This window comes from Tympanuchus pallidicinctus, unplaced genomic scaffold, assembly GCF_026119805.1.
Source record: "Tympanuchus pallidicinctus isolate F22 unplaced genomic scaffold, pur_lepc_1.0 scaffold11, whole genome shotgun sequence".
NCBI classification, from domain to species: domain Eukaryota; kingdom Metazoa; phylum Chordata; class Aves; order Galliformes; family Phasianidae; genus Tympanuchus; species Tympanuchus pallidicinctus.
In genome coordinates, this window is record NW_026294627.1 from 12,482,920 (window position 1) to 13,059,635 (window position 576,716).

Genomic DNA, 576,716 nt, shown 5'->3' on the forward strand with positions numbered 1-576,716 from the left:
TTGATAATGCACCAATGTTTCAGTTGTTGCTGAGCAGTGCTGTACTGCCCTGTCAGTGAAGAGGCTGGGGCACATAACAATCTGGGAGGAGACAGCATCAGGACCTAAAACAGCCAAAAGGATATCCTGTGCTATGTGGCATCATGCAAAACTACAAAATTGAAGTTGAATGTTGAAGGCAGCTGCTGCTTGGGGTCTGGATTAGCATCAGTTAGTGGGTGGTGAACAGTTGCACTCTGCATCATTTATTTGTAAATATATTTATATAGGTTATTATCACTACTTTTCAGTCCTAGTAAACAGTTTTTATCTCAACCCACAAGTTCTACTTTCTGGTGTTTTTTTTTCATTGCTCTTTTCCATCCCACTGTGAGAGGGGAGTGGGTGAACAGCTGAGTGGTGCTGAGCTGCCTGCCAGGTTAACCCACAACACATTAAGTTTGGTGTTTTTTCAAGTACAGAAGAACAGTTTTTGATCTTCTCAGAGTATAATCAGATCAGTCTTGTATTAGTATAGCAAACGCTGAGAGGGTTCAGATGTAGTGTCTACCCCCATTGTCTCTCAAGCATCAGTTTTCTGCAGAATACCTGACACTTCCTTCATTATCTTTAGTACATAAAGTTCATACCATTATAGGCACAGATTCAGAAGGGTGAAAAAAAATTGCTTTGTAATATGCTCAGCTTTGTTTTCAAAGAAGTGGCTCACATTTCACTAACATACATACTTCACTGTTTACGTGTTTGCAAACTTTCCTAAATCAGACCAATACTTTTCAGATAAAACTGTATCTGTGACTCAGATGATGAAATCTATACACCTGCATCTGATGATACATATTTTAGAATTAACAACATCAGTGTAATGGTACCATTAGGATGTTAATCACAGTGAGGTGTTTAGCTCTTTTTTTCTTGCGTGTAATACAGCATTGACTGTAAGTGTAGTCTCTGAAAAAAAAGTACAGTGAGTATAAATACAACTGTTTGCTTTAGTACAAGAGGGATTGAAACTCAGGGGTGATTCTCCATCTCTAACTGCATTACTCACTATGACTGTTGCTGTTCAGCTATGTTTCATTCCATGTGCGAAATGCCAGAAAGATTCTGGGTTTTTATTAATTATTGCTCTCATAATTAGTAAGTGTAATGAAATTAAGTGGTTCCATCTCCTAAGCATAAAGAAGATGTAAGGACAAAACCCAACCAAGCCCATAGTCAGAGGATGTTAGTAGATTTTGGCTTGCTTTGATGGTTTGGGTTGAGTTGTTGTACTTAGACATTTGGAAGGAGTGCCTCACTGGACTTGGGGAAAGATGATATTAGCTAGTAAAAATGTTTATTATTGCAATCTCAAGAGAGTACTGTAAAGTGAAATTGTAGCATAAACTGTATGGCTGGATTATTCAGTAATGCAAACTTGACAGAAATAATAGGAATAGGTATTTAGCCTGATGAAATGTTTACAGTGTGTCTTATGAAGCTGTTTGAATCCTTCATTACTGTAAGTAACAGAGGATCTGTATTAATCTGAAAGCCAAGTACTCTGCTGTTGACAGCTGGTATTTTTGAACATTTAAGGAATGGTCGCAAAGAATATTCTCAGTATGACACTCAATGAGAACTAGACATTAATTGGCCAGGACTGTTGTTTTAATTTTTATGATAAGCAAGGACAAAATTGTTATACAGAGTTTAATTAAAGGCTTCCATGGCATCTCCTGTTATTTCATAGGAGTGGGGTGAAGGAATGTAAGAAAAATCACTAGCTGCAGATATTAACTTTGAAGATGCCAAAAGATGCTTTGAAAATCTACATAAAATTCCATTAAAATCTTTAATAGTCTTATAGGTTCTATGACAATTGTCTGCCCTCATTTTCTTTTGTTCTTCAGGTTACCTAGCTACCTACTTCTTTGTGTTTTAAAAGCACCTTTCAAACATCTGTTTCTAAAAGCCCACTGAACTTTCATGACATTGATTAATGTGGGTGAGTTCTGGTTAAAAAAGTAAGACTCTTTTTATAATGGGAATTTAACTGTCTTTCATGTTTCCTTTCTTTCTTTCTTAAGCATCAGGTATAGAAAAGTTCAATAACGTTTTTTATTCAAGAGAAATACAAGAAAGAATGAACTGCAGACATGGCTCTCACAGTAAGGGCTGGGTGGCTGAACTTAAAGCTGAAGATTATCTACATGGATAAGAACAGATACTGACATTAACTTCTGTAAAAGTAGTGAAAAATGTTTGTATTAATTTTCTATTCCATATGTATAGCCAGGGTTCCACATTTTCTCACTAGGACTAGTTGTAATGTAAAGAAAATACAGTCATTATAGGGGATTTATTTATTCATACCCTGTGAAAATAACTCATATCTCTTTCAGAAACTTGGAGGAACATTAATGGATTGTCCATACATTGAATACTTACATTTGCAATCCTGACAACTAATGAAAACAAGAGTAGCACATGTGCAAAAATGTGTGTATACGACCACAGCCATGTTCTTGTATGTTACAATGGCCTTTCATTTTCAAATAAGCTGGCAGAAATAAGCATCACATTTCTGCAACTGACTCAGAGAAAACTGATTTTATAAGACTGGATATGACTCCCTGCCTCTGCCTGAAGTAGAAGACTGGCAATTGAATGAAGAAGAGATGTAAAATATATTGTTTTCCAGGTGTTATCTTTGTATGTCTGAATATATCAGAATGAAGCCTTTTTTTTTATTTTTCCAATCAGTTACTCAGTTACTCTGAAAGATGACATACTGGAAAGTCATTCAAAGAAAACGAGGGAATGAAAAAGTAATTGCAGAGATGTCAAAAAAAGCAGTAGTTGCAAAAGTCAGTAGAGGGCACAGAAAACAAATTTCCAGTAGTATCCTATGAAAGCATAGTAGGGGAAAATGATGTTTTTTTCCCATCACCATGTGTTTGAGGAAAACAAGCAGTAATTCTCTACCTTTGCACTGCTTGTTTGCAAGCACACAGCAACAAATTTTGCAAGCATTTCTGAACATGTGATACCTTAGTCACCCAGTTCGAAACCTGCTCATTAATTTTAATGATGCTGACTTACTCTCTAAAGGATTGTGACATGTACAGTTGGAAAAAAAATAAAGCACCCTATGACAGGTATTATATTATTTGATTATATTCAGTGTCATAATTTCAGATTGTAACTCATTGCCATGAATGAAATTTTAATGACTTAAGGCTTGGTAGTTGAAGTGGAATGAATATTTTTATCCAATATTTGACAGATTCCTGTTTCAGATGTATGCTTATTTAATGATAATGAATTAGGTAAATATTTCAGAATTTTCAGAGTAATCTTAAAAAAAAATCCTAGTTAACGTTTTTATGCAGTCTGTTTGAATTTTCTGGTGTGTTTTTCAATTCACATCATTGACATAATACAGAAGTGTATGGTACTAGCTCCTGGATTCAAATCATCCATCCTTAGGGAAAGCCTTTATTTTTCACAGAAGCTATGTTTTGCAAGTTGTAAAAGCCACCTCAATATTCTTTTCTTTATAGCATACATAAAAGGGACAATGTTCCCACTGTTCTGTTGCCCTGGATCCTTGGGTCATGACATTTCTGTTTCACTGCTATCTCTGTTAAAGCCTCTTTAGCTTACCCCCTACAATGTTGCTAGCAGACCTTGATGTTAGTATAACAAATATAATCCGCTAGTCTTCTTCATGTTCCTCATTCCTCTAGGTGAACTACCTTTCTCTTCAAGTTTCAGTTGCATAAGACACTGTTTGTATATGGCACTGTCTTGTTTTCAGTCTTGAGTTTTGGTTAGGTTTTACATACGAAGGTAAAGAAGCAACTAAGGAACAAGTGCTGAAAGAATAGGAATGTCTATTCCTATTCCTATTAAGGAAGAGGCTACGTCAAAAAAACAAAAAGAATTGTTTCTAAGACAGTCTGCTCCCCTCTGATATGATCTTCTCTGAAGGAGGGTTGAAGAAACCTTGATTCATTTCTTTGGATCAACTTGGGCACCACCAGCTAAAAATCATCACAGCTCAGCCAGTTTTGCAGTCAGAAGGTGCTGAAAATGGGTGACTTGAGAGAGTTGGCAGCTTGAGTGAAATTCTTCAGAAGACATAAATCAGTCCCTTCTGCTCATGGAGAGCAGTTAAATCCATTTCACAACAGCAAGAAATATGAAGTGACTTTCTTGTGGGGAAAGAACAAATCTATTGCATATTCACATTGCCTCTTGCTCCATTTATTCAGGAATTGAATCTACTGCTCTCCAGAAAACAATTAAGCCTGCCCTTTTTTTCCAAGAGGTAGCACCACATTCACCTATGACTCCTCTAGCATCCCAACTGTCTTCAGATACTACCTGGCCCCTGGCCTAGCAGGAGGGCAGCCAGATTAAGTCTATTTGGAGCTCCCTTCCCTCACAGTCAACAGAATGAGGCTATCAACTAATCTGAGGTTGAAATCAACCCCTCTGAAAGGATAGTGCAGACACACCAGTTGGACAAGCAGAAATTTAGCCTAATACTATCAGGAAGAAAGATGTGAACAATAACGACAGGGCTTGCAAAAAGCTTCATGCTTCATAGAGTCATAGGATTACAAAATGGTTTAGGTTGAAAGGGACCTTGAAGATCATCAAGCTCCAACCCCCTTCTGTGGGCTGGTTGCCTCCCACCAGCTCAGGCTGTCCAGGGTCCCATGCAACCTGGCCTTGAGCACCTCCAGGAATGGGGCATCCACAGCCACTCTGGGCAGCCTGTTCCAATCGTTACAGTAATTCTGCTGTGCACACTTATTATAAAATTCATGTGTGTGCAAAATACAATATCTGTTTTTGTACAGTTTTATTCATCTAATTATAAAGATTTAAATCCCCAAAATATATGAGTAAACTACTAGGAAAAAAAAAAAAAAAAAAAGAAAGATTATACAAAAAATTTTCCAGAAAAATCATGTATATTCTGTGTTGGGTATGATGAGATCTCAAACTGTTGAAATGAGGCTTCAACAAAGAAAAAAGGATATTAAGCATTTTATGTTTTCTGGATGACAATACCACAGCTTTTAATTGCAATTTCCAGACAAAAAGGAGTCCTAGGAACTGCACGTGCTTGTACTTCTGTTCATACAGCAGGCAGTGACTGCTCTGCTGCTTTACAGCTTGGTGTCCAAAATGGCTGTGAGCCTAGTAAGAACTTGTAATTAAACATGATTAATCAGACACATGATTCTCTATTGTGGCCTCTGTGAAGCTGTAAACAGACTGATGTTCTTTGTTACAACAGAGTCCTCGTGCAAATGTAACTCTCAGTGCTCCTGGGCTGTTGCTGGTATGACAATCCCCACTGCCATGTAGGTGGCCATGTGACAAATGCCCATTTGTCTTCTCTCTATGCTGCCCAACTACCCAAGCACACCTAGGTAGCTCCCAAAAGCAGAAAACCCATAGATTTCATAGAACTATAGAATCCTTAAGGTTGGAAAAGACCTCTAATATCATCTAGTCCAACTGCCAGCCCATCCCTAATACGCCCAGTAATCCATATCCCTTAGTGCCTCATCTCCACATTTCTTGAACACCTCCAGGGACAATGTCTCCACCACCTCCCTGGACATCCTGTTCCAGTGCCCATTTCCAACAATTTGTACTTAAGCCACACAGATAACTTGCAGCTATACCAAATTCAAGTACAATATGCATAGCATATCCTTAACAGGCAGAATATGCTTTCGCTTAACATGCAATAGAGTAATTGAGGTGTTTAGCACTTCAAAGTAGCCTGAATAATGTTATTTATTTTGAGGTTAAACTGCTTCTAGTACTTGAACTGCTTTGCTCAGAGGTACCTTGGATCTCTATGAATATGTTATAAGCATGTTATGCAAATGCTACCTGTGCAGTGGAAGGCTCAGCTAGGACTTGAACAGCTGAAGGAGTGAACAGAGTAGCAGAATTAGAATCTACAGGGACCAGTCAAATCTCTGGGAGATTTCAGCAGAATCAAGTTGTGAATCACTGATGAGAAAAATCTTGTCACAGTGATTCCTAAAATGATTAGTGCTGCCACAGTCAAGGAAAAAGACTTCATTAGAGCTCAGCCTCACAGAAACATTCCCTGCAGCCATGTAGTATTTCTTTTACTGAAGCAAACCACTTGCTACAATACTTTTTTGTGTGAAACTGTGTTAGACTGTACTTCTTATATATATGTATATATATGGATTTAAAGAAATAAAAGAACATATTTCCTCAAGAGGACTCTTGTCTTGAAATCTATTGCCTGAAGTCATGTTTATCAGACATTCGCTTAGACTTCCCAGTGTCAACGCTTTATACAAAATCACATCTTCACAGTCATCACTGTTTAGCACCATGAATGTCATTGGTGCATTATGCTTCTGTGTAGATTGAATTAAGTATTCCAGTACTATTTTGTCCTATGTCTTCACTATTTTCAAGCTTAGTATCCCCTGCCTGTCAAGATTTGAATCTGAAAGTACTTCAGTAATTGAACAATGTACGTGTTGACAATTCTGCGCTAAAGTTAACTTGGGAAATATACTTGCACCATGATTTTACCACTGATGAAATGAGTCTTGTTGAGCCAATGGCCTCCTATTCATCTAGACCTGACATAGAAACCTAACAGGTCCTGCATAGCAGAGGGGAATAAAGGGAACAAAATGAGAGAAATGAAATCCTGAGGTGCAAGTAAAAGGGTTATGGAAGGAAATTTTACACAGCAGATATGGGTCAAATTATTAAACAGAAACCATTTCATAGAAGATTTTGTCACAATCAATTTGAATTAATTTTCTGAAAGAAACAACCTGGGAGAGGAATGGGTGGTATTTTCGCAAGAGGAGAGATGGAAAGATGCTTTTCTTTAATGAGAGAAAAAAATTCAGACATTCTCCTACATGTCTTAGACAGATATACCTGAAGGTTTAAAGGTATACTAACAAACATCCAGTGGGTTTTAGACTAGGAGAGACATTTAACTTTTTATATCTACATTTATCCATATATAGACTTTGTATAGACTTTTTAAAAAAGTTCAAATGATATACAAATATACATATATAATATAATAATATATACCTATATAACTATAAATTTTGTATTTAAAATCTCTCTATAGATCTATTTATGAATACATATATGAATGATATATAGACATATATGTAAAAATACAGCTGAACAGATAAACATTTCTCTTGGATAAGTTATTCTCATTTGTCGAGCTTCAAAGTAAAGTTAAAATTTTAGGCAGATTGCCTTTAAAAGCATAGCCACAGGGTCAATGTATAGACAAAAACAATAGTTACTTTCTGCTTGAAGCTTTCCACAACCACCTTCAGCACTAATCACAGAGGTAAACTCAAACAGAGATAAAAAGTAACTAAATGAGCCTATATTCAGGAGTCTTGCTTTCCCTCTACTCAGTGTTGGTGAGGCCACAACTGAGTCCAGTTCTGCATCCACCAGTACCAGAGAGACATAGACACACAGGAGAGACTCCAATGGAAAGCCACCAAGACGAAGGGACAGCAGTGCCACTCCTGTCAGGAAACACTGTGAGAGCTGGGACTGCTCAGTCTAAGAGAAGGTACGGGGGGATCTCATCAATGTACATAAATATCTGAAGGGATGGAGGGTGCAAAGAGTATGGAACCAGGCTCTTTTTAATGGCACCCAGTGATAGGAGAAAAGGCACAAACAGGCACATAAGCAGTTCTCCCTGAACACAAGGAGCACTGCTGTGCTGTGCAGATGACGGAGCACTGGCACAGGCTGCCTAGAAGCTGTGGGGTCTCCTCCTTGGAGATCTTCCAAAGCCACCTGAGTACCCTGCTCTGACACAAACTGGTCTTCACTGTTGCAAGCATAATTCAATTAATCACAGATTCTTCTGTGAGTGGCTTGTGCTGCTTTTAAAAAGAGGGTAAGTCTTGTTCTTTAAATAATTGCACATCTTCAGAGTAAATAAGTGGCTGGTACTTAATACAAGGCTGGAGAAATTTCAATCCATTAGTAAGAAGAACGCTAAATGATATAAATTATAAGAAAATATTTTGAAATTGCATTCTAGGTAACTAATGTCAACAGATCTCTGAGAGTGTTGATGGAGGAGATTTCTCATCTGGCAATTTAATTTTTTTTAACAGTTTTGGAAATCGTGAGACTGGATGTATGCTAGCAGTTTGTCAGAAATCAACAAGGGAAAGGAGAAGTGAGTTCAACAACAGATTCATGAAGAATAAAATCAAATGAATGCTAGACAGCACCCACTGCCAGTTTGTATGGAGGACTGGTCCTACCCTCAGAAATGTCTCCATCCTCAGAGGAGATCTGGTACACAAAGCTAATCAATTTACACCCTGTGTCACAACCACAACTACTATATACTCAGGAGGAGGTCACATAAAAAATAAAAAGAAACTGGAAAGAAGAAGAGCCGTGAGGAGGCTAAGAAAGCCCACAGTCATTTTCATTTCAACCCCTTCATGTATTCACCTGACGCACTTACAGAAGGGCCTTCGCATTGGCAATGAAACCTGTGTAAGCTTGCTCTGTGAATGTTCTGAACCTCATAAAGCACGCATTTCTTATCTTTGCTCTCATTAAAGAGCATAAATGTTATTTCCTTCATATCTAGTTGCCTCTTCTATTAAAACTTGAAGGTACTTAGGGATCTACCTTCCTTTTAATTTACTTGCAACTTGCTATGGATTCAAAAGTCATAAGGATTACCTCACTGTTATGAGACAAATTAATTGAATAAGCTTTACTTTCTTAAGAAAAAGAGGGAGAAAAGAATTCCCATCAGCCATTTTCAAAGCATCACATGATGAATGGTTAAGAGCTATCTGACAAATGTCAAAAGCAGGGGCCACTGGAACACAAGGACTGCAAGGATATCCTTTTAGTAAATTCAGCATGCCATCAGTGTAGTGGACCTAAATATAAAACAAGCGCTGTACAAATCTGTGAATGATGAAAGCACTCACAGAGACATAAACAAGGAGAGGCAATCACTGAGCACAGTCTGTATCATTTGGCTCGCTGGACACATTCCTATAAAATGTGTTTTAATACAATTGCAGCAAAGAATGTGGGCCCTAACAACCAAATGGAGGAACGTCATCTGGAAAGTAACTCAGAAAAAGGAGTTATTATGAATAGCATAATGCAGTGGTAAAATGGGTAAATGTAATTCTAGGATTTATAAACTCAAGCACATTAAAGTGGTTATAGAACGTGAGGACAAAGAAGAGAAGAAAAAAATTGCTATAAGCTGGAATAGAACTCAATAAAGTCAAAGCAGAAAATAGAGTATGTTTTTAATAGTGAAGACGATTAGCAAACAAAGTAGGTGAGTCTTATATTGGAAAAACTTCTACAGCTTCAGGGAGATTTCCAGTAGAATCACAGAATCATAGAATGGCTTGTGTTGGAAGAGATCTTAAAGACCACCCAGTTACAACCTCCTGTCATGGGCTGATTGCCACCAACCAGACCAAGTTGCTGAGGGCCCCATCCAAGCTGGCCATGAACATCTCTGGAAATGGGGTATCCACAACTTCTCAGAGCAGCCTGTGCCCAGTGCCTCATAGCCCTCTGAGCAAAGAATTTCCTCTACTCTGAATCTCCCCACTTCTAGCTTAAAATCATTCCCCTCTGCCTATCACTATCAGACTGTGTAAAAATGTGGTCTCCCTCCTGTTTTTAACTTCTCTTCATTACTGGAAAAACCTCTACTGTCCATGGAGAGACTATGCTGAAAGAAATACCCACACTGCAGCCTGTGGAGTGGGTATTTCCTGAAGCAACTATGGCATAGAGATCGAGGAAAAGCATGAAGATGAGTCAGCAGCAGAGAGGATCTGACATGGACAGACCACAACTTTCATCCCCCTGAAGTACTTGAGGTGGAGAACAGGCTAAGATAGAGTTATCTTTCTTCCTAGTCGCTGGTCTGGTATGTGTTTCAAGTTTAGGATGAGAATAATGTTGATAACACGTGGATGATGTTAGCAGTGTTGCTCAGAGTCAAAGGACATTTCAGTTTCTTGCATCGTCCTTCCAGCAACAAGCTGGGAGTACGCAAGAAGATGGAGTAGGATAGAACCAGGACAGCTGACCTAAACTGACCAAAGGAATATCCCACACCACTTAGTGCCATACTGAACAATAGCACTGGAGGAGCTGGCTGGACGGCAGTGCTGCTTGGGGACTGACAGGGCTTTGTCTGGCTGGCGGTGAGCAATTGTATTGTGCATTGCTCATTTTATATGTTCTTTCATCATTATTAATATTATCATTAATCATTACTATTTCCCCTTCCTTTTCTATTCATTAAACTGTCTCCTATCCCACTGAGGGGAGAGTGAACAAATGATTGTGGGGCTGAACTTCCTTATGGGTTAAACTACAATAATGATGAACTTAATTAATTTTTCCTAGTTTCATTCAAAAGAAAATGGTAGTAGAAAACATTTTGCATGTGTAAGGAAATTCACGGGATCTAATTGTATCTACCACTGACACCAGGGGCTGTAATAACTAATTCAACAATTCTTTTCAATCAAGCACCATTTGGCATTTGAAAGTAGGAATGTTACAGTAGTGTATTCATTTTGTCTGGGTCACAGGAGTGAAGTTGTTTTAGGTGATCTCTTTATTTTAGTGAAGATGCACTGACTAGATCTTGAGAATGTATTTGTTATGACTATCATGTATTAATTTCAATCATACAGCCTTGAAAGCAAGCTCTCTGTTTTGTTCTCTGTAACTAAGAATGATTTTCAGTTTTAGTGTCTGAAAATTCCATCTCTACAAACAAACAAACAAATCAGGCTGTCAAAAAAATCACAAGACCGGGGAGAGGTGAAGGTTTTGCAAACAGCTTAAACATGAACTGTGCATACATCGCTGCGATTTTCCAAAGGTGATAGTTTAAACAAAAGGCATCTGTGGTGTATACATCAAACTATTTCTTACACTTGTCACCATTCTCTAAAAAAGTAAATATACTGGATGCCTGGAAGACAAAAGAAAGAAAGCAAAACTAGTACTTTAGAACATTGTTATAGGTGATGTGTTAACAATGTGATTATTAATCCACTAAATTACATCTATAGTACATTCAGAAAACCAAAACCAAACAGTTCTTAAACTAAAATACTTGTGGTATATACTAAAGGTATCCTCTCCTCTTTATTTCATACAGACTACACTGATGTGTGTAGATTCACGTCTACATCTGTCATGGTTCTATGTTTCTTGTTTGTTTGTTTGTTTGTTTTTATTTTGGGTTTCAGTATTCCACATAAAAACATCATGTAGTGTACGGGGTATTAAAGTGTTAATGCCCAATTCCAAGTTCCTATCCCTGTACATTACAGAAGTCACGGGATCTGGCCCTTCCGGGTGGGGGGGGTGCTCTCTTGCTGCCTTGCAGTGGGTGCTGGAGGTGCTTTCCTAGCCGTTCCAAGCCTTTCAGGTTTGACTCGGTCCCGGGAACTCTCTCTCTCATCTTGTCTGATTTATTAATCTCAATTTCAATTAAATTGTACATATTGTGTTATCTTGTATTCCTATATTATAGTAAAATAAGTTTTCCTCCATAGATTGTTGCCGCTGCTCTTTTCCTCCCTTCCTTCCTTCCCTTTTTTGTGGGACTGGGGTGGAGGGGGGAGGGCAGGGGCCTGTCGCCCCTGTCACAGACATAGATTGATCTGGTCAACTCCGTGACAACATCTTAAAAATGTTCTTAATATTTACTTTTTTTACTTTAATATTTACTTCTTTTACATTTGTAAACTTTTTTTTTTCTGTTTTAATGGAACAATTGTTTTGTTTTTGTATTTTTTTTTCCTCTATCCTGAAAACAGTTATCCTAAGAGCATGAGTTCAAAATAATCCAGATATCTCCTTATTTTTTTCCCTGTGTTTTTTTGTTGAGATTTTTTTCTTGGTTTGTGGGCTGTGGGTTTTTTTGCCAACACTTTTTTGTTGTTGTTTGTTTATTTGTTTCTGTTTGTTCTCCTCTTCTACCCAGATTATTGCTGGACTCATTAGACCTGGGTACAGAGGTGAACCAAAACAGTCTAACAAACAATAGACACAAAAGACATCCATAGGTTCTAATTCTGTGATACATTTGTAAAAAAGTGAAGGAGGTCAGCAAATGCCTGGCATTTCAAAGTTTTAGGAGAATCTATGAGAATTTATTAAATTATTCATCCAACAATAAAAAGCATAACAGTATAAATGCAGAGCAAGGTGGGTGTTATCTTTTTTTTATTATTATTTAATTGTTAGCACTTCTACCTGATGCTAATTCACCAACATCCCCACCATAACCACCCATTAATAAGAGTTCAGAAATCTTTTGCAGAATTTACAACAGGTGAGCTAAAGAAAGAATAAATGAAATGGAAGAAATGATAATAAATAATAACATCTTGAACTTAATAAATCATACCTCAGACTGTGAAGATGCCTTGGGAAGTAAGGGAAAGGCCTGTAGTGTGTCACACCACACTATTTTATGTGGTATTTAGCTGACTCTCATAAACTTGCTTCATACTGTTGTATTGCTCATCTTTATACGACAGAGATTGCTTCCTTTTGCTGAACTTACTATCAATCTAGGATCTAGCAAATATGTAAGAAAGTGTACTTTATAAGGTAAAGAACTTTTGCATTTGCTCATGTTTTCAGAATAGAGGTAAGATTTGTAAATACTCTGTTAGATACTTTAAATGCATTGTGCTTTCAAAGTGGATCTGCTCAGTAGTTTGTGAAAATTAATATTCTTGGATGCAGTATGTTTTCAATAAATAAAAGTGAAGCACTCCACTAACTTCTCTGAACAAGAATACCCATCAGTGATATTTCAGTAACTCCTTCAGTACAAATCAACTAATTAATAAAGATGTAGATATCCCACAAATTAACAAATGCATCTGATTAAAAATTAAGATGGAAAAAAAAAGCAGTGGAAAACAACGTAGAGTATAAAAGAAAATGGAGATACCATCCATCATAGTGGATGATCTCAGAACCTCGTAACATGGGCTTGTGGTTTATGTACAAACATGATGACTATCTCTTTGCACAGCCTCAATTTCACCTTATAATCTCAGATGAATGAATGTATCAATATTTAACTTTTAAGATCTGAGAGATTCTTCTGCTTGAGTTTCTTCTTCAAAATCCAACTAATCCAAATATTTTGTTTCTCTTGGGATCTTAAAATTGGCTTTAATAGAAAATGCCACTAGCTCTACACTGTATGGGAAGAATTTAATCAGTCCAGACTCTGCATAATGTCCTCTACTAAGCTCATCTGTTTAGGCATTAAACCAGGGAAAGAGGATATTTGACTATGTCAATAGAAATGAGTTTATACTGAGCTATCTTCCTCTGCAATCCCTCGACTGTGCTTAGATGAATTGCAGTAAATGATGATAGGACAATTATACTCTGCTGTTTTACCAGATGTCTGCATTTCTCTGAAATACTATTTTGCTCAGTTTTATAACCTCTGACTCTCCAAATACCAAGTCACAGGACCAGTGTGTCTAGTTACTCTTTCTTCATTACTGCAAGAGCTATTTTGATGTCACTTTTTATATTGACTACGGTATCTCTTACAGTAAAATGTTCCTGTTATATAAAAATGATAATAATTATGTTCACATTTACAATATTACACTGTAACATTAAAAATGATATTTTGTTCTAGGGAAAGATCCAGAAGGTGCAGTAAAAATAGCCCTCATTTCCATGTTTTTGAAGGAAGATGATTTACAGTAATCACCCTACTTCTTTTCGTCCTACAAAGGGAGGCTGTATATGATGGAAGAGGACTGAGGATGTCTGGACTGAATGCAATACTATGGCTGGCACTGCATATCACCATTTTGTCTATTTCCCATAAATCCTTAAGAGATACAAACAGTGGAAACATTTCTCATTACAGAGCAGAGAATGGACCCTCTATTCATGAGTCAAAATCACTGTTACTAAATGAAATGACACCAGTGTAAAACTATCAGAGCGAAAAAACTATTTTAATATTCTTAACGTGACATATCTTGACTTTGACAAAGAAGCTTTGATATAATGAAGAAAGAAGGCAGAATAAAGGAATTAAAAAGTTCTGTGATGCTTCCTTTCCCCTAAATCAACGACTCTTTCATGTGCTGATTACAAAACACTGTATACCAAAAACATTTTTCAACGTATCATGGCATTTCAGAACACACCTTGGGATGTGCTGCAGAGCACCTTTCTTTGGATTTGGTGTCTTTGTGACCCTATATTCTCAACTTCAGGATTTTCATCTTATCCTTTTCCTCCTCCTTCTCCCTTCCGTGTCTGAAGATAGAAGCCTGAGTAGAATGCAAAATCCTTGCCCATCCGAAGAAGTCCTTCAGTAGGACTCTCCACCTTAGCTCAGTAGAACTCTTGAAAAGTTATTGCTTAAGTAGCTAGTCTCAGGAAAATTTGTTATGGCAAAACAAAGCAGCCATGGAGAGGTGGCAACTGCAGTCAAATGCTTCATAAATTACAAGTCTAAAAACATAATTTCCATGAACAGTGCGCAGCGATCCAGTTCCTCTGAGATCAGGCACCAGTTCTTTCAGAGCACTGTTAATGAAACAGTTCTGCTTTATCTTCTGTGCTTAGGAAATGAAAGTCACTTCCCTGTAGCTCTCTTCATACGTTTCTAGGCAGTGGTGTTTATTCAGAATTGTAGCAATCAACTTATGCTTTCATAAGAAATGAGCACAGCAAAATATATTTCTGCACCTACTTAAATGTAGCTGCTCATTTTGAATCCTGCTTGGAAAAAAAATCCAACACTGTCCCCAACAGTGCATGGCAACTGCTGTTGTTAATATCTCCTACTTTGGTGCAAATCATCTATAAGCTAGTTAGAAAAATGCAAGAGTCTTATTTATGTAGAAAGAATATAACTTTAATACTTTATTGTAACCTTCATATTTGTATCATTAAGTACAATATGAGTGAAGAGGAAGAGGGTGGAGAGCTCAAAACAAACAAACAAAAACAAATATATTCACAGCACTGCTTGAAGCAGCAGCATGAAGAACTTTCAAAGAATCATATAATCATTTGAACGAGAAAGGACACTTAAAAGCCACCTAGTCCAACTCTCCTGCAGTGAACATGGACACCTACAGCTCAATCAGGTTGCCCAGAGCTCCATCCAGCCTGACCCTGATTGTCTCCAGGGATGGGAATTCAACCACTTCAAGAGCAACCTTTTCCAGTGCCTCACCACTCTCACTGTAAAAGACTTTTTCTTTACATCCAATCTAAACCTCCCCCCTTTTAAATTGAAACCATTTTCCCCTTGTCCTTTCACAACAGACCCTGCTAAAAGAGTCTATCCCCTTTTTTCCTATTGCTCCCCCTTAGATACTGAAAGGCATCTCTCAGATCTCCCTGGAGCTTTCTATTCTCCAGGCTGAACAACCCCAGCCAACCTCTGTAGCCTGTTGTATGGGGCTTGCTTTGCAGGGGGTTCGAAGTCCCTTCTAGCCCCTTGAATTCTGCAATTCTGTGATTCTGTGATGTCTCTCCTGCACTGAGGACTGCACATCTGAATGTAGTACTCCAGGTGAGGACTCATCAGTGCAGAATAAAGGGGCAGGATCACTTCCCTCTTCCTGCTGGCCACACTTCTTCTGATGCATCCCAGGATACGGTTGGCTTTCTGGGCTGTGAGGACACACTGCTGACCTGTGTTCAGTTTGCCAACTACCAGTACCCCCAGGTCCTTTTAGACAGGGCTATGTCCTATCCTTACATCTCCCAGCTTGTATTGATAGTAGGGGTTGCCACCCCCAGGTGCAAGACCGTGCACTTGGATTTGTTGAACCTCATGAGTTTGCCTTGGCCCACTGCTCAAGCCTTTCTGGGTCTCTCTGAATGGCATCCCATCACTTGTGCATATCAACCACATCACTCAGGTCAGTGTTATCCACAATCTTTCTGAGGGTGAACTCAATCTCACTGTAGATGTCACTGATGAAGATATTAAAAAAGCACTAATCCCAGTTCTGACCCCTGATGGGCACTACTTGTCACCGACCTCCACACAGACATCAATCCATTGACCACCACTCTGGGTACCATATTGCAACCAGTTCCTCATCCATTGAACAGTCTACCCATCAAATTCATCTTTCCAATTTGGAGAGAAGGATGTTTTGGGGACCATATTGAAGGCTTTACTGAAGTTGAGACAGATGACATCAGTTGCTCTTTCCTTGTTTGCTGATGCAATTACAGCATCATAAAAAGCCACAAGTTTGGTCAGGCAGGCCTACCCTTGGTCCATCATAGTAACAGAATAAACAGATTTTCACTGCCTACCAAATTCAAGTGCTCAGTTTACATAACACCATGTCACTTATTTTTCCAAACAGAGATCTTGGCCAGCAGGAAAAACTGTGACTAGCTATTTTTTGGTACTATTTACTTCAGCACAAATTCCTTGATTTGCAGAAAGGAACTTATAGTATCCTTGGAGTGTGTTTTATTAAATTCTGTAGACAAAGAAATATAGTCTGAACTATAGCACTGATTGATAGGTATTTACATATACAATAGGTACCACTAAATCATGGAAGTGAGGGATGACTTATCTCAACAGCTCTAAACCTTGATATTTAGCAAGACTCAACAAAAAGTACGTGTGCCTCAGGTACACAGGATTCATTGTTTTCATCTACTTAAGTACCCATTTTGTGCGAGCTCTTATTAAAGTATTACTACAAACACATTAAGTCTCAGTCCACATTCTTGATATCTCATTTTCTAATTTGAATATTTGTTTTTGAAATGTAGTATTTGATATGTCAGATACATCCTATCTAGAATTTTTTTTCTCTAGAATTTTCAAACTGTAATCTTTCTGTTCTTTATTTAGTGAGGCACTTACTTTCTGTCTCCAGAAAGGGAATGCCACATAGAAATGTAAGCCATCATTTTTATTTCAAAAGCAAGGCTGTGTATCGATAACACATTCAAACTCACCAAAAAGACTTGTGGGGACAGCAAAACCCTGTTGATTTCTTCTGAAATACTCAATTGCAATATATTTTCCCAATAAAAAGGCTGACTACAAATGTATCATCATTTGAGAATACAAAAGCAAAATGCTGGTTGCACTGCATTATGCCAACAGTCGGTCCGTCCATCAAACAGGGCCCTCACAACCTGTTGTCTCCAGTGATTACAGAGTAAACCCACAAGGTCCTTGGCCCTGTGCAAAAGCCTTTAACTCTCCTTTTCTGATTTTCTTTTAGGAAGTAGAGAATGCCTCTGGACTTATTTTATTGAAAAAAAAAAGAAACGTTCATGACTTGGTATTAAACTTTGAAATATGCTTTTGCAAGAACACTCACTTAAATTCAAGAAGCTGTATTGTGATCATTTCTTGTATTTAAGTGACTATCTCTGTCTCGAAGTGGAAATATCACTGAGGCTTGTAATGACCAACTTTATTTGTATTGTACCCTAAAAAGACACCAAGTACTTCTTGCTGCAAAATTGGTGGGTTTTATATCTTCCATTGCAAAATAGGAAAAAGATTGATAGCAAATATGCGAATTCCATAAAGTCTGTATTTTTACATCGTCTTCTTGAGAAATAAGGATTTTCTTTTCAGCTGAAGAACATGAAGTGGAAGTCATAGAAGTACTGTCAGAAAATCCTTGACTGCGTTTGTACTGATGTCTATGTGAATGGGAAGTATAGGGTCTAGCATAGTACATCAGATTTACCATATTCAACTTCAAATATCTCTACTGTTGTCTATATCTTTCTATATCTGTCTATATCTATATCTGTTTAGTTATCCTAAACATTCCATATTACAAATAATGAGAAATGAGCACATTTTGAACTATTTAAAATATCTACAACAGACTGAGATGCATTGAGCTCTTGCTTAATATGAGATAAATATATAAAAATGCTGTAAAAGGAATGGTTACTGTCTCAGAATATGAATGATGGCATCTACATTTTTCCATAAACTAGGTAATATCCAGAAGGGCATCTGAGCTGGGATATGGTATTCCAACCAGGGATATTTTTATATTTTTGCTATTAGTTTTTTACATGGGGAAGATCCAAAAATTCAGAAGTCTATTTGCTTCTACATTATTTATTTATTTATTTTTAAAATAATATTCATCATTCTGTAGTGAGGAAAACCAAAAATTGTTTGTTTGTTTGTTTGTTTGTTTTTTTAAACCATTCTGGAAGTTATGTTTAGTAAAGTCATAATTTCCTAAGTTTCAAGACCCCACAATTAGGCAGAGAACAGATTCACTAAACCAAACATGAGATAGACACTGTAAAATATGCTCAGCTAAAACTTCCTGCCACGTTCTGCAGGATCCACACTTTTAACATTAAGAGGGAACCTGAAGCATCTTGAAAGGGAGAGATTTCCATGCAATTGTCTCCTATCAGCTGAGGTCCTTATCTTTACTTTATCCCACAACCCTTTGCTTGCCACAATATTCCACAGGTTTTGTGTGGGTCTACATCCTACCTTGTTCTGCACTAAACTGCTGAGGAAGCCTTTGCACTGTGAACACAACACGTTCTGCTCTTTTTTTGTTTCATTTTCTAGTAAGTTTAGGATTGTGTTATTAGTGCAATAAGGCATCCGAGAAAGATACACAAAGCTAAAAGTTACAGAACTTATATACTTACTTACAGATAAAACCTATTGAAAAAAGCATACATTTTATGAAATTGTTATTCTTTCTCACTTCCTGGAGCACTTTTAAATAGTGTGCACAAAGCAGAATAACTTCAATAGAAAAGAGCTTTGGCTCCTTGGTTAGGGCCAAGGAATTCATTAGGTTCAGAAATAAATTTATGTTCCCTATGTGGGGGACAATATCAAACTTTCATCTTCCAGAAGAGCACAGAGCAGGGTAGAGAAAAGGCACTTCCATTTCTGAAGGGTCAAAGGTGCATTCGCGTGGCACTTCAGGAGGACATTGCACAGCAGGGAATACCAGATGCAGGAAGGCATCTTCAAGACTATCTCAGATATGTAACCTTAAGTGCTTAGACCCAGTTTTTTTCCTTAATATTTCAGGTTTATTTTGGTATAGCAATACTGCACTGGGTTACATAAAGGTACTGTAAGAGTTCCTGAGCTCCACTCAAGGTGAGATGAAATTTTAATTGATTTTTTCCAGCTTAAGAGCATTGGCACTCACTGTTTCTGCATGGTGTAACACTCATTACTGTGTAGATGAATGTAGAGGAAAACTAAGATTGAGGGTTCTGATTTCCTATAAGCAGACAGATGCCTGCAAGGGAAGTATTGCAGTCATATGCCATTTCTAAACTGCTTTCATCTACACCTTGTCTTTTACACTTTACAAAGATCCATGTGTGGAGTTTGCAAAACAGAAATGACTGAATTTCCTAATCATAATGACTAGGTGAATCACAAACACAAGCTGAGCTGAGCAGCAAAATAAACTAAAATTAGCAACGGCATGCCCCTGGCCTAGGGCAACATCCAGCTGATGAACAGAGACAGCTGGGACTTCATCCTCATTCTCCATTCCATTACCAAAACAAATTAGTTGTGTCACTTGTATAATAGTAAGGACAACAGCCATCTTTTGGAGCACCTGCACTGCCATGTCTATGTGGTTTTGTTCCTTTGTGGTTGCAATCTGCCTGCTCAGATGTATTCATCAGATCATATAAATGTCAAGAGAAAGAGGGAAAAGGAATAGCTGTTATTCCATCTATCACTGATAATCAACCTAAAGCCTTTGCATTTGCTCTTCACAGGATCTATAAAGGCATTTCAAGGGATCTATATAGCTGTGTTTTGAGTCATCAGCTTCCCATCAATGTTTTGTGAGTTTCTTGCTTCCCACAGATTAACACTCTCCCTCTCTTGGTTGTAAATGCCGCAACGTAGGTTTTTATAAACTAATCAATATTTAATCATGGTAATACTTTGCAGGTTAAGAGAGGCTCAGACATAGAAATTATATTGCACTTTTCTGATATTGAAAAGACCTCACGCCAACTCCATGAGACTAATAAATCATATTATTCCCATTATAACAAGAATTCTGAAATATGAAAAACTACATGAATTACCCAAAGTTACAATGTGGATTGGTAGCAGAGCAACAAACCAAACTGGCAGGTAATTCTCAGTGAATATACCAGTTCTGTCACTGTTTTGTTTCAAGGGATATACTCTGATGTAAACTCCTAGTGTGGATATTCCTACACAGACCACTGAAACCATCTCTGAATTTTTCTCCATTTAACATGACCCATTTCATCGTATCAATGAAGATGAAGAACTGAAAGCACTCAGAGAAGTGTGTCAAGCTTTCTGTACATGAACTAATGGTGAGCATCTTGTCAAATGACCAGAATTTGACTAACACTAGTGTCACTGAATGTCTGATGGTGAAGGTGCAGCATGGTGTCCTTAGGAAGTACTGAATGTGTCAGTAGCAGAAAAACTCGTCAGGAAAATTTTTGTACTCCTTGAAAATTATTTATTAGAGAAGACATATACATGCCAACCTCTTGTCTTGGAATTATATTTCTAGGTTAATTCTTTCCAAATTTGTTGTACAAAAGATACTCAACTACTTCTCACATCTGTCTTCTCTTTTCCTTGAGGTTCCTGAAGGACTTTGATCACACTGGAAAAGGTGATCCTAAGTGGGTAATTACTTTTTCTTGTGGATATCAGTTTTAGCCAATCATCAGGAAAGCTGTTTTGCTGATTCCTCTACACTCCTTGAGTAGATAGCATGAATCATATGTCAGCTCAGCTTTGCAGAGCAGGAGAAGTCATTCAGCTTCTTCACCATACCAATTCTCATTACTAACCTGCAAGTTTGTATGTACAGCTAAAACACTCCTCGTATTGCAGTCCATGTTTCTCAATACATTAGACAGATTTAGCATGCATGTGATACCGTTCTTTTTGTTTGGTCTAAGACTAGTTTCATCCGGTGAGAACTTTACAAAAGACCTTTATTTCTCTAATCTTCTCATGTTATATATTTCCTTTTGAAAACTCTCCTGGCAGCAGAAGTAAATACTTACCAGATAAATGTTCATGTTTGTTCATACTTCTCCTTTTCATCTTGCCATCAGTTCATGAATATATAGAAAGAATATTTTCCAGGAAATACTTAAAAGGACTGATTATTTAAATATATATACAAGGGCTCTAGCAGAAATGGCTATGCAGCTGTGAATGTTCATTCAGGAATAAAATCCTCCTGAAAGCTTTCCTGAATGGCTACAAAAAAAATGCACTGAAAGTACATGAGCAAACAAAAAAGACAACATTAAGATGCAAATTCTTTGCAAGAATATATTTCAATAGACTTTTTCACCTCCTCCTCATAAGGAAATGTCATACTATCTGAAATGTACAGATTCCCCAAGCAACAGAATTTCAAACTGATTCTGATGGAGGATGTATTTAAGATGCTAGTTACAGCATGGGCTTCTCTGCACCAAATTGAAACCATGTATTAATGCTATCAGACAGCACAATACTTAGGGATATATTTATAGTTAAGATCTCATCATTTCCAGAAAGACAATAATTAACCAGTCGAAAAGGCAGCTTTTGTTCTCTTCTCTCTTTGTCTCATCTTCTTTTTTTATAGAGACCCTTTTCTCTCTTGGTTTTCTCTGCCAGTAGTTTACCATTGCTGCATAGCTTTTCTAACACATCCTCTGTTTTGCATTATCTCTCTAGCTCTTTAACACTATGGAATTAGCTGAAGGGAGCAAGAAACCCTATTTGTCTATTATTTAGACATTTTCATAAATGCCATTAGCACTGTCTTTGATTTTTTCTTTCTCATAGAAATGTGTTTAACAGCTCAAAGGCAGTTGGACTCTTTCACTATGTAGAATCTTCCCAGTTTGCAAAGAGCTCAGAAAGGTTACTTCATTTGCCTGATATCTGCACATTACAGTAGTCTTGCTGGATTAATCAGTTTGTTAGAATCCTCCCCAGGACGTTCCTTTCAGAATTTTGGAGCAGTTCCTCTTGTATGAAAAGACCATGGAATAATATTTAAGAGAAACGGGAAACTCAGGTGGGGTTAAGAACTTCCAACAATTAAATGAGATAGACTCTTGTCATCTGTTTTGCTCATGCCTTTGCAATAGGTTTTCATGTAACCAACAATTTTCCAGAATTATCGTATACAGGCAAAGGAAACTGTTGAATATACTGTATTTCACAATCCTAAGCCTGAGCTCAATATTCATACAAAGATGATATGGATCATTTCTTGTTGTCTCTCCAGAGCATGGACAGGAACAAATTGAAGATAATAAAAAGGAAATAAATATCTGGGTACTAAAAATATTCTGCATGATTTTTTGAGTTTTGTGGACGTCTATTTTTCCACTTCCCACTTAGCTGTCACTTTTTTTCCTTTTTTTCTTTTTTTCCAAGGAGAGATGACAATTTCCTTCTGGTAAAAATGTTTTTTTTTGTTGTTTGTTTTTGTTTGTTTGTTTGTTTGTTTTTAATTTATTAAAATTATCATTATTTAATTATTTAATTATTAAATATATTAATTTTAAATTAATTAATTAATTAATTACCAACAACATAATGGCATTGTTTCTGCAAGTCCCAACTTTTTTTAAGTTTAACGCATTGTTATTAATATTGCTGTGGACACTGTAGTCCCACTGAAGGTAAAAAGTTGTAATGAAAGCCAGTAAACAATGATGATGCCTAGATATCGGAGATGGGATTGACTGACTGACCTGTGAGATCCTATTCACTCCAATATCTGCATTTCTAGGAAAAGGTAACACAAACTGATGAATACTTAGGGCTCATTGTCTGAAATACAGAAGTGCTATTGCATATCAGTAGAGTAAGGCGGTAAACATCTTATTGAAGCTTCATGAATCGTAGTACCTACTGTGGAAATTCATGTTGTTCCTGTGAATCTAGAGCAGAAGTTGACTGAGCTGAGCTTACTGGAGAGATAAACTTTATTTTTGTGTGTCTTTCAGTGAACTGCCATCTTCCCGTTATCAGATGATTAAAAAGAGTTTACTTGGTGGTGGTATATTAAATATGATGAACAGAAGAAGGAAACTGTATTACAGAGTGATAATTTTGGGAGATCTGTTAGGATATTCAATTTTTATCATTGCAATTCACAAAATCACAGAATCACAGAATGGCCAGGATTGGAAGGGAACTCAAGGATCATGAATCTCCAACCTCCCTGCCACATGCAGGGCCACCAACCTCCACATTTAAGACTAGACCAGGCTGCCCAGGGCCCCATCCAACCTGGCCTTGAACACTTCCAGGGATGGACGGGGCATCCACAACCTCTCTGGACAGGCTGCTCCAGCACCTCACCACTCTCTCTGTATAGAACTTCCCCCTGACATCCAACCTAAATCTTCCCTCCCTCAACTTAAAACCATTTCCCCTTGTCCTGCAGTTATCAACCCTTTCAAAGAGTTGATTCTCTTCCTGTTTGTAGGCTCCCTTTAGCACTGAAAGGCTGCAATGAGGTCACCCCACAGCCTTCTCTTCTCCTGGCTGAACAAGCCCAGCTCCCTCAGCCTGTCTTCATAGGGGAGGTGCTCCAGTCCCCTGATCATCTTCGTGGCCTTCCTCTGGACCATCTCCAACAGCTCTCTGTCTTTCTTGTACTGGGGGCTCCAGACCTGGACACAGTATGCTAGATGGGGCCTCACAAGAGCGGAGTAGAAGGGGACAATCACCTCGCTGTCCAATTCCAAGTTCAACATCCTCACAGAGAAGAATGAGTGAGAAGGTAGGCAAAATAAGCTGAGAACTCATCTATGCATGGATTATGCACTCTGCTTATTCCAAAAATGTAGTCAGAAGACACAAGAAATGCTTATATGTGTGCTCCAGATGTGTCCGATCATCTTTCCAAACATCTTTCACAGAATAAGCCTTCTCTTTTGATATACAAATAACTCAAATGCAAGAGTATTCTTCTAGAATTCTAGACAATTCTACTGGTTTATTTTCTATGATCCAACAAAGGAGCATCCTGGATTCTCATCCAGGGGCTGTCTATGTATTTTGTATTAGGACGTCACTAGACAAAAACAGAAATAATCCTGAAACCAAAGCCAGAATGCAAGGAAGTTCTCGTGTCATTAGTGATAGGACCAGAGGAATGGCTTCAAGCTACGGCAGGGGAGATTCAGGCTGGACATTAGGAAGTATTACTTTTCAGAAAGGGTGGTCAGGCACTGGAATGGACTGCCCAGGGAGGTGGTGGAGTCACCGACCCTGGGGGTGTTCAAGGAAAGGCTGGATGTTGTGTTGAGGGACATGGTTTAGTGGGAGCTATTGGGAATAGGTGAACGGTTGGACTGGATGATCTTTTAGGTCTTTTCCAACCTTGGTAATTCTATGATTCTGTGATTCTATGAAGTTCTCTCCTACCTAAAGGGCTTTTAGACCTGTTCAGAGTCATCTCTCTGATTTTCTAGATCACAGCTCCAGCTACACTGTAAGGCAGCTTGAACAAGATTCTAAAGTCTTTTCCTATTGAGAACATCTTGTAATGCTAAATTGTGAGAACTATGGGTATGAGAGCATCGAAGGCAAGACAAACATCTACTTTCTGAGTGTGGTTTGGATTGGAAGGAACTTTAAAATCATACAGCTCCAACACCCTGCTATAGGCAGGGACACCTCCCACTAGATCAGGTTGCTCACAGCTCCATCCAGCCTGGCCTTGAATGCCTCCATGGTGGGGACATTCATAACCTATCTGGGCAACCAGTTCCAGGGTCTTACCATCCCCATGGTAAAGAATTTCTTCCTAACATCTAAACTAATTTCCCCTTTTTCTGTCATGCTCTAAAAAAAGTCCCTTCCCAACCCCCAGCTTTCCTGTAGGCCCCGTTCAAGTACTGCAAGGTTGCTATAAGGTCTCCTAGGAGCTTTCTGTTCTCCAGACTGAAAAGCCCCAGCTCTTTCAGCTTGTCCCCACAGGAAAGTTTTTCCAGCCATCTTCCTGGCCCTCCCCTGACGCACCTTCTCCACTCCCCATGAGGAGCTGCAGCCGCCATCAGGCCTCTCCTCAGCCTGCTCTGCTCTGGGCTGAACAAAGTACCTTCAGCCACTCACACATTTTTCGCTCTAGACACATCACCACCTCCGTAGCCTTTCATTGGGTGTTCCCAACTAGTTTTATGTCCTTCTGATACTGTGGGACTCAAAACTGCACAAAGTACTCCAAGTGCAGCTTCACTGCTGCTGAGCAGAATGAGAGATGTGAAATTCTTCAAGTCTGCACATTCTTAACCTGGGCAGTGTCATTTTTCAAAATGTTCTTGTTGCTGATGATAATGCAGAGTGCATCAGAAAAGCACACTGCCATCTATGAGTTACTTCAGTCACATTAATCTGACCTCTTTGATAAGCTGATGTCAGATGGCAAAACGTGTTATCATCTGCTGCACCTCTGGAGTGCTATAAAGTCACAGATGTGGGAATAAAATCTCAGCTGAGATGCTGTGGTCATGTAGTTTGATCAAGTTTGAGAAAGTCTCAGAGATCACTTTTTGTTCTTAGTTCAAATGAAGAACTCATACTGGAAGAAGGTTGAAATAAAGAGATGACTACCAGATCATGATAAGTCATATAGCGAGTCATAAAACCTAGGTAAATAAGACTGCAATGGCAACACTTTTTGACGTCAGACAAATCTGTAGGATGTAACTGAAAATTTGTTGAAATATTTTCAGTATTAAAAGAGAAAATATAAGAATTGATAATTCACTGGTACTTGGCTTTAAGTCTGACATACACCAGCACATTCAGCCCAGAACTCCAGTTTCGCTGTAGAACTTGCAAAGAAAGACTCAACTCCTGGTATGCCAACTCCAAGAAAATATTCCATCAGGATGTTCTGTAAATGGTGGCATCATCTATGTCTCTGTGACTATGTTTAAGAAAAAAGGAATTATCTCGCCTTTTGTACTCTTGCATATATTTTCAATCATAGAGCCATAAAATTGTATTATCATAGAATCACAGAATGATTTGGGTTGAAAAGGATCTTAAAGACCATCCAGTTGTAACTTTTTCACCATGGACAGAGACACTCTCCACCAAATCAGGCTGCTCAGTGCCCCATCAGGTCTGGCCTTAACCAGTTCCAAGGATGGGGTGCCTCCAGCTTCTCTAGCATTTTTCAGAGTCTCATCACCCCCATAACAAAGAATTTCTTCCTAATATCTAACCTAAATCTACCCTCTTTTAGATTAAAGCCGTTACTCCATGTCCTGCCATTACACTCCCTGACAAACTGTCCCTCCCCAGGCACCATTTAGGTACTGAAATGCTACAACAAAATCTCCCTGGAGCCTTCTCCTCTCCAGACTGAACAACCTCAGCTGTCTCAAACTGTCTTTGAGTGTTGAAGCAGAGGTGCTTCAACACTCTGAACATCCTTGTAGACCTCCTCTGGACCCACTCCAACAGGTCCAAGTACCTCTTGGGCTGGGGACCCCAGAATGGTATGTAGTACTCCAGATGGGTTCTCATGAGAGTAAAATATAGTAGAATGGAACAATCACCTTCCCCACCCTACTGGTCACATCTCTTTGTGCAGTCAGTGATAAAATTAGTCTTCTGGGTTGCAGGTGCCACTGCGCGCTCTTGCTGAGTTTTTCACCATATATCCCCAAGTCCTTCTTGGGGTTGCTCTCAATCCATTCTCTGCCTGTATTCATGCGTGGTATTGCTCTGACCCAGGTGCATGACCTTACATATGCCTTTGAACTTCATAAGGTTTGCAAGGGCAAATCTGTCAAGGTCTTGCATCCTCTTCCTCCATCATGTAAACTGCACCACTTAGCTAGGTGTTGTCACCATATGTGATAGTAGGAGGAAATTTTTTCATTCCACTTTTAAAAATATATTTCATGAGGAGCAGTAATTTGAGATTACTCTGAACAACAATGATTTTTTTTTTAATGAGTTTAATTTCTAGCCAATACAGTCTAAAATTATGGCAGGAGTTTTGAATTTTGTGACAATAAAATCTGAAACACCAATTAGCAAAAACCAGATTTACCAAAGCAATGCTCTCCGCAGCCTACCCTTCACTTTCTCACTGCCTTGTGTTGCCAGAACACTGACAGCATGGTAACTATAAATATTGCCTGAGCACTGTTCCAAGGAATGAAGTCTTGAATGCTCCTCTTGCATTCTATTTTCAAAGCATTTCTGAATAATACAAAGCAATGCAATGTGGAGAGGTTTCATTTGGCCAAATGTAAATACCTAGAGCATGCACATCTACATCCCATCTAAACGCTCAAGGCAGTGTATAGTGAATGGAACCATAAACTCTCAATGGAAAAAGAAACAATGTGCTTTTGGATCACAGTTCACACTGTCCCTCAGCAGACACTTAAAACAGGTCAGATGCTTAACTATGAGTATCTGCATCTCCCTTTTAAATTCTAAAGGTGACCAACTCAGACACAGATACATACATTTTAGAACTCTACAATTACATGTGATAAACCCCACTCTCAGTACCTTATTTCTAAAGGCTACACAAAAGCTCTCCATTATATGTGTTATGTTCACATTAGCTGTTGCTATGCAATTATTATGGTTACACTATTATTAAAACTTCAGCATAGAGCTGGCTTAACAAAACGCCCAGTATCAAAACAATTTCTGGTTTCCAACCTTCACATTTCAACTAAATGTGAAATCATACCCTTGATTATCTACTATTCTTTTTTTTTTTTTTTTTTTTTTTTTTTTTTTTTTTTGAGGAAGGATGTACTTAAAAATTAGTCATTTTTGCCAGGCAGCAAAACTCATAATTATTTAGGCTCTTTGAGACTTGAATTCACCCATGAATGTGAGTGTATCCTGTAAAGCAAAAAAAATTCTCTATAGGATCCATCAACTGACCTGCGTGTTTGTGTCTCCATGCATGTTGAGATAAGTTCTGGAGTTTTTTAGAAGGGACAGTGCTTCAGGTGCACTTCAGTTACTGACACTTCCAATCTGACTGTTTTCAATTACCAAACCCTTCTTATTTCTTGTACAGAGAAGGGTTTGTCCCTAAATTTACCCTGGTTTTGTTGCCTGGGCTTTTTGTTTGTTTTGATTTGCTGTGTTCATTTTACTTGAACAACTACGTTTAAACTGTAGGTGACGTGTTGCTTATCATGTTTTCTTATAAGGGCTGCTTCATAAGTAATTCTTCCTATTTTATTATGTTGACTCATGACATCAGAGGCAGATGCTGGTTGAATCTTTCCACCAGTGTTCCATTACATTTTGTTGCCATGTGACAGATGGCAGCAGAGGGGCAGTCTGACAGAATGACATATTACATGGAAGTGCACTTGAAGCAAAAGAGTGGAATTCTTCTATGTAGAAAAAATGGCACACAGTGTCATTAACTGATGTTTGCTGAATACTTATGGAGATCAAACAATGGATGTGAGCACAATGAGGCAATGGGTGGTGCATATCAGCAGATGCAATAGCGATGTGAAAGACGAGCCACATTCTGGATGACCATGCAGATTTTTACAAGCTCAATGTGCAGGTCCTTGATTATCACTGGCAAAAATGCATAGCTAATGGTGGGGAAATGAGAGAAGTACCTGAAGACTGGAAAACAGCTGATGTCACTCTAGTCTTCAAAAAGGGTAAGAAGGAAGATCTGGGAAACTACAGACCTGTCATCCTCACCTCAGTCCCTGGATAGGTGATGGAACAACTCGTACTGGATACCCTCTCCAAGCTACTAGAAGAGTAGAAGATTATCAGGGATAGTCAACATGGCTTCACCAAGGGGAAAATCATACTTCACTAACCTGTTAGCCTTCTATGATGTCATCAACTGGCTTGATAGATGTGGGGAGAGCAGTGGATGAAGGAATACGGTCCACCCTCAGCAAGTTTGCTGATGATAAAAAGCTGGAAGGAGTAGCTGACACACTGAAAGGCCATTCTATCATTCAGCAAGACCTGGACAAACTTGACAGTTGGGCAGGGAGCCTAACTAAATATCACTAAATACAATAAATATTGTCAACTGCTTGGTCCAAATTGATATCTTAGAAAACTGACTAGCAACAGAATTAAGCACTGATATGTCCTAAGACCACCTCTCAGGAATTTGCTCAGGGTGGAGTATCTAGCCAAAGGGAGAAGACTCCTGTTGTGGTGCTTGAGATCAGTGGTAAACACACTAGTTGAAATTGTATTGTTCAGAAAGGTGGTTTAACTTTGACATTACATATTGTATCATGCCCAAAACATTTCTTTTGCCATCTTTGCAGCAAAGACAATAGGCCATATCCTGTAATAGCAAGACTGTTGGTTTTTTTTTTTTTGATCTATGCAACAGCATCATTCTGTGAATAAAGGTAGTATCTAATTCACCTTGACAGTGCATTCTCAGACATGTTGAGTAATATTGCCACAATCTGTAATGACATTAGATTTGTTCCAAGACATCCATTCCCTACATATGAACTTTTATATTCGTGAGTATACATATATTGATATTATTTACTTCCTTGTTGATACAACAGAATCTCTCATATCATCACTAATAGTTGAGTTTATGTGTAATTTACTGCACTTCATGGTTTTCAGACATAACATTTTCAAGTAAGAATGACAGATCATGCATCTCTCTTTTTCTCATGCTCTCCTCTTGAAACACGTTCCTTTCTCTGCCCCTTTCAGTCCTACACATCAAGTTGCTCTACACAGCAGGAGATGGTGATGTCATTTCTTTGTTAAACACTTTGCAGGATGCTTAAGCATTAAAGGTGTTACATCATAACAAGCCTCACTTAGAACAGCGTAAAAAACATATGGGAAAAACATGTTAGCAATCTGGCTGGGATTTAAAAAGAAATCTGATTCCATTTCTTGTTTTGTAAACTTGAGATAGTGAAGACCCAAGATAAAAGATTACTACAAATGAATCAACATTAATGATAGTTAATTTGAGTTAGCTTGCTATTTGGTAAAATAAGTTAAGTTCTTTTGAATTCTGCCACAGAATCTCTCCAGAAAAATCAAAGACATTGGAGTCACCTTGCATTTGCCATGAATGCCTATCGAGAAGTGATGCGTTATAATGAAATATTTCTTCCTGAATCAGACATCACAGTGTATTGGCACTCAATTTTTTGCCAATAAAGTGGGGATAGTGACATATCATGAATCAGAAAGGCATTGCAGAGATAAAAACAGATAATGTTGAGATCCACAGTTAACAGCACAGGGAGATAGTGAGTATTTCAAGCCAAAAATGCCAGTGAAGGTACAGACATGGTAAGAAGTGTAAGAAGAGTGATGGATTTCTTCTTCTATCAGTAAATAAAGAGGTCTCCAGAGCTGACTGCTCTCTGTCTTAGTCTGTTGGAGAATAGAAGGTGGCAGTAGAGGTTGTAGAGGTTGAACTTTTCACAGACAGTTTTTCTTTCATGGGCCTTTTTTTTTTCCCCATTAACAACCAATTTACATCCTGAGTACTATGTGTAGGATATTTAAAGTATAAACTAAATTGGCAGGGTGGAGATTAGTGAGCAAAAATATTAAAAATAAAGGGAGAGCTCTCCAGACAGCGGGGACAGTTGTTTGCTGAATAGTGAGGACCCTCCTCAATGATCTTTCTGTTGAGGTTTTTGTCAACAACAGTGCTAGAGGTGACCTGGTTGTATTATGCTCTTTCAGAGTGCAGGAGGAAAGGTGGGTGACCCTTGGCAGATCCATTTCTAATAGAATTTGAGTGAGTGTATCACAATGTAATGATGAGAACTCATGGCCAGGCTGGCCAGTGTCTTACCTTAGGGCCTGTATTGGCCCTGCCTTTCTATCCGATATAAATAAGTTCTCTACTTATGAGTGTCTATCAGTGTCTAACTAGGAGTGAAATAGGGAATTAGAAAGAAATGTTTGCTTCTAGGATGTTGTCAGAGGCAAACAGGGAAATAAATTAAAGATTGATATCAAAAAGTAACATGAGCTGAAGCGTTTTATTCATTACTCATTTCTGGAGGCTATAGCTGTGTTTTTTAAACCTCCAGAAAAATATGACTCCCAACATATTCCCTCCTTGTTTTGAGTGCAACTTTGTTAACAATAATCAGAAAGTCTCCCATTTAAAATTTGTCTTCAAGACAGGTTTTGTTTTTACATATGCCTGGATAGTGCCTCAAGCTTATGCTTTACATTAACTTTAAGAGAAATCCCTAAATATTCAAAGCCCTTCTGTTGCCAGTAATGGCAGTCAGAAGATCCACAGATTAAATTTACTGGGGCTGGCAATAATTTGCCATGTACAACATGTGGAAAATGCTCATTATTAGCAATGTGATAACTAGCACAATGTAATTGGCCTCATGCAGCACGTCTGCCCAGGCTGACTCATATGGGAACTCAGTAAATCTTGCAGATCCAGATTACATGTCATATCCTTGTTTTTCCTCAGCTGGACGGGAAGACAAGTACCCTGGGCTGATGGCACCCAGTTGCCACTGTAATATAAGCTTATTTGAGGGTGGAGAGACACTGGAACAAGTTGTCCTGAGAAGGTCTGGACCCAATATTTTCAATGATTCTATGACTTGAAAACTTTACATGTATGCCTTTGCCTCTGAAGAACTAAGCAAAACCTACTTGTTCAGAGAGATGTATGGAAAACTCATTCAGTCAAATCTTTTCCTTATCCTTTCAGCCTTTGCAGTGGCATATAATTGTGTTCCTACAAAACTGAAACAAGGACAGGGTAATAAATAAATTAAAGTTCACAGATAGAGAAGGACAGGTAATCATCCACGTGCCTGAAGGGAAGTATTGGTCATAGATTTCTGTGGCCAGGAGAATCATAGGAACAGAATGACTTGGCTTGGAATATCTGATCTTGAAGATCAGCTAGTTCCACCCCCTGCCATGGGCAGGAACGCTTTCTGCTAGAGCAGGTTGCTCAAAACTTCACCCAACCTAGCCTTAAACACATCCAGTGATGTGACAACCACAGCTTCTCCGGGCAGCCTCTGCCAGTGTCACATCACCTTTATCAAAAGCAGATTCAGACTGAAAAAATGATGATGTTTATTTTTTTTTAATATCAGCTGTTCTGTAGACAATATTCAAAATCTTTTCCAAAGAAATAAATAAAGTTGAAGTGAGAAATATGCGTGTTGCATTGGAGGCACACCTTGTTTGTTTGTTTGTTTGTTTGTTTTACTTCAGCAGATGGATGCAGCCTTCAGCTGCCACAGACCAGCTATTCACAGTCTTTGATAACTTTTAATGCATTACAATCTGATCACTCATTTAGAGTTTATTAATGTATCAATTCTGTGCATATAAGCTTAATATTTGTTTGTATTTACGGTAGCCGTACTTTCACTCAGATTTTTTTTTACTTGAACAAAATTTAACTCAAAACCAAACGAAGGCAGTGAGATGATGAGATGCATCACACTGCAACTCCAGTAATGTTGAAATACAGCAGAGCTGCCATTCAAAGTAGAAATTATTGGTGCCACCTATTGGCAGGCAGTGCAAACACAACAAGATGTAATGTAGAAAAATAATGCAAAAATAAAATGCCAATTGCTTTTCAAACATGAATCTTCCTTTCCAATAATTAATTTCTGTTAATTAATTAATAATTTATCTTTTCCAGCGTTATTCTGTGCTTTCTCTGCCTCCATGCAGTTTGAATATTACTTATAGGATCAGTGATTTTTCAGTAGACAATGGAGATAGCACTGAAAAATGACTTCTTAAATTGTGGATATCTACAATCAAAGTGGGAAACATTATTCTAAAGTATCTCTCTCTATTATAAACATTTATGCTTGTTCAGTCACGAAAGGAAATGTATGATGTTCTCTATATATCTAGCCAAGCAGTATGGAATAGAAAAGTTTAAAAGCAATTTATTCATAAAATCTTCTGGAGAATGACTCAGTTGATTAAAAAAAAAAACATGCAAAGTTCATTCTGTTCAGTATCTTTTAAAAATGCACAAATTATTATAGCTTATTTAAATTTATATTATTAATATGCTAAGCAAATTTTATAAAGTTTAACAGATCTACAATTTATAATGAAAGATCTGAAAGCAATGAGAAAAGATTCCAAAAGGTACAACAAGGTATACCCAAACTGGGAGAATACATATTTGCTTGCTGAATTTTTATACAGAAGTCCTGCTTTGAATGCAAGACATTCAGGACATGCAGGACATTGATAGGGGAGTAAAGGGTTAAATGTCACAGGTCTGACCACAGGTCCTGCCATCTGCCTGTAGGTCGGGAAGCACAGTATTCATTTCCTTTCCTGGTCACAAAGAAAAACAAGAGAGACAACTCCCTGGAAACTGCTTTCAATAAGTCATTCCAATCTGACTGTTAAGTATTGATAAGTGCTTTAGCACTAAAAAGATTCTAGTCTTTTGTGCTCAATTTCTATAAACTTGTTTGGAATTGACTTCCCTAGCTTAATTATAATAAAATTATGACGCAGTGTTAAAAGCTGAGTGTGACATCTGCTGCTTATTTTCTATCTACAGTTGCTCTCACACAGAAGAAAATTAGATTATTCTGATATAATTTTGTCTTGACAAATCAATGTTGGCTGTAACTAATTTCCTTGTTTTCCTTTATATGCTTACAAATAGTTAGATTATTTGTTCCACTGATTAAGCAGGAACTGAAGTTCATTTGATTAGTCTAATTCCCTAATATTTTCACATTCCTTTCAAAGATCAGTAACACATTTGTTCCTCACCTTTTGTCCTTGACTTCAGAGTGACTTCAGTCATCTCTTATTTTCTACCAGCTAATTCATCACTGCTAAATGAAAACATGTACCTTTTTACTAATTATTTAACTTATTCCTTCCCACCTCAAGCCTTGGCCATAAGTTTTCTTTGTTATTACTTATAACTGTAGTACTGAACTGTATCTCAAGTTTTTAGAAAAAAGTGATGCAGAAAAGGTGTTTAAAAAGATGTGTCAGTAAGAGCTCTTGATTACTTTCTGTCTTTTTTTGAACAGCTATTTAGTTAGTCTTTGTATTTTTTATTTTTTTTTAAACATGATGAAAGAATGGATTTTATTATCGTCACAGGCTTTGGGATTGAAATATATTGTGCTCCTTTCTTATTTTTGATTCTGTGGCATCACATTTATGCAAAACTACCCAGTCTTAGGAAGTGTCCTTGCTTCACTTTTTCTTAGGCTGCATGGAAAGATCTTAATTTAGCACTATTTGCTCACAATTTAGAAGATCTTATACTTTCTATCTATCTTTCAAAGAGGATAATTTGCATTTATGCTCTTAAAATTGTTCTCGCAAGAAACTTCTAGATTTCTTAAACTCTAGTGAGGTACTATAAGACAATTCTAAGTTTATTGAAGTCCACTTTTGTGTAGTCTTATGCTTTATTTTGTTATATTTCTCTTTTCCACCAGAAGGCTTATTAATTCTACCATTTCATGGCTTTTACCACCCCTTACTGCCTTGCACATTAAAGTCTCAATCCAGTAGGTACAAGAAGACTCTCTAGCCACATTCTTCATCATCTGCATTCATACCTGTCACCAGTTCATTCCAAGGATTTTCTGGGAAGGTTATATATTTTCCCAACAGAAGCACACTTAGACAAAAGGCCTAACTAGCCTAAAATACTGCAATCTATATAATTTTGAACTTTGCACACAAGAAATCTCATTTCCTCAACTGTCCTTGTAGATAACTTATTGTTCATCTCTTGCTTCAAAAATGTATAGCTTTTTCTTTATTTTAATTATTTTTAGAGACATACAAATATTGCACAGACACAAAGTCCATTTGCTTATATTTATTAACAAAAATATTCCCCACTAATCATTACCAACTGCAAAACATCTAACAAAGCAAGAGACAGTGAAGATCTCTAATCTCTAATTAGGGACCAAAAGCACTTTACAAAGGACAATTCCCAACAGCTGCTTGTAGCAGCATTGTAGGAGTCTTCAGTTTGTTTTCAGTTCTACCCTCAGCAAGGTTGATGATGACACCAAACTGTGTGGTGTAGTGGATGGGCCTAAGGGACAGGATGCCCTCCAAATGGACCTGGACACGCTTGAGAGGTGGGCTGAGGAGAACCTCATGAATTTCAATAAATCCAAGTGCAAGGGCATGCATCTGGGATTTGGCAACCCCTACTTTCAGGACAAGCTGGAGGGTGTAAGGATGGAGCACAGCCCTGCTGAATAGGACCTGAGGGAACTGGAGGATGGCAAGCTGGACCTGAGCCATCAGTGTGGCCTCGCTACTCAAAAAGCCAACTGTATCCTTGGATACATCAAAAGATGCATTGACAGCAGGGGGAGGGAGGTGATCCTGCCCCTTTACTCTGCACTGGTGAGGCCTTGCCTGGAGTACTGCATTCAGATGTGGAGTTTTCAGTATGGGAGAGACATGGACCTATTGGGGCGCATCTAGACATGGTCCACAAAAGTGATTCAGGGAATGGAACACCTCTCTATGAGGACAGGCTGAGAGCGGGGCTGTTCAGCCTGGCGAAAAGAAGGCTGCGAGGTGACCTGATATCAGCCTTTCAGTATCTAAAGGGTAGCTACAGGAAAGAAGGGGACAGACACTTTATCAGCATCTGTTGTGATAAGACAAGGGGAAATGGTTTCAATCTAAAAGTGGAAAGATTTAGGTTGGATATATGGAAAAAGTATTATACAGTAAGGATGATGAGGCACCAGCACAGATTGCCCAGAGATGCATTGGATGCCCCGTGTCTGGAGACTTTTCAAGGTGAGCCTGGATCAGGCTCTGGGCAACCTAATCTAACTTTGCTGTCCCTGTTTATTGCAGTGGAGTTGAACTAGTTTACCTTTAAAGGTTCCTTCCAACTCTAAGGATTCCATGATTCTATTTGAAGCACAGTTTGATTATTTATAAGAAGATTGCCTTTGTGTTCTTAAAATTCCCTTTTCTGAAGTGTACTTCAGAAAAAAAAGAACAAAATAGAGATATTACTGGAGAATAAAAGAAGATTCTCAAAGACTATTTGGTTCTTCGTTTAATGTATATCAGTAAATACAGCCAATGAGGAAAAAATCAATAATGTCTCTTCTCCTGTTATGTTTGTGAGATAGATATAGATTTACATTTAATCAAAATCAATTCCCTACCTTTTAGCCGTTACTGCAGCTTAATAACAGTCTTGCAGAGATTTCATTTTTTGCCGTCTGAAGTCAAGGGAATTTTGCAGTCAACTTCAATGGAGAAAGATTTGACCCAAAGCAGTTCAATCTAATGATTTCTTATTAAAATAGTGGAGCCTAGTTTGAGCTTTATTATGTCAGACAATTGCATTTGTATCTCTGTATTCCAAGGATCTTCTCTTTATAAAGTTAATACCACTGAAAGATCAAAGATTATCATGGTGATAGAATCTATACTACATCAAATCCTTTTCTTTTATAGCATTTTTGAATAAGGAGTTCCATAGACTATTGGTTTTGTGACGAGGAATTTTAAACTGTACATCTTTTGCCACTGCTGGGAGATAAAATGTAGGGAACAGACGTTCAACCATCAACTAATTGATTACAGCCTCAGGCTAAGTTCTCATTGCTTGCTCCTATTTCCCTATCTGACTATCCCAATATCATTAGCTTCTTAATCCTTTCTGTTCAGTACAGATGTCTTATGTTAGAACTATCTGTACAAATATTATAAACTACCAGATGTACCTCTTTTGCTTTTTTGCTTTCTCTTTCAATATTTCAACACAGAAGGAAACATGTAGGTGTTGCTGGATAGTAGCATCATTTTGGTAAGCAGCTGCCAGCAAGCCCAGTGGGACTCTTCGAGTCATACCTATGTTGCTCCCTCAGTCACACTGGATCTCACTGGTTTCCTCACACACAGCTGATGTTACTGAATCTGACAAACAATGCCAAAACTGTTGTGGTTATGGTGACCATTGCGTTTCTTCTGAGAAATTTCACTTTTTCTTCTTGAGACAGAATAGCAGCTCTGCAGTACACCTGGATAATGCTCTCAGTCAGATAGGTAGGCAGGTAGAACTGAGGAATGGATAACAATAGTGCTCAATCAGTTTTTTTTGCAGCATAGCATCCTACCAGGGATGATAGCAACACAGTTCTCTCTGCTCAGCTAATCAGTGCAAGCTAACCAGTTTTGTCTTTTGGTATGAAGAGTGAGAATATTACATAACTCCACCTCAAAAAAGTCCACTGATGCATGTATGGTTTCACACAGGAGTCTGGATTAGATCTGACCCGGTATAGAAAATCATACATCTTTTACTTTGCTGGCAAATTATTGACCAAAATATTGCCTTTATACTGCAGTGACATGTGCTATAAGACAAACATTTCAGAGTGATTTATTTAAAAGATAAGTCCATCAGGGAAACTTTTGTGCTGAAAACCTCAAGCAATTTGCTGAAAATATTGTAAAACTCAAATAGCATTGGGATTCTCTCAGAATGCTGCAGAGAATCAAAGAATCACAGAATGACAGAATTGTCAGGGCTGGAACAGACCTCTAGAGATCATGGAGTCCAACCGCCCTGCAAACCAGGCTCCCTACAGCAGGCTGCACAGGTGGGCATTCAGACAGGTCTTGAATATCTTCAGAGAAAGAGACTCCACAATCTCCCTGCAGCCTGCTCCCGTGTTCTGTCACCCTCACTGAGAAGAAGTTCCTTCACATACTGGTGCAGAACTTCCTGTGCTCCAATTTATGGTTGTTTCTTCTTGCCATGTACCCACAGACCACTGAAAAGAGGTTGACCATCCCTCTTTGACTCCACTCTTAAGATTTTTATAAATATTAATCAGATCCCCTCTCTGTCTTTTTTTCTCAGTGTTGCAGATCTCCACGCTATTCCAGCCCAGTCCACAACACCCTTATCAGCACCCATCCGTCTGCACCACCACAGTGGTTGAACAGACCCAGCTCCCCCAGCCTTTCCACATATGGAAGATGTCCCAGGCTCTTTATCTTCTTTGTGGCCCTCCACTGGACTCTCTCCAGGAGATCCTTGTCTTTTTTGTACCAGGGAACTCAGAAGTGGATACAATACTGCAGGTGTGGCCTGACCAGGGCAGAGTACGGTGGGAGGATTGCCTCCCTTGAACTGCTGGCCATGCTCCTTTTAATGCACCTCAGGATCCCATTAGCCCTCTTGTCCACCGGGGCAACACTGCTGTCATACACTAGGACCCCCAGGTCCTTCTCTGCAGAGCTCCTCCCCAGCAGGCCATCCCTCAGTCTGTACTGATACTTGTGGTTATTCTTTCATAGGTTCAAGACTCCGCACTTGCTTTTGTTAAACCTCATCTGGTTAATTGTCGTCCAACTCTCCAGTCTAGTCTATCCAGGTCTTAATGAATGGTAGTACAGTCTTTATGTGTGTCAGCCTCTCCTCCCAGCTTTGTATTATTGGTGTACTTGTTGAGGATGGACACTGTCCCCTCACTGGGCACAGCAGCAACCCCTGGGGAACACAGCTAGTCACAGGCGTCCAACTGGACTGCACCACCAACCACAGCCCTCTGAACTCAGCCAGTCATCCAGTTCTCAACCCACCTCACCATCCACTCGTCTATCCCAGACTTTCTCAGCTTCAAGCGTCATGGACACTTTCCAGAGCTGATGCCTTAATGAATTAATCACAAAATGTGATTAAAGTAACAGCCACAACAAAACAAACACTTCCACATTTTAATTTAATATACTTTTTAAATGCTGAGGTAACTTCTGCATATATCTACAAAATAAATCTCTAAGACCTCTCAATGAAATCTTAGTCTTAATGCTTTAGATTGGCTTGACCTTTTACATTCTTTTTTAAAGAGTATATTTTACAGATGGATACAAGTAAGTATATATCTATTGCCATTACAATGCACAACAGGCTCTTGAGCATGCAAAGCCATGCATCTGTTCCTACTGCCTGAATTAGAAAAAAGTCCCACATATGTAGTTACTTGAACATAATGACAGTGACGATGAAGTACTATTTATGAGACTGAGGATTACATGACAATTTTGTTATAGTCAAATCGTGTTTGTGACATTAAACCAGAAGTTCCATTAAAGGCCACTTATGCAAAGACCTTTATTTTATCTAGCAATAATACAAAACTTTCATTTTCTGTGCTGCACGCTGGATATAAAAAAAAATTTAAGCAAATTGAAGTATTTAAGGGAAAATAAGTGTAGAGAGATATGGTGGTATGAATGCTGCCAGATAACAGCCTACAAAAGTCTCATTAAGAGTTTACTAGAATGGCTTCTTTGGAGGTTTTTCCCTATTTCACAGAAAGCATATACTGAGCCAGCTTCAGGAAGCAAGATAAGCACTAATACAATAGCTGGTTAAAAATAGATCAATCAATCTACTCCATCTGTCCCAGAAATTCTCTCAAAAATTAAGGAAGCTATATCACCTAAAGGAGAACCCTGCATTGATCCACTTCATTGTTGAGAATTGTTTGGTACAGCTCTGATATAGCATCTCTCAAAATTCTCTCTAATCAGGTTTTGCTTTGCTTTTTATTCCTTTTCTAAGGAAGAATCTGATGATGACTCCCATAAAGAAATTTCACATTTTAACCTTGGACCTCAGTAGAATTTCCTGGTGCAGACTCTTATGTAATGAAGGTCCAAGGGGAGCTTTGAGAAACCGGTGTGAAAGCAGTGGTTCACAGATGCAGCAGCTTCCAATCCACAGCGCCTGAGCTCTGCAGAGCTGTCGTAATGCTCAGGATCCCAGAAGGAACAGAGTTAAATAGCAGAGTACCTTCAACCTTACACAGCTACAAAGCACCACAGGACTAGTGCCTGAAGATAGGCTCAGCAGTTGTGAAGCTTCCCTTAGGAAGCTCCTTCCCATAGCAGACATAACATGTAGAATGATGATAAAGATGTAATATTCATGAATACCAGCATAAACACAATGTTTTTTATTTTATTTTTTGCCAATTGTCTCATGCAGGTTAGAGTTGCAAAATGCTAGTGGGAGAACTAGTCAGAAAATCAGAATTTTATTTGTGGATTCTTTTGTGAGGAAACAAAAAAATCTTTTCAGATTTCCCTGATGGATATTTCACAGCATTAAACGTACAAGTAACTCCTTCACTATCCTTTGACTGCCTTCCAGCTTAACTGCTAAAACAGTGGAGTGTTAAAATCACTCTTTGGAGATGAAGTAGCACAATCATGCATTGGAGTGTAATAAACATGAAAAAGAGAAAGTGCTGCTTACCAATGTGAAACACATTATTTTTAAAAGGTAAGACATTGCTTCCTTTTTCCTTATTTAAAGGTATTCAGTTCCCAAGGGCTGAAAAAAGTTGGAGAAATTGGATATATTTCCATTATGTCCAATTCAAAGAAGTGCAATCCCTGAAAACACATTCTAGTGAAATTTTCTTAAAAATAACTTTGAAAGAAAAATATGCTTTCAATTCCTGCATTTCAGTAGAATTATAGAATCATAGAATCACAAGGTTGGAAGTGACCTATAAGATCATCTAGTCCAACTGTCTCCTCATCACCATTGCCACCACAAGCACTAAACCACATCACACAGCACGTCATCCAGATGCCTCTTGAACACTGCCAGGGACAGTGACTCCACCACCCCTCTGGGCAGCCATTCCAGTGCCTGACCACTCTCTGAGAGAAAAAGTTCCTTATGTCCAACCTAAGCCTCCTCTGATACAACTTGCGGCCATTGCCCCGTGTCCTGCTTGTTGCCTGGGAGAAAAGGCCAGATCCCTCTTCACCACAACCTCCCTTAAGGAGGTTGTAGAGAAGGATGAGTGCTATTTGCAGTAATCAGAATTAGTATTCTTCATTAACTAGAAAGCTCCCACCAGAACAGAGACAACACAAGAGGATCAATCTTCTGAAGCTTTAGTCCAGGAGTGTATTTTACTTAAACTATAAGAGGAAAATTAGAAAGGTAATTCTCATATAGGACTATAGAGAAAATCTAGCTTTAGTCCACTATTCATACCAATCCTTTCTTCTAAAGCCTTGTCTTGATTTTTGGAGGGACCAGAGCCTACTGGCATTACTAGAGTAAGTAGTTCATTAGCCATCTTCTAGTCTTTCAAACATTAAGGAAAAATCACCACTGTGTGTAAAGTATACAGTTTCATAGTTACATCTCCGGACTCACATATCTCATCCCTGGTTTCACACAATGACAAATCACAGAATCACAGAATCACAGAATCACCTGGGTTGGAAGGGACCTCAAGGATCATGTAGTTCCAATCCCCCTGCCTAGCAGGGCCACCAAACATACACATTCAGATCTTGGTAGAAAGGCAGCGTTGCAAGTTCCTGTTTATAAAAATAAAAACATTAATTAAAAAAAAAGAAAAAGAAAAAAAAAAAAAAAGAAAAAGGAGCATTTGCCTGCTTACTAATACTGAAAGGAGACTTAAAATATGTCATTGAAATTGGCAAATTAAAAATCTGCTGAAAGTGTGACAAAATTTGAAATAAAAAAAATACGATCAACATAAATGTAGTTTTAAATGCTAATAAAGTTTGTATCTAAATCTTGATGGTTTTCCTCTTTTAAGAGTTTCTATTCTGAAGAATATTTTACTGGATTATTTTCAGACCAATACATCAAAAGTTCAGCTGAATGATAAATTTTAACTTCTATCTGATGTCTGGTATTCCAGAAGAAATAAATCTGTGCAGCCAGAATATTTCAGGCCAAAGCTTGAAGAAGCCAAGGATCAAATAAGGTGGATGGGCACATACTTGCATGTACGAAAGAGACAAAGCTGACAACAGAAGCACATTTTTAAGACACGTAGCAGAATACAGTGCTGCTGCACACACATCCTCTCTATCTCAGACACACAGATAATTTCTCAGTATGGAAACAGCTCCTTTCAGCAGCTCTGTGGTGACATGTTTAAAAATGCTGTCAGTCATACAGCCCAGCTGACCACTCAAGACAGGCACTCAACCTACTGACTTCTTTCTTCTAAGCAGGAGCATTTTATTTAGTAGATAATGACAAAGTAGCAGCCAAAGGGAGCTGAATCACAGATCTGATACAGTGCTCTGTCCCTGAGAGTGGACAGTAGTGCACAGTGGATGCTGAAGAAAAGAATATAAGAGCAAGACAACTTTATATATCAGAGCCACTGACATCATCTATCTCAACTTAAGTAAGGCCTTTGATGCGGTACCCCACAGCATCCTTCTCTCCAAATTGGAAAGATACAGATTTGATGGGTGGACTGTTTGATGGATGAGGAACTGGTTTCAGGATCGAACCTAGAGAGTAGAGGTCAATGGCTCAATGTCTGGATGGAGATCAGTGACGAGTGGGGTCCCCCAGGGGTTGTTGCTGTAGCCAATGTTTTTTAATATCTTCATCAGTGACATCGACAGTGGGGTGGAGAGCACCCTCAGCACCCCAAGCTGTGGGGTGTAGTTGACCACCAGAGGGTCAGGATGCCATTCAGAAGGACTTAGACAGGCTTGAGCAACGGGCCCAGGTGAACTTCACGAGGTTCAACAAATTCATGTGCAAGATCTTGAAGCTGGGTTGTGCAAACTCCCATTATCAATACAAACTGGGATGAAAGAGAGCAGACCTTCCAGAAAAGACCTAGGGGTACTGGTGGATGGCAAGTTGGACATATGCCAGCAACATGCCCTTGCAACTCAGAAAACCAACTGTATCCTCGAATGTTGTACCCTCGAATGCATCCAAAGATGTGTGGCGAGCAGATCGAGGGTGGTGATATTGCCCCTCTGCTCTGTGTTGGTGAGGCCTCCCTCATCTGGAGTACTGCATTCAGTTGTGGAGTCCTCAGTACAGGAGAGACATAGAACTGTTGGAGTGCATCCAGAGGTGGGCCACAAAAATGACCCAAGGGATGGAACACCTCTCCTATGAGAACAGGCTGAAAGAGCTGTAGCTGTTCAGCCTGGAGATGAGAATGTTGCAAAGTGACTTCATAGCAGCTTTTCAGAATCTAAAGGGGAGCTATAGGAAAGAAGGGGACAGACTCCTTTTTAGGGTCTGTAGTGACAGAACAAGGGGAAATGGTTTCAAGCTCAGGAAGGGTAGATTTAGATTAGATTTAAGGAATCTTTCAGTGAAAGTGGTGAGGCACTGGAACAGGTTGCCTAGAGATGTGGTTGATGCCCCATATCTGGAGACTTTCAAGGCAAGGCTGGATCGGGCTCTGGGCAACCTGATCTAGCTGTGTTGTCCCTGTGCATTGAAGATGGCCTTCAAAGGTCCCTTCCAACTCTAAGGATTGTACAATTCTAAGGTATGCTACCAGTCTGGCAATTAGTGGCTCAAGAATTTAACAGGAATAATTTAAGATATTTGTGTTTAGCAGCCTTTGGGGGATGTTCTGTAACTTCTGTAAATTTGTATCAACCTGTTTCTACCTTTGTCTTTCAGAATATCTTGTGGCAGCTATTTCTACATTTTAATTATGAACACGTTAATAATAGTACCATTTGACTGCTTCTGCTAGTTTGAAGAGCTAACGAACTATCATTATACTTGATCTATATACTATTACTATATTATAGAATTTCTAAAAAGGTCTTATTTTGTTAAATTTTCCTGGAAACCACAACTGTTCTGTACCTCTGTTGCTTCTGTTGCTCATCCTTATCATTTCTTTCTTGATTTTCTATTTCTACTACAGATTATAAACAGGGAACCAAAGTTTAAGAGTTGTACAAGGTTAGTAGAGACTAATCTCAAAAAGCACATATGAAATTATCACTTTTTTTTTTATAACAAATGCACAACCTTAATGGAGGCAGAAGTTGCATAATGGATGGTGGTCAACAGCATAAGAATGAATCTTAGTCTGATCCCAATGGGTTTTAGTATTCACAGAATGGTTGTGGTTGGAAGGGACCCCTGGGTCCATCTGATCCAAGCCAACTGCTGAGGCTTACCCAGAAACCCAGAGTAGTGTGCCAAGGACCATATCCAGGTGGCTTTGCCTAGTACAGAATATTATTAGTGTCCTTTGCAGCAAGGACGCAGTGTTGCCTCATGTTCAACCTGGCCTCCAGCACATCTACCCCAATAGCAGGTATATAGTGAAGCCAAGTTTTTGTCTTCAGGACAATGTCAGAAATACTATCCTAAAGGTAGAATACGGTGACACTGTGAACTCCTGTGTTTGAAATTTCATCTGCAGAAGTAGTTTGGCAAGTACTGTGCAATGTGTTCAAGAATGACTTGCAGACCAACAATCCTCCATTTAAAAAGCAGATAAACTAATTTCTTGGATGTTCTATATGCTAAATTCCAATTGCCATATAATTTAAGATTAGGTTGCCATCTCAATGTCCTGTGTGGTATCTGAAAATCAAATCTATTTGAGCATGGCACATATGCTGATTAATGTAGAGGGAATTTTCATGTCTTTCTCCATGTATTGCTATGCACATGAAAGCTTTGATTTTTCTCCCTGTATATATTTCTCATAACAACATAAAAGTTCATTTCATCCCAGTGCTGTAATCATAATAATTTGAGCAAATACTATCATCTCTGACTCCCATGATACTATGTGACTCCCTTGATACTGAATCTAAAGTCGTTTTGACATATGGCTTACAGCTCAGATGGCATTTGGTTTACACTTCCCTGTGGAATGTAAAGTCATAGAAGTCACACTGAACAGTTCTGAAGGAAATCATGCAGAAAACACTCGCAGTAAAAAAAATGTAGAAGCAATGTAAAAATTGGAAAATACTGGAGGAAAAAAGTATATGTAAAATAATTTGGAAAATATCAAACTAGCCACTAGCTTTTTCTATATGATAGTCAATTGCAAATTTCTTTGTTTTCTGATTTTTTAAATTTTTTTAAAGTAAATAAGTGATACAGGCTACATCCAGAATTTCTTGGGAAAAATATTAACTTTGTTTGAAACAAAGCTACAGTTCAGCCAAATATATTTGATATTAGGCAGATTTCTCTAAAGCATGGTCATTGTATTGCATGTTAGTGAAAAGAAAAAAAAAAGTATCTATTCAATACCACTGAAAGCACAACAATCCAGAAGATTTTTCTTTTCCAAGATAGTGTAAATTCACCGTATTAACACTATTGGCCAGAACTGACCATAGTGACATAGTTAAATAATGTTCTTCAGCGAGGAGCTTATATATTCTAACATATAATAGGAGTTGAATGGTATAAAATTGCATTATTATAGCTTTTTTTTTTTTTTTTTTTTTTTTTTTTTCTTACAGTATTTCTAATGGAAGGATAACACTTTGTATTGAGCAGTGACTACACTGTAAGTTATTTATCAATTTCATTTTTTTGGTATATTGGCTCATTTAGTGTTTCTGTAGCTAGATAAGGAATGCTGTCTATCTTGTAAAATACTTGAAAATTGTAATTTTAAATCACTACATTGTATTAGCCTCCTCTATAGCTTATTGGAAAAGAACAATTGAAACACTTGGTCTAAATGCTATATTCATCTTCTAAATTTCCACAATACAGGTTCTATCAGGTTCTATCAGGAACCTAATTAGGGCATCTAGGTTTACCTTTCAGCAATAGAAAGTTAAATATAGATATAGATATAGATATAGATATAGATATAGATATAGATATAGATATAGGTATAGATATTAAAAAGTAAGCTTATGTCTCCCTGTAATGAGTTTGCATGAACTTTGCTGGATCATGCCATAAAAAAGCCAATTTGGAATTAAATGCACTGAGGGATGGATGGCTCGATGGGATTAGCAAAATGACAAAGATGGTGGAAGATCAGATACTGCAAGGATGATTATAAGGTTTCTATCCACACAGCATATGTCTTTTTGGAGGGTGCTGGCAATTTCTGTTCATTACCACTTGAGTTACAGCAATTCTTCCCAAAGCCACTCTGAGATTTCATCAGTTCTGTATGGCCATGGTCTGTGAGCAGAAACTTAAATCTGACAGTCAGGAACACATGGCTGCTATAAGGATAGGACAGAGATGCATCAAGGATGGAAAAGGAGTTCTTCAGAACAATAATAGAAACATTGGGAATGTAGGGCATTTTTAGATTTTTACAGGAAGCAACTGGCAAATTATCATTAAAATATACCTGAGATAGAAATTAATTCAAAGAGACTTCATTACACAACCCCACCCCCCAAAAAGAACAACAACAACAACAAAAAAAAGCACCCTAACAAAACTAACAAAAAAAAAAGCTAAATACCTGGGAAACTATGAAATTTTGATATCTTTATACTAGAGATGTTGCTCTTTAGCTAATGTGAATCAAGACAGTCTTCAGCTGAGCTACACTGATTTACATGAGCTGCAGACATGACCCATTGTATTTAATTTAGGCATTTTATTATAAGAAAGTTATTCACATATTGGAGAAAGATCAGAAGAAAGCGGCAAAAATGATTAGGCCTCTGGAGTGATTGATGTATGAGGATTGATTGCAAGTGCTAAATATGCATAGTTTGTCTAAGATATGACTAAGAGGGGACATGGTAGCAATTTATAAATATTTGAAGAGTCTAAATGCCAAGGAGGGAAAGGCTTTTTCAGGATATGGGAAAGAAGCTGCAGGATGAAAAAGAAAGTGAATTTAAAAGTAGATCCTAAATAAAGACTTTGGAGAGTGAAAAGTTGTTACCTTTCAGAAAGAAGAAATAGATAAAAATATAGGTGGATATATTTGTAAACTCATGGCATGCATAATTGGTCTCAATGACCTTGCAAAACAAATTTTAAGGACAGTTTTATGCAAATGATCAGACTACACAAGCTGATGATCTCTTCCAATTGGTGACTATTGTAATTTGTTGCTGTCATTATTTTTGTTGTTGTTTTTAGGGTTTAAACAACTGTTATTCCACAAGAAGAACCACATAATTGGTAAAAAATAAACACAACACATTGCAATTGCAACTGATTTAAAATTAGAGCATCCTTTTTGTCCAAGAAATACCACTTTGATGAAAATAAGGAGAGACAAAATATCTGTATTTTCGCTGTTTAAATTATATTTGGAGCCAATGGTCTGATTTAGGAACAACAAAGGAAAAAGTTGCTGCTGGAGATGCCTTCTGCATTTTTATGCTTCCAGAATATTTTTGGAAAAGAGTGGTGAGTTTAGAAAACACCAATGCGTATGTAGCATAGAACTAAACAGTTGGAGGACACCATCAGTGATCATCAAGTTGAAGTGCCTGACCACTTCAGGGCTGACCAAAGTTAATGCATCTTGATGAAGACATTGTCCAAATGCTTGCTGAACTCTGTCAGGCATAGGGCATCCACCACCTCACCAAGAAGTATTTGATCATCCTCACAGTAAAGAATTCATCCTAATGCCCGGTCTGTTCTTCCCCCGGCGCAGCTCTGTGCCATTTCCAGGAGCAGAGCTCGACATTTCCCTGTGCGATTCCCCTTCTCAGGCAGCTGCAGAGAGCAGTGAGATCACGTCTTGGCCTCCTCTTCTCCAGGATGAACAACCCAGGTGTACTCAGCCTCTCTTCATACCACATGATCTCCAGTACTAGCTGTGTTAACCTCTTTTGGATGCTTTCAAGTTCCTTATGATCCCTGGGGAAACCAGTACTACCATCAGTATTCAAGGTAAGGTCACACAAACACCAAATATAGCAGGAGAATCACTTATTTTAGAATAGCAACTATTCAGTGAAGAAAGTGCATATATACATACACATTGACTTGAGATACCACAATGGCATATTAAGTATGTTGCAGAAGCTTGACATAAATTCCGTTGTTCTGGCAGGAAAAAGGAAAACTACTTACCAGCACTCATCATTGTAAATTACATGTAGGTAAACACCAACATCTGCTTCTCATGCAAACAGTCTCCCATCACAGGACCCGTTATGTTATTATAAGTAGAAGAGATGATTTAATATTCATTAAATAGATACAAGCAGTAAGATACTGCCTCATGCACATACTGATGGACAGTAAATGTATGAATTGTATTATACTAACCTCCAGTGTTAGTGCAAGTACAGTTATTAAATGTTAGCTGATATAATATGAAAAAGCATGAAAGAGAGATACAGAAGTGATACATATGCTTAGTGAATATGTGTTTTAAAAACTGTAAAAGACTAGCTGATAAGGAAAATCTAGCAACCGTGCTTTAATGTACAAGCAATACTAAGTGTACTATTTTTTTGACTTCTTTTGTAAAAATTCATGTTACATTTTTTGGAACAAAAACGTCAACGAGCTCTAAATGTTAATAAAGTGAGACGGATTAAAATAAAAAATCTTGTGCAATATCCATATGCTTTCCTTGGATTTCAGTCTTGGGATGTGGGACAGAACAGAGGCATATCTGTGTCTGCCAGCTGCACCCTTGCTTTGCATGTGTAGCACCCAGGAAGAAGCAGGAGAAATTAGCACTTCTCATCCACAATACTTCTGCCCACAGAGCTAAGACACCAAAGAAAGTAATAAACAAAGTCATAGCAATATCTTATGTAATGTGTTATGTAATATGATTCCATGGAACTTTTTGTATTAATTCATTTAGTGAGACTAGAAAACATGAATGTAAACAGCGTGATTGCAGATTAGAATTCATATTTTTGATGAGTGCTAAGTGGTTTCTGTGACTCATTAACCAATCAGATAAAAAGTAGGGTCATGAAAGAATTTTTGTTGTAGAAGACACTGGAAAGCGTAGAACCATTTACTTTAAACAGGTACTAAGTAGTTAAATGCACCATCAGCATGGCTGTTCTACACAATTCTAAGTATAACTGCTAAAGTGCAGTTACCTAATCCACAAACAGCCCAAGTGAAACCAAGATATGGAAGTTTTCCAATCCTTTGCAGCTGGCACGATTCACTGAAAGATTTGATACTATATAGGCAAATATTAGAATCTAATATTTTCATTAGACACTAATTTATCCCAGAAACTTGGAGAAAAGTTTTGCTGATGATCTCACAGATAGTCCCCACATTAGCCTGCTGCAGAAAACTTTGCAGTTTCTATGGGTTATTTTAGGCTTGTTGTGGACAAATGAAATAGCAGTTACACTGCATTGTTTCTCCTATAACACCTTCTAGTAGGAGATGCTGGCATTCACTGAATTTTGCTGCTTAGTTTTTAGATTTGGATTAAGTTCTTCATGTTTAAAGGAATCAAATTCTGAGATGAAGCCTTAACTTATGCCAATCCTGGATTTCCTATGAAAATAGATTTTGACTGTCAAGTAGTTAAATGTTAAATAGTTAACCTGTTTAAGCAACAGAGAACAGCTACAAAAATACAACAGTAGATGATTTCATTTAAATTTTGTTTTTTATATAGAAAGATCTGGGCAGCTTTCATGCAATGGATATATGACGTTAAATCTGTGCTCATTCATATTTCTAGGAGGTCTCAAGAATGTGCAAGACTAACAGTGAGGTTTGTAAAAACCATAATTGCTCCAATGGAGAAATATCTAGAAAAGAACAAACTCAGACTCCTAAAAACATGTCCCATCACAAGACACACTTAAAATTATGCCTTTTGTAATTCTTGTAATCAACAAGAATGTATGAATGGTGAAATCAGAGTTCCATCTATCCCAGGAAGCTGAGTGATATTGGCTAATAATGAAAGCCCAGAAAAAGATAAGCATGGTGAAACATGACAAATACTTCCTCAGCTAACTTCCTAATCTGTGACTGAGGAACTTCCAGGATCAGAGATTCTGTTTTTAAAAAGTCTTGATGGGATTTTCTTTTCTGAAATTCTTTTATTGCTTTTTGAACTTATCAAAGCCTCCAACATTGCTTGCATCATGTGGCAGTAATAAGTTGAACAACTTAATTATGTGTACCACATAAAATTAATTTATTTGGTTTGCTTGAATCCTGCTACTCCAAAATTTCATTTCATATATTTTAGGACTTGAGTTGTGAGAAAGAAATGAATAGTTATTTCCTATTCCCCTTTCCAGAGTCATGCATGATTTCTCTTTTTTTAGGTTTCTCAGAAGTACGAGAAAATATCTACAGGATCTGTTCTAGGACAAAGCAACTAATTCCTTTTTCTGAAATTGAAGCATATGCAAATCTTAAATAAGTTCTAATATTTTCATTGTAGCTATGACTGCAACAGAATGGATCTCAATTCCATCATCATCTCAGATCCCAGCCAGACTCACAGAACCGCTAAGGCCTAAAAGATACTGTAAAAGAGTTGTCTTGTAATCATGCAATCTTTTTGACTAAGATCTAATAAACTTAATATCTTCAGATCATTTAAATAACAGTGACTATATAAACATCTGCACTTCTGTAATATACAAACTTATTTCTTGCCTTTTCTGCTCTGAATGGCATAAAATGTATTCTCCACTTAGTGCTTAGCAACCAACCTTCAAGATACTAAAATAATATCTGCTTCTTACTCTCACACTCTCACTTGCTGCTACTCAGTATTAAAACAATCTTTATGATTCACTATCAGCATCTTCACCACTGACCAATTAAGTGGCACTTTTAGGAGTGTGGTGTCATCACACATGAAACAAAATACCTTCACCTCAGTTCTGACATTGACTATTTTAGCACCAGTCTATTCTATAAGTCTAAACATTAGCATGATGGTCTTCTTTTATATTAAGTATTTCTCATTTGTACCATGTTAGAAAACAGCCTACTGTACTTCAACTTAGAAAGAAAATATATAATGTGAGCTTCAGGATATCTGGAAACAACTTCAGCATCAATTCTTATAAAAAATGCAGCTTAAACTATTTATAGGGGTATTTCTGAGACACATGTTGTGTGTGAGCTACATCATGATGTTAACTTTGCAGGAAGGGACTGTAGCTATTTCAGGAAGCAATGAGAATATGTGGTGAACTGTAATTAGAGAAAGCATTAGAATTTATTTACCTTTTATCTTCTAATTTATTTAAAGCACTAGAAAGGTTGTTTGCAGCTCTAATCTAATTTTTCACTAAAAAAGACTCAAAGGGATCTTCTCAATGTCTACAAATACCTGAAGGTATACAGAGAAGATGGAAACAGAATTCTTTCAGTGTTGCCCACTTCCAGAATAAGAGGCAATGGGCACAAAATTTGTAACTTTGAAATCTGGTAAGAAAATCCTGGTTTTTTAGTGATTTTTTTTTTTTTTTTTTTTTTTTTTTAATGTAAAGGAGCTGCAAGATAATTACTTTTCTTTCTGACTTTTTTTTTCTGAAACTGCAACCATACAATATACAGACCATAGGAAATACTTAAAGGAGAAAAATTAATTCATATGCGACTAGTAGAAATTCTATGGATTGCAGTTTTTAAAGATTGAACAAAATGGAAGCTAGTTTTTCTATGTCAGGAAGTAATCAGCAGCACTGTCCATCTGATAAAAGATAACATTATGAGACTTTAAAAACAGGTTCCACAAAGCCCATATTTACGTGCTTTTATGAACCAATGCCTAGAGAACTGAGCCATCAATTAAAGATTTGGAGAAAATTTACTTAAAGGATGTAACCAGTATTTTAAAAACATTTTGTCATATTCTCTAAAATTGAGCACCTAACAGATAACAAATTTTAATAAAAAGCAACTCTGTTATAATTTGGTCCTAATACTTCTAACCTCATACACGCCCAACTTTCAAATTAGGAATGGAATATCTCTGTAAATATGAACAAGATTAAGTTCCTTTCTATGTCTTTCCTTTCCAAGAACTTAACTAATGTGTGTGTGTGGTATGTTGCACAAATGACTCAGAGAGCATCTGTGATAAGAAGTGAGTGGGCCAACATTTTCTAGCAAGTAATATGATACATTTTGCTCTTTTCTCTTTGCAAATTTTGTACAGATTTTATTTCTTCAGCATGTCTCTCTTTCGTTAAGTTGGAAGTTATTCTCAGAGTTTGTATCAGACTTCATCCAGCTCTATTCAGTGAAGAAGCTGTCTGCTCTTTCCAAGAAATTTGGAAGAAGACTAAGAGTAGGGGTCTTGATTAGTCTAATGCATTTGCATCAGCCCCTCCTCCAGGAAATATTGCTGACGGAATAATTTGTCAGACTGTCTTCTATGAGAAAGCTGCTTGACAATGCACAGCTAATCATAGATGAAGTCTGGATAAAGTGTTGTCATCTGCATTCCATGCACGCCCATTGAAATGATTGTAAACTTTTTGCATTCTTCAGGTCTGTCGTCTCTTCATTGCATATGTCTGAGAGTGGATACTGAAGTGTTTGAAAAAGAAACATTCTCTGAATGGAATTCCTGTAAGTTGGACTTGTTCAGCCTGGGGAAAAGAAGGCTGTGGGGTGACCTCATTGCAGCCTTTCAGTACCTAAAGGGAGCCTACAAACAGGAGAGGAAACAATTCTTTGAAAGGGTAGATAGCAGCAAGATAAGAGGAAATGGTTTTAAGTTGAGGGAGGGAAGATTTAGGTTGGATGTCAGGGGGAAATTCTTTGCAGAGAGAGTGGTGAGGTGCTGGAACAGGCTGCCAAGAGAAGTTGTGGATGCCCCGTCCATTCCTAGAGGTGTTCAAGACCAGATGGGATGGGGCCATGGGCAGCCTGGTCTAAATCTAAATGTGGAAGTTGGTGGCCCTGCATGTGGCAGGGGGGTTGGAGACTCATGATCCTTGAGGTCCTTTCCAATCCTGGCCATTCTGTGATTCTATGATTCATTGTAAGAATATGCTCAGTTTGTTTTCATAAGTGTTTGGCAATCTTGGCAAAAAATCTTAATTAAATCTTAATTAATTAAATAATTTAAATGTGTATTTACAAAAACCTAGTTCTAGTAGCAAAGAACAGGCTCTATTTTAAGTCAGTTTTTCACACAGAAGCAGTACTGCTGGTATAGCTTGTTTAACGTCATTTTTTCAGAAGGAATATGTAAAAGGGAAATAGGTGGAGGTCTATGCAAAATAAAACTATATAAACTGTTGTAAATGTTGGACACTGAACAGAAGGCATACATAAACATTCCTGAAGTTTATATTAAATTAGTCTGGATCTGGATGATTGTTGTGCCTGGTCGATATCTCCTGATTATAGTATACTTTTTGCAAGTATACTTTTTAATATGAGTATATGTCTTTATGCACGTCCATCACGTCTACTGAGGAAGAAATATTTGGAAACTACTTTAAAAATATTGTGCAAATTACAATCATAGTGCTGGTACTACTGAATGTAGGAATGAAACAGAATAAAATTACCTCACAATGTCCTTTCTTACTCATCTGTGATTGTATTGATGGCCCTGCAAAAATCACTGGAGGTATTTGTGGCAGTACATACCCCGGGGCACTGTGGATCCACTTCTGTTTTGCTGTAGTCAGCCTGCCTTTTGACCATGCCACGTCTTTGTAACTTGGTTTGGGTTACAAGAATGTTATTTCATTGTTGCCTTTCAAACTGAGAATAAATGCAATTAATTCAGTCCAGTAAATCAAAGAAAGAAGTTAAAAAAAAAAAAAATAATAAAGTGTCAGGTATAAGCACAGCAAAAGAAAACAAATTTCTAGGGGAATTGTAGAGTTCCCTGACAATTTTTCTTCACTGAAGTTGAAATGAGATAAATTAAGCTGTTACCACAACAAAACCCAGGAGGTTTGGAAAGTCTTCATGAGACAACTAGAAATGCAGAAGATTTATGAGGAAATAAGTCTTATAAATACAGGTATAACACATTGGAGGATGACTATATGGGCAAGGTTTTAATCATAAAATTCATACTTGGGTCCTTCCAGTAAGGCAGCAGCAGTATTTCCCTGTCTAATCATAACTCACATAAAAATCAATTTTGACAAATCCACTGTACTCTTCTCTTTTAAAGTTCATGAGAAATAATTTACAACATTAGCTACTAAATGGTGTTTTATAAGCACAGAAACTATGAAAGATGTTCAAATATATGTTGTTTCTCAGTTGTCAGTATTATTCTTCCTCCTTTTTGCCTTATTATTGTGTCTAAATTTACTGAAGCTGTTTACACTGATTGATTTTATAGCACTCAAATATGAATCAGTAAGTTGCTTCATATCCTTAATTTGTAAACTGGCTTTAAAAATGGCATAATACATTGTGTAAACTAGTCGACAAGTAGCTGCATGCCATTGTAAGGGACAAATTTCAGAGTAACTTAGAGCTTCTGTGATAATTCTACAGGGCTCATAAAGCACTACCATTAGCAAATCCTGGCAGTGGGATTCATACATTTTAGTTAGTAGGGCAGTGCTTTGCATGCCTGATGATCAACACTTTACTCTTGGACACTGGCACAAAATTCGGTAGAATATGAGTAGTAGTATGAAAAAATATGCAAATTTGAATTTGGCAGTCAATTTGCTGCAGTGTTAGCTCATGTGTAAAAATCGTAGAAGACATCAAGTCTGATTGTGTAGCTTTAACTTCCCACATTTTAAATATTTCCATATATTAAATCAGGAAATACAAACTGATTTCAAGACACTAATAAAAGATATAAGTCTTACGCTGTCTAGAAGATACTTGGCAGTATGAAATGATCCATATTTTCAAAGACATATTTTAAACTACTTTTTCAAAGATGGAAGCATAAATTAGTGGCAAAATGTTTTATAAACTGGATACAAGTTTTCTTACATCTCTTCTGGTTTTATATGCTTTTCAAGTATCAAATTGAAATGTTGACTTAAATCAAGTTTTCTAAAGCATAACTTTCAAGGCAATAGGAAAAATAATAGTAAACCTGGCTGACTTCCTTTTAACATGTTGATGAAAAATATAAACCATCAGAAATGTTTTTTCAATATATTTTTAGTGCAAATATAATAATATCCTTCTAAAACTATTCTTTAATAATCCAAATTCAATGCTAATGAGAAAAATGTTGTCATTCCAGTGAGTTCTGATTGTTGTTTATGAGCACCACAGGTTCTGCCTGGACATAAGTTGTTGCTAATGAAAAAATTGTCTGAAGATTTGAAATGTCCCTTTCTACTCCCATTGCTTTCACTTTCCCCCTCCCACCCCTCCCATTTTTTTACAGTTTAGTGAAGAACGTGGCAAACATGAGACAGAATTCAACTATGCTCAGGTATACAGGTATAACTAATTCATATTCTATTTCCATTTCATTTCTGGAAAATCACCCTTTTCACTTACTTTATACTTTGATGCTCAACATCACAATATTAGCGAACTGCTTCTAGTATCAGAGCAGAAATTCAGCTTGGCAGGTAGCATTCTATTAAAAGATTACAATAAAACAGCAATCACTTGACCAAAGTCAGTGTTTCAAACTGATTTATACTCTTGCCATTAGAAACTATAGTCTATCCTTGGGTTGGGTATAAATACAGAAGATGGCGATGAATATTTAAGGTTGGGTTACATTTTCTCTTCCTACAATTTAGAGATGCAAATTGTGAACATAGTTTTACATCCACAATAATTGCTTATGCAATTTATCCCATTTGGATATGTAACTGCTTGATTAAACCTAAGAGGTAATTATTATGAGGCGTCCTCAACACCGTGCTACATTGACGTAATACTAGAATAATTCACTGGTGAATCAGACTCTGTAAATCTACAGAGCAGAGTCTCCAAAATTATTTGTTCTTCTATTACTGCAGGTGTAAAACGAAAGTACAAATAAGGTCATTTGAATTATGTGTTTCTATTGTATTCAGAAATCTTTTTTACTTAGCTTTCACAAGCCTATATCTTACCATTTATAACAGTCAAATTTTAGCAAGTATTCAGAATCTCTGACCTGTATTTAAAATAAAAAGAGCAAAAAAATTTTAAAAGTTTCTAGTGTCTTGCTAATGTTAAAATGACACAGAAAACCCTTACCTGGGCTTTGTATATCAATTTGTATATCAAAAATCTGGCAAATTATTTTATCACTTAGTTCACCTAACAGTAATAGAATTAAAAAAAAAAAAAAAAAAAAAAAAAAGTTGTTTCAGTTCTTGTCCATATCTCCTTATCAGAATAATTTTCACCCGTGTCATCTTTACTTATGCATATAGATGAGGAATTGAGCCATTTCAAAGTTTAGATCACAGCAGTTGAAGATACACCCTAATTTTTATTACTGTCACTTGCAGATTTTAATGATATCCACATTGAGATATGAGAATGCTTTATCTGTAGTTTCAGTAAAAATAGCATGAAATAATCATAAACTGTGAGTATTTTTTCTTCTGCTGTCTTGGGACTGTTTCTTGTGAATGTGTGAAAAGAATCAAAGTGGAAAGCCCTGATTCTCATAGAATCATAGCATCAGAGAATGGGTTGGAAGGGACATTGATTATCATCTAGTTCCACTCCCTTGCTACAGGCAGGGACACTTCCCACAAGACCAGGTTGCTCAAAGCCCCATCACAACCAGTTTCAGTGTCTCACGACCCCCACAGTAAAGAATTTCTTCCTAACATCTAGTCTAAATCTACCTTTCTTTCTTGCTTAAACTCCTTAAACTCCTTAAACTCCTTTCCCCTTGTTCTGTCAGTACGTGCCCTAAAAAAAGTCCCTTCCCAACCCCAGCTTTCCTGTAGGCCCCCTTCAAGTACTGCAAGGTTGCTATAAGGTCTTCTAGGAGCCTTCTCTTCTCCTGAAAAGCCCCAGCTCTTTCAGCCTGTCCCCACAGGAAAGTTGTTCCAGCTCTCTGATCATCTTCATGGCCCTCCTCTGGACCTGCTCCAACAGCTCCATGTCCTTCTTGTGCTGGGGCCTCCAGAATTGGATGCAGTACTCCAGGTGGAGTCTTGTGAGAGCAGAGGGGCAGAATCACCTCCCTTGTTTTGCTGGTCACGTTTTTCTTGATGCGACCCAGGATACAGTTTGTCTTCTGGGCTGCAAGCGCAAATGGGCTGGTTCATGTTGCATCTTTCATTGATCCAAATCCTTCTCCTCAGGATTCCTCTCGAGCCATTCTCTGCCCTGACTCAGGTGCAGGACCTTGCACTTGACCTTGCTGAACATCATGATGTTGGCATGAGCCCACCTCTCAAGCCTGTTCAGGTCCTTCTGGATGGCATCCCCTCCCTCTAGGGGAAGTGATGCATGTCAACTGCACCACTCAGCTTGGTATCATCTGCAGACTTGTCAAGGGTGGACTTAATCTCCTTGCCATATCAGTCTTATTGACACTGAAAATAGTGAATACGGTTCATCAGAAAACACTGCAGTTGAACTTAAATCTCACCTGGATTTCTGCAGTTTTACACCAGAGTGAGTCATAAATTGATGTCTAGAGTTATCTAAGGCAAGAAATAGACCCGTCCCAAGGATCTCTATTTTATTTTCCACTTGAAAGTTTGTGTGACCTGAAGTTCATCAAGGCCAGGACCTCTTTTCTGAGAGTAATCAATACCAGATGCACCACTGGAAAGCATAGAAGTCCTGTGGCACAGAGGTACGTCTGAGTTGAAATTACTTTCTGTTTTCACTTTTTTTTTTTTTTTTTTTTTTTAAGAATATCCACAGGTTTGGTACCTTCCCCTCCATGCATCATTGAAGATTTCTGTCATGTGAACAAAGTTTAATTAACACTCTCCAGTATTGTCTTCTACCCTATTAAACAAGAACTACTGCAACATAAGTTTTGTCAAATTGTTCATGCATTTTCTCAGCAATGCAGTGACCCAGAAACAGCCCTGGCAATAACAGATGGACTCCAATCTGAATGTCACTACTGTTAACTTAAATCCAGGTTTCTATTTGAGTTGATACAGTCATTCACCCCTGCTCCAATAATGACAGAAGTTGAACAACCAGCTCATGTTTTCTATGACTTATATGCCTTATGCATTGCATTTATCAGATATTTTTGTTTGCAACTAAAAAAGACACTTTTCATCTAAGTTGTCCTTCCTTCAGAAAAGGATACTCTATCTATAACTACACAGTACAGCCAATGCATAACAAATGCAGAAAAGAAATAGCAGCATATACTGCAGATACGTTATTGTGATTATGATTTAATGCAAATGGAAATTAATTAGGAGACTTTATGTCTGCTTATTTATATTTATACTTCTAAAGCTTTCTGAATTTAGAATACAGTGTAGGCTAGGCTAGGCTAGGCGAGGCTAGGCTGGGCTAGGCTAGGATATTTGGGAGAACAGAATATATGGGAGGGACCTTCAAAGATCATAAAATCCAACAGCTTGACTACTTCAGGGTTAACCAAAAGATAAAGCATATTCATGAGAGCATGGTACAAACGTCTCTTGAACACCAGCCATGGGGCATCAACTGCTTCTCTAGGAGAATATGGTGCAGCTTGGTGATGCAGGCATATGTTATTGTCTTTATGGACTGATGGGTTCGCTGAAATAGGAAATGGCAATGATTTGCACAAAACTACAAAAGTAAATCAGAGAATTCTGGAGCATCTGACTAACTTTTGCACTCAGATAAACAGACTGCTTTATTTCTCTCACTGTTTTATTTTTAAAATAAAGAGTACAGAAGAATATGCTCTTGCAGTTTGGAGCAGGTAACAATGAATTATATGCGAAAAATATGATCCCGCTGCTACGTCCCTTCTCTGAATGTTGGGGCATTACTGCCTTTGTCCATCTCCTTGGCCATTATACTTTTAAGCAAGAGAAGTTCTGAAATTCTTACTAGTTTCCACAATTGCTTCAGCATATGTCTTTTATTTCAGCCTAAATGTTCCTAAATGTATATCCCATAATAAAACTGTGCTTTGTGTTCAGTTACCAGACCAATCCACTGAAAATATACATGCAAAATTTACTTGGGTTATGTGATCAGCTCCTTTTTTATCTGTATAGCTTAATGAATTCATAGCACTTATTCCCACCAATTCCTGCCCATCTTTACTTTCATTCTAGCCATTTAATTCCTAACACAGCATCACACAAAAGATGAAATTAAGCAGGACTATGAGGTATTCAAGCATCCATGCAGCTATTAAATTAAAAACCGGTGGAAGAAAACACTCATAATATTGAGACCTTCTCTCATTTTGATTACTCTAAGAAAACAGGATCAGTGAAAGAATATTAATATAAAAATTGCTAAGTGTAAAAACTAGAAGAAATCTTACTGAAGAGTTCTATTCCTACTTTCTGCAGCAAATTATCATCTTTATACTCTGTAGCAAGACATATTAAATAAATAAGACCATTTTACACAGGAACACAAAATGTACATTTTAATGAGTGATGTTATTTAAGACACTGGTAATCAGGAGGCTTAACATCAAAAGATAAGATCCTTTTTTTTTTTTTTTTAACTCCAGAAGACCTCTGCATTTACTTTCACAAATAATTATACATTCACTGAATCATATATACTCAAACTGCTCTGGCGAGTTTTATGTAGAAGTTTATTCTTTATAATGTCATAATTTTGAAACTACTGAGCAATCTTGATTCTCCCATTCTAAATTTGTGCTGTGGTTTATCCCTGGCAAGTAGCTCAGCCCCACAGAGATGATCACTCACTCTCCCCAGGTGGGATGGGGGAGAGAATCAGAAAGGTAGAAGTCAGAAAATCTGTGGCTTGAAATAAAGGTGTTTTAATAGGTTAACCAAAAGCTTCATACACAAGCACAACAAAAGAGAAATTCATTTGCTACCTCCCATCAGCAAGCAGGCAGATGTTCAGTTGCTCCCAGGAATGTCAGGCTCATCACATGGAGTGATTTATTGGGAAGACAAATGCTATCACTCCCAATATCTACCCCTTCTTCCTTTCTATCCAGCTTTTATTGCCAAACATCACATGATGCCATATTGAATTATTGAATTATCCCTCTGGTTGGTTTGTGTTAACTGTCCTGGATCTGTGCACCACCAACTTCCTGCGCTTTCGCAGTTCCTTGCTGGCAGGGCAGAGAGAGAAGTTGAAAAGTCTTTGTCTCTATGTAAGCACCACTCAGCAGGAACTACACATCCATACATTATCAACGCTGCTTTAATCATAAATCCAACTAATCACACTGCACAAGCTGCTTTGAAGAAAGCTAACTCTGTTCCAGTCAAGACTCTAATTCCTGCACTGTGAACAGTTAGAACAGTTAGGACAGTTTTATAGCTGCTCCTACACAGTGTAATGGATTTATTTAAATTGAAACTATTAATCGGACCATCTTAGTTTCAAATAATTTTTCTATGTCAAAAAATACTGATAAATACGATGTAGTATTTTTCTTACATCCCTCTTCATTATTATCAAATGATTATGTTTTCCTTATTAACTAGAAATATTCACTCATTCCATGTGATAGCTAAATCATAGCAAAAATACGTTTAAAATGTGAATGTATAAGTTAAACAATATATTTCTCAGTAATGGAGAGGCTATTAAGGAATTTCGCACACATTGCTGGAGAGAGTCATCCTGAATTCTGCAACTTATAAGAAAGGGGAACAAGAGGAACATGAAGATTTGGAATATCCAAGGGCAATGGTGGAACAGTGCAAGCTGATACATAGAAGAACATTCAGAGAGAGAACTGGGAAGGAGCAAAGAAGATAATCAACAAAAAAGTGTCAGTGAGGCTTGTCAGTGCACTTCTCTGGATGAGCCTTGCACGTGATCACCACAATCTGTACTAACTTCTTATTAAATTTTTTCTTAACTACCACTGTGTTTAAGTTCATCTCTTTCTCTTGTGTGTAAAGGCTGTAAGGACTATGTGCCAGCTACTGTCAGAATCAGTGTGAGTGAATTTGAGGTCACCAACTGGACATGGTGGTGTAGGTATCCAGTGCTGATGCTGTCAGTTATAGTAGGGACTGGGGTTTCAGTGCCATCCATCATCATGTGGGAAGCCCACAAAGGATCTCTTTGAGAAGAGACCCCAGGTGAAGCAGGAGTGTGTGACTGTGGCAGAGCAGAAGAGATGGACTGACTGCAGACCCCTTTGGCCATTCCCCTGCACTGCCTGGGAGGAGGACACTGGATATGGTAGAAAGGGTTTCAGTTTTCCTTTGTGTTCTCACTGAAGTAGTGTGTTATCAGCAAAAGGTAATATATTACATTAATCTTCCTAATTTGAATTTGTTTTTCCTGTGACAGTAATATATATCTACCCTTAAGCCCTTTTTCATCACATTTTTTCCTCTTGTTCCTTTGAGTAGGCGGATGGAGAGATCAGTGTGGTGGAGTTTAGATAGACATTAGCGTGAAACCACCAGACTGGTTATTTGGGCAGGAGATTTCATCTGAATTTAAGCTTTTCTGTGTTGCTATTGTTGTTGTTGTTGTTGTTGTTGTTGTGTCCTTAGCATAACTTATCTTTTTGAAAATAGTACTACCTGTCTAATCCAGTCACAGTCATCATTGTTTCTACATCTTTAATGTGTAATCTTCAATAAAAAAATATTTGATTACACGAATAAATAATTTTTAGGGGCAAAAAACCCCATACAGCAACATAGTTAAGCACTTACCAACTCAGTCTTATGAACTCGTAAGATGCAGATAGAATAAGACATAGATATTAAAGTTCTTTTTCTTGATCTACAGCTACTGGCGGCACACGGTTGAGATCAGAATCTTTGCTCTCATGTTCCTATCACATTTCCAGCCCTTTTGGGGTAGTGGAAAAACTTGAAAACATGAGCTGAGTACACACTGTACCTGAAGTGATCTAAAATATCCTGGAACAATGCCAGGAGATGTGAACTTTTCACTCTGAATTTTGAGACTCTTTCTAAGAATTAAGGGCAAAGTAAAATGTGTTGTTTGGGTGGTTCCAACTACGTAAGATGTTACATTTCTTGTCAGTACTATAATCTTTACAAATGTGTGTTAAAACACGTTTTGCTGCATAACAGAGTCATCAAATCATAGAATCATAAAAGTTGGAAATTCCTCTAAAATCATTTAGTTCCACTGTCCAAGCATTTCTGAACTCATGCTGAGAATGCACAAAAAAAAAAAACAACCAAAATCTTCAGGACAAAATCATGATTAGCTGTTTTGAAGGTCAATATCTACAAAGGATAAATTAAGAAAAAGTCATGATGCTTCCTAGAGAAAAAAATAATCTCAAAAATAAACACTTTATTAAACTATATTCTCAGTCACAGAACTGAACAGTTTCCCACTGCTTGAGAAACTGAGTGTAAGTTCCATACTTTCAACTGAAAAATTAATCTGACATTTGTATAAACTATTGTATTTAATAAAGGCATTACACAAATAAGCTATTTTTTTTGCCTTCTTTTTTTTTTTACTCTATTTAAAACAGTATCTCAGATAAAGTTCATTCTTGCCTCATTATCTAAGCAAAACTGTGTACCTTCCTCTGTGTGTGTAAACTAACTTCTGACAATATATTTAATAATTTCTTTAGATATTTAATTTTTCTGTCTCTCTTTCCACATTATAGAACTCTGAGAAATAGAAATTGAGTGCATACATATACTGTCTATACCCTGTTTGTCCAAAATCCACATGTACATATAGTCTGATTCTGCAATATTCTGAATGACCTCTGTTTGTTTGTTTTTTTTTTTGAAGTATTTTATAAACATAGAGCTTTCAAGAAAAGGCAAACATTTTGTAATAACAGTAAGAAGATCTGGCATATGCCCCAGAGAGTTAGTGACCTCTTTTCACAGATGTTATTAAAGGGAATCACTGTAGCAGCATATATGGAATACAGATACATAGAATTAAATGTAGGAAGTGATTGAGGACATAAGCCCATAACCCATCATTACAAAATAGAAGAGCACCAACAAACATTCTATTCCCCTGACTGTTGATGTACAAATCTGTGTATAAAGTTGTCTTTTATGGTGTGCTGTTTGACCCTAAAACCCTGCACAAGCAGGTAGTACAGCAAAATGCAAACCTCTTTAAAAGAGAAGTTTGGTGCTCTGGAGAGACAAGTTATAGCTGTTAAATAGCAAGCATGGTCAGAATTAAAGATATTCAAATGCATCCTCCTCTATAATGCCACATTTCTATCACATAAATATACTCTGCTAGCCACTGATGAATAATCACAAAATTCTACCCCTGTAAAACTTACACTTTTTGCTAGATATTGGTGGAGTTTTGCTAGTTAATATCAACTATCTGCCTCAGTCTGTCCTAAAAAGTCAAATTTTTGTTTTTCAAAAAACAGTTAGAAGTCCACAGAAACTGAAGAATCCCTCATCTCAGATGAGCTTTCAGCTTCAGTATTTTGCAGGATGATACTGCGGGAAAGTAACACATATGTTAACAGCTTGGATTGCAGTTTTCTGGCTTTTTTGGTTGGTTGGTTGGTTTTTGTTTTTTAACATGTTTTTTGAATTGAAGATATAAATTCAGGCTATTAACTCTTTCTGAATCTTTCAAATTTTCAGATTAATTGCCTTATAGAAGGAATTGAGCTCAGTGTCATATAGGGCAATGAAGCAAATTCAGCACAGCAGACTTATGCCATTTGATTTCCACCTCAGGTGTTTTAGGCTCCCCTATTTCAGTGTTCTATGATCATCCAAATAGAATTTATTTATTTTTCCCTAGAAACTTATCTAAAATAAGCATTTCAAAAGAAAATAACCATTTCATAATCTATGAGATTTTAGTTGTTAACATGTAGTAGTATATCACTGTGTGTTTAGTTGTATGCTGTGCAAAGATACAAAGAACGGAAATAGGGGCACCGTGTCATCATCTGTCAATAAATTTCTACATGATTTTTTAGTAGCAAGAATACCTCAAAATAATTAGTGTTTTCCAGCATCCAAATCATATTAACTCACTGTTACAAAACTTTTTCTGATGTAAGTAAAAAAATTTCATTCATTGTTACCACATTATACAAAAATAAGCATGAATAGCAAATTGCTTTTGATGTTGTGGGTCCTGATACTACCCTCTATTTCTTGTATGGTGACGACTTCCCTGTCACAGTCCTTCCTCTGTCACCAGCACAGGTAGGCTAACTGACTGTTGGCTTCAGTGATAAATGATAATGACAAGATGACAAGCATACATGCAAATAGAAGTTGTCATTAAAAACAATCCAATTTAATGACTGCAAAAAATCTTTATGGATTTCATCATTATCAGTATACTAGCCAATAATTATCTGTAAATTATAAGTATCAGTTACTTTGCATTGTTCATGCATTGGTACAACTGTCATCAAACTAGATGAGGGACCACTGCTCACATTACAGCTGTAGGCAGAAGTTCAAATTAGAATCAGGAGCCTCCAAAGAAAAGCAAGGGCAGTGGACAGCATCTCAAAACTAGTTTGAAAGACGGTGCTTGAGCAGATGTGGCATGCATGAGAAAGGATGATGCACAAAGAAAACCGTGTAGTCATTTATGGATCCTTCTATTATTAACATTGAAATCTTATAATTTTCACTCCTCAGGTTTACTATTATCTTTTACTATCCCTACATATTCTTAGGAAACCTTGCTTTTCTTTGATCCAGTTTCTGGCTCTCAATAAACTAGCTGCAACTACTTTGCTTAGTTAGTATGACCTTAACACAATAAAATACTGTGGCAGTTTCTGATCACAGACATGCACAAAACATGCTAAATTATTTCCCTGCAGATTTAGAGCGGGTTATTTTTTCTTTCTTTTTGAAACAGGAAGCTTATTTGTAGTGCGTGACTGCTTCTTTCCCTGAGTATTATTAGAAATTTGTCACTTGCATAACTTCACTTGCTATATTCACTCACTTCCACCAATAAAACATACTCTCAGTATTAAAGACTGACAGAAAATGTACTGGGTTACATTTTTTAAATGCTCCGTGGGCTTTGGATCAGGGCTTATCTATGAGATTAGGATGAAAATTAAACATGCATATTTGAAAGAAAAGCATCATCTCTCATTTTGAAATAGTTGGTCTGCATTCATGGAAAAGTTCTGACTTAGATAATTAAGAATATATTCTGTCTCAATTCAAGTGCTGCCAAGGGAGGCATATTTGAATATCTCATTATGTAAACGATGGCTAATTATATTTATTTTCTCTTAGTACATTCACTACAGCTGAAGAAACTATCTTAGCACTAGGCTATTTTCCTCACATCTTGACTATGAGCAGAAGAAAGGCATAAAACCTGACCAGTATGAGTTTGCTAAGTATGTAACAAGATGAGAAGGAGAAATAAATTTTGTGACATTCTTTTCAAGCACTGATATTTTCCTTATTTAGTGCCACACATGGTTGAGGTAAGAAATTGTGTGGCTCACAAGGCAGACAATGAAATTTGCTCTTAGAGCCAGTTTACCAAGCATACTCTGCTTTGCACCACCACACTTGGCTGAAATAAGGTCTGTTGACACACTGGTTTCCAGGCTCTATACCAAAGGCACTGCTGGCCTTTAAGAAGGATATTTGACTCACAAACACTGAGTAGCCTGTGCAGAAGACCTGCACATCTATTGAAGCATTTAGTTAGAACTAGGATAGTAAAATATGATAACTTTGACCAACAATAATGGAAAGCACATTAATAAGTCATACAGAACTGCAAAACTTCAGCTAAGTACCACAGAAAAACAAACACACCATGCTGGAGCTGGACTTGAAATCAAGTGACTAAGCATTGCTAATGTGATTAACAGATTTGACTTCATGGTTTTTAAAAAAGTAATTAAGTTGAGTAAAAATATGATGTTAGTGACCTTGGTACTTTATACACGGTGGGTCAGTAAATGCTGTAACTTGGGACTTGACTGCTAAAGGAAAGTTACTCCTGAAAGGGAAAGTTACGCTAAAGGGAAAGTTACTACTGTGCTAAAGGTAGTTTCTCCTGTTTGTCGCTCATGAGCACAAAGAGTGCAAAAGAGAGAGTTTTGAATTCACCTTTAAGAGAAGTCAAAGTTGAAACCTGATTCAAATCCCAAGCAGTTCAAGGTTGAGATTCTTCACATGAACTTTCCCTTTAGCACAACTTTCCGTTTCAGGAGTAACTTTCCTTTAGCACAGTCAAGTCTGACACAATGAGCCCTGCCCTACACCCGTCCTACTGCTACTCGAACACTGCCAGGTGATACTATTTCAGTATGACTAATATTTATTATGACAGATTTCTTTTATAATACTTTTTGTCCGTTAGACCAATATCTTTTCTGAAAACTTTCTGAGTGACATGAAGATGTCATACTTGGCTTTGCAAACCATGGCCTTCATGCACTTCCTTTATGTGCACTGACATTTCTGGGACAGGTCTGGCTCAACACAATCAGCGCAGAGGGAGAAGAAACAGCGACATTGATGTTATTATATTGCCAACAAGTTTAAGATTCTGTATCTCACAATATACTTAATTCTGTGTATTAATTGCATTGTATTATCTAATTAGGAGTCTTATTGATTTAAAAAACAGTAAAAAGAATCATAGGAAAACAGCAAATGGCATTTCATCACACAGGAATCAAAGGAATACGTCAGTTCTTGTAATATAGCCAGCCACAGAGAATCTGAGGCATTAAAAAAAAAAATGCTTTGGATTCTACTCCATATTTGATAAGTTATGAACATATTATTAAGATACAAGAATTGCCCAATGGAGAGCTATAAGGAACACCTGTGAGGAGCAGAGGAGGTCCCTGGGTGTGCTCAGCCCAGAGCAGAGCAGGCTGAGGGGAGGCCTGATGGCCGCAGCTCCTCACAGGGAGCGGAGGGCAGCGCTGAGCTCTGCTCTGTGTGACAGCGACAGGGAACGGCATGGAGCTGCGTCAGGGGAGGGCGGCTGGGGGTGAGGGAAAGGGGCTGCGCCAGAGGGCTGTGGGCACGGAACAGCTGCCCAGGGCTGAGGGCACGGCCCCGAGTCAGGCATAGCGTTTGGATTTTGGGAGATCCTGTGTGGAGTCAGGGGTTGGACTTAATCCTTGTGTTTCCCTTCTAACTCAGGATATTCTATGATCTATGATGATCTATGATCTATGATTCTATGAGGCAATTATAGAGATTTTCTAAGAGAAAACAGATAGAAGACTGAAATGCTTTTCTTTGGTGGCCTCAGATGAAGATTCCCAGTGACAGCACAGAACACCTCAGTATCACTCTCAATAGGAATCGCATGGGGAGGTCTGTATGGAGCCCATTCAGCACACAGTGCCCGACCACCTCCCTTGTCACACTGACATGAGGGCATGGCTGCTGGTGCACACCGTACCTGTTTCCATACTGCTCTCCGATAGACCAGCTGCTATGTTTTCAAACCCTCATATCCACATCATCTCAGAGCATCCTCTGGTTTCCTCTTTACATCATTATGTTTGCATAAGATATATTTATATAGAGGTTTCTACAAACGTGTAGAAAGGGATGTAAAATATGCATACATATATTATCTACATGTCCATATATTGATATATATAAGTGCATATCACCCACATATACATATATAAAAAGAAATTTAAATTAAATCTCATAAGTAAATAGAGATCACAAATACCAGAAGAAGCAGAAAATGGGTTAATCAATCAGAAATTTCTATTTTGAGATTTTCACACAGGAACAGGGAGGGTGGTTAGTGCAGAGTGGAGCGCCTTCAGCCTCTGCAAGGCTTCAGTGCAGTGCAGGCTGGGGCTGGGGGCTTTTCTCATCCCTAGGGCAATGTCACTCCAGAGAGCTGCAGTGACCTCGGGCAGAATGGCTGAGGAAGGACAGGAGTGTGCTGTGGTCCGGCTGTGTCCCAGCCTGGGCCTGTGGATGTAGAAGGTAGTGTAATACCAACACACACAGGGAGCAGCCATCATGGTCACCATGGGCAGCCCCTACCCTCACATGGGGCTCTCCCCACCTCAGGACTAGGCTGTCAGTCCCAGATCTTCTAGTGGCCAGGAGACATCCATCCTGGTGTGACTGTGTCACCCATCCCATGGTGACATGGACCTCTGCTGGTCCGCTGGCCTCAGTGATATAGGCACTACATCACTGGAGTTGGTGCCCAGAAATAACATTTGATTCATTAGCTTTATTTTGATGTGCTTGCAGAAAGCAGCACATCTCTCCACCTTCATGGCTAAGGGCAGGAGTGTAGAAAGGTCTGGTCATGTCTCTACCTCTACCCTGTCCAAGTCTCTACCTCCACAAGACAGACAGACAAAGAAGGAACAGCCACTAGCTGTTGCATCAAGTGGTGAGATGTGGCAACCTCAGTTTTTTGCCTGGCCCTCTCCAGCCCTGCCCACTTCCCCACTTCAGCCCTTTCTCACCCACTGCTTGCCTCTGAGCTGGCCTGTTCACCTCACCAGCACAACTCATTATGTACCTGTCCTGGACAGCCACCAACATTGTGCCCACTGTGACACAGCCACCACATCACAAGATATTCTGGTGTATCTGACCTGATCCCACAAAGCTTTTTTAGGGACATCCAAGAGCTTCAGTGTCACCTATGGCAGATCTCAATGTGGTTCCACATAAATGTTTGTACATTTCAAATGCTTTCCTACATTTTGATTTCTAAAATTGGTTGCATATAATGTGTTGCTAACAGATGTCATGAGAGACTTCATTCTGTGCTCTGATATTTGCAATTCATCTGAACTATTTAGGAGTAATGTCAAACTGAGACAAACATCTTCACAGAAATGATGGTTTTTCTTTTGTAATTTAGCACTAAAGATGACCCTTTAGTCTCTAAACAGAGCATTTTATCTCACAATTTGTATGTACGGATGTGGTATTGCAGAATTCCTATCTTTTAGTAAATCCTGAAAACACGACTGCCAAATTGTCTTGCAAGAAATAGTATCATAGAACTGTAGCAAAAAACAGCTCATTGAAGTATCTCACAGTTGTGAGCCGTCTGCCAAGCAGTCACTGACACCTGTAATCCAAGGAGTCTGTCAAGCCTTGCTTGCAGTGACACAGTGGACACGGGACACCAGCTTACAAGTCTGTCTGCACACTTACTGGTTCTTCTTGAGAATGTGTCAGTTTTTGATGCATCTCTCTATGCTGTCTCACCATTGTGAGTCATTGGGATGCACACGCTGTTTCAGATTCGGTTGTTCTGAGAAACTGCAGGCAGATATGTGGAAAGATCTTGATGATCTATCTATCTATCTATCTATCTATCTATCTATCTATCTATCTATCTATCTATCTATCTATCACCCATTGTTAGAGCCCTCCTCCTGCTGGTATTTTGCACCCAAGCATTCACATTTCCTCCCCATTTATGCCAATATATTCTCATCACAGTTTTCCACATCTGTGGAAGATCCTGGATTTATGTTTTCTAATACATTGTAGGCAATTTTCTGCCTGCTAGGAAACAATGAACAATCAATTAATCAATCAAACAAACAAACGAAAAAAAAAAGAAGGAAAAAGGACTGCTAGCTTTTTATGAACCTTAAGTGTTCTCCCAAGTCTCCCTAGCTTCTGGTGTTGCCTGTTAGTATTTCAACAATGCATTGTTATAAATGTTCAACTTCCCTGGTTCAGAATAACAAATAAGACAATTCACTTCCTTCTATGCAGTATTTTTTTGTATGAATTCTAATCTTCACATTTAGCGAAGCTTGCCACTGATAGGACAGAAAGAAGAAAATCTGCTGCATAATGGAAAAAATAAGTATTTATTTCACTTTTACATAATGTTATAAGTGTTTTTTTAGGGTTGTCATGCATCATTTATGTCTTGGAGTGGCAGTTGTTTCTCTCTTTAGATTAGCAGTGTAGTGTTAATGCTAGATAGTAAATAAGAAGTTCTCTTCCACAAATCTCCTCCATGAACAAGTCATGATGCTCAATGAGAACTAATCTGTGCAAGAATAAGACAGACACTTTTATGAAGGTGATATAAATAAGAAAAAAGAATTTGTGTGTGTATGCCAGTGGATAGCATATTTCATACAGTTTCAAACACTGAAATGCACAAAAACTGCATAAGCTTGTACCTTCAGTCTTACATTGTTACTAACAGTTTGAGGAAAAATATAATAGGTGAAAAAAAATCCTATTCAATTACTTTATTATTATTATCATACCTTAGAGACAATTTGGAAATTATTTCAGAGCCATCAGATCATAAAAATCTTGCCAGTACTTGTAAGAATGAAACCCTTTCAAGACAGATTAAATCATCAATGAGCAGCTTCTTCAGGACTTTGTACTGCCTGTGAATGTTGCCCTGCACAGCAGAGCTAACATGACATTCTGTTTCAGGTCCTGTGATTCAGACATAAGCACATTGCTGTGGCAAGATTTATCAATGATACTGAAATAACAAACTTGTTACCATAGTTTGTCACAATAATTATGCACTTTCCCTAAACTGGTATATTCAAAAGGCATGTCCCCATCCTGCTACAGCAGCATGTACATCAATGACATCTTAACTCTATCTGAAATAATGGCTTGAAAAATGTTTTAAAAGTCATCTTTCAGATCTTCAAGTTGAACAACTCGTATTGCTATATAGAACAAAACTTTTCAGCTGGCATCATCAGCACATTTAAATCTTCAGACAGAGCATTAAATTAGTCCTCAGAGACTTCCTTCTCTCACATAGTGTTTGCAAATAATCTGTCCCCCAAACTGCTGATTTTGTTCCCTTTATTTGTAAGTGCTATAATGCCGCTTTGCAGCTTCCATATCAGAGCAACTTCTATAGCAAGACCTCAGCATATTTTACAATTGTCAGGTAATTTAGCTTTGCAGTACTTCAAAGTGGACAACTGTTAATGGCTTTCATTTTTTTAAAGGTGAAAAGTGAGGTGCAAACATGTTAAGCACAGCCTTTTCATTGAAAAGCTGAGCATCCATGCCTTTGAAATCAGGAACAATCAAAGCTTAACAAATTTTAAACTCAGAGCAAGGACAGAATTCTTAAGGGTGTCATAACTCTTGCAAAGGAACTCAAAAGAGAGAAAGCCCTTCACAATAAGATTGTCATAACTATTTATCCTTTTTTGGTTTTGTTTTTTTTTTCTGCACAGAATTTGACTCCATGTTACTCTACACTACCTTTGGTTTAAATGTAATCTGTCAGTCAATATTTAATGCAGGAGGTTAAGGGTAAAATATGAAGCATCTGGCTAAAAATTTTTTCATACTATGGAGTTAGATTTTTTAAGAGGAAAAAAAATAAAGAAAATACTGCACAGATAATCATTTTTATGTTGCTATTTATATAACTAAGATGCTCATTACCAGGGTAACAACTACACGTGTATACTCTACATTATTTTTCTTTTTGAGTAAAATCAATGAAATTCTGAGAACTCTAGGTAACATCATGCTGCCCAAAGGCTGATCTGAGCATTCCATAAATGGATCACTACAGACCATTAAAAACACCATACAGTGAGTACTGAGATCAGGCAGGCTTTGATTAATTTAAGGGAAGCAATTATCCTAAATCCAACTACTCTGGGAAAGACACATCATCATTTTGAAAGAGACTCTGCTGAAATAACCTGAATTCGATATTGTGTGTAGCTCATTACAAGCTGGTGAATTCTTTGATCACTGGAGGTAGGAGAAAGGAAAAGATCTCTATCATACACTTGCAATACAGGTACAAACAATGTGGCATGGAAAGATATATCTTTTTTTTGAGGAAGTGAAACAAACACACTAAGACAACAATTAGAAGCGAGGGACAGGTTGTAACAGTTTTTCAGACTGAGAAGATAAAATATGTAGTATTCTTATAACAGAATGAAGAGTAGTTTAGATTTTTAAGGGCTGTGATTGGAAAAAAAAAAAGATAGAAAAATTAATTGCTTCCATTTGTATGACTTGCAAATCTTTACTATGTTAATAATATCGTGTTTATGTCGCCTTCTTCTAATGACGTGGGGGTGTTTGTGAAAATGGAACTACTGTAATGATTGCATCTATTATTAATTGCAAATGAAGGATGAGATTCATCTCACTTAACTTTAGCTTTCTAAGAGTTGAGCCTCAAGTCTAAGTTCATTATCTGGACTCCCTTTAGAGTCATTTGACAGCTAAATAGACAGCTAAATATTTCCCAGCTTAAAATATATAATAGCCTTTAGACTTGCCTGTCCATTACCATTGATTATAGAAAGAGCCCATAGACTTAGTTTTCCAGATACACAATTTTTGTGTAGCTGAAGTTAGATAATAGTAATACTACCTTAATACAATTTTCTCACATGAAATCTTCTTTAGGTTAAGAATTAGAAGTTAAGAACTGCTATTGCATTTAGATATCAACTTCCATATAAATATTTTGTGATATCTTGACCAGGCAATTTTCAGAAGTAAAATTTTGAGCATAAAGTCAAAATTCTTATTTCCATCAGGAACTATAATTTTTAAATAGTTCATTATTTCTTAAGTACAATTAGTAAAGCATTTAAGTGCCTAAGACAAGTGCACTCTTGCCTGGATAAGGAACTGGCGGGAGGGCCAGGCCAGAGAGTGATGGTGGAGAGTGGGGAATGGAGTTAAATCCAGCTGGCAACTGGTCACAACACTGCAGGGGTTGGTGCTGGGGCCTGTCCTCTTCACTACCTTTACTGACAACCTGGATGAGGGCATTGAGTGCACCTCAGTTAGTTTGCAGATGACAATAAGTTGGCTGGAAGTGTCAATCTGCCTGAGGGTAGCGAGGCCCTACAGAGGGATCTGGACAAGCTGGATAGCTGAGCTGAAGCCAATGGGATGAGGTTCAACAAGACCAAATGCCAGGTTCTGCACTTTGGCTACAACAACCACTAAAAAAAAAAAAAAAAAGACAAAAGACAAAATAGCTGAATATTAACTACATAGTACTGTCATAAAATACAAATTTAATCAACAGGCTTTTCTTTTCAGTGGCACAAGTAGGTCTTATCAGTACCAGTGATCCTTGAATCTAAATCAGCCACGAAAAGCAGGGCCAGATGTTTTATGATATCTGCCAAGATCTAGAAAAGGATGAGTCTATGAAAGAGATCAGAAAGCATTTGGGGAAAATATCTTACAACACTAAGGAACAAAAACCCAGTTAACTTGTAGTTAAATTGAACAATGTGATTTCTTTGTTTTGCTTGTACAGCGCTTACTAATAGATTTCTTTGTTTGGTGTGTGCCACACTGAGTTATAGAATCTTGTCTAACAAATAAGGGTTAGGATAACTTACTTGCTTAATAATTTGCTACATTCAGTTAATATAGTAATGATTCTAGTCTATCAATATTCTGCATAGTATTTTGCTGACTTTGTTAGTTTATCAATAGAAAATCAATGCAATAAATTATTAAGATAATTATGCTTTGTTTTGTTTTGTTTTTCTTTTGTTTTGTTTTGCTTGGCTTTTTACCTTAGAGAAGTATATAAAAATTAAAATTTCTGTTTAAGATCTAAGTTAATAGGATTTTATCTTTTTCGTTAATTTGTTAAATACAAAAGGAACTAACAAACAAACATATTTGATTGGGACACCAGAATACTTTTTGTATATTTGGTATGATATATAAATAGCACTGAAATGTTGTTGCCTAATTGTTGATAGGCAACAACAATTGTCTTGAATCTTTGAATACACATGAACAAAACATACAACAAACTCATCAACTACAACATGTTGACCTGAAATACTGATGTTGATTTTTATTAAAATTTTATTTTCTTAATTAAGTGAAATATGAGTGGTCATAAAGATATTACTATCAAACCATAATGCATTTTAGCTACAACATAATGTAAAAGTAAATTATTTTTACTTTTGTAATCTTTTTTATAATTATTTAGGCAAAGACTTAATCCCGGAGTGTGGATCTCGACAAATACATATTTTTCAGACTACATTAATGTTGCATTTTATTTCATTAGAGAATTTGCAATGAATATTTCTTGAGTAACCCAGTTCTGTCACTGTCTGCTTCATCTGTCTGAAAGCCAACTGGGTTTTCTGGAGTTTGCGCAGGTGAATGCAAATCTGTTCAGAGGGTAAGAAGCTACATTTTGAGATGCCTACTTATCCTTCTGTTTCTGCGTTTGATTGCAGTGTGTTACAAAAGTTTAAGGGACAGATTTGTCAGTACTTCAGACATCAACAATCCAGTTGACAACAGTTGCTTCTCAGTACCTTAAAAATCAATCCCTTTGGAACACATGTTTTGAAAATTTGGAAGCTGATAAAAATGTGGAAACCACTTTGGCTTCATGACAAGGAAATAAATAACAGGAGAAAAGAAAAATTTAGTTAAGAACTATGCCAAAAAGATGAGAGACAGGCTGAGTAGTCTTTTTCTCATCAAATTAATAGAAATCACAAAGCAAAGAGCTTTATTTCTGTTTAGATGCTGACATATTTACTTTGCTGTAATAGTGCCAATATGACATTAATGTAATTATGCAAAAGACATTTGAGATGCTATTAACTTATTTTTAGAAAATATTTTCAAATATTGCTATTAAACCAAAGTTATCATCATTTTGTAAAGCTTGAAGCTTTTGATAATTGGCCTTCAGGTTAAGGCAATACTGTCACATGCATGTAGGCCTTCTTTAAATTCCTTTTCCAGTGAAAATAATAATTTTATTTCCTGCATGGCTATAACTTTTTTTTTAATAAATAGATCTTAAAAAAATGGAAGATTGTCTTCACATTTAGAAATAATTTTTGAAAAATTAAGTGAAAATCCTTTCAGAATGAAAATAGACGCATAGAATCAGTAGGATTCACAAAGTTTTGATAAGTATTCAGTAAGTAAACCAGTACATGAGAAAAGTTGTTCAGGAAATGACAGAATTTAATATTTCCATGTTGAAGATCAAGATAAAAAATGTCAACAGCATATTTTTTGTGAATTTTTTTCAAAAAATTTAAATGCAGATACACGTTTCTGACCATAGAGATATCACATTTCTTTCTCTAAATGTTAAGAGGTGACACAGGTAATCACCTCCTTTTCAGACAGAGATGACTATTCGAGATACAGATATTAACATATGCACAGATGAATTCTGCACTAAAAACTTTAATAAATGATGTGAGGGAAAAATTAAAGCTCTTTTAATAATTTGTGCTACTACAAGGCTTGAGAAATTAAAAAGGATAGTAGATATATCAAAGTATGCCAATGTAGATTAAGACATCTCATGTAGCCTTAACAAATGTTAACAGCTGCAAAACTTTTACTCATATTTTTGAACAAATCTTTGAAGTTTACATTTTCTGCTTGGAAATATGATTGAAACTCCCCCTCATTTAATTATCATATGATCACTGATTAAGTGAATAGTGCTTTAATAACCACAGTTTTTGTATATTTATTTATGTATATTTCTGTATGCTTGAGTATCCGTATATATTTGAATGTGCATTGCTTGAATTAATAAAGACTAATTCTCCAATATTCTTCAGAGACAGTAGTTATATTCCACTAATTTCTGTGCACAATTAAGTTATCTGTATAAATTTAGCATCTCTTCTGCTACAGCAGTTGACTGCTTTTGATAGCAGACCTCTAATATTCCAAGTGCATCCTGAGGAATTACATGAAACAAATATGCAACATTTTGCTCAGCTTGGAGACTTTTAAGCTGACAGATAAAATGAGAGTGACATCTATCTTTCCTAATGTTTCAGGGAACAAATTCTCTCCAGAAATAAATCACATCTTTATATGACTATATATTCCATTTTATTTTCATTCTGACAAGATTTTATTTATAACTCTATGCTCAGATTTTTATTTTTTTTTTTTACAAAGACTCTACACTGATCACTTGAGGAAACATTATACATCTTCAAATTCACTAATAAATATGTACTTCCATGAGTATTCCTCCTAAAATTAATAAGAAAATTTCAATGCAATTAAAGCTGGTAAAAACATCAGAAATCAAATACTAAATACATTCTTAGAAATACCTATTTCTAAGTAACAGTGTTTTTGATTTGTTGTGTAATTCCCTGTCATTACAAAGCAATTAAAGATATAATTTTGTGATCCTTAAATTTCCTGTATCTTATACTTACTTATATCAATTAAGATGCTACTTGGTAACAATAAAAATGACAGAATTTAATATTTCCATGTTGAAGATCAAGATAAAAAATGTCAACAGCATATTTTTTGTAGATTCATGACATTGTTGTGCATTATCACTGTACATTCAAAGCCATTAAAATAAAGCAGAGCTTATCGATTTTCACAGATATATCTGATTTTAATTGAAAGCTCATGGCTCACTGAGGATTTGATTTTGTATGTTATCATAATCCAGTGAGTGACCTTGAAACCATAATCCAGTGAGTGACTGAAAACCTTGAACATGCTCAGTTTTTCTTGACTTTCCCAACTCCTTTCAGGATTGTGCTGGGAGTTAAAATCTCATGAAAGGCAAGTCAAGATGTGTAGGCAGTTTCCCAGATACAATCTTTAAAAATAATAATAACTGCGCATCCATAGTGTTCCAAAGCCCTTTGTACAGAATGAAAGCAAGGAATTAGATTACAAATCCAGTAACAAACCCACACATGAAAGATTCTATCCAACTAAAACCCACAGCAAGACAAGCTGCTCTTCAAAGTCATGAAATCACAGAATCACAGAAACGCCAAGATTGGAATAGACCTATAAGATCATCCAGTTCAACCATCCACTTATCACTAATAGTTCTCACTAAACCAATAGTCCTTTATTTAGCCTTCTGACAAATAAAATGTGGTAAAATGTTAATCTTCTTTAATTAAGACAATCAAAATTTGGAATTGCAAGCCATCTCATGCAGATACATGCAGTGAAATTCTGGTGACCAGTGTACAAAGCTACAATTTTGAAGACAGTGTAACTTCTTCACCAGCCAAGATAAGGGCTGGATGAGCAGACTCATTTCATCCATAATGCTAAGCGTATTATTCACTGCCTAGATTGATTTGGGGCATCACTAATGATTTGTTTATAATCATATATTAATAAATACCCTTTTTCTTAGTCAACCATATAATTAACCTACTAGACCTGTGAAATGACCAATAAGAATAAGGTATGAGAGGAAACTTGTTTGCTTCTAAAATTAATTGCTATATATTACAACATCATACTTCTAAATCCCTACAGTATTGGCAGCTAATGATTGATTCATACTTAGTGGATTTATTATACTTTCAACCTTAGTCAACAACTGCTCTCACAAACTCTGCGTTCATATACAAATACATATTTCAGTTATGATTAACACTGTTGAACATTGAGAGTACATTTCAAAAAATATGAAAGTGAGTTTCAGCTGATACAGAGATACCTGTATTCATCAAAATGTATTTTTAATAATAATGTTTTTAGAGTGAAGAAAAATTAAAATGATCTAATCAAAGAAACAATGAAGCGACATCTGGGATAACTCATTAGAGAAAGCTTTGTTTACGTGGTAGCTGGAGCACTGGCATAAGATTTTGATGAACAGAAGAAGTAAGGTTTAGAATCTACACTAATTTCCCATCTGCCTGGTAAAATTTCATCTCTCCAGTAATTTCCAAAAAGATAAGTGATATTGTACCAAAGGACACATTCATTAAATATGGAAGGAGGATACAGAAGCCCAATTCATCTGAAGTTTTTCTCCCATTACTGCGTGTGACCAACTGGCATAATGTTATAATTTTAACTAACACTTTAAAAAAAATGGTAAATCATCTTTGGTTTCTACCATCTATTAAACACAAACTGCATTCAGGACAGTTTGCATGCAAAACATCTCTTTCACTGCTAATCTGTGATTAAGAAGGTAGAAACTCTCTTAGAGTTATCAAAACAGTGAAAATTTTATTCCTATATATATTTTTTTTTCATACAGCATGTACTTTTACAGTAATGTTACTGCATCTATATGGATGGGGGAACTTTTTAGATGTAGTAGTAGACAAATCATATCACTTACCAAAATACTGCATCTTGAATGCAATTTCTTTGGAACAAGCCAAAAATAATGTTTTTTGAAGCTCCTTTATTCTGAAAAATCTGACTTGCAGTATTGAGCCCACAGTGTGAATTTCTTTCACTATGTTTGTATAAAATTTGCTGGTATTTCTTTGATACTTATGATATGTGCAGATTCAGCAGTGCTATACAATTTTGTTTTGACTCACTGATTGGATGAGAAAAATTTTCATAAGTAAAGGAAGGGGAAATCAAAGAGCTCTGAAGATAGATACATAGAATGGCATTCATGAGATCACAAATATAGGCATCAGCAATATAGATATTTTCATGTCAGCTAGTTGTCAAGACTTTTTCACAGTAAGTGGAGTAAAATTGGCACTTTCAAAGCATGAGTCATCTCATCCTAAAATAGATGATTAAAATAGGTCAGATGAATCATTGGATATTGCTGTCTATTGACCTTGAAGAGCACATTAGGTTACAAGCCAGTATGTAAACATATAAAGTGCAGACATGAAACTGAGTGGGAAGGATTCCACTACCATGTCTCTGGAAACAATATTCTCACAACCAGATCTGTAAGCACAAAAGAGACAAATAGACTAATATTTCTGAAGAAAAGAAAATTAAATCTTATTTCCATTTGAGTGGAAAATAAACTAAAGGAGAGTACATGTGATTTAAATCAGTGTTCTAATGTCTTTATGTAAAGTATTTGAATATAAAAGTATTTTCCTAGCTCCAGAAGATTCATGTGTTTGAAATAGTATCATAGTGTTTCAGTACGTCATTGCTAGCATACATCACGTCTTTATAGCTTCAAGACATAGACATTGTAAATTATTGATTCATTTGACAAAAAGAATGTCCAAGACTAAATATATTTAAATGAATCTTGGAAGATTCTGATTAGATAATAAACAACTTTGCAGCAAACTACGAATTCTTCCCCTGCATTAAAATGTAAACTCTATACAAGTGTTGAGCTTTTGACTGAGAAAGATAGTAACTGACCCTTTTGAACTTCAATGACAAAAAGCATACATTTAATGTTTTAATGTCTTTCTTCTCTAATTTCTTTCAAATTCCCTCACAGACACTTTCTTGAAATCAAAATCCAAAAATCATTTATGCTGACATATCTGCCAGGTTTCATCCCCAAACCACCAGAATATTAACAGAACGGGTACAGGCAGCATTATGTGTCTGTGCTGTGTGTTTTTTCTTCTTATATCTATATGACCTGAAAGTGAACTTGAAGTCTGGATTCAATATGGATGGAGCTTTTCGTGGCTTATTTCATCTTCCATTAGTCATGGTGATGCACTACAGAGTTAACAGCTTTTGCTGTTCTCCTTGAAATGAAGACCAAACAATCTGAAATCCAGTTGAGTATATATCTTTCCAGATCGGATTTAAATAAGACTGTACTAAACCTGGTGTTCTAAAGTAAAAACCATCTACCTGTTTTCATTAAGTTAAAACAACTTAAATCCATGTTTAAATCCATTTGAAACTTACTCCTTAGCATCCAGTGGCTTGTTACTTCCACAAATTATGTAATTATTGCAAATTCTCCATGCTTCTGAGCTTGTATATACATTCAAGGCACTAGAAGTATAACTTGGTAAATATTAAGGAAAATACAGGAAAATGCATTTCCCAAGACAAAAAAAACTTCACAAAAATTGGATAAAGCGTTTAGGAGAAAAGGAAAGTTGATAATTTTGCAATTTGTTTTCTTCTAAATAGAAATAAAAAATAAATTATCATTGGAAAAAATCTTTTAATCCTTAGATTTCAGAAAGATTCTGAAACAAGAGGAAAAAAACTTAAGATAGAAAAACCTAAAATTTCTTCCTTTGTCAAAAATGTTATTATAGTATGTGGATGATTACATTACTTCAAATTGAGTAGACTTTTCTCCTTTGTCAGCATAATCATCCCTTTTCTTCTCATAATTGGAAAGAAGAACCACAACATGCATTCCTATCAATGTAGTAGTTCTCATATAACTTCTTTTGCATTGTTTTATCACCCTTGATTTTACTGGAATTTAAACATTTAGAATGTGGTTTTCAGACAAACTGGGCATGTGCATTGGTACTTTGCTGAAGATTTACAGAATCACAGAATCACAGAATCGTAGGGGTTGGAAGGGACCTCCAGAGATCATCGAGTCCAACCCCCTGCCAAAGCAGGTTCCCTACAGCAGGTCGCACAGGTAGGCATCCAGGCAGGTCTTGAACATCTCCAGAGAAGGAGACTCCACCACCTCCCTGGGCAGCCTGTTCCAGTGCTCCGTCACCTCACTGTAAAGAAGTTCTTGTGCATGTTTGTGCGGAACTTCCTATGCTGCAGTTTCCAGCCGTTTCCCCTTGTCCTGTCTCCACTATTTAATTAAATAGCACTGTAGTATTGACATCAGTTTTGAATAATTATTAAATCCTATGATTAACTGTACATTAGTGAAAAAAGAGAAGCTGTCTGGAAGGTAAGATACTTACAAATTATAACAATAAGCTAAAACTGAAGTTTGTTATGAGAATAACAACATACTGATGTTGTAATTTTATTGAATACTCGTGGTTTGCTTTTAGCTCTCACTTCTCTAGTCTGACATCATTAGGTGATAAATTATATGAATCCCTCCTAAACTCAGTTTGTTTTGTCTGTTATGGTAATCTGTGTGTGATCTCTTTGCCTCATCTCAACCTAGAGGTCTTTTTTTCATTTTTCACCTTGTTCCTTCAAGGGCACTCAGAGATCAGTGTGGTGGAGCTTAGCCAGCCATCAGTGTGAAACCAACACTAGTTACTTAGACAAGAGATTTGGGGTAAATATTAGGGTTTTTTTAATAAAACTAATGTAGTTTTACAAAGTATTTTCTTCATGTTTAAAAGAAAGTGTAACTAGAAATACCAAATGCAATTTTTAATTTCTTTATACTTGTCTTCCTCCTTACTTTTTGTTTCTTTTATGAAGAGTAAAAACATATGGAAACCAGAAGGGCAAAAACTATTTATTGACACCTTATACTTGAAAAAGATTTCTGTATATTCCTAATAGAAAGAAATGAAAGCACAGAGAGGTGTTTATATTTTTTACTGTTTTCTCCATACTTATATGTTTTGTGTTTTGTAGTTTCTTGTCTTCTCCAGTACAAGAATTAAAGCAGATTTTTTCTTTTATTCCACTTAAATTATTAAACTTTCTTTTCATGCTCTTTCTTTAGAAACTAAAACAAGAAAGGAAAAAAAAAGCCGCTGTTGTGCAAAAGAAAGAGCTAAATATTGAAAGATAGTGTGGGTAGCCTACAGTTTTTAATTTTCTTATATGACACTTTTATCTCTTACAGGATTCATAAGATTTGGTAATTTTGATCTGGATACCAAGGAGTATTAATTATAGCTCCATTGCATCAGACAATAAATGAAAACAGTTCATTCACAAATTTTACTTCCCTTTAAAAATAAAATCCAGTAACAATTTGTCATGGTTGCAGCCTAGTTTGACCTGGTTCCATGAAAAATGGGTCAGAGGGACCCATGGACCCTCATCCAGGAGAGGGGGCAGAGGAGTAGGGAAGAAGGTGGGGAGATGAGCCTAAAAACAGCAGCAATGAGCTAGGGGGGGGAAATTAATTTACTAAGTATGAAAGCGGAATGCAAGGTAACACAATATAATACAATATAATTGGAATTGAGGCTAATAAATCAAATAAAATGAGAGAATGTCCAAAAACCAAAGGCCTGACTCTCATGTGGAAGGCGAAACAGCTAGGGAGCACACACTGCAGAGATGACAGAGAGAAGGACAGCCCTGTGACTCCCAAACGGTTTTATCTTTCATTCTGAATAGAAAACAGAAAAGGAACAGCAAAGTCTTCTGGTAGCTGGAGTTCTTCCTTCTGAGACAGGTACCAAGAAATATCGACAATGCATGGAACTGCTCTCTTTAACTACTAGCGCAGAACACGATCTTATAATGTAGAATGCCAGTAACAGAAATCCTAAAACCATGACACAATTATAACCATATAGCATGGAGCACAAGAGCATGGTGTGAAAGCACAAGAACTTCAGAGTGAAAGCTCCTTTTCCAGGCTGCCATTTGTCATGTGTATGAAGACCCGATCTTCATCTTACCTCTGCGAATAACAAGTATTTAAAAAAATAACAAAACTGTTATTCTTGAGCTACGCAACGGGTTGTCATGGCATACTATGAGCACAATTGGTATTTTACCCAGATTTGAACTTTCTGCATTACTCCTCAGCTGAACTCTGCGCTGCAGCATATGTTATATAGGTGCTTCATGTTCCCCTCACAGAAATGGAAATTGTTGTATCTTGGCATGTGAGTTCTTAAGAAAATCTTGTGTCAACTTTTACAGAAGCAATTCTGCCAATTAACTCAGGGCTTTAAAAATATCCTTTTAATAGGGAAAAATAAAGGAAAAAAAAGTACAGAATGATACGGATATGTCACAGACACCATTTCCACAAGGATTCTGCTACGAGTAGAAACTACTGTCCAGTGATTTGTTCTGTTTCTTTGCTGCTTTTATCTGTCTTTGTCCCGTTCATTACACCTTAATTCTTTTCCATAGCTATTCGTCATATTGTTTAGTATGTAGGTTAATTATCTGCCTGCCAGTTTTTTTTCAGGTAATATGCACAGTGTAAACAGAGGACAGATAGCAGCACATTGTATTACCCTGTGCAGTAGTCACTTACAAATGACAGAAACAGTAGGTGTAATACAATAGGAGTAATAAAGGGTGAACTATTGTAATGAATTTCAATCAGGACGTACACAGTGAGTAGCAAATCTGGGCTAAGGTTCTGAAGCTGTGCTAGAATGCAGATTGACCCATCTTTACAGACACTGTTATCCTTGTTTGCTGCAGAAAGTTTCTTCTTCCATTCATCCCAAATAGTTTTAGTCTAATAGATTTCAGGCATCTCACAACCCTTTACAATTTATGCATAAAATGCATTGTGCACCTTCTTTTTTGTTCAGCTGCCTAAAAGCACTTCTGTGCTTTTGCACTTTACAACTTCCTGAAGGGAGGTTGTGGTGTAAAAGGGTCTGGCCTCTTCTCCCAGGCAAACAGTAGGACCCAAGGAAATGGCCAGAAGTTGTACCAGAGGAGGTTTAGGTTGGACATTAGAAGAAGCTTTTTCTCTCAGAGGGTGGTCAGGCACTGGAATGGCTGCCCAGGGAGGTGGTGGAGTCGCCGTCCCTGGCAGTGTTCAAGAGGCATCTGGATAAGGAACTGCAAGATATGGCTTAGTGCTTGTGGTGGCAATGGTAGTAGGAGGATGGTTGGACTGGATGATCTTGCAGGTCGTTTCCAACCTTGCGATTCTGTGATTCTGTGATTCTGTGTATTGCTATATCACGTGTTCATCTCAACTATCTGGTGTTCCACAGATTCATTAGTCTGTTAACTGAAAGCCAAGCTGCATTCCAGCCTATTAGCGTTATGACTATACACCTTTATCCTATTTTCAGCTTTCAGCTTATTCTCTTGCTCTGTCCCTTATGGCTGAAAGTACAGCTGTGTAGGGGGAAAAAAAAAAAAAAAAAAAAAAAAAAAAAAAAAAAAAAAAAAAAGGACATTGTTGTGGTTAATTTTATTTTTAAAAGGAACTGGGAAAAAATTCATTTTCAATGATGTTTACATTGTAAAAATTCAAATTTTCATTGAAAAACAAGCACCAGAATTAGTCTTTTCCTTTGCAAATGAAAACTCAGAAATCTTTGATTGTAAATCCAGGTAACTGAACTTGTGCAAACAGGAAAAAAATCTTTTCAGACAAAAAAAAAAAAAAAAAAAAAACAGAAAAAAAATATTTTTGAGGGCATTTGCCCATTTTTGGATGTACTTGCTGACTAATTTAATGCCCCCTGCCCTTTCCCTAAAGACCTTTTACTGGCATTGTTCCAGTCTACATATCTGAAACTTCTCACATAGCCAGAATAATAGACAGTAGAAAACATTCAAATAAATAAACAAGTAGACTAGACCATGTGTTGATTTTAAGTACCCTACCCACTTGAATTCTTAATTTCCATTCCAGTCTGTTTTCTCTTAATTATCTGTTCAGATGATAAGTGGCATTGAGATGGCACTTTTCTCAGGTACTTATCCATGAAGTGATAAGTTCAATCATACCACAATGCCAGTCCATAATATTATTCACAGGATTAAGTAAATGAAGTGGTTTTAACACTGTATTTTCATTGAGGTGAGCTATCTGAGCCTTGGAAAACAATTTTGTTGCTCAAGAAAGCAAGCCACAGCCTGAAAATTGACTCTCTGAAGATAGTTTAATTTGTGGCATTATGCCATTTCATGATGAGTTCCATATTTCATTTGTTTTCTTAAGCTTCAGTTACTCCTGTTAAGAAACAGTATACTTCTTGTTGCTTAAAGCTGCTTCCTTTGAGTGTGTAGACTATATCACTGCACTCATTTGGAAGAATCATAGAATATTCCAGCTTGGAAGAGACTCATAAAGATCACAGAGTCCAACTCCTGGCTCCACACTGGACCACCCAAAATTCAGCCTCCGCTTCTGAGGGTGTTTTCCAAATGGTTCTTGAATTCCAGCATTGTAGGGCCGTGCCCACAGCGCTGGGCAGCTGTTCCGTGCCCACCGCCCTCTGGCGCAGCCCCTTTCCCTCACCCCCAGCCGCCCTCCCCTGACGCAGCTCCATGCCGTTCCCTGTCGCTGTCACACAGAGCAGAGCTCAGCGCTGCCCTCCGCTCCCTGTGAGGAGCTGCGGCCATCAGGCCTCCCCTCAGCCTGCTCTGCTCCGGGCTGAGCACACCCAGGGACCTCTGCTGTTCGTCATGTACCTTGCCCTCTAGACTCTTCACCACTCTCACAGCCCTCCTTTGGATGCCCTCCAATTTCATGTTCAGAGTCTATGAACTATGATGTCTCAAACAGGACAATGGAACAGTAGCAGTCAAATTTAGAAGCCACATCAAGAACCGTGGCTAAGTGTTTATGCAAGAATAACTGAATAAAAGAAAATACTGATAGTTTGATCTAGCGGTTGGCAGCCCTGTCCATGGCATGGAGGTTGGAACCAAACAACTTCTGAGGTCTCACTCATCTGAAGCCATTTGCTGATTCTGGAATTTTGTGACAATTCCTAGTGGCTTGAAAAATGCAGGTAAGAAAGTACTCAAGATTTTCTACTCAATTTAACAAGAATCTTGGCTGCTATACTCATTGTCTTCTTTAGTAATATAGATAGTACACATCAGTGTAGCTAGCAGGTTGAAGGCGCGCATTCTCCTGCTCCGCTCCAATTTCTTGAGAGCTCACTTTCAGTGCTGTGTTCAGCTCTGGTGCCCCCATCATAAGATGGTCATAAAACTGTGGGGGCAGATCCAGAGGAGGCCACAAGAGTGATCAGAGCGCAGGAGTGCCTTTGCTGTGGAGACAAGCTGAGACAGTTGGACTTGTTCAACTTGGAGAAGGTTCAAGGAGACCTTTAAGCAACCTTCCAGTCCCTAAAGGGATCCCACAGGAAAGCTGAGGAGAGTCTGTCAGAGAGTGTAGTAACAGAACAAGAGGTAACAGTTTTGAACTAAAAAGGAGTAGATTTAGGTGAGACAGTAGGAAGAAGTTCTTCATTATGAGGGCAATGAGGCACTGGAACAGATTGCCCAGGCAAGTTGTGGACATCCGTGTATGTTGTTCAGGCCAAACTGGATGGGGATTTGTGCAACCTTGTGTAGTGGAAAGTATCTCTGTCCAGATGGAACTAGATAAGGTTCTTTCTAACTCAAAGCAATCTTTGCATGATTCATTATCCTGAGTATACATATTTGTGATCTTGATTACTGTAATTTTATTATTATTCTAAATAAATTAATTTTTATGCAGACAGGTACACAACATATGTGCCATGTAACAGGAAGGGATTTAATTGAACATAGTTTTTTATACTGTTTTGGATTTTTTACTGAAGGAGAAAATCCTTAAGTGATTTGAGAAACTGGTCCTTTCTATGGGGTATTTTCTAAGTAAAGGACTGAAAACCTAAATGGGTTAGTTGCTGATAAGCATCTATTTGGATAGGACATTACTTCTTTCTCATATTCAGTGCATTAAAATATTTATCAAAAGAAATTCCTCAGGGTAAGATAATGCCAGTGTTGAAACTTTACCATATGTTCAGTGTATCATTTCTCACATACATATCTTAAGTGCAATTTAAGTAGTCTTGTAGAAAGATATAAGTTTCTAGAGTATACAGTATCAAATATTAATTCTTTTTGCGAAGCAATGATTTTTGTTGATATTCTTGTATATGTAGCTGAAAAGAACCAAAAAGATACAAAATAAGAGGGCTTTGTATTAAAAGTGAAGATTTTTTATATAAAAATATTTTGAAAATCAAACCAAAATAATGGATATTTCTAAGATCTGACCTTATTTCACCTAGAGTGACCTAAAGTCCACTGAATCCAAAGATAGTTCCACAGGCTCATTCAATTTTGCATCAAAATCTTACTGTGACTTTCTACAATATTTTGATTACAGGAGGGATCTGTGCATTCTGGAAGAAAAAAAGAAAGAAACAACAAATAATTTTCTCTCCTCTCCTCTCCTCTCCTCTCCTCTCCTCTCCTCTCCTCTCCTCTCCTCTCCTCTCCTCTCCTCTCCTCTCCTCTCCTCTCCTCTCCTCTCCTCTCCTCTCTCTCTTCTCACAGCTGAGGAGCTAGTGCTTTGAAAAAGAAGTGAAACAAATTAGAACTGACTCTAGAGGGTACAGAGAATAATGTTTAAAGAACAGCTGCAGTTTAGTACCCACCTGGACTAAGCAGCAGTCACTGTAAATTAGGTTAAATGTCAATGTAAATTACAAAGTGTTATAAACTTCATTTAGTTTCTGTGTTTAATGTTTTACAACTGTGATTCGTTTGAAGTTTAATGACTGTGTATCTATGCATATTTCATCACAGAGGGAATGCAAAACATAGCTCTTCCTAAAAGCCTTGGTTTTGACCCTGTGCTAGTTGTTGCAGTACTCAGTGGAAATGCTAGCAATGCGATATGAAAATCAAGAAAGAGGTAAGTAATGGGTCTCTACATTACTGCAGGTTATATAGTCAAAGAAATGAAAATCAACTCTTAATAGAAAAAAGTATTCCATGTGGATAACAGTGAAGTTTTCTGTTCCATTAACATAATTTGACAAATTATCTACAGATTCTGTCTCTGAAAGAAGTATCACTCATGGACCTACAGAATACTTTTATTGACTCAAAGGTAAATACTAACATTCCTGTAAAATCATCAGTAGAATAAACCAGAATAAGGTGCTTTTGTTTAGTTGTTTTATTTTTTCCACATCCTTCCACCAGAGCAAAGCAGTCTGACAACAAAGCAATCTTTTTGAAACAATTTCTGTTGAACACAGTATCAGGCAGAAATGGTACTATGGATATTTAACTGCAGGACTGTCCTTTGAGGGCGAGTAGATGTTTTTCTCTATACCTACAAATCAATTCCAGAAAAATATATTCGAGTGCTGAAAAATAAATTCTCTTTTCCTTACTCCCTGTCTCTCATTAAATCATTCAGCAGATCACCAATTCCTTCATTTCCCTCTCTTTATGCAATTGTTGATTGAAAAAAAACCCTTGAAATGTTGAACCTCAACCTTTGCCCAGCTTTCACATTCATCAGTCAGCTCAGTATATCAGTCATTCTGGTCTTAATCTTTCAGCACCACCCCATCTCAGCTCCATAACAAATGGTTATACCTCAGCTCCTCGTATTTTATCCTGCAGTCTCTTCAAAGAACATACATAAGTTTGTTTGTTTGTTTGTTTGTTTGTTTATAAAATGAATACAGAAAATAAAGAAAAAATCACAGCTTCAAATAATTCTTACTCTTTCTATCTAACTAGACAGTTCACTCCCTCGAATACTTTTGTTCTCTAATTCCAAAGTCTAACTGCCTTTGAATTCATGATGCCATTCAATGACAGCACACAGAGCTTCAGCAGTTGGAGTAAATTTTCATTTTATAGTCAGTATCCAGTGTATATTGTGGTTTTTTTCACTCTGTGGAATGCTTAAGTGTAGTTTTAAGACCTCCATAATTAGGTCTTCTAAGTTAGACAAGTCCTATTTTTTTGTCAGTCAGCTATACACTCTGGAAGGAGAGAATGAGAAAGTTATCAGTGTGCATTTTATGCTGTCTTGCTACAAACCCATATGTTTAAGCCATTTGATAACAACTATTCCTGCTTATCACTACTGTTTTAATGCATCCCAATGGAAAATATTACTAAACAAATTTCACTTTGCAGTTATTTAACACAAATTTCACTTTGCAGTTATTTAATCATCCATACCACTGCTTTTACAGAACCTTGATGTACAATTATTGAAAAATCTGATGTTATCGACTTTCCCAAAAGCAGGAAAATGCTCAGTGAGAAAGGAAGACTGAGTGGATTTCCATCACATTAATTGCCTGTCTTCTCACCCTTTGTATAGCCATGTTCATTCACAAGAATGGTAGTGATGCTCTTTTTCAAAAAGGAATTAAGCAATTTATTTTAAGTGCACTTGGTTGGAGAGTAGAAAGTGAAAGTAAGAAAGACTGTAAGCAGCTTGAAATAGAGTAAAAGATAAGGTTAAGATGATTTTAGAGGTCTCTGTGATGTTGTGGGCTGGTTATTTACAGCACTGCATGCAAGTTACTTTGTCTAACTGATGTGTGACCAGAAACTTTGTCTGACCAGACCTTTCCAAGAAAGGCCAATGCATAGAGAGTTATCAATGTGATTGTTTCTTGTAGCCTAAAATCTTTAAAATGGAGATTCCTTTCCTCTCATAACCAATGCTTTGCCACTCTAAGTCAGTTCAGATGTGAACAAAGACAGAGAGAGAGATTTGGGGAACTGCTTTCATCATGAAGCTTGAATGTTCACAGAATCAGAAAATTGTAGAGGCTGGAAGAGACCTCAAGAGATCATTGAGTCCAAGCCCCTGCAAAGCAGACCCCCTACAGCACAGATAGGTGTCCAGATGTGTCTTGAATATCTCCAAAGAAGGAGACTCCACAACATACAACTGTTGATTTAGAAACACTAAGAGGTAAATCCAGCCTCATTTTAATTGATGCGGGAACAGGGCTTGATTTTTCACATACACCCAATATCAAATGCAGTTGCTGAGCACTTAATACAAGACTTATTTTTCAGTCTGATACTGCTCAGATTGGTTTCACTCCTGTTTATAATCTGCCTCTCAGTACAGGAAAGCCATAGTGAGGTCTCCCCAGAGCCTTCTCTTCTCCAGGCTGGATAAGCCAAACTCCCTCAACTTTTCTTCATAGGAGAGGTGCTCCAGACCTCCAGTCATCTTCATGGCCCTCCTCTGGATCCATTCCAACATTTCCACACCTTTCATGCGCTGGGGATCCCAGGCATGGACATAGTACTCCAGATGGGACCTCACTGGGGCAGAGGGGGACACTCATCTCCCTTGACTTGCTAGCAGCCCCTCTTTCGATGCACCCCAGTTAGCCTCCCTGGCTGCAAGTGTACAAGTGTACAAGCTTTTCATCGCCAGAAGCCCCCAGTCTTTCTCCCCAGGGCTGCTTTCAATGAGTTCTCGCAGTCTGTGCACATCTCAGGAATTGTCTGGATGCGAGTGTAACACCTTGCACTTGGGATCGTTGAATCATGTTAGGTTTGCTAGTTTGTTAGGTTTTTGAGCTTTCCCAGATCCCTTTGGATGACATACCTTCCTTCTTTATCGCCACTCAGCTTAGTGTTATCAGCAAACTTGCTAAGGTTGTACTCAGTCCAACTATCCAAAGATGTTGAAAGTCATTGGTCTCAAGATGGACCCCTTGAGTACACCGATCAATACCAGCCTCACCTGAACGTAGAGCCATTGACCACAACCCTTCCAAACATTTTCTTATCTACCAAGTAGTCCATCCCCCCTTCAAATACATATCTTTCCAATTTAGAGGTAAGAATGAGAAATGGGACCTTTCAAAGGCCTTACACAAGTCCATGCCCATAATATCAGTTGCTCTTCCTGTGTCTGCTGAAGCTGTCATTCTATCATAGGAGGCCACTGGATTGGTCAGGTATGATCTGTCCTTGGTGAAGCCATTCTGGCTGTCTCAGATCACCTCCTCATCTTGCCTGTGCCTTAGCATAACATCTGGGAGGATCTGCTCCATGATCTTCCCAGGCGCAGAAATGGGAATCCCTGGTCTGTAGTTCCCTTTCTTAAAAACAAGGGTGATGTTTTCCTTTTTCCACTCACCACGGACTTCATCTGACAGCCATGACATTTCCAACATGATGGGGAGCATGATGATGCCATGATGATGGAGTTTGGCAATCACATCAGCTAGTTCTTTCAGGACTCTGGGAGGCATGCATAGACTTGTACAAGTTTGGTCTCAGGAGATGATCTCAAACTTGTTCTGCTCTTACAGTGGGAGGGATTTTGCTCCCACAGCTCTCATCTAGAGTTTCAGGGACATCAGAGACATAGAAAACCTGACTGCCAGTGAAGACCAAAGCATAGAACTTGTTGAGAGCCTCAGCCTTTTCTGTGTCTATTGTTGCCATTTCTCTCTTCCAATTTATCAGAGGGGATATATTATCCTTTCTCTCCTTATCAATGTACCTGTAGAATCTCTTGTTATTTTTCACATCTTATGCCATGTTCAGTTCCATCTGCACCTTGGTTTTTATGATCTCTCTGCACATCCAGAAGCAAACAATGAACTTACATAAATAATGACAAATATTAGCTTCCAAACTTACAGAGTGCAATCTCTAAATTACTTTTGCTGAAATTGCAGAAAATTGTGCCACTAGCTTCAGTTTCAAAAAAAGTCAGTTCATATAACTTCAAACGGGGAAAAAAAAAAAAAAAAAAAAAAAAAGCTGTGAAGAATAAGAGGAATGAGGAAACATAAATAATGAAAAACTTTATTAAAAAAATAATTTGGCAGAGATAAGTAGACAGAACACATTGAAAAAGGAAAAGAGAATGTATTGACAACACTAAATCAAAGCTCATTTGTTTTAGCTACTAAAATAGAAATGCTGAATTCTAAATAAAATTATAAATGTGTTTGATTCTTTGATGCCGCTTGGGCATATTCTGGTTCGTTAAGTTATTATTCAAGTTACTAAGGCTTATCCCATGTTTTTCTCTTCTGAGGAAAATTTTATATTTTATTACAATATAAGTGAAGTGCTCAAACAATTGACATATTTTAAATGTAGATCTCCAACATGATCCATCACTAACTCTGTCCTTACAAGTACTTGATTTTAGACAAATCCAGTGTCCTTTCATGATTTTTGAATGTATAAAATCATGTAATTAAAATTTTAAAAAATTATATTCTATAATCGAATATATAATATTCTCTCTATTATATATATATATTCTCTATAATATTCTATAATAGAAGAATATCTGAAAGAAGAGATTAATTTAATGTTTGTATCCAAACTGTACAGTGCTAAGTAGGATCTTATATATATTTGTAAATCAAATTTATTGCTGAAACTAAGATTTTTATCATCACTACATTTTAATTAAATGTTTCATTGAATTTTTTTAATTAATTCTAATTGATAGTCTAAGTGAAATTCAGACATTATAGCAACTCTATTATTTCCTATAGAAATTGAAAAGTTGCCTTTGAAAAATGGAGAAGTTATTAAGTCGTTAAAGTCACATTTGCAGAATTTAGTGCTGATTACTGATTTGACCACCATGAAACAGACCAAAACATATGAGCCACCTTACTAGTTCTCTGTGATTACCTTGCACTGAAGCAATCTACAATAAAAAAAAAAAAATCATAATTTTTAAAGAGATCAGAGTTGTCTCTACTATTTTTACATACCCACTGCATAGATGTCAGAGTGAGTCACTCTGATATGAAAAAAAAGAAGAAATGGAAAGGATGGAAAGAATAGGCATATTTTAAAGAAAGATTCATGTGACTTGTTTTACACATCTAAATATTTCTCCTATCAGACTGTATGTTAACACACCAGAGAGGGGCTGAGGTGTTTACCACTGCAGAGAATCAAAACTGTGCCAATGCTTCTGGAGGGTCTCTGATTGCCAAGGCCGGGCATTTTTTCAATAGTTCTATGGCTGGGTGGAGGTCGGTCACAAGAGCAGTGTGTCTCCCAGAGATCAGTCTTGGGACTGGTGCTCTTCAACATCTGTCATGGAGTTAAATAGGTCAATCTATGCCCCCCTTGGTACTCAGGGAGGGGAAAAAAACAGCGGCAACGATCTATGGAGGAAAACTTATTTTACTAACTATGATATCAGAATGCAAGATAACACAATACAATACAGTCTAATTGAAATTGAGACTAATAAATCAAAATAAAATAGGAGAGAGAGAGCTCCTGAGACCGAATAAAACCTGAAAAGCTTTGTACAGCAAGGAAAGCACCCTCCAACACCCCTTGCAAGGCAGTAAGAGACCACCCAATTCGGAAGGTCCAGATCCCATGACTTTTGTGATTTGCAGAGACAGGTACGCAGAATTGGAGCATTAACACTTTAACTTAACTCCCAGCGCACAACATAATGTTATGATGTAGAATATCAAAAATCAAAAATAAAAAAACCATGACAACATCTTTATCAGTGACTTAAACGATGGCATCGAGTGCACCCTCAGCAAGTTTGCAGACAACACAGAATTACAGGGCTGGGTTGGAAGGGACCTCAAGGATCATGAATCTCCAACCCCCCTGGCACTGGCAGGGCCAGCAACCTCTACATTTAATGTTAGACCAGGTTGCTCAGGGCCCCATCCAATCTGGCCTTGAACACCTCTAGGAATGGATGGGGCATCCACAACCTCTTTATTCCAGCACTTCAACATTCTCTCTGTAAAGAACTCCCCCTGACATCCAACCTAAATCTTCCCTCCTTCAACTTGAAACCATTTCCCCTTGTCCTACTGTTATCTACCCTTTCAAAGAGTTGATTCCCCTCTTGTTTGTAGGTTCCCTTCAGGTACTGAAATGCTGCAATGAGGTCACCCCACAGTTTCTCCAGGCTGAACAAGCCCAGCTCCCTCAGCCTGCCTTCGTAGGGGAGGTGCTCCAGTCCTCTGATCATCTTCGTGTGGACCCTCTCCAACAGCTCTCTGTCTTTCTTGTACTGGGGGCTCCAGACCTGAACACAGTACTGCAGATGGGGCCTCACAAGAGCAGAGAGCAAAAATCACCTCTCTCTGCTGGCCACCCCTCTTCTGATGGAGCCCAGGATACCATTTGCTTTCCGAGCTGCAAGAGCACACTGCTGGCTCATGTTAAGTTTTTCATCCATCTGGACCCCCAGGTCCTTCTCTGCAGGGCTGCTCTCAAGGACCGCTCCTTCCAGTCTGTATGGATGCCTGGGATTCCTCTGGCCCAAGTGCAAAACTGCATTTTGCCATGTTGAACCTCATCAGGTTCACCTGGGCCCACCTTTCAAGCCTGCTGAGGTCCCTCTGAGGTCCCTCACGGCTTCCACCGTGTCAACCGCACCACTCAGCTTGGTGTCATCACCAAACTTGCTGAGGGTGCACTCAATTCCGTTATCGATGTCACTGATAAAGATGTTAAAGTGCACTGGTTCCAAGACAGAACCCTGGGGCTTGTTACCGGCCTCCACCTGGACATAGAGCCATTGATCACCACCCTCTGTCTACGGCCTTTCAACCAGTTTCTTATCCACTGAGTGGTTCACCCATCAAATCCACATCCCTCCAGTTTGAAGATAAGGATGGTGGTGAGGGACCATGTCAAAGGCCTTGCTCAAGTCCAGTAAATGACATTCAGTCACCTTTCCCTTGTCCACCAATGCCATCACTCCATCATGGAAGGCCACCAGATTGGTCCCCTGCTGAAGCTGTGCTGGCTGTCTCTGATCACATGCTCATTCCTCATGTGATTAAGAGTTTCATCCGGGATGATCTGTTCCATGATATTCCCAGATACAGAGGTTAGACTCACCCGCCTGTAGTTCCCCGGGTTCTCCTTGCTCCCTTGCTTGTAAATGGGAGTGATGTGACCCTTCCGCCAGTCATCTGGGACCTCATCTGATAGCCACAACTTTTCAAATACGATGGACAGCGGCTGGGCAACCATCTCAGCCAGTTCCTTTAGAATCCTGGGATGCACGCCATCCAGCCCCATAGACTTGTATGCATTCAGTCTCATGAGGCAGTCTCGGACTTGCTCTGCCCTTACCGTGGATGTACTTACAGGGATTTACTGCCCTGCTCCTCACCTAGAGGTTTAGGGTTGCAGAGCTCAGGGACGTGAGAAATTCTAGAATCCTGGCCGCCAGTGAAGACCAAGGCAAAGAACTCATTCAGTACCTCAGCCTTCTCTTCATCTGTTGAAGCCATTTCTCCTTTTCAATTTACCGAAGGAGGTACACTTGCTTTGGCCTGTCTCTTCTGGCAACGTACCTGTAGAATGTCTTCCTATTGTTTTTCACATCCCTTGCCAAGCTCAGTTCTGCCTGCACCTTGGCTTTCCTGATCCCATGTCTGCAAGTCCAGATGGCATCCCTGACACCAAGCTGAGTGGTTGCAGTTGTTAAACTGGATGGAAGATAAGCTGTCCAGAGGTACCTGGACAGGCTAGAGAAGAGGGCCCATGTGAACCTAATAGGTTCAACAAGGCCATGTGCAAAGGTCTTGCACCAGGGTTGGGGTAATCCCAGGTATTTATATAGAATGGGGTGAGACCTCCTTAGAGAGAAGCTTTGTGGAGAAGGATGTTGGGGTTCTGGTAGACGAGAAGCTGGACATGAGCCAGCATTGTGCACTTGCAGCCCTGAAGGCCAACTGTGTTCTGGGCTGCATTAAAAAAGGGTGGCCAGCAGGGAGAGGAAGTTGATTGTCCCTCTCTACTTGGCTCTTATGAGACCCCATCTGGAGTTCTGCGTCCAAGCCTGGGGCCCCAGTACAGGAAGGACGTGGAGTCTTACAGCAGGTCCAGAGAAGGGCCACTAAGAGTGTCAGAAGGCTGGAGCACTTCTCCTATGGAGAAAGGCTGAGGGAACTGGGTTTGTTTAGCTTAGAGAAGAGAAGACTCTGGGGAGACCTCATTGTGGCCTTCCAATACTTAAACGGAGTATATAAATAAGAGGGGGAATGGTTGTTTACATGTGTTGACAGTGATAGGACAAGGGGGAATGGTTTTAAACTGAGACAGGAGGTTTAGGTTAGATATTAGGAGGAAGTTTTTTTTAGGAGGAAGGGTGGTGATGCAGTGGAATGGGTTGCCCAAGGAGGCTGTGGATGCCCCATCCCTGGAGGCATTCAAGGCCAGGCTGGATATGGCTCTGGGCAGCCTGGTCAGGTGGTTGGTGACTCTGCACAGAGCAGGGGGGTTGAAACTAGATGATCACTGTGATCCTTTTCTACCCAGGCTATTCTATGATTCTATGATCTCATCTTGCCCTTTTTCTTGTTTTACTTTCTAGCATCCTGAACACGAAATGTCCACAAGCACATTGGAAACAACTATTCTAAATAATCCTACTTTTCAGCTTCCTGGGGTTATTATTGGATCATCTGTACTCTGCACACAGTTATGGGCTATAAAAATGATGACAACAGAAATCTGATCTTCATTCCATAGGCAGATAGGCATTGGATACCTCCTACAGATGCAAGAGGCTGGGCAGGATTTTTCTGTGAAACCCCATCACTTGAATAAGATCTAATGTCTTCAAATGAAAGGCCAGCTGAGGCTTAAAATTTTTAAACTAAATATACCTAATATATGTGTTATAAAATCAAAGCTGTGAACTCAGCATCTTCCACATCTTCTGTACTGCTTTTTACAGGGATAGAGTTCCTTTATAGCAGATCCAGTAGTTCTTTGTTTAAAATTTGTGATAAAAAGAGTGATGATAACACAGACTTTTTTAGTTGTTGCTGAGTAGTGCTTACCTGCTATAGACTAGTTGGGGGGAACAGAACTAGGATAGCTGACTCAAACTGGCTGAAGGGATATCTCACGTCATATGGCATCATACTCAGCAATAAAAGCTGGGGTAAAGAAGGAGGAAGGGGGAAAGATATTGTATGTCTTCCCAGGAAAGCATTACAGATAAAAAGCCCTACTTTCCTGGGAGAGGCTCAGCATCTGCCCACTGAGGGGAAGTAGTGAATAAATTCCTTATTTTGCTCTGCTTGCACATGCTGATTTTACCAGTAAACTGCTTTAGCTCAACCCAGGAGTTTTTGCAGTTTTACCGTTCTGATTCTCCTGTCCCATCTGTGGAGAATGAATGAGAAGCTGTGTGGTGATATTTCCTTATAACTTTGGCCTTTGAACTTTTTGGCTGCATACATTGTAATATTCATTAGCGTGGCAGACCTTGTGATGCTAGGAGTGTATTTGCTAGTAAGTCGTGCATCCACTTTCAGGAGTAGAAGCCTTCCTTTAAGTAACTCTCACTAAAACATCAGCTATAAATATTCTGTTATTCTTCTCAATAAAGACAAACAACAACTATATGTTCAAATTTACTTGCAAAAATAAATCATCTATTCTGGGAAAAATCATCCACATAATTATGTATTTACAAACTGCCAAAATATTTTATATCGACCATGATTGTTCATTTAGCAGAATTTTCATTCTCTGAATTGCTTTCTTGGCCATCTCATAGCTCTGTAGGAGTTCTTCTGAGCTGACAGAGTTCTCAAACTGGTAAATCTCAGTAAAATTCTTCTTAGTCTTTGAGATTAGACCCAGTCATTAACTGTCACTGCCTTCGGCAAGCAGTAAACTAGTTTCATTGGGGTATTCAACATTCAGTATTTGTGTTTATTAAGCATTCCAGACCTAAAGTAGACTCACTAAATTTAAACCCTTCCTTAGTTTTTGTGACCCTCTTTCACATTCTTACAGATTCCTATGGACATGTAATATGTTCCCATATTTACTATCTCCTTAGTACAGCTGGCTGCATCACTTTCCAAGCACACAATATTTCTTATTCTTTAATATATTTATTTCAACATTCAAGTTACTTCTGTAGATTTTATCAATTATTTGGAGTACTCAGAATAATGTTTTGGTCATCTCAGTAGCCACTTTCTAAGCCCAAGATCAAAGTTTCAGTAAGGCTGAAAGTCCCTTCAGGACTCTGACTTCAAGCTCACTTACAGTGCAGTCATACTGCCTTCACACTTCTTTATTCCTTGCCAACATTCTTCCCTCAGCTCAGACTGGCTAAAGAAAGTATAAGAACATGCAGCTATTAATGTCTTCATATAATAAGCACTCTAACTCTCTGAGAGCCAGACTCATGCCAATTTGGGATCCCAAAATTTATACTGCATTTCGAAATTTTGGCCCAAGTATACCAGGCATAAGAAGCTAAAAGCAGCAGAATAAGCAATCTATACTGTGAGTATTTGCCAGAGTTGAAAATCTGCAAGAGTTATTTCTTGCTCTGCAGCATCATAATTGGATTGTGGAAACAGAAAGTCAGAGCCTTGCCCATAGATCATGCAGAGCTCTTTGCAAGGATCGTGGGAGCAAAGGTAGATTCAGGCGAAAAATTCCAAAAGTTCAGCTTTGCGTTTTCAAGGTGCAGAAGTGTGTTTTACCATGTGGTTCTTGGTTTGATGTGGGGTGCAGGTAGATAATACAGGCTGAATCAATCTAAGAAATTCCAGCAGAAAAAAGGAGGGAGGGAGGTGGAGAGAGAAGGGAGAGGGAAAGAGAGAGAATGCTGCTTGTTCCGTGAGTTGCATTTTCTCAATGAGGAAAGAGAAGAATTAGAACCCAGATACAAGGAGAGTGCATTGAAGGAGCAGGGATGAGTGAAGGGAAAAAAGAAACCTGCAGTCTTACCTGAGTGTCCTTACAAAGAGTGCTGATGCACCATGTTTGTATTTTCTCTGCTGTGAGTAAATATGAAACACCCAGGAACTAGGAATGGAATAAAATAGTGGCATAATTTAGATGATGTAATAATTATCTTAACCTCTTAAATAATCTTTTGAAAATGAGCAAATATATGACCTCAGTTTAAATAACATCATGTATAGTGCAAAAACTAAAAAATAATTTATTTCTGACAAGTTTCCCTTCAGTCTCAATGCTCTGTTTTATGTCCACGGTGAGTTTTCCTGACTTTTATACCAATGATAAAGATTTAGGAATGTCCAGAACATGGAAACATTCCACAGTAATTTCTAAGGATTTTAACACACTTTTTACCTACCTTGAGCATCACACCATGCTCCAGATAGTGACTGATGGGTACAGTTGCTCTCTAGAGTGAATACAGCCTGCTCCCAGCACTGAAGAGCCAATGTGTGGTCACCATCACAGGCCCAAGGGCACGATCTCTTTTGCGTTCAGGCTCCCTGGTGTCAAGAGACAAGTACAGTATATTAAAAACTGTGTTGACAAATCTATTCAGTGACTTCCTTATAATGCTCTGAATTCAGTCCAAGTGCTTCCTAATCCACATAACAAAAACAGAATAAAATATTCAGAGACAGAAATGTAGTATGTTCTGGTGAACTTCTGGCCAGAGATTTTGCGATCAAGAGCATCATTTCCAAAGAAAAGTAAACCAATCCAAGATAAGAAATAAAAGGAAGACATGCTGCAGTTGTAATGGTTTTATTCCCTGGTTTATTTCATGCACTTTCCACTGCTTCCAAATACTTGCTACATTTAAATCACTAGTGGTACTGAAACACTGTATCCTGTCTCTGTGGTGCACCCTGGTTTTGTGCTCTTGCTGTGGATTTAAATCATGATTGGATCTGGGGCTGAGCAATAAAGTTCCTCTGGATCACACAAAAAGGAACATGACAGGTGTAGGGCAGGTACTCTTTTCTAACTTACTTTTAGTGTGTGCCATAGCCCAGACTTGAAACTCATTTTACCTATTAAATTACTACTTACAGCCAGAATATTGGTGGCTCCCTTGAGTTTCTTTGCTTCTTCCTATTATAATTACTGATATTTCATGTGGCTTTTGATCTACTTCTTATGAGCATTAGGAAGTGTTCTCTTGCTGGTGGTGGTGAGTAGTTGGTGCTTGTGTCTGTAATTGTGCCTCCAGTGCAGGGGAATCCTTCTCCTTCACTTGCTCCACTACCTCCAGAGGTGTGCTACTGCTACCCAGAGGATATGCTGGCTGGGCATCATTTCTTGATCAGTATTCTTGATTGGCAGGAGCAGAAGCAGATACTGAGGTATCACAGTGTGCTTTGGATGCCCCAGACATTGCTAACATGTAAGTAAAACATCTGAGTATTAAATATATCCTTCTTTATGCACCTGAAGTATATTACTGATTCTTTGCAAGTAAAGATCCAGTACTTTTCTCTCCTCCATTTCTTACTATTTTTACTTTTTAAAAAAATTGTTCTAAAAAGTAATTTGAAAAGCAAATGTTTAGGCATGAGCAATTACTTAAAGAAGATGGAGTCTGCTTAGGAAGTAGTCAAATAGACATTCTGATTCATCCCAGCCAAAAGTAAACAAAATACTAGACCTCTGAATTTGGTCACATGAACTGTATCTGAAGTGCCTGTTTCTTTCCAGTACTATAAGGAAGCAAAGGTTGCCTAGTTTGGATGCAATCTGAACATCTAGTATACAGAAGTCTAAAAGTAAATCAATCCCTCCTTGGGCAGTAGGCAGTTTGATGAAAGCATCATAGTAAAAATGGACACATAGGAGTTTGTTTTTTTTCCTCTCATGGAACCAATGAAGAGGTCAGGTTTGCTGTTCAAAGAATAGTTCCCCATTACTTTGCACAAAGCAGGTTTCCTAATGAATCAGTGTCTAAAATACTCTTTCAGCAAACATTGCCTTGTAATTTGGGCAAGCTTTGTGACAAAGCCAGGAACAGGGCTTAAAGCAAATACAGCAATGGGGGCTCTGGCTCATAAACCAGCAATGGGGGCTCTGGCTCATAAACCAGAAACCTACTGAATAAGCATGATGTCTCACGGTGGGTTTTTTTGTGGGTTTTGTGTGTGTGTGTGTTGGTTGGTTTTGGTGTTTTTTTTTTTTTTGCTGCTGTACAACTTTCAGAGACATTAACAGTATATTAATTTTCCCACGTGGAATTTTTCATTCAGGTTAATTTAAAACTAATTAATTTTTGAAGGTAATGGGTCTCTAACGTATTGTACAAATGTATATTAACTACTCTTTTTAAGAATTAATTAAGAAAAGCACAGAAAATCAAGGAGACTATCTGTGGTTAAATTAGTTAAGGATGAACTTATCCAGATTCAAAATAACTGTTTTCTTTACATGGTGATGGTTAGAGCATTTCAGAGAATAAATAAAAGTCTCTGTGAAAAGATCAAAATATGTAGTCTATAAATACATTGCTTCAACATAATCTCTTGAAGTTTCATATTGTATTCATCTACTGCCATGAAAATTTCCCCTATTCTGTTCATGTTTCTGCATTTAAAACTGAAATAAGACTAAGAAAAACACTTGAACAAGAGAATACATCAACTTTCTTTGGGAAATCTGGGGAGGCAGCGAGACATGAAGACTGAGCCTTACTTCTGTGCACAATGAGTGCGACAGAGAAGAGTAGATCACATAGGCTGATTCTGTGTGTAATACAGATTATAACTTCTCCATTTAGAGAGTGAAATTAAAACCAGTGTCAGTGAACCATTACAATTTCTTTGCCAATCATGCATGAATGATCTCTTTTCTTACGAGCAGAGCAAGTAGTGGAAGACTTGCAATACACAAAATAATCCATCTTCTTTCAGTTTAAAAATCATTTGAAAAGTGGTACCTGCATCTCTGCACTTGGTCCTTACGGTATTTGGAGTAGGTCTTTATAGTAGATAAGCTTTGTAGCTCAGCAACAGTGAAGTATTTAGTCAGTTGAGTACTGAAAGAACACTGTTTAAAAATTTCTCAACTGCCATCTCATTGAATGTCACAGCTTTCCTAATCCTAGTGTAACCAATTCGCAGACTTAAACAAGAGTACCATCAATTTAGTTCAAGTTCAAGCTTTAGTTTGAAAATTATTTCCATTTTTACTCATTACTTTCCTTAAGAAGAAAGACATAGAAGATAAACAGGCAGCTTGTTAGGTAAGTCAAAAGCAAACAAGATACAGCTAAATTGAAAATGGTATTTTTCAGTTTGCAGTTCTTAAGCAAAATATGACTTGGGTGGTACTGGCAGAATTCCATTCCAGACTTTCAATAAAACCATTAAGACAAAATTAAGATGATAACATAAACCATGAGCAGACTGTCACATGGTGAAACTCCTGACTGAATGTGAACTGAAGCAGCCAGCCACTTCCCAGCAATCCTTCTCACTTACATCATTTTTTAAATCCCATAAACAGAACAGCTAAAACTAAGGCTTAATCTGGAATATAGAAAGTGTCTCTCAATTCATATCTGCGCAAGAAATATTTCAGTAAATGGTGAGTAGGCTGGAATTTCACTCAGAAAGAATAAATCGCCATTATCTGTTCTCTTTTTCACTAAGGACCGTAATTGTGGCCTTTCCAACCACTACAGATAGTAATTCTGGCAGCCAGAGAGCAATCATAAACAATGTTGAAACAAGATTCCCAGAAAAATTGCACTGTCTCAAAGAAGGTAAATCAGCTGTATTTTACAGAAACAAGGGCTTAACTATTACACTATAAATGGTAAAAGCTAATGCTATTGAAACTAATAGTGAAGTAAACTTTCTGTTACAAATGTATTGAGGGTGATGTATGATCATTTTGAAAGAACGAATTAGTGTAATGTCTCAAAGATGACAAGAGCAAAACGCTGAGGAAAATAGACAAGAACAAACAGCAGGAGACTAGAAGGTAATTCAAGAGCAGAGGAAAAAGACTGCAAACACCGATCTGAGTTTCTGCTGTCTGTGAATGGCAGCAGACAGGAAAAGCAGGTCAACTCACCAGGTAGTAGACGGCAATTGTTTGATGCTAAGTTCTGCAGACAATGCTCTATGTAACATGCGTGTTCAGAGCACAGTACAGTATGTAAGCAGCTATATTGTCACAGTAAAATTCTCTCTTAAAGGGGATGGCAAATTCAGCCAGCTTTTCTGGAACATTTTCTCAAAAATAATTGCTGTCATGTAGCGGAGCACCAAGAACTGACCCCATTCCTGGACACCTGTTCCTGTGAAGTTCTCCACTCCATTTTCACTGCAAACATGAGTTTTCCCTCAACACTTCACTCCTACTTCAGTCCTTTCCATACAGCACCAGCTTCTGATCCTCTGAAAACTCTCTGCATGTTTTCCCTCCTTGAGTTAGTTTTCTGATCTAACTGCCAAGTTCTCCCCTTTGTCATTTAAGTTCCTATATTTCATCAACTCTTTGTTTCAGTGCTGCACTGTGGTGTTTTCTTGATAGTGTTCCATACCATCACACGATTCTTTCAGCCATTTCTCCCCAGAAATGACCATCTGCTCTCCCATACTATCTAATATTTAGGCTGCATCATTTCTAGACTGGAATAATAGATTCTTTTACCATCTTCACACTCAAATCAGTAGCTCATAAAAAGTTTCTCTTATGGGGAAGAAAGAAAAAAAAACAACAACCAAAAAGCAGAAAGTCAGCGACAGTCTTTTTGTTTCCTTTCTAGAACAAAAACAAATTATGGAACTAACTTCTTTTCTCTTTTTCCTTTTTTCTTTTTTCCTTTTTTCCTTTTTTCTTTTTTTCTTTTTTCTTTTTTCTTTTTTTCCTTTTTTCTTTTTTTCTTTTTTCTTTTTTCTTTTTTCTTTTTTCCTTTTTTCTTTTTTCTTTTTTCTTTTTTCTTTTTTTGTGGTGGTGGTGTACTACATCCTTTCCATCAGTTTTTAATAATCTCTTTTTATGTGCTTTGGCTGAGCTAGGAAAATTGGTTTGAGCATGGGAACAGTGTGTGAGTAGCTCCACTTGCAACATAATGTATTTTTTCTAAAATATAACTTCATCATTTCAAGGAGGTAGGTATATTAACTCATCTGAGCCTACACTCTAGCTATTGTGTAAATGTTTGCATCTTTTGCATCTGTTTAAATAATCCCAGGTAAACTGTAGTTTTAATGAAAAAAAAATATATAAATGTATACATGCAAGCATTCACATATTCATAGAAAGTAGCAGATGAACATAGAACAGGAACAGACAGACTTCTTGTAATACTCTTACAGCAGATAACCACATCATCCAATAAACTGAAATATAAGATACTGTTATACAGTAATAGTGCATTTCCTAAAATTGTTTTTCTGAAAAACAGTATTTCACTCTCATTTCCTTTCCAGCTTAAATTTATTCCTGGACAGTTTGTTCCCACTTGTTCGCGAGCCAAAACTATTCTTAAGCTTACATAGTTCCTTCCGGTCTCTGGCTTTACCATCCTGATGTACTTAAAGACAGCAATCTTACTCTTTCTCTGCTTTTATTCTTTTAAAAGTCTAAGCTCTTTCTGTGTCTTTTCATGAAATAGACTCTTCCTTCCCCTTAGGATCATAAAAGCCTGTCTCTTATACTTTCTCAAATTCATCTCTTCTGACTACGAATGAGGAATTGAACACAATATTCCAGATGAGGTCTCATCCAAGCCTGCTACAGTGGCATTAATATTCTCCCTCACTCCACTGGAAACATCTCCCCTGACACATCCCAGTCTTTCATTAGTTTTTTTTGCTGCCACATTACAATGGTAGCACACAAATTATCCTGTGATTGATGAATGTGCTCAGACACACTTCCTTCCCATTGGCACCCCATTGATAAGCTCTAAGATTAGTACAAGGCCTTTGCTTGATTTATTAGTCCCTAATAATTAAAATCCTCTATACTTTGTAATTTTGAATGCTATTCTATTTGCATTATATAAATCTTAATGTAGAACAACTCTCTATGAATAACATCCTTTTATTAGTTTATTGACAATACCTGTAATTTCAAATAAACAACACACTTCATTAGGGCACTCTTACTTTTTGAGTGAAGTTCATTAATGAAAACATTACATCACATTAATTTTGAAAATGATTCTTTAATGCATTCACTTAAAATACTTAGCTTATACTTCTTTTTTCAGCATCATCCAGTTGGTGTCTTTCTTTTAGCTGATTTTTCAGTCACTTAAAGCTTTTTGTTCTTCTCTCAGTTTTTACTAGCAATTTCCCATGTGGAAATACTTTATTAAAAAGTAAATTTTAATGAACCAAATTTACTACGTCTTCCACAATCCCTCGTATTCTAAATCCAATTACCTTATGAAAGAAAGATGTCATTTTACTCTAGTTTAATCTGATTTTTGTAAATCTATTTATTCTATTTCACTTTTCTTTAGACCTTCCAGTTGTCCAAATCTGGCCAAGTTACCTTTTCCACAATCCTAATAAATATTCACTTACTGTCAGTGACACATTTTTCTTCTGCATTCTACATGTCTGCTGTTTCATCTACTTCCAAGACTACTTTTCTGATTTTGCTGAATTCAAGTTACAACGCTTTTAAATTCTACTATTTTACATCACTTTCCATTACCACTGCTATTAATATTAATAGTTATGATCAGCCACTGTTTTGAGACCTATTAGATTCACTGTATCCCTTCCCCGTCTTTAACACTACAGCCCTACTTTTTCTACCTTCATTCCTTTCTACTTCCTTTTTTTGTAATTCTGCAAAGCTTTATTATTAAAAAAAAAAAAAAGGGGGGGGGGGGGAGGTTGAGGGGGAAATAACTGCCACAGCACATGATGGAATAAATTTTGCCTCCTTAAGTGTGCAGCTAAATAAATTTGTCTATCTCCAAGGATTTTCCACTTCTTGCTGCTGAGTCAGAGTGCCAGGGATAAATCCAGCACTCAGAGTTTACATCAGAGGTATTGCCCATAAATTAAACTCATGGCCTCTTTGAGATGAGAAGAATGCTAGTATAGTATAACTCTGTATTAGCTGAACAATGTAACCCACACAGTATCTTCAAGGTTATTTTCACATGACTTGGTCAGATCAGGTTGTACCTCACTTACTACCTACAGTGGCACAGGGATCAACTCAGGAATGCATTCAAAAAGTCTAAATCCCTAAAGCACTAAAGTAAAAATAATAAATAAATTGCTTGTTAACTCTTATGCTGTAGTAGTATTTAGATAGTCATTTAAAATTAATTCTGTTGGCTGACTTATTGTACTTCTCAATTGTTTCTTCTTCACAGAATTTTCTGAAGGGAGGGGTAGGGATGGCGAAGGCAGTGATTAAGGGGGAATGAAGAGAAGGGCAAAAGGAGATGCCATCTTGATGCATCTTTTTCATCTCAGAGTTATCACTGTCTCCAGTCATAACCAACAGTGCAACAGATGGCTGATGCTTCTTGGTTTCTTATGGAAGGTGTGAGCAGGTACTGAACGCTCCTAAGCACAACAAATTAAGAGAAAAGATCTTGTGCTATTTAAAGGGGGGATACTGTTCAAATACTGCAGTCCCCTGAGAGAAGCTGTATTTATAGGAGAACTTTTGGTTATCTACTGAAAGTCACAGATAACAGAATCACAGAATCACAGAATGGCCAGGGTTGGAAGGGACCTCAAGAATGACGAATCTCCAACCCCCCTGCCACATGCAGGGCCACCAATCTCCCCATTTAATAGTAGACCAGGCTGCCCAGGGCCCCATCCAATCTGGCCTTGAACACCTCAGGGAAAGTGACACTAAAGGTTTATACCTTCCACCACTCACACCTCAGCAAATTCACATTTTAGAAATGAACAAAAAAAAAAAAAAAAAAGGGTTCAAGTTTTCCTACATTAGCCACAAGAGCCACTTGTATAGAGATAGCTATCATGGCTTCTATTTTTTTTTCCAGTGAGATGTTGAATTATTTGGACATCCTCTAAAGCTGTGTGATCTACTAGAAAAGCAAACCTTAAGAATTTACTATCATGCAACAATAACCTGGAGAGATAAATACTCTGCAGAGAGGGAGCCATAAGCTGCAGAAAATTAATAACAGACATTTCTCTATGAAAGAAAAGTGAACTACTCCTAGCTAACATTTCTTTCTTTCTTGTCTAACATTTCACAGACTTTTGCATTTTTCCAGGATACAATCAGGGGCCTTCAGCCCTTCAAATTTTCAGAGCCAAACAAACCAGAAAAGGTTGTTTTGGAAAAGTTGACATCCTCTTTCTTGGTCAAGAGGTAAAATTGTGCTTTTCTTTTTCAGCTGTTTCATTACTGATCTTAATGTTGATGTATATTTTGAGTCTCTCTGTAGGTAGGACAGATAGAAAAAAAAATGAGGAGGATGATTGAGGATGATCGTGTGCACACAGGACAAAATACTGCATAGATAAGGAATACAATGAGAGTAGAGGAAAAGTGGAGAATTAGAAAATACTGGTCTGTATTTGGTGCCTCTGCCATACCAACAATTGGGCTTTGATGTCACAGCAAGGGAAGGAGGGAAGGAGGGAAGGAGGGAAGGAGGGAAGGAGGGAAGGAGGGAAGGAGGGAAGGAGGGAAGGAGGGAAGGAGGGAAGGAGGGAAGGAGGGAAGGAGGGAAGGAAGGAAGGAAGGAAGGAAGGAAGGAAGGAAGGAAGGAAGGAAGGAAGGAAGGAAGGAAGGAAGGAAGGAAGGAAGGAAGGAAGGAAGGAAGGAAGGAAGGAAGGAAGGAAGGAAGGAAGGAAGGAAGGAAGGAAGGAAGGAAGGAAGGAAGGAAGGAAGGAAGGAAGGAAGGAAGGAAGGAAGGAAGGAAGGAAGGAAGGAAGGAAGGAAGGAAGGAAGGAAGGAAGGAGAATATTAGTCTTCCTTATGTTCTTTTTTTCTTCTGTTAATTTTTTTCCTTTCACTATCCCATCTTTCCATTTCTGATTTCTTACAGTACTTCTTTCATCCTGTGACGCTGAGCAAAGCTTGTGCTAATTCCATGAAAAGTTGACATTGGAGGAGACAGCATTACTAGAGGTCCATCTTTTAGGTATCCGCATTTTCCTTCTCTAAAAAAATTCAGCCTAATACAGAGTTTGAAACAAGGACACAAGCAGTACTCCCAGTCTTAGTATGCTTCCTCCCTTCCCTTTATTTGTGTCTCACTGGCTGGGGATTGCTGTCTGTGGAAACACTGGAGATTGTTTCCTGTCTATGAAAAGCACAATATGTTGAATGTAGTGTGATATGGTCACCACGCAGTAATTTAGACTTAGATATCAAAGAGATGTGATATTGCCTAAAACTGTGTTTGTTTGGTTCTTTTTAATTGAAATTTTACAGAACCCTGGTTGTAATTTTATCTTGTAAGTGTATACTAAGATATTCCCTCAGAACAACAAGCTTTAGATGTGGTCCAACTGCAGTTCCAGGAACAGCCCAGTGATTGTTGTAATAAACATGGATTACTGAAAAATGGCTTCTTGCTCTTGCTTGACTACAGTTCTTTTAATCCAATCTTGGGTAACTCACTTAGATTTTGTATTTCTAAATCCTTTTTTAGCCAAAATGAGATGAGTTCTTCAGTTTTATATTTTACCATTGGGAAACACGGAGCTCTGAGGATCTGTAGTTCTGGGGTATTATTACTATATATACATATAAATGATCTAAGGCTATGATAGCAGACAAATTGATATAGAAGTTAATGTGCAAATATTTAAAGGTTTGTGAGTTTATCCAAAGAATAGCACATAAAAAGGAGAACTGTGTTCACATTCAGAAAGAACATTACGATGCAGTGTGGATTTCTGAAAAGTGTGAGAAAATGATGTAAGTACCTGGGCATTTCATTGAAAAGATTGAAAATTTTAGAAAACTCTTTCTTGTATCTTTTAAAACACAGCTTGTATACTATGGTAAGCCTCATCTTTACAGACAATAATAAGAGTTTTATTTATGGTTGTCGTTTAAGCCAGCAGGCAACTAAACACCACGTAGCCTTTCTTTCACTCTCCCTTTCCAGTCTTCCAGAGAAGAGAATTTGGAAAAAAAGAAAAAAAGAAAAAAAAAAAGTAGAACTCATATAAAATACTTATTAAGACAAAAAAGAAAGGGAAAAATAACAGTCATTAGAATTATATGAATATATATATTTACAAAACAAGTGATGCACAGACACTATGAAGAAAAACAGCTCTGTCCTAATGAAACCAGGACAACGCCAAAAAAGCAACAGGAACAAAACCTTCTGTAGTACAATTACGATGTTAATAACTATTATTTCCATCAACACACACACACACGTGAATTATTCTGTACTTTCAAGCTCATATTGAAAGATCTCTGCATAATCAAATTGCCCGTTTCAAACATAATTAAGAAGTATGTCATCTTAAGAAACACGAAGAATGTTTTGGAAGACATGTGACAGGTCAAAGACAGCTCACGTTTCTTACTATTGGGCAAGCAAGAAAATTAAAACAGAAATCGTAATGCACAGCTGTACTTCCTTTTCAATGTTAACGTGAATCCTGAAATAATTGCACTGAATCTCACAGAGAATAGACATGTTATCATTTGGGTCAGTAGCTATATTCCTACTTTTCATTCTGAATGTCACAGTGTTTATAAACTGCTCTTCCTCACATGGAAATGTGGTGTAATACACTTATTTGGAAATCAATAAGCAGTTGTGGAGGGTTAGACTCTGAGTGTGTTAGCCATAAAATTTCTACTTTTGCGTTAGCAGGTAGAGACTTCTGACACTTAAAAGAAGAAATTACTACATCTAATATGCACAAGTATGAATTTGCTAATAAGCAGAGTTGATATCCAACCTAGATATTTTGTCAGCCATGTTGAAAGTAAGGACCCATGGGAGATCTAATTATATATATGTTCACTGAATGGTGGGTGTGTTTCCAACAAAAACATGATTACAAAGGTAACCTTTGGAAAGAAAAGTTGCTTTAGACAGATATTTCTACATAAAGCAAGCAGATTGGAGAGTGTAACTGTGAATGTATCCTCACTTTGTGATTTGGTTTTGAATTAACTCTGTTTTTCTCCTTTCATTCATCTAGTCACAGCAGGTGGACTAACTGATTTCCTTTGTTTAGTTCATAACTGAAAACCTAATTATTATTATTTTTTTCCTTCTGGGATATTTTGCTGCAGTGAAGCCTGAACTGGTTAACAATAAAACATAAAGAGGGAGGTGGAATACTACTGTTTAAATTCTATAAATACATGCTGGTTTTATATACATATACATCTAAAATGCAGGTAGAATAGGAAGCACTGTGCTACTGTTATGTCCATGGAACAAGTATTACTGAAAATTTCTTTGATGTGTCCACAGTAGGATGCCATGGCACTATTTTCCCAATGTATGAAACTGACTTTAACAGGTATTAAAATCACTTTTTACTTTTCTGAGGAAAGTCTTTAGTGCAACTGCAGTTTACAGTGACTCCTACTGAAAATTAAACAAATCTTTCTAAGGAGGACAAAGAAGTTGTTCTTGATGTAGAAGGATGTACAGAGCTCTGCTTTGAGCAACTTCATAATAACCTAATGTAGATTTAACATACTGCTGTTTCCAAAGTTCCTTGCAGTTCCTAGGTCTGTATCTCTGGTTTCTGTTCTATTATACAAGTAGTCAGTTTTCAGTAATTTGTTTTTGAAGCAGCTATCATGTTGCACAATGTGATATATATCAGATGTGAGCATTTTATCTACTTTCAGCAGGTTGATCTGGAAGTATACATCCCAACCACCAGTTATGACTTGCCTTATCTAATCATAACTGTATGAAAACATCCCTCACTGCATGAAATAATCCCAAATAATACTTCAGGCATGGTATGTACAAGTGCTTCAAGCGCATTGTAAATGAGGAATAAAATTGCAATTTGCCAAGGCAAAATGGAAATGCCAGGATCAAACCATTACAGTAATGGGTGGCAAAAGCATACAAATATAGGTTCAAAAATAGTTTACCAGAACTGTCCATTAAGTTTTGCATGTAAAGACATACAGCATAGTGTGGCTTAATTTTTATTCCAAGACAGAGAATAAGAGATACATGTAAAAATAAAGAAAATATTATCCACAAAAAATAGAATGTTAGAGAAAAAGGAGGGGTAAAAATGCTTTGTTTGTAAAGTAGCCTTTGAGCTTGCTCTTTTTTTTTTTTTTTTTTAATTGCAGGAGATATTTATATATTTTAATAAAATATAATTATTTGTGTAGATAATACTTTAACTGTACAAATTTGTCACTTCTAAATTGCAGCTATAAGAAATGTTCTAGACTTAGTGGATATTAACACTTTCTGTTAGCTTGTTTCCTACTCAATTGTACGTCTCCCTCAGAAACTTGTATTTAATGTGATGAAGAATCACATATCATGTCTGTAACTACAATAACATATGATGTTACAAGAATCTTAAATTGCACCTAATTCTGATTATTTTCAATTGAGTAAAATAATAATAACTGATATTAGAAAAAAAGCAGAATTAAGACAGTATTTTGTGGATTTTTTCAGCACCCTGGCCAACAACCCAGTCTACACTGAACTTGTTGCCTTCTGGGCTTTCAGAACAGATTAACAAGTATGCTCACCACAGGCTACAGGTTAACAAATCTACTTACTATAGGTCATCAGTTCTTTTATATATGCACACATGGATAAATATTAGAGCAGGAGGAACTTTTTAAACAGCATGTCAAGATTTAATAGAAACCAAGTGCATTTAGCGCTCTGCAAATCAGCTCTAATTTTAGGACACAGAAATCTGAAGCAAAAATAAAAATAAAAAAATCAATGGTTACTATTAGAAGTTAGGATCTTAAAAATAAAGCATGACTGCTGGCCAAAAGGACAATAAATAAATATTTTTCAAAGAACAATGCGAATTCTAAAATTCATTGCTAATCTTTCACTGTATTTTCATACTATCTTTGTTGTACCATATCACACTCTCACTGCCTCAAATTCCTAAATATTTATTATTTTTTAAAATAAATAAATAAATAATCCACAACCAACCAATCAACAACAACAACAAAGTGGAAATTCAGCAAATTTAAAACTTTAATGGAGACTTATACTCATAAAGGTCTATCGAGGTTGGTCAAAAAGTCTTCACTCTACATTGTTAGCTCAGCATAATGATATATCAAGTACAAACAAACTTTGCATGTTTTCTGACTGTGTATCAAAAGAAAGCAAAAATGTCCCTGCTTAATGTTCAGCAACAATCCAAAACCCCAAATAAGTAGAAAATTTTATGGAAACAAGAGAGGTGTCCTACAAAGTATTTTCTGGAATATTTCTGCTCTACACAAATATTTGCTATCCTGTCAAATTTATAGTATTGAAAAAAAAATATCTATGTAATTCACATTTTTATATTGTTCATATGATTTATGGTTTCTTTGATACATATTTTCTCTTGAAATTAATTCTGCTTCTCAAACCCTTGCATTCCTTTCTGTTCTATTTTGGAAATTGAATGCATGTATAAATGAAACCACGCTAATTTTAACATGAAATCACTATTTTTCATTCTCAAGAAAATGGGCAGAGCTACTCACATTTATTTGCCAAAGGAAAGTCCAGGTGTTTTGGAATAATATAGAAGGGTTGTATATTTTATTCCTCTTAATCTGTCTTTTCCACAAGCTATGGATATTTGCAATCATTTACCAATTATGACTGTATGTATTCATATACAACTTGTTTCAGGAGACAGAATGTCTGTATACATACACATTCTTAACTTTCCTAGCTCCAGTACAGGTACAAATTCCTGATCTAAATATAATTATTCAGCATATGTTTCAGCATTTTTGACATTTCAAGCGAAAATATTTTGCACCATGTATTTCAAAAGTTTTATTAGGCAAAATTATCCCTTTGTTCTTTCAGAGAAAAGGCTCATTGTTCTCTGAGTTGGATTCAGATTTCTATCTGAAGTGTTGTAATACAGAACAACTAAAATTGATTCATTTTTTACTTGTTTTATATAATAATGTCCAGTTATGAAATATTTGGTCTTCTTTTATCATAATTCATGTTTTCTTCTTCCAGAAATTTTTACATTTCAAAGCACTTTATGAATCTATTTTCTCTAAACTGCTTGGAATGCTATGAGTACAATAAATCATTTTAAAATTATTTTTAAAATTAGTATTAGATTTTAATAACTTCTCATAGGAGTGTACCCCATGAACTCACTATTATTCCACCTGAGATGTTTTGCGTCACTTCTGATTTCTCATTATTTTCTGCAGCCTGGTGACCAGAACTGTGTACATCTTTCCTCAGTTTTGGTTTTGAAATATGTTCACAAATAGCACAAGTATTCATATAAGTTCTTTACAGGATCACAAAACTAGGAATTTAGACAACACTGGAGACGAGAAAATACAAGATGTGATCAGAACATGAAATGCTAATAAGTTGAAAGACTGGTAAGAAAAAGTCTTGTTTTACCACTGTAGCTCTTTCTAACTTAATTTCCGTGTTCGCTTTCAGAGGTTATTGACATTTTGTCATGCTCTAACCCTTGGCAAATTACAGTGAAGGAGTAATTTTGCTGGATCTATCCAGTGATCTAAGATCTAAGATCTTTATTGGATCTATCCCTTTATATGAAGGATTTTGTGAATCCCTTTTGGAGTAAAGAAGAAATGGGTCATATGATTAATCCCTGTGCTCCTGGGGCATTTTCACACCCTTTCCCTCTATTCTTCCATCTTTCACTTCTGCTATTCTTTGATGTATGGCATTGATGTACATCTGGTGTCCTTTCTGAAAATCTGCGTTATTTTGGATAAACCAACCAAATTTTTCTATCTAAATCATAACAGAAAATCATAAGTGAATCACAAGCAAATGAAGGCTGCTTATGAAATACAAGACAGGAAAATCTGCCAAATAACAAAGGCCTGTGGCTAATAATTGAGTGACAGAATGCTTAAGAAAAAAAAATTTAAAGGAACAATTTACAATAAAAAAAATGCACTGTCCCTCAGAACTGTTCATTTCTCCTCCTTTTCAGACTGCATTTACTTACTGATCTAACATTGGTAGGTATGTTGAATTTTTATGAAACTTTTCAGTGTTGGCAATATATTTACTAACCTCATATACTGTTTTTTCACACAGTAGAGCATGGAAAGTCTCCATGATGTTCATGTAGGTTATATTTCCTCACTGATTCTTGTCATCTCTCATTGTCATCTACTCAAATAAGTTAATCAAGTTTCTTGAGCCAGCTCTCCTTTTTATGAATTCATCTTGTAAGTTTGCTTGGCTTCTCCCTCTTTTTATGAAAAAGACCCAGGACAAAAATATATTTAAAAAATATATTTAAAAAAAAGAGAAAACAAAATGAAATAAGTAGAAAATTACAGAAGAAATAGTAAGGCGTAGGTACATTTATTTTAACAGTTCCCATAGCCCTGTACTGAAGGGGCAGGAGCCCCTTCACTGCTAGACTGTGCTTGCAAATTCATCTTCATCTAGTTAATAGGCTAGAGGAATGTTCTTGAGCACTAACTTTTAAATTTCAGCCTGCAGCCATTCCCAGCATATCAGTAAGCAGGCATTTCTCTGTCTTACCTAATATTGTGAGAAATCTCACATGAAGTGTTTATATACAAATTATATTCAAGTTGAATTTAAATTTTTAGGTTTTTCCCACTCCAGTTTGGGACCCTTATTCTCTCTCATCCAGTTTTCATGAATAGCTGTAGTTCTGCTGTTTGATACCAGTTAAGTATGAGATTTTACAAGTAGTATCTTTAAAAAAAATTGCATGTGTATTTATATAAACATAAACACAACGGATATGTAACTATAACTGTACGTATTGCAAATATAGTATTAATTCATCTTCTACTGCATATTTTACTACAATTCAACATAACTTTCTTCACTTTATTTTCTTACATGAGTGCTGCTCTGAAGTAATGCCTCCTATGTTATTATGTTGGCCTACGACATCAGAGGCATGTGCTGGCAGTATGGTAGAAAAGATTGAGTCTTCCCAGCAAAATTCTGTTACATTTTGTTGGTGTGTGACAGATGGCAGGAGAGAGGCAGTCTGACAAAATGGTGTTTGACTTGGAAGCGCATATGAAGCAAAGGCGTGTCACTGAATTCCTCCATGTTGAAAAAATGGCACCCATTGTCACTCACTGATACTTGCTGAACACTCATGGAGACCAAACAGTGGCTGTGAGCACAGTGAAACTGTGGATGATGTGTTTCAGCAGTGGCTGCAGAGACAGGGGGTCACATCTACTATTGTAGATTTTTATGAGCACAGTATGCCGGCTCTGGTTCATAGCTGGTGAAAATTCATAGCTAATGGTGATGAGTATGTTGTAAAATAGTGTTTTGTGGTGGAGAATTTTCTCTATCAAACAGTGCTACTGTGTTCTTTGTATCTGTTGTAGTTTCCATGGAAATAAATCAGAGGCATTACTTTTGGAGCAAACTATGTAAAGTTCTTCATGAATGTGTATCTTCTCAGTAGCTGACTTGACCTTCCAATCTAATGAGCTCACATGCCTGTTTAGGCACGAATTTGTATTAAAACAATGATTTTCTTCCTGTTCATTTCAGTATGGAAGCATCTCAAATGCATTAGCACCTTTAGCTTTAGCTTCACAAGAAGACTTGTGAACTTAGACTGTAGGTTTTTATAGAAGAAAACTGTGAAAAGCCGATAGTAAAATGATTATGTTTTCATACATCTTGAGTGCTCTGCTTGTAAAAGCAGCTCCCAAGGACCTGCTTTTTCAGCTACTTGACCAATTCACTTAGTTCAATAGCAGTATGTGTGTACAGCACCCATGCAATTCAGACCAGGATGTCTCTGAACAGCTTCAAAGCGATCGCACAATGAGTAAATTTTTCCTTTCTGAACCCCATCTGCTAGTAACACAAGCCTCTAAATTCAGCTCGGCAGACTATTTCCTAGTCAGCATATACTTTCCAAGACTCAGAGCATTAGGTGCATGTTTGAAAAGGTGTCATGTCCAGAATTATAGTATTTCTCTATGTAAATTCATTTGCTGTTTTCTGGCAGCTCCAGTTCTCTGGTTTCCTTCTCGTAAATCCTGTCTTATGACACCAGGCTATTGAGCACAACAAAGTACTAATGTATTTATGAAGGCTTTAGACAAAGTTTTGAAGAGGAATGATTGTTAGTTCTGGAAATGAAGGAAGTTACAGGTAAAATTGAAACATATAATTTCAATAAATCCCAGGAGGTCTAATGCCAAATACACTTCTTAATATATATTCAGCTTGCTCTTCTTTGCTGTGATCAATACAAAATCTTAAAATATTTAAGGCATCATACATGATGAACAGTATGACCCGTACGTTCATACCCGTCAACTTGTTTAAATCTGAAACTTCCCCAGAATCCCCTGATTCTTTTCAGAAGTTTTAAATACAAAAATAAAACATTATACAGACAGGACTCAGAAGACCTCCTCCTTCCTGATTTCTTTACTCAGGTTCTTCAGACCAACAGTTATGCACATACTAAATGAGAATTTTTAGCTACACAAGATAAAATTCAGAAAATTCATATCTGAGTATTTTGACTGCTAACTTAAACTGAGAACTGGAAATCACAGCTCCACAAAGAGCAAAATTAAAACTTCCAAGTGCTCACTCATTGCTCCTTTTTAGATCTGCTCTCTTCCTTGAGTTGAACCTATTATAAAAAGCACAGAGCCTCCAGTCAATAGGATGAAAGAAGCACCTCTAAGTAGAACTTAATAAGCCCACAGGGAGTCACCTCGTTCTAGCCAATCTGTCAAATTCTGGTGTTTGCCTGAGAGTACAATATTCCCCAGGCTGTAACTGCCTAGGGAAAACCTGAAAAATGGGATCCCTATCCCCTCCTGTAATAAAACATCGTTATCAAAGAACTTGAGAGTGTTGGCATGGTTGTTTTAAAATTTGAATATATTTTAGAATATAGTCATGAATGCCATCTGAAAAAGGGTCTTTCTCTTCTGTATTTAATCCTTTATTGCTCCAGGGTTTCTCATTTCTCCTGATATCCTCATGCATACACAATTCACAGTAAAAAGAAGAAATTCTTATTAAGTAGAAACTAATGTCTCAGATGCTCTTGCAATAGTTGAGCAAACCTCTGTTCCCAACTGTCTCTGAAGAAACTTCTTAAAGTTTTTATAGACTTAAATCATTCTTTTACTTCTTTTACATTTTTTACATTCTTTTACTTCTTTTACTTTCACCAGGAATCACCATCAACTAAATATGACATAATAGGTTTCAAGTCACAGCTCCAAAAACTGGCAATTCTCAAAAATAGATGTTTTTTTAAACAAAATAAAAAAAATACTGAATTACTTTTCTACCAGTAGCTTTTATTTAAATAAACTACTTAGTGATTTTACTTGAGAACTAAACAAGATACAAATCTATATAGCCTGAAGCTTATGTGCTGGTGTAGAAAATTCCAGTCCTATGAACTATGAAAGCACAAATGACAAGAGATAACGGGAAATGTCTGGTAAACTAGCTAAATATATGTCTAAATACATAGTGTTGATGTTTCGTCATGCAATTTACTTACATTTTTCACTAAAAGAGTATATTATTTTGTTCCATTCCTTTTCAGCTGTTGCTGTATCTCAGCCCATCTACTTTTTTGTAAGCTCTTTCTTCCTTCAGTTTCTTTCTCCTATCTTTGATGATCAGATGGCAAAACCTGAGATCCTGTGTGGTGAATTACCTACTGATATTGGAGTGGTCATGAAATGAAACAAAAATGATTGATCAGTATGTTAAGAAATATTGATTCTTAATATTCTCAAAAATTGACATAATTTGCTTATAATTAGTAGTTTAAAATGTTATGCTTGATCCAAATCCTTTTGGAAATGTAATGAATTGTATATTTTATGGAGACTGATAACCTACACTTCTCTCAGTCTGAATCCCACTGAGGAAAGAAATCAGAATCTGAACCTTCCACTGACAGCTATCAGCTATCCCATCTTATGAGTACTTACAAAGTTGATTTCTTAGAATTTCTCAGTTTCTGCATATAATAATTGTTACTTTAGATTTCCATGCTTTTGACATTTCTTTATTATTTGGTGACATAAATAACAGCTAAATAGATATTCTTTCCACTCTTTTTTTTTTTTTTTTTTTTTTAAATTTCAAAAGCCAATTAACATTATATTGAAGATCAAGAGTCCCTTACATAGTTCTTGTTTGGATGAAACTTCACATATAGGTACAAGTTGTACCAAGGTCAGAATACAATATAAAAAAGACATTGAGTATTTTTTTGCAAAAAAATGCTGACAATCATTAAAGAAAAATTGGTGTGGATTTTTTCAGTCAGATAGTTTTCTGTCATGTCAGCAGCAACAAGTTCCTGTGTCAGTGTCCTGAAGAACTGAAGACAGATGTGGTTTCAAGTCTATATCTTGGGCTGAATACTTTACTATCTCTCTAGTCATTAGTTCCTATATATAGAAATACTGAAATGCAATGCAAATGCTATTGACCAGTTTTAGTCCTCTTTGCTAGTCAAATTTTCTCTTTGCAGACTGTATGAACTATATTAACACAAGGTGCTGTATTCCTTTTTGAAGCTTCAGAGTCTTGAAAGCTGTGTATTTGGATATTATGCATTCAGTTTTTTACTGGTTTTCATTTTAGCAGCATGCTCATGCTTCATAGGGCTTTTTAAAAGGTTTGTGTTTGCTACCTCCAAACATTTTGGCCAACTGCTTCTATTTATGTCCAGTTCTTATTTGGCTGCCTCAATTGAATCATATTAGATTCAGTTATTGTGCAGAAAAAAAGAGTTCTGAGATTAGCATATTTTATGTGTATCATTCACTTGACATGAAAAGTTCAATATTTCTTCTCCTCTTAGAAATATTTTCCCTGTTTTTAATATTCACAGACAAAATTCTTATTACAAAATATTACAACAGTTTGTATTGTCTGTCAGCACACATGTTGGAGGCCTTTTTGGATGCGGGTCATTTAATTGTCATAGTCCAAATCACTGCCTGATCTCATGTGCATTCAGTGTTACCAGTACAATGCAAATGACTTCAGGAATGCAGATTTTTGGTGGTCAGCTTTCAAAGTCATTTGAGGCAGCTCACATTCTGAAATTACATGCATAATATATCCTAGCATTCAGAAGCCTTAAAAACATTTAATTCAGATTCTTGAAATGGTTATGAATTTGCTATCATTACAGACTGGAGAGTTGTCATTAGAGCAATTTTTCAACACTGAAAAATGCTACCCCTATTTTCTACAAATGAACAGTTGTATACAATTGTATACAGTTGTAGAGAAATTTACAGTAGTACTAGAAATTGCAATTTTAACTCCTGTCACAGTATCTTTATGTCACTCTTCTAATAGGGCATGTAAAAACTGAGTTTGTATTTTACACCTAACTATGTACTCAACATTACACTCACACCTAGAATAAGTACAGTGCCTGAGCTCATGCAGGGCCATATGTGTTCTGGAGGTACTGCATTTGGAAGGATTTGAAATTTCCTTCACATAAGATGTGTTGATCACGTTGTTATTGTCATTTCATGCCAAATCTGACTGACCTGACAGCCAAGTCAATTCACATATTTTTCAGAGTGCAAGGAAACATTGCACTCCATCTCCCTGTATTCATAGCGTGTTGATTGACCAGAGTATTTGCAAAGATCAGAAGAGAGAAAGAATCTCACTTCAGTATTTACTGAGATTTTTGTTTGTTTTCACTTTACTCTTGAGAGGAACAAATTCCTCTCAATGAATGCTATTCCTCTCAAAGAAATGCTATGTGAAATGAAATGCAATAATACCACAATCTGTCTCCAGTGTTGACTTACTCTGACATAGGTTGTAATAGTATTATCAAGTCCAGGGGCTGCTGCACAGTAAAGTAGAACTAGGCATGGACCCAGTCAGACTCAAGTGGAATTTCCCTGAATTGAAAAGACCTGCAGAAATCTCTTTACATTACAGGAACTCAATAAAATCAGACTAGCTATGTTTCCAGATTTTCCTAATCAAATTCTGCTGTGGATATATAGCAGCCAAAGTCAAACTACTTCTGCAAATAGGAGGATGCTTTCAAACAACATGTGCCAAAAGATTTCGATTTGGTTTGTGGTTTGTAGTTTTCTTTCAGCTAAATTGTGGAATCATTTAGCTGTAAATATCTATTTTTCAAGGTTGGTCTGACATGCTCTAGAATATTATTTAATTCCAGAAATAAATTTTGAATGTGGACAGCCAAATGCATGTACTCCAAAGTAATGATTTAAGCATATTTTTGTTGAACTTGCACCTCTTTTTTCACCTATTCAATAATTAAATTGTTAATTTTTCTCCTTCCACAATTCTCTGAAAATATAAGACATTCTTTAAAGACATATGACTTTAAAGGCAACCCTATGATGGTTGAGGAAGGGCAAAAGATAAGGAGAAAATGTTATCTTCTGCCAATTTGTCTGTAGTTCATGCAATAATCTAAGCTATTTATGTAATTCTTTAGAGATTATTAACTGCTATGCATTATAAAAAAGCAAACAAAAAGGTAGTTCTCCCAAGACCACTTTAAATCTACTTTTATGATGAAAAAGTACTACATGAATAATAAATCAATCAGCAGTTTCATTCAACATAGTTACTACAGCAATCATTTATCTGTGGCCATTAAAAATATTTTTTTCAGTCTTAAGTGTTTTAACAGCATCGATAAACAGAGCCATATTTTTCACCAGGAAAGAACTTGTATAAGGAAAATTTAACAACTAATATGAGCATCACTCCGCCCAGCAGTCTCACCAGAAATAGCTTTCGTAAAAGTTGACAACTTTATATTACTTTCCCCAGAGTTCTGAATCATTGCATAAGGGTTTCATTAACAGAGGATGTCCAAAGGTACGTGCAATAATCTTCTTTGGGAAGCACTACACAGTCTGCAACTGTTGTCTGCCTTGCAATGACAAGGACTGCATTAATACCAGACATACCATTCAGTTCTGATCTTCAGTGCACCCACATCCCTTAAAATGTGGTCCTTGGTCTGCTAGGGCTGACACAGTGCTGGCCTGTAGAAATAGTGGTGAGTCAAATGTTAAATTTACTAGATTTTCCAACTTTCTCCTTTTCAAGCTAATTAAAGGTAATCTTTGTACATAACACACATTAACCTGGAAATACAGTGTAGTCCTTACAAAATTTAAATTATTCTTCTATGGCTGTTTAAGATAACATTGTATGTAGCTATATGTCTCAATCTTGCAACATCTTGAATTTAAAGACCTAAGACCACAATTTTGGAGTAAAGTATGGTAGAAGTATCTTACTGTATTAGAAAGTCTAGTTAGATTTTGACTTTCTTTCCTCTCTCTTGCTATTTTCCTCTGTATGATGTTGCAGTGTGTATAGTCTGTAACAATATGTATACACAAACATTTTTCATCTTGAATCACAAATTAAATGAAATTACATTGGGCCTAATAAATGTTGTCACCTAAATAGCAGCTTCATTATAGTTCATTATAAACATTAGTTTTATTATTTAGAATTTACTGTAATGCTGACTACTGTTTATTTAATTCCAGTAACAAATCTCCACACATTATTATGTGCAGGCTGAACCTTACAATTGCATTACATCAAGATCTGAATATGCAAAGCTAAGATTTGTAAACTATTTTGCACTTCCTAAGGGGTAGCCACAGCACAGAAGTAAAATCACCAAAATGAGCACATGCAAAATCCTTATAAGTGAAAAGGAAATGAACTGTAAATACAGTGACAAATAAGATAATCAGGATTAATAAAACATATTCCCAACATTCTCCAATAATCAGAGATGCATTTCATAAATACTACTAATAAAATTAATAAATTAATAAAAAATTAATAAACATTAGAATATGGCCTAAGTTCCAGTCCAAGACTAGTATCTGCTGAAGTGGACATAATGCAAATGGAGGTATAAGATGGGTGTTACAATCTGTCTCACCCAAGACATAACATTAAATACTACAAGTCTGTACAGCAGCTGAATGCATCAGAAAAGTATTTTCAGAGGCTTGGGAATTATTAATGCCACCTCTATAAGGTAAGCATTGGACTGATCTGGAATATCTGGAATATTCAATGAAGTTCTAGCTGTCCTCACTCAAGAAAAAGAGTTCAGATTGGAGAAGATACAGTTTCTTAGCATGAACATGAAAATGAGAAAGGTTGCCTTTATGGACTGTACTGAAAAAGCATGACTTGTTTATTTGGCCAAAATGAATGCTGGGATGCAAAGAGGAATATGATTGATTTTTTTACATAATAAAGGAATGATGTGGGAAGATGAGGTAGGATGGTGTCAGAATGGAAGAGAATCAGCGGGGAGGCAGAAGAACTACATAAACTGAAGGACATAGTGAAACAAGAAAAAAAATGGATATAAATTGGACAGAAATAAATTCAGGTTTAAAATTAGAAGGAGGACTGACAGAGTGATGGAGACAGAGGGGCTACATCTAATTTTCAGACAGCCTTATCCAGAATGGCTCCATGATAGCAGGGAGTATGAGTTAAAGCTTTCCCACAGCTGTCCCACACTTCACATTGGTTCAGAGTGTACATTGAGTTTCAGAGCAATGAGATCTGATGAAAGAGCAGATGAGACCTGGGAAAATGTCACCTTCAATCCCCAGCATTACACTATAGAACTTTCAGAAATTAACATAGTCTTGTTCGAGGCTCTGTTCAAATTCCAATGGTACTCAAAACAGTTGACATGAGAGAATGATTTCTGGCTCAGAAAGCAAGTCACTGAACCCATGTGTCAGTTTTTTTTCTGTTAACTGATCTTCATAAAATACACTGCAGTGTGGTTGCTACTAAACCCTCAAATTTGGCAGGGAATAGATTTTTTATAGAGACAATCACCATGGTATCTCAGCTCTTTCTATACTGGGAAATTTCAACACTTGGCTTGATTAGAACCAGACTTATAATGGATTTCCAGAACAGCATCTATATCTTACCATAATGATTTTTATTGTGTAAAATTGGATACACAAATGAACAGAAAGAAAAAAAAAGTCTTACAATAATACAGTTTGTAACATCACAGTGACACTTTCTCTGTTGCTGGAATTAAAAGAAATAACCCAGAAAAGACCCTCAAATGTATATTCCAGAACATTATCATAACATTAACAAACTCAGAACAAAATGTAGACAGAGATTTCCATTTGCTTTTTTTTTTTCCTTTTTTTTTCTTGTTAAGGTTGAATGAAAATAGTCTATGGCCAATGTTCCCAGTACAAAGCAAAATCCACTGAGGATAAATCTGAACTGAAGAAAATAGTCTCAACAACTACGCTAAATATGTTAGTTGTGCTCCTTAATCTTGAAGAAAAGGTCATCAGCTAAATTTTGTTCTGTTCATAGAATAGCTGCAGGATGACTCAGAATAAACTGGAAAAAGCTAAAGCAGCACGTGTAGTAGATCTGAGTACTATGTGCACAGAACTGCATATAGAGATATATTTGCACTGCGCAACACAAATGTGTATGGTGCAACCTCTTCTCCAACGCTACAGCATCAAATGGCCCTGAAGGCACAGACAAACATCAGGTAACAATGGAGCAACAGGGCTGATGTAAGAGCAGGGACCAGTACTTATCTGTGTGTGTGCTGCATTCTGTGCTGAGAAAATTGGTTGAATCTTGTGATGTGATTTATTTCCTTCCTCTGGTGGTCTCGATGATGCCAGGCTTTATAGACAGTGATATAAAAATAATTAAAAATGCATACCATAATCCCCCAAAAGCCCATATCATGTTATTCATATGTATAGACTTTCCTAATGAAACAGTATTCTTTACAAGACATAGACCAGGTGTTAATTTCTTGGAAGTTTCGTGGAGTCCCTATAAGTTTAGTTCAGGAAAAAAAGAAATCAGAATGAAATCCAGCCAATCTCTTAATTATTTTTGCACATTTCCCCAGGAAAGGGATTAATTAGCATCTTCACAGCAAATAGAGCTATTCATGCAAGTCTTTGTCTCAGAAAACATCTGGCCTAATTTGAAAAATATTTTACTGAAAGGTCAGCTACAAGAGCATTATGTAAACCTCTATTTCACACAATACGATGCTTCTACAGAAACTAGGCCATATTCTTAAACAATTTTCTTTCATCATTGTTACAGCAGAGTAGTACTTTACTGCATAAATAGCCTGTGTCTGCATGCCATTTGTGTTCTTTTTTTTTTTCTTACTTTTGTGAAGGCAAACTGTGTTTTGTCTCCAAGTCATACTTTTTCATTGAACACTGTTTTCCAGGGACTGCGGTATGGTTTGCATAGGAGTTGAGAATTCTGCTCTGCTGTGATGGTAAAAACTGGAAAAATTATCACCTGCATTGCTCATGCATTAAGTTTCCTTCTTCCACTTCCAAAGCCATTGCGAATCGTTACTACAGAAGCTAAATAAGTTTTTGATATTATATAAAGGTATAATCAAAGCATCACGAAGAAGATGACTGCTGCACTGATGGAGGACAAAAATTTATACAATTTAAAAAGAATAAAATGGTTACAAAAGGAAATACAGAAATTCAAAAAAAATAATCTGTAATTGTTATAAGAAAAGAAAAATCTGTTAAAAACTCCTGCTTTGCTGACATGTGCAATAAATGTCTTTAGATAAAAGAAAATAACACAACTGATTATTTAAAGTTAAATCAAAACTTTCAGATATGCAGTTTATGATGTAATGTTGTAATTCATCATGAAATAAATCTCAGCAGAGTGTTACAGAACATCAGTGAAAGATAAAAACAGGAGATAAGATTAAGGGCAGGGTATGAAAAGCCCTCCCACCCCAACACAACCTTGCATCTCTCTTTATCTTTTTTATAAAGCTTTTCAGTATGCAAAGATGAGTGTAGTCAGGGAAAGCAGTATGCCAGTTACAGAACTGCTACAAGCAAAATGAAGTGTGAGCACTCTCTGCAGATTTGATGGAAAGATATTCTTCACCAAGTATTCAAGAAACAAACAAAAAAAAAAAGCAGAAAGCAAAAATGCATTGAGTCAATTCTGTGGTCAACATACTAAATATACACAAAAGTGGATGAAGTATCTCTGTAACCTCATGCATAAAGCCCTGACCAAGTAAAGGGCAGGAGAACCTCTTTCCAGCTAGGAAGACCAAATATGATCAGGGATCTCTCTCATCTTGAAAGCAAAGTACTCCAAGAGATGTGAAATTAATCCTATCCTTTTCCCTTCAAAAAACAGGTAAGCTTTCTGTTCAACTATTTGTATTTTGCACTGAACAAATTCAAAAAATTGTCTTAAAAAAATGGAGGGTCACCTAAGTCATATGCTATAAATATCATTTGTTTCTGACTCACCCAGAGACAGTGAGTACTTCATGAAAAGTTCTGATTTTTTTAATTCAATAATACTTCCTTATACAACTTCCTCTTTTCTAAATTTCTTAGGAACATCTTCTTGCCAGTAAGGTATTGGGCAGAAGAGAAAATACCTTCCTTCTACCTAATGCACCTATTATTCAGAAAACATGCCTATTATATTATGAAGAATTCCATTTGATCTGTTTTTATTGTTTTGGTTTTTTAATTCCAAAAAGAAATTTAGTTTTTTTCTTGTTGGACAAGCTGAAAATGTCAATAGTTTATAACCTTTTGCTATAGACCTATTTCTTCAAACTGAAAAGCTCATTCAGTTGTACCTGATCCTGAAAGTTTAAAATGGCCAGAAAAATTAAATGGAAACAGCTTTCAGTAGAGAAGCTAATTTGATCAAGGTTAATCCTTTGTGAAAACATTTTACAGGGTTTTTGGTTGTTTGGTTCTTTTTGGAGAGGTTAGAAATAAATGGAAGAAAATCTGACAGAGGAAGAGCATGAATTAAACCTTCTCCTTTATTCCCTCCTCATTGTTTCAGTCAGTTAATCTTTCTGTACACAAGTGTACTGCTCAAATTCAAATATAAGCCCTTTTTTCCTGCTATTTAAAGCAAATAATCACACTTTGTAATTGTTCCTTTTAGCACTGAGAAGTCAGGGCCCCATAGATTTGCACAAATGAACAAGATTACATGGGATTTAAAGATCTGTGAAAACTGATGTGAAAAAGCTCATATTTTCTTCTTTCCAAGTTACTCTCTCTTTTCCAAGCCAGATTTGTAGATGTTTATGGATATTCTTGCACCGGTGTGGATTTAGCATGAAAGTGTTACAGCAAAGTAGGAATCATTTGAAAAGTTATACTATGTCAGTTATCTTTCTCCAGCTACAAGTAGTTTTTGTTGTTATCTTCTCATTGACAGAATCCGGTGATCAAGTAATAAAATGGTAGTGGAAATGCAATAGAAAAGTGAGAAGTAGTACATGGAGGAAAAAATAGAATTATTGATGAAGGCTGAAGATTCCAATTTAGCTATTATCACCATGAAAAACTCAGAGAACTGCTGGGTACAGTTCTCTCAAAATGTCAAGAATATATTCAAGCAGCTCTGCTAGTAGCTGGATTTGGGGGTCTTTCCCAAGATAACTGAGGACAATCTGCAAGAAATAACTATGTTAGCATTTAAACTCACAGTTTCCATGTTGGAATATCTCATAAGGTTTATGTCAAACTATAACACTAAAAAAAAAAAAAAAAAAAAAAAAAAAAGTGTACCAGAAGAACAATACAATACAAAAATAGTGTTTTTTATGTATGACAGAAAAATAAATCAACATCATCTGGGAAACAGAATAAGATATTTTTACAGGCAAATATGTAAAATTACTATCAACACAGCAAGGAAAGATTATTTCTAGTATTTTGTAACAGAATAATGAGGGAACACATTAGGAAATTATCAGGAAGTGTATGCACATGAAATGAAATGAAATGAAATGAAATGCAACTGTATAATTAATGACTGCAAGATGTCATGAATTTTTAATATACAGGGAAGGTTGCAGGTAAGTGAGATATATCTTTGAGATGTATTTCTGCCTCTAGGTACTACATGTGGTTGGCTATCAATGTCAGTTGGAGAACTTATGTTATGCAAACAATATTCAGTAGTTCTTCCAACTATCATGCATGTTAGCAGCATGAACCACATTGTCTTCAAATTCTAAGCTTCTATCTCAGCCCACATAACTGTGAGAGCAATTGCTACCCACCAGTAAGGCTAGCCACATATGATTGACTTGAATTTGATAGATGAAAGGACAGCTATAGATGTTGTCTACCTTGACTTCAGAAATACCTCTAAAAGTGTCTCACAGAGGCACTGACGAGCTGGATGAAGAGTGAGGTGGACTGAAAACTAGTTGGATGACTGGGCCCAACAGGTGAAGCTCAGTGGCATGAAGACCAATTGAAGCCCACTAATTAGTGATTTTCCCTGAGGTGCTGGAAAGGAATAATTCCAGGAAGCAGTACACGCTGGGAGTCATCCATCTAAAAAGCAGCTTTGTGAGGGTACTATGAATGAGGAGTTGACCTGAGCCATCCATGTGCCATTGGAGCAAAGAGGGCCAACAAAGAGGTTAATTTCAAATGTGCGTTTACACTTGTAATTCCCTGGACATGCAGGCAAAGCATTCAGATGTAGTTATGATCTTCCAGTCCAGCAGAATTACTTAGTCTTCCTGGTACTGTTCTTCAGGACATTTAGAGTCTTTTACTGCAGTGCTCTCTCTGTGCTTTTCCAAGCATATCAGAAACAAACCCGTATGATTAGCCTATAGAATATGTCATTTTTAAGTCAAAATATGTGCAAATAGGTAATTGTACATATGAACATAACTTGACACAGACAAGTCATTTTTTTGCTCTTGCTGGAAGCTATGTAACTGTGCATGAAAAAAAGACTTGTTCCAATGCATGATTATCCTCTCTTCTCTAAGGGAACACAATGGGAATGGGAAGCAGGATGGAAGTGTGGAGAACAAGAAAACAACAGTGGCTTTTTTGTTTGTTTGTTTTTTCCCCAGATAAATACTCAGTGGCATGATTCTGTCTTCCAGATGATTATTTTAATTGTCATGTAAAGAATAACTCAACAGGATCCTCATCTTTCACTTATTAAAAATAATCAATTATTCATACAAAGGAGTGCTGCCATGAGGAGACATCAATATCCAGAGCATCCTAAATTGTGAAAAACACAGAAATAAATCCCATCGGCTTGCAGAGGGGAATTCTGTTCATCTGTATGGGAAGAGGTAGAATTTTGTCATCATCACCACAGGATTTAAACATCTCCACCATTCTACTCCTTTCTGCCAAGATGTAATTATTCAGTGAGTTCACTAATGCTTCTGAAGCTTCATGTCCTCTTCTACACTCCCAAATCTCTCCCTCTGTGATTTAGCAACATGACTACTACAGATTACGAGGTATCCACTAAGCAGAGGTTGACAGCTACAAATGCCTGGCTAGCGAGACATTTTCTGTGCTATTTTAAGCAGTAGGATTTGAAAACATACAAAATTTGTGTGCTTGTGGAGAACTTCATGCAGGAAGCTCTCCGGACAGATTTTCAAAATAATGCACAGAGTGAGAACTGTCTGCTTGTCATAAGTCACACGTTACTAATGCTGATCTCAAAGGGTTCAGGCAATAGCAGTGTCTATTTAAATCTGGCATATTGGAGCTACATCTTCCCAGTCACCAGAAAGGTCGACATAAGTCTTTATATACAGAAACAGATATGCTCCAGAAGCAAAGGTTTGGTGGGACTCTGGTAACATTACACATGTGAGGAGGCCACACCTCAAGTACTGTGTCTAGTTTTGGGCCCCTCACTACAAGAAAGACATTCAGGCACTGCAATATGTCTAGAGAAGGGCAACAAAGCTGGTGAGGGGTCTGGACCTCAAGTCTTATGGTGAGAGGCCAGGGTTGTTCAGCCTGGAGAAAAGAAGGCTCAAGGGAGACCTTATCACTCTCTACGATGACTTGAATGAAGGTTGTGGTGAGGTGGACATTGGCCTCTTCTCCCAGGTAAAAACAATAGGATGATAGGTAATAGCCTTAAGTTGAGCCAGGGGAGGTTCAGGTTGAATATTAGATGCAATTTCTTCTCAGAAAGAGTGGTGAGGCAGTGGCACAGGCTGCCCAGGGAGACAGTGCAGTCACTGACCCTGGAGGTGTTCAAGACGTGTGTAGACATGGTACTAAGGGTTAAGGTATAAGGTTAGTGGGCATGGTGGGGATGGGTTGGTGGTTGGAGTAGCTAATCCTAGCGACCTTTTCCAACCTTAATGATTCTATGATTCTAGGTAGTTATAGGAGAGTGTGAAGGGAGCTTGTTGTGATGTTTGGTCACTGCTAGCACCCACAGGTGATGTCACTGACCCAGTGGCAGGCAAGCAGGACTAGGAGGTGACAAGTCATGGCCAAAGTCTATTCAGGAAAATCGTTGAATAACCAGGAGCAGGACTAAAGGCCAGTACCCCAATGCTCAGGCAGGCACCAGAAGCTTGGGACTGGGCAAATGAAGCCCTCAGTCAAAGAGTGTAGGGACATCCAAGGGCCCTGCAGGACTTTTATTGTCCTTGGGCGCCTACGCCTGTAAGCAAGGTGAACACTTATGCACCTACACAGTCATGTGCAAAATATTTGTCATTCAAATCCAATTGAGAGCCTCAGGAACTGAAAATGGAAAGTACTGGCCTGTAAAAATAATAGCATGCTGCCCTTTGCAAGCTTAACTCACTGTAACAAGCGTTGTTTTTCACATTTTCCAATGAAACTATATGACATAATCAAATTGATTTACAAAAGCTTTTAAAAGTGAGATTTGTTGGATTCAAAAAACTGTTCATTTTGTAGTACTCTCACAAAGCATAGGTTGTGTGCACCCTTATTAGGACAACAAGCAATTGATCAAAACAGTGGCATTTCTATAATGTGAACTGTTGGCAGCAGCACGCACAAAGCACTCAGCAGGTACAGGTGTCTGAGCCTTAAGAAAAATTCAACAGTAATGCTTTTGTTCTGTTTTGCATTCACAGAATATATGAAATTATCACACTAACTAGCTGCAGCGTTAGCACAGTTGAGGTAGTGATACTATCTCCAGTTTATAACTCTCGCCTACCTAGTCTAGGAACCTGTGTCAATACCCACCTCCTTTCCCATTTCTCTCACTGCTTTTCTCTCTCTTTTTTCTCTCACTGTTTCCAGTACCAGTTATTTTCTTACAGCCATGTTCAATAGTTTTCCTAAAAGGACTAAGATGTCCTGACATTTTACTGGCATCTGGAGATGCCACGACTGCGTGACATTAAATAGTGCTGTGGAGGGTGTGTTCACAACCCAGCTCTAGAAGACTGCTACTTGCCACCAAGTCCTGCCAGGGTTATTTACATCTTATTATTGTGCCTAGTGCTCATTGTTTTGCTTCTGAATCAGGACACATACAAAAACACATATGGAAAACTTTACATCCTTTTCTAATCAGTGCAAAGTATTCTCTTTCAATCTAAGTGATGAGGATAATCTTACCTAAGTCAATTTTGGTCTCTTGAAATAATAAAAACCTCTTTAAAAAACAATAAGCTTGCTTGAGATTACAGAATCAGAATCACAGAATCACAGAATCACCAAGATTGGAAAAGACCTACAAGATCATCCATTTATCTGTTTGCTAATAGAACTTTCTGATAATGACTGCCTGTTCATAGATTCTATTATTTTCTTCCCATGATGTCTAATAAAATTTACATCTGCAATATATCAGTAGGCACAAGATAAAGTTTCTTTATAAAAAGAATATGTACCAGAACAAATAATCAGTATGCTAACTTTGCAACCTAACAGCTAAGTTAGAGCAGCATTTTACTTTAATTTCATACAGTTGCTCCATTTGCACACAAACAAATAAAACTTTTCAGGCGTGAAGGCAACAGTAACAATGCAGAAAAACTTATTTAACCAAAAGATGTAGGTTTAAAAGAAAAAAATAAAATCTATTTAAGTTTAATTTATAACCAGAGTCATTCTTTATCATCTTCTTTCTACTGTTTCTTTCTAAGTTTTGTCACATATAAATAAAAAAGCAGACAACATAATTTTCAGGCCTAAGGATAGACTAACAAAGAGGAAATACTAAATTTTTAAGAACCATTCAGCAAGCAGTTTCCAGTACCACTCCAGAAACTAGATTTTTTTTCTTTGAATGTCAATTTCCATTAATTTTGCACACCTCAGTTCTTTGTTTTCCGAACAACATCCTGCGGTATTCTTCTAAGCTAACAGAAGAATATGTTTTAATGATGAAGAAGAACCCTGGCCTATAAAATTTCTGAAATTATAGCACCAGTACTAAGTATCATTGGTGCTTTCAAAACCCTGTGACTTCGAAACTATTCAAGCAAGTAGATCAGTTTGCTGTTGTACTAGAAGATCCAGTAATACAGGGGAAAAAAAAAATCACTGAAAAAGACATGCCAGATCATGTGATACTTTCATATCAGTTTGGATCCAAGTGCTAGCTGCCCTCTGCTCCAATTTTGATGCTGCCTTGTTATCAATAGTAACACTGTTTCGGAGAAACATTACCATCCACATTAAATCTACCACACACAACAAGCCTACATTTACAAATTATTGTAATCTATATACATTTTCCTGGGAATATATACATGTAGATCAGAAATTAGAATATCAAATTTTGCATATGGATCTCCTTTGGATGGCACCTCTTAGTCTATATGTCTAACAAGCTCATAGCAACTTCAGTAAGATGTTTATAAGTAAGACAGACATTTATAGCTAAAACACCTCATATTGCCTTTGAATGTTTCCCATGGCAGTACAAGAAAAAAAAAAAAAAAAAAAAAAAAAAAGAAAAAGAAAGAAAGAAAAAAAAGACATAATTTTTCCAAATATATCTGTCCATTAAAAAATTGATTTGCTTTTTGAGGATTTCCCCTACTGTTAAAGAATCTTAACACTGAAGCTTCTGAAAAACTGACAACAGTGAAACAAATGTTCAGTGAGGAATTTCTTTTCATTTTCAAACTCATTAATTTCTTCAAAACAACAGCTTTTGAGCTCCTGGTTCAAGTAAGACAGGAAACTGCTGAAGAGAGTCCAGTAGAGAGCTACAAAGATGATGAAGGGTCAGGAGCATCTCCCTTATGAGAAAGGCTGAGACACCTGGGGCTGTTCAATCTGGAAAAGAGGAGATTGAGGGGGTTGTTATCAAGGCATATAAATAACTAAAGGATGGTTTTCAAGTGGTTGGGGTCAGGCTTTTTTCAGTAGTGCCCAAAGACAGAACAAGAGGCAATGGGCACAAACTGGAACACAGGAAATTAAACATGAACATAAGAAAAAAACCTTTTTACTGTGAGGGTGACAGAGCCCTGGAACAGCTTCCCAGAGAGGTTATGGAGTGTCCTTCTCTGGAGATATTCAAAACCACCTGAATGATTTCCTGTGCAACCTACTGTAGGGAACCTGTTTAGCAGAGAGTTGGACTGAATGATCTCTTGAGTTCCTTTCCAGCCCCTATAGTTCTATGATTCTGTGATTCTGTAAGCAGGAGGCTGAAATTGCTACAAATATAAATTATGACTCCAAACAGAGAGAATAGGCCAGACCACAGGCATAGATGAAAGACATTTCTGGACTCCACGAAATGAGGCCTTTAAATAATATATAATGAATACTTTCCTGTTAAAGCCTAGTTCTACAGCTACACAAAGTATAAACTATGAACTACTTGATGAATGTATGTAAATGTTCACTGATACTTAGAGTAAAGGTCAAACTCTGTAATATCAGTCAGTCAGTCAATCAATCATCTGTTTCCATTGAGTTTCACTGATTGCTCTTTGTACACACAGATGGGGTATTCAAATTACTTACTAAGTTCTGGTTCATCATACTGGATGATCTTGTGGGTCTTTTCCAACCTTGGTGATTCTATGATTCCACAATTCTATGAAATGGTCTTTTCCCCATACTTCAAGTTTGTATTTCACATGTGATCTCAGTACCTCATTCTGGGAACTCTGGGAATCATTCTTGATTATACTGACTAGTTCCAGAGCTACTAGGACTTTTTAAAATATATCATGAATATTTTAATCGTATCAAGATATGTATTTGGGACAGGTGTTTTGTTGTCAGGTGTATTTAGGATTGTATGATATAATCTGGTCCTACATTTTAGAACATAATACACTAACAGCCAAACTTTTCAATTTACATGTTATCAGTTGTTTCTGAAAATCCTATCAACACTTATAGGTGACTTTGATGTGCTGACACTTTGAGATTCATCTTGTGTCAAGAAGGAAATCTTAAAGCAATTGCAATAAGTATTGACCATTTCAAAAACGTTCAAGCATGTCTGAATCTATCCCAGCAATCACTGTTTTCACAATTGCCTGTCACCTTTCTCAGCCAGCTCTCGCTTCTCTATTTGTCTGGGTTTTGTTTCTTATTCTAAACTTTTTCTGTGGACCATCCAAAGCAGAAAGATTTGTTTCCTTTATCTGTATTGCACCTGAAGGAATCTCAGATCTCTTTAATGTCAGTAACAAAAGCAACTTCAAATAGCTTGGAATTCAGACCATGGACTCTCCACAGAATTTCCCTCTACCTCTGCCTAAGGAAATAGGACTAAACTCTCAAGGAACTTTTTTATTTTTTGCTAAGTAGTTCAACCAACTCTGTTGCAGTTTAACAGCAAACAAACAACTGAACAGTGTTTAAGAGACAAAAACTGCCACCAGGTTTAGCAGGGGTATTGGATTGGCGTTCATCAGAGATCCATTCCAATTCCTACAGTTCTGTGTTTCTGTAATTAAACCCACAGTGGTTGAAGAGACAATATGGATGAAATAAAAGACTGGGGAAAAAAAAGGAGTCAAATACTGCATTGCTTTTTCTGCTAACACAAATTTACTCAACATACGTTATCTAGTACTGTATTCCTGTGTTAAGCTTGTGTTAAGTCATGTTTGTTCCTTTAGGTAAAGATTCCTAGCTCTGAATTCCAGTGTCAGTAATCACATCTTCATCTAGTGCCAATGGCAGGCTTTGAATCAAAGATCCCAAATACTTCAGTAAAGAAGCTAAATGCACCTACTTTTTCCCTAATATTCCATAAATTGTAAGTGCTTTTCATAGTGCTCTGTACAAAAATAATTCCATTTATGGCTGAAATATTGTTAGTATTTTTATTTTAATCAAGAAAAATAGCTAACTGTTATAAATCTTTATTTTTCATAAATTCACGATTCATCATTCATAAATGTTCTGCCTATTCCTAGCTCTGATATACTGACTATTCCCTTCACATTTTTCATTCATTTTTTTCATTCAGTGACTGCCACTGTTTCCTTAGTCAGAGTTCATCTTGAAAAATGTTACTCTTTAAATTAGCCTGGACTTGCCCTGCCCTTTAAAAACAGCCTTTCCTAGCCTCCATATGTGTTCCTGCTTAGCACAGTAAATTTCTTTTTCAATAAAAGCTTCCAGATATTTTTGTTCAAAAACGTATTAGCAAGTGTGCTCTTACTAGATACTGGCACATTTCAAGCAACTTTCTTCAATAACACACTTGCTCATGCTGATAAAAGAAGCAAAAATTGCTTATATGTCATCACTCTTTCTTAAAGATAAAGCATACTATAATTTTATTTCAGATGTTTCCTGGCTCCTTCTGAGCTTAAGAAATGTTTTTATTTATTTATTTGCTTGTTTATTTATTTATTTATTTATGAGTTTTTAATGCAAACTTTAATCAAGTTGCAGGTTTTGTATAACAGTGGAAGATTCATATTTCCATCTAGGTGGATACAAATGTATTCAAAAGAAACTGATCATTATGAAGAAAATACAGAGCAAGTACAGTTTCTAATAAAAATTTTGACACAGAAGTATGATCACATGCTGTATGCTGTTTATAAAATCAAGCACTTGCAAGTGTGAAACTCATGGAATATGAGTTACATTTACAAGTTTTAATTTGTTCCTTTTTACACGTGTATTATTTATCATAAACTGTCGTAACACTGTTACTTTGAGTATTTTCATTTCATAGTCTACAGCTCCTCACAGGGAGCGGAGGGCAGCGCCGAGCTCTGCTCTGTGTGACAGCGACAGGGAACGGCATGGAGCTGCGTCAGAGGAGGGCGGCTGGGGGTGAGGGAAAGGCGCTGCGCCAGAGGGCGGTGGGCACGGAACAGCTGCCCAGGGCTGTGGGCACGGCCCCAGTGCTGGAGCTCAGGGAGCGTTTGAGCAGCGCTCTGAGACACTGGGTTTGCATTTTGTTTGGGTGGTCCTATGTGGAGCTGGAGATTGGAGTCAATGATCCTTATGGGTTCCTTCCAACTCGGGATATTCTACAGTTCTGATTTTGACTCAGTGTGTAGTCATTACACAAGAGAGTAAATATTCAGTGGCAAATTTCAACCAGAACTTACCTACACAAGTTTTATGGAACTAGATAAATGTGATGAATACATTGCAAATATGTATTTGCTAATCACATTAAGGGCTCTTAAATATATGCAAAATTTATTCATATGACTGATAAAGAATCCTGTCCCTAAGCTTGCTGTTTCTCTGACTGTAACCATTTTATATTGTTAATTCCAAAAATGTCTGAAAATATTGAGCTTTGAAACTCACATTACTAGGTGCATTCTGTAGCCCTCAGTACTGAGATGTAATCAATGAAAATGAAGGAAGGATTTTATTTCATGCATATATGTCATGTTAAAGGTAATTAGAATTTGGCAGAAAATGAACCCCCATACATTCCATCTTGTGAAATATCTGGGGGTGGGAGTGACTGATCTTAGTTATATTCTGTGTCATGCTCACTTCAGTGTACAGATTTGGTGGTGTTCAATATGTGAACTGCCACAGTAACACATTCACAAACAGTGCACTGGCCATTTCATCTAGTGGTGATCAAATGGGCTATACTACAACTACTCTGAAGGAGTTTGGGCCATGCCCAATGAGAACTTACATGGCTAGATTAGTGAATAGTGCAGTTTATTAAAGCAACAGATTACATATCCTTTTGGATTGCCAGTAATAAATACATGGTCTGTAAATAAAGCGAGGTTAAACAAGAAAGTAAATAATATGGTCAGATAGAGTTGCTTTAAATCATCAAAAACACTATAGCGATTTCTAAATTTGCTGGGGAAGCCCTTGGTATAACCATGTGTGTGAATCCTACCCAACAGACATCCGTATGGGGAGGGAAATGAGGCTCATCCCAATAATGGTCCCAGAACCCATCTATGTCCCCTCCAGCTTGTCTGCAGTGGTACCTTCCCTGACATCCACTCACCTCTTCATCCATTTTACACTACTTCTTTATTTTTCAGGCAGTGCTTGAGTGAGTCCAGTCATGCATACCTTTGTTATGATTGGTGTAAACTTCTCTTACTTCACTTTTAAAGAGAGATACTTAAAAAATTCAGAGTGCATGCTTAGTGAGGGTTGTTCACTCCTTGGATGAGGGTTGCTTTTGGGATGGAGGTGTGTTTTCTTATTATATTGAGTAAAATTCTACTGAAGGATGGTATCGTTAAAAAATGGCAGACTGTTGGCTCAAGCTAGCAAATATGTGGCTTATTGATTCCATAATACCATCATGTTCCCATTTCAGTGGTGGTACCACAGAACCTGGCTGTGGTGTCTTCATTGCACCTTCCGTGCGTTTCTCTTAGAATCAGCACATCAAAGTTCTCTGATGCTGCCAATAACTGGGGTTGCCTACGGAACATCTGTGGAATGGATTCCTTGCATACCAGCCTCTTTCCTCTTCTGTATCCCTCCCCAGTGCATGAACAATGATGTACCTTTAATATAAGTTCAATTTCCAAGTCACCCCTAGCAATTACGCTTCAACGTGGAATAGCAGTAACCTTTCATAATAAATGCAAAGACATTTTTCTTTAGGATCAGTTTCCTCTGAAAACAATTTGTTCTGTAGAATCATAGAATTCTTAGAGTTGGAAGGAACCTTTAAATGTCATCTAGTTTAACTCTCCTGCAGTGAACAGGGACATGCACAGCCAGATCAAGTACTCACAACCTGGTCCAGTGTGGACGTGAAAGTGTCCAGGGATGGAGCACGTACTACACCTCTGGGCAACCTGTGCCAATGCCTCACCACCCTCACTGTAAAATACTAAAATATTTTTCTCCTCCCCATGCTCCATGCCCCTACAGGATTCCTTCTACTTGCACTTCAAATGGGTATTTTAAAACTAACTTGGCACCTCCAACCTACACAGAAAGAACCGCCACCAAGGCTGACTCACAGGCAATTGTATTGCATATGACATGACAGCTGCTGTTGATTCTACCTTAATATCATTAACCTATGAAAAATACATTCAACACAACCATAGCCTGCCACGCTGTTGAACTTCATAAAGTAGTTCAAATCATTGTTTGCTGCAGGTCATTAAGAAACTAGTAAACAGACTATTTAACAATGCTGCTAATGTAAATTTTCCATGACAGCAGTCACTGGTATCCTGCTGACAAATGATAATGTCATTGCAATGTGTCCTTAGAGCTCAGTAATTATTTCTATATTCATGAGTTTATATGGGTGAAAGTTTTCCTGTTCTGAATGTAAAAACTCTCAGCAAAGTTCGCACACACTTGTGCATCAGGTGCTCGTATGATGTGAAATGTTTAAAATACCTCTGAAGAAATACTCTGTTCACCTTGGGCATCACACTGTGTGCCTCCCACCACACAGGCCTCCTCTTGAAATACTGCTTCAATGAACTATTATGTTAGCTCTTTACCTTACAAGACTTCTTGTCAGCATTCAATAGGTTTGGATAATGCCCTTACTAATGACATGCTTTCATTTTTGGTTAGTCTTGCAGTGGCCAGACAGCAGGGACACGATGATCTTTGTGGGTTCCTTCCAATTGCACTGTTCCAATGGTAATTCTGAAAAAAATGTTTCAGGGAACAAAATGTGAAATACTTCCAAACAGCTGCAGTGAACTAGCTTTGAATGTGTCCTATGTGAAAGTGGATTTTGTTATTTCAAACACCACTACAAATGAGTATTTTGGATGTTGTGGGGAATGTTACTGGGAGCTAAAGCATAGTTTTATTATGGTGATTCTTTCAAGGTACTTTTAAGCCTTCTGAAGTATTAGGAAGGACAACATCTGAATTTCAGTAGTTAAGACATAGTATCTAATATTTCTAAATGAGATTTATATATGAAAATGCCCAGGACATGATTACATTTATCCTCAATTACATAAATAAATAAATAACATTACCTTAAGCATCAGTAGTTACACGTGAGGAGTCATATTAAATAGAGATGGTCTCAGAAAACAAGAACCTGGGCATCTTATAGAGAGGGATAATAGAGGATTCGAAGAAAACAGATTATTTCACCTAACTACAGGACTACAGGAAAAAAAATGAATAAACATGCAAATGGTGAACTTACTTGCAGAATAATAAAAATAGCCAAAATGTACTTTTCAAGAACAAATTATGTCAAACCATATTAATTTCCTTCTTGGACAGGATAACAAGAATACTGAATAAAGAAAAACAAAATTTACTCCGTCTTGAGTTTGAGAGTTTGAGGAGGCTTTTTATATTTTCCATATTCAATTATCAAAGGAAAATAAGGTAAATGTCGTCTGGATGAAAAAATCATAAAAGACTGTGTGGCTTGAAAAGCTCTTCTGTAAGAATAACTGTCAGTACCAAACAGGGACTTCCTTTCAAGCTGGCTCCCTATGAGATTTCATGCCCAACTGTCCTTAACATTTCATTAAGTACATGCCCTTCAAAGTTAATGTATAAAATCTGTAGGTGTGCTAGGGTTACTGAAGGGTTATAGAAGTCTGGTGAACAACTACAGAATTCAAAACTGTCTTAATAAAGACATAATCTGAAAATAAGGAAGTAAGGGAAGCAGGGAAGGAGGGAGGGAAGGAGGGAGGGAGAGAATGAGGGAGGGAGGGAGGGAAGGAGGGAGGCAGGAAGGGAGGCAGGAAGGGAGGGAAGAAGGGAGGCAGGAAGGGAGGCAGGAAGGGAGGGAGGGAGGAAGGGAGGAAGGGAGGAAGGAAGGAAGGAAGGAAGGAAGGAAGGAAGGAAGGAAGGAAGGAAGGAAGGAAGGAAGGAAGGAAGGAAGGAAGGAAGGAAGGAAGGAAGGAAGGAAGGAAGGAAGGAAGGAAGGAAGGAAGGAAGGAAGGAAGGAAGGAAGGAAGGAAGGAAGGAAGGAAGGAAGGAAGGAAGGAAGGAAGGAAGGAAGGAAATTCAGAGCACAATAACTAGTAAGGAGTAATGAAAACTCAAAATGACAAATGAGGAAGAAGAACATGCATTCTGTAACATTAGGAACGAGGAGGTGTGATCAACATGGAGTATAACTGGAAAGGAAGGACAGAAATACCTCCTGCAGTCAATAATTTTGCAGGCAAGATCTGGGTGGGGATTGCCTCTTTGCTCCCCAGGAAAGTGCAGCTGAAGCAGTCCTCAGCACCATCCTCCAAAACACCGGTAGTCACTGTGGAAAGCCCACAGCACAAACAGCAAGATGGAGAAGACGACTCAGAATGCATTATCCATGAAAGAAGACTGCAGAAATGGGGTTCCTTTAGTCTAGGCAGGTAAAGAGTTGATAAATCTTCCAGGGTACAGAAAGCTGTTAATAAGAAAGACAGTGATAGATTGGTACTCATTGTTCACCAGAAAGAATGACAAAAGGAACCCAGTGCAACTTTCAGTAAAGGCTATATAGGCCAAATACTAAGGTAAAATTGAGAGGAAAAATCTTGAACAGGACACCCTCAATGTCTTTTGGCAGAAATTCTAAAAAAATATGTTCCAGAAAAATTCTCTGTGGGAAACTCCATTGTATTTGATTCTTCCCCAGCGCCAGGGGACTGAACCATGTAACCTTTGGAAATCTATTCCATCCCTGCATTTCTAATTCAGTGGCCACATGATGTGCTTTAGCAAGGACCATTTATGGATTTTTTATGAGTGCTCTAAATGACATAAGGTTAGATAATTCCGCCCTTTCACAGAGCACATTTTCTTCCCCAAAAGGCACCCTTCTTCTATTACAGTGCTAGTTAGCACTGTTAAAGACAGAGGAAGTTGTTCTAAATTGTATTTGGGATTATTTTAAAAAATGTGACTGTAAACAAAATCTGACCTGACTCACAGAGTATGAATCACTGTTTATTAAGTAATAAATAAATCAACAGCTTCAAAATTAATTGTTTTTAAGGGATTTTGGTGCCAGATGAGATCATTCGAGCCCTGACTTGCTTCATGTAACTTCACCTTATAATGCAATGGACATACCCACTTTGAGTATGGTTAGAAGAACCCCATTATATATACATATTTAAAGAGTTAACTGGTTGAAAACAGATGTGTATTGATCATCAGTATACTCCTAAGAACACACACTTCAGAACAAATACCAGGTAGGCTTTCAGCACTTAAGGCATCAGAGTGTTCTGATTTTCTAGGAAAACAAATCCTAGTTGTACAAACAGAGAGCACGTGGCTACAGCTGAATGGCAGCAATTACTTAATCTGTAGCTTTTGCTGTGGGCTGTGGGGACAAGTGCTGGAAGAGGGCTACAGCTAAGACAGACAGACAGATTTATTTGAGATAAACCTCAACTCTACCACTGAATAAAGGAAGTAAGAATATTCAAACTACGGGCTGAAAATGCATCCCCTAATGCATCCCAATGCATACCCTATGTATGAGCTCTACTGTATGAGCTCTAATTAATACAAAAATTAAGTAAAAAGTAGAATCTGTGTATGTTAAGAAAAGCATTAAATTTCTTGACCTTTTTTGTTATTGTTGTTTGGTTTTTTTTTTCCCTCCAGAGCTGGGAAATAGCTTCATGTAAATAATTAATGCTTTAATATAAAAGTACAAATGGCATGATGGCACTGTATTTGTCTCAGATTTACTGATATGGGTCAGTTTGGAATGCAGAAAGATAAGACTAGATCACGGGGCATACTTGGGTGAAAATAATCCTTGTTATTGGCAAGAAGCCTAACAAAAACTAATTTTATTTTAATGAACAATTTAGTGTATCAAACTGCAGTTACGTTCTACAAGTATGATTCTGTAGAAATAGCATTGAGGGTTTCCTAGTTTTTGTGCTTAAATTTTTCTATCAAATTTATTTCAAAAACATGGGGCAGTGGCTTCTTCATTGCCAGCTCAACAATCTTCCCATCTCCTTTCTTCTCACCTATCTGCCATCTAGACTACATCCTCTTTGCCCATCTGCCATCAACCATACTGAGGCTTCTGCAGCTAGAGCTGATGTGGTGAGTCTGGAATATCCAGCATGAGCCACAGAGTGCCCAGCTCACCCCTTCACGTGGGTGGAAGCATTGGAGAGAACAAGAACTAAAAAATCTACCATCCTCAGACAAAGGTGAATTTTCTGTTTGTGTTTTATGGATAATGTTAATTAGGTCAATGCAGTGATGGAGCTGCTCTGGGTCGTGAGCAGAAGCCATTCTTTATACTGTTGTGACTTTTTCCTGACTCAACTGCTTACATTATGTCACAGAAGTTACAGCAAGATATTTTAACAAGAACTGGTCAGATCATTAAATGTATTTTCTATCAACTGTTGGAAAAAAAAAAAATTGGAGAAAAATCCATTTTTTTCAAGGAAATAGCATGATGTTTTGATATTGGCTTTGCTGTTCTTGTTTTCTTTACAGAATCCAATGAAATTGTCCTTTTTCATTTGAAAAATAAACATTTATGGAAAAACAATGTTATTCACAGTAATTCACATTCCAAATATCTGTAATTATCTAACTTGAGTTTCTGTCTCCTGGTGATTTTCTCCCAGATTCCTTCTATATTATTCCATGCTGAACTCAATTTTATTGGAAAGTTTTCAACTGCAGGGGTTTTTAAATGCCTCAGATTTTGTACAGTTAGGCAATATAGAATCAACCTGATGTTTCCAGTTAAAAAATACAGTATTTAAAAATTCCATGGTTCAGGAGGGCCATATGCATGCCTCTTATCTGTTGCAGAGGAGCATTTGGTGAACAGTTTTATGACCTACACCCTCCCGTTCAGGGAATGGCCACATTGACCATGCTCTGCAGTGTGGATGACAACAAATCAGATACAGCAGCAGAGCTGGAAGCACTCTCACTTTTCTATCTCAGATGAATACTCAGCAAAGACATGCATAAAACCTGAAACAAAATGGTTAGGTCACTCCGAAAGTAATGCCTCCTTATTTATTTCCATGGAAACTGCAGCAGATACAAAGACAATTTGTTGGACTGCTCCTCTGCTGCCATCTCTCTCAAAGCAACAAAATGTAACAGAATATTGGTGGGAAGATTCAACTTCTATGGCCATATCACCAGCATTCACCTCTAACATCATGAGCAAGCATAATAAAATAGGAGGCATTACTTTTGAAGCAGCCCTTGTCCATTTATTTTAAATGGTATTTCATGTAAACTTATTATAAGTATAGCCCATACAGCAACTAGAAGACTAGCAATCATTCATGCATCATTTGTGCTTGGGATCCAAGTACTATTAGAAGTGATGTGAAGAAACCAGCATTAGCAAAAACTTGATATTTTTCACTATAAAAATAGGCCAGATGAGCTCAGGTGGAATGCATTTAAGTTGGTGCAATTTCCACATACACACATCTCTAATTGATGAGGAAACGGCCCCATCCTTCAGACCTGCCTGGCATTCACTACTGCGATAAGCTGTGCTTAGGAAAGAAACATTGCTTCAAACATTCTTACTCCCTCAGGTACATCCCATGATGCAGATCAGGTTATAAATCTGACCAGAAGAAACGTATTACACCATTAAAAATGTAACAAAGATGAGATTAAATTTAAAGGGCATAGATTCCAATCTTGCTCTTCTATGAAATTTACAGGGACCTTCCCGTCTGGGAAGTATTGCAAAAGAATCTCAAAATACTAATTGACTGAAGCAATGAAGTGGCAGATGAAATTCAGTATCAAAAAAAAAATGCAAAGCAATGCACATGGGAAAAATAATTTTAAGAAAACTATATATTCTAAATTAGTTATTACCATTCAGGAAAGGGATCTTGGAGTCCTTGTTGGCAGTCTTCTACAAACACTACCTGCATGCTCAGAAGGAAATGGCATTTTAGGAACAGCTAGGCAAGTAAATGAATAAAACAGAAAACACTTTTACACCTCAAAAAAGAAGTGTCCTATTCTGGATGTCCTACTTTTTCAAAAGTTGCAAGAAGGCATAGAGAGAGCAGTGGCATGGAGCTCTAGTATATAGCACAGAATATAGAACATAGGAGGACAGAATTTTTGGAGGATGGATTCTTCATCTTGAAAGAGACATTGGTGAAGTGTAATATTATGAAGGTATACATAACTATGGGTGATATGGTATGGTAAATGGCTTTTACCTCTTTTTTCTTAGCAAAGTGCCAAGAATGGCAAATATGAAAGATGTAAAACCGACTAAATAAAAGAACTTCTTAGAATGAGTTTTAGAGCTCATTTGCATAGGATAATGTGGACACAATGTATAAAATATGCTTAAGATAAACTGGATAAATACACGGAAGTTATGACTGTAGGAAACTCTTCAACACATTGACCCCTCTGAAATCTTCAGTTTAAAAACCTGAATTCCCTGACTGTCAGAAGCTGAGAGCTCTTAGTGAGGAAGGACTTCTCTGAAGTTCCCTCAAGTTTAAATGAACCGCTGCTCAGATTCTCATATCTTTCCCCAATAACTTTGCACCAGTTAATTCTGGATATGGGATGTTCTTCTAACTGGGCGTGAGGTCTAAGTTAATTAATTCTATCAACATTTCTCTCAAACTGGAATAATCATGACTGATATTACTGTGATTTAAAGTATAATCAACCTTTTTAGCTTTCTGCAGGACAATCACAACAGTCTTTCCTTTCAAGGTCAAGATCTCTTAGCATATATATTTAATTTCTTAAACTTGGTACATTTGAAAAGAACATTTGCAGACACTGTGGCAGAAAGGAATGGGAGCAGTGGATGAATGCATTCAAAGCCAAATGTTTTTGCTACCCCTGCCTCAATATCAACATAACACTGTTAATGAAAAGCACTATTAAAAATAATTACCTGTTCTGGCTACCCAAGCATTTAGATGAATAAAAAATAAGTCAATAAGAACAAAAATGCAAGAAAGCACTAAGGCAATTTCCTGAAAATGAGTTCTGTGACTGAAAGGAACCTATCTGGCTAACTGCCTTGTTCTGGTGCACTGCTTATCTATTCATAACTGCTGGTATCGCTTCAAGAGGTGATGTGAGATGATGCCAAAGGGTGGAGTGTAAACAGTTCTAGATGAATGATTTGTATTTTATTTACTTTTTATTGCCCAGAAGTGCTAAGCACTTCACAGAAGAAATATCTTTGTCCCAGAGTTTACAGTCTAATGGATCTATCTGACAGGTATGTGTGAGCTACAACATATCATAAGGCACGAAAGGACTAAGAAAGGACAGGTTGCTGAGCGAATTGTTTTCTTTATTGCTGAAGCATTCACGCTGACCACATCATGAAAGTCATATCTGAAGCAAGACTAATCTAAATGACTGAATTTAGTTTCCAGATTGATCTCTGCCCAGATGGCTGTGCCATGGGGAGCCTTTATGGCACAGACATTTGCCTACTCAGAAGAAGTTCATTCAGCAGCACTGGCACACAGGGCAGAGGGAGGATGTTCTCTGTTTTCATGCTGTCACTGCCTCAGTGCACCTAGAATCTGCCTGGGAGGAGTGGTGATGGATTTTTGTTTCTGTATCTCTTACTCTTATCTTCCTCTTTTGTCATCTCCATACTCCTAATTCTCAACCTATCCTTGGTAATTGTATAGCTTCTTTATGCCTTTCTCAGCCAAGTCCTCCTCTCCCTCACAAAGTTACATGTCTTCAAAACCATAACAACATGCCTTCTTAACAGATTGCGTAGCTAGGATTTATATGTTGAATGCAAGAATGTATAAATATGAATCAAAGTTGCTACTTCAGCATATGGGTATTTATCAGTACATATGCATTAAAGTTCTGTCCATATGACAAAGTATCTGTATCTACTTCATATCTTGTTTTTCTCTGGGATTTCCATAAGGTGGATGCCTCTGTAGTTTTACTCCTCCTGGCTAACATACAGCCTTCATTTCTTCTATAGCAAAAATCTTCTCATATTCCTCCTCTTCCTTCCAGGTCTCTTCATAAACATATTTACTCCAAGCACACGTCTGTCTGATGAAGAAAACAGCTAAATGTTTTCAATCCTTGCCAGAGGGAAACTGCATTGTATTTATACACCTTCTGCAGCAGGATTCACTCAGGTGCTGCAGCAGATAGTCAGCATCTCAGCTGATGTTCTGAAAAAGGAGTCCTCTCCAGCAGTGGCCTCCAGGCAAGGCCAGTAAGAGCTGCTACGTGCCCTAAGGCAAAGAAAGCATTCACTGCCAATAGATCCCTTCTAGTCCATCCCATCCTTACTGCTTGAATATTCAGTAAAACACTTTTCAATCATTTCTCACCATCAGAATTCTTTTTTTAATTGTTAGTAAATTACTTTTACCCAAATCAAGTCCTCATTGCCTCTGACAGTGACTGGTTAGTGGTCTCCCTGTCCTATCTTGACCCATGAGCTCTTCCCTGTGACCTGTTGAGGATGGGCAGCAGCAGTTTAAAAACCTACCTCCCCTTCTTCACTCTTCACCTCAGTCTTGATTATATCCCTCTTGCCTTTCCTGTCCCAGCTCTTCTGAAAGGTAAACACTGTGATCAAATACTCGGTCATCTACCATGCCTTTGCCAAACTCTGCTGAACTGAACTTTTGCCCTTTGACACTGCAACCTGTCTCTTCTTCCCTTGTGTCACTTAAACAAAACAGCTATATGGTGGTATCCTCCTGTTTCTTTTTCCTCTGCTTTCCAGAACTCAGGAATGTCTACTCAGGATGTCTACTCAAGGCACTATCAAGAAGAGGATGGGATCATCTCCAGGAACAGCTCTGAGTGATACTGCTACTGGAACACTGGGTTTATCTCTAATCACAAATATTAGAAACCAAAGCTAGGGAAATGAGGGTTTTAACGAATGAGAGTAGGTAACAACTGGAACAACTTATCCAGGAAAATGATGGATTTCCTGTCTTTTGAAGTCTTTAAATCAAGATTGGTTTTTTGCTAAAATATATGGTTTTACTCCAACAAAAATTACAGATTTTATGTAGGAACTGCTGAGAGAGACTCTTGGTCACTTCAAATTAGACCATTGTATGAAATAGTCTCCTGCAGATTCTCGAATTAAATTTAAGTTAACATGTTACCATTATACTTGAAAACGATATAAAACATACTCCTTAGTTCAGCTGATAGACAGAAACACACTGTGCCAACACAACGGCTGTGAGTCTAAAATCCTTATCTTGTTTACCTGGAGTACTGCATCCAGATGTGGAGTCCTCAGTACAGGGGAGACATGGACCTGCAGGAGCACGTCCAGAAGAGGGCCACAGAAATGATCCGTGGAACGGAACACCTCTTCTACAATGGAGACTGAGAGCTGGTGCTGTTCAGCCTGGAGAAGGCTTTGGGGAGAGCTGAGAGTGGCTTTACAGTATCTAAAAGGGAGCTACAAGAAAAAAGGAGACAGACTCTTTAGCAGGGTCTGTTGTGGCAGGGCAAGGGGAAATGGTTTCAAACTAAAAGAGGGAGGATTTAGGCTGAATATGGGCAGAACATTTTTTTACGATAATGGCAGTGAGGCACTGGCATTATTGCCCAGAGAGGTGGTGGATGCTCCATCCTTGAACACACTCAGGGTTAGGCTGGATGGGGCTCTGATCAACCTGATCGAGCTGTGGATGTCCCTGTTCACCTGTTCACTGCAGGGGAATTGGACTAGGTGACTTTTAAGGTTCCCTTTCAACTCAAATGATTCTATGATATGTGCCATGAAATCCACATGTCAACTCAGTGTTTCCAGGTTTACTTGCTACTAATAGTGAATAATCATCCAGCTGCTATGGAATGGAAATTTTACTCCATCTTTATTACTATATTTTCCCTTGATTTCCAAAGTCAAAAATTTGAATGCCGAAGGATGGGGGAAGAAAGGGAGAACTGTACTTAGGGGAGAATTGAGAGAGACAAAGATTTCTTGGCAGGCAGGAAGAAGAAAAAGACAAGCAAGAGCAAAACCAGAGGTCACAAAAAGCCATTGGTAAATAACAGGCAGCACGAGTCGACAGACTCAGAGACAGATGGGAATATGTGGTGGGAAAATAAAGGAAAGTTGAAGACCTACTGAAAAATAAAGGAATGGGTATCACAATGTGCAGATGAAGTCTGTTTACCATTGACCTGTGAAGAAATCTCTCAAAGAGTAATTTATTTGCAGGAACACCACACTCTACCAAAAACACACACAGACACACAGTCACACACAGGTGCATATGCCATGCAAATAGCTTCATGCGTCTGTTTTCAGTGCTCTTTGCTCAGTCTTTGCATCATTCTTCAGAAATCACTGTCACCCTCCACAGCAATTCAAGAGGATTTCTTTCTCCCTGGTACGGTACAGAAATATGGCAAGAAAAGAAGCCTGGGTGAAATCAGACAGAGTTCTGGTCTTGGAACAAATGCGTTTGAACACAAACCAACAAAGTTCACCTTAAAAATCGATATTCTTCCATATTGCCAATTAACATTTCAATATTAATTTACTGAGGATCTGATTGTTCTGCGCAGAAATCTCTGCAAAGCCACAGGTAAAACCAGAAATTCCCATCTCTGACACACAGCTATTTTGGGATGACTTCATTACCTATCATTTATTACACGCGTCTTTTAATTATTAACTGCCATTTCCCCAGACCTCTGGCAGCCGCTTTGGCGGAACTTCCAAGGCTTCAAACACAAAGGCAAGTGTTTGGTTGCAAAAAAGCTCTGTGATTTTTTCCCACCGAAGGTTAAAATAAATGAATAAGAGGGAGGTGGAGGAGCAGGGAAGTTTTCCTTTCATTCGCTCCCTCCTTTTGGCAGCGGTTCCCGCTAGGTCTGAGCGCATCCTCAGCCCTCGCCCCCATCTCTGCCGCAAACCCCGACAGAGGGGGGTCCTGTCGGGACGCTCCCCCTCCCCCCGACCTCCGCAGCTCAGTGCAGGTGGATGCGCTCTGCCACCTTCATTAACAACAACAGCTGCTTGATGACAGCGGCCCCGGGCTGCAGCAGCCCAGCGCGATGAGGCATTCCTAGTTCTTGGCCCCTCTGCTCTGTCCCCGCGGTGCAAAGTTCCGGATATGCGGAAAAGAAAATAAAGAATGATAAAATAATTAAGAAAATAGAAAAAAAAAAATTAAACCAGAAAGGTCTCATCTGCGTTGCCGCGGCGCTGCGGGGCGCGTCTACAAAGCGCAGGGACTCCGCGAGGCGGCTCCGCGGAGGGCGCGGAAGGGCGCGGAACGTGCGCGGCCGCTGTCCGCCCGCGGCGGTGCGGGAGGCGGCGGCGGCGGCGGCGGCGGCGGCGGGGACTGGGGGGGGTGAGGGGGGAGGGGGGGCATGGGGAGCAAGGCGCATGTCCGCCCGCGCCGCGCCGCCGCCAGCCGCTCCCCCCCGCCGCCAAACTCACCACCATCTTCTGCATGTGCATCGCTCGCAGCCGGACACAAACCGCTCCCCGGCGATGGAGACTGCGGGAAAAGCCCGGCGCGGCGGGATGGCTTGCTGAAACTGCGGCGGCTGCGGGGAGAGAAGCAGAGCGGCAGAGAATAGGCAGCAAATCCTAAAGCAACGGCAAAATAAAAATTGGAAAAAAAAAAAAAAAAAAAAAAAAGAAAGAAAAGAAAAAGAAAAGAAAAAAAGAAAAAGAAAGGAGAAAACCTCTCTTTTTCTCCCCCTCTTCCCTCTTTTTTATTTTTTTATTTTTAAATTCTTGATTTTGTTTGTAGCCGCCTCGTCCTCAATGCCTCTCTGAGCAGCATCTAGCGAGCGAGCGGGAGAAGGCGAGAGAGAGGCAAAAGAGAAGATGAGGATAATTTGCAGACAGCTTGTCTTGTTGTTTTCTGGCTTTTGGGGACTAGCAATGGGAGCTTTTCCTAGCAGCGTGCAAATAGGTAAGCGCTGCGTTGGGCTGTGTGCGGGTGCTCAGGGGTTCGAGCCTTTGCGAAGTGAGTTGGGAAGGCGGCTCTGAAGGCAGCTTGCAGCTTTCTCCTCCACCACCATCCCATTTCCCTGCCTTCGTTGACAGCCCGCGTGCATTTGTGTATGTGTGCGTACGCGTGTGTGTGTGTGTATGTGTGTTTGCGTGCTGTAGGAAGGATGCTCATCTTCTTCCCAACTCATTCCAGCCCCGGGGTGCACAGAGTCGGCAGGAGGGGAGAGCGCCCGGGGAGATGCTACTGGGCTGCTTCGGCCCCCTCCGGCTTCCCATTTCCTTGCGCTGAGGTTGCGGTAGCGTAGGCATGGGGCTGTAAGGCAGCCCTGCCTTCCCTTCCCGTAGTTGGAAAGTTTGGGGTTTTGAAAGCCTCTCCGCTTAGGCTCTGTGCCCCCTCCTCATCCTTTTCCCATCGCCTCCCGCTTCCATCCGTCCGGGCGCGTTTCGGATGGGACGCAGCTATCTGAATTCCTTCCAGCTCATCTCCATCGCTGCATCATTGCCCGTGGACTTGTGGAGATGCTGCTAGCAGAGCTGAGCGGCTCCCTGCCTGCACATGGCCGTGGAAGAGCAAAGTTAATTATATTCCTGTTTAGTGCAGATTATCCGACACAGAGTGGATATTTTTTTTAATCCGGAAAGCATCGTTCCCCTTAATCAGCCCGCCACTTCATGTGAGAGGCTGCTGAGTAGCTGATTTAGCAGTGTGTTCAGTCGCAGAGAGATGGAGGCTAAACACTTCCAAAGGTCACTGTAATCATGGCAAATCGGGGTATTTACATGTGAAAGGCTGGAAACCGAGAAGTCGGAAAGAAGCATAAAGCGTCGGGGTGGTGAATATCGATTGAGAACAGTGATTTAAAGGCAGCGATTGTGATTATGAATGTGATTAGTTCCTTGCCCATTAAAGTCTTAGGACTTTCCTTACTGTGCAGCTTTGGGAGAGTCAGTTTGGTGTTACAAGACAGTAGCTTGCCAGCAATTCACCCTGCCTCCTCTGCGTCTTGCTATTTTTTTTTTTTTTCTTTTTTCTTTCTTTTTTTCTTGTAGGTGGTCTCTTCATCAGGAACACAGATCAGGAATATACTGCTTTTCGATTAGCAATTTTTCTTCATAACACCAGCCCCAATGCCTCCGAAGCACCTTTTAATTTGGTTCCTCATGTAGACAACATTGAAACAGCTAACAGCTTCGCTGTAACAAATGCCTGTAAGTAAACGTGCCATTGATCTGACCAGCTTACGGGTGAATTGCAATGAAAATAACAGGAGATCACATTGCTGTCGTGCATTGGAAATACAGCAGAAAGTCTGTTTTTGGTGTAGATACTGTAGCAGAAGAGCAGGGGGGGGCAGCAGTCCTTATTAGTCCTAACTGGAGCACAGTCCCCTCGCCTGCCTTGTGCTCACTAACCTGATGTGACATTTACTTTAGTGTTATTCCTGTAGTTTCTCGCTTTCTGGTTTCTATGGAGATGAATTTTGTTGTCGTAAAGAAAAATTATGAATGTCTCGATCCATCCATAAACCCCACTGTTGCTCTTGTTCGTGTTCGGATATGACGTGCCTTGCATGTATTTGGAAATATACAAGAATGTGTATGCTCATGAATGCTTTGTTAATGCTTGGAAAGGAGATAGGGAAGCAGTGGTGTGCAGGATTATATATCTGAGTCGGTTGACGCTGCAGTTGATCTGGTGATGTCACTTGAGGCAGCCCTGCTCTTATATTCTAGGTTGTAAATGTCTCTTATCATCTCGTAATGCATACATCCTGTGGATATGTCTCTATGCATCCATACATTGGTGCCAAGTCAAGTTAGTATCTGATCTACTTGATTTCACAGACCACCTCAACTGGAACAAATATTCTCTTCCTACTATATATTTTCTACACACACACACACACACACACAGGCTCACATACGCCATGAAAGGGAAACAGAAAATGAAATGCCCTTACCAAATAACAGTAACAGTTAATCTTTTTTATTATTGTTTTTAACAGATTATAATTAAGTGAATTTCCTACATTTAGATCACCTTAGGGTCTTTAGCTGAAACACATGCTGAATAGTGCTTGGTCTCGGAGAGCAGCAGAGCATCATTTCTATTTAACTTCATGTATGTCAGGCTGATAAGGAGGAATGTATTTTATTACATAAGACAGTGGGATACAGTATGGCAAAGCTGAGGGCTGTTAGGAACGTTACGTTCATGTTTCAGAATTAATTTTTTGGGTTTTCCTCTGTGGCCTTTAAGTTTTTGAACCCCTTCTCTTCATTCAGGAACAAATTGCCTCTGGATATAGATGCCCTGAGTGGCATTGCTTATTGAGTTTAAAATAGAAATGAGCTGGAGAAGGTCTTCCTGTCTACTGTGCCTTTAAAATATGTTCTGGGTTTCTCCCCAGCTTCTCACAGCCATCTTTTAATATGTAAACATGCCAAGCACTGTGCAGTTCTCATATATAATTTATTGAATGTGCACTAAATTTATTTATATGAGTCTTCAGTACTATAAGTTTCAGATGACCTTGCCACCTTATTTAACAGGAAAAGCTTCAGAGCTGCCAAAATGGCTCCATTCATTTCAGGCAGGAAAGACTGATGTCCCATTAAGTGTGAATTCTATATTAAGCAGTGTATTAGTTGTCTTTAGCATGAAAATCAATATCAAATTCCATGAGAAGGAAGCATTTCAGAAAGGCTTTTGAAACTGGGAGGCATCAGATGTGTGCAGGTGTAGTTCATTGAGAAAACATTACAATGCGTGTCAAGTTTTCAGGCGCCGATTTCATATTCTGTGAAGACAAATGACATGGGAGCTTTTTTTAAACTTTCGTTTTTAGTGAAGGAGGAAGGGACTAAAAATATTGAAATCAGTAGCTTTAGATAAAGTCAATTATCTCAGATTCTGCCTACCCATCTACTTCTGCCAAATAATTTCAGAGGCAATTGTTACTTTTTGGATTAAGGGTATTGTGGAGAATTTCCATTGGAGTTCTAGTGAATTAATTCTGATTTGCATACATTTAAGATTATCTAAAGTTGAACCACTTCTGTGTGTCAGACTTCAATGCCTTGGATTCAAACAAGGGTTTGTCCGAAACTTTCCCTAATTTCAATGATCCACAGCAGATTCTTCTCTTGTTCCAACCACCTCAGGTTATTTCAGCTTGAGTATCTTAACAGAGGAAAACATGTCCCCTTCTATTTGCTACAATCTATAGAAATAGTGATTCATAACCTTGTTCTTTTTTTTCATTAAAGCGAACCCATTTTTATTTCTAAAGAATTTAATAACTCAGAGATGATAAATCTGTACAGTATAGGGGGAGGCAGAGAAAGAAAGAAAATAAATGTATATGTTTATATATGTGTATACTACTATAATTCTGTAACTATATTAAATAGACATAACCCTGCAGGCCTCTTCAGCTTTGTGCTTCCCACTTAAACCAACATGTATTTTTAGTCCACCTTGGTGTTTATATTTTGCAGACTCATTCTAAAATCTGTTTCTCATTTTTCATATAATGCTGAGGAATGTATTTTAAATAACAAATGTTCTACTAATGAAACAAAGGCAAAGTGACTGACAAGTGAATAAACATATCACATGTCCTTTAAGCTAAATATGAGCAGAATCCTGCAAAAATCAATTGTCTGATAGCTGGAGGACACTGACTTCCATGTGATTGAATTTCCTGGCTTGACAGAGGCTTCTAAAGCACAGATGTGTGAGGTTTTCTAATCTAATTAAAGAACCCCCACCATCAGCTCAGAATTAAATGATTTCATGGTAATATAAAATGATAACTCTTTCCTGAACCACTATTAAACAGTGGCTTTGGACCTTGTTATTTGTATAGAAAAATTCCTCTGTGCACACGTCTCCAGATACGAAGTACAAAAGCATTAGAGCTGCTGATAACTGAATACTCATGTGAGTTCATGCATGAAGGTCTGAGACATGACCACTTACCTCTGGATCTGTTTCCACGTGCACAGAGGTTACTTGTGAAGATTCAACGCCTGGCTCGTTGGATGTGTTAGGGATGTGTTACCCTAAACAGACTATTTCAAAGGATTATGGAGGGTATGTTGGTGGGTAACCCACTGCAATGTTGGAAAACTGTGGGGTATTTTTTCTTTTCATTCAATATAAACATACAATCAAGTATGCGTTCAGAAGTGCCTTTGGAACTGGAATAATTTTGTATATTCCATTTAATATCTGTCTTCTGATGATTGTCATGCACATTTGTGTTTTCTTTAAAAAGGCCTACGCACAATTAAGTGTGAATGCACGTGAAACAGGTTGTTTAAGCACAAGGACTTTGTTGTAAGTCAGCAAAATGAATCCGATATGTATCAGTTTGGAGATAGTCTTTCCTCTCCTTTCCCCTTCCAACTTCAGTGTTTTATTTAAACCCTGTTCATTTTTGCACTGCATACATTATTCAAAGAATCTCTCTTACTGACAGAGAGAGCTGAAATTATTACAAAACATGAAAAGTACAATGTTCTTACTCATCAGAGCACAATACAGCAAAGCTGAAACATATGAAACATTGAAATACATTGGTTTGCACATTACAAGTGGGAGATTTTGCTCATGATTGGAAATCCAAATTCAGGTAGATGTCAGAGGTACAAAATTTGCATTGGTCATTGGAGAGCATTTTAGGCATTTATTATTCATCTGAATGCTGAAAAATTTTCACCATTGCATGCAGAACCCATATTGCATTAGTAATTCTCAGCAAAGCCATCAACATTATACCTGCTTGCATCATTTTGAGAGGAAGTTGTACGATTTCGTAAAGAACCGTCTACCTTCCAAGTCTTGTCTTGTAGTTGGGAATTTTTGTGTTGAAATTTCTGATGCAGGCCAGGATGGTAACTTAGGATAGTTCGACTGGAAGGGACCTTCCAAGATCATGGCGTTCAACTACTTGACTGCTTCAGGGCTAACCAGCACTGAAAGAACGTTACTGAAGGCATTACCCAAATTCTTCTGAAAGGCATGAAGCCAACTACCGCTCTAGCAAGCCTGTTTCAGTGTTTAATCCCTCTTATGATAAAGAAATTTCTCTTAATATTCAGTCTGAACCTCCTCTAGTGAAGATTTGTATCTCACATTCTTCCTGTTTTAACAAATTAGTAATCGCTGCATTTATCTCAGCATCCATCATGGTATACAGTGCATAGTTGTTGACTTTGAAGGGCCTTGAAGGAGAAAAGAAAGAAGAAATGTTTTCTCCACCCTTTGTGGGTGAGGCATTCTGGTTACCCGTAGTCTTTGCACTCCAAGTTGCAGTGCAGATTCTGAGCCAAACTTAGTTCATTTTTTTCATGAAGAGATCACACCTGTTCCACACCTGGTCACACTGTTTTTCAGAGTGATCATTTTTCTTAAGCCTTTAACTTCAAGACCTCTGATTTTTATGGCTAAGTTTCATCATTAAAAACACACTACACTGTGACACTTAGTTGTGAAATGTGTATAGCTACCTTGGTTTCAGTTCAAATCACAGTACATGAGAAGATAGCACTGGAAGCTTCATTGTAGAATGTAAAGCTTAGCAGAGCACCTTGCTGCCCAGGTTACCATATCTTCTCTTTTCTGCAAATAAGCTCTTTAAAACATAGCTGAAGTTGTTCCTCCATGCATGAGCAGAAATATGGCAGTCAAAACTATGTGCACTCTACACAGCATTATGCACTGTGATATTTGCTGCAATATTATATTCCACAGACTATGAAATCATTATTAATAAAGTCCACCAATCCATTTGGTTTGTGAAAGCATGTGCACAGAGCCATGCTCTGATTTTTTTCCTGGAGAAGTCATTCTGGAATACACATATATGTACTCAGTTGAAATATTTGTTTCAAAAATCTTTATTGATTTTTATAAATCTTTATAGATCGAAAAATCTATCATGTGTAACCAATCTTGCAGTTCTTGTACATGATTAGGCTAAATGAGAGAGAAGAGGTCTTGGTGCAAGAGTTTCATCAGTACCTCATGTTAAAACTACAGCTTTTCACTTTGAGTCAGTTTAACTTCATGTGTGTACTGAAATGAACATATTCCTAATGCATGTAACTTGGGGCAAGCTGGGGACCTGAACTGACCTGACTCTATCTCACCAGAATGCAGTTTCTGGTTGAGTTCCACCAAGTCTGTAGTCATCCCCAAAGGCAGACAGGAGCCTCTCTCCATGAGTTCATCTCTGGCCTTGTGATGTTGGTTGTGAGAGCAAAAGTGGTGCCATCTGCTGAGGCATCCAAGGAAGCTGAGGAAATAGGCTCAAATGTAGCATTGCTTTTATATCATGACTGTGTCATTTCACTTAAAGCAGTTTCAGCTTTGATTTGAGAAGATTTTCACTAAATTTGAAAATTAATTCTACTTTAATAATTCCAGTTCACTTTAGCAATAAGTGTGTACATTTAGCTTAATAATTAGTACCATTTATACTGTGATGGTCTTTATTTAGAAAGTGAGTTTTGATAGAGTTTAAGGGTATTTTTACAGAATCAGAGAATTACATGATAGCTGAGCTGGAAAGGGACCTCTGTGTCCCCCTGGCCCAAGCCCTGCTCCAGCAGGGACACCCAGAGCAGGGTGCCCAGGGCCACGTCTGGAAGCCTTTGAAACGTCCCCAAGGAGACTCCACAGCAGTGCTCCTGGTGTTGAGAGAGAACCTCCTGTGTGCTACTATGTGCCCACTGCCTCCTGTTCTGGCACTGGGCGCCACTGAGCAGAGCCTGGCTCCTTCTCCTTTGCACCCTCCCTTCTAGTATGTATGGGCATTGATGGAATCTTTGTGTGCCTGTTCTCTGGGCTGAACAGTCCCCAAACTGCTCATTTGCTGTCAAGAGTAGTACAGCATTTCCAAGGATGCAGTTCAGAGTTTTGAAAGTTGCCACAAAGGAATACTGTGCGCTCAGGTTGGAACTGCAAAATCAAACATTGTACTAGTTGCCTACAAAAACGGAACTGGATTAAATCTTATTGTTCTGAAATAGGAGTGATTACAAACAAACAGCAATAACAACAAAAAGCAACCCACAACATTTGAAGTGTTTTTCTTTAATGCATGGAGTTAGTCTCAAAGTAAACCACAGTTCTTGAAAATGATTTCTCTTCAAATTCTGTTATTTGAACTTGCTGATAGAATCAGAGAATATGTGTGTACTTGTGGGTCATTTAATGTATGAAGGATTTTGTGCACGTGTATCTGGGAGTAGATCTGCATTCAAGGAGTTTCATAGCTCTAAATGTGATTCTTGACAGTAGCTCTATGGCAGAGAGAAAACCAACCATCAATAGCTCCAATCCATCAGAGTCTGGATTTAATTTTCAAGGTCACTGTTGGGAAAAAAAATGGGCTTTTGGTGAAATATAGTCAGATTTCTTCAGTGAAAATTCAGAACATGCATTTCTCTGGCATGAAATAAGGCTTTTGTCTTAGCATTCTACTGGGCTGGCTAAAACTGTAAACTCAAAAGCTTTATTAGAGGCTACAGAACTAATTTCATCTTTCTTTCATGGTATTGATGACAAAGACTGTGCTACTTCATTCCTCCTGCAGAAGCCAGCACAGTACAATGCAGTGTTTTTTTGTCTAAGACAAAGCACCTGTACAAAAGTAAATTAAATGGATTAACTTCAGCTTTATCATTGCAATCTAAGTTTGTATGCTAGTCAAAATAGCTCATGCATTTCATTTTTAGATCTTGACTGTTTTAAGACTTGCTTGATCACAAGAGAGGAAGCTGTCTGCTTTGATTTCTTAACCACTTTACATCCTGCTATGAATTGTGCAAATTGAGGTTGTGAGCAGGTGCAGTTATTTCAATTTAAATATGTTGGGCCATATATAATCTTTTCTTATAGGTCTTACTTCTTAATACGTGACTGATTTAAAAGGGGTGACATTTGTGCCAGTGCAAACATGAAGAAATTCATAAATTGGATAAGTGTAATTAAAAGGAAAATTTGGTCTCCTGTCTGGATCTCCATTTCTCTGTACAGTTGGTTTCAGGCAATGATTTTGGACTAGCACAGAACAAAATCCTCTAGAAGGAGGAACTCCTGCAACTTTGGTGGGTGTACTAATATCTGAGTTATGTCATGGGACACAAAGCCCAAGCGGACAATGTATTCCATGGTTATAATGGGTCTTAGCTATTGTATTATTTTTTTTAAAGATCTTGCTAGGTTTTAACAATGTTAATATGAATGCTTATTAGTTCTATATATCTGAGATGTATGTTTCAGACAAGAAGTTAAAAAAGAGAAGTTTCCTCTCATTTTGGCATGCAGAGCTATTTCCCAGCAACACCTGTCTTCCTAATGGGAACTGCTTATTACTAAGCACTTAAGAAAATCTGTCCTTTTCTGCGTGATAAAGTATGGGCCAGGTGCCTTGTTTCAGTAGTGTTACCTCTTTGTGAGGATTTTGTTTCTTCCCTCTTTTCTTTCCCATGACCCTGCCTGACTTGTTTGGGTGAGCACAGCCGTTTGTTGGATCTCTGGTTCCTTACGGTCAGGTGGATCCAGAGTGTGACATACACACCATATTTATATTGGCTGTGTGATGTGAAGAGACAGCCCATTTTCTTCACAGCATTCCTCAGATTATAAATAGGCTTTCTGTGGGAGTCAAGGGGGAAGACCTGTGTTCACAAGCTGCTGTTCTGGCTGGGTTGTTGGCCAGCCGCACTGACATGAGCAAAATCCTGCTCAAATATTGGCCCTTGTCCTGCAGTTCTTTCCCAAGCAGAGCTGTTGCTGAGTTAAATAGGGGCTTTACCTGGACTGCGATTGCAGGCTAGAAGGGATAGTAGGGTCAGCTTGTTTGCAAGTTGAGCAGGTTCTCATACTTTTCTCTCATTTCTCAGTCTTTTTGAGTATTAAATTTCTTAACTCATGTTATTTTTAAAAAAATATGTATGTTTAGGAATTGGACCTCTGCTGTGCAGTTGCCTATTTAAAAAGAATGTCAATTGGGCTGTTTTCTTGTGTTCTACAGGCAATTTCAGTGTTGTACTTACATGCAGCCATTGCTCCTGAAAAAATACAGTCTTGTGCAGGACCTTTTGATATGCTAAAGTCATGGACATTGTGAGCTGTTGTCCACTGCAGTTTATTTCTGTAAATACAAGAGCACAAGGGAGGCAAAAAGCAGTTGCAGTGTTCGTTCATTACATTCTGAATAGAGAAAAGCTTTAACACATTATGAAGATTCATACAAAATTCATCATATTTTACTATTCATAAGAATCCTTCAGTTTCTCACTCACGGACCTTCTCTGAGGTAGATTCCATGCCATTTCTGCATGCACATCTTCCATTTGATTTTATGGTGTGTTTGCATAGTAGTCTCTAAAGCTCATAAAATTTGAACTTCATTTTTATGTGAATGTCACCTGTTCTTACAATTGACTTTCCCAATGAATATCCATCAAACAGGTGTTTTTGAAAAGCTCACAGGTAGTGCATGTTAACTGATGAAAATAATTGAGACCTCTACTCTATCTTGAAATCTTTTGAATTTAAATTGTGGCACTTTGCAGTAAGGCAGTGTATATGTTAATATTAACAATGCTACACAAAATAATCAGAAATTGCAATACAAAATATTCTGTTCTTGTTAATTTATTTCACAGCCTTGTGTTACACTTCATTTCCTATGGTTAAACATTTCACGTGGCCTTTTTTTCAGTGTCAGGGTCAGACCTGTTTCCTTAGTGGATAAAATGATTCATGTAATACATATTCAAGGTAGAGGCAGGGGAGAGTGAGAAAATTCTTCTAGAGCAAAGAGAGTACAAAATGCTGATTATTACCAGTCCTCAAAAGATTCCTGTTCTGCTTCAATGTTCCTGATGTAACAGTATTTCACGCTATGAGTTAATGTGAGATACAGATCTGGACAGTGTTGTGGTCAGCTCTGGAAAACTACATAGAGTGCAAGTGAAAAACTGTTTATCAAGCACAGATACATTCATGTAAAATTCAGGAGTAAAAAGCTCTAATATTAAAAATAAAAAGAGGATATCTATACATCAGTACACTTAGCACTTTTTTTTTTAAAGCCTTTTACATTGATAGGAGAAAGGAACAAAACTTTAGAGAGCCATAGTCTCAGCAGAGTTCTGTAAGGCTTTTTATTAGTGATTTCCTCCAAGTTTTCTTCTATTGGGATTGGTCCTTTCCACCCATTTAAACTGAGACGAGTGTTTAGGAAAGGACTTTTCAAAAACACTGTAGCTGGGAGGATAATTTGCTTTGGAAATCAATAGTCATGTGCTCTTGTCTGACTCAGGAGTTTTTCCCAATCTCTCCCTTCTACTCCAGGTAGGAAGCCTGGACAGGGAGGGAGCTGGCTCCTAGGGTTGTGTGAACAGCCAGGTAACACTGCTCTGCATCCTGCTGGATGCAGTGCCTCCAGCACAGAGCTCTGCAGGCTGTTTTGTTTCCAAAGCCGTTTTTGTTCTGCTCAGTATCCCTGTTCTCTGCTTCTCTTGAGTGGTAAAAGCAACAAGGTAAAACTTGTGATGTTTTATTATGTATTATTATTATTACCTTGGAGCCTGCTTTGGCAGGGGGGTTGGACTCGATGTTCTTTGGAGGTCCCTTTGAACCCCTGCAGTTCTGTGATTCTGTGGTTATGTAGATAAGAAGAATGGGAAGTAGTATGTGGAGACATAAGCAAATGTCCAAGAAAAAGAGCATAAGAGGACTTGAGTGTATTGGGAGGACACATATATGCATCTGTTGTGAGGTTACATATGCTTCATGAAAGTGGCTGGCAGATCAGAAGTGGTGCCATATGGGAAGTGATCCACATTACAAGTCCTTACAGATGATACAGAAAAGATGTGAAAGCAGTCTGGAGGATGAACTGTTGTCTTATGGCTGCGAGTATCAGAGCCTCAAAGAAGAAAAAGCAAAGGAGCTCACCAAAATAAATGGAGAGTGGGTAGCATGTAATAGCATTCAGTTTATTGTGTTTTAAGGCTAAATGGGACCATTTTGATCACCCACTCTGAGTTATGAGATATTAATCAGCCATTCTCAATTAATTTCTTTGTCAAATCCATAATTCTTTTCTGGCTAAGTACCCAATTTCTAAAAAACAAAACAAAACAAAACAAAAAAGCCACACCAAAACTCTTGTACTGAATTAAAGCCTGGATGAAGCAAAGGTAAACTGTCATGCCATCAGCACAGCATACATCACATATCACTGTCTTTATCTGTGTGTGGTGTGCAGGAATCATACAGAGTAGGCAGCCAGAAAAAAAGTTTCTCATTTGTGATTGATCTCTGATTTAGATAAGGACTGCAGTCAGTAATGCTGGAGCACAGAGGCAGTTGGCAGCAAGACCTATGGCCCTGCAAGACACTTAGGGAATTACTGGGGCCATTCTCGTGCTCCCTTGAAAATGGACACATGTCCAGTGGACACAAATGTGGGTAACAAAGAATATCTCCTAACCCCACAGCTGGACTGTGGCTTGAAGCACAAAGAATATAAAGATGATATGTAGATTCAATGATCATTAAGTATGTTTTTGCTAATGAATGCACACCAGTTCCTATGATTTGTATGCAAAGGCTTGTCTAGCAACGAATACAACTTAGAGGTCATGTGTGTTTCACATACTTCACTTTCTTCGAGCCAGAAGGTACACAAATCTATTACTGCTTTCACCTGGAGGATTCAGGCTGTTAGGTTCAGATAGCGAACATATGAATTTGGCTTTGGAAGTCCCTGGTTTCATCTCCTTTATGTGTTGGAGGAGATGGCAGCCTGAACACAAATATGATGATGAATGAGATTTAATGAAGAAGGGTATTTGCAGGAAGCCAAGCCTGAGTAAAGGAATACAAGAAGTGCTCCCATAGCTGTCTTTGATGATTCTGAGTAACAGGCACAGCTGGTGGAATGCACATGGGCAGCATGCAGGTGGTGCAGTTTGTCCAAGCAGTCCATGATAAGAAGGGATAGCTTTGCCTCTCTGCATCAGGGACCCTCATGGACCCCAGGGTGGCACATTGTCTAGGACTGGGAATCAGCCTATTTAAGGCCATGTAGCTGAAGTTTCTGTTTGTCCTCAGTTTCTGAAGTGGGAAAAGGAGTTCAAGTGGGGACCGTGAGTTTGTTCTGTGTTGGGGAATAAGGAATAAGGTGAGTGCTGAGAGCAGAGGAAGGGCTGATGTGCAGCATAGCTCGTGACTTTAAGAAATGGAGCAGGAATGTACTGGTGGTGCTTGTGAGCTAGGGATTGCAGCTGGTGCAAGCTGAAATGGCTTTGAGGAACTTGAAATTGGACGTATGTTATCCTAAGCTGAAAATGTAGTATGGGGAGAGATGTAACTATTCGCCCAGCAAGCCCAGTAGAGTACAATAGGAGTCAATAGATGTGGAAGAGCATAAGACTAAAAATACTGCTCATAGAGAGAAAACTGTGCTCCTGCATCTGCCATCCTCCCCCTGTGCAGTGCCCCAGTCCTCACGGTGCAGTGGGAGCTGCCTGCCAGGAGCAGCCCGCAGTGGCAGTGGTGGGCATGGCACTTCCAGCTGCACACAGCTGGAGGGAACCACAGGCATTCAGCATCCAGCTGCCTTGCTCTCCTTCTGCCCTGCAGCGCTGTGGCTTCGGCATGGTCTGTATTGATTGCAGATAGCTGTCAGCTTAACTGCTGCAGGGAAAGGGAGGGAAGGGACAGAGCAGAGAGCATCAGTTTCTTGGTTGAGAACAAGAAAGGAATTACATACTTAGAAAACCTCAGAAAAATTGTACCAGCTTCCATCTCTGTTTTGCTGTCCTCAGCCTGTTATAGACTCCGTCATGGCCAATGCTTTAATATTTTAAGGGAGTGAATGGAAGAAGGGAGTGGCAGAGTTGTAGCACAAAAGGCAGTTTATACAGATGAATTGGATTGCTTTCCACCATTCTTCTCTGAGTTTCTGACAGGTGTGGAAGGACTCCTGTACTTTTATTTCCTGATGAAAGCCCCAGGTAGCCCATCATTCTTTCAGTTACTGGTTATGATCAGAATCTTTTGCACTTCAGTAGAGCTGCCAGGCACCAGAGCTTCACACCTTAATCACATTTCCTTTGTCAGCTTTTCACATGCTATGTTAAATGAGAGACTGGTAGAAAATCCTTTGAGCAATTACAGTAATAGGATAATAATAACAATTGTGGATCCTTGCACTTACAGAATCTGTGAGAGGAAAATGAGATCCAGCATAATGTTGCCCCTTTGAAAAGGTGTGGCTGTTCCCTCCCAGCAGCCCTTTGAGAAACTGCTCTCCATGGCCTCAGCTCCTTGCTTCCTTGGCTGTGTTGTGGTCAGGCAGGCACTCTATCTTCCCATTCCCACCCATGAACTATTTATTGCACAAATAATTGGGGAGAATTTGAATGAGAGGACTCAGCAGCATGGGAAGGGTTTTTCCTGTATAAGGCAGGAGAACATTAAAAAGCATCTTCAGTTCAGAGGGAGCACACATGCATGAGATATAAGTGCCCATTTGATAGAACAAGGGGAGAATGACAGGACGAGGGGAAATGGTTTCAAATGAAAAGAGAGGAGGTGTATATTGGATATAAGGAATATAAGGACAGTGTAGTACGCTGTCTTCTACCTCAATTACATGAGTGACTGAATCAACTGTGTTTGTCACCTCAGTTAACTGATGAAGCTTGATGCTTGACTTCCAGAAAGTGCAGAATGGCTCAGAGTTTCTAAAATACCAAATATGTGTTATATATATGCGTAAGCTCGTGGCTCCCAGCATAGCCAGTTTCAACTGAATATAGAACCCAAGGCTCTTCAGCTCCTTTAAACTCTCCGTTTGGGCTTTATGATATTTAATTGCAAGCATTCAGGAGACACTTTGCAGGATGATGCTTAAGGAGGTCAGTGCATCTCACATCCTGGTGTGGAAGATCTGATAGCGCAGAGGAAGCATGAATGGGAACTAATTTACTTGGACAGAGTTATTGTTCACTTCTGGTTGAAACTGTTGCCCAAAAGCCTGTGTAAATGCGTGTGGCTAACAAACAGCTGCCCCTTCTGTGCATGCATTTTCATACTTCTTTCAGCTAATTCACTGATCCAAATACTAAATCTATCAGTCAGGCAATTTTTGAATTTATGGCAGTCCCTGAAGGACTTTGACTTACAGTTATCCATATAGGTAGTTTTTTAAATTTATGACCGAAATAATAACTCTGTGATGGTGTTCTTCTTTTTGCTTATTCAGAGCACCTTGTGTGGGAACAAAAAAAAGAGCAGCTGGAAATTCCTGGGGCAAAGCTCTGGCTGAGGGCTCTGCTTTCTCTCACACTGCCAAAGAAATGGCTGCCAAAGAAATTTCAGAGACTTTAGAAAATTTTCAGAATTTGCAGAGACATAAAACCAGAGTGAAATTTAGCCCAGAGCAGCTGCTATCACATGCAACTGAATTTTAGATATTCTGCTTAACTTTTTCCACTTAATTATTGTTTTCTGCACTTCAAGGATATGCAGAAGCATTTTGTGAGTTGCCTCTGCCCTGTTCTTCAGGATGAGGGGGATTTTGAGCAATCTGCTCTGTCCCCCCTGCTCTGCACCCCAGGAAGTCAGAGGAGGTCTCTTGGTTCTAAGGCAGTAATGAGGGTACAATGGAGAAAAGAGGATGGGGAGCTGGAGGTGAATGGAGCCATGTCTCAACAAACCACTGCTGTGGTGTTGCAAGGAATAATTTGCTAATGGCACTGCTCAATCATTATTGGTACCAGAGATTAATACTTTTTCTGGTCATGCCTCCCATTGGTGTTTTCCATGCTCCTATGGATACCTGGTGGAAGTGTGATGTTGTTCTAGTACCCAAGGATGGGGAGGAGGACGTGGAACAAAAGTGGGCAAGGTGATATGATATTTCCTGGGCAGGAGTTGGAAATGAAAACTGGGTTTCTTTTGTATTCCTCCATATGAAGAAAGTAGAGCCTTCCTGAGGCAATCTGCTATTGTTTCAATTCGTGACTAAGGTAAAAAGAAAGAAGGAATCCTATAATGAGTGCATGTGGACAAAACTGCCATGGGCTTGGGGTCAGGAAAAAATGATGCGTGGTGACAGTCTGTGGCTATCCTGTCTGGGAAAGAGCTGGGCAACAGGGCCTGCAGGGGCATCAGGCATTCTCAGACAGGGGTAATAGCTTGCAGACACCAGTTACCAATTTCAGGCAAGCTGCAGCGAGCACTATCATTAATAGCACAGTAGTAAACATCAAGATGATAATAAGTGACTGCAAAACTCAGGCCTTCTAACAAGTCAAATAGCTAGTGCTTGCTTGAATGCCTTAAAATTATGTGGTGGTTTTATTTCAGTCTTTGGGGTTAATATGCTACGGTCACATCTTTAGAGCATGTCTGCTTCATGTTTCTAGCAAGATTTCTTGAAATGCTGCCAGAAGACTTAGAGAGCTGCTTACCTTGCTTTTAACACGAGTGACAGCTTTGCATCACACGTTGTGAGCTGCACGGTGAAGACTGTAAATACCAGGGTGTAATTATCATCTGTATTTATAATTCACTAATAGGAGTTAGACAAGGCAGGCTAAGAAAATTGAAGTTGCTGCTTAGATAATAGATACTGGAACAGAATGTGTGGAATTTTTCTTTCCTCCATTTTGCTTTACTGCAGCTATTTGTGTGAATTCTCAAAGTTGTTCCAGGAAAAGGAGCCAGAAATAGGACAAATGTATATCCATCAGCAGTGTGATGTGAATTCTGAAAGTGAGCTTTAAATGCAGTGTGGACTGCTGAACACAAAATGAAAAGGAGCAGCCCTGCATTCTGTAGTAAATATTTCTCCAGCAATCCTCATTCAAACTTTGCATATATTGAGTAAAATATTTCTTAAGTATGTCCTTTCCACTTGCTCTTGAGTATATGTAATAAGTTTTACTGACTTCATGATAAATATTTCAGGCAGTGTTTATCAGTTTGTTTGAGATAGTTGATCTGTCATTGATTTAATGACATAAAGCCTTATTTAGATAGTGACCTTTTCAGTCAGTCTTTCCTTTATAAACGTATAATCATAATTATTTTTCAGTCTAAATTAAATGTAGCAGCTGAGAAAAGGTAATGTATATGTAACCTATCACATACTTAACTATAACTTGTCTAGGGAGCAGAATGCACTGTTGCCTAACCATCAGCCTGGCTTTAGAGGAGTAATGAGCTAAAAGAAAATTTAGCTCATTAAAAAAAAAAAAAAAAAGAAAATTTAGAAAATTTTAAGTAATTAGAAATAATTATTGCAACTGGAAATGCTTTAACCTAAAGGTGAATAAATGGCACCTGTGCACTACATATGTTCGTTCTTTGAATGATAAATTTAAGTGAAAGATGGAGTGAAAGACAGAAAATTGGAATTCTCAGTTTGTGCATAGCATCATTTTGACCTCATGCAGGTGTCTTAGGGCACTTGAGATGAAAATGCTATTTAATAGAACATGTGAGTTGTGCACAGGCCTCGTGGTGGATGCGGGTTGCAGTGCTCCTCAGTGTGGTGGTCTTGGACCATCTGGACCAGAGCTTGGCCAGGAGGCTCCCTGGTGGAGCTTACTGCTGCCAGGCAAAGTTCACCAGCGAGTGATCACTGGGAGAACTCCCCGTGTCTGCTGCCAGAGAGAGCAGTAGTGATCTAGGCTATTTTCTACCAACAAGATGTTTGGGACCTGTCTTTTGGCAATGGTGTGTTGAGGACACAGTAGCAGCAGGAAGGCTAATGGGAGCTGTGGTTGTGCACTTCTCAGAAAAGAAGGACTTAGTTTGACTCGATTCTGCCAGTGTCTGTAAAGCCTATTTATTTTGTCTGGAGAAAAAAAGCCAGAAAGGTTTCTGTGAGAGCCCATATGGAGGCTTGGCCAATTATGGAATCAATAATTTTGTGAAAGGACTTTAACCATTGACTTCTAGTTAAATTTCAATTTGTAAAATGAAAAGAATCAACTGAAGCCCCTGTCTTTTATAGCTTCTAAGACAGCTGGAAGCTTCAGAAGGATTTGCTGCCCAACTTTATGCGCTTTATGTTTAGTAGCATTTCCTAGGTGCAGAAATGGCAAAATGACAGTATTAACTCTGTTCAGTTTTCAACAGGTTATTCAAAGACAGAAATTTCCTTTTCTCTAGACATTCTCATCAGCAGTCTTGTTTTAGTAAATGTCAATGAAAAGTTAAAGCAGTGGACAGTTAAGATGTAAGTAAAAAGGGATATTGCTTTGTGATCCACCCAGTATGCATTTTACTCAGAGTGGTGAGGCTTTGGCACAGCTATCCAGAGAGCTGTGGTGCCCCATCCTTTGAGGTGCTCAAGGCCAGGTTGGATGGGGCCCTGGCCAGACTGAGCTAGTGGAGAGCAACCAGCCCATGGCAGGGGGTTGGAATCTGGTGATCTTTAAGGTCTCTTTCAACCGAAGCCATTCTGTGATTCTATGATTCATTTAGTGATTCCACTTTTAAAATAGGATATGGACAGGATTGTTTGTTTAAATGTTTTTTTTCATAAAAAGGAATTCAACTCAAAGACATTGCAATTACATGTACGTCTAAAGTTAAGTGTATTTCTAAATGGATTCAAAAAATGGATTCTAAAAGGATTCAATGCATCTCATGTTCTTCAGACTAAAGCAGAAATATTTTAGAAATGGGGACAGAAAAGTGACATCTTTTCTTGGGGCAAGGAACCAGTTGCCAGAAAGACTGGAAGGAACTAAATTCTCTGATCAGCTTCTCATCAGAGGGAGCACAACTTGAGAGCCGTTCACATACCTAGACACTGGTATAAGGAACTCACAGTGGTTACGTTTTATGGATATCTTTATTCTCTGAAAGTGCTATGTCAGAAAAATAGGAGTTTTTTTAAAGAGCCAATAAACTACTACTAGACAATCTATTACTAGTGTACAAATAAACAGAAATTTATGCATATTTTCATCTTTTTGTGTTATAGTGCTGTCATGAATAAGTTTATAGCCTTAGCAATATGTTTCATTTTCCCCAGTATCATTAAAGTTGTCATTTAGTTTTAGTCTATGGTGTACAATTGCTTGTCAGTTCATCGTCAAGTTTAAGATGATATTTCCTGCAACATGGAGTACACTTATCCCCAGCAAAAATAATTCCCCGATTGTAAAGGGTAAGAACAGATGCTGAGATATTGTTTTATCATTCTGTTTTTAATTTTAGTTTTATACATAGTGTAAACATTAATCCTTGCCTGAAAAGACTTTCTGGGAAAAAAAAAAATAAAAATTGCCTCTGTTAACCTTCTCATTCATATCCACGGGTGCTCCGCTGTGTGGTTAATTACGTCTCTGCCAATCTCTGTGTTTCTTTGCAGGGATAAATGGGATTAGATGACCTTTTAAGAAATCCTTGAAAGGTCTCTTGTGGTACTAGTTTGTATAATAATAATAAGGAAACGTGTTAAGGAAAACTTATGAACGTGTTGGATTTTTACAAACAGTGGTGTAAGTAAGTTACTAATTTTCTCTACCAGAGGGTGGGATAAACTTTCAAAATTTTGGAAATACTGGTGTAATTGTTCCAAGATTTTATTTTTTGTATATCTTTGCTATGCTATTGCTATATTCCCCAACAATGCTTGTGTGTATCAAGTTCAAAACAAACCAGCAGCTAGAATTGTACCAGATGGATGGGGGACCTATGGGACCCTTTTCGGAAGAAAAGAGTACTTGGGAAAAAGATCCATGACACCAAGCCACATCAGACTTGGAAAGTCACATGAGCTCTAAGTAGTTGTGTGCTGGGAGGGTATTCAGGAGAAATATACACTTCAGGCCACTGCTGGAGATAGGTGGGCCCCTCACCAGAGCCAATATTACAATTCTTATTTCAGAGGTACTACCAATCCACGTGCATTTACAATCTCCTTATGCAGTATTATGCAAACATAAGAATAGACTAGTCATGATGGCAAACCAATGTCTTTGGAGGCAGCTGTGTGATGGGAGGGACTTATCTCTGAGCATGGCCACCTGGGAAGACTTGGAGGATGCTGCTTATGGTGGTCAGTGTTGGCTTTATGAAGGTGTAAACGATGGCATGAGATGTGAAATGGTAGAGGCTTAAGCTCTGTAGGGTAATTATGTGCTCGGTGCACGTGCCAGCACTAATGATATACCTCACAGGTATAACCAGAGAAGAACATACCCTTTCTGCTCATAAACATCAAAGGATCTGTCGGGTAACTGATTAGGAACTGCAGCTTCTTTTACTTAAGGAAGTCATGGATAATTAATGATTTTGCGTTCTGATTAGAAAATTAACATTGCTAATGCTGCTACTAGATAACTGAATTTTGGTATTATAAAAGCCTTTTGAAATGCAATTTGACAGAGCATATATCAGATTAAATTGGATTGATTATGGGAGTTTTGAAGTTGTTGATTTCTTTGAGAGCTCTGTTAATGAAGCATTATATTTTAACAGAACCCATTATTAGCTCTGTTCTACTTAGCTAACAGCCCATTTGCCTCAATAGGTAATAAAGTACATATGCAAGCTACTATACGAAGCAGGGAGGGACACGGTGTTCTACTAGGTCTGCCACAGACCTACAAAACATTTCAGATGTAAAGGTGCTGGAGTGGTTGGTTTTCACTGTGAGCCTAGCATGGTTATTTTGCATCCCACAAACTGTTGTCAGGAAACACAACCACGGTTTTGCAATCAGCCTGCAGTATTAGCACCATTGACTGTTACAAAAATACCATGTGGCAGGATGGCATGGTGACAATATTCTATCTATTCAAGGAACTAATGAAAAAGATGGGTGCTGTGACCCTTCCCAAAATGGCAGTAAAGTAATTGTCCACAGTGAGTTTTCCTTGCTTTCTTCTGACTGAGCAGCTTTTCTCTTTAGTAGCCAAAGCAACTGCACTGTACTCTGAGGTACCATGAAAGAAATACAGATGCATGTTAAATGAAAATTAGGAAGCTAGTTTCAAAACTAGGAGTAATTAGAGGCTTTGGCTGCATACCAGAAGATCTTCTCAAATCTTTTACAAGCTTCACAGCTTTGAATCTTGACCAAGAGTGTATCATCCTACATATCAAAAACTTTGGAGAGCAAAAGCCTTGGTGTCCCATTTCTGAACGTTGTTGCAGCAGTTGTGGAGCTCTTTGCCACCCACAGGAACATAGAGTTGCTGTAAAGTTCCCACTGAAGACAATAGGCAATGCCGAGGTACGACTGAAGGATATCATCCCGTGGTGCAAAGATAATACCAAGAGTTGTTTTTCATCTTCTCAGCTTTTGATTCTAGTGATGGTAAAGGAAAAGATATTTTCTCAGCTGGCAGCTGAAAACTGCGCTTTTTAAGGTCAGGAAGATAGAAGGTCAAAAAATGATAAAACCCATGCTGCTATCTTTTCTTCCTTTTTGCAGTGAAATTGCCCCTTAATTCACATTTTTCCAGTTCTATCGTTCCCTACTGTGGTTCTCTGGAGCTCCAAAAAAACAGTAGCCTGCAAAGGAAACTACTAATAGGGGAAATACATGACACTACAGGTCTTTTGCCATCCTTGCATGCATAGTCTGCTTCATTATGTCTAACAGATAACATAAAAAAAAAATATTTTATTCTGTGAAGAGAGTTTTGGAGGCGATAGGAAGATTAGGGATGTGAAAACTAATGTGCTTTCATGAGATTTCTATTTATTTGCCCTAAAATTCTCAACTGTATAAGGCAAAATCTGGGCTCTGAAGAGGCTAATAGGTCTGAGAGCAGTAACCACCGTAAACCTAAATGCACCTGTCAAAGACTGATAAGAGCACAGGTCTGTCAGCTGCTCTTATTGAAAGAATCTGCATTTCTGTAGTTCCGGAATTGTGTCAGCCCAATTTCCTCTCTATTTTATTACTTTTCAGTAACAAAAAATCTTAGAGGAGTTCTGATGCCTTGCAACTCCAGAACATAATTCAAATTATTCATCACCGGAACTGCACTTAGAGTCTTGGCACATTAAAATTCTGCCTCATTGCAGGGGGTAGGTTCTTCAGTATTGAATATTAAGGAGGAAAAAAAAAGCCACAACAGCAAAACACAGCATCACTGGCATTTTATTTTAGACTCCTCTGTCTCAGATTAAATTAATTTCTTTTCCCAATGAAAATGGCTTTACATGGGGGTAATTATACTGAGTTCATTGGCCTTCATCTGAATGTACATTACGCTTTGTCTCTTTTCTTTTAGCAAGTGTTGGTTCTCAGTACTTTGGGTTTCATTTTGAAAAGTGTTCTACATCCAAAGTTTGTTCTTCTGGAACAGGACCTATAATCAAGTAAAAACACAGTTCCAATTAGAAAAAAATACTATCAAGACAAAAAGGTGGAAACGGGATGTTGTTTGTTTTAAAGTGAATTTCATCTGAGAAAGAACAAGTGAGACATGGAAGTACAAAATGGTTAAAAGGAAAGGGCTGACAGATGCTGAGATGTGAGAAATCTGTTGTTAATGTAGTATATTTAGTCAAGATATCAAAAGAGCAAAAAGCAGATGGATTCATTGCCACAAGTAAGCAGGGAAGTACAAAGGCAGCATACAGAGCACTGCAACGTACAAGCAGTGATGCAAGCTGGAATGAAGTCCATCTAACCTTCATCTTACCTCCATCAGTTGCTACTGGAGAATAATTAGAGAAGAAAATGGCCTGTGTGGGTGATCATTCCTGAGTGATCTGTGCAACTTCTGACAGTGTAGTGACATCTGGAGCCTACGTTTATGTCTGTGCCATGCCATCTTATTCCACAACTTTTTAATCTTTCATGTTTCTGCCTGATTCCCTTCTGAGGTCATGTATCCTGAAACTGGGACAGTGTCGCATTCATGCCCTACAGTATGCTTTCTTCTTTGATCTATCGGATAAGTGGGAAGGAGTATTGAGTTTACATGGTGAGACTTTGTTAGTAGGGATGGCAGCGGGGGTGGCTCTGTGAGCAGTGCCCCACGTCAAAGAGCAGCTGCAGCTGCTCCCACAGAGATCCACCGCTGAGCAGAGCTGAGCTGAGCGTGATGCTGGGTGCAGCTCTGGGAGAGTGGATTGGAGGGAGGGAGTCAGTTCTTTGCAACTGCAGCTAGGAGAGAGCGGTGAGAGATGGTAGACAAGTGACCCTGCAGCCTCCCAGGTCAGTGCAGGAGGAGGGCAGGAGGTGCTCCAGGCACAAAGCAGCAGTTCCCTGCAACCCAGGAGGGTCCCATGGAGGAGTAGCTTGTCCCCTGCAGCCCAAGGGCATCACATGGAGCACATTTCCACAAGCAGCCATTGAGGAGCCCACTGTGCAGCAGTCGATGAAGGCTGAAGGAGGCACAGCCCATGGATACCCCTGCAGGAGTAGCCCAGGCTGGAGCTGCAGCCCGTGGAGAGAAACCCATGGTGGGCCAGGAGGGCTGGGGGAGCTGCCACCCATGGGGCTGTGCTGGAGCAGTGCCTGAAGGGTGGGCCCTGTGGGACGGAGCTGTTTTGCAGCAGTGATGGGAAAGCTGCAGCCTGTGGGAAGCCCACGCAGGTTCAATTCAGGAAGGACTGTGTCCTGTGGGAAGAAGCCACCTGGAGCAGCGCAGAGTGACCATGAAGTAGCGACAGAGATGAAGCATTATGGAGTGACCACAAACCCCATTCCTCTGCAGTGTCCAGGGGGAGGAGGTAGGGAAGAATGGCTGAGGAGAAGGTGGTTTGAGATTGAGTTTGCTTTTATTTTAGATCTCACTGCACTTGTCTATTGGCAGTAAGCAACAAATCACATTAATCTCCCTTATGCTGAATCTATTTTCCTGTGGCAGTAATTGCTGAGTGATCACCCTGTCCTCATCTCAACCCACGAGTCTTTCTTCATCCCATTTTGTCCTCCTGTTCTATTGAGTGGTGGAGTGACAAAGTCACTCTGGTGGAGTCAAACTGTCCATCAGGGTGAACCCACCGCAAGGAGACAGGGACTTTTCCAAAATGTGTGCAGAAAGCTGCATCAGGCAAACCAGTTAAACTTGGAAAAATATTTTATTTGAAATATTGTTTAGCCAAATGTGTAGATTTGTTTATGTTTGTCATTTCATTAATCCATTTAAGTTTTACAAATGCGTTTGGCATCTTGTTCTCTTTCTGTCTTTCCCTAATTCCTCAGAACTCATTATATTCAATTTAGGCATACTTAAATACAACCTTCCAGTTTTAGTATTTGATATTTTTGTTTTAAATCTGCTTTAAATTCAGTGTCAAACATCATTTTTCCAACAATGACTCAAACAGAAAAGGAGATTTTATTTTTTACATTCAGATATATTTCTATTTCACTGTTCAAAACCAAAAAGGAGAAGATTTCATCTCCATCCATAACAGATGTTAATTTTATTTTCAGAATCACAAGAGGAATGAAAAATAAGTTATTTAGAGAGCTTTGCCCCTGCATTTTCAGAAAAGGGACATTAAAATTTTAATTCAGAAGTTTCAAATTACAGCAAAATGGAGCTGCATCAGGGGAGGAGTAGCTGGGAGTGAGGGAAGGGGTCTGCATCAGAGGGTGGTGGGCATGGAACAGCCTGCCCAGGGCTGTGGGCACGACCCCAGTGCTGGAGCTCAGGGAGTGTTTGGGCAGCGCTCTCAGGCATGGGGTTTGGATTTTAGAAGGTCCTCTGTGGAGCCAGGAGTTGCACTCCATGATCCTTGAGGGTACCTTCCAATTTGGGATATTCTGTGATTCTGTACAACTTTTATATCATAGTACCCATTGGTATACTCCTTGAAGTAATTTCAAAATACATTGCAAGGCAGCACAATGAACGGGTGGTGCTGACATGTAAAAGTCTTATTCAGGAATGGTATGGTTCTCTACCAGAGTTGTTAGGACTCTGCTTTCCTTGAGAAAGAACAGAAATCCCTGTGCTTGCTTTAACCTCAGCTGTATAGAACACTGAATTCAGAGGGAACAAGAAATAATCCTGATGACAGACAGTGTAATTAGATCATTTGCATTTTATTTTCTCCATAGTTTATTCCACTCTGTACTTTATCACCATCTGCCTAATTAGGAAGATACCCATGGTAGGTGAGAAAATTGCTTGGATACTGGGGGCTTTTTGTTGGCTCATTTAGAAGCAGCAGAAAACAACTAGAATGAACGAGAATGTTCGTATGCAATGCTAAATATCATCCTAATTAATGTTTGGCAGTAGTCTTTTATGTTGTAAAAGCCATTTAAAAAAAAAAAAAAACAACAACAACTTTTTTTAATGCCAGACCTGACCCCAGTTTCTGGGGACAGAACTGAGCTCTGTCTTAAGTTTTGAAAGTATAAGAAAATTGACTAGAATGTACAGTTTTCATACTTTCTTCCTTCCCCCCCCCCTTTTTTTTTTCTCTACAAAGTGAGTCATGTTCTTTCCCTTAATGGAATTTTAGTTTTCAGAATTAAATATGGTTACCTGTGAAATAAAGGTATGGGACTAACGTTGAAGGCTACAAATATGTCAAGAGAAATCACTCACATCCTCTCCTCATTACTGCACATGATGTTCCAAAAGCAAATGCAAGATTTTTTTTTTCTCTATTGGACTGGCTTCTGATTGCACGGACAGTGGCTGAGCAGGATTTTACATCAATATTCTCAGTAAAATTAGACAGCTGTATTAGTAATCTTGCTCCAGTCTGTGTGCTGACAAGCAGTGCATGAGTAATGAAGAGGTCTTTCCAATGTGACCCCACTGCAGAACACTAATGAACAGAGATGTGCATTATTAGTTGATAGTACATACCAGAATTAGAAAAAAAGAAATGCAATTTAATGCATACATATGTAATGTTCTATCTTGTTTACTTTAGGAACAGTTAAGAAACAAGACTTCTGTGTTGGGTCTGTCTAGCTAGTATTTTCCTTGTTCTTTAAGGAATTAATGATTTTTCAAGAGTAATCTAGAAAGCTTCAAGAAATTATGGTTCCTAGCCTTAGAGTTAAAAGGCAGACATGACCTGTAAAAATATTTCCATTTAAATTAGAGTTTGAATGAACAGATAAATGCTTAAAAAGTAAACTGTCATGCTCTGTTATAGGCAATGAACATTTTACCTATAAATGCAAATATCCATCCTACAAGTGCAAATGCAAATACATTTTAGGTTTTGCCCAGCCATTGCTACTTCAGAATTAGTAGTCAAGCAAATAAACTGCTTTCTGTCTTCTTCTCTGACATATGCCTGTTGACCTTTTTTTTGACCAGTTGTTTTTCTTGCCTTATTACAATTTTGTGATAATGGGCAATGATGTGTTTGTGATGGTATCCATTTTTGTATACTTAGGCCACAAATTAGCCCTTCCTGTTTTGAAATTGCAATTGGTTCCACAGAAAGAGAGAAGAAAAAAAACAGGATCAAATTTCCACTCAGGGTGACTGCAACCCATTGGTTGTCATTTCAGCGAGATGGCAGCCATGTGATTTCATCACAAGTTCATGGATTTAAACCCTAATGGCACATTGCTCTAGTTTGGCAGAGTCAACACAGACATTTAGCTCTGCATTACTACCATCCTCAACACAGCCATGCCTCAGGACAGAAGCAGAAAGAATCATAGACTAATCTAGGTTGGAGGATGGCTTTCCAGATCATCAAATCCAACTATCAACCTGCCCAACCGAGTCATTAAATTATGTTTCTTAATGTCACATCCCCATATCTTTAAATACCTCCAGAGATAAGAAATCCACCACTTCCATGGGCTGCCTGTTCCAATGTTTGAACATCTTCTCCAAGAAGAAATACTTCCTAATACCCAAGTTAAAGCCCACCTCATGCAACTTGATATTGTTGTCGCTTCCCACCCAAGACTGGCGATATACTGACTGGTGAAATGAGTTTTATTCTCTCGCAGACTTTCAGCTTTGTGTGCACAGTTTTTCACAAGATTCTGAAAGAGAATAAGTGAGAAAAGAGGTGTGATAAGCTTCATGTTGGATGTGATGTGACGGCAAGGGTGGATAGTTGGTGCCATGTTTATCCAAGGATCTTTGGCCCAAGGGCCAAAGATGTCTAGAAAGGTTGGCAAGTATTTCACCAGTCATGCTACTTTTTTTCCCTCTCAGCTTTTAAATTAAATTAAAGGTAGATAAGAATTGTACCTTAAAGGATGGTGATTGCTGTTCTTTTGAATTTTTATTCAAAGTCTTTCTTTGTCCCAGAACAACTGGAAGCTTTGGAGCAGTTCAGTTACCTTTTCTAGCTTAAATTTCTATTGTTTATCATTTTATTTCCCGAAGATTTTCCTTAGGAGCAAATTACTTTCTGAAAATAATGACTCATTAATTCATTTAATCACAAAAATAAAGCTTTCCATCTTACTGTTTTATTGTTTAAGAACTCTACCATATTCCATTTAGAGTGTTTCATTAAGTCTTTTCAAATTAAAAAAAAAAAAAAAAAAAAAGGAAATGCTTTTTCATTCTAACCGAACCATGTATGAGTAGGATAAGGAATACCTAGTTCTTAACTAAGTGTGAAATTATCTATCAGCTTCAGTTGACTGGCTAATCTGAGAAAACGTCTGTGATCTGCATGTCTCTCAGTGGACTGAGGAAGTGAGGCAAAACTGCTCGGAAGACAAGCCATCTTCCAAGTCCAATACAATGTGAGTTGTTTCATTGAAAATGATAGCAGGTTAGTCCACCACATTGTCTCATAAGCAGTTATACTAAGGCTGCACAGAAACAAGCAGAGGTAGGATGCTTATTCATATTTGGAAGTAAGCAAATGCAATTCTAGTGCTTACATAGCAAGAAGTCCATCAAAATGTCATTGTTTCATTAAAAATTAGCCCTCAGTCTGTATACTGAATCTAGGACAGTTGTGGAAATAATGGAAGAGGAAAGTCACACATAATTATTGTTCTATTCAATTTGTTTAGTTTGGTTTCATTGAGAATTTGCTTGTGTATTTGCTATTATTTTTCTGTGAGATTAGTGCTGAGGAGAGAATAATTTCTGGCTATGTTGAGATTGTACCAATAATGGGGAGGATTATCCCATATTATTGCTTGTTTGAGAGTTCACTTCCAGGCAGACATTTCTGTGTTTTCCTCAAAGTTTTGAAGGGATTCATATTTTACACGACTGTTATGCAGAAAAAGGGCCACGTGGAAAAGCCATGTAGCTGATGCTTTTTTCAGCAGTTCTTTGGTGGACTTTCTGGGTTACATCTCTTTCCCTTTAAGAGATAGGCTCAGTGTCCTGAATGGTGCATCTGTGTTTCCAGAAGTCATGTTGCAGTACTCTACAATGTGGATATATAAATTTAGGATCAGAGAAATGTCAGAGACATACTTTTGCTTCTTTTTCTGCTTTTATACTAGGTATTTTAGCATAGGAGTCTTTTGTCAGTTGTGTTGCTTATGCTTTGTATACCGTGTTTCTTGCAGTGTTTGCGGCACTGTGTGCAACAAATGCTGGAAGGCATGTTCAGGCAACATGAGGAGTACCGCAAGGTGCAGGACAGGTTGTAGAAGGATGGGTTTTCCTGGCGAATCGCGATGTAACGGGGCAAGGCTTACTTGAGAGGACGATCGCATGTACAGGCGCTGCGAGGGTTTTCGGGATGTACACGGATAGGGTCCTCTCAACCCGTTGTTGCTGCAATATAGTATGGGGCCTTAAGCATAGGGAGGGGGAGGTGTAGTAGAGATCGATTGCGAAATCAAACAGCAGGGTAGTACGTGCTGTAACCTGATAGGAGGACCTGCCCCGTATTGGCGGTCCTATAGCGCTAAGCAAGGGTATATAAAGGGATGTGTTGCTCAATAAAGTCAGTCATTCAAGACCACACCATATGAGTACGAGCTGCTTGATAGGTTGAGGGTACACTGTTCGCAGGGAGCTCTCATGTAGTGAGAGCGAGAGGCAACATTTGTCTCCATGTATCTGCTTGATAGGTTCCTTTGAAAAAGTTTTCTTCAGTAAAAATGTAGACAACACGCATATGTAAATGTATGCATACAGATGTAAGATGAAATGTGTATATATGTCACGCTTAAGTAACAAAGTAGTCTGTCTTTTTGCAAGTCTGACAGTTTTAGTGAAGTTACTGTAAGTGAAGGAAGGGCTCTTATCTTAAGGCTAATAAAGGCTGCGTGCAGGCAAGCTTAATTTGTTAATGTTTATGAGAATGTCTGCACAGAGTAGCTAGATATGATTTTTCTCTGGCCTTGTACCATTTGCTGACAGCCAGGTTGATGTGCATGGACCTGCAGAACTGCAGCTCCCTTCCTCCTTGGGTGCCCTGGACACTGAAGGAAATAATCCCAGAGACCATGGGAAGTGGAAGCCTTTGTTGTTTGTGATGGAGAATTTTTGTTTTGGAAAGAATCACATTATTGCTGACCATGGGTATTCCCAGTCTTGCTCTGGGAGATGCAACAGTCAGGATATGTCTGTTGCACCACAGGCTGAAGCCATACTCTGCCTCCACTACCTAGACCTTAAAACCTGAAAGTAATGCAAACCATGTCTTACACACATAGTTTCCTTGCTTTCAACTAATTATATAATTATATTGAAAAGAGTGGAGATTTAGATTACATGTTAGGAGAAAATTCTTTGCTCAGAGGGTGGTGAGGTGCTAGAACAGGCTGCCCAGAGAAGCTGTGAATGCATTGTCCCTGGAGGCATTCAAGACCAAGTTGGATGGAGTCTTGGGCAGCCTGATCTGGCGCAAGGCAACCAAACCATGGCAGGGGGTTGGAATTGGATGGGCTTTAAGGTCCCTTCCACCCCAAGTCATTCTATGATTCTATGAATCTATGATTCTGTGATTCTATGATATTAAACAGACATGCATCTGACATACTCCTGGGTGTGTCATCTTGGCCACAGAGGTTTTTTGCTGCTTTTAAAGTCTCAAAGCTTCTGGATGGTCTCTTCTTAGACTCGATCACACTGCTACCAAGAGTATTAAAGTCATGTCTGTCTCTAGAAAAGAAGGATATTGCCCAATGAAAATAACTGAGAGATAATCTTAAGGCTTTTCCAATGGGAAATATAGCATATCTGACACTATAACTCCACTCAAAAACCCACTCCCACCAAAAAGTAACTGAGTTGTGAGTCCTGGTGTCTTTAATGGAAATATTTATACACTTAAGGTAATTCAGGTCATGAAACCTACTTGGCAACTTATTGGTGGGAGTGGCTGTTGTGTTATCATGATATGTGATTTAAATATATAAAAATATTTTTATGATAATCTAGACAAACAACTGTAATCAGAAATCTCTACATGAAAATAAAGCATTGTTTTAAAAGAGTAAGTAAAAATATTAACTAAAATTATATCTTACATTTTCATTTTACTGACTGACAAACACCAGCCATGCTACTTAGACCATTGTGAACTGATGTTTGTTTCCTGACTGTCTGTAAGTGGTTTAAATCATTAGAGTGCTCCCCTATTTGCCATGCTATGTTTTATGTAATTCACCGTTATGTATCATGATTTGTATAGACTGGGTGTTAAAACTTTACCTTACATTTTGTTAGGGAGTTGTAATGATGGCACAGTGAGGATTTGCATGTTTGATGAATGAAATAGATTTTCATGTACCAGGACCAGTACACACCAGTACACTCCAAAGCAAGGCTTAAGTGCTTGATCACATTTGTTGGATAAGTATAGAGGTGCAGAATCATAGAATCACTCAGATTGAGATCTCTAAGATCATCAAGTTCAATCATTAACCTCGCTCTTGCAAGTCTGCACCTAAGCCGTGTCCCTAAGCCTCACATCCACTAGTCTTTAAACACCTCCAGGGATTGCTACTCAACTTCTTCTCTGGGCAGCCTGTTCCAGAGCTTGAAAACATGTTCAGTCCCTTATATCCAAACAAAACATCCCCCAGTGTAACTTGAGAAAATTGAACTGAGCAATATTGAAGAGTATCGTTTCTGGCTTGGAGGTGACATCCAAAACAGAAGAGTCGTGTAATTCATTTGGATCTAGAAGGCTGCTCTAGGAGGCCTCTTCAGTCATACACTATAAAATCTTGCATCTCTATGTGTTCTGTTGACTAAAAATTGTAATTAAAACCTTTAAAATATACATCAAATGTCTGCAGAGTATAAAATTAAGAATCTTGTACTATGCCACGTTGAGTGACAAGATAATATATATTTAAATGAAAAATGACAGTGGAGCTCTACCAGACTTCTCTTGAATTCAAGCAGCAATTAAACATTACTCAGTGCTCCTAATGAAGAGATAGAACAAGCAGCGAGGAAACCCACAGTTAGAAAATATCAAAACATAAAGCAGTCATTAGCAGCAAGTCAATATTTACTACAGTGTAAATATGCAAAGTATTTTCTTTTTTTAAAAAGAGTCAAACACGAGGCCATAGTAAATATCATATCTCTGCAGTGATGACTACTGTAACTGCAAACAGCTATCAAATAAATATGCTGCCAAATGCTATTAGCACTTGGGCTTGCCACAGAAATCAGAAAAGCTTGCATACAGTTCTTAAATGAGGGCAGCGTAAGTAGCTCTGGGCAATAATTCAGACCGCCTGATCATGTCAGTTTTACAAGAGAATGTAAGTAACAATAGCTTGGCAGCACCAGAAATAGTGAAAGCAGCTCGCTACAGAATTCTGGATGTGGAAATTCAGGTTGTGGCTCATCTCAGTACTGCCACCTCAAGTGGAAGCATCTTGCTTTATGTTGTTTTACATGTAGATAAGGGAGAGCATTGGATGAGGGAGAGCTTAGGGAGTTCAATCAGTATAACTAAGAATAAAGAGCTGAATGTGTATACAAACATTCCATGCAAGATCTTAAACCTTGGAGAGTTCTGAAATGAATTTTTTATTTCAAGATGTGAAGTTCAGTTTGTAAGATGTGGTAAAGACAGTATGTGGTAACGTTAACATTGGAGGTGGTGGGAAGCATGGTATCACCACGGAGTAACACTGGGAGTTCACTGTCTTTTCACAAAATTACAAAACATGAGGGATTTAAACGTACTAAATTCAATGAAGTGAATAAAATAATACCTTAATTGACAGCATTTGAGGAAAAAAAATCACAGCTATTCCCATCAATATACTACAGCAGAGACAAAACCTGTCACAGTATTACAAAACAATTTCGTTCAACTCTGAGTTGAAGCTGCTTGACTTAAAGTATTTGTTTTCTCAGATCTCTAAAACGTATTGTGGACTTGATGAAGGATAATCAAAATAAATCGCTGTCTAAACCTAAATTCATTATAGAATTGAAATGGCAAATCTAGACTTGAGGTTGTCCTGCCAGATTCAGTCTCATAAAATATTACTATAGCTTATTACTAATTACTAATAGCTTATTACTATTACTAATGCTGAAATGTCAGTCATGCTTTTACTCAGGCAATGTACAAAGTAATTAACAGACAGATTCATTAAAATTAATATTACAATTAATTTAAAATGTTCTATCATTTGAAATGTCCTAGCATTTGCCTGAACTGGAGGTGACTGAAAATTTGAATAAAGGGTGGAAATAAATATAGTGGTGGTTATAGTGGTGGTTGTGCTGTGTTTTTTTGTTTTTGTTTTTCACATGGTATAACAGATGAACATCTTTTCTGTACACTTTCAGCACTAATATTTAACATGAATATTCATGAATTATGAAATACTCAATTTGATCATGTTCATTTATAACCAACGAAAAGTGCAGTTGCATAAAACAAGTTGCTCAATATGGTGTCCCAATAATGTCTCTGTACAGAAAAGTCTGCATGCAAAGAGAATTGTAATACATTTGTTGCTATCAATGTTTTTCTAAGTAGAAGTAGAAAAAGGCACTCAGGAACAGCAGTTGATAGTGATACTGAATATCCAGAGCAACTTTGGTAACTTATTTTCTTATAGATATATACCTCTTATGTATAGAGGTAAAACTAGTTGGTAAGTCACGTGGTCATGTGGGGAGATTGGTATGGTTGATTTGCAAAACTCATTGTACAGAATCCAAACCTCCCATCCAGGTTGGAGGGGGGTTTGAACAACCTGATCTAGCAGGAGGTGCCCATGCCTATAACAGAGGGGTTGGGAGCTAGACGACCTTAAAGGACCCTTCCTATCCAAACCATTCTGTGACTCTGTGACTCCGTTGCTCTGTCTTGCTTGATGGTTATTTCAATTAATATAAGTACAGCTTAAACCAGATGGAAGAGAGAATGTGATTGAGAAATTCAGAATAATAGTGTTGCTAGTGTTGCATTTGGTTAAATTCCTGTGTTTCAGAATGGACAAATTTACATTTTGTGCAGATAGATTTGAGGTAGAGTTTTTAAAGTAGCACAGTGCATATGTGCATCATATCAGCAATTCATAGGAAGATTTTTGTGCTGTGTGAGCTTCCAGACAAGGGAATATTTTTCCAGATAGTTGATGAGACTTTTGAAACAAAGTGCAGATTTTTTCAAAAGATTACTGGGATTGTTTTGGAAAAAAAAAAAAAAAAAAAAAAAAAAGAGCAAGATAAAAATCTTCAATTAAAATTACTTGATGATCTTTACTTCAGACTATTCTTATGCTAAAAATCTGAAATGTATGAACTATTTTAAAAGATCATTTCAAAAAAAATAAGGAAAAGAAAATTGTTTTTCCACTGAACAAAGCAAAACATTCTTCTAAAAATTTTTGCAAAAATGTCTGCCATTTCTACACTGTTGTGAGTTTCATAGCCAGAGAAGCACATAACAATAGAACAGCTACACTCTTGAACTGAATCCTTTCTCATCATCAGACTCAAGGATGAATGTTTTCTTGTGGCAAGGGAAAGTAATCACATTTGCAATAAAAGAAATACATGTTCAGTCTGGAGAAACTAATGTAGTATCAGACAAAATGCCTTTATGAGTTTGGTAAAACAGACATACTATTAAAGTTACTTTGAAATTTCTATTATATGTGCTCTTTAGATAGATATGTCTCATATCTGTGAGCACTACTCTACAATATGACTTTGCTTTTGAATGTCTTTTCTCCTCCTCTGTAGTTATAATAGAGGTGATGTTGTGTTATTGGGTGTTAGGAAACTATCATTATTTAATTACAGAAACTCTAGTGATAATATTATGAATTGAACATTAACTCCTTGGGATAACATATTTTGAAAGGAACTCCAGGCTTTAGTTTGGGGTAATTTATACAAATCAGATGACCTTTGTGTCTACTATTGATCTCATCTAATCTAATTAAAAAGGCAAACAAAATGGTCCCCCATTGAATTGCGGATGAGCTAGAACTCTGTATTTTGGCTTCACAGTTCTTTGCCAGTAGTTAAGGGGCATCAGGAATGTTAGGAAATCTGTTAAATAGCTCATGTGCACCCTGGAACCATGGTAGGAGCTCTTTGCAGCCTGATTGCAGGTGCCAGCCCTGGGCTGTCTGGCTGCAGTGTGAGACAGAAATGTGCTTTTCCAGCTGTATGCCTAAAACATCCCAGTGCACCATATTGACTTGTCACCTTGGATCCTCATCAATCCATACTGCTTTTTATTGCCATACATATATATGATGGATGAGCTTCTGTGTTGCTTTGTTCAAAGTAAAAGTACTGTCAGATCCACATCAGAGTGGCATGCAATTCTTTCTAATATCTTGTTTTTGTTTTTGGCAAAGCATTAGTGTCTGTAGGAAGTTCAAAGCAGGGAACAGCAGATTGAGTTTCTGGTCTTCAGAATGTATGATGGAAGCTTTTGATCTTACTGTGTTGATTTTGACCTGGAAGACCTGAAGTGGTGTTTGCTAGAAGTATATGAGCAAAATTATAGAATCATTGGAGTTGGAAGAGACCCTTGAAGGCTCCTCAGCAAGGAACAGGAATACCTACATCTACATCAGGTTGCTCAGAGCTCAGTCCAGCCTGACCTCGAATGTCTGCAAGGAAGGAGCTTCCACTACATCTCTGGGCATTCTATTCCTGTCTCACCACCCTTTTTAAAAAACAAACAAACAAAAGAACTTCTTACTTATATCCAATCTAAATCTCCACTCCATTAGTTTGAAACCACTTCCCCTTGTCATGTCACAACAGACTCTGCTAAAGAGTCTGTCCTTTTCTTCTAGCCCCCGTTTAGATACTGAAATGTCACACTCAGGTCTCTCCGAAGCCTTGAGGCTAGTCATCCCCAGCTCTCTCAGCCTGTCCTTATAGGAGAGGTATTCAGTCCCTTAGATCATTTTTGTGGCCCTCTTCTGAATGCATTCAAGCAGGTCCACATCTCTCCTATAATGAGGATTCCACGTCTGAATGCAGTACTCCAGGAGAGGCCTCACCAGCACAAGGTGCTGCTGGCCACACTTCTTTTGATGCAACCCAGAATACAATTGGCTTTCTGGCTGAGAGGGCACATTGCTGCTCATGTTCAGCTTGCCATCCACCAGTACCCCCAAGTCTTTTTCAGCAAGTCTGTGCTCCATCCTTATATCCCTCAGCTTGTACTGAAAGCAATGGTTGTCATGATCCAGGTGCAAGACCTCACATTTGAATTTACTGAATTTCATCAGGCTCACTCACTGTTCGAGTCTTTTGTGTAGGCTTTTCTAAAAATCATTCAAGGGTGGTGATACACTGGAATGGGTTGCCAAAGGAGGTTCTGGATGCCCCATTCCTGGAAGCATTCAAGGCCAAGCTGGATGTGACTCTGGGCAGCCTGGTATGGTGGTTTGCAACCCTGCACACAGCAGTGGGCTTGAGACTGGATGGTTCTTTTCAACCCAAGCCATTTTCTGATTCTGTGACTCTATGAATTGCACCACAAAGTTTGGTGTCATCTGCTAAGGGTGCACTCAATCCCACTATTGATATCACCGATGAAGATATTGAAGAGCACTGGTTTCAGTACTGCCTCTGAGGGACACACGCATCACTGATCTCCATCCAGACATCGATCCATCGAACTGAGTACGATCTCATAACCAGTTCTTCATCCATCAAACAGTCCACCCATCAAATCCATATCTTTCCAATTTGGAGAGAAGGTTGTTGTGGGAGACAGTATCAAAGGCCTTACTGAGGCTCAGATAGATGACATCAGTGACTCTTTCCTTGTCCACTGGCACAATTACACCATCAAAAAGAATGACAAGATTGGTCAGGCAGGACCTGCTCTTGGTGTATCCATTCTGGTACACTGATGTAACTCCAATTGTTAAATAATTTCTAGGATTATTTATTACTACATGCCATTGACCCATATTTTGAGATCATGCTGAGATCATGATGGGTTCTGGGGAAAGGAATTGTTTGTTTGTTTGTTTGTTTGTTTGTTTGTTTTTTTAACAGATCCCTGTAAATTCTCAGGAGCTAAAGGATATTTAGAAATGAGAATTGAATTGTACAGAAATAGAAAGACTGTCTTGGTTATGCTGAGCTTTCTGTTTTGTTTATAACATCCTTGTGACTATGGCTGAAACTGCCTGTTAGCCCTTGTTTTGGAGTTATGGTAGTATATACAAACTGTTTACATTATTATCCTAAAAAACAGTTAGGTATGTGAGAATCTTTCTGCCTTATGCATTTTGGAAACTAAAATATTGAAACCATTATGTAGCTGTATAACTTACTTGGAGGACTTCAAGCAGCTCAAGAAAAATTTTTATGTGCCCACTTTTCATCTTTTTAAAGTGGACTTGGTAGCTACATTGTATACCTGTTACAGTCTGTAAATCTCTGAATGCTATTCCTAAATATACTGTCTTGAAAGCATAACATTTATCATGAATTCAACTTTGCAGTCAGACAGAAGCGTGATTCTAAAATGCATTGATTTAATATAAGCATACTGAGTATTGACCATATAAAAATAGTGAATTTAAAGTATGAAGTATAAGAAAAAGTAGATAGCCAAGAGTGGCTGATGTGATTCATCAAAGGTTTAGACTGTGATTTATCATGAATGTGTCATACTCTGATTTTCTAGTTCAGTTGTTCACTACCAAAAATCAGTTTGATGCAAGCATTTCATTTCAACAGGTCACAGAATGTGGTCGCATATGTACTGTGAATGATTATTGTTCATATCTGTAATTTGAAGGTGGTAACATCCAAGACATACTGCGTTAGGCACTGTAGCAGCTGAAGGAGCCCAGTCCCTACCCAGGGAAATTTCTAATCTAAGACATGAAATAACTGATTGAGAGATTATGAGTCCAAAGGAATAAATCGCAGTGCTCATATGGGCAGGTATTGGCAAGTTAGTAGTTGTATCAAACTGTACACTACTTGTGGATGTAACAGTTGTATCGTTATGAGAAAAAAAAAAATAGACTAAGATTTCAACTGCAAGTTTTTTAGTAGTTTGCATCTAGTAGTTTCTTGTAAAGGTTGTTTATTCCCCATATAATAGCATTTGATCTTAGAGGTCTTTTCCAACCTTAACTATTCCATGATTCTGTTATTCTAATTGTAACAATTTCTCACATTTCAAAGAGCACAGAAAGAAGGCAAAGCAGAATGAGCAAAACTGTTTAGAATAGAACTCTGTATATCCACAAACAGAAGTTAAACATTCTGGTTTTGCAGAAGCCTGACCACATACCCTACACAACAATCTGCAAAGTACATTGTAATTCTCTTTCCATTTAAGGCAGCATTCTGGCTTCTAGGAGCTGAGATCAAGAGGGGCTTTCTGATATTTCCAGTTTAGTAGTGTTTGGAGCTTGGTTCTTATGGGAATAAAAACTTGAAGGCTGCCTGTTCCTCCAAGGAGTGTATTTGGAATTGCCTTTAGTATCTATTGAGAAAGAAAATCAAGGCAGGCAGAAATATTCATGGATAAAAATGACTTTCAGTAGTGTTAGCAAAGCTGCACCTTTTCTCTCATTTTCTCTGTGTTCCTTCTGCCTCTTCACACAGCTTTCTTTCACACATTAAATGTTAATTATATGGTAATGTACTCAATTAAATTACAGGAAACATTCTTGTGATTTTATGCTTTGGATTTTGCAAAATCAGTAAGGAAATACATTAAAGGACTAGTACAGATGTAGTGCAGTTATATTCACTTCTACATAAGTATGTACTGCATTTATCTCATTGTCATAAAATCTGTAGAAAATTGGCATTTTTAAATATTGGAGTTATAACAAAATGGAAGTTCTTTCTGCCTTCTCACACCTTTGAAAATTGTAAAATGTGTTAGTAATTGGTGGATAAGTGTAAACAGAATAAAATTACACAGATATTGTTTCAAGTATTTGTTTGCAGCTCTAATCTTGCCACCTTATGCCCCCTCAGTGCCCAGTGGCCTGCAGAGGTACATCCATTCAGAAATGTGCCCTACTTTTATGGCCGGTTTGTGAAAGAGGAAAGGTGGCAGAGAGCTTCAATTTGTAGTAGTTCTTTTACCTTAGTTTGATGATCCATCTCCTGGAACAAGAGGATTTGGCAAGTTTTCTACATTGTAACTTGCTGAAAAACAGAAAGAAATGCCTCATTTACAAAGGAACTTTATGACTAGCATGTGTTGATGATGAGTACATTATAGCATTGATCTGGAAGTTCTTAGGTGTTTTTGTATTCTGTGGCTGCAGTTTCTGCAAGCTGCCATAACCATGTCTGGGCTGTTGAACTTAGAGGCCTTTTCAGTTTTAAGGTCTTGCTGTATTTCCCATCAGTGTCCCAAATCTGTATTCCACGCGGACTTATTTGTAAGACTGTATGCTTACTTGTATGGTCTTGAATTTGTTTTATTTCTAATCATGATTGCAAACAGATAAAACTCACTGTCTAAAAGTGGTTTACACTGAATGCTAAGCCTTCTTCATATTCCTTAGCCTGTCTTTGCTAACATCTGCACATTGCAAAGTAAATCAGCTGGTTAGTAGCTCAATGGAACAAGACTTTAAATCACAGAATCATCACAGAATCATGAAATGGCTTAGGTTGGAAGGGACTTAACAGATCATCTAGTTCCAACCCCATGCCATGAGTACCACCCTGGTACCACCCACCAGATCAGGACGCCAAGTGCCCCATCCACCTTGCATTTTGCCTCCTGGGATGGGGCATCCTTAGTTTCTATCACAGCAACCTTTTCCAGCATTTCACCCTCTGAGCAAAAACTTACTCCCCAGCATCTAACCTAAATCTCCCCTCTTTTAGTTTAAGGCCATTTCCCCTCATCACTAACAGACTGTGAAGCTCCTTGTTATCTCCCTTCAAGTACTGGAAGGCTACATTTTGGTCTTCCCAGAGCATTGTTTTGTAAACAAGCCCAATTCTCTCAACCTTTCTTCATAAGAGAGGTGCTCTTTGTACTCTCCTCTGGATCCTCTCCACCAGCTTCGCATCTTGGATTTCTGTAGAGAGTAGGAACTAATAAAATTTAGAAGCCCTGTCTGTGTCAAACCACCATACTTCTTCGCATGCCAGTGCACTGAAGTCATCTCACCTTCTTGCCTTGCGTTCTAATTTGCATGCTTCCTTGCATAATTCACCTCACAGGGCCGTCTTTCCTCTGTATTCCCTGCTTGGCAGTCTGAAGCTTTTGACTTATATGCACAGGCCCTTTATTATCTCTTCTATGTCTTCATCCAGAGGAGGACTACTAAGATGATCAGAGGGCTGGAGCACCTCTCCTATGAGGAAAGGTTGAGGGAACTGGGCTTGTTTAGCTTGGAGAAGAAAATGGTCTGGGGAGACCTCACAGTGGCCTTCCAATACTTGAAGGGAGCATATAAACAGGAGAGGGAACGGCTGTTTATGGGGGTGGATAGTGATAGGACAAGGGGGAATGTTTTTAAACTGAGACAGGGGAGGTTTAGGTTAGATATTAGGAGGAAGTTTTTCACACAGAGGGTGGTGACGCTCTGGAACAGGTTGCCCAAGGAGGCTGTGGATGCCCCATCCCTGGAGGCATTCAAGGCCAGGCTGGATGTGGCTCTGGGCAGCCTGGTCTGGTGGTTGGTGACCCTGCACATAGCAGGGGGTTGAAACTGGATGATCATTGTGGTCCTTTTCAATCCAGGCCACTCTATGATTCTATGATTCTGTAATTCATGTCTTCTTCTGAGCTCCTCCGTCCTCTCCACAGGTATTGCTAATATCAGATCTTCACCTTTGTAAGCATTGTTATACACTTGCAGCACATGCTCACTGTTGCAGGTTTGGCATCTGTCACTTTGTGTCCAGAGTATTGAGGTATTTCTATGAGGTTGGCTGCAACACTGTGCCAATTACTCAGTTCACAGCTAATTTTGGAGATTGCAGTCGCAGAATAAAAGACTACTGTTTGCATTCCATGCAGCATAATGTTTGATCCATTATTAAGTTTGAAGATGCTTGCCATGAAACCTATGCTTGTTTGAAGCATAAACACGTATTATTTTCTTGAGCAGTTACAGTATCCCTTCTGTCATATATTCAGGTTACTAAAAATGTTCAGTTTTTCATTACTTATTCTTTGTGCAGCTGCTAAAATAAAAGCTTTGCCATAATGCTTCCTACACAAGTTTTCTGACACAGAAGAGAGTTAGTAACAGGTATTGTAAGGATGTTAAAAATCCAGTGTTCAGTTTCAACTGTGTTAAAATAAACTCTAAACCCTGAACATGGATCCTACTTCATGAACTCAATTCTTAATCTTCCATGAAGGCATTTCTCTCTTAGTCAGGTTTTTTTTTTTTTTTTTTTTTTTTTTTCTTAATTTTAGTATTAATGTAATGTGTGTGCATGCAATCTGTAAGAAACACTTGCATTCAGTGCTTTTAAATTGAACAGGATGCAGAATCAGGCAACAATACTTCTGCAACAGACAGAAATATTATTGAGTTGCATTATATCCTATGTGGCATTAGTGAGCACATGAATTGATCTGATGTGCTTTTTCTCCCAGTTGTCACCAGATGGATCACCACGGTTATGTAGCACCAGTCATCTGTCTTATTTCTACTTTATATCATCCAGTGGGAAGCAAACAGTACTAAGTAAACAACAGCATGGTTCAATACCCTGTGCTGATTTATGAACACATGCAATACAGGAATGAAGTCAGATGGAATTGCAGTGCAAATGAAAAAAATGTCATTTTTGTGTACATCAGGAAACCTGAAGTTGTATTCCTAGTGTGGAGCCCGTGTACAGAGGAGCCCTTTCTCAGGAGAGAATTTCAGCATCTGCATCCTGATGCTGTTTCTTGCCTTGATTCAGACTCCTAGCCCAAATGCTCTGACCTGTGTGCTACACACTTGCCTGAGGGAGCAAAGGGTGGTGTAGTCACTGTGGCTTCTGGTTCATACAGATGACCTTCACATTTTTCTTTGTGGGCACGTGGGGTCTCTGCAGGGACAGAGGAATGAAGGATCTCTTACTTAAGACGTGTTCTCTTGCTTCCTGTTAATCCCTTTGGGAGCTATGCTGTGGTATCAAAGTAAGCATATAGTGTTAATCTCTAAAGCAGCCCTCTAACAGGTTACTGGAATTTATAGCTCTTAACAATTTGCAGCAGTGTAGGTGAATAAAGAGTGTTTAAAATAAAGCAGCAGCTGACTCAGCCTAGATGGAGGCTTGGGAGTAAAACTGAGCACTCAGCAGTGCCAGTGCCTCCTCATCTATCAGCTGCATGAAAGTATTACCCTTTTCCTGCTAATCCACAGAGACTGGTGTAATGTAAAGAACTGGAGATATGGGTGTCTAAATAGCAGGAGATTGCTAGTGTTTGGAGATCCTTTAAAGGGTAGCTCCTCCGGGTATCCTCTCACAGCTGACAGGGAGAAATATTAAGGTTTACTTTACATCTGAAAGCTAACAGAACTGCTCGGTCAAAAACAGCAGAGCTAACAAACATAGAGACAGTTCAGTGAGGTTTTCTGTGCCATCAAAAAGTGGTAGAAGTGTTTATGAAGCTGCATCTGAACACTCTATATTTTGATTGCTTGAGATGAGTAAGGCTTGACATTCACCCCAGTTTGAACAGCAGCCATTCAAACAGTTCATTGTAGGTACGTTAATAAAAACTGTAATCACAGAACATCAGCTTTAGGTAATATGCTATTGTCGTATGATAGAATAGAAATGCATGTTTGTTGAACAGTATCAGGAAGAGTTACATTTCAACTCCACATTCAAGGCCAATTATTATATGAAATATCACTTTAATCCACAGATAACTATTTTAACCTTCCAATTGTCCAAATGACTGAAATGTCTGCTTGAGATTTGTATATGCGTTGAAAAATGTATACTTAGGTGCATCTTAGGAATCAACTACAGTGTTCCTTCTGGTAATTTAAAATCAACATCCTTTCATAGTTATATTTTTTTCCTTAGGCACTGATGATTTGATGAGTAATAAAAAAAAGTACAGTGGAATAAGAATGTTGAATATATATAAAAATATTATTTCACAGATTTAACGGAACAACAGTGTCTTCAAAATCTCAAGCTTGATATTCTCCTGTCAATTCATTTCTAATATCTGATTTTTGATTATTTATTTCTAGAAAATGATGGCCTTATAGTTGTGTAATTATTTTTTTCTAGCTACTTGAAACCATACTGAGAATTTGGCCTTTCTCAGAGTGGTTTAAGAGCCACTTAGTTGTCATGCAAGGGGTCTTTCAGATACTATTCACAATGATTATTTCATAGAGAAAGTAATTATGTTCAATTTTGTATGAGCATATTGCAGCTGACTTTTAGTTTCAAAATGATAAAAAGAAAACACTGAATGGTATATCTGAAGCTGGTACAACTTTCCTATATTTCTGCTTTTTTTTAATCCTCATAATCCATTGCACATTGCTTTTGAGTGAAATGTACAACTCCCTACTATATGCTACTTCATTAAGTAGAACACAAGAAATAGTACTGTAAGCAAAATCCCATAAAGAGAATATTGCCTTCAGTTATAGAGATAGAAGCATAGAAGCACTTTGAAATTGCAAATGCAATGACAAAAAAAAAAAAAAAATAAAATAAAAGAAGCAAATGAAAGTACTCTGTGCTTACAGATATTTGTGGAGAAACTTCTGGGATAATTAAATGCCTCATTTTATTTATAATATGGGAAAGTAGCCAGATGCACCTGTTCAATGTATCAGTGATGCGAGCTTTTACAACAAAATGCTGCATGCGTTTGTTCTGCAGGCAGGTAACATGAGATGTAATATCAGATCATTCATGTGTATAAATCCAGTTAATAATAGTTAAAAAAAAATCTTCAAAAATCTTTATGAAAGTTGGATATGTTATGATTACTGTTCTGTAGAGAGAAAATACTTTTTTTTTTAAGAGCTTATGATACTACATGATACATTACGTAGTTAAATATTACAGAGACCGCATCACACAAAGTGAAAAAGGTAGGTCTGGAGTTTATATTCATGGCTTCAACATGTAGATGTCTCCGTTTCATCTCCAAGTGAAATGAAAGCTGAATCCTAAACCAGCTGCTATTTCACTACTTCTTACATGTATGAATGTAACAGGAAGAGAATACAGTATAGCTGAGTACAGCAGATTGAGCAGAGTGTAGTAGAGAGAGTAATAAAAAAATATGATATCTTTTTCTAAAGAAATGTCTGTATGCTTTTCATGTATTCACTTGTAGTTGATGCCCTTCAAGGACTAGAAATTGGAAAGAAACTCCTGGTTCAAGCCAGGAGACTCTGGTACAGCTCTGCTTATGTGTAAACAGGGAGTTTTGGCCCCAGCTGGCTGCAAAGTTTGATCCTCTGGCAAAGGCAGATAGTCTTTTCTGCAGTGAGCTGCCGATGTTTTCAATACTGGTAACCCAACTCCATGTTGCAGCCTGAGCCAACTGTCAGGAAAGTCTGTGCGGGTGGCCGCTGTCTTCCTTGTTTCTCTGATCTTTCCCTTGTTTATGTGGGGAGTCAACCATGTTAGACTGGTTAGTCTTCACTATTGACTTAAGATTTAAAAAAATATTTTGCATTGAGGATCTGAGTTTAGTAAGCACGTGTGGCCTCCATTTAGTTTGCTTTGCTGTTGTCATGGTGATCTCCAACATGGAGGTGGTAAAAAATGGCCTGAGGTAGTATTTGCAGCTGTTCCAGTATTTGCAACTGTAAATCAAGGTGCTGAATGTGTGTCTGTGATCTTAGATGGAGGGTTGTAGCTTTCTAATTAGCTGAGAATTTTAGTCTCTAAAATAAATGTAAATATTAAAAAAAATAAGCCCTTGAAATGTAATTTATTTAACTTCATAGGACTGTATTTTAATTCCAGTGCTGTCAATAGTACTAAATGTAACTGTATATTGTGCTTTGACGTTATATTTTTCAATTCTTATATTTTCCTCAGTCACAGTCTAGGGTTTTGTAGTCCTCTCAGGTCCAGCAGCAGAGATAGTCTTGTAAACATTAATTTTCTCCATAAAAATGTCCTTGAAAAATAATTCTATGCAATTAGCCTCCTACCATTTTGTTCTGCACTAACTACAAATACAATGTTTTACTATTCATTGAGTCTAATTTATATTAAGTCTTTAGATCAGGACTGTAATTTCTCTGCCCATTTACATCTGTGATACTATGCAAAGTTTTCATATTATTGAACTAAACCATAATTATCATAATTTATCATTTTTTTTTTAAATTTTGTTCAATAAGGACTGGTAAAGCTGTTTAATTATAAGGTGAGTGTAATGGGGAAAAAAGTTGAAGGGGATGGAGAGCTTTTCTCAGACTTTGCATTTGTCAGAGATGCTCTGTGGGGAACTGAGGAGAATAAAAGCATAGTGTGTCTAAGGTTGCTAGTTTCTTTTGCACCTCCTTCAGAAGTGTAAAGAAAGTGAACTTTTCCAAAATCTCTTCATAGAGCTCAAGGGCTCTGGAATCATAGGAGACTCTTCCAGAAGGCCCCATATTTCCTTTGTGCCCAATTATGTTGCTACTCAGGCAGATGTAATGATCTGGGAATGGACATAGCCGACAGGATATCTTGTGGCAATGTCCATTGGGATACGGGGCCACATCTGTCACCGTACACTGTGCAGTGTTATTCCTTTGCAGCTGAGAAAATTTTCCTCTTGAAACTGAGAATAATAATTCCCTTAGGTGATGTTTCTATCTTATTAAGCCCTTTTTACATGACTTCACTTTTCTTAAATTATGAGGTATCTTCCTTCAGCTCTGAAGAAAACTTGCCAGATGTACCTACCCATCACTGGCTCCAATTCAGACTGTGGGAAGGCAGTAGAATGGTTGCTGCAGAACTGTCCTAGCAGAGTTAAATCTGGATCTATCAAAGCTATTGCTTCATTTCTCTATGTGTTATCTCCAAACCTGGAAGCTCAGTCTGGAGTCGTATGAATCTGTGATCACAGCTTGCAGCTTTGGGTCTGAAAGCTTAGGACGATTCTAGCAATCCCCATCCAATTTTTCTGTATGGCTGAATGTGGTTCCTGGCTAAAATACTCATACAGCCAGCAAACTTGAAAACAGTTCTAGTTAGTGATCACTGAGAAGGACCTTTATGTGCAGTACTCAGTATGCAGTCAAGATTAAGCAGGTCTTAGCTGTACTCATGCATGTATGTGCATGATGCAGTGATTGTGTCACTGAACCAACTTAAATCAAGGAAAGAAGAAATACATGAAAGGATCCAACACAGCTGCTGTCATTGGATTTGAATGTAAGATTGAGGCTCTCAGCTTGCATGCTGTTTGCCATGGGAATGGAGGTCTGGAGAGAACAAGGTGCTGAGTATTATGGCAGAACACATTCCTGAGGTTTTCCTGAAAGATTTCCCACATTGACCCCAAGCACAGAGCTGGCCAGATATCTTGTGAGCCATAGCTAGTATACATAGCTCAGTGATGGAAGATCATGGAAGTGCTTTAGAATAATGCAAAGGGAAACAGGTTTGTATGTAGGACATACAGCTCTGGTAATTTCCTGAAAGCAGAGTTTTTAGAGTTAATCTAATTTGACTGAAGAAACCCTAACAGTGTCTGAAGAATTCCATAAGTTTAACTCACTCAGAGATTTAGGTGACAGTCAGACAGTGATTCAGTATGTATTTGCAAGTTCATTTTCAGTCTGATATTGTAATTAGGAGTTCTTTAACATATATATGTGTCTTTAAGTGTAATGATGCATCTTGATGCACCCTGAGACTATAGATATTGCAGGCAGAGGTTTGTCATGTACAATATATACATATATATTTACATTTCTTCTGTAGACCCTCCCTGTGCAAAGAACTGTCTTTGAATAGCCTACTGTCATTTCAGTCTTGCTTTTCTTGAGATGAAAATTGGGAAGGAAAAAAGAAGTTGCATTTTCCCTCGTCCCAAACAAAACTGACATGTTAGCCAAGTTAACCTCATATAACAGCCACTGATAAGAGCATGTGAAAAGTTAATGCTTCAATTTTCACTGCATTTTTTTATAATTTGGTAACAATAATAACTGTTGGTAAAAACAAGAATGCATAGTAGTTTGTTTAGTCTCTCTTCTTTTTTTCAAGATGCCTTCAGCTACCGGGAAAATTATTTACTGTGTCACAAAATTTCCTGCCTTATTAGTTGAACGAAAATATTTCCCTACAGATATTTTCACATTTAATGCTATTTCCCATATTTCACAAGCTGTTTGCAGTTTAAACTTAATCATATTTGCTTCTCTGTCATTGAGGCCTTTCAGAATTACCTTAGAGATCCAGATCTTATTTGGATATTTGTGGCATAATTCGATTTGACATATCGTACTTTGTTTATCTCAGTTAAGGCCTGAAGGCTTGATTCTAATCTCAGATATGCAGAGGCAGAGCACTAAATTTGGAATAAAATCTGTATCAGAGAGTCTAATAGCAGTCCCTGTCCAAAACAGTTACTCTGCTCTCCTCTTTTTTCCACAATGTGCTAGCTTGGAAAGATGTATTTGTATTTTGTCTACAATGAGATAATGACAGGAATTGGAGCCAGCCTGCAGGATTTTAGTCTCCTGTTGCACTCTCTCTCTTTCCCTGTAAAGCTAGCACATGAATATACTTTGTTTACTGGAATAAATATGGCTTTTGAACTTTAAAATCTACTCTGCCACAAAAAGACCTGATCACCTCTATTTTTGCTTTTTTTTCCTTTCACTCTGTTTCTAATAATGCAGAAATTTATTTATAAAATTCAGCTTTTCTCGAAAGTCAGTTTGGACTGATGACATCCCCGAAATAACTTTATGCTTTTTTATTCTCATGAGTCAATTAATTAATCATTATCCATAATTTGTATTTTACCCTCACTAAATGTATGATATGTTTTGGTTGATTTTTTAGAACTATAGAATCAGAGAATTATTAGAGTTGGAAAAGACCTCCAAGATCATCTTAGCATCAATATTTCCCCATTACATCATGTCCCTTACTACAGCATCTGCGTGTTTCTGGAGCACAGATGTCTTCCTATCTTTGCATTACAAAGTTTTGTAATGCCAGTCATGCATATGGTTAGTGCAATATCTATAGTTTCAGGGTGCATCAAGATTAACTGCTATGTTTTTTGTGTTCGAAGTACAGTGAATTACAATCCATAATGTGGTTTGTTTTCCCTTGTCTTGTATGTGTGGCAAAACTCTGTCATCTTCCTCCTCTCAGACAGACATTTTCATCAGGGGATTTGGTAATATGATAGTGTCTGCCACCGTGCTGGTTTTTCATGTTGGTGATGAAGGATGGACATATTTGAAAGCAAGAGTGCTTAGCTGCTACACAGTGCTTTGCCCACATTAATGAGTAAACTGGCATGGGGAACCTTGCTGTGTTCAGTTCTGAGAAAACAGCACATGACAGGAAAACCCTGGTAAAAATAGCTCACTGCTTTCAGTTGAAACCCTGAAACATATTTGCCAAAACATTGGAGCTGATCTTCCAACTAAGAGCTGGGCCTCTTCGTACTCCAGCCACGCTGTCTTTTGCTCATCCCTTACTTAGGTGTGCTGTAATGCAACTGGAGAACTTGAATTGCTGAAAAGTACATCTCAGCTTCATAAGTTTGCAGATGATACACAGTAGGGAGGATTGGCTGACACACCTCAAGACTGTGCTACCATTCAACAACTTCTTTATAGTAAGGGTGACAGAGCACTGGAACAGGTTGTCCAGGGATGTTGCGGAATCTCCTTCTATGGAGATATTCCAGATCTGATTGGATGTCCACTTGTGCAACCTACCATAGGGAAGGGAGGTTGAACTCAGTAATCTCTTGAGGTCCTTTCCAACACCTGCAATTCTGTGATAATTGCCTACTTGTGGCAACTGATCCCTAAAGAGAACAAATAAAGCTGTAGTAAAGTAAAAAGAAAAAAATCAATAGTGCTGAAAATAAATGTTTCTAAATAATTTAATTTCTTATTTGGATGTTTGTGTTGTTTTGGAGAAAATACAACTTTATTAGGAAAAGACAAATGATTATATTTACTCATTATTCAGAAGTTGTGTATACAATAATTAGCACTATACTTTTTCTCAGATTTTCAAATTATGGAGTATAAATTCTGATTGCTAATGATTTATACAAAAGTTATTAATTTCATTACAATAGAATGTTGATACTGTAGAAAATTATTAATGCAGTATGCATTTTAGACAAGAGTAGTCCAATAATTATTGTTACTATTAGTATTCTAATACTAACAAAATTTACCGAGCCCTCTGGAAACACAGAAGACAGCACAGCCTGTATCTTAAAAATGCATAGAGCAGTGAGAAGAGATGTAATACGCAGACAGTCAAATTGATGCTAGCAAATGTCTCATTATTTACAGGTTTGCTACTGTCTGAGTTTACATTTAACACATTTGCAGTATTTAAGCTGTTGCTGTCTGCACTAATCCATCTAAATCAGTGACCAATCTGTGGCTCTTGAGTAGCTGACGTGCAGCCCCCTGGCAGTGCAGTGTGCAGAGCTGTGGTAAGGCTGCCTGTCTCAGTCATCACTGGATAAATAAAACCCACAGTCCTGGGAGCTGGAGGACACTGCTAAAGCCAGCTTGGCGCCGAGGAACATGCTCACACCAGGCCCTGTCTGGTCTGGACAGGAAAAGCTCCCATGTTAAGTATGAGCTCTTCGAGGGTTTTGCACTTATTTCCCTGCTCCACTGCCTCTCAATCCCATGTAGGAATATGCTTTTGTTTTAATCCTTGCGAAGCTCCTGATACTTTGCATGTATCATCAAGATACTGGGTCTCTTCTGATCTTTTTTCTGCAACAGTTCCGAGCTTAAAGGGAAGTGGGTCCCATAGATGTGCCCACACCATGCCCTCTTGAAAGCAGACTGCTCCAGGAGAGACTCAGCAAGGAGTAGGGGAGCTTGTAGTCAATACAAGTGGCCTTATCTCAGAGGAATTTAACAAATACAGCATAAATAAGGGTGTCGTTATTACTTGCTCAGAGGTGAAGCTATGATGAGAACGAGTGAGGGAGAGTGGCAGAGATGACCCTCACACATACCTCCATACAGGCATCCCTGGGAATCAGAGTTTGATGAGAAGCAATAGGAGGACAGAGAAAAGATGACTTAGATAAAATGTAAGAAAAAAATCGTAGTAAGTGTCAGACATGACTTGTGCGAGTGAGTTAGGTGAGGAAAAGGATCTAGGGGTCCTGGTTAACATCAAGCTGAACATGAGCCAGAAATGTGCCCTTGCCACAGAGAAGACTGTATAGTATCTTGAGCTGTATTAGAACTCCACTGACAGCGGGCCAAGGGAGATGGTCCTGCCCGTCTGCTAGGCATTGGTGAGGCCATGCCAGGAGTCCTACTTCCAGTCCTGGGCTTCTCAGTACAACAGAGACCTGGATATACTGGTGATACTTCAGCAGAGGGCTACCAAGATGATGAGGGGCCTGGAGAACCTCTCTCATGAGGAGAGGCTGAGACCTGGGACTGCTCAGTCTGGACAAGAGGAGGCCTGGGGAATCTCATCATTGTCCATAAATACCTGAAAAGTGGCTGCAGGGATGTCAGAACCAGACTCTGTGCAGTGGTGCTCAGGGCTAGGACAAGAAGGAATGGACACAAAGTGGATCACAGGCAATTTCTTAGGGAAATCAAGAAGTACTTCTGTGCATGTGTCAGCAATGGTGAACTGGAACAGGTGTCCCAGAGGGGCTGTGGAATCTACTGTTCGGAGATCAGAAGCCTCCTGTACATGGTCCTGGGCATCCTAATTGAGTAGGAGTTGGAGCAGGTGATATCAGAGGACCCTTTACATGTCATTCTGTGATTCTGTAAAAATTATGTCAGAACTGTATGGAGAAAAATAAGTGCTTCTGGAGGAAAGCAAATATCTCTTTTTGGTCATGGTGAGTTTAAGCAGATAGTGTGAAATCATGTGAGTTAGGTTGATTTATGGAATTTAATAAATGGAGACAGGACATCACTGAAGAATCAGTACATGACTTTTACCTAACACTGTTTGAGCAATCAAATTAGCAAAAAAAAAAAAGTGAGGAAAAAAAACCCACAAAAACAACCCCCCCAAAAAAAACAACTCCAAGGGGAGTAGTCTAGGGAAAATGCTATATCAGTTGTTGTGAAAGTAAGGGAATCAGTCAATATAGTAGACAATTACATTTGAGCTGAAAAAACCAGAAATACCATTCACTGTTTTCCAGTTTCTCATCTGATAGTAAATTAACATATGTCAATTGGCTTAAATTTACAATAGCTAAAAATCAGACCATCATTAATAAAAAAGGATGGCATATATAAAATGGACCAAGAGACGCAATAAATAACTTATTCGACCTTTATATATTATTTATAAACGGCTGTGCATGCAAAGTGCTAAGCACTTTTGATTTTCATTGACTTAAGCATCCAGCCTGCACTGCTTTAGTACAGTGAAGAGGGAAGCTAGGTACATCAGAGAATTTGCCCCAGTCAGTGAGATATAGGCTGTTCTGTTGCCCTAGTAACATGAAACAGCCTTGAAGTGACACCCAAGAGGAGATTTGAAATAGATCAGTACAAGAAATAACCAAGCCCTTATGGAACTGGTGGTGAAAATACAATACAAGAAATTGAAGACCACTGCCATGGGTTAATTTAAATATAGTTTACATTTAAAAAGTTGTTCTTGTATAGTCTCTGTAAGGCCGATGTAAATCCTGTAAGGCAGATGAACTGCTTATGGAAGGGTGTTAAATGTGAGTGTGCTATTTAGGAAACTTACTGCAGATCAAGTAATTATTCATATTAGGTGGCAAATTCACACCAACCAGCAAGAGGAAATGGAAGCTGGTACAGCTGTATGACTGCACATGGGAGATGGCTAGACGGTCATGGCCAGGATTTGCAGGATTTTGCACTGGGTCTTTAATGCATGGGTTCCCCAAAGCCTATGGACTTGGTGCTGCAGATTGTCCTCCAGATCAGTGAAAATGTCTGCTACCAGAAGCTATGGCTCTAGCACATGTTACTTTGAGTTCAGCTTTGAAGACTAGAAAAACCTTCACAGTTCTATGCTTTCTCTGCAAGAATCACAGACTGGCCAGGGTTGGAAGGGACCTCAAGGATCATGAATCTCTAACCTCCCTGCCATATGTAGGGCCACCAACCTCCCCATTTAATACTAGACAAGGCTGCCCAGGGCCCCATCCAACCTGTGCAAAACTCTGCATTTTGCTTTGTTGAACCTCATCACGTTCACTCAGGCCCACCTCTCAAGCCTGCTGAGGTGTCTCTGAATCCATTCCTTCCACCATGTCAACTGCACCACTCAGCTTCGTGTCATCAGCAAACTTGCTGAGGGTGCACTCGATTCCATCACTGATGTCATTGATAAAGATGTTAAAGAGCACCAGCCCCAAGACAGACCCCTGGGGGACGCCGCTCGTTACCAGCCTCCACCAGGACATAGAGCCATTGATCACCACCCTCTGTCTACGGCCTTTCAACCAGTTTCTTATCCATTGAGTGGTTCACCCATCAAATCCACATCCCTCCAGTTTGGAGATAAGGATGTGGTGAGGGACCATGTCAAAGGCCTTGCTCAAGTCCAGTAAATGACATCAGTCACCTTTCCCTTGTCCACCAATGCCATAACTCCATCATAGAAGGCCACCAGATTGGTCAAGCATCACCTTTCCCTGCTGAAGCCATTCTGGCTGTCTCTGATCACACACCCATTCCTCATGTGCTCAAGCATGTCATCCAGGATGATCTGTTCATGATCTTCCCAGGCGCAGAGGTGAGACTCACCGGCCTGTAGTTCCCCGGGTCCTCCTTGCTCCCCTTCTTGTATATGGGAGTGACGTGACCCTTCCGCCAGTCATCCAGGACCTCACCTGACAGCCACGACTTTTCAAATAAGATGGAGAGCGGCTCGGCAACCACCTCAGCCAGCTCCCTTAGAACCCTGGGATGCATGCCATCCAGCCCCATAGATTTGTACACATTCAGTCTCATGAGGTGGTCTCAGACTTGCTCTGCCCTCACAATGGAGGGGATTTACCCCCCACGTGGGATTTAAGAAGAACTGTTGTAAACATAGCTGCTTTCCTCCCTCAGATTTGATTAGTCTGAATTTTCCTTACGATTGAAACAACAACAAAAAAAAACCTGTTATCTTTTTTTTTAACTTCATCAAGTTTTGTATAAATCAGTATAGACAGTCCAAGTAAAACACTTTATCTGACATCATTGGAATTTCTTATAGAGTGAATTAAAGATGTGCCTTTTCTTCTCTTAAACATTAAACTTTTTTTTTTTTTTTTTTGTCTTCATGCATTCTGTCTCTACTGAAATATCTCAGTTTAACTGCATTACAAAATAAGGTTGTTTTTTTTTTTTTTTTTGTTTTGTTTTGTTTTGTTTTTAGAGTAGAGAACAGCACTCACAGTACATTAGGAGCTTTTCAGCCTCAGTGCTGTGGGATGGATACCAGCAGATTTCATCATTCAGTATGTTTTCATGTCAGTGTGACTTTTTTCCACCCTTCACGATGTGCTCTGTTTGCAACTGTAGATATCTAAAGCAGTAGTGCTGCTATCTCTGCCTATGGGCAGCTAATCCATACATTCCAAGGCAGCATAGATTCTTTGCATTCAGCCTAACTTACTCCTTAGTTTCACCCTATCCTACTTCATTTTACAGTTTATGCAAATATTAATACCTTTTTTTCTACTCTTCTATGATTTAAGCATGTGCAGACAAGCAGCTACTAGTTTTCTATCATTTATAAAAGTTTTTCTGATGGTGTATGCTTTAAGGAGGCAACTTTAAAATAACTTTATCTTTTTAGTCTTCTTTCTACCCTTTCTTTATTTGTCTTTTTATTTTTGTATTGCTAAAATAATAATAAGCTAAAATAGTCTTGTGCAGAGTGTGGTGAGTTCACCTCAGCGAAACAACAAATTCCCACCTAGCTGCTCTCTCATTCAGTCTTCAGCAGAATCAGGGAAGAAAATGGGATGACAGATCTCTTTCGTCAAGGTAGGAGCAGGAAATAAACATAGGATTTCTTTCCACACTACTTCATCTGATCCTTCACACTCTCAAGTGTTTGTTTTTTTTCACCTTTTCCTGATCACTTCTTGCTCTTCTCATATGCTGATGAACTTGCTTCATGCCCAAACTCTCTTGGTGTCTCTTACTCTTCTGGACAACATTATCAATTTCACCTTTCTACTTGCTCTGCTTCATTGCCTTCAGGAATAAACCATTTTCCTTCTTGGGCTTCTTTTTTGTTTTTCAGAAATCTGGTTGTTTTCTTCAGCTTTGGATGTTTGGTTAGAAATTGGTATAGCTACCCTACTGACTTTACATTTGCACTCCTTTATAAACATATATTTTGTAGATGTAATATTAGCATTTCCTTTCCTGATTCTTTATCCACAGTTATATTTGGTTAAACAACATAAAACATCTTTCCCAGACTCTGGCATTGTACTCCTCATTGAAAATTACACTTTTCTTCACTCCACGAGCTAATCTTTACTCTGATGTTTTCAGCTTATTCCCCTTTCTTAATCATAGACAATTTAAATATTAAGGGACTCTTCTGTCAATAGGACAGTTAAAACTCACAGATATTGAAAATGGGAATAATTAGACTCCAAAGCTAAGTTTTTGCAGGGAACTGCATAGGCTTTCTCATTGTGAAGAAAGCTTAACCATATGAGTTATCATTTGTCAAGTCCATCTCTGGATAGTTTTTTAGCACAGCAGACAGTGGGAATATCTGGTTTCGGTGGGAATATCTGGTTTCATCTTCCCAAGTTTAAAAATGTGATCACTTCTGTGCTGTATTTAACAGTCTTTCAGTCCAGAAACAAAATATTATGCATAATATTTAAAACAAAACAAAACATTTTGCTTTACTAATGAAAACATGGAAGTTTTCTGGTAGTTAAAATGTCAGAGACTCCTAATTTCATAGACTTGATGAAGTTAAGGAGTCTCCATTTCTGGAAATATTTAAGAGGAATGTAGATGTGTCACTGGGGACGTGGTTTAGCGTTGGGACTCGGTTGGGCAAGTTAGATCTGATAATTTTCCACCCTAAATTATTCGATAATTCTATGATGTAGATGAAATTGGAAAAAAAAAGTTGCTTTTCCTGTCATGCAGAATAATCTGTGACACAACCCTTTAATCTTTTTTTATTTAAAATGGAGCTATTAGTTCTCATTGTAAGTTTTTTATCATTTTCACATTATTTAGTTGGGTTTTTTTGACATAAGAAAGCTCATGAGATGTACAGACCAAAACTGGAGAAAATAAAGTCAGCAAGTAATAGTCTATGCAATCAAAGAACCTTTGTGTGTAAAAAAACTCAGCATAGACAAATATATATATATTTTTTCTCCTGTTAGGTATATAAAACAAAATAATTACAGGAGACGACTTGAAGGTATACATGTAAATATATTTTTACCTCTTTATTTGTGTTCTATATTTCCTGCTGTATCATCTTATGTTTTGTCCCTATTATGTGTTTAAAAACTCAGATAAGAATGCAGACGTAATTTGAAGAAAGTAGTCTTAGAAAGAGGATATGTTGTATTTTTTGTCCACACAGAACATGCAATAACACAATCAGAAAAATTGTCAGCGTTCTGGATGAGAAAGGGCACTCAGAATCAGGCACTGCTTAAGGCACATCTCACTAGCTGCTTGATTTCCTGATTGCTTGGCATTTTGCAGAAGATTGGAATTACACTAGAAGTAAGCTTATGTGTTTTGTGCAAATTATTTACTACCTCTTTGCTGCAGGGCTATCACAAAAACAACTTGGCGCTTTTCCGCTTTTTTTGCAGAGGACCTTTTATGATCAAAGACAGTGATAACCTTGCCTCACCAAATCAGATGAGTATAAATCAAAACACAGCACTCAGTGCTAAATACTCAGTATCAGACAAAACATCAGCAGGTGTCCCAAGTCTCAGTGTTTCCTTCTGATGCTGTCATTGCTTCATTTATCCATTTCTAAGCAGAACCATTCCTAACCATCAGACTTCATGGTGAAGTGTCCTGTGATCAAGTCTTATCCTTCCTGGAGAAAACACATTTAAGATTTTCAGTACACCACCATTCCCTGTTCCTCCTCTTGGCGAATCTGAACTTCTCTCATGTGTGACATTCCTTAAATCATAAATTGAGGAAGTATATTTCAAAGACTTCTTTTTTTTTCTTCCCAATCTCCCCATTATCTGCACACAGATTTTTATAGACATAATCCCTATGTTTATATAGTATTATAATTTTGTTAATGAAGGATGTGCTTTGCCTGTACAGGAGCTGATGTCCACAGCTGTGTTTTATCGTTTACCTTCTTGAGATAATATGAAGATGTGGCAATAAATAAATAATAGTACAGCAGAACAAAATTCAGCTTCTATAGCAAGTCAGTAACCCTATTCTGATATGTCTAGACACATGCCCTAAGCTGCATACAGTGCCAAATAATCCAATAGTGCTGCTTAAAATACTCATTGATACACGCTGTTTTATTTCCTGATGCTGAGGGATGACTTCAGGGTAGATTGTGGCTTTATGTGAGCACACGCAAATCCCAGTGACTTTGAAGCAAGGTGAACCCACACAGGCCTGTGATGTTGTCCCTCAGCCTTTATGGCAATACAATTATTTAATCAATTGAAGTTGTGGTTTTGTCACACTTCATAGTGCACCCAGTCAATAACAAATGGTCGGTCTGTATTTCAGTTTTCAGTAAGTGACTTGGACTAAAATGTGTTCCTGATTGTGTTAATAACGTTATATCAAAAGACCAGCCGTGCATAAGCAAGCATGACTTTCATTTCCTTCTTGCAGTTACAAATTTGGCACAATGTAAAAAACATGACTACCAAGCACAAATGTAATGTATAGCTAGGCTCATATTTTCAGAAGCAGATGTATATTTATCTTGATTGGTATTGCCATTGATACCCTGTGTTTTTAAGAGCATTTTGTGTGTTTTATTTTTGCTTTAATAGCAATGCAGACTTTGTTCATGGTGTTTAACTACTGCTTACAGTGCTCAGTGGAAATTGTGATGTCTTGCAGAGAAGTGCTTTTTAACCAATAATAAGCGCAGAAGAGTGCTTATTAACCAGTATTTGATTATTTGCCAGCAGTGTCCTGGGCTAAGTGAATAGGAATAGAGCCAACAGGTCAAGAGAAGCAGCAATCCTGTGAGGATCTGGGAGTGCTTAGCTTGGGATGGCTCTGAGGGACTAACAGCATCCCCCAGTGCTGTGGGGAGGACATCCATTGTATATAGCTGGGTTTTTAAGTGGAACAGGGTGGGAAGATGAGAGACAATGAAAATGCACTAAAACAAGGGTGATTCTGACTATAAGGGAAAAATAGCCCCTGTGAGCACAGTCAAGCTCTGTCACAGGCTGCTCAGAGACTGTGCAGTCTCTGTCACTGGAGGTTTTCATCCCTGACCAGGTGAAGCCCTGAGCATCCTGCTCTGACCTCAGAGCTGAGTCTCCTGTGAACAGGAGGACCTCCTAAGCACCCTCCACTTCTGAATCACTCTGTGATCCTTACTCCATTCCTACCCTGCATCCAGGTAGTTTGAAATTTGTTTGTTTTTCTAAATTTTGATCTTAACTAAGTGCATGGATAAAAAGTAGTATGATAAGGAAATCCTGTGGGGTTTGCCAGCACTCAAGATATGACAAGGAACTGAGATATCTTTAGGCCTCTAAGTGCAATCTTCCCTGTTCTCACAGTCCACTGAAGGATAAGCATCCCTCTTCTTCAATCTAGAGAAAGCGAGTCTAGCAAATTAATTAGCTGGTTAGTACTGTCTTTTAGTAGTATTGTATTTAGAGGAAGAATCATCCAGCAAAGAATAACAAGTGAAGCAGAAATATCCGAACATTAGAAATCAAGAAAATACAAGAAGAACACAAGTAGGACTGGATTTTGTGCAGCTCAGTTCATTGAACATTAAAACTAGTAAAACCTGCAAAGTACAATGACTCTCCCTAGATTATATTTGATCTTTGGCAAAGGAATAACTGGTGCCAGGCAGCATCACTTTCTTTCCTGAGCTATGTTGCTATAGAAGCATAAGTACTGTGGAAATTTCATAAAAATAGAAGAAAAAGAGGCTGTAGAGAAAGTCAGATTTTAAAAAGACAAGTTTTGGGTGCTCCTGTGTGTTTTTTCTCATATTCAGCAACTCTTCTGCTTCAAATCAAGCTGTGAAAAATATTTTATGTTGTTACTTTAATAGCATCTTTGTTCCTTTGTGAACAAAACAAATCAATCAGGCTAAGGCTCGTCAGTTTGATTCTGAATAGCAGTGTAGAAGAGAAAAATCATAGAATAGTAGCATCACAGAATCACAGAATCATTAAGGTTGGAAAAGACCACTCAGATCATCTGGTCCAAGCAGCAATCCTTCACCACCACACCCACTAAACCACCTCCCTCAGTGCCACAGTGCTTTGCTCCATACATTATTTCTGGTTGTTTGAGCTTAGGTATGCTATCAGTATTTCATTAAATATTTGGTTCGCTGCAAAAGTATAATCAATGTTTACTGAAGTTGTGAAAAAACTATTTACCAAAGTTGATTTTTGTTGGTAATTGTGTATTTATATATTAAAATTCTGGTATCTAATTACCACTGAATCTTCTTTATGTAGATGTTCGTAGATCTTAAAACATTTTAAGCATACATTTAATGTGACTTGAAAAAATAATTATTAAAACAAAAAACATGGTATTTAGGTAGTCCTGGGCTACCTAAAATTGTTAGGCTTTAATGGCAGAAGTACTTTTAATAAATATGCTACTGTGTATGCGTACGAAATGTTGTGTTCCAATCCTTATTCAGGAAAAAAATCCTGTCTGTTAATAATTTTTTTTCAGAAACAGAACCCAGAGTAAGCAAGACAGAGACTCAGAGAGAAAGGATTACAGCTTTTTTTTTTTAGTACATTTTGCTAGAATCATCAAAACTGAAAAAAATGGTTTTAATATTGTTTTATTTTAGAACTAAAAAGAAAAGACTAATTGTATAGTTTACTTTAAAATTCTACCTACAGTGCTCTGCCTTCTTCTAATAAGCCTGTAAGCAAAACCAGTCCATTATCCTAAGACAGTCAGACTCATCCTGCAAGGGAAGTAGTTCTGAAGTAGTTCTGCACTTCTGTGCTTGCGTGATAGATTTGGTTTGGGTGCACATTTCAGCAGTCACAGTTCATCCACCAACTCTTCAGCCTCTCTTACTGATTTTATTTTATTTTTTATATTATTTTTTTAAATAGCAAGAGGCTTGGAATTATAATAAAAGATACGCTAATTAAGACACTGAAATATTTTAAAGATACACAAATGTTAATAGGATTTCAAATAGGAAGCAGCTTGAGACCACTGCCGAAACTAACAGACCATTTAAAAATTATTAGCACAAGGCCCAGTGGACCAGTAGTAAAGTACAGCTGTCTTGTACAGTATCTGCACAGCCCCTAGACCCTGACTTTTACTCCAGTGATCACAGCTGTGGACTGTGCTGAACTAGTTTTGCTTATTTCTGCAAATGCCAGCATAGAAGCTGCTAGCCTTACATAATGCCTGGAGTGATAGATAGAATATTTTGTTATTGGTATAGCAATCTTTACAGCAAATTAATTTAAGTACATCTGACTGGATCAGCAGAGACATGTTCATACATTATTTACATCAAGATGTTAAATGTTTTATTAATTTTCAGTGGTTCTCTTTTACAGAGAGACAAAGAATAACACATAGGAAAATAGAGTGCATTGCTCATTGGGTTGATCAAACTATTCAATGAAGTGAAGGGCTGTGCTTTGGTCAGCCCTACAGTCTAAAAATAAAATGAAAAATAAGCATTTCTTTTGAGAAGAGGTCTATTTGAACATAAAGTGACAGCTATTTTGAATCTGCTCTGATGACTGTGACAAAGAAAAATATTTTGGAGTGGCAATTTCTATTTGACAATCTTCCTCCTTTCCCTCCAGGGTCCCACAGTACACCCACCTTTGGTCCGTTCATAGAGATAACAGGGTGCCAACTAACCCATCTCAGCTCCCTTCTTATCTCTGGTCTTTTTTAAAACCATCACAAATATATTTCCCAGCTCAGTAGAAATTCCAATTATAGATAGTCCATTTCCAACTGCCGTATGGATGAAGTCCAATTCCTGCCAAAGATGTGTGAGAACAAAATGAGAAGAGTTGTGCTCCTGTTTTAAACTGTGAAGTTGTGGAAATACTTGTTTAAGATGGAGGCACAGAGAGACCTGAAAACTTGACATGGATAAAACAAGAATAATGACAGATAACTTAAAAATAAATTGTATTCCTGCTTGCTTTTTGTTAGTCAGTTTCCAAATACAGAAATCATGATTTACCTTGAGAATGTACGTTTTTAGGGAAATGAGGAAAACTCATCACATGTCAAAAGATTCGAAGCATTACATAAATGTAACATTAACATCTGCTTTAAGATTGAACCATCAATTTCTGAGAAGCAGTTTTATTTCTTTGCAGTTATGATTTTAAACCAGTGGGTTGTACTGACATCTTTTTGTGTATTGGGAAATAGTGTGAAAGATTACTGCAACTGAAAGATTCTGACATTACTGTAGTCAACAATGCAATAACGCAATTTAGTTATATATGCTAATGAAAATTAATTGACTTCAATGCCAGTTGGCAATTTCACTTTGAGAAGACAATATGCTCTATGTTAGGCAATTTCAGTCTTTCATGAAAGGTCACGTTGTTTACTGAAAGGCTCTTTGACTCAAGGAGGGCAGGTCGGGCCAAGCACCTTTACCTACATCCTACAGGCTGTTTCTATTGAATCCAGGAGCTCCTGTTGTGGATAAATAACCATTTTGTTTGATTTTTTTACATGCAGAGTTATGAAAGAGATGATCATTCATCACAAAAGTCACAATGTGATTATTTCATGTGAAACAATATTTAACGGGTGGTGAATATGCTTTATTCTCACACTGAATGTTAGATTGTAAGACAAAAGCATGTTTATTTCTATAAATATCTTCTGAATGAAATAAACTTTTCTTGCTTTTCTAAGTATGGAAAAGTATATAAGTAAGACAAACATGTTAGCCAGTTTCAAAATCAAGTATTTTTCTTTGGTGTATCTACTTTTTTCTTTAAAGACACCGAATAATAATTTCTTAATGTCATAATATCATAGTATTTTAATCCTAATATCATAATCCACAGAATGGCTTATGTTGGAAAGGACCTTGAAGATCATCCTGTTCCAACACCCTATTACAGACTGATTGCCACTGATCAGATTAGGCTGCAAAGGGAAGCTAAGTTAATGTTGGGCTCATTTTATAGTAGAAATTTATAAATAATTAATAATATAATGACATTGGAATTTGTGATCTATAGAAATAGAAAATGATATTTTACAATATGTATGCAGATGTGTTTATTTATGCATTAAACCATTTCTTAAGTCTTGTCTTAAATGAGAGGAATTATTTAGGAACAATACTCCCTTCATGGCATATGACTCTGAAACCTGCTTTTCTCATCAAATAGTTAGAGCCTAAAGTCATTAAGCACAGGGGCATGACCAGAATCCATCTTGCACTGAGATGTGATGAAGCTGGTCTTCCCTTTAGAAGTTGAATGGCTTTCATTTAAATAACCTTGATTGAACAGTTCACTTATATTTTATTTTTTGAATGGTAATTCCTTTTTCTCACTACTTTAATGATTATATGAGACCTGCAGCCATTTAGGAATGCCTTTTATACTTAAAAAAAAAAAAAAGCAGAAAGATTAGTTTTTCAGTGAAAGAAAAAACATCTTGGTGTGAAAAAATGAAGGCAGTGGAAGATACATTTCCAGTAACCCACACTAAGCATTTGATTTTAAAAGCAGCTAGCTAAATTGCAGCTGATTCTCACCAGCATGACTGTGGGAGGCTAAGAAGGCACACGGGAAAAAAAAAAAAGAAAAAAAGAAGAGGAAAAAAAAATAAAAAGAGATGGCTCTGAGTTTCTTACGCCTTGGACTTCTGACTGGCCCTACGCACATGGTAATCCCTAATGTCATTTTGATAAAGGATGTCTGAAAGTCCATTAGCTATGGTCACTGCATTATCTGGGGAAAACAGGCAAGCTACAAGATGCAGAAAAATCTTCATTGCAGCAAGATGATCATAACAAGGCTACATAAAGGGAAAAGTATAAGTGAAAGAGCAGGCTGTTTGAGACTTCAGCATGAAATACCTGAAGTAAATGTGATCTGGAGATGCATAGAGTCACCCAAATAGGCTATAATGCAAACTTCTGGAAAAGCAGGAGAGAAATTGTTTTGGTATGGTTTCGTTTTTGTGAAGTTTACAGTAATAATGCCTATGACATTTGAGGGAGGGCTGAAGTATGAAGAAGGCGATGCAAGAAATCTTAAAGAACTGATGCTCAACAAACTAGTGATGGATAATATTTACAATTATACTAGTGATTCTTTGAAAGTATTTTTTTTTCATTGCCATGACTTTGTATGGTACACAAGTATTATAATCTTTAATTTTCAGATTGTGGTACTGAAATTGACATGTCTGTGGCCAGTGGAAAGTACGTAAAATGGGAGTTAGAGTGAAAATACACCAACAACTTTCTTATCACTTAAGCCACCATCTCTGTGGCACCATTTATCAGTTCATTAGATCAAGGCTGACAAAAAGAGTAAAAACGAGATCACAGAATTTATAGAGTATTTCTAGGAAAAGTCAGAAGCATCTAAGCATTCTGGGACAGTCATCATTAGTGACAGTAAAAAGATACAATCCAACATAACATACTCAAAAAGTACATTCTGGATGTACATGAAAAAATGAGTTCCATGTCTTTTTTTTTTTTTTTTCCTTTTTTTTTCTTCTTTATTTTAATTTACTCTGATATATGATATAGAAGAAAAAATAATGGAAGATTGAAATCTTGTATCTAGTGGAAATAAAACCAAAATTCTCCAATGTGAGAATACAACAATTAGCACTTTGCATGTTTTGATCCCTGAAGGGCTTCTAAGAAGATGCTGTGGCAGAGCCTTGTGCACTTACTGGCAACTGCTATTCTTTCAAAACAGCATCAAAGGCTGCAGAAGGCAGGAGAAGAGTTTCATTTCAGTGTCTTGATGGGAGGTTTCTCTCCCTGACAATGTGATACTTTGTTCCATTTACATGCAATGATACTAGCTTTAAATTCTGCTTCGTGCCATGACTTGGAAGGAAGGAAGGAAACAGAAGAAAAAACAACAAATCCTATCAAAAATATTCAGAATCTCTTCTTATGGAAGTCCCACCTGTGACAAACAAACAAACAACAAAAAAGTAAAGTTTCAATGACAAACACCTTAGGACCCTCAATGTAAATGCAGGACCTAGTTAAACACATCTTTCATAATTTCCCATCTTCTTTTCCTTCCTTTTCCTACATGTTTCGGAGATCTGGGAAGAGATTTCCAAAGTCAGAGGGATCAGTTAGGTGACTACCCCCCTTTTAAAGACATGTGGAAGCTCAGTAACAAACATACCTCAGTATTTCAAAAATTCCTTTATTTCAGCCTCTAATTACAGCAGAGTTCATGTTTTTGATTTAGATCAGTTGAATTAGAACCAGGTTTGATTTAAAAAAAGCACTGATTTTTCCAAATATGAGGTATAAATGATGATAATGCTGAAATTGCATCCATTGAACAGTTTAGGTCAGGAGCCTTAACATATGCTTTAATATATTGTTCCAGCTCTCAATTTTCCTACTAAATTCAGTAAATTCCATTCAGTGACAGCTTTGCTTGCAAAAGAACTGCAGAATTAGCATCTTTCTTCAAAAAGAAGAAAAAAATGTGTGGTTTTCTTTTTTTTTCTGTGAGAAGTACTAATACTTGTTCTTCTGCATAAGAAAAATCTGTGATTAAGTAGCTATGTTTAAAAATATACTTTTATCTAATCAACTACCCATTTGATTAGATGCCCTCCTATTTAAAATAGTACTGATTTTTTTTTTCAGTTCTTCTGGAAAGAAAAATATCTGCTTAAATGTGCTGATTTTCTTCCTTTTCTTCCTTTTCAAGATAAAAAGAAACGGGAAAGCTATATATTGTAGAAAATTGGGCCATCAAAGGATTACTTCTTAAAACAAAATTCAGACTTGTCTTTGTTCTGTTTCATTAAAGTTGGATGTGGGAAAAGGTTTTATAGAATATTACATTTTTTATAAGAAATCAGGAGCCTTTTTTTTTTCCTCTACAAAGGAATGTCTGGATGAAGTTCAGACTTGAACTGAAACAAATGCCTTGTCATGTAAGAAAAAGAATCAGTGAACAACAAAAAATATTTAATCACACAGGCAATGTAGATGCATTATAAGCCATGAATTCTGCAGATACTCACAAATGATCAAGATGAGCTTTCCCTCAACTAACAAACTAAAGATTTTTTCATACAGATCTCTAATCACTACACGAGTATCTGAGTTGAAATGTTGACTTTCTGAAGCAACTAGGAAATATACTGCTGATTTCATCGTGTTTAACTGTTAGTCTACTTTAATTTACATACAATCTGTTATGCCTCTTTAAGTTTCTATTCTGAAAGAAAAAAAGAGAGAACTGTCGACATTTTGTCCTTGAGAAAACCTGACAGAATCATGGGAACTTTTTACCAAATCCATTGGTCTTAACATTTTCTAAATACTTCTCTGAGTTTGAGAAGTCTTGCTGTACATGTGGTGCTGATATCTTTGTCAGTTTTTAAAAACAGCCAAAAAAGAACTTCTGTACCAATGTGGGTTCTCATTCATATGAAAGGTAAATGCTGCATGTGGATTCTCTTCGGGAAAGTGTTCAAAGAGGAAGCTTTGGTAGAATTAAAGAAACACATGTTTAGGTGCATAGCCAGATGGCTCTAAATGCCCATGGTGTGCGGACTGGGCCACAAAGACTGGTTAATTTACTGCACAGAGAGCCATTAAGTACTTTTAAAAATTAGAAAAGATTTGTTAGCATTCAGCACATGTGAAATTCATGAGAGGAGTTCTATCAAGCAGACTTGCCAAGGCATTACTTAAAGAGAAATTTTTTAAATAAATCCAGTGGATAATGTTTCTTGTTGTGTAAAAAAGTTCCATTGGATTTAAATGATTTGGAATTATGTATTAATGAAAGTAAAATACCTTATTGGTGGAGAAATGTTCTGATGGAAATTACTAGAAGATTAAAATAGTTTTCCTCATAGAAATTTATGAAAGGCTGAGCTATTTTGTGTTCTCCATCAAGAAATGAGAGTTGTCAGCACTTTCCAGGAAAATAGAGATACACGGTCTTTATCAGAGAAATGCCTTCAGCCCTGGCTAGAAGAAATCAGTGCCCTCACTGTGTGACGAGGATTTCAAGAAAAGTCAGCTCCAAATCACACTGAAGCTACAGATGGACAGGGAAGAAAAACGCATAGGACAAATTTCTCTAGTGAGATTTTAGAAACCTATAATATTAAATGTAGTTATCTAAGTGTAGATGTCACGTCTTTCCAAGTTGCAGTCTATTTTTATTGCCACAAATAAGAGACACGTGTATACAGTGGGTGAATCAGAACATCCATCTTAAGCTGGGATGATCCATTTTCTGGACATACCTTTTCCTGTTTTAGAGATGGGAAATCAACCAAAAAATACCTTTTTGGTGGAGGGCTCAAATGAGACAGTCTTCTCATCTATCTCTGTGTGCATACATACCTAAAGGACATAGATGCCCTTTCACAGATTTTTTGGGACTGGCACGGAGAAAGCTTTAATCAGTGTTTTAATTTGAGAAGAGCAAAGCTTGCTCTATAGAAGGCATGGAGTTTGGCAGTTGAATCTACGAGTCAGTGATTCCTGGTCTCTATGGCCCTTTTTTCTTTTTTGTTATTTTGGGCATTTCTCAGAATGTTAATGTTCTGTAACTTAGTGACCTGGTGCAAGACATCGCACAAAAAAACACTATATTACAGTGTTCCTACAGATTTTGAAAGAGGAAAACCCTGTGCATGTTAATTAAGCTAATTCAATTTCTTTTTCCATTCAGTAAGCAAGAAATGCATTATCATGTCCTACTGTTATTTCAGGAACTTGTCTTTTAGAGACAATTCACTAGAACTGTTTCTGGAAATTTAATTATTAATTTAAAAATGTAACACATCTATGGTATAGTTTTGCAGTATTTTCTCATGTCTGCAGTTGCACAAACAAAACTATACTTCCCAAATTACTGTGTGATATAGTAAACCAAAATTTACTATTTTTTAAAATGTTTTTAGTTTTTTTAATAAGCTGGCAAGTCACAGATGATGGTAGAAACCCACTGCTATGGGTTAAGATGTAAAGGCAACTCACAAAGTCACTTTTCTGTGACTTGTTTGATAGATCCACCTGCTGATTTCCAAATAAGTACTCCTGCACACTCTTTACTATGTGTTTAATTCTATTTATGAAACTAAACGCATTAACTTCTAGGACAAGTACTTATGTGGTCTGTTTCTTTGGGTTTTGGAATTTACTATAGAAAGTTTACAAAGTACAGGTCCATTAGGTTTTTAACATAATTAACATAATTATTTATATTGAGTCTCACCCAGAGGCCACAGGTGAGAAATTTAAACTAACTATGCTGTTAATCTATTTTGAAACATCTGAAAGGAGGCTGGCCTTTCTGTCAACTGCTCATACCTGAAATAGACTAGACAGTTGAAATGCTGGGAAATGAAAGATGGGAACCATAGACTATCCTGAGATGGATGGAACGCACAGAGCCAACTGAGTCTAACTCCTGGATCCACACATGAATGTGAGATGATTTGACCTGGAGTATGAATTTAGTTTAGGAGGTTCAATGCCTGACATACTGGACTTCAGAGAATCACAGAATCACAGAATGGCCCAGGTTGGAAAGGACCTCAAGGATCATGAATCTCCAACCTCTCTGCCACATGCAGAGCCACCAATCTCCACATTTAATACTAGACCAGGCTGCCCAGGGCCCCATCCAACCTGGCCTTGAACACCTCCATAGATGGGGCATCCACAACCTCTCTGCAGCCTGTTCCAATGCCTCACCACTCTCTCTGTAAAGAATTTCCCCCTGACATCCAACCTAAATCACCTCTCCTTCAACTTAAAGCCATTTCCCCTAGTCATGCTGTTATCTATCCTTTCAAAGAGTTGGCTCCCCTCCTGTTTGTAGGCTCCCCTCAGGTACTGAAGAGCTGCAATGAGGTCACCCCGCAGCCTTCTTTTCTCCAAGCTGAACCAGCCCAGCTCCCTCAGCCTGTCTTCATAGGGGAGGTGCTCCAGCCTCCTGATCATCTTTGTGGCTCTCCTCTGAACCTTCTCCAGCAGCTCTCTGTCTTTCTTGTATTGGAAGCTCCAGACCTGAACACAGTACTGCAGATGGGGCCTCATGATGGCAGAGTAGAGAGGGACAGTCACCTCCCTGTCCCTTCTGGCCACCTCTCTTCGGATGGAGCCCAGGATACCATTTGCTTTCTGAACTTCAAGAGCACACTGCTGGCTCACGTTAAGTTTTTCATCCACCGGCATCCCCAGGTTACTTCTCTGCAGAGCTGCTCTCAAGGGCTGCTCTTTCTAGCCAGTATATATGCCTTATAATTATTCAGCTATGTTGTACGAGAACAAACATTTAATAAGTATTTGAGAGGATAGAGTTTGTGATTCAGTTTGCACTTTTTTTTTTTTTAACCAGAAAGACCTAGTCTCTTTTTGTTCACCTCAGTCATTTACTGTATGAAAATATAGAGCAATAAACTGATTTCTGTTACAGTAACAATGCAATATTATTTCCAAATAGAATGCTTTAGGCATAGTAGTACCAAAGTATGATGTGTGCTCCCTGAAGGTAGAGGAAGATAATTTTTTTTTGCCTGAAGAAATTTGTGTTAAAAGGGCAAAAGCAGACTATGTGAGGTCTATAAAATTGAAATAATCATGGTTATGATAGGTATTTCTTTCATTGGACAGAGAAAACATAACTTATAAGAAACTCTTCCATTTTTCCCTTATTTGGATAGCAGTATTTAAATATATATTTTTCTATGCAAGACAGTTTTTAAGATAGCAGTAAATTAGCCCTAATACACCTGTAAAGTTTTTAATCTGCCCATTTTATATAATACTGTCTTCTGTTCTATAATTCTATCCATCATGTCATATTAATGATCTAATTGATGAAGGTACTTCATTAAAGTGGTCTCAGTGCTTGGAGTTTTTCTTAATGCAAGAGCATAATTTAGTATAAAGTCAGCAGTCTTAATCATAAACTCAAGGAAGAGTATATTTGTGTGAAATCTATTCTTGATTTGGGGCAAGATGACTGAAAACTACATAGGGATGAATCTGGATCACTTCCCTTGTGATGTGGAGCCTTACCTGACTTTGTGTCCCCTTCCAGGAGTTGGAGGTCAATGGAGGGATCAGGTGAAGATGGATCAGGGAGAATACAGGAGAAAGAGATGTTGTATCCTGTGCAAAAGCAAAGGAGAGCTGTTTTGACAGTTTAACAGACAACTCATCTCAAAGCTGTTTTAGGAGTTGTACTTAATCTCTTCTTAGGTCTTGGAGCTCTCATGCATATAACTTGATAAATCATTTGACCTTGGGAGATAGATCTTTATCTGGATGAAATAATTTTCTCTTCTGTGCTGCATTTAGATTGAAGAGTTTGCATCTTCATAAAACTAGTCTATTCCTCATTGAAGGAGTTCAGTGCTGACAAACACAAGTGCACAGCAACAGAACAAACTGGAGAACACAAGAGTGTGATCCAGGGCTTGACAGCATTTCAGTCACTCATCAAATGGAATCCTTCATATGCTACTATGATGGCAAGGAAAAATACATACCTACATAGATATTTTATATGAATTTCTTCTGAAGTTGAGAAAGCGTGTTAGGCTTTTGTGGCAAGATTATGTCATGTGGGACGTATCAGGGATGTCCATTGTGAGAAGAGACCAGGAGCTGCCCCAGTTTCCAGCTAGCTGTAGTGAGTTCCAAAATGGACCCACGATTGGCCAAAATTGAACCCATCAGCAAACTTGGTGACATCTCTGTGATAACATAGTTAAGAAAGAATAGCTCAGCTGTGAGAGAGAGGGGTGAGAAAATGGGGGAGAAAAAACCCTGTAGCCACCAAGATTGGTGCAAAAGGAAGGCAGCAGGTGCTCCAAGCACAGAGCATGTATTTCCCTGCTGCCCATCAGAGGCCCATGGTGAAGAAGGTAGCTCCTACAGCCCATGGAGAGCCCATGCAGGAACAGGATCCTGGCACAAGCAGTTGTCTGTGGAGAAAATCCCAGGCTGGAGCAGTTTTTTGAACTAGGGTTGGTGGGTGACCCATGCTGAAGCAATCTGTTTTTGAAGGACTGCAACTCACCTGAAGGACCCATGCTGATGCTTGAAAATAACTGCAGACCATGGGAAGAACCCATGCTGGAGCAGTAGGAGCCTAAAACCTAGAGGAAAGCATTTTTTAAAAAGAGGTCAGCACAGTGTCTCAGAGCCTGTGCCCTGGAAGTCTTGGAGGCATGGCTGTGAGGGATGGTCCTGCTACTTCCCTGCTAGGCTGTGAGTTGGCCAAATTCCTGCCTGTATGGTATAAACACTGTAAGCTACCAAGCAAAATTGATACTGTTGACAGATGTGCTCTGCTTACCAGATTTAGTTTTGTAAATATATTCTCAGCATGATCTTTCATTTGCAGCTTGAAGAAATCAGAAAATGTTGAGGTCTGACCAAATAATGAAACAAGGCCAATCTCACTTTCACAAGGCAGACTTTCACTTGCCTTGTGTCCTTTTCACAATTATTGTTACAGCCATATGTGAACTCTGACATTCCACCTGTTCTTTTAAACTATATGGGTGTAACTTTTGAAAATCGGTAGATAATAAGAAACTGGGATTTTTTTTTTTTAATTTCTTTTTTAAGAAAATGGTTTGTATTTAAAATGAGAAAGAAGACCACATGTGCCTTGACTGCATACATCGGTAAACACTGTAGTGTACAATTTGTGCCAGTATGGCATCATGATTTATTGTTTTTAACTGAAGGTCCCTTGTGTCACCCATTCTTTTAAAGTGACAGTACAAATATATAATATAAACTGCTAGAATAGAACATACCTCATTTGTATTGGAGGTACTAGGTAAAATTAAGTAATATTAGATAATATTATAGGTAATAGGTAATATTACCTTGTGTATTTAATATATAACATTCTGCTTATCTTTAGTGAGAACAATAGTATTGCTAAATTTACAGGTGAAAGTCATATGTGTAATCAAGTTGTCAGCTATGAAAAGATGACTTGTTTAAAGACAAATTATTATCAAATAACTTTCAAACTTTATTCATGAAAGCCTGTTTGTCACTACTTTATATTTATGGGGGAAAAAATACTGAAGAAAATTATCTTGGAATGCTTATTCTAGACTGTATTTTACCAAGCATTGTTTAGTCAATTTATAATAAGTAAAATGCTTTTAGAATCATAAGAGAAATAAAGAATTGGGAAATCCAGGTAGTCATGTTTGCCTGGAGGCATTTTTTGAGAACAGTATTGAGGTAGAATGCAAATACTCCTGGCTTTGCTGATTTTCGTGGTCGCTGCTGATTACTGTAAAATTGATTCAGGAGCACTGCAGCATCTCTGCATATGTTTAAGCCTAATCTCCATAGTGTCATAGGCATTTTTTCTCTCTTGGTATTGTACTGAGGAAGAAAAAATTCTAATAACCCTCTTCATCTTAGCATTTCTTCTTATCAAGGAGCAAAGAAGGACGCTATTCAGTAACTTGCCAGTCTTGATCTGAAGTAGAGCAGTTTAAGCTTTCTTCGATTTGTTATTTCAAGACTTTAATAATAGTCAGGTAATGTTTTATTGCATTTGGTGTGTAGGCTGTGGCAAAGACAGTTTGCTTAGAAAACGCAAAGAGTTATTCTTCTGTTATTTTTAGTGAAAAGGTTAATATCATGTTTAATGACATTTCTGAGGCTTTTTTTCTGTCTTTTCTTTTTTCCCAACATCTTGAGAATGAATCTGAGGTTTAACTCCATCAGGAGGACCATTTCACAGCTTGATACTGATTTCTTGAATTTTTTATCATGTAAAATCTGACTGTATGGATTAAAAGTACTTTGCCTGCATAAAACTTGAAAGAACTAAGGCAAAGCAAGGCCTTATTACCTTATAGAAGGTTTTCTCTAAACCAAAAATACATTTATTAACTAGCACTCGTGCAGATGTTTTAGGTTCAGCTCTTTCAATTGGTGAAGTCAACTGTACTGTGCTTAAGAACGGGGGCCCTGCCATTTCCTTACCGAATGCAGGATGTGACTCCAGAACTGAATGAATGAATGATTATACAAGAAAGACATGAGAAACAAATATTTTTAAATATCAGTAAGAAATCAGGAGGTAAAGAAGTGGGTTTTTTGTTTGTTTTTGGTTTTTGTTTTTCAGGAATAAGAGCCTACATTAGTGCTGCCAGTGAGAACAGAAACTTGCAAAGGATATTGATACAACTCCAAAAGATCATTTAGATCTATAAATACAAAGGGAATATATAGTAAAATAATTGAGACTGGTATACATTGATGATGGAATGAAAAATCATGAAAATCTGGATATAGAATAAAACTAATAGGTACTTCACTTTGATTTTCAGTCAGGGAGGCAGTTGACCTTGAAAGAAGGGGCCCAGTGGGTAATGGGAATTGGGAAATTGCCCCTTTTTCCATGATTTCTGAAAAGTTTGTTTACTGGAGGGCAGATGCAATAACAGGTACTTCTTAGTAGACCTGTTAAATCAGTTGTGATACATATGGTCAGTGAATAGAAAGTAGAATATTGATTTTTAAAATGGACATAGAACCTGTCAGCCATGCAGTGTCTAGCATCAATAGTCTGTAAGGTAATAGGACAAATTTTTTTGGAAAGAAAATGTTAAAATACAGCTCTGTACTTAAAAGGGAATAAAATGCAACCAGGAATCAACAGGATGGAAAGTATAGGACTAATCAATACCTTTCTATTGCCAAGAGACTAAAGTAAAATGACCATGTTCCTAAGGAAAGTTATCTATGGAAATAGATGCAAAGAGAATTACAATGTAGATGTAGAACTAAGAGTACAATGACAACAAATGCTAGTAGAGGAGTTTGTACCAGGCTGTATGTTGGGAAGGTACTAAGAGACTGCTTTTATAACAGACATGGGGTTAAAAAGTCACAGTACACTGATGGAATTTGCTGGTGAGGCAGACACAGACATCTGAAGAAAGTTCAGAGTAGGCTAAGAAAATAACTGGAAGTATATAATTTTAAGGAGTATGGCAACAGATGTGACATAATGGAAAAGTTGTACATTGGTGACTAATAAACATACTATGCACTATGCAGAAACTCATCTTTTGAAAATGACCTAGGAAGACCAAAGAGCAGAATTTTGATCCTGAGATGATTGTCAGCCACTGCTGAGATGCACATTTAGGAAAGAAAAAAAAAAAACCAAAAAAAAAACCAAAAAACAAGCAATGTGATCTTAGGGTATGTCAGCAGAAGTGTTTTACAGTAGAGATGGGGAAGTAATACAGAAAGAAGCAGAAAGCCTTCGATTGAAATTCTGAGCAGGTTGTTCATCTGTGTTCAAGGCAGATGAGATGAAACTGAGAAAGTGCAGAACAGCACTTTTTGGGATGATTAGGGAAATGGTAAGCCAGTCATTTGATGGTTTTAGGAGAATGTATGCTGTGTGGACAAGCAAAGAAAACACTAAGGGCTTTATAAGAGCTTTGTATCAACATATTGAAGGAGACCTTTGAAGAAGAAAGCTTTAACTGTTAAAAGTATTTTTGTATATTTCGACTGTGAAAATCTTTAGGTTAGGGGCTGAAACAGTGGGGAAATACATAAAATCCCAGAACTGCCCTCCAGTGACTTGTTCCAGTTCTGGCTTCAGATAAATCACTGAAAACTAAGGAAGAAAAATGCACAAGTTTTATTTTTACTCTTCATGCTATAGTATGAAAGAATTAAAGCTGAATTGATTTGAATAAGCCTGTTTGCTAAGAATGTATGTGATACCCTGACTGTGCTGATCTGTCTGGGTGACTGTGACCTCCAGGCTGGAAGTGAGGAGAACTCTTCATAGATGAACTCTTCATAGCGAACTCTTCATAAATTGGATGGCTACAAGCTCTTCAGAAGGGACAGATTAGGAAGGAAAGGTGGTGGTGTGGCCCTTTATATTAAAGACTGTTTTGATGTTGAAGAGCTTGGGGTTGGAAATGATAAAGTTGAGTGTCTGTGGGTAAGGATCAGGAGGAAGGCCTGTAGGGGTGACATCTTGGTGGGGGTCTGTTATAGACGACCTAATCAGGATGAAGAGATGGATGAGGCGTTCTATGAGCAGCTTGCAGAAGTCACGCAATCTCCAGCACTTGTTCTCATGAGAGATTTCAATTTCCCTGATATATGTCGAAAATATAATACAGCACCGAGGATGCAGTCCAAGAGGTTTCTAGAGTGTGTGGATGCACTGCTAGACCTGCTCTTCACTAACAGAGAAGGACTGGTGGGAGATGTGAAGGCTGAGGACTGTCTTGGGCAGAGCAACCATGAAATTGTAGAATTCTCTATTCTATGGTGATATCAGAAGGGTGACTAGCAAAACTGCTATCTTGAATTTCAAGAGGGTGAACTTTGACCTGTTCAGGATGCTTGTAGCACGGGTCCCTTGGGAGTCGCTCCTTAAGGTTAAAGGGATCCAGGAAGCCTGGATGCTCCTCAAGATGGAAATCGTAAAGGCACAAGAACAGGCTGTCCCTGAATGCTCTAAGGCAAGTCATAGGGGAAGAAGACCAGTGTGGATGAACTGGGAACTACTGTTGAGAGTATGGAAGAAAAAGAGAGTCTATGTCCTCTGGAAGAAGAGACAGGCTACTTGGGGAGATTACAAGGAAGTTGCCAAGGTACACAGGGAGGAAGTTAGGAGAGCAAAAGCACAGCTTGAACCCAGATTGGCCACTGCAGTAAAAGAGAATAAGAAATCCTTTTATAAGTATAAGAGAATATGAGCACTGAGGATAAGGAGGAGGCTGAGGTCCTCAATGCCTTCTTTACATCTGCCTTTAATAAGCAGATCAGTTATCCTCAGGGCACTTTACACCCTGATCTGGAAGTCTGAGATGTTACACAAAATACACCCCCAGTGATTCAGGTGGAGACAGAGAGCTCCTCCCCTATCTGGACTTTCACAAGTCGATGGGACCAGAAGGCTTCATCCTAAAGTGCTGAGGGAGATGGCGGGGGTGATTGCAAGCCGCTCTCGGCCATCTACCAGCGCTGCTGGTTATCTGGAGAAGTCCTAGAGGATTGGAGGCTTGCTGATGTGACTCCCGTCTACAAGAAGGGCCATAAGAAGGATCTGGGGAACTACAGGCCTGTCAGCCTGACATCAGTGCCAGGGAAAGTTATGGAGCAAATCATCTTGGGTGAGATCACATAGCATGTGTGTGGCATCCAGTGTGTGGCCTGATCCAGGGGATCAGGCCCAGCCAGCATGGGTTCATGAAAGGCAGGTCGTGCTTGACCAACCTCATCTTCTTCTATGACTGCGTGACCAGCCTGGTAGACAGGGGAAAGGCTGTTGATGTAGTCTACCTAGACTTCAGCAAAGTCTTTGACACGGTCTCTCACAGGATTCTCCTGGAGAAACTGGCCACCTGTGGTCTGGACAGGTATACACTCCTTTGAGTAAAGAACTGGCTACAGGGCCGTGCCCAGCAGGAAATGGTTAATGGAGTGAAGTCCAGCTGGTGACTCGTTTCAAGTGGTTCAAGTGGTGTTCCCCAGGGGTCGGTACTGGGACCCATCTTGTTTAATATCTTTATTGATGACCTAGATGAGGGGATTGGGTGCACCCTCAGCAAGTTTGCAGATGACACCAAGCTGGGAGGTGGTGTTGATCTGCCTGAAGGCAGGGCGGCCCTTCAGAGGGATCTAGATAAGCTGGATCGCTGGGCCGAGGTGAATGGGATGAGGTTTAACAAGGCCAAGTGTTGGGTCCTGCATTTTGGCCACAACAACCCCATGCAGCATTAAAGGCTTGGGGATGATTGGCTGGATGATTGTGAAGAGGAAATGGACAAGGGGGTACTGGTTGATGTTCAGCTGAACATGAGCCGACAGTGTGTGCAGGTGGCCAAGAGGGCCAACGGCATCCTGGCCTGCATTAGAAATAGTCTGGCCAGCAGGAGCAGGGAGGTGATCATCCCCCTGTACTCAGCACTGGTGAGGCCCTACCTCGAGTACTGTGTTCAGTTTTGGGCCCCTCACTACAAGAAAGACATTGAGGCCATGGAGCATATCCAGAGAAGGGCAACGAAACTGGTAAGGGGGCTGGAGCACAAGACTTATGAGGAGCGGCTGAGGGAGCTGGGATTGTTCAGTCTGGAGGCTCAGGGGAGACCTCATTGCACTCTACAACTTCCTGAAGGGAGGTTGTGATGAGGAGGGGTTTGGCCTCTTCTCCCAGGTGACAAACAGGACCTGAGGAAATGGCCACAAGTTGTACCAGAGGAGGTTTAGGTTGGATATTAGGAGAAACTTTTTCTCTCAGAGGGTGGTCAGGCACTGGAATGGCTGCCCAGGGAGGTGGTGGAGTCGCTGTCCTTGGCAGTGTTCAAGAGGCATCTGGATGAGGGGCTATGAGATATGGTTTAGTGCTTGTAGTAGCAATGGTAGTGGGAGGACAGTTGGACTAGATGACCTTGTAGGTCGTTTCCAACCTTGTGATCCTATGATTCTATTTCATCTAGTTATCAAGGCACAACTTCTGTTTTCCTCTGTTCAGTGTGCATATAGGAATGGGCTGGCAGGAGAGAGGATCTGCAACAGGAGAACATAAGAAATACATACCTATGATGACACCCTGGCTGTTCCTTTCTTAATTTTCCGAGACTGTGGAATAACTAACTGATAATTATCACACAGTGTTTCTAGTAAGCTGTTCTACACTTCAAGAAAAAATAGGGTGTTTTTCATCGGGACCTTATTATGCTGGAAAGGCTGTACTTACTCAAGAAAATATCCTGTTTCTATGTGCATACATCAGTAAGCCCTTATGCAGTCAGCTGAAATCAGTAGAAGTCTTTCTTTATGTCTTAAATGATTCCAAGAGCAAATCAAAGTTCAGAATATGTATTAAGGTCATTTGTTTTTTAGTTTTGAGATTGACCCAGAGTAGAAGTAAAAGGTTTGGGGCAACAGGCTGATCTCAATGATTTACATTTTTCATTAACTGGTCTCTTAAAGTCAAAAAGATGGTTCATGAATAGTTTGTTATTTTTTCAGTGTCTGTAATAGTCTTAATGCAGAATGGGGGATCCATGCTTAAAAGTGAGTGAAACTTTTATGTTGCTGTGATTTAAAATGTCCTGATTTCACTCATGCGACTGATGACACTTTTGTGATATTTTTCATGTTTTGAAATGTGAACACTTTTCTGCTTAAAATAATGTAAATGATCAAACCCTGATAGAGCTATGACTAAAACAGCGTATGTTGACTTTCCACTGGCATGCAAAACCATATTATTTACTTTCCATTTTATTTTAGAATTAAAAACAAAAACAACACACACCCACAAAAAAAAAAAAAAAAAAAAAAAAAAAAAACCACTATGGATAATGTAATCTTCTATGAATAGATTCCAAAAATGACAAAATGTTATTTTGATATCTACGAAGTCTGCTCCAAAAGTAATGCTTCTTATTTATTTCCATGGAAACTACAACAGATACAAAGAGCAGAATAACACTGTAATAGAGCAAATTTCAAGCTACAAAACATTGTTTTTCAACACAGTTGCCATCATCATCTATACATTTTTGACAGCAATAAACAAGAACCTTCTTGCTGCGCTCATAAAAATCTGCACCAGCGGAGATGGCCCAGTGTTTCATAGCTGCTGAAATGGCCCACACAGTCCATCTTTTATCAGCCTGAACAGATGGAAGTCAGAAGGCAACAGATCTGGAATACAGTGTCTGTGGCAGGACAGTCCAGTCAAGATTGGCAGTGTACTCCATGATCTTCAGACTGGTCTGGGGCCTGGCATTACGATGTTGCAAGAGAAAGTTATTCTTATCCTCTGACCTGACTGTGGAAGTTTGAGACTTCAGCTTAGTCAGCTTTGCAATGTGGTGATCAGAGCTGATGGTTTGTCTGAGTTCCAGGAAATCCAGAAGAATCACTTTCCTATCCCAAAAGACAGTGCACATCACCGTGTCTTGAACTTTTTGCCCAGTGAAGAGTTTACATCACCATTCCATGCACTGCTATTTTGACTCCAACTCATAGTGGTGATACAATATCTCATCACTGGCAATGATGTGATTCAGGAAATTGTCACTTCAGACTCATACTGGTTCAATGGGCACTGACAAACTTGCATGCATGACTTTTCTGTTCCTGTGTGAGCTTTCATGGGACCCACCTGGCACAAACTTTGCGATATTCCAATGTTGCCACAATTGTTTCCAACAGATTGAAGCTGATATTCAGCTATATATACAGATCCTTGGTTGTAATCCGCTGATTGGTGTGGCTGAGCTGGTTGAGACCTCTTAATTTTGTGCTGTGAAAACTATGCATGGCCATCCAGAATATGGGTTTTCTTTCACATCACTGTCACCACTGCTGAGACACACCACCCATCATCTCACTGTGCTCACATCCACTGTTTGATCTCCATAAGCGTTTACCAAGCATCAATCACATCAGCGGGTGCCATTTTTTCCTTGTTGAGGGTTTTAGGTACACACCTTTGCTTCATCCATGCTTCCACACCAGATGCCATTTTGTTAGATTGCTCTTCTTCTGCCATCTGTCACATAGCAACAAAACATAATGGGACACTGATGGGAAGGTTCAACCTCTACTGATGTACCACCATCTGCCTCTGATGTTGTGGAACATCATAACATAGGGGGCATTAGTTTCAGAGCAGCCCTTGTATTTCTTGGTTTTCAGAATGAAACACACATAAATGTTGAAGTTAACTACGTAGGCAGAAATGGAAATCTTCAAATTATGAAATTAGGGGTGTTGGAGTAAGTATGTATTTACAGATTTTTTCGTTACTAAATGAACTCTTTCTTTTTTTCTTCCAGTCTGCTCCCAATATTCTAGAGGAGTTTTTGCCATTTTTGGACTTTATGATAAGAGATCAGTACATACCTTGACCTCATTCTGCAGCGCCTTGCACATCTCCCTCATCACACCAAGTTTCCCCACTGAAGGTGAGAGCCAGTTTGTGCTGCAGCTGCGGCCATCGCTGCGGGGAGCCCTCCTGAGCTTGCTGGATCACTATGAATGGAACCGCTTTGTCTTTCTGTATGACACAGATCGAGGTGAGTTGTAACCACCTTTATTATATTAGTTCAATTGACTTTTGCAGGAACTGTGCATTTTTATATGGCATTGAGAGCTTGGGGAGTCAAATTTAAAAGCTCTTCCATTTTAAATACCTTTCTCTGAGCAGCTCTGTTGTTGAATGAAGAATTCCTTCATCTGCAAACACTGGACAGTGCAAGCAAATAGTAATCAACCAGCTGAAACCTGCAGTTCAAGTCTAGAATAATAAAACATTTTAATTAATGTTAGTGAAATAAAGACACAGTTCGATAAGCAGAATCGTCCAGCTGAGTTCACTCTTCAGATCACTTCATAAGTGACAGCGGTAGAAAGAAGTGGAGAGGGCTGACCACTTCTCTGCTGCACTTGCACCAATGTGAGCTGAGAAGTGAGCAAGCCTCTCGTGCCTTTGGAGATCAGGACAGGATCACAGAGTGCATGATCCTTAAGCTGCAGCAGAGAAATGAAGGGTGATACAGAGAGGACATGGCAACAGCCTTCCCCATGCTACTCCTTTCATCTTCTGTGATCAACCATATTTTATAAGGTTTATAGTGCATTACAAAAGGCTACACTTTTTATTTGCATTATCCATTCCAAACTGCAGAGCATCTCAGAGCTTTTGAGTGGTAAAAAACTATAAGTGCATTACTGCATCTTGTCATTAGTGCCTAATTGAGAAGTAAAATCTCACGTTCTCCATGTTATGTGTTCATCCTGGCAGCAGAGCATTTTGCCTTGGTGTATGGAAGGGGATTTAGCCAACATGGCTGAGCTTCTGGGAAAGAAGCAAGATTTTTATGTTGATGGCCTACTTTCAGGGGAAAAGTGATGCATGGCTGTAGTCAAATAATTATTTTACTACAGCCATTTCCCTGTAGCTGCCCATGTGGATAGACTATTCTGAAGTGGCTTTATTCCAGAGTCATTATTCTGCAGTAGAAATAGGAAATCATACTGACCTAACTAAATCTGTTTAATTATTTCATTATGACTATAGAAGTCAGTTTTCTGGTATATACAATCACAAAATTTTAGAGAGTTTTTAGTAAGTTTTTAGCACTGCATGAACACCTGAACTTAATTTTAAAATAAATAAATAAATAAATAGAACTTGTATTGTTCCATAATTGCTAATGTTGTTTTTTGCTTTTCTTTTTAAACTGATCTGTTGGTTCTGTTTGTAAGTTTTTGGTTTGTTTTTTTAATGTTTGCTGGTTCAGTGAGGGAAATTTTGGGAAGCTGTTGTGTTAGAGGACAACATGTTGAGTTTGGCACTGTAACTCCAGTCACTTTCAATATATGAACTACTACAATTACTGATTCACAAATAGCACACTGCCCAATTCATCTAGCAGTGTTCCATGAGCTTATTCACAGCCCCATCATAATTTGTCTAGCAGTGCTATACCAGAAACTAACACAGCTAGATCAGTGAAGGAATTTTGGCCATGGCCACTCAGAACTAACATAGCTACCTTAGTGAATGGTGCATTTTATTAGCAACTGGTTACAGGTTCTTGCCAGTGATAATTCACTGTCTGCAAAGCGTGAGTTTAACCAAAAACAATACACAGCATGTGCAAAGAGCTAACAGTAATTCACCCTGGACAGAAGCCCACTAAACTATAAAACAAACTTTACAGTGATTACTGCACTTCCCAGGGAAGCACTCAGCATTAACCAAGTGTGTGAACCATACCAATTGGTGTCCCTATGGGCAGGAAGAAAGACTTGGCCTGTCAACTGATCACAGATGTATGCAGGTGTTCTACCAACTTGTCTGACATGGTATGGTGTCTTCCCTAATCTTTCCCTCTCTTAAGCCATTTTCATACTATTTCTTACTCTACAGGTGGAGCTTGAGTGACTCTGGTCATATATACCTTTCTTCTGATTGGTGTAAAATTCTCTCATTTCACTTTTAAAGGTACAGGTTAAAAAATCCAAAAATCCCTTAGTGAGGAGTGGTTGCAACTTGATGATGGGTAGCATTTGAGATGGAGGTGCATTCTGGCATTATAATGAGTGTATAATGATCAAAATTAACTCAAAACATGACATTTTGTAAAATGAAAGTGACAGACTTTTGTCCTGCGGTAGCAGGTGGTTTTATCAGTGCCTTGGCACCACTAAGTCCCCATCCCAGCATTGTTCTTCTTAGAGTCAGTACATCACATTCTCCTGATGTCACCAACAGCTAAGGTTCCCTGGGGAACTACTATCAATTACAGAACTTGGCCACAGAGTCTTCACTTCGCTCTACCTTCTATGCTATTTAATGGCTTTCCGTTGCTTTTGTACATCTATGAACAATCCATACCTTAATTTTAAGTGAATAGTGTTATACCTTAATTTTCAAGTTGCCTGTAGCAATTATTCCACATTCTAGAACATGCTAGATAACTATAAGAAAAGAGAAAAAATGATGAATTTAAAAGTGTTCTTATTCAAGACATCGTAATGCGGAACAAGCAAACAAACACACAATTACAGATGTGATCCTACAAGTTCAACAAATTATCATGAGAAGAAGAGCAAAACCAGAACTCTACTTTCTCATCTAAATTCACATGCTTAATTAGATTGAGGCATCATTTTTAAGCATGCAGTAACACACCAAGGGCAATTTCAGAACATCACCTATAACACTGTGGTCAATAAATGATTCTTATGGCAATAAACTCAGAAACTCTGAACTCATCAGTGTATCTGATAAAGAGATTATATTTGCCAGATGTATGCAGAGAGTGGATTTTCTCTCAAAATTTGAATAGGTCTTGTGACTCCATTTAATGCAGAAGAAGGTAAGATGTGATGTACCTTTAAATATTAAGATAACTGTAGAGATATAATAATTTTCACTACCACTCCACAAAGTGGAGCTCAGATATGATATGGAAAAAAAAAGTAAATATCATCTTTTAATTTAGTGTAATCAGGAAAAAAATCATTGCTCCTGAATCACAATAGAGTTTCTGTGAGACCAGAACTTAGTCACGTCCAGATTTTTGCCAAAGAACCTTCATCTCCATTCCAGACATATCCCCGTCTCTCCAAGCAGCTCCATCTAACCAAGCTGCAGGGATGGGAACAAGAGTTATGTCTTCTTTTTTACATTGAGCCTGCAAGTTTCTCTTTGCAGCTTAACCAGAAACCTATAAATAAATTCTTATGCAGGAAGGTAAATGATAAGCATACGTTCCAGCCAGATGCAGTTGCTTTTTAGGAAGAAGGTAACATTCAGCAGTGTTGTTTCCAGACATGCTTGGCCAGCCTATCCATCCTACTTGCCTCTCTTCTGTTGCATGCAGCTCAGTTCTTAGAGGGCGAACAATTGACTTCAGTGACCAAGGTGGGTTTCTCTGTTGTATCACTCTGTTCGTCTCTGGTCAGACCCTCAGCTCCCTGTAGAAATACAGCCTTTTTGCTACTGAAATGCACTGTCACTGTAGCTCTCCAAGTCACTGTCACACGCTGCACTTGGGTTTATGCCACGAAGTAGTCTTGGCTCTCACAAATTCCAATGAGTTGGTAGCTCTAGCCAGTATGTTAAATCTCCTTTTCTGACATTCTGCCAGTCTTGCAGTCTGAAAAATCACTGTCCTGTGACAGAGTGTAGATAGTAAAAAGAATGACATAGCTACAAAATGAATTGTAAATAGCAAGGGATGTTACAGAAAAGGAAAACAGGTTTTGCAAAAGACATCAGGTCTGATGAAGGAATATGCAACTTGTTACTTAGCAGGGAAGGTGAGCAAATAAGAAGTGAGGCTAAAGCCTCGTGGACCCTTTGGTTTCAGTATGTCCTCCTTTCTTCTACCCTCATCCTATAAGAGGGTTTAATTATTACCCAAAGCTCAATACAATTCACGTTAACTGCAGTAAATATTAACAGCAAAGTTCTGGAAAAGTGTACAGAAATGGGAAAGAGCAGGCTGAAGAACACTTAGCTGTAACTCAGCTGACAAAGCATAACAAAGCATGTCAAGGATGGTGTAAATTGAAAGTCATGCCTCCTTGAGAAGAGAGGTAAATCCTATGGAGGCAAAGTGCTCTGTTGTTATTTGATATCAGCTCTACAAGGAGAGGAATTAAGGGGCCAAACAGGCAGACTAGTGGAACACTGGGGCTACATATGTTCTTTTCATTGTGGCTGACAGGCATATCTTTCAAAAAGAGGCATACAATCATAAGGAGATTTGCATCTGAAAATTAGCAGGGGAGTTTTGACTTGGCACAGGTGTTCCTGCAGAGTTTTGCTGGTTGATAATAGTAATTTCTAGCACCAGAAAGCAAAAGCCAGAGCCTAAAACCACAAGAAGTCTGGAAGAGTTTGGGTGAAGTGTGAGAATCTGTTTTAGAGTCTTGTGCAGGCTTCTGTTCATTGCCTGTGCTGTACACAGCCTTCCTGAGAGCTGGAATGTTATCAGTCGCTGGTAGCACTATGGGCATTGCCCAGCTCAGGGAGCTGGGGCCGGAGAACAGAGGGCTGCAGGGCTGCACAGAAAAGTGAGAAGGACAGCAGCCAGTAGGCTGGAGGGGCTTCCCCCAAAGTAAATCAGCCACTCAAATCTAACTCTGTTTCCCAGCAAGAGTTGTCAGTCCCTGACTGTGACTAAAGAGCTATAGCAGGATCTGGAGCTACCAGCTGGCCTAGCAGTTGGCTATGCAGAGACTGTAAAATAGTTATTGTTCTCTTCTAGAAATTAGGCAATGTCTATGAACCTGTTTACGTGCCTTGTTGGATTTTTATTTTTATTTTTTCCTTTCTCCTTTTAATTACACTCTTTTCATTAAACCAACTCAGTCATGGTTGCAGGTGAGAAAAATCAGATCAGTGTGCACAAAATGAATTTAATTTCCCCAGATTGCTGCACACTGTCTTTATAGCAACTCCTTTAAAGTTGGAGCAATTGCATTTTATGAAAATCTAAACCTGTCAGTAGGGTTAGACAAGTTCTAATAACATGTTCAAATTCATCCAAAACACTTAGAGCAGCAAAATGTAAGCATCTGTCTTCAAGCACTTGCAGAGGATAGGTGAGGTCTCAGCTACCTGGAGACGACAAAGATATAAGAAATACATAGCTCTCTGTCTTACTTTGAGATAGATTTTTGGAATTGTTATTAATAATCATTTTATCAGGCTAATCTAATTTTCTCTGTTGTCAGAATAGCAGTCCCAGTAGTTAGCAGCAAATATGCTAGCTATACTTAATGCCTGCCTTGCATTCCTTCAGAAAATATGGAAGATAGAGAAGAGGAAATAGCATGGTGTCTGGAAAATTAAAAAACTTTATGCTCATTGAATCACAGAATCACAGAATCATAGAATGGCCTGGGTTGAAAAGGACCACAATGATCACCTAGTTTCAACCCCCTGCTATGTGCAGGGTCACCAACCATCAGATCAAGCTGCCCAGAGCCACATCCAGCCTGGCCTTGAATGCCTCCAGGGATGGGGCATCCACAGCCTCCTTGGGCAACCTGTTCCAGTGTGTCACCACACTCTGTGTGAAAAACTTCCTTCTAATATCTAACCTCAGCCTCCCCTATCTCAGTTTAAAACCATTCCCCCTTGTCCTATCACTGTCCACCCTTGTGAACAGTCGTTTCCCCTCCTGTTTATAAGCTCCCTTCAAGTACTGGAAGGCCACTGTGAGGTCTCCCCAGACCGTTTTCTTCTTCAGGCTAAACAAGCCCAGTTCCCTCAACCTTTCCTCATAGGAGAGGTGCTCCAACCCTCTGATCCATCTCCTCTGGACCCGTTCCAGGAGCTCCGCTGTACTGAGGGCCCCAAACCTAGTCACAGTTCTGCACATGGGGCCTCACAAGAGCCGAGTAGAGGGGGACGATCACCTGCCTCTCCCTGCTGGCCACCCCTGTCTTAGTGCAGCCCAGAACACAGTTTGCCTTCTGGGCTGCAGGTGCACACTGCTGGCTCATGTCCATCTTCTCGTCTACCAGGACCCCCAAGTCCTATTCCGCAGCGCTGCTCTCCAGCAGCTCTTCTCCCAGTCTGTATAAATACCTGAGATTGCCCCTACCCAAGTGCAGCACTCTGCACTTGGCCTCTCTAGGTTTTCATGGGCACGTTTTAAAAGCAAGAGTATTTTTCAGGTGAAGCAAGGTGTTTGTCTTTGCCCTGGTCTTGTGAGCATCCATTACGAACTTGCATGATCACAAAGAGCTTTAATTGGTTACCAGGCTGGCTAAGTTAAAGAGAGTGATGCATAGCAGGTTTGAAGCTTGAAGTGATCTTACTCGATAGATATGTCAAGAAGGAGAAGTATGATAAAGGCAGGCCAAAGGGTAAACTCGGAAGGGAAAAACCATGGTTATACATACAAAGTGCAAAGTGACTGACGACACCAGAATCTTCTGAAATGCTTCAGGAGTGATGGTGAGTCTTAAAAATAATCGAAGAGAAGTCTGTAATACTTTTTCCAAGAAATTAAATGTCATTTTGAGATTTAGGAAAAATATACTGCACATAGGAAACGGAATATGGATGTTGCTCGCTTTCGGGTGGCTGGGCTGCTATTTTGGATGTTGGGATTTACTCTTCAACAGCAGAGATTGAAAATCTGCAAAGCTGAGAAAGTGGAATGGAATCAGGAGAATGAGACATGCAGAGAACATTATGATGGCAGTAGTGTCCCACAACTTTTTCCTTGCTATTTGAAAGTACTAGGTAGTGTTCATGGCTATGTCAAAGACATTTGGTATGACCATGGCACAAGGATCAGGCATCTGTTGCTGGAGTGGCACTGTGGTTGCTGGTGACAACATACATAAATTTTATGAGTCCAGAGGAGGGGAGGAATATGAAAAAGAGTGAAATCATAACTTGTGAGAAAAAAATAAAAAAGCTTAAAGAATTGAGATTATTGTAGGAGAAGTTTGTTGAGGAGCAAAGACCAGTTCTTCTTTGTACCAGTTGAGATCAAGGCATTAACAAGAATTATTTTGCAGAGAGGCAGATTTAGGGTGTTAATAGGAAAAATGTTTCAGTGTGGTTAGATAAGCACTGTAGTTGAGAAGACTGTTGGCATTCTTACCACTGGAGATTTTAGTGAAGAGAATAGAAAATATCTGCAACAGTGATCTGCTTTACTACACCCTACTTCTGACGATCCCCTCAGGATTTACATTTACGTAATTTTCATGATTTCTCCAGGACACTGGGAATGGTTTCTCCACAATACTAGGGACACTAAAAAAGATAGCTTAATATTTTACTAAGGAGCAACTTTCCATAATATATTATTGCTATTCAATTATATATATTGCCTTTATAAAAAATTTAGTATGTTCTATAATTCAAAAATCAGATCAAAAACATTCCAAGTGACTTAAGTTAAAAACACTGTGAAATCAGGTTGAAGGGCTGTAATTATAATATGGCATTCAGTAAGCTGAGTTACTGTTTGCTGAGCATTCAGAAACTGCAAGAATTGGCCCTACATCAAGCTTTAGTTGATATTTTTACTGTACTTCTGAACAAATTCGTCAATGTCTTAATAATGAAAAGGAGAAGTTATGTTATAGCAGCTATAAAATTATTTTAATATTTAGTTCAGTTGAAAAAGCTAGACAAATCAAAGCAGTAACAACGTAGAAATACAGACTGCATATTTATCTGCATAAAAATATCAAATAAAGTTTCTTATTAGTGAAATAAGTTTAAAAGCACCAAATGCTGCTAATAAACAGCAAATTGAATGTGAACTTACAGCACAGCATGTCCAAGAAAATATTTTGCCTCTAGGTGCTGTTAAACTCCTGATTATTTTCTGCTTTTTGCTCTTGAGCGCAGACCATATCATTCTTAAACCACTAGAATGTGATCAGAGGGTATTTCAGGCAAGCAGACACTTTCATGGAGAAGATTAAGTTGGCAATCTGAATTTCTTCAGTAGTGATTTGCTTGGTTTTGGGTCTTCTTTCATGACAGTCACAAGAGGAGTTGAAATGTTTCCTACAACAGGCGTTTTTTTTATACTACTAACTTTCATCAAAATGTCTGAGAATAATCAAGAAACAAGATTACAACTGTGTCCACCATCCACTATCTAAAAACAAAAGATTCTTACCTGCAGCATGAAACTATGTAGCAAACTTCTATGAAATCAAAAATTGAGCTGTCATGGAATTGCAATTATATTGAAATAATATATTTCAGAAAACAAAGTCTGGTACCTTGTCCTGGAGCGTTTATTAGACTACTCTAACTTTTGGTCTGTGGTTTTAAACTTTTCAGTGTTTTATTTCTGTGCAATTGCTAAGATCAAGATCATCGGTGTTCTCAGCATGTCTCCATGTTACATATTTCATCAGATCTGGTCCAATGATAAAACTAGTTTGAAGATTTCAGTAGCCCTATTAAATTCCAGGAATTAGTCAGTGTTTATGGTGTAGGTGAACAGACAGAAGTCCTCACTAGATGTTATAAAGAAGCCATTTGTTGTCAGCAAACTCTTTAGATGGGCAGTGGACCACGTCCTACATATTGGTATCCGAATACCTCCCTGTTTGCTTCTTACCTAACACATGTTGTACTTTGGTGCTGACCAATCTGAACTGATACATGAAATGTAAAGAGAAAGTTCATAAGATACCAGAGAATATATAAAATACTCCAGTAAGTTTGTCCCCCCCCCCCCATCTCTACTCATTAACATTGAATACCACATTTTTAAGAGAATAAATAATTAATTGATAACTAGGTTGTAGCAAATCTAGTTTTGCAAGTGTTAGTTCATTTATAACTATATGAGCAAACTGACAACATGTTCTCATCTTCTCTGTAGCTGATCAAGGTAGTAAATGGGCATATGAAATAAAGATGCATCAGCATCAGTGCAGTGACTTCCTGTCTTTCCTTTGTCTTATTACCAAATAAGATATAACTGTCTAGTAATGAACTAAGAATTTACTACATATGAAAATCTTCCACAGTCTTTCAAACTGCTTCATTAAATAAATGTACTCCCCTCATTGACTGTAATTCTTGAACATTAGACAAAGGTGGAGATTAACAGAAAGTGTAGATGTGGAAATCAGAAACTGAGCATAAGGTGTACAGGTGAGTCCTCTATTTTGCTGTTCTGTAGAGGGCGTGGATCAGACATAGCTACATCAGAACTTCTGGGGGTGCTTTGTTCATCCAGCTGAGCACGCGGAACACACAGTGCAGCTTAATTGAGGTTGTTGGACTCAATGATCCTTGTGGGTCCCTTCCAGCAAATACATCAGTCAGTAAGCATTAAACAAAGGGCTACTCATTGTCTTCCTGATCTAAAGAGTTTGCTTTCCTTCATTGTGGGTCAATGGATATCATGGAGAAGACAAGGCTCAAATTTTGCTTTTCAATTTGCTGTGTCAGTTAAGCATCTGCAGCACTGCGGAGTCCTCAGAGCTCAGTTATTTTCCAAGTACCATTCATCTCTGCCATACAAACATAAAACTCAAGAGTATGGTTGTAGCTTCTACATACTTTTGTATTCTGACATGCTAATGTAAATAGCATTTCTACCTCCAGCGCTGTGTTCTAATAAGTTCAGACACATATAGTTTACTTGTTGTTACCTGTTTCTGTAACACATTCTGTATTCCACCTGAAAGCTAAATGTAATTCTGAATGCCTTTTTCCATTTCTTTAGGAGCTTTTCTTTAGCAGGAAGTTATATGGCATTAACAAAGGAAGTGACCTTATAGTAATAGTATTTTTTAAAAAGAAATAAAACCAAAACCCTCATGAATCGGAATTTTTTCTCAAGATTTTCTACAAAGCAAAGTTAATTTCAGCTGTGCTTATGACTTACTAGTACTGTTGTGGTTCAGTATGATCCTGAGCACGTGCTGTACTTGACTACATGAGTAGGCTTTGTTCTGATTAATATTTTTTTCAGTTGTTCCATACAGGTAAGTCTGTGAATGCTGTGATTATTTCATCCCTTGTAAGAGCAGGTGATTTATGAGAATACTAATGTGATTTACGTTTATCTTTTCCTTAGAATAAATACATTCCATCCAGACAACAGATTCTTAGCAGAAATTAACATTGTGATTTACTGATTATTTAGCTTTCTTACTACTGACCTTGCCATTTGTTACATAGATGTGTATCAGTGGCATCACCATTGACAAAAGCTGCAAAAAGCTGTCTTCATGGAAGGGACTCCAGCAGCCTTACGCCAGAATATCCAAGAGCATCCTTACTAAGTACAAGGCTGTTCTATGTTACCACTACACGTTGGTCAGTATTAGCGGAGCAGACAGTTGATAGATACAACCAGCCCTGCAGACCTCTAAAGAAGACCTTGAAAAGACTCAGACGAGGAAGCAAGCCACACATCTAAATGCTTATGCTTTAGAAATTTATTTCATTGTGGACATCTGAGTCCCACAGCTGCTGTACATAGCCTTTTATATAGCCACAGGTGTTGGCTTCAGTGCTGGAGCAGAGAGTGGCAGCAAACAAAGGGGAGCATAGTTGACTCTGCCAGTGAGCAAACATAGTGCCAATTTAATACTGAATCTAAAACAAATACTTGTGCCAATTTGTTTATAAATGCATTTTAGTTAGGAAAATTAGCTTGTCTTTGGAGAACATTATCTATGTGTGGGTGAATGTTCCAAGTTTTAATACAGTATAAAGCAGGGTTTTAAAAAAAATCAAAATAAATAAACAGAGTATAGACTTACAAATAGCCTTACAACATAGACTTAAATATCAAAACATGTTTCTGTTGGTTTTGCCCTTCTTGCTTAAATAAGTATCAAAATGTATTAGAACAATTTTTTTTTTAAAATTTCTCCATGGAATATTTGGTGAGACTAATTTATCTCTTACGTAGTGCAAGTGACTTCTTGGGATCTGCAGCAGGAAGAAAGGTAATTCAGCATTAGAATGTGCTGTGAAATAAACCTAAGTGTTTACATCCAGGGACATTTCTAGAGTTGGACATTCTTAATTCAACTGACTGATCTGTCATAGCATAATCTATGCAATCTCTAATTTAAGGATTACATTATCTGCTTTTATAACAAATGCATATGCCGGTGCATTCACATTTTTACTATTTGGAAATGCATTTTGCCTGTAAAAAGACTGTATTTTAGGTATTTACCTCATTAATCACAGCAGAATCCTATTTACATACATATTTATACAACTAATTTGTCTTTGCTTGTCTGCACTTTCCACAAGAGGTGGAAGTGTAGAGATCCTTTCAAAATGATTGAATACTTATCACAGTACTACAGATAGTATTTCTGCCTCTGTACAGGGAATTTCCTTCATTAGTATTTACAGACAATAGCATTAACTGTTGTTTCTATTACCAAAATTGCAGTGAATGTTTGAGATTTAGAATTTTGTAATTGAAGAGAGAACTGACAAAAGATTCTCTAGTCATAAGGACTCAAAAACTCTATTGTACAACCCCCTTGGTGGGTTTTAATATACACCTGAATGCTGCAGGAAATTTTCTGTGAGCAAAATACATACATTTTCTTCTAATTTGTCTTGGACTGCAAATGGTCAACTTTTAATGTAGTTTTGAAGATCTGGGCATAATAAAGGACAAAAGTGTCACCAAAGAGAGAAGCTGGGAATGCAAAACTATGGTTGCTAGACTAAATGCTTGGAACGAATACACATTTTTGTGTTAATCTATCACTGTGTTGTTGTTGTTTTTTTACTCAGAAAGAAAATAGTCAGAGAATAAAAGTGTCTATCCTAGGTCTTCCCTGTCCTAATAAAGAGCCCTGCTCAGTGCAGGACAGTTGTTATTCTGGAAGGTCCTAGATACTCATTTTACAATAGCTTCTGAATAGCTATTGTAATAGCTGAATAGCTCAATTTTCTCTGTAGGGAGGTCAGAATAAGAAAACTAATTAAAAAATTGCAAGTGTAGATACACATTACAAAAACTGTGCATGTAAAGATAATAAGCAAAATGTTTTAAGTGAGTTTATACAAATGAGTTCCTCATAACAGAGAAATATATTTCTTGATGCTGTTTATGAAATGGTTTGATTAGTATGAATGAAACAACATGAAAAAACAGTTTATTTGTACATAAACTTGTTAAGAACAAAATAGTTTAATAGAATAGATGCTTTCAAATAGATCTGATTATTCAAAATACTTTCGGCAAACATCATCTATTGGAGTTACACATACCTACTTAGCCATACTAAAGATACAGTTTACATTTGGTAGCATAAAACAGGTCATGAACCTGACCCTCAAACACACTATCTCAAGGACAGTCCTATTACTGATTGCTCATTGCTCTCTTGTGTGTTGATGGTGTATATGGCTTTTGATGTCTCTCTCTATATGCAAATCCTTGTATATGTAGTTATATGTATGAATAATAATAGTTTTATTTCCTAGCCTTGTCTGAATGCAGAACAATTGAAATCATTTAAATCTCAAAAATCTCACCTTAGAAGTTCAAGTCATGCCACCAGTCATAGAGTAATAGTTTGGGTTTGGGTTGGAAGGGACCTTTAAGATCATCTTGTTCCAACCCCCTGCTATAAGCAGAAACAGCTCCCACTGGGCCAGGTTGCTCACAGCCCCATCCAGCCTGGCCTTGAATGCTTCCAGGGAAGAGGCATTCACAGACACTCTGGGCAGCCTGTTCCAGTGTCTCACCACCTTCACAGTAAAGAATTTCTTCCTAATATCTAGTCTAAATCTACCCTCTTCCAGTTTAAAGTCATTTCCTCTAATCTTTGTCACTTACAAAAAGTCCCTTCCCAACTTTCCTGTAGGCCCCCTTCAGGTACTGGAAGGATGCTATAAGGTCTCCTCAGAGCCTTCTATTCTCCAGGCTGAAAAGCCCCAGCTCTCTCAGCCTGTCCTCGTAGAGGAGGTGCTCCAGCCCTCTGATCATTTATGTGGCCCTCCTCTGGACCTACTCCAACAGTTCCATGTCCTTCTTATGTTGGGGTCTCCAGAACTCAATGCAGTGCTTCGGGTAGGGTTTCATAAGAACAGAGGGGCAGAATCACCTCTCTCAACCTGCTGGAAAGTCTTCTAGCAGTAATTTTAGATTATGTGTTTTATTTCATCTAATTTATATTTTCATTCTCATTAAGTGTTACTTTAAAGCCAGTGTTTTACACTATTAAGCTAGTATGTCTCAATAGTCTCCATGTTTTATTTCAAAACCCATTCAAAGTACAATAATCTAAACCACCTTTTTTCCACGAAAATGATTTAGTATTTATTTTTCAAAAAAAAAAAAAGGAGAAATTTTGGGAAAAATGTCCCATTTAAATTCATATAACAAATAATATCCTTTATCTGAAATATTTCTTTTTAAAAGATCAGTTTTTGAGGGAGGGAAGATTTAGGTTGGATGTGAGGGGGAAGTTCTTTACAGAGAGAGTGGTGAGGTGCTGGAACAGGCTGCCCAGAGAGGTTGTGGATGCCCCGTCCCTGGAGGTGTTCAAGGCCAGGTTGGATGAGGTCCTGGGCAGCCTGGTCTAGTATTAAATGTGGAGGTTGGTGGCCCTGCATGTGGCAGGGAGGTTGGAGATTCACGATCCTTGAGGACCCTTTCCAACCTGGCCATTCTGTGATTCTGTGATCAGTATGGCATTGTGTATATCTTTTAAGTTGTGCCTTGCATGAGATTGATTTCATATCAGTTTGTAAGATGACTTTTTTTTTTTTTCTTCTGTAGATTAGAATTTCCAGTTTCGGGTTCTTAATCCCATATCTGCATTGTGTGCAACAATCTTCTGTACATTCATAAGCTCTGATCAATAGGGCCTCCCGAAACTCAGAGTATCCATTTTGTTTTTCACATTTCCACAACCTCAGGGAGTTTTAATTATCTTTAGTTATGTTATTTCTTGTATCACCTCTACATCTACTTCTGCACTGCTCTCCATATTTTACACTACTTCCATATATTTGTCCAGATTTATTTTCTTGATTCTGCGTTTCTTTTTTTCTTCAATCATGTATCATTGCCTTTCTTTTCTACACCTTCTACTTCTTTTCCCACACTTCCCTCTTCCAGTTGTGTGTTCATTTTTGTCCCTGAAACATTTTTTGAGAATGAAATGATTCTTAATGTTAGTGTGTGCCTTTGCTTGCCATGGAAGAAAAAGTGCAGTTCTGTATGCAGGTTAAATAAATAGTTACCAATATATCTCAATGCATCAGCACTCAAGTTTGTGTGAAATGAAAGACAAAAAGAGAACAACACAGTTATTGGCTCGTTTTTATTCCAAATAAGTATAGAAAAGGTGATATTTCATTTTTTTATGTGCTTACATTATTGCTGCTACAAATGTATATGGGCTTCATGTCCATATCTCATCAAACAGCACAAAAAGGACGTTCACCAAGGGCATTTTCTTGTATCCTCAAATGCCCCTCTAGGCTACCAGACAAGATTGATAATAAGAAATGCATAGAGGTGCAGTATTTTGTCTATGCTAAGAGCTGAATTCACAAGTAGACTAAAAGCCAAATTACATAATCTCTCCTCCCGCAAATCAGGCGCGCTGCAGTGGCCATCGCACAGCTGCTGGTCTGGGTGGCATCCAGGCAGACACAGTCACAATTGGCCCTTTTCATCTGGGTCATTCTGAATTCCTTCAACAGGAAATGGAACACAAGCAGAAAACTTTTAAAAACACCCCAGACATGAATCAACAAAAGCCCGGAACATCTGCTCATCAAAGCTCATCAGAAAACAGTGTATTTTATTTACACTACTCTTCTGGATATTCTTAGAATGCCTAATGAGATTAGAAATCACTGGAGATTAGAAATCAATGTTGCCAGTATGAAGTATCCATTTCACTTTCCAGATATCCAGTGTAACCTACACAAAGTGTTTGAAATACAGTAAGTCATATCCACAACCTCTGTAATTTTTTTAACTCATTTTGGTAGAAAGGGATGAAGTTTTATTAAATCCACAGCTGGTAGCAAATCCAAGCTGGTCAAAACCAGGTACAATATTTTAATTAATATTTCAATTTCTTTTGAAGATGATAGAACCATAGAATGGTTTGGGTTAGAAGGGACCTTTAAGATCATCTAGTTCCAACCCCCTGCTATAGGCAGAAAGTTCCCACTAGACCAGGTTGCTCACAGCCCCATCCAGCCTGGCCTTGAATGCTTCCAGGGAGGGGGCCACAACTTCTCTGTGTCCTGCTCCACCACAAATCAGGTCACTTTCTTAAAGCACCTAACACTATATAGTTTTTCTGAGCCATAGTCTGTCCTCGATCAGAACTTATGAATCTTCATGCCCTTGTGTAAGAGGTTTTACTACTGGGATGGGTCAAATTTCAGCTGTTAGTTTACTTGTCCAGACTAAGAGTTCAGATTCATACCTTTTTACAGTGGTTGGCATTTTTTTGGTGTTACATTCCAGCTATTACACAGGGAGGTTTAATAGCTCAAAGATGTGTGCTGAGTTAACTGAGCTATTTCTGTTATTTTGAGGACAGGTTCACCTCAGCTGTGGAGAGGAAGTGTTGCCTTACAGTGACCATACAGCTTAGTGACCTTGTCCTTCTGGAGTCCCTCGTTCTTCTCTCTGTGTACCAAAGGATAGCAAACACTTCTTTTCTAAGAGTAGGATTTGTTGGTGAGGGAAGGGGATGCTTTAATTTTACTTGCCCACTGATTCTTGTCTTTTTCAGATCTTGTAAATGCTGCCTATCACCTCAGCAGTTTCCTCTGAGGCTATTCTGTTTCTGATCATAGGAAAGCATCTTCCTTAGCAGTGACTGCTTTTAAAAGAAGCAAATGTGGCAGCCTGGTCATCCTTTAAAAGTCAATTTGGAAATTATGCAGTTTACTCAGTAAATTCCAGAAGCAGCAACACTGTTATAGTGTTGGCTTGGAATAAGAGGACAACAGAATTGATGAATGCCTTAAGCAGCTGTAAGTCACATAAGGGATAATTATTTTTTGCAAGAGTAGAAGGGAATTTTATTCTGTATGTCTGTTGTGTAGCTACAAAATATTGCTGTCAATGCCAGAAAGGATAAACACCTGCTAAAGGATCCGTGGAGAGGATTATCTTTTTCTTATGCATGCACTTATGCAGTATGTACTACACATTGGACAGTCTCCAGTTCTTTCTTCTTTCTCTCAGTGCATTTACAGCCATTGAATCAATTGTTCATCCTCTCTGCCTGACCTGTGAAAAATACATCTGCTGTGCAGAGAGGCCAAATATCAACATATGACATGCTTCAGTTACCCTGTGCCAACCTTCTAGAAGAGAACAATTATTTGGTTTTCAACCGCTATGCTTTTGGATGCTGTTGTGTGAGTCTGTCAGTGGGCTGCAGGGTCCATACACGCTGCTGCTCCTTATCCCTCCTCACCACTGTGGAAAGAGCTACGTGCTGATTTCTTTCCACCTGTGCGGCTGTAGTGATGCTCTGCCAGCAATGCTACTGCTCCCTTGTCAGTTTTTAAGCATTCTCCCTAGTAGAGAGAATTAATAACAAGATCTGAGTCATCTCTAAAGGAACCCAAATGCCTGTGTCCTGTTCCTTCAGTATTGTGTCATTTTTCAGTTTCTGTACAGGATAATAAAAAGGGTCTCTTGTACTCTCACAGCTGAGAAGTATGTCAGGGCAGGCCACACCATTTATTCAGGCTACCCTTTTGCCTTTGTGGCCCTAAACATTTAAAAACCTTCAGGCCAGATTTTCTAGTCCATGTCATGCTGTTCACTGGTACAAAGTGGATGGATTCCAGCCAGGGCTGGCGAGTGGCCATACCCATGTGGACAGCCAGGAAGGGCAGTGAGGCCTCTGTCCTCACAACCCCTCTGCAGGGCCATGCACGAGGCTGCCCCACCTCGGCGCTGACACCCGCTGCCCTCACTGGGACCCCATGGTGGGCTAGGACTCACGTCTGTGTGCTTGGGGGGCACAGGGTGGCATGGCTAACGTTGGTTCCTCTGTGGACATCCACTTTTCAAGCATGGCTTTTGGTGTTTAAACTGGAAAGCAGTAGAGTTAAAACAATGGAAGAATTTGAGTGAATCTTAAATCCAAAGGGAGAAACTGTTGAAACTGAATCATATAGCTGGTAATGTCTGCAATATACATGCCTGCTATAACTTTAGCATCAGCTTCTCACTGTGGTGGGCTAAACAGTTCTGATGCTCTTTCATTTGTTTTGTTCACTGCTTTGCCTCAATTTCTAAGCAGATCTAAGATCTCAGAATATTGGAAGGGACTGTCAGAAGTGAATGCTAGAAGATGCTTTGGGATCACAGAATCACAGAACTGTAGGGGTTGGAAGGGACCTCCAGAGATCATCGAGTCCAACCCCCCTGCCAAAGCAGGTTCCCTACACCAGGTCGCACAGGTAGGCATCCAGGCAGGTCTTAAACATCTCTAGAGAAGGAGACTCCACCACCTCCCTGGGCAGCCTGTTCCAGTGCTCCGTCACCCTCACTGTAAAGAAGTTCCTGTGCACATTTGTGTGGAACTTCCAGTTGGTACCATGTCTTCAAGAAGTGCTGCCAAATCACAGAATCATAGGATTGTTTGATTTGGAAGGACCTTGAAAAGTCATCTGTTCCATTTCCTCAGCAATGTACAGAGACACTTGCAGCTGGATCAGGCTGCTCCACCCAGACTGACCTTGAAGGTCTTCAGTGTTGAGGCATCCACCACCTCTTCGGATAACGTGTTCCAGTGCCTCACCACTCTTAGTGTAAAAAAACTTCTCCATTATATCCAATCTAAATCTTTCCTCTGTTAGTTGGAAGCCATTTCCCCTTGTCCAGTCATACATCAGACCTTGCTAAAGGGTCTGGTCCTTTGTCTCTTATGGCGCCTTTAGATAATGAAAGGATAGGTCAGTAATCCTTTTAGGTTTAAAACATACTGTTTCACTTTTGTTTCAGTAAGAATCATGAAATAATTGAGGTTGGAAAAGATCTCTTAGATCATCTAGTCCAACTGTCTGTTGCCCACTAAACCGCGTTCCTTAATACCACATCTAAACATTTCCTGAACACCTCCAGGAACGGTGACTCCACCATCTCCCTGGGCAACCCATTCCAGTGCCAAACCACACTTTCTGAGAAGATTTTGCTAGTATCCAATCTGAACCTCTCCTAGTGCAACTTGAGGCCATTCCCTCTCATCCTATTGTTAGTTACCCAGGAGAAGAGGCTGACAGCCACCTCACCACAATCTCCTTTCAGGTAGTTGTAGAGGGCAATAACATCTCCCCTCAGTCTCCTCTAAACTAAACAATCCCAGTTCCCTCAGCTACTCACATAAGACATGTGCCCCAGACCACTCATTGCCCTTCTCTACACATGCTCTGGGGCCTTGATGTCTTTCCTGTAGTGAGGGGTTCAAAACTGAACACAGTTTTGAACAACCAGAGTTGAGTGAAGGGTGATGATCTCCCTTTCCTGCTGGCTACACTATTTCTGATATGAGACAGGAGGCCACTGGCCTTCTTGACTAACTGGGCACACTGCTTATTCCATGTTCTACTGAGCATTAACAAACACCCCCAGATCCATTTCCTATGCATATTCTCCCAGCCAGTCTGCTCCAAGCCTGTGTAGTGTTCCCTGAGGTTGTTGTGGCCAAAGTGCAGGGCCCAGCAGTTGGTCTTTTTGAACTTCCTTCTGTTGGCCTCAGCCCAGCTATCCAGCCTATCCAGATCCTTCTGAAGAGCCTTCATACTCTCAGGGAAATCAACACTTTTTCCCAACCCCTGGGGAACACCACTCATGACTAGTCATCAGCTGGATTAAACTCCCTTCACCACCACTGTCTGCATCTGGCCATCCAGCCAGTTCTTTGTCCAGCAAAGTGTACTTGTCCAGGATGAAAGAAGAAAACTTGGCCTTTAGTTTCCAGAACTACTGGATGATATGCGAAGAGGCAAAGGAGTAGATGTTGCTCCAAGCAGTGGTGGCTCCTTTTTCTCCTCCCAGAACTTTTCATTTCTTTTGGAGTTACTGGTATCTTGCTTTGACTGAGTGTCATGCTTCCCTTTCCCAGGACTCTGATGAATGTCTGTGCAGCTACAATCATAACTTAGTATGCTCTCAGCATCGTTCTCTCCCCTCTCTGCCACACATATTAATCATGATCTTTACCATTTGGATGGCATCCATGCTGATCTCCAGCTGCACCTCTGTCTGTGCTGTGTTTGGTTTTTCCCTGGGCTATTTGGCTTTGAGTTTGCAGTTCTGCAGGTCTGTTTCTTTTTCTGCAGCCTTATGTCTTCCATTCACCATTAAGAAAAAGGAACAATACTGTCTGTCTGCTTGCATAGCATCTCTAATTATCCATGTCAAAATATTGAGACAGCTTCTACTGTTACTATGCTAAAAGGCATACCTGTCTGTGGAAATGTGAACATGTTATACTTTGTCACCTGCCACCTGATGGTCATGTGTTGGTCTTTGCCTGTTTTGTCTTGTAGATTGCACATAAATTTCATATTGTGTTACCTTTTCCCCATCACTATCCATTGCTTTTACTGACAAGGGGTTGTTCTATGGTTGTTGTGATGATATGAAATGGTCAGTGGTGGTGAACTCTCCTTTGTGCTCCTTATAGCCCCAGTGGGATCAGTATGAGAGAAGGAAGACGTTTTTAGGGCAAGTACCTCATGTCACCTCTTTTCTGGTCAAAAAGAGTCAACTAGCTTGATGAATTTTTTGGAAGAATCTTCTTATTTTTTTCTGAAGCTGTCTTCCATCTGTTTCAGGGCATCTGTTTGCACTTGAGAAGGTTTTAGCACTTTAATATGACAAGTTAGTTGGTCTGGATGAGTTATGTGGTACTAGCTGCTAAATTCCTTTTTGTCTCTCTGCTCAGTTTGTAGTAAAGAGGCAGTTTCTGAAGGCCTAGAAGTTATCATCCTTGTAAAGAAAAATCCAGTCTCTGGCACAGACTTGAATTATAAAATTTGACCTACTTAGTAAAAAATCCTATTAGATGGATTTACGCATGGCTCCATGAGATCAAACTGTCCAATATGAAGAATAGGACCTGAAACCTTTTACTGTTTAATGCTGCCAGGTATTTTTTTCAGGCTACTTTTCCTTGCTTCTTTCAGATTCCAATTCTAAAACCAAAGCAAATTGGTTCTGAGCCATACAGAACTTACAGGCACGAATATCATCATGTCAAACTAAACCTACTATGTTACAATTTGATAAACAGAATTACTGTAAACAAGAAAAAATACCTTTAATCTTGATTTGCCACAACTAGTTATGTATGGCAAAACAGCTCTCCTGAGAGGCTGTTCTGAGTTCTGAAATAGTCACTTCTCATTCTAGTTTGCTGCAGTCATAACCATTTTTCCCTGACTTCGTACTACTGCATCTCAGCCCATGCTACAAAACGTGTGACTTTATTGCAAAGCTAACAGCACTGAATGTTTTTTTCTTCAGCCTTTTACTTCAAGAGTCAGATGTTTTTGTGAAGGTCTCAGCATTCCTTTCTGCCCAAACAGAAAACGAAAAGAAGCAAAAGTTTGTGCCTCCAGTACACTGCAGTGGCTCAGCAACTAGGGAGCAAGCAAACCAAAAACCCAACTATAGATTGTTATCTTTAAATCTTTTTTTATTAACCTTGTAATTACCTTTTTCTTTCAAGTAATGATTTTGAAAGTTTGTGTACCTAACCAAAACAGTAGAAACAAATGAAAAGCAGAAGCAGGAGAAAGTAAGACTGTTTTTTAAAGCTGCTTTTTCTTTCAAATATATATTTGGAAATAATACTATTTTAAATTAATTGCAAAACTTTTAAGCATATAATCTTCCTTAAAACAAAAAACAAAAACAAAAAACAGGAAAACCAAAGTGGTTATCTATGTCTAACCAAAAATGGAAAAAAAATTCCCTGCAAAAGATCCTGTGAAAGACATGATTCCTCATGGTTTGGTTCCATTATTTTCTTTGACTTCTTCTTGTCTTGTAGATAACAGTGTTCTTGAAAATGAGATATACCTTTGCCTAGTACCTCCTTTACATAGCTCTCACTGTTTCCATAGCCTGGGCAGAGGGAAACACAGGAAACAAACAGCCATTCAAGCAGTGGCATAACTGGTGGATTTGCTTGCTGCACTCCTAGGAAGAGTTACTCAGAGTCACCCTCTGGCAAAACTTGGAAAGATGCTTTCTCCATAAAATGTCATGGACAGTATTCCTGGATCCTGGGCTATCGTGGTTTAACTCAACGTGTGGATTAGCACCACACAGCTGTTCACTCACTCCCATCACTCCCAGTGGAATATGGGAGAGAATAATGAAAAAAAAAAGTAGAACTTGTGAGTGGAGATAAATCTACTTACTGAGCTAGAGAAAAGGAAAAGGATAATAGTTATAATAATTTTTATGTATATTAATTTGTGTAACAAGTGCACAAACAATTGCCCACCACTCACAAACAGTTCCCCAGCTAGCCTCCCAATGAGCAGGAAAGATGCACACCCACCGCCTTCTAAACTCCTTCCACAGGATGTCTTATGATACAGAATATCCCTTTGGTCAGTTTAAGTCAGCTGTCCTAATTCTGTCCCTTCCCAGCTCCTTGGGCCCTTTGCTGCAAAAGATCTTGGCTCTGTAGAACACTGCTTAGCAGCAGATATTAACATAGCTGTGTTATCAACATTGTTTTTCTCCTAGAACCAAAGCATGGCATTGTACCAGACACTCTGAAGAAAACAAACAGAATGTGAGATATTATTAGTCTGAATTAAAACAGTTTACACCAATTTTGCATTTAATTGTCACAACTGATCAAGAAAATGCAAAATATTGATTCCTCATTTGTTAGTCCATTGAGGTTTACAGTGCATTTGACATGCAAGTATCGACCTTGATATAATGTTGGTCCATGTTATCTCTTAAAACATTAAAACCTTTGCCTCATCTAAACAGAACTGGATATCTGATTATTATCTCCTTTTTCTGTGTGAATTATTTTATGTGACAATATATTAATTATATTTGAATTTACAAATACTATGTTTGATATAAAAATAGCACATTAAAGATCTCTGGTGAAACAATGGATTTATAAAAACTGCAAGTGCAAATATAAACACGGTAAATTTTCTTATCACTTTATACATTTAATGTAGTATAATCTTTCTGTCATACAATTAAGTTTGGTCTGTCACTGGTGAATGCAAAAGGAAATTTAAAGTAGTTCATATCAATTAACATGAAAAATGACATGAAAGGAGTTAATCTCAGTGCTACAAATCCGAAAGTATTTTAAAGCATATTTTGTCCTTTTGAATTAAAAGGACCATTTGTGGCTGAAAATTTAATCCTAGCTGAATTGTTTTTCAATTAAGAAAGTAAGAGCTTTTAAAACACTTTGTGCTTTATAGATATTCTTCAGAAAGTGCACATGAAAATGGCCGTTCCTTCAGCCTGATTCTGCTTTCACTGACGTTGACAATTTGGAGTAGCTCCAATGAAGTCAGTGAAGCTTCCTGGGGTGAGACCAAAATAAGGAATTTACAGTTGTGGAGCAAATATATAGCAATGATGGATTGTATCTATATGGACTATGACACTGCCTCAATTAAGAAAAAATATTAGTGGCTTATGAGCAATTGATTTTTTTTTCAACACTGAATCAAGTAGAACCACTATTGGCCACTGTCCTTATGCAGAGAAACAACTGGAAAAGTGTTAAGAAATTATACTGGATGTGAAGATGTTCTTCAAAAATATTTTCAGTTTAATAATTGAAACACAGTATTTTGCTATTTTATAAAGGGAAGTATACGTTTCTGTAACTCCTGATAAAGTCTGCCTGATAGGAAACAAATTGGAGAAATGTATGCCAGAGACTTCCTAAAATATCCTTTATTTGCAGTTAGTGATCTTTAAGAATAAATTTTGACTCCTTCAGATTAAGGTATTTTACTGAATGTTGCTTTGAACTATTGCATCTCAGTGTTGAGTAATATTTTTCATTTTTTAATTAATAAATGGTGAATAACTTTGGGTTAAAGAGCTCAATCTAGACTTTAACTTCTGATGTTTCTCTTAAACTAAACTACTACTTAACTCCCCCCACAAATCTCATCTTTACATTCACACAGGTTAGTTAAATGGTTTTATTTGATTCTTAGTTTACACTGGAAGCTACTAACATTTATTGATCTATTTAATTTATCTTTTCCTTGCTGTTCTATGTCCTCTGCAAATTATCTAATGCTTAGTTGTGATCCTCAGGAAAAAAAGAAAAAAAAAAAAAAAGAAAAAAAAGAGCCACTGTATTTCCCCTCTAAAGGATCAGATTAATAGCACAAACTGACACCTAATTCTATCTGTTTAAAAAGCTGAGGGCAGAAGTTCCATTCAAGGATAGAATTTTAATAGCCAACAGGACTTAATTTCATGAAAGGAAAGCAAAAGGATGACAAACTATTAATTTTCTTTGAAAAGAAGATTAGAAAACTACAAAGATGGGGAAATTAAGACTGAGTCTTCTTTATGATAAAGAAAATTACTTAAAATACTGTTTTAAAATACCCAAAGAAAAACATCATGGAGAGTCCTAGACTAAGAAAGTATCATGTGGGATGAATCCAGACACTGGCAAATACAAAGCATTGTAACTGTGGGACTACTAAGGTTTCACTACATGGAAGAGAAATTGCTTTTGGATTCCCCAGGCACAGAAGGCCTCAGGTTTTGTTCAATGCCTTTGAAATGATACGGAAAAAATATAGAAGATATCTAAGAAGAGAACCTGGTATCTAAGAAATAAACCTTGTATTAGAAGAGACCACATGTTCCTCTTTCTCCGTGTGAATATGTATAAACAAAAATATAGTACATGTTAAGAAAAGGTGAGCATTCAAAAACTGATAAGTAATTTTATATAGAGTTTTGAAATTGCAGTATGAAAAAAAAACACACATTATTGTTGAGTATGTCTTATAATACAGGATTTTATAAATGCAATGTGCTTCAGTTGTCAATTGGAGAACGCTCTGAGCAGCAGTATCTTGAGTTGGAGCTACAAGATATGGTTTAGTACCTGGTGGTAGCAGTGGTAATGGGAAGACAGTTGGACTAGATGATCTTGTAGGTCCTTTCCAACCTTGTGATTCTGATTCTTACTCTTCTAGAGCGAAATGAGAAAACAACAACTTGTGTCAGGCTTGAAACTGGTATCTGAACACCAGATGTAGATAGAGTCTATTGCATGGCAACTGGTTCTTTGGCCTTTTTATGAAGCAGCAGGATACCGGGTGATTTGGACTTTGTTTTATTCTGTGTCTAAAATGATAATCTGTAAAATAAAATTTATACAAATTAACTTACTAACACAATGATACAAAGCCTGTCTGTCAAAAATTCTTAGCTTAAAATTTCTCTTGGATAATTCATCCAATTACATTGTCTTGTAGAACTGTAGTAATTTATCCCAGATGACAGTAGAGTTCTAAGATCAGCTGGAAAAGAAATAAGAGATTTCAGCAAAAACTAACACTGAGAATTAATCAGTCTTTGATTTCAGAATGGAAAAGTACCATAATGCTAATATACTTTTTATTATTATTATTATTATTCATTAATGATAACATAAAGTGAATTTCTAGTTTGGGAAAGCAGCACTTCATTCTGAGTCTATTCTGAGTCTGGCTATATGTCTTCTAAAACAAGCTACGATAATTTCAGGAAAAGACAAGGCTGTGCAAGTCCAGAGGCCTGCACTGTACAATACAAAGCCTTTGATTTCTTAGTAATGGCAAAACCATTTTTACTGGTGTGCAAATATGATACTTCAAGATATCTACAGCTGTTTTGGGGAATAAGTATTTGTTTCATGGCTCAGGTTCATTATGTGCTAGAAAACAAGCAAACATGCAAAAACCAAACAACTATTGATCTGTTTTAAGTGAACAGATTTCTGCCAGTATTCTTCCAAGTTTATTCCCACAATGTCAGGAATAAGTGAGCTGGCTTACACAGAGCAGGAGATCCTGGGACTGGAGCCAACAGCAAAACTACACAGTCTACAGACAATGGAGAGAGATTAAAATAGTCATGAAGGAGATGCTGGATGCTGCCCTTCCCGAAGAGATGCTGATGGCACCCAGTACCTCAGGAAACCAAGAGATTTCAAGAGAAAATCATGGCTGTGAGTTAGGGCATTTTGGCACATTTTCTTCTAGGAGGTGATGGGTCTTTACAATAAGATTGGAACAACCTCCACACAAATTGCCAGTAAAATATATATATTTGTAGGCTTTTGATAATACAACAAAATGCTTTGGAGTGATGAGCTACTATTGAGTAATGTAATAATTACAAATAATCAGAACATCTAAAGCAGTAGTTCACAATAAAAGCCTTTAAAAAATGGCTGTTTATTGTTAGTGAGTAGAAGAATATTAACTAGAAAGCTGATGCAGGGATATCTTCCCAGACGCTTTTTACTGCCTTGGTTAGAAACAGCCATTCATTTATGAGCATACTCAAAAAGATTGCATTGTGAGAGTTAACCAAAGTACCAACAGTGTGTATTTTAAAGGAAGTATATTTCACCTTTCCACTGATTCTTGAGAAGAATCTGTCCCCATTTGTAGCTTTAAAATAAGAAACTGTGATTTCCTATTTCAAAGGACAAATCTGTCTGTTAAACTAAAAAAAAAAAAAACAACTGAAGAATTAACAAAGTAGAGATAAATTCCTTTTAAGACTACAGTTAATCTGCAGGAGAAACATTTATATTCTTCATTAACTGAATAGCATAGCTCCTGTAGTTCTGATCAACACCCCTGCTGAGTTTTGGATTGTTTGTTCATCTTGGATTACATTTACATATTCTGACTTCATTTATATGTGTTTCTTTATCTTGTCAGAATTCACGTAGTCTTTAAAACAGATGAAAAGAGGAGACTAGTTCCCTTTTCCCTTTTATTTGAATTGTAAATTGTATTCATTTTATTTGTATTGAAAATTTTATTTATTGTTAAACAGAATTTTTCTGATAGCTTGTGAATGGTGAAGAAATGAAGTATCTCATGCCATATACATCAGTCTTACTCAATGATAACTTAAGGATTATAAGGGCTGATGGTTTGGTTGACTGTGTTCATCTACCTGTATATTTTAGCATACACATTGTGTGAATTTTCTAGGTTTCATATTTAACCAAATATACTCCCAGTTAATGCATTTACTGTCAGTCATGCAGGGCTTTCACACTGAACAAATACATGTTTTACCAGGATCAGAACATAAATCTACATTTAAAAAAAAAAAAAAAAAAAAAAAGTGTAGCAGAAATTTTCTCCAAGAGATTTTCCTTTGATGGAACGTTCACCATTAGTCAGTAGTGTGTCCTTGCTACATAGAAAGCTAATTGTGTCCTGGGCTGAATTAGGCAAAGACTGCCAGCAGGGCTAAGGAGGTTAACCTTTCCCTCTACTCGGCGTTGGTGAGGCAGTTCTGGGTCCCTAATATCAAGGGGCATACTAGTGAGAATCCAGCAGAGGGACACCAAGATAATGAGGGGACTGAGGTACCTCTCCTATGATGGAGAGGCTGAGAGAGCTGGACTGCTCAGACTGGAAAAGAAAAGTCTAAGGGGGGGTCTCAGCGATATGTTTAGATACCTGAAGGGAAGATGCAGAGAACACAGAGCCAGGTTCTTGTCAGTGACGTCCAGCACCAGGACAAGAGACAGTGGACATAAAGTGGAACACAAGTGGTTCTCTCTGAACACCAGGAGCATTTCTGTGCAGTGTGGGTTATGGAGCACTGGCACAGGCTGCCCAGAGGCAGTGGAATGTGCTCCTTGGAGATCTTTCACAGGCACCTGGTCATAGATCACATCACCCTGCTCTGGGTGTCCCTGCTGGAGCAGGGCATGGGCCAGAGGGATCCAGACGTCATTGTCATTCCATTAAAAATTTGCTAAATCTCAGTTTTAATCTGTATATACAGCACATCAGCTCAACAATGATAAAACAAGGACTGTGCATGCTTAGATGGCTTTCATGAAAATGGTTTACCTAAAGTCCACAGGAATGTAGTAGTCTGGAGTCACAGAGGATTAGCTGTCATGATCTGTGGGGTAAGGCTGTGGAATAGGTTTCAGACAAAGCAAGAATAAGACTGAAACACACGTCTGAGTCAATAGTAAAAACATACCAATGGCCCTGCTAAAATCATAAAATCAGAATACTTTGTTTTGGAAGGAACTTCTGGATGTCTTCTGACTAAATCTTCTCTTGAATATGGGCCAATTTCAGCATTAGAGCAAGTAGAAGACTAGTCAGCCTTCAGGGATGGAGGTCCCAGAATTTCTCTGGGAAATCTTTTCCTTTGACCACCTTTAAAGTTCCCTGTGAAAAAAAATTAAAATTCTATTATTAGAACTTTTGTATGCAGGGCTTCTTCCCCATTTACTGTTTACCGTCAAGATTTGGCTCCCTCTCCTTTCCCTCCTGTTATGTAGTAAAGTAGAGAGCAATATTGTCTCCCTTAGCCTTCCCTGCTGTTGTAGCTTTCTGCCTCAAATGAGGGCTGTGCAGGTGCAGGATGTAGCTCTCCCAATTTAAATTTAACATTGTGAACCAGCAAAGGCTTTGTCCCAGTTTATTTAGCCTCAGGCAGGCAAAGCAATTATTCCTCAAAGAGTTAATATCCTTCTCAGATTGCATTTTGAGTAGCAATTCGAAAAGAGTAAGGAACCTTATTTGGAGTCATTTACGCCACTAATAACAGTTTTCAATCTTAGTTATGGTGTCACTAGTATAATATTATAATAAGAAAATTATTTTCCTCTGCCTTAAGGTAAAACTAACCACAGAGAAAGAAAATGCATATTGTAGGTTAGACTCTGCCAGTAATGTGTTCTTTCAGCAGAGGGTAAAACAATCTGTGACATTGCTCCAGTCTGTATTCTGCAGATTATAAGCGCATCTCTTTCTGGGACACCCGATGCAGAAACAGTGAGTGTCATGATTGAAATTGTTCCCAACTTCAGTGTGTAGCATGTGAAGAAGTGGTCACACAAAGACTAAGGATAATCTAATTGCATGGAAATATTCCCCTTCTTAGATATGCAAACACACAATGCCAAGGGCTGAATTTTTTGCTTCAGTGCCTCTGAGGATGGGGGCACAGCATATGGCTAATTGTGTTGTCGGTCCACCAGCCACAGGAAGGAAAAGGAGTAGGCACCTTTCAGGTACTATTTCCCCAGTCTGCTGCACTTATGTGACCTGACAGAGGAAGACTAGAGGAGATAGACACAAGAGGCCATCCTGGGTCTAACCTCCAGCAGTCCCCTCACAGCTGGGTGCCCAGCTCCTGCTGCTTCTCTTGCAAGGAGGGAGCAGGGGACTGGAAGGTGACTTTCTGGGTCACAATTCATACCTGAACCTGCCCCTGGGCTGTGCAATTATACATTTTCCATTTGCAGGCTTCATGCTGACTGTGTGATCTAAATTTCAGAGATTCTATTTATGTAACTGTGATTAGATGAGGTGGCACAATGGCTGTTTTTACACAACCACAGTGCTCTCGGCGTGTAGCATCGAGTTAAATGCTGAAGAGAAGATGCTTAAATAATACTTTTCTTCAACTGAAATTTAGTTTTCAGGTTATAAATGAGGGATTTTTTAAAGGACTTTAGCTGGATGTTTTTCTCTCCTGGGAGATGTATGTAAAACTCTCTACACCATTGACAAGGCAATGACAAAACTAAGTTTGATGCAATAAATGTGATACTTCTAAGCTTTCATGTGGGCATACATCGTAATAGTGTTTACAACACGAATCAGCATAATTGTTTCTGCCAGGTTGCTTGTATTATTTTCTCTTTCTTCCAACACAGACAGTTCCTTACTTCTTTTCTTTGAAAAGTTGAACATCTCTTATACAATAAAAGGCTTCAGAACTGAATCTAATGTTGTTATAAACTCCAACAGAAATACATTTTATTTTCTTTATTCCAGATGGAATTATTATCTCAGTGTAGCTCTTCAGAACCATAAATATATTAATGCAAAACATCCAACATCAGATGATTATAAATGTACAGACGTCAGAAAATCTGAAGTTATTATTCCCAAACAGGTTGTATTTTTTTAATGGATATCTGCAGTAGTCTGTATTTCTCATGAATGCTTTACTTAGTTTTTATTTCATAGCCACATTACATATGATTTATGATTACTGCAAGAGGTGTTAACTCACATTTCCAAGGTTTTATCTGTTCAAGCAGTAATTTATTTAGGGGTGTTATATGTAGAAGAGTATTTGTTGTGAGCTTTTTTTTTTTTTTTTTTTTTTTTTTTTGAAGGGGAGAAGAATCAGCGCAAAGTAAGGAAAGGAGGGAACACAATTAAATACATTAATTAAATACATAGATGTATCTTCCTGAAAGAAGCTGCCTAATTGTGTCAGAAGTATCTCTCTGTATTGTTACTTCCTTCAGGCCTTGTGCTGTAACTAAATCAACATCTGATTGGGATGTATTTGTATCGTGACCTCTCAAAAATGTGCATTATGATGAGATGGCATAATGAGCAGAAGCACTTGTAGCCACTAAAGTCTCTCCTTGTCACTGCTTGTACGCAGCTGTTTATGTAAAGGCTGTCAATTCTGTGAACTCAAGAGGAAAGCACTAGAGGAAAAGGAAAACCGAGTACGTATACTCAGTAAATGTGCTGTGGAAAACTGCCAGGTTACAGTTTTTAAAGGATTATACATGTTCTAGATCTGATTTAGAGTAATTCTGCCCAGGCTAAGTTAGAACCTGAATAAGAGGGAATTTGAGGAGTAACATCATTATCTTGCCTCCCTTTTGGAATTAGGCTGAATAAGTGCGTACTGAACTGTGCCAGTCTGGTCAGTCACAGTGACACCCACATGCTATGGAAATGCAAACAATATTCCTTTTCTTGTGACATGTCAGGTCACATGACCAAGGGAATTTTGTTTATGGAGAGAATAAAATCAAGGTGTCATAAGCTAGATTTTTGTGGAGCAAACAGCAGTATCTCATAAACCAACATTTCTTTTTCTTTTTTTGAACTATTCATTATGCTAAGAAAATTCACAGTTTTATTTAAAAATAAAAATAAAAATAAAAAAATAAAGTGATGAGAGCTACATGCAGAATGCCAAAAACACCAACTGCTGATGACTCCATTTCAATATTTGACAACAACAAAAAAAAAGGCACAAAAAATTCAACTTCCTCAATAACCCTCCCTCTCCTCTTTGGAAATACATGTAACAAATGACATAAAAAACTAGTGAAAAAGCAAAATACAGGGGTACCCTACTTTAGTCTTCCTTGAAATCAATATACAGTTTTCTGGCTTTGCTCACACCTATAAAAAGTACAATGACTGATAATAAAACATATAATTAGATGGAAAACACTTTTACTCATTATATGTGCTGCCAAATAAACAGTGATGAATTTAATTCCTTTTTATTTTTCCAACCTTTCCTTTTCTTATCAGTGATTTCAATCACTTATCTTGATCTCCTTTTTACTTTCATGTGGTTGCAGTGCTGCTTGAGAGAAAATGTTGAGAAGGTTGTAACAAGGAGGCCTAGATACAAAACTGAACACAATACTCAACTTCCTGAAAGGGAGGTTGTGATGAGGAGAGGTTTGGCTTCTTCTCCCAGGCAACAAACAGGACCCGGGGAAATGGCCACAAGTTGTACCAGAGGAGGTTTAGGTTGGACGTGAGGAAGAACTTTTTCTCTCAGAGAGTGGTCAGGCACTGGAATGGCTGCCCAGGGAGGTGGTGGAGTTGCCATCCCTGGCAGTGTTCAAGAGACGCCTGGATGAGGAGCTGCGAGATATGGTTTAGTGCTTGTGGTGGCAATGGTGACGAGGAGACAGTTGGACTTAGATGATCTTACAGATCATTTCCAACCTTGTGATTCTATGATTCTATGATTCTAATCTGCCTTACAGATGAAATATTGTTATTAAATTATTACAGAATTTAAGAAGATCAACAGGCAATTCAATAAGCAAAATTATTCACTAGAAAGACAGACAAGTTTCGGTTTGCAAAAGAGATGCACTGGGAAAACAAATGGATAGCTTATACATAAAGATGGCAAAAGGAATTTTGTCTGATACAGAGAGGTACTGGGAGGCAAGGAAAAACAAATGAGACGATCTGAGAAGGACGTGGTGAAGATGTATGCATAGAAGAGTTCCGAACACTTAGCTCAAAAAGCTTGTGGAGAAAGGAGAATTGAGTAGTATTGTAAAGGCAAATGGAAGCAGGATTGATACAAATCCTCTGATCTGAAGTAAAGGATGATAACTAATGTATGTGTTAGAGTGAATGTCTGTGTATGCATATTTATAAGCATAGAAAATAAAGGCTATACTCCGAAGGGAACCACTTAGACTTTTTTTCACTCTAGCCACAGTGCCGCTTTATAAGAAGCGTGTGGGCTGTTTTTAGAATTTAGCAGGTACTTTAGAATAAAAAGTACATAATATTGGCTTAATTTTTAAGACGCTATATTACATTTTTCTGCTAAAAGCTTTGTTCCACTAATTGTATAGGTATGCACTAAAATAACTGGTTTATATTACATTTAGAATGTAATATGCAAGAGGACAGATGTTGCTTTTCTAAACCTCCTTTGTTGCAGAGAAAGATAATGAGAGCTATATAAAGTCTTGAAATCATAACCGATTTATCAGGCCCACTGTGTGAGCTGATGTAAAACTAGAGACATACTGCATTGACTGCTGATCATTTAATATGACTTTTAATGCCTTGAAATGAAAAGAGAGAAATTAATGAGGAAATAAAGAGAAAACTGAATATAAATAATGTATTTTTTTGACATTTTGAATCTTACTCTATTATTAGCCTTTTTTATGGGAAACAAATCCACCATTCCAATCAGATGAGTATCCAAATTCTTCACTTCTTTCCATATTCAGGGATAAGAGAATACTCAAATAAGTTTTGCAAAATCAAATGTTTCTGATAAGAACACGAAGCAAACAACAAATGGAAACTGACACAAATGCAGTTTTCTGAGTTCTGATGCTTCAGAATTCAAATAGTACTTGGTTTTTATGGCGCAATGGATAATATTTGTTCAATATTTCTGTTATAATACTTTTTTTAGAAGTCTGAAACATCTAAACCTTAATCATGAGGCCTTGCTTTAGTCTAAAAGTTGACATTGAAAATGTAAGATAAACTACCCTGACTTATTTTAAGTAGATGTTGAGGGAGAAGGAGGCGAAGAGCAATGGTAATAATTTCAGGCATGTTTGATTTCACAAGAAACTTGGATTTCTAGTCTGAACTGTCACATTTAAGCCTATGAATAAAAGGCTGTCTGTATATCTTTATTTAGGATGGTGCCAAGAGCTTGACTTGGTGGGAAGGCTATGAGGAAGATGCCTGGGGAACAGGAGGATGAGAGAGGCTCTCATGCTCTTTCCTGGTGAAAGTTCAGTGATTATGGTCCCATCACAAGCGTCTGTGCCCAAATGTGTTCTCATGGGGAATAAGCATGAGGGATCTCTCATGGGGATTAGATGCCCCTGTGCAGCTGCTGAGATGGGACAATATATGGGATTACATACAGTGATGTGATGGCTCACAATATGGGTGTAGAGCAGGGAATGAACACAGGCTTTTCAGGAAAGATGGACTGCGAAGATGAGGAGCAGGACCTGTGCTCTGGTCAGAGGAGCAATTGCAGTGTGTGGCAGCTGCCTGTAGACAGGACAAAGTGGCCCAGAGCACAGAATTCAGAAGCAGAGGATAGATAAGGAAAGGTAGGTGTGACAAGCTGCCTAATTAAGTCATAAGGAGACTTCCAAATGGTTTTTCCTAGTATAGAGCTGCCTGACAGGAAGATGTAGAAGGACCTAGAATACTTGCTCAGCAAGAGGAGAAGAGTGCAGCAATGGATTTTCTCATTACATTTTAGGAAAAGCCATTCATAATTCTTCTGAAGGTGGTGAAGCATCAAGATAAGTTGCACCTAGATTTTCTAGAATATTTATTAAAATTTAGTTGTTGAAAACTCATCTGGACATACCTTGAGCAATGTGGTGCAATTGACCCTGCTTTGAGCAGAATATGGAACCAAATGGCCTATAGAGGTCCCACAGAATCACAGAATCACAGAATCACAAGGTTGGAAACGACCTGCAAGATCATCTAGTCCAACCACACTCACATTCCTATCAGTGCCACAAGCTACTAAACTATCTCTCATAGCTCCTCATCCAGGTGCCTCTTGAACACCACCAGGGACGGCGACTCCACCACCTCCCTGGGCAGCCATTCCAGTGCCTGACCACCCTTTGAGAGAAAAAGTTTCTCCTAATATCCAACCTAAACCTCCTCTGGTATAACTTGTGGCCATTTCCTTGGGTCCTACTATTTGCCTGGGAGAAGAAGCCAGTCCCAGTCCAAATTATTCTGCAATTCTGTGACTCTGTGAGAACAAGAATATACAAAATTATTGGTAACTGTTCTGCAGATAAACTGAAGTCCAAGCTTCCATATGAACTCAGTTTGATAGCAAATATCTAGCTTTAACTTCACTGGTACTTCTGACGTTGATGAATGGAGGCATGGAGCATCCATGGTCCTGGGATGCCACAAGAAATAAAGGTTAAAGAGGTTTTCTTTCTTATTTCCCCAAAGAATCTTTCCACAAAAAAGAGCAATATATTTTTCTAGCTTTGCACTAGGAAGAACGTCAGGTGATCTGTTTCAGAATGAAAAAGATCAGGCTTGCAAAAGTAATTCAACAGAAAATTCCTGTTGTTTTTCACAGAATTTTTTGATGCTTTATGATTCTGGTCTTTGTGTTCTAAGAGGCCTTTTTGAGGAGTAAATTTTTAAATCTAGATGGTCTATTTGAGTATAAAATAAATATTTATATTGTGATCTTCTTGAATATTTAGAATTTAGGAGTTAGACAAGGGAACAAATTAAGTTCTAGAAATGAAACTATATCATGAACATTACTGGCTTTTTTTTGCCCTCTCCTTACCCAAACAACTATGTTAGAACGATTGCAGTAGTTTGTATTAAGTCCACTAAAATATTTGTGTATTAATTTAGCTCTTAATTTCAAAATGAGCATATTTCCTCATTTAAGACTCTTTTTAATAATTGTTTTTTACATTTTGTCTCCTCCCTGCCTTGTGCCATTTTTTCTCAAAACTTAAACCAACGTGCCTACTACAGCAGGCAAGAGCAGGTTTATTATGATACTGTATGAAATCTTAAAAGATTCAGCCCCTAAAAAAAAGGGGTTCTGTGAGGCAGAAATATTCAAATTTTAAATGTTAATAAAAGGGAGAATGTGGTGTTTCCTCATCTTTAGAGTTTACTTTAGGAGGTGTCTTAATTAGAAAAAACAGTAGGCATCTTTACTAGAAATACTGAAGATTGGACAGGTATGAGTATGTATTTTTCTTGCATGATTCACACCTTTCTCCACCAAAAAATGTTATGTAAATGTATTTTTTAAATCCATTTTTCATTATTACGATACATTTTAAACAGTGGCAAATCAGTGTGCGCAATTTATGATGTTCAGTCATTTTTTCGAAACTACTGTTCTGCTTCTTGCTCTCCAGATTTCATCTTTTTTCTTCTTCAGTAGCTTTTTTTTTTTTTTTTTCCCATGTACTAGAATATTTTTCAAACTGCCTTGAGAGAAGTCTGAGGTTCTCTTAGTTCTTGTGAGGGTATCGCACTTCTGGAGAACCAAGTTTACTTGGCTACCAAGGTGCTGTAGAATGCAGTTATCTCATGAGATTGCATGCTTGGTTAAGTTAAATAGCATATGCGTTTCATAACTGGTTATGATTGTTTTGCATATTTTCTAAATGTTACCACAAATAGTGTGCTATTAAAAAAAAAAAAAAGAGTTTATATGAATCATGCTAATCATGATAAACCTTTTCTTATTTGAAAAATAAGAAAAGGTCGTATAAAATCTTCCAGCTACATATTTTAGTTTCAAAAGGAAAGCTGTGATCAATAAAAATTTTACTTATTGATTCATAAATGCATTAACATATTTAGAGAACTTCCAGCCTGTCAGTTAATGCCTCCTGTCCAGAGCTTTGCCTGCTGTATTTTTGTGTATATTTATGCTACAGTGTGATATACCGGAGAGCATTATAGGACCACACTGTGAAGAGGCATTCTAGGAAGAAATTGCTAATCCCAGTAACTCCAGAGTAAAACTTACGTCAAGATCAAGAAGAGCAGAAATGTGGCCTTCTTAAAATACAGTTCATTTGTTGAAAGAACTGGAAGACATTCTCAAAGAGATGATGGTGTTAGTTAATTCTGGCACAATGTCTTCACTTTGTACCAGACTGTACAGAGAGCACACTTCTTCCTTCTCATTTTCTTCCACTCTAGGGAATGGAGGGGAGATGGGGAAGGGAGAACTCTGTTAATCCAGGAAGAAAGGAGTTGATTCGGGACATTCATTTTCTACATTAAACACACAGATAATCTGGAGACCCATTAGATTATTTGCACACGGATAAAAGATACTGTCTCCTAATGTGAAGTCTGAGATCAAATTGACCCCAACTCATTTGAATTTCTCTGTGACACCTTGAAAATCATCATAAGAACTAATTACAAAATCACAGAATAGTTGAGGTGGGAATGGATGTCTGGATATCAACTAATCCAATCCCCCTTCTCAAAGGAGTGTCACCTAGAGCAGGTTACCCAAAACTATCCAGGCATTCTTTATGTGCATCTAAGGATGGAAACTCCACCAACATTCTGGCCAGTCTTTTCCAGCATTTAACAGCACTGGACGCAGCACTGCAAATCAGTCTCAGTAAGGCAAGTTGATCCTCAGGAAGGATCACACCTCTCAGCCTGTTGGCATCAGCCTGCCTGACGCAGCCCATGTGAGGGCACACTGGGTTTGTTTCTCTCCAAGGACGAGGTCTGCCATTCCAGGAGGCTCCTTTTGGCCTATTTCTGTTTCTTCACCTGTCAAGGTCATCCTGAATGCTAGCATACCTATCTGTTGTATTTTTTTTTTTCAAATATGAGACTAATTCAGAAACTCCTACAGTACGAAAACAATTCAGGAATTATTCTTTGTGAGATTCTACCTGTGAGATTTGTAGATGCTAAGTGGTATAAAGAATGAGTGTATATATAAGATCGGTTATTCCAGGAGAGAGGAAGGAGAATTTAAGACATTCTCCAAGGGCACACAACAATTCAACCCATGGCAATTTTTGTAGCTCCTCTTCAAGAAAGAGGGATTTTGAGAAGGTCTGCTAGGGTAATCATTGCTATGGATGACCTCTGGTGTCACCAGAGGAGGGTAAGAAGTCTCATCTGTAGATGTACAGTAATTGGTTTCCATAAATGTATTAAAAAAGTAATGGAGAAAACTGAATTGTTCAAGCTAAAGGACAGTGTTGACTCAAGCACAAAGCAGCATAGCAAGGCCTAAAAAGACATTAGTGAACTTATATTGGAAATCAGAATATTGTTAAGAAAAACTGGATAAATTTATTGAAGAGCCACCAAATGATTTTTATGGAAGAAAGACTGAAGCATCTTTAAGAGGACCATTGATGATTTCTGTCTTATTTTTATATTTTGTTCAGTTGTTTCATCCAGGGCTCAATTTCACATTTACTATCACAAAGAGAAAATGTCAGTACTTTATGTACTTGACAAGAAAGATAAGTTTCTGGAAATTAGTCACCTGAGTTTGCCCCTCTGTTTCTTGTTATGTCTTGCTGTATGGAGAGAAGTTGTTCTGCTTGCTGGGGTCAAATAACAATGCTCCTTCATTAGATATGGCAGTCTTTGATAGGGTTTTTAGGAAAAAGTTTTGTTTCCCTTTAGATTTTTTCCTATCCCCAATATCATATCAATGTTTTCCCTAAGATCTTTTCATCTCTTGCTGTTCCTATGGGATGTTATGTTTATCTTGTTGGAAAAAAAAAAAAAAAAGAACAACCCTGACTTCCCAGTTTTTTACACAAGCAAAATGCACTTAAATAAAATCTTGAAGGAAAACAAGCAAAGAAAAAACTGTTGATCAGGAGAAGCCCCTTCCAAATGCTTGTTCTGCCCCGCAGACTTTATTTTTTACCTGTATATGATTAATTGAATTCCTGCAGTAAGATTATTCTAAGTTCTTTACATTTCATTGGGAATATGCATATCAAAACCAATCTCCCTTTAGGTGCATATTTATTTGTTTGCAGTGGGTAAACAAAGTCTACATGTACAGATGGGATAGTGAGTGGAATATGAAGGCATGTTTATGGGAAAATTACGTAGACCGTGCAGCTGGCATTCAGGAAGGCCTGGACCATGAGATTGGACTCAACTGTGCACTGATGCTGGCACTGTACATTTATCAGATTGCAAGCAGAAGCACCAGACAAAACTCTATATTGAATTGATACTGACGATGTGGGACTAAATAGCATAAAAAGGCTTAATTGAATTTCATCACTCAGCATATTTCAGTGTGTGCAAGAACAACAATAATAATTCTTTAGAGAATTGGAAGAGCTTTTAACTTAAGGTGATAAACCTGTGCCACATAATAAGGAACAGTCACAGTTTTTATGTGATTATCATCAGTATCTCTGAACTTGATTACTTCAATCTTTAGCTAATTCTAAATCTCAGCATTGGAGTGGCTGTGCACTTGGAGTGGATTGGCATTCTGTTCTCTGAGAAATGAGGAGGAAATTACTGAGTGTGATTTTGAGTGTCTTTTTCCATGGTGTTCAGAATTTGAATGTAGGATTATTTCTCAATCTATTGGCTGCTTTTAATATTTTTTACATTTTCTTGTGGATACATCAGTGATGTAATTCCTAGTTTTTGCTAAAAGGAAGCATTTAAATAACAAAATAGCACTGTAAAGAAGTTAAACAGATTTACTAATAAGTCCATCAATCTTGATTCCTATAATTTTACTGATGTGTCTATAAATCCCAGTAAATGCTATGAAGTACTCTAATTCTTCATGGATTTGTTGTTCAAGGAAAGTCCAATATGAAAATAGATTGCAAATTCTGAAAAGACAAAAGGAGCAATATTAGGAGAGGAAAATCTGATTATGTTTTTTTCTTAGGATACACCCATAGTATCTTCTGAATACTTCATTTCTTGCTAAATTTTCCTTTCCATTTTACTGGTAAATCCAGGGACTTTGCAAACCTACAGAATGCTGGTCTGGCATATAATTTAATTTTTAAGTACGTTCAGGTATCTCAAGTGACTGACAGTACTTTATAAACCTATAGTCTGTTCTTTTAAAGTACTACTTTGTTCATTTATCCCATGCATGTGGCTTGTACTGCAAGTTGTACTGTGATGGAATTGGGGCTGTATGGGAACCTGGAAACTATGGGAACTGGGAAACTATGGAAACTATGACTGGGAAATGGGAACTAGCATTTGGATATTTCTTTGCTGTCATTCTGGTTACTGTGCAAAAGCTGATTCTCAGGACATTTCCCACTGTGTAGATGTAAATTTCGAAAGACTATCATAGAATCATAGAATCAGAGAATCACAGAATAATAGAATCATAGAATCATAGAATGGCCTGGGTAGAAAAGGACCATAATGATCACAGAATCACAGAATCACAGAATCACCCGGGTTGGAAGGGACCTCAAGGATCATGTAGTTCCAACTCCCCTGCCTAACAGGGCCACCAAACGTACACATTCAGATCAGGTTGCCCAGGACCCCGTCCAACCTGGCCTTGAACACGTCCAAGGACGGGGCATCCACAACCTCCCTGGGCAGCCCGTTCCAGGGCCTAACCACTCTCCTTGTAAAGAACTTCCCCCTCACATCCAACCTAAATCTTCCCTCCTTCAACTTGGATCCATTTCCCCTAGTCCTGCTGTTGTCAGCCCTTTTGAAGAGTTTACTCCCCTCCTGGGTGTAGGTTCCCTTCAAGTATTGATAGGCTGCAATGAGGTCACCCCGCAGCCTTCTCTTCTCCAGGCTGAACAAGTCCAACTCCCTCAGCCTGTCTTCATAGGGGAGGTGCTCCAGCCCCCTGATCATCTTAGTCGCCCTCCTCTGGACCCTTTCCAAGATCTCAATGTCTTTCTTGTAATGAGGGCTCCACGCCTGGACACAGTACTCCAGATGGGGCCTCACAAGAGCCGAGTAGAGAGGGACAATCACCTCCCTGTCCCTGCTGACCACCCCTCTCCTGATGGAGCCCATTTGCCTTTTGAGCTGCCAGAGCGCACTGCTGGATCATGTTAATGATCATCTATTTTCAACCTCCCTACTATGTGCAGGGTTGCCAACCACCAGAATATCTAAACTAAACCTCTGCTGCCTCAGTTGAAAACCATTCATCCTTGTCTTATCACTATCCACTCTTGTAAACAGCTGTTCCCCCTCCTATTTATAAGCTCCCTGCAAGTACTGGAAGGACATAATGAGGTCTTCCTGGCGCCTTCTCTTCTCCAAGCTAAACAAGCCCAGTTCCCTCAACCTTTCCTCATAGGAGAGCTGCACCAGCACTCTGATCATCTTAGTGGCCCTCCTTTGGACACACTCCACGTCCTTCCTGTACTGGGGTCCCCAGGCCTGGACACAGTTCTGCAGATTGGGCCTCACACCATGGACAATCACCTCTCTCTCCCTATGGCCACCCCTTTTTTAATGCATCCCAGAACACAGCCCTTCCGGGCTGCAAGCACACACTGCTGGCACATGTCCTGCTTCTCATCCACCAGGATCCCCAAGTCCTTCTCTGCCAGGAGCTCTTCCCACAGTTTGTATAAATACCTGGGATTGCCCTGGCCCAAGTGCAGCACCCTGCACTTGGCCTTATTGAACCTCTCTGTCCAGGTCCCTTTGGATGTCTTCTTTTCCATCCACTGTATCGGCTGCATCACTCAGCTTGGTGTCATCTGCAAACTTGCTGAATGTACACTCGATGCCATCGTCTATGTCATTGATGAAGATGTTGAAGAGCATTATGTAGGGTTTCACACCAGTCTTCGTTATGTAGGATGGTTAGATGCTTTCCAGATTTTAATGTTATATCTTAAATGTATCAAGGCAGGATATCAGTAGCTGACTCTGTAACATTTCCTTTGTAATCAATCTGTAGGACAGAAAACCTTTGGAGTGCCAAGGAAGCAGTGTAATGGAGAAATGTTGCTGTTAATTAACTACTTATAAGAGATTTAAAGAATAGCGTAGCTTTCAGATTGGCGTATTACCATTTTGTAGCATAAAGACCTTTTTTGTCCCAGTTCTGAGTGACATAAAATTGCAAGTTCAATTCCTTAGGGGTTTTAGTAGAAACATACAAACCTGGAGCATGCTCAGAGCAAGTTACTGTACCCACAAAGAAAGTTGCCAATTCAAAAGGAATGTTTAAATGTCAGTTTACTGTAAGTTATCCTTAATAAATTCTAGCATCTCCCAGGCAAATATTTTGTAGTGTTTATTAGCATTATAGGTTTTTTAAAATTTATTTCCTACCCAGATATTGACTGTCTCAGATATAAAGTGGCTGAGATAGTTCCGTAGTGAAAAAGGGATCTTGCTATTGCAGTCCACTGGCATGTCGTACTCTTTATCCATTTACTTCTCCTCTGCTAAGAAATAACTAATTTTGACATAATGACAAGCTGACAACAAACTGTCAAAACTATCAGGAATATTAAAAAGAAAAGATTATGCTTAAAATATGATAAAATATATTTGGTCATGTTTTAAGTGTTCCGTTTGCAAAGAAGGCATAGCATTTAGCAATCAGAATCTGTTGCTTCCTTGAAAGAATCTCTTGAAAATGATCCAAATAAATGATCCAAATATGCCATGTCTTTCAGTTTGTAATTTTGACATGCCAAAATTCTGCCTAATCTTTTGACTACCCTGAAGTTGTGAAACTGAGTCTGTATGAAAATGACACAAGAGGAAGTTGTACAGAGAAGGTGAACTTTAGGTCTAAACTGTGAAATATATATATATATTTCTGGAGGAAAGAAGTGTGTGAGAAAAGGATTTAAGAATAAAACATCGGTTCTGATCTAGACTGTAATTTACTGTGTATATTACCCAAGTCCAGCTGCATCTTTTAATGTTTTGTGTCAGGACTGTGGTTTTAATATAGAATGGTAATAGTCCTCTAGAGAAAGGTCCCCATCCTGCCTGCCAGCCTTCCACCCATAAAGTTCTTTGTCAATTACATTTTCACCTGGCACAGAATTAGTTGCTTGCTTAAAATCTAGTCAGTGTACTAAATGGGACTTGGAATTAAATGTTTTCAAATTTTCATTACATGAAATTTCAAATATTGGACCATTTTCTTCTCGCCTGAGCAGTTCCAGCTAAGTTCAATACCAATATTTTATGAGATATGCAACAGCATTTGTCCTCTTTTTCATAAGCAGTACTAACAAAAAGCATCTTTTAAAGTACTCTTCTTGTTCTTCTGTTAAATTCAACTTAGAATATAGACCATGAAGTGATTCACTTACAAAGTTGCAAAGGAATGACAGAAGGGAAAATACGTACAAGGTTAGCTAAGTCATCAACTCTTAAATATATAAATAAATGCAACAAATATTTATATAAAAAAATAAATGTGCAGTTTGTGTTGTGTTTCTCATCATATTTAGAATAAATTACTGAATATTCAGGTGAGAGCAATCTCTTATTTTTGAACAGAAATGAAAAATACTTTTGAAATTTCTTATTTCAATTATGCGTAATTTAAAAAAGAAAGAAAGAAAGAAAGAAAGAAAGAAAGAAAGAAAGAAAGAAAGAAAGAAAGAAAGAAAGAAAGAAAGAAAGAAAGAAAGAAAGAAAGAAAGAAAGAAAGAAAGAAAGAAAGAAAGAAAGAAAGAAAGAAAGAAAGAAAAAAGGAAGGAAGGAAGGAAGGAAGGAAGGAAGGAAGGAAGGAAGGAAGGAAGGAAGGAAGGAAGGAAGGAAGGAAGGAAGGAAGGAAGGAAGGAAGGAAGGAAGGAAGGAAGGAAGGAAGGAAGGAAGGAAGGAAGGAAGGAAGGGAAAAAGAAAAGATGGCACAATTGCTCTTCATAATATATTAAAGTACTAACTCCTCTTTTCTGTGCAATTTTCAGTATATCCTTTGGACAATTACACCTCTGAGCACAACATTATTGATATAAACGCAAACAGTTATTCCTAGCAGGGTGCCTACAAATTTTATCTGCGTTCTCTCGCAGAGTGTATTTTACAAGCCTTTCTCATATTTCCTGATAGTTGTCTCAGAATCAGAATAACCTTTTTAATCTTAAAAATGAATTAACAATAGACACTTGCTGAAAGAGGACTTGTTCATTTAAATTATTATGGAGATGAAAGTGAATATTAACTTTTTCAGACAGAGATAAAACCTTTAAGAAGTATCTTTCAAGTAATTACAACCTTTTTGCTTGCATAAAATACATTCTTTAGCTAAGCCACTAAGGTTTTTTCACTATTTCATTCAGTGATACACAAGGCAAGACGCCATCGTAAATAGGATATTGAATGCAAGTAGAACTGCTATCTCCCAGAATATTTTTCAATAAACAGGTGTTTTGATGTTTACTTTATTAAAGAAAAATCTCTTTGTTGTGGCTGTCATGAACATTCCTGGGTCACAACATGCTCCAGAGCAACTCCAGCCCAGGCAAGCTTGGCCCCAGGGCAGACATCTCCATGGATGAAGATGCAATTAGACAACCAAAATCTGATGTGGTTAAGGAATTACATGGAGTTTTATAGCTGCAATTTGGTCTGCTGGAGACTCTTGAGCATCTCCAGTGAAGGAGTTGGGTGTGGAGTATTCTCTCTTCTTTGCTTCTTCCAGAGAAAATGCCCTCCAGTGTTACTCATGGCCCACTGCCCTTTCTGGAATAATGTCTCAACCCTCAGGCTGAGAAGGCTGGACATCATATATTAAGCAGACTGGAAAAAACAAATCTGCATTGTATCTCTTGAGGAAAATAAGACAGCTGAGGTAATTCAGAGCATTTAAGATGTTCTATTATGAAACAGCATCTCAACAGTCGCATTGAAAAGAGCAATGGGATCAGAGGCTAAAGAATACAGAAAATATTATTGGGTAGTATTTTTTTACTTTTTTCACAGCATTTTTTCAGCAATAAGCCTAAGGATAGCAGTTTATAAGAAAACTCAAAATAAATTTAACAGTCTAAAATGCCAATCATGTGCTCTTGATCTTATAAAGTATTATATATTTGTTGAGTACAACTGGATGCTCACTTCTCATTGCTCTCCTGTACAAGGAGAGCTCTCCACTTCTTCAAATTTCTATTGCCAGTTTACAAATGCTCTGCAGCTTTTTTAGGGTATTCTTTTATAAGATGCTTAACCACTGAAGAGTGCAGTTAAAGTTTCCCACTCTGATGAATACTGTTTGTACCACACTGCAGAGGGAGTGTATTGCTACCAGTTCTTTGCTGGGTGACAATTATGCAGGTACCAAATGATGTCTTTTTTTTCTCTGCTCACAGAGATGCTCTAATCTGAAATAATTAAGCAGTGTCAATTTTTGTTAGATGTTTTCCACTCTTTTGGAACCTTTTTTTCTTTTTTTCATTTTGGCAAGTCCAAGGCAGAAAAACTCCCTCATTTTCATTAAGACTTGGGATGTCACTGGAGTGCACTTTTCTGTGAACAAACACCTGTTCAGGGGAAAGAAATACCCAGCTCTAAAATGAACAAAATTCTTAAGGCTGTTTGCTTTCAGAATGGTCAGTGCAAGTGCCATTGGATAATGAAATGTCACAGGCACTTAACTTTTATGGAGCAGTTTTTGACTGGTCACTGTGTTCATTTTCACACTAATACCAAGGTCAGTTAAAACTAACCAAAGTCCAGATCAACATATGTTTAATAGCAGAAACTTGCCAGGATTGTATTACAATTTTCTGTCCTGGCTTGTTTTCAGACAAACCATTCACAGCTTTTAATGTCTGTATTCTTTTACCTGTTATCTTTGTCATTATACCTTGCCTATTTCTGTGTTTCCCACTAAATGTCAATTCCTACAGCTGAAATTTAATTTGAATTGTTAAATATATTCATTCTACCAGAGCTTTGAACATGAGTTTATGATTACTTCTTGGAATGTAGCTTGCCTCAGCGGGATGTAATAAATTAGTCTAATCAAATAGTGAGTAGTTACTTCATCCTGTGTTTGTTCCTGCTAGGAGCTGAAATTGTCTCTGTAATTGTATGCAAATCCCTTCCTCAGAATAATCAAAGAAAACCTATGTGAAGCTGCCCAACCTCCACAAGAGAAGTGTAAAAGTAACCAAACTTTTAATTCTACTTAAATGAAAAGTTATGCTTTCATATGTAAGTTAATAAAATAGGAGAAGTTAGGAGGCATGTGTGTGGCAGGTATAGCTCTCTCCTTCCATTAGCCGTACTTATTTCCATCATAAAAGTACCACAGTATGCAGTCTAATAAGGTGCCTGAGAATAAAATGTATCTTTCAGAAAGTCACTCAGGCATCAAAGAGCAGAGAATCTGAAGCAACTGTGGTTAAAAATCTTTTTCACTGTTAATAGTTTGCATTTTATTCTCAATAGCAAATATCTTATGTGCATATCCAACTAGTTACATCAATTAAAGAGAAAGAAGCTTAGTCTGAGTAAACTGCCTCCATAATCAGTAGAGAGAAAAGGAAAATTTCTTTTATGTAGTAGATGTTAAGCTGTTTTGTTAATTGCCTTCAGAAGAGGCCTGTTTTCCCCCTATTGCTGGCTGAAGGAAGCCAGAGTAACTGGCATAGGCTTAGCAATGTAACAGTTAGGTGGGAAAAATCTTCCTCTAAGTCTTGTACTGCAAGTCATGTTTTATATATTGGCCTCAAATCATTCTGATTTGCTTCTCTGAACTCTGTCAAATATTTTACCATTATTTTTTATAATGTGGACTAAAAAAGAGGTTTAGTCATGTAGCAGTAAAGCAGTGTTCAGAGTGAAAATCACACAATTCTTTGCTTCCTCTTCCCCATGTCTCTCTCAAGTATCTCGATGTTACCTTAGCTATCTTACATCATCAAAGGAACTGCTCAGGTCTGCATATCTATGACTGTAAAGCCAGAATTGCAAAGACATTCAATTCATTCCTCTGGACACACTCCAAGAGCTGCATGTCTTTCCTTGTGCTGGGGGCCCCAGACCTGGACACAGTACTGCAGATGGGGCCTCACAAGAGGTGGACAATCACCTCTCTCTCCCTGCTGGCCTCCTCTTTTTAATGCAGCCCAGGATATAGTTAGCCTTCCAGCCCACGTACAGAACCTTGCATTTAACATTGTTGAACCTCATTAGGTTCATATGGGCCCACTTTTCCAGCCTGTCCAGGTCCCCCTGGATGGCTTCCCTTCCACCCACTGTATCGACTGCATCACTCAGCTTGGTGTCATCTGCAGACTTGCTGAGGGTGCACTCCATGCCATCATCTATGTCACTGATTAAAATGTCAAAGAGCACCAGTCCCTAGACCAACCCTGAAGGACACCACTTGTGACCAGCCTCCACCCTGACACAGAACCATTAATCACAACACTTTGACTGCATCCAGACAGCCAATTCCTCATCCATCGAACAGTCCATCCTTCAAATCCACACCTCTCCAATTTAGAGAGAAGGATGTGGTGAGGGACCATCTCAAAGGCCTTGCAGAAATCCAGGTAGATGACATCCACTGCCTTTTTGCCACTCCATCATAGAAGGCCACCAGATTGGTCAGGCACAATCTGCCCTTGGTGAAGACATGCTGGCTGTCTCAAATCTCTTTATCTTGCGTGTGCCTTAACATAGCTTCTACGAGGAAATAGAATAAAAATTGCCTCTCTCTTAAAATGAATACTTCTTAGTGTGAGTGCTTATTGTTTCAGTCTGAGACTTACATTTTTCTCATTATTCTGTAATGACATAAATTCTGATTTAGCATTCAAAGTTCTAAGTAAGAATTTGCTAAAATTTAAGAAATTTTCTTCATTACTACTTGTAAACGTCAGAGGAGCTTAACACTTCTTTTTTGATTCGGTTGTAACTGAGCCCTTTGGCATAGCTCAGGGAAAGAAAATATAAAATGCTAATAATACACATAATAGTGCTTAGCATATATTTGCAACTATGCTCACATGTATTCATCTCTTTGTATGTAGTCATTAAAAATGTTGCTAGTCTTGGTGTTACAGTTTTACTTTGAAGTCATATAGTGATGTGGGAATGGTAATGACATTTGAGAGCTGGGAGAGCACAAGGGCAGCTGTCAGCCTTCCAAACCAAGATTTCTCTGCAGTTCCTCTCAACTTTTCCATCATCTTTATCGCATGGCATTTTGATGAAAAACCTTCACAGTGTATTTCACACAGAGGTGGAAGTCTGAAATGCAAAGAAGGGGAACATTTTGCTACAGTGGGTACTGCACAAATCGGACTTGACACTGCCTGAACCTTTGATCATGAATTTCCATGGCCAGGCCACCTCCCATTTACTTGCTGAAAGCATGTAATCTACATGCTGTTGTTTCTCTTAAGACTTGTTTGGAAAAAAGGTTGTGTCTGAAACATACTAACACCATTTCTTATATCCATCTCAGGAAAAGAAAATTATTACACACTTCAGCTAATGTTATACATGCACAGCTCTCCGCAGCATTGAGGAAGAGAATGACAGAAAGTCTGACCACAGACAACTGATAGAGCTTGTTTTGGAGGTGTCTTTCAACACTGAGAAGTTATTCCAGGTCACAGATATCAGTGAGTCAAGATGCATAAACTCAGATCATAAGGATAATTTCCTTTGTCATCATATATTCTGAAATCTGTGAAGCAGACAACAGTAGAGACAATGGCTAAATGTGATCCATTGTTTCCACGGTTTCATTTCAGATCCATCTGCAATAAAATTATCCTGATTACTGACAGTAATGGTGACATAGTTCATAACCTACATCATACCATAACGTATGTATGTAACATAACATATGTAATATAACATATATAATTAAAACTGCGTAGAGTTTGGAAGACTAAATGAACACTGACATGGATTTATTGGGGGCAAGTCATGCTGGATCAAGCAAATTTCATTCGTATACAAACTAGCAAATTTTATGTACTTTGAAAAAAATAGGTGTCTCATTCTAGTAGGAATTTTTGAATAGTTTATGTGATTTTTTTCTAAATGAGGTAAGGAAATTTTGTCTCAATTGAATTTCTAGAATACGACAAAACAATCATCATGCTTGGACTCAGAAAAATGTAGATGAGGTTCACTGTCAAATAAGGGAGTATCAGGTAGTGATCTATTCTGGCATCAGTTTTTCAGAGTGTCTTTGTTAATGGTTTAGATGAAAAAAATATGGAAAACATTTAACTTTTAGATGATTAAAAAAAATGAAGGGATTGTGTCTGCTTAGGAATGTGTGTTTAAAATATATAGCATTTTCAGCACTGCACTTCAAGAAAGATGTGGATCAATTGCAGCCCATCCTGAGGAAAGGAAAGAAAATAGCCAGAATCTAGACTAAAACATATTCCACAAGAAAAGCCTGAAAATCATGTTTCATCCAGAGAAGAGCAGGCAGAAGAGAAATGAAACAGCAATCTTCAGTTATGTGAAGGATTGCTTTAAAGAAGACAGGAATAAACCATTCTCTACATCTACTAGGGTAGGACAGAAATGAGTGGCTTTAAATTGTGCCTGGGGAGATTTAAGTTTGACTTCAGGAAACATCTCCTAGTGATAAGGATAATTAAGCAATGAATATATTACCTAGGAAGCTACAGCTCCTCTTTAGAGGTTTTTAAGGACAAACAAAGATACCTGTCTAGACTGATTTAAATATAATTCATCTGCCTTTGGGGATGGATGGATAGAGAGGAATAGATGGGATTGTTTCTTGAGCTCCTTGTCTTATTTCCCAATCTTTTTGTCAATTCAGTGAATTAGACCTAAGAAGGACTCAGAACTCACTTCTTCTTGTAGCTTTTACTCTGGCATCTGACTTAACCAGTTTGTGTGTTTTTTGTGTTGAATGATCTGGTTGTAGCTTAAATGCGGAGAAGGTCAGGCATGTGAATGAGTAATCATGTGTCAAAGGTTGTATGTCTAAGCTTATAAATATCAGTTCAGGAAGCCGCATACTGGCCAAAATATAAAATAAAAAATAAAACAAGATCATGTGTTAATAAGAAGATATCAACTGTAATGAGGAAAAACTAAAATACAAATGAATGTGGATGTTTGTAATTACTGGAGGAACACAACGAATACAATCATGCATCATTTGTACTATGCATTATTTGTATGGGTTTCATCACTGTAGTGTCAGGATTAATCTTGCCAGGGTTAGGCTGTATAAATGGCAGGTATTTTCACTAAGCTTCCTGTCCAGATTCCTTTTCTGTAGAACAGAAAAGCACCTCTGAAATAAATATCTAAGACAAAAAAAAAAAAAAAAAAAAAAAAAAAAAACCTTTTTTACAGGAGATCCATCTCTATTGTGGAAGCCTGAATGATTAACTTATACACCTTCTTTTATAGACAGCTAGTTTTAAGTAACAGGAATCCAACCCTAATAGTCATCTATATTGGCTTATCCATGGCAAATGATTTGATCATTTATTCTCCACTTCTGCTGTTTGTTGGATTTACAACAAATGCATTTCTTTCACTGATCCTCGTATGAATTCCATTAGACTGAAGTCACTTTCATAAAATACCTCCAGCGTCTCAGCCTCTGTAGCTGAGGGATCATAGATAGTTTTTGGAACAACTGGATTTTTGTTCCTGCTGGAAAGTTACATGGACTAGAAAAAAATGTATTTGCATTTCAGCAATGTGCAGTATATAATGTCTGTTTTGAAAAAGACAAAAAAAAGTCTGTGTTACACAGAGCTGTCTTCTCCTCCTTGGGCCATAACAGAAATACATTGCATGTGTTGTTCCTAAATTCATTAACCTGCTAACTCGTGTCAGTCACTACTGTCAGAAAAGAAAAGAACAGTAATAATATATAAACAGTGCACACTTTGCATCATAGAAAATTAATACTAAGTTATTTTCTGCCCCATAATCCCCTACCATGATTTATTACTGGGGTGCTGTTCTTCAGAGCAAGCGGCCACTTTGCTGGCTGATTCTTGGCAAACCCATCAGCAACAACTGGATCCACTTAGAGGGACAGCAGAAAAGATTTCCCAGAATTAACAGGTTTCTGGAAGATGAAAGTTATTAGAATTCAAATTATAACTCTGTAATTGATCACTGAACTATTGCTGGTGAAAGCAAACAAGCAAAAAGGTAAAAGAAATGGAGAGAAAGAAAAGGAAACAAGCCAACCATGTGTCTTCAGGCAGGAAAAAAATCAAGAAATGTTTCTCTGATCATTTTATTCTGAACACACTGAGAATTAGGTATCAGATTTTCCTTTTCATTTAAATGGAAATAAATAAAATTAAGGCACTGACTACTGAAATGAAATTGAATGGGGGCAAGCCTAGCTGGAGCAGAAGAAGACAAATAAAAACACTGAAGGACTACTGAACTTCTATAATTGAAAAAGATGACTCGTGATTTCAGCTACTTGGAGGGAAGGGGCAGGAAGAGTAAAGACAGGGCAGTGCAGTACTGGCAAGGAGAAAGCCTGGACTCCCGAATTCAGGCACTTACAATGTGCTTTGCACACTTTGTTCTCCAGCAGGTGATTGTCTCTGAAGAATTACTAATCTCTCTTTAAACAGACATAAGGCCAGGTGCACACCTGGCATTGCTTCTCTATGATTGATACATTTTGCAGTGGAAAAATGCAATGGGGAATGATGGAAGTAGGGTTAGAAACATACGAAGTACTTAGCTGCAGTATTGTTCCTAGTAAGTAAATTTTTGGAGATAAACGTTGTCTAGTCTGATTTTACAGGAAAAGAGAGAAACAACTCTTTGTGTTTCTTTTTGCTTTTCAACTGGACAGTTGTCAAGTATCCATTTGGAAAACAGTAGTAGTGTGTTAGATTATCACACTTCTACTTCACCATAAAACAGAAGTAAATAGGCTGAGAGAGCTGTGGCTGTTCAACCTGGAGAAGAGAAAGCTCATGGGAGACCTGAGAGCAGCCTTTCAGTATCTAAAGGGGAGCTGTAAGAAAGAAGGGGACAGACTCTTTAGATATTCTGTTGTAACAGGAAAGGGGAAATGGCTTCAAACTTCCAAGATGGGAGATTTAGATTGAACATAAGAAGACTTTTTTTACAATAAAGGGTGTTGAAGCACTGGCACAGGCTGCCCAGAGAGGATGCCCCATCCCTGGATACACTCAAGGTCAGGCTGGTCAGGGCTCTGAGCAACCTGACTGAGCTACTGATATCCCTGTTCACTGCAGACTTTTCCTGTCTCAGGTTTGATTCCAGGGTAGTGAAGTGGAGCTGCTATTACTGAACATTGAGCAGTTGTCAATAGAGTCTGCATTTGAGCAGTGACCCACAAAAGCAGTTGGCAGACTTCTCCTTGCAGGTCATTAGAGGAAAATTCCATAGGATCCCAGTCCTGTAAAAAAAAAGGAGAAGATATTCTTGCATATAGAATCTTTGCATTTAAGAAAGACTTCAACAGTGTTTCCAAGCAATTTCTGTGATACTTTTTTTTTTGTTCAGATTTCCTAATTTAAATAATCAAACTGCTGGAAGGGCAGTTATTCTGTTGATAAAGACCCTCAGTCTTCAACCAGTTATGTCTGGACCAAGTAATTTGCATTTTTTCCTAATGATTTAACTGGATTTAAAGGTTGAATTGGTGAGGAAAGGTTATTATATATGTATCTAACAACTTCCTTTTCGTTTGTTTCTTGGTGTGGACCTAAGCATTTTGTAAAATAATGGTTTAAATAAAAAAACATTGACAGGCGTTAGCTTCTTTTTAGTTTGCTTTTGTGAAGGCAGTAATATTCCACAATACATGGAATGAAATTTACACAAATCACTAAACATCCAGAAAATGAATCACTTATCTGTCTGTGACATAACTGAGGATAAACAGCAGATAACCAGAAAACAAATACTTTTCGGAGCACAGCTGTACGATTCATTTCTGATGTCTTTGCTTGGGCAAATACATCTCTGAAGTCTAAGAATTTTGTCTAAGCAGAAGCACTGCACTTAGTTTCTGTATTGATAGTATTATTGTGGGGTAGTTTCAGTTTTTTTGCTGTATAAGATATTTACAACATCACATAAAACTTTTTTTTTCCTCTTGGCTGTTGCCAATTATTTTAACAAATAGCGATTTTCCTCTGCATATGTAATTTTGATGCCATCTGACCTATCTGACCCATTGCCTTTATTCATTCTGCATAAACTCCATCCTTGTCAGGCTGTTTTATTAAAATTTCTTCTTGTGCACTGAATATATAACTGTGCTAAGAATTACCTGCACTGGAATCCCTCACATCTTATGGAGATGTGTGCTATATCCAGTTAGTCAGATGACCTGTTTTATGCTCTACATGAAAGATATACTAAAGTGAAAACCCATGTCTGAGTGCCAGCTACTGATGAGAAGCTGTAGAAGCCCAAAATGCCTAAATGGAGGCAGTTACTAATGAAAGATGGCAAGTCAAACCTTGATCCAAGGTAGAAGAAAAGCTTTTCTTTGTGTTTGCCTGATATTTGTCATGCTTTACGCTGGGATAAACTCCCAGTTTGATCAAAACACATCTCAGTAAAGTTGTCAAAATGAATTAAGGGGGGAATGAGGGGATGTCAATTGCTCTTTCAAACACCATTCATTCTGAATCAAAGAAAATGTTAATTTGTGTCAGGAAGCTGAATTACGTAAATGTTGACTGTCTTTGTAGCAAAGACCAAGTCAAAGCTACAGTGTAAATGAAGCAGAAACCCCTCTAACACTGGAGTAGTCTTAATGTACATCTATATATGGAAATGAATAGGAAATGAAGCAAGAAATACAATGTTTGGGAAAGAATCACATCATGATTTGCAGAGATAATTACAGACAAAAAGGAGATCGAATATAGCAACAGGAAAAGCAGAATAATTATGTAGCAATTAACAGGAAAACTGTATGGTTCTTTGAAAAAAATAGCAGTCATCAGGTTAAAAATATATGCTGAGTACAGAAATGCTTTATCAGTCAATGCATGAAGTATTTGAATGTATTTCCTAAGGTAAAACATTTTTTTTGTAAATTGAATGTCTGATTTATAAGATAAAATAAATTACACAATTTGTGTTTTCATTATAGGCGTTTGCATTTTTATCTTAAATAACAAGAAGATACAGATTTTAAGTTAACACTTTGAGGACTGCAATTGCCATAGGAGCCAGAGAGAAAATAACTACTCCTAATTTGCAATAGAATTAGTGTCATATGTCCTAAAATCTGCATATTCTGATTTAAAAAAAATGAGCATCTGATTTTATTTTACTGGGTAGCAAGCCTGGTGTTTGGTAGTTTTGTTGGTCTACTTTATCAGTTAACAACTGCACACTCACAATACTCTTTCTGTAACTTACAAGGCCCATCTTGCAGTCTGTGGGATTCTCAGTCAGTATCTTTCACGGGGAGCCTGCCATGCAGTGATGCCTCCAAGTGCGTTGCAATAACAGCTGGGGATCCCTGTGCCTGTGCATGGGATCATCCTGTGGAAGAGAGAAGGAAGGCACCAAGTGTATCCATGTCATCACATGGGAGTTTGAAGAGGTGAAATCTTTTGAAGATAGTGGGAAAAACCAGATAGCAATTAAAATTTTTTGTGTTTTGATTCTGGACAGAGGCATTTTCTTTGAATTGTATCATTTCTATCAGTGTGTTGTCAACAAGCATTCCTGTCCTTGTTTTTCTTAAACATTAGTTCTGGATCTGAGATGTGAAACTTTCTTTGCTTTATACTAATTCCCCATTTAGATAAAAAATGGGATAGTACCTGCTTCCAACTTCAGGAAATGCTTGGGCAAGTCAGGGCAAGATGTGCAAGGTGTCCTGTGTAGGCTCAAGCTCTTCTCCTGCCTCTGTGCTGCATGTCTCTAGTGAGAAAAATTAGGATTGAGGGGAGTGGCAGGAGGTTAAGGGCAGGGAGCCTGCCCTGTGGGCTCAGGCAGAGACCTGGGTGCAGGTGCTGCCTTCGTCGCCTGTGAATGGACTCACAGATGACAGTGGGGGCATCAAATAGTAATGATAAAGAGCAGGAGTAATAATTAATGCCTCCGTGGTGCCCTTCATTTGTTGACCTCTAGTCACTTTGCATGCATTGATTAAAGCTATATAGGATCACTGAAATAGATCAGTGTGATTTTTATTCACACATATCTTTACTGGCATAAATACGGAAGTTACTCTGAAAGTAATGCCTTCTTATTATTTTTCCGTGAATACTACAGCAGATACAAAGAGTACAGTAACACTGTTTGATAGAGCAAATTGTCAGCTGCAAAGCACTATTTCTCAACACAGTCACTGCCATTAGCTGTGCATTTTCACCAGCAATGAACAAGAGCCTGCATGCTGCACTCGTAACAATCTGCATCAGTGCAGGTGCCCTTATGACCACTGCTGAAACTCACCGTTCCTGCCTCATTGTGCTCTCAGCCTCTGTTAGCTCTCCAGAAACATTCAGCAAGAGCTGATGAATGCCAATGGGTGCTGGTTTTTTTTCTGCATGAAAGAATTCAGTTACACACCTTTCTGCTCCTATGTATAAAAGCAAGAGACAGTAAATTCTTATTGAGAAGCATCAAAAGTCACTTGGCTTAAATGTTTTCAAAAAACAAAAAGTCCACTGACAACAAATAACAAAGCATCTCAGAGTCTAATACTCTGCTTTTTTAGTATACAAATCTTTCTGGTGAATGAGTGGACACTGGTATTTTCTTTGTGGTATCATGAGAAAGGTGTGGATATATAAGTTTGTATGAAACCAATCTGGGAAATTGAATGGTTGACAGGATGAATTTATATGTATAAATCAAATGTGGCTTATCCAAAATACTGAGCATCATTCCAAGAGTTCTGATTATAGCAATTGTAATTGTCATTAATTACATAATGTGCTCTGATCATGGCTAATAACATAGGTAGGGATACAGACTTTTATCTTATTCCTCTCCCTGCAGGAGCCAATATTAACAGACATAATATTGTTTAAGAACAATTCCTATTTAATAATAATAAAAAACAACTGTTGTGTTACTAGTATATTGTATCCTTTTCTTTTAGGTTATTCAATACTTCAAGCTATTATGGAAAAAGCAGGACAAAATAGCTGGCAAGTCAGTGCCATCTGCGTGGAGAATTTCAATGATGCCAGCTACAGGCGGCTTTTAGAAGACCTGGACCGAAGACAAGAAAAGAAATTTGTAATAGACTGTGAAATAGAGAGGCTGCAGAATCTCTTAGAACAGGTAACACTCCTTTTAATGTCTCTGTAAGCACATTACTGAAATTCAAAATGAGATAACACTGTGCATTGCTTTTTGTTTATTTTCTCAGTGGAAATGAGATTGCCTACTCTTCCCTTTGGTTCTTCATGGGCTAACATCTGTAGGTTCACATGCACACTCTGTTTGCCTTCCTGTAAGATTCTTATCACAGCAGCCAGTGCCTGAGCTCTGTGCCCCTTTCCCTGCACAGGGCTCTGGGCAGCACCTCCCTGCCTGATGTGTCCCACGCTGGGGCCTTTGGGCTGATAGAGCAGCACAGTGCTGTTGTATCATCATGGTGCCCTCCTTCTGCACCTTAAGGGGGAAAAACTGATAGTGTTTGAGAAGAAAAAAAAAAAAAAAAAAAAAAAAGAAAGAAAAAAAAAAAGCTTATTTGAATCTTGTATTACTTGCAATTCACAAGACCATGTATTTCTAGCTATAAAATGTTTTCTATTGATTGTTGTTTATATTTAAGCTGATAGTTTTATTACCTTAGGAGGTTGTGTATGAACATGGAGAACAGCAGGATATAGGTGCTGTTGAACTGAGAAGGAAGGCCAGGATCTTCCATGAGTTATTCACAGAAAGCTGCTGTTATGTAAAGAAAACACTGTTCCACACAGATAGCTTGCACTGAGCAGTATCTGCTCCAGCATATAGACCTGTCTTTACCCAGTGCTTGAATGAGGTCTTAAATACTGGAAAATAATAAAATAATTCCTTGAAAGGAGCATTTTGTAAAGCAATGGGAGAGTAATTTAGGGTCACCTATCCACTCCTCAGTGATCCCACGGTTGGGGGGCCAGGTTCGCTGCCCACTGGCAGTGCAGGACCTGCAAGACAGGATTGCCATCTGCTGGCAGCGGGGCCCGCACAGCGCTGCTCACACTGAATCCTGATGCATCTGCTGCTGAAATCACAGAATTAAAAAATGCCATTTGTGATACAAAAGCATGTAAAGTAATCCTCACAGACATATATGCATCACATTTTCTTTTAAAGGCGAAAGACAGAGAAATTGAGAATTAATCATATGGCTGATTTAGAAAGGACTTTTTCTGTCACTGTTGCCAGGAGAAAAATAGATGATGTTGTATTGCTATGATGTTCATTTGCCCATTTTTTGTGTCAGTGATGCCATTATATTTTAACACATGCTTTCTATAGTAATGATGAAAATCTCCCCAGGTTCAGCCTATGTTGCAGTAAAACAGAACACCCATTTGAGTGTCTTTTAAAGTATATTTAGAAAAATATTTATCCCCTCAGCTTTATTGTGTGTGGATTTATATGCATATAATTTCTTTCACACAGCATGCAAATGTGAATTAGAAAAAATATGCTGTATTACCAGGAGTCCAGAATACATCCACCATCCTACATAGGTATATGCATTGAGCATGCACTCAGTTGCACAGGCAACGAAGTAATTTGACACACAGTCAGAACTCACTGATCTCAGACATGCATTTTATTTCCTTCCTGAAGCTACTCTTCTTTTTTTTTCTTTTCTTTTTTTTTTTTTTTCTCGATTATCACCTGCATAGTCAATTCTTTTCGAGCGTAACCTTGTGCTCTTTGTTCAGATCATTCAGAACTGGACTGGATATTGATTTTAATGGAACTAGGTGTTGACCTCCTGTGACTTCATAGAGGTCTGGATTTTAGCTACCTAAAATAAGCACTTAGTGCATTATGACAAGTCATAAAAAAAGCAGTGCTTGTCCTCAACAGGGTGAGTCAGACACTGTGAATCTGGCTAATGCCTCTGCAGGGTAAGCCTGAAAGCTGACGGAGTCCTCTTTCCATTAACTGTTCTGAGACAGTCAAGGGTAGGAGTTATACCTAATTTACAATGTTCCTGTGTCTTAGCCAGTCATATAAACACATTCAGAAAGTCGTTCATTTGACTACTGACTAGTTTGGATAGGATTAATTTTACCTAAGAAATAAGCTATTCTGAAATTTCACCTTTCCACATGCCTTGGTTCATGGCAGAAGCTGTACCCACTCCGTATTTGAGGTCTGTCTTCATGGAATATTCTTTTCTGGATCACAACAATGTATCTGAAATCCAAACTCCAGAACTGTGCACAAGCCAGCATGTGCATTTTTTATTATATAGTTTTCCTTTCAGATTTTTATGTTTCTGTAGTGAGGCTGATTTTTTGATATTTTCTAGAAAGGGATGGTAGAATAAGTGTTAAATTCAGGAGATGCCTACCCTCAGGTACTTACATCTAATTTACTTGGATTGCCCACAACAAGTTTTGAGTTTTCCCTTCTGAGGCTATGCCAAGCCACACCATCGTGGTTTTCTCAATAATGCTATGTTTCTCTTCCTTAGCCATGCTCCCCCACACAGGACTACACATTATCTGGTTGATAGTAGAGATATTTGGTGTTGATAGAAACATTTCACTTGGTTTCTGTAGTAGTGCCAGTTGGCATGGCTGAGTTTAAGCACTGGAAAAAGGTATCACTTTGAGCAAGGTCATAATTGCTTTGATTCATTCCTTTGATTCCTCAGTGAGAGAAGCAGTATCTTCGGCTTGAGTCAGTACTCATCCACTTACTCTCAAAAATCTGCCGTAACTCAAGTGTACCAAGATAATTTTAGCTCTTTTTCAGATTTTACTGTCAGGATAGTGAAAGAACACCCTAATTCCTTAATATCATATAACCACTATAGCGAGAAATGCTTTTGGTTATCTCTGAGTGAGATTCTTCCTCTATACACACCTCTAGCATACCTCATCTTCCTGAAATCCCAAGCTATGAAAGACCAAATACAAACATCAATACCTTTGCCGTAAGTTTTTCTTTGCTTACCCTTTTCCATTCTATTAACAGCAGTGGAAAAGACTACACAAATGGTAAGAAAAATCTCTAGCTTTTCAGTCATCTTATCCTTTCTGTAGTACAAGCCCAGACACAAGGCTTGATGCTGGTGCTGCTGTTCATCCCAAAATTGTGAGTCTTAGAGCCACACAGGAGCATGGAGAGCAATAACATGACAATCTGCTACATGTCAGATTTCTTCAGAACTTCAGAACGTGTGCTTCTATTTTGGAGAAAGCACATCTACATTTTGCAGTTGCAGAGGACTTTTTATGCTTCTCAGATTGTTTTCTGAAACCTTATAAATGATTTCTCTAAAGCTAATGAAGTGTTTCCCCAGTTCACTTACCTGGCCTTTTTTTTCACTTGTTCTGACACAGTCAAAATAAAAATATTGAACATTTTTAATTAAAAAATTATGATAGTCTCTATTTCTATTGCATAACTGACTAGGAAGAGAGAAAAGGTCCCATTTCCCTACCTGCATGAAATTAGAGATAGTTTCTTACCATTAGATTTCCAGTTTAGCAGGACGGAATAGAAAAAAAGGAACTAAACCAAAGATCTAGATAGATAAAATGACATATCCGTAGTTTTGTGTAACAGATACAGTTTATGTAGCTGAAGACAATTCTAGTGATTCATATTCTTGTGTCAAGGACTGTGATGTCCTTCTCAACAACTCTTTCTACTGTGAGCCATAATACGTTCTGCAAGGGATCTTTAAAGAGCACGGCAAAATTCTTTTTGAATCCAAGAATGAAAATCACTAAGAGAGATGGAAAACTCTGCTTATGTGTCACTTCTTTCCAATTGTGTTTCTAAAGTGCTTCTCTGAAATTAGCACACAAAATTTTCTGTTTGAGTGCAGATCAAGTCCAGGAGGAAGAGGCAGGTCGTGAGGCTTCTCATGGCCTTTTCTTTACAAGGAGAGTGGTTAGGCCCTGGAACGGGCTGCCCAGGGAGGTTGTGGATGCCCCGTCCTTGGATGTGTTTAAGGCCAGGTTGGACGGGGTCCTGGGCAACCTGATCTGAATGTGTACGTTTGGTGGCCCTGCTAGGCAGGGGGGTTGGAACTACATGATCCTTGAGGTCCCTTCCAAGCCAGGTGATTCTATGATTCTGTGTGATATGGCAGAAACCTCTTCTTCTTCGTGAGGAATCTGTTGGCAGAAAACCTAAACATCATGATTGTAGCTCTTCTTTTTATCCTTCTTCTTCTGCCATCGTGGCATTCCTAGGCACTTGTGTAAGAGTCACATTCAGCACTTCTGGAGATGGCCATCTTCTTCGCGATAAGTCCACACAGCAGACTGCTTCTAGCCATTAAGCTGCAGCTTATCTCTCTCTCCTTGCTCCTGGCCTTGTCCATCTGAGTCCCTCAGACAAAAATTTCACAACCCTTGCCCAGGACTTGTCCATCACTTTTATCCAGACAAAGGATTTCTCAACCCTTGCCCAGGACTTGCTTGGACTTGTCCATCTGTGTCCCCAGCAAGCTTTGAGACAATGATTGTAAAAGAATAATCTCTTCTACATGTAATTGATATTTTAAAAACTTTGTAATGTTATTTCATAGAATCATAGAATGGTCTGGGTTGAAAAGGACTGCAATGATCATCCAGTTTCATCTCCCCTGCTATGTGCAGGGTTGCCAACCACCAGACCAGGCTGCCCAGAGCCACATCCAGCCTGGTCTTGAATGCCTCCAGGGATGGGGCATCCACAGCCTCCTTGGGCAACCTGTTCCAGTGTGTCACCACCTTCTGAGTGAAAAACTTCCTACTAATATCTAACCTAAACCTCCCCTGTCTTAGTTTAAAACCATTTCCCCTTGTCCTATCAATATGCACCCACATAAGCAGCCATTCCACCCTCCTGTTTATATGTTTCCTTCAAATATTGGAAGGCCACAGTGAGTTCTCCCCGGAGCCTTCTCTTCTCTAGACTAAAGAAGCCCAGTTCCCTCAACCTTTCCTCATAGTAGAGGTGCTCCAGCTCTCTGATCTTCTTAGTGGTCCTCGTCTGGACTCGTTCCAAGAACTCTGCCTCTTTCTTGTACTGGGGTCTCCAGGCCTGGATACATTACTCCAGATGAGTCTCTATTTCATGCAATTAATGAGACTCCATTTCATACAACTAATCCACCAGTACTATAGGAAGCAGTACAATAGCTGAAAAGTCCAGGCTTAACTATGCATCAACTGCATTGTGAGAATCAGGCTTGTGTGTTTCTCTCACATTTCACTAAGAATTTTTCCTTCTTCTCTTAATTATGCCCATTCTTTTTTTTTGTCCCACATTCTATGTTAGTGTATTTGCATTTCTGGCTTTTTCACTGAAAATCAGAAGTCAGGTCAGCTTTAGAATAAAAGGGGAATCTATTAAAAAAAAATTAGAAAATAATTACTTCTTTCCTATTATGTAGATACTAAATTTCTGTTTGATATACATACAGAACTCACATTTCAAAATAAATAAGCCTACAAAAGAAATCTGTTTTTATTTATTACTGAGGAAGACCAAATTAAGGCAATATTAAATAGCTATTCCATTTGAATTAAAAAAAAAAACAAAAAAAAAAACAAGTCATTGAATCATACAATTGTAAAATGGCCAGGGTTGGAAAGGACATCAAGCTCCACCCCCCATATCCCCATCCGCTGCAGGCACCAATCCCCCTTTTAATGCTAGACCAGGCTGCCCAGGACCCCATCCAACCTGGCCTTGAACACCTGCAGGGATGGACATCCACAGCCTCTCTGGGCAGCCTGTTCCAGCACCTCACCACTCTCATAGTAAAGAACTTCCCCCTGACATCCAACCTAAATCTTCCTTCCTTCAACTTAAAACCATTTCCCCTTGTTGTGCCATTACCTACCCTTTCAAAGAGTTGACTCCCCTCCTGTTTGTAGGCTCCCTTAATGTACTTTAAGGTTGCAGTGAGGTCACACTGCAGCTTTTTCTTCTCCAGGATGAGCAAGCCCAGCTTCAAGTCAGGCTTAGTTGTTTGTTTAACATTTATTGTTGTATTTTTTTAAATTCTGATTAGTATTTATTAATTGTTTGATTTGTATCTTTAATCCCAAAATAGGAAAATGAAGCTGTGGTTAGAGTTATTAGAACAGCAAGAAGTAAGGACTGACAAAACCCCCCTTGGGGTTTTGTGGGTGCTGATTTCCTTTCAGTCTAGCACTGTCAACCAGTACCATAAAAATCTCCCTCCCACATAGGTACCAAAGAAGCGAGAAATAGCATTTTCTATATAGCTAACCAGAAATGTTCACAAATTGACCAACCAGGCTGTGCCCATGTGCTGGTTGGCGAGTTGTCAGGCAGGAGTCTGAGTACCTGGGTTTGTCTTATCCCTTTGGTTAAATCAGATGGATCTCTGTTAGTAATAGTGAGCACAATACAGACTAAGTGTCTTAGATATCTTAGGTGATGTCCTAGAGACATGATCTTCCTTTCAAATATAGCCAACACTGTGCCCAGTGCGTTAAAAGATATTTTCCTGGAAAACCGATAGACAGACACACAGATCAGTAGTGAAAAAGTAATATCTGGAAAAAGCAGAACTATGGATGCATAGTAAAACGCACACATTTAAGAAGATGTCCTGTCACTCTTTAAGATGTGCTTCTATTTAGTTAGCAGGATTAATGTACCTTCAGCAGATACGTGTCATAGATTTCTTTTGTTATTTCTTCATTTGCTAACTTTCAAGCTAGAATGAAATGCAATAAAATGATGAACTTGTGAACAGATTTGGAGAACAACAGAAAATCATTTTGAAGATTTTAGTGCAAATGTATCATCTGTTTAACCACGTTTTTGTTCTTTTTACTTTTCCAGACACTAATAATATGTATCACTGGAGACACATACTGTCATTTGATCAGCCATAGCTGATGACACTGCTGTAACTTTCAGTTTGTATAGTGTTCAAAAATGTGCGTACATGTACAATGAGGTCAGTGCTCCAAATAGATTTTACAATTAAGTTGAAAAGTGTAAGAATTATTTAGATGGCAGTGGATAATTTGTTAATTATAACTGTTTTGGCCCACTTCCATTGCTTTTTGTTGTTAATCAAATTAAAAAAAAAAAATCAACAAAAAAACCCCCCACACATTCAAAATCGTATAACAAAACTACCAAAAACATGAACACTGAAGTTGAAATTTAACTCTTATGGTCCCCTATTTATTTTTCTGGCAAACTTCTTGCTGGGAGCACGTATGAAATACCACAGAGCAAATAAGTTGCCAGGAAGAAGACTGGAGTTTTATTTTTAGGCAGATTTAGATCTGTGTGTGAAATTCAGGCTGTGAAATACTGATGCTAACAGACCTGTTCCACAAACAATCATAGAACAGCAGAATGGATTGGAACAGACCTCTGAAGGTCATCTGGACCAAGTACTTCTCAATGGGGCAAGCTTAGACTAATTACTCAGCTCCCCTGTCAAATTTTGAACACTTCCAGGGCCCAGGGATGGAGATCTTGCCGCCTGTCTACGCTTGATTCCAGCATTTGACTACCTGCTCGTAAAAAATAAAATAATAAAAATCTAATATCTAGTTAAATTTCCCGTAGTGCTTCTTATTCTGTTGTTATGCACCTCCACGATGAGTTAGGTACCCTCTTCCCTATACCATTCCATCAGGCATTAATGCATGTCCCCTGAGACTTCTTATTCCAGGCTGAACAGTCCCAGCTCTCTTAGCCTCTCTTCTTCCATCAGGTTCTCCAAGACCTCAGACTCCTTCTTGGCCCTTTGGCAGACTCCTTCCAGTGTGTCGATGTCTCTTGCACTGGGGAGCCCAGCAGTGCGCACAGCACTCCAAACGTGTCTCACCGGGGCTGAGCAGAAGGGAAGGATCATCTCTCTCAACCTGCTGGCAATGCATCCCAAGAGGCTGATAGTTTGTTGTTGTTGTTGTGATGATACATGACTGGCTCATAGAAACACATCACAGAATTATAGAATGGCTTGGTTGGAAGGAACCTACAAACCCATCTAATTCCATCCACCCTGCTGTGGTCAGAGCTGCCACCCACCAAGTTGGGCTGCCCAGGGCTTCATCTAACCTGTCCTTTAATGCCTTCAAGGATGGGGCATTCACAACTTCTCTGGGCACCCTGTGCCAGTGCTTCTGCACACCCTGAGGAAAATTTCCCTGTAATATCTAACCCTTTCTAATAGATCTCCTTTCTTCTAAATGATTCTCCCATGTCTCCCCCATGTCCTTTCATCCAGATGATGTAAAAAGTTGGTATCCATCTTGTTTATAAGTATTCTTTAAGTATGGAAAGGCTGCAATGAAGTCCCTCCCGAGCCTTCTCTTCTACCAGAATTCCCAGGACCTTTCCTGTAAAGCTTATTCCTAGCCTGTGTGTGCCCTTCCTGTCCTGCTCTCATTACTGAGTCAGGAGAATGGTCTGGACAAAAAATATTGCTATTGCAAGTGACTGTATCTAAAATATTCTTCACTAAGAGGGCACCTGTTTCTTCAGAAATTTGGCTCCTCATTCCGTGCTGCTGAAAGCTCTGCTGCAGTCTCTGTAATTTCTCATAGTTTTCTTAGGTAAATTTTAAGTAGGAATTAAATTTAACCATGTCTGCATGATGACCTTCATACAAAGCACGGCCAAGTAAAGGCAAAAAGTACATGCTAGATATGAGTGCATTTGCTTAGCACTTCTGTGTCTACTCCTTTTCAAAAGAGCATGTTGGTATTCCTAATTTGCGCATTCCTAGAGCTTCTGTGTCTGTACATACATGTATGTGTAAAAAAATACGTGCATAGCCATATAAAGAACTTGATTCAGGAAAAAAAAAAAAATCCTTTCTGGAAGAACAGCAATGAATTTCCTTTCCTTTCTTCTGCCAATAGCAGTTCCATCCTCTCCCTCCATCGCCATCTCACAAAGTTCAAACTTCAGCACTCCATGTGTAAAAAAGTCTTCCAAGGTGTCTGCTGCAAGCAGCAGCATCTTCTGAATTTTGCATTGCAATTCAGTTTTGCTGTCAGAGATACTCAGTCTGGCTCCTGCACTTCCCAACCGACTGATCCCAGTCTTTTTCTTCTTTCCAGCCCTCTCACATAGGAGCTAAATGGAATATTTCCCAGTAGATTTCTCAGCTCTGTCAGCACTCTGTATAGGCATGATGAAGCATCTCTGCTCGTCCAGGGCTGCATTCGCCTTTAAATACAGAGGTGAAAACTGCTGTGCAGCATCTGGCATGTATTTAGTGCTTCAGTGCACACAGCTGAATTTATACATAATCATAAAAAAGAACATTCATTGCATTTTGTAATACTAAAAATTAAACACAGGTGTAAAGTTGTCACACAGCAAAGTACTAGTATTGTTAATCTTGTAAAAATTACAAGCCAATAAACTTTAATTAATAGCATGTAACTATATGTATTATAAAGCATGGAAGGGAAGTAACTGCTTGGTGCCTTGGGCTCTGTTTATAACTGCCTGAGTAACTCTGTTTTTCAATGTATTGTTTTCCACCTCTGATCCTCAGCTTCCCTAGCCTTAAAGAAAGAGTCTTGAGATATTCTGCCAGAAAGTACCATGGTAGTGTTAGCACTCCAAACCAAATCTGTCTGATGGGTAAGATGGAGCAGACTGCCATTTGAACGATTGATTATTACTGTTACTGGCAAAATGAAAGTAAATGAATGTGTAAGCAGTGAAAAATACAGAAACTGACGTATTCCATTCCTTCTTATTCTGATTGCAGTATTTTGCCACTCGCATGGTAAACCTGAAAAAGCAATGTTTGATTGCTGAAGCTTTCTAAATTGATAAACCTGTAATTTTTGCTGTTTTAAAAAATATGTTGTTTGTTAGCTGAATTTTCAGTGTGTCTGCTAACTGAAACTGGCAACTAACATTTTTACAAGTGATATCTAGAGCAATTAATTGAGAATAATAAATTGAAGCAGAATACTTATGGAGAAGCAGAAATTAACCAGATACATGAATGCAGCAGAACATGAGCTCAATCATTCCTCTACAATCTCCTCTGATTGAAGTATACAAGCATAGAGGATCACCATCTCAATATGTACAAGTGTTTATCAAGAGATTCGCCTTTTTTTTTTACATTTGGTTGCACAATGAGGATTTCTTTATCCCTTGAGTTGAAAGTGCCATGAACTTGCCTAGTCTCTCCTTGTCTCCACATTTCCTGTTCACTCTTTTGATTTAGTTGAACAAAATGTAGGCTTAGTACTTCTCACAGAGTAACACAGAAGCAGATCATCAGCCAAAGATTTTGGTGCATGCAGAGCACACTAATTTGGGCCAGAAGCAGCATCACTGGACTTAGGATGCTTCAGGGCCATAGGAGCAGCACTCTTTGTATCTTTTCTTCATCCAAAAGGTTTGGAGAGTTCCATAATGTGCCTTCTCCTCATCACTTCTGTCCCTCTGTATTTGTTTGCTTTTCCCCTAGAGGTCTATGGAGTTGCTTCTAACACTGATGTCAATGTAATCTGATAGCTCTTTGAGGCAGCTAGCTGCCAGCGCTGCTACCAACGTCTTCCTCACCCTGCAGTTAGCAGGGGCTCCCTGCCTAGGTTCATTTTCTACAGAGCAGCTGGGATTTTGCACACAGTAATAGGCCCACACCACAAAGTAATACAAATACATTTTGTCACTGCGCCGCAAACTGATGAGGTTTGGACCCAAGAAATAGCTCATTTCATGAACAAACAAATAGGCAAAGACAAAGGATGAATACAAATGGTTTGTGAGATTTGTAAAGTGACCTTCTTCTCATACTCTTCCTGCCTCTCCCTCACTGCACATCCCTGGCTGTGTCACTGGTGTTCAGCCACCCAGCTTGCTCCACACCCACTGCACAATTCAGGAAGAAACACGTAGATTGTATACAAACATTGCTGCTTTGTTCATCACCTTCTTGTACATCCTACCCTCCGTGATGACTTTAGGCTTTTAACTGTCCGCCATCTCCCCAGCTATAGTGCCCTTTTGAGAGCAATAGGCTTTAAAATTAAGCATGTTTTTCAATGGCATTTTTACAGCTTTGTAAAAGATTTATCCTTGCATCAGATATTTTATAAAATCCCACTTCAGTTGTGCTTTATATCATCATTGTTTCTGCTAGAATATTTCAGGTCAAGTCTCAGTCTTCCATCTTTAACAAGTCCCTAGACCTTTTATATTGTGTTAGACAGACTTCATTTTATTGCATGTATTCTTTTTTTTAAGGAAGTGGATTGTGAGACAATTCCAAAGAGGAGAACCTTTTTTAAAGTCCCACCGGTAATGAAAAACTATCACCCTTTGAAGATATTTAACTGAAAAGAAATTCTTTCCACACTACCTTTACTGACCTTCATCTGTTGGAAAACATAATGAGAGAGATTTCATGCTATGGAAGTTAAGCATTCTTTTAAAATGAGTTATATGCAATATCCATTTCTGTGGCAGTGAAGGGCAGAGACTAACTTGGAGTCTAATTCTCTGGTCAGACACTGATGTAAGTCTGTAAATGGCTTTATCAAAGTTTGTGAACATACCAGTCCTGAAGGGAATAAAAACAACAAATAAGAGAGAGAGCATAAAAGCAGACACTTAGACCTCTTCTTCTTTTTGATAATGGAATAATTCCCATTTCCTAAACCAGACTATTGTTCAGCTAAATATAATGAATAGTGTTGCTTGGTAAAGTCAAAAAGTTCCAAGTTGTGTATAAAGCCTAAGTTTCATTCAGATCTCCCTGGCTTTGCTTTTACCACACTTCCAAGTCAAGAGTATTATTCTGACTACTGTAATTATCACTTGACATTACTGACATTACAGAATAAGATAAGAATAATAACAGCAGGACAAGGGGAAATGGTTTTAAGTTGAAGGAAGGAAGATTTAAGTTGGATGTCAGGGGGAAATTCTTTGCTATAAGAGTGGTGAGGTGCTGGAACAGGCTGCCGAGAGATGTTGTGGATGCCTGTCCCTGCAGGTGTTCAAGGCCAGGTTGGATGGGGTCCTGGGCAGCCTGGTCCAGTATTAAATGTGGAGGTTGGTGGCCCTGCCTGCAACAGGGAGACTGAAGCTGGATAATCCTTGAGGTCCCTTCCAACCCAAGTCATTCTATGATGATTCTGTGATTCCATGATAAGGCATGCTAGATCAACAAGAAAAAGTTCTCACAATACACTGTTCTTACACACAAATGCATTTAATAATGTGAGTGATTTTCAATAGAGCATAATAGTGTTTTATATTTTTTCTAAATTCATCTTTTTGTGGACTTAAAGACAGACATACAAAATGATCTTTGAAAAAAAAATTGTGTTAGCTTCTTATAAGGCACTGATAGTTGATGTCCTTAGTATTTCATTTTGTTTGATTCTCTGTTGCTACATTTACTAAAACAAAATATTCACTAATAGTGTGAGTAGTAGTTAATACTTTGACTCTCCCAGGCTCTCCCAGGCTCTGTGCTGGGCTGGGTGCAGGCTGCATCAGGGCTGCTTCATGGCAGGGCCACCACATGGGGCTGTGACACCTCAGCCTCTCTTCAGGGCCTCCATTTTGAAATGAAGACAGCTCCCAGGGCCCAATCTCACACCATAATTGCGCCTGCCACCTGTCCCACATGCACATGCAGCATCTTAATTTGCTTCAGGAATGTGCTTTTTGGAGTGGATGTCCTGATTGTGGCCATTTATTTGCGCTGTGTTTCACATCAAGGGTGTCCTGTGGTCTCTGAATACATCAATTTCTTCTGGGTGATGCCAAATGAGAAGATATGCCTTAGATGTGAACTAGCTTCCACTGTGAGTTGTGTCCAAGGAGCAAGTTAGTGACAATCAAGAGTAAAACCCTGAACCATGCTTGGAATGGATTCCAGCTCCCTAGCACAAACACCTGTGCTATGTACTCCCTATCTTATGGAGTTTGCTGCTTGCTGTCATGGAGATGATAGTACAACTCTGTCCTATCTCTACATTGTTACTGAGCTTGGCCTTTTGGCCAAATTTGGGAATGTACAAGGTGGCATGTGTTTTAAGGTATCTCCCAACTAAGAGAATTTCTATAGCAAAAGATTTCTGGAAGATACCTCATTTACCAAAATCTCAGTCCTCTTTTTCTCTTGCGGAGTAAATGTCCGTTTCTTTTTTTTAACCTTACTCCTCAGCTCTACCACAAGAAAAAAATACTCTTTCCTGACTCACTAGCACTCATGTCTTTACTGTGTAATTCATGGCTATAGCTTCTATGGTCAAAGTCTCATCTCTTTTAAAGACTCCAGGCACTGATGTCACTTAAAGGATAGAGAAGGAAAATGTTTAAGTCTGTGGAGGTCTTTGAGAAGTTCCTTTTCTTGTTAGAAATTTATCTTAGTGCAGAAGTATAACATAAAGAGGGATGGTTCGTCAGGTAGCAAGGACTTCTATCCCATAAAGCTGCACCTTTAAGAATTCAAGAGATAAAGGTGGAAGCTATTTTCACTAAACAGGCACTTTTTTCCTAAATCATGAGTGATAAAAATCAGAATTGTGTTTAATCTTGTTGAAAATGCAAGCGTATAACATCTTTTCTTTTCTCTGTCTGTGTGATCAACATTTTTAGGGTGAAATTCATCTCAGTTAACACTAGGGATATAAAATGTAGGTGCCTACATCAGGTCTAATCATCATCAACTCTTCTTGTAGTCAGCGGAGAAAAATAAGCACTTTCAGGGCACAAGCTGTCTAATTAATTTTAGACGTGTACTTCAGAATAAGATGAATCATTTCCTCCGAGTGCCTGTTCTTTCTACTGACTAAAGGAAGCACGGACAACTAGATATGTAGATGTGTACCTTTATTCAGAAACAAACTTTGAGAGAATATGCTTACAAAAATCTTTCCTTTTTTCATAAATATTCTGTATTTTTAATATTAAACCTGGGAATTCTGCAGTCATTTCTACATGCATTTGCTAAGAGAAAGAACAGAGGCAAATCCATTTAATCATTTGCAATATTTACTGATTTTGACTACGTGAAAAACTACAGAAATATAGATGATATACCTCAATTGATGCATGTTTACCTTGTGCATGCTTAATATAAGCAGTATGTTCAATGATTATCATAATTTGTGTTACAAAACCACACCAAGGAACGAATCACTAAGGATGTTAACTGCCAAAGCTATATCAGGTCCTAAGAGCTCAAAGGGAGTTGCAGTGATTTCCCAAGCTGGATCTGGCCCATGGTTATCCCACTGCATTCATTTTAAATCACATCCTCTTACACTGAAACTGTGATGCTGTATATGTTCAAATTGTGGGGCTTTAATCTCTATCATTTTCCCTCAAGTAGGGAAGCAAGCATATTGTCATGACCACAGACTGTGGAGGAAGTATGTATGTAAAAGTATTACTGATGTTGGAGATCACATTTCCATTGAAACCATTCAAGTCTCTCCTTGTACTAGCAAGGAAGTGAATTCATTATTTACAGCGGGGAAAAAAAAAAGAAAAAAAAAAGAAATTTAATTACTGATATTAATAAATGATAACAAATTGCATATTCATTTTATTACTTTAAAATAATGAAATTAATTATTATCAGTGTGCAGCACATGGCAAACATTTACCTATATCTTACTTATTCATTTGAAAGGAAGATAAAAATGTATAGTGGGGATGAGTGCTTGTGGAGAAAAAAGCATGATTTTATGATTCTGTGAGTGGTCACAGTGGTGATATGCTGACAGTTGGATTTGATCTTAGAGGTCTTTTCCAACTTTTATAATTCTGTGATTCTGTGATACATTTGATTACAAGCAGACTTTCTTAAAGTGAATGGTAAACACTGAATATATATGAAAATAAGAGTTAAAGGGCTCTTTGCTGGCATTAAACACAAGTTGCATGGTACCACGGGTATCAATACAAGTTTATTTAGTAAAAACACTTCTAAAGTCTAACAAATCTATTAGCGCTATTTTCTATTGAGAAGACTTTCCCTCCTCATTTTTGGTGTTCAGGACATCAAATAGGCACTCTGTCATAGAAATGGCATTAATATTGGTACAAGGCTTGGGCTGACATTGGTTTTGTCTAATCTCTGTTGTTGAGTTTGCTGTATCAAGACCATAGCACATCAGGAGTGTTCCCCCTCTGTGTCACTTGATGTTAGATGCTGGCTATAGGCTTAAATGTGCATGGCTTCCCCTTGAGACCAAGCACTGTGTTGCCCCTCACCTCCTGCGTCACCAGAAGCCCCTCACAGCTGGAGAGAAGGGACTTTCACAGCAGCAAATCTGGCCGCCTCTTCTTGCTCTGTCCTTGCTCGTTTCCATTCTTCAATCTTCAGTTTATTACTGAGAAGTGAATAACGCTCAGAGTACTTGACCACCTCAAGGGCAAAAAGCTTTGATCCCAAGAGGTGAAAACCCAGTTTGATTCATAAATGCTGCACTCATTTGAAATGAAAAAGTACATTAGGAGGTAGGCTTTCTAGCTAATGTGTGACCTCCTGCTTCTGAATTTGTGTCCTGCAGGTAATTGCTGTACTTGATGAAATAGTGTACTACACTAACACTTTCAATCATATGGAAGGCACTCAGATTACCAGTTCATTACTTTACCCACTTTAATTTTAACTTTTTTTCCCATGATTAAACACCTGGAAAGTTATAGCTACTTTATTGGAGTAAGGCTGTCAATGTTATATTGCTAAGGTTAAATGCTGCAGAATTTATATGGCTATGAAAACACTGTATGACAGGTTTTTGTGGTTTTTTTTTTTTCTTTTTTTCTTTTTCTTTCTTATTTCTCTCCTACAGATTGTGAGCGTGGGAAAGCATGTTAAAGGATACCATTACATTGTTGCCAACTTGGTAAGATCCTTTTCTAGAATTATACCTCTGCTTGGTAAGTGAAACACTCAGTTTTGCTTTGTAGACTCAGAACTTTATCTGCCTTTGTCACGAATATGTGGTTGCATATAATACATTCTTTAGAGCGTGTAAAAGAACTTGGTTCTGTTGTTTTGCCATCTATACAAGAAAGAAAGATAAAATGTTATCTTCTTAAATCTAATCAAAATCAACGTAGTAAAGAACTGCTATGTGTTTCCTCTGGCTGAATCAGATGCCTTTACAGAACTACACTATCAGTGTTCACTCATCTTTTTAATATTGATAGTGAAACAATTATTGGAGTAACTTTCCTACACTGTGTAGGGAAAATTCATTTTGTAAACATGAAAAGCAGCTACTCCCTTTCAAATCACTAATTCAGTATTTTCACTCTAAGTCTAAACAGCACTTTAACACGAATAATGTTTAGAAGAAGGCAAATTAAGGACAAATATGATATTTTGTTATTAAAATGGGCTCATTTTTCAAGTTGAATACCTTCCTGGTCAAGCAGAGTGAATGTAGGGCAGAGTCTAATGCGTTCTTCCAATTGTTTTCTTTTTATTCTTCCCTCAAGGAATTTTAGCTGATATGAAATATGTTACTGTGCTTTGGTATACTGGTACCTTAAGATCACTTCAGATTATTTTTAAGACCTAAGGCTTTTGAAATGAGAGAAGTCTATCCTCTTATGGTCTTGCAAATTAGATTTTCATCATACCAAATTTAGAATTCCCCAAGCAACCTTTTCCACACAAAGTGGTTGCTGTAAACAGTAGGATATACAGTGGAGACACTCAGAGCTTCAGCATGGATGCATGCTCCTATCTATCAGCTGTTCAATAACATGAGCAATATGACTTCCTGATGTGTCGCTTCTCACCTTCAACGTTAGTCTCCTTTAGGAAATAAATCTCTGTCTGTAAATCTCTGGGTTTATTTTGTTTTGTTTTCATGTGGAGTATTGGGTCAGTGGCCCACAATTATTTTTTCTGAAATCTTTCTTGAAGTTATATGATAATAGACTTCACTTTCTACTGAAAAATGCCAATGAGAGAAATTGAAGAATGTAATAAATAAATAAATAATCAAAACCTGAGATACCATAAAATGTAGCAGCAAAAAAATAATATTTTCTTCTTACTTTAGCAGTTTGCATTACGCAGTCTCTTGAAGTTCAGTTGCATCTCTAAAGCCAAATTTTACTAAAAGATTTGTTTGTGTGCCTTTGAGACAAATGAGCCTTAAAACCAGTAAGTCAGGAAGTACATTACTTTATTTTTTTTTGTTCCATGCTGGAAGTCACCTTAGATTTTAGACAGATTTAGATCTGAGAACTATCACCACATTTCACAAAAGGTTGATTCCGATACTGTTTTCCTTTTTTCGTTGTACTAACAGTGAGACACTCGTGCTGTCTCTGCATTCTAAAGCCCATTGTATTGTTTCATAGCTTGTGTTACTCAGATAACTTCAACCTAAGCAATGAGTCCTGGAATAAATATATTTATACAATAAAGTTCTTCATTTTATAAACATGAAAAGAAGCAGGGTTGTAATGAACCAAGCACGAGCACATTAAAATCTACCAACTTCAGTGGAAATTGATTCTAGGATTCAATACTCTGCAGGCACTTTTCATACAATTCTCCAAATGCACTCCTTCTAAAACTAAACTGACAATGTGTTACTGAGCTGTTGAGGCCACTCCAGCAATAATGTGAGAATTTTGTTTTCTGGTTCTGTTTCCTTGTTTATAACACAAATGGAAACTATGAACTTTCAATGTTCAATATTATTTTCTGGTTTTAAGTCTTAGCTTAAGTCTTTCTAATGGAAACCTGCTGTTGCCCTTCTTTATGCTGCCTTACTGACCTAGAACAGATTGGACTCACAATGATGTATAAGGGCAAACAAAATCTTAAATTGATTTTCTAGGGATTCAAAGATATTTCTCTGGAGAGGTTTATGCATGGAGGAGCTAATGTGACGGGATTTCAGCTAGTAGATTTCAGTACCCCAATGGTAACTAAGTTGATGCAGCGCTGGAAGAAGCTGGACCAGAGAGAATACCCAGGATCTGAGACTCCACCAAAGGTATTGATAAATATGAAGCACTATCAAAGATATCACTCAGGTGTTCCAGTTTCTGATTAACACTGACAAATAAATGAGTAAAGATCTTAATATTTAGACAGAAGGTAAGGCAGTTTATCCTACTATTACTGGGAACTAATTATGTCTTGTCCTTGTGATTTTATGATAGCAACACAGACTGCAACACATTTCACTGATGTACTTTACTGTTTTTTGACAGTCAGACTGCAAATCACCTCTTTACTGACAGGAACTAAAGGTCAAACATTGAACTGACAACTTAATTTCAACATATTTTACATTAATTAATCTAATTATCTAGATTAACTTAGAGCGCAGAGCTTTCCTGACAGCTGAATTCTTCTGCATATGAGATATAACCACAGTCATAAATTTAGTACCTTTAAATTTTCATCTGGAATTTCCTTTGGAATTATTTCTGTCTCAAAACTTGTTGTAATAATCATTTTCAGGCACAATCTTACAGTGCAATTACATCCCAGTGTTCCTCTATCCTAATCCTTCACAGATGGATAACAAAATTTTTCTGTCACCTATAATTTTCTTGTCAGGCAAGTCAAAGCATAGTTACAAATATGAATTCAGCAGAACAGCTCTGACTTATATATGTATGAATACATGTCAGACCCAATTGTGGCTCTTCTGTGCAAAGATATGCAATCAACCATTCTGTGGCTAGAAGAGCAAGGAGTTGGCAAAGCCTATAAAAAGAATCAAGATAGGTAATACAAAGGATATCGACATCATTTGTTGAATATTCAAGAAGTTTGTTTCATAGAGTGGAAAAAATACACAAGGATGCTGTGGTCTATGGAGTGCAGAGATCCACAGTACTGTTGAGTGGAACTATTTAGCCCACAGGACTCATTCTCAATGAATAGAACTGTGATAACTCCTTCTAAGAAGTCGATATGATTAAACAGTATCACACATAATTCACCCATGGTTAACCAAAATTCAAGATTTTAAGCTTAAACATGTCCCAACAGGCTTATAATATGCAAGACAAAGGACAGGAAGGAAATTAGCCTTCAATAATTGACATTTTGGCATTTAAAGGGAATTTCAATATCAGCCCTAGGATTATGACCCACTTCTCCTGATGCAGGAAATTCGTCGGAGGACCAAGGTGCAAAAGTGCTCCTATGTTTATATGCTCCTAGCTAAAATCTGCTGAAGACATACTCTATGCATTTAATTTAACATGTTCTCAATCTAGAATAGTTATAATAGTTAGTCTAGAAACACAGACTGCCTTTGATGACCTGCCAAGCTTTGTGCTTCAGTATGTTCAGTACTGTGTGTTATTCACAGGGCTTACAGAGGTTTTCCAATAGGAAGAACTTACTCTTGATCATTCTTAACAAATCCAGCAACTTAGATTTTGGCTCATTTATTCTTGCTTATTACATTTTTCAGTTACTATTTATTTTATTCTTTTTTTCTGTTTGAGTAAGTTGGATGGGTGGGTGGATGTGTGAAACCATTCCCTAAAGGGTAAGACAAATATTTTAAAAGTTTGAGAAATTAGTATCTTCAATTTGTTTCTTCTGATAATTCTTCAGAGGCAGGTTTTTCTGTCCTTATGAAAAATAGTCTGAAAGCTGTAACTAGTGGAATGTACTCTTCTCAATCCTGCATTCATCCCTTAGACAAAACTGCTTTTGATTCTGAGGAGATTTTTTCTTAATGAAAGTGTAGAAACTGCTGTGTAATGCATCAAGCCAGAAAGAAGCAAGACAGCTGATTTTTGCAAAGTGTACCAACACTAAGGCATTGTGTTTGTTCATCCATTTAGTATACATCTGCATTAACATATGATGGAGTGCTTGTGATGGCTGAAACTTTCCGCAATCTTAGAAGGCAGAAAATAGATATTTCAAGAAGAGGAAATGCTGGTGATTGTCTTGCTAATCCTGCCGCCCCATGGGGTCAAGGAATTGATATGGAGAGGACATTGAAACAGGTAAGGGTGTACTTTATTCTAGTGATCTTTGTGAGTGTTACTTACAAGTTGTACACTACATTCTTTGGAAGACACTATATTCAAGGGAGAGAGGAAATTTATTTGTCAGTTGCCAGTTGGAATCAGCCTGGGCTGTTTTGATGTTTTGATTTATAATTTGGAATTAATGCAGAAGGGAATTGCAACTGTAGAAAACTTCTAGTAGTTCTAGTCTTACTAGATAGTTGGGACTTGTGCTACTGAGATACTGAGTTCATCTGTTGCACTTTGCATGTAACCTGGCTGTGCAGATACTGTCATTTAGGGAAATAGATTTTTCTATCAAATATAGCCTTTCAAATATTCTTCTGTCATCTTGAATAAATGCAGATTTCTTCCAGGGAAATCACATAGGTAGTGTTCTTTTTTTTTTCTTTGAAAAGACATAACCCAGAGCCATTGTTCACTGATGTCAGGATTTTGAATTCCTGATGAATATGGATGCCTAGAAAGTTCCAGATCTCTGTCAAGATGGTTTAGCCTTTCTTTTGGATGGGACAGTAAGAAAAATAAAAATCTTGCAGTTGAATTTAAATCATTGCAAATGAGCAGGCTCTGTTCAGGAGAAGATGCTGAGAAGTGACTGCTGACAGAGCTGGCAGCTCTGTGCCTGGAAGCCTGTGTTTCAGTCCTGGAGAAAAATCAGCACAGATAGAAATGGTCAAAGGGAAAGAGTAAGTGGCTTAAATCCACATTCTGACTGTTAGGAGGAGAAATAAAGCACTTTATCTGCTTTGCATAGTCTCTATAGATGCACAGACCTGTAATAATTGTGAGAAACATGAAATCAGGCTTCTGTGTTAGGTTGGACAGCTTGAGCCTCAGAGTCTGGCCAAAAATGCTTGCATGGCTGGATCCTGACACAATTAGAGCCAGCAGCAATATGGACCTGATTTCTTTGGAATGAGGTCCACAGTCTGGGTATTCTCCAGTAAAGCAGTTCTGAGCTATAAGAACAAAACATGTTTTGGTTTCTGCTCTGAGACAGGTGGTGGAAAACTGCCCCAGCCGGCCTTGTGGCTTTACGTCTGTCCTTCGCTGTGAGGTCTTGAAAGCATTTCTTTCAGGCTTTGAGCATCTCACTCATCCTCTGTGATAGTGAATTGCTTTCTGGCAAGGTTGCTGGCAAGGTTACTTTAAAGAGCAACACATATTCATTTTATACATTTAATCCTCCGGAGTGTGAGGTAAAAAGATATTTTTCACTACTCTGTGACATTTGGAGTAAAGAACATAAATCTGGATCTTCATGATGCTTTTTCTTCCATTTTTAGGTTCGAATACAAGGACTGACAGGAAATGTTCAATTTGACCACTATGGTCGCAGAGTCAATTACACTATGGATGTCTTTGAGCTGAAGAACACAGGTCCTCGGAAGGTATGTGCTTACAGTATTTGTTATCTTTATACTTCGTAAATGGGAGATGGAGCCTTGAGTAACCTGATCTAGTGCTTGATCTAGTAGTTGGCAACCCTGCCCATGGCAGGGGGACTGGAACTAGATGATCTTCGGGATCCCTTCCAACCAAAACCATTCTATGATTCTATGTTTCTATGAATCTATGACTGATTCTTTGATGGATGAGTTTACGATGACTAAAGACTTAAAATAAATTGGATTCTGTGTCATTTAAAAAGGATAATATATCAAATACATGGCTAGTATGTCAGGTGTAAGCAGAAAGACTATTTTCTACTAGATACTATTGTTCCATGCAAAAATTAGGGAATACAGAAACAAGTGTGCATCTTAGAGATGTGAAATCTCAGTCAGTCTGTCAGGCAGGCTAATAGTATAAGTCCCAGCAGCTATGTCAGAATGCACATAGACCATCACTCAGCCCAGTCATTCTGAAAAGATAAGCCCTTCCTATTTTGTATAGTATAAAACAAATAAAGATCAGAAAATGGGCTAGAACTCAATGGATTTATTTCCTTTGGAGGCACCATGGTATGTTTTGTGTGCTAGGACATCAGAAGAAGAATCATGGCTTCTTGAGTAGGACTGAGGCAATCAGAATTAGATTAAATAGTCCTCCACTGTCTGTCCATACATGACAAGCTCGGTAAATAGTATCCCAGATGAACTGTTTATCACAAGTTGCAGTGATGAGGAGGCAGAGTGTTAAAGAATTACTCATTAGGATGCACTTACTGACAGTATATCCTAGTATAGAGATGTAGACCAAAGCAAAGTGTCTCCCTCCCTGCATATCGGGTGTATTAGTGCAGTTAACTTTTGAAAGTATGACATATGGCTAAGAAATGCACTGGGAAAAATGAATCTGTCTTGCTTCTCTCTTGAGAAGCCCTGTGTCTTCTGCCAGAGAATGTCTGACCTTGTTGGCTGCCTGGCTGCAATCCATGCTGTCAACAGCTGGGAGGATGTACAGGTAGCTGGGATGCCAAGGCAATTGGTGAGTGAGGTACAATCTCTCCATCCCCAAAACCCAGTGGTACCAGAGGGAAATTTAGGTAGAAAAGGTGTAGTTAGTTAGGTCACAACTTAGGTAACTTGTTAGGGAGCTAGCTTAATGGAAAATTAACTGCCCCAATTGCTACATTGTTCTCGTTTCAACATTTCTCATCCATTTTGGGAATGTGCCATTGACTTGCACCACTGCAGGGATGTCCTCCATCCTCTCTTCTTGCCAATGATTTGAGGGGAAAGGTGGTAACAAAAAAAGGAGTTATGTCTGTGCTGCACTAGCATCCCAATGTGCTTTTCTTATCTTTTCAGACATGCTTTCCTTTTGTCTCTATGCCACTCTCTAACCATTACCTGTCTTTAATATAAACAGCTATAACAGCTCTGACAGGTCTGGCTCCTCACAAGAATTTATTTCTTACGTATTGTTGGGGATTTTATATGTGATCATTGGACCAATTCTGTGCTCCATTCAATCTGACAAATCCTATATATTATGTGAGAAATGACTGTACTTAATTGAACTAAGAGGCCTTCACCTTTAATGTCTTCTTCTCACATCCTAAATAACATGATTAATGAATCATCCAGCAATCTTTTCAGAACTAGTCTTTCCAGTTAGAATAGCACATGCCTCTAATCTTTAGAAGAGTGATTTTTGCTGTCTATAGCTTTAAAGTTGTGAAGAGAGTATTACAAAACTGCACAGCTAATGAGAAGCAGATTTGCTTCTCAAATGAGAGACAATAACCCATGCTCCTGCTGCTTTCATTTATGCAGCATTCTATAGAAGGTTCTTGTCTGCAAAACAATAGTGTCAAGATAAAAAAGCAAACAAAACATAAACAAAGTCTATATATATATTCACACGTCTAAGATTTGGATTCTGAGTTCGAACTTAGTCAACCACAATAGAAATTATCAAAAATTTAGAGTTATCTATTGTTTAAATGACTTGTGGACTTCAGCAGAAGGTCCTCAGTGGTTGACATAAGGTGCACAGGCCTTCAGAAATGACACTGTTCTTTCAAAAGCCAAATAGTTTTGACAAATATACTTTGAGGCAGATATTTTTGCAATACTGCTTTCTGAGTGATAAATTCAGCCTCTCTGTAAGTAGACAAAACTGCTAAAAAATCTAATGGAAGTCCATATTGAATTGGATTTACTTATATAATAGCTGAATTCAATCATTTCCTTTGAGGAGTTTTTCCCCTGAGAACTTCAGATTTTATAGGTAAACATAATGTATTTTAGTGCTCTCTGAGTTACTACAAACCTATATTCTCATACATCTGTCATATATATCTTATATATTTGTTAGTAATCCAGTTCCAGAGTTGATGTACTGCAGGTTTGAGGTACACGCCAGGAAACACCTTTGCACACAGGATGAAATTCCCTTAAAAATACCTGCCATTCCTCAAAAAGCTCCTTTATTTCTGTCTCCTTTTTGCTATGGTACTTACTTTTACAACACACTGCATCATTCATTTTCTACCTTCCACCTTCCTTCTGAACTTCCCAGCAGTGAACACTTGCACAATGAAAAAACGATCACTCACTGTTATAACGAGCTTCACCAAACTGCCAGGTTTCAGTGTACGCAGTCTGCCTCAAGTCGGTCCCAGTTCTTGACAGCAACTTGACATTTTCAGTTATCAATTCTATCTTTGAATCTGTGATTGTCTAGATGAAAGAGAATATTTGTTAGCGGTGCATCCTACTAGGAAACCAACCTGCCTCTCCACTGTATCAGCAAAAATGAAGCTTCTGTAAGCTGTAGACACATAAATCAAGGCTTGTATGTTATAGTGAAGAGAAAAGGAATGTGTTAACCAGAAGTAACAAAAGTTGTGCCTGGAAGAGTTTGTGCCTGTTCGCTTCACTAGTTGAAAATAAAATATTGGCTCATACTCACTCATCAGCCATACTCTGCTACTTTTTATATTTGTCATTCTCACAAATGCCTATTCACTGCTGTGATGAGTGTGTCTGAATATAGCTTTAGGGACTTCTAAGGTGACTTGCCTCTGAATAAATTAATTTAATAAATGAATTGAATGGAATATTAAACATAATGAGAAGTTTAAGAAGGCATAATATTCAGTAATGCACATGAACTCAGGAACCAGAAAAACTCCCCTGCACTTCTAGAGTCATCTACTGCATCACTGCATTGTTCTGAACAAGATGATTACCACATTTCATGGATAGACTCTTATGTGAAGATGAGTTTTATTCTGGGTTCTGAAAAAACGTTAAAAATAATATTGGCTGCATAATTGATCTGATTACCCAGCCAGTTTGCTTCACACTGAAGTCTTATCTGAGGCAGAGACTGTTCTTTGGCACATACACTTACACTGAAACTCTAACCAGACCCCATTTTCCTCTAAAATTTCCCTTCCTCTTCCAGTGGGATGGACAAGGAGTTCCTTTCTCTCACCTCTTGTTCTCATGAACTCCCAATTAATAAAGGCAGGCAGGAAGAAAGAGTCATTGCTGACAAGTTCCCAGCTACTTCTCGAGTCGAGTGGCCTATGCCAGCTTGAACTGCTCATCTTTGAAAGGAATCTTTAAGATCACTGCTACTTTTTGCACCTTCCCTGGGAAAAAGAATCAGTTGCTAAATTCAGTTCATTAGTTCATTCAGCCATTCTGTGATTCTGTGTTTCTATGATTCTATGATTCTGCAGGTTATACTAAATGCCAGAGGTGTGCACTGCAAAAACTGTGTCTGTATGTAAGGGAAAAGCTTCTGATTCCAGGCATTCCTTTTTCTTTTTTTTTCTTTTTTTCTTTTTTTTTCCCATGGATGGTTTAAAACTGGCTCCTCAGTATTTCAGCACCAGCAGTGAACTAAGACAGTTATTTCACCTTAAGGCTGCTCTGGGAAGGGCTGTGGCCAGAAGCCTAGAACTAATTTGTTTCACCTCAGCAGCAGACTTAACAGAGAGACTTTCAGACTATGGTCATGCTTATCATGCTTTGGAGTGAGTAGGGAAAGGCAAGTATGAAATTCTTCATTCTATTAACTATTTTCCAGAGGGAAGGCATATTATTCATGAGCTGCTTTATAGTGTTCATCTCTCCACCGAGTATAAAAAAAAAATTAACAACAGGACTTGTAATGCAGGTACCAAAGGTCAGTGCCAATGGAACAAACTTTTTAAGGTCCTGGACTGGAGGTCATGGAAGACTCACAATGGAGAAAATGCTGGGTGGATACTACTCTGCACCCATCTACGGCAGCACTTCTTTGGAGCAAAATTGTCTTTTGATCACACTGTTTTTCATGTAATAACTGTATTTGCAATTTCACCAAGTGTAAAGTTACCTGCTGTAAACTGTGTACCTTTTATTTTGCAGGTTGGTTACTGGAATGACATGGATAAATTAGTTCTGATTCAGCATGAACCTACACTTGGAAATGACACTGCAGCCATGGAGAACAGAACTGTAGTTGTCACTACAATTTTGGTAAGGTGTTTTTTTTTTTAATCAGTATCTTTTTTTCTTTTTTTTCTTTTTTTTTAATGCTCAAACTGCTATGTGACACAATATCCTTTTTAGTTATAGTGTTATTCAGTCTGCCAGTTCCTGGGTTAGTGGGAGGGTGAGAGCCATATATCTTAATAATCTTGACTGTTATGTTTGTTTAGAGGTGTTTTGATATGCATTTAAAATAATGATTCACTTGATGTCAAGTTTTTAAAAATAAGTTGAAGTAATTTTCTTTTGGTATGCAATCTTTTCCATTTTTTACTGAATTCTCAAAAATATACATGAATTCTTTCTGATTGATAAATGTTGACTCACAAAGAAACTGGAAGAAAAGAAAAACCTAAAATCTCTAACTGACATAATTGCACAGATGTTTATAATGTCAGTGTCCCTTTTGATGACACATTATAATTTCAAAGCTAATTTTAGTAGGAGCTAAAATTCTAAGCACTGCGGTTCAGTCAGCCAATCAGAACTGTTTTATCTACTTGCAATTGTAAATGAAAATATGAATTTACTAGATGCGCTTGAACATTTTTTTAAATATAATTATTCATTGTGTCAATTCAATTTTCCATTTTAATAAAATCTAAATAAATTTGACATTTTTCAGTGTTAGGTTTGTAATTAGTGTTTTTGAAGAGTGGTTGCAGACCAAGAAGAATGCAGTTGTTTCATTCATTTACATTTTTAAAACATAGTTTTTTGAAGCCATTTTTTTTCTTCTAAATCTGTATTTTAAATAAAACATTTAACAATTTTGATTCAGAAGTCAGAAATGCCCTTTTAAGCTGATGTTTATAAAAGCTAACTGGCAAAGGCTGACCTTTATCTGACCACATCTAAGATTTTACATCTCAGTTCACTGCCCTTTTCACCTGTTTCATTTAGACAAGATATTTTAACCCTTTAGGATAGGCTACGTGTCAAATGGAAAGGAATATTCTGTTTGTTTTGTTAAGCAACAATTTTCTAACTTAACGCAGAGTTTAAAATACCCCAAAGGAAAATATCAATATATTTTCTTGTTCAAAAATTCTATTAGTTACTACATTTCCAGCAGTGTGTATCAGCATTTATACGTTAAGTTTATTTTTAAAAATCTTCTGTTGAAGATTATCATTCAAGGATGCAAACCAACCAAACTACTGTGCAGGAATTCAGAGTGTAAATCCTAACCAAATTGTGTAATTTATTTTTTTTTTAAATTTGCATGGGACATTTAAAATAATATGTATCTTTTTCCTAAAAAAGACTTGGTGATGGAAAAAAAAAAAGACTTCAGTACAGTCCTCCTCTTTTCAGCCTCTGATGAAGAATCCTATTTTAAGAAATTGATCAAGGAAGAAAAGAGTCCCAAGATGCTGCGAACATTCCTAACTAAGGCTCAAGTATTAACCACCAGTCTAGTAGCATTGAGCTAATTTTTCCATATGGATTACTGTTCCTCTGACTGGATGACCAGGCACTGAACCACCAAGAAAAGTTCTGTGACTAATCTGAAATGTCTAGAACAGATGACGTTAACCTTCAACTTTGCCAAGCTGAGAAGAGAATGATGTGAATAACAAGCTTTCAGTCGAAATTTTCCTCTCATACCAATCCTGATATCTTTGACTGAAGCTACCATACATGAGTACTGTACTTTCCATAAATAGCTTCAAGCTTAGGAGAAGCGAGTAAAAAATAATAATGAAAAGTAATATACGAGGTTCCTGTTTGCCAGAAAGAAAAAAAAAGGAAAACAAGAAAGCTTTTAAAATGTGTTATCTTGCCTGTCCTGTTTGCATTGAAGCATTTTGATGTGCATAATAAATGTTATCTTCAAAAGAACTTTTCCAGTCCCTGAATTGAAAGGACTGGTGGGATCATTTTCAAAACCAAAAAACTGAATTAATATTCCAAAGCATGCCCTGGGTTTATGCAGCATGTCATTTTGGGATAAATACAATTATTTAAAAGTAGAACTAATTATTGACCAAAAATGTCCCTTTTCAGTGTTCTGAAATCACAGTGCAAGAGAAATATATCAGAATTTGGTTTGAATATATGGTGAATTCTGCCATAAAAGTCATGCACGTCTCCCATTGATGATCCAATGGGAGCTGATCACATGATTCTGAAGGCAGATTACAACCATGATTCTTAATATCCACTTATTGAGGTAATTAATTTAATATTCAGAAGTATAATCGCACACCTAGACACAAAATATACATATATATTTAACTAGAGCAACTCTTTGCAAGAAAATGAGTTTTTTTGACCTCTTCATTGCCTACTTCACATTGAAGGGAGGTTGAACCATTGTAGATGGCATACAGTTTTGGTTGCATGACTATTTTCCAACGTGAAAGTGAAACACTTCTGCAACCAGTGCTGTAGACTTTTCGGTCTTCAAAGAGAGGTGTCATGGCAGAGTAAGAAAAGTTTACAAGTTCTCAGCATGGCTTGCTTTAATTTTTGCCTGAAGCCAAATAGCACAAGTTGATTTGCCTTCTGTTTCTTCATATTCTGTGTGTCTACGCTTACTTCGCTGTAACACGGCTGTATGGTTATGGCATTATAAAGAATTAGCTCTGCAATCAAAGAACCTAGTACAGGGTTTTCTACTTGGTAAAATGTTTTCTTCATTTGTAACGTAGTAAGAGCACGCAGAATTTTTTTGTGCAGATTTGGTGCAGCACGTAGACACTCAGCCTATCACCAAATAGTCAAGTGGTGAGGGAGCATCCCAGAGTGAGAAGGCAACATGGGAAGTGACATACATTAATCTACCAGCTGCCACATAGCCCTGGATTTTATAGTTCCTGGGAGAACCATGTGTCATGCACTTCACATGCTTCACATCCTTCTGCATACCTGGCCCTCTCAGAATGAACAGATGCTCTCCCTTTGTGCAGAAGTGTGACCCCCTACCCCCACCCCTGCCCCCCCAGAGTCCCCAGATTGATGTGCAGTAGGCTCATTATATGGCTGGAGTAGAAACACTGCACATAACCTTCTCTAATAGTAAGGCAAATATAGTGGTTTATTCAGCCAGGAAAAGTAATCATCGCTGTTCTAGCAAGATAAGAAATATGGTGGTGAGATCACAGAATCACAACATGATATGGGTTGGAAGGAACCTTTAAGGCCACCCAGTTCCAATCCCCTTGCCATGGGCAGGGCTGTCACTCATCAGATCAGACTGCCCAGGGCTTCATCAAACCTGGCTTGAGCACCTCAAGAAATGGAGCATCTATAACTTCCCTGGACAACCTCTTCCAGCTCCTCATCACTTTCTGAGATGCTGAATTAGAATATATGGGAGTAGGCTGTGATGAGTACCCTAGATTCTCTAATCCCTTTCATGATACAGACAACGCTGTACCTAATATGAGACTGCAAAACCTAAAGATCACAAAAATTCTGTAGAACCAAAGCTAGACATGCAATGAGCTGTGTCTGCATTGTGGCTTCCAGCTCAGTATTTTCATAAGATAGTGTTTGCATTGGCAGACTAATCTTTAAGGGCAGAATCTCATTCAAGATTGTGCCATCTAAATGTAGATGTCTTTATAGAGGGACTCAATTCACTTGCCTGCTTGAAGTATGCAGTGAGATTTATGATGCTCTAGGATATTCTGCCTACCCCCATTTCTGTAATTACACCAGCAGGATGAACCTTTCCTGCCAGTCTTATGCCATATATGACCAATCCGTATGGATGTCTTAGCTACCGCATGATGTTTCACATATGGGATAAATTGTTCACCAAGTGTGTAAGTTTTCATGAAAGTACTCAAAGATTTAGAGATTGCTTCAATTATCCATAGGTAGGTGGCTAACACTGAGGATATCTTAGCTACCCAGACCTGCAGAATGACAAATGGAGGGCAGGCAGGCTGCCATAGGGCACCCAAGATGACAGACACTTCCAGTAGGTGACTAAATATCACCCTCTGTTTTGACTAATGTACACTTGCCTGAGTCTTACCTCAAAAATTCTTTGATCTTCTCATAATAGAAAAGTATTTTTTCATAAAAATATATTTATTAATTAAATTCTTTAGTAGACTGGAGAAAAAAAATAATATTGGTTGCATGACAATAATAAAGACTTCAAACCGAATCCTGTACTCTTCCAAAAAAAAAAAAAATTAAATTGGCTACTATAGAAGGTGGGGTTTTTTGCAGAATAAAGTGTGATGTGTGCTGCTCCTGTTAAAAAATGAGACATTTCCTTGCACAAATATTTGTCACTTTTACAATTTATTTTTTACAGTGCTTAAAGATTTTGAAATTAACTTCTTAAGTAGGCAAGGCATACATAGATCTGTTTAATATTTGGACTAGTTACATTCTCCAGCTTCCATTATAGAATGAATCATCATTTGTGAGCATTTTACTGTACACATGAATTTATGAGAATGTGGTGAAATGATTTGTTTTCATCTATAAAGGTAATTGTTGCAGACATAAACTTGTATTTACATATGTTAAGTATTGTTATAAAATTGTGAATTATATAAGTAAAGCTTGCACCATTTCAAATATCTGTTCCTGTGCTAGTCATTGATCATTTCAATGCGGACTTTTCCTTGATTTACTACAAAATAGAATATTATTAAACTGCTGAAATCTTGCAAGTACCATGATATTGAGCCTCACTCAGCAGTAAGTCAAATCTGTGTTTTTCATCAGCAGATTAAGAGTTTATTCTTCAAAAAATGCAGTAAATAAAAAAACTGGTAGGGAGAAATAATATTTTTATTAGACTGGAAACAGTAAAAACCCCTCCTAGAGTCTTCAGATATTTCAGTTGATCTAATAAAAGATAATTCCCCTACTCAGATATCTTGCATCTCTTATTCATTTGGAGCAGTATGGTTACACTGCTACTACCACTGGTTTAGAAAATGCTATCGTAATAGTCAGTACAGACCAAATTTTTTTTTTCAGTGTCACAGGTAGAATGTAACATATAGCTGAGTGCATGCTACTGATTCAGATCTTTTTTGCCTTTGCAGCATGGCCTTGCAAGTTCAACGGTATCAGTTGCTTCTTAGCAAACCAGTAACACTTGCCTTCCAGTGTCCTGATATTATTGCAGTAGCATCTGCACACCTCATTAGTTCTAGCCCCAAGGTCTGATTTGAAATTTGATTTCTTGGCCCCGTGGCCAGAATTGAAACTAGTTCAGCTATCTGAATTTTCTTGCAAACAGTCTTTTACCAGTAAGCCGCATCCAGTCCCGTACACATTCCCCCATCAAATTCTACCTTGAAAACACATTTCATATTGGTAGATAATGTAGACACAAAAATTAAATAAAATTATTTATTCTGTAAAATAGGTAAAAGGGAAAGGATAGCACAGTAAGCAAGAGGAAATATGTGTTCCCTTAACTTTAATTGTATTGCCTTGTGCTGAGAGATTACACTGAACTTCTTTTAAAGTATCTACAGCAAGTAGTACCTCCCTCTATAATAGATTCACATTAAAAATGATGCTCTTTGCTGTATCTTACTCTAAATCAGTAAAATGAGTAGAAAGGGAAGCAGAAGGGAAGTGAACCAAAATGGATCCTTCAAGTCACCCAAGCGATCCCTGCCAGAACTTAGGCCAAGTGAGTCCACGCTCACAGGTGCCTTCACAGGATGGGGTCATTACTGCTTGCACCTACTGAGGGTGGTGCTGAATCTCACTGCTCCCCCTCTTGGTGATCCTTCAGAGAGCATGGAGAGAGGAGGGCTGAGATTTATGTATCTATTAACAGGAAGAATCAAGCATCTGTTGCTTTGCTATGCAGAGGCAATTGAAATGATTTTATTTTGTAGCAGCCCTATCAATGATGTACAGGCAGAAGCTCAGTGTCAGGATTCTGGGAGAAGCTGGCCTCCTCTGCACCTGTCTGGTTCAAATCTCTCTCCAGAATATTTTTTTTTTTTCATGGTTTTAATTATATGGCATTGGTTTGGGATTTATAAGAATGTCTGATTCAGAAAAGCTAGCAAACACTGATGCTGGAATTGAAAAACAAAATGACTTTTCAAGTGCAGCGAGCAAATGTAATTGAAGTTTGTAAGGAGAGTCCACAGATTCAAGATATTTGACAGGACATGGTTCTACTGCTAAGTCAGGAGATAGGCTATTTTTTTCCTCTAATTATTTTTAACCATTTCTATGGAAAAAAAAACTGTGTAGAAAGACAAAGGTTTTGACATTTCCTGTAATGGGAACATAAACTGTAAATGAGTGAGGAACATTTGATTCATGTGCCTGAAATACTTCCCAAAATTAAGATATTCCACAAACTGAGGACAGAACCCCTTATCACTGCTCTTCTCCCTCCCTCCCTCTGAAAAACAGGTGGTTGACAGTAAGCTCACTTGACAGGGAATGGAATACAAAGAAAGATATGCTGCTGCTAAAATTCGTCAGGTTTTTTTAGAAGATCCAAACACTGCACTACCAAAATCACTGCACTGCATCATTGCAGAGATTATAATGTATAGTTAATGCTGTGGCCTTCTCAATGTCCACGTCACATATGCCAGGATGATAACAGCTTGCTTGGGGATTGCTGCAGTTTTAGCAGTCCTTGGTCATGCAGTGCTCATAACAAAATCCTCAAGAAGTGCAGCAGTCTGCTATTATCATCTTCAGATTTCTCTGGGCTTTTACCTATGTCTATACACGACAAGGAGACAGGTAGCCAGGTAGGACATGAATGTGACCACTGCAAATGGTTTTTTATGCAATATGGTTCATATTGGAATTAATGGTGGTAATGCATAAATGGCCTCCAGTACTGAATTATCACTCAAGGATTGTGGCCCATGAAAGCACATCAGTAGTAGAGAATATCACAAGGAGAGGATGGGAGGAGAAGATTTCTGGGGGTACATCTGAGAATGAAATATTCCTGCAGTACTTACTAACCTGCATCTTTGTTTTAGTAACCCCTCCTGCTTCCCCATTCCCAAACTGTTTTATTTAATCTAGGATATTTTTGTCACATTAAGTAAATGAACTACATAACTTTCTCCATTCTCTTTACACAAAGCTCCCTTCTGCCATCCTTATACCGAGGTGTGTCATAAGCACAATTAGCACAGGGATTAAATTTACATAAGTAAAGGGAATAGTGCCTCCCATATGGAATCTAGCTTTTTTCAGGTTTTCTGCCTTTTCATTCTGTAATAGTAAATTGAACATACTGTTCAAACTTGCCTATCAAGTTCTTCTCTTGGGTGGGTTAAGATGCAGCTAACAGGAGCTACATTTTTGTGTCTGAAAGAAGAAATTTATCTGGCATACTAAAAAAATTGGAATTGATGTATGTAATCCTTCACTGCTCCTTTAATGCCATGTATCCTTTTTTGTTAAACATTGAATATAGGTCACATAATTGCTGCTGCTTAACACTGATGTTCATGTAGTACCATCTAGAACAAATTCTCAATCTACCCATTTACCTTAATTTTATTTGTGCGGTAATTAGGTATGTAGGAAAGATGTGACTAGGGCAGAGGACTACCAAGGTCAATGTCTAAAAAGCATGCCAAGAGCCAGCACAGCTATAGCCTCAGAGAAAATTGGAGTTGCCAGTATTTTATGATGTAAATTCAAACAAAGGGTGACATTAGCGACAATATTTTATCTGGAACTGGCTATTAATATGGATTATGTGAAGTCATTTAAAATACCACCAGGAACTATAGTTTGACATAATGATTGCTAAAGTCTGAAATCCTCACAGAGCCAGATAGAAAAAATATGATTTTAATTTCCCAGTCACATGTTCACTTTTACTGTGGTAGTGTGATTTACAAAGACTGTTAAGATCTACTTTTCAAAACACTTTTCACTTGTTTCCAATGGCACTTAGTAACCAAAACTGTATTTTGATAATTTGACACGCATCTTTAATATCAGTCAGCTTTTAACTATGCTTCTTCATAAATATTACTTAGGTCCATAGTAAAAGACCATGTAAAATATGCACTCTTTATTCAAAGATTATATGCTTCCTATGGAATATATTTCCATATTCTCACCAGAATGTGCATAGCCTCTGAGCAACTGTGCATTTTAAACCCCAAGAAAGTGAATAATTCAGGCTGTGCACCTGAAATTATGTACAAAGGAGTTATGTTACAGGATATAGATTTGTTGAGCTGAAATTAACGCCTCCTCTTTATTTTCGTGAAAACTACAACAGATACAAAAAGCACAATATCAGTATTACTTAGCACAGATTCTCAGCTGCAAGACACTATTTTGCAACAGATTCACCACCATTAGCTATGTAAGAGCCTATATGTTGCACTTGTAAAAGTCTGCACCAGTAGAGGTGATCCACTGTCCCCACTGCTAAAACACACCATCCATCGCTTCACTGTGCTGTCATCCACTGTTTGGTCTCCATAAACGTTCAGAAAGTGTCTATGAATGTCAATAGGTGTTATTTTTTTCTGCATGGAGGAATTCAATTACACACATTTCCTTCATTCACACTTCTATGTCAGATGCCATTCTGTCAGACTGCTTCTCTGCTGCCATCTGTCACATAGAAGCAAAATGTAATACACTTGTGGCAGGAAGGTTCAAACTCTACTGCCATAGCACCAACATCAACCTCTGACATCATGGGCCAACATCATAAAATAGAAGCTATTACTTTTGGAAGAGCCATTGCACTCATTGCAGTCAAAAGTGTAATTTATACCTTGTATTATCCCACTGTCATTTGCATTGCACAGATGCAACCTCTGATCTTGCTTTATATTCACTATACACTGTACTAAGATCTTTAATTTAGCACAAAGCAAAAATTATATTTGTACTTGGGTCTTTTTTATGATTTTTATTTGTAAAGGTTGATAAAGCTTGTGAAATGTGTAAGCCAAATTATAGTATATCCAGAATAGTATAATAGTATATTCAGAAGGATTTCTGTTCATATATTTAAATTTAAATGTGCTAACAATATCCATGTACTTTTGATTAAAAGTCTGTTGTTCAGTCAGTAGATTACATGTTGCTTTTCAGAGTATGTTCTGTATACTTCTCCTTTACAGTTTTAATTCTTTCATTATAGGAAGCCCCATATGTTATGTTCAAGAAAAACCATGATACGTTTGAAGGGAATGACAAGTTTGAAGGATACTGTGTAGATCTGGCGTCAGAAATTGCAAAACATATTGGTATCAAGTACAAAATTGCCATTGTTCCTGATGGAAAATATGGAGCAAGGGATCCAGAGACAAAAATCTGGAATGGGATGGTGGGAGAACTTGTTTATGGGGTAAGCATACCAATTTTTGAAGCAGGATTTAATTTATTTTAGTATTAGTCATAAATTAGGAAGTATGTGTGTATTTTATTTAAACCTGAAGTCACAGAAAAGAAACAATTCTGTTTCGTATCTCTGTGCATTCATTTATTTTCAAGAGGAAATCAAATGCAAATTTTGCTATTTTGCTAAATTTTGCTAATATTTGCTAAACCAGTACTTTGTGACATTAGAACATCCATAGTTTTCACATCCCTTAAAAATTCGTTACTCTTAGAATTAATGGAGGACTTTCAAGACCACCCATTCTTGATATACTGTAGAGTTTAGTTGGGAAGAGTATCATTCATTGATTCATTTTCATGGAATGGGGGCAGATATTTTAAAAAAGACAGGACTGTTGGACTAGTGTTAGAAATTGTCATTTATTGGGACATATAAATAACATATATGAACATATAGGCACTGAAACAGCATATATTATACACTGATCTGGAGAAGGATTCTTCAGAAAGAGCATCATGGTTAAAAATTCTGTTGACAGAGTTGTAATTGTGAAAATAGTTCCAACAACCACAAGAGAAATATTTTTAGTATTTAGTGTTACCAAAAGAAGCAGAAATTCAGAGCTCTGCTTGCTGGTTGCCTCAGCTGCTGCTATCTGTAATGTGAACAGAACCCAAATTTGAGATAAGCTTTCAGTGATGGAATAAAAAAAATCCTGAAGCTCTTTAGATGAGAACATTTCCATCAGTTAGCATGTATCATGCTTACACCTCTATGAAAGACTGCTGAATAACAGCTGGTCTACTCACAGTTTTAGGCAGAGCTTTGCCTGCCAAATGATGGTTAGGGCCCTGCTCTGTTCGGTCAACTATGTAAACTGACAGATTTTGTCAAAGTCTTTTATTCATCAGTTCAGGTATCTCCATGACATGAAATAGACTTTGCACAGCAAAAGTATGGGAAACAATGTCCCCGAGTTTGTTGATTTCCTTTGATGTGAGAATGGGAAGGATTACATCAGCATCACAAACTCCTGTGTTCCTGGAAGCTCCTGAATGAACTAATCTCACAGAGGAAAAGCTGAGTGATCACCATGCGTCTGTATCTGCTTTAGTGCCTTAGAACTCTCAGAATGTTAAAAATCAAGGGTTTTTCAGATTCATCCTATCCAAATTAAGGCAACTTCTTATCTGGCTTTTAATTACATTAACCATCACATAGATGTGATCATTCTACACTTTTATATCAGTAGTTTCTTCTAAGATATCTGAGAAATTATACACATTGTGAGAAAGTCCCTTTGTCCAGATTCTGTAGAGTTTTGATAGCAGAGTTTTAGTGACTTTTAATCTAGTGAAGTTGTAGAGGAAAACTGAAATTACACTTTTTCTGTGGTGTTTACTTGTTTGTTTTTGCTTTGTTGGGTTTTTTTTAATCTTTTTTTCCCTTATCTTGAAAAATTTACCTCATGAAACTCAACCATCTCTAGTAATAGACTAACACACAAATTCCTGTTGGGAAGCTCAGACAGAGGTTCATACCAGTCCCGGAATGTGACTGCTGCTGTTGACATACTTGAAAACAAGGACACTCCCAGGCATGAGCAACTTGTTGCAAATACCTGAAGAGGACATTCCACAATGCATGGTCAGAACTTTATTTTTTGAACAGAGAAGAATTACATGAAAGCCCTTTAGAGGTTTGATGGTCAAGCTGAAAGCTCTCAGGACTGCTTATTTAACTGAAAGATCTGATAGTACTCTGCTGTTGCCCAGTATTTGCTATAGCACCCAAAAGCTCCTATTGGCAGTGTTGATCCCAGTATGTCAGTAGTACCAGGGAATGCCTGTGAGTACTTGAACTCTTGCCTAATCTGCTAAATTATCTATCTAACTTATCTGACTATTTACAAAGTCCATGGTGTATTTTTGACCATAGTTACTCTCCAAAATGTTTTCTGGTCCCAGCTTGACGGTAGCATGGGTGTGTCTCGCTCCAATTTATAGGAGGGAGATGAGGTTCTTTTAACATCTTTATACCCGGCGTGAGATTAAGAAACAACGGTTTATATGTTGTTCCATCCAGTTTATTACCAAACCTAATCAGGGAGATGGGAAAGGGAAGGAGGGCGATAGAAAAGATGGAAAAGAAGCAGGAGTTGCGTAAAGCAGGGAGAGTCACCAGCAGGATCCAGCAGCGGTCCCGTTGCACGGTGTTTGAAGGTCCCAGGCAGACGCAGCAGGGGGATGGGGAGCAGCAGCGTGGCCGGCCTTGGGCAGCAAGCAGGTAGATAAGGAAGTCGAGCAGCCAATCCTTGAAGCAGCAGCAGCGCTCAGGCAGCAAGCACAGGAGAGTTCGACAATATGCAGGAGTCACCACAAGAGGAATCTGATTGTCAGGAATCCCTCTTCTTCTTCATGAGGAATCTGCTGCCAGAAACCCCCGTTCTTCTTCATGAGGAATCTGTTGTCAGAAAACCTATCCTCATGGTCTTCAGTTCCTCTTTTATCCTCCTTGTTCTCCTGCCTACGTGACAAGGATGGGCCTCGAGCAAGAGTCATTGAGTACCCTCTAAGATGGCTCATCATCCTGAGATAGGTCCACACAAAGGAGCACTTCACAGCTATTTAGCTGCAGCTCATCTCACTCTCGTTGCCCCTGGCCTTGCCCATCTGCGTCCCCCAGACAAAAGATCTCACAACCTTTGCCCAGGACTTGTTCATGTGTGTCCTTCAGACAAAGGATTTCACAATCCTTGCTGGGGACTTGAACAAGTCCATCTGTGTCCCCAGCAAGCTTTGAGACACAGACGTTAACAGAATATCTTACAGGGTGACAGACTACTCCCTATAAGCAGCTTGAGTACAGTCATTCTTGCTTGGAGGTTCAAGGATTTTCATGGCAGAGACAGAGCCTGTGCTGTGCCAGCTGGCCAGGAGCTCCCCAGCCTTGTTCAACTTACTTATACAGATGTAGCTTTAAAGCAGATTGTTTTTCCTGTTAATGCAGAAAAGTGTGTTACTTAAGATTTCCATGGGGAAATCAAGAAAACCATTCTCCCTGCAACCTCCTTGAGTCCTTGCCAGATGATTTACACAGCGGCAGGTGCCCACTTAGAGAAACCAGGAAAATCAGCCCATCCTTCCTGCAAAGCTCTCCTGTAAACGGCTGCTCATCTTCTCCAGTAGATTCGCAAATCATAATCACAAAGTCTGAGTGTTTGGCTGTGCTTCAAGCAGGGCTTTTTATATGCAGCTAGGATTGAGACCAAATTTGCAAGTGAATTAGCAAGTTAACAAGACAACCTGCTTGGGAAACATTTTACAGATACTAAATGCCAACCATATTAAAGGGTAAACAACATTGTGCCACCCAGTGAAAGCATTTCTGCATCACACAGAACAGTCCTTGTCTCTCCTGCTCTTTGCATAGACCCCCAGTACCATGTAGCATTGCTCGTGTTGCTGAGGGTGAGCGCATGTGCCAGTTAATCCCATGTTACCTAGTTAAACCCACATGCACTTTGTGTTCTGGTAGCTGGACGCCTTCAGATTCTGTGCAAATGGCCTGGCTGTTAACCTGAGCACTGTAGCTCATTTTTTTTTCTATCATGTTGCAGGGGAAACAGAGTGATAAGGTGCTGTGATATGCAGCTTTGCTATGACTGTACATAAGGTCATGGCAAGGATTGATTTATTTTCCTATTTTGATTTTAGCACTATATGAAAAGCCATCAGAAAATCTTGCTAATTTGTCCCTGATTTATCTGAGCACCCTCAGTAATCTCTTGTGGGGCTCTGTAGCCTTTCATAACTAGCCCACTCGGAGAAGAAACGCAGCTGAGGTTGAAATACCATTGATCATGTATAACAGGTGTTTCCAAATGCACTGACAGTCAGCCTTGATTAAATATTTATTCCCCTGACGGAATATGCTACTCTTGCACTGTTTCATACAGAGGGTCGAAGCTCATTTCTCTTTAAAATCTGAGAAGCATGTACTTCCATAGTTAAAGTTACTTCCTGTATGATTTTTCTCAGATAGCTTTACCACCTTCATACAGAATGCACTAAGCACAAATTTTATTTAAAAGATTAGAATACTATACTCTGGAAAAGTGAAAATCTGCACCATCAGGCTTAATCTTGTTCCATTATTTTAAGCTGGAAGAGTGCAGAATACATCTGTACTTGGTAGATTGAAATACTGTTACAGGTGGAGTTGGTTTGAATGTGAGGTGCCATTAGTCTTTGTCCAAACAGATTTCACTGGGAACATGATCATGAATAATTTGCACTATTGTTATACTGTTTATCATTTAAATCCATAAACACTGATACTTTTAATGCACAGCAGTTGTTGCTATTTAGCTTTCAACAACAAGGAGTTTATGTAGGCCTCTATGTGCCACAAAATATCCATACAAAAATGATAAGTAATATGATCAGATTGGGTAGGTTGGATTTTTTTCCAAATACTGGGCTGCTAATCGTGACCTAGCTGTGTACTGTTCATTTACATTCGTTGTCATGAAACAAGTTTGTCTACATTATGAACTATCTAACATTAGACAGCAACTGTAGTGAAATGGGATACGTACTTATTTGTTTGATTGATCAATACCTCTTTAACTCCTTAGAGTAGTGTAGACAGCTCATTCTGCAGGCCTTTTAATTTGGTAAGATGCAGCTCATCCAACGTTTTGCATACAACAGTGTGCTAATTAGGTCTTTAAATTAATCTCCACAGCTAGCACCAAAGTGGTGCTGTCACTTTTCCACCTCATATCATAAAAACTAACAACTCTCAAGGATCCATTTTTAACACCGCTCATAATCAGCAGACACATAAGAAAATCAAGATTTAGCAACACTTTTGAAAACCAAGCTGAGCGTTTACACTGTGTTAATAAAGATACTATTATGTGGCTATAACTAGCAGTAGTAGACCACGATCTCCCTGAGTCTTTTATTTATTTGGTTTCAAGGACTCCACGGCAGGCATTCACAGAACTTGAGATTTGGGATTATAAATGACATTGACTCTAAGGTTGGAAGCCATCTTTCTAGAAAGAGGGAAGTGATGAGTGAGATGAAGTACAGAACTATGCAGCAATGTCAGTAACCCAAACCATCTTACAGTCCTTAGATTACAGACACTAGATTCAATTTCTTCTTGTTAGGATATTTGAAAATATATTTTAAACATTGTTTGTATTTTTTACTAATAAAATCACAACACTTCAAGAAATGAGATTTTTAAAAATGCCTCATATCACAGAATTTAAAATGCAGAGAATTAGCACTATTGCCATAATGATTATCCCAGATAATAGCACAAGAAATAATGACTGGTATGCTTGCAAAATGATGAATTTAATTATACTGCTTAAATTGTAATATCTTTACATAAAATCGGGATAAGGGTTTGCATCACAGCTCTTTCAGAATGACAGCTATAACCTGATGATTAATATATAATAATTTAAATTTGAATTTGCATTTTTGAACCATTGCACGGTAATGAGTCACTTCTTTTAATGTGTTCAGAATTATGCAGCTACAAATATATATATTTAAATTATAACTACATTAGATAAGTTTAAAATTATATTCCATAAAATATGTATAGCTTAGTATAACTTTGTTTATAAAAATACAAGAGCATATTACTTTAAATATGCTATATCTGTTTTAAAGTTTAGAGATGACAAAAAACCTACATTTCAATTTTAATTTTTCTTTATCACACAAGCTATTTATGTAACACTTGGGTTAGACAAACTATTTAAGTACGTCCTCAGTTTTCAGCCTATTTTAATCTCGCTGAAATTTGAGGGATTTAAATATGTCCTTTTGTATTTTACAGAGTATTTATGTCCCAAAGAACTTGCTAAAATGAAAACATACTTAAATTTTGATAAACTATGAGAAATGTGCTTTATCTGATGATGCTACTCTGTAGGATGAATTTGGGCAAAATAAGTATTTAAAAAAGAAAATGAAGACAGTTACATTACGGAGGTTTATGAATAACTCAGCTGTGCCAGTGAAGATGATTGGGCTTGTAACTGGGGGGGAAACACATGCAGAATATCTCATGTGTTGAGATATGAAGCAGAATATGGCCACTGCAGAAGGCAGGTTGTGAGTCTACTTTATTTGCAACCAAAAAATGTATTTCCTAAAGATATCATCCTTAGCCCATTAGCTAAGAGGTCCAAGCTAGCCAGAGAGCCTGGGCTAGCCTTCATCTTTATGAATGCACTTAGGGATAGCAATGTGGTAATCACAGAATCATAGAACAATTTGTGTGGGAAGGAGCCTTAAAGATCACCCAATTCCAACTGCCCTGCTGTGGGCAGGGTAACAGGATGACAAGATGAACAGGAGAAAGTTTTCAGCAGCTTCTGCATCTCTGTTCCCCCGTCACTGTTGCATTTTCTTCCCAGTTCCTTTTACAACTCCCATGTAAGGAACTATGTAATACTGTACTATAGTACAGTATATTCTATATATACAGTATACACTATATACAGTATATACTATAGTATAGTATGTACAGTATATAATACTGTAGTATGACTGTTCTACTGTACAGCTTTAGCTCACAGGGCAAAGAGCAAACCTTAGTCTGATGTTGGTCCTGGATCACAGAAAAGACAATTAGTGCAGTTACAATACTTTGTAATTAATGCAAACATCGTTGTTAGCATCCATAATCAACATCATCACCAGTAATGATTCATTAAAGACTGGCAAAAACTTATTTAAAGAAACAGATCGTTTAAAAAATTCTCTCTGAAGGAAGTGGATTTAACAAACTTTTTATCATTTAATGGCACGGTTTTGTATCCTATTTTCCATGTATTTGTCTTTTGTGCTGCTTATGACTTAATTCCTTTGTAGTGAACTATCTTTTCCTCAAGTTGTCTTCCTGTAGTTTTGTGGCATTAATTAATCACCTTTGCTACTTTATGGAACTTGGAATTTCCGTGAGACTCTGTGTTGGGTTGTGCAGAACAATGATTGTACCTTATGAAAATATGATAATATGCAACTATTTCTGGAATTTTATAAAAAATACCAATATATCTAGTGTCAATAAGGCCATTTTCACTTTGAATCCTTCCTTAAATTCTTTAAATTTGAATTAATTCCTGAAGTGCCCTTCATAGACTGCTGCCCACTTCTGTAAGATCTGAGAGTCTTCTCTCAGGAAAATTAAGTATATCTGTAGTTCTGTAAAACAAAATCCTGCAATATGTTTTTATCTCTAAAAGCATATCGAGTAAATGTAGACTGTGATAGTAAGAAATAGAAACATAGTATAAAGAATATATAAGCCACAGTGTCCTGATATTGATAACATACCTTTGGAATTAGCTGCTTATCTGAGTCTATAAGCCAAATCCAATTAATCTATACATCTATATTTCTTTTTTCTTTATAGAAAGCAGAGATTGCTGTTGCGCCTCTGACCATCACTTTGGTACGAGAAGAGGTCATTGATTTTTCTAAGCCTTTTATGAGTTTGGGGATATCCATTATGATCAAAAAGCCCCAGAAATCTAAACCAGGAGTATTTTCCTTCTTGGACCCTTTGGCGTATGAGATCTGGATGTGCATAGTCTTTGCCTACATTGGTGTCAGTGTGGTCCTGTTCCTAGTTAGCAGGTTTAGCCCATACGAGTGGCATACAGAAGAACCAGAGGATGGGAAAGAAGGACCCAGTGATCAGCCTCCCAATGAATTTGGCATATTCAACAGCCTCTGGTTTTCCCTGGGTGCCTTTATGCAACAAGGATGTGATATTTCCCCAAGGTTTGTGTCAAATCTTTTCATGTTTGCATTTTTCCTTCAACACTGAAGCGTAAAGTCTCCCGTTTTATTTTCCTGGCAGTGTTTTGAAGTTCATTCTTTAGGAAGCCTTTCCATTTTTCTCGTTTTAATTGCTACAATAAGAGTAACAAAATATGCTTTGAATTTCAGCCGTTATTGTTTATATGAGTCAATGTGTATAAATCACAGACAGTTCTCAGAAACAACAGGTACACATGGGAGGAATCCCACTGTATGGGCTTCAGAGGAATTGTGTTGTTGCTAAATTAGTTCCATTGTATTACAGTTGTGAAATGCACGCTATTATGCTACTTAACTTGTCTGAACAAATGTCCCATTTCTGTTCCCTATTAAATTCTGCAGCACTGCATCCAGAATATCCCTGTCTACACGAGAGATAATATTTGACCAGCTGTTTGTGGAAGCCATGTTGTAGTGCCAAGCTAGGCATTACAGAGTGGATTACTTCAGATGTAATATATGATCTCAGTCCTGAATTTCTCAACCTTTTTAGATGTTCTGGAACTTCAGTGTGCAGTAACTACAACTTAATTTATGACCCATTCTTTCAAATTTGAATTAGCAATGAGATTTCAGAGCATCAGCACTGACCTCTAGCTCTGCTATTATTGAAATCAGAAATAACATTGCTGCTGATTAATACTGGATGTACATTCCTCTTCAAAAGCCTTCACATCAAATTGCAGGTGGTAAAATGGAAATTGTAGTTTTTACTTATCATAAATAACAGTTGCCACAAAAATGCATGCTTCTTAAATAGCAAAATATGAAATGTTGAGTTATTACAGTTGTGTTCAGAATGTTTGATAAGTCCTTGTGGTAACTGAACATATGTTAAGTTGTTCACAAAAACGTTTTAATCCTGGAACCAGTATAAGCATGTGCAAATCTCATCCTTAAAGAGGAAAAAGACAAAGCTACTGATCTGCAACTACTAGGCTTTACTTTTGTCTCAAAAAAGAAATTACCTACCTAGGATTTTTTACAACATTTTTGCCATGCTAGGCATTTCCTGAAATAAGAACATTGGGATTACTGTTCAAGAGAATTCATACTTCTGTGTCTGTGAGAAATATGTATTACTATAGTGGACTGTATACTATAGGCATTAAGATTCAAAAGTGTATATTTAAAATGCGGATAGTCTCCTTCCCATCTTCTGTTAGGTAATGACATATTCAGTAATAGTAGTGCCTTCTTTTTTTCTCTTTCTCTCTTTGTGGCTGAAAAGACAGGAAAATGTGCATTATCTTATTCATGTTTAGATCCCTCTCAGGTCGCATTGTTGGAGGTGTCTGGTGGTTCTTCACGCTCATCATTATTTCATCCTACACTGCTAACCTCGCTGCTTTCTTGACTGTTGAGCGAATGGTCTCGCCCATAGAAAGTGCAGAAGACCTTGCCAAGCAAACTGAAATTGCTTACGGGACACTGGACTCAGGGTCAACCAAAGAGTTCTTCAGAGTAAGTTGTCATACCCATTAGAGCAGCTTTCCCTAATGACCACTCTGATAACATGCTTGGAAAGGGTGAAGTACCATTACTTTGCAATTATGTATAATATGGTTTGTAACTCATGCAATTCTTAATCTACATTTTTACCCCTGACACTTTTTGTTGGAGTTCTCAGTTATTTTAATTCATGGAAAACTTATTGATCCTGTCACATTGGAGAGAAGAGTTTCCCTGAGGGATCCTGGAGCCTGTGATAATTAAAGCAGCATTGCACTATTGATTCAGTTGAAGCTGCAGCACTAAAATGATGTGAAGCATTGCAAGTCCACGATGATAATATGCAGTCTTGAAGGTTTTGCTTTTACTTTTGGATTTGGCTGCATGCATTTTCCTCTAGGGTCTTGGATAGGAAATGCATTATTTTTAATTTACAGACTTTCAGATGAATAATAAAGAGAAAATACAACTTGAGGGGATGGGGCTGAAGCATTAGGAAACAGCCTAAATAGCCATTCATATGTCTGTGCTGTCTCTGTTGATTACTTCATTTTCATTTGCTTTCCTACATATCTGTAGTTGACATGTAAACCTCTTCCTTTGCCAGTCAGAAAATAGGGAGCCTGAGCATTATCAAGAGTACATAATAAATAATCCCTCCTGCTTTCTTTCACATTTCACATTTATTTCACATGTGAGTTTAGAGTTTGAACATGGCTTTGAATAAATGTAGTAAGTCAGTAATTCTCCCTTGGTAACTAAGTGGTTCAAGACAAAAAATATTTATATGAAAGATACAGGTTAAGGCATTTTTAGAAGAAAGAAATGTTTGTCTTACTGAAAGAGTACTGTTCTGTGTCAGGTGCTCCCATGTAGCTTGAATGTTTTCAGTTTGGCCAAACTGAAGTCACTCAACATTATGAATGGAATTTGTGAACTGAAGACAGGAACAGTTCAAGGAGAGTTGCTGAGTGTTGTCCAAGAAGCCTGTAGTGAAATAATATTTTCATTGTAAGATACAGCCCCACAGAAAACTTGCAGATATTTTCTTGCATATTTTTAAGCTGTAAAAATATGGTGCCTAGTGGGAGTTTACTCTTAAGAGAGTTAACTAAATTTCTTCTGTAGATACTGAAACCTGTATGGGACAAGAGTTTTAGGATGAAATGAGTCACCCATTGAAGTTTCTTTCTCTTTGCACCAACTCTAGAGTGACCCATCAGAAATGGCTAGAGTGCGCGGTACTTCATTTTCTGATGGATATGTTTCCCGGACAGGTGTCTATAGCTGTCGTTTTGCAGTCAGTATGCTGCTATACACCTAAATGCAATGTTACAGATGGTTTCTGAGAGCAGGCTTTGTTATCCCTGAGGTGGTAGAAACATGGCTTTTTATTCTTGCAAGCCTTTATTTCACATCAGACACCTGCCAAAATGGTGGCTTTCAGATACAGAGAGCTTATCCAAAAACTGAAATACTGTAATCCCTGAGATGGCTGGATTTCCTATTTTTTAGAAAATAGCATAATCCCACAGTATTCCTTTTTATTTTTCTTTATATGTGCTTAACCCATAGATTCTTCTTTAATTCATTTAGTGCAAATTCTGGCATTTAATTCTGAGAATTCCAGTTTTAGTACATTAAAGTGTATGCATTTCAGTATTTTTTCGACAGGCATGAAGCTGTGACGACAATTAAAACCATGATGCTGAGAACAAAACAGGTTTATTTAATTATTTATTTATTCACTTCTTGCATTCTCAAGAATATACAGTATTTGCTGTTTTTAATGTGATGATACAAAAAAGAATTCCTAGGGGAGATCTTAAAGGTCCTTCCCAACCTAAGCCATTCTATGATGACTCTATTTCTAAAAATTTTTGCACAAAACAGGGACAAGGATAAAATATCACTGACAGACAATATTTCTACAAGCACAATCCATAAACTCAGGTCCCACCTCAAACAATAGTACATGAAGATTTGTTTCCCAATTAATCTGTGTGTGTGTGTGTGTGGTTGGAAACAATCATCAGTTTCAGAATTAGAGTCATGGATAACTTTCCTTTTAGTAATTACTGAAAGTGATTATTGGCTGTGGTCCATCAGGACATTTTCTTATCATTTGATCATTTCTTATGAAAACATCAGAAAATCAGAACAGCCATTCGGTCTGCTTTAAATCATGATTGAAAACTGAAAAAGAAAGTCATTTTAAAGACACAGTAAAGAAAAATAAGACATTGATTCCACCAGCTATTTACTCTCCTGTTTTGGAAGCATCAAGAGTTGCACTGTCAGAGCAGCTTGCTCAAGAGGAAGGAAGCTTACCCTTAGTCTCAGAAAAGCCCTAAATGAAAATCATCCTATCTTGACTGACTGCAGAGGAAAGCTGCTAAGCTTTTTCATGTGGTAATAAGGAATATCTTCATTTTTCGCTCTAGGTTGACATGTGCAATTTGAATGTTAACAAGTGAAAGCTTGGGAGACCAAAATGTCCTCACAGAGCAGATGTCTTGTTAGACTTTCTGTATTTTTTTATGACTTGATAGGGAAACAAAATAAGATCCAGAAAAAAACATACTTAATTGAAACCTTTTTTTTTAATTGACTTAGGGCATAATTCCATGTTAATAATAGTTCTGCTTTGTGTGGAATGTTTCTAGTTTTGAAGGAAAGTGACCTATTATAAGTTTATTTCATGAAGTGAATGTTAAGACCTAAGAAATTGTTAGAAGTAAACGAAGGCAAGTAAATATTCCTGAAATGTTGCCTGATTCATTACTGTTCTCTTACATGTTTTTTTTCTTTCTGTAATTTTAATTGTAATTGTAAAGCAAAGGGAAGACATGGATGGCTTGACTAAGGCTCTGCTCTTAGCTTCTATTATGTAAATGAAAAGGAGCTGTGTCTACAGTGGAAAGAGAGGATGTGATTATGGATATATACAACTATTATTAATTTGCATAATCACAAGTTTTATTGTGTTTGATGGACAAAATGGGATAGGTAGACAAACTAAAAAAAGAATGGATAATTTATGATATTCTGTTTCATGGTATTTGTATCGAACATTTGGATGATGCTTATTTTCCAGTTAGATGTTCTCTCCTAACAACTTCGTTTCTAAGCCATAATACATTCAGTCAGTATTTGCTCAGGGAAATTACTCTTAACCTATGCAAAGTCTTGGTTCCAGGATTCTTAAAGCCATTCTACATTTAAATAATACCTAGATTACATTATTTTATATTTGCTCAAATATTCTAATATCCTTCTGTTTCCTTCAGTGTGGGGCCACATAATAAAGTAATTATTTTCCTGCAGTGCTCAGCACAGCATAGGAATGGGCTGACAGACCAAATCTCACTTTGCTTGAAATTCCTGTTGACTCAAAGAAAAGCTTTCATGGCTAGAAAGATTCCTCTTTTGCCCACACACAAGAGAAGACAAATGCCATGTCTTATTAAATAAAAATACCGGATAGAGGTCAGCTGCCATGCTGCTGGTTAGCATGTATGTATTTGTGTTGCTGGATGAAGCAGAGGAGTTGCTGAATTAATGTAACAAGCACAGGGAAGCGTCTGATATTGACAGTCTCACCACTGTGGTTTCCAAGTTTAAATTCCACCCTTTCTGATGCTTTGTTTCCTTATTTATTTATTTTTGCTTACGGTTTATCATCCCTTATTCTTTATTTATGAATACATCACGCAATCCCAGTAAGGAAAATCTCCAGCTAAGTCATGAATTCCTGCACATTCCTTGAGCAAGCACATGTCCTGGCCAAGTATTTGCAAGATATAAACCCAATTTATTTATGAACTACTGTTCTAAAAACATACCTAGTATTTGTTTAAAACCAAATGCTCCCAGCATTATATCTCCTTCAGCAGCATATTTTGTACAATTTTCTGTTTTCATCTTTAATTTGAACCATGTCTTTGAATGCACAGAATCTCAATTGAAGTTGAAACAGTTCTGGATTGTGAATAAGCAGAAATATTACTTAAGCTATTGTGGTTTCATTGATGTTAGAAGTAGGTGTAAAAGCAGAGAATTTACTCAAGATACAGCTCAATATTTATGGAGGAATTCTTTTATTTTTTTTCTCTTTTCCATACAGGTTTTTAATGGATATCTATTTCATACATAATTCCCTAAAATACTCCTTAGAACATTTATTGTGTAAACTGCTTTTATCTAAAAATAAATTCAGGCCTTAAATATGCAGTTACTTTATTGTAACTGGTCTACAAGTGATATCTGATGTCATAGTATATCCATTGTTATGTCTTTTTTTAATTATTATTTATTAATCATTGTATTAAAAGGAAACCCTTAACAGTCAGATTTTCCCAATACCCATTATTTGAAAAATTGTGATTGATTGATTTTATTTTGAACAGCACCACTGTGAAATGTCGCAACATTCTTTTGTTCTAACTTCTTTTTAATTTTCTCCAGAGATCAAAAATAGCAGTGTATGAAAAGATGTGGACCTACATGAAATCAGCAGAGCCGTCAGTGTTCACTAGGACTACTGCAGAGGGAGTAGCTCGTGTCCGCAAATCCAAGGGCAAGTTTGCCTTCCTGCTGGAGTCCACCATGAATGAATACATTGAGCAACGAAAGCCTTGTGACACCATGAAAGTGGGAGGAAATCTGGATTCGAAAGGCTATGGCGTAGCCACACCGAAGGGTTCTCCATTAAGGTGGGTGGAATAGTATAACAATATAAAATGTGTTGTTATAGTATTCCACCTTCCCTGATGTCCCTGATATAGCTATTTTTTTGTTTTGTGTGTGAACATGGTATGTTGTTTTTCTTTTCTTCCATTTCATATTTTGTTTGATCAGCAAAGGTAACAGTTCCTAATTGCAATATGGATTTAACAGCTATAGTTGGCATACCTTTCAAGGCCATATAAAAACCAAACTGGTTGAACACTAGCTACTTGAAGTCAGCCTCAATAGAATTAACATCAGCTATTCTATTTCATTCAGCTTTTTTCACCAAATTCAACCCTTTAGAGTATTATGCATACATTATTTGCATCAGTAGCTGCATCAATAATAATGCCTACATTTTATGTTTTGTTCATTGATCTTGGCTGCCAATTTCTGAAAAAGAAGCTGCTTCTAACATTTTTTTTCCCAATTGTCATCACTTAGAGGCAATTGTTCTTTCATTACAGAAACTTAATTGAATTGCTTCTCTTAAAGCACCTTCTTATTTAGAAAAAAAAAAAAAAGGTTTTGTTTCCAGCATTATGCATTTCAGTACTGCCTTCAAAGTCACCAGCATTTTTGCTATCTTGGTATAAAACACAGTCAAGCAGGAGAATTTTAGATTCACAAATAGACCATTGTTTGCTGTTCATTTGGATTTTCAAGGAAAAAGAAGTCTAGGTACTTCTCTGTGTTAAAACTGCCAATGTTTACCATTGTGATGTCTTTAGCATGTAATGCAAACAGAAGTTGTTTTTTCTTATGGTAGAGTTGCCAATTTTCTTCAAAGCATAAGAGCAGCTAGCAGATGGAGGGAATATGACCTGAGATGTCTTACAGCAATAGAGTGCATTGGAGTTGGGAGAGGGAATGGGCCATGGAGCAACCAGCACTCCCTGCAGCAATTTCACACATGTGCTCACAAGTAGAGGTTAAAACAGTCTCTGGTAACATAGTCACTAGTGAATCTCAGGGAGGTGCTGCAGGTGCAAATGGAGACATTATTTTGTGTAGGAAGTAACTGGGGATTTTTGACTACATTCATGATCGCAGAGGAAACAACTTCACCACTATTCAGTTAACTAGGTTAGCTTTTAACTCACTGATTTAACCTGCACACAGTACCACAGACCTCGAGCCTTAGCTGCGCCACACTGATGAGAATGGAAATATCACCATGTCCATCTGCAGCAAAAGAAAAGGGCTATACATTCAAGGGAATATCAGTCCAGTTATTGCCAGGATTGAATATTAATTTTTGGTCCTTAACATTCAGTACCTCTCATTTAAAAACTGACTTCTTTGCCATTGAATGGAATGGTAAGAGAACATAAGGAGATGAGAGAGGGAAAATGTCAACAGTAAAATACTAATTGTAAAGAAATTATGTCCAGAACTCATGGGGCTGTAAAAGCAGAAGGTAATAGATAATAAAAGAGTAGTCTGTTATCTGAGTATATTTCCAAAGATCACAGCCACATATGTTTAATTTTATATTTTTAATATATTATTGCCTCTCCTCTCAGTGCTGCAGAGTACCTGGAAGAGTTAGGCAGCACTGCAGTTGAGTGCTTTTCTTGCAGCTTAGATAATAAAGTGCCCAAAGTCAGAGCAAACTTGTTTAGAAATCAGTTTAGATGCTCACCTAGCCATGGTCTGTTTGCCCTGAGCATGCTTTGTGGTGTTCTGTAGTCCTCAGTATTTTCTGCTGAGTATTCAACACCAACAGTAACAGACAGCCTATTATCCTGAGCATTAGCAGCCAGTGGTAGTTGTTTTTTGTCTAATTTGGGTTTATCTCAGGTTTGGTTGGCTGGTGAGATAAAATACATTAAGAGTAATAGGAATGAAATAGGAATGAAAAGAGAAATAGGAATGAAATAGGAATGAAGTGGTTAGACCAGAAGGGAAGAGGGCCCATTAAGACAGGTTAATAGGAACAAAAATGAAAAGCCATGATCACAAGGATAAAGTATGAAATCCTGGTTCCATCCCAGATAAAAACAAAGCTCTCATATGTTTCTGTGAGGCCACAATTTGGTCTAAGTATCAGAAAGTATCATTAGGGTGATATGAACAACATTTAGTTTTTCATCTCCTAAGTTCAAACGTGTTTCATAAAAGGGATAGGGAGAATCTTACCCAGGCTGAAAATCGGACCAAATCTTCTTTCAAGCTGTCTCGACTGGCTGTCAACGTCCATGTCTTTCCTGAGCCTTTCTTTCACATGTGCTAAGCTGCTTGTTCTCCTGCTGCACCCCATTCCCTCTCCAGCCCCAGTGACAAACCTCAAGCAACACATGAGTGCTGCTTACCCATTAAAAAACATTAAGCAACTAACTTAATGTTCTGGACAAGAAGAAAGAACAAGCAACACTCACATGCCTACCACCTGATCCATGTGTCATGTAGAACTAGAGTGAAGAAGGGAGAGGCATCCTAGCCGTGTGCTTTTGAACAGAAAAGACTCAACTGTACTTTTTAACTGCATGCTTCAGTATTTCCTGAGCTGTTTGGAGCCATAGAGAGTGCTGGGTTTACCGTTTGGACTGCTACTGGCCAGACGACTTATGTAACCGCTGCCAGCACAGATAATTGCAAATATTGAACACGCACTTTGAAATTCATGAAGGGCAGACTAGCTCAGCTCATTACATAAATTAGTCAAAAGACATAACTTGCTGTGGGAGTTGAAAATTTTATGTTTTACTTAATTATCATAACTTCCTTTTGGAATTATGTGTTTACCATAAATTACTTAATGTAGTTCAGAAATAACTGCAAATAACATATAAATGTTAAAAATTCTATTCTCTATTCTCTAAAAATTCTATAACTCTATTCTTGGGTTGTTCAGGACCAGGGAAAAATATCAGTTTTTTAAAATGAATTATTCATGGCAGATTATTTACTATGCTCTTTGAACACCTATTTCACTTGAGATATTCTGTTCTTAATCTTCATCCTATCTACAATGATTGCAAATCAGGAGTTTCTTCACTAAAAATGTGGTAACAGCTTCATATAACATTGATATGATTATATGGAAAACCAGGCCATATATTTTCACATACGTAGCACAGACAGAAAGTGGAGGAAGTATAATCAGATTTCTTCCGTTTGCAATGATTTCCAGCCATCGCATCACTGGGCTTGTGTTCATTAGAGTGCTCGTACCCATCCCTTTGCTCATACAGATGAGATCCACCCTTCAGAGTGACCAGGGACCGGTCTCTCTGTTGCTCATGACCCTGCGCATGAGCAGATTAGTGGATTTTAATTTCAAACTCTTCTTTATTGGATTCCATGCCTCATTTCTGCAGTGTTCAACCAGTAGTTATTGGCTAATTTAACTGATTTATTCTCGGTGCTGGTGGTGTAGTAGGACTCATGCATATATATCACTGGGTGGAAGAGAATGAGAAATGCCTGATGTGTGCTTCTTTTATGCCCAGTGGGCAGTATCACACTGCACATCATGTTTGTCTCCTTCCTTCCTGCCTTTTCAGTGATATTCATTTATAGGTAATATGGTAAAAGCCTAACACATCTGAAAAGGAATGTGGGATTGAGGGCAAAGACTCATCACAACAAAAACTAAGTTTCTTTCATAGCACTACCCAGTCATCCCTACTGTTTTCTCTTCCTACCACGGTAGGTATCTGTCCAAAACTACTGTGTAGTAATCAGTGTGACATGAAGAGTGTTTTTCTTCAATGGTTGTGTATTGAAAGTTGGTTAAGAGAGAGCTGCTGGTCTGCTTAGCCACACCTGCCTTTGTAAATGTGGTGTTGTTAGAAGATGGGCTAGTAGCCGGACTTCTGGTCACTGTGTACCACCCCTGGCTTGTTGGCCTTGCCATGCACAGTAATCTGTGTCTCTACAGGGGAGTATCTGGAGGCCTTTCACTATGCAAATTCTGTACCTTGCATGCTTATACACTTCTATTTTGGTTATGTAGGCATCATAAACATGTTTGAATAGTGATGAAAATGGAAGTTCTTTGTTCTTAAGGGTAAAGGAAGAGTAAGCAAGGGCAATGTTGTCTTAAAGGTACTGCTTTTTGTACTTTGAAGCTCTTTGATGCAAGGATAACAGGTTGAGCTAGAACACTGTTATTGCCATGACTGCTTTCACTAAGGACATTGTGCTGTGCTGGCCTGCAGCCCACAGCATGAAGTGTGAATGGGTGCAAGGTGGTCAGTTTTATGAGTGCTGGTGAGGCTCTTTGAGACCTGCTCAGTGTGAGTGGTAGAATTAGATCCGCCTAAATAATTAACTGTTGTGTGAATAAATGTGCTGATGAGATGGAATAAATGTGTTAGAAAGTGGTGGGATTGATGGTGGCTGTTCACAAACATGATCAAATCCAGGGCTGTATTATGTTCCTGCTATTGACCTTACAGTGAGTGTTCATAGATACAAATCTGGGATTCCATATTTCATTATTCAAGTCTCTATTCTTTATGTATAGCAAATAATAATTTCAACTTGACTTTACAAGTAAGTGTTTATGTTCCGGTGAGAAAGGAGAACAGGGTCACGTGGCTGAAATGCTAGTGGTTAGTTCTTCACCCCTTCCTCATGTGTTTCTTATAACATGTGGTGGAAAACATGGGAAAGGCATTAGTGAAGCATGTGGATGTAATTTTCTGATTGCTGGTGTGACATGAAGAAATGCAATGGGAGCAAAGCCATGGATTTTAGTCTCTTGCCCTCACAAGGAAGGAATCTTCTGGAGAATGGGTGAAAAGGCATCCCCAGGGTGCCCTGCCAACATCTTAAGCATTCACTCATTTGAATGCAGAATCTGAAAGAGTTTCATCTGCAGTGGGGTTTCTGTGATGGAAGGATCTTTTTTCTTGAGGTACCTTGTGAGTTTATGTAAATAAGATAAATATCCATTATGAATGGGGGTCTGTGTGTGGGGAGCTTTGCAACCTACTGTCTTGATATGAGTGACTTTATAACTAAAGTCCAAGTTTCTTGAGGCAAATCTCCAAACTGTTGTCTAGCTGTCCATCTAGTTGGCAGCTTGGTGTCAGTGCAGAAATAGGTTCCGTGGGGACAGGTAGATTGCTCTTTGAAGTAATTCAAAGGTATATTGATGTATTTTTTGTTTTTTTATTTTTGGCATGACACAGAAAGTGCCATGAGTGCAGCATCATGGACACTAATGAGGTGTTTTCTCTAGGGACTAAATTCTGTAAACACTTTTCACTGCAATTTTGTGGCTTAAGTCAGGATTGTTTCGATTTCCTAACTTTCCACTTGTAAAATTTACAAGAACAAAACTCTCCAAGTAAAAGATTTTAGTTAAATGTATTTGCTTGTTCATCCTGCAGTGGAGCTCTTTATCCAAACACTTGGTACATTTATAAATGTTTCCCTTTTTTCTTTTTTTTTTTTTTATTGGGCTCTTTTCTTGTGGAGAAGATTAAAAATTAGAAAGTTAACACTTGAGGCATTACTGTGAAACAGTGGAACCTAGGACTCTGATCTCTGCTATCTCTGCTCCCAAGATCTTTCTTTTTTTTTTTTCCTTTTAAGAGAGGCATTCTATTTCCAGACAGAAATTATCAGAAATAATCCAGGTAGCAGAAACTAAATATGCCTCTGAGGCTCAGCTGAAGGAACAACTTCCTGACATTCATTGCCAGACTTTCTGTTGACTGATTTGCTTTTGATTTTTACATTCCTTTCTAAAGAGTGGCCCACTCTGCCTTTTTACCTAGTAAATGTTATTTTTAGTTGACAGAAAAGCCAATGCATTCTGAAGGATTTGAACTGTCTGAGAAATATCCATGCTATAAGCTCTGACACTGCATGGGTAATGGGGTGTTAATTCGTGCCTTGTTATGCCTAAAGTAAAGGGAAGAATATTATGTGAAGTCATAGAGTATGATCTACACCATCAGTCAAAATGGGATAATGTTTACATTATGCATAAGATGTTACAGATCACATTCCAGTTTTCAAATCATTTTGCATCACAGAAACAAATGACCTTATAACAACTCAGTAAGAAAAACTCTTGACTAAAATTCTGCTCTTGAAAATACCAACACAGTGCCTGGAACTATGCTGGGATTCCTGTTTTCTCAGCTTCCCCCCTTGCTTTAAAAGAATAGAAGTCAAACTCAGTGATCTCACACCACTGCCACATTTTTATCATCCATTATTCACCAGTTGTTTCTATAAACAACATAAACAACACCAGTTTCTAGCTCCTACGGTGCTCTTCTGAAATGATTTCTACCATGTGATGCTGCTTATGGGCAAGACTTGGCATTCTGGTAGAGTAAGAGAAACACATTTAAAAAAAAAAAAATTAAAAAAAAATTGCTTTTTCTGTATCTCTTCTCTGTGAAGATCATTCATTTCCAAAATCTGAGGAGGTACAGAGCTACATGGCAGTACCTGTGCTCCCGTCGATCTGTTCCTTACTCCCAGGGAAGATCCCTGGGATCTTAGTGAGACTAGTTGTGAAATGAGGTTTTTGAGCAGGTCTGAAAGGACAAAGTGGAAATATTGCAGTGAGGAGTGCAGTGATACACGCTGTGGAAACGGCAATGAAACTTCTGCCTACAAGGTAATCTTTATCTAACATTGCAATAGCAGCAGATATTTTTAAATTTGCAGTGGATCTCAGTGAGGCTAAATTACCATTCTGCCTTTTCATCTTCAACATTGGCTTAGCAGCACAATGAGGTATCTTTTTTAATAAATCCTCATTTTTTTTACAAGATATTTAGACAGGAGCTTTGTCTTTCTGATATTTGGTGATTGCTGAAGGTGAAATTTCTGTGCTCTTATAGAAGCATCGATGGAACCATCAGCATCTGTAGAAGAAATGAAGGCACAAAAAAAAAAAAAACAAAAAAAAAAACATGTTCCTTCTTTTGTTCTTTTGTTTGTCTGCTCCAGAATTATTTGAATGCAAACAAAATAGGAGCTACCAAATCTGACCAAATGAAGTCTGTCAGGTCGTTTGCTTCCATGTCAGGTAAAAATGGGATGCATATAAATAAAGCATAATCAATGAATTTCCCTAAAACTATCAGTGAAGAACCAGAATCTCTCAAAAAGATGGATATCATGGCTGTACATGTCTTACTGACTTTCTGGAAGTTTGCCTACGCTTGATAAGCATGAATCCCCAGAATATGCCAGTGGGATACAAAAAAGGGTCATGATAGTTTCCCATCTACAGATACTTGGAGGAAAAACTCTGCTTCTTAGCACTTCAGAAGTAAATTTCTCCTGTCCTTTTCCCTGCTATTTCCCCAGTTTCTTGCAAAGCATCTCAGCAGAGAGCAAGATACAGCTCTTTATATTTTAACAATGCAGCTTGTTATTATTTCTCCTTTTTCTTTTTATTACAACTCTTTGGCTGTTTAGGTGTCAGTTTCCAGGAAACGGACAGGCTTCAGAGTGTGCCTTCATTAAAGGCACAATCCAGCCACCCTTTGAAGTTGATGGTACAATTCCCACCAAGTAAAAGATCTATCCCACTAAGATAGTAATTGTCCAGGTAAATTGTAGGTAGACTAAAGCAAGGGAGCAGGGCACTGAAAAGCATCTCAGCAGCTTGTAACAATACCTCTCTGTGGAAGTGACATTTGGGAAACAAATAGCACCTTCATAACAGCATGCAATTAATCTTTGTGGCAGTTGCAAAACTTACCACTTCCATTTGATGGTAAGTACCAGATTGACTTCCAAGAGACAAAAAAAATGGCCATCTAGTTTTTTCTATGCAGCCTTGGCTCTTGCAAGAAATCCAAAATCAGAAGTAGGAAAAACAGTTTCTTTTCTTTCTGATATGATTTAAGTGACCTGAGTATTTTCATCACTCAGCACACTGAGTAATGGATGAGTTGAACATCCCAGAAGGCAAAGTGCAAAATTCTCCCCAATAAAGCATAAAGAAAAAAAAAATCAGCTCTAATATCCATTTCCCCACATCAACAAGATATTCTCAAGGTGCTCAGGTTCCGGATAAAAATGGGCATACGTATATCTCACAAACCAACGTGAGTTAAAAAGATTTAACAGAACAAAAAGTTGTGGTTGATCGGCAGTCATTTCTCTGAATTGGTCTACCTTGCATGTGGTAGGAAGTAGAGCCAAAATTTCTGCTCTTTTATTCAGTTAGTTGCCTTCAGATATCCTTTGTGCATGTCAGAATTTTTATAGCTAGAAGACTTACTCCCATCTTCTGCTTCAGTTCTTATGCTATCTTTTCCATTTAAGTTACAAAGTACTTAAAGCTGAAAAAGGTTTTAGCTTCTGTTTAACTATACTTTTTAGCACATCATATGATGCTGAACAATTCTCTCTGCTCTTTTGTTGAGCGAGATTCCCTTTTAACAGCTTTCAGCAGGACTGTCAGTTTTCTATAGTCAATGTTTTAGTACAATTTTTCTTCCACTTCTTTAAAGCCAAAGGTCGACTGGATGAAAGTGGAGTTGTAGGTCCTAGCTGACCTGATACAGAGACCTATTTTATTGTTACACTTCAGTTATTTCTTTCCACTCTGAAAAGACACAAGAAAAGAATAATCTGTCTCCAGGACCCAGAGGACAAAGGGTCCTTCCTTCCTTCCTTCCTTCCTTCCTTCCTTCCTTCCTTCCTTCCTTCCTTCCTTCCTTCCTTCCTTCCTTCCTTCCTTCCTTCCTTCCTTCCTTCCTTCCTTCCTTCCTTCCTTCCTTCCTTCCTTCCTTCCTTCCTTCCTTCCTTCCTTCCTTCCTTCCTTCCTTCCTTCCTTCCTTTTTTTTTCATGGAGCCAGGAATAGCATCTATTCAGGAAGATCCAACTCCCTTGCACCTTCCAATATGATCAGCAGGGATGACCAAAGTCTGCAGGTGAGAGTGGCCCCAATATCTGGCAGCCTATCTGTTAACTTAACAATAGGGCTTCACATCTTTACAGTGAGGTGATGGAGCACTGGAACAGGCTGTCCAGGGGGGTTGTGGAGTCTCCTTCTCTGGAGTCTTCAAGTCTCACCTGGACGCCTACCTGTGTAACCTGGTTTAGGGAACCTGCTTTGGCAGAGGGTTGTCTCTATGATCTCTAGAGGTCCCTTCCAACCCCTACAATTCTGTGATTCTGTGATCTTCATAATTGTATATTTCAATATATTTCAATCTTTTGCTTATATGGTTTGATCTACTAAAGCCAAAATTCTCAACCATGTGCACCTTAAGAGAGATTTTTATATTTAGAATTAGATGTTTGGCTTCCTTGGTATGGACGCAGGCAACTAATTTTGCATACATTTGTGTGGAAATTCTTTATACAGCATTTTAGGTTGTTTCAACTGTGTTATTCAGATCAATTTTGGATCTTAAAACTAGTCTATAGAAAAACTCACTGGATATGGTTGGAAATCTGTAAATTATTTCCTAGAGAATATTCGAACTTCTTGTGTGTAAGTTAAATCATCCTCATGTTAGGAGCCTGCAAGCAAACAATTCCTTGGCAATTGCAATTTTTTTCATGTTTTTACATTTTAAACAAAAATTTTGAATTTGAAGCTTTTCACAAAAGCTTTTTACTGGCTGCAACACATGCACACATACACACATACACAAAAAAAAAAAAAAAAAAAAAAAAAAAGGCAAGACCTAGGATATAGGTTGGTGCTTCTCTCTTTGCTGGTTTTAACTAAGACAATTATGACCTTCGGTGTGTAACATCTGGGACCAGCCCACACTCAGATGCTCTGTGCTAAGATCCAGCTCCTCAGGTTTCAATCAATATGTAACCATCTCTTAGTTATATTCTAACTTTACCTGCTGATAAGGAGTTTATTGGTTTTGTTTTTTTTTTTTCCTTAAATCACACATGACAATTGGATCTAGTTGTGTAAAGTGTAAATAATATGAATTCAGGCTGTGAAACTGTTGAAAGAGAACAGAAAATCATCAGGGTTTCTTGAAGACTTCAGAATTTTTCCTATCACAGATAATTAAACAGACTGCTACTTTTGGCATCTCTTTTAGATAGTGGGCAATTATCCAAGGTTCTTTCCAATTAGAGTGCTTTTAGTTCATCCAATTTGCAGGCCACAAGAGAAGATATTTTGGCATCAAATGAAATAATTGCAAACATTCAGACCATATCTTGAGTACTGCATCCTTTCTTAGTCCTTAATTCAAGAAAAGCATCAATAAATTGAAGCAATTTCTGCAGAAAGTTGTCAAGATGGTCAGGAGCTGGAGCACGTGACGTGAGGAGAAGCTCAGGAAGCTGGCTTGCCCAGCCTGGGAGAGAAGGCTTTGGGGAGGAGCTGACCAAAGTCTCCAGTGTCTCTGGGGAGGTCACCAAGAAGATGGATTTGGACTCTGCAGCACGAAGGTCAGGAAGGTGAAAGGCAATGGACATAAAATGAAACAGGAGAGATTCAGCCTGGATGTAAGAAGAAATTTTTCCCTGATAAGGATAGTCAAACAATGGCAAAGGTTACCCAGAGAGGCTCAGAACTGTCCATTTTTGAAGATTTTCAGGCTGGGCAAAGCCATGAGCATCCTGTCTACTCTCAGAAATGACCTGCTGTGAGCAGGAGGCCAGCAGGAGACATTCTAAGGTCCCTTCCAGTCTGTGCTGTCCTGTGATCCTTTTGTGGCAATTGACTGAACATCTCCAGCTGTCACATTCAGCCTCCTGGAATTCCAGGATTGTCTGGAAAGTGACAGGAACTTATGGAGCAGAATGTTTGTTGCTCTTAGTAGCTGGTCATCTCTGCTGGTACCGAAGCTGCTCCTAGCCAGCAGGCTTCAGTGACAATTTCTGTGAATCACAAGTCAGTTAGGTTGTTCTTGTCTAAATCCCAGTCACGTGTTAGAAAAGCAGAAGAGTAAGGATAAGTGAGCTGAATGAAAAAAGCAGCATTGCTTTGTACCTTTTCTTTCTCAGGACACATGGAACACCTAACTTCCTAAGCAGCCTTGTAGAATTTCTGGGAGGTTGATAAGCTTTGTGGAAGCCCTAACACCGGGGTCAAAAAGTGATTTTTTTATTCTGCGAGTCAGAGCCCTCAGGTTGGCTGTCCTCCACTTTCATCAGGGTGTGCAGAAAAATCAGAAGTATTTCATGGTTAAAGACTGAGTTGAGGGAATCAGGCACAGTTGTTTAAGGGTAGTCTGGCTCTAGGAACTAAGTAGCTTCATTGTGAGGACAGAAGGCTAAATTCTATAAATTCTTGCCTGAGAAGGCCCAAAGATTTCTGAGAGGCAATGAAATGTGCTTGACTGAGCATGAGGCTGAAAGTCATGTCAGATTGATGAGCTTAATCGTGATCTTGCTCCCATCTCCCAGGAGACTTGGAAGAGGTCAGTTCATCTTATGACTTCAATTTCACCTTTGCAAATTGAGGGTAATGACAATTGCCCATCAGCCTTAGAGGGATTGTGAAGATGAATTGCATAGTGTTTACTGTGCTGTGAATATGTAAAGTTTGTTCTTACATCAGATATTGGCATTATTAACTTAAATCCATGGAGGTGTGTGCTTCAGAATGAAACCCCACAGTAAATTTCTCAGTCTTTGATCAAAGAGACAGTTTTAGACAAAACAGTGGGAATGGCTAATTAACTAATGGCTTATAAACAGCAGTCTTTGAACACACATTGTTCTGTCTTCCCTCTAGAAAAGGACAGCAGAAATCTCCATCACAAGTGGATCTCATTCTCTCCGGTTTTTTTTAAAAGGAGTGGCATGTGGGCATGTGTTCAGGGCAATAACTGCATTAGTTAGATATCTCTGTCTACTGTGGAGATCCTTTCCATACCTAGTTTTTTTTGTTGTTTTGTTTTTTTCTTTTTTTTTTTTTTCCTCTCTCTATGGTCTGGCTGCCTGTGATAGAAACACTGGAAGTGTTACTGTGACTGTGTACCTGTGACTGTGTGTAGACTGCCTGGTTACAAATGCAGGTGCCTTTGCATTTTCTGTTGTGTGCATATCTGTACCAATGATCACATTTATGTAGCTGGTTGCCAAAGGGATTCGTTTGTCCTTGTGTGACAATTTCACCTGATCTTGGACTGATGTTCAACTGGCTTCAGGGCATTTTAATTATCAGCATACTGATTATTGGATTGGCCATCTCGTCTGATTGCTGGCACCGTTTATGTTTGTCTCAACCTATCAGATCTTCTCCATTAACTTTTGCAATAGTATTCAGACAGAAAGTCCTAGGAACTCTTCCAGCTAATCCCTATTTTGGCTGCTGACCAAATAAGGCTTTATATGACACAACTGTAATTGCTTCATTTGTATGGTATTGATCTGCCATTAGGCAAAACACAAGCCAGCATTTCACTAAGGCTCAAGTAATGCAGTATTATTTATTGTTTGCATTGCAGTTCAGCTACGGTTCCCACCTGGGAAATGAACCCCTGGTGTTTCTCTCAGTCCCTGTTTCTACTTAAAATAATGTACTTCAAAGTACTTGCATTATAATTAGGCCAAAGCTTAAGAAATCATCTCTTAGCAGTGATCTTTGCATTTGTTGCCTTTCTTCTAATCCTTTTTTTTCTGAAGAACATCAGTATGAAGTCACAAAGAAGCATGTAGCAGTACAGAAATCTCTCAGAGCTCTTCTCAGTCTAAGTTTAGATCTCATAACAGTATCTTAGCCATGCAGATCTCACTAGGTAGTGTCTTCTTTTGGACACAGTAAAAATCAGCTAATTTCTTAGTGTTACCAATGGCTTCTGACGTGGCGTCCGTGTCATTTTAATACCTTTGTGGACACTGATGTTGGTGAATGAACTCCCCCAGAAGTAAACTTAATTTTCCCTTATATCTTTCCCATGTCTGTTTACTGCCGTAACAAGGAACAATTACTGAACAGAAGTAGTGCTTGTATTACAGCATTTTCAGTACCATGCAGTATACTGACAGTATTTGGCTTTACAGTCATTTCATGCTTCTTTCTCACTGAGGTGAGACTGGGACTTGGTTAGAACTGGACAGCTGAAAGTCCAAACAGACAGATGACTGATGCTCATTGGAAACAGTCCCTAAGCTGACAGTGATGTAGTCTGTGAAAAAGATGTGCATGAATGCTGTCTTTATGATATCTTTATGTGTAGCAATTTCTCCATTCCTGATATGGAAAAAGCAAAGTATGCTGACATACAGGTGAAATGCTCTTATTTTTTCATAGATATTCTATTTCAAAGAAAATCTACATTAAGCAAATAATAATTAATTTTGTAAACTAATAATTTAATGTGATTTAGGTAGTGCCAGTCAAGACTAGTGATGCACCAGTCCTTAGTACAAGATATTTAAATTACTTTAAATTCAGTATAGAGGAAACAATAAATAAATAAGCTGGCAGTAGTAATAGTAATTATTGTTGTCTACCTAAGTTACTGAAGACAACCATATTTTACCGGACTAAGTTCATAAAAAGTAAAGATTAGCATTGCAAAGGTATTTCTGGAAAAGGAAACAGCATTATTTGAGCCTTTATAAAACCAAAACAATCATGTTTTTTTTCATTACAATTGCATGTAATTTATCTTATTAATACAGTTGAAATTCTAAGCGTTGTAGTGTAAACAACACAGACAGGGAACAGAAGACAGCATGCCAGAAGTGAAAAATTATTTATTTCATCATCTTATGTACCCTGATATAAGCACTATTATATTCATTTGTTAGGTTTTTTTCAATCTGCTAATTTGTTGTGAGGGTTGCATTTGAAAAGTCCTTGATATTTTCAAGTAAAAGTTTTATTTTCACATTATTTTATTGTATAAGTTGTGCTGCATATCAAGACATTACAATTTTTTAATCTTTAACATCTGTAACATCTTAACCAGTTGCTGTTCTGAGGTCTTGCTGCTTGCAAGGAAGGAAATGCATCATAAGGAACAGGACAACAGGAAAAGATTAAAATGGTCGCGTAAAATTAGCTGTAGTCGCTTGTAGTCATAGTGCCATTCTGTGTTTACAAGAGTCAGCCTAGCCTAAGTGAAAAGTTGCATAAGTCTGACAGTGCAGTCTTTTCAAATATTACCAAATTTTGACCAGTTTCTAAAAATGCTAGAGAAGCTCAATGGTGCATAAAGAAAGATCTTGGGATTATTATATTACCTGCCTTGCTAACCTTAAAGCATAGGATCTTATAGCACATTGATCATATCATATCATATAGCACATTGAGAAACAGTGGTGGATAGGAATCAGAAAAACTAATATTTCCATTGAGTCTCTCAGAATATTTTGCTTTCTATGGTTCTTAGTGAGTCAGCAATGAGCCCTGGCTTTCTGGAGGTCACAGTGCCGTTTCTTCTGAAGACAGATGATTCAGCCCAGAGCTAGGTGTTCCCACAGATGAAAGCTGTGAAATTCTCAGTTCAGGGCACAATATTTCTGCCACTGCTGGGACACGTTAATGGAGTGAAAAATTAAAAGCTGCTGAAACGGCTGCCATGCACTTTGTGCAGGAAGTTTTCGATGTACCCAACTCTTCCTCCTTGCTGGGTGGCCAGAGTGTGTGATTTAATAGCAAATGTTAATCCGCTAGTGATATCAAATTTATTGGGATGGATATAGAGAAGAAACAAATTTCTGGAATGTAAGAAACTATGCCTTATTTCTCTTCAGTAAGCACTGAGTTGCCTCCAAATGAGACACATTTTTCCTGGTCTCATCCTCAATGAAAATATTCATTCCAGGACACTCAAAAGCATAAACTTAGAATTTCTTAAAAATACCTAAGATATTATGTAAAACACATTTAAATTTGCTGGCCAACATCAGTAATGTTGAATAATGATTTCAATCCTGTGGAAAACAAGCCATCCACTCAAACAAACAAACAAACAAAAAAAACCAGATAATTTGTGCAGACAGTAAACTGCAGCATTTGGCTTTTTGTTGCAGAATGAGTAGCATAAATATAACATAACGTAGTGTCACTTAGGCCTGCACTGATGCGGTCCAGGTAGGGCATGAGATGTGATAGAGGGCCATTGCTGTGCCCTCACTACAAACCCTTACTCCCTGGCACTTACTTTCATCCTTTGCCCCTGCCACAGACTCTGTACCCATTCTCACCAATGCTGCTACTTCCTCTCAGCTGGGTGCCTCTAAATGTAAGAGTTACTGGACAGGCAGATGAAGCAGCATCCAAAAACCCCACTGTGACAAGACTGTGAGCAGAGATTTGCTTCACTTATGGTGTGAAGAGGCACAAGGCTTTGTGCTGACCATTCCAGAGGTGAGTTTTACTCTGTCTGAAGGAGTTAGGCAAATTTGGGAGCATGTATTTAAAAATGCTCATTTTAAACATTTCCAACTTTGAAATATTTTGATTGCTTTCAGCTCTGTAGGATGCATAAACAAAGTAAAGGGCTCGAGATTCTCAACGTTTCAGAAGTGAGAAGGTTCCAGCAATGGGCTAAAGGTCATCCTCTGAGCAATTCCTAGCATTTAGAATCTTATACCAATGCTAAGACACTTGAAAAATCCCACGTAAACCTTTAAAACATATTTTGAGTTGCAGGTGTTGGCTGCAGCAGCCTAGTCATATAATCCTGATTATGCTGAAAGCAGCAAGAAAAAAACGCACTTTGAAAAGTGACATTTCTGCATGTGAAAGTATTACATTGTTGTTAGCCAAAATTAAAATAGCTCAGAGTTGAGATAAGCTACTGTTTCTGCATCTGCTGAACCAATATGAGGAGTTACCTTAGGGAAAATTTTACTTGTTTATATTTACTGCATAAACCAGAGAAACAAGCTGAGTTGCTTTCCCAGGTCAAGTGCTGTTGTTTTCACTCAAGCAAAATATATATTTAATTGTTTGTGCCAAGAAACATTTGCATACTCTAATTGCAGTATCTCACTGCAAAACAGCTTTTGATTTATATAAATATTTTAAGCTACAGTCATCGGACCTCTAGCTGGAGTAAATTGTCAGAACTTCTTTGAATTCAAAGTAGCTATGGAAATTTTTAGCTGCAGTGGGTCTCCCACTAATTGGATCGCCTGCTGATCCTCAAGGTGTCTAAATTTGGTTCATATTTGTCTACAAAGCTCAGTTGAAATAACTGAGCTGCATAGTTAGGATATGCATGGAGGCTGCAAGTACTCAGTGCCCCTGGAAATTAACCAGCTTATTTGGATGTCTAAATAAAGAGCAATTATTTTAATCAGCTACAATTGGAAAACGTTTGAACTCTGCTTTAGACTTCTCATCTCTAAAAAGGAAAAGCAATCATACGCATTCTTATAAAGATACTTTATTCGTAGTATTGTAGAAAACTTTGAAGTAATCTGGTAGAGGTGATTTTGCTGTAATTTAACAGGTGATTTTTAAATAACATATATATGATAATTTCTAATGCAGCCTGATGCCAAAGAGACGCAGCTTTCCCATAAGTTTTCTGCAAGAGGTGGCTTTCTACAGGCCAGACGGATCCCTGGGGACTGTGGGACTGAAGAGACGCCCACTGTCCTGATGTGTGCTCAGTCAGGCACTCACCTGAGGTGGCAGGTCATGTCTCTGCTCTGAGAAGTATGTATACAGCAGTGGAGGATCTTGGCAGGAAAGACTGAGAGACTTAATGCAGGAGAGCTAATATAATTGTGAAAGCCTTCCACTCGAATACAAGTCATTCTACACTTAATAGAAATGATGGGCGAACTATCAGAGCAAGTGCTAAGAACTCTGTGTTGTTTACACTAATATATACACATGAAACTGCTTGGTGCTGTGCTTCATTTTATTCATTTAAATAGTTTCTCAGCATGCAAACTTTCATCAATTCTAGTACGAAAATGATTCCCATAAATTTTTAAATGCATTTAAAAAAAACATGATTTCAAAGTTGGCCCTTTGTCTTTAAAATTTCAGCTGTTTTTCTTGCAAAAATGCTCTTGCAGTTAGCTTCCTTTTTTAATATTTGCATTATTGATTGATCCTTCAGGCCTTCTGAGGATGGAATGATGTAAGCTTTGGCTACATCTTCCTCATTAACAGAGTGCTTGTTTCATTCCTAATTTATTAAGCACATTCAACCATTTCCATGAAGCTTTACACTTAATTTCTCTTGATGAATTGTCAAATACCCTTCAACTGTGCTGCATTTATGTAGTGTTACAATCTGCCATCAGTACTTTTCAAAACACGGATAAAATAAATATTTCAGAAGACAGGGTGGGTTTTCCTTTTTTTTTTTTTTTTTTTTGATAAGGTTGCATTTTATTTTTTTCCCATTTGAAATGATCTGAACAGCTGACACAACCAGGCTGTGTGAATGCACCCTGTGTTTCGCCAGGCCCTCAGCCACAGCCAGGCAGTGCCGAGTGATGCAGCTGGGGCCTCCTCTTCCCAAACACCTGGGCTACAGATCTGATTGTGAGGGAATAACTGTGCCTCACATTGCCAAAAAAAGGTCACTGATCTTCAGAAGGGAGTAACTGTGACACACAGTACAGAAATACTGTCACAGGGCTTCACAGGGGTTGCTCCGCCATGTCCTGAGTGTGGGTCCCTCCAAGTCAGGAGGGCTGAGCAGCCTGGCTTGTGTCAGCAGGGAGAACAGCTTGAAATGCAGAACAGAGGTGGTCTTTGAGTTTCTGGAGAGGCTTCAGCAGATGTGATATCCCTTTGATAAAGGGAAACCTTTATTTTGGTGAATTTCTCTTCCAGGTGTACCACTGCATCCATGGCTTTGCTTCCCATTGTGCAGTAGTTTCTTGGTCCACACTTTTTGCCAGCCACTGCTTATGTAGAAATGACAAACTAATCAAGGATTTCAGTGGAATGATAAGCAAAACCTTGTATTTTGCCAGGTCATCCATACCTTGTATGTAGCCCACCTGCTGTTCTGTAATAGTTTAAAATTCTACTATTATTTGTTTGAAGTTTGCTGTACGTTTAAAGAATCTAAGGTTAAAGAGAGGTGGCATCCCTCTGCATTGTATTGCTTCTAAGCAGCTAAGTGATTTCTAAGGTTTTCCAATCCCAGTGAGGATTTGAGAAAAGCCTTTTATATGGTCAGCGTCTGTGCTTCTGACTCAGTACGCTCAGTACTCCACCTGGAGTACTGTGTCCAGGTGTGGAGCCCTCAGTACAAGAAAGACATAGAGATCTTGGAAAGGGTCCAGAGGAGGGCGACTAAGATGATCAGGGGGCTGGAGCACCTCCCCTATGAGGACAGGCTGAGGGAGTTGGGCTTGTTCAGCCTGGAGAAGAGAAGGCTGCGGGGCGACCTCATTGCAGCCTATCAATACCTGAAGGGAACCTACACCCAGGAGGGGAGTAAACTCTTCAGAAGGGCTGATAACAGCAGGACTAGGGGAAATGGATCCAAGTTGAAGGAGGAAAGATTTAGGTTGGATGTTAGGGGGAAGTTCTTCACAAGGAGAGTAGTTAGGCCCTGGAACGGGCTGCCCAGGGAGGTTGTGGATGCCCCGTCCTTGGACGTGTTCAAGGCCAGGTTGGACGGGGTCCTGGGCAACCTGATCTGAATGTGTACGTTTGGTGGCCCTGCTAGGCAGGGGGGTTGGAACTACATGATCCTTGAGGTCCCTTCCAACCCGGGTGATTCTGTGATTCTGTGATTCTGTGATACGCTGCAGCAGTGGCACCAGCAGTGCTGGGATGATACGGTGTGCAGTGCAGCTGAAGGTTAAACAAAGATGGCTCTGTGTGTGTAGAGCCTCCTCAGTGAGTCATGTTGTTTTAACTCTTTCTGGTTGTTTATTATTTCAAGTGAACAGCCTCCCCAGAATAACACTAAGCAGTGAAACAGCAGTGCCATCATTTGTGAAGGTAAAGGCAGAATTTCTCCAGGAGTCTGCCTGAGAAGTGTTTTGGCACCTAATGTGGCAGTTACACAGGATTTATGAGTATAGGTTCAGGAAAGGGATTCAGGAAAATGTCAAACCTGTTTAAATAGCTAAGACATTTAAGTTTCCCAGGCAAAACTCTACTGGTTGCTTAAAAAATTGCTATTAAATGCTCCCAGCAGAGATCTTGCCTTTGTTGTAATGAGTACCTGGGGATCTGTATGTGACTTTAGGCCATTTATTATTCAAAAATGGTTATTCTGTGACCTGGCTTTTTGGAGAAAGTCTGTTTGCTAAATGTGCTTAGGCCACGGCTGACTCTTCAAATGGCTTCTGCAGGTGGTGTTGAGTAGTGCTAAGGGATGTGATTTCCAGCCATCCCATAACCACTGTGCTTCTGGGAATCTGGGGAGCAGCTGTGACTGAGACCTTCAAGATACTTCTTCAAGTCTAATCAGGCTGGAGAGATCCTTTTCTACCTCAGAATAAGGTCTCAGAGCACAACATGTTGGTGCTCTGAGCATCAGACCGTTGAAAACAGACTTGGCTTGACCATAAGCGATGCATTTCACATGTTCATTTCTGGTTCTTTCAGATGCCCAGTTGTGGTGCATAAATAGATACTTCAAGCAGTGCACTAGACAGCATTTGGTGCCTTCTCCTGAGTTGTTCCCTTATGACTATCTCAGATTTTCAGCAGTGCCCACTCCTGATTCAGGAACTGTAGTGATAGGATGATGCTGATAAGATGATAAGATGAGGAGTGATTTTTAACTAAAAGAGAAGAGATTTAGGTTAGACATTGGGAAGAAATTTGTTACTCAGAGGGAAGTGAGGCACTGGCACAGGCTGCCCAGAGAAGCTGTGGATGCCCTATCCCTGGAGATGTTCAAGACCATGCTGCATGGGTCTAATCTACTGTGTGGCAGTCCTGCCCATACCAGGGAGTTGGAACAGAATGATCTTTCCACATAAGCCATCTTGTGCTTCTCTGATGCTTATTGCAGTCCCCAGCTCAGGGCTTTGCTTCATTCACTCATGGTGTAGGGACCTTTGTATGTCTGTATCAACCCCTTCTTTAGTTGAGCATGTAATTACTGGGTACCACGTATTGTGTGCTGTAGTGTTTGTGCATAATGCCTGCTTGACTGCTTTGTACAGACTGAAGTCCAACAGATGGGTTGTTTGCTAGCTGTTGTTGTGACCCATACTCATTGGAAATCTAAGCAAACCTCTGCCAGCTTCCCAGGGCTTTGGGCAAGCACTGTGCTGTCATTCTTTTGAGTACAGACAAGTTATCTCTGTCCAATTTTGTAGATGTTATTTTGGAAAGGGTTGTGTAGGTGCTTTGTCACCTTCCTCTGCAGTTTTGTCTTCTGCTATGAAAAGCATATCTGCAGGTGGCACAAGTAGGCTCTTCAAAACAAGTGACACTGATGATCATTTTAAACAGCTTCTAACTATTTATTTATGAGGAAGTGAAAAGTAATTTTAATGGAATGAGAATGATTTAATTCTCATCAAGTCTTTCGTACTGTAAATCTGTAGGCAGCTTACAAAAGCTGCAATCCATGCATTGAAGTCATTGTCCATGCATTCGTGTAAAAGTGGACAAATCACTGTAATACAGAGGGCCGCAGTTTGGGCTCAATCAGTGTGACATTTGCATACAAGGACTTCATTTTCTTCTAACTGATAGAAAATGCAGGATTGTGCAATGACAGCAAGACTTAAGAGTCACTTGTTAAAGCACTTGCCTGCTTTCTACTGTTAAACTCTTAGTCTTGCAGAGCTTTCAATTCCTGTATTGATAAACAAATTGTTCTTCAATGGCAATTTTGCCTAAGTGTGGAATTGAGGATTCAGCTCTATTTTTTAATGACAAAAGAACATTTCTGCCACTGGTAGTCAAGTCTTAAAATGCCTTCCTCTGTGGCAGAATGAAGCACTGTCCAGGAAGATCATGAGTGATCTAGCCTGGCTCTGAGGTCTCAGGTACATAATTTTCAGTGTAGTCATCAGTGCGCTTACGGGGGTCTCAGGTGGAGCATTTATATGCAGGATACAGCATTGTTCTCTGTGTTTTGCTGACCAGAAGGAAATTGTTTCCACATATTGCAGTGGACCTGGACAACAAAGCAACAGAGAAAGCGGTGTGAAACTAACCCGTTTTTACATGGCCTACTAGACATGATGAGGACAATAATATGTTACATTTATAAACAATACCGATAATTTCAGAGCAATTATTGCAGCTAAATCCACATTTATGTCGTCATCCTTTTTATTTCCATTTCTCTATTGTGCTGTGAAACTGTCTATGGATATGGCTAATAACCCAACTAAATAACCCTCTCATGAATGGGTTTTATTTATTTATTTATTATTCTAATATTACTATCAACCAGCTGCAACTTCTCTAAAACACTGGAAAAATTTTCCTTGATAATCTTCAATGTTTTGAAAGATAAATTTCAACAGTTGGCAAGTTCTTCCCCTTCAACACTGAAAATAAACATGGAAACTTATATCATTATAAGATACAAATCTCATTTGTCCATTCCTACAGGTCCCTGATTAGATGACAAAGTATTTGGCTACCTTAAGAGAATTGTAGTTACTCCTGCCATTTATTCACACATCATTGAATTTCTTCACTTTGACATTCAGGGCACTGGGTAGAAGTCAGTGCTAATTTGCCCGGAAGTTTTTTATTCATCTTTAAATAGCCATGTAAAAGGCCAAAGTAGACATTAACTTGAAAAGCTTGAACAACTCTGAAGTCTAAAGATATTTACAGTGCTGAAAAAATTTGTAAGGTTTCAGGCAATTCGAGATAATATAAAGATTGAATGAAAACTTTCGTAAGTTTTATGAAAGCATAACAACCTTGTCTAATTCAATGAGCTTCAGTATTCTTAAAAAAATAATACTAAATAATAAAGAAAAAAATTAGCTTAGAGCAAATAATATGAAGACGCTTTTTCAGATAGACTATTAAGACTTCCAATCTGCTTTAAAATATGACTGTGCTTATGTGACTCATGGAATGGAGCATTAGTGATGTTCCTTGAGATGCCTTTCATCCTTTTGGGAGTGATCACTTCATAGCACTTTCAAGGTGGCTATTTCTGTTATTGCTACCCAGTATGACAATTAGACACAACAGCATTAATTTACTCTGCTTTCCCTTGAAAGGAGCAGGAGTTTTACTGACTCTGTAGACAGCTCAAGCTACGTACTGAAGCCATTTTCTGAATAAGTGATGTTGATCCTCCTCAAAGAAAGAGTGTTTCTAGGAAAATTTTCATTTATGGCTAAGTCCTAAAGTCCTTTCAAAAGTGAAATTTACATTAAGTATATTAGAAAGGTGGATATTAAGTGTCAGGGCTACACTGCTATCATTCTGAAGGGGGCAAAGAGGAAAAAAGCATAGGCGCTACAACAAAAAGCTGAGCAGGAAAAATCTGTAGTAAATATAACTGGCTTCCAAGAATAAAAGAGACAAATGAACAACTTCATTCAAATTTTGTTATTTCTCCTATCCCTCTGGAGTGCTAAACCATAATTAGAGCCCTAATACAAAATCACATTTGTCAGCCTGGTTGCTAAACTCCCCTTAAAGCTTTATGCACAAATAGCCATCTGATGCCAGTCCCACAGCAGCCTAGAGTTTTCATTTGCACTTTCAGGGACAGACAGTTTCTTTATCTGTATGAAAATCTCTTATAAATGTAACCACAGTGATATTAGGTAAGGTGAGTTCTACATAAAGCTGCTTCCAGACTTCCTGATCAGACAGTGAAGACTTGTCTTGGTTCCAGTGGGAGCTGTATGAAAAGCTGTTACCAGGCAATCGAGGTATGTCCTAAAGCTGACACTGCTCCCAAAAGCAGAGTCAGTGATGCAAGGAATGCTCCTCTCCATGAGCAGTGAAATACCACAGTCCATACATGTACGCCAAGAATAACTCTCCTAATAAGGGAGATAAAAATTTCCACTCTAACACCGGAAGGGATCTTCATGGACAAGAGACCGGCCATCTCCAGTAAGAGTAAATTACAATCCACATTGGCTTCTGATGCCATAGAATCTACTGGATTCCTGTCACCAGAGGATCTTTCTTCTCCAGCCTTTCTGCAAGAGCTCTGAAGGTGTTGTGTCCTCTCATAATCGATGAAAGGAAGATGTCATTAAGATACATCTATTTCTTGACAGGCAGATCTTAGCAGTATTAAATAGCTTCTCCATGTTTCTCAATTTCTCTTGTCCCCAAACTCCATGTTTCTCAATTTCTCTTGTCCCCAAAGAGCAGTATTTAAGCTACCAGAACAGGTACTTATCTCCTATTAGAGATGTGTTGTGTCTCAAGGATGTGATGCCATTGTTCCACGTCACTGCACACCCATAGGCAAGCCTGGGCAGACATGCACGAGAAGTAGTGCAGGTCTGATAGGCATGGGAGCACTATGGATATTTCAGAAAGAAATGGAGATGTTATTTATTATGAATTATTGGATAGGAAGTCATACTCTTAAATAAGTGCAAAGCTTCCTCAGGAAATGTGTAAGTTCCTTTCAAGATCAGTTGTCAACTGATTTTAAAATGCCATTTAGGGACTGTAACTTCTCTACGAAATCTAGGTGCCTCACAAAGTTTGTACAGTGATCTCTGGACTCCAAAAGGAAAACCTCAAAGTATGGGCAGAAGTAGCCCTGTTCTAGGACCAGTCATGCCCTTCTTTTGCCTGAGTTTCCATGCAGTCCTGACAGCCTTAACTTCATGTCAGATAGAAATGGTGCTTTTCTTTAGCCTTCATGTTGGAAAGGATTCAAAACCTGGACAGACCCAAAGTGGTGCTTCTTTCACCTGGAGGAAGAGCGCTAAATTCAAGATAGAAGGTACTGTGTCATGGAGCCCCTTTTCGTGCCTGTGCCACTGTGCTGCTAGCAATAGAGGAATCACGTTCTATGCAGTGACAGAGCAGGGCATGTAAACCCTTCAGGGAGAAGTCACCAGGATGTTCCAAACACCTGCTTGTGTCTTAGCACCTAGCTGACCTCAGTGCTGACTTCCTAGTGCTTGAGTTTCTGCCTTGCTGTCCTGTCTCCAAGTGTCTCCATGGGAGATGTCCTCCATCTCCACCTTGTTCCCTAACAACAGTGTTGAAGGAGTCAAGCTGATCTCCCAAGGAACAGGAAGTCCCTGGGACAAAGCTAGACCCAGGGTCTTCCATTTCAGCTAAGTCTCTACTGCGCAAAGGCAACAGAACTGATCTTTAACCTGCATGCTGAACACATAGATGTCCTTAGAGCAGGCACTGAAACTTCAGACAGAGAGTATTAAATATATTCAAATAGGAAACCTCCATGTTTCTCAACTTCTTCTTGTCCCTGAAAACCAGTAGTTAAGCTACCAGAACAAATACTTCTCTCCCACTGGATATGTGTGATTTCTCAAGAATGTGAAGCCGTTGCTCCCAGACACTTCTCCCATCATTTCCTATTGCCAGCAGCCAGCACGAATGCTACTAACTGGGTTTGGTTGCACCTCATCCTCCCTACTGCTGCCTCTGCATCCCCAGTCCACAGCTAGCTTCCTGAGAGCCATGTGCAATCACATTAATTACTCTTTGTCTAATCTTTAAGAGGTGTAGCAACTGACAGGGCCTAGCCTAAGCCAGCTGGGTCTGGCCTCTGTAGGACATGGGAATGAATTTTTCCCATCTGATTGAGAAATCAACCCAGGACTATGCTAAGTAAATTTTCTTAATATAGATTCAAATAAATCTGTGTAAATTGTTTGTAATTCCAGACAGAGTTTTATCATCATTATAGCAAAAACTATTTTGGTTGGTTGATAGAATTTTCTTGTTAAAATTCAAGCCGTTCTGAAAATCTTTTCTAGACAGGAAATACATTTTTCATATTTGAAGGTAATTACAATTATGTATGCTGCAAAGGGCTTTGAAATATGGAAATGAGAGGTTTATTTAGTGTGTGGATCAAGCTTATGAACAGCTTAAGTCCTCATTCCTTCTAACATCTTAACAGCTGTGCAGTTTCTTACAAAATATGTTTTATCGTTTCAAGAAATGCTGTTAACCTCGCAGTTTTAAAACTGAATGAACAAGGCCTCTTGGACAAATTGAAAAACAAATGGTGGTACGACAAAGGAGAATGTGGCAGCGGGGGAGGTGACTCCAAGGTTAGCCTCAATGTCACCAAAAGCGGGTAAACAGTATGTGAAGTAATTGGTGCATCTGCTGGGGTTTAACCTGAGCCAAAATAGCTTCTACACTATTGTGGCACTGCCAGCACCTGCAGTTGAAACCTAGGTGTATGCAATTACTGTCAAAGCAAAAATATTTGCATTTGTTTAAGCATCCCAAAGGGAACTCCTAAAACACTCCCTGCTGTGAGATCTATTGCCAGGTTTCAGAAATCTGCACCTTTTGAGATCATGATGAGCCTTTTCAGAGCTTTCTCCTGTGAACAATCAGCTTGAAACCCTCTGGAACAAACACCAGCTAAGGCTTATTTTGCACTTACATTATACTCCCAAAATAATTTTCAGTGACATTAAAGACAAAGGGTGCAAATCAGTGTGACTGCCTCCTACCAGGAATTTAGTGCAGGGCCAACACTCACAGAAACTAAACTGGTACCAATTGTGATTTTCTCGTGAGTAGACAGAATGGGTGAGCAAATTTCAGCTGAAATATCTATCTTTGTACGGCCATTTTTATGAAATCTTATCAACAAACAGAAATGCATAGTGGTTCCCAAAACAGAATTCATTAGGCAGAAACTTCCCAGAATTTACAACCTTCTCTGCTGTAGCATTCACAGCTTTTCACCACTTCTGAATTTTAGGCTGAGGTAATGACATTTTATTGTTCCTTCCTTTCTAAATCTTCCACACGGCTAGTGCCACTGCTTCACAGCCTCATCACAGCTTACTTCTGGGCTGTGAAACTGGAAGATGTGGTGGTAGAGAAGGATGAAGATACTGAAAATGCCCCTTCAGTGCCAGGCAGCATGTATTAATACTTATGTGCTTGTGTGTGAGCAATATATAAGAGAACATTGCACAGGGTAACGGTGCAGGCACAGAGCTAGTCAAACACACATTATTAAATTTGACAGATTTGTTATATACAGTTTATGTAGCTTCCTTTACAGTTGCCTACACATATTTTTTCTTTCTATCTTCTCTCCTCCTTCAGTTCCATTGCTCTTTCATGCTGTGTCCTGGCCTCAGGGACCATCCCTTGGGCTGCGCTGCACTCACCCAGAACTGCTCTCCTAATCCTCTTCACTTTACCTCTGATCCTACTGCTCTACCTATTTTTTCCCACTGCTCTGCTTGCCAGCAGTCACAGTTTCAAAAATGGTCTCTATTTTCTGTTCCAAAGTGCATAGGCATATTAGACTCAATAGCACTTATGTGCAAGTGGAGCACACACCAATGTCTCTTAAGAAGGCTGACATGTGAACCATGAATCTCCCATGTTGCTACTGTGGTAACCTCCATCCAACCCTGAACTTTTGCATTACTGGGAGTGGAGGAGGCATTTAATTTTTTTTAAAGTCACAGGCAAGGAGTCTTATAATTTAAAGATCTCAATTTTCTTAAAAATATACTTCTCACAAATCTACTGTGGTTGAAATGTAAGATAAAAGTTAGGTAGCAAACCAAAGATTTTAACTCACTGGTGGTTTGAATCACAAAGTGGCACAAAGGGGAGCAGCGGGGCTGGACCAGGGGACGTGTCTGCAAGATGCTAGAGGGGAACATTTGGTGTGATGGCGAGTAACAGAAGAAAGAAAAAAGAAAAAGTAAAAAGAAAACAGTGTAGTTCATGAGAAACTAGGAGGATCTGTGAGTGAAGGAGAGAGGTCAATGAAAATGGTTGCTACAGGTGGGACTTCATGAGGGAGTAGAAAATAGAGTGGGCAAGATATTGCTAGCTGGGAATAAGGAACATGATGGAGCTCAACCTGTGATCCTAGGACTACAGGACAGGACTACAGACAGCCTTCCAGGAGCATTTGTTTTTTTTCCCTATGCACAGAGGAAAGAGTAGCCAAACCTGTGCATAAGGACTGTATTTGTTGAGAGGAAGCCCAATGATTTCTGTCTACCATATGCCTACAGCCACCTTGGACACATGGAGATGAATATGCATTACTCTGATCTTAATATTTTGCATTGCAGAATCATCTTGTCTTTTTGTTTTTAAACCAAGTCTATGCTGACTCCCAAAACTGTTGGTTAGCTATTTATAATCTACAAAATTCATTTCCTTCTGCAGTGACAGTCTTGTAGAATTTGATCAATTAAGATCAATAAGATCATTTCAGTTGAATTAACGGAGCTCTAAATATTTAAATTTTATATACTATCAATTGTTTGTTAGCAAAATAACAGGACACTTAACTCTGTTGCAAACCTGACAACTGCCAGCAGGTCCGGAACCTAAGCAGTGCTGCTTTTCTGTTTGTGAATTTAGGAAGATCAAAGTCTGAGCTCTGTTAGCAGTTCTGGCCCAAATTACAGAGCTTCCTATTATAATGATGAACAGTAAGAACATTCTTCTTGTGCTGAAAGCAGCAGAGCACCTAAATCTTAGTCAGCCATGCTATTACTTCTGAGGTTGTCTGAGTGTCTAAACCTAGAATAACCTTCTCCATTGCAATACACAGAGCTTGAGTAATCAGGAAGTTTCAAGAGATCTCTAAAGGTTTGTGTTACTCTGCAAACTAAGATTTCTCCTACTTCTACTCTGTGCTTTTAAAAGCTCATCTGTATCCTCTCTTGTCATTTCCCTTCAAGTAACAATCTTCCAAAATTCAGAAAGAAGTTCATAGTGTGAACCACATTTTCCAGTTTCCCTCAGAAGACTGTGTTGCCAGCTGGGTAGCTGGCATTGCCTTCACCCATGGCTTAGTGTGGTAGTAGAAGAAAGTCATGTTTGAGGGGAAGACTGAGATCTGTCAGTCATTGGAGTGCTTCTGAAAATACTACTTCTGATCTCAGCAGCATGCCAGCATCAAATCCATTTGGTCCACAGAAAGCTATCTAAATCCAGTTTCCACCATTATATTCCATAGCTTTTATAAAGCTCTGGATTGAAAGAAGCTGTGCTGGTGAAACTCTCCTGTCTCTGCTGGCAGCCTCGGGAGAATGCAGCAGCTCTTGTTTTTCATTCAGCAGGTGAGGCTGACCTTTCACTTAATTAATGGATCAGCCCTGAGTGGGTAATGGAAAAGCTCCTAAAACATACTCATGATTGCTTTTTTTAAACAATTCCTGTCTCCTAAAATTCTGTACTGGTTTCAGAATCACTCAGCACTGTAATTTAAATGCTATAACTTCCCATTCATTGTCCTGTACACAAGGAGCTCAGAACTTCATTAATGTCATTTTAAGGCACTTTGATTTTGCTGAAGTTGCTGGCACCAGATTCAGCCTTGGGCTCTTAAAAGTCCTTCCAATAGTAAGTGATGGAAGTGATGGAGGAAAGGATAGGAGGAACATCCAAATGTGATGGCAAGAGGGGCAACTGAGGACATGTTGAGAAGGTTGAAAACCACTGTCCCTGTTCTCAGGTCAGGCTGTGCCACCACTGTCTTCAGCATATAGAAGAGCACAGTCTCCTCTGCTGCATCAGATAGCATTTTTGCACTGTACTAAATGGGACAAAGTTGTCTCCATATATAAATGTTATTTGTAGTTATCTTTTTTTTTTTTTTTTAATATTATCTTTCTGTGGATTTGGACAGATGGATTCTACATATATATATAATAAGGAGCTGTGCATTGTAAAAACTACACTGACTTTCATTAATTCTGTCAGTTTACTTCAGTTGAAAATTTAGCCCAGCATTCACAATTCAAAAATTGCTAAACAAACTGAGAAAAAAAAAAAAAAAAAAAGTGTTATCATTTTCTGATATAGTGTGTAGTGCATAGTGCTGTAATAGTGAGTATAAAAGACTGAACTTGATGGGAAATTTAATTCTAAATGCTGAATTTATCCTAAGTATATAATTCAAGTAGATTGTTCTTGCTCATGTACAGTAGATCATAAATATTCTTAATTTCTGCTCCTTTTAATTTCAGTGGGACTATTGGGCAACCAGTTGAGTGAGCACTGTAGTAACACATTGTAGTGCACAACTGGCATAATCAAATCAAAATGATGCATATTTGAAGAAAAGGTTTTCTAAGGAGAGATGTCTTAGATAGTCAACTTGCCCTGAAAGCTAAGGTGATTTGGGCATTCATCTCCCATGGCAGCTGCTGAAAATCTCCTATTAAAGTTTAAAACCAAGCAAAACAGCCTAAAATACACAGAAGTCACCACACTGGCAATCTCTTCCTGTGATTGCAAGCAGATATATATGCTGGTGAAAGCTGAAATTTTCATTTTCAACTCTGGAGCCACTCAGCTGGGCTTCGCTTACTGGTTTGAGTATGAAGTTGTCCCATCATGTGTTCCTGATTTACTCTGGGATTCAGATGAGTTTCAGCAAAAACAGTGGAAAGGAAGAAAAAGGCATCTGAGACATGACTGGCTGTATTTCAGGGAAGAGTAAGAATGAATTGCCTCATCTGTGCTCACCATTGCATTCAGTTATTTATTGTTGATAAGACGGTGATTTTAAGCGTGAAATTGATTGCTCTTCCCAAAGGAAAGCCTGAGAGCTTCTTTGCAGAGACAGTGCAGAAAGGCTGACATTAAAAGAATTACAGTGGCAAAGAAAAAATTCCTGCCTGTATCAGGTTATATATGGCTGAACTTTTTGTGCTGGGAAAAAGAAATGGCTAGGAAATATCTGTTTTTTGACTTGTCCAAGTTTGCTGCTGGTCCTAATAGTTTATACAGAGCCCTTATTATTACACCATTTTAATCAGTTTAGTCCACAATAGCTTTGCAAACTTCTGATCACCTGTGTAAGAACAGTACCTAGATGTCCCCAAGCCTTGCCACAACCAGTCCCGTTACACAGCTGGGATTTGGGAGCACTGAAATGCCTCTCAGTGCCAGTGCATGGCAAGTCACAGATGAATGCTATCCAGATAATAGTAATTATTTCACACTTGTATTCAAAGCAAACAGAGGATCATATGGCCAGGCAACATGCCAGCATCTCAAGCTGCTGCCCGCTTCTTTCCCTCAGAGACTTGCACATCCCACTTTCAGCCTGCACAACCTGATGCCAAGGAGCCTGAAGGCAAAATGTAAGTTTGAATACTGAAAAAGATTGAGAAATCTGTGCTAGCAGCACCCTTTCCATATGACCTAAGTGTATGAGATTTGGAAAGTGGCTAAAGCTTTTCCTTTATTTAAAGAGATCACTTGAGAGTTCCTTGGAATTTTCTCACCCTGTAGCTGTCAAAGGTTGTCATTTTGATGCAGAACTCAGTCCTCCTCAATAGTAAATCTGGATGGTATTCTTCAACCTTCCTTAAAACTGGTAGCTCAACCCATTTTTTTCTTCTAACTAGAGAGAAGCTTGGACAGGCATAACTTTCTGGTTGAAATGCTGAAGTGAGGTGAATCTCACACTGTATGCAAATACATACAAAGAGTAACCAGAAAATGTTGAAAGCCAGGATCCCTTAAGCTAATAGCTTCAATGAAGTTTCAGGAGCTCTTATGTGTAGATGTTTCATATATGTATGTTAATACATACACAAATATATGTATATAAAAACTGTTGGGGCTTTCCAGTGAAACCAGTTTAGAGTGTAAGTACGAGCCCCTTTTCTCTTTCAAATATCTACTTTAGTCAACTCAGTTGTTCTGTAACAATTAATGTTTGCACTGTGATGTCTATTTTTATTTTAAGTTTTGAATTCATGAGTTGACATTTTAGCAGGGTACGGATTATGGTGCATTATGAGAGATTAATGGTACCACAAGAATCTGCTGGCACACACAAGATCAGTCTCTGTGTCATCTGTTATCACCATCAGCCTATCTATCACATGCTGCTTCTGTTTATCTGTCTCCTTCTCTTATATATACTGTATTTGCATGCACACCTGCACATAAATAGATAACTATATGCCTATCACGTTAAGAATTAAACTGTCAGTGTTTCAAAGCAGAAAGTATGGAAAATAAGGTTTAATCATTTAATAGGTTTTGAGAAAATAAACTGCTACAACTACATGAAGCAGGGCACCATCATAGCAGTTCATGGCTTTGAAGCATAAGATTAGGTTTCATCTTAATGTTGAATTCAATTGTGTCACCCACAGCAAATGCCTCAAGAAAGAAAGACACCCCGAGCAGTAATTACTAATCAACCTGGGACCCCTTGAGGACTTTTTTTGAATAAGTGAGATTGAAAGAAAAGTCTTGAAATTGAAAAAAAAGTTGGAATATAGGATACGGAAGTGCAATCCTGGTAGTAGTGATCTCAACAGAGGCACAGGCACTCAGAGTGAAGGCAGGCCCATGCCAGGAGCTGCTCCTTCTCTTGCCAGCTTCATTTTGAGGGCAGTAAATGAAATAGCTATGGCCAAGTCATGTCACTAGTTTGCAAACCACAAATGTATCAAGAGCAAGGAATACAGTACGTTTCTTAAGTCATATATGCAATTGTATTGTATGATGTCTCTGGAGGCTATGTTGTTAATGTGTTTAAGCCAATAGTTTTGGGTTCACAGTAATTGCATACCATTTATTTACAAATCTTCCCCAGCAGTATGTGCCTGTTACCTAAAGCGATGGAGCAGGTCCCGGTCGTATGTCTGTCTCTAAACCTGGGCCAACAGTACATGACATAGCACCCACTGTGGCCTCTGCTCTGTCACTTTGCAATGCGATTCTATGTAGTTTTACTTGAATAACATAAAATAACATATATAATGTTATTTATGTTATTTTCCACGTGAAGAACTCCTGTAAACCTTGCCGTTTTGAAACTCAGTGAGGCAGGCGTCTTAGACAAGCTGAAAAACAAATGGTGGTACGATAAAGGTGAATGTGGACCCAAGGACTCTGGAAGTAAGGTCAGTCGCTGCAGTTCGGGACCTACTATCGTGTTCACAAAGCAGTAAAGGGAGTAATGAACAAAATTACTTAGAAGTAAAATAAGCAGCTGTAGACACTCACAGAGCGAATTGGCTTGGCCTCATCTTGATGGGGGTCATGGTTTAGTTTAAAGAAGCACTATTGTTTTTTGAAGTATTCAGCAATGTAAATCACCCTAAATCACCTCATACTCTCCTATCTTTTCGTGGCAGCCACTGAAGAGTTATAAGGTGTTTTTTTGTTTTTTTTTGAGGGAGGCAGATTGAGTTGTATTTTTCCATCCTGCCTAGGGGAATGCTTTGTCCCCCTCTGCTGCCCAGGACCTGTATGGCCTGGCTTCATCCATGTCTTCTTCTTTTAAAGCTGGCTGATTTCCTGTTTTCAGACAGGATGAAGCACTAAGCTTTCATCTCTGTGCCTGGATCCTATTAGGGAGGTCTCTGGCTCCTTGAGGAACCAAGAAAGTCCTAACTTGAGCTTTGGAGTGAAAGTTTTCAGTAATTCACTGCATTCTATTGATTCTTAAATTTACCCTAGTCCATTCCCGCAGTAATCCTTGCAGCTTTGGGGAGTGGAGACTGACATTTCCCCCTGGGGATAAGCCCAGAAGCAGGTGTTTTTTCTGGTGCACACAGTCAGTACCAGCTCTGTGTGCTGGAGCCGGACATGTCTTCGTGATGCTCAGAGCTGGGAGGACAGCCTGAGGGCCGTGACTGCTCACTGTCCATGCCCTACACATTTTGCTTTTTCTTGCAAGTGGTTTGGAGGAAAGAGTAAAAACCTCAAAGAGGATGGCAAGGCACCCACAGCATGGCTGAGAAAGCCTCGATGCACTGCATCCATTGGATCAGATTCTTCCCGGCCCCAGCTGCTCCCTGTTCCCAAGCACCATACTGACAATTGTTACCAGAAGAACTAAGTCATGTACAAGGCATTCAGAATCCTCCTATACAGCTAAAAAGAGCCAGACAAAGCAGAACCCCATCAACACCTCTTTACGTCCAGGGAAATTGCTACTGTGCTTGTCTCCTGACTGCACAGCTAATAGTGCCTCTTTAAATTAAACCCAAATATTGAGAATAAGTTAATTTTTCATACAAATTATAATTGGAAGTTAAGTACTCTCCTTACTTTAGGTAAAGATTATATAGTCTGTATAAGAATATAGCTTTATAAATATCTTAAGGCACACAATGTAGTATATGGGAGTCAATCCTGAGAGAGTTCCTTGAGAACTGTGCTATAAAATGCACATGGATTTCAAATCATAACATATGTGAACTAAGCAGTGAAGTATAGAGAAATGTAGAATAATTATTTACAACAGTAAGTCTAAAAAGGTGTTTGTTTATCAGATGTTGCATATTTATTAATTTGCTAAAGAATGTTGTAACAGTTTTCTAAATTATGATTACTGTGTAAAGTTTAATATATCACTTTTTATAAAATTGTATAACTGCAGAGCCTTAGTAGTCCATGGGCATGTACCAGATCTGTATCTAGAATAAAACAGAAACAAAATACAATAAACAGTAAGAGGCAAATATATGATGATGTGTATGGCACAGTGTGCACTTTCAAGAAGTGTTTGTTCCGATAACTTAAGCCTCACTCGTTATTTTTACCTTTTAGCAGAAAGTCAGGCTGGATCTTTTAAAATAACAGCAATGCTTATCACAAGTGAAAATTGTCTTATAGTGAAGATCAAGCAGAATCTTGTTTAATGTAAATGGATTTCTGGATTCCAAAGCTTTTAAAGAGCTTTGTGTAAATGCAGTTTGATGCCAGTGTTAAAATGTGCCCTAATGAGGACTGGATGTATCATTGTTTAATTCTCCAGCTAGTGGAAATAATCCTTGGCAATAAGTAAACAATGGCATCCTGATATACTGGCAGTAAATTTATGATACTTCTATGTTGACCAAGAAAAGTAGGTGCTTAATAAGCATTTTATAGATCCTGATAGGAAAAGTTTTGTGAGAGGCATGTAAACAATGGTCACTTAATTTCAGCTAAACATTGTTTATTTCTATTTCCAATGCTTTAATGTGGACCTTGTGCTGCAGAGGTCTGGATGCTGGAGTTAACTGTGTTGCTTCTGTTTCCCCAGGACAAGACGAGTGCCTTGAGTCTCAGCAACGTTGCTGGAGTCTTCTACATTCTGGTTGGAGGCTTGGGCTTGGCAATGCTGGTGGCTTTGATAGAGTTCTGTTACAAGTCCAGGGCAGAGGCGAAGCGAATGAAGGTGGCAAAGAGTGCACAGACTTTTAACCCAACTTCCTCGCAGAATACCCAGAATTTAGCAACTTATAGAGAAGGTTACAACGTATATGGAACCGAAAGTATTAAAATTTAGGGGTAGGACTTAGGGCCTACTACAGTGAGTGGGTGATGCATCTTGTACTGCAGTGTTGTGACCTGTCTGTCTAGTGGTGCTTGCTTCTAAACAGAGCTTTATATTTTGGAAAACTTCAGTGCAAAGTGGTTCAGTTTTTTTGGCTGCAGATGTACAGTATACTATTCTATGTTGCTAATAGACATCTGCATTACAAGAAATTTTTAACACAAAAATTATCTTTATAACAGCCCAATGTTATTCAATCTGTTGGGAGATGACAGCTATTTGAAATTGAGGTCCTAAAATACATATCCAGAGGGCCAGTGTTTAATTACTTGATTGGCCAGTCTGTCCTCCTAAAGGTTGGCACTCTACTGGTGACAAATTGATGTAAGCTTTTATTATTCTCTGTTGGCCCTAACTGGATCTTTCTTACAATGAGGATTTAGGATAGGTAACGTCACTGAACCATAGTCAACCTAATGGAAGACAAGGCACTGTTACAAGAAGTCTAAATGTTGTTTTATCTTCTCCTCCTCCTCACCACCCTTCTCCTTCACCCTCCCTTCAGTACATGTTTTATGCTAATTGTGTGGCTTTTTTTTTCTCCCCCCCCCACAATATCCTGCTTCAGGTCAAGCTTTGCCCACCATAATAACCAACAAAATTCACTAACCACTGAACAGACTCAGACTACTGTCCTCAGCCTTCAGTAAATATGCCCTTTTCCTTGCTCTGGACTCACAGTTTTCAGATGCTCATGCAGTGATTTCAGCCTGAAATGCTGATAATTGCTGAGCTGCATCCTGCATACTTCCCCTTAGAAAGCATGCAGGAATAGTTTACTAATGCATCTGATCTCATCCATGCGGTGATTATCTTGCCAACTAATCATTAGTAAAATAGTCAAATCAGCTCCCTGACCTTTGAAAATGGCACGCAGCTTCTAAACATAACTCTTCCATAGCTTCCAAGCTATTCTGGCTGCTTTGTAACAGAGGTGCTGCCAGGACGCTGCCATCTCATTGCTACTTTGAGTCCCCTTCTTTTGCACACAGCAATCTCTGTCTCTTCTAACAAACAGCTACATCCTCCTGAAATCACTGAGCTATCCCTGTAGAGGAAGTAACAAACAAAAGTTAAGCGAAATGAGATGAATAGAAATGTCATGTTGCCACCTTGAAAAAAAACTCAGAGGAAACAACTGGAGATGCGATTATTATTTTTTATTTATTATTCATATAGCGCTGGAGTACACGGCGCTGTACTATAGGTGAAGTGTGCCAAGCACATAGCAGGTCCCTGTCCCGAGGAGCATACAGGCTAAAGACACAGCCGGTACAGTACCGAACCATACAGTACAGAGCAGACACAGAGTGAGCAGAGCATGGTGCTTGAGCATGGTAGCTGGAGCGCTGCAAGGAATAGGTGGGTTCTCATGGTAAGGGGGGGCTTGGCATGCGCTGGCTGGGGAGTTTCCCAAACATGTTGTGGTGCAGTTTTCTGTGTTTCTCTGTTGTACACAACTCATGGCCCCGGGTACATGTGCATTGTCATGGAACCTGATATCCTACTGTGCCTGATTTGTGCACAGCCAGCAAAGCATCAGTTTGCTGATGGATCACCCAGCTAAGCAGGTGTCATCGTGGCTCCAGGGGTACAGGTCACTACTGTGACAATATCCAAGCTCACAGCCTGTTCTCTGTAACAAAGGTCTTAAAAAGAAGTGAGGCCCTGGCACAGGCTGCCCAGAGAAGCAGTGGATGCCCCATCCCTGGAGTTGTTCAAGGCCAGGTTGTATGGAACCCTGGGCAGCCTGATCTAGTGCTTGATTGAGCAATTGGCAACCCTGCCCATGGCAACTACGTTGGAAGTGGATGGGCTTTAAGTCCTCTTCCAACCTAAGTCATTCTATGAGTCTCTGATTCCATGAAATAATCCCAAGAAAGTAACTGCAAAAAAAAAAAAATCCTTTCCATAGAATTCTTTAGTGCCCATCACTGAGAGCATCCCTAGCCCAATGCATAGAACAATGTGTGCAAATGACAAGAAGTTCCAATGATAAGTGCCTTTTCATAAGCAAAACTAGTCCCGACTACTAATTTTTTAAAGCCGGCATTTTGTTTTATTGAAAATTCATCTTTGCCCAAGTGGTAACTTCTGATAACATTTTAAAAAACATTTCAAGATCCAGGCATTTAAAAATTTTCAAAAAAAAAAATAGAAATTGCTTTGGATTTTTGAGCAGATATCTATTGACTCCAGAAATTTTTCCTTCTCCTTATCTTGTTTGCTGTACTAGTTGCTAGAGAAATCTTAGCACATGAACCTGACATAGAAGAGTTTCTGCTTGTTGGAGGCAGCCTGCTGAGGTGAGGTTTCACTCACCAGCAGTGTGGTGCCACCTATGTGCCCTCTCCTGCCCACACTGCTCATAGACCTCTGCCAGCCCACAGCAGCACAGAGCCACAGTGCTGCACACACATATTTCTGCAGACATATGTCTGCATTTAGCACATCAAAACCTCAGATGTGTTCATTTATCTGAGGTGTAAAGGGATCGCATTAGAACTAAAACTTGCTAATACAGAAAGATGCTTGGCAGTTCTAACCTGCATGAGTAACCCACATGCTTATTTTTAAGCTGACATCAAATAATTTTAATTATTTATGTGTTAAACTAATAGAAAACAGCTTAAATAACCCACCTGGAAATTAACATTTATTACTATTTTTTTTCTTCTAATTGAATCCAGTAAGAAACGAGTAGCTACAGGGAAAGTCGCCAGTCTGCAAGGCAGCAGAATATGGAAACATAAGACAAGTACACAAACGTGGGGTAAAGATGTTCAGAAGGGATGACAGACTATTGCATCTGCCCCTGGCAGGGAAGGAAGTGTGCTCTGAAGTGGGAGCAATCCCTTCCCTTTCCCCGAACAGCACTTTTCCATTTCTATTTATTCGTAAGCCAGTCAACTTGATATCTAGAGGAAATGCGGAGCCGACACTTCTCTCCAGCTGCTCAGAGAAAACCACTGCTGGCTTCCTCCTGTCAAACCCATGAGCGACAAAGGGGTTGTCCCACAGGCACCTTCCCAGCCGCCAAAACCACCACAGTCCTCACTGTGGGCCATGAGACTCACCAGCCAGCTCCCAGCTCCATCCACTGCTTTTGCTTGCGCTCCCACCTTGTGCTGGTTATAACCGACCAAATTAACTACAAAATTTACAAATATATATATTTGTGTGTATATTTACATGAAATTACAAAATGAATGGCTAACAAGGCCAAATAGTAAAAGACCACTCAGTAAATCTGTAATGTGCCTATCTTGACTTATATACTTCCAATTTCATATTCCATATAGTGAAAGTATTTGAAAGTTCATCTTCAGTATCTGTGCAAAGACATTCCCAGGTGACCCAGGTGCTAGAGACATCTAAACAACAAACAAACCCAGCAACTGGGTACTTACACAGACTGAGATCAGCTTCCTACATTCCTATTTCCTGCTGGGAAGAGGATAGTCAACATTGTCATGTGATTAAGTGAACAACTAGTTTAATCAAAACTAATGACATTAATATGAAAACTAACTACAGCTAAGTTTGAAAGTAACACTACTAACTGAGTACTTACTGAACAGTGACTTCCTAACATTCTTAGTGAATAGCTGGAGTTTTCCCTCTTATCCCAGCCTCTCCTGAAACCATTTTTAAAGCCAGGCCATAAATCTGAAATTGTAGCAGCACAATCAAGCACAGTATTAGCCTGGCTCATTACCCACAGCTTAGTTTGAAACAAAACACAGACACATATCTGGTTAGTTTGCTTTATGGCAACTTCCTGAGTACAAGTTTGACCTGCTCCTGCTGGCTTTGTCGACTGTCTGGGTTGTTTCCTGCAGTGTGCTGCTGAATTGTTGTTACTCTGTGCTGTGAGCAGAGGGGAGTTGCCTTACTGCAGCTTTTTCTGTTGTTCCATGGAAGGCTGCTGAGAAATTGTTCTTTCTCATTTTTTTTTTTTTTTTTTTTTTTTTTTTTTTTTAGTTCCCTTTTTCAGTGTTCTTCTGTCCTGAGCATGTTGTCAATGGCCAGAAAGCCACAAAGCTAGAAAAACCTAAACTTTTGCATAGCTCAGTGTATCACCTATGTTCCCTGTAAACATGAGCTCTGATTTCCCAGTGGCAGAGGGATGGAAAGATGCTGTACTCAGTAACAATCTGCTGGGAAATTCACCAAATCTGGAGTAGGCTGTCCTGTTTCCAACTCAGACTGCATTCTGATCTGGTCTGGTCTCCCATCCCTGCTCAGAACTCAGCTAAAGACCTTTTCTTGCCATTGACCAAAACACGTTCTGTGCATTTCTGCAGATGGACAATCCTTGATGCACATTTGCAACAGGACATGCACCATGTGGAATTCCACCACATTGCATTGTATCTGTGTAAATGTAGTTTTTTATTTGCTGCTGGGTGTAGCTGAAGTCTTCTGTATTCAGTGGAACTCTGTGTGGGCCCAGGTCCTCACTCACTCGTTATCTATTTCTCGATTTTTATATCTAGCTGTTGAATTAGGATAAAATCTGCTGGGTAGCAATCCCTGCCACAGAGTACTGCAGCAGCAGGGAGACTTTTCAAAGGATTACTTTGGATGTTGTAATTGATGGTTAACAAAGCCAAAGTTTTCAGCTTGAGGAGAATGCCATAACACCCTTTGTAAGCTGGGCCTTATCCTGAGAATTTTCCAGCGATTGATTTGGGAAGTTGCTCTTATACATATCCTACTGCGCCATAAGGGCAGCTATAGTTGGAAGAATCCTTCTTTAAAGGAGCTAGACATGCAATGCAATATGAGGCGGGTGCATTTCTTAGAGGTGTACCCAGAGAATGGGAGTTTTAAGCCAATCTCCCTTATCTCAGTTTAGGATTTCATTGCTACCTTGGAAGGAGAAACTGGACTCAGAGGGACAAAGCTCTAAATGCAGAGATTAGTAACAAGGCAAATAAAATGATTTTATGTTTGTCATCCCTTTGCTCCTACATGAATGCACTCTCCTGCATCCCATTTTTTCCAATCAGTATTCCAGATTGCATCCCTGCATATTAGTTATAGGAGTTAGTTGCACAGAGTATGGTTTCTGTTGGCTAGAAATGAGAATTACCCACTAATTATTATCTTAACACAATGTCTCTGAAATCTGTTTCAATACAGTGTAATTCAGGTGCCTGCTGTGCCAGGTGCACATTGGCTTTTTCTATCATTCCAAGAGAGCCTTCTTAGATTAGATTCCTTATTTTCGAATGGCTGAAGTTAGCTGGAATAACTATAAATGTTTTTTCTTCTGTCTGAGGCAATCAGTCTCTAAACAAAATATTTTGTTTGACTTAACTGAAGGTAATGACTTAGAGATAGCAGGATCTAAAATCCTCTTGTGGAAAATTTAGTTTTAATGTAGAAAACCATAGAAAATGTGTTTTTTCAGTGAACTATATTTGCCTTCCCTGATTACAGCAAAATACATATAGGAAAAGAAATTTGTGAATGGATGCACTATGAATAGAAGTAATAACTTCTTTAGATTTGATCCATGGAATTATCACAAAGATAATTGAAAGAGCTATACCGATTTGTAAGCAATTTTCAGTAGTTACTTTTTACCTTGAAATACCTCTTCAAAGGTCTCAGTCTACAAATACTCGTGCATAACTTTATTCAAAGGTGCTAATACTTTCAGGTTCATGAAAGGTCTTGACTCTCATTTCACAATATATGAATGTAGTTTGAAGTACTTTACATGAAAGTATTCCTTCTTCTGTTAATTTACTGTTCAAATTTGGGATTTATCTTTAAATGGATGATGATTTATTGTAATAAAATTTAACTTTGGAATTTTGAGCCTTTCTCCCCTAGTATGCTATGTATTTTGTACATATGATTATTATTAACTATAATGTTAAAATGACAAAAAAATGCAGATGTCTAAAATCTAATATTTTGGTGTTTGCTGTGTTCTGGTTTCTTGAAGGGCAGAACCTTTCTAACACTTTTTTTTCTCTTCTCCTTTATTTTTGATCATAGCTTACCTTTTCTGAAGCCATAAGAAACAAAGCCAGATTATCCATCACGGGGAGTGTGGGTGAAAATGGCCGCGTATTGACTCCCGACTGCCCGAAGGCTGTGCATTCTGGAACTGCAATTAGACAAAGTTCAGGATTGGCTGTAATTGCATCGGACCTACCATAAAAACCAAAAAAATAATTGAGTGCCTTAATTAAACTGTGTTGGTGACTGATGGGAACACAGCACAGACTGTAACGACATGGGAGTGTCATTGATGAACTAATAATTTGGCTGAGAAAGGGAAGTACGTCCAAATGCGCCAGTCATCATCAGCAACAATGTGTGCATGAGCTCAGCTCGGAAACCCAAACTCAGATTTTATATCAGGAAAATTCATAATTTAGTTTTGTTGGGGGGAGGGGGCTGGGAAGGGTGTATTAACAGCAACAAATTTCACTTGAGTGGACTAAAAACTAATAAGACTTTCCAATTTAGCGCATTAAACTGTGAAGAACATGCTCAGAAAAGAGAACATTTCAGTCTTTGTCTTGACAAAGAGAGAAAAATAGCTATAGAAGTCAATGAACATGCTAACCTGTGTCTCCAGAACATCAATATATACAGTGGAAGAATATTCAGCTGTTCAGCTGTAGAAATGAATCACTAAACTGTGATAAGAAAATAATAAATATGTAAATCCTGTGAAAAAAAAAAATAAAGAAATTATTTACATTTTCTTTGAAAAAAGAGGAATATTGAAACATGCTTGCTTTTTAACTGATGTAAATTCGGTAGAGGACAACACAATTCTTTTTTCTAACCATCTTAGGGAACAATTCATTGCAATAATTGATATAAAATGCCATCACTGTAATAAAATTCAGAGACTTTTTTTTTTATAAAAGTTGTTGGTCATCCTCTTGTTTGCTGTTACCTTCATTCTGTTCCATCATTCCGTGTTCCACAGATTTGCATCTGTCTAATACAAGAAAGAAAATGAAAAAAATGTTTAGAATACATCGTCAGTCTGCAGTGTAGAATCAAAAGAGACTACGGGTCACTCATGTTACAGATATTATTTATAATCTTGTTCTGTGTAAGAAACTGTGGTTTTTGTACCCACCAAAAAGAATAAAACAACAAACGTTCTTATAATATCGCCAGAGCTTGAGTTGTTTTCTGATCGTTAGGGACAAGTAGGGGTGTCACCTGGGAAATTGAACAGAGTGGTTCGTTAATTGCTCCAGGATGCAGGACCTTATCTAATATGGTCTGAGTGCACATCTGTGAAGTACTCTGAAGCCTTTACAGAGACAGAACTCTAAAACGTCAGAGTATTGCAATGTTTATTCACTGGGTATTTTATTAGTAGTCACTGAAACTGATAGGTTACGGAAGCATTTAGTGATGGTGTTTGTTCCCTGGGGAGTTCAAAGGACGTCATACGAGGGAGCAGGGAAGTAATCTTTCAAACTGACTTGGTATGTAGATTTTTTCTCAGTGCCTGGCAACCTCAGCCTTCATCATACATCCTTCCAGTGACATCAGGGAAAGGCTACTAGGCACATTTGAATCAAATTCAGTGTCTACGGGAGAAGGCACATCCGTCACTACTCTGATGTGATGGCCATTCCCCTTGGCTGTGCTAGACACTGTGGTGATCTGAAAATCCAAGATCTTAACCACCAGAGCAGCAGTTCCATGTCAGAGTCCAGACTGCAGGTCAGATCAGATTTGGATTAATCACCACTTCTAATGCCTACAAGTGGTCATAAGTCGATAGCTTAAATTCTCCCAGCCTCAGTTGCTGGTTCTCCTCTTGGGTCCCAGGCCTGCAGGCCCTCACAAAAAGGATTGCAGGCTGAGAGAGGAGCCTAATGGTGCCAAATGGTGGGCAGCACTCACCAACTGCAGCAAAGAACAAGTGAAAAAAGCACCATGAAGATGAGATTCATCCTGTCTAATACAGACAGGCATGAAACAGCAAAGAGTTAGCTTCAGTTCAAGTATCAACAACATAGATATGAATTTCTCTACATCAAATACTCCAGACACCCTTTACAGTCATTAGAGAGAAATAATAAATGAAATTGAATGATCTCATCTTAAAGCTGGCATTAAAACACTGAACTGCTGAATCATAGCACAAAAAGCCTGTATCTTTCCACTAACTGTAATCTAGGCTGAGGGTGAGCAGTTCTTACAGTGCAGGCAAAGGTGAAAATAAGGTGATGCTTACCCCTAAGGCGCAATGACTATAAAGTGTGCAGGTGTTTCAGAGGGAAAGGGCATCTAACTGTACAGTGAATGGCTGTGACACAACCTACTGTATATCCTTGTTTTACTGGTGTGTTTATCTCATTCATGAGTTACTATGAACTGTTTCTGTCTGTGGCCAGTATGGTGACTTGTCTGACTTTCCTGCTTGATTAAAGCTGTGAGCTCTCTCATACTTCTTCTTACAACTCAATTTTTTTAAAAAAAGAAAAAAAGAAAAAAAAAAAAAAAAAAGTATTTTTGTTAAAAATATAATAGGTTTCTCTTGATTTTTTGTAATGTAGTAAAGAAACTGATTTACTGATTTGAGGCTGAACAGCCTGGGAGACTGAATATAAGGAATGCTGTCTACTCTGTTCTACTGTGCCTGTCTGTTTTTCCAGGAGTCTGTCTTCAGCCTTCCTTCATTCAGGACTGTGAGCGGTGCCATTGCTGTCCTGGGATATTTTACTGTCTTCCTGTTTTACTCCTCTTTCCTCCTGCTCTGTCTCTTTGATGTATTGCATTTATTTCACATTTTCAGCAGATGGCACATCACGGCACTTTTAAATGTCACCCTAATGAGCCTAAATGGGTTTCCACTTGACAGCCAAACCCTGCAGTCCTTTGAGATGTCAGTAACTACCAGGTTAGTTACAAGGACTCCCACAGAAAGGATTCTCGATGGAGCATCAAGACCAGTGTTGCCATTGAGCATCACTGCCATAGGGTAGCATACGGGGCACGTGCCAGCAGCCACAGGAATTCCATCTCCTTACCACTTCAAAGCCTCGTCCTTGGCCAGGGAATGCTTTGCTCAAAGAAAGCTTGGTTAGATGTGGTGAAGAGAAGACTGTGATGCCTGTAATAAAATGCCATGGTTATGAATTTGAAATAAAATAATAAAGTTTAAAAAAGATAACTAGATGGGAACTTGGTACAGCAGAGAACAGACTATAATCTGGGGCGTTCCACCCTCACCATAGTAGCTTACTCTATTATCTTATTCAAAGGGGTAACTTTTAATGACTCCTACGACCATTTTCACATATCTATCTCAGCTACCCCTCAGAATTTTTTTCTTTTGCATTTTACCCTTCTCCAGAGATACACATTACTTACTCCTCCGTGTTTCTCCCTGCTAAGACATTTGAGCATCTGTGCCAAAAGATAACCTCCTCCTTTCTATAGGCAGGAAATATGATCGGTGGGAGAACTCACACTCAGGTCAGGTTCAGGAATGTTATGGTTTCTAGTACTATGGGTATGAGAATCCAAGGCTTTGTCATTAGATCAGGGCTGCTACAAGGCACCAAGAAGCAGTGATGCAGCTTCTGTTGGCAGCTGGGCTGCTTCCTGTCCTCCTGGCACAATAACCTCAGCTCTTTTCCATGCTTCTGTTTTGCTTTTTCTTCAGCCACTGAGGCAATCACTGGCTCAAAGTGAGGAAAAATGAATAAAGGAGGCTACTGAATAAATGATACTATTCATGTTGAGGTATTTATTCAAATATCATTACTATTCATGTTGAGGTATTTATTCAAATATCATCCACATCTTTTCCAAGATTTGTCCTCAGAAAGAATACATGCGGCAGAACTCGATCCAATCTCCTAGACATAGACATCTGGTGCCAGCACGATACCCCATACCATTCTGCCTGGCCTCCAGCTACAGGTCCAGTAGGAGTCCCATCAGCTCTGAGTCATATCAGTCAGTCCCAAAGATGCCTCAGCCATTGAAGAGAATCAGAAAAAAAGCGTAGGATAGCCACATGTGGCTGAATGAATTTTCTTATTGAAAGAGTTATTTGATCAACTGAAGTCTTACTTTTACTGCATAAACCTAGGTAATTAGGATCACCTGAGATGCCTTTGAGTACTCTATCTGGTGTCCTACTGGGAGTCCAACAAATTAATAGTTTGCTGTAGGTCCTGGATTAGATTTAAGGGCACCAATCCATCTCCTTCCAGTAGCACAAAACATTAAAGAGCTACAAAGGCCTTGCCCTACATTTCTTTTTAAAAAGTGACAAATCTCTAAATAACTGTAGAGAATTTTGATAAGGCTAAACTATGGAAGAGGACTTCAAAGAGCTTTAAGAGGAATCATATGTTTTTCTAAGATTGAAGAAGGAAAACAATACTTATCCAGTTATTCTATTTTATCTGTTCTTCTGAAAATTCTGGTACTAAGGCACTGAGTCTGACACTAAGAGACTCGGTCTGACCTGAGATGCAACCAGTGATGTAGGTGAAACGTTCCAATCTGGTGAGACTTCTACACCTACTTTGGTCTTATTGTGTAGAAATTTCAGGGCATATGGAAGATATAAAACTGTAGAAGTTTAAATCCAGTAATTTTATTGTTACATATTACGGCAGTCATCAAGTCCACAGCATTGCAGAAGAGGTGATGCTTTTCCTTCTTCCACCATACCAGGATATGTGATATGTATCTGGAGAGAATCTTCAGACCTTGTTGAGCAGATCAGGCCACAAGACTGCAAAAAAGAGAAAGGATATCTGAGAATATCTGTTGACATTTGTGATGACAATAACTTTTAATATCTCCACTGTAAATACCTAGAAATGTGTATGATATGGCATATCTGATTGATTTTAGATGACTGTTAATGGAAGATACCATCATCCCTTACCGATCTCTTCTTTTTGTTGATTAAGGCAACCAAGGATGACTGATTTGTATGTCAACATTTACTCTGCAAATGTCTACACTTGACAAGGAGACTCCTACTTCTGGAGACCTAAGTCCAACAAGCAAATTATGAAAAGGAGTGAGAATAGCTCTGCAATATCAATCATACAAGGGCAGAGTTACTGGAATGACCTCGAAAGTGTATGTTTATGATATTCAGTTTCACAACATCTGAAGCCTGGAGGTAGCTTGCTTTCCACCTGTGTGCAAACAAGCAATTTAGGACTCCCTCCTGTTCTCACCTCTATTGTTTACATAGCACTATCACCTAGAGATAACTGATCACCCTCAACTCCAAAAGATTATGTTGATTAGCACACTTTAATTAAAATTGCTGATGCCAATAGTGAGCTGGTGGGAGCTCTAATTATGGCAACCACTGGATGCCCTGAAATCAAAATTCTGTAAGTAGAGGTGAGGGAACATGAGAATGCATCTCCCTGCTGGGGCCTGATGCTAGATGCATCTGCAGCACACCTCAGGCACAACTCTTTGGATGGAAAGGGCAGAAGACAGATCAGCACAGCCATTCTGAGCATCTCTGGAGGTACAGGGCAACTTTCTTTGTGCATTTAACCAGGTTTACAGAAGGAACTTGAATCTGTATCTCCTATGACTGAAGTGAGTTAACTCTTACCAGTGCAGCTATATACGCTACTCTGTTAATTCTTAATTCTTCATCCCAAGTGGCACAGAAAAACCCCAGCCAGAACAGCCAGTCTCCCACTGTTTTAATGGGATTTGGGTTGTGGGCTTCAGATGTAAGACATCTGAACAGGTTCTCACCTCTTTCACAGAGGTCCAGCATATTGCCTGTTCTGTAGTTTCTCTCTTTCACAGAATCATAGAATCACAGAATGACCAGGGTTGGAAGGGATCTCAAGGATCATGAATCTCCAACCCCCTGCCACATGCAGGGCCACCAACCTCCACATTTAATACTAGACCAGGCTGCCCAGGGCCCCATCCAACCTGGCCTTGAACACCTCCAGGGACAGAGCATCCACAACCTCTCTGGGCAGCCTGTTCCAGCACCTCACCACTCTCTCTGTATAGAACTTAAATTTTCTCCACAGCCTCTGAATCTTGATCTACTGTTTAGCATTTGAAGAACGCAAGGTCTAATTTCCAGTGTTTTTCTTCAAACTTCTCTTCAGACTTCTTGGCAATTTGTCTTTCCAAGAGACTTTTCAAGGTGTCTTAAGGTCCCTTTGCAATCCATGGAATACTGCCATCTATTTCAGGATTAGAGATCATGCAAAAAGCAGCAGACTATTCAGGTGCTGAGCCAACATGCCACTGAACAGAGCAACACCACAAGGTTCTGGGAGATGGTCCCACATACTTGCAGGAAAGCTGATTTCAATTCTTGTTTCTGGCACTATTCCACGGGTTAGACCCAAGGTAGCACATAACTGAAAATTGATTCATTTATATAAAGGCTGGGTATAATAGTTCAGTTCATTTCTTAAATATATAGGGAATATTTAATGCTAACTCTAACACAAAGCAGTGATATAAATCACTTTTTGAAACGCTGAATTGTATCATTCCCAAAGAAAACATAGCAAAAGAAAATATTTTCATTTTAAAATAAGTAATTATTGCAATGATTAATGTTAAGAAAGTATGCTTGGTCATTCTCTAGAGACATTTCTGAGTATGAGGGAACTGCCATGGAGCTGCAGCAGCCCTCAGAAGAGAGGCAGTTAGACAAGCAGAGTTGCACTGTTGGACTCAGGTTTGATATTTTCCAAGTATGAGATCAGTCACTGATGGCTTTGAAATGGCAAGCATGATGCAATTGAATCTGAAATTCTTCAGTTTCAGAACTGAAGGGAAGGTTTCTTTCCTAAGCATGTGGGCACAGTTTCTAGCCCATCTCCTCTCACCCTCCATCAAATATGATCAGACTCAGGGGTGAGGGTGTATTTAGGGCCACTGCTTTCAGACAGATTGCTCAATAGAAGATGAAAGCTGATGTTCCAATGCTGCTGCTCCCTTCTCCTCCCATTATATTTGTTGTGGAGACATGTAAAGCCTGAAAGAAGACTATGAGACACCTGAGCCATTGGCATACTGAGCTGATAGGATTGCAATCATGCTGACCTTCCCTCCATTCAGGCCTGGCCACCTGATTTTCACAACCCATATTAAGACTGAAAGCCAGGAGTTACTGTGACATGAAATTAACTTGGGAAAAATAATCCATTACCATCAATATTTTGCTTCTACTTTTGTCTAGTTGTGTGCACTGTTTCCATAAATCAGCCATGGCAATCCTGGACCAAAGAGGAAATGGGCTGACATTTCCACCCAGCACTATTTCTGAAGACCACTGGAACCTTTTGGGACCGTGTGTTTGTAGTGCAGCACTAGCAATTTGTGGTCCACATGGAAGAAAGTCTCTGGGGATTTAACAATCACACCAAGAAACAGAAGCTTTTGTTTTCCAGTCGATGTAATGAAAGGGAAGCCCACCCCACCAGAGTTATACTATGCCATCTTACCACTCTCAGTAGTGGTCACAGAGTAAGCACACAAGTCACTTTGTGTAGTGTCCATATGGCCAGCTGTAGATAAGCTGCTTTTCTGGCTGCTTTTCTATTCACAGCACTCCTGTTGTTCCCCCCACCTTCCAACTCCCTTTCCTTAATTTAATGTCCACAGCATCTCCTATGTCTGGCATATTCCCATCATACCTCTCTCTCTGTAAGCCCTGCTCACCCTCATTGTGAATTTCCTTCCCAGCTCTGGGTTCTCAAAAACCTCATTTTCCCTTCCAAGTTCTGCTCACCTACACTGAACTCAAAATACTTCTCAAATCCACTACTGCCATAGCTTGAATGGCTTCTCTGTGCCAAGAAGTCTTCATTTATCCCTGGTAAAGGCTGTGATTTTGTAACCACTGAGTCTACTCCTGTGAAGCAGTACAGCATAGTACTTCCAGTCCTCCATCATTCCTAACCTCAAATGAACTTCTGCACTTTAGACTGCTTATACTGTTGTCTCAGGACTCTTCCCAGCTGAACCATCCTGAGTTCCCATACTCACCTGAAGCACCTGAAGCTCAGACCTAAAGAAAAGGCAGTTAAAGCACACTGATTCTTTCACGTGCATTGCAGATGATATTCTTGAATTTAGTATTTATTTTTATATTTATTATTTATTCTGTCTGCAGAAACACAAGGATATTAGTTCATTTTCTTCTGGTTATGTGCTATGGCAGATCTTTTTTTGCAGTAAAGCTGCAGAGTCACTCATCTTTCGTTCTGCATTATTGTAGTAGTTTGTTCTTACTTAAGCATGTATTTTTACGTTTGTCCATCTTAAATTGCATTCAAGTCTTCTCTATACTATTTACATCATGTGTTATCTTTGTAGAAATCATCAATAGTTCATATTGCATGGAAAAGAAGAAAGGGGAAAGGAAGACAACATACTTTAATTGTCAGAAATATTGATTCATTTGACTAATTAGCAGCTGCAGTGCAATTAATATTTAGTACTACTGATTCATTTTTTAATGTTTTCTTGCTCAAATGGTGATTTCCTTCAGAACATTTTGCAGGAAGGCTGCGTCTAAAGTCATCACTTCAGAATTATTTTCAAAATGGTGGCAATTCAGTGTTTTTGTGACATTAGGCACAGACAGTGTTAGGCTGTTATGGCAATACAAGTGATGTGATGACTTCACGGAAGCGAGTGACATTACCTTGACAGTTTTGGAACAGCTGCTTCATTTATGAGTTTGGCTATGAAGAAAAAAGACAGATGAAGGTTTGTAAATATATAGCTCTTCCATGCATATAGTGCCAAATAGCCTAACTTCCCTCTGAATGTGTCTGAAAGAAGTTAAAATAATTCAACAGTACTTCGGCAGGCCAATTTACTGTGATTCATTATGAAAATAAGATTTATACCCAAATATTAATTTTATTACGTAGACAAAAGCCACAGATGTGTAAAGGTGATATCTGAAGGGTATCCCAGCAGATGGAAAATGGAAGAAAAAATTTATAGGCAGGATCACAAATTTTTCTTTTCTGCTTATGTAAAAAGTCTTCAATCAGAAAGATTTCCATTTTTTAATCAGACCACTTGGATAATTCCTAAAACTGAATTAAAAATATTTGTTTATTAAAATAATGCTAAGATAAAAGACATCCCTTTCTAGAACATCCTTTCTTATGCTTTTTGAGGGAAGAAAGAATAGGAAAGAAAAATTTTGCATGTTTTCCAAGAGTGGTATTGAAAATTTACACAGGTCATCAGTGCATGACTAACTGCCGCTGAGCAACGTTTCAGTCAGTGTGAAACTTGGGGTCAGCCCACAGTGAAAATAAGCAAAATATGCCAAGCACCATGGTTCCAGCTACCATTTCTGTCAAACAGAAAGATTTACAGATGAAACAGCAACAAAGAGTACTTTAGCAGTATTCATAAAAATGAGCAGTACTTGGAGAAAACCCTTGGAATGAGATGTAGAATAGTCAAATCTTTAGTGTCGAGCTGTCATTAGTGATCAAGCAGAAATCCAAACCTCTCGTTAGCACAAATTCACAGGGAGACCATTCCAAGGGAACAGAGAGTATCTCCAGAAACAGTGCGTCAGGAATCGCTTACAAAGAGCTGAAGGGACAAAGAAACATTCTAAGGACAAAACCAAATGGATTAAAGTTGCAGCAGGGGGAAATTCGTTTAGAGACTTGTAAACAAAATTCTCAGAGGAGCAGGTCAAACATGGGGCCAATGGTGCTGTGGGGGCATTGGTACAGGGGATTGGTACAGAAAACCAGCAGTGCCTCCCTGCAGCCCAAATTATTCTATGCTTCTCTAATAAGAATCAACTACATCCCTACTCTCACAGCAGAGCTAAATTAAAGCCAGTGTTTCAACTCTGCCAGTTCATGAAAGGTACGTTCAGTACCTTTCAGACCATTGGCGTGTCTACAGTGTGGGGGTGAGGACAGAAGAAAGCTGCGTCCAACGTGAGTCCAGTGTCACATGGCATTTCTTCTCCCTGTATAACACAACAGGTGTGCTCAACACACGCACTGGCTTCTACACTTCCCATTTGTTTCAGAGAACACTGGTGGACACGTGGCAGTACGAGCACCAGACAGCATCCATCAGTGACTTGAGAGGCTATGTAAAGGGTGTTGACACAATGCAGCTTTGTGAGATGGACATGCCCAGCATCCCCTCACCCTCAACCTTCATTTGAGATACAGCACACATTTTGTCTCTGCATATGTCTTTTTTAGGATCTCCTGTCTTACCATTTTTTCCTGGTTTTTATTTCCCCACTGCTTCAGAATTGCCCATCTGCTCAGCTCCCAAGATAAGCATAAGAACATGCAAAAACAACGTTTTGTTGGAGATTATATTTCCTAAACATTCCCGAAAACTCATCCAAAGCAATAATGTTTTTATGATGTTTTTATTTCACCAAAATACTCAGTGCTAAAAACATCCAGAGAGTTCTTTACCAGTCTGTACAGCAAAATTCATTTTATGTTATATCACAGAATCTTCTGAGTGGGAAGGAATCTTTAAAGGTAATTAAGTCTGGCTACCATAAATAGAAATAAACTCCCAAATTAAATAATAAATAAATAAGCAAATAGATAAGTTATATGAATATAAATAAACTCCCAAATTATTTGATGTTTTCATATGTATGTGAAAATGCTGGTCTCCCTCCCCAGACTATTAAATTCATTACATTTAAACAATAGTAATAGTAATAATAAAAGAATTGATATAAGTGGTAATTTATCACATTTTCATTTATTTATTCTTTAATTGTTTTTTGTTTGTTTGTTTGTTTTTAACTGTGTCAAAACTGAACTTCTGAGGGCTTCACTAAAATTAGGGTCCCTAATGAAATCACATAGCTCATTGAAATCATTCTGCTCAGTGGTACTCAGTGACCAGGAATGAAAAAAATGTTATCAGAGTTAAAAAGTGTGAATAACTCCTCCTGATGTATGAAAGAGCAGCAAAGCTGATTTTATCAGCCTTGAAGAACCTGGGCAGTGTTTTATGCCTAAGCTCTTCCATACAGATTACACATGCTGGTTACACATGACCAAGCATAGAAGACCAGTATCAACAGTTTTAGCACCTCCAGCTGCTCTTCTAGTTTTTGGCATTATGGCCTATACACTGAACCCCAGAAGTTTCCAAAAGACTCACTGGACTTTACAGTTGAGGCCATATCACACGCAGGAGTATTACTGTGTGGTCGAAAACACAACACTGGGGTGTGAAAGCAGCAATATCTTGGTTCCATCTGATTCAACATACAAGTAATTGACACCATGATTTGAAGAGGAAGATACAAATTATTGTGAGCTGACTTAGTGATGGATGAATTAGTCATTAGCTGTCATTGATCAGACCACATGTGTTCAAGGACCTCCATCTACACAGGAATTCAACTATTCCATCGGCGTCCATGAACAGCAATCCTAATCCTACAGACCCTTGGATTTATGAACTAGAGGGAATGGGAAATGGGATTACTGCTAGCACTGCTGTTCAGATGACCACTATGGCAAGCATTACGTGTTCAGCATTAATTGGTACTGCTGGCATTGATGAGATGACTGTAGCAACAGATGAGTATGCAAGCAGCCAGCCCACATACAGACAGCTATAAATGTTAACCTAGTGGGCAGATGTAGCCTTCAGGAAACTTCTTTCACTGTAAAACACTGTTTATCCGAAATGAGGTACCCTAAAAACTGTTCATCTACTTTCCTAAGGATTACATCTTCTGCAAATCCTCTTTTCTGTGATCAAAGGCAAGCATTCAATTAGTCAGTCACCTTCTAAAATCTCCATGCTCCAAAAAGCAACCTGGATGCCATCTGCAGCATGTAATGGAGATCAGTGATTGCAAGAAGATCAGATACAAAATTGGCACACCTCTGAAACTGCTAACTAAAATGATTTTAACAAGCATTACCTAGGAAACTTTCAATGGCCTTGAGCTTCTCGAAGTTAAATGCTATTCTGATGACATTATTCACTGGAGAAGTGTTTCTATAATACGAAACAGTGCTGTTGCTAAGCTCAAGAATCTAGAGAGTGATAAAAACAGTTGCTTGGTGGCCAAAAGAGAAAAAAGTTTCAGAGTTGTCCAGTATGAGGCTAGGGTCACACTAAAAGTATATTTGATTAGTGTTTTGAACTCTTGGCCATTAGCGTGTCAGCAATGAGTCAGAAAGACAAGGGAACAAACAGGTTTCTGGGACAGAAAGACCAGGTCACTGTGCAGAAGATGCAGCCGCATGTGCTGGGAGGAGCTGTGAAGGTTGTGGTTTGAAGTGTTACCATGCAAAAGTGTTATCATGCACAAAATTGAACAGTCACCTGCACAGCCAGAGATCCTGATTCACCCATCCCAATGGGAAATGGACATCCTCGCTATGTATTTATGCCTTGTAAAAAAAGAGAAAAGATACATGAAAACCTTGCATCCCATAACAGCTTGCTTCCCCCTAACCTTCTTGCTCCCCTCTGCTCCTTTCACAACCAGATACCAGGCATTTCCCAAATTCCTGCTACTAGGAGACTCCTTATTTTACAGTTACATTTTACATTTTGCAGTTGCTTGACCTTCTAATGGTTACAGTCACAGCTCTCTAGATACAAGAAAGAGAGACATTTTCACCTCTAAATAAGATTTTAAAACAAAGTCCCAGCAGAGAAAAGGAGATGTGGACAGTGATAGTGCTAGGAGGTTATCTCTGTTGGTGGAGCAAGCAATTGTAGCAGACTAAAAGCAAACTGTTGGAAAAAGCCATCAAACTGAAGGACTGCAAGGAGACAAAGAGCAGCATCATACTATGCATGTAGCATTAAGATGACTGAGAAAACACAGATGGTAATGGGTGCACCGACAGTGAGGTGCAGGCTGGTCATTTGGTTTCACGGTCTAATCCTGTATGGTGGTTTCACAAGCTGATCTTTGTGTGGGGGATGTCAATTCCCATTTCACAATACCCACCTGGCACCCGGAGTGTGTGCCTTGCTAGAGAACTGGGACTGTGATCATTGACACATGGGAACCCTGGGCACTGCTTTGCACTCTTCACATGTCTACAGTCCAGAAGGGAAAATTACAGGTATCTCATTAGGCCACATGCCATAGGCAGCAGGACTTCCCATGCTGGTGCTGGGCTTTCGAATACCACTTAGGACTGACTTAAAGACATTGAGTGAAAGAAAATTAAAATCCTGTTATTTTGCCTTAATCTGCAATAATTCTACCAGCAGAAATCTCCCATGTAGATATTTCTAAAATTTATTCAAGAGGATCCATTCCCTCAGATAAATTAAATAGCTTTCTTTTTAATATACTCATTGTACAGCAGACTTTCCCAACCTAAGTCATTCTTGAGCTATGTGTCCCTGAGCTCCATTATCACAAGATTCACCCACTCGTATTTCATATATCTGAAAGATTCATCAAGCCAAGAAAACCTTGTCATGAAGGAAGGAGACTTCACAGCACAACTGTGAGATTTATTCAGGTATGTTCAGGTGAAGACAGAGAACTCCTCCACCCTGCCCTTATTCAGCTGCAGAGCTGCCCATGTTTCTCTCAAAGACATGACACACTTGCTGCTTCAGCTGTAGCCCAAGTGCTGAGATGCTCCCATCTGCCTCTACTTTACCTGCAGTCACCAAGGGCATTAGATGTCAGGGGCAAATTTTTCACTAAGAGGGTGGTGAGGCTCTGGCACAGGGTGCCCAGAGAAGCTGTGGATGCCCCATCCCTGGAGGTGTTCAAGGCCAGGTTGGATGAGGCCCTGGGCTGCCTGATTCAGTGCCTGATCTAGCAGCTGGCAACTCCTGAGCATGGCAGAGGGATTGAAACTAAATGATCTTTGAGATCCACTCCAACCCAAGCCATTCTCTGATCACGGATTTGATGATCTATGGCCAGCAGCCTTTGCTGGACACTTAGGGAATAAAGGAATGAAGTGAGGTCCCATGCTGGCACCTCTGGGATGGTTTTTTCCCCAAAGCTGGTGACGGAGCAATGCAGCTACCCAAACTTGGAGCAGACACAGACTGCAAGAGGGAGGACAAGGAGGACTGCGAACCCAACCACGCTCGGCAGTGAGTTATCATCACATGCTGCTGAGAACATGTGATGACTTTTTCCCTGCCTACTCCCAGTGGGCCTATGACCTCATTCAGTTAATGTTGGTGGGAAATGTGATGAGTAGGTGAACATGTCCTCTGAATTGGTATTTCGGGCAGAAACCATTAGTTTATACATATTTGATAATTGGTGTTGCATTTCTTGATTTGATTTCTTTTGGACGATTTCCAATATACCCACACACAAAGAAAAAAGGACAAAAAGTTTTTTGGCAGCTTCACTTTGTATTTGTCACCAGTATGGCACCAAATGCATAAGGTGCTTTTTGTGGGGATTTTTTTGGTGTCCTGTTTCTTTTTTGCTTGTTTTCTTCACAATATGTGTGAGATGCTAACAGTTACCTGTTGAATTCCCTTTGAAATTGAATTCTGTGTAATCCTGGGAAAAATATTACACATGGCTGCCACTACTCAGGAATGGCTACCCCTAGATCACTCAGTACACTGTGGCATCTGCCTTTATCTACAGAGAGGACCATATCCTGATTTTCACTCTCATACAGCCTTTGCATCTTCTGCTGTGCCTCTGAAGAGATGACTGCTTGGTATTTTTGTCATGAGGATGTCTGTCCATCTGTAACCTCATCGAGTCATCTCGGTGCTGTGTCAGGCTTTGGTACAGATGTATAGGAAATCACTGGAAGAGAGTACAGTGAGAAATGAGAAATGAGGTGATACATTCTTTCTATTTTTGATGCAGATATGTCCAGCTCTTGCAAACCTGTATGTCCCTGGAGGTTCCCACCAATATAACAGCATATCAAATGATTGTAGAAACTCACATAGAAGATTGGATTTTTGAAAGAAACAAACCAAAGTCCTAGATTGAAATATCCAGAGTCCAGGGGAGTGTTTGGTTTTAGTTCCCCTAAAAGCAAAGAAAAAAAGGGAGTCAAAGCTCTACATTTATATCTGTTGTACTGAAATCTGCTTTCTTGTATCCCTGAAAAGTGAAGTCAGTTGTTCTAACACATCATAAATGATATCTGCTCTCTTATCTCAGACACCCATCCCAGGGCAGTTCCATGTCCCAGGCCTATGGCAAGAAATTCTGTCAGGGAAGTGTGTTATACAACCAGCCTGAGCAACTCCACCTCACCATCTGGTTGCATGATTTCATTTTCCTTGGTGCACGCCTAATTTTCTGACAGTCTCACCAGGCAAGTCCATCATTTGTTATGGAGGAACAATTTCAGCCTGAAATCTATTTATTTCAGTCTTATCCCATCAGTTTGAATAATCAGTATGAAAACTTCTCAGCAACAGACCTGGTTTCTTCTTTCCTCTTTAACATTTTTAAGAAAGTTTTTTTTTAATTTTTATTATTTTTGGCTCAGGAGACTTTGAGTCACTGCACACGATGTCCTCTTGGTCACTGCATAGACATAAGCACTTTAAGTTTCCTTAGGATTTATTGGTATTGGAAATTTGCTTTCTTTTGTGGAACATCTCCAAATTTTTCAGCTGTCCTTGCTCGTGATCCCTTTCTTCTTCTCTAGATCCATTTCACAGCATTACAGGAATGATGGTGAATATGCTGTGCAGCAGGTAGAAGACTGCCTGTCCCAGGACTCAGACTCCCAGTACCATGCTGAGCTTGGGAAATAAAGTAAAATATCAGCCTTCTGCTCATAGGGGTGAATATGGCCCAAGTTCAAATGCCATGCGTGTCAGATCTGTAGCATGCATTTGGATAGTGGCAAGTCCATGCACTGTATAATTTGTCTGCATCAGCAGTGGGATCCTACCCTACAGTCTTTGGTATCCATCTCTGTCAGAACCTATATTCTTCTGTACCTCTTGGCTTGTATGAACATGCACATACGTACACACACACCTACACCCTTTTCTATTCAGATCTCTACCAACTAAAGAGAAGTAAAGACAGTGCTGAGCACAAGGAGATTCCCCTGGTATAGGCACAGGAAGGACATTAGCACGATGCTGGTGAGGAGTAGGAACCAATTCAGCCAGTAAGAGCCATGCTCCTGTCATCATCATTGCCGCGTAAGAAGCTCTGCTGACCACAAGAGATGGGAACAGATAACATCCATCCAAAAGCTTTTCCCTTCTGTTTGGCAATGGTAGAGGTTTGAGAGAAGGCTTTTCAAGGTCTACTTCATTTTGTTGTTTTATTTTCCCCCTAAACTCCTTCTGAACTCTAAGATGAAAATGTGCGGACTGAAGCTCTCAGAGCTCCATTTCTTGTTCCCACAAAGATTTTTGTTCTACAGGAAATAATTCTTTTCTACAAAGTGAATAAACATATGAACCACTCAGACTTAACAACGGTCATCTATCAAAAGCGACAGTGTGAAAAGGGCATGAGGGACTCATTATTTGAATGAATTTGCTCATCCTGAATAAAAGCTGGCATCTCCAAATAGACTGAATTTTCTTTTCTAGAGAACAGTCCAGTGAAATTGACAAGTGTCTGAGTAAAGCCTACAAAATAAACAGCCTTGTCTCCTCCTTGCAGAAACGCTGCAATTTGTATAAATACTGCAGATGGAAAAACAATTTGAAGGAAGGGAAGCTGGCAGGCCACAGGAAGGAGGAGGAGATGGCTGTGCACTTTGATGCACAGAAAGGATCCTTTTGTGTTACAGATGAAGCAGGGCAAGTTGCTATGGTTGCTTCTGCCTCTGAAAGAATTGCTTCCAGAAAATACTGTCAAGATGCTTTGAAGACAAACATTTGAAAAATACTGATATAATATAAAAGATCAAATAGAAATCACTTTTTTTTTTTTTAAATCATATTACAATGCATATTTCATTTGACAGAAATGCTGTTTTTCTCTCATCTACCTCTCAGAGGTGGGTGATAGCCCTTAGCTTGTCAGTTAGAGTAAGAGCTTTACCAGGCACCAGTTTGGGTTAGTACAAAACTTCTGCTGTATTCATGGGCGAAAGGATCTCTCCAGTTCCAAACTGGAACAGGAACAGCGCTACTTCTATTAGGTATAGTCTATTGTTAGTCATTCAGAAAGCCATTAGTTCTCTCCACCATTGTATGCAAAGTTGTCCCCACTTTTCTGCTAGGTTTTTACTTCCTCAGATACCATTCTGCTGCAGCAGTGTGAAAGGATGCATACCAGAAATGCAGTAACTGATCACCTGGTCTAGCTTCACAGCATTTCTCCTGAATCCTCTTCAGAGGAGCGTTTTACTGTGTTTGTAAGCAACCTGCAGTCTTGCAAACAAAAGACTTCTGTGTTAATAAAAAGTGTATAAAGGAGTAGAATTTATAGAATTCAAACTTGTGAATACTTAGAGTCGAAGCATCCATTTTAGGAACAGAATACCTTGCCATTTGGACTATTGCTTTTTTTCAACAAAACAACCTGCACACAGCCTGTATGTTACGTGAGATGCTACTGGTATGACACTCACAATTAGCCTCAGGATTGAGGCTAATTGATAATGGAAAAAGTCCTTCTTCAGAGAGGATCTATGGAGTCAGCCAGGAGTTGCCGGTGAGGCATCCAACTGTTCTGGACATATGCTGTAGAGATCTTGTACAGAGAAGATCTCTTAGAGTTGCTTATTTGGGGTAGATAGAGAGTTAATCTGTACACTTGTGGCTACACAAGTGGGGTAGAACATCAGTTTCTGAAACAAGGTGTTGCTGACTTTTGCTTTCCTGGAAGGTGACTTTGTTATCATGGTTTCTTTGCCCTGCCATCTCAGGGTCCCTTAGCTAAGTGGATACTCATTTTTGTCAGTAACTTTAGGGGGTCACTTTTATGGCTGTTCCTGTCACCTCTTCACTGTTTTCAGCTTTCTTTATAACCACTGTCACAGCAGAGTGTGTACTACCTACCTTAGTAACCTATTCCCCTTGTTACCCCCTTTCCCTTGAACTTCCACCCAGATAAATACTGAACCTCAATCTTTTCTGAAGTATTAGATGGAAGATAACAATGGCAATGACCTCTTAGGCATGGTCAGATGAACAAACCCTCTTCAGAGTACACAAACTTGGAGTTTCTGAAGCATATTTAACTCCATGATTTCTGAGTGTTGGGATCTCACTGACAATCCTTGGAGAAAGTGTGAGATATCAGAAGGATGGAAGTGAGAGATAAGACTGAAAAGCTTTAGATGTAGACTGGTGCAAAAGTCAAACAGCAATGGAACAGCATAATTTTATTGCAGAAATAAGAATATTTCAACTATAGATTTTCTCATCAAACCAGATGATTCTATAAAGATACATTGGAACTTGAATGTCACTGTATTGAAGCAAGATAATAGTTGTCTGGCCAAAAATTCTATTCCTGATGTTGGTTCCCAGCAGGTGCATCTGGCAAAAGTGCACCCATAATGATTTACCATTTACCCAGGGCATTCGGGTGTCACCTGATCATAAAGGTTGGAGCTCTCCCCACTGTTATTCTCTTAGCACAGTGGTTCAGGCTGTCTTTGCAACCCTCTGGCACTCACTCTTTGAAGTATGTAGCTGTAATTCTTCCTGTGTTAGGGAAGGGCACTTCCTACATTCTATAACACTTCAAAAGTTGGTTGCCATTTTAGAAAACTGCCCGACTCACAAACACTCCTGTGACAGAGAAGAAACCATTTGGAAATATTTTCTTTTTTCACAGGCCTGGTACTGGGCAGTAGTAGCAATAAGACCAACAGCCCATTTCACACAGTCCTTGGAAAAGTTATGAGAGGTTGTTAATGGCTTTCTCCAGCACACTGAACAGGTGACTAAAAGATCTGCACTCCATAAAAGAGTAATACACAATAGCCTTCTATGGAAGAATGTTGAATTTATCTTTCCTGTTTTGCAAACCAAAACTTCAGAAAGTGCTTTTCAAACTTCAGCTCTCTCTTTTAAGTTCTTACTTCCGTAATCTTTTCCTATCTTGGTGAGATAAATATCAGTCTGAAAAGTGGTGTTCAAATAACTAAATTGACAGAGGAGCAAAATTAAAAATTTGGTCCTTCCTTTAACTCTTATAAAGTCCATGATGGGGCTATCCATCAAGAGTGAGCTATCTCAGGATTGATCACAAGTCTGGCACAATGTAATTACTGAACCAGAAGCATTGCATTATATAGCATGAAATGAAATAGCAACTTTGCTTTTCACATTATGAACCTGTTGACTAATGATGGAGTGTTGCAATTAGAAAATATGGAAGTAACAAGGCAAGGTATTCCACTGTCTGCTAATGTGTAGAATAAAGCTACTGATAGTATGAAGTAGGGAAATTAAAAACAGTAAAACAGAAAATAACAGAAGTATTCTTATTAAATTATAAAAGGAGGGAATGAAAGTGTCCTCTAAAGTAGGTCAAGTTTAAAAGGATTATGTGTAGTGTGTAAAAAGGGCTTCTTCTTCTACTGAACCCATATTTTTGTATTATGCTTTCTGATGTTTGAGAACTGGTGCATTGATTGGCATAGTAACTGTAACCTAGAATTGGGTTTTTCTTTAAGAAACCATGAAGGAAAAATGATGAGTCCGGGAGTGAGAACACAGAGCTCCCTCCTAGACTCCAATTTCATGCTGTGTGAGTGACAAATAGCCAAATCTCAGAGAGTCAGAGAGCCAAAAGCGCTGGTAGCACAACTAGCTGTTTGAAAAGTCATCATTTTGGTGTAAATCAGCCAAAAAGGAAAAAAATAATAGAATGAGAAGAATGAGAGGAAATGATGAAGTTGCCCCAGGTCAGCACTGAAGGAGTTCTTCCTCACTGTCCTCATGTTGCCTGGAATATGTTTTTTCAAATGAGCTGTTTATCTGGAGCAAGAAAAGGTTGAACATTTGTTTTAAAATTCACTTTATTTTTTGAAACTTGGATTATAATCTTTTAGTAGTCAGGATAACGACTACTTGTACATTCAGAGCCACCGGTGCAAAATGAACCAGATAACGTATGTAAGAACCTGGCCTATTTGCAATTTATCTTACCATCAGCTGCAAAGCTCAATAGTGTCTGACTGACGTAGGGATCTGGGCATCCACTGGCACCCAAGTTTGTAGGAGGTGGTAACTGCTGCTGCTCTCAGTCTGCCATTAAAATGGCGATTATTTACCGCACATATAGCTATTTAGCTCTCTAGCATTTTGGACTTGCACAGGGCCAGGTAGCCATGTAGCTGTCATAAGACCTCCCCACAGCCTGCTCTGCTCTGGGCTGAGCACACCCAGGGACCTCAGCCGCTCCTCACACACCGTGCCCTCCAGACATTTCTCCATCTTTGTAACCCTCCTTCAAATAACTTCCATTAGTTTTATATCTTTCTTATACTGTGGGTCCCAGTCCCCAGCCCCAAAGTGCCAACAGATGCCACCTGCACAAAGCTCCTCAGTGCGCACAGCACAGCAGTGCTCTGGCAGTGCTGGAGCTGCAGCCACATGGTAAGCTACCCCAAAAAAGTTAATGAGAACAAAAACATTAACAAGATATTAAACAGGCCACTTGGAAGATATGGAAAGAAAAAGGAATGGACTGGAGAAAACAAAGAGACAGTCAGAAGTAATCTCCTTAGTATTTCAATAATTATGACAACTGTCTCTTCTCCTTTAAGAGACCTACTGAAAATTATAGTGGTGTCATAGATCCCTGGAAGCAAAATACAGCATAAAAAGCTCCTAGAAAAAAAAATACACCATAAAAACCTTTGTGTTTCATAAAAAATACATTATTTTTATTTAATCACAACAAAATACTGCAAGATCATTATCGCAGAAAACTTGATAATTGCTTTAACTTTTTAGGTAGGAGAACATTAGATATAGATTTGCTTCCCCATCAATCCTGCTCTCTAAAACTTCCTTTGTAACAGCCCATGATTAATGGCCAGAGACTTTTTTTCCTCTCCTGGGCTGTGTGACTGCTTATGACCTTGGAGAGGCAGATTTCACATGAGCAGGAGAAAACACATCCTGGGTAAAGCAATGCTGTGAGAGAGCTGCTGGGTGTTTCCTAAGGTATGAAGCTGCCCGGCTTCCCCTGGCCAGTGCGGCAGAGCTGAGCTGACAGCCTATGAGCCAAGCAGCAGTGCTGAAGCAGTGCAGACCTGATGAGGCCTGAGCCGAGGGTTGCACTTCCTCCATGGCCTCCCAGGAACAGCCTCCAGCCACAGGAATGTACTGGAGCTGTCTGAGCTTGGGAACTGAGTGCGAGTCCTTCACATCCTGATCAGCGTTTCACTCTCAGCACATGCAGTCATGCCAGTGATTCAGGCTCATTCTTCCATCTCTTGTTGGCAGCAGCACAAAGAACAGATTTTTCTTTTCCTGTGGGTTTCATGATTTTGAAGGAGGCTATTACACCTACCCCCGCTCCCTGCATTGTCACCCTGCAGAAAAAAAAACAGACCCTCTCATCCTAAATAAGGTGGGCAATGGCCAAGGGCCTCACTGGCATCTCCAGCCCTCACGGAGACACTGGGAGCTGAGTTGTGCAGCAAAGCAGCTTGTGCATGGGAGGAACAGGGGAAAGGACACATGCTGGGAACTCCTGATTCTGGTAGGGGGACACAGGACTAGTGTCCCACATCAAAAATGCAGAAACAACAGCCTGTGACGTGAGAAACTATATGAGGCCTTAAGCAGTTGCTTGTCTTAAAAGTCAGCATTTGATGTCTACTGGACTGTAAGAAGATTACAGTCAACTCTAAAAAAAATGTGGAAAAAGGAAAAGGGGGGTGGAACTAAAGAAAAGGAAAGAAAAGGAAAGGGGAATAAAGAGGAGAGAGGAGAGGAGAGGAGAGGAGAGGAGAGGAGAGGAGAGGAGAGGAGAGGAGAGGAGAGGAGAGGAGAGGAGAGGAGAGGAGAGGAGAGGAGAGGAGAGGAGAGGAGAGGAGAGGAGAGGAGAGGAGAGGAGAGGAGAGGAGAGGAGAGGAGAGGAGAGGAGAAAAAAAAAAAAAAAATAGAACATTAATGCATTTGGTGGAGTTTCCTGACACTCTCTGGCTTACATTCACTAACTGATTCTAGCAATGATGGAGAAAAATCTGTCTTTCCTCCTCCTTTTTCTCCCACCTATTATCTCTGTCAAGCCTCCTGTTTGACACTGAGTAGTATTTTTGTGTTTGTAAAATATCAGCCCCAAATCTGGTTTCATCTCCTTGGAGCATTTTGCCTTTCTGGGGAGGCTTCTAGGATATAGCACAGGAAGAGGCTGTTGACACCACTATACTTGTGACAACTGCCTCAAAAGTTCCATGGAAAGGCAAAGAGCTGTGAGTTATCAGCCCCCCTGCTCAGTTGTAGAGGGGGATTTTATCTGATAGATTTGGAAATTAGAGTTTATTTTTGGCAGGGAACTAAGTATGAATGTAATTTACTGCTTTGGACATGCACAGGGCAGATTATAGTCCAGTTCAAGGTGTAACATGCAAACAATGTGCTCTGGATTGTACGAAGAACTCATACTGTAGCAGTACTTTGGGCAACATCTACTAGCAGACACCCGGAGAACTGTGTGGTATGAGATGTCCATATGAGTGGAATACACTGGAATACATTGCAATAGGTTTCCCAGAGATGTGGATGCCCCATCTCTAGTGGAGATCAGGGCCAGGTTGGATGGGGCTTTGGGCAACCCAGTCTAGTGGGAGGTGTCCCTGCCCATGGCAGTAGGGTCAGAACTACGGATCTTTAAGATCCTTTCCAACCCAAACCATTCTGTGATTCTGTGGTCTGACTGACAATGCAAGACCTCAAGGACAGTCATCAGGGAGACTGGACCTCCCCTGACTATTATCAGGTCAATTTTCTGTAAACACGCAGCTTCCTGTCTAGTCTTTAATCCACTCAGTTCCGTGCCCTCAGCTCAAATTGATGGGAAAACAGCAAAATTGTGGAGAAAATCTCAGGAATTTGTAGAGGAGAGCCAAGGAAGATAAGATGAAGCTACGGACACAGATAGAAATAACATCAGTAGCAATTTGAAGATTTGTAGGGGAAGGAAAAATATCAGCATGGAAAGATTAAGAACCCCAAAACAACAACAGCAACAACAATTAAAAAATATATATACCATTGGGAAACAGCAGCTTATCACTACCTAAGAGCTCCAGGGAGCCCTGGAGGATGACCCTTCCTCTCCTGGCTAGCAGACTCCTTGGAGTAACAAGGATCCTGTTGCTCAATCTGAGCCCAGTATTTATTAAATCTAAAACATCATTTGGCTTAATAAATAATGATTAAATATTTTGCAAAGTTAGTTTGTTTGCAGCATCGTATGTGTACAGTTAAATTTGCTCAAAATGGCTCAGAGATAATGCAGGGCACTCTACTCAATGACGTGAAGTTGATTTTGTATCCTACCATGCCTTCACAGGTGCCCAGCTGGAGCAGAGTCTGCTGTTCACCTTGGGTTCATATCTACAACTTTGCCCTGTGAGCTTCTCCAGCAGTTTTTAGGATACTCCAAAGCATTGGCCAGTCTGTCTCCAAAGTGTATAAGGAAGACATCTTCATCCATTGATGTCCTGGCAGGGCCTCAGTTGTTGGAACCCATCACTAGTATTAGACAATGAGAGGCTCTCTGCTGTACCCTTTATTTAACCTTTGATATTTGGCCCTTTGGCCCTAGAATTACTGGCTTCATGACACAGTGGACATAGCAGGTCCCAGTGCATGTCCCTCAGGCAGCTCAGGAAAGTGCATGGCACCCATTTCTCAGTGGCCTTGTAGGTACCTGCTGGTTCTTCAGCTCACCTCTTCCATGGGTATATTTCCACCAGGCTCCACAGAGCCAGGAGATCAGACATCAGTACGTCAGGAACAAACTTGATAAAACAGCTTGCAATGACCAGTAGGGGTATTTCCAACACTGTTTATCTGACACCAGCTTCAGTCATCTTCCCACTAACAAATATTTGATTTTTACCCTTCTGCTTTCATTCCCCCCTCAAATATTTTCCTCTTCCTCTGTACACATACTGTTCCCCCTTGTCTTAAGGTGACTCCGAGCCTGGGAATGTCGCTCTGATTATTTACAACCACTGGCCTTTCTTTTATGTAGGAATTGAGTTGTGTGTGTCTCGACTTTGGTGACATCTACATGGTCTAAATTTTGCCTTTAGGCTTTGCTGTCAGGACCCAGATTGCTAAATGAAGCAATTAAGTTTTAAGAGTTTGAAGATTAGTATTTGAAAATATGACATTTAAATGTAAATTACGAAATGACTGCAATTTTAGTATGGAAAAAAAAAAAAAAAAAAAAACCAGGCTAGAAAATTATTGTATTAAGCTCCATAATTTGATCTACTTTTAATGTTGAAACTGTATTTTCAATGATTTATGATAATACTTAATTTCACCATTCAGTATTTTCCAAAAGGTTCTGTATAACCAAGGGGTCCATCATTTCCCTCGGAGGCTGAACAGACAGTTGGAGGAAATAAGCGCTTGCAGGCAGCTCGATTCACATTTGGAGGTGTTCAAATTTATGAAATGAAAAATGAATTATTCAGATATATCTCAACTTTTTTACTCTCCTCACCTGGGAAGATGCTTGGAAATCTTGCCCCAAGAGATGTCCCAACATAAAATGCAAACCATTTTTCTAATGGTTAAGTCATTCAACTAGACTAAAATACAAAGACAGGTGCCAGTGCTGAGCAGCAGCATTAATTGCCTCTCAAAACAGAAGCCAGACTCCACATCTGTTTTTTCCTGGATGAGTACTTCTAACAGACAAGACTACAACAGCATCCCGTGTCCTGGCATGGTCCACCTGGTCACTACCCCCTGCACTGGTGATGATGTTGCCCCTCGTTCCTTGAGTCCCACCCAAAATGTCTTGTTTCTCCCACTCACAACACAAGGAATGCAGACACCAGCATCTTTAGGGTGTCACAATTCATAATAAATAAAAAATAAAAAGAATTCAAGTTTCTTTTTAAATGCTGCTCTGAATAAACATAGTCTCAAGAGCAATTTTGGGTTGCAGTAGACAAATTTATTTCTACTGTAGAAGCACACTTGTCTCCATAATAAAAAAATAATGTTTTTGCTGCAGGATAAAAGTAAACCTATAGTGGTATAAATATATCTACTTTCACAAGAATCCATGTTAAGTCACTCAACATGTATTCAGATTTAGTATTCTCACAGTTTCAAATGGAATCAAAAAAGGTAGTTGCTCACAAAAAAAAAAAACAAGAATTGTAAAATGTGGCTCAGTTGGGATTCACACATACATGAAATCACAGAAAGGCTTTTATTGAAACAAATAAATTACATATGAAACGATGGCATTTAGCACTAACTACTTCTGCTTACCTAACTAAAACACGCTGTACGGCATCAGTCATAAAAACCTCCACCTGGAGATTGGTGGCCCTGCCTGTGGCAGGGGGTTGGAACTTGATGATCCCTGGGGTCCCTTCTGACACAAGCCATTCTATGATTCCATGAACCTCAGTGCTGGCCAGGAAGAATTAATATCAAGAGCATAATATTAATATCAAGCTCAGTTCTCGTTAGCTTGTGCTCAGCCTGTGTCTTCACTCCCAAGACTCCTGTCATCAGCTGAACTCTTTCGAGAAATAAACCATCCCTCAGGGGATGATCACAGATTGATCAGACAGCTGTCACTTCCTGCTACGAAGCTCCCATTCTACACTGACAGGTAATCAAGACATGAAATACTTCACATAACATCATTAATGACCCAATGCATTCAAAAATCTTATGGTAGGTAGGTTGATGTGTAACTACCTGGTATGAACACTTTAAAAAAGGCAGAACACAACCTCCTGCACTTCCAACACTAAGCACCACTGTAGGGTACTTCTTGAACTGTTACTGTACTCCTTTCAGCTGCGGAAGTGGAAAAAACAAAAAGGGGAAATAAAGTTTAATGAAGCACATCACGACTGTATGTTACTACGTTCTAATTATACTTATTTACTGCATGAACTACCCTCAGCAGGAGGCCCTCACAAGAACTACTGACTTATTCTAATACTCCCTAACTGCTAGTGCAGTATTAAAAAAAAAAGAAAAAAAAAGAAATACAGCACTTGGTTTTGATTCTTCGTAATGTGTCTTGGGAGAAGGACACTTATAACAAATACAACATAGTACTGAAGACAGGAGAACATAACAACACTTAGTTCTGATACACTGAAAAGCAATTTATTATATAAGCATATTTACACAGGCACACTGACTTATTGAGCACCATTTTTTTTTCCTCTATTATTACAGTTCAACATCAACATTCTATTCTGAACAGAAGAACATTAGACCTTTACAACAGTTTCCGTATCAGAAAAAGAACTACCTATATTCTACACAACACAGAACACTAGCATTAACACTCCAGTTGAGAAGTTCACTGCAAGAGACCCTCTCTCTGAATTCTGAGGCGTTCTTTCTCCACTTGCAAGCGCTCCTTCTCAATCTGCAGCTTTTCTGACTCAAATTTTAAGAACTGCAACCTTTCTTTCTCTAACTGCAAGCGTTCTTTTTCAAGTTTTAACTTCTCAGTTTCTAGATCCAGAGGCTGTATGATGGGTTTTTCCGATTGGGTGAGGTCATTTTCCAGGGCAGGTTTCTCAGCACGCAGAGTCTCTAGCCTCAGTTTCTCCCGCTCGATTTGAAGTCGCTCCTTCTCCAGCTGAAGTCTCTCATGCTCCAAGTCAATGTGCCGCAGCCGTTCTTTTTCAATTTGGAGGCGCTCCTTCTCCACTTGCAGCCGTTCAGCTTCAATATCTAATCGCTGCTTCTCCAGCTCCACCTTCTGCTTCTCTAGATTTATAAGCAAGTGTGAATCTTCATAGGCTAATCTAGCTTGAGCAGAACTTAGATTCCCAAACTCCTCAATGTGGGTGAAATCTGGTAAGTCATTTTCTTTTTTTGAATCTGGCAACACTGATGAAAAAATCTCTTCTTCCTCAATAGGAAACTGCAGAGAGGAATGCAACACAAGAATTACACCCCATTCTCTCTGTTAGAATAGCGTTATATACAACTTTACTAAAAGTAACAGATGACTGCTTTTTTCCCTGCATCTTAAAAAGAATTCCAGAAATTACATTCTACAAAATAAACATGCTAGATTAAAAAACTTTGTTTGTTATTACATAGCTTGAGAGACACTTGATCTATAAGCTAATATTTGTAATGAAAAATCTGTTTATCTACAGACATGCAAGAGTAGCACAAAAAACACTGCATGAAACATATTACAGAGCAGTCAGAATCACCAACAGAAAACTACACCTAAACGCCATGTGGTGGCTTTACTTTTCACAAAGCTCAATGACATTTATGTAAACCACTAGCAATCTGTTGTGATTAATTATCTACCAGAGCAGTTGGATCCACAGGCTACGTGGTATTAAAGCTAACCCAGCCTTCATTAACATGAGGATTCAATTTCTAAAAACATTTAACACCGCAGTGTTTAAAACCATCTGGCATTTTTCACATGGTCCTAACCCTTCAATCTGTCTAAGTGGGTCAATAAACAGGACTTGTTTAACCAATTTCATATTGCCATTCTTGCTAGAAAACCACTCATGAACGGATTATTAAGGGGTTAGCATCACTGTTCTTGGTGAACCCTGAAGGCTGTAATCCTGCAAGAGCTATGTGCTGTACACCATAATACAGAAGAGACTATTGTTTCCCATTACGAATACTGCAAATGGAAGGCAAACGGAGGAAGACATGGGTTCAGAAAACAATGTAAGGCAATGAGAGAAACTACCAGTATTTCAGAAGACTGACACCTTTCTGCACCAGCTGTGAGGCAGCAGCTCCCATTACCATTTTTAAGAGCTTATGCTGGTATTTTTTTCCCAGCATACATTCCAACTAAACTTAGACACAATTTGAACCCATATTAAAAAAACAAAACAACAAAAAACATCAAACATTTGATTTCAGTCTCACTATCTCAGAACAGCTACGATGCTACTAAAAATAGCAACCTGCCACAGGTTTCACAGCCACAATTCTGACAGAGGAATGGCTGACTGATTTATTCAGATAATATTTTCATCTCCTGTGGTCTCATTTTAAGAAATGCAAATAATATTCCATTTCTTTCTTTCTGTACCTCCAGGTAACACGCACTTTCATTTGTTAAAGATGTGCACCTCCGTTCTCCTCTCATCCATTCTGATACCCTAAGTATTAAAACAGCCAATACCCTTAAGTAATGTATTTTCATTCTACTGACTGAAATAATTCCTATCTCTGACATACAGAAATGGAAAACACATTCAAATACACACTTGCGTTGAGGGTTACCAACCTTACACACTGCTGCAAACAGCTAGATTTGAATGCCTTCTCTCTGAAGCACAATTGTTTCTACTACTTAATTCACACATTCAGACAAAGCAAAAACTGATGCTAATGAAGCACACTGAAAAGCCCTCGTGAGGTTGGAAAACAGCCATTATTGCATAGAGGTAATGCACGCCAGTCACTTACTTCAAAATTCTGTGGATCCTCCTCTTCTTCTTCTACTTTGATTTCTGTTAAAGACCCACCTGCTTCTCTGAAGTCAGTAATGTTCTGCCATTCAAAACTAGATTCATTTGCAAACCCCATTTTGTCATCCATATCTTCATTGAGAGAGTCATCTAAGTCGGATGAAGGAAGGTGAAACCCTGCACCAACTGCCTTGATGTTTGCGTTCAGACGCTTCCTCTTCATGAGCGCTCTCCAGTCAAGGTATCTCCTTTTCACTTCTGTACCTGTTCTTTGCTCACCTTCACCTACAGCATTCACACACTCTGCTATTTCCTCCCACGCTTTCCGTTTCATCTCATTAATTGTTGTATTAAGTTGTTTTGAAAAGAGTACTTCTCTCCTTTTTCTGATTTCCTTAAGGAGAGTTTGCGTTTCCTGAACACTAAAATTACTTTTTCTTTTTCTTTTCAATTGTTTCATTTTTTCCAGCTTTAAGCTAATAATTTTAGCACAGCAGATTACAGAGACTATTTGACACTAAGCAGTTATTTACACAAAGTTTAAAAAACAATGAAAGCAGAGATCAGCTCTCGATAGATGTGTTTCGTCTTCACTTTGTAGTATTTTCCTATTCCTCAGGGTTCCTAGGAGAAAAAGAGCAAACAAAATAAATCTCAAAGGTATACACTGTATATTTCTATTTAATGAGCTTGGCTCCAAAATCACCCATTAAGGAAGTGTACATTCTGAACATACCGCTCATCTGTTAGAAGAAAACAATTTTGTTACACTCTGAATTTAAAGTAGCTGTTGATGAGCTCCCATAAACTCGTATGAATTATAAATCTATTAATATATCTGTCATAAACTGATAAGGTTGAGTTGATATTTCCATTACAAAAATATAGCTGTTTTCCTGTAGCTCTTACAGTTTTGCCTGTTGGGCTATGCTTAAGGCTGGAGTTCGACATATACATCTTAGTCTGAATACTAAGGTATTTCAAAAAGAAGCTAAGATTGTTTACATTGTTACTTCAAAAACAACATTTCTAGGCAAATGAATTTGCTGAAACATTTTTAAACTACTTCTATGCAAAGAAAAAAAAAGTAGATATAAGTAGGTACATATTAAAAGCTGACATCTTGGAGCCTCTTCTGACTAACTGCAATCACAAATAAGTAATCCTGCTGGAGCAATCCTGCTGTATGATAGAAAATAACCTTTTGAACTAAGTGTTCAAACAAGTGTCACGATTTGAGATGCTGCTCTAAGAAACAGGTCAAGGAATAAGCCATCACTTCCTCACGTTAAAGCCCTGCTCCATGGCCCTTGCACTGTAAAATGCTTCAATTAATGTCAGATTCAAAGCTCAGTGCTCTACCGCAGCTATGGCTGATCCTGTGCCTGATGCTAGAGGAAGCTGATCTTGGACACAGTGCACAACTCTATAAAACATACACATCAGAATATTAAAAACTCCCCATTTGGGGACAAAGCACGTAACAGTTTACAGTCTGCATCCCCTATGCACTGTTATGTTGTACATAACTAGCTTACTTACAAAGTTTTCCAAGTTTTGCAAGCTGCATATTTCTATTTAAGATGTACGAAGCTTCCTGCCCTTCTGAAAATAAAATAAGAAAATAATAACTCATCTTGAGAACAGAGAATGATTGAAATATATACTAAGACTTAGGGCTGTAATGTAGATGCGCTTCTTGCCATGACCAGTATTAAAAACCAAAACCAGAAAAAACAACCCACCCCCAACTTTCTGCCATCTAAAAAAATCAGACTTACAACACAGCACTGTATCTCTGTATCTGCTAGAATTATATAAGTACTTTTTTTCAGAGACCTTTTACCTGATCTTTAAACTTCTCCTTTAACCTTCATTATTATATGTTTGCCATGAAAAGATATTCGGGCTTTCAAGGAAGCAGCACCATACTTACTTCTCTCTGGCAGTAAATCAACCTTTTGGTACTTTGCTTTTCAAATCCTAACTACATTGTTAGTTCTTTTCTGCCTTTATAGCAATTTAATTTCTTGATCTATCTATTAAACTCAAATTCATCTTCAGTGTTTACGTTAAAAACTTTCTAAAAGTCATTCACCAGGTAAGTTCTCCAGAAGAGCTACTGATACACAGAAAGAACTAAGACTGCTTTTAGAAGTTCTACTGTTAATGAGACAGTTATTCTGAATTGATAAATAAAAAGCTGAATTAAGCTGAATTCCTGGTGCCTGCTACTTCAGAAAATGCGTGTACATGTGTGTAAGCACAAAGAGTTACAGAATCACACAATCCTTCGAGTTGGAAGGGACCTTTGAATGTTGTCTAGTCTGACCCCCTCAGCAATGAACAGGAACATCCACAGGTTGCCCAAGGCCTGATCCTGAGTTATGTAGGAGTCTAACATACAGCATAGGCAGTTTTTCTCACTTACTACTACCAAGGCACCAAACCTTTGTTTGAAGTCAAAACTCACTTATTTTTACTGAAATTGGTAGAACTTCTTGAATTTAAGCAAGTACTTAAGTAGACATCCAAGTAGTTGGTTAGCTGTTGGACAATGGGTCAGATTTCCCTAAGTACTCGCAAACCAGATACATCAAACTCTTGGATGTATCAATAATTAGCTGTCTTTTAGGTTACCTAAATACCAGATTCAGGTTTTTAAATCAATTTTTCCTGCATGCTATTTTTTAAATGCAATTCTACGTGACCGTGGAAGATTGGCAGCTGAGCTTTCCTCTTAGCTGTAGGCCAGGTCACAAGTTAAAACGCACAGCTGCCAGGTCACCCTGCAGGTCAGTCCCCCTACTGCTCACCCAGGTGCTCCTCATCACTGCCCTGATCGCCCATCCACTCTTCCACAAGAACCAAACCTTGGGTTTGGATTTTAAGTTACAGGTCAAGCACTGCATTACTACACCGGGAACCCATGGCATAAAATGCCATTTTGCATAGCGTTCTTTTGTTTTTGTCCTATAGCATATATGATATAAGCCCCTGAGAGCAACGGTGAAGCCTACCTATTTTAAAACTCTTGGTTATTACTCTCTAATTGTAAAGCACACCTCACTATTTCTAACTCTTTGCCTTCTGAAAGCACACTGCCTCACTGAAGACGTTTCCTTTTTCATTAATGCAGGTGGTGCTAATGAATTATCTTAGCAGCATAGAGATGAGCAGATTTGGACTTATTCCGCAACAGAACCATTACCTTTCTGATATATTAAATAAAAAGCAATATTACTTAAATAAAGCCGAGTTTGGTAAAATTCTGGTTCTAATACTTTGATATTTCTGGATGGTGTCCAGGATATAACTTTTAATTAAGAAAAAATGAACTGCCACACGCTTAAACTATTTAACAGTCATGAATGATAACAGGCAAGGATTTGTACACATTCTAAATTGCTACAAAGAAAGAACAAAAACAACTTATCAGCAATTTGAAAAGATTAATTTACAAGAACAAAACATAAAGCATGTTTAATTTCTAGTTTGAGATCTAAAACAAGAAAACACACATTCAGAAATAATTCCAGACAAACATTTCAGATTTTACCGAAATCAGAACCGTAAGACCTCAACGTTTTTGTGTCGTTAGCAGAAGATTCTACAGCAAATAAATTCTAAGTGTACCAATTGGGAATAAAAGTGGTTCACTCAGAAAAGGGATAAGCAGATTAGAGAAGAGATGACAAAAGCCTGGCTATGTGACAGAGAAATCCCTGAGAAGTGACAAATGATGCAAACAGGCTCTGATGTGACTAGCAGCTGTGCACACATTACTCAGAATGCAAATGCAAAATGTGTACCATTTGGGTACAAATGCAAAGTGCTGTCTAGAGAAAGAGAAGGGTTTTTCATCATGAGATAACAGAAAGCTTTCAAGGTGTGCACAGGAGAGTCAGCAACGTAACACTGAGTTTATTGATACAGTCCTGTCAGGCCAAAATCAAACTGAAGGTTAAGAAGGCCCTCACCTCTGGTCTGGAAACTGGAATTATTTGTTGTTGCTGAAATGAAACAGTATTATGAAACTAAATTGAACAATCCATAAACATACATAAGATTCATAACCTCAAAATACAGCAGAGGCATCTACACTCTGCCACTGTGTTTCCCTTCCTCGCATCTCGCTGTGTGAACACATGCTAGAATGGTGCGTTTATAAACAAAACCAACAAAAACCAACACACAAGCAACACAGGCTGCCCAGGGAGGCTGTGGATGCCCCATCCCTAGAGGTGTTAAAGCCAGGTTGGATGGGGCCCTGGGCAGCCTGGTCTAGTATTAAATAGGGAAGTTGGTGGCTCTGCATGTGGCAGGGGCATTAGAGCTTCATGACCCTTGAGGTCCCTTCCAACCCGGGCCATTCTGTGATCCTGTGAAAAAGTCATAACCAACACCAAAAAATCTCACAGAGTCCTATTAAATAATTTATAATATATATATACACACACATATATATCCAGATTTCTTTTTTGTTATTACGCCTTGGTGGTTGTCTTCATATTAGAAATTTCCAGAAAAAATAAATAATGAAAAGAAATAAGCATTAGGATCATAAGCATCAGGAGGCCCTGTAACCTAATGTTCTAACACCAAATTTGAGAATTGGGCACTCTTCACACAGTACTAATCCATGGCTTTCTGGAAAACTTCAGGCGTGGTTCTGAACAGATGGTTGTACTGGCATGGGTCAATTTTAAGTACTCAGAGATGGTTCAATCGGTACAACCATACACACAGAACAGTTCAGGTGGGAAATGACCCCAAGGCCCATCCAGTCCCAACCCCCCACCACGGGCTGGTTGCCCCCCAGCAGCTAAGGCTGCCCAGGGCCCATCCAACCTGGCACTGAGCACCTGCAGGGATGGGGCACCACAGCTCTGAGCAGCTTCCCTTTCAGTGAAGAACTTCTTCCTAACGCACAACCCAAACCCCACCGCTCTCAGTTCAGAACCGGAGGAGGAAGAGAGAAAGGAGGCCGCACAGCCCCCATCCTCGGCCCTCCTATCAGACACGGCCCGGCCCCGCCGGGAGCCCTCGCAGGGAACAAAGGCGACAGACAACCCCGCCGACGTCCCTCCCCACGCCGGGCTTCCGGGCAACCGACTCGGAGACCGAGGGACCCCGCACCCCTCACGGGAGGGCAGCGCGCTGCCGCCTCAACGCTACCCGTGATTGAGAGTGCAACCGTTCTGCGCCCACAAAAGGACCGAAGGCTACAGACCGGGAGAGCGGCCCCCCGTAAGGCGCCGGGAGCCATACTACCTCAGACCCACCGCGAACCGCGCCCGCCCCAGGAGCCGCACACATTACTCACCTACGCCCAACTCACCCCACCGGGTCGCCGGCCCTTTAACGACCGACACCTTCCTATTGGGCGAGCTGAGTGCCCATCAGTCCTTCCCGAACGACTATTGGCTGTTGAGGCTCTTCGCTTGTTCTCTCCTGTCCCACCCTCCTAGACGCGCCGTAATGCCCCGAATAAGCTTCTGAGCGCCGTAACTCCCCCGCGGGGACACCGCTCGCGCAGCCCCATACAGCATTGGCTGCGGCCGCTGCTTGTCTTACCCATGCCTTCCGATGATTGGCTAGCTTCTGCCAGAGCCCGCCTTCCACTCTATGACTTTCCGGCGGCACGTTTCTTGCGCTCAGTGAGGCGCTGGGGCTGTGCGGTTGGGTTGTGGTGAGGATGGGTTCCCGCGGTGAGGCTCGTCTGTGGTGGGAGTAAATGTTTTGAAATTTGCTGCTTATGTAAGCTGCGATATTGCTTCAGGATAGTGAGCACGCGAGTGAAATGCAGCGGAGCTGTGCTGTCGCTGCCCTTTTCTGTCTCCGCAGCCTCGCTGAGGTGCCCGCACCTTTCCCTGTGTGCGTCTCGTTGCCGTCTCAACGCGGTGCTTGCAGATGCGTAATTAATATCTACACCTACACACGTTGCTGAAAAGCCTTGCATGTGTTCTGCGCTCACACATTCATACAGACACAGCTGGCTGCAGGTCACTGCACTCACACACATTCATACAGACACAGCTGGCTGCAGGTCACTGCACTCACACACATTCATACAGACACAGCTGGCTGCAGGTCACTGCACTCACACACATTCATACAGGCACAGCTGGCTGCAGGTCACTGCTTCACACACATTCATACAGACACAGCTGGCTGCAGGTCACTGCACTCACACACATTCATACAGACACAGCTGGCTGCAGGTCACTGCACTCACACACATTCATACAGACACAGCTGGCTGCAGGTCACTGCTTCACACACATTCATACAGACACAGCTGGCTGCAGGTCACTGCTTCACACACATTCATACAGACACAGCTGGCTGCAGGTCACTGCTCTCACACATTCATACAGCCACAGCTGGCTGCAGGTCACTGCTCTCACACAGGCCTATGAGGTTTTATCAGCTCACAGAAGATGACAGTTCTGCTGCTAAACTATGCCCACTGTGTACTGTAAAAATTTAAGGAGGGAAATAGTGGATAGTGGGGCAATAAGACTATACCACTTTGTTAGCGATTTTTTACACTGTATATTGTATTTAATAAAACCTATGCATGACCAAGGCTTAGTTTATGTTATTACATTATTTATGTATTTTAACAGTGCTCATAAGTATGATGCAATTGTGCCTTGAAGGTGTTGGAAGCTAGTTCAACCTGGATTGAAGGGCAATAGCTGGAAAAAATATATAGAACGGAACTCATTACCAGCCTGAGCCTCTGGCAATCTGCAAAAATAATTAGTGCTAATTATAATAACATATCCCTTTTTCATACGGAGCACAAAAACACTAAATATGCTAAGTGCTCATTTATATGAATTGAATAAAAGTGTGAGATCTCATGGTAGCTGTTCTCGTAATGTTAGATAGATCTCCTTTCTCCCCAATTGTTACTCCACTGTTACAGAGGCTATTTGGTGTATACCAGCTTCCTCCACAGTATAAGTCTCTAGACTGTCTTCATTCACATGAGCTCTCTTGAATTTACATGTAGCTGACTGAAACAGAAGAAAACTGAAGACAAAATTATACTTCCAGGATCTGTTTCTTCTGCATGTCACTGGTAACTGTGAGAACTTATCTTCGCAGCTAGAATTAGTAACAACAGTGGAGGATTAAACGCAGGAGGGGAGAAAATAACCTGAAACTTACGGTTTCCAACCATAAAGTTCCATACAGTTGTGCAGGGATAAAGGAAATGTGCTGGTCAAGGAAGGTGACTTACGTGTTTAATGGAGAGCAAGTTATGTGAATATTCCCCTCCAGGTATTTAACTTACTCATGAACTAAGAAAACCATTGAGTGTAACTTCTTAAAAATGATACAGTATCTTTTGTAAGATACTGTGATACAGTCTGTGATACAGACTGTGGAGGTCACGGAATTTTAAGTTCTGGAGGAACATAAGAACTCACCTAATGGCACATCTGCACCCTTTGCACTCGTGTATTTTGGAGTGGCAATGTCTAAAGTAGCATGGAAGCCCACTTCAAAATAAATATATAATCATTTTCAATATTTAAACTATTGAAAATATTACATATCAATCTGATCTAGATGCATCCAATAAAAATACCAATTTATACACATACTATACAGTAAAGAACATACAGCTTTCCAGCAGACTAAATTAATTTAGCTTGATAAGAGCAAATTGATTTACAAACAATATGCAGATAAGAAGTTCAAGGATAGTGAAAAAAAACAACCTGCCAATGCAGTTTTTGTGCCTGCTAATTGCTTTCTTGGTCATATCCCAATACTCAAAATGTTCGCCAGTTGGAAAAAAAAAATGTTAGCCCAGTTGGAAGCATTGTAAATACTCTGTATTTTGAAACTCACTGGAAACAAACAAGCAAAAACGAAAAACATTTACAGACACCTGAGAAGGATTCAGTTGCTTGGTGCTTTATTTCACAGAAGAATGAACATCTCAGCAAACATACAGTAGTGTCATACTTCCACATATCAGCAGAGCCCAGGCAGCAGCAGGATTTTAATGATCTCTATGCTTTATTGGATGTTAGAAGGGAAAAAGTAAACTGAGCACAATTTACACATACAAATATTGTCAAAATATCCCTGGTTTAATTCCGTTTTAATTAAAATAGATCTTATGCTGCCTCCTGTTGGTCAACCACAAACAGAAACACCTCAAATTAGACTCCACATTTCCAAATGCTATCAGCACATCCTACATCCTACACCTTTCCTAATACTTATTATTAATCAGAAGAGGTATGCAGATTTCTTAATGGAGTAACACTGGGAACAAATCTGACCCAATAAATCTTACTCCGTTTTTTAAATATAATGAATTTTTAACAGCAGTAAACTGACTTAGTACTAACATATTTAGAATATAGAAAATAAATTAATTAATACAGAAATAATAATTATCAGGTCTGTGCAAACATAATCAATATAAACACCTGAATAATTGATATTTATTGTAACTAAACCAGTACGATAACATTAGCAAAGTGCCATAATGTTTTCAGTGCATTCTTATAAAACTATCCAATATAATAATTACTGGGTATTAAAATCTCACATGTATATTATCTTAATGTATATTGTACTGATCATGCTTAAAATGTATTTTGTGACATACAGTAAACAACTATTAGAAATGTTTTGGTTACATTATTTAGGTGCAAATAATAGCATATACTTTTACATGCAATTTGTATGTTTTAAACATTTTAATATATTTCAGTGAGAATGTAGGTAATCATTATCTAGTAACGCATTATTTTCAGAGGAACGTACTTTTTTATTAAGTTCTGTGAGCTTGGAAAAGTCAGAAAAGCTGCAGAAATCACCCTGCACTAATTTTGAGATCTTTTTAAATTCTGCAATTGCTGTGTAGTCAGCTAAAAACATATCTTTGATCCAGACCTACGGAAGTAATTCATGCAAGAAACCCACATTGTTTTCAGTAGTGAAGTTGACTTTGCTGAGATTTCATCCATTGCTAGGTATATTACAAATCCTGCGATAAATAAGTCATGACATTTTATCTTAAAGCCTTGTTTTTAACCACGACTTTGTAACATACCTTCTGCATTCAATTCCACTATTAGATTCAGCCCTCCATATGAATCCAAATCAGCTGAGTTGGAAGAAACCTCTAAGGGCCATCTAGCCCAACTCCCCTGCCATGAACAGGGACTCTACAGCTCCATCAGGTGCTCAGAGTCCCACCCAACCTGGAAGTCTGCAGGGACGGGGCACACCATCTCTCTGGCCAACAAGTACCAGTATTTCGTTACCTTTAATGTAAAAAAATGTTTCTCTTACATCTAGTCTAAATCTCCCCTTCCTCTTTCAGTTTGAAACCATTTCCCCTTCTCCTATCATGTTGAAATTACAGCAAATAACTTTGTCTTTTTTCCCCTCTATGAGTTTACCTACATAACAGAAGAAAATTCATTCCATTTCACAGTAACTTTTTGTAATAAATAGTGAAAAGGAACGGATGCTACTCATTAATTTCCTTGTCACCAATTAAGAGAGTGAAACACCATTTGAAACTCACGAATGATTGGTTGGACTGGGAACTGATTTTAGTTCCTGTGCAAATGTAGCGTAGAATATTAAAGAATGTCATTTTTCCCAATAAAGTTATGTTTAGGTTTATGTATGTGTGTGTGAGAATAACAAGTAATTTACCACGTACGCTCTGTTGGGTGTCATGTGGCAGAGGTATATGCATACAGCAAGTATATCAAATAAAAGAAACTGTAAGAAAATACTTGGAAGAAAGAACATCACCTGAACTTATGACTGACTCAGTGCTGTTTATGCAGCCCAGCAATTTGCTCACAACAGAAGCAACAGAAAGTAACTTTAAGTTCTCTAATCTCTTCCAACTTGCATAGCTGTTTATACCCATATGAAATGGGCATAATGTTGTCATTGCATAAATTACATGGTCATTACTTGGGTATAGAAAGAGCACAAAACTACAAGCTAACAAGAATTGGGCCTCTGTGCAGCAAAAGAAGACAATGACAGCATCTCCTCCTTGGACACAAGCGCTACGGAGGAACAGAAGATAACAGAAGAAAAACTGCTCACTCCTTCCAATAACCAGTGATAGTTCAAGAAAAGTGCAACTTCTATCCATGGAGATTCTGCTCCCTCAGCTGCTACCCATAAATAAGGGTGAGGAGGGATGATCCAGACTCCACCCTTTCAGCCACTCAGGTGCACTGCTTGCACCCAAGCTCCCCAGGTTAGCCATGTCTTCTCACCTGATGCTCAACCACTGGTTCAGGTTATCACCTGGCAATTCTGTGCAGCCTTGTACTTCTGATGTAAAATGACAGGTTGTGATAATTAAATGAAGTCTATGCTACCTTGACTAGCCTACTAATGCTAAAATTCCTATTCTCTTGTATTCATATTTTTTTTTCCCCCTTCATAATTTAATAAGCTGGAATAGTATTCTCCATCTCTCCTAAACTATTCAATACGTATCATTTTTACTAACAGGCAGTAGGCATGCTCTGATATAAAAACGATTGTAAAGGTTACCAGTCTTACTGTACTTATAATATGGAGATTCACTATGAAAGATCAAAATAAATGTGGAAATTACCTGAAATACTACTACAAGAAACTATTTACTTCTACAGAACTGACACATATCTTAATACAAATTACTGAGGGGGAAAGTTCCATTATTAATATGTTATCCAAATGTGCATAATTTTCACTTACATCCTTATGAAAATATTTATAATATTATCTAACTTTCGAAAGATATCTGATAAATTATAGAAATGACAAAATTGTAGATTTCCACTGTTTACTGTTTGAAAGAGAAATGCGTTGCTAGGCAATATTAAGTCTTAAGCATTAATATTGAGTTTTACTTTTGCCAAAAGTACATGCAGCAGAGATGTGGTAGCAAACTTACAGTGGTTGTCTGAAGCCGTGTAAAAGATCATTAGGTAACTCACTAAATTTTGTTCATTTTTAAGCTGCTTGGAGAATACATGCTTAGATGTATACAACCATTCTGTCTGGCATAACACAACTTAGTGGCCTGATTAGTACACAAGGGCTACTAAAATCTTATTCAAATATCTGGGCAGAAAGAGAATTCTCTGGCTGTGGAAGATTACAAGTGAGTTTATGAAACCTAGATAATTCCAGTGTCCTGTTGGACAGACACTTTGTATGCATCAGATCAAATTTACTTCACGGTAGTATTAATACTGAAAATCCATTACAATTTCAACATAATAGATTACTATAGTTTCTCTAGCAATATATTGCATAGTGTTTACCTTGCAATAGTTATCACTTGTAATTGCCATGAAGATGAAAGTGTTTTAATTCATTTAAAATACTACAGAAGTTTTTTAAAAATGATTTATTTCCCTTAGAAATGCTACCTACTTTAAGTATGGGTTTGTGTTTTTTTCTAACTTTGCATTCTGTGTATTACAAGATACGAACTTTCCCGGTAGTTAACTGAAGCAACAACTAAAACTTAATTTTGCAACTTTCTGCTGTAAGCAGCCTATTGGCTGCTCAGCAGAAGCCGATGCAGACTTCAGAGATGGAAGACTTCTGTTAGAAAACATCCTGAAGTGTTTTTTCTTGCAGTGATTGAGGTGACCATCTGTGCAGCAAAGTTCCCACCCGAATCATCCACCCTGTAGAAATCTTGCTCACCCTGCAAATTGTTATCAAAGTTTGTCTTGCCACAGCGACGGGATGAAAACAGAAAGTACAGCTGCTACTAAGGCACAAGGATGGAAAAAAACTGGTCCAACTGAAGAGCTGATGTAAGATGATGAGAATTTTCAGTCTCTTCAAGTTAGACACCTGGTTTTACTGCTGTGAAGATGCTGCAAAGGTCACTTTGGCTTTTTCCCTTGCTCAGGTCATTCTAATACGATAAAACTGACAATGAGGTTCTCTAACAGGTTTGTGAATATAAAAAAAAAAAGAAAGAAAAAAAAAAACAAAACAAAAAAAGCCGGCATGAATGCAGATTTCTTTAAACTTCAGTTACATAGGGAAAACAGTATCACTATCAGTTTCCTCACTCAGCAATTTATCACCTGGGGCAACTGATTATTACAGAAATAATGGCACATATTACAAAATAAATTCCTCATAACTTTTTTTCTGAAAAGTAGTATTTTCAAATTATTCAGATAATTATAGAGAAGACTTGTATACAAAACTAAGTAATTCTTGATATATAATGGTTAGGATGGATGGGAATTTTATAGACCCTTTCAGAAACATTTTTATAGCAGACAGTTTAAACTGAAGATTTAAAACAAAAATAATACATATTTTTCTGCAAACTAATACTGAAAAAAATCTGTTCTAAAATTTGTGCATTTAAATAGATCATTTTGACTCAGGAATTTCAAAATTCTCCAGAGCAAATTGTCATTACAGATGACCACGGGTCCCTATATTTATTAAACTGAATGACCTGACAATAAAATTCAGTTAAGGCTCTTGGCATTGGGGAAACTTCTTCCCACTCAGACCTGTTACTGTGGTAGACTTGAACTTCGTCTGTGATTTCTTCTGGAGCATAATCACCACCTAAGATATAAATTTTGTCTTCTGTCCCAACCGCCCCTGCATTAAAGCCAGCACATTCAAAAGATCCTTCCCCTTTCCAAACACAGGTTTCTGGGCAAAAGCTGTAGACTTTGTAGGTGGAGAGATCACATATGTACAACGTGCAGTTCACTGGAACAGCTTTGATTAGAGTTGCATGGAAAAACTGCCCAAATTCTGCTACAAGCTCCGACCACTGATCAGTCATAGCATTATACTTAAAGAAACAGTCAAGAGACGGATTAAAGGCATCAGTAATCTCCACTTCTGAGCCAAGGACGTAAATTATATTCTGACATGCACTTGCTTCTGGATAGTAGATACCTCTTGGTAATTGGCTTACAGATTTCCAGTCTTTGGAGAGAGGATTATATGATTCTACATCTAAAAGACTTCGGGTTTCTTGAGCTCCTCTGGTCTTTCCACCTATTACAAACAACTGGTTTAAGGTGACAACAGACGTGTGCATTGTCCTTGGTTTTCTCATAGCTGACACTATGGAGAATTCATTGCGGACTGGACAGTAGCACCAGGTTTGGTCAGTGGCATCATGAAACGGTTCGGCAATATGAAGCCTGACTGTCCTGTAACAATTCCCGTTGCATCCTCCAGTTATAAATATTTTCTCTCCGTAGCTAGATAAGCTTGACCCTGGAAGATCAATCATGTGTGTATGTGGTAGTTCTTTCCATTTATCTGTTTTGATGTTGTAGCAAAATGTATGCCTGTTTTCTCCGTCTTCATCAGTTTTATGAACAAATATGTATTTTTCTGTTGTTGAAGGACGTGCATCTGGAAATAGTCCACTGAAGTCTTGCACACTTTTGACTGCATCATTGATTATTACTGAACAATTAGCACTTTTAAGTAAATATTCTTCTGAGTGCAGAAAGTCTTGCAAAGTCTTTTCAGGTAACTGGTGTAGCCTCACTTTTTTGATCAAATTAGGCAGATATTTCTGTCGTGTTTCTATGTTATGTTTGGTCCATTGAAGAACAGCATTCAACACTGATTCTTCCTCAGGGACATTTAGTTCATCAGCTTCAAGACATTTTTGCAATATCTCAAAATTCATCTCCAAAAAGTCACTTGATCTTAGTAGCAGGGAAAAGTGGTGCTGTACAAAATCTAGTGCATGATCAAATAAGCGGACAGAACCATAACTTTCTGACAGAGAAAGCAACTGTAAGCAATTGACAAGATCGATACTTTTTATTAGAAAGTCACTGCAAGCTTTGGAAAGGAGTGAAACCTGAAGAAATGATGACAGCTGGAAGAGCATTTCCACGTTATCATTTGTTATCTCTGTTTTTCCCGTGTAAGCATAATCAAGAAAAGCTTTCACTGCCTTGGGTGATAGATTACTAATAGTAACATTGCCATCATCTCGTTCTTTCATATTAACTTCAAACATGGCTCTGTGAATAAAATATAGAAGATATACATAGGAATTAAGGATCTAGTAAACAGAACAGAAGGCAACAACAGTGTGGGAAGGAGGAGAAAACTGGGGGGCATAGTAAGGTGGGATAATTATAAATCTAAACTGTGAAGGTTAACAATAATAAAAATACATTGACTTTAAATGCCATCAGATGAAAGCATTGGTGATAACGTACTCAAAGCAATGGTTCAAAAATGATAGCAGCTGTGTTTTCTATGGATTTTCAAAGTGAGATGAAATCTACAACTTAATGGGACTGAAAGTTGTTAGAGGCAGCGTCAGTTTCAACAGTTTGAGAAAGGCTGATTTAAAAAATATAAAGCAAAAAAACCCGATTTGATTTAGGTCATGCACTGTGGATAAATACAGAAAATTAAGAGGAAAAAGGCCTTCAGAACTGCAGGCTGGAACAAATGGCAGTGTGGATGATGGGTGCATTCCTCAGGAATAAAAGTGGGTGAGTGGTGAGAGGAGAAAAAGTATGAGGAGCAGCTTTCATTTTTTGTTTTAGAGCTGACAGACAGATATATGGATACAGGCAGATGTCATAAAAAATGAGGTTTTGATATAGCATTTGATGATAAAATGTCCTGTACAAAAAATAGATTGTGACTGACTACCAAGACAATTGTTGAAATTGTGTAAGAAACATTATTGATCGGTAGATCTGTCCAAATTTTATTGCAACTTTGAGTGCTTTATTACTAAATACATAACAACCACATTTTAACTACTGCGCACAATCTGACATTATGAAATAAAATGATTAAGGTATTGCAATCTGGCAAGAGAACCATTCTGCCATGTCATTTGCCCTTACCCTCCTGGAGCATAAGCATCAGTGTCCCAGATTTGACCAAAGAAGATAGTGGAGAAAGATTTAGACAAATGATTCCAAACACTGAGTATAAAATTTGGATTAATAATAAATCATTGGTAGTTCCTATTTAAAAATAAAATGAGTTTTTTACCATAGCTCTCTTACACGATTAGTATATGGATAGTATGTGATACTTAAAATCCCATACTTTTATGAAGCCAAAGAAGAAAATGAAAACCGCTGTGTACAGCCATACTCTTTGGAAAGTGAACATTCAGTAAAGCAAAAACTCGCCTCCTGAACAAGAATCATAGAATCACATAATCACAAGGTTGGAAAGGACCTACAAGATCATCTAGTCCAACCATCAAGAAGGTATAATTGCAATAAGAAACTTACAACCTGAAACTTTTCTACATAATAAATACTCAGTCTTTTGAAGCTATGATACAAATCTCTAAATTGCAAATTAACATGGAAAGGATACTGGGTGCCTAGGAAATAAAGCTTCACTTACAAGCAATAGCAACTGAGCAATGCCAGCAGAAAAGCAGGAACTTTGAATCAAAAAGCTAACAAGTAGGAAGCAAAATGTTGCTGAATCTTGGGTATACACAGTAAAACCAAAATGAAGTCCACAGGAAAGAAAGACAATCTTTCAGACAAATAACTTTTTGTCTAGTAGACATAGGTACTTTTTATGCTCCAAAGGTAATATATAAGCCTTGCATTCCAACTTATGAATTTTATGGCTGCTAACACCTGCTACACACAAACTTTTCTGGCAAATTTTAATCCCAAAAGCCTATTGGTGGCAAAAACACTACTCCAGCTCTAAAATTACTACTGGAAGCCATTTCATGCTAATATTCCTTTCTGTTGGAGTCTCCGTGGAGCCAAGCAGTACTGTACATTAAAGCAAAGCAAGATCTGTTGCTGCAATGAAGAAATATCTCATCTGCATTTCCTCTTTAGTCAGCAGTCCTAAGGACACAGTCTAGTCTATGTCCCGTGTCATATATGGCAGATTTATGCAGACTGTGGGATGTTCAAAGGCCATTTGAGAATAATGTATCACTTACATACAGGCAACTGAATTAAGTTCAGTTTCAGGACCCTGGATTTTCATTTTTAGAGCATCTTACTTTTGTGTTTCATCAAAGAATATATTTAGAAACAGATTTGTAGTTTGGGTTTGCACATCTCTCTCTCTGGATGCCTACCTGTGCGACCTCGTGTAGGGAACCTGCTTTGGCAGGGGGCTGGACTCGATGATCTCTGGAGGTCCCTTCCAACCCCAACCCAACAATTCTGTGATTCTGTGATCTCAGTTTTGCTAATGAAAAGTTTAGCAAAGTTCTTCATAAATTCTGTATATGACAAATCTGTCCCTTGGGAATCTATAGCTTTAAGTATCATAAGTAAGAAGGAAGATCACAGATTTGTTTCACACTGAAAGGCTGAAATTTTAGTTTGGAAAAAATAATAGGTATCTGCTTAAATAACTCTGAAGACAAACTGTGCTATTCTGATTACTCATCTTATTACAACAAAATCCAACCCAATTCCAAAACCATTAACTAGTTATCCACAATTATTCAGTGCAGTACATATCTGGAATCAATCTGTTATGCTTCCGAATATAAAGTACACAGACTGTTCCATGCAAAGTCAAATCTTGAAGATACACAATTTATGTCAGTTCTGCCGAACAGAGGAGTCATGCAGTTTATGATTTAACATTTATGTTCCAGTGAACAGTGAGCAGTCCCAGTGAAATACACAGACTGCTGTCTGAATCTCAAACTTACAGGACTCTCAGATCACTCTGGAAATCTAACAGTGCAAGTATTTACTTTGCTATCTGTACTACAGTGTTTGACAGCTTTGATGAAAACTCTGCAGACATACAAAAGTTGTGATGATTTCTCTTTTAATTTTTGTAATAATATTATTTCCCTCCCTTCCAAAGAACTTTTAGTCCATTTCCTGCTAACCCATGCCAAAATTATACTTACCTGAAAAAATCACTGCAAGCTGCCAGTACACAACGATGACAAGGAATGACTTCATCTTTCACAATAATTTTAAAGTCAAAAAATATATTCTGTTCTCTGAACTTCTGTAGTACTTTTAGAATTTGTTGTCCATGTCCTTCAGCCACTAAGGAATTAATTTTATTTTCAGGAACAGAAATTCCATTGCAAATAGGTCTGCTAATGTAATCTCGATTGGCCATGTTTTCTTCAATCTATTCATGAACCTGAAATGGAAAAATAAGTAATTGATTTTATGGTCATTATTTTTTCTTTTTAATAAGTACGCCATAAACCAAAAATCCTAGTATTGAAATTGGTTTGCGAGTCCCATGCACTAAATGTAAGTGACATTTACACTGAATTGTATAATACTTCCACTTTGCAAAATATATACAAACATACTTTGAAAAGTAATGTATCCAACATAGTAGCCGCCTGCAAGAATTTTTTCAACAGAGTCCACAGGAAGCACACCAAGGAGCATGTTACAGATTGTAATGGTCATTTAAGACAGACTGTTCCTAGGCTTACCCTCAAAAAATCTCAACTTCTTACAATTCGATTTCTCTTTCATGGCATTAAGAAACTTCAAATATATTTTATTTACACTTATCTTAAGAACTATTCATACTGCTACAGGTGCATAAGCTGACCTTTCAGAAAATTTTAGTCCAACTTCCCTATTTTAAAGCATAAAGAAACTTGGATTGCAGAACTCTGCATCCACAATTCCAATTGTACTCGCAACAGATGATGGCCCACCCGAATCAATAAAGAAGGAGATGAAAAAAAAGTTCAAGCTAAATGTGGAGTCCAGGATAATATTGATTTTCTTCTTAAAATTTTGTAGAAAGGCTTATCTAGGTGATCAGGTGATACACTCAGAGCAAACTTAAAACATCAGGCAACCTTCTTCTTGGGAGGTATTTTCAGAGCAAACTGATCTATACTTTTATCTAGTCAGGTAGTTCCACCCACAAGGAGATCGCCATGTCTCCTGGAATAGAAGAGATCCATTGATCTTGATCCCAGCACTGGCATGCTTGAAGCTGGCATCTTATCATTCCCATGGCCAGACAATCTCACATATTCACTCTTTCCATTTTAAGTTTGAGGAACTAGGAAAATACAGAACAAGACTACCATTTACGCTGTTACTGTATGGTCCCATAAACCCCAGCTTCTGTAATTATAAAACTTTCTTTTGTATGTCAGAATGCTCTAGAATGCCCTTTTCATATGGCCTTCAATTCTGTTCCTCAAAAGACTAAATCTGCAAAAGCAGAGTTGCTTCAGTAAAACTAGTTATCTGCATCTGAATGAAAACTTGAAGTGAATCTCTATGCTTATTTGGCATTACATAAAATAAGTCTTTCTTTTTTTTTTTTTTTCCCCTTAAGGAAATGTGAACCTTTTCACAAATTTGTGGAGTTGGTAACAGATAGTAGACATGTCCTCTTTTACATATATTTTCTATAGCATGCTCTGACCTGCTACTTGCTTTCTGTAGGTAAAATTACCAGTTTCAGTAATATTCATCTTTGTGTAAGGAACACAGAAACACCTAATGTTTGGACATCAGGTCCATCTCTGCGGGCAAAGGTATCACATAATCACTTTCATAATGACAGTATATATTCAGTTTTGTTTCACCACTAATATTTGCACCAAAAGACTATTACGGTACTATTGTTGCCAAGATCACATGCGTTCTTTTAAGTACACATTCAATTTATTCATGTTTACATTCATGTGATCTTCTGGCAGAATTGCCATTTGACTTAATTTTCCTCTGTGATGTTTATTCACCTGTAACTCTCAAGTGAAGATGTCCTCTCCCAGCTTTTGTTGGGACTAATTAAACAACTATCAGACTTTCTAAGGCCATTAATGAGACCAAATTTGTTTTTTTTTTCCACTATTTCTTGCACTATTCTCTTCATGCAGTCTAGTTCAAGCTCATCTTTCTTTCACTGTTATTAGATTTAGGGTTATGTAATCAATGGCTCTATGTCCAGGTGGAAGCCAGTAATGAGCGGCATCCCCCAGGGGTCTGTCTTGGGACCAGTGCTCTTTAACATCGTTATTAATGACATTATTGATGGAATCGAGTGCACCCTCAGCAAGTTTGCTGATGACACCAATCTGAGTGGTGCGGTGGAAGGAAGGGATGCCATTCAGAAGGACCTCAACAGGCTTGAAAGGTGGGCCCAGGTGAACCTGATGAGGTTCAACAAAGCAAAGTGCAGAGTTTTGCACTTGGGCCGGAGGAATCCCAGGCATCCATACAGACTGGAAGGAGCGGTCCTTGAGAGCAGCCCTGCAGAGAAGGACCTGAGGGTCCTGGTGGATAAAAAACTTAATATGAGCCAGCAATGTGCTCTTGCAGCTCAGAAAGCAAATGGTATCCTGGGCTCCATCAAGAGAGTAGTGGCCAGCAGGGTGAGAGAGATGATTCTCCCCTCTCTACTCTGCTCTTGTGAGGCCCCATCTGGAATACTGTGTCCAGGTGTATGGCAACTGCTGAATCACAGCCTGAACCTCTGATTGATCACCTGAGGCAAGCAATGAGTCAGCCACAGGAGCACAGATGAAGGCAATTCACTGGAGCGAGGCTCCACCTCTCCTAGACCCATTTAAGAGCGGACTAGCAGTAGGAAAAGGTCTCTTCTGGAGATCCACTCCACTGGAGTTTTGTAGTGAGCCTAGGATGTGGGTAAGCTTTCTATCTATTCTTTTTGTTATTGTAATTTGTTCTGCCAAACTCTCTTGTTTATTTCATAATTATAACATCTTTATATTCATTAACTATATGCTAGGTCTCGATCCCCCAATACAAGAAACACAGAGAGCTGTTGGAGAGGGTCCAGAGGAGGGCCACAAAGATTGTTAGAGGGCTGAAGCACCTTGCCTATGAAGACAGCCTGAGGGAGCTGAGCTTCTTCAGTCTAGAGAGAAGAAGACTGCAGGGTTTTTTTTGAAAGGGTTGATAAGAGCAGGATAAGGGGAAATGGTTTTAAGTTGAGGGAGGGAAGACTTAGGTTGGATGTCAGGGGGAAGCTCTTTACTATGAGAGTGCTGAGGTGCTGGAACAGGCTGCCCAGAGAGGTTGTGGATGTCCACTCCCTGGTGGTGTTCAAGGCCAGGGTTGGATGGGACCCTGGGCAGCCTGGTATTACATGTGGAGGCTGGCAGGCTGGAGCTTGGTGATCCTTGAGGTCCATTCCAACCCAAGCCCTTCTATGAGTTATTGTACAGCATGATGGTTAAATTCTCATCAGTGTCTCATCCAGTGGCTATCCACTGCATCCTAAATCCTAATCAGAAATCCTAATCCTAAACAGAAGAGTCTCCTTATCTTGTATTGAAAGCATATTTTATCAATATACCACTACTGTTGTTGCTTGATATTAAGGAAGATTCAAATGAATACTGTTGTTTAGCCTAATTTGCTCTTCCTTCTACTCTGCTGGAAATTAATACATCAATCAATTCTTATCTTTCCTGTAGCCAATTCACATCTCACTTGATAGTTTTTGTACTAATTTATCCTTATGGTAGATATGTTTGTGTTTTTTTAAAGCCCTACAAAATACTTGAACAAGATAGCTTAAATTTGGCATGTTAAAACAGGGCCAATTAGTATTTATAATTATTTAATGCATTCTCCTACAAGGCCATATGAATTAATCAATAGTTACAGTTATACTTATAAATACTTGATTGAGTTACTGACAGCAGGGTAAAAACATAGATGGCATGAGCATATGTCTGAAGCTCAGGAAAACTGGGCAATGTGAGTCCTTATTTTTACGCTATTTACTTCCACAGATTCCAGTTACAAAGTCTATCTAAATTACCAAGAACCAAACTCTATTAGATGGTTCATTAGACTTAGGGTTTCTTTTTATTTCTTAACATAAGGCTGTGTGTCATACACTCTCTTCTAAAGGCACACAAAAGCTCTGTATACACAAGCCCTTTTCTGTCATGCAACTGGCTTGGCACTAGTCATACAACCAGTCTTCCAGTGCCTCCTGTATTGTTACACATTTGATCCCTAACACTAGTATGTGGCTGGGTATTGCCTGCTGGGAGATGAAATGTGTCCAAAAAAAAAAGAAAAAAAGGTACCTCATCACTTGACAATGTTTCTCTGCTTGGGTGCTGAAGGTTTTCATCTCTTGCGCTGATGAATGCCTACATTTTGGTAGATGCACAACTGGCCATAAAAGTGGCAAGATTCAAAGCACCACGAAGAAAGAAACTGGGGGGAGAGGGGGGGGGGGGGTCCATATCACAGCTACAGGAATAATTCAGCTATCTGCCATATGGTCTTATCACCGATGATGCCCTGACATATGGCAGCTGAGGGTTGCTGCATAGGTTTGTGCTTGTGGGCTCCACATGGTCACAGCTGATGGTCTGCTATTCTTACTGTACACTTCATTCTTGCTCTGCCTTGTCAAAGCATATTTATTTTTTTCCAAATGCATACTTCTGTGTATAGCCTTTAAGCCTTTAACCTGGCTTTCCAAATAAAAAAAAAAAAAAAGCCACAAAAAAAACGCCTTCAAAGTTTTCCCTACTTGAAAGTCATAGAATCACTGAATCAGAGAATGGTTTGGAAGCACCTTTAGGATCATCTAGTTACAACCCCCCTGCTACAGGCAGGGACACTCCCCTCTAGACCAGGTTGCTCAAAGTCCCATCCAGCCTGGTTTTGAATGCATCCATAAAGGGAGCATCCGCAATTTTGCTGGGCAAGCTGTTCTAGTATCTCACCACACTCACAGTAAAGAATTTCTTCATAGTATCTAGTCTAAACATACCCTCTTCCAGTTTAATGCCATTTCCCTTCACCCTGTTGCTACCTGCCCTTAAAAAAAAAGTCCCTCCCCAGCTTTCTTGTAGGCCCCCTTCAGGTAATGGAAGGTCTTATTAAACAATTGGCCAACTGGTCACTGCAATGACACTTAATAGAACTTCAAATTCATTAGGGTCAATCTCATATAGTATATCATTGAGGAGACATACCTTTCAAGGTTCTCTCTTCAGACCTCCTACTGAGGACAAGGTATGCTGCACACCAGACCGTTAACTAGCAAGAAATGGCCTGTGTGTGTTTGGCCACAAAGCAAACCAAAGCAGTTCATGCTTGATCAAAAGGTTGACTGCAGTCATTACTGTGCATGAAACATCTGATAAGAGCATCAAGGTTCATCACAAAGTACAATAAAAAGGACCCAGTTCTGCTTTTTACAAGACTCCCTCTGTTTTAATAGTGCCCTTTTCCCAAGAGGAAAAAGAATGAAGCAGTCTACAAAATAACGAGTTAGGTGACCCAGCTGCTATATATTCATCTTGAGAAGTGTGATAGCCCCATACTGTGTGCATACATTCCTATTAGTAGTACCGTATATATTGGTAAAAAGCTACAATAAAATGCTTGAGGTAATAAGTACCTGCATTAAAAGAGCTCATGGATGAACTCAAAGGGAAGAAGAAGGTCCACGAAATGTGGAAAAAGGGCCTGACCTCAGTCCCTGGAAAGCTGATGGTACAGCTTCTTCTGGATGCCGTCCCAAGCAATTGGAAGAGAAGAAAACTATCAGAAGTAGTCAACAAGGATTCACCAAGGGGAAATGCTGCTTGACCAACCTGTTATCTTTCTATGACGTAATCACTGGCTGGGTGGATGAAGGGAGAGCAGCGTATGTTGTGTACGTTGACTTCAGCAAGGCATTTGATAGTGTCCCCCATGGCATCCTTAATGAAGCTTAAAAAATGTGGGGTAGGTAAGTGTACAGTGTGCTGGGCTGGAACTGGCTGATTGATTGACAGTTGTGATTGGTGACATGGAGTCTACTTGGAGGCCTGTAATTAGCAGTGTTCTCCAGGGGTTGGTGCTGGATCTGATCTTGCTTATCAGTGACCTAGATGAACGGATAGAGTTTAACCTCAGTATGTTTTCTGGTGATACAAAATGAGGAGGAATGGCTGACACACCAGAAGACTGTACCTCAGTTCAGTGGGACCTGGACAGACTGGAGAGTTGGACAGAGATAAAACTGATGAGGTTCAACAAAAGCTACTGTTGAGTCCTGCTCGTGGGGAGAAATAACCACATGCATCAGTACAGGTTAGGGGGTGGCCTGCTGGAAATGAGCTCTGCAGAGAAAGACCTGGATGTCCTGGTGGACAACAAGTTGGCCATGACCCAGCAGTCTGCCCTTATGGCCACGAAGGCCAATGGTGTCCTGGGGTGCATTAAAAGGACCATGTCCAGCAGGTTGAGAAGGTCATCCTCCTCCTCTACTCTACCCTCGGGAGATCACATTTGGATTACTGCATCCAGTTCTGGGCTCCTCTGTTCAAAAAAGATAGGAATCTCCTAGAAAGTGTCTAGTGGAGGGCGAAGATGATAAAGGGTTTGGAGCATCTCCTGTATGAGGAAACACTGAGTAACGTGGGTGTGTTCAGTGAAGAGAGGACTGAGATTGATTGGATCTGATTGGTGTTTATACATATTTAAAATGCAGGAAGCAACTGGTTGAGGCCAGACTCTTTTTAGTGGTGTGTAGTGATAGGACAAGGAGCAATGACCAAAAGCTGGAACATAGGAAGTTCCACGCAAATATGTGGAAGAACTTTGTTACAGTGAGGATGACAGAGCACTGGAACAGGCTTCCCTGAGAGTTTGCAGAGTCTCTTGGAGATATTCACGATTTGTCCGGATGCCTACTTGGATGACCTACTGTAGGAAGCCCGCTTTAGCAAGTGGGTTGGAGTCTATGATCCCTAGAGGTTTCTTCAAAATCTGCAATTCTGTGATGACAATATTTCATTTTCAAAAGACAGCTGTAAGATGTAAACACTGTTATGAAGACTTTCTACTATTTGGCACCAACCACAATCCTTCTTAAGACGTAGTTGTATTTGGGGGAAACTGAAATGTTAATTTATTTATACTTTTCCTTTGATAAGTCCTGCTGCTCTTCAGAATTTCAACTTTATTCTCTGGATATTTTTTGAATCCTAGACATTACATTAAGAGACTGTAAACAAAGTATACCATTAAACTTACAAAGGAGTTCAAAACATCCAAGACAGTCATTTCAAAATACTTCAACAGCTGCACACTTTCATGTCTACACACACTAATATCATAACCACTGCAGTACAATTCTTTAAATTTATGCTGGTGTCCATTCCATCATGTTTGAAATGGCAAAGCAAACAGAACTGCAGAGTGAGTGTTGAGCAGAGACATATTTTTGTTTGGGCAGTGTCTACTGTAGTTGCCACTAGAGCACTGATGAGAACACATTCATGTAATTATAAATACTAACCAGCAGCACAAATATCCTTAGATGCTGTGACTAACATATAAAATGGTTATATTTTGTGCTAAGATGAGAGTGGCTTAAGGTGTGCTACCCTAAGCAAGTAACAAGTGCACGGTACTGCACTTGGATCAGAGCAATCCCAGATATTTATACAGACTGGGGGAAGATCTCCTTGAGAGCAGCCTTGCGGAGAAGGACTTGGGGGTCCTGGTGGACAAGAAGCTGGACATCAGCCAGCAGTGTGACCTTGCAGCCCTGAAGGCCAACTGTGTTCTGGACTGCATTAAGAAAGGGGTGGCCAGCAGGAGAGGGAGGTGATTGTCCCCCTCTACTCAGCTTTGTGAGGCCTCATCTGCAGAACTGCATCCAGGCCTGGGGCCCCCAGTACAGGAAGGATGTGGAGCTCTTGAAGTGTGTCCAGAGGAGGGCCACTAAGATGATCAGAGGGCTGGAGCACCTCTCCTATGAGGAAAGGTTGAGGGAACTGGGATTGTTTAGCTTGGAGAAGAGAAGGCTCTGAGGAGACCTCATTGTGGCCTTCCAGTACTTGAAGGGAGCTTATAAACAGGAGGGGGAACAACTGTTCACATGGGTGGATACTGACAGGACAAGGGGGAATGGTCTTAAGCTGAGACAAGGGAGGTTTAGTTTAGATATTAGGAGGAAGTTTTTCACTCAGAGGGTGGTGACGCACTGGAGCAGGTTGCCCAAGGAGGCTGTGGATGCCCCATCCCTGGAGGCATTCAAGGCCAGGCTGGATGTGGCTCTGGGCAGCCTGGTCTGGTGGTTAGCAGCCTAAATGTAGCAGGGGAGGTTGAAACTGGATGATCACTGTGGTGCTTTTCAACCCAGGCCATTCTATGATTCTCAACAAAGGAAATCTTATATGCATAAGGGAGGGGAAAAAGCATGTGTAAAAAGGATTGAGCGCAAACACTCAGATGTGGACAAGGTATACAGTAACACTGGAGGACACTAATACCAAACTATTTTGATCACTTTATAATAAGAATTTTAAAAATATATAACAATTCTGTAACAGCTTGTTGTTTTGTGAAAGTACTCAGCATAGATAAGCACCGTGCACATGCCAAGTTAGAAAAAACAGGTCAGGGCCATGCCTACCTGACAATAAACATGGCTGAGCCTTCTGCAATTGAAGAGATGCCTGAGACTGTTTCCAGTACAATGGACACCCTCTTCAGCCATGTACACACAGGATAAATAACATTCTCTGTGTAGATATTTTATCTTCTATTAATGCAGCTGGCTAAAACAGTCTAAATCCAACCTTTATTTAGTACTTTAGAATTACAAGGATTTATAAAGCAATCTTTATTGGTTTTATCTGAGAGCACACTATTACTGTGCTATAGCACTCCCTGTGCAGCACTCTGTGTAAATTAAAAAGAAAAGAAAAAAAAATGAATGTTGATTCTTATGAGTTCTTAGGAGGTATCTCATGAGAAACAGATTATGATTCAAGAGAGCATTACTTCTGTCACTCCCTGCTTGGTTGGTATGTCTTACTTGACAGCAGGATTTTAAACCAGTAGAACTGTAAGCACTGCTATTTTACAGCACACTTAGTGTAAATAGGAAAAAGGAATTAATACAATGAAAAGAAAGAAATTGTATACATTTTTTGCAGGGAAGTTTTCCTTTTTTAACACAGAATTAAACTGTAAAGAGAGCATAAGTCTTCAAAAAATGCTGTCTCATAAATTTCATCTGCTTTAGTATGGGAACAATTAGAATGCTATAAACTCTTGGGGTGTTCAGCATGTCAAGTTCACGGTTTTAAAATAATGGTTTGAAATTTATTTTTGATATTTGACATATTTTATGTACTTACTAAGATGATTTGTTATTTTTTACTCCTGATCTGTTCAGAGGGGGAGAAATTAATGTTTACTGACAATTTTTAAATAGTGCACTGCTCAGCACTACACATGTAAATTAACAGCCCTAATTAATACTCGGCAAGATGAATATGAGTGGAACAGGTATCTGAAGGATTCAGTGGCTCTTCTAAGTGCTTAGTATGGGGGTAAGAGGGAGCTGAAATAAAACTTAAGCATAAATACTATGTAGAAAGCCCTGCATTTTTATAGTTTGTTATTGCTCTTTCTCCACGTTATCAACTTACTAAGATCTGTAACACTGACAGAATTCCAGGTTCCTGTCTGGAAAACGCAGTGCAACTCTGTCTTTTCATAAATAACTGAACTTCATTTTCTGTGAATACTCAGTCAATCATTTTCAGACAATCAAAAAGATGTATGTGACATTCTGAGATGTTTAATTCACAAAAGTGGCATTTATCAATAATATATATTGAGACAGATTGTTATAAAATGAAAAAAGCGACACGGAGACTTCAAAGCTTTGAATTCTTTAGAAGTGAGTGAAAAAAAAAAAAGCAGCATGAAAAGAAAAAAGCACAAAAAGAAACAGCATGGTACCAGCAGGAAGCAGTGAAATTGCACTGATTCCTGGAGGCAATCCCAAAGTGGAAGATTCCCTCTCTGCAAGCAGTGATCTTTGATTGCTATCCACTCACAACCACATCAATCCATTAAGATTAAAAACATTTTCGGTTAAAAGACTCAAACTTCTTAGGATTTATTCCAAAGCTGTATTTTTTTTAGGTAAAGAAGTTCAGGAATTATAATTTTCTTTTTTGAAGAGAGAGAGAAAAAAAAAGCTGTGTTGTACTTCTAATTCTGGCAAATACAATTACTGCAAATTCTGGAACAGAAAGCACCGTTTTTACTGTATTTTATAGACTCTAAATTTCTGCATGTGATTTAAAAAAGACTTTTTTTTCAAAACATACATGCAATACTGAGCACACTTATAATCACAGCCTCTTTATAATTAAAATGCATCTTCATATAACTCATAATTACGTTACACACCATGTAGTGCATTCCTAGCTTCAGTTTGCACTTAGAGTCACAGACTGGCTTGGGTTCAAAGGGACCTCAGAGACCATCCAGTTCCACCTCCTGTTAATTATGTATCATTATGCATAATCATAGAATCCTTAGAATTGGAAGGCACCAATTTTTCAATAAACAAGCTAGTGAAAAGTACTGATTCACTTATATCTCTGTAAGCAGAATGCACAGCATGTCAGACTTGTTAATCAAACCTTATTTTTTTTGGAACTGGGTAAAATCCCATTGCATTACAGCTGTGACAAACCCTTAACTCAGTACTAGCAAGGCCCAGCTTTCTCCTCTGAGCGCACAGAACGCAGCAGTTGAAATGCAAGGCTCAGCTCCACGTCGGTACCACCGAGCAGCATCTCCCAGCGGTACCATTTGGAATTTGACGGGAATTTGACGGACCGCAGCAGCCGTACGGCGCAAACTCCGGCACCGCAGCGCTGCCCCGCAGTGCCGCCCCAACCTCACAGCGCCCCGCCCGCGGGAGGCGGGAGCGACCTCAACGCTCTTCCGAGCATGCGCACCCGTCCGCGCATGCGCCCCGCGGCAGCTCCCTTCATTCTAAGGATGGACTGAAGCTCTCGCGGGTGGGGTGCTGGCAGCTGTTTTTCTTTCCTCGCAGCCCGACCGCTCGGCTTCGGGATGTGGAGGCCGTCAGCACTGCTGTCCCTCTGAGCCCGGTGAAGAGCCATTCCCCCGTTCGCGCTCCCCTCCGAACGGCGCGTACCCACCTGCAGCCAACACCAGCGGCGCTCCGACCAGTCTGGCCCACCCCCGCGCAGCAGCGACGCCAGCAGATTGGCTTCTTCCGGCGTCACTCTCCCGGCTCTTGTACTCGGAGTGGCTTCGCGGGCTGTCAGTCCTCATGAAAGCCCGCCCATCCCGCCGTGCGGGTGCGTCTCTGACGACACCGCGGGCGCAGCTCAGCCGCAAGGCACCGCCTTTCCTCTGATAGGCCGACACCTAGCGCATTCCGCTGTCACTCAGGCTCCGCCCTGACAGCGGATTGGCTGTCGCCGCTCCACAGCCTGTCCTGCCCTCCTTCCCGCCCAGCGGGTGGGCAGGCGCGGTTGTCAAGGCTGCGGGACTATGGGCGGCGTGCGCTGGGCTTTTCCCTGCGCCGCCTGGCGACCCCGTCGCGAGGAGTGGCTGCTGGCGGCGCGGCTGGTGCAGCCCGAGGAGAAGGAGCGCATCGGCCGCTTTGTCTATGCTCGCGATGCCAAAGCCGCCTTGGTACACACACGGGGGGGCGGAGGCGCGGTGGAGGAGCTGAGCGGCTCCCTCGGGGCTGCGCTGTGCAGCGTAACGGCCGTCCGGGCTGCGAGCGCGTCCTGGTGGCGTTACGGCGTGACGTGAGGGAGGAGGCAGAACCGGCTGACCCGTGAGGTTACGTGTGAGTGAGTGAGGGCGGTGTGTAGGAGAATAAAGCTGTTTCATTCTGAGACTTCCGCGTGATCCGTTTAGGATTTAAATCCTACGCAGCAATGCGCTACTCAAGGCTTTTTGCTGACGTGTCTGTAAGCAGTGACCCCGCGCTTTCAGCTGGTCAGCATTTCTTGTAGTGCCTGAGTCACTGGATGACTCTTCATAAAAGGAAGCTTTGGAGAGTTTTGCTGTGTATGAAGGATAATACAAAGAGTATTCATCAGTGCAGCGAAGTATCTGAAGTAAATAAGATAGAGAAGGACTGATTTTATGTCAGCCTTCAAGGCTTAGTCTGCTTTCTGCGGACCCTGTCAGGCTCTGTGCTGATAGTGATATGCATATTGCGAACCCAGCTCTGGTGAAAAGCTTTTGGTTTTTGGCTAAATTTACTTGGCGAGGGCTTTTGGAAAGGGGCAAACCTAAATGATCTGTCACAAAAGCTCGCTTTTGTTTGACAATAATGAAAACGTACTTTTTTAGGCAGGTGATGTTTTAGCAGCTACAGTGATGTTACACATCACACAATAGTTCTGTCTGATTTCATTTTATTTCATAGGCTGGTCGCCTGCTGATGCGGAAACTAATTGCAGAAAAGCTGTTCATACCTTGGAATGAAATACACTTGCAAAGGACATCGAAAGGAAAACCTTTCCTGGCAAACAACATATTCAGTGTATGTTCAAATTACAACTTCAACGTCTCTCATCAAGGAGATTATGCAGTTCTTGCAGCTGAGCCTGGGCTTCAAGTTGGCATTGATATAATGAAGACTGATTTACCAGGTAATGCGTTACTGTGACCAAAGCAGATTCTGTAATGTTTTAAGTGCTGAAGACATCAAAGTTTCCCAAGTAATCAATCTGTGTCCTAGCAATTTAGTGTTATCAGAAGTGTGTGTGCACATATTTGCTTTTTTTTTTTTAAAAAAAAAAAAAACTATTACACACTCTTTACTGTTTGCTTAAGGTTTCCTGTTGCACCAAATGGGAATATATTTAGAAACCAGAACTCTGGAAGAATAAGGTCATGAATCCTGTTGTGATGTTGACAGGATTGGCACCTGCAGATATTTTAATTGCAGGTTTGCTAAACATTGGGGAGGTAGAAACAAGGACAGCTTTCAGTGCTGGGGAGTGGGATCCAATTCTCTGAGACCTTAACAGCTTGTAGCTTTGAATATTTTTTCCCATTCATGTAAATGTAGACATTGTATGCATCAGCACTGGGTCCAGGAATGCAACAAACTGGCATGTTTGCTATGTCTGTACAGTAATCTTCAGTGAGAGGGAATCAACTGAGTGTGCTAGAGGTATCCCTAGCATGGAGCTACATTCAAAAACATCTCCTGTTGGTTTATTTAATTGGATGAAACTTTAAGCTAACATGACTCTTAGTAAACTAAAGGATCAAAAGCATAAATTGGAATGTATTTATTTAATACCAATTATAAATTGTTAGTAAAGGATATTTTTAAGTGCACTTTTATGAAGGTTGTTTTGTTCACAAATGCTCAGTGATGGAGAGAAGGAAGTATGCTGAGATTTAGGATATACTGATATTTTTCAGACTTTGAAAATCCTTGTCAAACAATTAACCAGTAACACAGCTGAGAAAATCTCTGTTTATAATCTTCAGTTTGTCCAGCACATCATGCTACAAAATGTTTTAATGTAGTATGAAAAAAAATTAAAACCCTAACTTCATATCTTTCTGAATGCAGTATGCTTTTTTGTTGATTATTGTCAGCATTAAATTTTTGGAATGGTACATTTTGTAAATATGCATAGAAACTTTACTACAGTTCAAAGCAAAAATATCTGACTCAATTCCCTGTGTTTGCAGACTAACTCAAAAAATGATGGTCATCAGGTAATGCTATTGCAGGAGTAGAAAGGCTCCAGAACCATGCTGGAGTGTGTGTCCCCACTATAGCCTGAGGAGGACCCCACAGCAAAGCATCTGGATATTCCTGATAGAAACTGTGGGGTGTTGATAAGGCCACTTTAGTGCATATGCATCTCTGAAGGGACTGGAATAATGCAGAGCCAAATACTGTGTTGTGCTTGTGCATACTGCTTTTATTGTGGCTTTTCCAGGCAAAACAAAATAAAGTGATGAACAGCGCAGCAAATTGCAGATGCTGAGTGTAGCCATTAACAAGTCCTGAAATTTGATGTACAGCAGGAGCATGCCATGGAGCAAGTAGGCACGTTTGAAAGCAAGTCAGTCAGTGCTGTAGCCAGAAGCAGGAAGTAAAAGTTAAACATATGTTAAAACCGTTAATTCTGTCTAGCATTCTCCAATCAATTACGTTGTTACCTTGAGTCATTAGGCCCCAGATTGTAACTCAAAGACTGTGATGGCTGGCAGCTGTGCCCTCACCCACCTACTCGCCTCCACCTCCCTCTCCTACTGGGATAGGGAAGACACTCAGAAGGTCTTTGAATACTGCATTGATTTCATAACTTCTTCAGTATCGAGAGAGGCTCCTGCCAGCATTTCCTAGTATTGCTGATGGCAGTGGTTCTGAAGTCCTGCAGTAGAGCAAATGGTTCTGCATTGTATTGAACAGCTGCAGTCAGCAGCTGTGAGGATTTGGGAACATCAGCTGCTGTGACAAAACAGTAGAGATCTGATACAGACAGTCTTCAGTGTTTTTACCTATAAAGAGAAAAATAATGGTTATTCTGGAGATGCTAGTAATTCCGAAGACTTCAGTGATGAAATTAAATTGACATTTTTGTAATAAGGTCATGCTGAAAAATTATGTATCTGGATGGCCAGTCCAAAACAAGCTAGAAACATTTGAACAGGTTGCCCAAGGAGGCTGTGGATGCCCCATCCCTGCAGGCATTCAAAGCCAGGCTGGATGTGGCTCTGGGCAGCCTGGTCTGGTGGTTGGCGACCTTGCACAGAGCAGGGGGGTTGAAACTGGATGATCATTGTGGTGCTTTTCAACCCAGGCCATTCTGTGATTCTATGATTCCCGTGAGATGCAGGCTGATGTGATTCCGAACATGCATACTTTCTAATGCTACTTTACCCATCTCAGTATTTTCACAGAGATCTAGGTATGTGTTAGCAGAAGATGGTGCTATTGGGACAGTCATTGTATCCACAGTCTGAATTCATGATGACAATCTTTAGCAGTAGAGTATGAAACACATCATTCCAAGGTTGCTGCTTTCATTTCCAATTTCTGAAGTTCAGTAGTTAGCATACTCTTCAGGAGTAATTCAGCAGTCAACATCTTGTATGGAGCACATATGTTCTATCTTATGGTAATGAAAAGAAGGAACTTATGTGCTTGTCATTCTATGCAAGAAGTGACTGTCAGGAGTGTGTCAGTGCCTGGCCTTGCGTTTTCCACGTTGTGCAACTTTACATAAACGCTTGTGAATTAAGTTAAAAAACATCGTGCACCAGAATTTCATATAGGTTTTGTTTATGGCCATACAGTTTTCTTGCTGGAGTTATAATGCACATCTTTGGAAAAGATAATCTTATAGTAATGTGAATTTATTAGTAGTGTGTGGTGGGGAAGCAAGCCAGTGAATAAGCAACATTAAGGATGTAAGAATTTGTAATTGTAGTCTCTGTATTATGAACTAATGCTAGTAGTTTTTCTCACCTAAAATACTTTCTGAGAAAGTTCGTGGTAATTCTGAGAAGACAAGATCTGTTTTTATGCCATGCTGTGAATATAGGATACCTTTGACTTCACTGGTGGTGTTTTATCCTACAGTTCCACTGGATGGTGCTGTTGTCCTGCGGTTATAAAGCACGTATTTCTGAGCATAACGACTTGCATAGATAGGCTATAATCTCTGGAACAGCAACAAGGACAAAGAGTTCCATATGTACAAAGTACATTGCAGTATTTTTTTTTAAATATGCTTGCTTAAGGACAGAACACTCCATCCTGTGACGCTGTCCTACAGAATCTGGAGGTCTCCAATGTTGTTTCTTTATGTTCAACCAGTGAACAAAATATGTATTTTAAATGCACAAATGAATATCATGTAGTTGCAAGTTTCAAAAAATATGCCCAGTAACTGTGTGCTGGTATATACACATAAAAATCAGTGCACGTAAACATCTGGTTTCCTCTTAATCTGTGCTATTTATTTCTGATTTATGATCAATACTGAAGGTGCCTCTTTCCGTATTACTTTTTCTGCATTATTGAAATCTGAAAAGTGAAACTACTTAGAAGGGCTGCACAAAAAGCTATTGCAGATAGAGACAGTTCTACACAAGTTCCATGGGTTTGCAACGTTTTATCAGGGTTTGTACTTTGTTCAGATATTGAAATAGATAATGTACTGATAGCTGAAGAGGAAGACTTCCTGTTTTGATATTGCAAATTACAATTTCCTGAGGTGGTGAGTTTTTTTTAATAATCCAGAAAATTATTGTGGTAGATTAAAACACCATTTAATTGACTAGCTGAAGAAGAAACACTAAGGTAAAAGACTGTTTTTCTTCAGATTATTTTAATATGAATGCTTAAATTTTTGGGAAAATGCGTACTGTGTTATAAATTTGTTAGTGGAAGTAACTGGATGTCATTTGTACAGAGAGGTAACGCATTATTTTAACCCATTCAATAAAGAAATGACTCTGTCAGAAATGTTGCAACAAGTGTTAACTTGTTTTGGGCCATGTTTGGGTAAGTCACGTTTGGAGAAACTTCTGAGCTTTTCTAATGCTTTTCTAATTTTTGCTTTCCAAAGTTTGCAATAAGGATTTTTTGAAAGAAGTATGAAGACAGATTTGAGTGGTTTTGTCCATCTTGCCATACTTCATTTTACTGTGAATGAAGTTTTAACTGGTTTAGATTTTATTTTATTTTTTTTTCTTATAGCAATCAGCATCTAATCTTTTGCTACAATAGGTAATTGCCAAGTTATTATCTAGTGATGTGACTATAAATATATAGTTGCACTCTTTAGAGATGAAGAAATTAAACAAGGAATTTGGTTAAATGCTTTTTTTTAAAAGATTGGTTAAGGATGTCAGAATTTATACATATGGAAATACATTGATTTTAGGCTTACAACAGCACTGAAGTAACTAGCTTATCCTTATTGAACTAAAGTATCACAGTGGTCTTATCCCTTTTGATGAGTAAACAGGGAGGAATTTCTTTGTTCTTGGTCTGTTTGAAAATGGGGAAGAAACAGCCATTTTGAACATACATTTCAAACGTAAAGAATGTTATGCAGCAATTTTATTTTTATTCTATTTTTATTCAAATTTCTAACACTGTTTTAACCTGGAATTACGTCATGTTTTGTGAAAACACTCCAGTAGCTGATTAAGCACTCACATCTGATAAACTGTGAAGGGAATCTGTGACTGAATCTTCTCTTTAAGGGTAAACTGTTTCTTCTTAAAATTTTGCCAGTCCTTTATGAAGACTTTTTGTATGCTAACATAAAACCATTTTCATTAGAGTAGGAAATGGTATTGAAGTGTAGAACAGAGACAGTAAATTTCTGGAAGATAGATGTGTGGGACATGCTGTGGTTTTGCTATACTGCGGTACATCCATCTTCTTCTTACATCTTTTGTGTAACTTACTGGCTGGATAAGAGGCAGCTCCTACAGTGTCTGGCGTGGACCCGTGCATATGCTGATAAGAGGGAAGGGTTCTGCAGGACAGCTGACAGCTCTCTCTTCTCTGTGGGAAGACCAAACAGAAAAACATGCTGGTTTTTAGCTGTATAATCTTATAACTCTTGATAGTTGGCTTTATAAGTTTTATCTAATGTCTATTCTTACATGGTTTCTTTCACTGTTGTATAGCAGAAATTGATTCCCAAATTTAAAATAATGCTTACTTATTTTGAAGGAGGGAGAGGGCGAAGGAGAACCATATGCACAGAAACGGGGATTTTCTAAGTGTGAAAAATTATTATACTGTTCATTAGGGAATGAACGTTATAGAATGTTTATTCAATCTGGCTTTGAGACTCCTATGCTAAGGCAGACTTCTGTGTTGCATCTTACATTTTGCAATGAGAAGGTTTTGGTAATTCGGTGTTACAGCAGCGTAATGCTATGACTTGTCAGGAAAATGTGATTTTTATATCTGGGTGCCGTTGTGCTAATAACATGGTGAGGTTTTTGTTGTGTGGTTGTTGGGTTTTTGGTTGTGTTTTGTTTTTTGGTTTTTTTTAATCAAAACTCAATTGAAACATTATAGAATCATAGAATGGTCTGGGTTGAAAAGGACCACAATGATCATCCAGTTTCGGTCCCCCTGCTATGTGCAGGGCTGCCAACCACCAGACCAGGCTGCCCAGAGCCACATCCAGCCTGGCCTTGAATGCCTCCAGGGATGGGGCATCCACAGCCTCCTTGGGCAACCTGTTCCAGTGCATCACCACCCTTTTCTGTGTGCATTCTTGGGTGCGTTCACCACCCAACTTCCTCCTGTCATGTTCTTAAATGTCTGTGACCTTTAAAGAGGTATAAGCATGTTTCACTTATTGCTTGATGTTTTCAGATCTGTAGTTGTGTTCTCAACCATACTACCTCGATAAAAGACAGCTCATTTTTTGGGTTTATTTAGGTTTGGGGATTTAGGGTTTAATTTTGTCGTGATGCATCATAATCTCAGTGTTGAAAGGAATTGGAGTTCCTGCCATTCTGACAAAACATGATTATTGTTTTAGCTGGTCGATACCTTCAGTAAAGAAAAGCTGGTTATTATACCTTTTTCCGTGGGTAATTTACATTTTTTGCTGGGATGCTGGGGCTGTTTCAAGCTCTATTCGATGTGGCTGTGTAAGCTCTTGTAAGCTCTTTTAAACAGATAAAGGGTACAACCATTAATGTAGGCAAAAAAGGGTATTTATTTTGTTATTGATTATTGTCTTAATTGCTTTACGTTATAGCTATGAATAAATACATATTATTAAATGAATTTGGAATTTCTGAATCATCTTTATTAATAAGATCCTGTTTATTTTAACCACTTGAATTTTTTCTACTCTAGAAGCAAATTGAAAGCAGGCAGTATATATCTGTTGCAGTCCATAAACAACCGGTCTCTGAATTGAAGTGGAATCAGATGTGATGTATCCAGATAAATAAAATTTTACTTTTTTTGTCTGGGTCACAGCCATATCAAAATTGCTATTGCTCCTGTGCAGTTCTGGGGTAGAGCTATCTAATCAATTACAATTCCTGGTTGTCTTTTGTTGACTGTCAGGATAGCTTGCTAGAAGTTTAATCACTACTGGGTCCAAGAGTTACTGCAGTTGAACCCATGGCAGTTTTGCTAATGTTACAAGGACTTGGGTGGGAGGAAAATAATATACGCAATCAAATTATGTTGATTCTTTCTCCTATTTCCATTTTTACAGTTTGGGAAAGGTTGAGTGATTCAAAAGAGGCAACCTCAATTTTTTGGCATTTTAAGGCTGGTGCTGCATTTCTGAGGTATGCCAAGATAAAAGATGTTGTCACTGGTTGAAAAACAAGAGTATATACTATATATATATATATATCTATATAAAATATCTCACTGTGAGAATCACCAGATAATGACAGGAAGGTAGAGAGATCACAGAATGCCAATCCAGTTTCCAATGAACACTAAAGCTGTGTGAGCTAATAGATTTAAAAACCATGCCCTGTTAATTTTGTGTCTGGTTATTCTAAATTGATCATTTATCTAGATAATTATTTGTCTTCTGTTCTCAGTTTCTAAATATCTGTATAAGGTCAAGATTGTATTAGTAAACATCTTGGGCATTTGTTGCAGAGGGAATGTTTTCTCTGTATCATTTTACTTAGGTTTCCTTCAGAGATCACATTGCTGGGGTAGGAAGGGACCTCAAGAGATTGAGTCCTGTCCTATACCAAAGGATTGGCAGCTGAAGAGCCTGAACACTTGCTCATTCTATACAGTTCATTTGCTTGCAGGATTTATAGCTACGTTGTGTTTTACACTAAGCAGATTGATCCATTGATACTTCACTTGCTCGTTTTACTAGCCGGTACGTTTCTCATTGTCACTAGGCCCACTTGCTATCTGAAAATGAATTGAAATGTACTGATTAGGTATTAGTTCCTGATCCCTGGGGGTTGGACTCAGTGTTCTCTGGTGGTCCGTTTCATCCCCTACAATTGTGTGATCACTGACCTGTTTCTTTCATTCAGTTCAAGGCAGGTAGGATTCTGTTTTTATTCTTTTTTTCTAGAGATTGGCTGGTCAGTAAGCTAATAATAGTAGTTTTAGCCTTCAATTTTAATTGGTTTGGCTATAGAACACAATATAAGCTAATTTGTATCTGACCAAAGCAATTTGATTTTGACTGTAGAAGTGTTTAACAACTGTACTGAGGACATTTGGCCATTTGCTCCCCTCTGTATTCTTGAGAAGGCATGTCATGGTTTTACTAACATCGGGTATGGCAGGAGAGTTACTGGGCTTGCTAAGAGAACATTGTATTACCAAGATCTTTTAGGACTGACCTTGTGTTTGTGGAAGTGTAAACTTAAACCAGTCTAAAGGTTTCTGTATTGGTAAATGCTGCTGTCTGTAGGACTATTAGTAGCATGCTATGTATAGTTCTCAATTTTATGGCTTTATATTTTCCTGCAAAGGCAACTTACTTCATTTTATTTTTAACAGGTTGAAAAATGGAGAAAAATAGCCCTGTATTTACTTATTATTTCTGAAACCTTTTCTCAAACCGGACTTAATGCTTTGTTCTCTCTCCTACATCTTTTTAAAATGAATCATTTATATGTTATCTGAATTTTTATTGTGTAACAGGGAGGATGCAAAGCAGATTTTTGGCCAGTTGTCATTTAAGTAGAATAATTCTATATAATATATTTACATATTTCAATATAGTTTGTGCAAAAAAAAAAACCCAAACAAACAAAAAAAAACATATATAGATGTGAACAACCATTTTCCAGATTTGATACTGGACTATTCCACTATCACTTAGTACTTCTCACTCTTTTTGAAATTGTCACGGTATCAGATTTTTTAATGCAATACAGTACTTTACTTTTTTTTTTTTTTTTTTAATATATCGGAGACAGATTCTGAACTATTAGTCAGATTATACTTCTAAGGATGTAATATTCTTTAAAGTTTACTAGCAGAGGATAAAAGGATCATTGAATCATTAACATTGGAAAAGATGTCTTAAGATCATCAGTTCCCTCTCCCCAACAGGACATGGGAGGAAAAACAAGATTTAAAAGGATGTGGGTCAAGGTAAGGATGGGCAGATCACTCACCAATCACTGTCATGAACAAAATAGAGTTGGCATGAGGGAGATTAAGATAATTTATTGCCTATTAATAATAGTGTAATAATAATAGTGTACGATGGTGAGAAAGAAAATAATAGAGAACTCCTGTCTTCTGACCCTTCTGAGTTTCAGCTTCACTCCAACTCTTCTACCTCTTCCCCAGTCCTGAGCAGTGCAGGCATATGGCTCTTGTGAGGCCCTATCTGAAGTACTGTGTCCAGGTCTGGAGCCCCCAGTACAAGAAAGACAGAGAGCTGTTGGAGAGGGTCCAGAGGAGAGCCACAAAGATCACTGGAGGGCTGGAGCACCTCTCCTATGAAGACAGGCTGAGGGAGCTGGGCTTGTTCAGCCTGGAGAAAAGAAGGCTGCAGGGTGACTTCACTGCAGCCTTTCAGTACCTAAAAGGAGCCTACAAACAGGAGGGGAATCAACTCTTTGAAAGGGTTGATAACAGCAGGACAAGGGGAAATGGTTTTAAGTTGAGGGAGGGAAGATTTAGGTTGGATGTCAGAGGGAAGTTCATTACTATGAGAGTGGTGAGGTGCTGGAACAGGCTGCCCAGAGAGGTTGTGGATGCCCCATCCATCCCTGGAGGTGTTCAAGGCCGGATTGGATGGGGCCCTGGGCAGCCTGGTCTGGTATTAAATGGAGAGGTTGGTGGCTCTGCATGTAGCAGGGGGATTGGAGAATCATGATCCTTGAGGTCCCTTCCAACCCTGGCCATTCTGTGGTCAGTCTCTAACACTTTGTCTCCTACCTTCCTCCTCACACTAATCCTCTGCTCTGGATGGGTTCCCTCCATGGGATACAGTCATCTAGGAGCTGCTACAGTGTGGCCCTTATCATGGACTGCTGTTCTTCAAGATCTGCTCCAATATGGGTCCTTTCCATGGAGTGTGGCTCTTCTGGAAGATATTAGTCCAGCTTGGATATTCCATGAGGCACAGTTCCTGCCAGAAAACCTGCTCTGCTGTGAGCTGGAGTTTCTGCTAGAAGCCTGCACTGCAGTGGGGTCTTCTACTGGCTTCAGTGTGTATGTCTACTGTGATGTGATCTTCTGTGGCCTGCAGTGGGACAGCCTGCACCTCCACAGGCCTCTCAGGAGAAAGGGCTGCAGGGGAATCTCAGCTCTGGTGCCTGGAGCACATCACGCTCACCTTCTGCACTGACACTGCAGAGCTGCTTCTCTCATTTCTTACTCCTCTCTCCCAGCTATTGCACAGTGGGCTTTCTGTTTGTTTTTATCCTTTAAATATGTTGTTGCATGGGTGGAATCTCCCTCAGGACTCTGCTTGACAGGTCCCTGGATAATATAAGGCCCTGTTTTCAACAGAAGGTTGGACCAGATGGTTTCTAGAGGTCCTTTCCAATCTGAAATTTCCTATGATTCTGTGAATCTCTTTTCCTTTGATACTCAAACAAATATGGAGAAACAGACTAAGCAGTTGTAGTACTGCTAGTGGGTTCTTGAGCCACAAGGCCTGTGATCTGATCCATTCCTCAGAGCAAAATTATTGCACTATATTAAAAAGGAAACTGGAGGGGAGGGCAGTTCAGTAGAAAACAGTGCCTGAGTTTTTCATTGGGGGGAGGTGCCAGCTTACCATGTAAATTTGAACATGACTGTCCAGCATCTTAACAGAGAAGTGTAGTTGCACAGCTGAAGAAAGGGCCAAAAAGGAATGAGGACTGGAAAGGCAGTGTAAATGGGTATGGTATACATCTTAGGTACTGAATAGTTTAGTATAATGTGCATACACCATGTTGAGTGATACAGTTTGTGAGGCAAAACAGCTTTGACAATGCAGGAAACCTCTAGATTCTGAAAGTGTTGTCTGCTGGTGTTAACAACCATGTGTTGTTGAGAGCAGGAGGAGGGAGTTCTTGAATTTTTCATAATTTGAATGATCTGAAGAAGATGCTGGCCTTTCCTTAAATACTTGCAAAAAGGAAGAGGAGAAATTAAAGAGTTTGGAGTGTTTTTTAGTACAGTCATCTGATCATTGAAAAAAAAAGTCCATTTAAACTCAGCAAATTAAAGACCTTTCTCCAAATTGAAGTATTGTTTAGTTTATTCATTGTTTCAGGGAAGTTGGAGCATCTCGCAGATGTGTGCCTTGGTCATCCGCCATCCTTGATGTTGTGGTTGCTTTTCTTTCTTTTTTTCTCCTGAAAAGAATGTTATTTCTGTCCTGACATGGATCATTCCTTTAGCTAACTACAGCAACTGCCATCATAATTTCTATGTTGAGAAGTTTTTTCACTGCAGTCTATAAAGAAAATTGAAGGCATCTCTAAAATATCAATGCCATGATATATGTACAGTATGTCAGGTTCCATTTTGCAGTATGATCTGGAAAGGAAATGGTCAGGAAACCTGGGTCTTTCCTTTAGTGTGACTCCAAATATTGCTGCAGCCAATATCTGTTTTTATATAGTGTTTATGTACGTGTAGAAGACAACCACTTTATTAAAGAGGTTTAATAATCATTGCACACTGGGCTTGCCCATCTAACCCATGCATCAGCTGATTGTTTATGAGGATTGTGTTGGGGTTTGTATCAAAGGTCTGACGTAAGTTCAGGAAGACGAATTCCACTGCTCTCATCGTTCTAATCATGTTCTTGTAGAAGCTTATCTAGTTGATCAAGCATAACTTCCCCCTGATAAATCCATGCTCATTGATGACTACTGCTGATGATTTTCTTCCTATTCCTGTGCCTGGTAATTGGTTTACAGGATGAGCTGTTTCTGTCAGCTGTTCCCAGGGTCAGAGGTGAGGCTGATTGGCCTGCAGTTCCCCAAGCCCTCTTTCTTGTCCATTTGAAGATGGGAGCAATGTTTGCTTTTCTCCACTTTCAGATACATCTCCCAGTTGCTACAATCCCTATGGAATAATTGAGAGTGGCCTTGCAGTGAGGGAGGTGAGATTAGTTTGCATTAAACACGACTAGTATTTTCCCCTTAACAAGAATATTGCATAAGATACAAAAAAATACTGTCTCAGTATGTGGAATTTTCTCTATCCAGATTTTGGTTATCCCAACTAAAGAAAATAGATTGCTTTGTGCCATTGTCTACTTAGCCAGCTGTAAGCCCTGTGGGACAAATTGCATGGTATACTGATTAATCAAACAGGTTGTGGGTGGTTAGTGAAGTGTGTAATGATGTCCATAGCTTCCAGTGCATTGTAGGAATGCCACTGACCAATATAACCACACAATCTGTAGTGTCTCTTGCAAAATACATTAGGACTACAGGGAAAAAGTGGTGTAGTTCCTGAAAAGCTGTGACAGCAGCACACAGCTGTGCTCATTTTTGTGGAGGCTAAAATTTAATCCAACAATTTAAGGCTTCTTTTTCTTTTGTCTGTATGATAAATTTGAGGGTCTGTATTTCTGCATGTGCATTAAAGTGTTTGTTTCATATCCCACTGTCTGACAACAGAAGGCAGAATAGCCTCATGAGTTCTGACAAGCAGCATGCTGTTTTGTAAAATGTTTTATAAAATGTTACTAGATCAAGCAGTCAAATACTAAAGATTGTATATGCTACTCTTTATAGCTGGATATAATTTTTTAATGCGTATATAATCTCCACTGGTCAAATGCTGTCTGAAAATACGGAATGTATTTGACTCTCATATCAGATTTTGTTATGTAATAATTCTGCCATAGGAATGATTTTTTTTTATACTGTGTTCTGAACTGTCAGCAGCATCTGCTCACTGCTTTGAAGCTATGTAAATTCCAATTGCAGAGCAGCGGGTGTTCATATTTCTTTTCTTATGAGTGAGCTTTTCTTCAGAGCAGTAAAATAATTCATGTGCTTACCTTTGCTGCTCTATTAAAATTCCTGTAAATATTTGTTTCCAATCCATAGGGAGTAGCTCAATTCCAAATTTCTTTCGTATCATGAAACGACAGTTTACTGAGACAGAGTGGCATGTAATCAAGTCTATGAATAATGAGTGGATGCAGCTGGATATGTTTCATCGACATTGGGTAATACATTTATTTTCTATTTAAAGACTACAATAGTAGTAAATTGTTTAGCATGTTTTGTTATTCTTTAAATTATGAGAAAACCATATACTTTCATCGTTCAAGAACATATAGAGATTATCTATTTGATGTTGGACTATCTGCAAGAACCATAATATAGTTGATATTTCTAGAGGGATTTATAACTAGTTTTAAACATGTACTGAGAACAAGCTAAATGATTCATATCTAGATGTTCATTTTTACACAGTGAGAAAAGTAAGAACAATGATGGTAACTTTTTTCTCTTGATAACTGTGCCAGTCTACTGTCATATTAACAGGTATAAGTCCTTAATTTATTTGACCTACAATGTCTGCTTATAAATAATGTTTATAGAGAAGGTAAATTGAAACAACCAGTATGAACAGTGAATATTCTGATAATGGTGCTCTGTCTTTTAGGCCCTAAAAGAAAGCTTCTTAAAGGCTATTGGAGTTGGGATTGGTTTTAACTTGCAAAGAATTGAATTTAATGTGTCCCCATTGCAAATGGAAATAGGGAAGGTGTATAAAGAGACCCAGATGCTGTTGGATGGAGAAAAAGAGGAAGAGTGGACTTTTGAGGTATGAAATCTTCAAACTATTTTTTTTAATTGCATTGCACTCTTTTTATTAATTGTAACTTCACACCTTTATTCTATATAACTGCACTGAACAGATACAGATTAAAATGTAGGATATAAATCTCTGGCGTGTAAAAACGTTTTTGTTGATCACAAAATCCTCCTACAGAGTACATCCATTAGAATGGCTTTTTATTTTTTCTGTTCGTTTAGTATTGTTCTGGCACTCAAGGATATTCATCCCTGGCCATGCAGGAAGTTCAGTGAAGTGTATTCAGACCCCTCTTGTGAAAAGTGTAAAAAAAAAAAAAATTTGAAATTCTTCCAAACCAGGATATTCTGTGATCAGTTGGCTGAGAATGAGACTGGTGATAAGTAATGCCATTAGTTAGCATTTATGTTAAACGCTTGACATGTGTGTTCATCTTTTTGGTTGTGTTTTTGTTGTTGTTTGGTTGTTTTGTTTTTTTTTTTCCCTTCACCTGCTTGAATGAACAAGAAGCACTGTGTTACGTAGATTTGAATTTTAGAGGTACTCACTGGTTGCTGTGTGTTGGAATGGGCAGATATTACAAGCAATTGCCTTTACTAAATTGGAACATCCTTTTGGAGCTCAGTCTTCTGAGTGTTGAATTTTGTCTTTGTTAACATGTTTGGGCTTTTTTTTACTTGTTTTTTTTTTTGTTGTTGTTGTTTTTTTTTGTTTTTTTTTCCCTCCTTGAAAATTATTGAGACTTAACAGTGAAACATCTATGGGAGTGGCCAGTGGCCATCTAATGTGTTTTGAAGGACAGGGAGAGAAAGAGCTCACAATATTTAATTAGCTAAAAAAAAAATCAAGGGTGCTCCAAAAACACTTTCAATCTATCACTGAAAGGAAAAATGGAGGGGACAATGTGACTTTAAGGTTGTCTAGAAAGGGATTTTTGTTCCTGTTTGTCCCAGTCTCCATCTTCTGTTAGATTGTGCAGCATGTTGGTGGCTGGCTGGAATTCAAAGATTATATACTTTGCACTTCTATTGAGAAAATATTCCATTTGAGTAATCAGCCTGCAGTGTGTGTGAAACATTACATTTTGCAAGTATCTGCATTGTTGGACATGACTGCTGTGGTAGAGCTTGTGTGAATGACCAGTATGTGGTGTATGCTCGCTTTACATAGCATACGCAGTGCATGTATGGTGTGCATATAGTGAATAAAAAAATAAAATATGGCATAAGTTAACTTGTACCAGTAACGTTTAACCTGTTCAGGGTTCATTCCTTTCAGCATCTGTAGTCGCATTTGGGTTTCTGCTATTTTAAAATCCACCTACACTCAATCAATTCTCATACTAATATTGCCATGGTCTCTAGGATTTGAGCATGTCATGAAATCCTATGGTGGGAATTACAGTCTGGCAAGAAATATCTTAGGAAGGATTGTGGCACATCTTGCAGCATGACTGTTTTCTGTGTTAATGCTAACTGTACCATTGGCACAGAAGCATTTATCTCTTTTGATGAACATCTGAAGCTCCAAATTTTGATCATGCTGGTGGTTGATTGAATAAAATAGCTCGGAGGTGATGATATAGATAGCTGCCTGTAGTACTTACATGTTTTATAATTTTACTTTTTTCTTTATAACTCAGTGATACTGCTAGAAGCTTAATTTAATTTTTGTCTGAGAAATACCTCCGCTTCCATGCTTGCCCACTGCTTCCCAAGAGCACGGCCTTCTAACTATGCAGATTATATTATCTCAAAGACAAAATTTATTATCAGGTTTCATTTAAAATATTAGTTCTGCTGGGTATAATTTCATTTAAAAATCTACATTAATTAAAAGGAGAAAAAAAAAAAAAGTTTTTCAGTTGTCTGTCTCCAGACTAAAATTAAGAACCTCTGTAGTTTTAAAAGAATCTTGTGAGAAGACAAAATGTTGTCCCCATTTTCTTACTTACAGAATTCTCAGCTTTGTTTGATCATTTGGCCTTGAGCCAAACTCTTGGAATAACTTTGGTAACTGCAGGCAGTAATTTTGAGAAATCTGGGGGAGTCATCACTGAGAATTACCTTTAAGACTCCTGTTATTGATACAGAGTTTTCCTTGTGTTCTCTTTTGTGCTGACTTTACCTGAGAGGACTTTTTCTGTCAGATAGAAAGTTCAGTTTTACTTCACAGGTCTGTATGGTAGGAGATGGTCAAAGAGAGAGCAAGGCTCCAGTTATCTCATAGTTTGGATTCTCTTCCTTTGAGTTTTAAAGAGAATCTAGCTTACCAACCGTACCTATCTCTCACCTACCAACAGTAGGAGATAGTTTTTTTGCTTTTTTGTTTTTTGGGTTTTTTTTTTGTTTGTTTGTTTGTTTTTTGTTTTTTAAAGAAAAAAAGTAAAAAGTTTATTTCTCAACTTAAGGTATACAAAAATACTCTGAAATCTCCTTGAGAGAATACAATGGGAACTTAAAAGCAACTTAAAAGCATAAAGACTTGAAAAAAATTTACTGCCTCTTCATTTGCAAGCCAAAAAACAAGTCAAGAGAAATAGTAGTGAATCACATTAGGGGAACATGCATTTTAAATTTCCTCACATTGTAGGTAGAATTTTCTGCGAACATGATTTTTTTCCATTTCATTGTAAACACTAAATATATGTTGTATAGTTGCCTTTTTGCTTCCTTTTTACCTAAAGGATTAGTTTTGTACTTTTTCCTTCTGCCATTCCTCATGTATTTTTGAGTTTGGGTAGGAAGCAGTAGCTCAGGAACATCTTGTTAATGATAAATTGACTTAGTTTTAGGTGTTTGTTTCATATGGTTCTCTAGAGATTATTTCTCACATTCCCTTTAACTATTTTGGAGGTAATAGGACGAAAAATACAATAAAACTTCATTCAAAAGCGTAAATTGAGTTTCAACATTTATCTTACTATGTGTGCTAGATAAGTAGATCCCTCTGAAAGTAATGCCTCCTATTTATTTCTGTGGAAACTACAACAGATACAAAGGGGCAATAACACTGATATAGAAATTTCTCAGCTATAAAACACTGATTTTCAACACAGTCACCACCATTACCTCTGCATTTTCACCAGTGATGAACAGGAGCACCACCCACTGCTTCACTGCGCAGACATCCACTGTTTGGTCTCCACAAATGGTCAGCAAACACTGATGAATGTCAGTGGGTGCCATTTTTTCCACGTGGAGGAATTCAGTTCTGCGACTTTCTTCATATGCACTTCCATGCCAGATGCCATTTTGTCAGACTGCCTCTCTGCTGCCATCTGTCACACAGCAGCAGCATGAAATGTTGATGAAATATTGGTGGGAAGGTTTGACCTCTACTGCCGTACCACCACCACCCGCCTCTGATGCTGTGGGCCAACACAAGCTGCTGCTTTCGGAGCAGCCCTCATATGATTTGTTTGCAATGGGCAGTGCACGTGTCTTTTTTTAGAGAGAGAGAAAAAAAAGACAATTTGTTTGGTAAAAATTAAAACATAAAAATTAGAAATGTAGTAAAAATTAAAACGCAGTAATCCACTGAAGTGTGGTACAGTATTTGTGTCAGAGTGCTAATTTAAGATGAAGACATACATTTTGATTTTTACTTTTTTATATAATTTTATCAATGAGTTTCATATAATCCATTTCCTTCTTTTGAAGAAAAATAAACTTACAGCATGAAGTAGTAGTTAATTTTAATGTAGGTGAAGGAAGTTGTCAATGATAATTTTGACAAGTTTTATAGTTCAGAGAGGGAATTGCATGTATATAATATCTATCTGCAGCAGACCTGCTACAGTTATATATATGGAAAAAAATCCTAATGATGAATCTTAATAAAGTGTATTTGTGACTTTTTTTCACTTTCATACAGTTAATTGGGAAGAGTGGTCAGATAGCAGTTTCTGGAGTCTTTATTAGATAACTCTTTTTTTTGTTCCCTACCTCAGTTTTTGTATAATCAGTACACAGGGAGCACCCATTCACCCTAAACTTCAGTCAGGGTTTGAGAATCACGTGGCATCACTGCTGCTACACAAATGATTGATTGGATGTTTTGGTAGCAAATACTTGCTTTGTTTGCCTGCATGCAAACACATTACTTCCAAAGTGAGATTACCTGGATTAATTTGAAGCATATTTAGTAATGGTTGTTAGCATGCAATAGTAATGGAGTCTTTCTCCCTCGATAAGAGGAGGTTGTTATGTTTTATTTTGAGGAAGAAATAGGAATTAAAGCTTGCTTCCAAAACTAGCTAATCCAACTGGATTCAGACAGCAATCAGTTCTGCTGCCTGTGAAGGTGCAGTTTACTCATAAATTATCTGTTTTAGTGAATCCAGACTGATCTGAATCCCAGACACGTCATTCTGATGAGCCTTTGAAATGAGGTAATTATAAGTCTCATTGTTCCTTTAGTTGGTTCAGAGAAAAACAGATTTTGATCTATTACATATTCTCTCTTTTATAGACAGGAATCTTCACAAAACCAGAGGAATTTCTGTAATGTTTTTGTTTCCAGTGCTGCTTCTGTTTTTGTTTAGTCATTCATTTTCATGTAAGAAGTTGGATTTAATTGATAAGATTGTGTACAGATATCTCCAGATGAATATGAAACAGACTGATATGCTGTTTTTAAGCATCTCTGTGCTGCATTAACTCCACGCTGTAAGGGTTTTGCTGGCCATTAGCAGGAGCCGGGAAAGATCTCCTATGTTTGTTTTGGGTTTACATTTCAGTGAGGCAATGAAGATAAAATGTAGGGCATAGTTTGCTACATTTAATTAGAAGATGCTGAAAACTGTTTTCTGACCTCTGTTGCACTGAGGATGTGTGAAGTAAATGGGAGAGAATCCTCTGAATTAATTATTCAGTGAGAGGAGGAGTCTCTGCAAGAGAATAGTCCCTATTATCTAAAGAGTCACTTCCACTTAAATGCAACTTGAAATTGACAGAAAATAGTTTTGTTAACAATATGTGAGAGACTTTACATGATCTATGTTTACTGTTGCATCAACGGTAAGTAATCTATCAGTTCATGTCACAAAACCAAACGTGCATTTTGCTGAAAGCTGTAACAATTGTTTTCAGTCATTTGACAACGGATGTAGGCTGCTGTGTGATGAACTGTGTGCAGTCTCATCTGTCTTCAGCCTTTTGGACAGGCAAAAAATAAAAGGTGGGTAGGGAGGAAGTAAAATGATTAAAAAGTGGACATGGTCATTTTTCTTCAGGACAAGAACAAAGCGTTGCGAGAACTTTAACAATTACTTGCCATTATTTCTACTCTCACACCAGCACTTGTTGGCCAAGGCACCCACATCTTTGACTGTGAAGTGCCCCAGCCTAGTGGTTCTTCTGCATGTGAGTAGAACAGATACTGTCTTAACTGGATTCAGTACATTGGAGCTGAGCATCTTGGTACCTGTTTTGTAAGTGCTATTGGGGAATCACAGAAGAGAGGACATGATGATATTTTCTTTTTGTAATTATACGGTGTGTTAGTATTTCCCAAAGAAGTGGAAATAGGAGGTTCGGTTGTACCTCCCAGGAGGATATCCACACAAGTAGCTGATTTTCAGGTTAATGGTAGCATCTAGATTGGTTTGTTTTTACATTAAATTCTTCCTATTCTTGGTTTCCATTTTAGAAAGTTTGTGCAGATACGGTATGGAAATCTTTTGATAAAGGAACAAGGAAAATGTTTTCCCCTTTATTAAAAACAAAACAAAAACAGGATTATGACTTGACTATAAAATCAATATTCAGAAACCATACATAACAGCAGTTTCTTCTGAAATGAATTGCCTATGATGAATTCTTAGGTGTTCATGGGGTGTGTGGAACTTTAAAATAAAACTGTTAAATATAAATTATATTAAAATGTTATTAATAGCATCAATAATAATATTAAAATACTATAATTAATTATAAATTATACATATGCATATATATGCATAAACTAAAGATATAAACTAAATATATAAACTAAAATATTTATATTAAAATATATTTTTGTGGAAATCTGTATTTTCACAAAGCAGTTTTCAGACCACTGTGTCAGCAATTTGAAGTTGTGGACTTGCATGATGCCCACAGCCAAGAGCAGGAAGGTCATTGCTTTAAATTTACACCTATGTTCTTGGTCTTTAGGATGTTCTCCAGAGAAAGCTCATAGTTCATCTCATTTGCAAACAAAGAGTTAAAATAGATTGTATGGTTTATGACTTAGAAAGGTACGATAAAGGAAGACTAAGATCACAGACTGGTGTATAAATGTCTAAAAATAGGTGAGATGGTGCCCATCAACAGTAACCAGTTCATCTCTGCTAACTGTAGCTGCATCCTTGAGCTCTCCAGCAAACTTTCTAAGAAGGTCTGTTGCTTTTTCTGAATGTCACTATTCTAAAGTAAATGCTTTGGTATTTAAATATAAATTTGGTATTTAAATTCAAAATTTAAATGCTTTGGTATTGTTCTAGCCATGTTTTAACTGTGTATGTAGTCTGCTGGAAACTGAGTGAAGAAAAAACTTTTACATTGCTGTTTTTCATCTTTACTAGGAAACACGGTTAGATGACTATCATCACGTTGCAGTGGCTCTTGGGAAACAGGAGGGATTTGGACAGCAACATACTGATGTAAGAAATCACAAAGTGTTTGCAGGTCTTGGTATCTTGGTAACTAGTTACTTGAACATAAGCTTAGCATGATGCTTTAGATAAAATAAGACCTCATCTCAGATCTAGGGCCAAGGAGAAGAAAGCTTATCTTAACTGCAGTATTAGTCAGATTGTTGGAGGACTGTTACATTTAGTCTATTTGTGCCTATTTGAGAAACAGGCTGGAAGGGAGAAATGGTTTCAGAAGACAGCAGCTGATGATGTTAAATCTACAATGTATGTGCTACAGCATTCACTCTGTTTATTCAAGAGATGATTCAGTGATTTCTATTACAGCCTGCTAGACTCAAGTTGGAAAGGTGGATTTAGTAGGTGCAAAAGGATACTGAAACTAATCTGAACTACTGAACTGTTGCACCAGCTCCCATTGTAATGGGAGACCATCACTGCACGTATCCAACAGCAGATCCAGCTCTCAAAAACCATTAGGACAGTTCTTGAGACAAGCAATAACAACCAACAGATTGGAAGAACAGCAGCATTAATCTTCATTCTGCATGGTCTCTTTATGGAGTGAGGCAGCAAAGCTACTTAAAAGCTTTTTGGGAATTTCTTTATAATTTAGCAAAGACTTGGGCCATTAAAATAGCAGCAGAAGTCGAATTTGAAGCAGATTGAGAAATCATAGCCAAAATAGCCAGAGAATCAGCAAAGGAAAGGGTGACAAATAACCAGGTTTGTCTGTGACATTTCAGTTGCTCACAAGAAAATGGATCTGTTGTTATCCATTATGTAGCTACAAAGACTGTAGCAGGAGCTACCAAAAATACCTGCTAATGGATGAAAGTGGTTTTAAAATCTGTGTCTGTGTTCCTTGATAGCACAGTGAGGCAGATCTTTTAGCTTGTGTTGGTTAGATTCAAAAAAAACAGATAGAAACTACATTTTAGGATATACTCTGTCACATGTTATTTAGGAAAATGCATGCATTCTGTTTGACAGTATGTTTATCATGCAAGCATACTACAGAAACCAGGATTAGTTGCTGACTGTGGCTATCGCTGTCAGGCACCTTAGAATTATTACAAAAGGAACAGATGTGGTATATATTGGGAGTTATGATGCAAAGTATTTGAATCAAGAAAAGTCTCTAAGGCATGCTTGCTCACTAACTAAATTTATAAAGACCTAAATTTCATTAGCACGGTCCACTGAAAATAGGAAATATTGAGTAGCACAAGTGGCATTCTCTGACTCCTCGCTATGATAATGAAGTAAGAATTTCTATACATTTGTGTTCCTTTTTCAGGATGCTTTTTAACAGTAATATGGAAGAAATAAATTTGGCCTTATTTTCTGTGGAAACAGTTAAAAGGGATTCCATCTGTTGTTAAATATGTTGAGTGGAGAGGGTGTTCTTCATCTTTGTTTAGAGAGATTGAACATGTAGACAGTATTTAGAAGAACAGCTTACAGCCTCTATCAGATCATGCAACTGTACTTTTAACCCTCCTGGAATTACACTTGCAGGTAGCACACAGCAGGCTATACAGCAAGAGAACAAGCCTATTTTTCTTTGAGATGCATTTTAACTAATGCAGAAACTGTGACACACTTATCTCCAATATCTGAGTTTGCATTTAATCTGGATTTAACTATGGGAATCATAGCTTGATTGTTAATGCTTTTGTCCCTATGAGTTTCTGTGAGGAGACTGAGTGCACGCAGAGGAGTATGAGTAGACATTCCTCCATTGGTAAATCCTGATGCTACCATCTCAAATAATTATGTGTGATGTAGAATGTAATAGTTTGTTTTTTGTTTTTTTCTGAGCAGTCATTCTGTGGTGATTATAGGATTCTTTGTCCCTAGCATTCTCAGTTTTCTGAACTGAATCAAAGCAGAACTTACTTCTTCTGCACACCCTGTTACATGCTTCTGTTAGTCGATATAGAGCCTAAATTAGCAACAGTGACACTGGTTTTAACTGGAATGTTTTTTCTTCAGAAAGCAATGTGTAGTTTCAACTTTTCAGGATAAGTTGCAGGAAGAAAATGGAGATTTCCTGTTTCATGAAAAATTAATATCTGTTTTCCTTAGGTATCTTCCATGCAGCCTCATCAACCACAGTTTACATTACTGACTTTCGAAGATTTAGTTGCACCTGGAATTCCAATTACATCTGAGGATTCTGCATATTGGGATAATTTTTGTTCTAAACAAGAGAGTCCAATGAAACAGAGTTCAGATTCAAGATGAGAATGCTTAGAAAGAAAGGATCGTAAGAATACATGTAAATATGTAAATAAAACTGTTCTCTCGTATTTTATGTATTTTCCTTTAAGTCTGGTATTCACCTTTTCAAACTTGACATTTTTCTGTCAGTATTTAAGAAGATGGTGTGCTTCCTCGCAGAAGGAATTCTGAGCGAAAAGTCTAAGCTGACCACATGGATTTTTGATTCTCCATGCCTTTCGCCTCATACTTTAGTAGTTACCCTTAGCAGTAACAGGAAGCAGAGCTTCAGTAATGTTGTCAGTCAGTCAGCAAGAGCTTAACAAGTGGAAGTGTTTCTGTGTTTTATTTCTGCTGGACTTAATGTCGACTCTTATCTTAAAAAAAAAAATCACAATTTTATACAGCAATGAAGTGAATAAAGGAGAGGAATTGGTAAAAGTCCTATTGCTGCTACTGCATGGCACAAGTGTTGTACAAGATTTGAGGTTTAGTTGTGTAAAAACAAACTGAAAAAGTGTGAGTTGTGCTCTTGGAACTAAACCTGCGTAAAATTATTTTGAGATGGAAACTTAACATAAAAGTATTGCATATCCTTGTCACTTAAAACCTTACTTAAAGCTTTTTGTATCTAATAGAAGTTTTGATGTTTTTACTTCCTTTTTGCGTTTTGTTGGTTTTTTGTTTTGTTGTTTTTTTGTTTTGTTTTGCTTTTTACATTGACTGTTTGCCATACAGTGGTTATATTTCCCAGGCTTGCACTTACAGGTTCACAACCCTAGAAACTAAGTCCTGTGGAGGAAATAATACAAAAAATTGCTTGTTTTTCTTCCTTTTTTTTTTTTTTTTTTTTTTTTTTTTTTCCCCCAACATACTAAACAGATTGAGTTTCATACTCCATGGAACAATTTTCATAGCTCTGAGGTGTTCATTTCTGTCCTACAGTTTAACATAACTCTTCTGTGAATTTAGATTTGTGCAAAATTTGGCTACTCTGTTCTGACTAAAGGCAAATATATTTGTTGTAAAGCTGTGCCATATTATGAAGACAAATACAAAATTTAGATAAGGATGTAAGGTTTTAAGGTTTCACTGTAGATAATCTTGAATTCAGATATGCTGATAAACTTTTCTAGTTCTGCTAGTTTGGGTTAATAATTTTGTATCCATTTTAATGAATCTCTCATTTTGCATGCTAATCATGGTTTTTGTTTGGTGAGCTTTTTTTCTTTTTTTCTGTAAAACCACAAATCATTGATAGCTGTGAATTTTCTCTCCAGACTCCACAGGGGTTAAATTAGATGTTCAGCAACTTCAAATTTGAAATTGTTGGAAATATAGAATAATTTATAGAGGTAGAATAATTAGCAGTCAAACATTTCAGATGGGATTCAAAAATGAAATATAACTTGCACTAAATAACTAGAATTCCTTGGAGATCAGAAAAGGCTATGCAGAGGGTATGTGCCCACGTCATTTCCTGCTATGGGATATTTTTAACCACTTCAGTTGACTTAATTTTATTCTGTCCTATCTGAAGTGTTCTATAATCCAGCTGTGCAAGCATGTAAAGGTGTTTAAGAGCAGGGATAACCAGAACTATTGCCAAGCTGAAAGAATGGACATGGCTTCAGAAGCCCGGAGAAGAAGAAGGACTGTTTGAAATAAGAGGGTCTGGAAAGAACTGAGCTTCACTACTGCCTGCTTGTTTACTGCTCCAGTTTGTGCCAGTCCTCACCAGTCCCTGAGGCTGCCAGCAGTTGCAGCTGTATGAGACAGTTTAAATTACCATCTGGTTTCTAATTTAATTCTAATTTCTAGACGGAATCATCCATGAAGTTGCAGTTCTTCATAGTAATTTTTTCCTATGTATTTCATTTATACTGAGCTACTTGAAATCTCTTTTAACCTTAAGTAGGTTAAGATTAGGTGATGATGGTGTCTTGTGAAAAGCCACTTGGGTCAGGTTGCTTTGTGCCAGTGCAAACTGACAGTTTTTACACTTGTATTTAGCAGCGTGGAAAAGAGCAGCTGTGTAGCCGTGGAATTTACATGCTGCTAAAAGACCATCTAGATGCTCTGACATCAGAATGCCTTTCTGAACATCTGTCTGTCACAAATGCAGATATTAAAATAAATGTAGATATTATGTCCAAGTAGAGCTGTGTGATTATATTAATTCCAGGTTCTTTGGCCTCCAGCATCACATTTCCCATTATATAAAAATTGAGCCCTGTGTCCATACATGGTTATTACACTGTCTCCCTTGTGTTTCCTCAGAGTATGGTTCTTAATGCCTACAGAGTATGCATGCTGCTTTTAGAAATACTGGTCAAACAGAGCCATAACTTTTCTCTCTACCTCAGAGTGTTTTCCCCAACTCAGTGCAGGTAAGATGACCTTTACTGGTCTCCATCACTGTTCTGTCTGCAAGAAATTTCCCAATTACATCCAGAAATTCTCCAGCCTTCAGATCCCTTCTCCAGAGCACCCTTCCCTCATCTCTTGTTTCATCCACACTGCCCTAAATGTGACCACACCACATAACTTGGAGTCTGAAATGTAAGAAGTTGCAAAAACAGGCTCTGCTCAGCATGAGCCCTTCCCAGCAGGTGCTGCAGCTGGGTTGTTTTTTCTTCTATGGAATGGGATTGACCAGCTCCCTGCAGAAGTAGAGGTTCAGTCTTTGATCATATACTGCCTTTGACTACAGATCAAGCTCATGCTTCTGAGGAATTAGTAGTGTCTGACCAATAAATAGTTTAACAAATAAATACACAAAAGTCCTTTTAAGCTCATCTGTGTGAGACAAGCAAAGTACTTGAGATTGTGTTGTTACAAGGAACTTCTGGTGTAAGGACTCAGACTTCCCACCAGTATCTCTATGGTGCTCCCTCATCTTCTCTCCCCTATGTGCTTCTCCACATGGAGAACTTTGAACATTGCTGTATGCTCAGCATAAAACATGGCTGTTCAATTTGATTTTTCAGTTTTGCTCTTTAATGAATAGATTGTTAGAAACAGATGAATGTGCTTAGCTTGGACGTATTACCATCTTCTAAATCTTCATGCATCTTGCTTAAACAGTGTTGGAGTGGAATAGGAGCTTCAACTGTCAAAACTTCAAGACAAATTGCAGTTATGTGTGACAAGAGACTTGTGACATCTGATGTTAAAATATGTAGTTTTGAAAAGTGGATTATATGAATTCATTCAGGCTTTCACAAAGTCTGTAAAAAATATGCAAAATATACATTGTACTGTACTGTGGAATCATAAGGCATTGATGTTAATCAAACCTTCTAGGTCTTAGTCGGGCAAGAAATGGTAGGTGTATCAACAGAGGTGGTATAAATTTGATAGTAATTTATAGGTTCTTGGTAGCACCCCGTCAGCAATTCAACTCTAACATTTACCTTTACCTTAAGCACTGAAGTAAAAACACGATGTGAAAAGAAATGCAAGATAAGAAGGAAAAGCAGCTCTTCACATGTGCATAGATATAGGGGTTTTTTGGAGCTTTACAAGACCACAGTTCTACATTTAACAAAGAATATGAGCAGTGTTTGGTCAGTACTGTTAGAGCCTAGTTTAAACAGTGATTAACACTCCTCTTAACAGTTGTCTGCCAGTGGCTCGACATGGTGCTTTCCTGTATTTGTGATGCTGAGCATGTTTATCCAGAGAAAAGATGTTGCTGTACGCTGTATAGAAAATGTAGGTACAAAAACAAACTCTTGAGTTCTTCACAAGAAAGCTAATATTTTATTATTTTTTGAAATAATTTTTGTAGCCTGTCATGGTATCCTTGTGCTATACCTACAATTGTGTTGGGGTTGTTGTTGTGGGATTTGTTTGTTTGTTTTAAAGCTACATGCAAAGGATGAGTCCTGTTTCTACTAAAATGGAGTTTAATTCCTTTATGGTAATAAAAAGTGCATTATTTTAAAGTTTTGATCCTATTTTGTGTTGCCAGTTTATGGCATTTCTTTTGAGTTCTTTTTTTTTCCTCTCACTATTTAGGTATAGATGTAGATAGTAATACTGAAACATTTGTCTTTTGTTATTTCTAAAAGAATTTAGAAGAACCAAAAACTGTATGCTCCTAGAGATGTCCTTCAGTCATAACATGAAGGTCTGGACCAGCTGCCTGTTCCACGGCAGTCTTAGAAGGCAAGGTATGCTCAACTCTTTCTTTCAGGACAAGGAGACTCCCTACCTTATTCCTGCAATTTTGATTTAATTAAATGCAACCTTGTTTCTTGACACAAACTATAACAATGTTATCATGTTCTAGTTACAGAGAGGGTACATGCAAGGAAGTGTCTAAAGAATTTTGAAACAACGTTGTGGAACAGAGAAGTTATTGGTGTTGTGGTAAGATCTCATTGTCACTCCCTTCCATGGAAAATCTTGGAAAATTATTTCGGATTTATAGATTAAGGAGAAAATAATGAATATTTTTAGACATATCAGCTCCATCCTGTTTCCTTATGCGTTGTCTGAGCTTGTGCTGTGCCCTTGGTCCCACAGCCTCTCCAACACACATGGCTCAAGGACATTTCACTGCAACGGCTTTTAATCAGCTGCTCCCAGTGTGGAAAGCTCTTACAGACAGAGAGATGCCCCAGAGCCAACAAGCAAATGTTTTGGTGTCATTTCCAGAAAGTGGTCCAGTATTCCCCCAGTAAATTCATGGAAAAGTCAAATAAAATAATTATACGTTAAAACTGTAAATGATAGGAGGAAACAAATGTGAAAGACAAGATGAAAGTGTAGTAATGCTAACATTTCACTCATGAAAAGAAGTTCTTAGTTCTGTTTTGCTAAAAAGTTTTAAAGCAGCTGAAGTTATTTCAATCAGTTTTTCAGTCAATCAGTAATATAAATATTTGTGTGATTTTTTTATTTTCTTTTTAAAAGCATGCTTCTGGAGTTCCTGTTAAGGTTTTCAAACTAGCAAGTTTCTGTTGTCATGGCTTAAGATTTCCAGCCTTGGTTCAGTGTTCTAAAAAATTACTTTCCTTTAATCTTGCAGTAGGTGGGATTTCACTCAAGTGACCAGTCACATCCAATTTATCCAGGGAAATCTCTGATAACAGACAGAAAGCAGAAACTTGGGCTGACCTTGAATTCACATATAGGTTAACCACTCTCCCTTTTTTCTGCTCAAGTCTGCATCCAGGATCCTCTTAGCTGCCCAGGTAGGGTGTGCTTCTTCCCTTCCCACTGGGACCACAGTACTAGGGGATGATGGAGACCACGGTGACACAGGGTGTCTCAGATGTCCTCTCACAAATACAGAGCAGAAGCATGAGCCTGATAGTGCAGCACTTCAGTGGTCAATTGGTTGTTCAACACAGTCGTGTTTGGGTCAGAAGTGCAGAGTGCACACCTGTGTTGTAGCAGATCTGAAGTTTCCTCATTATTTCTTGAACTGCATTAAACTTACATAATGTTGCCACATATTAGACTCTCAATTGCCTGACTGGTAGTTAGTTTTGTTTTTTTTTTCCTACATCTTATAATGTGAGCTGGAAGTCGTTGCAACAGAATATCACAGAATGGTTGGGGTTGGAAGAGCCGGCTGTGTCCCTCAGGCCCAAGCCTTGCTCCGGTAGGGGCACCCAGAGCAGGATGCCCAGGGCCACATCCAAGTGTCATTGGAAGATCTCCAAGGAGGAAATCCCACAGCTTCTGAGCAGCCTGCCCCTGCTCCATCACCTGCACAGCACAGCAGTGCTCCTGGTGGTCAAAGGGAACCTCCTGTGTGCCAGTTTGTGCCCATTGCTTCTTATTTTAAAGCTATGCAGGTGAGCATCCCCTCCTTATAATCCTGCATTGTAATCAGATAATGCAGAAAGATATATTCTTTCCTTTTTAGAAGGCTGCAAACAAGAAAGAGGTTTTTTTCTTTTTAATTTGTCCCTCAGGCAGAGTATATTAGGATTGGTGCAATTTAATTTGTGGGGATGCAGATATGCAGCAGCTAACAGTTTGACCTAATATACTTAATTTAGGTTAGGACTCAAATCATAACCGTATATTTGCTGATGTCTTTATTACTGAGTAAACTTTATTTTGGTCAGTAGAAAATTAGTCTGAGTACAGTTCTGCATCATAGGCTTCATTGGGATTGGCATGTTTTGGAAAAATGCTAAAGAAATGCATTTAAACCTCAGGTGGGAGATTACTTTAGTCACTATGACTACAACAAAAATTGGTAGGCATTACAGCTTTAGATCCATTTCACGGGAGGTACTGAAGTTTTTCAAAGGCGTTATGAGTTTCTAAAATGTTTGAAACATTTTGGAAAATTACACAATTAAAGGTAATGCCTTCCTTGTTTAGACTTGCTTAGAAGAAAAATTAAAGAGTGTTAGTCTTCTGGCAGCATTATGAAGCTCAATTTCCCAGCAGTGCTTTAAGAGGCAGGGCATTTCACCAAATTATGGCTGTCACTAGACATTCTGAGTTGGCCATCTGTAGCTAATTAAATCTCTTCTATCCTTCCACTGCTTCTACCCCATGAATTTGCTAATAGCTGCTTCTCATCAATGCTTGCAATTTCTGTCACAGTACCAAAAGTATCATTGGTTGTGATTTTGAGGTATAGTACCTGAATAAGCAGTGCAGAAGGGGCTGGGAAGTGCAAAAAGACAAACAAAAGCATAAACGATCTTTATAAATATGGTAATAGGCTTTATGTATCTTTACATGGTACATATTGGATGCTGTCTATGTAATGTATTATAGCAATGTCATACATTGCTTATAATGTTATTAGAGAATTTTAGAAGTGTGTAGCGTGTATTTCGAGTTTTACATATATGTGTGTATATGTATATAAATATACATACATGCCATGTTAGAGTATCTTATCTTTGACTGCTTTTCTCTCTGCAGTTTGGATAAGCATATGTACCTATATGTAGTTTGAAGAAAAAAAATGTTATTTTTCATCATAGTGTCTGCTATATTGAAAGTACTAATTCAGATTTACTTGAGTTTGCATTTGGAACAATTCACAAGCAAAAATCTGGAACTGCTAGTTGGAAAACATTTTCCCTTGAATTAAATATCTGTATTTTGTCAGCTCCAGCAGCGGCGTTTCCTGTAATGTACCGCACTTGCAGTCAGGTGATGCTCAGCCCATGTGTCAGCTGTTGCACTCCTCACCCTTGCTGAGTGCTTTTGTGACAGGTGAAGGGAGCTGCCTGTTCAGTGGGTCACTGCTCTCTTTGTAGGAGAAATGGAATTTTCCTGCATGTATTCAGTTCCAATACTGCATAGTGAATACAATAATATTCTTAGTGAGCAGCGCTTGCTGCCTGCATAAAGGCATTTTGTTACTCTTGTGACTTATGTGATTACAGTTAATTAGCTACCTGTAGCATGCTATGAAAATGTATTGGATTAATTTTGTTTGGTACAACTGAGTGTGATTGAAGGTTGTACTTCAGCTGTGTGCTTGGTTCTGCCCTAATTAAAATTCTCATGTGGGGGAGAACAGAGTCTTAGACAGACACTGATATTTCTGATATCATAGTTTCAGCCTAATTGCTTATTATGATGTTTAAATGATGGGCCTTGTTGATTTAACATGTTTTCCCTGAAGTACAATGGAATATTTATTTGCATTTGAATTGTGGCAGTCAGACAGCTCCCACCTGCAGAAATGACTGCTGTTTCACTTCCACCTTTCAGGATTAAAGCGGCAATAGCAAAGTGCTCATCGCAGTGGGAGTACATGGGTTTCATTTGGCTTGGGTGAAGCCAGACGTGCTGGCTAAGGGACTATGAAGTGTCCGCCATGGAAATGCATTCATACAGTCTCCTGAAATAGATCTTCAGTGGAGAGGGAAGAAAGTAATGCTGGATGAAGACTACCAAAGTAGTGAAAAAAATCTTGTATGTGTCAGGAATCCATGTATATATATATATATATATATATGTATGTATGTATGTATATACATATATGCATCTGACTGGGGAACTTCAGAAACAATGTGATTGATAGAACTGATAGAATGTCTTTTGGTTTCATTTTGTGGCATGACAACTTAAAGTTGACTGAATTCTCCCAACTTTGTACAAATAGCTTTTAGAAGCAAAAATGCAACTGCATATAAATGTTAGTGTGTTTATGCAAATGTGTCTGTTTCAGTCATACTGTATATTTTAACTTGTTCTTAGTCTACAGTGAATTAATCACTGAAAAGTATCAAGGAGTTGCTATAGATAAGTAGCATATGCATAAATGCAAACATACACATCACATGTGCATATAAATGCATATACGTGTATGTACTGCATATATGTAGATATATGGAGCAGGTCCAGAGGAGGGTACTAAGATGATCAGAGGGTTGGAGCACCTCTCCTATGGAGAAAGGTTGAGGTAGCTTGGTTTGTTTAGCTTGGAGAAGGCTCCAGGGAGACCTCATTGTAGCCTTCCAGTACTTGAAGGGAGCTTATAAACAGGAGGGGAACAGCTGTTTACAAGGGTGGACAGTGATAGGACAAGGGGGAATGGTTTTAAACTGAGACAGGGGAGGTTTAGGTCAGATATTAGGAGGAAGTTTTTCACTCAGAGGGTGGTGATGCACTGGAACAGGTTGCCCAAGGAGGCTGTGGATGCCCCATCCCTGGAGGCATTCAAGGTCAGGCTGGATGTGGCTCTGGGCAGCCTGGTCTTGTGGTTGGTGACTCTGCACATAGCAGAGAGATTGAAACTAGATGATCATTGTGGTCCTTTTCAACTCAGGCCTTTCTATGTTCTATGATATATAGATATGTGTATGTATATATTATACACATAGCTATCTTTAAAACAACTGGAAACTGACCCTATCTTCATTAACCCAATAACCTGGACATGCAAGAAGAAAGCTTCATATGCTAAAAATGGTACAAAGGCTTTTGGCTGATGCAAGAGACAACTTGAGGTCTGGCAGTGAGGGAAATCAAAAACAGGAAAAGGAGCAGATTCAGACATAATAGTTACTGATAGGTTTTTTAAATCAAAAATACATGAATTCTAAAAATGTGAACAGAAGTGAATATGGTAAAATACCATTTCTATGTCATTTTATGATTGGTAATTTGCATAAGACAAATTAACAACAGGAACCAAGAAACAGACTGCATTGAATTTATTTTGCTTTAGCTGAGAGCTTTAAATGCTGTTCTAGCTTGATGTTGAGTGTGATAGAGGAAAACCAGTGGTATCATTACAGGGCATGCTTGAAATAGACTTAACTTTCTAACAAGTCTAGAAAAGATTAAGTTCCCAGATGGAACTGTTTCCGAAAACAAATGCTTCTGAAGAAGACTCTTTACAGCATAGTTCAGCAGGTAGTAAAATAAAATATATGTATATTGGTTGCAAAGATCAAGCATACCTTTTAACAGTGATCCGGATTGTGAATCACTCTTGTGAGCTCTTCCATCCCAAGATGCTGAGGATGAAAGTCTTTGGACTTGCATCCTTTCTTAAGCCTGCTCAAGAACATTCCCCAGCTCTAAGGAATCTCGTTCCAAGTGCAGGGTATGGATGCTGGGCCATGGCAGTATGCAGAGATTCCCTGATGGGTTTCAGAAGGATCTCAGAGAGCCCCGAATTGCCAGGGAAAATTTTTAAGAGGAGATCAGGGACTGCAAAACAGCCAAGCACCTCAGCTGGCATCAAACATGTCTTTGGAGGAAGAAACTTTTCTTCTTAAGGTAAGTATAACCTGATTGTATAAACAGTTGTTTATACTGTAGCTTTCACAATGAAAACCATTGCTGTAAGAGTTCAGGTTCCAAAATCAGACTCCTGTCTGTACATCCACTACCACCAAAAGCTTTTCTAATGGAAAGCAAAATTTCAGTATTTAAGGAAGTAGCTAGGAAAGAAGAATTGGGGAGTTGTCAGATTTTTGTAGTAAAACCTTTTTCTCCTCCAGATTATAACATCTAACATTTGAGTACCTCTAAAATTTATTTTCTTGTAATTCTGTATTGTTTTTGATATGGTACAATTCTAAGGTGGCCTTCTATTTTAATCAAGAAATAGCATATGGTTACATTTCAGCTGGACACTTGCTAATACATAAGCACCATTTGCACTTAGTCTGCCTGTGGCTGTACTTCTCATAATAAAATCACTTCTTGATGCCTCTGTTTCCCTTTGGTCTGCATCTTGTCAGCAGAAATTGCATGCCCCCTCTGAGAAAAAAACTGTCTCCCGGTACTTAGTACCATGGATGCCTGGTCCCAGCTGGAACCTCTTTGCATTACTCTTACACAAATAATATGGAAATAATTGAATCCCACCAGTGACAAACCTAATAATCAACTACAACAGCAGCTTCTTCAAACTCCGATGATGCTGTGCTTATACATGGGATCATTGTGCTGACACAAGACAGGCTTTGTTGTTTGACTGCTAATACAGGCACCTTGGTGTGGCTCCTGTGAGTGGAGACATGGCTTTTGGACTTGCATACTGGCAAGCTGGGATGTTCTGTGTAACCTGTAGGTGGTTTGGGGCTGAAATTTCTCAGTAGTTCCATGCCTTTCTACTTCTTCATTTGAATTACTAAGTCTGTAGTAGAGTTACCGAATATCTATGCCAGAAATGTTTATGCAGCAGGCAGCATGCCAAAGGCTTGATGATATCATAACTTAATTAAATGTGAGTGTATGTATGAATCTAAAAGATAATTCAGTAGAACTTAAGGTATATGGCCTCTGCTTACCATGCCTTCCTGCTTAGCCTACAATTTCTTGGCCAGATTATTTTTGTCTTCTGCAAAGACAAGAAGTCGTCTTTTTTATGATGCTGATTACATCCCAAGCTCCTTCACAAATACTACATTATCACAGCACATTCTCTAAGGACTTTTCTCCTCCTGATCATGTTCTTTTACCCTTTGCACTTTTGTTTCCCCCAAACAAACAGTGCTTCTATTCTTTCCTGATGTAATAAGTTTACATGGGACTTCCCAGATTTTTTCCTTCTCCTCTTCCTTTCTCCTGCACAGCCCTTATATCTCTCTTCAAACTATGTGCTCTCACTGAGGCTGATTTTTATTTATTTCTCCCAATCCTAGGTTTTCCTTCACCAGTCCCTTTGTCCTCATCAATCTCAGACAAGGCTGCCTGCTCATCTGCTCGCTGCAGAGGTGGGGAAGGCACCTCTGGTTGCACTGGCTGCAACCACGAGATGGTACTGTTCACGGGCAGGATGTCACCTGTCCAAATCCTTGCGGAGGTGGTGCCCCTCCTTCTTGAAGAGCAACATGACAGTGGGATTATGTTTCTAATTTGGTTCGTTAGAGATCTTCAGTGTATCCTCATGAGGCAGGAGCTGGCCTTAAAATCAAGTGAGAGGAGCCAGGATTTGTGCCTCAAATGTCTCTCTGGCATTGTAGAGTTAAAGCTTTGTGGACCTTACAATTACGCAGTCATACAATGGCTTGGATTGGGATGGACCTTAAAGACCACTGAGTTCCAATCCCCCTGCTGCGGGTAGTGTTGCCACCCACCAGATCAGGCTACCCAGGGCACATCCAACCTGGCCTTGAACATCTCCAGGAACTGGGTATCTATAACTTTAATAATACTCAAGAAGTCCATCTAGCATTCAGTGTTCTGTAGAAAAGCCATTTAATTCTTTATTCTCTATGCTAGGTTTCTTATTACTTTCTAATTTATTCTCCATTTGTGACTTTTAATTTTAAAAGATACCATTTAGGTTTAACTAGACCAATTTTCAGTAGTGCAATGTCACATCTTCTGCTCTTGATTTTGAAATGAATTTGAGGGTGTGATAAAAGCATATGAAGAACAGGTCACATAGATCAAGCTGGGCTGAGCAGCACTGAAAATGATTCTTTCAATACAAATTCATCCTTTATTTAGTTCTAGAATGCAGTTCTAATTTAAATTGATGCAAGAGAACACTTTTGTGATGTTATTGCCAAGCAGACTGCAAATGTAACTGAGGACATCTCAGCACAGCAACAGCAGCATGGGCAGACCTTTGCACCTAAGCTCTGCCTGCCAGTGATATCTGTGTTGGATTCTGCTACTTTTGGTTAAATAACAGCTCAAAACTTGTCAGGGCATCAATTTACATGCTTTGTGTTTTACATTCTGTCCTTGACATCAGGTAACATTTAATATTTGCTGTTTTGCAATCATGTATTCTGCTTATTGCTTTAGGGGTGTTCCCCTGATCTACTGCTTGTTGTAAACTGGCCCACATTTATTTTTCTTTTCCAAAAAAAAAACCAAAACCAAAACCAGAAACAAAAAAAACAAATGCCGTGACTCAGACAGTTAGCAAGCCAGAATCAGTCTAATTCCACTGAAGTGAAGGGAATATTGCATACTAAAACCAGCTTATAGTCTAGCCTAGTATTTCTGAAATAATGATCCCATTCAAAATCCACGCCTTGTCTGACGTTTTCAAGGCTAGGCCTGATTCGAGCATAGAAATACAAAGTATGTATTGCAAAACAAATGTTGCATAGAAAATAATGATTTAAGTGAAGTGGGGCATTGTGTTCACTACCAGAAGCCATCAAAGAATTTCAAGAACCACTCCTGCTGAGGCTGTGTTCATATTGTTTATCTAAATGCAAATGAGAGCATTGTTATTCATACATCTGCTTGTCATTTTGTTTCATAAAGTTGATCGGGGAAAAACTTTGGTGAATTTTCTGACAAAACACAACTTTGTAAAATAAAACTCTGATCAATATGAGGAACAAGCAAAGGCTTTTTAATGAAAAACTTTTGTTAAAAACCCTCAAGTTTTCTGTAAATATTGCCTGTAGTAGATGCATAGAAGTGGCCCAGTACTTTGATAGGTGGTAAAATAGTAAATAAAGCTGAATTGATTGATGTTCACCCAAGTTCCTCCTCTTTGCCTTCTTTGGCATACCAAGATTCTTGCACTCGGGTTGCTATCTTCCTTATAGTAATGCAGTTCCACAGTCAAAAGGTTACATTCAAAATTATGCAAAGGAGTAGGACTGCAGTGAGATGCTGCCCCTGAATGCAGTTACTTCATGATACGAGAAGGAGTCAAACAGAAAGCACACGCTCGGGTGGACACAAGCTGGCCCTTGATGATGGCTGGTCAAGGACAGGTGTCCACTGGGATCATCTCATGAGGACATGTGGCAGGAGATGGCCAGGGGAGCATGGCAGCAATCAGCCCATAGAATCATAGAATACCCTGAGTTGGAATGGGCCCACTATGATTAAGTTCAACTCCTGGTTCCACACAGCACCACCCCAAATCCAATCCCAATGTCTGAGAGCGCTTCCAAACGCTCCCTGAACTCCAGCACTGGGGCCGTGCCCACAGCGCTGGGCAGCTGTTCCGTGCCCACCGCCCTCTGGCGCAGCCCCTTTCCCTCACTCCCAGCTGCCCTCCCCTGACGCAGCTCCATGCCGTTCCCTGTCGCTGTCACACACAGCAGAGCTCGGTGCTGCCCTCCGCTCCCTGTGAGGAGCTGCGGCCATCAGGCCTCCCCTCAGCCTGCTCTGCTCTGGGCTGAGCACACCCAAGCACCTCAGCTGCTCCTTTGCCCTCCAGGCCATTCCCAATCTTTGTTGCCTCCTTTGGACTTTCCCTAATAACTTTATGCCCTTCTTATATTATGGGCCCAAACCTGCACCCAGTGCTGGAGGTAAGGTATCTCAGTGCTGAGCAGAGGGCACAACTCCTTCCCTCACTTGACTGGCAGTGCTGGTGGTCACATTATGTTGTATATTACAAAAAAACTCAAAACCAGTTTGAGTCACAAATATAAGGTTTATGTATTCATATCATTATTTTAGGAGGAGATCTATTACTTGTGCTTTGCAAAATGCCTCAGTAACTATGAGGGGGCCAGGAGAGGTGGAGCTGAGAATTACTTCCCAATGGAAGCAATTCCATTGATTTCAAAGCCAAATGCTTAGGAAGATAGTGCATTAGCGCCAGTGAGAATGCCAGCAGAGCATTCTCAGCATTCACAGCAGGCATTGTGTCCTCTCAGAAAGATTGCAGTGCTTTTCTTCTTTATTTCTATAAACCAAGAGTATTTCAGAAATCTACCTAAAGCAAGTTGGAAAACAGAATAGTAACTTGGTTTGTCTTGGACAAGCACTTGCCAGGACGGCTAACAGTTGCCTAATAACAACATAGCACAGAAAACTACTTGTCTGAATAGCTGGAACTGCTGAATGTACCCACTAAGCCCAATGGCCAAGAGTTGCCATGATACTATGATTCCAGATACTATGTCATATACATCTTACTTAGCTACTTCCCAGTCACTTTTAAATTCCATGCTCTGCTCCTCCAACCTGTCCCAGTCCCGCAAACTGCCAGCTCTACCATTAAGGATCTATGCGGTTTGACACCATCTGCAAATGCAGTGAGAGTGCCCTCAGCCACCTTCTCCAGTCTCTGAGAGAATGTTAAGTAGACAGGTCCCTACACAGACCCTGGTCTTTTACCCACCTTTTAATTTCCAAGCCAGATGATCATTTCCAAACCTGAACAAAAAAATATGTCAGATATGGTGTCAGAAGCTTCGCTGAAGTTCAGTGCTTGGTCAAGGTGTTTGAATGGAGTTTGGGAACATCTTTATTTTGTATTGAGATCACATTGCTTGCAGTCACCAACAACACAGATGACCTTCTGTGCATGTATCCTTTGTGAAAGGCCGTGTTTAATTGTCTGTCAGAGTCCTGAGGAGATCAGGATCTGCAGAACTAGCTTTTGTATTACTGGATAGCTTGCAATGTGCCATCTCATCACCTCACTCTTAATTATTCATTTTAGAAGATTAGGATCTGAGCAAATAGTCCCTTTATGTACTAAAGTTTTTTAAACAAACTCTTTTATTATATTCCCTATTTATTTACTCTTAAGACTGTTGTGAACATTAACTGAACAATATTTGAAGTGTCATAACAAAATACAATTATAAATATAGATGATTCTCATGCAAAACTAGCAGAAGGGATAAAATCTTGAATTCTAATTAATCTCCTCTAGCAAATCTAATTTAAACATCTCAAAATATGCTTAAGGAAATCATAATGAGCTATAATGAATATGCTGTTAGTGTCTGAACACTTTCCTTTCGTCTCCACAGTATTTAGCTTTCAAAACAGAAGAACTTGGGCAGATTTTACTATGTCTTCTCAAGATGACTGAGGAACAGAAATTTCTGGTGCTTATTCCTTGTCAGCGCAGGCTGCACAAACACAGACTGCTGCAGTACGCCAGATTTGCTTTGAGAATCAATCAAAACCAGCTGTTAAGGCTTTGGAAGTGAGATACTCCGCATAAACAGGGTATTGACCAAAAAACAAAGTTTAATGACATGATCTGATCTTCTAAACAGGCTACACACTGTTTGAATGGAGGCAGAATAAAGAGTGTAATAGCTCTTGAGCTGAACTCTGCAGATGTTGGAATGCTCATTCAGAGACTCTTGGCCAGTAAGGGACTTTCTAATTTACAGCTCCATCTCTGGTAGGACAGGCAAAGTGTTTGCACCAGCCCTGTGAAGGAAAGCTCTCAAACAACTGATACAAGTTTGATGGCTGTGCTTTACTTTCAAAGGCAAGATGCAAGGCATTTTCCTAAAGCTCTCCTCCTTGGCAAAACTACCAGTTCCCTTGCACAGCTAATAATCTTTCCCAGAATTGATCTCCCTTTCAGTATTTAGATAAAAAGAAGCCTGTATGGTCTAGGGATGGAAGGGAATATGTGTGAGGGTGATGCACACAGCGCCCTCCTTACTTTATTGTGCAGAACCCAAGGTCTCACACTGAGACAGCAGGCTGCTAGAGACATCAGCTCGTAGGTGAGTCATAACATGAAAAGCATTAAAATCCAATAAGTCTGTATTTCATTGCCCTCACAAATGCAGGATATTGTTCCAGTCCTTTCTCTTGCCAACATTTTCTCTGAAGCTCAAATTTTTATCTTGAATGGGGATGGTGGCCATTCCAGACTGCATCAGGGAAAAATGGATGTCTGGTCTAAATTCACAGCTTGGTTGTGTGGGCACCCTGGAATACAACTTCCCTCATCCCCAGACCCACCTCCAGTGGCACAATCCTTTGTGGGAGCCTGGTGGCAGCACTGCACAAATTCTGCCCTCTTATCTACAGCAGAATGAAGGATGTAGGTGAAATAAAATCACACTCCTCTCCATCCCATTTCGTCTCTCCCTTCCTGTGAATGGAGATGGCTTCAAAACCTCCAAAGATGTCTTCCTTAATTCAAATATATTCAAAGGTCTCTTTATGTGTAATAGATTAAAAATTGAAAGTGAAGTTTGGGATTGAACTGCCAACCTGAATTTGCTTTTGTTAGATTATTGCACAGTAGCCAGGATGACAGATTTTCCTTACAGATCATATTTTGGTAGGAAATTGTTTTTAAAACTCCTTATAAAGAGCATATTGTTTGGCTTTCTTTGCAACTTCTTCCCCTGCTCACTGGTTTCTGTAGCAGGCCATCACTGCACCCTCTCTGGGTGTAGAATGCTGCAGCACAGAGCACTTTTCTGCAGCAGGATGGCAGAAATGTGGTTCAGTTAGAGCTCAAAACAGGGAAAAGAAGAGTAAACTGCTACAGGTCTCGTGAGATACAATAACTTCTGCGCTTTTTGGCTCTTTGGTTTTGTATAAGGATGAGAAGAACATAAATTAAAACTACACACAGATCATCCTGCTTTTCCTGATCCTTGAGTGCTCAAGTGCTTTACCCTCATGAGGTTTTTCTTTCAGCCCGTCTTTTTGTGCACAGCATACAAATGTGTTTATACAGAACCTGCTTCTTCACCTCCACAGAAGACTTGAAAAATGCACATGATGAGAGGAGAAAGCACTGTTTGAAAGCCTGACATAAAAATGATGCGGTATGGGAGAATGATAAACAGAAAGGAAAAGCAGCAATATGAATATAAAAAGGATGAGCACTGAAACTGCAATGTGCAGCCTTTGGGCCTGCAGCCAGGTGCACGGGGCCAGGCTGCCATCAGCATCGCCTCCAGGGAGGCCTTGCCTTGGCTGCTCCTGAAAGTCTTAGTCTCCGAATAAAGAGAAAATGGGATAACGGCGAGGTGTGAGTTTCCCTCCAGGGGGATGTGCAGTTTATTAGCGGCCGTTGTATGTTGTTATTTTGTTTATAATGGAAATCAGCCGTGGAAAAAGCCGCCTGCCTCATTTCCTTGAGTGCAGTGGAAGGGACCACGGGAGCAGTTAGTTAAGAGAAGCTGACCATGGAAATAAAAAAGAGCATTGCATGAACGTTGTGGAGGTTCTGCCAGCATATGGTAGCGAGCAGTGGAGACTTTCCCACCAAACCCAGCTCTGTGCCTGCAGATGCAGCCTGGAGAATTCTCAAGTAAAGCATTTTTCTGTCAGAAGTGCTGCTATGCTTAGGCAGAAATGTTCTCTCCATTTTTATATCATCCTGTTTCTAAGCAAAGCTTGATTTTGTTTGGAAAAAAAGGGCTTTTGGAGTGTTTCTTTTTTTTTTTTTTTTTTTTTTTTTTTTTTAAGAAGCTGCAAACACATTGCAATGATGCTTTCCTTTACCGCTTTTGAAAGAGAATATTTATCTTAACATTTAACTTGAATTTTCACAGGCTTTAATTTTAAGGAGGAGGCACTGTAAGCATCTGGAAGCCAATTCCTCATGAGGGGTTGCAGATTTTCTTCTGTATATTTCTGCCTTAAATCTGGTGCTTGGCATAGAAGCCGCCCTTTGGTAAAACCCATGCATGCATCCATCCTGGCAGCAGCATGCATCCTGGGAAACAGCTGTCTGGATGTGCAGGATTATATTTTTCACAGTGTTTCACAGTGTTGGCTGCTCAGGGGAGTAATGCTCAACAAAAACAAACTGCACTGTTGGAATATTAACTACAGCTTCATCAGAACACTACCAGCTCCAGAAAAAATACGTATGAAAAGCTAAGTACGGCCTCTACAATATAGAAAGCAGACGCAAAGTTGGCAGAAACTCTAACTTACAACAGTCTGGTTACTCGATGAATTTACCCAGAAATGAAACTTTAGATAACACAGCACAGCTGACCAGGTTATAACAGCATTAAGAGATGTTCTTAGTTCAATTGCACAGTAATTTCCCATAAAGAAGCAGGCAATCTGTTTTCCTTAAAAAAAAAACAAAAAACATCATGAGTAAGACATATTTAGAATGGACTTTTTCAAAAGACTCTGACAGATAACCATCCGTCTTCCAATTAAAATGTGACACAAGTGTCTGGTTTTTTTGGACTAGTTACAAAATCGCATGAAAAATGCCCCTATTTTTATTATATAACCAAGTACAATCATGTTGGAACAGTTACAGAATCATGGAATCATGAAGATTTAACAAGATCACTAAGGTCATGTAGACCAGACACATCCAACCTGCAGCCCGCGGCACGCGGCCCAGCGCAGCTCACAATGCAGCCGCCCAATGCTCCGAGCCGTCACAGCAGTGGCTCTGCCCCAAGTGTGCATCCGCTGCTCAGCAACAACCAAACATTGTGACCGCTCAGTGCAGTGCAGGCTGAAACCAGGGCAAGCTATTAATCTAATATCTTGTTTTTGCTTTCAGATTTCATTTTTCTGTTGTCTTATGAAACAACATGCATTCTTTTGGTTCAAGTGATTCAGTTTTTCTTTTCTTTTTTTTTTTTTTTAAATCCAGATCTGAATCATAGAATCATAGAATTGTTTGGGATAGAAGTGACGCTTAAGATCAGCTGGTTCCAACCCTCCTGCTATAGCCAGGGACGCCTCCCTCTAGACCAGCTTGCTCACAGCCCCATCCAGCCTGGCCTTGAATGCTCCCAGGGAGGGGCATCCATAATCTCACTGGACAACCTGTGCCAGTGTCTCACCACCTTCACAGTAAATAACGCCTTCTTAATATCTGGTCTAAGTCTACACTCCTCCAGTTTAAAGCCATTTCCTGTCTCTACATGCCCTTGTAGAAGTTCCTCCTGTATGAAAAAATATGAACTCGGTGCTTTGGTATAACTGTTTATTATTCATTTTTACTCATTAAATATTTGATCTGTAGCTCTTCTGAAATGACATTATTCAGAAATAATACATTTAAGGCAATAGCTATTTCCTACCTCTGATCCAAAAAAATTCATAACTGACATTTGCATTAGAGCTACTCTCCTACTATGCATATGTCAAACTAGTAATAACAGAAAAAGATTGGATTAATTTACAGTTTATAAATATAGGGATCTAATAACCTGCCCAGTAAAAGATTTTCCAAATATGGATTCAGAGCATCCACAAAGTGTAAGTGGACCTTTATCAGCTCCAACTCAGAAGAGCACCACAAAAAAAAATCTTGAAATGTCTAGCATTGCAAACAGTAAGTTTTGAAAACGCTAGCTTTGACCTCCAGATGATGAATTGGGCTCTTCAACAGTTGGATTTCAGTGATTAGTTCCTGTTTGTCAGAACTGCTCACATTTGCCATTCCTCTGAGGAACAATTCCCAAAGACTAGTAGTCTTGAGTGCCAGGAAACATTTGTACAGTATGGTTTGAGTAGGTGTTAAACTGGCAGGTCCCAAAATAGCAAGCTTAAATTCCAGCAGAGAGGTATTAAGTTAAAAATTACCTTATGAGCCACAAATTGGTAAAATATCTAGAAAATTATCTACTAGATAGAATGTCGTAACTGCACAATATTGCAAGACTGATTTCAGACTTAAGAAGATGGTATATAGAATAGTAATGAGGAAAATCTATGCCTGCCTACTAGGTACAATTCAGATAAAACTGGATTCTGTGCAAATCTTTTCATGAAGCTAACAGACTGTTCTGAAAGTCAAATATATTACAGAACTTTATATTCATAAGGAACACCACAGGCTGTAATGCTCATTTTTCAGCTGTAGAACAGAAAATACAGGGACAATAGAAATGCTAATTTCTGGGTCCTTTAAGTATTCAAAATCAGAAGTCCTCTGTAAATTTTGAAACTGTTTGGACCATCTGCTTGTCAGGGAGATGCAGAAAAAGGCTACCACTTGAGGCAAGATGAACTGATGACAGCAGGCCAGGCACCTCATTGTCAAGGTGCAGTGTTCCATGGCACCCAGAAAACAAGAAGAGAGCAAGTTGAGATGTGAGCTCTGCAGAGAAAAACCTTAGTTTTCTGGTGGACAACAGGTTAGCCATGAGCCAACAGTGTACCCTTTTGGCCAAGTAGGCCAACGGGATCCTGGGATGCATTAAAAAGAGTGTGAACAGAAGGTCAAGGGAATTGATCCTCCTCTTCTACTCTGCCCTGATGGGATCATATTTGGAACACTGTGTCCAATTCCAAGCTCCACAGATCAAAAAAGACAGGAATTTTCTTGAAGGTGTCCAATGGAGGACCACAAAAATGGTAAAAGGCCTGGAACATCTCATATGAAGAAAGGCTGAGTAACCTGGTTCTCTTCAGCCTGGGAAAAAGAAGACTGAGGTTGGATTAACATTTATAAATATCTACAGGGAGGTGAGAGGCAAATGGATGAGGCCGGGCTCTTCTCATTGGTGTGTAGTGACAGGACAAGGAGCCTGAAACTTGAACATAGGAAGTTCTGTACTAACATGCAGAAAAACTTCTTTATGGTAAGGGTGATGGAGCACTGGAACAGGTTGCCAGAGAGGTTGTGGAGTCTCCTTCTATGGAGATACTCAAGACTTGTCTGGATGTCTACATGTGCACCTGCTGTGGGGTTGGACTCAATGATCTCTGGATGTCCATTCCAACCCCTGTGATTCTGTGATTCTATGGAGCGAGGAGCAGCACAATATGGTGCTGGGTGAAAGCATCCCTGCAGTGTAGCTCACGTAAGGATAGAGTTCATCAATACAGATGAAGAGGCGAGAGCTCAGAGTCTTTGGAGAGTCAGGGGAGTTGCAGAGCTTGGTGGTATAGCCAGGGCCATAATAGTGCTCGTTCTTGGACAGCCCAGCTGAAGACCTGGCTTAATAGAAGTTGTTGATTTTCAGAAACTTAGGAATTTTAAGATCCTTGCTAGTCTGTACCATGCTATCAAGCTTATGGGATGAATGAAAGTTTTTTATGTTATCATCTTTTCCAGTAGGCTTTGAGTATTGGAGCAATTTATCTTCCAGCAGGTACGACAGAGTGCAGATCAGTTTGATAACCAGTCCAGCTACTGTTTGGTAAAGAAAAAGCACTGAACAAGTTGTGATGATTACTTGCACAGTTAAGCAAAGTCTATGCAGCTCAACTTGGTAGCATCTAATGATCCGACTGTTTTTATTGGTCTTTTAGCAGAAGTGTCAAGGTGTTGTCGGCTCGTAACAAGCTGTTTTGGTAACATACAGGAGAATGTAAAAAGAAACTAAGTTGACAGCATCTTGCTGCCCTCTGTGCTGCCATTCCTATTATCCTGCTGTACTTTGCTTAGCCACTACCCTTTTTCACTCATGGAATACAACAGTACAGACAACACACATCTCGTTCTCCCAGCACGGTTGATCTCTGGCCTCACAGTTACTTCAAATTCTGACACAACAAAGATGCTTGAATACTATAGAGCATGGTGTCCTGAAATGACTGTGCACTGAAATGACTGGCAAGAACTTTCTGACCATGTTCAGTACAAACATTTAAATTAAATCTCATTCCAAAGTGTGAGCTGCACTTAGATTTCTTCACTGTGATGCTAACTAAAATATTGACCGTCTAGAAACACATGCCAGAACTGAATGTCATGATGCCCTGTTGCACTGACCAGCTTGGCTATCTGGGGCTCCACAGGTTCACAGCCTTCTCCAATCTGCAGCTCAGTCACAGACCTCTGTTCAGCTCGTGCAATTTTTCACAGAGAAAGCTGATTAATGTGTGGCTGTATTTCACCCTGTGTACCACACAAAAACACTTCTGTCTTAACCTGTTGATTTAGCTGCGGGTATTAAGAGTGTATGTTCATCACAGGGTTGCAACTCACTAACAATTAGACAAGGTCCATATCATGCTTCATCTGTCATTGCATGCAAATGTTTTTATAGAATCACAAGTTTGGAAACAACCTATGAGATCATCTAGTCCAACCGTCTTCTCATTACCATTGCTACCACAAGCACTAAGCCATATCTCGCAGCTCCTCATCCAGACCCTTCTCGAACACCGCCAGGGATGGCGACTCCACCACCTCCCTGGGCAGCCATTCCAGTGTCTGACCACTCTCTGAGAGAAAAAGTTTTTCTTCACGTCTAATCTAAACCTCCTCTGATACAACTTGCTGCCATTTCCACAGGGCCTGTTTGTTGCTTGGGAGAAGAGGCCAAACCCCTCCTCATCACAACCTTCCTTCAGGAAGTTGTACAGTGCAATGAGGTCTCCCCTGAGCCTTCTCTTCTCCAGACTGAACAATCCCAGCTCCCTCAGCCGCTCCTCATAAGTCTTGTGCTCCAGACCCCTCACCAGTTTCGTTGCCCTTCTCTGGACACGTTCCAGAGCCTCAATGTCTTTCTTGTAGTGAGGGGCCCAAAACTGAACACAGTACTCAAGGTGCATCCTCACTAGTGCTGAGTACAGGGGGATGATCACCTCCCTGCTCCTGCTGGCCACGCTAGTTCTAATGCAGGCCAGGAAGGCATTTGCCCTCTTGGCCACCTGGGCACACTGTCGGCTCATGTTCAGCTGAGCATCAACCAATACCCTCAGGTCCCTTTCATCTTCACAATCATCCAACCACTCATCCCTAAGCCTGTAACGCTGGATGGGGTTGTTGTGGCCAAAGTGCAGGACCCAGATCTTGATATTGTTGAACCTCATCCCATTCACCTCAGCCCAGTGATCCAGCCTATCCAGATCCCCCTAAAGGGCCTCCCTACCCTCAGGGAAATCAACACAACCTCCCAACTTAGTGTCATCCGCAAGCCTACTGAGGGTGCACTCAATCCCCTCATCTAGGTCATCAATAAAGATATTAAACAAGATGGGCCCCAGTACCGACCTCTGGGGGGACCACTTGAAACGGGTCACCAGCTGAACTTAACTCCATTCACCACTTCCTAATCAGTTTCTTACCCAAAGAACAGTATGCCTGTCCAGGCCATGGGCAGCCAGTTTCCACAGCAGAATCCTGTAAGAGACCGTGTCAAAGGCTTTGCTGAAGTCTAGGTAGACTACATCAACAGCCTTTCCCTCATCTACCAGTCTTGTCACCCAGACATAGAAGGAGATGAGATTGGTCAAGCACGACCAGCATAGAAATCTTTTGCATCTGCTTGTAGTTTTGCAGTCTTTGAATACTCCTGTGGTCTAAGAGAGTAAGCAAAGATAGCCTAGAATCAGGCTGGCAATTAAAATATTCCTCAACAGAGAAGAAAAATGATTCCTAATCAGCAGTCCTACAACTTGCTTTGAAGCTCCTCAGCAGAACAAATTACAAACTGACCAGTTTATAGCCAGCTTGTAACCTGTCTTTACAGGTATGGAGCAATGGATAAAGAGTGATTAAAGAAGACAGAAAACAGAGATGCAGTAAAAATTCAGGGCAGTTCCTCAGCATAAATAAGCACAGAGGGAGCTGCTGCTGCTGGGCTTGACAAGGGGAATGTGTTTGCTGTGCATCTGGGCTCCCTAGATGACAACATTTTGCACTTCTTCATTTGTAACTGTTCAATCTTCAAAACATTTTGAGGAAGAAAAAATGGTGGGTAATTCTGTCTCCATTATTACCTGTGTGATCAACATCTGTGGATTACTATTGTGTATTCTGCCTTAGGTAGGTTCTAATGAGACCAGGGCTTCATTTCCACGTCCATACAGATGACCCGAACATCTCTTCTATTTGCAGCTGACTCTGTACACTTAGCTCTCAGTGTCACTCTGTGTGCTTTCTGCAGCTGCATCCAGACCCTGTCTCCAGCTTGGGTGGGCACACAGCTGTCGGTGGACACACAGCATGGGCAGAGCCTTGACAGCACGTAATTCTGCCCTCCCTGCTTCCAAGGCACAGGTGGGAGAGACAACAGCAAAGGGTGGATGGGATGAGCCTTCTGCCATGGCAGCTTTGTCTTCAGGGGCTGCACACTAGCAGCCATAAGAGCATGTAAGCAGTAATTCTGTTGCTTCCCAGCAGTGACACATCCACAATTTTTTTTCGAGTAACAACCGATTAAATATATTTAGAGAATTTTTCAGGAGCATGATCTGTTCTAAACAGTGAAAGATTTAAGGAAATTTTACATAGTTTATAAATGATAATCTCATTGAAAAGTATTACTTCACTATTAAAAATATTCACTATGTTATTTGGAATTTATTTACTTAAACTTCAAGCTGTTTTATACAGTTACATTTTTGTCTTCTAGATTAAAGAATCCATTAATGTTTCTGTGAGCTGTACTGAAAAAGCAGCGAAAGAACCAATTTGAAGATCAGAGAAGATTAGACAGATACAGCTGCTTAGTTCAATCATTCGAGCTTGTTTATCATTAAAACATAATGATATTTTTCTTGGCTTTAGCCTAGCTACAGATACTGCAGTTTTGACTACTGTTGCTTTTCAATTCACAGAATTATGTTTGATCAGGCTTTTCCATGGTAGGGAGTGATTTCTTATTTAGAATATCATCAAGAAAAGGAGGGCTAAGAGTAAATTTTGTAAGAAGAAGCAATATGTTCCCTTTCGGAGAAAAGAAACCCTCCAGGCTACAAGAAGTTTTGTTACAGAGATAGTTGTTTACAAATCATACTTCAGGGAGAGCGTGTGATGACTTGTAGCACCAAGAGGCAGTTTTTGTATTAAAAGTAATTTCTCACTGGTGCAGCAGCTTAATAGCAGTGTGTCATATAACATAGTGAGATCCTGCGGCTGCAGCAGTGCTACCTTTTGACATCATGAGCGTGCCAAAAAGGTCATCCATTCTAACAGAAACCAAAGAGCGGGGAAAAAAAAAAGCAACACTATCACTGCTGGACAGTTTCTGAAGTGCACATATCTAGATTAATTACTACTTGTGCCTTACTCCCTCCTCCTGAGTGTGTAAAAGTGCACTGCCTTTTATTGCATGAGAATGAGCACTTTCCCCATTTCTTCTGACCATAACAAGGACAGCATCACAACCAGGGAAAAACTCCAAGGTCTCATTCTGTTCCATGCCCTAAGGTAAGCATTGGAGTGCAACTGCTTGTGGTCCCTCAGCACTGGTGGGCAGAAAGGGCCCACTACATTCTGAACCACCCCAGAGCATCACAGAATCACTAAAGCTTTAAGATCACTAAGATCATCCATCAGCCCATTCCTGTGACTGCTCTAGACCACCTCTGCCCTTTTCTTGAACACCTCGAGGGACAGTGACTCTACCCCCTCCCTGGGCAGCCTGTGCCAGTGCCCCACCACTCTTTCTGAGAAGAAATTGTTGCTAGTATCCAACCTTAACCTCCCGTGGTGCAGCTCAAGACCATTATCTCTTGTCCTATCGCTGCTATCTGGGAGAAGACGCCAACTCCCACCTCCCACCTCAGCCTTCTTTGCAGACAGTTTCAGAGAACAAGAGGGTCTCCCTTGAGCCTCCTCTTCTCCATGCTGAGCTGACTCAGCTCCCTCAGTCTCTCCTTTTATGCCTTTTACGCCTTATGCTCCAGACCCCTCACAGCTCATTGCCTTTCTCTGGACACACTCCAGGGCCTCAGTGCCTTTCTTGCAGTGAGGGGCCCAAAACTGAACACAGTACTCAAAGTTTGGCCTTATCAGAGGCCTCGGTGCAATCAAACATCACAAGATGAATTTCAAAGGGCGTGGACAGCCACAGCTTTGAATTACCTTTCTGACAATCTGAATATTAGACCTGCAGTTTTAGCAGGTAGTTTTATCCAAACAGATAGCAAAGCCATATTCCCTGTTAGCAAAGAGGACAAAGCAGGGCACTGAGTGGTGAAAGAGGCAGATTTAGGAGATGTTTGCTCTAAACTGCTAGGTTGCTCTGACACAAACCTTGCTGAACTCAGCCATAGCGTGGTGGCACCTCACTGTGCTGAGATATTCTACCATCTTTTCCTCTCACAGGCAGCATGGCACACACACTTCTGCTGACCAAATGCCATCTACATTCAGCCCAGCACCTGGCTCTGGAGAGCTGGCATCATGAATCAGGCTGTACTGTTCACTTCACTGTTAATGCCATTTGTACCTCTAAGTCAGTATCTGTTCATTTTCCCAAATGCCTTCTGTCTTGGAGCCACATAATCATTATTATTTCTGAGCAACAGATGAGTATAATGATATTTAAGAGAATCTTCCCCAAGCAATAAAATGAAGAAGCCTCCTTCCTCCATCTATTGAGCATTGTAAGCAAATTAAACTAAAGTGTTGCCCAAGCAACAGGCAAGACTTCTTGGTAAGGATAATGCCTCCAAATGGATCAGAGCTGATTACAGTTGGAAAATAAAAGAAGAAAGTAATAACATTATTTTAGTAGCAACTTCAGTAACTCCTTACAAAAGATTTTTCTTCCAGGCATTTGAATATCGGCAGGCATTCCTAGGAACATCTTGACATGCATAAATCATCAAAACACACAATGAGAAAGAAAGCAAGCAGGAGAGGGGGAAAGACGGAGGAAGTACACAAGAAAAAACAACACAAACAGAAAAACAACCCAAAGAACAACAAAAAAGAACTCAGGGCAAAGGAATACCAGGTGAGTCCCAGTGAATTGAAGACCTGTATGTGAAATCTACTAACAAAAGGGGTTTTGCTATTTTCATGGGGTGCCAGTTTTTTTCTTCAAGGCATCAAGAACAAGAACAAAAACATTTTGGAAATAGCAGTTATTCATCTTTCTCCTTCCAGACTTGGAAAGGATTTTTGTTTTCATATTCACCATGAATAAGACATAGAGCTACCAGGAGGAGGAATAGGAAAGTTAGCTAATACAAATAATGCTTTTAAAACTTAAATAGCCTTGATGTTTTTTTGTTGCTGAAAATTTGAAATAAAATAAGCAAGTCTTCTAGAAGCAACTTCCATCTGTAGTTAGAGAGGCAGATTCAAACGTGCAGCAGGGCAGAATGAGTTACTGCACAGGCCACCAGCAGAGTTGAAGTAGGGAAAGCCTCCCTTGTAGCAGATCAATAGATCTCAACTGTACCCCAGTTTTGGTGCCACATGCAGTCCTGCGAAGGGGATTGCTTTGATCCTCCTCTTGACACTGACACACATTAGACAGTGCAGGTATCAGGATAGACCCTTGTGTTTTTCTCCTTCTTACTGATCTACAACCCAAGTGCAACCTATTAGTCACTGCACTCGAAACAGATCTTTTTACCCGTCTTGCTTTGTCCATTCATCCAGACCATAATGTCATCTCATGGACATATTATGAGAGACATAGTTGTTCCCTTTGTTATTATTTTTCTTTGTTCTGTGGGATGTTTTTCCATTGCTCAAATGATTACTTTTTAGGGCACAACAACAAATCTGTATGATCTGGATAACTGATCACATGGCACATATTTCAAACTTGTAGCAGTACTTTACAGCTCCCATAAATCCAGTACCTTAATTTAAAAAATAGAAATAAGCAACCCCCCAAAACACTTGAAGTTACCATCTGCTCAGAATCATTCAGCAAAGAGAAAAATCAGCTAAATTCTACAAAAAAAGATTACGATAAATAATTCATACGGCTCTGTAAGGAAGAGCATCACCACATTTGTTCCAACTCACATTGTAGCCTGTCTTCCAGAGTGAGCTGCATTGCCTTGTCTGCACGGCTCACAGAATTTACCACAACAGAATTTTGATAAGAATGTTAAGATTTTTTTTTTTTTAACTAAGAAAATATCTTTCGCTGTTCACCAGCTGAAAAAAATTTCCTCACTAAGTTAACAACAGAAGGAGATTATTTCCTACCCAGGTGAGAAATGTCCCTCTGTACCCAGGTGTCTTATGTAACGTGAAGCACAGAAGGTAATTTTTCTCTTAAATTACCTTAATATTGAATCCTGCTTAGCTTTTCTTTTTGGGTAAGCAGCGTAGCCCCCCTTAGGTTACAGAGAACACATATTAGGCATTCATTGATTTCTGATAAGTCTGTGGAAAAACTCACAGTGCCTTCCACAGAGTGATCTTATGAGCTGACCACATGTGGTGGGATTCAGGCCATCAGCCTTAAATACTGCAGACATCTGTGTGAACCTGGAGCAGGTTTCCCTACACTGTATGGGAAAGGTGAATTTACCCCCACAATCTCTTTGTTGAATTTAAAAGTTTTGATAGAGAATGATTGTTTGACCTCTTTGCCTTTTTTTTGTCTTCATTAAAGATAATGATTTCAAGCAGCAGAAGACCATTGGAAATGTGGTGTGTTAATATTTACAATGGTCATTAAGTATGCTGAACACAAAGTGACTATTTCAATGGCATCCTTTCAGGCAGGACTGAGGTCTGCAGAATGCTGTGAGCCCTCACATAGCCAGCTGACGATGCTTGCCAGAGAGGAAAAGAGACAGTATCTGGGAAGCATTCCTCAGAAAAGGTCCTCATTATAGAATTCACTGTGAAGAGCTGTAAACCACACCGATCTCAAACATGCTTTTTAAGGATTTCTTATTTTTACTTTGAGAGATTCATAGCAACTAAAAATAGCAACCACCAATGATTCTTACTTTACATCAAGGCTACATCAGTGGTTTGATTGATCTGAGTGAGTTGAGACCCCAATTAGTCCTTTAAATGGGGGAAAAGTGTTGCTTCAGGTCACATAATCCAGCAAGAGAAATTAGATACTGACACCTACTGTTGCTGGGAAAGTAATGGGCACAGGTCTGGGGAAGAACCAAGTGTGGAGTTTTCAGGTGTTTGATCTTTCTTTGAAGGAATGAAGTCATTAGGAGTATCTACTGTTCGTCTCCTAAAGAAGAAGAAATTTTTCACTATGAAGATGGTGAGACACTGACACAGGCTGCCGAGAGAAGCTGTGGATGCTCCATCCATGGAGGTGTTCAAGGCCAGGTTGGATGGGGCAGTGAGACACTGGGTCTAGTGGGAGATGTCCTTGTTCATGGCAGGGGTTTTGGACTGGATGATCTTTAATGCCTCTTGCTTCTTCAAATCCAAACTATTCTATGTTCAGCAGATGTGTTTGTCTGTAATTTTTGGCTTGCTTTTATCCATGTATGTTCTGCTTATGAAACGTAAAAAGGAAAGCTCAAGAATGAAGGGATCACCTTGGCACCAGCAGAGATAGGGACTGATTCTGGATCTTGCTCTGGATCTCACATCACCCCATTTATTATTTCACTTGGAAAAATACAGAATGAAATCAGGAGATGAGTGGGATTACTCCCAGTTTACACCAGAGGATGTCAGAGCAAGCTCACTAACTGCTTACAGTAACACTGCCATTCCTTGTAGTTCCTTAAAGTTCTGAAATCTTTGCAGTGACTGAGACAATATAAGGTAAGGTCCACAGTATAGGGTGTTAAATACTTCTAATAAACAAAATCCTTGATGAACTTCTGAAACTTTCTCCTGCTTTCCCAGGATGCCCAACTTATTTGTTCAAAGACCCACTGGTTCAAATATACATTGTTTTTATTTTTGTTTGTTTGCTTTGTAGTTCTGAACACTGTGTTAAATAGTTCATATTCATTTTAGTCGTTACATGTGATAGAGTGGGATTCTACCCAGTGCTACTACTTTCGTGTACAAATAAGTGAGGGTGGCAACAGTTCATCATATTTCGGGATGTGCTAAATTCCTTTCTGATCAAATGCCAACCGATATTGTGCTCCTTCTAGAGTCACTGCCAAGCCTGTTCTGTGAGAGCAAACCAGGGCCTTGATGAGCACTTCCCTGGGCTTCCCTGGGCTCTCCGCATTCCTCCAGACTGTATCCCTCTTGAAGAATAAAGATTAAGACAACTCCTTGTAGATCACTGTGAGTGCATTAGCATTTTGATTATATTAAACTTGATGTGAAAATAAAAACATTTTTCCTTTTTTTCTTCCTCACTGTAGGAAGATTTAACTGACACTGAATCATTATAATGAACACTTTTTCTTGGAGTCAGATGATATTCAATGCAATGAGATAAAATGGAAGGTCTGAGTCAAAGGAAGTACTAAAAGGACTTGATAACTGCACTTCAAAGAGGGAACACTCTTCCCTTTAGATTGGGAAAGGTCTAAAATCTACGTCTGATTTCTAAGTATCTTTGAACAACATTATTATACATAATCTTTCATCCACTACCCCTTATGCTTCAGCCAGAGCTTTTTTGACAGAATACATTCCTTTCCCAGTGTAGTCTATACAATTTCGAAGTTCAGTAGCACATTAACATTTACTGAAAATTTTTATCATTATTGTAGGAAATGTTTCTATGTCAGAATCACTGTGAGATTAACTAATTAATATTTTAAAAGCATTCTGAAGATAAGTGTAAAAGAAAATACATATTTCTATTTTTGATTTAAATTAGAACTCTGCTGTGTGGATTTTCAGTTTAACTTGATAACAGAAATGTCCCAGTACAGGATTCAGTTTAATCATGCTTTTGCACTTAAGCCTGTTCAGTGCAGTGCTCAAAAATAGCTAGATATTCTCCTAAGCTAAGACTATCCTTAACAAAAGCGTGAAGAAATTTTCCTTCTGGATGAGTAAAGCCAATGGCAACAGACCAAGAAAAAAAAATTCTGCCATTTGTTTCTGAAATTGATTTATATTTGATAATAAAATCTTTCCAGGCATATATTGCAGAGTGAAATCCTAGAGTATGTTAGAAACACGGAGTAATCATTTCAATATCTTGGAGTCATAGAATCCTTAGAGTTGGAAGGGACCTCTGAGGGCCATCTAATCTAAGTCTCCTGCAATGCACAGGGACACCACAGCTCAATCAGGTTGCCCACAGCCCGATCCAGCCTCACCTTGTAAGTCTCCAGGGACAGGACATCAACCGCAACACTAGGTAACTGGAGGCATTGGGTGTTAGGTAATGTCTGAGATCTTGAAGGTGAGCTAAGTGCTCTATATAATCAGTGGAGATGTCTTGAAGAGCTTTCAGAAGCCAGATTAGACCACTGACATATGCAGCTACCTCTCTCTGCTGACTGTATAGAGAAGTCAGGCTTCTCACTGCAGGTACCAAGCCATGGAAATCCCACAAAAAGACAATGGCAAGCATCATCAAGTGAGGATTGATCGCCCAAGATAAAGGTGACATAAGACCCAAGGCCCTATTTCCTGTTATGTTTGTTGATTGCTACTGAAGAGAAAATTACAATCTTGGGAACAATTCCTTCACCTGCTCTCCTTCCTTGTCACAAGCCAAGGAACAATGAAAGTGACCATCCCCAGCTTCCAAGATGCATGATCAGCCAACCTGCACCTCATGTGCTGTGCTGTCCTCAGCAGCAGTAAGAGACAACCCAGCACATTAAAGGGTTACATTATTATGACAAAAGCAGGTAGGAGGACAAGGTTTAGGGCTGAATTCAATGCTATCAGACTAATGTGTCCAAATTCTCTGGCCTTCCTGAGGATGATGTAAAATTTCTATTAGGGGGAATTTTATCATTATGGTTTTGGGTACTTTTAAGAAAATATGCATGAAATTCACAGGTAACTCAGGCTTTAGTGTTAAATCATTGAGTTCCTCACGTTCTTGGAGAGCTAATTTGTGCTATAAAGCAGGATTTTCTTTAGTAATGTTGAAATTCCTTTAGATAGGCATGCTTTTGTACGTTTCTAATGAGATACAAACTCATTCTGAATGTGATGTTTGCCCAGTGCATCCTGTTTGTTATTTCTGCACCACAGCCCAGGCCCATTATTAATTCCTCACTTTTTGTCCCTACCGTAAGTTTTAATTCATCCATTTCTTCCTTTTGGAATCATACTAGTCTTCAGAGTCTTGAGCTCTATGTAATTACTTTTCTCTGAGATGGAACATGTTCTTTTCTGATTCATTTCTTGCCAATGAGAAGAAAATGAGATCTATATATTGAAATATATAGATAAAAGCTTTGGCAATGGGCATGACAAGTAGCAAAAGCCCTGAGAATAATATTGAGTTCCGTAGTATAAAATATTTAAACATTATATGTAATTCCAAAAGTGTTCAACAGGCCAAAGAAGTCTACGTGAACAGTTTGAATATCATCTCCATGGAGGAGTTAAAGAAGTTTTGCACATGAAATAAAATAACTCAGATGTAGTCAATACAGAGAGCTCAGCAGAAATCCACTCCTGAGGACCTGCAGTCTCACACGGCCTCACAAGTTTGGATGTGCTGACAAAATTTCCTGTCAAGGCCCTGATGATGGCAACAAGTGATCTGCCTGTTTTAGAGGAGGGGAAAAGTCCCCAAACCCAGGATTTGCAGAAGCATGTACTCTACCTGCCAGTCACTGTTGGGTAAAGGGATGCTGCTTCAACTGCTTTGTGTGTTTGAAGCTCTTGTCCTCAATAGCATTCATTTGCCTTAGATGTGCTAACTCCATCACCTAATCCAGAAGTACTGTGAGGATCAAGGTAATGGACAGAAGTACCCGAGATAGAGTCACAGAGTCATAGAATTGTTAAGCTTGTAAAGAGCAGTAAGATTATTTAGTCAAACCATCAACCCTTGCCTGTGACAGCTCTGGATCATGTCACTCAGTGCCACATCTGCCCTTTTCTTGAACACCTTCAGGGAAGGTGACACCACCACCTCCCTGGGCAGCCTGTGCCAATGCCTCACCACTATTCCTGAGAAGAAATTGTTCCTAATATCCAACCTGAACCTCCCATGGTGCAACTTAAGGCCATTATTTCTCATCTTTTCAGGAAGGCAAGGATGATAGGATCTATCCCAGAGGAGTAGTGTTTATGCAGAGGGGCTTTGGATAGCTTTGGAAGAGGAGACTGTTTCTTCAATTGTCCTTGGCATTATCCAACAGCTCTTTCATCTAGTAAAATAAGCAGGAGGAGATGGTGACTGGAAAATAAAATCAGCTAAGTTAAGGCTATTGCTGAGATGTTTTCTTGCAGAGAGAGAGCAGCCATTCCTGAAGCACCTCACCAGGGCTCCTGCAGCAGCTCTCACCACCAGCAGTTCGTCTGGAAGCTGTACTTCATGGTAATGGCCTCTGAGGAGGTCTATCTTCTGCAGGGAGTCACGCAATATGATGTTTCTGTATCTCCACCAAGTAGTATTAGTAAAGCCTCCACCAGACAGATCTTGATGATTTCCTTCCATTTCTGATTGCTCCATTTCTGATTGCATTCCATTTGAGGAGACACCTGGAAAATTAGCTCTATGGTGCAGGTCTATATGCCTCCATATAGATCTCACTAGTTATTATGAAAATTGTCCCAAATGATAGAATCATAGAATCATAAAATAGCTCAGGTTGGAAAAGACCTTAACAATCATCAAATCCAACTGCAACCTGACCATACTACCTGATATAATCCTTCATCACCTTTGTACTTCTCAGCATGTATGTTTAATGCTATCCAGTCCATAAAGGTCAGAGGTTCACTACTAAGAAGTTCTTCCTCCTCCATCATCACGGCCTAGTAACAAAGCTGAACTGCTAGAGAAACTTTCAGTTTTCCTTTTGACTTTCCTTTTCTTTAATTACCACCTATAAAGAGATAAGGAGCTATTCCAGAGAATGTGTTACTTACTGAAATAAAAAGGGAAGAAAGACACTGCTGCAATTTAATGATGGCCAGTTTTGGAGGAATGGAGCTGTTTTTATGCATTCTTAACACAGTAGTACTCTATTTAACATTTAGAAAAATCTAGTTATTTTCAATTATGTGTTGCAAATAGCATAAGTCTGCAGAACTAGACTAATGATTTGCCTACCAATGATCCCCAAAGGGATCTATCCTCTTGCTCTCAATCCCTGATGCAGTACATTAAACACTGAATTACTTCCTTACTGTTGTTTGCCCAGCATTAACTTTTCATTCACAGTGATTGTCTCCTTGCAGTAGAAAATGTGGAGAAAAGGAAACCAGTTTCCTACTGGCACAGTATGCAGGCATGACTTCCAAAGTTCTCATCAGTGTCTTATGTCTTGCAAAGCATAGACACAACTGCCACAAGCTGGTTTTGTCAGACCATACTGCACAAAATTAACAAGAAGAGACTCAGGACTCTGTATTTTTATTGAGTAACAAACACAAAAGATGGTTGGGATTTAGAAGCCTGGTGGTGCTAACCACAAGTCACCCCAGAGCATTTGCTGGAGGAGCAGGGGGGGGAGGGTCATCCTGCTCTGGGGCTTTATCCTTTGTGGGGCTGTTCACCATCTCCCACTGACCCAGTGACACTGGTGACCAGACAGAGAGGGAGCTCAGCCTGCTGGTTCAACTAGCTCAGTGTCTTAATAGTGGGCCTCATGGAGGTGAGTTACCTGCAGAAAATGAAGCTGTCCTTTTTCCCAGGTAAATCCACACGTAATATTTCTTGCATAGGCAAGAGGCTAAAAGTTACTGTTAAATTATTAAAATTCATCTTTGCTGGGTTTGACCTAGCTGGAGCATGATTATGGATATTAAGGTGTTTATTTAAATGCCACTGCTCTTGCAGTGTCTGTTTTCCCAAGTGATGAGACCAATCAGGCATTTTGAACCTGGCAGAGGGCAGAAAAGAGGATAGAATTATATGGAATCATATTAGTACTGAATACAGCAGAGAAACCCCTACCTCTCACCAACACAGTTGCATTTCTGTGTTCTTCACACATTTCTGTGAAGAGATGGAGCACTGGTCTCACTTGGGCCTCGCTTTGCAAAAGGCCAACAGCTTCCTGCAGAGATATCAGAGATTCCAGTGCTCGTGAAACTGCCAGTGCAGATGGGATCTTCACAAATGTTGAGGCCAAAAGTTGACAAAAACCAGTCAACAGGTTCTTCTGTGTATATGAGGCATATTTTAAAAAATATGTGGATAAAATCCTGTAAACTGTCCTCAAGTCTCTGTCAAAGATTGACTCTTCACAAGCTGAAAAAAGAAATAACTTAAAAATAGATTTAAGTACAAATCATGGAATGTTTGGAAATGCATTTAATGAGGCAATTTCTGAAGCGCAGCACAAAACAATCCTGGGTGTCAGGATAATAAATCATGCTCACAATCTTCTCATGCTTCTGAATCATTCAGCCTGCTGTCCTTTGGAGCTGTCACTTGAACAAAAGCACTGAAATGAACTAATTTTGTAACTTACCTCATTTGTCTGTCTTCAGGAAGCAATCTTTTCTCCAAAAGCCTCTAGCTACAGGCTGAGAGGAGAGACAAATGTCAGTAAAATACCAATAAGAAAGACCATTTGTTTTTTTCCATGAGCTGAAACTTTGAGATACATGTTCCTTGCCAGTTTTCTATCTCTTTGGAGAGAGCACATCTACATGACTTTATGGAAGCATACTCAAGCTGGTTTGGTTGCCAGAAGCCACCTTAGTGGGCCTCCTCCCTGAAGCATCGCAGCCTGATAACAGAGATTGTCCTTCCTCCAGCACACAGTTACACTTTCCCTAGGGCTACCATGTCTGTCATCTTGGGCAAGATTGAATAAATCAGGGAAAAGAAGATGTTACTCTTTGGATTATCAGTGGAATTTTTATGAGGGTTGTTCTACTGGCAGATGTTTCTTTTAAGCAGTGGTCTTCAGTGGGCTGGAAGTGTTCTTACAGGTTGTTTTGGGTGCTCTCTACTCACATTGGAAGACATGCATTTAGTTCCTCTTCTCTGTCCATTGAGACTGGAAACATTTTGAGGCCAGCAGCATTCCTACTATGTGCTCGTGCTTTTCACAGTGATACTGGTGGCTTAGTAGTTCTATGCAGCAGAGATAAATAATAATAATAATAATCATCAGTGTTCCTAATGAGAGGCTGCTGGGCAGATCCTGCCCGAACAGAAGTGTGCCTGTTGACCTACCTGTCACATTTGTTTTTCTTCTTACATTTGTAGAGAACCCATGTCTTCATTCCATTTCCCAAACAACTATTTTTGTTACTCATGGCAATTAATTTCTCGTCAGTCGACAAGAGTAAGGCAGACACTTGAGGGGAAATGGATAAAGCTTCCTTCATTACCTCAGCCAGAGACATTCATGCTTCCAGCATTCTGGAAAAGTGTAACAGGTTGAGGTACCTATGAAAATTGCATGAAGTCCTGAGCCTGAACAGGATTTTCAGTGAGGATGTCAATTATTCAGAATCAGTAGTGGACAGGTAGAATCAGAGCTCAGAATTTTTATTGCAGAGCAGAACTGTAAACAGAGGTTATTCGTGGTGAAAAGTCTAGCAGCTTGTAAACATTTTTAAAACTCACAGAAATATTTAGAAGCCTATCTGAAAAGTTTTTAATCCACAAAAAGAGTTAATGAACATTAAGAACTAACAGTGATTTCAGAAATTGCTCCATTGCCAGTGTTCTAACATGAACAAGATATTGAAATTGTTACCTTTAGTAATTATATGATTCTGAAGAGCATCTCCACTCTCTCTCTCGCTCTTTTTTTTTTTTTTTTTTTGACATTTATAAATATTTCAGATTTTCTGTAAGCTGTGGAGAAAAGTCATTAGAATGAAATTCTAAAAGTCTTACAAATCATGAGGCAAACAGATCTTAAAACATTTTACTAATTAATTAATCTCTTCAATTTGAATGAAAACTCCTTGATTTTCTGAGCCTGATTTATAATTTCAAATGTTTAAAATGCTTTCTATTGCCTTGACCTTTTTTGTAATCCTGACAGAAACCATTGCTGCAGCCTTGGAGTGCAGCTGGATCATAGTAAAGTAAAAAACAATTCAAATTTATTTGCACAGAATTCAAATCTGTTACAAAAAAAAAAAAAAAAAAAAAAAAAAAAGTAATTTAACCAAAGCAGAGAGCAAAGAGAAAGTAAACATGAAGAAGAACAGATGAATATGATATATTTTAAATTAGGATTATGTCAAGTTTTTTTTATTATTACCAACAATAATTTAAAAACACAAATAAACAACATTAACCTGGATGGAATAATGATATAACATCTCAAAGAATAGAGATCTAATCAAAAAGAGTGTAAGAGAAAGATGGTTCTTTATGTTTGCAAACATCTGCTGATAGTACACAAAATGCATTAATTTCTTTATTTACAAATTTATGGGAGTCATTCAGGAATGTCTAATATATTCTCTATGGATAAACTCCTTGTCTTCTCCTTGCTTACTAAGTAATAAAGTGATTTATAGTGAAGTCCCATTTGCTTGGGTGAACAGACATATTTTTATGTGTCTGTCACTGAAACTGATTAAACAGTCTATTGGAATGAACATAATTTTGCAAACATAAATAAAAACCAAATTAGAGGCAATTACAATACAGCTGATCTCAGTAGACAACATCTCTTCACAACAAATTCAGAGTAAATAATTTCTGATCAGCTTGTGACTAATGTTTTCTTTTCCACTGTCAATCTATCATGCTAAGGAAGAAGTCTGAAAATTTGTGTTGGATGATTTTAGGCTGTGTTTGTACATGATCTCATCCATACTATCTCTAGACCTGCACATTCCAGTGCAGACACCCAAGCTGGTGCATAACTTGCAAAAGAGTGAGAATAAAACTTTTTCTAAAAAACGTCCAACAGAAAAGGAGATGATTCTCTTCCTGTATCAGAGAATATCAGGTCTCCCAGAATTTACAACCTACTTCTACGGCTTATCCTAACCTCATGCTACAGAAAAATTCTAGATTCAAGACAATTTAGCCCTGCAATAAAAGGATATGAAACATCTAGTAAAGAAACAAATACAGTCCCTATCTACAAGGAACAGATTAACATTCTTCTTGCAAGCTTTACTTGTTGCAAGAGTTAGCGCTGAAGAATGCAGCAGTCTTGGCAGGTGATGTCTTACTGGATGTTCCTCTTGGACAGAGGTGCTGGGTTATTGTGTTTTCACAGAATCATAGAATCATAGAATCACAGAATGGCCTGGGTTGAAAAAGACCTCAATGATCATCCAGTTTCAACCCCCCTGCTACGTTCAGGGTTGCCAGCCACCAGACCAGGCTGCCCAGAGCCACATCCAGCCTGGCCTTGAATGCCTCCAGGGATGGGGCATCCACAGCTTCCTTGGGCAACCTGTTCCAGTGTGTCACCACCCTCTGAGTGAAAAACTTCCTCCTAATATCTAACCTAAACCTCCCCTGTCTCAGTTTAAAACCATTCCCCCTTGTCCTATCACTGTCCACCCATGTAAACAGCTGTTCCCCTCCTGTTTATAAGCTCCCGTCAAATATTGAGAGACCACAATGAGGTCTCCTGGTAGCCTTATCTTCACCTCCTCTGTTTGTTTTTTGTTTGCTTTGTTTGTTTTTGTTTGTTTGTTTGTTTATTGTTATGTTGTTTTGTGTTGTTATGTTTCCTATGTGCTGTGTTGCCTTCTACAATGAAGCATGTCCTCTAGGTTTCTGAACATTGGCTAAGGAGAAAGACTGTCATTTAACCATCTCATGGTGGGAGAAGCTAGGCGACTTGAGGACACCAGATGGCTTTTACAGATTAGAACACATTGGAATTGGCATTTACATGGCATTCTGTGATCTTTTACAACACTGCGGTTTTCAGATCAAGAATTTAATCATGACAGGTTATGATTGAAGTAAACAGCAGTTGAGGCAGGTAGCAAACAGTGGAACATAAGCTGATCCACTATCAGGAAAAGGTCTGAGCTGTGCTTGTTCTTTTACACCTTTTTACAGTGATAAAGGTCCTCCTGGCTTTGGAGCATATCACTTAGATGTTTGATTGCATCTAAATTGCATCTTATCTACTAATACACATTTCAAAGTCAATAATTTTCTTTCCAGCATTTGATCAGAAATATTAAAATGCATAGGGAATAACTTTTACTAGAAGTGGGTGGCATTTGAATGCAGCAGAGAGAAAATCAATTTAACAGTACTCACGGAAAACATAGGTATCTTGCATTTTTGTATGCAAATGCTGCTACTACTTTGAGCCCCTTCTTATAAATATACAACAGCAATTGTGACTGTGAATATCCTGAATTTCACTCATATTCCTCAAAGAAAAATCTCAGCACTAAGAATAACTGCATGAATTTATAACAGTGCCTATAAAACTTCAAGTCTATGAGCAAATAGAGTTTGTGCTAAGCGTCTCAGAATCTTGCTGAAGAATTTTTGTTGGAATGCAGATTTTATACATTTTTCCCAAGTATAAAGCAACTTGTCCAAAATAAATTTCACATTCTGTACCATGTAGAAGTCCTATATTCACAGTCTGTGTTCAAATTAGCAAATACAAATGTGCAGATCCCATCCTCAAGCCACTTCCCTCCATTGTATCCCCTTTGAGAATGGAGAGTTCCCACCACCCTGGTGGAAGAGAGCAGTCTTTTATCAGTGGGGTATCCATGTCTGTCCCAGTATGTTGACTGTAAGGTCCTTCGGGCTAAGGGGCATCCTAAAATTAATAAATAAGAATGATTGCATGCCAGCTACTGCGTCTGTGCCCAGTTTATTTTGCTAGCTAGATTACTAGCTTATAACTTCTAGGCCAAGGCCGAGCCTTCCCTATCCCAAGAAGATAAAGAAAAATATATTTTCATTCGTAAGTATTACATTTGATTGTGAAAGTATTGGGAAGATTTTTGACTGACACATTGTATTTCTGTGCCTCAGTATTTTGGCAAGACAGAATTACAGTCAAGTATTGTTTCCCTGTTTGTGACAGCTCTTGGACTTTCTTTACAGCCTGCTGTTCACTCATAAGAGTAGAAACCTTCCAGTACTACAGTAGGATGACACTGGTCTGTCAATTTTCTTCTCCCAAACCAAAAAAGTGTTTCCCATATTTTTTTAATTTTAATCTATGTATTTAGCCTTCTATTTCTCAACATCCTTCAGCAAATTCATCTCACTGTGCAGTTTTCAGTTTCTTCTACACTAGTATATTCCACTGCAACATATTAACACTTCATTCCTTTCTACTTTTTTAATTTTCCCTAACCCTTCTTTCTCTTCAGACATTGAATTGAGAGTTCTGAGATGGCAAAATGCAGGATGGGCAGAAAACTTCTGCATCAGAATTTGCTCACAGTCTGGTGTCTCAGGGCTTTGGCAGACAAAATTCACATATGTCTACCAAGTGCAAAGAAACATCTCCTTAGCTACGCTCTCTCGTTTGCACATAAACTGGAGCTGCTCCACACTGCATATTTGATTAAGTATTAATTGGGCCAGAAGCTGACTACAAGCAGAATTCTCATGGCAGAACTACATTTGGCAGAGCAATTAGTGTCAGACACCATATTCACGGAGACTGGATTGTCATGATTTTCAGTACTGAAAATTGATTCATCTGAAATATCTATTCTTCTAGTCAGAAGAGCCCCATGAAATCATGCACATACATAGTTATTGGTACTATGGCAAGATTTTAATAAAGATGGTGCTTCCAAATCGTTCTAGGATTCCTAAAAGCAGGCCAGTGATTTCAGTATTCATTTTGTAGATTTTTTTATAAATAAGAATATGACTTCAGGTATTCTCATTACCTGGAATGCTTCTGAGTGTGTTCATCATGGAAAAGAACACAAGCCTCCACATACTTCTTAAGATGGTGTTTGAGAACATAATGTGTCTTTAAGTTCCTGTTTTCAGTAACTGAAATAGGGGAAGGAAGATAGCGCATATTTAAAATGCTGTGGCCAGTACTTCTGATGAAGTTACCCCAACACACTCAGATACAGAGTATTTTACACTGACATATCTGATAATATTTTATATTGCCTTAAGGGCCCTAGTTTTCTCCACCTGTGTGCTACAAGAATCCTTTGAGAGCTCAGCAAGTGAGACTGAGATCTTTTTTTGACTTCTTTGTCTGCCACCAAAAACATGCCAAGTGAGGCTGCTGTTGCCCATGTTCACATGATTGAGGCCATTGGCACAGTCAGTGGCCAAGGCTCTCATCTGTGAGACAAGCAGCAGAAAAGTGGTAGAAATACAGAGCTATTCTTTAAACATCATATCACAGCCTCTTTTTCTGTTACTGTGAGGTGAGCGCAGAGAAATGACTGGCATGTTCCATTTCTGTAAGAATAAAAGTCAAGGAGAAAGAGGTTATAGTCTTGGCTGAAGACCTCACTAGTCGTGAAAGACAAGCAACATTTCAAAGGAAATCTTTTACACACACAAAAAGGAAAATACAAGGAAATTATTAATTTTTGTCTGAAGAAAATCAATGTAGGTTCAAATAATTTTTTTTAATATTTTCAAAAATTTGATTTGATGAAGAATGAAAGTTCTTATGGGTGTCCAAACAGTGTCAGATTTTTTCAAAAAGAAAAAACAGAATTCACTCATTTATTTGAAACTTTTCAATCAATGGTTCATGTTAAGATTTTCAATGATTTTTAATTTTATTTATATTTACATTATCTTTTCTAAAGCTATCTTAAAGCCTATTTTTTTGATACTTTTTAAAGCCTATTTTCATTACAGATGCTTCTCACATGGATGTTATTTCATCTTTATAGGTGAGATTTTATGCTAGTCTGACCCTTTTAATGATATGTAGACAGTGTAGCAAATCACAGTGGACTCAATTATTTTTACTTCATAATGAATTAACTAATTAAAATTTGGAGCACAAACAAAAAGAGATGAGGACAGGGAATTGATATAATTGGAAAAATAATGCTTGCTTACAATTTAATATTTTATTTGAAGTTGCTAGGTTATATGAAAACAAAGAAATAAAATCAGATTTGTCATTTATTAGAAGTAAAATAGTTTCCCACTAAAATGGTATTTTCAGAATTGTAATAGAAAGAGGATATCTTCTTGCAGCATTCCCCAATGGGAAGGAAGAAAAAATGCTGAAGAAGTAAAATTTTGAAGATTTATTGGTCAATTAGATTAGAGATAGGCAATATATTCATTCCGAATATTTTTTCCCTGTTTGGAAGGCAGTTGTCACTTTTATGGTTGTGCCTACTGTGGCCAACGTTTTGCCATTTAGGCAACATTTCAGCCTTGAAGATCAGGAATTAGCATCCCTACTTTTCTCCTTTTCCCATTGTTAGGCTAATGAGCTTTGACTGCTAAAATTGTGGAATTATTCTCTCATAGAGAGAGGAGATTCTAAAGAGAGATTTTTGTTCAGATGTTCTCATTTGTAGACAATCGCATGCAGGTGTACATTGATAATGAATGGTCATTTTCTTATACTGATGAAACAGACATTAATAGTCATTACAGACAGGCGACACTCATGGGGCCCTATAATCTGGAATGAAAATGTTATCAGTTGCACTGCAGAACAACTCAGAGGAACTTTGACACTTCGTTTAATGATCATGACAGATTAAAGTTATTGGCTTTTGAAAGTCATGAGCAAATGTAAACTTTTGATATTCACAATAATTTCCTAGATAATTTAAAGTACTGTTCAGCAAAGTTTTCATAATGCAGTCTTAAAATCTACCTTGTTTTAAGATGTACAGCCACACGGACATTTTTATTTTATGTGAATTCCACTCCATTTAGCTATCTCATAAGAAAAACAAATAAACAAATTTCAGCCCTAAAATACTGATTTTATTCTACACACACACACATATATATATTTGTACTTTATTTTTACCATTTTCCCTTTATCTGAGTTTCAAACCCTTGCAAAACTCAAAAAATCTTAGTGGAGAAGGTTAAGTTAGTATTTCTCAGTCAGAAGTTTGAAATTTTCCATCATCACCACGTTAGTTGAGACCTTTAGTTTACTAAGCCCTAAAGCTTCAGATTGCTCAGATCTGGATGCCAACACTAGCAGTGCTCTTACATTCTGCTCTGTTCATGTTTCTGGAAGCTGGAGACAGGAGCTTTGCTTAGATGGATCCTTGACCTAATACGAAGGTTCCCTTTACATTAACATCATCATCTTCTTCTTCTTCTTCTTTCTTCTTCCTCCTCCTTCTTCCTCCTCCTTCCTCTTCCTTCCTCCTTCCACCTCCTCCTTCCACCTCCTCCTCCTTCCTCTTTCTTCGTCCTCCATCTTCCTTCTTCCTCCATCTTCCTTCTTCTACCTCCTCCTTCCTTCTTCTTCCTCCTTCCTTCTCCTTCTTCCTCTTCCTTCTTCCCTTCTCATGCCATTCAAAGAATAAAATAAACTTCTCTTTTCCAAGACTTTGCCATTCAAGACAAGAGAAAGATGGAAAGAAACAAATGGAAAGAAACAAGATGGAAAATACAAGAAATCAGTGGCACAGCATCAATCAAAGTGAATGGCAGTAAAAACACTGCTGGAGCTGCTTTGCATTGGTAGGGCTTTTTGTTGGCATAAGGGCAGGAAAGGTTTTAAGACCTGACTGCGAGGAAAAAAATAAGGCAGTTTAGCTGGTGTTTACAAAAAAATAAAATCCCCTGTAGTGTGAGGAAAGATGAAAATGCTCATTTGCTCTAAATTAGGAATAAAGGTTTTCACTATTGTTTCTAATAATCTCTCTGACCCAAATTGCTGATATGCATTCTTTTCCATAGTATTATGTTACTCAAAATAATAAAACCTCAAACTAAATCCCTTTTCCTCTGCATCATCGCTGTACATATTTGGAGGCTCAAACCAAGGAATTTTTTATGATCTTGAATGCTTTTTTTGCTTAAGAGATATTCTACAGCTCCAGAGCAACTTGGTGTGACAGTTTTAAGTGTAGGAACTGAGAAGAAAAATGCATCTCTAATACAAAAAAAAAAAAAAAGAAAGAAAAAGAAAAGAAAGGAAAAACAAAAGAAGGGAAGGGAAAGGTACAGAGAAAAATCTGTGAATAATGCAGGTCAGGAGGTGTGAAGTAAAAGCTGATGCTACAGTAGATTTGGCAAAATCATAATCAGTCCAACAGAATTCCTCATGCACAGCAGACAGGGGCTATAAACTGCATAAAGAGGAAAGGGGAGGAGAGGAGAAAACCAAAAGTAAACAAAGAAAACACATGAACAAGAAAAAAGCAATCATACAAAGAAAAAAAAAAAAAGAGAGAGAGAGAAATCAGATGTAATTTTCTAGTAATAAAGTTAATTTCCTATTGGAAAAACTGGAGATTACATTGTGAAGATACACTTTCCGTTGCATCAGAGTCTTTAAAATGAGATTATATGTCTTGAAAAGAATATATAATTCTTTAATTCAGCTTCTGGGAAAAACAATAGATACACATAGATTGCATACAAGGGAAAACAGAATAGGTATTTAGAACAACCATTACTGATTTTAGAGTATAGGACTAGGAATAAACAAATTCCATTTATGACTCAATAAACTTAGTTGTAACAATTTGAAGAGGAGAGTGGGAGAACAGCACAGGGTGTTGTACTGGAAGCAGGTTCCAAAGGACTGCCAAGTGTCGAGGAAGCAGTGCTTGGATGTATTAAACTTTCTATATTTTGTACTTAATTAAGAGTTCAGTGATGGTTGAAATAGCTGTACAACTGAAGTATGATTCGGACTGCAGTGCTTGTGATACCAAATTAGTCTGAACTACTTTTTAAAGGTAAACACTAGTAATTCTTTATAATTTGTTTTCTTTGGTATAACTTAAGAGGTATACTTAAATATCTTCAGCTGTTCTAGTATTTGTTTTTTTTACATCTGTTTTAGGGAATTTACTATACTCTTGATGTCTATCACTACCTTAATGCAATGGTACATACATCACTTTTTTCACTCAGGTGCTGCTTAAGTGTTATGTCTTTCTACAACTCTTTTTCTCAAGTAGCTTCAGAGACATGGAAGTCCCCAGAGCTTCTGACTTCTCAGTCACCAATAAAGAGCAATGTAAAAAAAAGCAATTTTATATTTCAATTCCTAAGACTTCATGGCAAGGTGTCTGAAAGATTTTTCGTTTCTTTCTTTTTCTGTCTTTGATCAAAAGTGTACTGTAGAAATAGGCTTTTCCTCTGTTCTGCCAGTTACTGTTTCATCCTATTCAAAATTTCTTTTGCTCCTTGAAAATCACACATATAATGTTTGGTAGAATCACGTCTGCAAAGTGCACCATTTATAAAGAGCCCTCAATTTTCAAAATGCTCTGCAGCATTTTAGCCATATCATATCCATTAAAATCAACTCCTGAATCAAAGACCATACTCTTACTGTCTGAAAATCTCTCTTATTGAGCAATTGCTCTGGATGCACTAATCTGCTACAGTAGCTCTGCTATTTGATATATGAGAATCACCAGTAAGTGATAATACACTCACAGAATATGCTCTTTCACCCCTTACTTTCTGCCAACATGAAGTATTTCTCATTTAGTTTTATCTATGCCTGACCTGAGACATGGCGATAGAAGGAGAGGTTACCAATGTGTGAGTATCAGTGTGTACTATTTTCTCTGAAAATGAGAAAAAGTATAGAATATACATTTTGATATTTTTATTATTTTGCTTATTATATCTTATTAATATGCACATTGTATGACATGTACATGATAAAGATGTGTATTAATCAAATCCCTAACATTTACACATGTAAAATTGTGACCTGACTTACAAGCAAAAGGTTGTATTTCCTTTCCTGTGACTGCTTAAGGGCCTTGACATCTCAGCATAATAGGAGTCTTTTGGGGAAGACTTGGTGCCTCCTATATTAGCATTGGATAACCTTTTCACAGCTTTCAGCTAATCAATCCCTCCACACACCAACAAGCATCATTCAAAGATTAAAACTAGCACAATTACTGAAGAAATTGCATCATACTAATAAATGCCTCCATCTTTTCTGATGACTGCTCTCCACACAGCCCTTGAACTGAAAGGAGGGAACTGGAGAAGCAATGTCCCTTGCACTGTGAGTGAAGATCAGGTTCATGCCTGCCTGAGAAATCTGAATATCCACAAGTGAATGGGTCCTGATGAGATGCATCCCAGAGTCCCAAGAGAATTGGCTGACTGATATAACTTCCAAGTCACTCTTGATGATATTTGAAAAGTTGTGATAGCCAAGTGAAGTCCTTGGTGACTGGAAAAAAGGCAACAGAGGATGACCCTAGGAACTACCAGTCTGTCAGTCTCACCTCCGTGCCAGGAAAGATCATGGAACAAATCCTCCTGGAAGTTATGCTAAGGCAAATAGAAAACAGGGAGGTGATACTGGAGAACAAGCAAGGCTGCACCAAGGGCAAATCCTGCTTGACCAACCCAGTGGCATTTTATGATCATGTAACTGCATCAGTGGACAAGGGAAGAGCCACTGACGTCATCTATCTCGACTTCAGGAAGGCCTTTGACACAGTATCCCACAACATCCTTCTCTCCAAATTTGAAAGATATGGATTTGATTTGTGGACTTTTTGATAGACAAAGAACTGACTGCAGCATCGAACCCAGAGAGTGGTGGTCAATGGCCCAGTGTCTGGATGGAGATCAGTGACGAGTGGTGTCCCACAGTGGGCAGAGCTGGGGACTGATACACTTTAATAGCTTCAACAATGACATCTACAGTGGGATCGAGTGCACTCTCACTAAGTTTGCAGATGACACCAAGCTGTGGGGTGCAGTCGACACCCCAGAGGAAAAGAATGCCATCCAGAGGGACCTAGACAGGCTCGAGCAACGTGCTTATAAAGTTCAACAAATCCAAGTATAAGATCTTGCACCTGGGTCAAGGCAACTCCCACTACCAATACACGCTGGGAGATGAAAGGATTGAGCAGCCCTGCCAAAAAAGACCTGGGGGTAGTGGTGGATGGGAAGCTGGACATAAGCCAGCAATGTGTCCTTGCATCCCAGAAACCCAATTGTTTCTTGAGCTGCATCAAAAGAAGCATGGCCAGCAGAGCAAGGGAGGTGATCCTGACCCTCTACGCTGCGCTGGTAAGACCTCACCCAGAGTACTGCATTCAGATGTGGAGTCCTCAGTACAGGAGAGACATGGACCTGTTGGAGCATTTCCAGAGAAAGGCCACAAAATTGACCCAAGGGATCAAGGCTGAAAGATCAGTGGCTGTTCAGCCTGGAAAAAAGAAGGCTCTGAGTTGACCTGATAGCAGCCTTAAGTATCTAAAGGGGAGCTACAGGAAAGAAGAGGACCCTCTTTAGCAGGATCTGTTGGGAAAGTACAAGGGGAAATGGCTTCAATCTTGAAGAGGGGAGATTTATTTTGGATTTAAGGAAAGATTATTTTACAGTGAGAGTGGTGAGGCACTGGAACAGACTGCCTAGTCTCTGAGCAAGCTGACCTGGCTGTGCATCTTTTGTTCATTGCAGGGGTGTTGGAATAGATGACCTTAAAAAGATCCCTTCCAACTTTAAGAATTCTATGATTCTACGTCTTAAAACCATTTCAGAAATATTTCTTTTTGTATTACATTACTGATTATAATTACACAAGATTTTCACACAGCATTTATTTCTGCTATGGCAGCATTGCCTTGGCAACCCCAAAGAATGCCGATATGCATGCATGTTAGAGCTAATTCTTTATTAAAGAATGAAAACAAGAAAAAACAAGTCAATAATGTTAGAGAGATCTGCTGGTGTTGTGCACACAACAGGACGTTTGTACAAACCTCATGGCATTTTTCCCTGAGGTTGCAATAAAACTCACAACATTTAATCTTTTTTTTTTTTTTTTTTTTTTTTCATTACATCTTACTTATTTGATTTAGCTGCAGTCCTAGAAGGAATTTTGGCTGAAGACACTTGTATTGCAACAGGGCTGAGTTTGATTCAGTCCTTCACACTGGGCCACAAAAATGACTGGGGCCTAGAGCATCTCCCATATGAAAAAAGGCTGAGAAAAAGACCTTCAGATCTTTTCAGCCTTGAGGAGACTGAGAGGACATCTAATCAGTGTATGTAAGTGTCTGATGGGCAACATCCAAGTGGATGTGACTGGGCTCTTTTCGGCAGTGTCCAGTGGCAAAACAAGAGGATAGTGGGCACAAACTGGAACATAGGAAGTTCCATACAAACATGAGAAAAATTATTCAATGTGAGGCTGACAGAGCACTGAAACAGACTGCAGAGAGGTTGTGGAGTCTCCCTGTCTTGAGATATTCAAAATCTATCTGAATTCTTTCCCATGAAACCTGCTGTAGGAAACCTGCTTTATCAAGGGGTTGGACCAGGTGATCTTCCTACCTCTGTGGTTCCGTGATTCTGTGAATTTGCTGGGCTTGTTTCTCACAGCCAAACAGAGAGCTGATGTGCCCTTGGTGTCCTGCATTTTATCATTTTAGCGGGAAGAGCTGCAGGAAGTAAAGTGATAAAATGTCCAAACTCAGCATTGCTCACTGTGCAGAGACTCACGGGAGATGAAGAGGAGCCCCTTTCCCTGCTTTCTTCATGCCTCCCCACCACAGAAGCAGTACTATCTGTTGTCAGAGGCATATCCTCACATTTCTACCGCAAGCATCAAGACTCCTATAGAGAGGCCTTCCCTGGGCTAGAAGTGATCCTTTAGGCCATCACTACTGTTAATGGTCTCGTGGAACTTGAGTATCATCACCAAGAAATTCAGAGCAGGACCAGATGTGAGACTGCTTTGTGCAAAGGTGGCTGAAGTGGTGGCTTAATCCTTGTATTGCCCTAGCTGTGGAAAAGTGCCAACATTTTAGGCTCTTCACAGAATAGGGAATATAATCTAGAATTAAAAAAATACACTCAAAGTATTCAAAAGATTGCTCCTATTGCTCTGCTGAAAGTGAAATAGTTGACCTTTCCTTCTGTCCTGTTTTATGAAACTTAGCTTTGTTTGACTCATTAAAATGACTAAACAGCAAGTGGAGGACTGTAACAGTACAGTAATGTGGGAGGAAAAATCAAATGTCATACAAGAACTGCTTGAAGAAAAGCATGAAAGACCATCTTTTGTGTCATGGATAGAGTCAAAGTTAAAGTTGTCATGGAAACCTTAGTTTTGCTTTTTGTGATTTTTTTTTTAAAGATGTTAGCCTCCTCATTGTGTCAAAATCAATGGGAATTTTGAATCCTATCAATTAGTCAGTAGGTTTTCTCTTTCTTTGTCTCTTGTCACTTGACATATGATATAATAGAATCTGAACCTTCTTTCTTGAAGAACATTTATGCAGTATACAGGAAAAATGATGAGGTTGAGGTAAAAAGATCTCTCAGCAGTCACTTATGAAATGGGAAGGTTTAAGAAATGGGAGCAGAGTAGCCCTTCTATATGGCTTTGAATAACATCCTAGCCAAGATAATACCATATTCATTGGACTGATTTTAGATAGCTGGCTTTGGAGCACCACCTGCATGCTGTGACAGTTTATGATTCTAATTATCTGGGATTGCTATTCAGGCTGATGAATTGTATGAAGAATTCTGCTTTCCATCAAATCATTTTTCTTGTAGCACTGATAGCATAATAATTAAGTAGCACTAGCTGACTCTGAATGTGGATAATTCACAGGAGTTATTTCTAATTAACAAACAACATAGAAATTACCTTGAATATAATTTTTTTTAAAAATCCTTAAAATAGTGTATCTTTTTCTGTACTTCATCCACCTTCTTTGACACATTCTAACAAGCAAAAAAGCAAAGACAGTATTTGTGAATGTTCAGCTTTCTGATTTTGTTAGCTTTGTTAGGGAGTGTTAAACATATTGAGCTAATATGACTGTTCCTTCTTAACAAAGAAATTAAATACTTTAGAAACACATGGGCTGAAGATAACCAGGACAGTAGAAAACACAGACTGGCTGAGGTCATACACAAGTGGTACATATTCAGTAATCAGTTTATCACAAACTACATTATGCACCGTAAATCAGCATTCACTTTGTATGATTAAAATATTTACTAGAAAAGGTAATAGGATTATTCAATGCCAGATACACAGGGGAACATTAGCTGCACTCAGAATATCCAAGGGCACAACATAATAAATAACTAGGAAGTTCAGAACTGGCCAGTTTCCAGCTCCCAGTCATGAAGGCCGTAAGCACAATGAGTTTAGCAGTACAAAATATCTTCTGTGTGCATTGCATCATGATACCTGCAAGAGTCATTTAGTAATCCTCCATGGTAAGGCAAATATTGGTGTTTCATGTGAACTTGACAGAAACTGTGAGACTGTGGGAAAGAGTCCTTGATTGTTGGCATCAATTAACTCTAGAAGTGAATGTTACAATCCTTCTGGAAAGAGCTTTAAAGAAAAGTGCAATTCAAGAGCATTTTGTTTAATGCTCTTTGTTCAAAAAACAGCATTGTTTTTCTGAAATATATATGGAAAATGTATTTACTGAATTGCTTCTTTTCAGCCATTGTAGTTCCAAATCCAACCATGCACTCACTTAGGAAAAAGATAAATTTCCATAGAATATGCAATTAATTTTCTATAGGTTTCTACAGCCTTATTTAGCCTTGGTAAATGTAATGCTCTAATTCATGTTCTAAGCTGTAAGAATTCAAGTCAGTAGAACCTATGGATAGGCTGTTTTTGTTACTGATCCAACCTAAAAGTCATTGAGTTAAAATCAGTATTTGTCATACTTAATTTATTCAGTTGATTCCATTGGAGAAAATGTTGGCTGCATTTAGCCTAGCATATAGATATGATCTTGCAGAATAGGCATTATGTAGTTATATTTTGTACTATAAGGATACTGAAGATAATTTATTAGAATACTGAGCATCTATAGCAAAGATATTTGAACTTCACCATTGTAAACTGCGTACATTTTCTATTGTGTGGTGAGAAGAGATGATGTTCCTTTTTTCCTGTGAGCTTTAATTTTATTTTCCTACTATTTTTGGACTTGGTATTTATCTTCTTTTCTGTCCAGTTTTTAAAAAGATGGGGGAAAGGATAGGAAAAGAAAAACAAAGACAATAAAGACCAAATATTATAAGTATTTGTTTTTAGCAGCTTGGGAGCTTAAAGCAGAGTGTATGTCAGCAGCCAACTTTAATCTCATTAAGGAGGTTCTCATAGCATTGCCTTGTTCTGTAGAACACATTCTGTTTTCAACATTTGTTAGCAAACTACTACATATTTTATGTTGTCACAAGACTGGAATACATAAACAGATGCACCTGCCTTTCTTCTTCTTTCCTTCTTGTCAAAACACACTCTGATTGTCTTGAAGGAAAATCTGGGTAGATTTCCCCCACTGGCAGAGAAGATACAAAGAGGAAGGAAAAAAAGAAGAAAAGGATTTCTTAAAGGAAGGGACTGTAAAAGCATAAATACTGCATTTAGAAAAGAAAGTGGAAATCAAAATGGTGGGTTACCATGGCTGTGATTTGTGTAACAGAGATCTATAATGTTTTTTTTTGCAAGAACCGTACAGAAAGTCCCACTTCTTACTGCACAGGCTGCTGAATGTGCCATGCTGCACTGTGCCATCTTTTCTTGCAATATGCACCTCTTCTAACAATTCTCAGTACTCCAGATAAACAGAATAGTTTAGACTACAGAATACAGAATGGCTAGATTTATTTTACGTATAGAATGAGATAGTAATTTAAAAGCCCTGACCCTTTTTCCTTTTGAACTTAAGGGGAGCCATTTCCTTTTGTTTCAGTAGCATATCAGTTAGTTAAAAAAATAATTAAAAAAAAGGTGTTTTCTTATTTCTTGAAATAAAAATTTACCATTAATAGTGTGATTGATGCAATAAGTCTGTGTTTACTGGAAAGGATTCAGTATTCTGACAAAGCATTTTAGTGAAAGGTGATTCTACTTCAGTAGAACTATTTATTTTCTAAAAACCTTGCCACTGTTTGGTGTCCCATTTCCATTTATCAAACATTTTGAAACATAAATAACTGTAATTTTAATAAAGGGCAATGATGTTAATGCTCTTAGCAATTCTCTCAGTCAGAATGAAGTTGGCATAATTTTCTTAAGTGCTGATGCTTTAAGCATCACTTCTGTTTCTATTCAATTTACTTCCACAGGCAGTTCATACCTGGATTAGTGGCTCACAGTCTTGTGTACTGAGTGGTCTCTTTGAGTGGAAGTGTTTGTGGTTTGTTTTATAGGTACTTTGAAGTTGGAAAATCTATGTTGTGAGTGGGATCCCCTTTGTATGCAAATGATTTTACTATCTCAGTTTTAATTTATATCTAGTTTTGGCCTCTGATGTTCTCAAGACCTGGTGTTAGAATTAGCATCCTCTACCATCAGCTTTACATTTAAATGTACGTGCCCTTCTTGTGGCTTCTTTAATCTTTAAACAGCATAAATAAAAGCCATCTTCCCCAATTGCTTTTTGTAATATTCTATGGTTTTGTATTCCAAATTATAAGTATCACATCCTGTGATACTTATCCAGAATGAATTATCACACAGTGGAAGGGTGCATCACCCTAAGTTTCTCGTAACTTATTATTACACATATAACATCATTATAATGTGTAAGCAGCTCTCCTTGACAAAGGGAAGGCTGTGTCAGGCATCATTACTCCAAAGATGCCGGGATGCATCACTGCTGGTCACAAGCACAAGCACGTTTAAACAGAAGCTGGGGAGAATGGGCCATGTGATGTAAACATTCCTTTTTGTTCCTTTATTGAGTAAGCTCTTGGGAAATTCTTTTCATTTCTTGAGACTGGCACTTGATTCAAGAAAGTCCACTGGAGCCTTTTTATTATCAGGTTCGTTTTAACTAGCATTTTGCTTCTGCAGTACTTGAAACGCTTTATTATCTATTTTTATTAAGCACTACAATGAGAAGGTGGAACTGATTATTATTCTTCCATCCACTGCAGATTGCTTTGGCCTCATGCATTGTAATGCGCTCCTTCTGCCGCTTCTCCTGCGGCGGCTGTGGCTTTGCAGATGACAGCAGCCTGCTTTGTAACTTCGTCATGCATTCGCAGACTCATCGGTGTTCTTCCCATGGCTGGAGTGGCAGTAGTTATAAAAAGGAGAGAGGCACTGAAGAGATCACTGTCTCAGTAGGTGACTCATCGATTATTGATTTTAATTATTAATAATTATTAACTCTTAGACTACCACTCTGGCGGCCTTCTCAGCAGAGGGATTTGACTTTTTGTGGCTTGTGTATTAAAAAAAGACAGTCAGGGTAGACTCTTCAGGGGTCATCACAGCACCTGTGACCTCTTTGACAAAAATTCAACTTACTCCAGAAAGAATCTCGCTGAGCACCATGTCATATGTCCCCATATTAAAACAGTTTTCAAAACAATACAAAAAGAGAAAAAAGAAAGGGGAAAAATATTCAATGCACACATCTGATAGTTGAAATATTTTTCCCAAGAGTCAGTTTTGACAAGATTTATCTTCCAGTGCTGTATTTTCTTTACTTCCCATTAATGACCGTCACAGAATCACAGAATCACAGAATGGCCCGGGTTGGAAGGGACCTCAAGGATCAAGAATCTCCAACCCCCCTGCCACATGCAGAGCCACCAACCTCTCCATTTAACACTAGACCAGGCTGCCAAGGGCCCCATCCAACCTGGCCTTGAACACCTCCAGGGATGGACGGGGCATCCACAACCTCTCCGGGCAGCCTGTTCCAGCACCTCACCACTCTCTCTGGAAAGAACTTCCCCCTGACATCCAATCTAAATCTTCCCTCTCTCAACTTAAAATCATTTTCCCTTGTCCTGCTGTTATCAACCCTTTCAAAGAGTTGATTCCCCTCCTGTTTGTAGGCTCCCTTTAGGTACTGAAAGGCTGCAATGAGGTCACCCTGCAGCTTTCTTTTCTCCAAGCTGAACAAGCCCAGCTCCCTCAGCCTGTCTTCATAGGGGAGGTGCTCCAGTCCCCTCATCATCTTTGTGGCTCTTCTTGGGACCCTCTCCAACAGCTCTCTGTCTTTCTTATACTGGGGGCTCCAGACCCGGACACAATACTCCAGATGGAGCCTCACAAGAGCAGAGGAGGACAAACATCTCCCTGTCCCAGACTTCAGCATTTCCTACTTGCAACCAACCCAGGTAAATCAGACAGCTGACCTTCTTTGCTGTAGTATGGCCTCCACTGGCCTTCTTGGCTGCATTACAGCTTGCACTGCCTGTCAGAGCAAGAGAAATATAAAATCTTTGTAAACAGGAAAATGCTCACTCTGTGAATGACAAAAAAACATCAAACATGACATATGCAGCCCTGTTTGCTATACTTCAGATACCAACTTTTCTTCATTGTCATTTTTCTGCAGCTCTTTTCTAAGAGAATCATAGAATCGCAAGGTTGGAAGCAACCTGAAAGATCATCTGGTTCAACTGTCCTCCCACTATCATTGCTACCACAGGCTACTAAACCATATCTCAACTCCTCATCCAGGTGCCTCTTGAACACCGCCAGGGACAGCGACCCCACCACCTCCTGTGTCAGGCCATTCCGGTGCCTGACCACTCTCTGAGAGAAAAAGTCTTTCCTCATGTCTAACCAAAATCTTCTCTGGTACACCTTGTGGCCATTTCCTCGGGTCCTGTTTGTTGTCTGGGAGAAGAAGAATCTCTCATGTTTGCTTAGGAAATGAGGAAAACATCTTCCAAAACTGGTTTGACTAGAATCAGATGGTACCTTGCCACCAAATTGACTAATGTAACTTCCATACTCATATCTGGATTTAATTTTTACTATAAATTGTAGTCTCAATTGACCAGGTTCAGACTTTAAGGAAAAAACTCTTCTGGATGGTAGATATACAGCATTCAGATTTTTTTTCCCCAATATCTTCATATTTATGCATGCAGTATCCATGGTAAGACTTTATGTTAAACATTAAACTTTTGGTAGCCTCATTGGAAGCACTTTGACTAGGAGATCTGAAGTCCCAGATTTGTTAGCCTGTAGGCATAATGTGAAATAGATCTCTTTTTACATTTTCCAAGTTGGGTTTAAAGTGAAAGCGTATGAAGATAAATTTCCACAATACTTCAAAGCAAAAATCTGGAACATTCTTGGTTGTTTTTGTATTAATTTGCTATAATGAAGTCTCTTCTGAGAAGTGAGAAAACAACATAGTTGATAAGGGAAAAATGGTCTGAACTACAGCAAAATATAAGAGGTCAAACTGTAGAATAACCTACCAGGAAAATATTAGTCCTGGTACCTCCTCTATGGAAATCAGATTTGACAGGTAATCATTAGAAATACGCAGTGTAGATCAATGCTTCTCTGTCCTTGGGGGATGTGGTAAGCCTCTGACCATGAATACTGCTAGAGCTTTGTAAAACTTTATTTTCAGCCCTGCTCTATTGCCTTGATGAGTTTCTAAATTAGAATGATGGATGTGTAGAGAGCTGAGTATTGTTAGGGTTTGGTATTTTTACAAACTCTCTCCTTTTGCAGGCATTTTATCTTGAGATGGGAAACTGTAGTATTATTTTATGTTCACATAGTGTTTTCTAAACCAATACATACTGCAAGCTCTACACAAGCATGCATCACTGTTCTCTCCCATCAAGATGCAGCAATCTCCAAAAAGTATAAGTGCATAGGTCTTAGATTTTGCAAACAGTTGTACATACAAAGATATATTAGACATCAATTGTATGTAAGATTTCAAATATATACACTTCAATAATAGTGCTCCATTAGGACCTTACTCAGCTATGCAGTGAGTCTGGGTGTCGGGAGAGGAAGGAAGAAGGAATTTCACAAGTCAAAGGGCACTGGAAGAACTGTAAGTCTGGCAAAAATAGGGTAGGATAGATGCCCCCTCTAGTGGTTCTAGCATTTTACTATGAGAGAGAGGAAGTCGCTCTTCACTAGCAAAATGTAGGGGAATGATTCACGCACAATGAAGGAAAAAAAGAACAACAAACAAAACGTCTGTGTAGAAGTATGAAGCTCCATATAGAACATAATTGTGTAACACAGAAAGACCAAGTACTCTGTGGCTGACTTGGCTGCAATTGCAAGAATGAAAAACAAAGAAACCATACCCCCAAAACTATTCTGCAAAGAGAGTTATCTTGAAATGCTTAGGAGCACGTGGATGAAATCACATGGAAGCTTCTTGAAAATACTTTGGTCCACTGCAGGTTTAGAAAGACTGACAGAAGACCTCCGTTGTGCTGTGGAGGGAGCTGTTACTATATCACTTTCCTGACAGTTTCCCTTCCTGGCATATGCAAAGTGTAACTTCATTAACTAGCCTACTGCTGCCTTTGCAGAAGTCCCATATTAGCCAGATTCTCTCTGGGTAGCCCTACAATGAACCAAAAGGAATCTCTGGAGGGTAGGAACTGTCTTCTATGTTTGTTCAGGTGCTGGGGAGGAAGAAGCACTGCCACAGGAAACGTTGGACAAATTTATACTTTTTCCAAAAGACAAAAGGGTTTACAATGCCTTTGTCCATCCACCTTTAATATTGCCCTGTCAGGTCTTAAGTTCTAAGTTCAGGTCCACATTCTAAGATTTAAAGACTATTATTTTTTAAAACCGTGGATCTATTCTAACAGCACATCTGTTAATATCTCCTCCTATGAGATAAATTTAAAAGATGTGCTTCAGCTTCACAGCCTTTCACTTCAGACATCAGCCTTTGAGGCTGAACACTTTTAGGCCCTGAATATTTAGTATCCCCGTGCAGTGAGTGGGGAAGGTCAGGAATAGAAGATGAGCGCTCACAGGATTTGCTGAGCAGGAAGGCTCTGTAAGATATTGTGCAGAAACACCGAGGCCAGCAGATCCGCAGTGATTATCTTAACTGCAGGCTCTGTTATCCAACTAACCTTCAGCTCAATAAGGGAATTAATTACTCCAATTTCTAAGGTTTCTCTTGCAGACAGAACAAGACGTGAATTATATCTGTCTGGACTCCCACACAATGAGCCACATTGCCCCAGAGCCATGACAAAACTCCATTAAACTGCCAGTTAGATGTAACAAATGAAAATATTTTTAATGTGGTTATTCTGACCTTCCTCAGACAGGATAGCAGATGCAGTTGATTAATCTCACAATAACCATAGGCTGCCCAGACAGGTTGTGGATGCCCTGTCCCTGAAGGTGTTCAAGGCCAGGTTGGATGGGGCCCTGGGCAGCCTGGTCTAGTATTAAATGGGGAGGTTGGTGGCCCTGCATGCGGCAGGGCGGTTGGAGATTCATGATCCTTGAGGTCCCTTCCAACCATGGTCATTATGTGATTCTGTGAACCATGCATGTCAAAAAACAAATCTAAGGTGCAAATCAACCATCCCTCCTCTGTAGGGGTCTAACATGACCCAAGTCCCAGTCAGCCACTGTTCCCAACCTGGTTTCAATCACAGGCTCAGACACAGGTCTCTGATTTGACTCCAAGAGCCTCCACTGGTGGTGCCCAGCCCACCCACATCCTCCTTTTGGGGTCACTGTTGTTGTTCACTGTGTCTTACAGTTTTCAAGTGGAAGATGTTTTCTTTCTGGGCAGTGAAAGACCCAGAAACAGAAGTGGTGGTACTGGTGATGCTCTGCTGCATGCAGTTCTGGATACTACTAACAGTCTTTGTATCAAATGGCTAAAGTGGAAAGTAAGGTATTGACAAGTCTTTAAGCATTGAGTGTAATAACTCTCCGCCTATTTTATTGCAATTGCCTCCATTTCTATAAGCTTTCACTGGGGAATTTAGACATAAGTATTTCCTGTCAAAAATCTTGCAACCGAAATATCATGAGAATAATTAACTTCTGCAGCTTCACCAGAGTGACATGCTATCTAGTCTCCACAAGGCTAAATAAGGAGATTTCTGTAGAGACTTGAGGGAGCTGACATGAATAAATGGACATAGAGATTTGTATAGCACTCATACTGCCTGGTGACTAAACATCACCATACTTGAAGCCATGCCAGGCTTGCGAAGTCCTCTTTTAATGAGCAAAATTCAGAGTTTTCCTTTAGATCTCAGCCATATTTTCATAATAAATTCTTGAACTGTGATAATCAATGCCCAAGGGAGTGCTCTGAGAAACAGACTTTCTTCCGAGATACTCTGGGATGTAAGGGAACTCATCTTATGCTAATCCTCTTTACAAAACATGGCACACGGTCATTTATCTGACACTCCATCTCTTTAAGCTGATGTGGGGGAGAATTGAAATCAAGTCTTTTTCTTCAGGAAAGCATGGGAAGATCTTGAATCTGTGAGTCTAAACAGATTGTTTCCCGTAAGATTCATTTATGTTTATATATTTAATCAACTTGACTTTTATACATGCTTTCTGCCTTTTCAATCCTTTGCCCAACAGCACAAGCATGACAACATAATGCTAGCTTTCAGTTCATATTATGAGTAAAGTTCAGCCAAAGAGGGCTTCATTAATGGAAAACAAAATCAAGCTAGGGCAACAGCTGCAGCATCTTTTCTCTATTCTGCTTCTCTTCAGCTGGGAGAAGACTAATATGATCATCTTAGGATAAAAGAAGAAAATACACAGCAGAGTTGCTCTAAAATGCTTAGCAAAATTCTTTTCCTCCTCCTTTCCTGCAGCAATAGTGCTGGTGACCATTTCCTCTCTGCCCTCATGCACAGAAGCCTGAAGCTTACAGAGGTGGGAGAGGAACTGGGCCTGCCCCCTGGGTGGCCTCAAGTCAGCATCCCAAGCATTCATAAACATGTGAGAGGTTTCCTGATGAGACATTAAAAACGGTAAATTTTGGAACTGGTTGAGTCTTTACAGATGAAGTTTGACAGACACCAAAAATGGCTTGATTTGTTGAAGCTGGCAATGCTCAAGGACTTTTTGAATATATGGACTGAAATCATGTCAGGACTTAGAAACACTGAAAACTCCTTCAGCTCTGATTTATTATCTGAAAGCCAGCTACAACATGACCTAGAGAGTTTTTTGGGTTCATTTTGCTTTCAAGACTGATTGCTTTTTTGTACAAGTAGCAGCTGTTGGTATCCTCATGTTACGTGACAGTTTCAGCTTTCTCATCTCTGATTATAAAAAAAAGCAAGCTTCTCAAAGTAACAGAAGAAAACTTAAAATGAGTGTAGCCAGGAGGTGAATAATATGCTGGATTACTTATTTAATGTTTGGGCTTGTCAAACTGGAAGCTTGTTTTGTTGAGCTTCTGTTTTCCCACAGGATCTTCATTCAGTCTCTGAGCTTGTCCATGCCAACTTCTCTGAAGCTGAATGCTGTGAGTTCTGTAGCACAGTTTATACCACCTTTAAAAATAATTTCATAGGAATCTTTCATCCTTGCACAAGATTCATTCTAGATTTTCATAGAAATGCTGGCTTTAGAACAGAAAGCAGAATAACTACCTTTCTGGAAACAGTTCTGTTTTATGCCAGATTACAGTGCTAGGAGAAATGAGAAACTCTTAGTAATATCTACACTACCAAAAAATCCTCTTATCCTTCCCAGTTTAAAGGATATTCTGTCTTCTTGTTAGTCTCTTGAATAAAAAAAATGATGTTACAAGAAACAGAGTGAACGCTCTGCTTCTTTGCATTAGAGGTAAAAATGAACTCTTCCATTCCTTCATGAAAATGCCCGATCCCAAATTTCAGGAAATCAGTCTTACTCTCTAGCAATTACTCTAAAAGAGATACAATGATGTTTTTGTTCTGCCATTTACAATCCCCCATTACCACGCAATACATGCAGTATGTGACTAGATCTGCATGCTGTCACACAATACAACTGGGAGTATGGTATCAGCCATGCTGACGCATTTGTCTGTGCTTTCAGACATTTAGATGTTGTCTTTTCTTATGTTGTTCTGGTCATGGACTTATATGGGAGTGGTTCATTCTGTCCAAATTCTCAAAGCCAAGCACAACTACATGCCTCATCTGGACCAAGCATCAATTCATAGTATCATAGAATGGTGTGGGTTGAAAAGGACCACAATGATCACCTAGCTTCAACTTGCTACGTGCAGGGTTGCCAGCCACCAGACCAGGTTGCCCAGAGCCACATCCAGCCTGGCCTTGAATGCCTCAAGGGATGGGGCATCCACAGCCTCCTTGGGCAACCTGTTCCAGTGTGTCACCACCCTCTGTGTGACAAACTTCCCCCTAATATCTAACCTAAACCTCCCCTGTCTCAGTTTAAGACCATTCCCCCTTGTCCTATCACTGTCCACCCATGTAAACAGCCGTTCCCCCTCCTGTTTATAAGCTCCCTTCAAGTACTGGAAGGCCACAATGAGGTCTCCCCAGAGCCTTCTCTTCTCCAAGCTAAACAAGCCCAGTTCCCTCAACCTTTCCTCATAGGAGAGGTGCTCCAGCTCTGATCATCTTGGTGGCCATCCTCTGGACACACTCCAAGAGCTCCACATCCTTCCTGTGCTGTGCACCCCAGGCTTGGACGCAGTTCTGCAGATGGGGCCTCACAAAGCTGAGTAGAGGGGGACAATCACCTCTCTCTCTCCCTGCTGGGCACCCCTTTTTTAATGAAGTCCAGAACACAGTTGGCGTTATGGGCTGGAACCCCAGTTCTTATACTTTTGATAAAAGTATACTCACATCCTATAAAACTCACATCTTATAAAAATCCTTAACAGTATTTCATGGGGTCTGCATTGTAAGATAGAAAGATAAAGTAAATAACTAACTTGTGTTATACTTTTTTCCCCTTTTATTAGGTATTAGAATTCTGATAAGTACTGCCAAGACCTGTCACAGTATAAAAACAGGAGTGTGACAAGCATTGCACCAGCAAAGAATCTCGGATGTAGTGCAAAACCTAAATGACTTCTAATTTTGTATGAATGGAATGGATTTGAACAGTTTCCACATTCAATTCTGCTTCTAAGTACAGTTGCTGCTAAAAATCTCAGGAGATTCGGTAACAGTGGCAATTGAAACAGTAACTGCTCTCACAATTTGCTGTGCCACTTTGCTTTCAGAACTTCTCGCTAAATTGTGTTCTGTTGACAATCTCAAACTTGAGCAGTATTTTTCCAGAAATTCCCCCATCTCCTCATGAAGTAGCAATGTGTCTAATCACTACACTCTACTATTCCAGTCCTTACACTGTTTTCTTTCCCTTCCTAGTCCCATTGTTCTTTTTTTTTTTTTTTTTTCCAGGGGTTAGAATGTGTTTCACCATTTACTTTTGTTCAATATTTCCTTGGGAGAAAGATCTCAGTGATCTTAGGCATCCACCCTGCATGCTGTATGGACCCTTGTGGGCCCTGCTTACTGCTGTGTTAGTCCTCAGTATCTGCACATTTTTCCTGTTCTGATGGACGACTGTGCTGTGTGATCACCTCACCAGCAGGCTGTGGAAACTGCAGGTCTCTGTGCCCTGCAGTGTGTGCTGTCACTGATACGCAGGGCAGAACCTTGCCACACTTATGCCTCTGGTAAATAGTATTCAGCCACAGAACTTACCTTCTTTTTTAGCACAAAATAATTATAGTCGAATATAATGAAAATTTTATGTATTCTTTGTATAATAGGTACTGGGTCACCCACCTTTAAAGACAGCTCTGACAAACAAGGAAGACACCTACATTTTCTTGCTGCCGTTGACCATGGCTATGCACAGTGCTGCCCCCAGGCTTGATGTGCTCAGGCACACAGTAGAGGGGTCTCAATCCTTTCTTTCAGCAGTTTTAGACCTTGGGAAAGAATGAAGTAGGCGTTAGAGAAAAAAAAAAAAAAAACACTTGCAGAAGTTCCATTAACCTGTCTTTCCTCTGGGACATCAGTAGCTCAAAGCACAGCTCAATAATGGTGGAAAGTGACCAGTTCAATGCTAATAGCTGAGCCTCTATTTTTTTTCTTTATAGAGTATGTTCTTCCCTAGGATCTAGCATAATCTCAAGTGCTTGGACTCATTTAATTTTAGTCACCAAAAATACAACAATCTGGCCCAAAGTAGATTCTTGAGATTCACAGAATCACAAAAAGATTGAGGTGAAAAAAACCTTATGAGATCTTTTAGTTCAGCCCCCTACTCAAGCTGGGTCATCTACTGCAGGTTGCTCAGGCCCATGCTCTGCTTGATTTCAAATATTTCAAAAGGAAGGAATTTGTGGTTCTCTCTGTTACTTGTGGTAAGTGAGAGGAATCTCCACATCAAGATTCCTTCTAGTTGCAGAAGACATTTGGAGGGAGGTTGCTTACTCCTGGGATGTGACAAACTCTTTTTATGATTACGGGAACCTTAAGTTGGAGATAAATCTTACCACAAGAACAGTGAGAGGAGGCTCTGCACCTCAGCAAGGCATGTTCAGAAAGCTGTGGAGCCAAAATCTGAGCTTTTACCCTTCTGACCCAGGCTTTTCCCTTCTGAACTATTCTTCCTAGACTTGGTGTTTGACAAAGAGGAAATTTAATTACATCAATTGTGACTGACTTTTTCTTGGCTAGTGAAAGGGTCTACTGGTTCATGAGACCGTAAAGATCTCAAGTTAGAATATTGAACAAAAATATTGTATTTCATTTTGTTCTGAGAGTAAACAGAGCATAGCTTCACAGATAATAGAAAGAATAACAAGTGAGAGGAAAAAGAAAGAAAATTATTGATGGCAATTTGAAAGCAAATTACACTGGTACCATCAGAGTTAATTTCTACTCAGCCTGTGAGGCAAAATCTTTCTAACTCTTTGTCCTAACTTGAAAGAGTCACTCATTCCTGCCCTCCACTCTGCTATGCACTGTCTCTGAGATGACCTTTATCACACTCCTCCCTTCCACTCTTCCAATCTCATTTAAGAAGCTACTTAGCCATGTTTCTGCCTTGTAAGTCCAGTCTGTTTCCATTATCTGTAACTACACTCTTCCTGCTGCAGTCTGAGCTGCTTACCTGAAAGGCAGGCTAGAGAAATGCGTGGGTTTGTTGGGATCATCAAACATTTTACTAATTTATTAAATGAATGTTGATGAAGCCATCTATGTACAGAACAGCCCATGGAAGATTTTGTAGGGAAAGTATATTCTTTCAACACAGTGAAAATAAATGGCAATTACATCAGACATGCTTTAGAATCATGTTTTCTTGGATTACCTCAAGTCCCACAGTCAGTCAAAGTGTTATTTATTCTTGGAATGTTCCATCTTATGCCTGCTTTCAGTGTATTGCACATAATTTCTTGTATGCTCTGTTATTTTCGTTTGCTGGATGTTGATTGCTACTCTTTTTTTAATATTATTTACAATGCATTTATTGGCACTATGTATGTCTGCTAGCACAGGCTGAAAGCAAAAATGTTTCTCTGTGTGGTAGATAGATTTCCCAAAACTTATAGATTTATGGAACTGTATGCATTTAAAAGTAATCTTGTCCAACTCCCCTGCCACGGGCAGGGATATTTTTCACTACGTCTGTTTGCTCAGATCCCCATCCAACCTGACTTGGGATACTTCCACTGATGGGGCATCCAGAACTTTCTCTAAGTGAATTGTACTTACCAGTGCATTACCAGCCTCAGAGTAAAGATTTTCCTCTTTATTTACAACGTATATCTACACATTTTCAATTTAAAACTGCTACTTCTTGCCCTACTGCTACAGGCTCTCTTAAAAATATCTTTCTTATAAGCTCTCCTATGTATTCAAAATATGCAATGAGGTTTCCCCAGGGCCTTGTCCTCTCCTGGCTCAACAGCACCAGCTCCCTCAGCCTTCCTTCACAGGAGAGGTGCTGCAGTCCTCTGATCATTTTTGTTGCTCTCCTCTGGACTTTCTTTGCTCTTGAATTGTATTGCTTTTAACCAATTGAAAGTTATTTGGAAAATTTTGAATTCTGCTTATCTTATTCCCTTTGTCTTTACTTGATGTGCGAGTTAAGAGATGAAATCATTTAACCATAAAGAGAATGTCCTGATCCTAGCATCTGTCCTTGGTGTGCAGGCATAGTATAGTATGCAAGGGAAGCTCTCTCAGAAGCTTTTAACATAATTTGCATTCACCAGTTTTTTCCAGAGAGAAGACTGGAGCTCAATACATTGTCTTCTAAACTATAGAGCAAATGAGCAAAGGACAATGCAGAAATGAAATCAACAATGTCCAGTAAAGAATGTTCTGACTGCTGTCTGCATCTGTATTATTGATTGAATTTAATAGCAAATTGCATGTGCTGTATTGTTTGGAAAAAAAATTACATCAAAAAAGAGTGGAAACATTAGTTCTCTTTCAGTATCTGTAGATATTTAGAGCAAATAGTCTGCAGAATGTATTTACAAGCTTTCAAATTTGATGAAAAAGATAATCTGTGATTTTTCTGAATGTGGCTAAAAGACTATGTGCCCTCTGTGAGTGTGCTGGATTTGGATCTTCTGCATGACTCCTGTAGCAATGAGATGGTCGTTTGCACGGTCCTTAAAATCTTGCCCTGGTAGGACTGGTAGAAGCTAGAATTTCTTCAGGTACCATAAAAATGCATTAGAAGAGAATCTGAAAATAAAATTTGCCTTATTTCATTTTTTGTCTTTTAAATTTCAGAAATCGCTTGTAGCTCCCCGAGGTTTCATATGTGGCTCAGTGCTTAGCCTGCCTCATTTCTGACCCTTTTCAAGCATTGTTTCAAAGTAGAGTTGGAAAGGAGTTCTGATTAGAGTTGGCCCCTCAGATGAGACGCCTTACTCTTTGCTCCAGGGCTGCAGTTCATGTAATCTAGGCACCAGTGTCACCCACCAGAGACCCAGAGAGCTTAAAGAAAGGTTTATCCTTTCTTTAAGCAGATACCTTACAGATGCAGGAGATAACCTATGTCCCATAAGTGCAAGCTTCTTTCTGTGAATTGTGCAGAAAGCTTGTAATTCTGTCACAGTTGTGTCTGTGTCACACGCCAGTCTCCGTTGTAGGTACTGAAAGCTCCATCCCAGCATGGCTGAATACTGAATTCTGCTGTTACCAGATTATGGACATATCTCCAGACAGTTTTCTCTGAAATGCTCTTCTTATGCCAGGGCCAGGATCTTCTCTACATTCTGCTGATACTCTAAATTAACTTTACTTCTGGTAAAGCAGTGCATAAGAAGAAAATACAGCAGCTCATAATTTGTTGCCAGCTGTCTCCAATCCCCACTGTTCTGCTTTTCACCCCTGTTTAAAAGTAACTCAGAAGTCTGGAACTGTCTAAACTTGACATTAATTCTAGCACCTGAAACATTCCTGTTTGTGACGTCAAGATAGTTCAAACACCAAGATATTGGTGTTTGTAATTTGTCAATGCCTTCCTGGAAACATTCTCAGAAACATTTACTGTTAGTCTTGGAAGTCATCAGGAAGATACAACTAGAATTTAAAAAAGAGGGGAAAAACAGACTTGTATCACCTAGCATTACTACCTTAATCTAAAATAAGAGCAAACTAAAAATGAAGATGAGGCCCAGTTTCCAGGTGCTTCTCAGCAAGAAATGCACTCCTGTATTATTACTGTGAGATGAAATATTCAACATAAAAGATCTGTTCCTTTTATTAAGTTAGGCAGACAGAATCTTATATGGGATCAAGGACAGTCTATGCTTGACCCTGTATGAAAAATGGGCCACAAAGTTTGAGTTTCCTGTTAGTTTACATTCTTTGATCAGCACTGTGTTGATATACAGTAGTGTTTTAAATATAATTAATTTAATATGACATTTGTAAGGAAGTCATTAGCCTGATGTGGTTAGCTGGCCATCTAATCCTGCTGTGCATGAATACTGCTTTGTTACTATGACCTTTGGAAAAATGCAGTCAGGACTGTAACTGGCTGAGAACAAGAAAAGTGTTGATGAATTGCTACAGGACTTAAGGTCAAATAAAGAAAGGAAACAGGAGAAACTATAAGCTAATTAATTATTAATTGATAGATAACTGTGAGAAAAAAAGAATCTGAATATTTTGCATTAGTCAGTAGGAAATATTGTACAAAACTGTTGTTATATTTTTTTCAACTAACAACTCTGTTTGGGTATGGGAACACAGCGGCAACTTTCACTGTATGTAAAAGAGCAATAATAAACACCAGGTGCCAAATCCCACAGTGTTTTGTAAACATGTCTGTTGTTACCTTCTTTGTTCTTACAATATGGGCAGATTTTGTATAATTTTATTCCTTCATGCTCTACCTCATTACAGTGAAACGTAGTTTTGTAAAGAATAATGCAGTGGGACTTTTAAAATTAATTGTGACTTTTTAAAATTACTGCGGTTATAAACCACAATGTATCCATGTGAGGCTGGCAGAGAGTAAAGGCCGTTAGGCTGCCTAGTGATGGAAGTCAAATTGTAAGCAAGTCTTTGTGTTGGGATTGGTAGACTGAGATTCAGAGAAGTCTGTGTGAGGGTTCTCCAGGGCACATCTTTACATTGAGCCGTGTTTACAGCTGTCTGAAATCACCAGGATCAACAGCAGCAACAAGGGTTCATTGATCATGATACTGAAATAAAAGGAAAATATTTTAAAGGGATTAAATTAAAGAATGAAAAAAGTTTGGGAAACCAGGACCTGATCTTACTTCCACCAGAAATCTAACAGAGCAAGGGCAATTCTAAAGATAAATATACTGAAACTTTCTCTTTCCCAGTTCTCAAATTGTTGTCTTAAAACCAAAGCCAAAAGATACTATTTAATGAGCTCATGGGAGAAAAATGACCCTTATCTTAATTTTTGATTTAGATACTCTTCTGCCTCATCTTATTCATTTCTGGATAGAATTCAAGATTCTGAGTCAGTTTGTTATCCATGGCACAGTAACTATTAAGAGAATGCCTTTTCCTGTTGGTGGCAATGTTCATAGAATATTGTAGGTGGAACATTGATCAAATGTTGATGTGATTTTATTTACTTTTTTTTTTCCAGATCATCTTAGCTACTGAACAACCCTGCAACTGACTAATTTCTTTGGAATTTTATATTTTACTTGTTTGGGTTTTTTTATGTTGGTTTGGGGATTTTTAGTTTCATTGTTATTACTGGTGGTGGTTTGGTTTTAAATTAAAAAAAACATGTTCTTTCAACTACTGTAATAACCCCTAGCCAAAAGTGCCTGAGAGTACCAAAGGTGCCCTGGTACCCGGGTTATTGCTCCCTGGGTGCAGATATTTTTATTTCCCTATGCTGAACTTTCCGGGGACTCATCTCTTCAATAACATGATTATCTGGTTAATAGATACCACAGTTTTTACAGAAGAAGGTGTAGAAGTCTTCCAGAAACTGCACAGAAGCCCTCCAGCGAGAAGAGACTGCAGGGACAGCAAGAGGCTATGCTGAATTGAGGATGGGATGTCAGAGGTGGAGATGGCTGGAAACATGTGACATGGCAACAGAGCCTCTTCCACCAGCAGACTGGTAGGGACAGGCACAATTCTGTGGGAGATGACAGGGAGAAGAGTCTCCGTCACAGGAGTCTTCACATTTTATCAAACATGAACCAAGCATGCACACTAAGAAGAATTTGGTGAGAGAGATTAAAGGATGGCCATTTGCAATCCAGATGTGCAATCACGGGACACTTGTTTCTTCATGGAAATCCGTTATCTGCTATGTTGTGAAGAGACTGACAGTTTATCCAGCTCTCAGTCAATAAGCCCTCCTTGCCAGTCATCCATGTGGACAGCAGTAATAGTTCCAGGTGAGACCCTGAGACCCCAAGAATGTAAAAAGTAATTTACTGGTCACTGCACCAAGGTTGTGAGTGAAAAGCTTGCAAGTCGATGTTCTACCTGAAAGGAGCCTTGTATTTCTTGCATGCACAACTGAAAAGATGTTCTTATAAGCAGAAGTCTATGCTAAAGGCCATGTAATGTCCTCTTCTTGGGCTCTCCCATGCAAAGCCAGACAAATCTCATGGTACAATGCAGCATATTTCTTGTTTTTCACAGTTAAGGAATGTGACTTTGCTATCAGTGCTGCCACAAGCAGAATGTACACAAGCCCTGGGAACATCTCAGAGAACAGAATTTATCAAGGGAACATAGGAGTCATAACAACTCCCAAAGGAACACCAGTCAACATTAAAGTGTTCATGTTGTGACTGCCTGGTGCTGATGATGGAATTTAAGCTTTTGCTTCTCCGTTCAAAGTGCAGAAGTGCAGATCCCTTTTCAACAAAATCAACCCTCATATATAAAACAGGAAATAACATCTGATTGATGTTTGTTTCAGAGAAGATCACACAGACACAGTATGGCCCGGGTTGGAAGGGACCTCAAGGACCATGAAGCTCTAAGCTCCCTGCCACATGCAGGGCCACCAACCTCTCCATTTAACACTAGACCAGGCTGCCAAGGGCCCCATCCAACCTGGCCTTGAACACCTCCAGGGATGGACATCCACAACCTCTCCGGGCAGCCTGTTCCAGCACCTCACCACTCTCTCTGGAAAGAATTCCCCCCGCCATCCAATCTAAATCTTCCCTCCTTCAACTTAAAACCATTTCCGCTTATTCTGCTGTTATCTACACTTTCAGAGAGTTGATTCCCCTCCTGTTTGTAGGCTCCTTTAGGTACTGAAAGGCTGCAATGAGGTCACCCTGCAGCTTTCTTTTCTCCAAGCTGAACAAGCCCAGCTCCCTCAGCCTGTCTTGGTAGAGCAGGTGCTCCAGCCCCCTGATCATCTTTGTGTCTCTCCTCGGGACCCTCTCCAACAGCTCTCTGTCTTTCTTGTACTGGGGGCTCCAGACCTGGACACAGGACTCCAGATGGGGCCTCACAAAAGCAGAGTAGGGGGGGACAATCACCTTCCTGTCCCTGCTGGCCAACCCTCTTCTGATGTAGCCCAGGATACCATTTGCCTTCTGAGCTGCAAGAGCACACTGCTGGCTCACATTAAGCTTTTCATCTATCAAGACCCCCAGGTCCTTCTCTGCAGGGCTGCTCTCAAGGACTGCTCCTTCCAGTCTGAATCACAGAATCACAGAATCACCCGGGTTGGAAGGGACCTCAAGGATCATGTAGTTCCAACCCCCCTGCCTAGCAGGGCCACCAAACGTACACATTCAGATCAGGTTGCCCAAGACCCCGTCCAACCTGGCCTTGAACACGTCCAAGGACGGGGCATCCACAACCTCCCTGGGCAGCCCGTTCCAGGGCCTAACCACTCTCCTTGTGTCTGTGTGGATGTCTGGGATTCCTCTGGCCTAAGTGCAAAACTCTGCACTTTGCTTTGTTGAACCTCATCAGATTCACTCAGGCCCACCTTTCAAGCCTGTTGAGGTCCCTCTGAATGGCATCCCTTCCTTCCACTGTGTCAACCACACCACTCAGCTTGGTGTCATCAGCAAACTTGCTGAGGGATCTTTGAATTACCAAAAGATTACATGTAGTCTGACATTTTTTGGTGCAGAATTCTCTAATTTGCTTTTCTTATATACCATTCTTTTCTGGAATGCCATTCTTGGTAAATCCACAATTTTTCTGTAACAATATAAACTGCTGAAAGATGGTGGAAGGAATCCTTTCACAGAAAATTGGGTGAAAATTGGGTGAAATCAGACAGGGCAGAAGACAACCTAACGAGTTTTTCTACATAGTGCTATCCTGTGAAAGCTGTGTGACAGGAAGTGATAAATCATGGAATAGAATCATAGAATGGTTTGAGTTGGAAAGGACCTTTAAGATCTTTTAGTTCCAGTCTCTCTTCTACAGGCAGGGACACCTCCTTGCTCACAGGCCCATCCAGCCTGGTCTGGATTGCTTCCAGGGAGGGGGCATCCACAATGTCTCTGGGCAACCAGTTCCAGCATCGCACCACCCTTACATTAAAGAATTTCTTCCTAATATCTAGCCTAATATGCCCTCTTCTAGTTTAAAGCCATTGCTCTTCCAAGAGCTGTTAGGGAGGCAGTCTGCTTTTAGGCTTGCTCTCCTTCTCCCACAGTAAATGCTAAGCCAGATTTTTGTGAATGCTTCACATACTGTGCAAAGTCTGTGAGCCTCTTCAAGCCCACAGCTATTTATAAAAGCTGATGATTACACTACATTTTTCACCCCAATGCTCCCAAAGGACGGTGCAAACATCTGGTTGAACAGACATCTCTTGATCTGAAACTGTTACAATCCAGCTGCTAAGGCATGGCAACTTCTTAGCATTTGGAGGGGCAAGGAAAGCTATGGTGTATTTACCTCTATCTTTACCATCAATGTTATTGCTCACTTCAGTACAATTTCAGGATTTCAGTCTTCAGACAGGTCAAGTGAAGCAGTAGATTTGAAAATCGAAATGTCTGAAAATCAAGAATCAAGAACTGAAATGTTGCATCTGCCCATGGCAGACATCTCAGCAGTGGTCATCTGTTCACATGTTCATTCTAGAAAGAAGAGATCCTGAAGTATGCACCTGGATGGCTGTGCCCCTCCGGGATGTGGTATCACTGTACCCACATTTGTATGGTCTGTCCTTCATGTGACTCAGATTTTTGATTAGTAACTCCTGAATTCAGCCCAGAGCATTTGCTTGAGGTAATGCTTGTCCTGTATTACTTTCAAATCTTCCATTAATGAAAACACCCTGCACTGGCTAATGAGCAGTCCCAATAATTCATTCTATTGCCTTTGAAAAAGCTCAGATCATTCTTGCACCAAATCTAGGCAGTGCCTTCTTTCAGCCATGAGCACACTGAACACAGTTTTCAGACACAGATCTTTATGAGCAGATGTCTGCTCCAACTGTAAACTTTCGACATCCGGTTTGCTTTATCCATAAAAGAGGTTGGAGAGCTGGTAAACCTCCTTGTTCTTGGAGACCTCGTGTTAAATTTCATACTTTGTAACACAGAATCTTTCCTAGCTAATACTGAGAGTGATTTCTTAGGTTAACTTGTGACAATGATTAAAGTTCCTCCCTTTGCTGACAGGTTTGAACGGATTTATGGCATCCTAGTCTACATCTGTTTCAGTAGACTGAAGAGATTCCAGCATTGGGCTTGAGCACTTCTATGACCATCCTCACTGTCATATTTTTAGCATTATCACTTGCGTGGATTTGTCCTGAGGAAGCTGGTTTTCCCCTGGAATACCAGTATTTCATAAATCTGAGAAGTCCACAATGCATATTATTTTGAAAGTCATGGAGAAGCATTCAGTGAGGTCATCATATTTGGATACACAGCTGTGTGGGTATAAACACAGCCTGTATGCAAACCAAAGGCATCATTATGGCACACTACTACAGGAATGTAACAACGGAACACTACTGTTCTTGCTCAGAGGGAAATGAAGGCCTTTGATACCTTTCTTGGGAGAAACTGCCCATCCAGTACTGCTGGGGGAATATTTGGAGGGAATTGTTGGTGTCTGATAGGTAGCTGTATGTGCAAGGTTTATTGTTATAAAGTGTTATATATATAGAGAGAGCAGTTATCTTATGCCTGCAGGATGGATTGGGCTCGCTGCTCAGAGATCTTTGCACTTGTACCTAGCTGGGAAATCCCAACCTCAGTGTGATATCCATAGGAGTGCACACAATTGTTACTGTTTATAATGTGTGTTGACAAGATCAGTCAAAACATTCATTATGTATCAGTGCAATGTTTTACATAGAACACCCTACTCAGCTGCGGGGGGACCTATCTGCAGAGGTGTGTAGGTGCTTCACCACTTTTAGAAGCTTAACTCCCCCAGATTCAGGGGAAGTAGGTCCCTAAATGCCTCTATAGCACTGGTAGAATACCAGAGAGAGTAGTGGTCTCTTGAGCTATTCCCACACACTCTTTGCTCTTTCTTTCTTTATATCTACTGAATTATTCTTACACAAAGTATAGATTTTTTTAAAATGAGTATATACATTATGTTTCAGTTGCATAATATTACTGCTTTAGCAATAATTTGGCAAATAGAATTGCCCCCCCCCCCGCCCCCCCCCATTGTGTAATGAAACTATAACACATTTTAGCATTTTTCTGAGATTTAATTTATTGTCTAGCTGTACATTTATTAAAAAGTCATTTCATAAATTTAAAGGCAATGCTTATTCTGTCATCTGTTGCAACCATCTGCTGCTGATACATTATTTTGATTTACCATCCTTTGTCCTCCTCAAGGAAGTCAACTGTGATTTTATTATTCTTCTCACTCAAAGCACGACAGAGGCTTCACTTAACTTACCATTCGAAGTGAATTACAATATTGCTTTCTCCCATCACTCTCTGAAGTGCTTGAAATTTCTACACCACTAGTATTACGATATTGTAATTTTCCTCATCGTTAATATTTTTGCAGTCTCCTGTATGTTAATGATATTTTAAAACTCACAAGGAGAAGTGGTGCTTTGGAACAGAAGTATTTTGAAAGGTACTGAGTCATAGTCCATGGCCTCTTTCAGGTGTCACAATTTAGTACATTAATTGCCAGGTTCACAAATTTTCTCATTTATTTATTTATTTATTTTCCACAAAGAAACGTAGCTTTCATGTTCATGCACTTTCCCTTGAGTATATTACCTCTGGCATTCTTGTATTAGATAAAGCCACTTAGAATTACATAGTGCTTTTGAGTTAATTGATGTTACCAAAATGTAACTGTTATGACTGTTTAAACTGAAATGTTTTCTTAAAATCTTTATTCATTGTTGAGCACTACAATTAGAATTGAAAACTTTGTTTTTGCTAGTGCATCTGTTCATATGTTCAAATACATCCATACTGCAGACAAATACAGACAAATGCAGACACTTGCCTGCACAGACACTATCCATATTTTGATGACAATATTTTGTATTTTTCCATGAAGTATAGACATTGGATGCCTTCTGCCTTCAGAGATAGCTTTCTGAGCATCAAACTAAAAAAGGGCATGTTTAATCACAAATAAACCTCAGCTGTGAATATTGAGCAGCTTTAGAAGCTTCACCATTCCCAGAAACGTTTATGGAAGAGGCCGGGATCAGCAGCAGTGCCATTAGCTCTCATGCAAATTTCAGAGCACTGAATCTAGGCAAAATCAAAGCTAAGCATAAAAACTTAACACAATAAGGAAGTCATCTGCCCTTTATGATATTAAACATTACTCTGTCATCAGTATGTCACACATCCTACAGTGGAAAAAAATAGGACAGCTGCATATAGATTAATGGCTTTTCAAATAGTCGTTGTAATATACACACACAGAAAATGGCTGTGCTTCTTGCTCTGAACCACAGTTTAAAGGCATGTGAATAATGCTGCTGTTCTCTCAAGTGAAATCTGGCATTTTTACTGCAGTCTAGATTATGGTAATAATTCCATAAGTGGTCATGACCAAGTTATGGAGCTCATTTTGAATGGCAGAAACTGAGCAAAGCAGATCTGCATTTTTCCTTGATATGCTGAAAGTCCTTGAAAGGAAGATATCACAGCCAATGATAACGTCTTTGAGTTACCATAGGAAGAGACATTGTCTAACAGTGTGATCTCATAGAACCTGCACAGTAACTACATTTACAATAGTTAGCCAGAAGTTCTGCCTGCGTTTCCAACGCCTGACCCTTCACTGGGAGAACTGTGTCATGGTTTTATGATTTTTGTTATCATAACATCATAACAACATGCACTGAGAGCTAAACAGTTAATGCTCCAGTCCAGGGTACCTGTCCCAGAAGAGAAGAACTACTACATACACCAGAAGACTTTGCATTCAGAAAAGAGATAAAATTTCTGGCAAAGCTATGGAACTAGGCTCCTTTTCCTTCTGCTCATCCCAACCACACCACATTCTGCTCATCACCTCTGCATTAGAGTAAGGTCTTCAGTTTTTGGACATTCTCCCTCATTTTATTTGATTTATTATCTCCAATTCTAATCGCAATTCTAATTCTAATTGTATTATAGTGTATTATCTTGCATTCTGATATCTCATTTAGTAAATTATTTTGTTTCGCCTCAGATCATTGCCACTGTTTTGCTTTAGGCCCATCTCCCTGTCCTTTTCCCTTATCCCTAGGGATAACCCTTCTGCACCACTAGTCCTGGGACCGGGCTAAATCAGTTTGTAAACCATTGACAGTAACTGAAATAAGTATAATGAAGTCTTTCTACTCCGAATTAAGATTAAATGGAAACAGGAATGATTATGACTCCAGAGTAAGTTAATAAATCCAATATAGTTGTCTCCAACCAGCCACTTTGTAATAGAAGCCTTTTGTGTTCTCTTCAGTAGAATTTTTCAGTGAGTGAGGTATTGTAAAGCACTTATTTCACTGAAAATTGCAGCATTTCTGCATCAGAGGGGAATGTGAGGCTGAGAGGCCTCAGACCTTCTCTGAAGTGAGTATAGCACTTTTCTTGTAAGAGTCACTCAGAGTTGTAGTTATTAATGTCACAAACATTTCTCTGAGTCAGAAACTGCCTTTTTCCTTCATGTCTGTACAACAGCTAGCAAAGTGAGACGACAGTTTGTTTGCATCTATGGGACACCATAGTATAATATGTACTAAATATACATTTTATACCTTGATTATAATATCAACTAATAAAAAAAAGCACTTTTTCTTCCTTCCTTTTGTGTGTGTGTGATTTATGAATTCAGAAGTAAGAACTATCGGCTATATATGTTTAATTTTTAAATAAAATTTCCATTTAAAAGAGCTTTTAAAACATAAGAAATGCAGCATCCCAGTAGGACATTACCCTTCGTGCACTGCAGTTTGCTCTTTTTAAATGTACTTATACACTGATTGAAGTTAATGATTGAATCTTCTGCTTTAATTACATGTGTCAGAAGTAATTTATCAACAGAGAAGTAATTAATCTGTGCTTTGATAAGCAATATCTCATATGATCTGTAAAAGAATTTTTAATCTGCTTTCTGGCCCTTGGAAATCCCAAAGATTTTTGATGAGATTAAGTGAAAAGAGCGTTTTCCTAAGTTATTTGCTACAACTAGTTATTAGCTTTTCTAATTAAAAGAAATGTGATAGGGAATACAGATTTTTTTTATAGAATTGAAGTGTAGGTTTCATTCCTCAAAACAACAATAAAAATATTTTAAACCCTTGGTAGCCCAGTTTTTCACAAAATACTCAGTAGAGTAATTTTACATGCAAATCCACAAATGACATTTGTGCTACATTCATCTTTGTACATTTAAATGAAATAAGAAATTTCTTAAATCTGGGGAGACTATTACAAGCCACAGGTTGGTATGAGTCACTAATAACATTAATGATGTCACTGCATTGAAGATAACACTCATAAAGCATTAAAAAAGCCAATAAGTTGACATAGGTCAGCATGATTACGTTTCCATCAAGAAAAAATGAATAGGGCTTTTATACTGTAAAAGATCAATAAATTAAGGGTTGCTATAACACATGTATGCCTTTAAAAGGGAATGGCATCCTGGTAGGAAATTCAATAGATGTGGCTAATAACTAACTACAATAAATAAATCAAACACAATGAGAAATACTCACTCTGATGCACAACTCTGCAAGACAGAAATTGCATTTCTTAGAATAGTAGAGTATGTACTTGCTTAAAGATTTCAGAGTTGTCTTAAAATAAAATCTTACATTTCACCAAAGCATGATTTCGCCAAATTCTTTTTACCACTGGGAAATATAGAAATTGTCTTGTATCATTCACTTGCAAAAAGAAGTTACAAAATATGCAAAATAAACATATTCTTTTCTATTATTCTCTTAACTGAACACACTGATTCCTGTGTGAAACATTTCATGGTGTGCACTGGGAAGAGATGCCATCCAGTGGATCTTTGACAGGCTTGAGAGGTGAGCTTGAGAGGTGAGAGGCTTGGGAAGTTCAAGAAGCTCAAATACAAGGTCCTATGTCTGTATCAGAGCAATTCCAAGCACAAACACAGTCTGAGAGACAAATGGATTGAAAACAGCTTTGACAAGAAGAGCTTGGAAGTGTTGGTTGATAAGAAGTTCAATATAAGGTGGAAACATTTTTGCAACAGCCTAGGAAGCCAAACCATATCCTACGCTGCATCACATGAAGTATGACATGTAGGTTCAGGAGGGTGATTTTCTCTCTCCATCTCTCTCATGAGAATCCACCTGCAATACTTCATTCTGGGATCTCCAACAAAAGAAAGACATGGACTTGTTGGAATAAGAAAGAAGGGAAAAGATATCTGTTTGGATGTAGGAAGAAGGGAAGGGAAATAGGACAAGTGGAAAGATTTTACTTGTTGGAAGGGGAAAGCATTCAGAGCTGGCTGAGCAAGGTGATGGAATAGGGAACTGGGACCTGAAAAGGCTGAGGGACTGGGAAACATCTGGCAGGAGAAAAAGGACAAGGATGCATTAGTGGAGAGGCTGCACAGCAAAAGTGACAAACTTGAAAGAATCATGGAACTGAAAAGAGTAGCATTCAGACATCGGAGACATCCAGTGTTAGAGATATCAGAGGAGAGAACAGAACTGGTTGGCAAGGCAGCCACAGATACGTATTTAATTAACATAGACTGCAGTGCTATCCTTGCTACACAATGAATTTTTGATTATTATGGACCCTGCTGTTGTTTGTGCAGAGGTCTCACTTTTCTTTTATTCTAGTTGAATAAATTCAGAATTACGTGTAATTACTGAGAGAAAATAACTACTATAAAAATAGAAAGAAATTAAATAAAGACAATCTGTTTTGCCTAGACAATGTTCTGCATTTCAGAGCTGGTTGCTCTGGAAACTTTAAAAGATACCTTTTCATGAGCTGATTCATGAAACCACAGAATCAAGTAATTCAAGCAGACAGTGAGCGACCTCAGCAAACTGGACGAAAAGTGAACAGATTACTGGAATTGCCTCAATATTAGGGCCATACCTGTCCTCCAGGGGCAGTACTACTGTACTTGTTTTATATCATGCTTAACGCTTTTCCTCCTATGCAAGTATTTTCTGGTCAGAATAAAGATTCTCTCAACATCTTCTTGATGTGGTCCTATTTCAAAACCTTTCACAATCACATTGAGAATCTCCTGCACAGTACAAACTATAGTTACTTCCATGTTTGAGAGTACAACAGAGCATTAGTTTTACACTGATATTTATGAATGTTTATACATATTTCTAAGGAGCACCAACCAAAGCTATGTTTCTGGTGCAGACCTTCAATACTTGTGAAGCTGGAAGACAAAATGATTCCTCATGTAGCTCCAGTGCATCTATGAGAGTTACATCAAAGAAGATAGATTTTGTACATTTTGTTTTCACAGTCATGGACACTAAAGCCTACAAATGATAAAGCTGTAAAATTTCATCTTATTTCTATTATATCTATTTAACTCACGTGCAGAAATGGTAGACAAATAAGTAAGCATAGCTTTGGATGGCTCTCTTGTCCATTTCATGCCTTGGCATTCAGAGCAGAAGTAATTATATATGGGTAAAAATAATTATATAAACCTCTCTACTAGTAGGATCATGACATATGGAGTAGGGAGAAACAAAAAGAACACAGTAACACCACTCAGCATTAAGTCTTGTCTTTGAATAGGGTAGATGCAGCATGAATACTTGAGAGTACTGTGATACATAAGAAGTTAAAATATGGAAATATATGTGTGTACCTATGTCTTGATTTCAGCTCAGACAGTGTTAATAACACACTGATGTTTTTTTAGTTGCTGAGTGATGGAAATGTGACCGGGGATGGGCTAGGTCACTTGGCAGGGAAGATTTGCCACCGTGATGGCTCTGAGGCAGGAGTCAGGGCAGAGCCTGGACAGGGGTCCAAATTGGACAAGAGCTTATTTCATGCATACAGAAGGCCATAAACCAGTGGGGAGTTGGCCAGGGAACAGCCACTACTCAGGGAATGATGTGTGTTTGTTGGTGTAGAGTAATCACATTTGCACTGTGGATATGTGTATATGTATATACATGTATGTACATACGTATATAGCTATAAATAGTTATATAGTTATAGATAGATAGCTATAAATAGTTATACAGTTACAGATAGATAGTTGTATAGTTATAGATAGACAATCACATTATTTTTTCCATTTTCTTATTCTGTCTTAGTAAATAATTTTTATCTCAACCAGCTCATTCTATTTCGTTTCCAGTCCTCTCCCTCATCCCACTGTGAGGAGAGATTGAGAAAATGGCAGTGCGGCGCTGAGCAGCTACTGGGTTAAACCACTGCAATATATCACAGAATCATAGAATCACAGAATGGCTTGTGTTGGAAGGAACCTTAACAACTATCCAGTTCCAACCCCCTGCCCTGAGCTGATTGCCCCCCACCAGCTGAGGGCCTGATCCAACCTGGCCTTGAGCACCTGGAGGGATGGGGCACCCACAGCTCTCTGTGCAGCCTGTGCCTGTGCCTCACCACCCTCTGAGCAAAGAATTTCCTTCTATTACCTAACCTGCATCTCCCTTCTTTTAGTTTAAAACAATTACTCCCTGTTCTGCCGCTACTTGTCCATGTAAAAAACTGGTTTCCCTCCTTATTTATGAAGTCCTTTTAGGTACTGAAGAACCATAATGAAGTCTCCCCAGATCCTTCTCTTCTCCAAGCCAAACAAGACCAACCTCTTCAGCCTATCTTCTAAGGAGAGGTGCTCCAGCCCTCTCATCATCTTCATGGCCCTCTTCTGCATCTTCTCCAACATCTCTACATCTTTCTTGTTCTGAGGATCTCAGGCCTGGACAGTACTCCTGGTAGGGCCACACTGTGTACACATTTATAGCTACAACTATCAGTCCACTAGAAACTCGCAGTGTGCAGTTTACATGCTCCAAAGATGTGCCAAGGAAGAACAGTTTTTCTGTCATTCACAAGGCTTCGCAATTAGCCACCCATTTCTATTTTTTTGGTCTTTGTAGACAGACTCTGATCTGTGACTGTACTCTACTTGTCCATGAAATTAAATATTTCCTCAACAATTTTATTTTTAGGGAATTTAATCTTTCCTTACTGTGTTCCAATAAAGTGTGCATTTTCGTAACTTTGAGTGTCTACTCCAGACTTCTGGCAAAATAAAATCACAGAGCTCTCCTTGGAATATCTTCTCTTCTAGAAGTCATTCTGGCTAGTCTCCATCACAATAAGATCAGTATGTTTTCCAGCCTTCTCTTGAACATATTTTAGGATTGGATATCAAAATGGGTAAAGGGCCTTTACTTAGATATGAAAAAAGACCTATATATAGCATCTGATTTTGTATTTTTGCTATATTCTAAGGAAGAATAACCTAGACATTTTACTTCTCTGTGGAAAGAGCCTACAGATTATATTATGATGATACTGACATAAATTAATCTTTTAACACTTGAGGACCAGATACAGCTCCCAGTACATAAGGTGAGTAGGAACTCTGTCTGCTCTCAGCCTGCTCAGGATATGTCAATAGTAAAATGCAACTTACTGTATGTAATGATCATAGAATCAGGAAGGAAAATGTAAATTTTGCCTTCCAGCAACTGATTTTGTCAGAAGTCAAAGACCTCACATCTTGTCAAATCCAAGTTATCTAATAGTTGCTTCCAGACCTTGAAACAAGCCATGCTTAGGTCTTGTTTTCTGTTTGATAAAAGATTGAGTTCTGATTTCCATTTGGCAACATGATGAAATGTTGATTTTCTAAAAAAAAAAAATTATCTGATTTATTGCTGTCCAGTGAGATACAGAAAAATGTATCTCTCAATCTCAAAGCCATTTGAAGCCATTTGGTCTTCAGAAACATATGAAGACACCCCCACCCTTGTAATGACACTCAGATTGTCACTAATTTTGAGTGATAATTTAATTAAAAATTAAGAAATGCCATGCTGAAACTAAAAAATAAATAAATAAATAAATAAATAATTTTGTCATTTCTAGAACTGGATTAATCACTGAAATAATTTCTTTAAATATTCAAAAGAGTCCTTAATGAGACAAAATTTACTTCAGATATTTTAAAACGCATCCTTAGCACTTCTACAGTTCTGCCAGGTCTGCAAAACTTTTTATTCACTTCTCCACAAACAGAGCTGTGGATAGTTATGTGGTCTCTCAATTCCTAGGAGACAAGCTACTCCTTGTAAGAACAAGTTTGTTGCTGTTCTTTTTTTTTCTTTTCTTTTCTTTCTTTTTTTTTGCATGGGCATGTAATAATTTCTTAGAGAATCGAAGTGACATACAGGTAAAATACATTTAGAAGAACAGTTTAGGAAAATCTTTCAATTGTCTATGTTGGCAGTGTATTTGGGAATCACTAAAGGATAGAAAAATCTTACCAGGTTAATTTTGCATAAATGCTATATAATGAGAAAGACACAAGTCTCTAGCTCAGATGTCAAGAAATTGAACAGTGGGAACATTCACTAATGAACTGCAAAGATAATTGCAAAAGCTGCAGTCAATCTTTGTGTGCCTGCAAGTAGGAAAGATCGGCATTGTGCTAGTAAGATGCTAATCACAAATATGTCATTTTGGTCCAGCAGACAAGTGAGATCTACTCAGCTCACTTCTATTCTCACACATTACTAGTGTGCCATGCTCCTGTAAAACCACTATTTTGAAGATCTTCCTCTCATCAGGAGAATAGGACCGAGGACATGTCTGTATCTTCTTAGCCCAGATTACTTCCCAAGGACTTCCTTTGTTATGCCACGTTGCAAGGCAACATGCAATCAACAGAACAGTTCTTACACCAATTTACCACCCTCTTTTCTTCTCAGCACAAGTCATAACTGGAAAAATAGGTAGGACTACGAATGGCTGCGTCCATTCACCATTTAACATATTTTTTGGCATGGAAATCCTGAAAATTATTTTTAGCCTGTTTCAATATCCAGGAATCTACTTGACTTAAAAGGCGCAGTGGGAAATAATCATTAAACTGCTTTTAACATTTGTTCTTAAGGTAATTTTAAAAACTAATTGATAGGCTTCATTTGAATGACTTTGAGAATATGTACCTCAAAGGCTCAGGTATAATCTATCTGAAATTGAGTATTGATATCCCGTCCCAGGGATATCTGACTCAGAAATTCAGTGAGCCTGTTAAAACTGTCAGCCAGGGAGCCTGGTTCCTCAGTTCACAGGGAAGACACTCTAATCTCTGGCACCATCCAAAATTTCACTTGGAAATTGCCAAAAGAAGGAATTACTTTTGCATGTAAATATTTCACTGCTCTGATAACACAAGGTGGGCAAATTTGGACTCTAAGGAACATTATGGCGATTGATATTTCAAAACGATAGGATATCATTATAGCACCACTTTTTGCAAAACACTGCATCAGCACACAAGGCCAGAAATTACTGTCTTCCATCCTCGTCCTGACTGTGGATTGCCTCCTTGAGTTACTGGGGAGAAGGAAGAAGGATGACAGAATTTGGCTGGGCTCCTTTCCACTGACAGCTCGCCAGACAAACACTAGGACATCCAGACATTGACGCCATCTGTGTGTTGTAAATCTGTATATGACTAGTGTCCACATACCACTCTTGTATTGAGGATATCTGGCATATCTCTCTGGTGTTCTTTGACAGAGCATGGAATGGCACATGACCTGTACTCACATACACCTTGCCACACAGAGAAATTATTAAAAAATAGCATGCCCCTTCTTGTGTATGACATTCATTCTGGATAGACTTCTACAACATCTTTTAAAAGATGAGCACCAGAGCAGGACACAGTATTTCCTCTGTTAAGCATACCATGCCATACAGATACACGCAGTGTATGCAAGCACAGATGAATGCAGTCAATGCCATATGTAAATACAGTCATACAGAAAAACAGAACTGTTGCTCTTTGGACACACTCCAGGCTCAAATGTCTTTCTTGTAGTGAGAGACACAAAACTGAACAGTATTCAGGGTGCGGCCTCACCAGAGCTGAGCACAGAGGAATGTTCCCACTGGCAACACTATTGCTGGTACAAGCCAGGATGCCATTGGCCTTCTTGGCTACCTGAGCACATTGCTGGCTCATGTTCAGCCTAGTGTCAACCAACATCCCCAGGTTCATTTCTCCCATACAGTCTTCCAACAACTCTGCCCCAAGACTGTGGCATTGCCTGGGGTTGTTTTGGCCAAAGTGCAGGACCCAACACTTTGTCCCGTTGAATTTCACCCTACGGGCCTCAGCCAAGTGATTCAACCTGTCCATATCATTCCATATGGCCTTCCTACCCTCAGACAGATCAACATTTTCTGCCAGCTTGAGGTCATCTGCAAACTTACTGAGAGTGCGCTCGCTCCCCTTGTTCAGGTCATCAGTAAAGATATTAAGATGAATAGGCCCTAGTATCAACTCCTGTGAAGCACCATTCCTGACCAGTAACCAACTGGATTGAATTCCATTCATACCACCATTTATTTCCATGGAAAATAGAACAGATACAATGAGCAAAATAACGTTACCTGGTAGAGCAAATTCTCAGCTACAAAATACTATTGTTTAACAGTCACCATCATTAGCTATGTATTTTCACTAGCGATGAATAGCCTGTTTGCTTCACTAGTCAAAATCTCTACCAGTTGATTTGCTGTGATGGTGTTTTTGTTAGGAAAGTTGCCCACAAAGTCCATCCTTCATTGGCCCAAACAGATGGAAGTCAGAGGGTGCCAAATCTGGACTATACAGTGGGTGTGGTAGGACAGTCCAGCCAAGATTGGTAATGTGTTACAGTCTTCGAGCTGGTATGGGGTCTGGCTTTATTGTGTTGCAGGAAAGAGGTTGTCTTTATCTCTGCCCTAGCTCTGGAATGTCAAGCCCTCAGCTTAGTCAGTGTCATGATGTAGTGATCAGAATCTATGTTTTGTCCCAGGAAATCCAAAAGGATCACCCCTTTCAGTGCACATCACTTTAGTGCTGAGGTCTGTGACTTGAGCTTTTTATTGAGTGGAAAATCAATGTTGCCTCTCCATGGACTTCCATTTTTTCTCTGGCTTGTAGTGTTTTGGCCATGTCTTGTGAACAGTAATGTGATCTGGAAAATCATCACCTTCAGCCTCATACTGATTCAGTAGGTCCTGTTCTTTCTGTTCCCATGCAAGCATTCACGGGAGCCACCTGGCACAAACTGCAATATTCCAATATTATCAAGCTGATATTCAGCTCTGTACATACCTGCCTAACTGTCACCTGTAATCTTCCAATTTGTGCAGATGAGCTGATCCAGAAGCTATTCTTTTCCTAGGGTGACAGCTGTGCATGGCAATCCAGAACATAGCCTGTATTTCATGTCACTGTCACCACAGCTGAAATGTACAACCCATCAGCTCACTGTGCTCACATCCACTGTTTGGTCTCCGCAAACATTCAGCAAGCTTCGAGGATTGTCAGTGGTTGTCATTTTTTTCACATTGAGCAATGCAGTGGCACACCTTTGCTTCATAGATACTTCCATTACAGATGTCATTTTGTCAGACTGCCCCTGTGCTGCCATCTGTCACATGGCAACAAAATGTAACTGAATATTGGTAGAAAGGTTCAGCCTCTTCTGTCATACTGCTAACATCTGCCTCATGGGCCAACATAATAAAATACAGGATATTGCCTTTACCGCAGCCTTGTATACTGTATTGTTTGTGTTTCTATTTCCATTTTTCCCTTCCATTTTAGTAAATAGATTTTACCTCGACCTATGAGTTGTGTTTTGTTCCCAGTTCTCTACCTCATTCCACTTGTAGATGGAGTGAGCAAGTGACTGGTGCTCAGCTATCTGCCAGTTTAAACCACAAGAGCTTGACTTCCTATTTGTTGGGATGGACTAGTCTTGCACTTGGACCAAATGGTCATTGAAAATGATTTGTTTCACTATCCTACATTTTCTTGTAAATTTTCTCCTCCCCAGGACCATATCTTATGGGAATCTTCCAAGCAGACCACCAAAATGGTAAAGTCCACTCTCCTTAAGGCCAAGATTGTGACTCCATTTGTTATGTTCCCTCCTACCAGAATCTTAATCCCCATTACTTGTGATCCTAAAGCAGACCTGCCCCTGATATGAATTCAGAACCAATTTTTCCTTTTATGTAAGTATGAAAACCGGTACAGTAACTCATACTGGTGGGTCCTCAGTCAACATCATCAAGAATTTGCTATCAGTGCCACCAGAAGCCTCCTGGATTTCACGTTCCCTTCTGTGCTTCCCTTCCAGGAGATCTGCATACATTAAGATTTCTTAACACTTTGTATCCAATTCTTGACATTCTTGAATCATGTAGCTTTTCTAAAAGTGCAGAGTTATGTAAAACATCTTTAAGATTTCAGTGACTAAATCTGAAGTTGCACACACATGAAAACAATTTGTTCAAGAATAAAGTTTCTGTGGCACCATGCTTTCTTACATGTCTAATACTCCCCATTAATAAGATTTTGTTTACTGAAAACATTGTCAAATATTTTTTTTCATAAAATCTACTTTGGCTGTAGCTCCAGCCAGCAGAAGAATCAGGGTGTATTTCATACTAATGACTGTGGATTTGAAAGAAAAGAAATTGCCTATGTCAGATGATCACAGTGGGTTAAATGCCTTCCCACAGCAGATAACTCAGCTTCAACTGAAGTAGAATCAGAAGCCCTTGTATGCAAACAAATTATGCAGCAGGGATTGTATTAGATTGACTGAATATGTTTAACTCTTAGGTATAAATAAGACCACGGGATAAAAACAGTCCATTTGAAATGGTAATTTTACAGGAACAACAGATATGAGTGTGGCTAAGAGGACTGGAAAGTAAAAACCAAGCATATAATTGATGTTAACTCATTAGAGCTAAACACTGATCAACTGATACAATAGAATAGGGCAAATTATTCCTATGTTTCCCCTGCTTTTCCCTGGTTCCCCTTCTTCCTCTCCATCAAACAGGCACTATTTCTGATGCAAACATTCAGAAGTATAATGTTTCTACAGAGTCAGTAGTTATGGCTCCCTGGCAACCAGAGGAACATATGGGATATTCTTAAGAATTTCTGATGGTTCTCAGGTTGGGAGTAGCCCACAGAGCAGCTGAAATGTGCATTACTTCTTTTTACCTGGCAAATATCCCCCAGCAGGAACTGACCATCTCAGTAATTTTTCTTCACTATAAGCAGTTGCAGACTTTTTTGCTGCTTATTATTTTTTGCTTGGGCAGCTTATTCACATTCAGCTTTTTTGCAACTGATTTATTATAGCTTTTGAGCTTTTCTCAAGACTTCTTTAAACCTCAAGCTTGCATTGGCTTATAAAATTGAAAATACATTCTCTGCTGTCCTGAAGAATGTTATTCTGACTAGAAGAGTGCACAGGCTATTGCTGAGCAGTATCACCCTTGAAAGGAAGAGCAAATGAGGAATGACTGTTTTCTCTCATTTCTCTTAGCTCACAGTTGTAGTTGCCATATGTGACTGATCATTTTAGACACAATCCATTTAAGTGCCTCAACAGAAATGCTTTAAAGAGACCTGACTGTCCAAGAATGGTCATTAATTCATCTGCTGAAAGTTAATCACCTGTAAATTTCCCAAAGTAGAAAACTTCAAGAAAGAGCTGCTCTGAATCACCATCTACCTTTGGAAATACCTACAGCACATTGAAGTTTGGACCAGGAGTGTATTCTAGAAAAAAATATCAATTTACTGTGTTTTAGTTTGTCTCATGAAATGGTCTCAGAGCACACAGGTGTGTTCTTCCAGCTGAAGCTAAGCAGAAGAGAAGCTCACCTTATTGTTTCATCCATCAGTGGGCCATGAAAACACAGGTTGTTGGACCAGAGCTAATTGGGCCAAAGTGAAACTCCTGGCAAATAGTGAAGTCTCTGAGTTCTCAAATCCATTTGCTTCTCCAAATGGTTCCCAGTATGCCACACTATTTCCTAGCTAGACTTTGCACCTGACAGCATCCAGAACCATTACAAGGGATTACAAAGGATGTGGGGTTTTTTGTTTGTTTTTTTTTGTTTGTTTGTTTGTTTTTGTTTGTTTGTTTTGTTTTGTTTTGTTTTGTGAGGAGAAAACTTAACCAAAGGGACAAACTTGTTCACAAAAAACTCACCCAACTTTTGCCTATCAGGTGCTTTCAGGCATGGTTATTCAATGGCTAACCTAGGAGTTAACCTGAAGAATTTCCCAGCTCCCAGCCATGACTACGAGCATTGATGAAATCCTGCTTTTGTGTCACTGTGGTACATAGATATGCCTACCTTACATAGAGATATTGGTGGGGCATTCATGCGTCACCCCCTTCTTGTGAGCGGGTGCACCAGTACTGCAGGGTACGCACAGTTTAGGCACAGCCTTTGAGGGAATGCATGCATTTCCCACTGACACCAGCATTTTAACATTTCACCACAGCTAGCTTGATGGGGTACCCAAGTGTGAATGTGCTGTCGGCAGCGATTAGCCATGCTACACGTGTAGAGGTACTTGGCATGCTGCTAAATGCCAGCAGCAGCTCCACGTCAGCCTACTTCAGGGATTCAAATACTGCTACTCTTACTGGTGCTGCTCAGATGTCAGCAATAACAGAGAACAATCCTTGAATGTATAATATCTCTAAGTAATTTGTGAGAGTTTTCACAGTGTGACTGCCCTATGCAATCTAGCTGCCACTGTAAGATATGTCACTCATCTGCAGACAGGACTGACCTGCTGCAGACCTAGCTTGGGGAATTATTCTTTTCTCTGCAGAGGTTTGTGCTCCTCTCTGGACATTCCAGTTTCAGTCTTTGATGGCAGCAAAACCAATGGTTGTCAACTGTAAGGTCAACATTCAGAAGCAGTGTAAATTACACTGTTGTAGAACAGCCCAAGTGAGTGTCAGATGTGTGTTGGAAGAAATTGCATGTTAGAGAAGCAAAACGACAGGCTTAAAGCAAGGGAAACAAACAAAAAAATAAGCTAAGGACTTATATCCAAAAAAAGGGCACAGTAATGATCCTTAAATATAGACTCAGATACATAACCAGAGTATTATATGTCTCTTGTGCAACTGTTTGATCACTAATAAAGAACTGGGTGGTCATTATTAACCTGAAACTTTTCCCCATTCAACTTTTTCATAATCTCCCTCAAGGACAAATATCTAACTACCTGCTAATAATTTTTCTTCTTAGTAATTTCCTTCTCCTTATTAAACTCCTTGTTAATAATTTCATTCTAATACCTCTACTGATGGTTCTTCTTATTCACAAGAATAATTTCTCATTTTATTATTAGAAATACATACATACTGTCTTTTATGTGATTCTGATATAGTATTTTCTTACATGAAAGAGAATAATTAAATGACATTTTCTCCAAAGCTTATCAAAACAGGAGTAGATATTGGTACATTTTCTCTGAAATGTTTTTACTAAAGTTGATTTCTCACCCCATTTCTCAGTAGTATCAGGATAATCGAGATGTGAGAGATATCTGTGCATATCTTTCTCAGTGTGTAGATAATCAAAAATGTGCAGGTAGGAAAAGGAGAGGGAGCTCTGAATGTTACATTAGACTAAACAGTCATATCTAAACCTGCATCACAGCATTGCCTTTGTTCCCCAAATCTTCCAAGTGAGAGTGTTCTCTTGAGCAGATTAATTAACATTTCAGAGCCACATGTGTGCATGTGTTTGGATATTTCATTTAGATCCTCAGCTATCAACTTGTGGTACCCAGGGTTTTTACTAATCTTTGTTTGTGCCTTCAAAGAGAGGGGAATGCTATCTTTAGCACTGCACAGCACAATTAGCTTAGCCTGGTACCCTACACTATTTGTTTCCTATGATGCACTTCTGATCAATTCTGGTTAGCAGACACTGAAATCCCAGCAAAACCCACAAAAACTCTGAAGCAATATTTTACAGAATGTATAACTTTGCACAGTGAATGTTCTTTGTGAAAATATTTTATGTGCATGGCAAAGCTCTGTCCAAAGGCTTAATTTCCTGTGCTTGATCATGCAAGGTTTTCTTTCTCTTTTGAATGTAAATAGGAAAGGTTGACACTACACAGTTTTAATCTCTTTAATCAAGTAAAAATGGAAGACATAAATCTTGCTTGAATGTTATTGTATTTGTTACTTAAATTCTATTATGCATATTTAATTATTGCTAATTCAAATGTTTAACTAAGATAGATGTGCATGATCATGCTTAGCTGCTTTTTCTTTCTTAAAAAAAAAAAAAAAAAAAAAAAGTGTTTGTCCTATGGATTTTCTGTCTTCAGACAGCAGCAGTGTGCAGGGAATTTCAATAGGAAGATTTCCTTGCTGATCTCATTTATATTGACAAGCATAAGTGTATCTCATGCCTTATATGTGTACAGCATTTATCTTGAACTGTTCTTTAACCTTATCAAGCATCATGACAAGTATCACTTTCTACTGGTGGACAAATTCATGTCTGAGAAGGTGAGTTTCATAACATACTTTACAGTGATTCTCATATAAAATTCATGTTGTGGCTCAACTTCCAAACTTAGGCAAAACAAAACAGAAGAAAACCTTTCATGTTCTATATCCAGGCTGTGTGGCCAATGTTGGCTTCCTTTAAAACTTCTTGAACTTGAAATGATTCTTTCAATTTGACTCTGAAAGTTTCAAAGAAAGATTTGGTCATCTGACTTGATTTCATGCCTTTACTGAAAAGCCATTGGACAGAATTGCGTTAATGTTTTAACCACAAACCATGCTACTGAAAGTGAGATACTTTTTGGTGTTTTTAAAATCTTTTGGACTTTTCACAGTAGGTGTTGGAACCCACAACATTCTGGTTAGAAGCAACTTCCACTACAGACACAAGTGCATTCACAACAGAGGGCTCAGCAGACCATCAGTCTGGGTATCACTTCATCAGAGAATAGCAGAGATTGGGGGAGTTTTGGGGTTATGTTTGGTGTTTCTCCAGACACGTTTGATACCCAAAGAAATAATTTTGGGACACCTGTTTTATATTCTGATCAATTCAAAGCCACTGTTTTCCTGCTAGCAGGTGCTGGGTGTTATACTAAAATAAACCAGAGTGGGGAGAAATTGCTCTAAAATTTGTCTCAAAGTTGCTAAGGAAACCATCTGCCTCCTGTCATATAGGTTCAGGGTAGCTTTACAATTCAGGTTCAGCTGCCAGATGTCTGTATGAGGGGCTTTTCACTGTCAAAGGAAGAATTGAAGAGGAGGAAGGAAAGGTTTACTTACTACCAGAAGACTATTTTTAATTGTTTCTGGGTGAGCTCCAAGTCTAATTGGTTGTAAAAATCACAGGATTATATCCTAGGATTAAGCACCTGTTGTCTGACACATGTCTTTACCTGCAATTTATCTCAAAACAATTGTGATGAGGAAATCTGAAAGATTTTTCTTTTCGTCTCTCCTATTAACAGATTGTCAGTTCAAAACACAGTAAGTATTCATTGCTTTGGAGTTCCACCTCTTGGAAATTCTGCCTCAATTTTGGCAACTGGAGATGACAACGGACTCAGATATCTGTCTTGTACTCTAACCAAAGGGCTTCACAAAGTGTTGCGGATTTGGTTCCTATGCATCAGCTTCTATAGCTGACAGCACCAAGAGAAGAACACAGAAGAGAAATAGTCTTTAAATGAACAGCAAGTCTTTAAGTGAACTGGATCATTTGGAAAGCACTTACACGGGGCAGAAAATAATAAAAAAAAATAAATAAAAGCAGGCTTTTAGGAATTCCCCAGAAAAGCTAAAGGCTGGAAAAATCAGATGGGACTAACTATACATAAAAAATAACAAGACTGCGGACTGTCCATTAAAAAACATTCTCTTCTAGACATCTGGCCTTGACACCAAGGATCCAAAATGCAATGGGAGGAAATTTCACCTGAAATGGGTCAGACGTATTTAACAATAACTAGCTTGGCTCTGAGCACAGCTCAGGCTGCACTCTCACAAAAACAGATGCGCCCACTGCTTAGTTATTATGGACTGATCCTTCAGCCCTCACCACGTTGTGTGGGAACTCTTGAATCATGGCCTGAACCTCTGATTGACCACCTGAGGAAAGCAATGAGTCAGTCACAGGAGCATAGGCGAAGGCAATTCACCTGTGCTGCCAGAAGGGTGGAGCCTGGCTCCACCTCTCCTGGATCCCATTTCAGTGCTGGTTGCCACTGAGGAAGGATCTTTTCCTGGAGATTACTCCTTTTGGAGAATGTTGTGTGCCTACAATGTTGGTAAGCATTTTCCATTTATTATATTGCTGTTGCAGTATCTTTCTTAGCCTAACTTTTCTGTGTATTTTTTAATTATAACATCTGTATATTTATTGATTATACACCATACTCATCAGTGTAAGGAAATTAATCATTTATTACTGACCTGTTACCTGTTTGGTGCACTCATTACAGTGTGACCCAGGGGGAGAGAATGATTGATGTGATTACTTCATCCTATGAAAAACACAAATGTATCACTTGATCAGTTTTCAGCAGCAGTAGGGGGGGGGGGAAAGCCCTAGACTTTCTTGCTTATACAGAATCATAGAATAACCAAGGTTGAAAAAGATCTTCACCATGTAGTCCAAACGTCCATCAACAACCAATATTTCCCCACTAAACAATGTCCCTCAGTATGTCTTTAACATCTCCAGGGATGGAGAATCTGCCTCTTCCCTGGGCAGCCTGTTTTAGCACCTGACCGCTCTCTTAGAGAATAATTTCTTTCCTAATGTCCAACCTGAATATTTCCTGGCACAACTTGAGGCTGTTTGCTCTAGCTCTATTGCTAGTTACATGTGAGAAGAGGTCTACCCTCACCTCACCACAGCCTTCTTTCAGGTGGTTGTTCTTTGAGCCTCCTCTTCTCCTGACTGCAAAATCACAGTTGTCTCAGTTGCTCCTCATAAGACTTTTACCCCAGACTTCCTAAAGGAAGTGCAGTGGTAAGAGTTTGTTTTTGATTCAGAGATGTTCATTTGTGTGCTTGTTCTGGATCTGTGATAGTTTTTAAAAAAAATAAAGCAATGATTAAATGTTCATAACCAAATGCAGGTATTAAGGCTGAGGAAGTCCTCCTTTTCTGTTTCCTACACCTTTGCTCAAAGCCCGTGGGTTTTGATATTATGGTATTTGGTATTATGATAAAGGGATTTTATAAAATGAGTTTAACTCTCATTCTAAACAAAAGACGTTGAGCAATATGAATCATCATCACATAGAATCTCCATTCGTAACACTGTATTAAATGAAACAAATGAGAACAAAGACCTGGATGAGACTTCAGGGCCACTGAATCTAGTTTCCTATTTTACAAGTGAGAGTTTAGAAGAGCTGTTCTGTCTTGATACAAAGTAGTAAGAGATCACTTCCAAATACTCATTTAAAAAAAAAGTCAACCCTCAGAAGTTCCCATTCTTCTTTCTTTCTTCAAATCTGGTTTCCCCATCTTTTAGTGTGGAGAGATAAACACGCTTGCTTTCCATTTGGAAATTACTGCAAAAAAAAACTCGCTGCAAAATCCTGCATTCAGGATGTTTGTATGTAGAACTGGTTCAGGTTTTATTCCAAGTATGTCTGTTGCAATGTTTGTTGTGGCACATGTTATGCTCAAAATGCTGTTATAAGCAAAAAAGAAACAGTGTGTTTACATATAAAGCCAGGTATTTATTATCAATATAGCTGATATCAAAACTGGTTAATAGAAAAGTTATTACTAGTCCAGACTTAATTATTATATAAATGGAAATCAAAGGAGAGAAATACTATTATATAGGAAATCTATCAGTACTAGTACAATTAAAATTATTATATACATTTCCTTGTGTTTATTCAACACTTTTTTTCCTGACTCTATGTTCGTATTGGATTACTCTATTACAGAACCAGAAATGAAACAACCATGAAATGACTTTCATGAGTGGCCTCTAAGCTTTTATTCATTTGCCATTTCAGATACCCATACTGAACCTCAAGATCTAGTTCCAACTCCCCTGTCGTGGGCAGGGTCACCAAACACCAGACCAGGCTGCCAGAGCTATTTCCAGCCAGGCCTTGAGTACCTCCAGAGTTGGGGCATCTACAACATTTTGGGCAACCTACTGCAGTGGGTCACTACCCTCTGAGTGAAAATCTTCCTCCTGATATCTAACTTACATTTAAACTTCTTCATTCCATTGCTCTGTTAACTGTTTGTCTTGTTTCTGTTTTCATGGCATTTTAGATATATGTATAGGCACAAAATGAATATCTGGGTAGCAGAACAGTTTTTAAATGTGTGAATCAGATTAATCCATTGTCAACAGAAGAGTTACACTTGGAAGGAATTTCACTGCTGAAATTTTAATTTCAGAAGAATTTTTTCCTGTTGAGTCTCACTAGAAATAATATTAAAATGAAAATGAAGTAATGAATCTTGTGGAAAGATCTAGGGGGAAAATAAAAATGAATTGTTTGGTCCAGTTTCGATGAACTCACAGACTTAATATGATGAGCAAAGAACAGAGATTTAATTCAGTGCTCTAATTTGAGAGCCAGAGATAGCCTTCAAGCAAGCCAATCCACTCTGCTTCTGAAAGAAAAGAGTTATCCCATCCTGTTTGTTTCCCTGAAGGAATGGACATTGAGAATGTTTGGTATACATGTAGTCTCATCCACAAGACCTTGGCAGAGAAAGGAATTTGTAGAATAAACAATTTTTGTGTTTATGTGGCTAGATGTATTTATTTATATGAGGAGGAAGAGAGGAAATGTTGAGGAAGGAACTTTTTTTTTTCCTCAGCTTTAACCTGTAAGGGTGAGACCTCATCCCTTGTGGGTGTGTTGTGGATAGATAGAAGGAGAAGCAGATCTGTCTGGCTTAGATTTGAGAAATGCTACACATCTACTATTTCTAGCCCTCCACAATATTCACCTCAGGTGTCAGTGTTTTCTATTGCCTGGGAGAAAAATGCTGGTTTTCAAGTTATCTCAGAATGATTAAAATTAAGCATACAAAATACACTGATTTGTTTGTTGTTTTGTTTATATAAAAAAAAAAAAGTAACACCTCTTTAGAAAACTGCCTCTGGTTATAGTTACATGAAGATATAGATCCCATAATGAAATGTGAATCTGCTCTGAAAAGTATCTCCTAACAGATCACAGCTGTTTAGCAGCCTCATTCTTACATGAGTTCTCCAAATAAATTATCAGAACCTCAAGTTTCTAATAAATTTATTTTCTTTGCTTTTCCTCTCCTCTCATGGAAACCATCTCCAAAGGATGCTCTGACTATGGAAACATAGGGTCTTATCACACTGAGGTTGCACTCCTAATCTCTAAATCTGCTTGTTAATTTTAGCTGTGGTTAAATTTGGGAGTGCAGTACATATCAACCAAGAACAAATAAGTTTTGTGGAAAAACAACTGGAGGTTGGTAATAAAGGAAAGAAGAGCAGCGTTCAGTGTTTACCCACTTTAACAGAAAACTGACCAACCTGCCATGAGCACCTGATGGCCACTCAGTGCACAAGAATCACAATCACAAGAATCACAAGGTTGGAAACGACCTATAAGATCATCCAGTCCAACCGTCTCCTCATCACCATTGCCACCACAAGCACTAAACCACATCACACAGCACGTCATCCAGACGCCTCTTGAACACTGCCGGGGACAGCGACTCCACCACCTCCCTGGGCAGGCCATTCTCGTTGTTCCAGCCTAGCTGCATGACACAGATGTTCCTTGTTTTAAGAAGAGAAAGCATAGATGGAATATGGTAGTAAAGGAATGACATGTGGTTAACAGGAGTAGAATAGATACTGGACGTGTGATTATGGGAATTCAGGGAATACACAGAGAACCTTGGGTTACTTCAAAGAGAGCAGGTGGGGGTGGATGTACCATGAGAAGTGAGTTTCAGTAGCTCCACTGCTCACAGAGAGGTTTTCATTCAGTACATTATGCAGTCAGGACTGAAATACAATTGTCCAGGCTTCAACCTGACAGCAGATGCCCTAATAGTCAGTTCTTGGTTTTATATATAAAGCTGTAAAAGCAGAAAATCTCCCCCATTTATTTTTTTCCTTGTTATCACAAGGTGACCGATCTGTTTATATTTTTTCACACAATACATGTTTATTGCAAATTGAAATTCCCATCAAGCCACAGTACATTGCATATACTTTGCAGCATCTAAGAAACCAACAGTTTCACGGTGTCACATTCCAACTTGTCAAATAGAAGACGACTATCTGATTAACATTTTAAGTGTCAAAGTTGCTTGGATGACACATTTAGCAAGGTGCAGAATAACTTCAGCCATATGTTTTAAATTCTATAAGGGAAAGGAGATCTAAGCATAAAAGCCTAATCCATGACCAAGGCTTTCAAAAGATGTGTGCATGCGATCAGGTCCTGAAATCTGAAACTGATTATTTTCTCAAATGTACAGTTTTTCAAAAGAGCTTGTGAATCAAGGCTGCTCCTCACCATCACATCTGCGAATTCATGTTAAACCAAGTAATTTGACTTTGGATCAGGACGCTTTCTTAAATTAATTTGGCAGGTGCTGGCACATGGAGACCTGGTGCAATCCCATTGCTTTTCACTGGACAAGAAAGAAAAGTGTTCTATCACTTCCTAGTCTAAGGAAAACTACGTTATCAAACTGGTATGATAATGAGTCCTAAGAGAAGTGTAAAGTCCTGCACCTGGGGAAGAACAACTCCAGGGACCAGCACGTGTTATCTGGACTTTATCATGGGCAAGTGATGCTAGTTGGCCTTGCTTGGGATTGGACTGGATTATCAGAAGTCCCTTCCAACCTGTCCTTGTCTCTGTCCTAAGCAAAAACCCAAATTCAGGGAGTCATAATTTCTAGGTACTTAGAAATTCAGTCTTGTGTGAGCAGATCTACTGAGTTCTTTGTAAAAAATGCATAAATATGACCAAGTATTTAAATAATACCAATCAAAATGTTCCAGTATTTCAGGAATCAGCACAGGTCCAATACTTTATCTGACAATGCTGTTTTTGCAGATGTGTAAAACAATGCACTTTTTCAGGTGTCTGAGCAACAATATGCATTTATTACACTGTTGTTCAGACTTTTACAGGGTTGCACTCATTCTCTTTCTTTTTGTTGGAATGTATTTAAGTGTCCTTAACTGTAATTGACATGTTGCATCGTATTACCAACATTTCACATTACTATTTAATAAATAACAATAACAAAAAAAGTCAGCAGTACAATTATACTTTCACATTTCACTGTAATACTGAGAAGGAATTACATTGCAATCCAATAAAAAAGAATTACTACAATAGAGAGTTGAAAACACAAGGTGACAGCATAGAAAAAATGGTGTGTACACTGTTTTTAAAGATTTAATGGAAATTTCTACTTAAAAAAATGCATCACAGCTCTGGACAGTATCTCTATAAGGCAAGAAATAGCAGTAGGTGATCAAATTGATACAATTCTGTTTCTGGGAGAAATAAAGAGATCTGAGCCCGTGACAAGCAATGTAGATAGAAAGGCAAAAAGGAGGCCATACAACATATCACTAAGAGTCAGATTAAAAAGGAAAACAGAAAAAAAGAAGAGACTGAATACTTTAAAATTGGAAGGCAGAAAACATGAAATAAGAAACTAATACTAATAAGGAGAAAAAAAAAAAACACCCAGATAGTAATAAAGACATCATTTGTTCACGTCTTGAAGGAGAGCTTTGGAGGAAAGGCAGAGACTAAGAGGGAAATTTCCACAAATATGCATCTTACCACCTTTAAAAAGATTATTTTAAGAAGTCACAAGAACGCAAGAGCAAAGAATCAATAACATTAGCGATTGTGAAAGGAACATCCAAGCCCCCTTTTTTTGTTGCTTTTTATTAATCTTCAATTTTGCATTTACTTACACATAGTTCTACTTACAGTGCTGTTTTATGAAGGTGACAGCTGTCTGGAACTGTTGCTGTTCTGTACAGCATTTGTCTACAAATGCTGCTGAGCACAGCAGCTCCCAGTCTCAGCCTGGGACTCTCTGATGTTACCAAGGAAACTCCCTCCATATGTTCTGGAAAAAAAGAAAACAAAACTGAGGACTCTACAGGAAAAAGTGATTTTTCAAATATTATACAGCAGAACGTTTACTGTGTAAATAAATGCAAAACACATTGCTGATTACCAAATTTGGGGATTGGGAATGCAAATTAACTGAGGATTTAGGCACCTAAATTTAGGTGCAAGCCAGAAACTGAAGCTTTGATGATATTAATGGAGATCTGGCCAGTGCAGACATGGATATTAAAGAAATATTTGTCTTTTTTAAAAGTAAATAATTACATTTTGTCAGGTAAATAGCTCTGTATACTCCATTGGCTGACATGATTAGATCTGGCTAGATTATAATGGGAGCTTATGTCTGGCTCAGAAGTTAAAGGTGTTAATAGCAGTCTTTGCACTGTAATTAGAGAGAGAGCAGTCCTAGCACACCACAGAACTACAATTTCCCAAGTTGCTTTAATGGCTTTTCTAAAATGGCCTCCTGCTGGACTAGCATTGTGTCATAGATGTAGATGCCTGAATTTTGATCTGAACCCTCGTACTAAACCCACAAGTGAATAAGATTCTTCCTCAACTCCTCATTAAATAAAAAAAAAAAAAAAGAAAAAAAGAAAAAAGAGAAAGGGGGAGGGAAGCGAGAAGGGGAAGAAAGGGAAGGGGATGGGAAAGGCGAAAGGGAAGGAAAAAGGGAAGGAAAGGATTTCTATTAACTAAGAATTTCAACTTCAAACCAAAAGTTCTTTCCATTCATGACAGTTGTAACTGACAGAAAGGACTTGTAGTGAAATTAAAAGAGGAGAGGAAAAAAGAGTAAAAAAAAATAGCTCGTCAACATCCAAGGCTACCATCAGATTTTGTAAGGCAAAATCGTCTTTCTGTGAGTTTTTCTATTTTCAGATTCTCCAGTTTTATCCATTTTCAGATGTGTCTTCTACCCAGGCATAAATACCACAAGGCTCTAGTCACTGGCACAATATTGCAGGGCTAACTGACAGAATACATGTGAAAGAGACATACCAAAAAATACATACAGTGCCAGCTCAGCTGCAGACCACTTCAAAAGAACTACTGAAGCAATTCAGAACAGGATAGTTTTGCCATGCAGTAGAGTATCTCCTTCCTTTATCTAATGCAAAAACTGGGAGACAAATGGAGAACTTCTTTAAAGCATCTCTCCATTAAATTCCTGCAACTATTTTTCTGGCTGAAACAATTACTAAATAATTAAAAATTCCCTTTTGACGCTGTTCATCATTTCAATTAAAAATTCACAAATGCATTGTTAGCTCTGGCAGCTCATGATTATTTTTTCCTTCTTACATACTGGAAGGTTTGTTACTCCCAGAAGTCAGCAGGCACTGCATGTTAATCAGTTATGAGCAATTCAGAATATTAATTTGTCAGAAAGTAGCTTATATGAATGTGCTGGGCTCTATTTATGCTTGATGTGAAATCCTGAGGCTGTAAGTACTGGTCTTTCCCTTGACCCACCACTACCTGGTGCTATTTGAGTCAGGCATATTCATCAAGAAACATCAGACTTCTGACACTGAGATGTCTGTATCTGATGGGATAACACACACTGACAAACACAGCGCATCGCATGTCTGGTATAACTGAAGCCGTGTCAAATTGAATACTAAGAGGGGAATTGTTAATTGAAGGAAAGGACCTCCTGGCATGGTTGAATTTTAGCAAATTGCTATCACTTCCCAGAATACTGTTTTCTTTCTTTTTCAAGTAGATATCTTAAGAATGTTCGGAAGACTGTTTCTACCATTTGTGAGATAGGTTAGATAGACAGACAGTCAGATAGGACAGCAAGATTTCCTTGACAGTAAAAGAAAGCTACATTTGCATTCTTTGTAAAAATTGCCCATCAAGCCCAAAGAATGGGCCATAGAAAGCTGAACTTTTACCATGAAAACTAAGTTCAAACACTATTTTACTCTGCCTTTCTTTGTACGTCTTTCCTTCCAGGAAGGAAGGATGGAAGAACTCATTTAATTTAGGAAATTATTTCCACACCATTTCTAGTCAGCCTAGAACCAGAATAACATAGGACTCAAAGGAAAATGTCCTTTATAGCTCAGCAGATGCACAGGTTTCAAAGCAGCAGCACAAGAACACAGCAGATCATCAACATCAAAATCCAGATGGATAAGATGCCTGAATGGCATATTAGTGAATTGTCAGTATTCTTTTTTTATCTCATCTTCAGAAAGAAAAACCTTTCAGTTCCATTTTTTTTTTAATTGAGTCCATTGTGTTCCTATCATAAAATCTTCATGCATCTTCAAAAATTTAACTCTTGTTATTACATACAATTTATTATGTACTTCCCCACTGCTTTTCCAACTAGACAAGGTCATGTCATTATCCAAGGTAGGGTAAAATAAACCTTCAGAGCAAAAAAAATTAGTAAACAAGTAAATCACGCTTAAATATTAAAGAAAAACTAATTCTCAGTTAACACGATATGCATCAGACAGAATTCTGTCATACAGTGTACTTTCCACAACACAGTTCACTGTTTCCAAAATAATCCATATACTCGTATCTGGAATAATCTTGAGCTCTGGTCAATTTGCATTTCTTTCCCAGTGAGCCCTCAGCTTGGCAATTGTCAGAGTGTGCAAATCATGTCTCCAGTGTGTGAGGTGTGTAGGAGGCAGCTCTGTTGCTGATTGCCGACTTGAAAGACTCAGAGAGCATGAATCATTAGATCTTCTCGCCAAGTTTTAGGAAATCAGGTTGTTTTCCCATATGTAGGAAACAGTATCTTCTAAACCATACTGGAAGCATTTTCAAAGCTTGCATGTTTGGTGGGAAGACTTAGGAGGAACTCTGAGCAAAGAAGTAAACTGCCAATTTGTAATTTTCAAGAAAACAGATGTTTACTGATTTCCTTCCTGGTTACAAGGTATCAAAGGGAAAACCAGGTATTGTGGGTCACCAATGGAAAACTACCTCAAAAGGCACATCAGAAGGCATTGGAGAGAGGTGCCTACTACTGCTCCCAGTTACTTCTGTCTGCCTCTACATCTGACACAAGCAAAGTTATCAACTGATCATAGAAGTACTGTCTTGCAGAGGTGTATAATGCTAATTGTCACAGTTTGCTGTAGGGGCTGACTTTAGATGTGAAGGCTATCCTTGTCACCTTCACTCTGACTGGTGCCTGTTCCTTCTTGAAACTTTTACTGTGTGTCTGAGAGTGGGCACAGTGCCACCCAACAGATGGCCATAAGTGTAGGCATGTTGAAAACCTAGTATGTACAGATCTAATCCCAGATTTCTCCTCCAAACAGGAAAATTGAGGAGAATTTCTACATTCTTTGAGAACTAAAACTACCTCTACTTTAAATATCCCCAGATACCTTCCTACACAGCTCTAGTATAGAATGGTAAGATACTCTTGAGAGCAAGAAAGGAGGCAGCGAGAGATGCCTTTACGTAAAGCACAGCTCCATAAAAGCATTGGCATTGGCAGTAAGTGAAAAATACTTAAACTTTGTTATGGTTTCAAAGGTTCTCTGCAGGATAAACATACATAGTGCAGAAGAAAATGCAAATTCAGTCATATGTGGAAAACTTCTCAGTCATTTCAACATTTTACCCCTGTTGTAATTATATATTCCATTAGTCTACTGCTTGCTATACGGCATGGCAGGAGGCTTGTTCCTCTCAGATCATCTATGGTATTAAAAAGATTATTATTTTCCGTAGCTCAGAAACTGAATCTACTTCATGCAATGCATGCAAAAGAAAAGAAAACACAGCAATATATATGTGCCAGTTTTTCTGTATGAACAGCTTTTGCAGGATAATTCATATACCTTCCCCACTATTAACATTCCGTTTAGAAAAATATATATATAGTCTAGGAAATTAATCTAAACTCTTTCCTTCTTTCCCTGGCTTTGCTTTCAGTATTTCTTCAGCAGGTTCTAGCACAGAAAATGATTTTCCTGTTCACTGCTCTACTGTCATCAGCCTTGGTTGTTTTATCATCTGTCTCCTTCCAGTACTGGCGTAGTCCAGCTGTTTCAGCACAAGTTTCACAGGTTCTATGTGCTTTACAGGTTTTGTTTTCAGTCCGAGTGCTCTTTTTATTCTGCTGTCTGCACTTCACACCAAACATTGCCTCCTTATCAGTTGCATCCCAGTGATTTGATTTCCACTTGATTTACCAGTCTTCTGAGCAGCTAGTCTAATCTAATGTCAGGTTCTCTTGCCAGAAAATTAGTTATTGGAGGAGGTTAGTGAGAGGATCTGGGGAAGACCTCCCTGCAGTCAGGGAAGAGGTGGTCCAGGAGTGCCTAGGCGACACCAATGTTCACAAATCCATGGGACCCAATGGGATGCATCCACGGGAGCTGAGGGAGCTGGCAGAGGTGATTGCTGAACTGCTTTCTGTCATCTTTGAGAGGTCTTGGAGGATGGGGGAGGTGCCTGAAGACTGGAGGATAGCCAATGACACTCCGGTCTTCAAAAAGGGCAAGAAGGAAGACCCAGGCAATTATAGGCCAGTCTGCCTCACCTCTGTCCTTGGAAAGGTGATGGAACAGCTGGTGCTGGATGTCATCTCCAGACAACTGGAAGAAAAGGAGGTTATCAGGAGTAGTCAGCACAGTTTCATCAGGGGGAGGTCGTGCTTGACCAACCTGTTGTCTCTGGCTGGGTGGATGCGGAGAGAGTAGTGGATGTAGTCTACCTTGATTTCAGCAAGGCTTTTGAGACTGTCCCCCACGACATCCTTATAACAAAGATGAGGAAGTGTGGGATAGATGAGTGGACAGTGAGGTGGGTTGAGAACTGGCTGACTGGCAGAGTGCAGAGGGTCGTCGTTGGCAGTGCAGAGTCTGGCTGGAGACCTGTAACCAGTGGTGTTCCTCAGGGATCTGTGCTGGGTCCAGTCTTGTTCAACATCTTCATCAATGACCTTGATGAGGGGATAGTGGCCACCCTCAGCAAGTTTGCTGATGATACGAAGTTGGGAGGATTGACTGACACGCCTGAAGGCTGTGCTGCCATTCAGCAAGACCTGGATAGGCTGGAGAGCTGGGCAAAAAAAAAAATCAACGAATGAGGTTTAACAAAAGCAGGTGTAGAGTCTTGCATCTGGGGAGGAATAATTCCATGCACCAGTACAGGTTGGGGGATGAGCTGCTGGAAGGGAGCTCTGGGGAGGGGGACCTGGGTGTCCAGGTGGACAACAGGTTGGCCATGAGCCAGCAGTGTGCCCTTGTGGCCAAGAGGGCCAATGGCATCCTGGGATGCATTAAAAAGAGCGTGGCCAGCAGGTCGAGGGAGGTGATCCTCCCCCTCTACTCTGACCTGGTGAGGCCTCATCTGGAGTACTGCGTCCAGTTCTGGGCTACCCAGTACAAAAAAGACAGAGATCTCTTGGAAAGAGTCCAGCGGAGGGCCACGAAGATGGTGAAGGGCCTGGAGCATCTCTGCTATGAAGAAAGGCTGAGTGAACTGGGTCTGTTCAGCCTTGAGAAAAGGAGACTGAGAGGGGACCTGATCCAGGTTGATAAATATCTAAGATATGGGGGGCAGAATGGCGAGGCTGGAATATTTTCGGTGGTGAGTGGAGACAGGACAAGAGGAAACGGCCGGAAACTGCAGAATAGGAAGTTCCACACAAATGTGTGCAAGAACTTCTATACAGTGAGGTGACGGAGCACTGGAACAGGCTGCCAAGGGAGCACGTGGAGTCTACTTCTCTGGAGATGTTAAAGACCTGACAAGATGCCTACCAGTGCGACCTGCTGTAGCAAACCTTCTTGGGAAGCGGGGGTTGGAATCGATGATCTTTGGAGGACCCTTAAAACTACTACAATTCTGTGATTCTGTGATCCATAGTGACCCCAAGGAGCTGCAGAGTGTCCCCACAATAGTCCTCTTGAAAACCCACACCCACCCCAATGAGCTTCTTAGTCACCTCATAATAATGCTTTGGCGACTCCATGGAAGTCCAAAGTGCCCCTATAACAGGAACATTATGACCATAGAGCTGCTCCACCGTGACCCCATAGAGCCCCATAGTGGCCCCATAACATGTCCATCCTGACCCCATACATCTTGAGACTGACCCCACAACAGTTCCGCTATGAGCCCATCGAGCTTGATGTGACTCCTTAGCAGTTCCCTTGGGAGCCCACACAGCTTCTTAGGGAGCTCAAAAGAGTTCCACAGACCCCCGTGCAGCTCCATAGTGTCCCCAGAGAGCTGCAGTGTGACCCCATAACACTTCCATTAGGACCTCATGGAGCTCCAAGGTCTTGCCTCAGAGCTCCATAGAGACTCCAGAAAACTAGATGGTGACCCCAAAACAGTTCCATTCTCACCCCATGGAGCCCCAAATCATCCCTGAGCTGTTCCACTGTGTCCCCATCACATTTCCCTAGTGACCCCATAGACGTTCTTAGGGACCTGAGAACTGTTCCATAGACACCCCTTGGAGTTCCATAGACACCCAATACAGCTGCGTATTGACCCCATCACAGTTCCCTCGTGACCCCATGGAGCTCCGTAGGATCCAAATTACAGATCTATTACGACCTCAAAGAGCTCCATAGTGACCAAATTAAAGTTCCGTTATGACCCCATGGAGCTCCATAGTGATCCCATAACAGATCCATTGTTACCCCATAACAGTTCCCTTACGACCACAAGAGTTCCACAGTGACGCCATAGAGCTGCATAGTGACACAATAGAGCTGCATAGTGACCCCATCACAGTTCCCTCGTGACCCCATGGAGCTCCGTAGGTTCCACATAACAGATCTATTATGACCCCACAGAGTACCAGAGTGACCCCATAAAGCTCCAGAGTGACCCCATAAAAGTGCCATTGTTACCCCATGACAGTTCCCTTACGACCACAAGAGTTCCACAGTGATGCCATAGAGCTGCATAGTGACACAATAGAGCTGCATAGTGACCCCTTCACAGTTCCCTCGTGACCACATAGAGCTCCGTAGGTTCCACATAACAGATCTATTATGACCCCACAGAGTACCAGAGTGACCCCATAAAGCTCCAGAGTGACCCCATAAAAGTGCCATTGTTACCCCTTCACAGCTTCTTTATGACCATATAGAGCTCCGTAGCGACCCCACAGAGCTCCATGGTGACCCCACCGAGCTCCATGGTGACCCATTCATGTTCTATTCTTACCCCATAACAGCTCCATTATGACCAGAAGAGCTCCATAGTGACACCATAGAGCTCCAGAGTGGCCCCAGAACACTTCCATACTGACCCCATGGAACTTTATATTGGCCCCGTTGCAGCTCCAATAGGACCACATAGAGCTCCACTGTGACGCTATAAATCCTCCATGGTGATACCATACAGCTGCACAGTGACCCCAAAACACTTCCATACCCACCCCACTGAGCTTCCTAGTCACCTCATAATAATGCTTTGGCGACTCCATGGAAGTCCAAAGTGCCCCTATAACAGGAACATTATGACCACAGAGCAGCTCCACCGTGACCCCATAGAGCCCCATAGTGGCCCCATAACATTTCCTTCCTGACCCCATACATCTTGAGACTGACCCCACAACAGTTCCGCTATGAGCCCATCGAGCTTGATGTGACTCCTTAGCAGTTCCCTTGGGAGCCCACACAGCTTCTTAGGGAGCTCAAAAGAGTTCCACAGACCCCCGTGCAGCTCCATAGTGTCCCCATAGAGCTGCAGTGTGACCCCATAACACTTCCATTAGGACCTCATGGAGCTCCAAGGTCTTGCCTCAGAGCTCCACAGAGACCCCAGAGAGCTCCATGGTGACCCCAAAACAGTTCCATTCTCACCCCATGGAGCCCCAAATCATCCCTGAGCTGTTCCACTGTGTCCCCATCACATTTCCCTAGTGACCCCATAGACGTTCTTAGGGACCTGAGAACTGTTCCATAGACACCCCTTGGAGTTCCATAGACACCCAATACAGCTGCGTATTGACCCCATCACAGTTCCCTCGTGACCCCGTGGAGCTCCGTAGGATCCAAATTACAGATCTATTACGACCTCAAAGAGCTCCATAGTGACCAAATTAAAGTTCCATTATGACCCCATGGAGCTCCATAGTGATCCCATAACAGATCCATTGTTACCCCATAACAGTTCCCTTACGACCACAAGAGTTCCACAGTGACGCCATAGAGCTGCATAGTGACACAATAGAGCTGCATAGTGACCCCATCACAGTTCCCTCGTGACCCCATAGAGCTCCGTAGGTTCCACATAACAGATCTATTATGACCCCACAGAGTACCAGAGTGACCCCATAAAGCTCCAGAGTGACCCCATAAAAGTGCCATTGTTACCCCTTCACAGCTTCTTTATGACCATATAGAGCTCCGTAGCGACCCCACAGAGCTCCATGGTGACCCCACCGAGCTCCATGGTGACCCATTCATGTTCTATTCTTACCCCATAACAGCTCCATTATGACCAGAAGAGCTCCATAGTGACACCATAGAGCTCCAGAGTGGCCCCAGAACACTTCCATACTGACCCCATGGAACTTTATATTGGCCCCGTTGCAGCTCCAATATGACCACATAGAGCTCCACTGTGACCCTATAAATCCTCCATGGTGATACCATACAGCTGCACAGTGACCCCAAAACACTTCCATACCCACCCCACTGAGCTTCCTAGTCACCTCATAGTAATGCTTTGGCGACTCCATGGAAGTCCAAAGTGCCCCTATAACAGGAACATTATGACCACAGAGCAGCTCCACCGTGACCCCATAGAGCCCCATAGTGGCCCCATAACATTTCCTTCCTGACCCCATACATCTTGAGACTGACCCCACAACAGTTCCGCTATGAGCCCATCGAGCTTGATGTGACTCCTTAGCAGTTCCCTTGGGAGCCCACACAGCTTCTTAGGGAGCTCAAAAGAGTTCCACAGACCCCCGTGCAGCTCCATAGTGTCCCCATAGAGCTGCAGTGTGACCCCATAACACTTCTATTAGGACCCCATGGAGCTCCAAGGTCTTGCCTCAGAGCTCCACAGAGACCCCAGAGAGCTCCATGGTGACCCCAAAACAGTTCCATTCTCACCCCATGGAGCCACAAAGTAATCCCTGAGCTGTTCCACTGTGTCCCCATCACATTTCCCTAGTGACCCCATAGACGTTCTTAGGGACCTGAGAACTGTTCCATAGACACCCCTTGGAGTTCCATAGACACCCAGTACAGCTGCGTATTGACCCCATCACAGTTCCCTCGTGACCCCGTGGAGCTCCGTAGGATCCAAATTACAGATCTATTACGACCTCAAAGAGCTCCATAGTGACCAAATTAAAGTTCCATTATGACCCCATGGAGCTCCATAGTGATCCCATAACAGATCCATTGTTACCCCATAACAGTTCCCTTACGACCACAAGAGTTCCACAGTGACGCCATAGAGCTGCATAGTGACACAATAGAGCTGCATAGTGACCCCATCACAGTTCCCTCGTGACCCCATAGAGCTCCGTAGGTTCCACATAACAGATCTATTATGACCCCACAGAGTACCAGAGTGACCCCATAAAGCTCCAGAGTGACCCCATAAAAGTGCCATTGTTACCCCTTCACAGCTTCTTTATGACCATATAGAGCTCCGTAGCGACCCCACAGAGCTCCATGGTGACCCCACCGAGCTCCATGGTGACCCATTCATGTTCTATTCTTACCCCATAACAGCTCCATTATGACCAGAAGAGCTCCATAGTGACACCATAGAGCTCCAGAGTGGCCCCAGAACACTTCCATACTGACCCCATGGAACTTTATATTGGCCCCGTTGCAGCTCCAATAGGACCACATAGAGCTCCACTGTGACCCTATAAATCCTCCATGGTGATACCATACAGCTGCACAGTGACCCCAAAACACTTCCATACCCACCCCACTGAGCTTCCTAGTCACCTCATAGTAATGCTTTGGCGACTCCATGGAAGTCCAAAGTGCCCCTATAACAGGAACATTATGACCACAGAGCAGCTCCACCGTGACCCCATAGAGCCCCATAGTGGCCCCATAACATTTCCTTCCTGACCCCATACATCTTGAGACTGACCCCACAACAGTTCCGCTATGAGCCCATCGAGCTTGATGTGACTCCTTAGCAGTTCCCTTGGGAGCCCACACAGCTTCTTAGGGAGCTCAAAAGAGTTCCACAGACCCCCGTGCAGCTCCATAGTGTCCCCATAGAGCTGCAGTGTGACCCCATAACACTTCCATTAGGACCTCATGGAGCTCCAAGGTCTTGCCTCAGAGCTCCACAGAGACCCCAGAGAGCTCCATGGTGACCCCAAAACAGTTCCATTCTCACCCCATGGAGCCCCAAATCATCCCTGAGCTGTTCCACTGTGTCCCCATCACATTTCCCTAGTGACCCCATAGACGTTCTTAGGGACCTGAGAACTGTTCCATAGACACCCCTTGGAGTTCCATAGACACCCAATACAGCTGCGTATTGACCCCATCACAGTTCCCTCGTGACCCCGTGGAGCTCCGAAGGATCCAAATTACAGATCTATTACGACCTCAAAGAGCTCCATAGTGACCAAATTAAAGTTCCATTATGACCCCATGGAGCTCCATAGTGATCCCATAACAGATCCATTGTTACCCCATAACAGTTCCCTTACGACCACAAGAGTTCCACAGTGACGCCATAGAGCTGCATAGTGACACAATAGAGCTGCATAGTGACCCCATCACAGTTCCCTCGTGACCCCATAGAGCTCCGTAGGTTCCACATAACAGATCTATTATGACCCCACAGAGTACCAGAGTGACCCCATAAAGCTCCAGAGTGACCCCATAAAAGTGCCATTGTTACCCCTTCACAGCTTCTTCATGACCATATAGAGCTCCGTAGCGACCCCACAGAGCTCCATGGTGACCCCACCGAGCTCCATGGTGACCCATTCATGTTCTATTCTTACCCCATAACAGCTCCATTATGACCAGAAGAGCTCCATAGTGACACCATAGAGCTCCAGAGTGGCCCCAGAACACTTCCATACTGACCCCATGGAACTTTATATTGGCCCCGTTGCAGCTCCAATAGGACCACATAGAGCTCCACTGTGACCCTATAAATCCTCCATGGTGATACCATACAGCTGCACAGTGACCCCAAAACACTTCCATACCCACCCCACTGAGCTTCCTAGTCACCTCATAGTAATGCTTTGGCGACTCCATGGAAGTCCAAAGTGCCCCTATAACAGGAACATTATGACCACAGAGCAGCTCCACCGTGACCCCATAGAGCCCCATAGTGGCCCCATAACATTTCCTTCCTGACCCCATACATCTTGAGACTGACCCCACAACAGTTCCGCTATGAGCCCATCGAGCTTGATGTGACTCCTTAGCAGTTCCCTTGGGAGCCCACACAGCTTCTTAGGGAGCTCAAAAGAGTTCCACAGACCCCCGTGCAGCTCCGTAGTGTCCCCATAGAGCTGCAGTGTGACCCCATAACACTTCCATTAGGACCTCATGGAGCTCCAAGGTCTTGCCTCAGAGCTCCACAGAGACCCCAGAGAGCTCCATGGTGACCCCAAAACAGTTCCATTCTCACCCCATGGAGCCCCAAATCATCCCTGAGCTGTTCCACTGTGTCCCCATCACATTTCCCTAGTGACCCCATAGACGTTCTTAGGGACCTGAGAACTGTTCCATAGACACCCCTTGGAGTTCCACAGACACCCAATACAGCTGCGTATTGACCCCATCACAGTTCCCTCGTGACCCCGTGGAGCTCCGTAGGATCCAAATTACAGATCTATTACGACCTCAAAGAGCTCCATAGTGACCAAATTAAAGTTCCATTATGACCCCATGGAGCTCCATAGTGATCCCATAACAGATCCATTGTTACCCCATAACAGTTCCCTTACGACCACAAGAGTTCCACAGTGACGCCATAGAGCTGCATAGTGACACAATAGAGCTGCATAGTGACCCCATCACAGTTCCCTCGTGACCCCATAGAGCTCCGTAGGTTCCACATAACAGATCTATTATGACCCCACAGAGTACCAGAGTGACCCCATAAAGCTCCAGAGTGACCCCATAAAAGTGCCATTGTTACCCCTTCACAGCTTCTTTATGACCATATAGAGCTCCGTAGCGACCCCACAGAGCTCCATGGTGACCCCACCGAGCTCCATGGTGACCCATTCATGTTCTATTCTTACCCCATAACAGCTCCATTATGACCAGAAGAGCTCCATAGTGACACCATAGAGCTCCAGAGTGGCCCCAGAACACTTCCATACTGACCCCACGGAACTTTATATTGGCCCCGTTGCAGCTCCAATATGACCACATAGAGCTCCACTGTGACCCTATAAATCCTCCATGGTGATACCATACAGCTGCACAGTGACCCCAAAACACTTCCATACCCACCCCACTGAGCTTCCTAGTCACCTCATAATAATGCTTTGGCGACTCCATGGAAGTCCAAAGTGCCCCTATAACAGGAACATTATGACCACAGAGCAGCTCCACCGTGACCCCATAGAGCCCCATAGTGGCCCCATAACATTTCCTTCCTGACCCCATACATCTTGAGACTGACCCCACAACAGTTCCGCTATGAGCCCATCGAGCTTGATGTGACTCCTTAGCAGTTCCCTTGGGAGCCCACACAGCTTCTTAGGGAGCTCAAAAGAGTTCCACAGACCCCCGTGCAGCTCCATAGTGTCCCCATAGAGCTGCAGTGTGACCCCATAACACTTCCATTAGGACCTCATGGAGCTCCAAGGTCTTGCCTCAGAGCTCCACAGAGACCCCAGAGAGCTCCATGGTGACCCCAAAACAGTTCCATTCTCACCCCATGGAGCCACAAAGTAATCCCTGAGCTGTTCCACTGTGTCCCCATCACATTTCCCTAGTGACCCCATAGACGTTCTTAGGGACCTGAGAACTGTTCCATAGACACCCCTTGGAGTTCCATAGACACCCAGTACAGCTGCGTATTGACCCCATCACAGTTCCCTCGTGACCCCATGGAGCTCCGTAGGATCCAAATTACAGATCTATTACGACCTCAAAGAGCTCCATAGTGACCAAATTAAAGTTCCATTATGACCCCATGGAGCTCCATAGTGATCCCATAACAGATCCATTGTTACCCCATAACAGTTCCCTTACGACCACAAGAGTTCCACAGTGACGCCATAGAGCTGCATAGTGACACAATAGAGCTGCATAGTGACCCCATCACAGTTCCCTCGTGACCCCATAGAGCTCCGTAGGTTCCACATAACAGATCTATTATGACCCCACAGAGTACCAGAGTGACCCCATAAAGCTCCAGAGTGACCCCATAAAAGTGCCATTGTTACCCCTTCACAGCTTCTTTATGACCATATAGAGCTCCGTAGCGACCCCACAGAGCTCCATGGTGACCCCACCGAGCTCCATGGTGACCCATTCATGTTCTATTCTTACCCCATAACAGCTCCATTATGACCAGAAGAGCTCCATAGTGACACCATAGAGCTCCAGAGTGGCCCCAGAACACTTCCATACTGACCCCATGGAACTTTATATTGGCCCCGTTGCAGCTCCAATATGACCACATAGAGCTCCACTGTGACCCTATAAGACCTCCATAGTGATACCATACAGCTGCACAGTGACCCCAAAACACTTCCATACCCACCCCACTGAGCTTCCTAGTCACCTCATAATAATGCTTTGGCGACTCCATGGAAGTCCAAAGTGCCCCTATAACAGGAACATTATGACCACAGAGCAGCTCCACCGTGACCCCATAGAGCCCCATAGTGGCCCCATAACATTTCCTTCCTGACCCCATACATCTTGAGACTGACCCCACAACAGTTCCGCTATGAGCCCATCGAGCTTGATGTGACTCCTTAGCAGTTCCCTTGGGAGCCCACACAGCTTCTTAGGGAGCTCAAAAGAGTTCCACAGACCCCCGTGCAGCTCCATAGTGTCCCCATAGAGCTGCAGTGTGACCCCATAACACTTCCATTAGGACCTCATGGAGCTCCAAGGTCTTGCCTCAGAGCTCCACAGAGACCCCAGAGAGCTCCATGGTGACCCCAAAACAGTTCCATTCTCACCCCATGGAGCCCCAAATCATCCCTGAGCTGTTCCACTGTGTCCCCATCACATTTCCCTAGTGACCCCATAGACGTTCTTAGGGACCTGAGAACTGTTCCATAGACACCCCTTGGAGTTCCATAGACACCCAGTACAGCTGCGTATTGACCCCATCACAGTTCCCTCGTGACCCCGTGGAGCTCCGAAGGATCCAAATTACAGATCTATTACGACCTCAAAGAGCTCCATAGTGACCAAATTAAAGTTCCATTATGACCCCATGGAGCTCCATAGTGATCCCATAACAGATCCATTGTTACCCCATAACAGTTCCCTTACGACCACAAGAGTTCCACAGTGACGCCATAGAGCTGCATAGTGACACAATAGAGCTGCATAGTGACCCCATCACAGTTCCCTCGTGACCCCATAGAGCTCCGTAGGTTCCACATAACAGATCTATTATGACCCCACAGAGTACCAGAGTGACCCCATAAAGCTCCAGAGTGACCCCATAAAAGTGCCATTGTTACCCCTTCACAGCTTCTTTATGACCATATAGAGCTCCGTAGCGACCCCACAGAGCTCCATGGTGACCCCACCGAGCTCCATGGTGACCCATTCATGTTCTATTCTTACCCCATAACAGCTCCATTATGACCAGAAGAGCTCCATAGTGACACCATAGAGCTCCAGAGTGGCCCCAGAACACTTCCATACTGACCCCATGGAACTTTATATTGGCCCCGTTGCAGCTCCAATATGACCACATAGAGCTCCACTGTGACCCTATAAATCCTCCATGGTGATACCATACAGCTGCACAGTGACCCCAAAACACTTCCATACCCACCCCACTGAGCTTCCTAGTCACCTCATAATAATGCTTTGGCGACTCCATGGAAGTCCAAAGTGCCCCTATAACAGGAACATTATGACCACAGAGCAGCTCCACCGTGACCCCATAGAGCCCCATAGTGGCCCCATAACATTTCCTTCCTGACCCCATACATCTTGAGACTGACCCCACAACAGTTCCGCTATGAGCCCATCGAGCTTGATGTGACTCCTTAGCAGTTCCCTTGGGAGCCCACACAGCTTCTTAGGGAGCTCAAAAGAGTTCCACAGACCCCCGTGCAGCTCCATAGTGTCCCCATAGAGCTGCAGTGTGACCCCATAACACTTCCATTAAGACCTCATGGAGCTCCAAGGTCTTGCCTCAGAGCTCCACAGAGACCCCAGAGAGCTCCATGGTGACCCCAAAACAGTTCCATTCTCACCCCATGGAGCCCCAAATCATCCCTGAGCTGTTCCACTGTGTCCCCATCACATTTCCCTAGTGACCCCATAGACGTTCTTAGGGACCTGAGAACTGTTCCATAGACACCCCTTGGAGTTCCATAGACACCCAGTACAGCTGCGTATTGACCCCATCACAGTTCCCTCGTGACCCCGTGGAGCTCCGAAGGATCCAAATTACAGATCTATTACGACCTCAAAGAGCTCCATAGTGACCAAATTAAAGTTCCATTATGACCCCATGGAGCTCCATAGTGATCCCATAACAGATCCATTGTTACCCCATAACAGTTCCCTTACGACCACAAGAGTTCCACAGTGACGCCATAGAGCTGCATAGTGACACAATAGAGCTGCATAGTGACCCCATCACAGTTCCCTCGTGACCCCATAGAGCTCCGTAGGTTCCACATAACAGATCTATTATGACCCCACAGAGTACCAGAGTGACCCCATAAAGCTCCAGAGTGACCCCATAAAAGTGCCATTGTTACCCCTTCACAGCTTCTTTATGACCATATAGAGCTCCGTAGCGACCCCACAGAGCTCCATGGTGACCCCACCGAGCTCCATGGTGACCCATTCATGTTCTATTCTTACCCCATAACAGCTCCATTATGACCAGAAGAGCTCCATAGTGACACCATAGAGCTCCAGAGTGGCCCCAGAACACTTCCATACTGACCCCATGGAACTTTATATTGGCCCCGTTGCAGCTCCAATATGACCACATAGAGCTCCACTGTGACCCTATAAATCCTCCATGGTGATACCATACAGCTGCACAGTGACCCCAAAACACTTCCATACCCACCCCACTGAGCTTCCTAGTCACCTCATAATAATGCTTTGGCGACTCCATGGAAGTCCAAAGTGCCCCTATAACAGGAACATTATGACCACAGAGCAGCTCCACCGTGACCCCATAGAGCCCCATAGTGGCCCCATAACATTTCCTTCCTGACCCCATACATCTTGAGACTGACCCCACAACAGTTCCGCTATGAGCCCATCGAGCTTGATGTGACTCCTTAGCAGTTCCCTTGGGAGCCCACACAGCTTCTTAGGGAGCTCAAAAGAGTTCCACAGACCCCCGTGCAGCTCCATAGTGTCCCCATAGAGCTGCAGTGTGACCCCATAACACTTCCATTAGGACCTCATGGAGCTCCAAGGTCTTGCCTCAGAGCTCCACAGAGACCCCAGAGAGCTCCATGGTGACCCCAAAACAGTTCCATTCTCACCCCATGGAGCCCCAAATCATCCCTGAGCTGTTCCACTGTGTCCCCATCACATTTCCCTAGTGACCCCATAGACGTTCTTAGGGACCTGAGAACTGTTCCATAGACACCCCTTGGAGTTCCATAGACACCCAATACAGCTGCGTATTGACCCCATCACAGTTCCCTCGTGACCCCGTGGAGCTCCGAAGGATCCAAATTACAGATCTATTACGACCTCAAAGAGCTCCATAGTGACCAAATTAAAGTTCCATTATGACCCCATGGAGCTCCATAGTGATCCCATAACAGATCCATTGTTACCCCATAACAGTTCCCTTACGACCACAAGAGTTCCACAGTGACGCCATAGAGCTGCATAGTGACACAATAGAGCTGCATAGTGACCCCATCACAGTTCCCTCGTGACCCCATAGAGCTCCGTAGGTTCCACATAACAGATCTATTATGACCCCACAGAGTACCAGAGTGACCCCATAAAGCTCCAGAGTGACCCCATAAAAGTGCCATTGTTACCCCTTCACAGCTTCTTTATGACCATATAGAGCTCCGTAGCGACCCCACAGAGCTCCATGGTGACCCCACCGAGCTCCATGGTGACCCATTCATGTTCTATTCTTACCCCATAACAGCTCCATTATGACCAGAAGAGCTCCATAGTGACACCATAGAGCTCCAGAGTGGCCCCAGAACACTTCCATACTGACCCCATGGAACTTTATATTGGCCCCGTTGCAGCTCCAATATGACCACATAGAGCTCCACTGTGACCCTATAAATCCTCCATGGTGATACCATACAGCTGCACAGTGACCCCAAAACACTTCCATACCCACCCCACTGAGCTTCCTAGTCACCTCATAATAATGCTTTGGCGACTCCATGGAAGTCCAAAGTGCCCCTATAACAGGAACATTATGACCACAGAGCAGCTCCACCGTGACCCCATAGAGCCCCATAGTGGCCCCATAACATTTCCTTCCTGACCCCATACATCTTGAGACTGACCCCACAACAGTTCCGCTATGAGCCCATCGAGCTTGATGTGACTCCTTAGCAGTTCCCTTGGGAGCCCACACAGCTTCTTAGGGAGCTCAAAAGAGTTCCACAGACCCCCGTGCAGCTCCATAGTGTCCCCATAGAGCTGCAGTGTGACCCCATAACACTTCCATTAGGACCTCATGGAGCTCCAAGGTCTTGCCTCAGAGCTCCACAGAGACCCCAGAGAGCTCCATGGTGACCCCAAAACAGTTCCATTCTCACCCCATGGAGCCCCAAATCATCCCTGAGCTGTTCCACTGTGTCCCCATCACATTTCCCTAGTGACCCCATAGACGTTCTTAGGGACCTGAGAACTGTTCCATAGACACCCCTTGGAGTTCCATAGACACCCAGTACAGCTGCGTATTGACCCCATCACAGTTCCCTCGTGACCCCGTGGAGCTCCGAAGGATCCAAATTACAGATCTATTACGACCTCAAAGAGCTCCATAGTGACCAAATTAAAGTTCCATTATGACCCCATGGAGCTCCATAGTGATCCCATAACAGATCCATTGTTACCCCATAACAGTTCCCTTACGACCACAAGAGTTCCACAGTGACGCCATAGAGCTGCATAGTGACACAATAGAGCTGCATAGTGACCCCATCACAGTTCCCTCGTGACCCCATAGAGCTCCGTAGGTTCCACATAACAGATCTATTATGACCCCACAGAGTACCAGAGTGACCCCATAAAGCTCCAGAGTGACCCCATAAAAGTGCCATTGTTACCCCTTCACAGCTTCTTTATGACCATATAGAGCTCCGTAGCGACCCCACAGAGCTCCATGGTGACCCCACCGAGCTCCATGGTGACCCATTCATGTTCTATTCTTACCCCATAACAGCTCCATTATGACCAGAAGAGCTCCATAGTGACACCATAGAGCTCCAGAGTGGCCCCAGAACACTTCCATACTGACCCCATGGAACTTTATATTGGCCCCGTTGCAGCTCCAATATGACCACATAGAGCTCCACTGTGACCCTATAAATCCTCCATGGTGATACCATACAGCTGCACAGTGACCCCAAAACACTTCCATACCCACCCCACTGAGCTTCCTAGTCACCTCATAATAATGCTTTGGCGACTCCATGGAAGTCCAAAGTGCCCCTATAACAGGAACATTATGACCACAGAGCAGCTCCACCGTGACCCCATAGAGCCCCATAGTGGCCCCATAACATTTCCTTCCTGACCCCATACATCTTGAGACTGACCCCACAACAGTTCCGCTATGAGCCCATCGAGCTTGATGTGACTCCTTAGCAGTTCCCTTGGGAGCCCACACAGCTTCTTAGGGAGCTCAAAAGAGTTCCACAGACCCCCGTGCAGCTCCATAGTGTCCCCATAGAGCTGCAGTGTGACCCCATAACACTTCCATTAGGACCTCATGGAGCTCCAAGGTCTTGCCTCAGAGCTCCACAGAGACCCCAGAGAGCTCCATGGTGACCCCAAAACAGTTCCATTCTCACCCCATGGAGCCCCAAATCATCCCTGAGCTGTTCCACTGTGTCCCCATCACATTTCCCTAGTGACCCCATAGACGTTCTTAGGGACCTGAGAACTGTTCCATAGACACCCCTTGGAGTTCCATAGACACCCAATACAGCTGCGTATTGACCCCATCACAGTTCCCTCGTGACCCCGTGGAGCTCCGAAGGATCCAAATTACAGATCTATTACGACCTCAAAGAGCTCCATAGTGACCAAATTAAAGTTCCATTATGACCCCATGGAGCTCCATAGTGATCCCATAACAGATCCATTGTTACCCCATAACAGTTCCCTTACGACCACAAGAGTTCCACAGTGACGCCATAGAGCTGCATAGTGACACAATAGAGCTGCATAGTGACCCCATCACAGTTCCCTCGTGACCCCATAGAGCTCCGTAGGTTCCACATAACAGATCTATTATGACCCCACAGAGTACCAGAGTGACCCCATAAAGCTCCAGAGTGACCCCATAAAAGTGCCATTGTTACCCCTTCACAGCTTCTTTATGACCATATAGAGCTCCGTAGCGACCCCACAGAGCTCCATGGTGACCCCACCGAGCTCCATGGTGACCCATTCATGTTCTATTCTTACCCCATAACAGCTCCATTATGACCAGAAGAGCTCCATAGTGACACCATAGAGCTCCAGAGTGGCCCCAGAACACTTCCATACTGACCCCATGGAACTTTATATTGGCCCCGTTGCAGCTCCAATATGACCACATAGAGCTCCACTGTGACCCTATAAATCCTCCATGGTGATACCATACAGCTGCACAGTGACCCCAAAACACTTCCATACCCACCCCACTGAGCTTCCTAGTCACCTCATAATAATGCTTTGGCGACTCCATGGAAGTCCAAAGTGCCCCTATAACAGGAACATTATGACCACAGAGCAGCTCCACCGTGACCCCATAGAGCCCCATAGTGGCCCCATAACATTTCCTTCCTGACCCCATACATCTTGAGACTGACCCCACAACAGTTCCGCTATGAGCCCATCGAGCTTGATGTGACTCCTTAGCAGTTCCCTTGGGAGCCCACACAGCTTCTTAGGGAGCTCAAAAGAGTTCCACAGACCCCCGTGCAGCTCCATAGTGTCCCCATAGAGCTGCAGTGTGACCCCATAACACTTCCATTAGGACCTCATGGAGCTCCAAGGTCTTGCCTCAGAGCTCCACAGAGACCCCAGAGAGCTCCATGGTGACCCCAAAACAGTTCCATTCTCACCCCATGGAGCCCCAAATCATCCCTGAGCTGTTCCACTGTGTCCCCATCACATTTCCCTAGTGACCCCATAGACGTTCTTAGGGACCTGAGAACTGTTCCATAGACACCCCTTGGAGTTCCATAGACACCCAATACAGCTGCGTATTGACCCCATCACAGTTCCCTCGTGACCCCGTGGAGCTCCGAAGGATCCAAATTACAGATCTATTACGACCTCAAAGAGCTCCATAGTGACCAAATTAAAGTTCCATTATGACCCCATGGAGCTCCATAGTGATCCCATAACAGATCCATTGTTACCCCATAACAGTTCCCTTACGACCACAAGAGTTCCACAGTGACGCCATAGAGCTGCATAGTGACACAATAGAGCTGCATAGTGACCCCATCACAGTTCCCTCGTGACCCCATAGAGCTCCGTAGGTTCCACATAACAGATCTATTATGACCCCACAGAGTACCAGAGTGACCCCATAAAGCTCCAGAGTGACCCCATAAAAGTGCCATTGTTACCCCTTCACAGCTTCTTTATGACCATATAGAGCTCCGTAGCGACCCCACAGAGCTCCATGGTGACCCCACCGAGCTCCATGGTGACCCATTCATGTTCTATTCTTACCCCATAACAGCTCCATTATGACCAGAAGAGCTCCATAGTGACACCATAGAGCTCCAGAGTGGCCCCAGAACACTTCCATACTGACCCCACGGAACTTTATATTGGCCCCGTTGCAGCTCCAATATGACCACATAGAGCTCCACTGTGACCCTATAAATCCTCCATGGTGATACCATACAGCTGCACAGTGACCCCAAAACACTTCCATACCCACCCCACTGAGCTTCCTAGTCACCTCATAATAATGCTTTGGCGACTCCATGGAAGTCCAAAGTGCCCCTATAACAGGAACATTATGACCACAGAGCAGCTCCACCGTGACCCCATAGAGCCCCATAGTGGCCCCATAACATTTCCTTCCTGACCCCATACATCTTGAGACTGACCCCACAACAGTTCCGCTATGAGCCCATCGAGCTTGATGTGACTCCTTAGCAGTTCCCTTGGGAGCCCACACAGCTTCTTAGGGAGCTCAAAAGAGTTCCACAGACCCCCGTGCAGCTCCATAGTGTCCCCATAGAGCTGCAGTGTGACCCCATAACACTTCCATTAGGACCTCATGGAGCTCCAAGGTCTTGCCTCAGAGCTCCACAGAGACCCCAGAGAGCTCCATGGTGACCCCAAAACAGTTCCATTCTCACCCCATGGAGCCCCAAATCATCCCTGAGCTGTTCCACTGTGTCCCCATCACATTTCCCTAGTGACCCCATAGACGTTCTTAGGGACCTGAGAACTGTTCCATAGACACCCCTTGGAGTTCCATAGACACCCAATACAGCTGCGTATTGACCCCATCACAGTTCCCTCGTGACCCCGTGGAGCTCCGAAGGATCCAAATTACAGATCTATTACGACCTCAAAGAGCTCCATAGTGACCAAATTAAAGTTCCATTATGACCCCATGGAGCTCCATAGTGATCCCATAACAGATCCATTGTTACCCCATAACAGTTCCCTTACGACCACAAGAGTTCCACAGTGACGCCATAGAGCTGCATAGTGACACAATAGAGCTGCATAGTGACCCCATCACAGTTCCCTCGTGACCCCATAGAGCTCCGTAGGTTCCACATAACAGATCTATTATGACCCCACAGAGTACCAGAGTGACCCCATAAAGCTCCAGAGTGACCCCATAAAAGTGCCATTGTTACCCCTTCACAGCTTCTTTATGACCATATAGAGCTCCGTAGCGACCCCACAGAGCTCCATGGTGACCCCACCGAGCTCCATGGTGACCCATTCATGTTCTATTCTTACCCCATAAACAGCTCCATTATGACCAGAAGAGCTCCATAGTGACACCATAGAGCTCCAGAGTGGCCCCAGAACACTTCCATACTGACCCCACGGAACTTTATATTGGCCCCGTTGCAGCTCCAATATGACCACATAGAGCTCCACTGTGACCCTATAAATCCTCCATGGTGATACCATACAGCTGCACAGTGACCCCAAAACACTTCCATACCCACCCCACTGAGCTTCCTAGTCACCTCATAATAATGCTTTGGCGACTCCATGGAAGTCCAAAGTGCCCCTATAACAGGAACATTATGACCACAGAGCAGCTCCACCGTGACCCCATAGAGCCCCATAGTGGCCCCATAACATTTCCTTCCTGACCCCATACATCTTGAGACTGACCCCACAACAGTTCCGCTATGAGCCCATCGAGCTTGATGTGACTCCTTAGCAGTTCCCTTGGGAGCCCACACAGCTTCTTAGGGAGCTCAAAAGAGTTCCACAGACCCCCGTGCAGCTCCATAGTGTCCCCATAGAGCTGCAGTGTGACCCCATAACACTTCTATTAGGACCCCATGGAGCTCCAAGGTCTTGCCTCAGAGCTCCACAGAGACCCCAGAGAGCTCCATGGTGACCCCAAAACAGTTCCATTCTCACCCCATGGAGCCCCAAATCATCCCTGAGCTGTTCCACTGTGTCCCCATCACATTTCCCTAGTGACCCCATAGACGTTCTTAGGGACCTGAGAACTGTTCCATAGACACCCCTTGGAGTTCCATAGACACCCAATACAGCTGCGTATTGACCCCATCACAGTTCCCTCGTGACCCCGTGGAGCTCCGAAGGATCCAAATTACAGATCTATTACGACCTCAAAGAGCTCCATAGTGACCAAATTAAAGTTCCATTATGACCCCATGGAGCTCCATAGTGATCCCATAACAGATCCATTGTTACCCCATAACAGTTCCCTTACGACCACAAGAGTTCCACAGTGACGCCATAGAGCTGCATAGTGACACAATAGAGCTGCATAGTGACCCCATCACAGTTCCCTCGTGACCCCATAGAGCTCCGTAGGTTCCACATAACAGATCTATTATGACCCCACAGAGTACCAGAGTGACCCCATAAAGCTCCAGAGTGACCCCATAAAAGTGCCATTGTTACCCCTTCACAGTTTCTTTATGACCATATAGAGCTCCGTAGCGACCCCACAGAGCTCCATGGTGACCCCACCGAGCTCCATGGTGACCCATTCATGTTCTATTCTTACCCCATAACAGCTCCATTATGACCAGAAGAGCTCCATAGTGACACCATAGAGCTCCAGAGTGGCCCCAGAACACTTCCATACTGACCCCATGGAACTTTATATTGGCCCCGTTGCAGCTCCAATATGACCACATAGAGCTCCACAGTGATCCATAAGACCTCCATGGTTTCGCCGTACAGCTGCACTGTGACTCCAAAACATTTCTATCCTAACCCCACTGAGTTTGGTAATGACCCCTCTGCAGTTCTGCCATGAGCCCTTCGAGCTTTATGTGACTCCCTACCAGTTCCCTCGTAAGCCCATAGAGCTTCTTTGTGACTCATAAGAGTTCCACAGACCCCTCATTGAACTCCATATTGCCCCCATATAGCTGCAGAGTGACCCCATAACAGTTCCATTAGGACCTCATCGAGTTCCATAGTGTCTCAATAGAGCTGCTGAGTGACCACAGAACTGTTCTATTATGAAATCACTGAGCTCCATATTGTTCCCATAGAGCTGCGGAGTGACCCCATAACAGTTCCATTTGGACCTCATGGAGCTCAATTGTGTTGCCCTAGAGCTCTATAGAGATCCCTAAAGTTCCATGGTGACCCCATAACATTTTCATTCTGAGCCCATGGATCCCCCAAGTAATCCCTGTGCTGTTCTATTATGTCCCCATCAGAGTTCCCTTGTGACCCCTTAGAGCTCCGTAGGGACCTGCTTAGAGTTCCGTAGACACCCCATAGATTTCCACACTTAGGCAGCCATAGAGTTGCCTAATGACCCGAAAACAGTTCCATTGTGACCCCATAGAGCTTCTTAGGGACCTGAGAACAGTTCCGTAGACACGCCATTGAGTTTCATAGAGAGCCTCTGGAGCTGCCTAGTGACCCAAAAACAGTTTCATTGTGACCCCATAGAGCTTCTTATGTACCTCAGAACAGTTCCATAACACTCCATGGAGATGGATTATATCTGGTGAAGGGGATAAAGAATAATAAGAAAGGGTTTTTGAAGTACGTTAACAGTAAAAGGAAGACTAGCAAGAATGTGGCTCTCTTGCTAAGTGACGGAGTTCTGGTAACGGGGGATGCTGAGAAGTCGGAGATACTGAATGCCTTCTTCGCTTCTGTCTTCAGTGAAAAAGCTGCCCCTCGGGAATCCTAATTAGACTGCATTCTACTGTTGAAGGAGTCTGGACAAGTGACTATGAGCAAAAAAGGCAGTAGAGGATGTCAGGAACATTTGGATTCCACAGTGGTTGTTCACATCACTTCAGGGCAGAAGAACTGGAATTTTTGCTCCTTATAGCCAGGTCAGATTTTAGTACCTGGTATTGAAAATGTTCTTTCAATTCTGTCAACTATTCTGTACAAATGAGGGGGAAGAACAGACACACGCACTTTTTCAATTCACTTTCACTTTTTTAATTATCATCCCACGCTCCCTTACCTGTTCAACATTTGGAGTTTCTAAAATTCTGGTAGAAGGTTAAAAAATAAAGGACTTCTAGAAGGTATTAAAAATTCTAAGCTGAGAATCAGTTCAGTGTCCTTCAGCATGAATTTAGCTAAAGTCCATCCACCAGTTTGAATTAAGAGAGCATACGGGAGCTTTATATTTAGACATCTGAAGAGTTCTGAGGGCCATCCAATCCCTTTTATGCCATTTTAGTGTGTTGGCAACTTCAGGGAAAGTCCTGACTATGAAACAGAAATGGTTGCTCAGCGGTGTATCACACCAGTCGTATTAAAATAAATAGGCCTCATACCTCCCCCAGGATATTCATTGCTGGAAAATGTTTACAGTGCCTTTGCACAGAGGGCCTGTGACACACAACATTAGGTACTGGGTGCTCATGTGCAAAGTGCAACATGTGGAGGGTTTCCCACTTTTCAGAACAAGCTATGCATGATGATATTCATTTGAAGATGCTAACTGTAGTGAGTAAACTGGAGACAGTGCATATTGTGGAAAGCACTGCCTTATTGGCAAGTGCGTGTTTGACAGATGCCAAGTTTGTTGAGGTCACAAGCAGGGGCTCTGTTGCGGGTTTAGCATTGGCCAGGGCCCACCCAGCCATTCTCTCACTGCCCTCCTCTATGAGAAAGCAGAAGATGAGATAAAAAAATCTCTTGTAGTACTGAGGGCTCCTCCATAGTTGCATGTGGAGATCTGCTCCATGCAGTGCCCGTGCGCCGCAGGACAGCCTCCTCTGCTGCGCGTCTTTCCTAGGCCACAGGGAACTGCTGGAGCACCTCCTGCCTATTGCAGCAAGCTAGTTCCACTGTCAAAAAGTATACTGCACTTTCCTGTGTTACTATACATTTTAGGCATGTTTTGTTCTGTGAGCATGGGGGAAGGAACAAAAGAAAGTTCCTCTCTTATATGGTCAGATTTATGTGGTAGGAAACCATCACAGTTCTTGTTTCTTTTTCTAGAGAAGTACAGCTAGCAATTGAAAAAAAGAAAAAAGAAAAAAAAAAAAAAAAAGTTGTTCTTTTTCTCACTTAAGCCATTCATTTAATGCATTCGTGTCCTGTTGTGCTAGTAATGTCTTTGAGATGGCCTGCTTCATATCTGAGTATTTTTCAGATTCTTTTATTGCTCTAGAAGTAAAATTCCAAACTTAGAAAAGCTTTACAAACTTTAATTTGGGGTTTGTAGGGAGAAAGGAGAATGTAGAACAGGTGCTTAGACAACTCTTGAATAAGTATCTACTAAAAGTTAATCTGCAAATGCAGCACATTGGAAATCCACTTCATTCCCTTCCTTTGTTCCTTACTCTGTCTGTGAGCTCTACTCTTTGTGGGTAAATCTGTGGAAAATAGGAACTGGAGGAAATTGTTAAGTCTACTTGCTTTAGGAGAAAAATAACATTTCCAGAACAAGAAAATCAAAATTAAGGTGTCATTCTGCATGAGGAAAACAGGCATTATCACAGAACAAGAATGGCAAAAAAGAACTGGCAGAATTCTGCCTACAGAATCTGTCCATAAAATTCAAAATCTGATGAAGTGATTTAGTTTATTCAGAACGTGACAACTGGGGAAATAATTCCATAATATGCAAACATATGAAAAGAAAAATTGGTGAAAAAAAAAACCCTCACAAAAGTACTTTTGCTTCAACAACAGAATTAGAAGTCTGGTTTATCATCTGGGAAAAAGAAGTTGCCTATTGTTAAAGATAGATCCCTGGAACCTTTATTTAGTGAATTACAGTGATGAAAAAAATGCGAATGAGATGTCAGACTGCATAAAAAATGGGCTGGGGAATAATATAGCAAAAATAATGCAATTATGTTGCTGGCTCTACAATAGCAGACATCAGTTTTTGAGAAAAAAATTTCACAGAATTACAGAGAGCTCAAGAGAAGGGAATAATTATTAGGAACACAGAAAAACATTTAAAGGGAGATTGAAAAGATTGGAATTGTTCCCTTTGGAAAGGAAATTCACAAGAGTAAATGAGAAACAACCATATCAAATAGAAGAATTTGACAGAAAATGTAGGTGGAGGAGTTTCTATTTCTTCTCTCTTGTAACGCAAGAACAAGGGATATCAAGAATAAAGAAGACCCAAAAGTTAACAGAATTAAAATTGATAAAATCCGTCTCCTGAGATGAATAATTAGACAGTGGAACAAATGCACTGAGGGAGGTGCCACTGCAGCCAAGGGTTCTGCAAGTCTCAGTGACGTATGAATAGTTGCATGCATTAATGCTGGCAAGAATGTCAGGGAAGACAAAGTCTATTCTCAGGACTAAGCCCAGTCTTTAACTGCTAACAACAGGTAGAAAGCTCCCAGTACAGGCATCTTTATTTTTCGTATGAACTGCCTTCCTCACTGCTATTGGTAACATTCCCACAGTATGGTCAATGGAATTTCTCACAAGTCTATTTTGCAGTGTTGTTCTAAGTGCAACTTGGATATGTTCACAGTAACATGACAGCATTGCAGATGGTGTAAATGTCTATCTCCAAAAATCAACCCAGTCATCACTTCTATTTTCAAAATCCACAGATGAGTCATTTCCCTCCCACAGGTGAATGCATTTGCATGAACACCAAGCTCTATAAAGTTCTGTGTACATCCTCACGGTGGAAAAAAAATAATAGCAGTCTTTGTATTGATAGAGCTCGGATTCCAGTCCAATCTTAACCACTCTCCAATTCTGCAAACACTCTGTCAAGCTGTTGTAATCCTGACTACCCAAATGGGCATGGCAGCACAACACCATTTTATGGCAAAGGGGATAAAGAAAAGAGGGACCAGTAAGTGAAGGAGTGAAAAAAGTGTTTTTTGGAAATAGATAGCAGCTGTGCAGAGGTTAACTACTGATCACAAGATCATAGGATAATTTCAGCAGAAAGGCGCCTCAGGAGTTCTCCAGTCCAAACTGTTGCTCAAAAAGAGATGAACACTGAATTCAGCCCAGACTGTTCTAGTCTTCACCCAGTCAGGTCTCAAAAGTCTGGGATGGAGAATGCTCAGCCTCTTTGTGCGTCCCATGCCACTGCCTGGGTGTCCTCATGTGGAAAAAATATCTCTTTATCAGCAGGCTGAAACTCTCCTGTTTCAGTTTATGCCCTGTCTCTTATTCTCCTGCCCAGACCAACTTTGGAGGCCTCAGTTTTGTCTCCTCAATGACCTCAACATAGGTACTGAAGGATGTAGTAAGGACCCCCTGAAGTCATGCTCCAGGCTGAACAAGCTCAGCTAGTCTGGACTCTCCTTACAGATCCAGTGTTCCAGCCCCCACCTCTCAGTGGCCTTCTCTGAACTCAGTCTAGTTTCTCAGTCTGTTTTGTACTGGGGGACCCAAAACCGGATTCAGTAAACCAGATGTGATCTGACAAGTACTGAGCTGAGAGGGACATCCAGCCCCCTCATCCCTGGCTCTGCTCCTGTTTATACAGCCCAGGTTGCCATAGGCCATCCTGTCCAACCAGAAATCACTACTGGCCTACATGCCACTGTCCAGCAGGACCCCTTGACACTTTTTTTAGAGCTGCTCCCAAGGCTGTTACCATCCTGTTCCTTTAGGAACTGTTCCTATTCCCTTTCTCACAGCAGTGACTGGCATTTGTCCCTGATGAATCCCATGAGATTCCATTTGACCCATTCCTCCAGCCTGACCTTGCTTCTCTAGACCAAAGCCTTGCCCTTATGCATATTGACTGTTCTTCCCTATTAGATGATGTCTGTATACTTGAGTTCAATCCCTGTAGTCATTCAGGCTATTGATAAGCTAAAATGGACAAGTTCCAGGACGACCCTGGCACTCTCCTTGTTAGAGCAATCTCCAAACAAGGGCATACCATTAACATCCCATCTTCATCTAAGCCTGACCATACGGCCATTTTTTACCCATCCTCCTGTCCATCCACTCATAACATCCTAAAAAGGATAGAGGAATATTGTGAAAAAAAATTCAGTGTTAGAGAGTAAAGGGGTCCAAAATGGCTGGTCGCTCTTCAAGAAGGAAATCTTAAAGGCGCAGGAGCTGGCTGTCCCCATGAGCCTTACTGGCGGAAGTGACAGCCGAGCCGCTCGCTGTTATCTATCAGCGCCCCTTGTTGACTGGTGAGGTACCAGAAGACTGGAGGCTTGCCAGTGTGACTCCCATCTGCAAGAAGGGTTGTAAGGAGGACCTGGGGAACTACAGGCCTGTTAGCCTGACCTCGGTGCCAGGGAGGGTTATGAAGCAGATTGTCTTGAGGGGAAATCACACAGCATGTGCGGGACAACAAGGGGATCAGGCCTGGCCAGCATGGGTTCATGAAAGGCAGGTCCTGTTTGACCAACCCGATCTCCTTCTATGATCTAGTGACCCATCTGGTGGATGAGGGAAAGGCTGTTGATGTGGTCTACCTAGACTTCAGCAAAGCCTTTGACACTGTCTCCCATAGCATTCTCCTGCAGAAGCTGGCAGCCAGAGGCTTGGATGGATGCACTCTTGGCTGGGTAAGGAGCTGGCTGGAGGGCCGGGCACAGAGAGTGGTGGTGAATGGAGTCAAATCCAACTGGCGACCGGTCGTGAGTGGTGTTCCTCAGGGGTCGGTGCTGGGGCCTGTCCTCTTCAATATCTTTATTGATGACCTCGATGAAGGCATCGAGTGCACCCTCAGTAAATTCGCAGATGACACCAAATTGGCTGGAAGTGTGGATCTGCCTGGGGGTAGCGAGGCCCTACAGAGGGACCTGGACAGGCTGGAGAGCTGGGCTGAAACCAATGGGATGAGTTTCAACAAGGCCAAATGCCGGGTCCTGCACTTCGGCCACAACAACCCCAGGCGACGCTACAGGCTTGGGGCGGTGTGGCTGGAGGACTGCATAGAGGAAATGGACCTGGGGGTATTGATTGATGCTCGGCTGAACATGAGCCAGCAGTGTGCCCGGGTGGCCAAGAAGGCCAATGGCATCCTGGCTTGCATCAGAAACAGTGTTGCAAGCAGGAGCAGAGAGGTGATTGTTCCCCTGTATTCAGCACTGGTGAGGCCGCACCTCGAGTACTGTGTCCAGTTTTGGGCCCCTCACTGCAAGAAAGACATTGAGGCCCTGGAACGTGTTCAAAGGAGGGCAACGAAGCTGGTGAGGGGTCTGGAACACAGGCCATATGAGGAGAGGCTGAAGGAGCTGGGAATGTTCAGCCTGGAGAAGAGGAGGCTCAGGGGAGACCTCATTGCTCTCTGTAACTACCTGAAGGGAGGCTGTAGTGAGCTGGGGGTTGGCCTCTTCTCTCGTGTCATTAGTGATAGGACCAGGGGGAATGGCTTCAAGCTATGGCAGGGGAGATTCAGGCTGGACATGAGGAAGTATTACTTTTCAGAAAGGGTGGTCAGGCACTGGAACGGACTGCCCAGGGAGGTGGTGGAGTCACCGTCCCTGGGGGTGTTCAAGGAAAGGCTGGATGTTGTGTTGAGGGACATGGTTTAGTGGGAGCTATTGGGAATAGGTGAACGGTTGGACTGGATGATCTTTTAGGTCTTTTCCAACCTTGGTGATTCTATGATTCTATGATTCTATGACAAATCACTATAACTCATTGAAACATAATAGAAAACAGTCCACTACTAACTTTTGAACTAGTATGATGCCAAGTCACACTGATCACCCACTGTATTTGAGCTCATCAGGTTTAGTTAGGAAGAGAATTTAGGGGGCTGGCTAAAATGATGTTTGCTATTTGGATAAATAATTACAGTTAATTTTAGCACAATATTACGCATATATATTAGAAGCCAATTATTTATTGGTTTCTAGTGAGAAGGCCTTTGACACTACTGAAATGCAGTCATCATTTTTACAGAATTACAGGGTCACTGACCCTGAAAATATAAGGATCAGATGGGAACTGACTTCTGTTTCTTATCAAGCCACAGGAAGTTATAGGATAAATAACAGAAAACTGAGAGCAAAATCATTACTTAGGAATAAAAGCACTTAAAAGCTCTGAATGCTTCTGAAGACATGAAAGACTTACCACAGAAGCTGTAGAAAACCTGGTCCAACAGAGAGGTGAGTCTCCAGTTTCCCTTCTCAGGAGAGGAAATGGCACTACAGCTGTATGGGATTTGTTGGTAAATCTTCACATCTATAATGACTAGCTCCACATTATTGTCATATCATATAAAAAAATTTCCATAGCTTATTGTATGCTAGTTCTCTCTCTTTTTCCTTCTGCTTCTAAATTAAGATATCTCATATTGTGTATTTTTAAAATCAATATACCTCTTCCTTTAGCATTGTTCCATCTGGTGATATTCTATGTCATTTGCATGGAATGCCAACATTTATTACCACTAAAACAGAAATAATCTAAAACAATTGATATTTGTAGCACAACTGCTAATATTGACTGTAGAATTTTCACACAAACTCATTTTTTCTATTATGTTTGAACACTGCATCTGCCAATTTGTCCTTTTCAGAATCAACTCAGTGACTACTGTTAGTCATCACTAGAGAAATAAGCTAAGAATTGACTACCAATGATAAAAATAAAAC

General features: G+C 39.2%; 4 protein-coding genes and 2 long non-coding RNA genes across 21 annotated transcripts; 3 read left to right on the plus strand and 3 right to left on the minus strand.

Annotated features, from left to right (window-relative positions):
- Positions 1–142,481: 142,481 nt before the first annotated feature.
- On the minus strand, positions 142,482–147,965 carry LOC128074918 (uncharacterized). Its single transcript, XR_008203503.1, has 3 exons — positions 147,870–147,965; positions 145,674–145,871; positions 142,482–144,484 (listed from the first exon to the last, which is right to left on the minus strand). It is a non-coding gene; the product is annotated as an uncharacterized LOC128074918 (long non-coding RNA).
- On the plus strand, positions 147,836–371,759 carry GRIA4 (glutamate ionotropic receptor AMPA type subunit 4). Of its 8 annotated transcripts, none has more exons than XM_052671236.1 (16): positions 147,836–148,353; positions 149,445–149,603; positions 225,209–225,448; positions 279,773–279,957; positions 295,653–295,706; positions 297,666–297,824; positions 299,644–299,811; positions 301,125–301,229; positions 305,652–305,762; positions 314,875–315,081; positions 322,528–322,898; positions 324,203–324,401; positions 328,857–329,104; positions 354,033–354,147; positions 363,105–363,239; positions 369,414–371,759. In XM_052671236.1, exons 1-16 carry the CDS (start codon positions 148,266–148,268, stop codon positions 369,576–369,578), a joined length of 2,709 nt encoding a protein of 902 aa, XP_052527196.1. In that variant the 5' UTR covers positions 147,836–148,265; the 3' UTR covers positions 369,579–371,759. The 8 variants fall into 8 exon arrangements, 7 of the variants coding, with proteins under 7 accessions (XP_052527196.1, XP_052527199.1, XP_052527198.1 ...); XM_052671239.1 differs by having other exon boundaries at positions 363,105–363,352; positions 369,414–369,517; XM_052671238.1 differs by lacking the exon at positions 354,033–354,147 and adding an exon at positions 360,858–360,972 and having other exon boundaries at positions 363,105–363,352; positions 369,414–369,517.
- On the plus strand, positions 286,455–288,110 carry LOC128074919 (uncharacterized). Its single transcript, XR_008203504.1, has 2 exons — positions 286,455–286,792; positions 287,567–288,110. It is a non-coding gene; the product is annotated as an uncharacterized LOC128074919 (long non-coding RNA).
- A 23,763-nt stretch (positions 371,760–395,522) lies between the features above and the next one.
- On the minus strand, positions 395,523–403,390 carry MSANTD4 (Myb/SANT DNA binding domain containing 4 with coiled-coils). 7 transcript variants are annotated; one of them, XM_052671253.1, is made up of 5 exons: positions 403,308–403,358; positions 401,962–401,994; positions 399,524–399,586; positions 397,980–398,605; positions 395,523–396,441 (listed from the first exon to the last, which is right to left on the minus strand). In XM_052671253.1, the coding sequence occupies exons 4-5, from the start codon at positions 398,439–398,441 to the stop codon at positions 395,869–395,871; spliced, it is 1,035 nt and encodes a 344-aa protein (XP_052527213.1). In that variant the 5' UTR covers positions 398,442–398,605; positions 399,524–399,586; positions 401,962–401,994; positions 403,308–403,358; the 3' UTR covers positions 395,523–395,868. The 7 variants fall into 7 exon arrangements, with proteins under 7 accessions (XP_052527213.1, XP_052527216.1, XP_052527217.1 ...); XM_052671256.1 differs by lacking the exon at positions 403,308–403,358 and adding an exon at positions 403,256–403,284; XM_052671257.1 differs by lacking the exon at positions 401,962–401,994 and having other exon boundaries at positions 403,308–403,377.
- A 2,525-nt stretch (positions 403,391–405,915) lies between these two features.
- On the minus strand, positions 405,916–426,108 carry KBTBD3 (kelch repeat and BTB domain containing 3). The gene is made up of 3 exons (XM_052671251.1): positions 425,952–426,108; positions 414,897–415,141; positions 405,916–412,032 (listed from the first exon to the last, which is right to left on the minus strand). Exons 2-3 carry the CDS (start codon positions 415,115–415,117, stop codon positions 410,412–410,414), a joined length of 1,842 nt encoding a protein of 613 aa, XP_052527211.1. The 5' UTR covers positions 415,118–415,141; positions 425,952–426,108; the 3' UTR covers positions 405,916–410,411.
- Positions 426,109–426,265: 157 nt separating this feature from the next.
- On the plus strand, positions 426,266–461,680 carry AASDHPPT (aminoadipate-semialdehyde dehydrogenase-phosphopantetheinyl transferase). Of its 3 annotated transcripts, XM_052671262.1 has the most exons (7): positions 426,266–426,453; positions 427,202–427,427; positions 439,816–439,937; positions 440,381–440,542; positions 447,099–447,176; positions 449,259–449,451; positions 460,493–461,680. In XM_052671262.1, the coding sequence occupies exons 1-6, from the start codon at positions 426,310–426,312 to the stop codon at positions 449,415–449,417; spliced, it is 891 nt and encodes a 296-aa protein (XP_052527222.1). In that variant the 5' UTR covers positions 426,266–426,309; the 3' UTR covers positions 449,418–449,451; positions 460,493–461,680. The 3 variants fall into 3 exon arrangements, with proteins under 3 accessions (XP_052527222.1, XP_052527221.1, XP_052527223.1); XM_052671261.1 differs by lacking the exon at positions 460,493–461,680 and having other exon boundaries at positions 449,259–451,552; XM_052671263.1 differs by lacking the exons at positions 426,266–426,453; positions 460,493–461,680 and adding an exon at positions 426,529–426,613 and having other exon boundaries at positions 449,259–451,552.
- Positions 461,681–576,716: the final 115,036 nt, after the last annotated feature.

Coding starts and splice junctions, on each gene's coding strand:
- GRIA4 (XM_052671236.1), top strand. CDS start 148,266: ATGAGGATAATTTGCAGACAGCTTGTCTTGTTGTTTTCTGGCTTTTGG. Junction 301,230..305,651: donor AGAACACAGGTCCTCGGAAG/GTATGTGCTTAC, acceptor TTTATTTTGCAG/GTTGGTTACTGGAATGACAT. Junction 315,082..322,527: donor TGGGAGAACTTGTTTATGGG/GTAAGCATACCA, acceptor TTTTCTTTATAG/AAAGCAGAGATTGCTGTTGC.
- AASDHPPT (XM_052671262.1), top strand. CDS start 426,310: ATGGGCGGCGTGCGCTGGGCTTTTCCCTGCGCCGCCTGGCGACCCCGT. Junction 439,938..440,380: donor ATATGTTTCATCGACATTGG/GTAATACATTTA, acceptor TCTGTCTTTTAG/GCCCTAAAAGAAAGCTTCTT. Junction 447,177..449,258: donor TTGGACAGCAACATACTGAT/GTAAGAAATCAC, acceptor TGTTTTCCTTAG/GTATCTTCCATGCAGCCTCA.
- MSANTD4 (XM_052671259.1), bottom strand. CDS start 398,441: ATGAAACAATTGAAAAGAAAAAGAAAAAGTAATTTTAGTGTTCAGGAA. Junction 396,442..397,979: donor AGGATCCACAGAATTTTGAA/GTAAGTGACTGG, acceptor TCCTCTCTGCAG/TTTCCTATTGAGGAAGAAGA.
- KBTBD3 (XM_052671251.1), bottom strand. CDS start 415,117: ATGGCCAATCGAGATTACATTAGCAGACCTATTTGCAATGGAATTTCT. Junction 412,033..414,896: donor GCTTGCAGTGATTTTTTCAG/GTAAGTATAATT, acceptor TTTTATTCACAG/AGCCATGTTTGAAGTTAATA.